At 48.8% G+C, this 576716-nt stretch overlaps 2 protein-coding genes, 2 long non-coding RNA genes and 1 other non-coding gene across 9 annotated transcripts; 2 read left to right on the top strand and 3 right to left on the bottom strand.

Annotated features, from left to right (window-relative positions):
- Positions 1–37648: 37648 nt before the first annotated feature.
- Positions 37649–117564, bottom strand: LMX1B (LIM homeobox transcription factor 1 beta). Of its 2 annotated transcripts, none has more exons than XM_019421125.2 (8): positions 117385–117564; positions 116373–116559; positions 43314–43546; positions 41246–41427; positions 40984–41061; positions 40777–40843; positions 38420–38584; positions 37649–38109 (listed from the first exon to the last, which is right to left on the bottom strand). In XM_019421125.2, the coding sequence occupies exons 1-8, from the start codon at positions 117521–117523 to the stop codon at positions 37952–37954; spliced, it is 1209 nt and encodes a 402-aa protein (XP_019276670.1). In that variant the 5' UTR covers positions 117524–117564; the 3' UTR covers positions 37649–37951. The 2 variants fall into 2 exon arrangements, with proteins under 2 accessions (XP_019276670.1, XP_019276672.1); XM_019421127.2 differs by having other exon boundaries at positions 38441–38584.
- TRNAE-CUC (transfer RNA glutamic acid (anticodon CUC)) lies at positions 40454–40526 on the bottom strand. Its single transcript has one exon. It is a non-coding gene; the product is annotated as a tRNA-Glu (tRNA).
- Positions 117565–174368: 56804 nt separating the features above from the next.
- On the top strand, positions 174369–228143 carry LOC109250159 (uncharacterized). Of its 2 annotated transcripts, none has more exons than XR_008424347.1 (3): positions 174369–174610; positions 223429–224465; positions 224932–228143. It is a non-coding gene; the product is annotated as an uncharacterized LOC109250159 (long non-coding RNA). The 2 variants fall into 2 exon arrangements; XR_008424346.1 differs by lacking the exon at positions 174369–174610 and adding an exon at positions 222998–223278.
- On the bottom strand, positions 189264–396642 carry MVB12B (multivesicular body subunit 12B). 3 transcript variants are annotated; one of them, XM_053908285.1, is made up of 10 exons: positions 396199–396640; positions 382994–383116; positions 333582–333689; positions 328552–328648; positions 320871–321000; positions 316903–317025; positions 287012–287106; positions 228354–228409; positions 225724–225783; positions 189264–190636 (listed from the first exon to the last, which is right to left on the bottom strand). In XM_053908285.1, the coding sequence occupies exons 1-10, from the start codon at positions 396271–396273 to the stop codon at positions 190607–190609; spliced, it is 897 nt and encodes a 298-aa protein (XP_053764260.1). In that variant the 5' UTR covers positions 396274–396640; the 3' UTR covers positions 189264–190606. The 3 variants fall into 3 exon arrangements, with proteins under 3 accessions (XP_053764260.1, XP_053764259.1, XP_053764261.1); XM_053908284.1 differs by lacking the exon at positions 189264–190636 and adding an exon at positions 204304–208000 and having other exon boundaries at positions 396199–396637; XM_053908286.1 differs by lacking the exons at positions 189264–190636; positions 225724–225783; positions 228354–228409 and adding an exon at positions 249043–249240 and having other exon boundaries at positions 396199–396642.
- On the top strand, positions 219648–222344 carry LOC128778644 (uncharacterized). The gene is made up of 3 exons (XR_008424348.1): positions 219648–221034; positions 221366–221976; positions 222197–222344. It is a non-coding gene; the product is annotated as an uncharacterized LOC128778644 (long non-coding RNA).
- Positions 396643–576716: the final 180074 nt, after the last annotated feature.

The following is a 576716-nucleotide window of genomic DNA, read 5'->3' as shown; positions in this document are numbered from 1 at the left end:
CACAGATCGGACTGTCCCAGAGCCTTTCCAGGGCTCCCCGACTTGAGCCATTAGGGTCACATTGTTGCTGCATTCTCACTGGTCAGTGGGCCAGGAGGCCTGTTTCTCTGGCAGAAACTAACTGGGCACTGAAACTCACCATCCCTCATCAACCCCTGGAGATGACAGAATAGGATTTATAAAATTGAAAAAGAAGAGTACTCGAAAGCAATGAAGAGAATGTTCTGAGCCATGGAACCCAAGGACTGTCACCCAGCTGGATTCCATTGGCCAGAGCCCGTCACCAGGCCAGCCCAAGGCCAGCAGTCACAAGGATGGGGAATGAGGCTCTGCTTCTTGATGGAAGGAGCTGCAGGGTCACATGCAAGAGATTTCTGCCCTTGTATTTTTTCTTTTCCATTTACCGTGCCGTGGCAGATTGCAAACACAGTAGATTGCCCACCTTAGATGCCTGCCTCTTCTTATCCCCATGCTACAGATGAGGAAACTGAGAGTCAGAGAGTTTCAGTGATTTCCTCAGGGTCCCACTGCCAGCGAAGAAGTGAGTAAGGATGTGGGACTAGAACGTAGTCTAATTTCAAAACTCTTGTGTCCTCAATGTTAGCAAAAGGCGAGAGGTGGAGAATCACTCTGCCCCTTTGAGGTGGGTCACTCACTGGCAGAGGCTGTGGCCCTCACAGGGAGCGGGAACGCAGAATTCCAGGGGAACTTGACCCTTTCTAGGCCCCTGCGTTTTCTTAGTGGGCACTTAATTTCCAAAGGAAATCTCTTGAGGAAAATCCTAACTTTGTGTTAGATGAACTCAAAGGCAAGGAGCTTTTGCTTCATACAGAGAACATGTGGAGCTTTGAGAGGTCCAGGACAGACGAATGCAAGAGGGCAGGAGGACCAGAGTGTGTGGGACAGAGAAAAGGAAGTAGGGGAGACCGAGGTGTCGGAAGAAGGGTGATTTTGAGAGAGAGAGAAAGGTAGCTTGGTGATAGACAGACAGATAGATAGATAGATACGGATGTAGAGTCACAGAGAAGCATTTAAGTGAAGATGGAAAGCAAAGGATAGAGTGTGAATTGAGAGAGAAAACAGAAAAGCAAAGTGAGAAGAGAAAATCATTAAGAAACAGAGGCACAGAAATATAGAAAACAACAATCGATGGACGGAGAGAAGGAATTTAACATAAAGGCACAGAGCCGAATGCAAGAGAGAGACATCAAGAAAGGAGGAGAGAGAGAGAGATGGGGGAGAAAGAAAGAAAACGTCACAATAAGAACAGAACAGGTGGAGACCAAAAGTAATGAAGACATAGGCAGAGAGAGGGAGGGAGGGAGGAAGGAAGAGAGAGAGAGAGAGAGAGACAGAGAGAGACAGAGAGAGAGAGAGAGAGAGAGACAGGAATGACAGGAGGGGGCAAGGAGACAGACAGGAGGGAAAGAAGGCTGCCCAAGGAGGAGGCGGATGCTGGGAATTGCCCTCCCTCTGCTGTCTGCAGGGAGGCTGACACCAAGGGGCGGCGACTCCCCCTCCACTGGGGACGACCCGCCCCTGCCACTGCAGCCCCGAAGCCCCCTACCCCCACCCCCCGCGGTACCAAGAAATCAAAGACAGGAGGTATTTGGGTGCAAGTATCCCTCATTCTGAACAGAACCATTAATGTATTCTAAAAAGCTTTTTAGCTGTGGCCTGCTCTGCATGTTATTAATTTCTTTATTACAGATCTTGTTATTTTCAGAGGTCCCCGGGGACCCATTAACAACAGGTTTTTATGGGAAAGAAGTCGGTTAAAGTGGTGGGAATAACTGCTCCTCAGCCCTGAGTCAGTAATCGGAGTTGCACCGAGGATAATGTAGGCTGTTTTAATTTCCAAAATAGCAACAGTTCAGACATTTAATTGCAGTTTTATGCCCTTTTTTCATGCTGCCGAGTGTAAAATATGTGACCAGTAATATATAACGGCTAACCACTGCGCCCCAGCCTGCCCCAGCTTCCTGGTCTCTCCTGGAGAGGGACGCAGGGAGGAAGGAAAGAAAGAAGGGAAGTGGGAGGAAAGGAGGGGGAAAGAGCGAAAAAAGTCCCTCGGTGGCTTTGCCGGAGCTCGAACCACTATACGGATTCAGTTCTGCCTCTCCCCTCACATCCTCCCCGACCCTTTCTCCAGCTCAGCGCCCTTGACTCGAAAACTTCATATTCCACCACCCCTCCCCCATTTTTTCTCTGCCGTTTCTACCTTCCCCACAGGTTGTGAGCACCTGGCCCAGGTGACCACAGGGGACCAAGTGCGATAGGGTGATAGGGTTGGCCTCTGTCACAAGTTCCCCTTCCTGCCCTCCCCCAACCCGTGACCTACAAACTCCCAAGGAAACGCACCAATGAAAGCGCACGGATGGCACGCACCAGTGACATTCCTTTGCGCCTTTTCCTGGGCAGGCCACCCTGACCCCCAGTAAAGGCACGGGCCACCGATCCTTGCTGTCCTGACTCCCCACCTGCTTGGTTGGGCCCGCCGCCCTGGGCTTTGTCTCTCTAGGACCCATGGGGTCCTAGTGTCTTACACTTTGTTTTCCTGAGCCTCTCCTGTGTCCCCTCTTGCGGCCACACCCAACTGACCATCCCCTAAAAGAACACAGAACAATCTCTTAATGTGGCAACAGACGGGAAGCCTTTTCTGAGTGAACCGCGCGAGTCTGTCGGGGGCTGATGTACGGAGACCAGGCAGCTGGCTCAGCGATGAGCACCCCGCTGGCCACTGTGAGGTCTGGACAGTTGAAAAGCTGCTTGTCTGGTGGGTGACACCAGCCCGCGTTTCTTCTCTGATCCCTTCCTCCCTTGGGGGCCAGGAAAACCTTGTCACGCGTGAGCTCCGGGAAAGCTGACATGGCACTAGAGGGCAAAGCCCAAAGCAGGTGGGGCACGTGGTGCAAATTTATTGAGCCAACGACAAGGATTTCCCTTTCCCCCTTTAGTTCCTGCCATCCTGGCACCCACAAGTGGGGTGTGAGCTTCCCTCCTTGGATACCGCTTTACTCTCTCTGCGAACAAGGTGCCTCATGTGAGCAACAGGCAATTCATCAAAGTCCTTGATTTTACGAAACCCCAGCTGTGGGGGTTCGTGCCTCGGCTTTGCGTTAACTCTCTTCTCTGAGAACTGCCCCTGGATTTCCAGGGGAGGGCATCCAGCTGTGTTTTACCAGGAGACTCGTGTCCCTTGGGCATAGCTAACTGGACCAGGTGTGGACACGTGACCCAAGGTGAGATTTTTCACAGAGCAAAGGAGTCTCAATCGATGGCTGAAATTATACCTTGCTTAAATTTTTTTAACGTTTATTTTTGAGAGAGAGAAAGAGAGAGAGCGAGCAGGGGAGGGGCAGAGAGAGAGGGAGACACAGAATCAAAGCAGGCTCCAGGCTCTGAGCTGTCAGCACAGAGCCCAACGCGGGGCTCGAACTCTTCAACCGCAAGATCATGACCTGAGCCGAAGTCGGACGCTCAACTGACTGAGCCACTCAGACACCCCTGGAATTATAACTTCGACACTGTAAACCGTAAACTTAGAAACTGTAGAACCATAATATTGCTTGTGCTGGAATGTTCTATTGTTAACTTGGGTAAGCTACGAACTACCTCTCCCAGAATCTCTTTCCAGAGTAGAGTTGTCTGAAAGAGGAATTTGGAAGTGGAAATGCAGTAGCTGCTGTTGTTCTATGATGGTCTTTATGGTCAAATATAGTGATGACAGATGCTGAGGTGTCCGGGCGATCATGTTACTTTTGTCCTATAGTCTATTAACATGGAGTATAATACTGATTGATTTTCATATGTTGAACCAACCTGTATTCCTACAATAAATCCCACTTGGTCACGGCACATAATGTTTCAGTTGATGAATTTTTAAGTTGATGAATTTGGTTTCCTAGTATTTTGTTAAGGATTTTTACACATATGTGCCTAATGGATATTGGTCGATAGTTTTTCTTTTCATGTGATGTTTGTTTGCTTTTGGTATCATGATAATTACTAGCTTCACAGAAAGAGTGAGAAACACTTTCTCCTTTTCTATTTTTTGAAAGAGTTTGTGAAGGATCTGTGTTAATTCTTTAAAAGTTCAGTAGAATACACCGGTGAAGCCATCTGCTTCTAGGCTTTTCTTTGTGGAAAGTTTTTGATTACTAATGGTTACTGGTGACAAGTCTATTAAGTTATTCAACTTGAAAAACAAAAAAGCCAGTGTCAATAGTTCGTCTTCCTAGATGTGTGTCCATTTCATTTAGGAATTATTTAATTTGTTCATAGTATTCCTTTATAATCTTTTTTATTTCTACAAGGTCAATAGGGCTATCTCCTCTTTAACTTCTGATTTTTGTAATGTGAGTCTTCTCTGGGAATGAGACTTTGAAGGACACCCACCCATTCTGCCCCTTCTAACGGCTGCCAGCTTTTTACAGTAGTCACAGTAAAAGGGCTAATGCAGAGCCAGGAAGAGGGGAGATGAGAAGAGCGAACGTTAAAATGCCATAAAGCTTGCTGTTCCTACTGAGGTGCAGCTATTGGCTTGAAAAAAATAATAATAAATGCTTCCCAGATTGCTGCAAACCTTTGGTTAATTTCCCGAGTTCTGAAAAAGTTGTTTCTGACAATTCTTGCCAGTGTTTTCATTACTTTTATGGCAGAGGGAATTTTCAGAGGTCCTTACACTGCCATTTTTGCTGACGTCATTCCTCCTTTTTCTTAGAGGTACCTAAAATAATAGTGTTTCTTACAATTGTTGACATCTTAGATTTGATAAAATATGGTAAGCCTTAGCTGTAAAACACAGCTAATGAACTAATGGGAGAGTTAAGGATAAGGTGACACTAAATGCTACACAATAAAAAAAATAGGGGGTGGGGTTGATATATAAATTAAATGTCTTAGTCCTTACATTGTTGTGGAAAATGATAGAGATACTGATTATTAACCGATAAAAAGGAAAACAGAAAAAAGGCAGGAAGAAAGAACAAAGAAAAGCCAAGTGAAGAGACACATACAGACACAAAATAGATGTTATAAATAATTACAAATAAAATAATAATCACAATAAATGTAAATAAATTAAATTCATCCATTAAAAGATATTTTAATTTTTCAGATTGGTTTAAAAATTCAGCTGTCTACCCTATTTATAAGAGACACACCTAAAAAAGTGAAGTAGGTTGTAGTAAATGTATAGATAGAAATACACAGTAAGTTATGAGTAAATACTAACCAGAAAGGAGCTGGTATAACAATGTTGATACTAAACCAAGTAAGCTTTAAAGAGCAATATTAAGAAAAGTGGGTGATATTTATAATGAAAAGAACAACTTTCTAGGAAAAGATAACACTGAACTTGATACAGCCTAGAATTCATTAAGCAAAAATTGACAAGTCCCCAGTTATAGTAGGAGATTTAAACACATTTGAAATGGAAGAAGGAGAAAAAAAAACCTAGTAAGAATAAAGAAGATATAGAAGGGGCACCTGGGTGGCTCAGTCGGTTGAGCATCTGACTTCAGCTCAGGTCATGTTCTCACTGTTCGTAAGTTCAATCCCCACATCGCTCACTGCTGTTGGCCTGTCAGTGAAGAGCCCACTTCAGATCCCCTGTCCCCCTTTCTCTGCACCTCCCCCATTTGTGTTCTCCCCAAAATAAATAAATATTAAAAAAAGAAGATATAGAAGACTAGAAAATAGCATTGATAAGCTTGATATAAAGAACCCCTGTAGAATACTGAATGTAGCAAATGGAGATATATAGTCTCTTCATGTATATGAGGAATGTTTATAAATATAAACCCATTCTAGTACATAAAATTGTTATTTCACAAAAAAATAACAGAGAAACACTATCACACAGACCTCATAAAATTAGAATTTAATAATAAAGGCTAGCTAAAGTGGAGAAACATCTCTAAATAGGTATGGATTAAAGAAGAGATTATAACACCAACTACAAATATTTATAACTGAACAATTTTTTAAAAACATTTTTAATGTTTCTTTCTGAGAAAGAGAGACAGAGTGTGAGTGGGGAGGGGAGGAGCAGAGAGAGAGAGAGAGAGAGAGAGAGAGAGAGAGAGAATCTGAAGTAAGCTCCAGGCTCTGAGCTGTCAGCACAGAGCCTGACATGGGGCTTGAACCCATGAACCATGAGATCATGACATGAGCTGAAGTTGGAAGCTTAACTGACTGAGCCACCTAGGCGCCCCTAACTGAGCAATTAAAACTCTACACATCAAAACTTGTAGGTTGTGTTAAAGTGGAAATTAGAAAATTATAGCCTTAAGATAACTTGAACCAAATTTTCAACGCAAGAAGATTAAAAGAAACTAGAACAAAGAAGCAACAAAAGTTAGCAACAAAATCAAAAGTTGATTCTTTGAAAGGACTAATAAAACAGATAACCTCTGGTAAGGTTAATGAAGAGAAAAAAGAAACTTTTAAAAAAGGGACATAAGTACAGACACAATAGAGATGAAAAGGATCATAAGGCAATGCTTTGAATAACTCTATGCTAATACATTTAAAAACGTATATGGAATAGATATCTGTTTTATATATCTAAAATTGATCAATATTAGCTTCAGAAAAAAATAGAAAGCACAAATAGATCTATAACCACTTAAGAATTTGACTACAATGAAAACATCAGAACTTAGACATTTTTTCAGATGAATTTTACCAAAATTTCAAGAAACAGGTAATGCCTGTCTTGAACTATTTCATGAACAGAAAGGGAATAAAGCTTCATTTCCATCTCCTTTTCTGTGGCTGAGATGACCTTGAAGTCAGAATTGGAAAAAATAGTATACAGAAAGAAAAACAATAGGCCAGTCTCACTTAAGAACCTAGATGTAAAAATCCTTTAAAAAAGTTAGTAAAATGAAGGGTGCCTGGGTGGCTCAGTCAGTTAAGCCTATGACTCTTGATTTTGGTTCAGGTCATGATCTCACGGTTCGTGAGTTCAAGCCCCACATTGGGCTCTGTGCTGAAAGTGTGGATCTTGTTTGGTTTTCTCTCTCTCTCTCTCTCTCTCTCTCTCTCTTTCTCTTTCTCTCCCTACCCCTCCCCACTTTTCTCTCTCTCTCAAAATAAATAAACTTTTTAAAAAGTTATCAAAACGAATCCTAAGTTTTACACTAAAAACACACCAAGATGAAATTAAATTTATTATAGGAAGACAATGATGGTTTAGTATTAGTAAATCTATTGGTGCAGTTCACCACATTAACAGATTAAAAATAAAATCATTTTAAATTTCAACAGATGGAAACAAACCATTTGAAATAATAGTAAAATAATTAAACTCTTAGAAAGCTATTAATATAAGAAATTTTTTTTTAATTTTTTAATGTTTATTTACTATTGAGAGACAGAGAGAGACAGAACATGAGCAGGGGAGGAGCAGAGAGGGGAGGAGACACAGAATCCAAAGCAGGCTCCAGGCTCCAAGCTGTCAGCACAGAGCCCGACACGGGGCTCGAACTCATGAGATCATGACCTGAGCTGAAGTCGGACGCTCAACTGACTGAGCCACCCAGGCGCGCCAAGGAAAAAATTTTTAACCTACCTTTGAAATATTAGAGGCAATCCCTTTACTTTTGTACTGAAGAGAAACATGTGCAACACCAATTATATCATCCATAAAAAAAATCATTGATAAGCTGTACTTCATTAAAATTGAAAACTGCTCTATGAAAGACAAAAATCAAGAGAATTGTAAAAACATACCACAGGTTGGGAGAAAACATTTACAAGAGAAGTATTTGATAAAGACTGTTATCCAAAATATACAAATAACTCTTAAAACTCAACAATAAGAAGACAAACATCCCAATTTAAAGAATGGGCAGAAGACCCGAAGAGATACTTCGCTAAAGAAGATACCTAGATGTCCAATCAACATATGCAAAGATGTCCCACATTATATATCATCAGGGAAATGCAAATTCAAACAACAATGAGCTATCACTACACGCCCATAAAAATGGCAAACATCCTAAACACCGACAACATAAAGTGCTGACGAGGATATTGAGCAACAGGAACTAATTCGTTGCTGGTGGGAATGCAAAATAATACAGCAACTTTGGAAGACAGTTTGGCAGTTTCTTAAGAGAACTAAACATACTCTTACCACATGACCGAGCAATCACACTCCTTGGTATTTACTCAAAGGAGTTGAAAACTTATGTCCACACAAAAACCTGCACAGGGATGTTTGTAGCAGCTTTATTCATAATTGCTAAAACACGGAAGCAACCAAAATGTATTTCGGTAGGTGAATGGATAAATCAACTAAGGTACATCCAGGCAATGGAATAGTATCCAGTGCTAAAAAGAAATGAAACATCAAACCATGAAAAGTCATGGAAGAACCCTAAGTGCACATTGCTAGGTGAAAGAAGCCAATCTGAAAAGGCTACCTGCTGTATGTTTTCAACCATATGATGTTCTAGAAAAGGGAAACTATGGAGACAATAAAAAGAAGAGTGGTTTCCAGGCGTGCAGAGAAGGAGAGATTTTTAGGGCAGTGAAAATAGTCTGTATGCTATTGTCGTGATGATAATAGGTCTGAACCCACAGAATGTCTGTATAACACGAAGAGTGAACTAGCCTAAGGTAAGCTATTGACTTTGGATGATTATGATGTGTCGATGTAGCTTCATCTTTGGTTAAAAAAAAAAAAGTTCCATTCTGGTGAATAAATGTTGACAATGGGGAGGCTATCCATGTGTGGGGACAAGGAATATAAGGGAAATCTCTGTACCTTACTCCTAATTTTGTTGTAAAGGCAAAACTGCTCTAAAAAAAATTGTTTAAAAAAATTGTTTTTTTAAAAAAAGAAATACGTGGGAAAAAGAAAATAAAGAAAGACACTGAACTTGATACAGCCTAAAATGGTAAAGGTAATATAGGTAATGGTAAAGGTAATAAGAAAGGTAAGAATACATTCAACATTATTCATGAAAAAAATACATATATCTATTAAGCTAAGCACTGGACGATACAGAAGCAAGGAAAACAAAGTTCCTGTTCTTAGAGAGCTTACATTCTAGTGGAAGGAGGCAGACAAAAACAAACCAATAATGTGTAATATGTTAATCCTAAAAAGAGAAATAATGTAGGGTAAAGGGGATAAAGAAAACTGTGTGTATATGCATGTGTGCGTTATTTTAATAGGGATGGGGAAGGCCTCACTGATTCCATGCTAGTTTAAAAAGACCTGAACTTCATGAAGGAGTGAACCAGGTTGGATAAAGTAGCTCTAGTCAGTGGGAATAGCAAGTAAAAACATCTTTTATATGATTTTTTATGTAGAAAATTCAAAAAAATATACACCATTAGAACTAATAAGAGAATTTAGCAAGGTTGCCAGATACAAGATAAATATATTCAAAAACCACTTGGGTTTCTATGCTATAGCAGCTACCATTTAAGACACAGAATGTGAAAAAGCAAAAGACTTCATTTACAACAGCAACAAGATCAGCATAACTATGACTAAATGTAACAGAAGATGCATAAGACCTATGTAAAAAAATGAATTATATACCTTTTTTGATCTAATAAAATTGAATCAAATAACATCTAATATCATCTAATAAAGAATATCTAAATAAATGGATCATGTTTATAAATGGAAAGACTCGGTATTGTAAAAATAGCAAGCTTCCATATATTAATGTTGAAATTAAATGGAATTCCGACCAAAGACACAGCAGTTTTTAAAGAAACTTGGTAAACTGAAGAGTGACAAGGGCATAGTGAGGTACTTAGCCATACTGCATTAGGGTGACAGTAGCTAAAACAAACAAACTTCAACATCTTTGTTTGTTTAAATAAATCCCAAATGGATGTTTCTGATAAGTGGACATCTCTCCTACAAGCAGCAAGTTGTGGACCCTGGCTTATTCCATTTTTGGTTCCCATCTTTCAAGGTCACCATGCATATTTGCATCAAGCTGGTGGAAAAGGAAAGAGAATGAGGGATGATGCAGCGAAGTTTTTGTAAGCAATGCCTAGAAATGGGGTACATTGTTTCCATTCACATCACTGGCCAGAACACACTCATGTGGCCACACCTACTGCCAGGGAGGCTGTGAGATCGAGCCCATCTGCAGTCCCAAGAACAACAGGGAACAGGTAGGGTGAAAAGCTAGCCAGTCTCTGTCATACCTGCCATATCCAAGACTTCATATACAGACAAAATCATCGAAACTATGTGGAGTGGCATAGGGATAAACAAATAGATCAATAGAACAGGAAGCAGAGCCCAGAAACTGAATTACACATGTATGGAAAATCTCTTCACGACAGTGACAGTTTCACAAATCAGTGGGAAAGTGAGGAGCCATGTCATAAATGATGCTGGGACAACTGGCCATCTGGACAAGAGCCAATATAAAATAATATATATGGAAGGCCAGACATAAAAACCTAGGTGACTTGAGATCCTAAACATAAAAGAGCAAAGACTTTAAAATAATTAGAAGAAAGTATCAGAGAATATCTTATGGTTTCATTTAGGTAAAGATTTCTTGAACATGGGAAAGACAGAGAGGGAGGGGAGGAAACATCGACCACGAAGGAAAAGACTGGTAAATTTGACTCTCCTTTCTGCTTCATTGTTTTACTTGTTTATTACTGAGCCCAGACCACTAACATCCTCAGTATAACATTTTTTGAACCACAAGTAAGAGAAAACATTCTCAAAGTAAAAAACTGTAAAGGGTTATATTCAGGTTACATACAGAACTTCAACAAGATGAAGGCAAATGGCCAGCAGAAGAGTAGAAAAAGGACAACTAATATGCAAAGGAGAAGATGGAATTTCCTATAAAAAAAAAAGGCACAGATGGGGGCGCCTGGGTGTCTCAGTCGGTTAAGCGTCCGACTTCAGCTCAGGTCATGATCTTACACTCCGTGAGTTCGGGCCCCGTGTCGGGCTCTGTGCTGACAGCTCGGAGCCTGGAGCCTGCTTCGGATTCTGTGACTCCTTCTCTCTCTGCCCCTCCGCCTCTCACTCTGTCTCTCTTTCAAAAATAAATAAACATTAAAAAAAATTAAAAAAAAAAAAGGAACAGATGCCCAACTTCACTGATAATTATGGAAATACACAAGAAAGATCAACAATAAGATACCCAAACACATCAATCAAGTGGGCAAACATTTTAAAGTCTGGCAGTATGAAGCATTAGTAGGAAAGATGTGGGGAAATGGAGGCTCTTGTGCCCTGCTGGTGGGAAGGCAAATTGGTGCAAACACTTTGGAAAACAATTTGGAAATACAGCCTGACAATAGACACACCCTGGGGCCTGGCGATTCTTCTCTTTGGCATGTGCACCAGAGACATTTTGCTCTTAGACACAAAGAGACACGCATGAGGATATTCATGGGAGGATTGTCTACAGTTGCAACAAAATCAAGAAACAATCTGTCTACGAATAGCGGAATAGAGAAATCACGGTGTTTTCCTACGATGGGTTTCTCTTCCTCAGGTGAAATGAACGAACAAAGGCTACGTATAACAACGTGAACAAACCTTGGGAAAATAATGCTGGATGCAGGCAAGTTGAGAATGATTCCTTTCATATAAATACGTACACAGTGGCATGTAACAGCTGATATAAAAATTAAAAATACACCAAATAATACTATGTTTTTTATGGACAGCTACATAGTGAAAGTATAAAAATGTGGATGGGCAGGATACACACCAACTTAGAGTTACCTATGAGTCAGTGCCGGTGAAGAGGGTGGTGGAAAGGAATCAGGATGAGGGTAAAATCATATAGAAGTAATATGGCAGGGGCAACTGGGTGGCTCAGCCTTAATTAAGTGTCCAACTTCGGCTCAGGTCATGATCTCGCGGTCCATGAGTTCGAGCCCCGCGTCGGGCTCTGTGCTGACAGCTCGGAGCCTGGAGCCTGCTTCCGATTCTGTGTCTCCCTCTCTCTCTCTGACACTCCCCCCATTCATGCTCTGTCTCTCTCTGTCTCAAAAATAAATAAACGTTAAAAAAAAATTAAAAAAAAAAAGAAGTAATATGGCAAAACGTTAATGGTTGCTAAATATGGGTGATGAACAGAAGGGTTTTGTTATATTACTCCCTATTCTTCCACGTGTGAAATATTTTGTGTTTAAAATTTTATTTTAAAATTTTTTTTTAATGTTTATTTATTTTGAGGGGGGAGGTAGGCAGAGAGGGGAGAGAGAGAATCCCAAGCAGGTTCCGCCCCATCAGCTCAGAGCCCGACGTGGGGCTTAAATATACAAACTGCAAGATCATGACCTGAACTGAAATCAAGTGCCAGATGCTTAACCAACTGAGCCACTCAGGCGCCCCCTTGTGTTTAGAATTTTAATAAAATAATTTCTAAAAATCGGGGCGCCTGGGTGGCGCAGTCGGTTGAGCGTCTGACTTCAGCCAGGTCACGATCTCGCGGTCCGTGAGTTCGAGCCCCGCGTCGGGCTCTGGGCTGATGGCTCGGAGCCTGGAGCCTGTTTCCGATTCTGTGTCTCCCTCTCTCTCTGCCCCTCCCCCGTTCATGCTCTGTCTCTCTCTGTCCCAAAAATAAATAAAAAACGTTGAAAAAAAAAAAAATTAAAAATCTTAGGGAAGGATTCCAGTTGGCCTATCCTGAGTCACGCCCATTTCTGAACCAATCAACTGGAAGAAAATGGCGGCTCTTGCTATAGCGACATATACGTAGGTTCTGTGGATGTGGATAGTGTTACTGAGAAGGAAGAGAGGTAGCACAGAAGGTACCCAAGTTACCTACTCTGTGCTGGTCCCAGGACATAAACAGCGAAGATATCTTGGAAAGGAACTAGGGAGCACATTGGAATCCCCAAGGAGCTTCTTTCAGGAATCAAACCCCAGCCTGCTGAGTCAGAATTTTCCAGGCATTTACATTTCAAAAAAGCCTTCCATCTGGTTCTGATGGGAAGCCCTAGTGAAAGAATAGTCACATAAGGTCTTGGGTTCAAAGCAGTGTTGAATCCCTGGCTCAGGTGAGCAGGGCCCAAGCCTTTACCCACCGGCCATGTGTCCAGGTAGGGACCCCTCCCCTTTGAGAGACAGCCTGTGGACAAAGGAGAGAGGACGCACACAGGTGGACTGGTTTCTAGGAATGCCCCATTTCCAGATTTCATCCTCCAGTGATACCCTTGGCCTTAACCACCCACTCTGGTTCCTCTGGGGTTTGGCGTTAGGAGGTAGATTAGGGAGAGAGGAACTTGAGCTCCCCCTAGAGGCCAAAAGTGTTATTGTTGGAGATTCTCCAAAGCTCTTTTGCGTGGTTAAAAATAATCGTAAGTAAAACAATGGCTTCCCCCACCCTTAGTAAACGCCAGACAGTGTGCAGAAATGATGTGCCCAAAGTCCTTAAGCTAGGGCGTGGCACATCGGGGATTCAAACCCTGGTCTGTCAGACTACCAGAGCCATACCATGGGGAATCTTGGGTCTTTAAAGATCCTCCATAGCGTGGCAGCAACCGGCCACCTCTCCCTAGGCCTGCCCACGATGACACCTCAGAGTCTACTCTTCTCCAAGTACACGGAGCACCACGTGGTGGTGGTGATGCTGTTCATGCCTCCATGCCCTTCTTATCGCTGCCCTCCCTGCCTGGTGTCCCCTGTGTATCCTTTCTACCAACACACCTATGTGGCAAGTCCTACTTGTTCCTCAAGGCTCCGCAGCATGTGCAAGAGCGATGGTTGTCCGCCTGTCTCCCCCGTTCCGCTGTGCACTCCCCCAAAGCGGGCACCGATTTACTCATCTCTGTATCGCCAGCTGATGACAGAGTGAGGGGACGAACGAACACACCAACAAGTGAACGAACGTATGGCAATGGCGATGGCAAGCAAATGGTAGCGATTGCGGAGGAGGGATGCCTGTAGCCATAGTAACGGTGATGTTGCTGTGTGATAGTGCTAGGGGATGGTAACCATGGCGACACTGACGGTGAGGCCTGTTTGGACAGTCCTAGCGCTGTCCACTGTCCTTGTCCATGCTAAGCCTGACCTAATCGGTGGCCAAAGGAGACGAGCGCAAGCAGCAGCTGTTGTCCTGGTCTCCAAGACCCCCGCCCAGGGCTGAGTTTCACAGTGGTCGGATCCCCTGAATGGTCTCTGAGACTCTAGGAACACCGTGTTGGGGACGAGGGGGTAGAGTCTGCCTGGACGTGTGTGTATCTGTGCAGGCAAGAGGCAGTTGGACGCGCAGACGTGTAAGGTGGAGTTTGCGCCGAGGCTAGTCTTGTTGTTGTGAGTGCCAGGCAAGGGTCTGTGGCCAGTGTATTGGGGGGAAAGGGACAGCCCCCTATATGAGGGTGGGTACCACCAGATGCGTGGGGTGTTGCGGGGAGGGTATCAGTCTGCCACGAGAGTGGCCTCAGCGGTGTTTCTGGGAGGGGCGGGGTGTGTGTGTGTGTGTGTGTGTGTGTGTGTGTGTCCACGTGTGTGCGCGTGCGCGCTTGTGAGAGCGTGTGCGCGCACGCCCGATCGCTGTCATGGGGGGCGGGGTCCCAGGGCTGTGGGGCGGGGACCCTTGGCCGCACAGCTTGCGCGGCGGGGTGTGGGGGGGTGCTCCTCCCCATCCATCACCCGGAGCGCAGCGAGCGAGGCGGATATCACGGTGTCACGGGCGACTCGGCTCGCAGATCTTATCCTCTTCATTTCCGCCCGAGCCCAGCCCGCCCGCGCTGGCTCCCTGAAGGCTCCATCCATCACGGGGGAACGCGGGGGGCTGCAAGGGGTGGGGGGGGGGGGTACTCTCAGACGGCGCGGAGAGGGAGGGGCGGCAGGAACCAGAAGCACCGTCCGACACCCGAGGAAGGACAAGTGGGGGCTGGGGGGCTTCTGAGTGCGCTGTTCACGTGGGGGAGGGGACGCTCTCTGCCCTGGAGCGGACGAGGGACAGAGGCCAGGCGAGGCCCTAGCCTGGGACACTCGGCAGGTTGCTGAGGCCCGGATCCCTGGGCGCCTGGCCTCTCTCTCTCTCCCACGCTGGGGGGCAGCTTGGGGAGCGTATCTGTGCCCCAGGCCTGGGAGGGGGTGCCGAGCGCCGGGCCCGCACCTGGACCCTGCGGGGCGACCCGGGGCCCGGGCCCGCGGCGCGGGCGGGGGCGAGCGCCCCGAAGGGAGGCCTTATTTCATTTCCCCGCGCTGCTGAGGTTTCTGCGCAGTGTCTCTCTCACCTCTTTAAATTTTACGGCGCTTGGCTTGTGGCCGCCGGCCCCGCCCTGGGGAGGAAGCGGGTGCTGGGTCTGGGATCCTACACCGGCCGAGGGGTGGCCCCACCAGGCAGGGCGCGGGTCAGGCCCAGGGCGCCCGGACTCTGCGGGGCGCCCGGCCTGCGAACCCCTCTATAGTTCGTCCCTGGGACCTTCCAGGAAGGTGGTGTGGGCTGTCCTGGGCCAGGGGGCGGGGTTTGCCTCGGAGAGCCTCAGGTCAGGCCCCGCCCCCTTTCCCGACTCCAAGGCTGGACGCGCCTCCCTCCTCTCCCAGAGAGTATTGGGGTGTGTGTGGTGGTGGGGACCGCTGGAAGAGGGCATAAGAGGAGCAGAAATCGATGCCAGCCTTGGGTCCCCTTTGCGGTGCCAAATCCACCCCACCCCAAGCTTCCTCTGGGGCAGGATGGTACCCCCAAAGTCCAGAGGCGGGGTCAAGTACTCAGGCCAGGCAAACTCTGGTCGCTGATGGCCAGGCCCAGCACCTGCCGGGAGATCAGGTTGGGGGGCTGGAGATGATGAGAGAGGGGTGAAGAGGCCCCCGGCCCCCACATGATTCCCTCAGGAGCCTGAGATTCCCTCAGATGCCTACCGGGGTCAGTCTGGGGTAAGGGTAAGGGGTGTGGCCCTTCCTGGAGACGGGTGAGGGAGAAGAGGGGAGCATGAACAACAGACACCTGTGAACATGACAGAGGGAGTGAGGGAGGAGAGACGTGTGAGCAGGATATGTGAGGATATGGAGTATCTGTGGATCTCATTAAGTGGGGGAGACGCTGCCCATAGACACAGCCGTTAGGGTAGAGTCAGGATTCGCACACAGTTCTGACTCCAGAGCTACCTTCTTAGATTTGCAATCATCACCTTGACTTCTCTACAATTCACCTTTTTTGGTTGTTGTTTATTTATTTTTGAGAGAGAGAGAGAGAGAGAGAGAGAGAGAGAGAATAAACAAGCATTGGAGGGGCAGAGAGAGAGGGAGACACAGAATCTGAAGCAGGCTCCAGGCTCTGAGCTGTCAGCACAGAGCCCGATGCATGGCTTGAACCCACGAACGGGAGATCATGACCTGAGCCGAAGTCAGACGCTTAACCCACTGAGCCACCCAGGTGCCCCTCTACAGTTCACTTATTAATACAGCCCCAGGCTGCACAATCGAGCAGCCACCCACGTCGCTGTGACAAGTACGTAACCAGAAGAGAACAAGGCACGAAACAGAAATTTGGCTCCTCTGGCCTCCGAGATGGGACCATCGGCCCAGCAGTGGGAGACACCAGCCGCCCAGGATGCCCCTTGCAGAGGCTCGGGGGAACACCAGGGCTGGTGCAGTTCAGAGCAGGGGTGTGGGGGCAGTTCTGGGGGGCAAAACTGTAGCTGGAACGGCCCACCTGGTGGTTGAAGGCTGCTGGAAGCCTCTAGGCTGAAGAAGCCTCTAAAACATTTTTTTTCTCCATTGACCTGGAGAGGAAATGTCCTGGATATCACACTCTAGGGAGCTCAACCACCGGCATCTTTATGAGGAGAACTGGTCACCTCCACATGACCCAGCAAGGGCCTGATACGGCCGCCCCTCCTCTATTCCCACTCCTGCTCCTGCGGTCTGTCTCCTGGTTAATGCGCCCATCTTTTTCACGCTCCTCACGTACAATCTCTCACCACGTCCTGTTGAATTGCTCTTCTCCACATCTCTCAAATCTGTCCCCTTCTCTCTTATCCCTGCCACTAGTCATCGTCCCCGGGTCTTATCCATCCTCCAGACTGTGATGACAGTAGGGCCGTGTCATCCCCTCGTAAAACTCTTTAAGGGCTGCCTGCTGCTCCCAGGATAAAGCCCGAGTTCACAGCATCACGTTCAAGGCCTTTAAGCTCTGGTCTGACTCCCCTCTGCGGCCGCCTTTCCTGTGTCCTTAAGTCGCTTCACTCTTGCATGCTTCTGAACCCATTGCAGATAATTTCCTCTGCCTGTAATGTCCTTCCCTCCCTTCTCTACAGGGCTCGCTTCTTGTCACACTTTGAGGCCCAGCTCAAATGTATCTGTCTGCTTAGGGAAGCCTTTCTGGAGAGAAACGCTTCTCCGTACTCTCATGAACTCTCTGCTTCCTTGTCCCCTGGCTAGGAGATGTCTGGCTCTTGTATGAGACTGCCCACCGAGGGCAGGGGTCCTCGTTCATCACAGGAGCCCAAGGACCTGGCAGAAGGAGGCATGAGGGAATTGCTACTGAATGAGAAAGGGGAACCTGGTTTTGTTTGGGACCTAATACCAGGCTGCCTCCAGCCTGTTTCTAGACTTCTTGGACCTGGGACGCTGAGGCCCCCATAATTGGGGTATGGGTGAGGAAAAAGGAGCCGGTGAGTGGCTTGTGTGAACATTACCGCATCACACAAATTCTCTTTCCTCTGAGCCTCCCTCACACCGCCCCCCAAGGCTGCGGAAGACCTACCTGTAATGAGGACTCAAGATTCAGACTCACTGCCTGTGGCTTTTGCATCTCATAGGATGCCTGGTTGCCATGGAAACGTGCGTGCAGGAAGTGCCTGTTGGCTCCCTTCCCAGGGTGGGAGCAGCAGGCTGAGTGCCCTGTACAGGCTCTGCTTGAGCCAGTTTGAGATGGTGCTAGATGGCTGGGGGCCTGCCCACTCTGGGCCAGACTGGGTCTCCTCCTTCTTCTCCCAAGAGAAGCTTGTGGGTTCATCCGAGTGTCGGCCTGGCCTGCCCCACATACTCTGGGGCTGCAACCCTGTAAATACGTTTCTTTTCCTTTGGGAACCAGCAACCCACGGGTTAAATACTCATGCTTGGGCTCTGGGGTCAGACCGAATGTCTTGACTCTGCCACTGGACGGCTATGTAGTCTTGAGCAAGACATTTGATTTTCTGAGCCTCAGTTTCCTCATCTATAAAATAGGGATGATAGAAATTGGGCAGAGGGAGAGGGAGACAGAGGATCTGAAGCAAGCTCTGTTGACAGCAGAGAGCCTGGCACAGGGCTCGAACCCACAAACTGTGAGATTGTGACCTGAGCTGCAGTTGGATGCTTAACAAACTAAGCCACCTAGTCGCCCCTGGGATTCCTACTTTTGGCAAGATGGTGAACTACTGCTCTGAAAGGCCTTCCCACTAAAATTCAAGTCGATTCTGCATGAATTACAAAAACAAAACAAAACACCCAGCATTTTTATGCTTTGCTGGGATTGTTAGAAAGTACGGGGAATCTCCAGAGCGTGTTTACTCCCTGCCAACAAAAATACCACAAGACAATGGGGAACTGAAACTGAAGCATTGGAGTGGTGAATAACAGGTTAACAGGAAAGTTAGGCTAAATGGTGAAATATGTGCTGTGATAGGCAAATTAAGTCAAGAGCAGAGGCAAGGTGAGAGAACTTAGCAGGAGACTCTGGCACTGAGCCAGGGTCTCTTAACGGTGGTTGAAGTAACTCCAGGTTAATAGCAGCCCCTGACTCTTGGCAGAAACGAATGCACCTCAGGAGGAAGGCACCGTCAGCTTAGGCCCCCAGGATTCTCACAGATTAAAATCAACAGAACATGAGCTCACAACCAGTGATCACCAAACTACAAGGAAACAAGCCACAATGAGTGAGAGTCAGCAACATAATAAACACTATACTTGGATACCTTTTCCTAAATACTTTGGCTATTGGAATGACTAAAGACCGAATGTAGAAGAATCATGTGTAAAAGGTTCAAAGAAATACAAGATGGAACACAAAACAATGATTGACCTAAGACTTATGTACTCCTCTCTTTTGAAAACTATCTTTTGGAAATGATACCAAAATAAAGCCATTTTTACATGCACAAAACCTGAGGGAATTCACCACTGTTAGACTTTCAGTAAAGGAAAATAATCTCAAAAGGAAAAAGAAATCATTAGTAAAGAAGTGGTAAACACGTAGGTAAATATAAACAAAAAATGTATGAAATGGGAGTGCCTGAGTGTCTCAGTCGGTTAAGCATCCGATTTGATTTTGGCTCAGGTCAGGATTTCACCATTCATGGGATGGGGAGCTCTGCATCAAGATCTGTGCTGTCAGCACAGAGCCTGCTTGGGATTCTCTCTCCCTTTCTCTCTGCCCCTCCCCGGCTCACATGCTTGCTCTCTCTAAATTAAAACAATATTTTTTCCAGTGTGATTTTTTTCTAATTTACAAACGTATGGCAATTTTTTTACTCATTTTATCATTGACTTTTAACCTGCTTGCATTGTAGGTTACAGAAACATGATTCGTATGATGCCAGTTATTATAATTTGTTGAGAATTGCAGTATATTCTAGTATGTGGTCACTTTTTATAAATTTCTCATGTGTGCATGAAAACGTGTGTGTTCTCTAATGTTGGAGCTGGGATTTTATCTATAGCCACTGGTTCAGGTTTTGTTAATTGTGTCGTTTAAATTCTCTATGTCTTAATTTTTTTCTTTGCTAGACATATCAATAATTACAAGAGATACGTTGAAATCTTTCATAATAATCATGGATTTATCGATTTTTCTCTGTAGTTCTTCCATTCTTGCTTTGTATATGTTGAGGCTGTTTTATTCATTCAATTGTTTTATCCTCTAGATGCACTAAAACCTTTATTATTATTAGAAGCTTTATCTCTTACAATAATATTTAACTTAATCTCTATTTTTTAAATATTTTAAATTTATTTTTATGTTTTTTATTTGAGGGAGAGGGAGAGAGAGAGAGAGAGAGAGAGAGAGAGAGAGAGAGAATGCCCGTGAGCAGGGGAGGGGCATAGGGAGAGAGACAATCTCAAGCAGGCTCCATGCTCAGTGTGGAGCCAGACATGGGGCTCAATCCCATGACCTTGGGATCATGAGTGAGCTGAGATCAAGAGTCAGACACTCAACTGACTGAGCCACCCAGGTGCCCCTTACTCTCTATTTTTTTGATACTAATAAAACCCCTGCAACTTTCCTTTGGTTAATATTTTTCTGATATATTTAACGTATACCATTATTTTCAGCCTTTCAGGGTCCTTACGTTTTAGGAGTGGTTCTTACAGACCACATATATCTGGTTTAAAAAAAAAAAAATTGTATCTGATCATCTCTGTCTTTTGCCGAGAGAGTTTAGCACACTTGCATTTTTTTTTAAAGATTAGTGATAAATTTGGACTTGCATCTGCCATCTAATTTTGTGCTTCTTTTTGACCCACCATCTTTCCCATGGTTCTCGTTTCTCCTTTTTCACTTTTTAAAAACTTGAGGGTTTGGGGGGTACCTGGGTGGCTCCGTCAGCTAAGTACCCAACTTCAGCTCAGGTCATGATCTCACAGCTCGTGAGTTTGAGCTCCACGTCGGGCTCTGTGCTGACAGCTCAGAGCCTGGAGCCTGCTTCGAATTCTGTGTCTCCCTCTCTCTCTGCCCCTCCCCCACTCATGCTCTGACTGTCTCTGTCTCTCCCTCTATCTCTCCCTCTCAAAAATAAAGAAACATTAAAAAAGAATAAAAAAGAAACTTGAGGGTCTTCCATTTCTTTTGCACTGCAGTTGGTAATCGCATCCTCCTTTTCTATTCTTTTAGTAATTACCCTTAAAGTTATATCTTTCAAACTTAAAAAAGTCTAAAGTTAATAATTATTTTATTTCACCACCTCCAAAATAATCCAAGGAGCTTCAACCACATTAACTCCAATCACCCCTCCAACTTGTGTACAATTGATGTCCAGTATTTGAGGTCTGCCCTTTTTCTTGCCCACAAAGTAGACATTATTACTATTGATACTATTTTATACATTTTTTAAAGAGTATTTTTATTAAGTTTTTTATTTATTTTGAGAGAACAGCTCCACGCTGAGTGTGGAGCCTGACACGGGGCTTGATCCCAGAACCCTGGGATCATGACCTGAGCCGAAATCAAGAGTCAGACGCTCAATGGACTGAGCCACTTAGGCACCCCCACTGGAAAATGTTAAAGCACTTAAACTGAATGCAAATATTACATATCCAAACTTGTGGAATGCAGTAAAAATGGTAGCTGGAAGGAAATGTAGAGCCTTAAATACTTATATTAAGGGAAAAAAAGGGCTGACAACTAATGAGCTAAGCATCCGTCTCATAATATTAGGAAAAGAACAATAGAACTCAGTGAAAGTAGAAGAAAGGATACCATAAGTTAATAAAGTAGAAAAATAAAAATACGTAGAATCAACAAGGACAAAACTGGTTTTTTCAAGAGGTCTGATAAAACGGATTAAGTATCGGCAAAGTTTAAAGAGTAAAACGACACGGGCATAAACCAATAATATTAAGAATGAGAAAGAAAATACTGCTACAGGCAGAGAAGAGACTTAAATGATAAAAAAAGAGGGGCACCTGGCCATCTCAGTGGGAAGAGCCTGCAACTCTTGCTCTCCCAGTTGCGAGTTTGAGCCCCGTGTTGGGTGTGGAGATTACTTAAATAAATTTAACTTTTATAAAAAGATAAAAAAAGAGAATGTGCTATATAGCTTTGCATTAATAAATTGTAACACAAGCAAAATGCACAAATTCCTTGAAACACATGACTTCTCAAAACTGACTCAAGAAGAAATAAAAATCCCAAATAGTCTCAAAACTACTAAACATAATTGAATACATAGCTGAAATAGTTCCGCATAGAAAATATCAAGCCCAAATGATTCCAAACATCCAAAGAACAGATATTACAATTTTATACAAACTCATCCAGAGGATAGAAAAGAGGAAGCCCTCATCTCATTTTGAGAAGCCAGCATAACTTTAATACCCAAACCTGGACAACCTCACGCATGTACCTGCATACAAAAATCAAGAAAGAATAGGAGAAAACCAAAGCCAACGAAATATTTAAAATCACAGATAGCTTGGGGAGCCTGGGTGGCTCAGTCAGTTAAGTGTCTGACTTCGGCTCAGGTCATGATCTCACGGTTGGTGGGTTCGAGCCCCGAGTCAGGCTCTGGGCTGACAGCACGGAGCCTGGAGCCTGTTTGGGATTCTGTGTCTCCCTCTCTCTCTGCCCCTCCCCCACTTGCACTCTGTCTCTCTCTTAAAAATAAATAAACATTAAAAAAAAATTTTTAAAAAGCCCAACATTAAAAAAAAAAAATCACAGATAGCTTTGTATAATAACAGGAATAAAGAAGAAAAAATATAGGGACACCAGGGTGGCTCAGTCAGTTGAGCATCTGACTCTTGATTTCGGCTCAGGTCATGATCCCAGGGTTGTGGGATCAAGCCCTGTGTCAGGCTCTGCATTGAGCATGGGTTCTGCTTAAGATTCCCCCCCACCCTTCTCTCTCTCTCTCTCTCTCTCTCTCAATCCTCTGTGCCTTTCCCTCACTCACGTGTGCATGCACTCTCTCTCTAAAAAAAAAATGAGAAAAAAAAATATTTAAAATCATTACCAAGCTGGCTTTATACCATGGGTGTAAGGGTAGTTAAACATGAAAATATATTATATATGAATATAATACAGTATAATTAGTATATATTATAATACCATGCATAATAATTGTATATCTATATATTATGTCACATATTAGAATATCATATATCATATATTATACATTAGAAAGAAACAAAATGATCATTTCCAGATATGATTATCTACATTCAAAAACCAAAATAATATACTGAGAGATTATTAGAATTGATAAGAGTTTATCAAGGTGGCAGGATATATGATAATATTTAAAACTAAATTACATTTCATAATACTTATAAAACAGCTCAGAAAAAGACAACATTTAGGAACTTGAAAGTAAGCACTCTAAAAATAAAGCTAATAAAAGATGTATACGACCTGATGCAGAAAATCCTACAACTCTGCCGAAAGATACTAAAGAAGGACTTAAATAAACAGGGAGCCTCGATCCTTCCGATCCTGTTCGAGGAGGGAAAGACTCGTCAGCCATGTTTTATCAATTCTCCCCATATTGATCTATAGAGGGATTAGAATTCTGATCAAAATCCCCACAGGACATTGAAAAGTATTCACAAGCTGATTCTAAAATCTATGTGGAAGAGCAAAAGGCCAAGACTAGCCATACAATCCTGAAGAAGAAACGGGGGGAAACATGCCTTCAGTGCAATCAAGACTTACATAAAGTCTTCGTAGTTAAGACAGTGCGATTCTGGCACAGGTTTAGCCCAACAGACCAATGCAACAGTAGTAAATGCTCAGATGCATGAAAACCTGACATACATACATATATACATACACACAGACAATAGAACCAGTTTTCCAGGGAAAGGATTAACTATTCAATGCGAGGTGCCTTAATAACTGCTTACCCATATGAAAAAATATGAAATTGGATCTTGATCTCGCCTGTGCCAATCTCTTTTTTTAGAGACATTATTTTTAAGTAATCTCTACACCCAACATGCGGCTGAGATCAAGAGTCTTATTATGCTCCACTGACCGAGCCAGCCAGGTGCCTCCCCCAAATAAATTCTTAATGGCTTAAAAATTTTAAATGAGAAAGTCAAAACATCAAAATGTAAGAAGAAATATATAAGAGAATATCTTTATGGCTCCGGTAAGGAAGGATTTTATAAACAAAACAAAACAAAACAAAAAAGTCAAACCATAAAATGTAGAATAAATTAGTCTACCTTAGATAGAAGAACTTCTAGGGCCACGTGGGTGGCTCAGTCAGTTAAGCAGCCGACTCTTATGTCCACTCAGGTCTTGATCTCAAGGTTTGTGAGACTGAGCTCCATGTTGGGCTCTGGGCTGACAGTACAGAGCCTGCCTGGGATTCTCACTCTCCCTCTCTCTCTGCCCCTCTCCCATTCTCTCTCAAAATAAATAAAACTTGTTTAAAAATTAAAAAAAAATTGGGGTGCCTGGGTGGCTCAGTCAGTTAAGCGGCCGACTTCGGCTCGGGTCATGATCTCAGTTTGTGAGTTCAAGCCCCACGTCGGGCCCTGTGCTGACAGCTCAGAGCCTGGAGCCTGCTTCGGATTCTGTGTCTCCCTTTCTCTCTGTCCCTCCCCCACTCACACTCTGTCTCTCTCTCTCTCTCTCTCAAAAATAAATAAACATTAAAAAAATCCATAAATAGAAGAACATCTATTCTAGGGGCGCCTGGGTGGCTCAGTCGGTTGAGCGGCCGACTTCGGCTCAGGTCATGATCTCGCAGTCAGTGAGTTCGAGTCCCGCGTCGGGCTCTGGGCTGACGGCTCAGAGCCCGGAGCCTGTTTCGGATTCTGTGTCTCCCTCTCTCTGACCCTCCCCCGTTCATGCCCTGTCTCTCTCTGTCTCAAAAATAAATAAGCGTTTAAAAAAAAAAAAAAAAAAAAAAAAAAAAAGAAGAAGAACATCTATTCTACAAACTGGGAGAAACTCCTTACTTACAACCCATATAACTAGCAAAGAATTTGTATCCAGAATATACTAAAAAAACAAACAAACGAACAACCCTAGAAGTCAGTAAGAAAAAGACAAACAATCCAAAAGAAAATTGAGCAAAAGACACAAATGAGCCTTTCACAAAAGAGAAAACACAAGCAGAGGATATCTGTAGGAAAAGACGCTCAGCCTCATTAGCAGTAAGGTAGTATAGGTCGCAAATTCAGATCGTTTGGGGCAGGTCAACATTGGGAAGTACCGTGAAGGATGTGGAGTGACAGGAACTCTTATTTATCGCCAAACCACTTTGGAAAACCGACTTGGTCTTACGGAGCCGACCCTGTGCCTATCCTGGCAACCCAGCAGTGCCCTACCAGCGTCTGGTCTGGAAAGACTGTCCAGTGTCTGTGCATTAAGAGCCTTGTAGCTGGAGACTCATGGCAGCATTGTTCATTCTCGTGAAAAGCTGGAAAAATCCAAATAGCTGCAGTAGGAGAACTCAGAAATAAACGGAATGTTATACCGAAACAAACAATGGCTGCGTGCAACAATGTGGGGGAAAGCTGGCAACAGTACTGATTTTTTAAAAGGAACCAGTAGAATCTGTGATATCCTTTGTAAAAAAAAGAAAAAGCTCAAAAACAAGCAAAATTGAATGATATCTAATGGGCGGGATTAGGATTTTTTCTTAAGTCACAACAGTGATAAACACCAAATATAAGATAGTGGTTATCTTCAGGAGTGAGGGAGGGGGAGGGAGGGGGTGGAACACAGAGGAAGGTTCAATGGTTTGGGTAATGTTTCAGTTTTTATATGTGGCCCATGTTCAGAGGCGTTCTTCTTATGCTTCAAAGCTCATCTCAGTTATATATTTGCCTGGCGTATGTATCGAATATAATGAAAATAAAAATGAACCCCACCGGTACACTTAAAAAAAACAAACAAACAAGAAATAACCAAAAAAGGACAGAGCGAAAAAAAGGGTCCGGACAAAGATAAAGATAGTAGGTCAAGGCAAACAAAACAGGATGTAGGCGTGCCAGTGTTGCCATCGAAGGAGAATTCAAGGCTAAAAGCATTACACGGGACAGAGAGGAACGCGATTGAACGATGGAAACGTAGAACAATCATAAACCTTTTGTGCCCAACAACAAAGCAGCCGCCTCTAATAAAGCAAAAACTCCAGGAAAAACACAATCACAGCAGCTTGCCTGAATACTCCCCCAGCGCGGTGGTCGGTGGTCGAAGAGTCCTTCCTTCAGTGGTGCTGAGAGCTGGGCCCACTCTTGAGCAGGGCCCTGGCTTGGGGGGGTGGGGGCGTCGCCACTAGGCGGGGGGGCCCACCCTCTCGGTGATCTGGAAATGGCTCAGGGAGTGTGGCCAGGCTCCTGGGGGTCCCAGACTGACTGGTCCAGACTCCCAGCCCCACGTCCTGCCACTGCTCCTATATCCAGCCTCCCCGTGGACGAGCTTTTTTCGTCTCCTTCCCCGCATGCTTGTCCACCAACTTTCTAGGTTCCCAATCTACAGGATTTCTTCTCCGGGTAATTCTGGTGGTGGGTGGGTGGGTTGGGGTGGGATGTGATAGGGATGAGGGGGCTTTAATCTGTAAAATGAACCCATTCTCCTCCCTCCCCTTTCCCACGTTCCTGTTCCCATCTGTGCTGATCAGCTGTGTGAACTTAGCAAGCTGCTGACCACTCCGAGCTCTGCCTTTCCCCTCCAGACCGAGAAAGGCAATGATGTAAGGGGCACAGGTCGTTCCTGCAATAGGGCCCAGCTGGCTCAGGAGGGGGAGGGTGGCTTTCTGGCCTCCAGTCTCCCTTACTCCTCCCTGCCTCTCACGTCCTGAGAAACGGACTTGCTGGCCTGGGAAGCAGCTTAGAATGGGCCACACCCCTCAGCCCTGCCTTTGAATGTTCACCCCTGTTTCCCTGGGAAGAGGCCTCCTCGTTCGTCCCTCAGGCCATTCCAACTCACTCCTTGGCCTGGAGCCTGGTCTGGTGAAGCCCGCTCCACCCCTTGGAAGGGCAGAGTTGCAAAAAATTGGGAGCTTTACCTGTCTATCCCGGCCTTCCCTCTGGGTAGAACTGCTTGTTTACACAGGTAACCTGCTCTCGGGATCTGCCGCTCACTCAACAAGCTCCTTTACCCCTCAGAGCCTCAGCGTTCTCACCTGTAGAATGGGGATAATCGTAATACTTTGAGGAACAATGAAATAAGACCACACCTGGAGTGTGGCCCGTGCTAAGTCCCTGGGACGTAGCAGCCGTTATTACCGTCATGGCCGTCACGGTTATGACCACATTTCTAGATGTTGGCAGGGCATTTTATAAACAAAAAGGTCATTTGCAGTGAGTTGACCTCTTGTGCAGCTGCAGCTTGACTGTTTTACAGAGAATGACTCCAGTTTTCTGCCCTTGTCACAGTCGCTCTGTTGGTGGACATTTTTGCGATGGGTGTAACCTGATTATTTGCTCATTAGCAACTCAGCACCAGTAATTCACTTTTTCAACCGAACTCTGTTGCTTATGAAGTACCCCACTGCCTGGGCCTATGGCACAGCCTCCAAGTTCCAGCTGTGGGTGAACTAGAGGGGTTCCCCCTCTGTGTGTGGGGGGGGAGCCTGAGGGGATCCCGCACCAGGCAGGTGCTCATGGCCACCAGAGCTCTGACGGCAGGCACTGCTCCTGGCAGGGACGATGTATGCATTTTACTATTGTATGAAGCTATTGTTTCCATTCGTTCTCAGGAATCTCTGACAATATCCGGTTGAATGGGATCCACAGGAAAAAATGTCCCCCAAACAATGTCTCTTCTTAAATGTCAGCTTGAAATCTGTGTCCCTGTTAGGTAGAGCTTTCACAAACTGTATTTGTAGAAACAAAGTGGGGTGATGTTGCAAAACCGGGGGCGGGGGAGGTCCATGGGTTGTTATTGTGTCCTGTTGAAAATCAGCTACTTTTTTTTTTTTTTTTGGAACACTGATTTTTATGTCAGTGACTTGGAAATATTATCTCATTTATTTACCCAATAATCCTGTGAGATGGGTATGGGTTTTAGTCACGACTCTTTGGTGGCAAGTGACAGAGACTTAACTCTAACTAGCTTAAGCAATAAAGGGCTTTATCAGCCATTTATTCGTTAGCTTCTTAATGGCTCCACAAACCGAAGCCTTGGTCTGCCTCCCTGTCCGTTTGACCACGGTCTCTAGGGCTCCCCCCTGTGGTACAAAGCATAACTGCCGGCATTCCGGCAACGGGATCTCGGAAGGTGCCCGGATATCGCCCTTGGGCCAATCACAGGTAATGGAGTGCTCTGGCCAGGAGGCGAAGGCCGCAAGATTCAGGCTGACTGGCAGGGCCAAACTCCCACTGCCCATGCCTCGATGCTTCCTCTGGCATGGCCCCTGAGGTCATGTGAGGGCCGGGAGTCTGTCAGCCTCAGAGCGTAGGGAAAGGAAGGCTGGCATCTCATGAAACACAGCTCCTGGAAGCTTCCCTGGCCTATAGGGGTGGGGGGAGCTCTGCCATTGCCAGTGTCAAGGACAACCCCAAACGCTCCGTCCCGCGCCTTTGGGCTCCTCTTGGCTCGGTGTTCTGGGCTGAGAGTTAGCTTCCCGGGTAGGCAGAAGCGAGGGGCACCCACAAATGATCTTAGCCCTGTTGTCTGAGTGGGTTTGGCAAGGACCCTGTGTCTGGCTCACTTACTCATGTGACCCTCATGATGGCTCTGTGCTCACACCTCAGTTTATAGAGAAACCAAGGCTTGGGATGATTAAGTGACTTGTGCAGGGTTACATGGCCAGTGAAGGGCAGAGCCAGGGCTGGAGCTTGGTAACACTGCTCCGTATATTTCCCAAAGCTGGAGGGAGGGCGGTGCAGAGTCCCCCAAACCCCAGAGGAGTCCCAGCGATGGAAATGATCAGAATGAAACACTGATCTCTGATCGGGGGCTTCCAGCTATGACTTGAATCCCCTGTTCTGGAAGCATCTACAGGGGTCTGTGCTCTATGGGGGCAGACCTAGATCTTGCTCCCGTGAGGGAGCATCCCTCATGTGCCTGGGGAAGCTGAGGCTGCCCTGGGTCATGGGCGGGGCCTGAGCCCGCTATCCCTCTTTGAGGAGCAGGGGAAGAGAAGGGGCCAGGGTATGTATATGTGTGTTGGGGCAGGGGTGGGGGGGGGGGGGCTACTCAGTTCGCCCTGGTGGTCCTCCCTCTGGGTTCAGGGAGGCCTGATTCCCCAGGAGCCAGAGCACTGATAATAAGTAGCCTCTCTCTGGCTTTTAGCCTCGTCGAGCCTTAGTTTCCCTATCCATAAAATGGGGGTCGTGGCAGTACCGGCCTCACAGGTCAGTGTGAGGAGTCAGTGAGATGGGCAGAATAAGGCTGGGGTTGCAATTTTTACTCCTCTTCCACCTCCCCTTGTTTTCCTCCTCCTGTGTCTTCGTCACTGCCCCAGCTCTGGTTCAGATCCCAGATCTGTCATTTCCTAGCTGTGTGGCCTCAGGCAGGTTACCTAACCTCTCTGAGCCCACATTCCTGTTTCTGTAAGATGGGAATGCTCACACCTGCTTCTCAGGGTTGTGATGAGGAAACGGTATCATCCCTGTAAAGCGCCCACACAGGGCCTGGGGCTCAGAAGCCTCTGCAGAGGAGGATTTCTTCCCTCCTTTCTTCTCTGACCATAATCGGAAGCCATCCCCACATCACCTCTGAGCCCAGCCGCTGCGTCGGCTCTCACCTTCCTGACTCCCGATCGCCACCTCGTGGCCTGACAGGTAACTGCAGGTACTGAAGTGAAATTCCACCTAGCTTCTGGTCTGTCTCCAGGATTGAGCAGCAAAGCACCCCAAGGTTTGTTAAGGGGAGCACTGCTCATAGAAGGCTCTTGGGCATTCTGCGCAGAGGATAGACGCACAAGGGGCTGCCTACCATTGAGCCCATTCCCACTAGATTCTGTGCTAAGAACTTTCTGTGCATCACTTTGTTACTGATTTGCCGCTGATTTGGATCAGAGTTTTCCAAAGGAACAAATGAAAGCTCCCGGAATCATGGTGGGGCACATCAAGGGTTCCAAGGCCTTGAGATGTATGTTTTCCTTTACCTGTGGAGTGGGTCTAGGGGTTTTTGTTTATTATTCCTCTTCAGGCCACAAATAGATACATCACGATACTCTTGTGTATTTTTCAAAATCTCATAGTGTGCTGACTTTATCTCCAACTAAATCAGAGAACGGTTTGTGCCAGGTGCCCTTCCAGTGCCAAGGGCCTGAATGGCTCCTGGCGTGTCCAGCATGGGTACTGGCAGCACCAGGGACCTTACCTCCTGCCACCTCTGGCCTTTGGGTCCTGAATTCCACCCAGGCGCGCCCCACGCCACTGGTGCCCTGCCGCTGAGCATTTGCTCTGGCTGTTACTCCTCCAGAAGGCTTTCCCTAAATTTCCGGGCACAGCTGACGAGCTTTGCCACTTCGAGTCCTTTATGCCTCTCTCGTAGCTCCTGCTTCAGCTCCGTCAGGCGGGCATGCGTCCTGAGAGGTCTGCCGGGCAAGAGGTGAAGATCAGGGGGAATGGGCAATCGGGGGCTATCTCTGTTCTCCAGTCAAGACCCAGGGGTTGCTCTGACGTCAAAGCCATAAATAGAGCCCCCCTGTCTGCCTGTCAGCGCCCGGGGTCAGAATCTGCCTGGTACGGGGTCCCAGGACACTAGAGGCAAAGAGGACATCTGAGGCACAGCGGCGCTGGCTGTAGGAGGGGAACTCCTGGGAGGGAAATGGGAGAGCGGGGTCTTCGCCTGCCGGGTGGACATCACAGCCCTTCCTGCCTCACGGGGCTGCGAGGAGTAAGTGGAACGAACCGTGCAAGGCTCAGCACAGTGCGCGGGGCACGGACAGTCGCACAGGCAGCCGCCGGAGAGCAGGCCGGCATCACTGCCTGGCCCTGGGGGCGTGTTCCCATCAGGGCAGGGGCTGCAGGGCTGGGTGCGGTCGCCCTCCTTCTGGCCATCCTCCTAATGCCCGTGGGACCACTGTCTCCCTGGCCATCGGTCCAGGCGGATGTTCGTTCTGCGTGCCGTGCACATCCCTCACCTTCTCTGGTCCGGGGCTCCCGCTGGGCAGGTTTCTTGGGCCAAGCTGGGGGACGGCAGCACAGGGGGCGTTCCGGGGGCAGGACCGCCCTGTGGGCAGGACCAAGGGGCAGGACCCCCCTTGAGGACCCAAGGTTTGTAGGGTAGGCTCAGAATCACATTCCTCTCCTGGGACCTCCGCCTTCTCAACTCCCACGGGATCCCCGGCCTGGACCCTCTCCAACCCCAAGTTCCCGAGAGGAATCACCCTGGAGCAAGTTACTTCTCTCCAAGCTTCGTTTGTTGTTGTTGTTTGTTTGTTTGTGTTTTTTTTTTATTTTTCATCTGTGCAACGGGATAAGGAAGAGCTGTTCTGGGTTGTTGTGAAGGTCGGTGGGCTGAGGTCGTTCTGTTCCCGGCTGCCTCCGGAGCGGGGGTTGGGCGGGAGGGAGACCTCCTCCCACGCCCTCTGTGTCTCCAGGGACTCAGCCTGTGTCTCCCACCCCTCCTGTGCCTTCACCTTCTGGGCTGGGGAGAGAAGACAGGCAGGAGACAGGGGAGCGCTGGATTAGCACGGCCCCTCCTCTCCACCCCCCCCCCCCGCCACATTTTTTAGTGACAGGATTTTAAACGGTTGCTGTAGGCAAGAGAGTTTGCAGCCCACTGCTGGGGGTGGCAGGCAGAGCTTGGAGGCCCCTCTTTTTTTATTTTTAAATTTTGTAATTTTTTTTTTGAGGGAGAGAGAGAGAGAGAGAGCAAGTGGGGGAGAGGGAGAGAGAGAGAGAGAGAGAGAGAGAGAGAGAGAATCCCAAGCAGGCTCCACACTCAGCATGGCCAACTCAGAGCTAGATCCCAACCCTGGGATCATGACCTGAGCCGAAATCAAGAGTGGGATGTTTAACTGGCTAAGCCACCCAGGCGCCCCCTGGAAGTCCCTCTTGCAGGAACCTGGGCCTGGGGCTTGGACGTGAAGACCCGGATTAGTCCTGTCTCTGTGCTGTGCCGCTGGGCTGTGACTTAATTTCTCTGGGCCTCAGTGAGGCCACTCTGAGTGTAGGAGAGTTTCCTTGGTCCCCAGGTCCCTGAGCCTGACCTTGGAGGACCACAGGCTTGAGGGGACAGCTGGGGTGCCGGTGAGGCCATGGATGTGCAGCCAAACCTGATTTGGAACCCTGGTTCTGCTGCCCCTTGTTAGCTTTGTCATATCGAGCCGATCACTACCTCCTTCTGAGCCTCGGATTCCCTTCTGAAAAATGGGACCTTAATACTTGCTGTTCCGGGTGTTGCGGGGTGCAAAGGAGGAAATGAACCGGAGTGCTTCCACTTATCTAGGTTTTTGGCTGTGAGAATTACCCAGAGGCTGAAGAGGGCGAGGGGGTGGGATGTGCCCCCTAGGGGGCGCTGGTGTCCGCGGGCGGAGGGAGAGTAGCTAGAGGGGGCTTCCAGGTAACCGTGGCCACAGCAGCGGGGACGGAAGGCTGAGAAGGAGGAAGCAGAGAGGTGGGGGGAAGGGGAGAACATTAGGACATCAGATCCGTGGACGTGAGGCCCAGAGGCCTCCAGGATGCACAGAGGTATGAAGACGCACAATGATACACCCACGTGTGGACACGCGAACATCTTCACCAACACACAGAAACACGGCCGAGACTCTGCCCGGATCTGGACAGCCTTGCTGGTAGACATCGCTGCACAGGATACACTGATACCTGGTGGACATGTAGCTTCATGCGCAATATATCCAGACCAATCGACCCCCAGAGCTGTTTCCACGGACACGCACATACACCCACCTACATGCACACTGATAGTCCCCAAACTACTCTGAGGAAGTTTGAGAGTCTCTGTGCCTCTGAGTCTCTCTGCCCACCCTCCCATCTCTCCTGGATCCCACAGTCATGTCCCATCCCAAGTCCTCATGATTACTCCGGGATCTGGCCTCAGCTTCTTCATTCTCCCCCTGGGTGAGTTCACCCACCTTGTGCCTTGTGACCGTCTGTCTGGCTCTTGAACACCTGGGTGCTCCTTCTCTGATCTTTCCGAGGCCCCCAGCTCTGCTCCCAGACATCTCCACTTGGATGCCCCAGAGACCCTCAGCTCCGCGTGTCCCAGACCAGAGTGCTCCAGGAACCCCCATCTCGGGGATCTAGCCGTTGCCTTGACTGCCCTTCTCGGTTATCTCTAGGATCTGTCCCCTTCATTCTCCCCACTGTTCTCCCCCCTAGTCAAAACCATCGTCACCTGTCACCTAGGTGACCCAACCAACCTCCGTGCCTCTATCCAGTCCTCCCAACCCAATCGGATCTATTCTTCACTCGTCATCAAGACCCTGGGTAGTCTGGCCCTGCCTCCAATCTCATCATTTCTCATTCCCCCCCCCACCCCCGCTCCCCCCACCCCCGCAAACTTAGCTATTCTTCTAGTTTAGGAGATTTACAAGATTTTGCCTGACCCTGAGATTTTGCACAAGCCCAAAGCACTGGCAGACTCCCCACCTAGTCTCCTCCACGCTGGCTAACTTCTGCTTGCAGCTTAATATGTAGCTTCCTCCAGGAAGCCTTCCATGATGCTTCACACCTCCAGGTGAGGTTGAATACACTGTAACAAGGCCTCTCCATCCCTCAACTGAGCGTGTGTCACAACCTACCTCCTTGAGGCACAGACTACTGATCCCTGGTTCTCAGACTGGTAGCTGGCACTTAAAGGACCCTTCACGTCGGTTGGGTGAATGAATGAATGAATGAATGAATGAAGAGTGCTGCAGAATGGGAGAGAGTGGGATGGGATGGAAACGTTTAAGCATGGAGGTGATTCAGGGTTGGGACAGGCCCAGGATTAGGGAGACGATGATTATGGGATGGGACAAGGAATGGGTCAGGGCGAGAACAGGGCCCCGAGGCCTCCCTCCTCCTTGATCTGCTGTCCCTGGTGCCCCTGGAGAAATCCCTCACGCTCTGGAGGGCCCGGCCCCGCCCCACCCCACCCCTCCCCTCCCCCCAAGGAGAGGCGGCACAGGCGTGTACAGGTTGGTTTATTTACAAATATACTGATGTCTCGTCTTTTGTTGTTTCCATTTTCTGCTTTTGTGGGAAGAGGCAGAAGGTGAGCGTGGAGGGCAGGGTGGGGGTGGTGATGTGGTAAACGCTAATAAATAATTTAACAATGACAAGTTATTAAATAAAATGTGTCTGGGGATGGCGGGTGGGCAGTGAGTCTGTACAAGGAAAACAGAGGAATGGCCGGCGGCCGGTCCCCACGCCCAGCTGGGCTGGGGGCACCAGCAGACAGGCTCATTGCAAACTGCACCTTCCAAGGGCCAAATGTTGGAGGGTCTTTCCTGCTCCCCCAGCCCTCAGGCCTCGTGCACCCGGAGTGTGGGTCTGTGAGCCTCCGTGCGCGTCCGGGTGTGAGTGTGTGTCTGTGCGCGCGCGTGTGTGAGTGCGGATCCTCTCCTCCCCCAGGGCGGAGGGAGCCCCAGAGCTGCAGGTTCCCCGGACAGGAGGTGAAGTCCTCAGCCCAGGTGGCGCCCAGAGCCCTGGCCAGACAGGGGTCAGCCAGTTCTCCTTCCTCCAGGCTCCCCGTGCGCGTGCGCGAGGGGCCCTGGCTCCACGTGGGTGGGTGGGGCAGCCTCACTGCTAAGGGCAGCTGAGCCCCCTAAGGGAGAAGAGGCTACTCGGACCCTGTGATGGGGGCCTGACCGTGCTGGGGCCCTGCTTGCCCAGAGGCAGTGGGCTCCTCCCCTCCCCCTCCCGGGAGGCCCACAACATGCCCAGCCCGCTTGCAGGGACCGCTTCTCCTGCGGCTCTGCGGTCTGATCTTTGGAACCATAGTGGCCCGCGTCTGTGTGGCCCCCTCCGGGAGGCTCCACGGGGCAGGCAGATGAGGCTCTGGCTGGGGGCAGGACGCCACCGTCTTGTCTCTCCTCTGCCTCTGCCTCATTTGCGGTGTCAGTTGGGGCCGATTCCTTCCTCCCTCTGAGCCTCACCTTCGCCAGCAGGGAAACGAATTCGGACTTGGTTTTATCCTGACACTCCCCCTGCCCACCTCACACTTCCTGCCTCTTCCTTGGGGCCAGACCTTTACCTCCCTCTTCTCTTGGGCTTCCCATCCCAGCCACCAGGGGGGTGGGGGGGGAGTGCCCCTGACTACTCACTCTGCCCCCCAAGTCAAGGCTGCACTTCCCCCCACATGAAGCAGGAAGAGCCTGTTCACGGCAGCTCACCCCAGATTCCAGCGAGCCTGCGAGCCTCTGCGTGCTTCTGCTGGGTCGCCCTGAACATTTGCTTCCTTTCTCTGAGCCTCAGGTTCCTCACCGGAGAAATGGATCCCCACTAATGTTTGGACAGGGCTAGGTCTGAGTGTGAATGGCTCTCCTTCTAGAAGAAAGCCCCTCAAGGGTGGGCCCCACATCTTGTTCATCTGTGTCTCCACACCCAGTCCAGGGCTGGGCGGAGCGGGCATCAGTGTCTGGGGGCGCCTGAGGGAACTGGGGGCAGTGAGCTGTAGCATACGGCAAGTTCCTAATCACGACTGATCGGGTGTCTCTGGCCCACGGGGCTCTCTAAGGTTCCCTTGGCTGTGGCCATCCATGGGACAGCAGTGGGGGGGGGGGGTGTCTCTGTACCAGCTCCTCATAAGGAGCCACTAGCGCACAGGGGGGACAGAGCCGTGGCTGGACTTGGGAGGTTGGGAGGCCCCCAAATGGGAAGAGATGCCCTCCAGGGGCTGGCAAAGTTTCCCAAGACAAGTCATGTCCCTCTGACCTGGAGGCCATTCACCAGAGGAAGAGGACGAGGAACTGACATGGTGCCCCTGCTCCCTCCCCTCTCTCAGCCCAGCTCTTCCAGCTGCAGGGTCAAGGGAGTGGACCAGATGACCGTTCCTGAGGTTCCTTCCAACCGAAAGAGTCTGGGAGAAAAGGACCAGGGCTCCTGGGGGTTGGGGGCAGGGGCCGCCCCAAGTGCCCTCAGCATGATTTGGACCATGTGAGCACAAGAGAAGGAAGAGAGCATCTCTCAAGAAACCAGCATGGCTGTCTTAAGGGACCGCTGGTGGCCCAGGACGAGAGAGGGCACAGCTGGACTAAGCTACAGAGAACAGAGGACAGCGGCCAAGGTCCCTGTGGCAGCCTGTGTGGAACGAGGAACGCACGGAACGGCCAGGCTGGCTGCCCAGCCCGAGGGGGGCTGCTGAGAGTCCTGCCCCCACGACAGCTCTGGTGAAAAGCACAGGACACTCCGGAGAAGCTGAGGCCTCCCCACTGGACAGAGGAGCAAAATCACAGGGCAGGTTGGCGAACTTGGAGGATCCCAGAGGGAGTCAGGTGGGGGGCCCAAAGGCAGAGAGAGACACCCATCGTTCTATTAGCTCAAAGCCTGGACTGGGCAGATCTCAGGGTGGCAGCCTAGGGCTTGATGTTAGAATTAAAGGCAGGGCTGTGAGCACCTAGCCGAGGACACAGTGGCCACCAGGGGCCAGCGAGGGGGTCACTGAGAACAGGGCCCTCACGTCCTCTTTCGACAGGGTTAGAGCTGAGTGGATCCGGGGTGGGGTGGGGTGGGGTGGGGGGGGGGGTGCAGATCTGGCTTCCGGCAGGGCGTTTGACAAAACAGGGCTGGAAGCGCACTGGAAAGCATCATCCGAGGAGGACTGACCGGTTCACGGCCAATGCCAGACGGGGAGGGGCCCTGAAGGTTCACATGCCTTCGGTAAGAAGCACAGGGCTGACCCCTGACACGGGCAGATGTGCTCAGGAGGGACAGCAAACGAGTGGTCACAGAGTTGGGGGTGCAGAGAAACTCCACAGGCTGGACTGAGTCAAATAAGAAGAAATGTAAGAAGTCAAAAAGTCAAGGTCCTTCACTGGATCTAAATAAGAAATGCCCCCTCCCCCACTTACACACAGAAGAGAGATGTGGCTTAGCTGCCACATGTGTGACGGCCAGGAGATTCAGTACAGAAGGGAAGGGTGAGTTTCTAGGTTATGTGGCCTAAACTGTGCACTGGATTTGGGGCCACATTAACAGAGGCAGGGTACCTAAAGCAGGGGAGGTGGCTGGCTGATGTCAGTGGGAAGACAGGGTTATATCTACTCCACCTTTAGAGGGAAAGCTGGAGCCCAGCTGAGGGTACAGTTTTAAGAGGAAGAGCTGGAGAAACTGGAAAAGTCTGGCTTTGAGAAGTGAAGACTCAGGGCTGAAAAAGGCAGAGGCAAATCAGCAGAAAACGGCAGCTGACTCGGGGCCCCGATGAAGTAGCGGGCTCCTTGCCACCGGAGGGACGCGAGGAGAGGCAGAGGGAGCCACACCTCAGATGATGAGCCGAGTGGGTGACTTTTGAAGTTGCTTTCCTGCCTGGAGGTTCTGCCATACGTCCTCCCTGGTTCTGGGGGCTCTGTCTCTGCCTGTGGAGCTGGTCGCATCTGGGGCCGCCCCGCCAGCTCAGGCAGCACCTACTTAGGCTGAGGCTGGGATACATCTGGGTCTGCATGTTTCAAGCCCCAAACTCCCCCCTCCCTCCCTCTCCTCCTTCCTTCTCTCCTATTGCTGTCAGAAGGGGGGTCCCCGCCCCCGTCTGGCCTCTTTCCCCTTCCTGACACGGCCAGGCTGGCCCACAGAGCGCCTCTGCGTCTCTTTTAGCTTATCCACCTATCTGTGTGCGTATCACACGGGTGTGCCTTCGAGTGTGCGTGTTTGCAGGAGAGGCTCAGTCTACCCTCCCCAGGGACTCCCCCTCAGGGCTGTGCCTCAGTGGGCCTGGCACACCTGCCAAGCTCTTCCCCACTTCTGTTCCAGGCTCGGGCTGGGACAGGTGAACCCAGGCTGGCAGGCCTGCCCTTGGAGGTGGGGGAGGTGGGCACCAGCCCAGGGCGCAGGGTCCTACGCTCCTCGCAGGTGACGGGTGCCGCGCGCAGCATCCCTGTCCCGGGGCACGCGCGGGGGCCTTGCCTTGGCCTAGGCCCGGCCTGTGGAGGTTGGCTGGACACAGAGAGGACGTTTAAAAAAATAGAGAGAATTTAAGCTTCCCAAAAAAGAGATGGGTAGGGAGAAGGAGGTGATGGAGGCCGAGGTGGGGCTGGGAGGCGAGTGGCTTTCCGAGACTCTGGGTCCCTGGGGTGACACGGTCTCTGTGGGCAGGGTACAGCCCTGCCCAGGCTGCGCCCATCTGCCTGCCCGGCTGGCCCAGGAAAGGGCACCGTATGGCTGTGTGTAGAGTCTGTGCGGGCGGTGGGGCTGGCTGCGGCGGCCGCAGGCCCACCCCAGGACCCTGGCCCAAGCGTCCATGCAGCCAGCTGGCTCTCAGGAGGCGAAGTAGGAACTCTGCATGGAGTAGAGCCGGTCGATGGGGTTCCCCACGCGGGCCTGCAGGGAGCCCACGTCCGAGGAGCCCAAGAAGCAGTCGCTGAGGCTGGTTAAGGAGGTATCGCTGTCGATGTCATGGAAGATGGAGTCGTTCCCTGAGGGTAGAGGGGGCGTCAGGAGCCAGTACAGGCTGGGGCTCCTGGGGGCCCTGTTGGCCCTGCAGGCTGTGTGGCCAGAGGTGAGGAGGGACAGGATGGCCTGTGGCGGCAGCGCGGGACCAGAGGTGCTGAGGGCCATGGGTGGGGTCGCGAGGGCGCCCCTGGCGTCAGGAGGAGGCAGGTGGGCTGTGTTGGCAGGGCCTGCCCGGGCCCGGGGGTGGGAGGTGGCTGTCATGGCCCCAGGCCTGCCAGGTCAGGCAGCGGGCGGGGGCGGTGCTGGGGCGGGCAGGGGCTGGGGGCGGCTTACCATAGGGGTTCATGTGGTCACCTGGCATTTGGGGCGGCGTGAGGCCCTGCTGGAAGGGGTCGCTGCTGCCGTAGGGGCTCTGCTCCATGGCCACGATCTGCTGTTGTGGGGGGGCCAGCGGCGTGTAGGAGGCCATCATGCCCTCCATGCGACTCGACAGGACCTCTGGGGACAGAGCACACCTTCACCGACCAGCCCTGTCCACCTGATCCTGGAGGTCCCCCCACCCCGGGAGCCCTCACAGATGTACCTTGGGAGTACATCTGTTTACCCATGGACCTCCCTCCCACACGATCCCCCAGTCCAGGGTGCCCACACCGTCCCTCTGACCTCCTCCAGACTTCCCCAGGCTGCTTATGGCCTTCCAGGGCCCGTGAGCCCAGGTATCTGACCCCTGGCCCCTTCCCCAGACACACACTGTAGTTTCCTCTTCAAAAATCAGTTTATCGAAAGCCACAGACCTCCCCATCCCACCTCCTCCCTTCCTCCAGTGGCCTTGCCCTCCAGGAGCTCACCACCTGGCAGAGACAGACATTAAGCAGCCAGTAATCATTCAACATGTGGGTGCAATGAGCTCCCTGCATCTGGGGGCATTAAGGTGGGGCCCATGCCCGGGGCCAAAGAGCTTCAGGGAAGGCTTCCTAGAGGAAGCCTACCTCCATATGACTTAAAGAAGCAGCAGGGGTCCAACCATGCTAGGGGCAGGCATGCCAGGTTGAAGGGCAGCAAAGGCAGGGAGGGGAGAAACTGCTGGGTTAGAGCAGGGAGCCTGGTGCACAGGGCTCCACTGTTGAGAACGAGAGAAGGCCAGGGGTGGGGAGGAAGATGGCTCCTTCGGGGGCCCAAGCTGAGTGTGGGTTTTCCCTGAGGCTCTAGGAAGTCAGGGGAGGGTCTCAGCCAGGGAGGGGCAGGCTGGAGGCCGGAGGCAGAGACCACTGAGGAAGTGGAGGGAGGGTCTGGGGTCCCTGTAAGGTGAATGTAGGAATGACAACCCCTGGGAGGAGCATGAGGGACACGGGACAAGAAAACCACCGCCCTACTTGGCAACCGAGCAGATACAGCAAATGGAGGACAGGAAGGGTCAGAGGTGACTCCCGGTTACTGGCGTGGCCACCGGGTACGGAGTGGTGCCATTTGCTGAGATGGGGTGGGGAGGAGGAGGGGGTGTTGTGCGGATGGGGTGGCAGGGTGCTGTGTGGAGTACAGTATGGGCTGTGATGAGCTCAAGGCGGACTGTGGAACATTCTCGGGGAGGCTACATCTCAGGGGCAGCTGGGAACACCGAAAGGTGTGACATAGCTCAGGAGGTGGCTGGGAGACCAGAGACAGTGGCTATAGCCCCAGGAGGCCAGGCTGTCTTGGGAAAGGCGGCAGAGGCGGCAGAGGAATAACGGGGCTCCAAGGCTCAGATGCAGCCGGGGACACTGGCCTGGCCCTGAGTCCTGAGTAGGAGGGGCTGCCCACTAGTACCCTAGCATCTGCCCTGGAGTCCCGGTCTCACCTGGGAACAGGCAGCTCTAGGGCCCCGACTCTACTAGGGCAGTCCCAGGAAGATCTCCGTGCCCTCCTTTCAAGGCTCTGTGTCCCCATGGGGCTTGGGAGGCCAGCCCCGGCCCAAGAAATGGACACGGCATTTTGGCAAAGCCCAGTGTTCAGGGGCCTGGCCACTGCCCTCAAACTAGCTCCTCGTCACTCAGCAGGAGCCCACCCCCAACTCCTCAATGGCTTGCGGAAGCTCTCTGGAGATTTCTCCGGAGACTTCTGCTAAATTGTAGCATGGGCAGTGGGGTGTATGGTCATGTTAAAGGGGCTGGCTTTGCCCCTTACGAACTGAGAGAACCCAGGCAAGTCCCTTGGTCTCGCTGAGCATCGGCGAGCATCGCCGCGACAATGCCCTTCCCCTCGTGGGTCTGTGGGAGTGAAGTGAGGCAGAGCGTGGCCAGCGGTGAGAAAGGTGCCTGGCACAGCGTGAAGGTGAGAGATGGTTGCAGATTTGTGGTTGTTTTTTTTGTTTGTTTTTTTAAGTAAGCACTATGCCCAACGTGGGGCTTGAACTCACGACCCTGAGATTGAGAGTCGCGTGCTCTACCAACTGAGCCAGCCAGGCGTCTCAGATGGCTGCAGTTTTGACTTTGAAAATTCTGCCACCCCTGTGGGCCGCCCACCCTGCCATCCCTCCTCCTGCATCCTGCCCGTGGTCCCCACCGCCTCTCTTGATCTCACCAGGTTCCAAGGTAGCAGTTCCCTGAGCCCTGATCGCCAACCCCCACCGCCCCCGGAAGGTGTCGGCTGGGGGGCTGGGGGGATCTCATTACCAGAGGCTGAGCCTGGGCCCCAGTGCCCTGGCCCCGGCTCACCTTGGCCCAGCCGCTGGGAGTTCTGCTGTTCCTGCTGCTGCTGGTGCCGCCGCGCCAACTTCTTCATCTGCGGGGGACACAGGTCATGCCAGTCCCTGCCCCCCTTCCCCCCCCCATCCGTTCATTCCCAGCACCTCCCATCAGGACCTTGTCTTCTGCCCGCACCCCTGCTCCATCCCTGCCCAGCGGGGGTAAGCGGCCTCTCACCTTGGCTCTTTGGTTCTGAAACCAGACCTGGACCACACGCACGCTGAGGCCCGTCTCCGCCGCCAGAGTCTCTCGGACCTGCCCGGATGGACGGACACAGATCAGGCCGGGGGTGGGGGTGGGGCGCATGGGGCTTGGGGGAACTGTGGGTTGGCGGGGAGGTTCAGGGAGGTCCCCGTCCCCAGCAAGAGCGGTAGGGGCATTGTCTGGGAGGGCAGCGGGTGTGGGGTGTCAGCCCCGCCCCACCCCGGGGGCCCCTCACCTTTCGGCAGGGCTTGGAGGACACCTCAAAGGAGGCCTTGAAGGCTCTTCGCTGCTGCGTGGTGAGGATGGTCCGGGGTCGCTTGGGCCTCCGGGGGTCCTTCCCGTCGTCCCCACTGCCCTTGCTCTGGCTGCCCTGCCCCTTGGCTGGCTTCATGTCTCCATCCTCGTCCTCACTCTTCACTGTGGTGGACATACCCGGCCCGTCAGCTTTGTACAAGGGTCTCAGCCTTGTACCCGTAGGCAATCTGTTGCCTGGCGGGATCCCATTACTTCCAGCCAACACCCGCCAGGGCTGGCTCCAGGGACTCCGGAGACCCCAGCCCAGCATGTCAGCCTTACAGAAAACTCGTTCCCACTGCCCTCGCCCAAGGCCAGCGGGCCCCAGGACCCAGGGAGAAAACTCTGGGGAACCTTCTTCCTTGAAGCTTCTAGGGACTAAGAGATGTCAGGTGATGACATACCCCAGACATTCTCACACAGGAGTATTCATGAGCACAGAATACATACCCGCCCCCATGGAGTTACACACTCAACCACCTGCATATGTGCACGCACACTGGCACGTGGGCCCACGGAGACCTGGGTGCATGCAACTCGAAGACATATTCACACACACACACACGCGCGCACACACACACACACAGGTGCATGCTCATAGGTGGACACATACAGGCATGCACACACCTGAACAGGCACACACACACACACGCAGAAGCACGTGTATTCACCCAGAGACACACCCGCACCCACCATGCACACGTGGCCCCTTCCATGCCCCAGAGTTGTGGGCCTCGGAGATGCCAGCCCCGGATGGACACCACATGCTTCCTGCTGCCCCTGAGTCTGAACTGGCCTCCTTTTCCCAGGCCCATCTTCCTCAGAGCATGAGCCCCTGTGGAGGGGGTGGATCTCTTTCCTCCAAGAGCCCCTCCCAGGCCTGATAGGAATGGGTCCATGGCACCCGGTCAGTGTCTGGTCTGCCATGAGTCCAGGCAGCCTCCACGGTGCCCTGCCCATGGGTGGACAGAGGGACAGACAGATAGGGGGCTCACTACTTCCTCCAAGGGCCCCCACAGTAACAAAGCGAGATGGGCAGGTCTTGTGACCGTGGGCTCTAGGTTACCCTAGGTTGCCCCGGCTCAGCAGCCCAGGGTATCTCCTCTCCACGCCCTCTGTTCCAGTCCTCCCCCACTACCCTGGAATGACACGGCACCAGCCTTCTCCCTAGCTTTTCCCTTACAAGACTCATTCCTCCTTTCCCATACCTGCCCTTCTGCCAGGAGGGCTCTAAGCTGGCACAGTCCTTTTGGAGGCTGGAGCAGAGTAGAGGGGTGCCTTCATCCTGGGAAACAGGGTCTTTCCCTGCACCACCGAGGGACCCCACCCACCTGGGAAATGACAGCTCAGGCTGCTGCTCCCCACTGATGAAGGACGCACCAGGTCCCTGCCTCTCGGCCACCACCAGCCTGCAGACCTGGTGCTGGCAGAGACGCCTGTGGTGCTGTGCCATGGCGGGGGCCACGGCAAGGACAAGAGAGGGTGAGGGCGGTGGGCCGGAGAGCAGGGTATGTGCGTGTGTGTGCAGGTGTGTAAACCGCAATACAGTGAGCAGGTGGATAAACGGGTGTGTGGCCACACGCAGAGCTGCTCAGTGTGCGTGTGATGTGCGTGCTGGGTCATGCGTGTGCATGTATGCGTGTTTAAGTGGACGTGCACGTGTGTGTTCCTGAGTGTGGGCTTGTGCGTGTGTGGGCATCTAAGCACATGTGTCCATATATATATACTCCTGGGTCTGGGTATCCACACATGCATTTTATGTGCTCGTGTGTGTGTGTGTGTGTGTGTGTGTGTGTGTGTGTGTGTGGTCATACGCACATACACCGGTGCACAACACACGTGGTAGTGTCCATATGTGCATCTGTGCGCCCGGGGACGTGCACACACATTAGTGGCAGGTAACGGCATGCGGTCACGTCAGTGCCACGTGCACCGTCTGTGTAGCTCAGGTCCTTTGCCGGCAGGGGCCCCTCCCTGCCGCCTGCCCCCCAGCTCCAGCCGTGGCTCACCGGAGTCGGACTCGTCGGGGCTCACGGAGCTGAGCAGGTCCTTCTCCTTCTCGTAGTCACCCTTGCACAGCAGCTGGCCCTCCTTGAGCACAAACTCGTCGCCCTTGCGGAGCTGCCGCTCACACACACAGCAGCAGAAGCAGCCCAGGTGGTACACACACTCCAGTGCCCGCATCACAAACTCCGTGGGGGCGATCTTCTCCATGCAGCCGCTGCACTTGGCTGCGAAGAGCCTGCAGGGGTACAATGTGGGCGCATTGGCTAGGCTCGGGGGTCCCTCCCGGAGGCCACTGCCCATCCAGGGCTGGCCTCTCCCTCCTGCCACCCTGGCCTTCCACCCCAGGCAGGAGAGGCCCACCCTGGGCACAGAGCCAGGCAGCGGGAGGCCCTGCAGCCCTCCTCCACTGGCTCCCAGGGCCCTGGTGGCCCCAGGGTGGGCGCTGGGCATCCTGCCCAGAGATGCGCTCCCTAGGTGTGTCAGCTCAGGGTCTTTCCTGCTCAGAGACACAGTGGCCACTAGAGGGCAGAGCATAAGGTCGGTCTCAACCTTCTCCGAGAGCCAGGTGGTTCCTGCCCTGAAAAGGGCAGGCTGGTCTACCCTCACCCCAGAACCTGCTCCGCTTCCTCCTTGCTTGCCCCTCTCTCCCACATCCAAGCAATCCTTGGCCTCGTCCAACTCACCACACAAGTGAGGCCCCTCCTCTCCTGCCTGAGCAGCTGCCCTAGTCCCCATCCTGGGCTCCTGGCCCCTCTGACCCTTCAAACTCACCCCCCAGGATAAGAGCCAGAGGGAGCTGTCTGCAACACACATCTGCTCATGCTGTTTCCCTGCTCCACGCTCTTCCATGACTCCCTGGTGCCTCAAGGCCCTTTACATCCTGCCTCTCTCTCTGTCTTTGCTCCCCCAGGCCATGGCCCCGTGCAACAGCCTGCAATTTCTCCAGGCCACCTTCACACTGGCCTTTCAACATGTTCTTTCTCTGCCCCTCAGCTGAGCTGACACCTGCTTATGCCTCATTTCAGCTTAAGTATCTTTATCACACGCAGAAATTCACTGAGCATGTACAGTGTGCCAGCCGCTGTTCTCAGCACTCTGTAGGCAGAAATGCATTTAATCTTTGCAACAACGCTGTGAGACAGGAGCAAACACGGATCCCATCTTAGAGATAGGGAAACTGAGGTGCCGAGAGGCGGAGTCACTTGCTCAGGGTCCCATGGTAGCAAGTGATGGGGCCGACTCGGAGCCCGGGCCTGATCCAGCCCCTCCATGACGAAGCGGACCCATCTTCCATCTCTGGAGACAAAGCCAGGCGGGGGTCTCCATGCCTCCAGCCAGCGTGGGCAGAAAGGTCTGAGCAGCATGGCCCCTCCCCTGCCCTCACCTACTGACCGCTCCTCCCGGCTCCCTCCTCCCCGTCACGTGCCCTGCTCTGTGGGAACTCAGCCTCAACAACACTTTGATGGAAAAATTTATGAAGAATCAAATTATTGCTGCTGGGAGGGAATTAAAACCATTTTTCATTCCCCACGTCCCTGGGCCACGTCTGCGGGCGCCACCCTGGGAGCGCTGTGCACATCCCATCCCTCTTTATGGCCCGCCATCACAGGCACGGATTACAGCTGCAATTCTCTACTAATCGGTTCTGGAACAGAAACGGCCATAAATGCAAGGCACTCGGCCTGCCTCCCTTCCCGGGGCTGCCATCAGCACCGCCCACGACGAGCGAGTGGGGCGCGGTGGACGGGGCCAATCCGAGGTCTGCCTGCTGCCCTGGCACTGGCCAGGGCACTCAAATTGGGGGCATCCCCAGCAACCCCGTGCCACCCGCCTCTGTGCTACTGAGCGGGCTCCTACTCATCCTGCAGTGCCCAACTCCAAGGCCACCTCCTCTGGGAAGCCTTCTTTGATGTCCCAGTCAGGGAAAGTAGCCTCCTGTGTGCTCACCTGAGATTCCCTCAGGCCTCAGTTCCCTCTACTGTGAAACAGAGATGTCAACAGGACCTCCCTCAAAGGGCTGTTGTCAGGAGTCAATGATACTGAGCATGTAACTTGGTAAATGAATATCACATCACAGTGACTGCACGTGTCAGCTTCCAACTCTTATAGGGGTTCCAAAGGCAGGACCTGGTTCTACATGATCCTCAAGGAGGGCTCGGCGAGTGTTTGCAAAGCAGGTGAGTGAAGGCTTGGGGTGGGCTGAGGCTCAGGCCAGGCTGTCAGCTGCAGGCAGCTGGGGCCCCACTAGCCCACACAGTACGTGGCTTTGCAAGGGGAACATGAGCTGGATTTCAGCTCCGATTTGGCTCTTTGGCTGGATTCCTTTGTTCAGGGTACAACCTACCCAACTGTCCATGGCAGCCTCAAGCAGAGGCCCCTAGTAATCTGGCTGGGTGTCCAGCTCTGCCAAGGTGCTGGGGAAGGAGCCACGTTTCCACAACCTGATGCTCTGATGTGGAGGATGCTTCTGCCCTGCCCCCCTCACTGTCCCTCTGTCCCCTCCCCACACTTCGACCTCCTGATCTAGGTGCCATGCTAAGTTCTGCAGCCTGGCCCCAGTGGCCTATGAGCAGACAGGCACCGGCTGCATCTCTGTGCCGGCATGGCAGGGCCGGGGTCCCAGGCCAGGGTCAGCACACCTCGGGCGTCTCCCAGACTGGAGGCCCTCTTAGGTAGGGGAGGAGGGCAGCAGGAGAGGTGACCCGCATTTGCAGGCACTGCCACCATGCAAGCTGCATTCAGAACATCCGTGCTAATGCCTTGGCAGCAGGGGGTCGATTGCTACTTTCTCCAAACTCATCAACACAATCTATTATTAATACTTCTCCAAAGGCTCAGTGCCGCCATTACGGAGGCAGCGCCAGCCACTCGGGGCATCATCTGTTATCTAGATTGCAAAAACTCGGGATATAAAACAAACTGCGCACACTTTATAAACGGAATGTGCCATCCTTTTGGTCTCCAAGCATCTCTCCACCCAATAAAACATCAGGGGGGGATGCATGAAATACTCGCTCCCAATTATGGGGCTGCCTTTGTCTACGGGAGCCGGAGTGAGTGCTACGAACGCATGTGTGGGAGGGGTTGGGGGCACCAGCGGGGTCCCCTCCTCTCTGTGAGCCTCCCTCCTGCCCTCGACCCCTCCCGTCATGAAGGGCCGGTGGAACGGGCCATTGAGAAGCGGTCCCAGCCACAGGCCAGTGGCAGGGGCATTGGATGGACTTGGTTTCAGCGCTCAGTTCCACCACTTCCTGGCTAGTGACTGCACAAGTAATTTCTGCTCTCTGAGCCTCAGTTTACTGATCTGTATAATGGGCTCAACAACACTGCCCGCTTCTCCATGTGAAGATGCAGCGAGTTTTCAGTGTAAAAGCCGTGAACATAGAGGGAGAGGTCAGTGAGCTGAGCAGGCCTTTTGAGGCCAGGAGTGGCCTCACAGAGGCCGCACAGAGGCTGCAAATACCGACAGAGATTGAGTTGCTCTGGCTGAGAAGCTCTGAGCCTTCCTGCCCCACAGGGGCCCTGAAGCCTGATGCAAAAGAAAGGCCCTGCCAGCACCCAAGGCACTAGATCTGGAGCCCAGGTCATGATCTCAATCCCGACTCAGCCACTCACCGTCTCTGTGACCTGGGGCAAGTCTGGGTCTGTGTCCTCACCTGCAAGACGGGGACAATAGTTCTCACTCCCCAGAACTGTGCAGGGGGTTCCAGATGGGTGTACTTCTGTTACCACACTTGGGCCAACAGGCTAGGATGGGGCAGGCCTGGGGGTGTGAGGGGATGGTGGGGGTGCCACGGAGAGGCTCCGAAGCTCTGGTTCCACCTGTGGCTTCCCCTCCAGCTGTCTGGCCCTCTTGGTGCCAATCCCCTGGCCCAGGCTCCTCCCCCAGTCTAGAAGCTCCAAATCCAGAGGGCACCTTTATGACCACACCACAGACACACAGGCTCACTGGCAACCCACAACCCCATTGTCCATGTAAACTGCCAATCCTTTCCTCCTGCTGTCCCTAGTGTCTAGAACACCATTCCTCCCACTCCCGACCTCTGACAACCAAACATCTGTGTATTCTGAAGGATTTAGCTTAGATATCCCTTCCTCCAGGAAGCCCCCCTTCTTCTCTCCAGTCTCAGATATCCACCTCACTGAGCTGCTCATCCTCACACCCCCTCCCCATTGTAGTATTTATCCTGAGGACTCCACTTGATCAGTTTCCCGGTCCACTTTCCCCAGGATCACCTGTCTTCCGGGCTGAGCACAAGGCCCCGTGTACACTAAGGTGAGCAAATGTTTGTGGAATGAACACTGAACCAACCAATACAGTCTGGTCCCACCTGTGAGGTAGGGCAACTTGGTCCCCAGCCCCAACCCAGTCCGATGGGGGCACCCACCACCTGCCCTGGGAAGACAGTGTTTGTGCTGGGGCGGGGAGGGCACTGCTGGGGCGGGCAGCCCAGGGTTCTACCCTGGCTCCGTAACTTCTTCCCAGTGTGAATTTGATCAAGACATTTAACCTCTCTGAGCCTCAGTTTCTTCATTTAAGAAACGGGAATGGTGGTACCTACCTACAGGGTTGTGAGAAGGCCCTACTGCACGTAAAGCCCTTGGCCCTATGCCAGCATGAAGAAGGCACCCCACAGAACGGCCATCTGCCTTTCTCTTGTTCCTTATCATCCTTATTGTCGCCCTCACCGGGTCTCCGCCACTCCTGGGAGCAGCTTTCCTGACACCAGGTTTACAGGTCCCAACCAAACCTCCCTGTCATGACCACCCTGGGTTCTGGGTCCTTCTAGCTTCTGTCTGGCCTGAGCTGGACAGAGCACTCCCGGCTCAGTTCTCTGTGTGCCTGTCTCACCAATGTGAATGAACTCAATTACCATCACCTGCATCACCTCATTAAGTCCTTGAAGAACCCTAAAAGGAAGACACTGTTTCCATTCCCGTTTTACAGAAGAGCACACGAAAGTGCAGAGGGCAGGTTCAAGGTCACACGAGTCACAAGGTCACAAGCACCACCATACACTCCCTCCATGCTTTGTGCATTCAAGTATACTCAAGTGCATTCAAGTGCATTCTGCCCATCATTCACCCTTGTCCTTTGCTGGGGGTGCCATTCCCATGTCTGTCTGCCCTCAGGGCTCTGAATGCCCCAAGTTCTTATTACTCAGCATTGGCCCAGCACCCAGCAGGTGCAGCCGAGTGGGTTTCTCTTAAACCAAACCGAACATCTCCCCGTCACAAACACATCCTCCCTCCGCCAGGATCATCTGTGATTTCGGAGTAAGAAATTCCCTTTTTAGGGACGTCCTTCCCTTGAAGAGTCCCTGGCTATGAGAACACATCTCCATCTCCTCTGAGTTTTTATTGGTTTATTTGTTTAACGCTCAATTTATTAAATTCATGAAGCTAATAAAACTCTGAAAACCAATTTTTTTCTGGAGCATTTAAACATGGATTACAAATCTGATTAATTAATTTCTCTTAAGCCACTGACAACTGCAGAGAGGCAATGCAGTATATCTGATTCTTTTACCTCCAATAAAACTGGCTTCCTAACGTCCTGGGGACCCTCCAGCCTCTCCTTGCAGGTTTTCAGCCCCAGGTCTCAGACTCCAGAAGCATGTGCATTAGGCTTGGAATCTTGGCTCTGTCACTTCCCAGCACAGGAACCACACACAAGCCTCTTCTCTCTGAGCCTCAGTGGCCCCATCTGTTCAATGGGGATAATGGCTGGGCACCGTGAGGCAGGCACCTCATCATTTCTTCAAGACTTCTGGCATCTGCTCACCACCCTCGAGGAATGGAGGCCCCTCTGTCTCCTCCTCACTATTCTGCCATTCCCATACCCCATCGCTGCATTCTACAGTTTATGCAGCCCCTCACTGGGTCCTCAGTCTCAGAGTGCCCAACAATTTCAGGGTAAGTCCAAAGGCCTCATCATGGCACTCAAGGCCCTACTCCAGCCCCGTCACACCTGGCTTCAGATCCTCTACTCCAGCTGCCAGGGTTCTCGTTGCTCCCTGAAAACAACAAGTCCTTCCTGCCTCCTGAACACTTAAAATTCCATCTGCCCCCAAAGCCTGTCTTCTTTCTGCCTTTTGCTTCTTGTTGAACTTCTCTTCATCCTTCAAGACCCAATTCCAGGCTGGAAGACCCATCCTTCCTCTGTGAAGCCTTCCCTGAGACCCAGATATTTGTGTGTCTGAAGCCCTCACTGACCCAGAAATCAGAAACTGGGTCTAATTCACATGTACCCATCCCACACTGGGTTCTGGCATTGAGGACGTGACTAGGGAGTGTTTGTTGAATGAATGAATAACCTTATGAGAAATGAAATGGGCAGCGCAGATAGGACATGAGAACATTGGATACTCTGCTTCCAGAAGTTTGAGAATGCCACCAGGTAGCAAGACAAGTGAACTCACTGCTCTCTCGTCCCATGACCCCCTATACAGCCCGGAGTCCAAAATCCGAACTTCTATGTTGGTTAAGTTTTTTACACACCTCCTGTTGGGCCGGAGTCCAACTGTGCCCTCGTCCCTAGTATACAGAGAAAGCCCTGGGGTGGGAGGGCCATGCCAGTATTAAATGACTCCCCTGACCATAAGTGACCGGGCAAGGCCTGGACACCTAGCTCAAGGTGGGCCAATCCGTTCTCTGTCCCGCGTCCCTATCTCCTGCTCACCAAGAGCTTTCTGGCTGCCCCCCTGGGCTTAGAGGTGCACTTTCCACATCTCTGGCACCAGCTAAGCAGCCCCGGGCCACTCACATCCCTTTTTTGAGATTCAGTTTCCTCTTCTGTGAAAAGGGGGTATTGATCCTTCCCTCACCTGGTGATTGAGAATCGGTGAGTTTTAACCTGTGTGAGAGGGTCTAGCCCGGTGCCTGGCACAGAGGGCATTTTGGCAAGTGTGCCTCTCAATCCTTCCCCAGTCTGAGTCTCACGATGGTGCTGGGACACGGGCTCTGGAACCTTCTCTTCCTCACCTCCAATTTCATCACGAAGCCCTCAATCACACCATTGGGTCCGTGCTCTCCCCATCTGTCTGTGCCTCTGAGGTGTGTAGGCTTCTGTCAGATCCTTACCGAGGGCCACACTGGGGACCAGGCAGATTTGGGCCTGGTTTGCTTTAGGGTCTCTCCAGGCCCAAATCCCACAGTGCCTGGAAACTCTCCCTCCATGGGGAGGGAACCATAGCCCTCTGGCCCACTGGCTATTCCTTCTCACGTTCACCCAGCAAACACCCAGGGAGGCTGACTTTGAAGCTCTGAGCTCTCAAGCTCATGCAAGATGCTTGACGAAAGAGGCCAAATCTGGTCCCATGGGGGCTGACACAGCATGACAAGTGCCTTGACAGGGTACACGTGGCAAGCTGGGGGGCACAGAAAGTCATGATGGTTAACCTGGAAGAGGTCTGAGGACTTTCTGGAAAAGCTGGCATGACACACTCGTTCTGAAGGCAGAAGGAATAGTCTGAAGAGTCTGAATCCCAGCTCTGTCACTTACTGTCTGACCTCGGGGCAAGGACCACGGTCCCCACCTTACAGGCAATCACTAGGATGTGTTTAGCCTCTAGGTGCCACAGGTCCTTCAGAGGCTAGTGGGGAGGATCCCAGGATGGAGTGGTCGCAGAGCGCTTAGGGCAGGCTCGTCTGCAGTAAGTGTTCCAATAGGGGGCCGACATCATTATTGCTCTAGGGCTGTGATGTCTATGATGATGCCCGTTAAGAGATGAGCTGGAGTTCGGGGGGGGGGGGGGGGAGTGCCCAGGGGACAGGGCCCTAGACACCCCTGGGGGCCCAGCTGCGGCCGCCAGAGTTTGCCGGTCACTTGGAGGAGCCGATGGGGTGAGAGCAGGCAGAGGGAGCCGCCGGGCCTCCTCCCTCCCGACTCGTTGACATCTCCCCCACGTGCCTGCCGCGTCCTTATCATTCCGGGCGTAGCTGTTTTTTATTTTGAGACAAAAAGGGGCCTGTTGATGGGGATCCAACTCAAACCAGCTGCAAACATCTGCTTTGATGCGGCGGCGGCGGCGGGCCAGGCGGGCGGCGGGAGCCGCAGGCAGGGGCCCCGGTGCGCGCGTCAATCACGCGGCTGGAATGCGCGGCGTGGCCGGGCGCTCGGACCGACGGCGGCCGCCGGAGCGCGGGCCTCGCAGGGCCTCTCCGCAGCCTCGCCGCGCCGGGGCCGGGCCTGCAGCGAGGGCTGCCCCGGAGCTTCCTGCGGGCGCGCAGACCCAGCTGTGCCGGCCGCCGGCTCTGAGGCCCTTTGATCCGGGCCTCGGGCACTGTCGGGAGCACACCCCCTCCCCCGCCCCCCTCCCTGGCCGGGGCTGGAGGTCACGGGCCAGGGGCAGGGAGGGACGCGCGCACAGCCGGGAGCCCCCAGGTACCATCCAGGGGCCAGCCTGGCCAGGCAGACACACATTCGGTGAGTGCACACACATTTATGTAATGCCTACTGTGTGCCAGGGACTGTCTAGAGGCTGGAGATAGAGCAGTGAACCAAATGCACTGTTCTTCCCACCCCGATCCCCACTCCCAGCTTCCATTCTAATGGGTGAGGGGACAGGCAACAGATAAACCCGTAGCACTCAGAGTGTAATAACTGGTGACAATATGATGAAGAAAAATGAGCGGGGAGCGCAAAGAGGATGGCCAGGGCTTTTAGGAAGGACAGTCAGAGGCCTTGCTGAGATACCTGGGCCGGGATGGGGGTGGGGGGAGTTTCCCAACAGAGGAAACAGCAAATGCAAAGGCCCTGAGGCTGAGTGTATCAGGTGTTGGGAGAAGTGACAAGAAGGCCCTCATGGCTAAAGCAGGTGAGTGACAGGAATGGTGGGGGGGGGAGGAGGGGGGGCACTAAGATGTGCGGGTAGAAGCAGGGGGCATATCTTATGGGCCTTTGACTTTGTGGGAGGGTTCTGAGCTGGGGGTATGAGATCTGGCTGACATTTGAACCAGATTCCTCAGGCAGCTGTGTGGAGGAGGGGGTGGGAGCAGGGGGATGAGTTGGGAGGTTATCTCAATAATCTGGGCAAGAGATATTGTGTGCTCAGACCCAGGGAGGTGCTGAGAAGCAGTCCGACGTGGGATGCGTTTTGCAGGTAGGCAGGGACACCAGAGGATGGGCAGAGAAAGGATGGACACATGACCTGGGGGCCTGTACAATGGGGAAGGATGGAGTTGCCATTAAATGAAATGGAGACGGAGACCAGGTGGAGGAGGGGAGAATGAGAAGGGTAGTTCCCGACACATTGTGTGTGAGCTGCCTTCTAACAGCCACGTGGATGCATCTAGGGGGCAGCTGCATATATGAGTCTGGAGTTCAGAGAGCGGCCCCGGCTGGAGATACTGTTTGAGAGCTGCCAAGACAGACAGACAGGCGCGCGCGCGCACACACACACACACACTCCTAAGAGTCAGTTGCTGTGTGCACACGGCTTGGCACCTGATAACTGGCCTCACCTTTGGGGCTATGACCCCTGCAGTGGGTAGAAGCAAGGCCCAGCCTCTGCCTCAGGAGGCTATTTTCCATCCGGGGTACTGGAGCTTCTCTGGGGATCAGACCTCTCCTAGTGACTTCAGGGAGAGACAACGTTGCCAGGCAGGGCAGGTGGAAGGCAGGGCATCATCCCATCCCTCTGGCCATCCTTCCACATGCCCCTTCCTGCCCTGTAGCCTGGGCCAACAGTAGTCAGAGGGTCTGTGGGCTCCAGGCCAGGCCCCAAGCTAAGGGCTTTACCTGTGTTACTTTTATTAACCTTTGACTTGAAGGAGTTGAAGCTCCTCCCTCTTTTTGCTGCCCTTCACTGATGAATTCAATTCACTGATGATTCTCTTCATCATTCTTCCACCTAACATTCGTTGAGCACCTACTATGAGCCAGGCCCTGTGCTGAGCTCACAGTAGGAGCCTTCTCCTCCCACTGGCTCATCAGACCCCTCTAGGCTGATCTCGGGTTCCCTTCACCGAGTCAACGGCTCCTGGGTGCCAAACCCAGCAGTCATAGTCACTGTTATTACTTACTAAAATTTACTATTTCCTACATGCCAGGCCCTGTGCCTTATTTGCACTGACCCATCCCCCATTAGACCCCTTACAGGCAGGCGCTGCCACTCTCTTTCCACAAAGGAGGAAAGTGGTGCTCAGAGAGGGTAACATAGCCGCTCAGCATCAGAGCTGGGATCGAAGCTGGGCAGTGGGGCTCAGGGCTCTTGCTCATTCTCCCGGCATCATTGCATGGCTTCCTGGACCTCCCTGTGCTTGAGTCCCTATCCTGCCTCGGCCTCCACCTCCCTGCCCACCACTCGGAATGGCTGTGCACTTGCTCTGTTAGCTCAGAGCTGCTGGGCCCATGACCTGGGCTGGGAGGTTACAGAGGCCAGGGGCTCACATGCAGGCGGAAGAGGAGAGACTACACCACGGGACGCAGAGGCCTTTGGATTTCTCTCCAGGGTCCCGAGTGGTCAGAATAGACCAGGCCCACAGCCATGTACCCAGCCATGTACCCATGTACCCAGGGCTGCCAGATCCAGGGCAGGGCCTGATGGAAGTGCAACAGTGAGGGAGTGGTGGGGGTGGAGAGAGGGAGGGGGCAGGGCTGGAGTCATGGAAGGCTTCCTGGAGGAAGTGGCAATAAGGAATGCAAAGGATAGAAAGGGAGAAGTGGTCAGGCTGGGTTGGGAACAGCAGTGTGCCTGATTCCAGAGTCTGAACTCTGCCCCCTAAACAGGGACAGAGAAGCAGGGAGACAATTCTGCAAAGGAGAGGTTGAAAAAAAGCAAAGGTATGAAGAAAATGGAGGCCATTTCCAGGGTTAAGGAGACAGTGGGTCAGCCATGTTGGAAGTGAGAAAGAAGGGTCAGGCTGCTAGCCTTAAACGTTGGGCTAAAGAGAACAGGTCAGGTTTCTTTTGTTCCCACTTATCTATCCATCCACCCACTCACTCACATAGTCACTCAGCCTGCTATCCATCCATCTATCCAAGCATCCATCCATCCACCCACCCACCTGCCCAACTATCCACCCATCTCCCACCCAACCACCCTCTCAGTCCATCCAGCCACTGCACCCATGTACGCAATCAACCAGCCAACACATATCCGGGCCCTTGCTCTGTGCCAAATCTCTTCTTGAGAGCAGAAACTGCCTTCTAAGGCTTTCGCTGTAAGACTCGTTGATTCTGTAAGCACTGACCAGATGCGCTGTGCTAGGTGATGAGGAATCAGTGGGGAACAAGGCACAGGGGCACTTTTCCTCAGTGAGCTCCTGGTGTAACGGGGAAGAGGGTTTTCCAAGGGAAAGGAGGTCTCAGAAGGAGAAGCCCAAGGAACCACTGGGCAGCCTAACGCTGACTAGCTGACGTTTTGGCCCCATCATTCTGACCCCAAGGATTTGGACCTTCTGGATGCAGCCCACAGCATTTTAATTAGGATTATAATGACATTGATAAACTTCCTTTGAGAAAGTGTTTTCTGGAACGAACTCCATTAAGACAATTTAATTTTTTGATCAATTTTCTTTCCAGCGCCGTTAAATAATTTACAACTTTTTCCTTTGCCATTTTTATTTTCCTGAACTTATTTTCATTGAGATAAATTATTTCCCATGAAGAATTTTCAATAAAGTTTTGCTTTACCATCAGGTCTGTGCTACAACTGCATCTTCCTGATTAGCAAGATCTGACTCTGGTGAATCTGTAGCCGGTGACGCGGATTACCATGGGTGGTGTCACCGTTGCCAGCTGTATTTAGTGCTGGTTAATTTACCTACTCAACACATCCCCCAGGCTCAGGTAGGGTGGTTTTCCACGTTACCAACAAAATGACCAAAGTTTACGATCACACGTTTTATCAGGCCGCCAATGAAAACACACTCAGGGTCAAAACCACGGGGTCAAGACAGACTTGTGGGTGTCAATGTTGGGTGCAAATGTCCAGCTTCAGCTGGGACCCCATAGAATGAGTGTGCTCCTTCTTGCCCTTCAGAGACTCAAAGACAGTGAACCCTCCCTTGACATCTCCTTCTCCAGGTTAACCCCTCTGCCCATGTTCCACACTCTGGTCATGAGCTTGAGTTTGTCCAAATAGCCCTTAAAGCCTAGCAGCCAGCTACTTGGTCCTCCAGGGGCAAGAAGAACCATAGCCTCCCTTGTTCCCCACCCTATACTCCTCTTAATGTAGCCAGAGATGTAACATTAACTTTGTCAGCCCAGTCAATGAGGGCCTCACTGCCCAGTCTCTCTCATGAGCTCTGGACTAAGTCCTGCCACACCCCACAACCAACCCGTGCTCTTGCAGTCAAGTTTTTGACCCCCTACCCTAGCTAGCTCTACCCTAGCTACTAAATGTCAAACTCACAGGAACCAGACCAGCCCTGTGCTCAGAGCTTCACATGTAGCCCACCCCCTAAGGTAGGGGCCTCCCATGTAGGTGGACCTCATGGCCACCCTGGCAGGTAAGAGTCCCTTGCTTACACAGGTCACCCAGCTGATCAGGTAGAGCCATGGCCTCATCTCAGGTTAGTCTGGCTGGTAACCACCACATTGGTACCTTCCTGGAGGCTGGGAAGGTGGTTGGGGACAGGGGAGCAAATGCCCCAGCGGGTTGGGAGCCTGAGACCTGTGTGTGCCAGGACAGAATCACAGTGTGTGGGCAGAACATGTTCCCCAGTTGAGGGCCCTGGGAGATTAACCTGAGAAGTGGGTGCCCCAAGGCAGCAGGACTCAAGGCTGGTGGGAGGCAGGAGGAGAAATTCTTCTGTAAGAGGAAGCCCTTGGAGGTGTGGCTGGCGTTATTTCGTACCCACAGCCCGACGCTTCGATAGGGAGTAAGAGGAGGCTCTGGGAGAACGCCTCCTTGGGTCTCTGAGCTCCGGAGCTCCCGGCGGGTCAGGGCCGAGCGCCTGGGCTGGGCACCGCCAAGCACGGCCGCTTGCGGGGTGCCCGCCCGCCCGTCCGTTTAGTGGGTAACTGATCGCCCCGCGCCCCGCCCCAGCCGCCCGCCGCCCGCCCGAGCTGCTTAATCACCGCCCGCCCGGCTGCATTAGCATAGTAATGGCCTTTAAATTGAGCCTCTTTGTTTTTTAATTAAGCTCCCAGCAGGTACAGAGAAGAGCGATTATTGAGGAAGCTGCCAGCGCTAATCGCCCGCAGTCATTTGACAATTAAAAACCGCCCGGCTTTAACCCTTTCCCCGCGCCCGCAGCAGTTCCCCCGGCATTTATCCGGCACCAACTGTGTGCGCGCCTTCCCGGTGGGATTCGGGGACCCCGCCCCTAGTAACTCCGAGAGGTCTCTGCCAATGACTCCATTTTTCTGAGAAGCAAACCGAGGCGCAGAGAAGAGAGGTAATTTGCCCAAGACCGCAGCTAGAGCAGGGGGCAGGAGGGATTGGCAGACAGATTGCTGGAGAAATACAGCTGCTTAGGCTCGTTTGGAGCACCGTCCACCTTGTGAATCTGGCAAAAGCCTTCTTGCTCTTCAAGGCCTGGGGGGGGTACTCCCCACCCCATGGCAACAGCCCCCTCCTCGGAGTTCTCAGGGCAGCCTCTCCTCCCTGCTGGTTCACCCATTCCCCAGACACCGTGTGTCAGGCTCAGTGCTGGGCACTGGGGACAGCTATGACCATGAGGAGGGAGACAGGAAACAGGAAAGAAAGGCACAACCAAGGGGCGCCTGGGTGGCTCAACCAAGGGGCGCCTGGGTGGCTCAGTCGGTTGAGCGTCCGACTTCAGCTCGGGCCATGATCTCTCAGTCTGTGGGTTCAAGCCCCGCGTCGGGCACTGTGCTGACAGAGCCTGGAGCCTGCTTCAGATTCTGTGTCTCCCTCTCTCTCTCTCTGCCCCTTCCCTGCTCCCGTTCTGTCCCTCCTTCTCAAAAAGAAATAAACATTAAAAAAATTTTAAAGAAAAAGAGACAATTGTTCCTGATCCAGTCCAGCCTGGGAGGCGGGGGCGCATCAGAGAAGACTTTCCTGAAGACAGGTTTGGGCGTAGACAGAGGAGGGAGAAGCAGCCTGGCCAGGATGGGAATCGATGGACAGACCAAGTAGCAGAGGAAACAGTGAATGCAAGGGCCCAGAGACACGACCAGAATTAACCAGAAATAAACAGTGCAGAGGGTGCGTGTGGAACCCGAGGAAGCTGAAGAGCGGCAGGAGCCAGTCTGGGGTGCAGGCCTTCTTACACCACTTACAAAATGTGTTCTTTAAAGACACAATTGAATTTATTTTTGAATAGGTAACGCATCGCGTGGTTTAATATTCAAATGTACAAAAACGTGTCGGCTGAGGTCTCCTCCACCCCATCAGGTCTCCTACCCAGAGGCAACCAAAGTCTACCATTCAAGTCCCCTTCTGAAAATTATGCAAGAATAGGTAACACATACATAAACCCGTGTGTATACCGTGTTCCCCTCCCTCAACTTTTTTTAGTGAGGACTGGTTGGGGGTTTGCCCACTTTTCCTTTTCTTTTTCTTCCTTCCTTCCTTTCTTTCTTCCTTCCTTCCTTCCTTCCTTCCTTCCTTCCTTCCTTCCTTCCTTCGCATAAACACCAATTAAAACCGTTCCTCATGCACCCACCCTCCCACTCATGGTTGGTGAGGATTCCATGTCTGGCCTGGAGCACCTCCTTTTACAGCATCTGGCAGTTCTATTGTATGGGCAAACCCTAATTTATTTAACCCGTGTCCTGTTGATGGCCTTGTGGGCCATTTAAAGGATTTTTGTCTTACTCTCAAGAGCCACGGGAAGCCATTGAAACGTTTTAAGTGGGGAGTAGCTTGAGCGATTTACATTTTTAAAAGATCACTTTGGCTGCGGAGCAGGGACCAAGGGTGGGGGAAGCGCAGAGTGGAATCGGGAAGAGCAGACAAGAGGATCGCTGTCGCTGTCGGTGCCCTGCAGGTGAGAGGCGCAGGGGGGCCTGGGAGGGGCTGCAGGAGTGGGAGAGCTCGATGCCGCATGTGAAAGGGACTGGGCATTAGGGTGGGTGGGAGGAGCCCTGGGTGGCTCCCTCAACCCTGTCACCCTGCCGGGTGCGTGCTGGATGGATGAGCAGTGACTGAGATGGGGACACATGGTAAGTGGATGGGGGGACCAGGTGAAGACGCCAGGTCCAAAGTCACTCGGTCTCACCGTGCTTCAGCCTCCACAGTGTCCAATTCATCACTGGGGCTGGGATCTCCCTGCCCCGCCCCCCCCCCCCACCGGCCCCACCGCCAAGTCAGGCTCTCCGGATCTGAGCCTTGTTCTGCCCCAGCCAGCCCCAAGCCCCGTCTCTGCCTGTTCACTCTTCAGAGGGGCCTGCTCCTAGTGGCCCTGAGCCCCCCTTCCTCCACTCCAGGCTGAGCTGGCGTTTGGGAAGAGGGGGCAGCCCTGAGAAACACTGGCAGCTGGCCTTTTAAAACACATAGACGAGGCTCCCTGGGGCGTGGGTGTGGCGGTGAGGAGGAGGGCTCTGGACAGAGGGTCAGATTTTGCGCCTGGTCACCACAGGAAGAGATGCCCTTCATGGCTCTTGGCTCCCTGGTGGGGCTGGGGGGCAGACTGTCCGTTCCCTGGAGCTCCCCTCACCTTGTCGCTTTGCCACCATCCCTGGCTCAGAGCTAAAGGTGTCCCCCAAGAGAGGAGCTGGGGTGGGGGCAGCCAGGACCACCCTCCGACTCCGCTGCAGGCCAGAGGAGGCAGTGCGCATAGGGCAATGCAGGCAGTGAGGGGTTAACAGCCCGCGCACCCCCATCTATCAGCCAGCATCTCCCAAACAGACGGACAGACAAGGCAGCTGTCCAAACAGGCCTGTGTACCTGGCCACAGCCGCAGAGAGGACAGGGCAGTGGCTGTTTACTCTGCTCCCCTCCCCCACAGTCACACACTCACACGCCCTGGCAGGGCATTTCCATGCAATCTCGCCTTGGGGATGCACCCGCCACTCCTGAGCGAGAAGGTTCCTAAATGCTCCTCTCTGAGGTTAGGAAATGTCCTTGCTCAGGGCTCCAGGCTGGGAAGGGGGGCAGTGTCTCTAAGCGTTGGTGGCTGAGATGGCTGGTTGGCCCAACTGGGCCAGAGTCACCCTGTGCTGCGGGTAGTGCTTCCCAAAGCGCGCACTTTCTGCCAAGAGCAAAAACGGAGTGTCTTGAAGCCTGGGGACCTGGTGAAATTGGGGCGCCTGGAGCATCGCCATCTCAGATCACTTCTGGGGAATATGTCTGCTCTGGGTGGACATGGCTCTCAATAGGGACTATCCGGCTTCTAGGGCCCCATGTCAGGCCCCCTGGGCAGCTCCATTCCGCTGTCCCAGGACTCCTCACTCAGGAGAAGCTGACCTCACTGACTGTCCTCCAGACCGGTGTCCTCTCCTTGGTCTCCATCTGCCTGAGGCCACCAATAACCACCCTCACCTCTGCCTGAGTGACAGCTGGGTGGGTCCTCCCTCTCCCTCAACAGCTGTCCCCACATTTGACCCATCGTCAGGCTCCTAAGTGGCTCTCAGATCTGCCCCTCCCCACCGGTGCTGAGCTGTCTGTGGGTCTGGGGTGTGTTAGGTGTGCACAGTGCCCAGAGACCAGCATGCCACGCCCTCCCCCTTTATCCGCTTCCCCACTTACTTCCCCAGCTTCCTTCAAATGCCCCTTCCCTTGGGAGATCCCCCTGTGATGCCAGGCTCCCCACCTGCCCCAGCATTGTGTATTGAGCACGTGCTGTGTGCCTGGCTCTGGGGGGAGCTTATACACTATTTATCCCTTTTCCCTTCAGCCCTGTAAAGCAGGGGAAATGACCAGCCACTTCACAGATGAGAAAACTGAGGCTCAGAGAGACACCAGGCCTTGTACCATGCCTTACAACTACAAAGTGTCAGAACCTCAAATAAGAGAGAAGGGCAGTGTGATTTGGTAAAGGAAAAGAGCCTCTTGCTTATATGTGAGCCGAGTTCCTAGTGCGGTGCCTGGCACAGGTGGGCAGTGAGAGGGGCACAATTTTGACCAAGTCTCTGTGGCAAAGTGCCCATGGATCTCCGGACCTCACCACTACCAGGCCATCACCTGTCTCACAGCTGGTAGCGGGGACTCCCGCATCCCTGGAGCTTTCTGTGTCCGGCTTTACCGAGGGGCACTGAGGCTCAGAGAGGGAAGCTCTTGTCCACACTCATCCGGCTGGGACACAGTGCAGCCAGGATTCTGTCCCAGGCTGCGTATCACTCCCCCCCCCCCCCGCCCCCAGGGAGGCCAGGTCCTGAACCTCTCCTCAGCAACCCCCACCCAATGTGACATCTTTACGGCACATGCTGGGTCTGCGAAGGCCTGGATGGGGTGAGGGGGAGGCAGGACACCTCTCAAGTAACGGATTGTAAATTCCTGGGCCCCGGCTTTCCATCCCTAACAACCTCCTCCAGGGGCTCACAGCGCCTGTCCCTTCGCAGCCAATTTAAATGAGGGGTCCCAGACCCTGGGCGTAAAGCATTCCAGACTTGGGAGAGGGGGCAACTATTGTTTCTCTGGGAAAAAATAAAATAAAATAAAATAAACCGGGTCTCTGCAGCTTCTAATCACTCTCACATGTGCTGTGTGGTTCCCACTGAGGACAGCCCTCTACAGTGTAGGAGCCCCTTGTGGGCACAAACCCTGCTTCTCCCCACAGCCCGGGAAGGAGGTCCTGGACCCCCATTATACAGTGAAAGAAACTGAGGCTGGGGGGGTAGAGAATACAGAGCTACATGTGCTGGGCCCCCATCCATTTCATGCCAGACTCAGGGTCTCATTTAATCCCCCAATAATCTCACACTGACTGACGGTCCCCATTTCACAGAGGAGACAAGTGAGCACCTTGCTCATGGTCCTCGGCCAGGATCTCCTTGGGCAGACAGGCCCTTTGGAATCTGAACCTCGGCCCTTCTGACTCCAGAGCAGGAGACCTTTGCCCTATGCAGTGTGGCCTCCCCAGGTGAGGAGCATCCGATGCTCCTTGGAAGGTCCCAGCAGCCCTACCCTGGGCAGGTCCCCCCACAGCCACAGCTGGGGCCTGAGAGCACCAAGGCTGGTTTTTAATAAGGAAGATGAATTTTCTTGGAAGCCCCAGGTTTGGGGCGGGGGAAGGGCAGCAGAGGTTGGCGACTGAGGCTCTCTCTGCCCTTCTGGTGGGAGGGGAGTAGAGGCCTGGCCCAGTGGCCTCTCTGCTGGCTGCTGGGGGCCTGGGCTGTGGGGGGCCACCGCCCGGGGCCTGGAGGGAGCTGGCTCTGCACGGCCCGCGCTCTCTCCCCGCGTAAGCCCACAGGATATTACACTGCCTTTGTGTGCCTGGTGACCCAGCTGCTGGTTATTGAAAAATTCCACCGCTCGGTGCAGGGCAGGCCCGCTGACCCCTCATCCCGGGACGCGCCTATCTTTCAAAAGATACGGGATTAGAGAGCCAGACCCGACCTGGAGCAAAGCCCCGTCTGGGGTGTCTGTGTTTTCCTGGCCTCTCGGGATACTGGCTGGAGTGGGCTCTTGGCGCAGGATTTAATTAGTTGGAATCAGCCTGTGATTACCGCGACGACTATTTACCCAGCCACTCTGCAGTCTGAGCCCTGCTTGGAACAAAGATGGGCCCCTCGGCCCCACTGGCCAGGCCAGGGGCCCCAGCTGAGCCTGGGCCCAGCTGCTGGGAGGGGAGGGCGGCGGGCCTGGCCAGGCCTTCTGCTGGCGCACCTCATTTAACCAATATTTGTGGGTTTTTGCAATGCAAAGCATCTACATGGGGCTTTTAAAAAATTAAAGCATCTCAAGAAATTTATGGCCGATTTCCGACCCGGGGCCCCTCCCCCCAGCTCACGGCTGGCGGTGGTGGCCAAGCAGAGCTGGGTTTACTGGGAGGAACTGAATCCCGAGGACAGGCGTGGGTGAACCGGGTGTGGGGGCTGTGCCTGGGATGCCAAGCTCTGAGACAGCGGAGGAGGTACCCTCGCCCCATGCTCCCCTTGCCCCCCACCTGCCACCTCCCATGCCCTCTGGCTGTAGTCTGTCCTGCGCGCCCCTCCAGGAAACCACGGTGGCAGCAGCTAGCTTGGTGAGTGAGAAGAGGTCTGTGTGTGTGCCAGCCTCCTGATCCTCATGCCTACTCACCACCCATGTGAGTTCGCTTGTGACACAGACTTCCACCACGGTTCACAGGACTCCACACGTACACGTACCTCTCTGTACACACGCATATGCGCACACCTGGACTGCACACGCCGGTGGTCTATAGGCTCCACCCATATCCACCTACACGCGCCTGCCAACACTTGTGTGCGGTTCGGCACTACATGTGGACGTCCCCGTACACACACGTGTATAGCCACTCACACCTACCTGTCTGTTTTGCCCTACTTCGCTGCTGACACATACACAAACACGAGGGTCTGCACCCATGTGCACACACATACTCACGTGTGCGCACTAACACGTGCACATACGTACAACTCTATCTACAGGCTAATTTCGAGCAAGCTCCCACGTTCAGGCACAGGTACAACTGTTTATACGCCTGTGGGCACACGCAGATGCACATACGCTTCCATTGGTGGGGAGATCCATTGCCTCTCCTCATGTAGGCGTGGATCTGGCCATGGGAGGCTGCTGGGGCCTTTCAGGGACTGCCCCTTAGAGGGGTGTCACCTAGATCCGGGGTCAGGTGACTGCTCTAGGAACCCAGTCCTGCTGGCCTGCATTATGGAAGGTTGAGGCACAGGCCATAGATACTCTTGGGAATTCAGATTTGGGAGAGCTCTCAGGGCTCAGTTTCTAGAAGAGCCACCAGGCTGAGGTCCGGGGCAGGGCTGGCCTGGCCCCTGTTCCTCAGGCAGGTCCTGCCCACAGATGTCATCAATCCCTGGCCCAGGAGCCCTGCCTTCAGCTTCCTCTGAAGGTGCCATCCCTCCCCCAACCTCGGCCATGGTCACAGTGGTTCTTGTCCTGCTTTGTGGTCCGGGATGCTTGGGGGTCATCCCGGGGGGGGGGGGGGCGGGGAGCAAGGACAGGGAAGTGGGATGCCTAGATTTGAAGGGACTTTGGGTTCCTATGACCTCCCTTTTCCACCCTGCCCTAAATACAACTGACCCCAGCCCCAGAGCCACGTGGCCTCACAAGTACATAGACGTGCCTATAACACATGTATATACCTATGGACACAGGTATATACACCAAGGTGACCGGAATGCCATCTACTTACCCAGGGCACATACAGGCACATACACTGTCATGTATCCACCCTTTACTCCTTGGCTCTGCAGCCTGGAATGCCCTCCGATCTTCTCTGCCAGTGCAAACCAGACTCCTCCTCCCTGCCTGCCCTTCTACTTCTCTCGTTGTTGGGGCCAGGGCTGCTCAGAGCTCAAGTGCCCAGAGAGCCCCTCGACTGGGCTGCACCCAGGCCTGTCACAGTCTCCGTGTCCATTTCTAAATGGCAAATAAGTCTGATGGCAATCTGGGTGTCTTTACCCAGTAAAGCATCTGTGGTGGTTTAACAAAGGAAGAAAACAAGCAAATGCTTTCCCCACATTGTGAGCAAAAGGAACTAGCAACCTGGGGGCTTTTTTCTCCCTGTTTAGGAGCCCCAAGAGGACCACCCCAAGAGGGCCTGGGCGGGGTGAGAACTGGGGCACAGAGTCGTGGGGCTTCTCTGGAGTCTGGAAGAAGTGAATTCATCTCAGAGTTGTGACCTTGGGCCTGTGACTTCACCTCCAGAGCCTGAGTTTCCTCATCTATAAAATGGGAGGTTATAATCTGCCTTTGCAGGGTTCTGGTGAAGATACAGTGAGATGGTGAATGCTGAGAGCCCAGGACAGTACCCAGGAGGTGACTCCCATACCCCTTCCAAAGCCTGACCATCTCCCAATACTGAGGTCCCTTCAGGCCCCTGGCCTCAGTAAGAGTTCCTGTCCCTGAACCTCAAACATGAAAGTATTCCCTCAGTGTCCCTTACTCGCCCTCTGTCCCCTATCCTGCCAGGACACTAAGCTCCCTTTCACCTCTCCAACCAGCCCACCCTACCTCTTGGCCAGCCATGCTCTGAGGAGACTGTGTCCTTACCCACTGATGCCAAGTGTCCACCTGTGTTTCCTTCCTCAGTAACTTGGTTGCAGCTTCCTTCGCTTTCCCAAACCATCTTTCAGCTGAAAGTACCCACCTTCCAGACCCAAGGGTCCCCTCTCTCCCTCCCTCCCTCCCTCCCTCCCTCCCTCCCTCCCTCCCTTCCTCCCTTCCACCCTCCCTCCCTCCCTCCATTCCTTCCTTCCTTCCTTCCTTCCTTCCTTCCTTCCTTCCACCAGTCAGTGTTTATCAAGCAGCTACTATGTACCATGACTGTTTAAGGGGCTGGACATTGAAGCTTATACCCTCCTCTGCCATTTGCCACATTTAGCCATCCCTTCTGGAAACCATGCAGGTATATGGCCTTGGCCTCTCCCCTGACACATTTGCAAGTTCCTGGTTCTCCATGTCTCTCTCTTTTTTAAAAATGTTTATTTAATTTTGAGAGAGAGAGAAAGCACCAGCAGGGGAGGGTCAGAGAGAGAGGAAGACAGAGGATCCAAAGCAGACTGTGTTGACAGCAGAGAGCCCGATGCGGAGCTCGAACTCACAAACTGTGAGACCATGACCCGAGCCAAAGTCAGACACTTAACCAGCTGAGCCACCCAGGCGCCCCTGGTTCTCCATCTCTTAAATGCCAGGACCCCCAGGGCTCTGTCTTCTTATGGCTTTACCACTTTGATGCCAAAAGCTCTCAAGCCACCACCTCCAGTTCTGTAGCATCGACCCATCCTTCAAGCCCCCCTCTTCTTCCCCTGGGCTCCAGACCCCCTTTACCCACCTGCTTCCTGGGCTGCTCTGAGTGAGTGCCCCCAGGGCACCAATGTGCTTACACACAGCCCAATGTGTTTACATCCTAGTTCCCGTCATGCAGCACATGTGCACAAAGATATATGTACGAGGACGTCTGCTGATATATTGTGTGTGTGTGACAGCGAAGCCCTGGCTATAGCCCAAAGGCCTGTCAATGGTGGGGGGGGGGGCGGTGGGTTGGGGCGGAAGGGTTAATAAATCACAGCTCACCCATTCCCTGGACTGTTACATCGTGGTTGCAGAGACAGAGGTAAATCTACGTGCACTGACATGGGCAGATGTCCTCAGCATGTGGCTAAGTGAGCGAGTGCAGGGCAGGGCAGTGCTGAGAAAATACGGATCCTGTAAAAGGGAAAACCAAGTGCATGTGCACAGAACATGCTCGCACACATGTAGGAAAGGCCTGGAATGTTACCCATCAGTCAACTGACTGCCTCTGGGAAGGAGTTAGGGGAAGGGGTGAGGACTGTCCCATTTTGCTTGCCTTACTTCTGCTTTTCTGAAAAAAAATCTTTTTTTTAAGCTTATTTATTTTGAGAGAGAGAGAGAGAGAGAGAGAGAGAGAGAGATAGCGAGCAGGGGAAGGGCAGAGAGAGAGAGGGAGAGAAACACAAGCAGGCTCTGAATCGCCAGCACAGAGCCCAACGCGGGGTGGAACTCATGAACTGCGAGATCATGACCTGAGCTGAAACCAGGAATCAGATGCTCAACGGACTGAGCCACCCCGGTGCCTCTGCTTTGTCTGAATTAATTTTACAATGAGCAGCAGTGACTTCTATAATATAAAAAAGAGAGAAAATGCCCCACCCTGGTTTCTCACTTCCCCTGGGCTCTGCTCCTTCTGACCAGCTCTTCTGGAGGTGACATCCCCATCTGTGCTCCCAGGTTAAGGTGCAGGCCTGCTCACACACGACTCCTCTTCCCCAGTGGCACCCCTCATCCCTGTACACCCACCCTGCTGGCCCTTACTCTGGCTTCCTGGCCCTTCTGCCTGCCTCCTGGCTCTCTGGGAATGAAAATCAAACCATGTCACAACCTGCTCAGAAGTCTTCACGGCATCTCCACTCGGCAACAGAGCAGAGCATCCCTGACATCTACGTCTACGTCTAGGTGCGTCCTCACCATCCTCCTCAGCCAGCCAGAGCCTCCTTTCCACATCTCATGCCCAGAGCTCCGAGCTGGTGCCAGCCAGGGGAGGGACCGCAGACACATCAGGCCGTCATCACTGCTGGTACCTTGGCAACTCCCTCCCGCCTCCCTACTTCCTCTTACCCTTTCTTTCTTTGCCCTCGATTCCCACCACCTACCCTCTCTTGCTGCCTCCCCTTCTTCCTTCCAGAGGTGGATTTGAGGCTCCAGCCACACAAAGGCAGGCTCCCCCTGATCTGCCCCCCCCTCGCTTGATCGGTCTCACGCAAGGGCTCAGCTACTCTGCGAGCTGAAACCCTCGCCCCTACCTCTGGCCTCCCCCCCCCCACCCCTCCTCCTGGCCTGCCTGCTGCTCCCTCAGGGCTGTCTGTGAATGCTTTCCCTCCTTCAAGAGCTAGATTCAACGTGTGCTCCCTCCACAGAGGCCGCCTGTGCCCGGCATCCTCCTGTGGGCTGACATTTGTGACGCCCTGGGCCCCTGGAAGGTGGGGAGCTGCGCAGCCAGACCTGGGTTCAGATCAAGTCCATCAAACCTCAGTTTTCCCATCTGTAAAACAGAGCAAATACGGTTGCTGCCTCATAGGTTGTTACAGGATTGCTGAGCTCTGAAGCACAGCACCTCAGCACAGAGACAGGCACGGGTGCCCTGAAAATGACTCCTCCTCTCTTTGTTTCAGGGGCACACTGCAGCCTCTCAGTGCAAGTTCTTCCCGGGTTTTGGTCAGCTTTTGCATTAACCCTGGAGACAACGGTGCAGCCTTCAGGGAGGGCCTGTACTGCCATCCTTGGTGGTGGTGATAGCGGGAGGGGGTCTCTGTGCGGGGGGACACAGCTGAGATGCCCCAGGCTGGCATCCCGGGGGCGGGGGGCAGCTGGTGCCTGCTCTGTTCAAAGGCCAGCGATTCTCCACGGCTGGCGAAGGGCGGGTGGGGGGTCAAACGGGGGCCCCTCCTCCTGAACACTCCCCAACCCAGGGGAGGGAGGTGGTCCGATCAGAGACTCAGTGATCCCACCCCCGCAGCCCAGCACCGGGGTCGCTGGAGGGGCCTTTGTTTCTCCGGAAAAGAGGGGCTGCCTGTCTTTGCCAGAGGAACCCTCCTGGAGCAGCCCCGCTGGCCGCCGGCCACCGCGAGCCCCACGCTGGACGAGCCTTTTCGCCAACACTCAGTAAATACGCAATACTGCATTAAAGCAATAAATAGTCATTTTAAGGAAACCGAGACTCAATTTAGCCACCAGAGTCAGGAGCAGTGGTTAGCAGGGCTGCGGAATGTCACCGCACAGCTGGCAGCCCCGCCCCCATGGCCCCAGCCCCAGCTCCAAGGGGGAGGCCGAACAAAGGGCCATGCCAGGCTGTACCACCCCTCCCCCCAAATCAGGTTACCGGTTTGGGGGCGGGTAGCTGGGCTCAGCCAGCAGCTCCCTGGAGCTAGAGGAAGCCAGAGAGACAGGCAGGCATGGTGGGAACACCCCACCCCCACCTGGGGACAATGACAACTATAACAATAGCAACCCTAGCAGGAAGGAGGACGCAATCCCCACTGAATGGGCACTTGCTTGGTGCCTAACACTGGGCCAAGTACTGGACGCGCGTGGTTGTACCGAAGGCTTCGCCCCCTCTCGTGAGGTACAGCCCTTAAACCCCATTTGCAGGCGGAGAAGCTGAGGATCAGGAGGGCGTTACTTTGGTCAAGGACAGGGAAGATTTTGTGCAACTTGGGCATTTACTAAGCACCTAGCACAAGGCCGCATCACTGTTCCAGCTCGGCTCCTTGACGGACGGCCCCTCCACCTGGTCCTGACAAGGGCGAGTATGTCGCTCCCTGCCCTGAGCCTGTCCATCTGATCGGGTCGGGGAGTGGGCTGGGCTGCGTGGGGGGCTTGGGGGGCCGGGGCCTGTGACTTGGTCTCCGGAGTTATGCGGGCAAAACAAACAAGGCTCCTCTGTGAAGGGCTGGGGGATTTGTGCTCATTGCCATGGAAACCACCCAGAGCGTGGGGGTGGGGGGGTGGGGAGGGAGGCTGGCGCTAGGCTCCCCTTCACAGATGTAAGACCCCCTCAGCCTCAGACCTGGGGCCGGCTGTGGGTGGCCTGGAGGCCGCTGGAGGCAAATGAGGGGTGGCTGAACTGCTGTCTCCCTAGGCTGGGGTGGGAGATAAGACCCTGGTGCAGAACTCAGGCCAGGCTCCGTGGGCTGCCCGCACGGGACAGCAGAGGAGCCTGTCAGTCAGGATATGCCAAAAATACCAGGCAGAGATAAGAGCGGTAGCTCGTATCCACCAGGCTAAAAATAGCCCCACGCTGGGAGGCAGAGAGGCCAGGGAGGGGGATTCCCCACGGACGGCCTGGCCCACTGCCCCTGCGCCATGGGTGGCCTTGTCTGGGATGAGCCCATTTCACCGGCAGGGCAACCGAGGCCAAAGGCAGGGCGAGGGCCTTGACGTGCTGTCTCAGAAAAGGCACTCTGGAGTAGGAGGGCCGGCTCCGTGCCAGGTGCTGCTTGGCACGTGATCAGCAGGTTCCATTTCTTCCACAACAAATCAGGATGGGGATGATGACAGTAACAATAGCTGCAGTCGTTAACGGTTATTGCAACTCGTTATCTGCCGGGTACCACTCCGAACACCTATGTGTTTCACCTCATTTCAGAAATGAGGAAAAAATTATTCTTGTCCCCACTTCAAAGATGAGGAAACTGAGGCTCACAGAGGTCCCTTGCCGAAGTTACACAGCTGTGGGAAAGTGGCAGAGCTGGGGTTTGAACTCAAGTCTCTTCGACTCCAGAGTTTTTAAACCTTAGACTGTTTAGCTGAGATCAGCAAGGCCCAGAGAGGCATATTCACCTGCCCCAGGTCACACAGCAACAGAGCTAGGACTAGAACCCAGGGTTTCCTGGCTTCCGGGTCCTAGGTGAGTCATCACAGCCAAGGCCATCCTCCTTGCCAGCAGTGTCTGGACTGTGTCCTTTTGTTCCTTCCACTTGGTAGCCCTGCCCCCACTCCAGCCTCGTCTGTCTGTCTGAGCTGAGGGTACCAGCTTCCCTGCCTGTCCCCTGTGGCACAGCCCCACCCAGAGGAAGGCCAGGCCAGGGCCCGGGGCTGCCCTGTCTAGACACTTCTCGAAACTCGGCAGCAGTGGCCGCTCTCAAGGGCCCGGCCTGGCTGGGCCCAGCAACAATGGGCCCTCTGTGCCCAGCTCGGGGCCTGCTTCAACAGGCCGCCCACCGGTTCCCAGCCCAGCCCCACACAACTTCCGCCATACCTCCCCAGGCCCCTGTGCCCACCCTGGGAGCAGGCATCCTTCCCCTTGAGGGCAGGGCGTGGGAGTCGCACGCGGCTAGACCAGGGAACTGGTTCTGCCGAATTCCCTGGGCTGCGCTCCCAGGCTGGGAGCCAAGAGGTCTCCAGGGGCAGGAACCGGGCCGGACGCCACTCACAGGCTGTGACACTTCAGTCTCCACCACCACCCTCAAGTAAAGAGGCTCCTGGCCCCATTTTACAGCGAGGGCAACTGAGGCTGAAAGGGAATTCCCAGGCTTCCGTGTACTGAGCAGTCACTTGTGCCAGGCCCACGCTAAGCACTGCACGTGGGCCATGTCTCAGTCCGCACAACCTCCAGATCCCCCATTTGTTCGGATGAGAAAAACACAAGCTGAGGGAGGTCAAGGGACTTTCGTAAGGCCACACCGCTGGTAAGTGGCAAAGCAGGGGCTGGCAGTGGCGGTCAGGTCCATCTGACTCCAGGTTTCTTTAACCCTCAGGGTGCTAGGGCTGTGAACCTGTGGGAGGAGGAGGGGGCAGGGGGCTCTGCTGCTCCGCAGGTGCCCTCTGTGCCCGGTGGGCCCAGCGCTGGGAGAAAGGCCCACTCCGGAGCCATTCCGCCTCCACAATCCCCGCATTGTTGATTCATTAGGTAATTTCCCTGGAAGCACCAGCTGTTCGGAGGGTGGGGAGATGACTGATTGAGGCGGCCGGGGGCTGTGGGGGCCACTGGGCGGGGTGGGGGGGGTGAGCTGCAGCCAGCCCGGGCTGGGGCAAAGGTCATGCCTGGCCAGGTGTCCTCCCTTCCCACTGTGGCGGCCACACCTTGCAGGGACCCCTGGGGGCTCCGAGGACAGTGAGGGGCAGGCCCAGCCCTTCCACCAAGGCCTGGCATTTCCAGGTGCCTGCCCGATGCCGGGCCACGGCCCCACCGCAGGCTGGTGGGCGGGGAGCAGCAGGCGGGGACCCCACCAGGCCCCACAGAGCCCCAGGCTCCTGGCTTGCCCAGCTGAGCTGCAGCAGTTGGGAGGTGTGGGAGGGGCCTCCCTCATCTACGGCTCCTCTGAGCCTCTCCATGGCCTCGGGCTGGCCCATTAAACCTGCTCCGCTGCCCAATAAACAGACAGCAACCATGTGCTTCGGCTCAGCTTCAGTGCCCCCCGCTCGCGCCAGCCCTCCGCCCACCATGCCGTGCAGCTGCCCTGGGGAGGTCTGCCTGCCCTGCCCAGGAACCTACCCTGGCCCGACTGCAGTTCCTGGTGAGGGACCAATGGGGCCTTGAAGGCACTGCTGCAACCGGGTGTCCACACTGGCCCCAGAGGTCGCCCTGCATCAGGGTGTGCACACCGGCTTCAGAGGTCACTCTGCATGGGGTGTCCACACTGGCCTCAGATCACCTTGCATGGGATGTCCACACTGGCTTCAGGGGTGGCCCTGCGTGGGGTGTCCACCACTGTGTCAGGGTATCTATAATGGCCTCAGAGGGTCTGTGTGCAGAAGTTCTTCCACTCTTCTTCCCCAGGCTACCCCTTTCCCATCCCAGATCGAAGATCTTGCTGTTCTGGGGCCACCTTCTGTGGGTTAAGCACTCTGGCTCTGACTCTCCAGCAGCTGCCTGCGCATGTCCCTCATTGTGACAAAGGCCCTGACACTGTCCGTTTCGCCGTTTGTGTCCTCAGTCCATGCAAAGGACCACAGCAGCCACGGCCTGGGGCTGGCTCGGGTACAGGTGCTCTGGAACAACGGTGTTAGATGAAGGAAGGGACAGACAGATACAATTAAGGGATCATCACCCAAAAAGTCTCACTGCAGCCCTGCAAGCAAGCTGACCCACTGTATTCGAGCGCTTCTACGGCTCTTAGTGTGTTCTAGGCTTTGACACCTGTACTTTGCCCCTACCACCTCAGTTACCCTTCACAGCGTTGTGTGAAGGTAGCTATTGTCCCCACCCCTAGCTTCCAGATGAGAAAACTGAGGTACAGAGAGGTTACATAACTTGCCCAAAGTCTCGGTGGTCAAGCTGGGGTTTGACTCAGGCCACCTGTCTCCAATGTCCTCACTAATTGCTACACTATTACGCTGGCCTCAGAAATTACTTCTCGGGCAATGCCAAGAGCACTTTCACTGACCACAGAAAGCTTATATTGCCTTGGCCACACCAGGACAACCTCTAAGAATAGTGTAGACACACAAAGGACAGCCTCTGAAGCTAGCATAGACGACCCCACACAGGATAACCTCTGCAGCCAATATAAATAGCCCCTGGCCACACCAGGCAACCTCTAAGGTCAGTGTAGACATACGGGACAATCTCTGAAACCAGGCCAGTGTCCACAGCCAGGAGACGGAGCAGAGTCCCTGCCCTGACCTGAATGCGGAGGAGGCTGGATGAGCCCGGGGCCAGCCCTGCTGGGTGAGGGGGGATGGGGGCGGTAAGCGCCTGCAGGGCTGGCCCAACCCTGGCCCAGCTGGGACACAGGAGGGCCTCCTGGGGGTGGCGTGAAATTGTCATTCTCTACTGAATGGCTGCTGGAAGGAGGCTTCCGGGCCCAGCTGGGAGGAGGGGGGGGTCAGTGGGCGCCCCTGGACACGTTCCGCCCAGGCCCAGGACCCTCCTCACCACCTGCCCAGCACTGGTGGCCAGGACAGGAACCAGACAAGCCTGGGGCATGAGTTGCCTGAAGCTGTCATGCTCTGTGGGGCAGGGGGTCCATTCAGGCCTGTGACAGGGCCCTTCTGGAGCCAGACAAAAGGCACCAGCTCCCAGCAACAGAGGAAGTAGTGTGCCTGTGTGTGTGTGTGTGTGTGTGTGTGTGTGTGTGCGTGTGTTTGCATGATCTCTGTGTGTCTGTCTGCCTTTATGTGTATCTGTGTGTACATGAGGCCCTAGCAAACCCACCCCCAAACATGCTGGCCCCGGCCCTGGAAAAGCACAGCCTCTTAGCCCCGGGAAAGGTCTTCCTCATCCTGCACCCTAGCCCCAGGTCTGGCCTGGCCCATCCCATGGTGAGGCTTTTGAATGTCTTTAGCCCCCAGTACAGACTTCCTGCCTCCACCAAGAAGTCCTCCTCACCCACCAAACTAGACCTGAGATGGGAAAGGGGCTCTCTGGTTTGGGATGCCTGGCCTCTCCTGCTGCAATTAATGCAAATGACTTTCCAAGGTTTTGGCTTGATAATTTGATTATTTGTTCTGCATTTATCTCAAGCAAAGTGGATGACAAATAACTGCAAACTAATGTGATAAAAACCATTTATAAAGCTGCCTCGTTCGGGGGCCTTCTCCTAACTATTTATGACAAGGTAATAATGCTGCCGTGTGCGTCCGCCTGACTTGAAATTGGTTACTTAGAGGCATGATGGATGAGGGGCGAGGCCACCTTCTTCTGAGGAGAGCTCCTGATTTCTGATCTCATTTTTGAGGATAATGAATTATATCTAATTAGACCTTCCCAAATCTAATCAGGAGGTGGGAATGTGGACCAGAGGGAGGGGCTGGCAGGCGGCAGGGAGGGCAGAGGGTCAGAAGGTGGGGTGCCCCCAGACCCCTGGAGGCCTGGCTGCCTGGGGGAGGGAGCAGCCCAAACTGAAAGACTGGCTTGCTTCCAGCCCACTCCCTGTGCTCTGGCCAAAGATCTCGAGCTGACAGGTCCCTCCCTGGCTGTGGGCCCTTCCTGACTCTCTTCCCCCAAACTCCAAACCTGGCATTTAGCACCCTTTGCAGGCTCAACGTCTCCTGCCCCGCTGGCCTCATCTCTTAACCTTCCCCCAGTGCCTACAACCCAGCCACCACTCTCCCCAAACACCGTGTCCTTATTCATGCCTCCTTGAGAGTTCCCTCTCTGTCCTCCACATCCAGGAATCTCCAACTTGGCTATCATGTTCCTTAGCCCCTCTTTTGAGAAGATTTCTCCCATATTACTGCTACTTCCCCCAAGCGAAGCGCCACGGCCCCTTGTTCATCCCCTCACCAGACTGCTAGCCCATGCTGGCCCTTGATGCTAAATGAAGACAGCACCCCTTCTTCTGGCTAGACATAGCTCTGTACCAAGTGAACAAAGTACAAGACGGATTTCAGTCTCCTACTCACTTTCTTGGCTGGGTGCCCTTGTGCAGTGAACAACCTGAACAATAATACACAAACAGTCTTAGGTGCCCTCACCAAACTGGGAGCTCCCTGGGGTTCCCTTACTCATCTTTGTATGTTCCACGCCCGATATGGTGGCTGGCACACAGCACATCGTCACTATTTGCTTCCTGAATTGAATGGACAAAAGCATCAAGATCGTCCCACTTTAAAACCTCCAGCCCAGGAGCTGCCAAGACTATCCATGTCCCTGTAGAGGTGGCAAGGTCTCTGCAGTGAGGATGCCCTGCCATCCTCCCTCTGAGGCCTCTGGGGTCCAAAGCCCATGGGTCTTGCCCTCTCCCCTACTCCCAGTGCAGGTGGGCAGCCCTGCTTCTATGCATAAGGTGAACCTGGAAATAAGTCACTTTTGGGTAGCAACTTACACGTTGTAAGCGGAGTTCTGTTTGCAGAGAACTAAAAGTATGCTCAGATTCCCAAGTGCACTTTGCCTGTTCTGTGTATTTTGTGGGTCACAGAAAACACCTTCCCAGTTTTTAAAAATGCTCTCTGGTGCTTTCTGTGCACTACCATGTTCATGCTCTCCAATTCCCTTATTCTCCTTCCCAGAGACGGTCACATGTCCACTTTGTCAAGCTGGCGATGCCTACCTCTGTGAGAAGCCTCTTTCATTCTAGAGCCTTTATCCTGTCGATTTCCCACTTGCTTTACTTTTTTAAGAGCTCAGAATAAAATGTAATAAGACACTGAGAAAAATACATGCATGTTGCTTACAAGGTAGCAAAGGGGCCAGGTGAGTGGCTGGGCGGTGCCAGTGCCAACTCAGAAGAACGGGATTCCTCCTTTCACTGGGTGATGGGCAAATGCTGGCTCCAGGATGGAGGGCAGTCTGGGGGTATTGGTGCACAATATCTCCAAATATGGCTACGCTAAGTGTAACATCAGAATACCTGGTGTTCCCCCAGTGCACTGGTTCTCATCCAGGGATGATTCTGCAGATTCTGCAATGCCCCCTACTACCCCCCTCCCTGCCCAGGGAATTTCTGCAGTATCTGAAGGCATTTTTGAGTGTCATGACTGCAGGTGTGGTGCTGGTGGCATTTGTAGGTAGAGGCTGAGATGTTCTCAGTGCGTAGGCCAGCCCCCCCCCATCCCCACCGGCCCCTGCCACCAGGAAAGGATGACCTGGGCCAGGTCAAGAGCGCCTGGACTGAACAACACTGCCATCTCACTGTGGTGCAGACTCTCACTAGAGCTCAGTTCTAACCAGACGAAGGCACAGAGACCTGAGGGACGGACAGCAGCAATGTGCCACCTCCCTCCTGTTGGGCTCCCAAGTTCTACCTGCTCCTGTGTCCCTCAAGTTCCCTGGAGCATCACATCCTTCCTTCCTTGGCATATTACCCTAGAAATGCCTTCTCCGAGCCGCTTCTGAGCCCTTCGTCCTTGTCTTTTTGAAACCATGAGCTAGGGGATGCAGCCTCTGTTGATGATACACTATTTGACTTCATGGAAAGGTTTAATGAGAGCCTCTGATGGGCAGGCACCACGCAAGGGTTTGGGATTGGACACCCGTCCATTTCCCATTCCTCACATAAGACACCTGCAAAAAATGAATCTGGTAACAGGAGGAAAAAAAAAAAATCTCTGCTGCCGTAGTCAACAGCCTTCTGTGGCCAGACAATGGGAATTTTCTGCTCTGTCCTATTTCCTCTTCTGTCTTGGCTGCTGGGATGCTCAGAGCTTTTAATCCCCATTCTGGTAAGATGTCAGCTTGGGTACTTGATTTACTTCCCCTGTACTCGCCACAAATTTGACCCACTGTTTTTATTTGAAGAATCTTGGGAGCTGCTAATGCCCTTTCGGGAAGTACCAGGTACATACCATACACGGCGAACACATCACCATCCCCCGAGCAGCGTGAGCCAGTCCCTTTGAGAATCGCTTGCCCCACGCTGTCACTTTCAATGACCAAAACAGCGGCATTCCACCTTGGGAATATGCTAAAAACCACTGGACCGTACACTTTGAAACAGTGAATTTTACATGACGTTTTGTTACGTGAATTATAGCTAAAACAACACAACAACATTATACTCCCATTTCCAACTGAGGCTTAAGTAGCGAAAGGACCTGTCCAAGGTTGATTGGGTCATTCAACAAATATTTCTTGGGCAGCAACTGTGTGCCAAATACTGCTCTGCCCAAGATACATGGGTAAACAAAACAGCAAAGACCTCTGGCTGCCTATGCTTATGCTGTGGGGAGCTTCTCAGCAGGCAGGAGGCAGAGCCAGGATTCCACCTGGGGGTGCCAGTCAATCTGGCTCCCCTTTCCGTCTGCCTGCCTGTCTTCCCTCTTGGGAGACAGCAACTCTGTGCTGGGCAGGACCCCCAACTTCTCGCGCTCTGGCCGGCTCCCTCAGCCTCACCCATTGGGCTTGTCCCCACTCTCTTGCACAGGGAGGGCACTTAGATGTTCTCATCCAAGGGCACTGCCACAGGAGAGCTGAAAGGCAGAGCCAGCAGGCTTTCCTGGCTTCAGCCCCCAGCCAGGGCACCTTTGAGGGCCTCCCCCCAAGTGAATTATCCCACAACAAAAGCATGGTTTTACGACTCTCACACCTCCTGCTTCCCTGTCTCCTCTTAGGAAATGCACGTGGAAGACACGGTCATCACCTCCCCATTTCACAGGGTAAAGGGACTTGTCCAAGGTCACACACCTGCCAAAAGCAGCATTGTGTCACAAGTGTCCCTACTCTTCCCATTGGCCCACCCTGTTCCCTGTGGCAAGCTCTAGGCCTCGCATTCAGAAGGCACTCAATAGTTGTTCCTTTATTTCCTTCTCTAGAGTCAGCTGCTCCGCCTTTGGCACTCAGGTCACAGGGGAGAAGGCAGAGGTCACAGGGGGAAGGCTCTATTCTGGGACATGTGGCTGCAGTTTGGTAAGAACGAAGGAAATCTCTTCCTCCACTGGCCTTAACCCCTGACTGGCTGTCCCCACCCCAAGTGGCTACACCAGGCCAACCTGCATACCTAGCGCCCGCCCACCCATGTGTTCATCATTCATGCAAACTGGATTTGGGCGCCTACTCCCTGCCATGTAGACACAAGGCTCACAGTGCTGAACCAGACACAGCCCCTGCCTTCGAGTTATTTGCTGTCTCTGGGGAAGACTAGCGAGTAAACAGACCATGACAATACATGGGATCGGGGCTGGGATGGGGGAAGCACGGCGGGCTGTGGGAGCCCAGCCAAGGGGCGGCAAATGCAGACAGAGTGTTGGGGAAGGCTCCCTGGATATTGTAGTCCAGCTGAGACTGGCAAGAGGGGCAGGAATTACCCAAGAGAAAGAGGCAGGGGTGCGTGCTGCACGCCAGCAGCGGGGACACATCCCAGGGCCGGCACGTAGCCCAGAATGGCTGGAACGCAGAGTGGAAGCAGGTGGAGGCTGAGGAGGTGGGCACGGCAGAGCTTACAGTGTGTCCCTCTCTTAACACTGGAGCTGGGAGACATCTGGGGTCTGCAGTGATGTGGCTAATGCTGCATTTGAGAAGGTTCCAGCACCTTCTCAACCCTGGGTGGGTTGGCCGGGCCAGGCCTGGAAGGGGAGAGCCCAGGTAAAATGGACACATGAGCCAGGGCAGTGATGGGCGGGTAGAGAGGAGAGAGTTCCAGAACTGATTCGGTAGGTGAATGGCCAGGCATTGAAGACTTGATGCATGTGGGCGAGAAACAGAGGTGGGATTTTCAGCTTGGGAGCCTGGCAGATAGAGGTGCCATTCACTAAAATTAAAACAAAAAACCCAGGGGGTTAGGGATGGGGAGTGAGGGGGAGAGGGGTGTGGCTATAACAGCACAACAGGAGGAATCTTTGTGAGAGAACTAACTGTTCGGTATCACATCTGTGGTGGTGGATACAGGAACCTACCTGAGATAAAATCACACAGACCTCCAGGCACACACAGAAACATGAATGCATATGTGTAAAGCGGAAGAAATCTGCATGAGATGGGTGCATTGGATTGATGTCAATGTCCTAATTGTGATATCATACTATAGTCCATACAAGACATTTCCACTGGGAGAAACTGGGTAAAAGGTACAGGGGGATCTTTTTGTATTTTCCCTTACGATCGCACATGAATCTATTATTATCTCAAAATAAAAAGATTAGGGGTGCCTGGGTGGCTCAGTTAGTTGAGAGTCTGATTCTTGATTTTGGCTCACGTCATGATCTCAGGGTCATGGGACTGAGCCTCAAGTCGGGCTCCACACTGAGCAAAGAGCCTGCTGAGATTCTCTCTCTGCCCCTCTCCCCTGCTTGCACACGCGTGCACTCTCTCTTTAAAAAAAAAAAAAAAAAAAAAAAAAAGTTTAAGAAACACGTACTTGAAAAAACAGTGCAGAGGAGCATGGGTTTGGGGTGGGGGGGAGGGTTTCAAGCTAAGTCAACTTCTAGAACAAAAAGAGCCAGGCCCCATGGCTCTGTCCCTGGCCCTCTAGCTGGTATCCCTCTTCAGCTTGCCCGGCCCTGGGCTGGACCAGCCCTGCCCACCCGATTTGGCCTCTCCCAAGGGTTCTTTCTTCCCTATTGACATCACCAGGGCCACACCTCAGCATCATGTCCCTCTCTCCTCCCCTGTCCCTGCTATACCCACGAGTGACCTGTGACACCCTTGTTCCCACAGGGAAGTGCTGGATTCAGGGACCAGCATCACCAGGCCAGGTCTGGGCCCCTTCCTCTTGTCCCCTGCACAGAGCATGTCTGTTTTGTGCCCACCCAAAAGCACAGAGTCGTGCATGTGTAAGAGATGCATGTGGACAGACACACACGGCACACAGGCCATGGATGTGAGTAAAGATGTGTGCACACCAACAGATCTGGAGCCCCAGACCTGCCCTGGCTGCCTCCCCCGCCCCCCACCTGCAGGAAGGCTTCCCCGCCAGGTGCAGCTATCACGCCCCAAACAAATCCCAGCTGATAAGGACACTGCCTTTGAACCGGAGCCCTTCCCTCTGCTGCGATCAGATAAGCAGGCAGGGAAGAAAGAGAAAATCCCCGCTTTTTCTCCTCCTCAGACTCCTGCTGTGCTGCTGCGCCACGCAGAGGGGCTGCCTGGGGGCCTGCACCCCGCCCCGCCCCACCGCGCCCCCTTTCAATCATGCCGCGGATCACAGGCACAGTGACAGGCCGCTCCTCCGGTTTGAGTTTCAACCCGGGGGAGCTGCAGCCGCAGGCAGCAAGCTGGGGCCCCTACACCTGGGTCTGATGGGCCACTGGGGGGCCTCTGTTGTGGGGACCCTGCCTCAAAGATCCCTGAGCCTCATGGGGTATCTACCTAAGGGACCTCCCCCTCCCACCTCAGGCACCCTGGCTTGTGGTTTTTCGTCTCAATAGCCCTGGCATGTAGGGCCACCTAGCTCAAGAACCCCAATTTATAGGATTCCCCTATTTTGTGGGATGACCTAAGCACAAACCTTGATTGTGAGGCTCCCATTTGAACCAGTATGTCGGAAACTCCATCTAAGATTCCGGCTTGTAGGTCCCCATCCCCCTCAAGGGCATTGGTTTATTGGATCCGTGAGTGCACGTCCCTGCTTGTTAAACCCCCAGCTCAGGGCTTGGCTTCTGGGGATCCTCATCCCCAGACCCTGATGACCTGGGTCCTATTTTCAGAGGTTCTAATCTCTGATCCCTCTATATTGCAGAATCCAGGTCTTCAGGATTCCTTTCCTCCCTGAAGAGCCAGGCGCTGAGACCCAGGAGGCCTCAGGAGAGGGACCTGGGACCTGGGGGAGAGGGGTCAGGCGGGTAGGTTAAAGGGGCAGCGTTCCCACGGCCCTGCCTGGGGCTGAGGCATAATTAGAGGTCTCAGGTGTGTGTGTTGTGGGGTGGGGGTGGGCTCAGAGGGCCTTCGTTTTGTTTATCCTTCACAAAGACCCCCAACAGGAGGCCACCACCATCTCCCCCCTTGAGAGAGCTCTGCATCTCAGCTCTAGGCTGCCCCAGTTCCCTGCACCCTGCCCCCGCCTTGCACCTGCCAGCTGCCTGCCAGGAGGACAGCAGCCCTCAGGGGTCTAGAGACCTGCATGGGGTCTGTAGCCGACAGGCCAGGCCGCCCTGGAGCCTAGTGTGGGTCGGAACCCCCTCCAGCTCCTCCCGGCCCTCCTTCCAGGTGCCTCCCCCCACTCAGCTGACTCGACAGAAAACCCCATGATTTATTTATGCCCAGGAGCAGACGGAGGAGGATCCATTCAGCCCCAGAGAAGAGAGGGAGGTGAGGGAGAGGGGAGAGAGACGAACACGCAGAGTGAGAGGGAAGCCCATCTCCACCCTGGAGCCCCATGCAGGCCCCTGTCCCCACATCCCCACATCCAACTGCATCTTTCCCCATCACTGCCTCATCTGGGCCTTAGCAGACCCAATTACTTATAATAAACAATTCCGTTTATCTTTATCAGAATCATTATCTAAATTGGCTACATGACACATACTGTTCTCTAAGTGCGCCCCGGGGAGGAGGGGCCATAAAAGCCGGGTTCTGCACTCCGTAATTATCCCTCTATGGGCCATAAACCATTACACTGGTGTTTAAAATAGGTATGGCGAGCAGTTTCCCTGGCCTGCCGAGGGCCGCCCAGGGCACCCACGGAAAGGATGCGCTGGAAGTTTTGCTGTGGCCAACAACTTCCAGCTGCACGGCGACTCCTAACGGGGCTTCCTGCGAGGCCCTGGCCCCGAAGAAGGGCAGCGCAGGGCGTGCGGGGCCAGGCCTGAGAGCGGACAGCCAGAAAGGAGGCCGCGGGGCCATCACGGGGCTCTCTCCACCGCCTGTCCTGGCATAAGGAATGTTCTCTTTCCAGGACCGCTGCCCCCCGCCCCCCAGCCGCTGCTGACTTGGGCTTTCCTCACTGTTTGCAGAAACGCCTCCACCGCCCGTGGGGCTGGTCTCCCCCTCGTCATCCCCAGGGAGGCCCACGTCAGCATCTCACTCGTGATTAAAACAAAACACCCAGCTGCCCCCTCGGAGCCCCGCCTGTCTTTCAGCTGACCGCTCAGAGCTGCCCTGCTCTTGTCTTCCCAGAGGCCTCCGCTCCCTCTGGCCTCCAGGAAGGCTGACCGAGTCTGCATCCCTACAAACGGCCCATGCCCCTGGCAGTCAGACCCCATGCTTGATGGGCCAGGACAAGCTGCCCAGACACTTGCGCAGGGCAGAAAGCCCTCTGAGGCTTGCCTGAGCAGCCTTCAGTGGCTGGGCATGGAGACTCGGAGGTGGTCACACAAGAGTTCTCACCTGTGCAGAACCAACAGGGACAAAAGGGCACTGTAACAGAGGGGCTCCTGGTGAGCCACCGCCTGGGGATACGGGGAGACAATGAACAGGAGTTCACCAGGTTGAGAAAAGAAAGGAAGAACACATTCTTAGCAGATACAGCAGGTGCAAAGCTTTGGAGACAGGGATAAAACTGATGTTTGAGAACAGTAAGACATTTTGTGTGCTTAGAATAATGGTTCTCAAGGTGAGGTTCCCCAGAATAGTGGCTTCAGCATCAACTAGATGTCTTCCTAGAAATGCAGATTCTCAGGCCCTACCCCAGGTTTACTCTGGGCAAGTGGAAGTAGCAATCTGTAGTTTAATAAGCCCTCTAGAGATTCCAGTGGCTGCTTGGGTTTGAGAACTCTGGTGCTAGAGCATACACGAGGCGGGGAGGCTTTGAAGACGCAGGGAATTCAGTAAGGGAGCTGCCTCTGGGAAGCTCCTAGAAGGTCTTGGATTCCTGGAAGGGTGCTGAAGAGCATGGAAGGCTTTTTTTTTTTTTTTTTTTAAAGTTTACTTATTTATTTTCAGAGACAGAAGAGTGTGAGCAGGGGAGGGGCAGAGAGAGAGAGTCCCAAGCAGGTTCTGCAGGGTCAGCACAGAGCCAGATGTGGGGCTCCAAGTCACGAAACTGTGAGATCATGACCTGAGCCGAAATCAAGAGTAGGATGCTTAACTGACTGAGCCACTCAGGCGCCCCGAGCATGGAAAGCTTTTAAGCAAGAAAGTGACGAGGTCAGATTGACATTTTAAGAAGTGCACTCTAGGGGCACCTGGGTGGCTCTGTCGGTTAAGCGGCCGACTTCGGCTCAGGTCATGATCTCACGGTCCGTGAGTTCGAGCCCCGCGTCGGGCTCTGTGCTGACCGCTCAGAGCCTGGAGCCTGCTTCAGATTCTGTGTCTCCCTCTCTCTCTGCCCCTCCCCTGTTCATGCTCTGTCTCTCTCTGTCTCAAAAATAAATAAATGTTAAGAAGTGCACTCTGACTTCAGGGTGTAGTGGTGGCTGGCAGGCAGGGAGGCTGAGAAGATGCCCTTGCAGTTGTTCAGGGGAAGGATGGGAAGGCCTGGGCTGGGGGATGGCTGAAGGTACAGAAAGAAGGGGACACAAGATTTGAGTGTCAGTCAAGGGGTCAAACGGCCAGGATGTAGGTAGGAGGTGAGGGAGTGACAGGCATCAGGAATCTGACCTAAACACCCAGGAGGATGATGGGTGCTTCTCACCAAGTAAGAACCAGGGATCTGGATGGGTGAGGACCAGGACTTCAGGTCAGCAGAGCCCTTGCAGTGGCCAAGTCAAGACGTACAGCAGTTGATGCCCCATCCAGGGGGAGCTCTGAGTCTGGAAGCTGCTCATGTGTACACAGGGCTGGAATCATCGCCTCCCTCCACCCAGTTACTTGGCCCCAATTTGGGGTTCCTACAGTGGCGGCCTCCTCAGTCCTGGTGACCCTTATTGTCCTGGGCAGCCTGTTACTCATTCCTAATGCCTCCAACTGGTAGCCCAGCATCCATCTGCCTGATTCCAGCCACCATCCATCCACTCAGGTGTCTGTGTGTTCACCTATCCCTCTGGCTTGCTGAGTCACCACTGTGCCGACCCCTGTGCTCCTTGCTTTATATTCATTCTTTCTTCCAGTATTTCCACACTCCCTAGGCAAGGGATGGTTAGCACCCTTGTACAGATGAGAAAGCTAAGACTGAGAGAGGCCAAGTCACCTGCCCAAGGTAACACAGCACAGCAAGTGGGAGGGGTTGAGATCCGAACCCTAGTCCTGCCCCCACCACCACTCTGCCAGGATGGCACCTGTGTTTTCCTCCAGCTGCAGGGCTCCAGCCCAGCCGGGTTCTCCCAGGGCAGGAAGGGGCTTGTGCCCCTGGCAGGCAGACCCAAGGGGCTGGGAACCTGCCTCGAGGCCTCCTTAATGTGCCCATAACTCATTCCCTGGGTTCACTAATGTTCCCTGCTATTAGTGCCGAGCACAGCTAAGCAAACTACAAAATATTCCTCCGACTCAACAATCAATTTCCATATTGTTACAAATGGAGTCCACGCCCGCCAGGGTTCATTTTTCTTCAAAGACCTTTTTTTTTTTTTCTTTCCTTCTCTTTCCCCACTACAGTGAGGAAGTCATTACTGAGTGTTATGAATTTCACAACGTGCTGAAAAAATATAAAGGCGTACCACATAGAGTCAGGGCCACATGCTGGAGAGCTGCCTTTTCCCCCTCCCCCTAGAGCTGTGAGCCTCCCCACAGCGTGCCTTCCCACAAGGGCCGCCCGGAGCCACTGACCATTCCCAGGCAGAGGCTGGGCATTCGCATCTGCTGTCTTCTGCCAGTGCCTTTCCCCTCAGGTCCATCCAGCGGGCTCCCAATCCACATCCTAACCCAGTTCTTGCACGTGTGTGCAAAGCCGTTGTGCAAGGCTGTTCACCGTGGAAGTAGGTGTGATGCTCAAAATCAGGTCAACCCCCCACCCCCACCCCGTCCATTGCTCGGGAACTGGGCCAGCTGACGCGCTGACATGAAGGGCACTGCCCTGGAACTACAAGTCGCCAAATGGCCTGTGCAGCATCATCCTGTTCTATATAAAACTTATGCGCATGGAACAGAAAGTAAATGTGTAGAACAATGTCTGCAGGGATGTATCCCACCTTCTTCAGGAGTCTATCTCCAGAGACTGGTCCTGGTTGGGGGAGGGGGAGGAAATTATTTCCCATCAAAAAAAAAAATTTTATGTTTATTTTTGAGACAGAGCGTGAGTAGGGAAGAGGCAGAGAAAGAGAGGGAGACACAGAATCTGAAGCAGGCTCCACGCTCTGAGCTGTCAGCACAGAGCCTGACGCGGGGCTCAAGCCGATAAGCAGCGAGATCATGACCTGAGCCAAAGTTGGTTGCCTACCCAACTGAGCCACCCAGGTGCCCCTCCCATTTTTGTTTATACATTTTATATTCTATATTATCTGAATTTTCCTAGCATGTATTGCATTGGTAATAATAAGAAAAGGATATTTATTTAAAATAGTGAGTTTATTTGTTGCCTCTTACCTAAAGAAGACCTTCCCTGATCCACCAAAGCAAAATGTATTAGTCCTTCCTTTCAGCAAACTCCTGAACCTTGACGTTAGAGCGTTTAGGGCACATATCAAGTTCTGACTGTATCTCTTCCCTCCCTTCCTTTTAGGCCATGACTTTGCTCAGTTCACCTCAGCAACTCTAAAGCCAGCACACAATGTGAGCCACACCCTGCCCCTGCCCCCCCCCCCCCAACCCCTCCCCGGTCCAGGGCAAGGACCTTGCCTCAGTGGCCCAACACTAGAACAGGGTCTGGCATGGGGAGAAGCTCAAGAAAGTCATGTGAACTGGACCAAGAGTCTGGTTCCGGGAACACTGTCTCTAAGAGCTAGACTCTGCTCATCTCCCAGAAATGGAACCCAGGGGCTTGTCTCACAGATGTACAAACTGGCCCTGGTGTCACTGGAGTGAAGTGTGCTGCACCTGGATATCTGACTACTTGTCTGTCTCCTGCGCTGTGAGCCCACGAGGGCAGGCTACATCTGTATGTTTCACTGTTATGTCTTCATTTGTCTGACACGGGGTCTGGTATGGAGTAGACCCTGGTGACGATGGGTGGGTGGGTGGGTAGACAGACGGACAGATGGGTGGGTGGTTGATCAGATGGATGGGTGGATAAATGGATGGGCAAATGAAGGACAGATGGGTTAGATGGACAGGTGGTAGAGAGACGGATGGATGGGTGGATGGATGAGTAGATGAACAGATGGACGGGTGGATAAATGAGTGGGTGGACCAACGGATGGCTAGATAAGTGGATGGGTGGATGGAAAGGGTGAGGTAGATGGAGAAACAAGGTAAGAGGGATCAGCACACCTTCCTGCTTTTCTAGGCACTCAGACATTCCTTTTGTCATTCACATTCTACTCTGGGGCATTACCCCATGTCACAGGGGAGCAACCTGAGGGTCTCTTTCTCTTCTCAAAAGGAAGAACCGAGTTTAGCCCAATGTTTTGCCCCTGGTTAAGAAGCCACGGATCCCGGGTCTCAAATGAGGAGAACTGAGCCAAAATTCTAACCTTCCCGCCCCCCCCCTTCCGGGTTAATAATCAACTCAGGAACTACGTATTGAGCGTCTATTGGGCACCTGGTACTGTACTAAGCATGCTGAACAAGCCGGGGCAGGCACTACCTTCACTGGTCTTCCATCCCAGAGTACAGTGGGGCTGTTTCCCTAAACCTCCTCCCTCATCAGCTTCTCCCCACCAACCGACCCTCCAAGCAGCAGCTGGGTGCCATTGCTCCCTTGCTGAAAGCCCCTCTGTGGCTCCCTTTGGACACTAGCGTCGCCTCAAAACTCTTAAACATGGCATCTGGGAATTCTGAGGACAAGGCCCACTTCCTTTCTAGTGCTGCTTAGAGTCATTCTCCAGTGACATCATCCCCGGCCCTCTCTCCTTCCTCGTGTGCTCACGGGCCCCTGCAGGACGGATCTCCCACCTGCAGCCTTGTGAGCACCATCTCTGACTTAGAGGGTCACTCTAAGTCAGTCTTCTAATTGTCTTCTCCTCCATGGATCTTGCCTCCTTCCAGGCTCCCCTATATGGTTGTGCAGATTTTTCATTGAACAAGATGCTTCTCAGAGGGGTAAGTAGGTTGAAATTCAGTCCATGCTCAGCTTGCCAAGCCACGCACCCTGTCGGGAGGGCTGAGTTAGAGGTGGTTCTGCTCCCTGCCTGGCCCGAGGACGTCCCTCAAGCACAGTAGGGATCACCCTGGGTTTGGTATGGCTGGTGTCCGTATCTGTCTCCCCTATCGGACTGAGTGCTCAGTAAGGGCGGGGTCCAGGTGTGAATCCTCCCTGTGCCCTTCCCCAGGACTGACTGACCAAGAGGAGGTGTCAAGAAGGATCTGCTGAGAGTCAAGTGCAGAGTTCTGGGGAAAGGGCCCCACTTGATGTGGTGGAAGGAGGTCTATTTGAGAAGTGGGCTTCCTGGTCTAAGGAAGGCTCCTCACCGGTGACCTCCCACGGGGTACAGGCACCCCAGCCAGATGAACACGAATGAGGAGCTGGAAGAACGCAGAGACGTAGGATGCCTGCTGCTGCTGAGACCAGGTGGGAGAGGGGAGCAGAGGGCCTCTCTGGGGTAAGACTGACAGCAGGCAGGCTGGGAGGGCAGGAGAAGCCCTCAGGGCCCCCCGGAGCCTGTCAGCTCTTGGCAGGGATTCTGAGGAACTCGGCATAATCGCTGAGAGGGCCTGTCTTGCTCCAGAGAATCCCAAGTGAAACATGCCCGTCTCCATCCGCACCTGACTCAGAAAGGAGCATCCCGAACTTCTCTGTGTCAAGACCAGCCGAGCGGAAATCTGAGTCTCCTCGAACCCTGCAAAGTGTTTCAAAGGCCCCTTTTGCAGAGTTAAGCTCAGGGAGAGGCAGTCACTGGCCCAAGCTGCCATGGCTAGGAAGTGGCAGGGTAAGCGATCGGCTCCGTTCTGCTGGGGGAGCAAGGCTGCTGACCTCCCCCCACCGCTTCTTCAAGGGCACCACACTGCATTTCAGACCACAATCTCACCATGCAGGAGGTGGAGACTGGGAGCTTCAGATTTAGGGAACAGCTGATCCCCAAAGAATTGTCCTAAGGCTGCAGGGGCAGTGCTCCCAGGGAAGGGGAGGGGACTGCCATGGGAGGCCCAAGCAAGTTATTCTGGGAGGGCAATAGGCTGGAGGTGGTGTGTGTGTGTGTGTGACATTTTCCCTCTCCCTTTTCTGTGCCTGACCTCCCAATCCTCTGTTGGCCATTAAGCTTAAATGGTGATTTGGGAGAAGCCTTCCAGTCAATCAATAGCTCACCCAACAAACAGGTTTTTCAAAACCGCAGTTTATGGATTTCTCTCCCCATCTCATTCTTTAATACTGACAGCTGCTGAGCTGATCGGGGAGACTCTCCATCCTGGGAGACCAACTCTGCAGATGGCCTGCTGGTGGGATGCAGGACACCAAAGGCCCAGGGCCTGAATGCCCAAGAGCCAGCAGCCCGGTTAGCTGGCAGGGAGGTGGCTCCCACCTGGCCTCCTCTCCTCTGTACGGCTGGCTGGGACAGAAGGCCTGACCTGCTCTGGTGGGGAAGTGGGCAGTGCGGTCCAGCAGGTACATCTCCTGCTTTCGGGCCTCAGTTCTGCCCCTTCCTGGTTGTGAGATCTTGGCAAGTCCCCTGTCCCCTGTGAGCCTGGGTCCTCATCTGTGAAGTGGGTGTAAAAGCTATTGTACAATTCCACGAGGAAACAAGGTGTCTGGTGTGCAGCAAAAGTGCTCCATAAATGTTACACTGTATTGTTCCTGGTCAATCCCTTTTTAAGGCCCCAGAAGCCGTTGTCTACCAACAAGCACTGTGGAAAGATAACAGGGCACCCATGACACGCCTTGTCATACCTGTTCATGACCTGCAGACAGGTGACTGTAGATCCCAGGATGCCTTGGACAGTCCTGGTTTATACCTGTGGTCCCAGACTAATTATTAATAACATCCCCTTTCACTCTGAAACCATCCTGGTTTGGACAGTGAATAACACAGTCACCTAATTTGCTGAGCTGCCCAGCTGTGTTAGGGACAAATGAGATGTCACTAAACCTTGTCAACACTCCAGGAGTAGGGGTTATGCTCCCCACTTACAGAGTAGGCAACTGAGGTTCAGAGAGGGTATGTGACTTGCCCAAGGTCACACAGCAGGCAAGGGACTGAGCGAGGTGCAGGCTAATCCCAGGTCTGCGTGGCCCCGCTGTACTGCCCACATTATCCGTTCTCCTGAGCTCTATTGGGACATGTAGGAGAAGGCTCAAGGATTGAAAAGTTGGTGCTCCTGGGGGCAGACAGAGGCCTTGGGACAAAAGTCCCTCCTGCAGCTGTCTATACATGTACACACAGCCCCTCACCTCTCCACAGGGAGGTTACAGAGAGCAGACCCAGCTACCTGGAGAGCTTCCCCCAGCCATGCACGCAAGTCAGCCTGACCCAGGATAACAAGCTGTGAAGATCTTATCAGGCCCCTGATGGCTGATGCTGATGTTAGCAGGCTGTCCCCTGCCCACCATGGCCGCCTCCTCCTCCTCCCAGGCTGGGGGATCCTGTTTTCTTTCCTAAGTGGAACATCAGATTACTCAGGTCTGATTTCACTGCTGATTGTGGGTGGGAGGAATGGGGGGGGGGGTGGTGGGAGGAACACTTAACACCCAGACAGTTCTCAGGACAGGGTGAGGCCGCCGGAGGGGGCTGCCTATCCATCACCTGTTGACAGTGGCCCGTCCACACTTGGGACCATGGTTTCACTCCATTGTCCCTTCCACCCCAGGGAGGGAGTTTCTGAGTAAGCAAAAGACCAATTTGTCTCCAACTTTCAGGATGGACAGGGGAGTTACCTGAGAGGACCAAGAGAAGTATTCTCCTCGTTTCCTTCTTTCACTCATTCACCCATTCAACAGATCCACCCCAGCATCTGTCTATAATGGGATAGCCTCGCCTCAAAGTATTGCCAGGGCAGTGGTGGGGATGGTAACAAATCAGTGTGATGAGGGCTGGGGCATACGGGGAGTACCTGGAGGAGGCAGGGCGGGCCCTGCAGAGGTCAACAGTCCAGGAGTAGGGGTTATGCTCCCCACTTACGGGGCAGGGCAATGGCAGAGGTTTCCAGGGGGATGACCACAGAGCTGGGTCTTACAGGATGAGCACAGTTTTTCTGACAAAGGGGAGGGAAAGCTATTCTTTCTCGGTGGAGGGGAACGTGTGGACAGGGGCATAGAGGCAAGAATGAGAGTTGAGTGTCCAGGGAAAGTGAGAATTGGGAGTGAGAACCGGGCATCTGGGGATGGGGCCTGAGGGGTATGTGGGAAGAAAGCCGTGAACAACCTTGGCACCTGGCATCCAGACTGGCATCTCTCCTGAAGGTGCCAGAAGATCTTAGAATGGCTGTGAGGAGAGGTCTGAGCATGGCCTTTGGGGCTTCACTCACTCATGCACTCATTTGTTCAATAGTCTTTCTGGGATCCAGGGTGTTCCAGGCCCCGTTGCAGCAGGAGACAGACTATGAGCAGGACAGTCGTAGTCCCTGCACTGTCGGGCCCTCTGGGCTGGCTGGGGACACACATATGAACATAAACTGCCATGGCATTAGGTGGCATGAGGGGTAATACAACAGTTCTAGTTGTGGGGGAATGTCAAGGGGAAGCTTTGAGTGTCACTATGACCCTAGCAGGAATGTGTGCACTGAGTCTCAGCTTCCACATCTGGAAAACGGGGACGGCCAAGCTCCCTACCTCATGGAGTTGTGAGAGCATGTGTGTCAAGTGCTCGCCCACGGCCTGGCCTGGGAGCGTGAGCCGTTACCACAACTACTCATATTTGAGTCGGTAAGGAGCTGCTGGGACAGGTCCTGAGAACAGCAGCCATGTGGAAAGTGGATTGGACACAGCAGAAACCTGGGAAACATGGTGGGGTGAGAATCCCCCAGAAGATGGAAAGGCTGGCCATTCCTTTCCAAAAGATGCAAAATTCCCTTCAAAACAGAAGCCAGCCACTGTCGGTAAGCCAGCAGCCTGGTAGGTTATGTGGTGGACTGGCCCAGGGACAGAAGCTGGGGCCAATGACACTGAGGAAGGGGAGGGCAAGGGAAGGAGAGGGTGTCCCAGCTCAGGATTGACTGTCTCTCCCTGGGCAGGCAAGCCCAGTCCCGCCCTGGGAAGACCATACTGTCAGGCACCACGGTTAAGAGCAGGGCCTCTGAAGCTATAAACACCGTCATTCAAGGCCTGGCCCTCCGTTAGCCATGACCCGAGGCACCTGTTGTGAAACTCTCAGAGCCTCAGTCTGTGACACAGGGATGATGATGTACCTATGCTTCCTGACGATGCAACAAGATAATGTGTACAAGGCGTTTAGCATGCTGCCGAGCTCAGGGTGAGCGTCCAGCAAAGGGCACTTTGGATTACTTCTGCATCCCCAGAGTCCTGGACTCCAGGCTCCATTGTGTTCAGGAGGGGCGAACTTCCAAACCAGAACTCGGCGCCTGTAGGCCCTGGGGAGCCTGGACAGACCCTCCCCGGAAGGCCTGAAGAGGAGCTCCCTCTTGCACCCCACGCCAGGCTGTCTGGGGGAGCCCTGGGGTTCAGGACAGCGGGGTCCAGTCTGCCTGCCTTAAACCATTTTCCCCGCTCACTTCCAGGTAGGCGACTTGGAAGAGTTTCCTGAGTCTTTCCGGACTCCTCTCCCCAGAAGATGTTCTAGAAAATCCACAACAACTGCTGGTAGTTGGGCCCAAACTGTCTTGCCGTGGGCGGGCAGGTCCCGAGAGCAGGCTCTCCAAGTGTCCCCTGGGTCCCCACCCTGCTAACCAAGGGTGGAGACCACTCCCAATTGGCCGCCTGGCCTGTTCTTCCACGCTCAGGGAAGAAGGTGGCCCAGCTCAGCGGAGCTGCCCTAAGGAGGTGGGGGACCTCCACCTTGCTCTGTGGACTTTGGCTCCCTCTCTGCTCTAGTCTAGCCTAGAAATGCACCAGCACAGCCTCTAGAAATCCAGGTCTGGGATACAGAGCAGCCACGGCCTGTCCTGGTCATGCCCCCACACTTAGGCTTTCCAAGTAGGCCAGAAAGGGCAGGAGAGGTACAGGCAGAGGAGCAGTGGGGACATCCCCGACCTGAGAGTGGACACATTTGGTGAATGTGGCGGAGGCCCCACAAGGACTCGTCACAGATGACAGGCATGTCACCCCCAGTCTCAAAGGCCCCAAACTGATGTGGCCCCTGCCCTCAGATGCAGGCAACGAAACCCAGTGGCAGTGCAAATGCTGGCCTCCCTGATTCTGCAGCTGCTCAAAACAGGACAGGGCAGTGACCTAAAAGCCACTTGAAGACGTCCTGTGACAAGGCCTACAGGCCACAGAGCTCAAGACTGTGGAAGGAAAGGACTGTCTGCTGGCTTCTCTGCCTAGTGCCCTGGCTCCCACAATCGACTTCCCCACACCTCGGCCCTAGCTCCTACCCCAACCCGGAGGCGGGAAGGCAGGCACCTGGGCTCCACAGCTCAGAGGAAGATCTCCCTTCAATGGACATCTCTTTAAATTTGTACAAGGGTGTGTTCTTTTTCCTCCCTTCTTCTTTCTATACATTGGGTTCTAAAATCTGGGCCATCCCACCACCCACATTAACTGCGTTAAGGAGGAATTATAAAAAGAAATCAAATTTCCCATAGCATTTGAACGCCATTAAAATGCCAAACAATAAACTACCAGGCTGCAAATTAGATCAGTGGAAATATCAAACACATTGAGGTATAAAATCCATAATTGCATTTAGTGGCAGCCGTCCCTGGAGAGGCCCTGCTAAAGATCATCACAGCCCCACATATGAGAAGCTATTGACAGAGGAATAAAAATCGACAGGCCAACCAAATAAACCGTGCAGGCTTCATTAAATATTCAGCAACGGAAATTTGACTATCCCAGGCCTTTCCCCTTGGTCCCATCCTGAGCCCTTCTCTGCCCAGCTGGGGGCTCAGTCCCTGGCCCTCCCCAGCCACCGACAGCTTGCATAGGCAGGACCAGAGGAGAGGGTCAGGCAACAGTGGTGGGAATGGGGGGGGGGGGGGGGACAAGGCTGCCGCAATAACAGGGGGGCTCCACTGGGTTATTATTGTTGGGCGGGTGTTATTAGCTTTCACCCTGGAGTAGGTGGCCCTGAAGTCTTTAATTAGGTCATTACGGGGGTAATTTCCAGGGAGGTTTTAACTCCTTAACAGCTGAAGAGCCTCCAGCCAGAGACCAGATGCCCGGTGGGGCTAGGGCCTGGCCTGGTGGGTCGGTAAAGGGGCCAGGAATGGTCCCTAAGCAGGGGGAGGGGGGCAAGGCTTTGTTGGAGGCCCCCGCCCACCCCACAACCCACCCCCCGCCCCCCCGCAAGGATCAGGCATCAGGCTCACCTGCCCCAGGACGATGATGACAATGATGGAGGGGCAGGCTGGCCCCCATTCAGTGCAACCCCAGCCCATGGGTATCTCACTCTATGCAGGGTAGCTGCTGGCTCTGGTCCCTTGCCCCACCCAGCTGGCCCCCTGCTCATCCCTAAGCTCCTTTCCTTGTCCCCCCCCCCCATTCCTTTCCTCTCCAGTTCTCCTTCCCACCTCTTCCCCTCCCTTCCCTCCCCTCCCTCCTCACCTAGGAGCCCCGCTGCCATGTATAATGCATGCAGTGGAAGCACCCAATAGGATTAGGCACCTCCGCCCGTCTTTGCGAGAGAAAGTTTATGTAAATGACTGATGACAGCACTATTGTGTGAGGAATATCAATGGAGTAATTACAGTTACATCGGGCGCCCGCGCCGCCGGCCCGTGTTAATTTTTCACCGGCTCCCCCGGGAGAGATCGGAGCGCGCTCCGAAGAGCACAGCTAATAATGGGAGCTCGGAGCCGCCGCTGCGCCACGCGCCCCGAGGTCTTTCTGAGCAGACTGCTAAGCACTGGCTGTCTCCCCGGAGAGCCGAGAACAGAGATAAAATGATTAAAAACTGCCAAGCGGGCCTGGCAATCACTCGCTCCGCTGTCAGCCCGAGACAAGACAAATCTCTGCGATTTTTCTCTTCCCTCCTCTCTCTTTGTGAGCCCCCAAGCTGGGACGTAGGGGGCCAGGTGGGGTCAAGGTCAGCTCCCCAGGGTGGCAGGGCCCCCTGGCAGGGCAGCAGTGGTGGCGGGAGGGCACTGGCCTCCGGGCTGGGGGGTGAGTGCAGTCTGCAGGGAGCCCTCAGAAACCCTGGAGGCCCAGCCACTCACCCGTCGGGCCCAGCGAGCCAGCTCTGTTCATTCCTCCCAGAAAAACTGGCACACCTGTTGGGGGCTGTGGGTTGAGGCACACCTGTGAGGTCGCACCAGCCGGGGCACACCCACTGGAGCACACCTGTCCTGACCCACCTGCCAGGGACACCAGCAGGGGCTCACCTGGGCTGTGGTCTCCTCGGGCTTCCAGGAACCTGCCCCCTGACCCAGCAATGTGTCCTCTTGGCCCCTCTCCGTGAGCTTTCAGGCCCTGAGACCCCAGCCTGGGCACCCTGATGAGGCTCCTGGACCACAGGCCCGAAGTAGACCCCCTTTGTAGCGGTCACGGAAGAGGAGGGGGAGTGTCCGTCTCCTCCCAGGGTCTGGATAAAGCTGGGGGGGACAGCATCCTAAGTATACACACCTTTGGCCTTAAAACTAAGCCTGGGCCCAGCACCTTGGAAGACAGAGAGGAGGAAGAGGAGGGGGTAGAGAAGGGAAGAGGGGAAGGGAGGGACAGGGAGGGGAGGGGAGCAGCTGTCGCCTGCTCCTACGTCTGAGAGAGAATGGGGAGGGGGCTGGCCTGCCTGCTGCCGCCCCACCCCAGAGCAGCCTCCTTCATGCCACCCCACCCTCCATCTACCACTCCAAGAAAGGTGAGAGGAAATTCCTGCTGGGTTCTTGGAGCTGTGGCCACAGATGTCACAGTCCAGGGAGAGCCATGTGCAACTCCACTCGTCCTACCCAACCCCATGTCCACACACACGTAGCATGCCTTCCCACGCTGACACGCACAGATCCAGGCAGACGGGTACAAACATGCGTGTGCTCTGAGACACAAACTCACTGACAAGCAGGTGCACTCTGTCTTAGGCACGGAGGACGCTGTGTGGACAAAGACGCACCCACAGTGCAGCACGCCCAGGCACGCAGCAGCACATGCAGGGACACACACACGGACACGGGCACCGTCCCTCCCCACCACCAGCCCTCTAACGTCTGCACTGGCATTCAAATGCACGAGGATGAGCCATGGTCCCCCAAGGAGGCGCCAAACCTGCCTCTCCAGATGCTGCCTGTTCCACAGCGCTGTGCCGACCACCCGCCTGCCATCAGCTCAGCCGCAGTGAGCTGGGCAGGTACCGCGGCGATTAAAGTGTTGGGGACGATTTACAGCAGTGATAACCCCCTGACAGCATGGCACGAAAGCTAGGCAGAGGCGGGGATGGCAGCCTCCGGCTGTGGATGGGGTGTCAGGACCAGGTGGTATCTACGCCAGATTGGGCTGGTCCAGCTGAGGCCAGCGGCTTCCTGCCCTCTTGCCCAAGGCTCCTTGGGCTTCTCCTGGGCAGCACAGCTGTGGACAGAGAGCTGTCATCTCGTACCTTGCCATGTGTACACGTGTGCACACGTGCGCGCATGCACACACACACACACACACACACACCCTTGAAAACACAGAGGCACATAGGGACACAGCACCATCACTGATGGACACACACAAAGATGCGTGCTCACGTGCTCACACAGAGACACAGACGTGGACGCCTGGTGAGCACTGACATGAGACCCATACATATTCACCGAGTCCCCACATTGGCTGGGCCCTCGCAGAGCTCAGGTCTGTTGACACCCACTCCCGATACGCATGCGATACACATGTACTTATAGATATCTGCCCTCGGATGCACACACCTCAACATGGCCTTGCAGGACCCCTTCCTCTCTGGTCCTGTCCTGCTTCCCCTGCAATCTGCCCAGCTAAGTGAATTTCATGCTCGAAACTGACCTTAACAGTCTCCTCCTTAGAATCTTTCCATGGCTTCCAGTGGCCTCTAGAATAAAGGCCAGACTCCCCAGCACAGCCTTCAAGGCCCTGTATGATCTGACCTCTCCTCGCACCCCCCCACGGCCCACTTCCAGGCCTTGCACATGCCGGTCCCTCCGCCCAAAAGCTGCTCCACTCCCTTTTCACCGGGATAATCCCTCTGTCCTCAGTGTGGACAGCTCTTCCTCCAGGAAGTCCTCCTCCACGCCACTCAGGCTGGGAGAGGAGCCCCGTTCCTGGGGTCTACAATGCTCCATGCTTCCTCCATCAGAGCCTTTACCAAATACTGCCAGGCACATGCCTCTCTGGACAGTGAGCGCTTTGGGGACAGGGCTTGTCTGACTTGTGTCCTTAGTACCTGAGACAAGGACACAGTGGTCTCACAGTAAACACCAGAAAGGAGGAACCCCCAAGTGTGATCCTAGCTTCTATGTGAGACCGAGGCCTGAGAAGGGCTGGGGGGTGAAAGGAGTGCTGGAGAAAGTGCTGGCAAGAAGGACACCCAGAGACTCCTGTGGCCGTCATCAGGCTGCCCCCACCGTCCATCATTGAAGAGCTGGCAGCCCACAGGGCAGGCTCTGGCTCAGACTCCCTGGGTTCAGATCAGGCCTCGGGCTCTCCCCTCCTTTCCCCTAGGAGGCAGCAGCCCACGACACCAAATGATTCAGCGCCTGAGCAGTGGGGCCTGAGTCTAAACCTGCCACTTCCCAGCTGAGTGACCTCAGAGGAGCCTCTCTGTGCTCCAGTGTCCTCAGACACAATCTCATTAGACTTCAATAACAGTGATAGCAAAAATAACAAGTGGCAGCTTCCATTTCTTCATTTGCTGGCAATCTTGATTTGGGTTTTTAGGCCGCCCAATTTATAGGTGAAGAAATCGAGGTTAAGTGGCAGAAAGTGAAAGAAACAAGTTTGGGACCACCAGCCTCTGAGTCACACACTTATTCCTTTGAACCTCCAAGGTCATGGGCGTGACTGCGTTTTGTCACCAGTCACGTGTAGAGAATTACTAGGACCGCTGGGCTCGTCAGCCTCTAAGCCTGGAGCATCCTGGCCACAGCATCTCCTCCCATTACAAATGGTTTTCAAAATCTTCTCATGCCCACCTCCTCTTTGTACACGTGCCCAGTCTCCCCAGGCCCCAGCAGTCCACCCCTCTTGCCTGTGTGTGAGCCCCAGGAGGCTCTGCCCGCTCCCCATGTGACATGTGGGCAATGGGCTAGTGGGTGACAAGCAGTTGCCTGAAAGGGGAGTGTGGGGGCACTGGAGAGGGGCCGGGGCTACAGTCAGACCTGGCTGTGATGTGCTGTGTGGCCTTGGGCAAGTTGCCTCCCACTTCTGAGCCTCAGTCTCGTACCTGGAAATGGGAATGATAATCACATCTACCTCTCAGGCTTGTCATGGGACTTCACACGGTGCGGTGCATGTGACAAGCTTAGCCAGAGCCTGGCATGTAGCAGGTGCCAGGACTCTGAATAAGTCTGCTGAACTGCAGTGACCTGAGGAGAGTACAGCCGGGGCCAGAGCTGGGAGGGGAGGGAATACTGTTCCTCTGAGCAGGTCACTGTCTTCCATGTCTCTGGGCCTAGTCTACACCCTCCTTCTCACCTTCCCCAACCCTGTCCAAACATCCTACCTGGTGGAAGCTTTTCTGCCTTCCCAGGCAGCCTTCAATACCCCTTCCTCCAGGAAGCCCTCCCTAAGACTCTTCCCTCCATCACAGCCCTCCACCCACAGGATTATCCTCACCACTCCTGCCTTTCTCTGCTTCTGTTCACTGTGAGGCTAGAGCTCCAGCAAGATAGGACCAGCTGCATCACCTCTGTTCCCTGCTCCTTGTAAAGTGGGTGGAGGAGGGGGCAGAGGTGGGGGCTGGCCCCAAGGAGGTGGGTGAGAGGGGAGAGAAGGGGGCAAGTCAGGCTGTGGAGGCCCAGAGGGGGTCGAATGGCCTTCCTAGGGTTTATTCTGTTAGAATTCTTTTCAATAACAAAAATACTAATGACCGCTACAGTAACGATAGCTGTATGGGACACATTTCTTTCCCTTGCTTTCTCTGTATTCTGAGCAACGAGCTTTGTGCTAAATGCTTTATACCCTCCTACCGTTAATCCTTCCAATGACCTGGAGAGGAGAAACAGTTGTACCCATTTTACAGATGAGGAAACTGAGAATCAAAGAGGTCAAGGGACTCATCCAAGACAGCAGCTCACAGACATGGCATTAGGGTGGGATGAGCCCGCACTCTGGGGTGCTGATGAACAAGGGACTGCTACAGTAGGTGGGCAGCTGGAGATTGTGATGGGGATAGTCCCTGAGCCCCTACTAGGTGCCTGCTCCTGGCATCTGTCTTCCCTTGGCTAGACCCCATGCAGCTCAGCACTCCGGGGCCCATGTGGTTGGGTCTCCTCCACACCGCCTGCCCCTTTCATCATGAGCTCCAAGGGTAAGGCCCAATCCACCTTGTTCCCCAGGCCTCCCTAATGCCCGCACAGGACCCAACATGCAGGGGGCTCCACACATAACTCTGGAACGCCACCTTCGGAGACTGGCTCATCTAGGCTTCTCAACAGAACTCCATCACCACTGGGCAAGGAGGCATTCCTGGACTCCACCATGGAACTTTCTGGATGCCCCTTCACAGTCCATTCTGCCAGGGTCAGCAGCTTCTCCTCTGAGGTCCCCTGCCTGCTCTTCATCCCCAGACACACAGGGCTGTGACAGTCCTGTTCACTTTGGCCTCTCAGTGGCAGCCCAACGTGCTTGGAGAAGGGGTCCTTCTGGTTGCATGGGTGGGCTGGGCTTCCTTCTTCCCTCCCTCCCTGCCTTCAGCACTTATTGAACACTTACTTACCTGCGGCATTGTGAGCAGGAGCCACGGGAGGATAAGCATCTCGGAGGCCAGGGAGTGGAGTGGTCGAGCTAAGCTATGTGACCTTGGACAGCTGATTTCCCTTTCTGTGCCTCACTTCCCACATCTCTGAAACGGGGATAATAACAGAGCCTGCCTGGCCGACTTGTATGGGCTTAATGAGATCATTCCAGTCCTTAACTCAGTGCCTACACAGTACAAAGAAATAAAAAATAAAACCCTTTACTTCCATCATGCTATTGTAATTGTGTGCAGGGAGGACCACATTGGGAGCAGGCAGCCCTTTAGGAGCAGAGGGAACGAGGGAAAGCGCTGGAGGGAAAATGTGCCCGTGGACCCCCATGACCTTTGCCCACTTCCTGCCTCCCAGAGGGTACTAGTTTTGCCCCCCATCCCTCATTCTGGCCCCCATCGTAGACAGCCCAACCCCTACATCCTGGGGGTTCAGGGAGAGAAGAATCCTGGCCCAGCCACAGTCCACGCATGCTGTAATCCTGCCATCCATCCAGTAACCTCCCCCCCTCCCCCTGATGCCACTCCATGCCAGACAAAGTGCCAGGCTGCAGGAAGGCTGCGTGTGTCAAGACCGACAGACAGACAACCACAGCTCATTCATTCATTCAGTACGTGCATGCCGAGCACCAACCAAGTACAAGGGCCTGTTCCAGTCCTGGGTGTACCCTGGGCAGAAGCTCTCAGACCTCAGTGTATACAGATACCCCTGGAGGGGGGCAGCTAGGAATGAGGATTCATAGGCTTCACCCTAAGAGTTTGAGTCCTTCCACAGAGCTAGGAATCTGCATGTTTAATAAGCATTGCAAGACAGACTCAGGCTGGGAGGGGTGTGTAGTGGGGGAATACAGAACCAGAGAGATTTCATGAAACTGATGACTCTTATGCCAAACTTCAGAGGAAGAAGACTTTTCCAGAAGAAAGGATGATGGCATCCTGCGAATACATCCTGCACAACTGCCACGGCCTGAATAAGACCCAGACGTGGACAAATGTCTGAGCGTGTGGGGAACAGCAGATGAGCTGGTGTCTGAGCACAGAGGACAAGGAGGCAGGGCCTGACTGAGGAAGCCCTGGAAGGCCAAGCTGAGAGCCAGGAGAAAGAAGCCATTTGAGAACAAGCCTCCAGCCAATGGTAGAGGGGGGAGGTCTCCTTAGCCCAGCAGGCCTGGTTCTAGCTTCCTGGTTCTAGCTTAAGGCACCCAGGCCTCCGTTCCAAGCCCAGGCCCAGAGCCAGAGACTCAGGGACTGGAGATGGCTACATGATTTGCAGGGCCCAGCACAAAATGAAAATGCAGGGTACTTGTTCAGACCATATTAAGAATTTCAAGAGGGCAACAGCCGAGTATTAAACGAAGCACAGGGCCCTCCTGAGTGTGCAGTCCTCTGGGAATGCACAGGTCTCATGTCCATGAAACGAGACCTGTCAACCATCCAGCCAAGGGGATCACCTTTGCTGGGACCAGCCCAGAGTGCTCAGGACCTCAAGGCCTTAGCCAGTCACCCCAGCTCCAATCCCCAGGTCTCTTGGACTCTCCCTTTGCCCCACCCCTCCCCTCAACCCTCAGAAAACTGCTTCCTAACATTGCCTTGAGCCTGTCCCCTCCCAGCCCCTCCACTGCCCTCACCTCTGAGGAGGCAGCAGGAGGACCCTCCTGCCAGTCTCCAGTCCCCAATCCCACACATGTGCTGCCACTTTCAGTTCCATAAAGTGCCTCTCCTGTCCTGTCACCCACCTGTACAATAATCTTCGATGGCTCCCTTCTGCCCACAGGATAAAAGACAAACCCTGTTGCATAGCTACCAGCCCCTGCCCCCCTCTGCAACCCTGTATCCCAGCAGCCCCTAGGCAGCCTCTCCAGCCAGAATCACTGTCCCAGCCCACTTTCTCAGCCCACCAATTTAACCCCTAATATTCCTGCTTCCTGTGCCCTTACCTGGAATGCCCTCCCAAATCCTCTCAGCTCCCACCGCCCATCTCACAGACACCTGCCCAGGGAAACTCAGCACAGATTCTTGCTGTTCTGTGTTATTAACCAGATCCCTACCCACTGCCCTTCCTGCTAACAACAACAGCTCACACCGACTGGTATGGCCCTTGTTCATGCACTGTTTCATTTAATCCTCAGGACAACCCTAGAAGCTAGGTTCTTTGAGTACCTCTGTTTTACCAATGAGGGAACAGAGGCTCAGAGAGGCCGAGGAACTTGCAAAGGGTTGCCCAGCTAGACAGAGGCTGAACCTGGTGTCTAGCCCAGCCAGTTGAGCCCCTCAGCTATTTCTCTACACTTTTCTTTCAATACTAAGCAAGCACCTATGAGGTATCATGCCCTGTCCTGGCCAAGGCATGGCTCAAACACAGAACTCTAGCAAAGGTTCTGCCTGGCACATACAACCAAAGCCAGACACAGGCTCAGGCCCAACACAAAGGACTACGGGAGCATCCACAACAGCAGCGGCAAGAACCAAATACCTAATCTGAAGACATTGCATCTGCTTTCTCTTTTCAATTCCATCATTGCCCTGAGGCTGTTGTTGCTCATCAACAGCCTTTGAGAGAAGTGTGGTACAGAGAGGTAAAGCATCAAACCCAGGGTCACACAGCCAGATCAAACTCTGAACCCTGAGGTTCCAAAGCACCGGCATCTTTTCTCTGTCTACCTGGCTAAGAATCTTGGCCTCCCAAGCGATCAGTTCTTGGGCCACAAAATCAGAAAAGAGGTCAGCATATTCCAGACATGGGGACTGAGCAGGCTTGATTTCTACTTAACTGTGCCCCCTCCCCCCACCTGCTTCCCCCAGGGGCTCTCTGAGGACAGGGTGGGCCTACCCCTTCCTAGCCCAGCTTAGCCAGGACCTGGCTGAGCAACTCCAAGTTCCCCAGCTGGGTTTCTGGTAATTAGCTGCTCAGAGATGCACCAGTCTCTTACCCAACACCCCTCGTGACCCCCTGCCATGAGCACTCACCAAGTAGAGCACAGGCTTGGTTCCATGGTACTCCCTACGCCCCAGGGCAAGTTGCTTCCATTTACAAGTTCTTGTTATTACTATCCTTGCTATCATTACTGTTATTTTAATTTAAATCTTCCACATTCAGGGAGATGTTTCTCTGCAGCCACGAGGGCATGTCTGTGGGAGGCTGGCACTTTGGTGACGGGCCTGAACTCTTGCCACGTGGGACGGCAGGACCAGTGGGCGGCCAGCTCCATCCTCCTTCAGGGGTCTGCCGCTTCTCACTTATCAGGCTGACATCCCACAGGGGGGCCGCCGCCCTGCCCGCCCCTCCGGCTCCAGGCCTGCCGACTGGAACCAGACCTGGACGGGTGGGCGGGCAGGGGCCTGTGGGAGGGGGCCAAGCCCTCACCACAGGCCCCTTTGCAGTTCAAAGTGACACACTGAGGCGCTGTCCCCTTCAAAGGGCAGACAGCGCCTGCCCTGAGCTGCTGTACCCGCAGGGCAGGGGTAAAGGTGGCCCTGTGAGGGCTGGTGAACTCCCATCTACGGGTTGGGTCTGCTTCCCTGTGCCCTGTCCTGAGTAGGACACATACCAGCAGTATGCAATTGGGGGTGGGGGGAATCTCGTTCCCTCTCTGAACTTCCCTGCTGTCACTGTGTATTTGCAAAGCACTCAGAAGGCACTTGGGGACGGTCATGCACGATGCCGACAATGCCGACGATAGAGATGATGATTCAGTCTGAGAAACAACACCTCAAAGCCAGAACACCTGAGTGTGATTCCCATCAGCTGCTCGCTAGCTGTGTGACCCAGGGCAAGTCACTTAAGTTCTCTGTGCTTTGGTTTCCCTACCTATAAAACAGGGTTAGGAGGGGAGGCTGCCTCGTGCCAAGTAGGCACAGGCACACTCATCCCCTCGATGCCAAAGTATGCCCACCTGCTGTCAGGATAGTTGTTCGGCCCAAGCGAGAGCCACGGAGAAGGTGATGGCATGGTTCAGGTGCTCCCCACCACCACCCCCGCTCCCAGGCTGAGGCTGAGAAGCCCTCAAGAGGACAAGTCTTCCACCTACAGATGACAGCTCCGTGCTGGAGCAGCTTCCCCACTAGCTGTGTGACTCTGGGTGTGTGGCTTTACCTCTCTGAGCCCCAGTTCTGTCACCTGGAAACCTAGGTAAACAATGGTCCTTTTGGGAGCACTCACTGCGATCCGGAATGCCAAGGGCTTAGCCCCGAGCCTAACCAAACTTGTGCCCAATAGATGGTAGCTCTTATCATTGCTATCTTAAGCTATGTGACCTTGGGGAAATCAGGGCACGTCTCAGGTCAAGTTTCAATGCTGCAAAATGGGCAATGATACTAATAATGCCTGCCCCAGGGCAGTGAGAAAATTCAATGAGATAATTCCCATCAAACCCATAGGCAGTGTGCAATAAACACTGGCCATGAATTATGAGGCATTCATTCAACAAATAACATTCAGCTCTGGTGCCTGGCCACCACAGGACCCCGAACCCAGAAAGGGGCTAAAATCTGCCCTCTTAAAGGATTGCTGGAAGTTTTCTCCTGACAGAATGCCTGGGCCCCAACTCTGGTTCCACTTACTAGCTGTGTGCCCTTGGGCAAGTCACTCAACTTCTCTGTGCCTCTGCTTCTCATCTAAGTAAATAATCACAACACCCATGTCACAGCGCCTTTAAAACCTGCGAAGTGCTGGGGATGCCTGGGTGGCTCAAGTCGGTTAAGCATCCGACTTCTGCTCAGGTCAAGATCTCAGGGTTGGTGGGTTCGAGCCCGGCATCGGGCTCTGTGCTGACGGTGTGGAACCTGCTTCGGATTCTGTGTCTCCCTCTCTCTGCCCCTCTACCTCTTGCGCTCTGCCTCTCCCTCTCAAAAGTAAATAAACATTAAAAAAAAAACATTAAAAAAATTGTGAAGTGCTTAGAGCGGTGCCTGACAAACCATGAGCTCTCAACGAGCATCAGCTGTGGTTATTATTGCCGCTGCTGCTGTTGTGTGCTCTCTGGGCCAGGCCTGCCCATCAGCAAGCCCCCTGCAGCCGGGCCCCCTTCTGCAGCTCAGAAACTCGGGAAGTGTTAGCTCCTGCGAGGCCGCCCGAGTATCCTGCAGAACGGAGGCTTCTGTGGGCTTCCTCTCTGGTCTGTTTCCCCAGCAGCTGGAACACTCAGAAAAAAGCTTCCAGCCTGCTGGGCTTGTCAAAGCAGGGCCAGCTTTACTAGAACCAGCTTTGGACGGTAATTTTGCGGTCATAACAACTATTTTCTTTACATACTGCTATAGAAAGGGGAACCCCCTGCTTTTTTTTTTTTTTTTAACCTAATTGAAGACACCATCAAGCGTAAATATGCTGGAGTTTTTAATAAAAAACATGATGGAGGAAAACATTCAAAGCTCAATAATCAGAAGCCAGTCGAGTAGAGATGTCGCTCCCTCTCCCTACCCCCTTGGCTGTGCTCTGTGCGGGACTGGCTTTGGGGCTGGCAACTTTTAGACCTATGGCAAAAATAATGAACAGCAGTGAGGCTTGGAGATAGCCTGAAAAATATCCTGGAAAAGAAAAACATATGCCAAAGAGTGTGGTGTAAAAGTCATATTTCATGCCTGACTTTAGAGAATGTTAATAAGGATTAGAACCATACTCCAACAGAGCAACTATCAGTCAAGGCGGGGTAATTAATTTTGCTTCAGATCTCTGCTTGGGAAAATGAAAGCAGTAAGTGTTGTTTCACAGCACAGAGATTCCATCACACTAGAACAACCCAAAGAACTTCCAAAGCTGTGTCCTGATCCCAGCTGAAAGAAACCTGGCTGTTGCTGGCAGCCTCTGCTGGTCTGTCGCCGTGTAGATTTGGGGATCTTTTCCCAATGTTGACAATATCAAACTCTTTTTTTTTTTTTAAATTTCAGGATTGGCTAATAAATATGATTAAGATAACACATCCCAAACCACATGTCCTCTGCTCAGCCTCCAACATGTGCAGTACAGATGTGTCTTCCGTGTACAGATGACCCAGCCGGTTGCTCCCCTGAGGCAGGGACCCTGGGAGACAGAACCCCGAGGGGTCCTGGCAGCCCACTGGCCCTCTCTGGCCCTGGCCAGGCTGCTGGCCTCCCCGTGACCCACTTTAGAGAGGAAGGGCTGAGCCCAGGGTGTCTGGAAGTCAGACACTAGAAGGACAGAGGAATGGATGGTGGGATGTGGCACTGCGCTCACCTGGCTCTTGTCCCTGCATGTCCCAATTTAGAAGATAAAATTCCCAAATTCTGCTATCCAGAAAGCTTCCCAACTCATTCCATCATGGAGACATGCCTGTTACCCCCCTCAGGAACCAGGGTTGAAGGGCCTTCCCCTCCCAGTGACCTCAGACTAGGGAAAAAAGAGTAAGCCAGTGGCAAAGCCAGAGTCTGGCAGAGGGTTCTAGAAAGAATTGTGGAGTTGCCACACAGACCCCCTAACTTGGCAGTGGGCAGACTGGGGTTCCCGTCCCCCATTGTGCCACAACTGTGTGAGCTTTGAGGCAAATACTAGCCACACCTGGGCCTCAGTTTTCCCCTTTCTACAGGGATCCTGAAGAGCTCTTCATCTGGCACATGCTAAAGCAGTGCAAAGTATGGGTGGTGGGTATGTTCCTGGTGCACCCACTCTGTGGTCACTGAGGAGGGCTCTTGGAGGTGGCAGAGAAAGTCAGGCCCTTGAAACACGGCAGGGAAGCCTGGGCCTGTTTGTGTCGACAGCCAGCCAGTCTCCACCTCTCGGGAGAGGGGGCAGCAGTCTCAGACACAAGAGCCCCTCCCAGCCTGACCAAGCAGGGCCCTGGGTTAAGTAGGAGTGAGCCTTCTTCTTAGCTTTCCCCTGGGGCTAGGAGGAAGAAAGGAGTCCCTCAGAGTTAGCCAGGCCAGGCAGAAGGGCTCAAGTGGGCGGAGAAGGGAAGGGCATTCTACCACAGTGGTAGAATGAATGTATGAATGAATGAATGAATGAATGTAAGAGGGAGGTAGGGGTCTCCCACTTCCCATACAGCAGGCAGGCTAGGGGTAGGGCACATCCCTGAAAAGAAGGTCACTAGGGGTCCCTGGAAGAGGGGTACTATGACCTGGCTGAGCCCCAGCTGCCTGCAGGGCAGAGGCTGGAGGGTCTCCTTTCTGGACCAGAGGCTACTCAGGGTAGACACGAAGGGTCAGGCTCCTCCTAAGCTGGGTGGGGTCAGGACCACCTAGTGGAGGAACTCTGTCACCAGCCCCTCACCTCCTTTCAGCTGAGATCGGCTGAGCATTGACTGCCGCATTTCTGGCCCCCTGTTAAAGCTCAGGCACTGGTCTCCCCGGAATACCCCAGGCTTCTTCCCTGCCTAGCAGCCCAGGCCGGTGGGCCCAGGGCTCGGCCAGGCCGGGCTGATATGAACCATCTGCGTTGTCTTAGGCCGCCCCTCTGCCCACTGTCCCTCTGAACTCGGCCGGTTCCCGCGGGCCGTTTGATGCCTCGTAGGGTCACAGACCCCCGCACACAAATCACCGCCGAGGGGCTGGGGGTGGGGTGGAGGCGCTGAAACCTAATCCGCAAAGTTTGCTCTGCCGCCGGCTCGCTCCTTCCCTCGCTCACTCGACCACCCCCCCTTTCCAAACAAGGCTTATTTTTCTTGCCAAAAAACCAAAGTTGGTATCAAGTGTTTCCAGGGAGAAAGTGTCTCCCCCGCCCCAGCTCGGGAGGAAGGGCCGGAGCTGATGGCTGAGCACGGGATTGCAGAGGGCTTCGGGAGGGAACCCTCAGGAGGTGAGGTCCCAGCTCCCGGGTCTGTCAGTCCCCATGCTTAATGGTCACAGACCCGACTGTCTCTGACCCTGCCCTGTCCCCTTGGTCCCCCTCCCAGATACTACTCTCTCCTTCGTGGCTCTCCATCCCTGCGCGGCCAGAGATGGAAGCATCACTTCCTGCCCCTTCTCCCTCCCCATAAAACAGCCCTTGCCTGTCGCTTTTACGAGGTGACACCCTGCTTTCAGCCCGATCCTCCCGCACCGGAGCCTGGGCTCGGGAGGGAGGAGACTGTGAGCAGTCAGGCGTCTCCAGAGAGCTCCCAGGGCACACTGGGGTCCTTGCGTGACTGCCCCAGAGCACAGACTAAGAGCTTTAAAAGGAGGCCAAGGAGCTGGGTATGTTAGAGACAAATTCCTCCAAAGTCTCCTCTCCAGCTCCATTGACTCTGGGGCCTTCGATCTGAGATGCTAGAAAACTGGCCAGGAGGTAGCCGGCCTGGTCCTCTGGAGGGGTGCAGAGCGGAGCCCCGGGAGCACACAGGTTTCGTTTGCTGGGTGGTTTTGCTTTTGGTTTTTTCAGCCGGTGCAGCGACCCGGAACCACGCCCGGGGCCGTTTCTCCGACGCCCGCAGCTTCCGACTGTGCCCGGAGGTGGATGCCGGCGGCTAAAGTCCGCGCCCCATGGCGCCCGCTGTGCGGACTGGAGTTCTAGTTGTCGGAGCAGGCAGCCCGGTCGGGGCAAGGCAGAGACGTCGAGGGGGCCGGTCGGCACACCCGACTGGGTCTGTGCGGCCCGGGGCCGGGGGTGGGGGGTGGGGGGCACAGGAAAGGTCTGTACACTGTGGGACAGGGGTGGCGGCAGCAGCGGTGGCGAGAATAAAGGCGCCACGGGCCCGGCGGAGAAGCGGGTTTCCGCGGGGGTCGAACAAAGGAATTCGCCCTCAGAAGAAAGGGGCCGAGCGAGCAGCCGGGAATGGTCAACCCCGGATACTCTCGCAGGAGTAAGAGCGTCTCGACATCAGTCCCAGGGATCCAACGAAATCCGCCCCGCGCAGGACCCCAGCCTGGCATCTCCATTCGGCCTCTCCCTTCTTGTCAATCCCGCTTTCATGGGGATGGTGGGTGTGCACCCCCCAGCGCCACCTTTCCTGGGAAGAGGGGACAGAGTGGCCCGTGCTTTCCGTCAGTGGAGGCAAAAAGTCTCCCCCCTCCCAATCGGCATCTTCTGGTCGCGGCGCCGTTGCCCCCATTTTCCAGAAGCTGACAATTGAGGCTCCCAAAAAGCAACCCCTTCCCCCACCCCTATTGCAATGCCTGGCCGCCTCGGGAGACCCAAGCGCCCTCGGAAACGAAAGTCGCCCCCGGGGCGACAGGCCGGAGCTCCCCTCCTCCCGCAGCCCTCGGAAGGGGTGGAGGGCACACGGTTGTAAGGTGCTCGGCTTCTTTTCTCTGCTTGACATGAATAAGGGGATTAGGACGGCAAGTTTCCGTCGTTCACTCCGTCGGACAAAGGGCCCCGCGGTCAGAGCGGCGCAGCCTCTGATTAAACAGACAGAGCCCTGTCACTCAGCAGCATCCTAGGTACTTGTGTTCGTGACATAATCTTATTAGAAGATAAAACCAGCGAAATCCTTTTCATAATGAAAAGTTACATTTAATGGCTGGACTCACCCCCCAACCCCTCCCGACCCTTCCCCCCTCTTCCCGTTGCTGTTGGATATGGCTCGCCTGTAATTGGCATTTAAAGCACCAAGTCCGAGAGAAAAACGGGGTTTAGGGTTTTTGTAATCCCCCTAAACTGTCTTTGTTCGAAATCTCCACAGATACAAGTCTGTTAAGAGTAAATATTTGTGGATTGATACAACCACATTTCCCCCCCTACAAACCAAATCTGAAAAACCTCTGCCCTCCCGCCGCGCACGAAGGCCAGGGCGCAGGAGGGAGGGGGCTGGGCTCGGCCGGAGCGTCTGTATCGGGAACTCTGCGTTTGGGGTCGCCTCGCTGCCTCCAGGAGCTGAGGGACTTTGCACATTTCTCAGGCGGGAGAAAGGTCTTAGATTCTTTTTTCAATTTTCTGTGCTCTCGATAAACAAACCTCCCGAACCCGCTGCTTTTGGGCCTGCCTGAGGGGGTCGGCGGGAGGGCTTGGGGAGGGGCGAGGGCTTTGCTCAAATCCGAAAGAAAATGCAAACTCTCTCCACCGGCCTCGCTCCCTTCCAGCGGGTTTAAGTGGCTCCGAGAGGACTCGCTCCTCCTGGGTTGTGGAAGACCCCACCCGGCACGGCGCCCCAAGTCCAGCCTAGGAAAGCACCGGGAGCCACCAAGGGCCCCCGAAACACGAAGGAGTCCGAAGGTTGCAGCAGGGGCCCGGGTTCCCGGCTCCAGCCCAGCCCGTTCCAGGATCGGATTCCTTCATAAATCAGTGGCTGGGTGAAAGGGCTGCGCTTTAGAAAGGGCAGGACCGTGTGCGCGTATTAGAGCGCGCGGTTCCCAAATCCGGGCTAAACCCCTGGTGACACCGAAATTCATCAACCGCTGCTGGCGCCCGCGGCTCAGCTGAGGAGCCCCAGAGCCTAGGAGCTTGTGCACCGCGCTGCCCGACTTGGGGAATGAGAAGAACGAGGAGCAGGAACCCTCCAAGAGGTGGGCCTGGAGGAGGGCACGGGTGGAGACCTCGGGAAGCCGCCCCGCCCGTGCGCGCCTCTGGCGGGGAAGGAAGCTCACCACCGGGGAAAGGCAGTTATTCTAACCTTTTTCCTTCTCTGGCAAGGGCTGGCCCTACACGGACATTCTAGTGCGAAGAGGGCAGTGACCCCCAACCCCAAGCCCTTCCAACCCTGCGGCAGTAACCGCCCCCACCCCCACACCTTTCAGGCTGGGTGCTCTAAGGAGAATCACAGTTGCCCAGAGCAGAATCTGGGGCTTCAGGGAGAATAGAACTTGAGGACTTAGGGATGCCATCAGCTTTGGGAGTTAGACCCACCTGGGAAAATTGTGCTACAGAGAAACTCTGGACCTGAGAGAAGTTACAACTCTCTCCACCTCGGTCTTCTCACCTATCCAGGGACCTAGAGCAATAAAGGTCAGTACACATCGCAGCACTCAAGAAATGTCCGTTCCTTTTCTTTCTAGGTATACTACTTCAGCCTGCCCCTCTGAGGTCAAGAAGGCTCTGCTCCTGGGAGTTCACAGCTACACTGGCCATGTTCAAGAGTAGGCTGGCTAAAGGCAGGACCTATGTGCCTCAGTAGCAATGGGGAGCCATCCAGAGGCTGCTGCCTGCCTGCCTGCCTGCCTGCCTCCAAGGACCAGTTTCTGACAGCCAGACCTGTCCCATTACCTTTTCAAGGGAAAAATTCAAACCACAGGCCACAGACCTGGGTAAGGAGCAGGAGGAGAGTGGGCTAGGCCACTCTGGGAGGCCTGTTTAGGAGGCTACACTCTCTGGGCCTCCTCTGAAAGGCAGACAATGCATTCCTGCCAGGCAGGGCGTCTCCAGCTCACTTCCCAGGCAGGCAGGCAGGCAGGCAGGAAGGAAATATACATTGACTGAGTGCCCAATGCAGGCTGGCACCTTTGGGTTTGTTTCACTTTATCCCCAGAGGTTGACTCCCTTTATCCTGTGAGATTGTAATTATCACCCCTGTTTCACAGAGGAGGAAACTGAGGCTCAAGAAGAGCCTTACCTAAAGGTCTTTGGCTTGTGTCACAAGAACCAGAGACATTCTGGATCCCCGACCTGGACTTGCAATTTTGTACTTTCCTTTGAGAAAGTGTGAGAAAATGTGCCCCACCCAGGAGGCTCTCCATTCTCAGGAGGTGGCTCCCAGAGCACCTTGGTCCTCTCCATCTCCACAGGCTCGGGCAGCTCCAGGCCTGGGCGGGCGCCCAGACCCCGACAGCCCCGTAACTATGGCGATTCAGGAATCACATGACAACAGTCACGGAGTCCCGGAGGAAACCAGGAGGTGGGAGAAGGGGGAAGAGCAGTCACACCCAGCTTGTCCTGACCCACGGCTCCTGCTTCTCTCCCGTCACTGCTTCGCCAGCACCCAACAGAGGTGCCCGGGGGGTTGGGATAAGGGGAATCCTGGGCATCCGGCGGTCCAGCATGCTATCTCAGCTTTCTGCATCTAGCTGGCAGCTCGGGGGTCTCCTCACGCCTGCCAGCCCCGGTGGGCACCTCTGTTGCTCCCAGCAGCCCTCAGAACCCTCCCCGGCTGGCAGCCACCTCACAGTTCCCAGGGAAACCTCTTAAGCACGGGCCGCCAGGAAGCAAACATCTTTGTTTCTTCTGGAACCAAACTCCAGGAACTAGGTTTTTCCTTCAGCAACACTTCCCCCAGTTCACCAAGTGCAGGGCCAGCCAGGTGCTCTGCCATCAGCCAGCACACTCGGTCCGGGGGCCAGTCTGAGCCAGGCTCCCGATGGAGACAAAGCTCCCCCCCCCCCCATGTACTCACATATCCCCCGGACCCCTGTACTCCCCACAACCCCCCTTCAGGGCCCCAGGGTTGACAGGGCAGGTCCAGTGGCTGCCAGTCAAGAAGCTGAACAGAAATGGATACAATATTGCCCCGGGAATAACAAAGGAAGGGCCCTCGCAGAAATTTATTTGTTCTGATCAGGCGAAGCAAAGGTAAAGGGCAGTGAGGAAGTGCTGTCAGCCAGGCCTGAAACCCAAGAAAGTTGCCATTCTGAGCACAGTGGCCCCTTATACCCCACTACTCCACAAGGCAGCAGTAGTTAAAGCAAACACAGGCCCTTCACTGCCCCGTCAGTTACACCTTCCCCCCAAAATTACACAAACCTTGAAAGATTTTTCTGAGAGAAGATGGATGCTTCGGGAGACTTGAGGTCAAGGCTAGGCTGTTTAAAGTATATTATTAACAAATAAACATTTACTGCAAAAAAAAAGAGAAAAACCCTATAGGCCACCGGGGAACCAAATCATGTTGCTTTTGGCTTCAAATGACAGGAGACATTTATGACATGAATGGAGAACACCAGCCGGTCGATGAAATGGCAAACGTCTGCCACTTTGCTTCCTCTGCCTTCGTGAATCAACTTTTTCAAATATGGTTTTCAGCCTTACCCTCCCCTCACTACCACCGCCTCCCCACTTCTGACTGCAGTAGCAATAAATATATATAATTTTGGTTTTGCTCTCTGCTGCCATCAGCACAGAATCTGGGAGATGGAGAGGGCTGGGTCAGCCAGAAAGCCAAGAGTTTTGGGTCCTCCTGCACCCTCAACTGACTGACAGCTCACACGGGCTCCTTGGATGAGTGGACCATCCCTTTCTTCCTCCCTCCCTTGAAGCTGAGGCCCGATTGCGGTGTCCAACGAATTGGAAGTTATAACTCATGTCGCTGAGTGTATCCTCCAGTCCTCAGCCTAACTAATGCCAAAGGAGGACTGGGATTTTTTCCCTCCTATTCTGTTTTAAAACCCTCATGGCCACAGGACAGAGGAAATTCCCTGGGCAAGAACTGCCAGCCCATCATGGACAGAACAGACCTCTGTGGGCTGGAGGATCCTTCTGACCACCTGAGCTGGTGTTTCTCTACCTTTTAAACCTCATCTTCTCTCTGAGAAAGGTACAGATCCCTAGATCTCTTCCCCTCACGCGCCCCCCCACCCTGCCTTCTGAATCTCCCCCTCATCCTCAGAGATGTCAGCCCCCCCCTTGCCATTTGAATCACAAAAAAACAGTAAGCACAAAGGGTTTTCCAAGTATGAAATTAGACTTCCATGTAGGATTTTCCAAGCTGTACTCAGACTCTAGAGATTCCAGTTGCTCCCCAGTGGAAAGATCTTCGCTCTGGACCAACTTCCACTCCCTCTCACGCACCCCTGCCCCAAAGAGAAACAGGCCAGAACACCAGGCCCATCCTGATACCTGCCCTTCCCGATCATGCACAGGTGGCATTTGTTCTGATCTCTACAATCAGTTTTTCTGCCTCTCTGGAGGTCGTGACGACAATACTGGATCCCACGGAGTTTGGAACACTTACTGCAGCCTCACCAGATACCTCATGCTATCCTTGCAACCACCCCGGGGTGTTGTATCATCACTCCTAATTTGCTGATGGAGAACCTGGGGCTCAGAGACAGGTCGTCACTTGGCTGAGATCACACGGCTGCTGAATGGTGGGGCTGGGAGGTGAATCCAGTTCTGTCTCAGAACCTAGAGTTCTCTTCATCACTGAAGGAGTGCTGGCCCTCACAGCGCCCCACTCAGGCAAAGGGAGCGATTTTCCCAGGGGTGCTCCTCATCTTCCCTGCACAGAGAGGTTCACGGCAAGCCTACCATGCCAGCTGCACCTTTCTCTGGCATGGAACGCAGAGGCAGTTTGGTATGTCTTCGGCGACAAGACATTCTGGCCACGCTGATGGTGATAATAGCGACAACAATAATTTCCAGAGTATTAACAACATGCCAGGCAAGATGCCAGGTCCTTTGGGGCATGTTATCTCGAATCCTTATTAGAATCCTTTCTCCCAGGTGGATATGTCCCCATTTTACAGAAGTGGCTCAGGTAGATGCCAGGACTGTGTGGCCCTAAGCCTGGCTCCAAGGGGCAGGACGGGAGGGAGCTGAGGGTTGACAGTCACATACCCCAGAGGAAATCCTCACAGCCTTCTTCTCCTACTCAAGAAAAATCCTGCAAATAAATTAGGCTGCGTTAGCCCAGAGCCTGGGGAATACAGGGTGAGCCAGGAGTCAGCTATGAATAATGCCTCCGTTCAGCAGCAGATGACCGCAGCTTCAGGAAGCCCTTTGCTTACTCTTTTACCTGCAGTCAGGGTGCTGGCGGGGGTGGGGTTAAGTGGGGGGTGCCTTCCCAAGGGCCAGAGGGTCCCCACACTCGGGCTGACACGGTGAGCCCTTCGGCCCTTGAAGCCCCAGGAAGGACACTACAGAGGCCTTTTTATAAGGCAAAGCGCTGGCTTTGCCTTCCGAGCAGACCCATTTCCAGGACAGGACCTCTATCTCAGGGTGTGGGCTGGGATGTCTGCCGCTCCGGGTTAGATGCGTGGGGGCCATGCCAGCTGGGATGCCTACTGGTAGAGGAGGTGCTGCTGGTAACTGGCACCCCGCAGTAAGGCCTATAGGAGTCCTTCCAAGCAGGGAGAAAGAGCAGGCAGAAAAGGCTGGAGCCTGACTTTGCTCTCCCTGGGCTGTGCCACACCCCTACTGTGCCAGTGCTGGGGCTCCGAGGAGAGGTGAGCCTCCCTGGAAGGCCTTTCCCGGTGTAAACACTTCCAAGGAGAGGAATGCGCTGGGAAGAGCCAGGTTGGGCCACTGGAGCTGCAGCCAGCTGGGGTGGATTTACCAAAAAACAAAACAAAACAAAACAACCCACCCCAGGACTCAGTTTTTTCTGAAACTCCAAGTCTCGCTGCTCCCCCTTCCGCGGGTGGGCGCATCCTACCTGGGCAGGGGAGCCCAAGGGGACCCTCGCAGGCTCAGCGGGGCCCTGTAACTCTGCGTGCCGAGAGGCGAGGCCGCCCGGGCAGGCCCGGCCGGCGGAAGGGCGCCGCCAGCCCAGGACGCCGAGGCGGGAGCGTGGCCCGAGCAGGAGCACCGCGTCCTCCGGCGCGCATAGGCTCCCGCTCGCACACCAACGAATCTCGGGTCGCCCGGCCTGGGAGCTGTCTTACAAGCGATTAGACTCCATTTTGTGACAGATTTTTGGACTCTCCCACCGACCCTCCCCCCTTCCGGAGCCTCCTCCAGGAATTCGCCACCTCCTCAGGATAGAAACGCTTTCCAGACGAGCGACAGACGGCAAGAAAGGGGACTTACATAATTCTACTTGGCCAAAGCCACCAAGAAAAAAAAATGGGGCGCGGGGGGGCATTATGTTGTCATTAAAAAAAAATTTTTTTTTTCATGTGTTCTCAGGAGGAGGAAGGAGAGAGAGGTGTCCGTGATTTTGCGTTTGGAGGCCCCGTTTCCTCCCGGCTTCTAACCTGGTTTTCTGTCGGAGAAGGAGCTCCGGCTGCCGAGGGGCCAGAGCCTCGGGCGCAAAACGATCCGACGCCTCCCCCCCGCCCTTTTTAAAAGAAGGAGCCCTCCAAAAAACACGTACGGAGAAAAAGTAAACTTTTCGAGTTACGCGTGAAATTGCCCAAATGCCGTGGCCCGCGCGCTCTGTTGCATCCGTCCAGGACGTGCGGGTGGATTTTAGCAAATAGTATTAAATGTGCCCGAACGTCAATTAATCACCCCCGTGGTGCGTAAAATAACGTTGCGCTTCTGGGTGTCTCGGATCTTGAAAACAAATCGAAAGGAAGAAGAGACGCTTAATAAAAATAGCAACCTCTTTCTAAGGACCGAACCCCGCAGCTCCTCACCGGGCGAGGACATATTTTTCAAAAGTTACTGGGGGGCGGGGGATGGTGTGTTAATTTCCCTATACCGCTGACACACAGGCTGCACAAAATCGAGAAGGCACGTTTCTGCGCCCACTTTGCCTGGATTCTTGTCTTAAAAGCATTTACGCACAGATGCAATAAATACGCATCTGCGATCCTCAAAGGAAAAAAATAAATCGTGAAACACACTTTTATTGTGCAAAGAACATCGCTTCCCCAGTGAGCCCCTGCCTGCCTCGCTGCACTGGCTCTCCCTGAGAAACGCTGAGGCAAGACCCGCCCGGGGTATTTGTCCACGGGATTGTCTTGATAACAACCCCTCCTCAGCCCCCAACTGGCCGGCCTAGTGCAGATACCTAATTGGCCTTATTGGAAGAAAGAGGGGGCGAGGGAGGAGGAAGGCACCGTGAGGGGCGTGAATAATGCCCGCCTGGAGGCTGCCGCCTAGCTGGACCCAGGCTCGGAACTCCGGACCTGAGATTCGCCCAGCACCAAAATTCCCTGGCAAACACATCCCGACTGCATTGTAGCATCGAGCTCTAGGGCGCCTTGTTTCTTTTTTAAACAAATATACTTTCAACAAAGCCATTGCAACTGTTTAATTGTTTTGTAAAATTTGGAGGTGGACCGCTCTGCTCTAAGGGAACATCCTGCTCAAATCTTGTGACTTTAGAGTTCTGTGCTCCGAAAAACCAGGGGGCATCATCTCCTTGTTTTAAACACAAGCTCCATAAAGGATTGAGGGGGAGCGGAAGAGACCTGGCAGATACGTATAAGAGGCTGGAAAGGGTCCTTCCAGTATGTTAAAAAAAAAAAAAAAAAATTCCCCCAAATCTGCACGAATGCCTTGGAGGGCCATTTCCAGTTTCCTCGGCCTCCTGCCCCCACATGTTGAGTCATCCAGGCCGGTGGCGAAGCTGGAAGCAGCACTGCCAGAGCTGAGCTAAGGGTCAGGTAGGAAGAGGTGCAGGCCAGCAGGACATGGGTAGGCTGGAGGCTGGTGAGCCCTGCCCCTCGGCCAGACCAAAGCCCCCAACCGTATCCACCTCAAACTACTTTCCCCATTTTATTTGTGCTGCTCTATGCCCGCCTGTGGTAGAGCTGACTGGCGGCCACACTTTCTCCCGGAACCGGAATCTTATCAGTCCAGGCACAGCACAAACCCGACCAACGGCAATGCGCCTGATTTGGGGTGCTCCAGACAGAGAGAGAGAGAGAGGTCTTGGCTGGACTCTGGGATCAGCAAAAAAAGTTGCCTCTCTGAAATGTACCCCAATTCCTGTCGGCAGAGCCCCCAGTGGACAAGAAGAGCAAGGTGCAAAGAGCAGGTCCTCTTGGACCTCCAGACCAGGGGAGCACAGCCAGGCTAGGCACTGCTGTGGGACTCAGCCAGAACCTTTCAGAGTAAGAACCTAATACCTTCTTCAGGGCTCTGGCTTGCAGCCCGCTATTTCTAGGTCTCAGCCAAGCAGCTAGAGAGATGGAGAAGGGGCACCCCAGCCTCTCCACTTCCCATCGGGGCCTGGAATTAGGAACAGTCCTTGGGCAGCTAGGGAGGCTGCAATCATCACAGGCATTGGTTAGCCTAACCTTTTCCTGGAGGCTTGGGCACACACAGCCCCGTCTGAGCCCCGAACCATCTGAGAGCCTACCCATCCTGCACGCCCATCTAAAAGGGTCTTCCAGGCCTCACTAGAAAGTTCTCGAAGGCACCCACACTGGTCTCCACAATGCCTCCCTGGGGATCCCCACACCCCCTTTTCGTCTGTTGCTCCTCTCTGCCTCCCTCCTAATCACACTGCCAGGCACAAAAACCAGAGGGTCAAAAGAAAAAGCCTGCTTTTACTCTTAACTGTCCCAGCACCTTGCGAGTCAAACCCACAGTCTCAGCTAAAAACAAAAGTCAGTAGGTAGGGCTCAACCCATAGTCTCTGGACTCAACCCCGAGGCTTAGGCTATGCCAGGGCAGAGCAGACCACCCCCTTCTCCAACACAAACACTCTGCAAGAAAGAAGGCCTGCTGGGGAAGGCTGACTTGGGCAGTCCTTCACCATCTGCCCCCCCCCATCCCCGACCTTCCAGGAGCCCCAGATTGTGGTTTGCCACCTCTTGAGGTCCTCTTCCCAGACAGCTTCTTCAGCCAGCAGGAATTTTAAGTGAAAAATTCCCGCATGGAACGGTTTGAAGAGAATGGACACCCTTTTCTATCAGGGACTAAAAGTACACCAGGCAGCAAGGTAGGAATGAGGCATCCCCAGCTGCTCGGGGAGTTCAGCACCCCCCTTCCCAACTCCACTTGCTTGCTCCAGGAATCCGAACCCCCCCTAAAACCCTACTTTTGGGAACCATACCGCCAAGGCCTGGCTCCCTAAAGCACTGTTTTCGTTTGGAAATCAATTCTTGGTCCCCAATTTAGGCCTTGGTGGGGTCAGGCCCTGTCCCTGGACGGAGGGATTGGTATCCCCTAGTTGGCCAAGGGCCTTGTCCTGTACCCCAACCAGTACAGGTTTCCGGACAAAAGATGGCAACTAGGGACCGCCGCAAGCTCCCGGCCACCCCACCAGTGGCGGCCAGGCTGGGACCGTTCGTCCCTGCCGGGAGACGCGCAGCCCGCACAGCCCTCGGAGCTGACGGGCCCAGCGGCGTGCAGAGCCAGCAGTTGGGCTGACACGGGCCGGGCCTGGCCTGGCAGTGGGGGCGGCCGGGCTCGAGTGCCGGGCGGCGGCGGGGGGAAGGAGGAGGACGAGAGGCGCTTACTGTTGGTAGTCTTGTTTGCAGTACAGTTTCCGATCCCGGAAGTAGCAGCTGGTGGTGAGGGCTTGCTGACACGCCGCGCACTGCAAACACTCCTCGTGCCAGGACGATTCGTTGACTCGCATCAGGAAGCGGTCGGAGATGGGCCGCTGGCAGCCCTCGCAGACGGCGGGATGCGGGCAGTCGGAGCCTGCAGCGCACAGGGCAAGAGCCGGGCCGTCAGCGCCGACCAGCCTGGCGTCCCGGCCGCGCGGTGCCCACAGCCAGGGCCCCAAGCGCGAAGGCAACCCGGGAGCGCCGCCCGCCGCCTGCGCTCCCCCGGCCGCCGCACCAGGGGCCGGGCAGCCTCCGCTGGTTCGTCCCAGCCCGCGGACTCCCTCGCGGAGAGGCCGCGGGTCTCGAGCCTTGGCTCGGCGCTGCAACTCTCCCTTCCTCCGGAGATCCAGCGCTTGGTGTTACTACATACGAGAACCCGGCAAGGCGCGGGGTAGCCGGCTGGGACCGAGGCAGGCGAAGTGAGGTTGGGGCGCTTGCTGGCTGACACGCCCCACGGTGGCATTCACGGTCTTCTGCCCCCAATCTCCCCAAAACCCAGGTGGCCCAAGGGACATTTTTCTTTTAGAGGCGCCTTCCATCAAGCAGCCTGGCACCACTCCCAAGCTTGCTAAGGTGACTACTTGGATCTTCCATCACCCTTGCCGTCCGCCTCCTGCCCCCTCGGGAGTGGCAGCTCCAGCACCAAGGCCCAGTGAGGATGGTGGGTGGCAGCTGGAGCTGTCCTGGCCTCCCTCCTCCTAGGTGGTGCTCCTGCAAATCTCTGTCCCTCCAGCATGCCTGTTTAGGGGTGCCTGTTGCCCCTCTAGCGATCACTGCAGGAGTCTAGTCTGTGTCCCCCGCACCCCTATGTCCTGCAAAACATTTCCTTATTCCGTTGGTCTAGACGCCTGTGTCCACCTCGGGAGGATGCCCCTGTCCCCTGCCCATGACCACTCGGGCGTTCTGACCCCGCACTCACCCAGCAGCACCCCCAGAGTGGCGGGCCCGGGGCGCAGGGCGTGCTCCTCCATCTTGATGCCGTCCAGCATCTTGGCGCAGTCCGTCTGCCCGCGGGGGAAGCACCTCTCCAGCGACTCGGGACCTGTTGCTATATCCATGGGACGCGGGGCGCGCCGCGGGCCCCGCCGGCCAGGGTGCTCGCCGGCCCGCCCGCCTGCCCGCTCGCCGCCGCCGCCGCCGCGGCCCCGGAGCCGGGGAGGCGCGGCCCCCGCGGGGTTGGGGCTGCGGCTGGGGCCGCCGGCCGCCCCCGGCGAGCGTGGAGCGCCGACGCGCTGGCCCCGGGCCCCGGCGTCGTGCGGGCGGGCCCGGGCGGCTGCAGTCCGCGCCGCGTTCTCCCGGGCACTCGCAGCCACGCGCGCCGGCTCCTCTGTCACCTGCTTGTCAGCCCCGGAGCCGGGCTGCGGCGGCGGCGGCAGACGGAGCCGCGGGGAGGAGACGGCGGCGGCGGCGGCGGCGGCGGAGGCGGCGGGCGGGGGAGGGGGCGGGGGTGCAGGGGCGGCCCCGCGGGCTGGGGGGGCGCGGGCGGCGCAGCGGGGTCCCGGGCGGGGCGCAGCGGGCCGCGGGGCTCCAGGCGCGCTCCCCGCACTACTCCAGTGCCATGGTGCGCCCGAGGAGCCGCTGGGTTTAGAGCTGGGGCAGGCGGCGGAGGGATACTACGGCCGGGAGCCGCCTCACCCCTCCTCAAACTTCCTGACATTTGAACTCATTGGTGCGCCTCGTATCCCTGCGCCGGGATGAGCCGGCGGCTCCACGTCAAATAGTGCCGTCGCCGCCCCCCCGCCCCCCGCGGGAGGGCTCCCCGCGCCCCCAGCTTGCGCCCCGCTCCGCGCCTGGCCTGGAGCGCGGGCCCCCGGCGCCCCAGCCAGGCCGAGCGCCCGCTGGCCTTTTGCAGAAGTTTGGGTCACCTTCGAAACGAATCCTTCTGCCCCACCCCTTTGAAAAATTGATTTGGGAGTTGGGGAATGAAGGCTTTCTTTTTTTCTTTCTCGCTTTCTTTATTATTAATATTTTGTAAAGCTTCAGCGCTAAGCGGAGTGGCCCCATGCGAGGCCAGACTGCGCGGACGGCGGGGAGCGCAGCGGCTCCACCAGGGGAAGGCGCCGGCCGGGAGTGGCCGCCTGGGGACCCCGTCTGTCGGCCGAGGTAGGTCGCTCCGGGCTGAGTTGGCGTCCCCTGGGCGGCGGCGCCTTCCCAGGGCCGTTTTGGTCCGCGGAGGGGCTGGCTGCAGGATTGAGGGACGGAGACCGACAGGAGGGAAGGGCTGCTGGCCCAGGACTGACCAAACGGGGGTCCTGGCCCAGGGAGAGGGGGATTGGGTCCCGGATTGGGGGTTGGGGGTGAGGGGTCCGGAAAAGATTCAGGCGTGGCAGGGACTGGGTGGAGGGGTAAGCGAAGGTCCTGAAAGTGTCCCGGAATCAAGGATGGGGAACACTGGGCAGGCGAGGAGGGTCAGGCCCGGGTTCAGGCAGGGAGAGTTTAGAGGACGATTAGGTCTGAGAGAGGGGTCCCGGGCAGAGGCGGGGGCATTAATGAGAACCTGGCCTCGCGGGATTTCTAGTTGCACGGGTAGAGGGTGGTGGCCCGGAGGTCGGTAACTGAAGGCCCAGGACGACGTGTGTTCGGTTGCTCGATGGAAACGGGATTGGCCGCTGGGATAGGTTACTTTTGGTGACGGAGGGGCCGGGCTAGGGGTCTGTAGGCCGCACCTGACAGGGACGGCGCCCTGGTCATATTGGGCAAAGTGGGCTTTGGCGCTGAGGAGTAAAAGGCCGGTAAGACCGAGCAGCCGACTCCCGCGCACGCTGGGCCTGGCACCCACCCCGCCTGGCACCGCGCTCGGTGCGCAGGCCGCTGCGTTTGGCTGCAGTGCATCGCGCCTAGGCTGGCCGTGTCTTCGGCTCCTGGGTCTCCACCAGAGGCGCGGCGCGCCCAGGAGCAAGGGGGGCAGGCGCGGGCTGACCCCTCGAGCCGCTGCGGGGCGGCCCCCGGCCCCTCCCGGAACGGAGCAGCGGTGCGGAGCGGGGCGGGGGCGGAGGGCATGGGAGGCGGGTCCCCTGACCCCGCTGGAGGCGAGAGGGCGGATCGGATTTGGAGCCTGCCAGAGGCTTGGTCAGAAGTGGCCCCCTATGCCGCGGGGCCCCGCGGAGGGGCCCGGCTTTGTGGAGGATTAGATAGCTCCCGCCCCACCCCAGTACCTGCGTGTGTGTCGGTGGGTATCTGTGTGTGTCTGTGCGTGTCGATGCTCCCGCCTCGGAGTCTGTTGCATGCCTGTGGACCGTGTCTCTGTGCAATGCAATATTTCTGTGTGCCCGAGACTTTCTGGGTTTGGAGTGTGTGAATCTGTGCATCTGGGTGTGATTCCCACGTGTGTGTGTGTGTGTGTGTGCGCGCGCGCATCTGCAGTTCCTAACATGCTTCTGTATCTTCTGTGTTTTTGTAGGTCTTTGTGTGTGTCCCTGGGTCGTTGTATGTGGGTGCCGACGTCTTTGTGTGTCTCTCAATCTCTGTATTGTGTCTGTGGGATACTTTTCTTTTGTGTCTTCCGGTCACCTTTGTGTGTCTGAGTGTATCTACGAGTTTCTGAATGATTCTGTGTGTTTGCTCGTATCTCAGAGTTTTGGGGTTATTTTTGCGGGGTGGGGGGGGGTGGTTGTGTCCGTCTGTGTTTGCGAGCGCGGTTTCGTGTCTCCGCGTCTTTGTGTGTCTCTATCCAGCACGGGGGATGAGTGGATGTGTAGCATCTTCCGCGCTCCCTTGGTCCCTTGTTCTTGAGCAGCCCGTAAGGCCCTGCGCTCCCGAGTTTGGGCCTGGGCCTGGGCCGCCTTCCTCGGGCATCTGGGGCGGGGGCGCGGCAGCTGCGGGAGAAGCCTGGCAGGCAAAACTCGGGCGCGCAGAGCCTGGTGCAGGACAAGCAGACCGACCGGGCGCATTCTGCCCTCTGCTGGCAGCGTTACGTCCCTGCACCCGATGCCTGTAGGTGAAAAGGGTCCTGGTTCCGGGCCCAGACCCTTGCCTTCTCCTTCAGAGCACACTTGGGAATACTTTCCGGTCTCAGGCCTGGCACACTCACCCCAGAACCACACTCTGGGAGCAGTGTTCCATTCTCCTCTCCCTGTCTCCCCACCTTCCCTGTGACGGCCTCTTCCTCTGCACAGTTCTCCCCTTAGGCCAAATGGGGGCCCTTGTGGCCCCACCTCAGAGGCTTCTCTGATCCTGAGGCCGGTTCAGGAAGAGTCAGAGCCCTCGACTGCGGGGGGTGGCGTTCCCAGGGCCACCCAAAAGCCACGTCTCAGTGTAGGAGGACGCGCCAGTCGCCCAGCTCTGGCACCCCGGCTGGTCTGTCCCGGGGCGCACAGAATCTTGGCACATCACGCTGGCACGCCCGCCTGAGTCACAGCCCACACCACCGGGGCCGACATCGGAAAGGCCAGGGATTGTGCTTAGAGCCACTGTCGGCTGCCAGGGTGCAGGCCAGACCCAGGCATGGGCTGCTCTTTCCGCTCTGGCAGTGGGGCTGCTCAGTCCACAAACTGGGGTCCCTCTCCATGTCCTCCCTGCCCAGTGACTATTCATCCCCTCACCACACCCCCCACAGTCTGGATCACCATGTAAGTCCTTTTCTTTGCCCTTTGTCCCTGCTCCCAGCGTCCTTCTTTCCCCCAGCTGAGTCTGCGGTCCCAGGTCCTTGGCACACAGATGCGCAGAGCACCCAGGTCTCTCTCAAGCACAATCTCGGGGCCTGCCCTTCCCACCGCTTGCCCTGTGGAAGTGGCTAGCTGCAAGGGAGTGGCCTAGGCCCTGAGGCCGGTACCGCCCTTAGGCAGTGAGCAGCACCTCGCTCAGAGCAATGGAGCCCACTCCTTCTGGCACCCACTGACACCCCCCAGGCGGTTCAGTACTCACAACGCCCGAGGCCGCCCGCACCCAGGCGCTCCGGCTGATCCGGGATTCTCTGTGGCTTGGACTTCAGCCGTAGAAACAGCTTCGGATTTTCTCCACCTAAGGAAAGACCCAGCCGGCTGTTTGGAATCCCTTGGAAGGAAGCAAGAACCAAGAAGGAAGCTCTAGGTGGGAGTCCCAACTCCCCCAACCCTGCGGATGCTTCATCTCCACGGAGCCCTTCCTTACACCCCCTTGCTCCTCTCTTTAGGGGACTTGCACTTTCTGCGCCTGCCCGTGCTACTGGCCTTCCCCAACGCGGCCCTCTGACCACCCCCTCCCTCCCCACGGTGGAATTCTGTCTGTCCTCCTTGGACTGTGCTTCCGACCAGAACCGAGTGGAGGGAGAGGCCCCTTCCCAGTTTGCAAACCCAGCTAGAAGCAAGGGCTGGGACTCAGTACAGGGCAAAGCCGGCGGAGTGCCGCGGAGCAGGAAGGCGTGGAGGGGGGAGCTGCGCGGGATGCAGGATTCCAGCGTGCCAGGAGAGTCAGGGCTGTCTGGGAGGCCAGAGTGCTCAGACCCGTCCCACGCTGCCCCGGCACCACTGGCCCCAGCGATCCTCAGATATCCGGGAAGCACACTGGACCAGAGCCACCCCAAGACTCAGCCTGGGTTGGGGGCCCGCTATTCCCTGGCGGCAGCTGGGATCCGGAGATCCGGGAGCTCTGGAAGTGGAGCAGGACAGCAACATCAGAGGTGGAGTGGCCTGGCCTTTGGAGCCAGTGCTAACCACGCTCTCTTCTGAGCACCGCGGCATGTTTGACCCTAGGACACGTGTGGCAAAGGCTCAGGCACTTCCCGGCTAGCAGAGAGAAGAATGCGTGTAATGGGCAACCCGGTCACCTTCCCACAGCCCAGAGGAAAGTGTCTATGATCTTCCTGTGCCTGCGGAGGGCTCACGGAGCCCCTGAGCCAGGTGGAGGGCCAAAAAGAGGAATGACTGGGGGCAGGGTCAAACTGGGGTCCCCCACACTCAGGGCTGAGAATGGGTTCTCACTCTCCCACCTGGGGTCTTCTAGGCTAGTGAGAGGGAGGTGGCAGGGGACAGGATTTTAGGCAGAGTTTGCTGGTGAGACACAGGGTGTGTGGCTCTGAGACTGTGTGCTGGTACATGCCTGCATGCAACGTAGAGGACTGTCCGAGCCCACCAAAGTCTTTCTGTCCTCCTGCAGCCCAGCCCCTCCTCAACCAGCTGGTGGGGCCTCTGGCCACAGACCCACGACTTTTCAGTGCAAAGTCTGGGTCATTAGTCCTGGAATTCCTCCCGGAGGGTTAGGAGATCAGGCTCGGATCTAGAGGCGTCTGTCTGTCCTCAGGGCTTGGAGAAGGACAGTGCCCTGGCCAGGTGGTCCACAGCTAAGGTCTTCTACCGGCCGGGCAGTGCTTCGGAGCGGTCAGAAGCAGGTCTCAGAGTTACCAAGGTCTGGTTCAGGATCTGGCTGTGGGACTCCGGAAAGTCCTGCCTTTTGTTTGCACCTCAGTTTCCTCATCTGTAAAGGGGGCACAGTAATAGCCTCTGTCCCACAGGAACGTTGAGAGGATGAAATGTTAAGTTCTTACCGCGGTGCCCGGCACATCGTAGGCCTCTAGAAGTATTTGGTGAATAATTGGATAAAAGGGAGTCCGCGGGACTTGGGGAAATCACAGCTGCCTCCTTCTCTCCCAACCAGGACCTGAGGGGGAAACAGACATGCTGAGCTCAGCCATTTATCTTCCTTTAGGGCAGGTGAAACTCCGATCTAGGCAGCTGTGGGCAGGGCACAGGAGATTCCGCAGGCAGTGCCCAGATGCCCAGCACAGACAGCCTTCTCCAGTTGCCCTGGCTGTGGGGCCTGGGCCCGAAGTGCCTTTGGAAGGCAACAGAATGAGGGGGTTCAGCCTAGTGCATCAAAACTGACCTGTAGGACTCTCGAGGTGCCATTTATATTTATTTTTTAAAAGGCACTTTCCTCAAGAATCTTTGCATTTCTTGCCAAATGGATGGGCTGAGTTATTTCAGCAGCCCATCTAGAACCAGGGGCTTCCCCTACCAAGGACCTGAGCCAGAACAAAGGAAAAGCCAAGGACTGAATTTGGAGCCATAAAAGCCCCATTAGGACACTAAGAATAACTTGCAGAGAAACATTTTATATGAATTGGACACAAATTCACAAAAGCAAGAAAGTTCATTGGTCTCCACCCTGAGGGTCCATGGCTGGGGAAGGGGGCTGGGTGTGATGCTGAGGCCAGCGCCCATCCTATTTGATCTTTATCTCAAATCCACTTCAAAACGCTGGGGATTGGCGGAGTTGGAGGTTTGCCCCTTCCTGTAATTATTTGGTGTCTAGTAAAGTTTTTATGAGTGTCTGTGCAAATAAATGCATTTGATGTGCATTTGTTTTGGCTAGTGCCGCTTTATATAGGAGGCGTGTGCGTCTTCTGTTGGCCCTCAGAAAAGAAAAGAATGAGAGTGAAAATAAAAATAAAGCCAAGATATCCGGACCAGGCAGAGGGGGCGGAGCGGGGGGCAGTCCCACGGCCAGCCACCGGCCCTCTCACGCAGGGGCTCGTGGGCACTGGGGCTGCTGCTTATTGGGTTTCTAGCCATTGGGTTTGCTGCTGCTCGGGACTAGGAGCCGCTCAGGGCTGGGGGGAAGGCTCGGTGAAGTCCAGATTCTAGAAAGGTTTTTTTGGAAACAGAACTCTGCCTGCCTTTTGATTACTGTCCTCTGGGTATTCTTGGTGAAATAAAATGAATAATAAATCAGGGTGTTTGGCGGGGGGCATTGCTTGATCATTTAAGTGGCAGAGTATGCCTATTTCTCTAGAATTTGAGCTCAGCAGAATCTGGCTGAGAGGCAGGATGAACAGGGATGTGGCTTCCTGCTCTCTCCAGACAGGGCAGCTGCGCTGGGGCAGGATGGGTGTTCTCCTGGGTGGCTGGGAAAGCAGGGGTTCTCCGTCAGGGTGAGGAACCAGTTCAGGGTTTTCAGGTGCCCTTGTTCAGCTGGTGCCTGGGATGCAGCCTGCAGGTGCATCCAGTTTGGCCCCCGCTGTCTCTCCGCCCAAAACCACAGCCTTGATTTATTTGTTCTAAAATTATTTTAGCGTTTTTATTGAAGTGCAATATACATATAAAGAAGCTCACAAAGCATGAGAATAGAAAGCGGACACACTTGTGTCCCCAGCACCCAGATCAAGAGATTATTTCCAGCTCTCCAGAGTCTCTCCTTCTGCTCCCTCCCAGGAAGGCCACACCCTTCTTCCCAAGGAAACCACTATCTGGGTTTCCATCACCATATGTGAGTTTTGCCACTTTTTGAATTTTGCATAAATGGAATCATACAGCATGTATCCCTTACCATACTCTAATCCTGAGATTTTAGGTGAAAATACAGGTTTTTTTCTCCTGAAAAATCAGAGGTCTGATCATCTTGGGTGATTATTCCATTCCAGCAGGGTGACGACAATGTGGGGTTGAATTGTGTCATTCCCCCCTCCCCCTGCCACAGGACACCTGACCTCTTCTGTTTACCAGGGGGCATTCATGTTGTAACTCCCGATGTAAGCCTATATAGCTCCTTTCCCATCTTCAATTCATCCTCAAAAGGAATCGTTTTATGTATGCTGGGGAGGTACATCCAGAATCTTCCCCCGTCCCAGTCCCCCCATCTGCATCCAATACTCTCTGAGGTAGAAATCCTGAGACCTCTTAACAGGTGAGGAAATCTGCACTGCAGAGAGGTGAAGTCACTTACCCGGGGTCACACAGCATTGAAGTATCAGATTCTGGATTCAAACCTGGACTGGCCGGACTCCAAACCCCGGGCTCTTGTCACCTCCCCACACAGCTCCCCTGGGCATCCAGGCCCAGGCGTGAACAATCCCCTCCTGCCTCCTTCCAGCAGGGAGGAAGCTGGACTTTTTCCAAAGGAAACGCTGGGAAACACAAAACCCAAAACAGAAAACAGGGCAGGGATGGTTCCCAGGCCCCAGCAGCCTAACCTCGGGTGATGCAAGTCTAGTCTGGGATGAGCTGGTCTGGACTGGTGCGGCCTCCCCAGATGCATCAAGGGAAGGCAGTGTCATGGCATCTGCTGGGAATCTACTAGATGCCGGGCACTTCCTTTGTGTTGGTCCCGAATACTCACAATGCGCCCCACTTCACAGATGAGAAAACTGAGCTTCAGAGAGGTCAAATGTCTTGCCTTAAACCGCAGGTGTACGAGTGGCCGTGTTGGGTTTTGAATGCATTAATTGGGACTTCAGTGTCTTTGTTCTCCCCCGTTGGTCTCACTCTGCTCCTTGGCTCAGGCCTCTTATCTGAGCCACCTTTACTTTGCTGTTATGATGGAGGTATAACCTGGTGCTTCCTCTTGGGTGAGCAAAGGTTCTGGAGTCTGGTTAGCATGGTTTGGGGCTTAGTTTCAGGAGCCACAGGGTGGTTCTCAGGGCCTCAGTTTCTTCAAATGGAAAGCGGGGAATGATATTACTACTTTCCATTATGATTTGGAGGTTCAACAAGATCTGTGGGCCTTTGAATCTGGAAGAATTGGCAGTGGCCTAGTAGAGAGGGCAAGAGGGTCATTGGTGTGCAAAGATCCTGAGGCAGGAAAGAACTTGGTCCATTGCAAGCATGTGTGACTGGGTGGGAATAGGGACGTGGTTGCGGGTGCGGGCAGGAGTCTGACCACATGGCATTGTTGGTCATGATGAGGAGTATAAACTTGGACCGAGGGCAGTGGGGAGACACGGGAGGGTTAAAACAGCATGGTACGACGGTCAAGTTTGATTTCTTTTAGGAAGGTCTCTCTGGCTGTGATGAGGGGTGAGACCATAGGCAGGAGGCCGAATGACGAGGCCTTTGGGTCTCAATATCCCTTTTGTGTGGAATGAGGTTGGGCGGTCCACAGAGCAGACCTTATCCTCTGATTTCCCATAGAGGTTGTGTTTCCAGATTCAGGGTTTCATGTTACACAGTTATTCTTTCTGGAATGTGTCCCCCAAGCAACCCCGCTGGACCCTCCGTGGAAGGAGGGGCTCTCCTCAGTGCAATTTGCACATTTATGCAAAAAGGAGAGCATATCAGTCCCAGGGCTTGGCAGTATTTGGTCTGAGACAGTCCAGCAACCAACAGACAGAACAGCTTTTCAGGAATTGGGACAGGCCGCGAACATCGGTCATAACACTCATAGCAGTGACGATAGCAATTCATCCTTATCGGTGACTCACTGTACCGGGCCCTTGGTGAAGCCTGCCACACCTGTGATCTCCTGGAAGCCTAAAACAAGCCTGTGAGGCAGCTGGCATTGGTGCCCATTGTGCGGATGGGGAAAGCGAGGCTCAGAGTGGGGGAAATGCCTTGCTCGAGGTCATTGAGTGGCAGAGCCAGGCCCGTAGCTACTGCCCTTTATGCCCAGCAGGCGCTGGGCAGCCTTAGAAGTGTGGTGAACTTGGCATGCTGTTGAGTTCTGTTCCAGACAGACAGCCCTAAAACTGTTCCCAGTGTACAGAAAAGCCCGAAAATTCCATCCCTGCGTCCCGGCTTCCGCCTACACTTCAGCCCACGCAATCTGCCTGGCAGAGCTATTCTCCCTGGAAGAGGTTTTCCAAACCCAGGAAAAGCTTCCAAGTCTCGAATCCTCCCAGGGGCCTCCAAGGCCTCCTGGCCTGTGTCCACTTCCCTGGCTTCATCTCTACCTCCTTCCCTGTTACTCTCTGTTACTCACCAAGCACATTGTCCTTGTTTCAGCTTCTCAAACAGCACACACCCTCTCCTGCCTGCAGGGTCTGAACAGGCTGTTCCTTTTGTCTGGAAGGCTCTCTCTGCTCCCTTTTCCTAGCTTCCTCCTGTTCACCCTTCCTGCCTCAGTGTAGACATCACCAGAAACCTTCTTTTGCTTCCTGGACCAGCTTGGGTTTGTTTACCTCTTCAATGTTTTCAGCAACATGTATTTCTCCTTCGTGGTGAGATGGAAATATCTGTCTCCCCGCCCTCCCCCCCACCCCACGCCCCCTGAAGTCGCAGGGAGAAACCCAGGAAGGGTCAGGAAGGAGTGATGCAGAGGGCACCACTCAGTGTCAAAGCAGTGGAAGCAGAGAGGGGACAAGTGCCCTTGAAATATAACATGGTTCACATTGTGCTCGCTTGGTGCTTTGGGGTCTGCCTCTCCTGTGTAGACCAGCTGAGGACTTGAGGCAAGAAATGAGTTCCCAAGGCATGGGATGAGTCTCATTGTTGGTACTGAATGATCCTCTCAGTTCCTTTGTCCCACTCACTGCCTTCCCTTCTACCCAAGAGCACTAAGGATGGGATTGGAAATGCTTGGACTCGCAGCCCATGCTAAGAAGACGAAAAGGAAGACTTGGGCCCGCTAGATTCTAGGGGAGGGTGTAACAGTCTGGGGAAACTGAGGCAGCAGGGAGTTGGGGATGGAGAAGAGCTAAGAGGCCTGGGGGATCAGAATGAGAGAGGGTGAGAAAAAGAGAGACTGGTCTCTGGGGATTCTTGATGACAGCCATAAAGGCAGCTCCTGGGGGCCTTGTGATGGCCTCACACAATGCAAAGCGACAAGTGGATGTGGCCAGGGGACTGGTCCCAGTCATAAGCACCCAGTGCCTGGCGGTGACTGTCAGAATCCACCCTCAAGGCCTCCTTGTCTGCCACTTATGAGCAGAGGCCCCACAGGCCAGCTTCCCATGGTAGGAGCTCATCGTGGGGCTAACTGGAAGGTGACAGCCCCAAGGGGACCCTGCAAAAGGAAAACTGTTTTCAGGGCATTGGGGTGGAGGAACAATTTTAAAAATCTGGATTTATTTCTTGGAATTTCTGTTATGTATATGTATACGTTATGTATATGTATCTTATCACAATTAAAAATAATAATAAAAAGAAAGTAATGCAAGAATTTGAAATTAAATAGTCTCAGAAATTCCAAGAAATAAATCCTAATGGGTGTGAGGAGGTATCTCACTGCAGTTTTGATTTGCATTTCCCTAATGAATAGTGACGCCGAGCATCTTTTCATGTGTTCACTGGCCATTTGTGTATCTTCTTTGGAGAAATGTCTATTCCAGTCTTTTGCCCGTGTTTGGTTCTTTGTATTGTTGAGTTGTAGGAATTCTTTGGTTTTTTTTTTTAATGTTTTTATTTATTTTTGAGAGAGAGAGCGTGAGCAGGGTAGGGGCTGAGAGGGGGTGGACAGAGGACCCCAAGCTCGCTCCGTGCTGACAGCAGAGAGCCCGAAGTGGGGCTCGAACTCACAAACCATGAGATCATGACCTGAGCCAAAGTTGGATGCTTAACTGACTGAGCCACCCCAGTGCCCTGAGTTGTAGGAATTCTTTATATATTCTGGATATGAACCCCTTATCAGGTATATGGTTTGCAAATAATTTCTCCCATATGGTTGGGTTGCCTTTTCATTCTGTTGATTGTGCACTTTGGTGAGCAGACGTTTTAAATCTTGAAATCTGATTTATCTATTTTTTGCTTGTGTTGCCTGCGTTTTGCCTGCATTTTTGAGTCTGTGTCCATTGTCTTTACTAAACCACTTTTAAAGATGTCCAGCATCATTTCCCAAAGCACTTGTCCCCATTGCTCTCTAAGTTGTTTGACATGCAAATTCATGTGTGGTGCTGAAATTATCTACACCACAAATACCTATTTGCCAAACATTATACCATTAGGTTATACTAGTCGGTATAAATTCATAATCCGTACAGTTTCTATAATGCTTTATTAAGTGGACCGTAAAAGGCTTGTTTGCAACAGTATCCAACCCCTGCCTATGCAAGGCCACACCCACAGGAGAAATTCCAAAGCTACACAAAATTACTTTCTCTCTTTTAGCCCATCGGTCAGGTTACTGTGATTAACATCCAGAATGAGCACGAATTGCAGCCGTTTTTTTAGGATTATGCATCTTTTCCAAATGGCATTGCATTGGTCAAAATGAAATAATTGAGCGAGTGCCCCATAGGGGCGCCTGGGTGGCTCAGTCAGTTAAGTGTCTGACTTTGACTCAGGTCATGATCTCATGGTTCATGAGTCTGAGCCCTGCATTGGCCTCTGTGCTGACAGCTTGGAGCCTGGAGCCTGGTTTGGATTCTGTGTCTCCTTCAATCCCTGCGCCTCTCCAACTCATGCTCTGTCTGTCTGTCTATCTGTCTCTCTCAAAAATAAAATAATAAAATAAAAAAAGGAAGTGCCCCATAATACAAGCTAGTCTGTGAAGAAGCAAATATAAGGAATAATTTTGGGGGAAAGGCCCTACTTTATATTCTGGCTATGTAATAATGAACACGAAATAGTAGTAACAGCAGCGGGAGCAACGACAGCCACTGTGTGTTGAGTACCACTCCAGCCCGGCACTGAGCTCAGTGCTTCACACACATACCCTGAATCCACACAACAGCCTTATGAGGAAGGTACTCGTATTGTTCTCAGTCTACAGATGGGGAAACTGAGGCTCAGACAGATGAAGGCACATGCCGGGAGAGCTGGGATTTGAACCAATGTCTTTCAGAGCCCAGACTCTTAATCATTACATGACCCTGCTTTTATCCACCTGGCTCGTACCTGGCCGTGAGCACCCAGTGCTGCACATGACCCAGAAAGGAGCCTGTCCTGAAAGGTTGGGTTTATAATGTTCCTACTTCACTCTTGCAAAGTTTGGCTCCAGTGCTGGGGCCCAAACCCAGCTTGGTGCCCTCTACCCAGTGGTTGGCGGTTATTCCCAGGGTGCAGGCTGATGGGGGGAGAGGGCGTCACCCGGGCGCACCTCTGCTCCAGCAGGTTAGAACCAACTCATCAACAGACACTTAGAAGGAAGAAGGAGGATTGGAAAGAAAGTAGCCACTCAGGCCACAGTTAAGGTGACCACATAAAAACGTCAGAGGCACAAGAGGTCCCGCCTCTGCCTCGGTTGAGAGATGCTTTTTTATTTTTGGTATTTTTTTTTTTGTTGTTCTGGAAAATCTCAAACATATACAAAAATTGAGAGAATAATGTGCCAATGGATTGTTTGGCAAATCTTTCACTCTATAATATTTCAATCATAACTATTTTGGTATATCTTTCCGAATGATAAGGATATCTTAAAAAAAGATTGTGGTTATAATGTCATTATCACACCTGGAGAAATTGTTGTCATTTCACACATCTCATCAATGTTTACATTTCCCTGATTGTCTCATAAATGTTTTTACACCTTATTAAAAAGACCATATATGTCTCTTAAGTCTCTTTTAATCTGTAGTCTCTCTCTCTCTCTCTCTCTCCCTTGCCCTCTTTCTGTCCTCACATCTGTACCCTTTTCATTTATTTGTTGAAAGGACCTGGTTGTTTGTCCTGTAGGGTCCCCGCCCCCCCCTCCCCCCCCCCCCCCGCAATGTGGGTTGTGCTGCTTGTGCAGTTCTCTAACGTGGTCCTCTGTCCTCTGTGTTCCCTGTAACGAGATCCAGAGGCTTTATCAGATTCAGGTTCAATTTTTGACCATAATACTTCACAGGAGGTGTTGTGTCCTTTGGTCAGGAGGCCCATAGTGTCTGTGATCTCCCTTTTTGTGACATTAGCAGTTGTTGATAGTCACTGCCTAGGGTCACTATTTCATTAGGGATGGCACAATGATGATCTTCTAATTCTATCTTCCTTCTTCATTTATTCATTGGAATGCTTGTAAAAGGGGACTTGTCACCAACACTTTCATTACCCTGAGGTACGTGACACCCTGCATATCACTCAGTGTGTACAATGCCTTGATTCTGTAATAGTTTTAAAGTAATGATTTTCTTTTATAATATCCTTGGAGTTATTTTCTTATTAAGCTTTTTAAAGTATCATTATGGACATAGGGATTCAATGTCATTTGCTCTTTTCCATCCTTTGCAATTCTTCTTCTTATTGATGCCTGAATGATCTCATGTGGCCAGAGAGAGCCTCTTGGGTTGGCCCCGAGGCCTTTTGACGTCAGAAGACTTTTTTTTTTTTTCCTTTTTAAGTAATCTCTGCATCCAGCATGGAGCCTAACTCAGGGCTTGTACCCATGACCCTGAGATCAAGACTTGAGCTGAGATCAAGAGTCAGGCGCTTAACCGACTGAGCCACCCAGGCACCCCTGACCCCAGAAGACTTTGATAACTTCCTTGCTTTTTTGGAATAGCAAGATGCCCCAGACTCATCTTGTATATTTTCCACCCGGACCAGCTATTTCTCCAAGGAGCCCCAGCTCCTTTGAATGGGGAGTGGTATTTAGACATCATAATTGTGGTTTAAGTGATGCTCATTGCTATTGGGTTGGTCATTGTTTCTGGGCATTTTTAGTGGACAGAGCTAGGAAATACGTTTTTTTAAAGATAGAATATATTTTGAGTCATAATTGGCAAACCACAAAAGCAACCAAGATTCCCTTCAGTAGGTGTACAGATAAACTGTGATACATCCATACAGTGGAATGTTAGTGCTAAAAAGAAATGAGCTATCAAGCCATGAAAAGACAGAGAGAATTAAATGCATATTGCTAGGTGAAAGAAGCCAATCTGAAAAGGCCACATACGATATGATTCCAGCTACATGACATCCTGGAAAAGGCAAAACTATGAAGATGGTAAAAAGATCAGTGACTGCCCAGAGTTGGAAAGATGGGGAAGGAGAAAGGGATGAATAAGCAGAGCACAGAGGATTTTAGGGCAATAAAACTATTCTGTGTCATGCTACAGTGGTGGCAACATGTCCTTATACATTTGTCCAAACCCACAGGAGGTACAAGGCAAAGTGAAACCCGATGTAAACTGTGGACTTTAGTTAACAATAATGTATCAATATTGGCTCATCAATTGTAACAAATGTATCTCACAATGCAAGATGTTAATAAAAGGGGAACCTGGGGAGAGAGGGAGATGAAGGGGGATATGGGAACTCTCTGTACTTTCTGTAAACCTAAAACTGCTCAAAAATATATTGCTTTATTAAAAATATGTCATGCATTCATGTTGATTTTAATCTTTTAATGTTTATTTTTGAGAGAGAGAGCGCGTGCACACGTGCACAAGTCGGGGAGGGGCAGAGAGAGAGGGGGACAGAGGATCTGAAGCCGGCTCTGTGCTGACAGCAGAGAGCCTGATGTGGGGCTCAAACTCATGAATCATGAGATCATGGCCTGAGCCGAAGTCAGATGCTTAACCAACTGAGCCACCCAGGCGCCCCCATATTGATACTTCTAATTTAAATTCAGGACTACAGTGTTTCTACTTAGCCTCATTCATTTTATATCTGTATATCCTTTCTCCAGGCTGGGTGTCCTTTTCTCCAATTCCCAGTGAAAGATATACTTACTCACTGAGCCCCACTTCTGCATAACATTCTCAGATAAAAACTCCCAGTACCACCAACAATATAATCGTTGATTTTTTTCATTTGCAGTTTGTTTATTTATTTTTGCTTTGCCTTAAGGGAATATCTAACTAGGGATAGGCAGTCAAAATTACCGTGCTTTAGTCCTGGAGTCATTCCTCTGCATGTGGTTATCACAACTTACCATAAGTTAGCTTTTTGTTTGTTTGTTTTGCTTTTGATACTTGGAGTTTCTTTTTGAAATAGTTGACATTAAGACAGCACATGAGTGTGAGCGAGGGTGGGGGGGGGGGCAGAGAGAGAGAGGGTGAGAGAGAGAATCCCAAGCAGGCTCCACACCGTCAGCATGGAGCCCAAGGTGGGGCCCGAACTCAAGAACTTCAAGATCACGACCGGAGCCCAAATCAAGAGTTGGACATTTAACTGACTGAATCACCTAGGTGCCCCTCCCATTGTTTTGTGATCATGTGAAATATTTGCCTGGTTTCCAAGTCAGATCTACAAATATGGATTATTATGAGAAGCCTAGTTTCTATCTCTGCCTCTCTTTCTCTCCTCTGCCTTTAGGTAACTTTTCTCCTCCAAATTTTAAATCAAATTTCTTTCTAGTCAAGCTCCAGATACTTGCAGAGGAAGGCCTGACCCCAGACTTTACACACTGTCATAATCTACCCAATTTGAAATAAACTGTTTCTGTTCTCTGTTGAGGGCCTAGTACTACTTCTAGGCATTGCATAGAACACGTTTCACATGCGAATCGAGCCTTCAGACAACCCCATGAGGTAGGTATTATCTTCCCCTGCCCCCCCCCCCCCCATTTTGCAGAAGCGGGAACAGGAACTCTGTGAGCTGGGACTTGAACTCATGTCTCCGTGGATTCCACCCATTTTTTCATAAGTATTTCTGGAGTACCTAACTCTATTTTGGACCCCATCCCAGGGACTGGGGTGCAGAGATGAACCACAATTATGGTATAGGACTGCCTGTCTGTCCATCTGTACGTACCCGCTGCACTGGGAGCTCCTCAAGGGAATCTGGATCTGATTCACTCTGAGCATGAGCCCAGGACAGCAGAAGCCAGTGGATGTTTGTTGAACGAGTAACTAAATGAGGAAAGAAAGTTAAAAGAAAAACAAAGCATCAGGTTGTTATGGAAGTCTAATGACTCTTATATTCAGAAACCTTTGTAAAAAATTCAATAATTTCAATAATTTCTAAATTATGGATACAATCTACTTCATTATAGAACATTTGGAACATATAAAAAACATAAATGGGAAAATAAAAATAATCCATAATACTAGAGCCCAGGGTTAGCCTTTTAATTCCTTTGGTCTTTTTTATGTATGGCTATCTGTTTTTAAAGAAACAACATTTAGATCTTGAGATATATATGTATATATACTATATATGTATATATATATATACATATATATATATGCCATATATAATATATACATCTATATCTATATATATTTGTAGTTTGCATTTAAAAACGTCACTAACAATGTATCATGAACCTTCTCCTTTTTTTTATTGTTTATTTTTGAGAGAGAGAGAGTGTGAGAAGGGGAAGGGCAGAGAGAGAAGGAGACACAGAATCTGAAGCAGGTTCCAGGCTCTGAGCTGTCAGCACAGAGCCCCATGCAGGGGTCCAACTCACAAACTGCGAGATCATGACCTGAGCTGAAGTCAGATGCTTAACTGACTGAGCCACCCAGGCGCCCCGTCATGAACCTTCTCCTAATTGGACGTCCTTTTAAACTAAGGGTCTACTTAGAGGTTGGATTTATTTTCACTGGTAATGACTTCCTTTACCATATAAAATAATTATAAACTCATGATTAAGGCTGAAATCACAACAAAAACAATGTTTAGCAGGTTTCTAGGCTGTATGCTGTGCCTCAGCCCCAACTGCACAATCTTTCCCTGGAAAATGCCCAGGGAGATGCCATGAGGACGTCAACCGCAGGCATTAGCCTCACCTGGCTCCTTTCGTACTCAGAGTTAAGTTATCATCTGTATTTTACAGTTCTGATCTCTGCAGGTACCACTAAAATTCTCTCTTGGTTGCAGAGGTGCCATGGTAGGCATCAGAACCTGTGACTAAGGGTTGGCTTTGGAGTCGGACTCAACCTAAGCCTGGCATCACCTGAGGGGCTGGGTGACCGTGACAAGGAACTTCCCCTCTCTGTGCTTCAGTTCCCTCATCTATAACACAGGGCAGCAACTGTTCCCATTTCCACAGGCGGTCACAAAGAACCAAGAGCACAATGCCTGTCACATGATAAGCCACCAATAAATATCAGATACCGTTATTATAACTTGTGTGTTTGGAGCATCTTCTCTTTTTTTTCTGAATTGGCACTTGCCATTTGCTGGTGTCAGGGCCGCTCTTGGCAACTTGTCTTGATGGAAAGACACGAAGCAACCGGATGGTCACCATCTTGGAAGGAAGTGTTGGCACAAGCATTTCAGGCATGCTGTGACCCCGCCTGCACCTTTAACCAGCCAGGTACTCTAAAACCACTGCCAGGGGCTTATGGTTTTGTTTCGTTTCTGAATTAATCAAAAGAATAGACGAGCAATCACGGAAGGCAGTAACACATAGTAAATAAGTTTAGGGTCTTTCAAGTTAGACAGTGAGGGTTCAAGTCGTCCTCCCCCTCCCCCCCTTACTTACTATCCATGTGACTCTGAACAAACTATTTCCCATCTATGAACTCCAGTTTCCTCATCAGGAGGTTTGAGATGATAATTGTGGCGGATGGCCGCTGTTTATTTGTTTTGTTTGGTTTTGTTTTGTTTTGACCTCCAGCCAGCATCCATTAACCCGCTTCTGCTTTAGGGCAACCAAGTCTTGCCCACTCTGAACTACGATTTCACTCCCGGGCTCGGTGCGTCCGGGCATGTGACCTGGGCTTAAGCCAATCAGTGCATCCATCACCTGAGCAGAGATTGGCTGGTGGGCGGTCATGTGACCCAAGCCAGTCCAATGGAGTCCTCCTTAGGGCTTCCGTGAACCACTTCCTTTCCATAGCCTTGCGGCTGTGAGGGTGGCCCGGTCCCTGCTGCAAAGGTTTTTTGCTCCGCAATGAGAACGCGCTCCGGAAGAGTAGAGCCAAGAGAAACCAGTTGTGGTGGACAACTTTTGAGCCCTTCGTGGTGATGCCAGTCATGATTTTCCACTGACACAAGGTAACGAATCCTCTTTCTTTGCTTGAATCAGCTGGAGGTGGGTATTCCGTCACTTTTGATGGAAGGAATCCTGCCTACAAAGCAGTACCACCTGTCTTCCGGGGTTGTTGTGAAGATTAGATAAGGAAATGTATAGAAAGCCCTCCGTACAGTGCTTGGCACAAAGTATGTGCTTCATAAATGGTAGTTGTTTGTACTGTTGTTATAATTTTCGCTATTGAAAAGCAAGAAAATGCAGATGAGACAAAAAGGAAAATCAGGGGGGAAACGTGCCCATTATTCTTTATTTCACCCCTTAGGGATAATCAGGTAAATATTTGAAATACTTTTCTTCTAGACATTTTCCTATATGTATGTATTTATAAAATCCAAAATGAGATTATTCTTTAGTACTATATTGTACCTTCTTTCACTCGGATACACAGCAAACGCATCATGAAGATGTATCTGCACAGCGCTGTTGTTTGTAGGGGCCGTGTAGCATTTTATGGTTTTGCTGAGTGCTCAGATTGTCTCCAAGTTATTTTTGAGTAAATGGTGGTGTGGTGGCATTCTCCATTATCTGTCAATCGATTGATCTGTATCTCTATGCATTTCATAAGTTTGTAATGATCAGTGTCTAAGACTAGGGTTGCAGAGTCAGTTTTCCAGACTGAAAAACTTACACTTGTAGATTTTATTGAAATGCTTGTTTTGAATAAAACACATATCTTACTTAGTCTTTTTAGGCTGCTGTAACAGAATACCAGAGACCGAGGGGCTTATAAACAATAGAAATTTATCTCTTAACGGTTCTGGAGGCTGAAAAGTCCAAGATCAAGGCATCAGCAGATTCGGTGTGTGGCAAGGACTTGCTTCCTGGTTCATAAACACCTGTATCCTCAAAAGGTGGGAGGGGTAGGAAACTCTCTAGTGTCTCTTTTATAAGGACACTAATCCATACATGAGGGCCTCCCTCATGGCCTAATCACCACCCCTAGGCCCCCCAAATACCATCACATTGGGAGTTAGCCTTCAACATATGAATATTGGCGGGGGGGCACATTCAGTCCGTAGCAATCCATTATCAAACATCTTTAAAATTTTTTTTTAATGTTTATTTTTGAGAGAGACAGAGCATGAGCTGGGGAGGGATAGAAAGAGGGAGGGGTCACAGAGCCTGACGTCAGGCTGGAACTCATGAGCTGTGAGATCATACCTGAGCCAAAGTCAGACGCTTAACTGACTGAGCCACCCAGGCACCCTTCAAACATTTAAATGTCTGTTCCAGACAATAGGGAGCACAGTTCTGTGGGCTCCAAATTCTGCTCTGCATCAGACACTTGACAGTTCTCATGTCATGAATTATCACAATCCCCGCCCCACCCCCCAAGGGGAGGGACTGTGATCTCCATAACTGACTTCATCAGCCTATGATGACAATAAGCTGAATCCCGCTAGCTCTGAGCACCAGCCTCTTTAGTCAGGAGACCTAACACTTTGCAGAGCCCCATTTCTGTAGGTATTTCAGGGAAACCCCAAGAGGTGTGTAACATGCACCCACAGGTAAGTCCTGGTTGTCATTTTATTTCAGAAGGAAAAAGTAGACTTGCATTTGCACATGACATGATCATCTATGCAGAAAATCCAACATAATCCACAAAAAGCTGCTAAAACTAATAGGTGAGTTTAGTAAGTTTTCAAGGTACAAGATCGAAAGATGAAAATCAGTTGTATTTCTATAAACCAGCAACGAACAATGACAAATTAAATTTTTGAGGGGCGCCTGGGTGGCTCAGTCAGTTAAATGTCCGACTCTTGGTTTCAGCTCAGGTCATGATCTCATGGTCTGTGAGTTTGAGCTCCACATCGGGCTCCGTGCTGACAGTGTGGAGCCTGCTTGACATTCTCTCTCCCTCTCTCTCTGCCCCTCCCCCGCTCACTCTCTCTGTTTCTCTCTCAAAAATAAATAAATAAACTTAAAAAAAATTAAAAAAACAAATTAAGTTAAAAATTTTTAAATGTTTTTTATTTTTGAGAGAGACAGAGCAGGAGCTGGGGAAGGGGCAGAGAGAGGGAGACACAGAATCCGAAGCAGGCTCCAGGCTCCAACCTGCCAGCACAGAGCCCGACGCGGGGCTCGAACCCACAAGCCGCGAGATCATGACCTGAGCCAAAGCTGGACGCTTAACCGACTGAGCCACCCAGGCACCCCAAAACAAATTAAGTTTTTGAAACAGCATTATCGAGCTATAATTCACGTAAATCCTGGTGATCATTTGACAACGCCTGCATCCTCCCTCACTGCCTATGCCACTGTCCTGCTGAAGAAAGTTCACCACCATGGCCCTTTTCAGAACTCTACCATGGCCCAGTGTCCACACAGAGACGCTCCTACCTGTGGGCTTCCTGTGTTCTGATGAGCCTGGAGCGGAAAGAGAGGTTGCTCCTCTGGGTTTTGCTTGGTTAGGGGACCCACAGCAGGTCTGCTTGGGAACACAAAAGGCTAGGGTCTAGTAAAGCAGGGCTTTCTTCCCCACGGCCCCCGTCCACCTCAGGGAGCAGTCACACTGCACACTGGCAGGAGAGCTGGGTCCATACCCGTGTCAAGACTGCCACACTGCCCTCCAGACCAGCCCCATCCTGCCCTCGCTTGCCTCTGCTGCTTCTTTTTTTTTTTTAATTTTTTTTTTTTAATTTTTTTTTCAACGTTTTTTATTTATTTTTGGGACAGAGAGAGACAGAGCATGAACGGGGGAGGGGCAGAGAGAGAGGGAGACATAGAAGCAGAAACAGGCTCCAGGCTCCGAGCCATCAGCCCAGAGCCTGACGCAGGGCTCGAACTCACGGACTGTGAGATCATGACCTGAGCCGAAGTCGGCCACTTAACCGACTGCGCCACCCAGGCGCCCCCTTTTTTTTTTTTTTTTTTAATTTTTAATGTTTATTTATTTTTGAGAGACAGAGTGTGAGTGGGGGAGGGGCAGAGAGAGAGGGAGACACAGAATCCGAAGCAGGCTCCAGGCTCTGAGCTGTCGGCACAGAGCCCGATGCGGGGCTCGAACTCACAAGCGGTGAGATCGTGACCCGAGCCGAAGTCGGGTGCCCAACCGACCGAGCCACCCAGGCGCCCCTCGCCTCCGCTTCTCAAGCCCCGGGCTGAGTCTGGCTCTTTTTCCCTTGTCCTATCACTGCTCCTCCCTGCCCCTGTGCTCCCATTGCCCAGCTCCCTTGTTCCCCCAGGTTGTCACGTGTTTGAACCGACCACAGGTATGCCTCGCTTCCACCCCCGGGTGCTGGCTGGTCCTCAGTGGGCACAAATAGCTGCTGAACGGAAGTGTGTTGCTGAACTTGGATGTGGCTACCGCTCAGCTCCAGCCGGGTGCTCCATTCTTGACGCAGATGCAGAGCCGGGGGTCAGGGCGGACCTTACCTGCCCGGGGTCTCATGGCAAGTTATGATGGAGCCGGAATTGTGCCGTTTCTCTCTGACACCAAGTTTTGTGCTGGTTTCTGCTGTGTCTTCCAGGACCAGCCGTTTCCCTTCAGTTCCTGACACCCCAGGTCTGAGAGGCTCTGAACTGGGAGGCTGGGGGGTGAAGGGGTGTTCGGTGGGTGAGTGCTCAGTGCTCTGCAAGATGGGGAGTGGCGACTTCTCCCATCCACATGCCTGGATTCCGGTCCCCGCACACTCTGTCCCCAGGGCCAGCCGGGGGGTGTGGGGAGGATCCTCTCTCCCTTAAATCCCACTACCAGACCCAGCTTTCTGCCTCGGGGCTCCTGAGTTTGGAGGCCCTTCACCTGCCTCAGCCCCGGGGTGGTGTCAGGATGGGGTTGGATGGGAGGGAGACTGGGTTTTGACAGGCAGCTGGGCTCCCTGGGCTGCAGGCCTGGCCCCCTCCTCCCCGCCCCTCCCCAATCCCAGCTGGCTCCAGAAGGGAAGCGGGGGTGGGGGCAACTTCACAGGGAAACTTTTGTTCTTGCCCAGAACAGACACAGGCTGGGGACCTGGCTTCCCCTTGGCTGCCACGGAGACTGGGGCCACTTGAGTTCATGTTTATTTTCACAGCGTGGATTCCATGGAGATAATCGGCCCTGACAGGGAAACCCTGGTAGAGGGCTCGGGCCCCTGTGGAGTGCCTACTATGTGCTAGGCCCAATAGGCAGGGGCCGTTGAAATCCACAAAGCAGCCCCGGGCATTAGACACTGACCCACACGTGACTGAGGAGGAGGCCGCCAAGGTACAGAGAGGGAAGCCGCTCGGCCAGGGTCACACAGCCGGTTAGCAGAGGAGCGGAAGGGGCAGCTGCTGCTCCCTGGGCTCTTTGTACCTCGTGTCTGTGTTACAGGCAGAGGATCTCCGTCTCCCTGGGGCTTCCTGGAGTAAGTACTGCCTGGGGCTCCACACAGGCCAGGGTCTGGGAAACGGGGTGGATAAGAGCGGGGGTGTCTCTTCTGAGGGGCTCCCGTCCAAGCTGAGGTCTTGCGCAAGCAGCATTCCGTGGGCCTCAGTGTTCACCTCTGCGTAATGGGGTTAATAACAGTGTCTGTCTCGTCAGAGGTCTGTGCATATCGTTGAGGAGTAAAAACTCACTAATAACCACTATTTATGCTATTATTTGGCTAGTCTTCCATGTCACCCCCGTTCTAAGCCCTCGGGCTCACCGTGGGCCCCAGGAGTCTTCTATAAGACTGTTAGTGCCTCTCGCAAATGGAAGCTTTTTTCTACCCAGGCCATAAGGGATGTAAGGGGAGGGCTGACCCGTGTGTGCTGTTCTCTATTCACTTTTCCTGTTAGTTTATTTCACTTCTGAAATACATCTCGAAGCCACAAATAGATCCAATTCGCCAGGCCAGTTACGAGCACGCCAGTAAGGCCGGCGTCTGACGTGCGAGGACCCGAGGAAACGGCCGAATCAAAAACCAAACATGGAACCAATAAAATCTTTAACCTGACACTACAAACTTCCCACAGACTTCAGAGAAATACCTCCAGAAGTGCACGACCTTTTAGTTTCTCCCCAAGGCTACCTCCTCCTCCAGCGGGGTCTTTCTAAAATACAGATTTGACCTTGTCACTTCCCGGCTTTAAAACCCTTCGATAGCTCCTCATTATTTATTATTCTTATTCGCTAACATTTATCGCGGTCCTCTGCCCGCCAGGGTCCTGTGCCGAATGCCTTTCGTGCATTTGTTCCCGCGGGGCAGGGACCGTTGCTATCCTGGTCTCAGGGATGAGGGAACAGCCACGTGGGGGGACTGCAGGGTCACACAGCTGGTGAGTGGTGGGGCTGGGATGCAAACCCAGGTCAGTCTGAACGCAGAGCCTCTGCCTCCCCACCTCTCGGCTACATGCACCGCAGGATTCCTCCGCCTGCCCTTGACGAGCCCCACAGCCTGGTGCTGACATCCATCCCTCCGTCTCTTGCTGGGTTGACCCTCCCCTCTCGTCACTTCTGTCCCTGTCTCCATGCAGAAGCCCTACCACCCCCATGGGTGCCAGACCTCCACCTGGCGTTCTCTTCAGGGAGCTCCTTGCCTCCAGGAACCCACCAGCTCCTGTGATTTGAACTTCTGAGTCGATAGCAGTTCTTCAAGTGTCCCGTTTTGAAATAAAAATCCTCCTTGACCTTGAGCCTCCTGCTAGCTACCATCTTCTGTCTCTCTTTCCATTCCCTGCCAAGCTTTTAAAAGACCAGTGTATGCATTCAAAAAAGATTAGGGGGGGGCACCTGGGTGGCTCAGTCGGTTAAGCGTCTGACTCTTGGTCTCGGCTCAGGTCATGATCTCACAGTTCGTGGGTTCAAGCCCAGCATCAGGCTCTGCGCCGATGGTGCGGGGCCTGCTCGGGATTCTTTGTCTCCCCGCTCCCCTGCCCCCCCCCCCCCCCGGTCCCCTGCTTGCTTTCTCTCTCTCTCTCTTTCTCAAAATAAGTAAACATTAAAAAAATACCAGGGTATGGCCCTCGTCCTTGCCCACCTCCTCACTCACACCAGCCTCTCAGCTCTTGGCGCTCTGACACTTATCCCCATGCCTCCCCTGCAGTGACTTGTGGCCTCCACGTTGTCCAGCACATTTCTCAGGTCTTCACCTCACATCCTTAGCACATCTCTTCTCTGGGTCACCACCTTCTGGCTGCTCCTTCTCTATTTCTTGGCATCTCTTCCTTTGCTCCAAGTCCTAAATACTGGCATGCCCGAGTGTTCCAAACCAGGCCTACCACATTCCCTGCACTGCTCCGTCCCCCCTGGGAAATGTCAGCCACTGTGACCTTGGGGGGGATGGCCAAGCCTCCACCCCAGCTCTGGCTTCTCTCCAGAAAGGCATAGCCGACTGCCCGCTGGTGTCCCGGTGAGGACGTTTGCCCCACAGACTGAGGGCATCCCCGTCGGAGTTCCTCATGAGCCCTCTCCTCGGGCTGCCCCCTCACCAGGAGGTGAAATTAGAGCGTCTTCGAGACTTCTCTGTCCTCTTCATTCTCTACTCCTCTGGCCCCACACTGGGCCCCAAGTCCTGTTGATTCTACCTTGTGCACATCCTGGGTGGCCCCTTGTCCTCAGCATCCCCCCACCACTGCCCCGCTTCAGGCCACCGTATTCTCTGGCCCATCTCCAGCCTTCGCCTCTTCTCCCCACTGCACGCAGAGTGATCTTTCCCAAATGCAAATGTGACCTGGTTATATCCCTTCCGTGGCTCCCTGTGGCTCTCCCCGTGAAACTCACTTCCATCAAGCCCATCATGATGTGGCCCCTGGCAGCTTCTCCATCTCAGTTTCTCATTGGGGAATCTGGGATCAGTTCACTACCCTCTCTTGCCAATCTCCCACACTCGATATCCACATGAACTATGTGTAGACCCCCATCACTCGAGGCTTTCCTGCCTCCATGCCCTTGTAGAGCTGTTCCTTCTGTCTTCAACACCCTTCCTCTCTGGGCTTCCAGGCAGATTACTATTCATACCCAAGTGCCTTTTCCCTTTGATCCCCCGGAAGACACAGGTACCTCCTCTCTCACAGTCCCGCTGGAGCCTCTGCAGGCATCAATGAAAGTGAGTACTTATTATAATAGCCTTGTTGTATCTGTTTATCTCCCCCAGCCTCATGCTTCCACTAGGATTGGGAGTTACTTGAGGCCTAGATTCAGGGAGGATTTAACTCTGGGTCTCTAGTGCTCAGCCCAGGGTCTGGCATGGAGAAGGAGCTCAACAATATTTGTTGGGTTGCCTTCCATTCAGAAAAGAAAAAAAAAAGAAAAGAAAACTGGAGTGGAAGTTTGGAGGACCACCTGGGTAGAGCTGGGAGGGCCAACAACCAGGGGCCTCATGCCAGAACCAAACTCAGGGGTCTCTTGGGAGGTGTAATCTAACACCCCCCCTTCTCATTCCAGGGTGTGGAGAGTCCCACAGAGTCTTGGACTAGAACTGGGGCTCCAGCTTCCTGGATGAGTTCAGGAATCATCCCTCTTGGAGCCAGACGGTCCCTGGTCACAGCTTTATGACCTTGGGCGAGTCTCTTCACCTTTCCAAACCTGTTTCCCCACTTGCAGCTGGAGGATGGTAATTGCCACAGACCCGCACGGATTCCAATAAGGTAGCTAGACTAGTACCGACACCTAGTGGGTGCTCTTTCACATAGTCGTGCAGTCTTGGGGCCCCCCCACCTCCCCCCCCGGGGGGGGGGGAATCTGTCCTGACAGAGGGTAATCATCAGTAATGGCAGCCGCTTTCATTTACCACTTGTACCAGCCACTATGCTCAGTGTTCTACCCGAATTATCCCATGCCCTCCTCCCATTTGCCAATGAGGAAACTCAGGTTCAGAGAGGTCAGGCTATTTGCCCAAGGTCACACAGGCAGTGACGGATGCTGGGATTTGAAAGCTGGCCAGGCTCTTAACAGCTGGTCTGGTCCGTGTGTCCTTCCAGGCCAGGATCGCCCAGATGGCTCCTGGTCCTGGTGAGGTTCAGCTTTCCTCCTAGTTCCCCCCAGCCAGGCAGCCTTTGCCCGCTCCCCCTCCCCACCTCCCCTCTGCCCACTGCTAGATCTGTTTAAACTAGCCGAGCAGGGTGAGGTGGGGAGGCCGCGGAGAAGGTACGGAGATGTTTGTTTTCCTTGGGGGTTTATATCAACATTGGTCTTGACATTTCGCCTGTTATTATGTGTGGTTCTTTAGAGGGTGAAATAATATTTTCTTTTGCTTGAGAAAAGGACAAAGTTCAGACAGAGCTCTTGGCCCCAAATGGATTTTCCTCCTTCTCTGCTTTCCATGTGCCATAGCTGCTCCGAGTCCTTGGAGTCGTCTCCGCGGGGAGGCATCCTCCCTGGGCTGTGGATATCCCCGGCTTGCTGTGGACACCCGGGAGTGTCCCGGATTCGCTCCATGCTGCACACGCCATCCAGGGATGCCGTTTGGGGGTCACGCCTGCTGTGCTCTCCACGCACACATGTGGTCGAGGCTTCTGTGTGCCGTGGCTGTCCCGCGGTCCGTGTCCTTCCACGTTTGTTCGCCTTTCTTCCGATGCGCCGTGTCACTACACTCGCCGTGTCACCCCGGACTCACCCCGGGGGTGGTGCACACAGGTGTTGCTGACGGTGCGTGCAGCATACTGTAGGTGGATCCCAGAGGCTCAAGAGAGCCTCCTTGGATCTCACAGATGGTGCACCTTCACTGTGCCTGGAGACGTAGACATGCTCCCTGACGTCTGGAAAAAACCCCTGAGCTCCAGACACATCCTGGGCGTTTGAGCTGTGTGCAGCATGCTGGAGGGCAAACGTGTGCAGACACCGTCAGGGTCCCGGAGACCTCGTGTTGCTGGGTGTATTCCCTCAGTGTGCCGTGGATAGATGGCTGTGATGAGGAGCACAGCCACGGTAGGGCCACCGCCCTGGATTGGCTTGCCACGGCCGCTGGGAGATAGTATACCCCGAACTAGGTGGCTTAAAATAGCAGAAATTTATCCCGTCACAGTTTTTGGAGACCAGAGGTCTGAAATCAAGGTGTCATCAAGATCGGTTCCTCCTCCTCCTCCTCCTCCTCCTCCTCCTCCTCCTCCTCCTCCTCCTTCTTTTGTTTAAGTTTTATTTTCAAGTAATCTCTGCATCCAACGTGGGGCTCGAGCTCAAAACCCCAAGATCAAGAGTTGCATGTTCCTCGGATGGAGCCAGCCAGGCGCCCCAGGATTGGTTCCTTCTGAGGCCCCAGGGATCTGTTTCATGCCTCTCTCCTTGGGGTTGCCAGTAATTCTCAGCGCTCCTGGGCTCGTAGCTGCACCATTCTGGTCTCTGCCCCTGTCTGCACATGGCCCTCTCTCTCCGTGTGTCTTTTCTGGGTCTTTGCCCCTCTCCTTTTCTACAAAGACACCAGTCATTGGATTCAGTGTGTCCTCGGCTTAAGTAATCACATCTGCAAAAACCCTGTTTCCAAATAAAGTCACAGGCTATTGGACATGAGTTCGGGGTTCTAGTCACCCCAGCACGGTCCCCCCCCCCCCATTCCTTGATCTCTCTTTGCAAAGAAAAGAGTTGTTTAAAAAATTTTTTTCTTTAATGTTTACTTTTGAAAGAGAGAGAGGGAGAGAGAGAGAGGGAGAGAGAGAGAAAACGCGAGGCAGGGAGGGGCAGAGAGAGAGAGAGACACAGAATCTGAAGCAGGCTCCAGGCTCTGAGCTGTCAGCCCAGAGCCTGACGCGGGTCTCGAACTCATGAACCACGGGATCATGATGTGAGCTGAAGTCGGATGCTTAACTGACTGAGCCACCCAGGCACCCCAGGAAGAATAGAGTTAAACCCTTTTTGTACATTACCTCCTTTGGTCCTCTGGAAATCTCAAGAGGTCAGTGCTGCCCTCTATTTTGTAGTCGAGACAGCTGAGGCTCAGAAGGGGAGCTTCACTTTTCCTGGGATACACAGCCTCTCTAAAGGGGTCTGGACTTCAAACCCAGGATGGCCGGGGTCCTGCCGCCACACTGCCTATAGAGCAGGAGGCTGAGGACACATTCCATACATACTCCACATCCTCTAACTCAGGGCTTCTCTACTGTGGCTGCATTGACATTCGGGATGGAGTAGTTCTTTATTGTGAGGAACCGTCCTATGCATTGGAGGATGAAGCATCCCTGGCCCGTACCCATTAGATACCCGTAGAACCTCCCTCTAGCTGTGGTCACCAGAAATGCCTCTGGACATTGCCACATGTGCCCTGGGGGGGGGGGGGCAGGGGGGCATTTCCCTCAGTAAGGAGCCACTGTTCTGGATTTATTCCTTTCGGGACAGATGTGGTCTGTCTGAGGGGACTGGGACCTGCCTCTTAGGTGTGACAGTGAAGGTTCAGGGTCATAAGTAGGGAGAACGACGAAGATGGTGGTGATGACAAAGCATGTGACAGGCGCCCCTGCGTGTGGCATCTTTTTTGGTCCCCACCCCCACCCTGAGGAGCAAGCTGCCAGGCCAGCGGATGAGATCGCAGAAGCTCAGCACCTGCAGTACCTGAGAAGCTTACCTTTGCCACTTTGCGAAAGAAAGTGTTGTCAACTCCCCCAGGCTGCTCCCTGGGGCCTGGTGACACTTCCTAATATCCCAGCTGTTTGGAAGCTCCAGGCTCCAGTGGGGGGGGGGGGGGGTTATCTGCACCCAGAATCCCTCACAGTGCTCTCTGACTGGTGGATTTTAATACTTCTTTGTTGTTGACCTTTATCACCTTCAAGGGCAAGGTGCCTGCCTGGGTGGGTCCAAAAGGTAATATTTTTAAGAAGGGCGACATGTTTTTCCCCAGCATGAAGGCCCATTAGCTCACTAGATGTTCTACTAAATGTGCCTGGTTCGCAGCGGGCAAATGGAGAGTCTCGATTTCCCAGTCTACTGCTCCCAGAGGAGCAGGCAGGCTTGGTCAGGGCCTTTCCTTTCAATCAACATTTACCGAGCACCAAGCGTGCACTAGGCCCGGTTTCAGGTTTGGGGCCCGTGGAGAGTGAGCGTGATTAGAGAGGCATAGAAGATGCTGCAAAAGAGTTGGGGGGACTTGGGGACTGGGGCTGGGAGGGCCACTCTGGAACGGACAGCCAGCGGGGAGCCTCTGTCCTAGCCTGGGCTCCCCAGAAAGCAGAGCCCGAGACTAGGCTTCAGTGAGAGTACGTTATGGGAGGGAGGGACGCAGAGTGAATCAGGGAGGAGGGAGAGCCAGCATGACGATGTGTCATCCACTTGGCCAGTGCCGTCAAGGGACAATGCGTCCTCAATCCCGTAGGACGGGTGGAGGCTTCGTGTATGTGTCCGCCATATCAGCCCCCCACCATTGGTCAAAGGCTTACCCCACTGGGTGTTACCCCTTCCTGCACATTTGGGTTGCAAGTGTGTGAGTTCCCAGGGGGTTTCCACTGTGCAGTGTGCAGGGAGAAGCCCTTATGTAGAAAGTGAGCAACGTGTGACCCACCCTGAGTGAAGCATTGTCTCGTCACCCCTGTGTGCCCTTGGAACAGAGGCTACGGAGCCCACTGGGATCTGAAGTGCTTCAGGGACAGCATCTCTGAAGAGGTGACATTAGGGGCCAGGACCCAAGGTGAGAGTGAATTAGCCTGTGCCTGAGCCTCTGAGCCACTTGTGAGGAAACCTTCTAGAAAGAACATATGGTTGTAGGTTTTTTTTTTTCCTTTTAGTACAGAAAGAAATGAAAGTGTTATTTTTTTATTAGCCGTAAGTTTCAGAAAGATGAGAGTATTTTATTTTTTATTTTTCAATTATTGGAGTATAGTTGACATACAATGTTATATTATTTTCAGGCGTACAACATAACGATTCTGTATGTTAGGCAGTGCTCACCACTAGGGGTGTGGTTACCATCAGAAAGAACACATGGTTGGGGCGCCCGGGTGAGCAGTCAGTTAAGTTTCTGACTCTCCATCTTGGCTCAGGTCACGATCTTGTGGTTTGTGAGTTCGAGCCCCATGTCGGGCTCTGTGCTGGTGGTGTGGAGCCTGCTTGGGCGTCTGTCTCTTCTTCTCTCTGCCCTTCCCCAGCTTGTGCGTGCTCTCTCAAAAATACATAAGTTAAAAAAAAAAAAAAGGAAAGTACACGGGTTGTGGCTTTTACTGGTCATGACTTGACCTTTGGGGAGACCTTGGGCCAAGCCTTATGAGCCTAGCTGGTTTCTGATACCACACAGAACCAGATCTGGGTCCTGCAGAGATACAACCAGCAGGGAGTGCCTCTTGGGAAGTCAGAAAAGACATCAGTGACGTAAACCAGGATTGAGTTCCAGTTGGAACCTTCGTGATTTGATGATACTTGTAGATCCTCTGGTTGCTCTCCAGGAGTGCCGTCCAATAGAAATGCATAAAATGTTTGTGCTTTAAAGTTTTCCAGGAGTCATTTAAAAAAGAAACAGACGAAAGTCATTTTAATAAAATATATTACTTAATCTAATATATAAAAATGCTATCATTTCAACATATAGTCCATATAAAAAATTAATGAGACAGTCTACATTCTTTCGTTCATGTTATGTGCTCGAAATCTGGTGAGTCTGGCAGCACATGTCAGTAGGTACTGGCTGTATTTCTTTCAAGTGCTCAGCAGCTATATGTGGCTAGTGGCTCCTGTTGGACACCCTAGCTCTAGACAGAAGTAGAGTTTATTTTGTGTATTCAGATAATGTGTTTCCGTTGTAAGCTTTCAGTGTCTTAGTGGCCCCTCGCCCATAGGCAATGACTAGCCCAGGAGTAAATAGCCAGGGTGTTGTCTTTGGTGGACATCTCGCGATTGTTTTTCATAATTAAACATTTTATTTTGAGATAAGTGTAGATCCACTCACAGTTGTAAGAAATAATGAAGAGATACCTCTCTATGCCCTTTACCCAGTTTTAGTCCAATGGTAACGTCTCCTAAAATGTGGTACAACAGCCCCACCAGGAAATTGACATTGATACAATCCACAGGGCTTATTCAGATTCCCCTGTTTTACTTGTGCCCATTGTGTGTGTGTGTGTGTGTGTGTGTGTGTGTGTGTGTGTGTGTGTCTGGTTCTGTGCACTTTTTTCTTTTATTTTTTTAATGTTTATTTATGTTTGAGAGACAGAGACAGAGACAGTGCACGAGCAGAGGAGGGGCAGAGAGAGACAAGAGACCAAATCTGAAGCAGGCTCCGGGCTCTGAGCTGTCAGCACAGAGCCCGACGTGGGGCTCGAACTCACCAGCCATGAGATCATGACCTGAGCCGAAGTCAGACACTCAACTGACCGAGCCACCCAGGCGCCCCTGGTTCTGTGCAATTTTATCATGTATATAGATTCATGTATCCACCACCACGGTCAACGTACAGAACAGTTCTCTCCCCACAGGACTCGCCTGGTGTCCTTTTATAACCACACCCCCTCCTTCCTGCCCCCCCCCCTTTTAACCTCTAGCAATCTCTAATCTATTTTTCATTTCTAAAATGTTGTGATTTCAAAAATGTCATATAAATGGAATCATATGATACATGATTGTGGGACTTCCCCGCCCTCCCCCCCCCCCCCCCAGCATAATTCCCTGGTGATTCATCTAAGTGATTGTCAGTATTGAGAGCTCCTTACTTTTTATTGCTGAGTAGTATTCCACATCCTGTGACATTTAACTAATAGCCTCAAGCAGCTTGGGGTTGTATATGAGTCCACAGTGTGCCCTTCATAGCCATTCTACCTCTGATGGTTGAATAGAAGTCACATGGTTCATAGCCAGACAGGCTCTGACTGCTTTACAGTGATTTGTATTTAAATGACAGAGGGTTAAAGGTTAAGGTTAGGATAAGGGTTAAACAAGATAATTCAGAGTGTTTACCAGAATGACTGGTGAGTTAATATGTACCTGCTAAACATTAACCGAGGTAAAATTATTTATAAAAGTGAATTTGGGTTTGCTGTAATGCACAGAAAGAAGAGAATCGAGAGCTCCCCCTGAACAATCACTGAGCACGGAACTTTTATCCTGTAGATGTTTCAGACTAGGTTGCCCAGGCTTGCCCGCTGGGATGTAGAAGGGCAGGATTCAAATATGGTCTAACTCCAGGTTCTTCATTTATCTCGACGTCAGAGGCTGTGGAGGACCATCCGCGCTGGCCTGGTGGGTTCCAGGACTCTCAAAGGAGCACAGTGAGGCCACCTTCTCCACCCTCACGCCTACCCTGCTGGCTCTGCCCACCCCGCCCAGCCTCTGCTCTGCGCCGCGCTGTCTCCTGCCCCTCTGGGTGATCAGATGCTAACACCTGCTGTGCCAAGAGCTGCTCTCCATCTGCCTGTGTTCTGAGGTCCAGCCCCTCTGCTGTGCTGCGTTGCCCAAGCTGCCCACACGCAGACAGTGGCATTTCTGCAACCGCTGCAGACTGTCACCCACGGCACCCACCTGCTCCTCTGTGCACGAAGTTAAAGATCAACGTGGAACCTCCGCCCCCACCTGGTCGTTCCACAGCCTCCCCATCTCTACGAAGGGGATTCCCTCTTGCTTCTTGCTCAGGCCAAAGACCTGTCTTCTTTCCCTCAGTCCTTCAGAAACCTTCTCAGCTCTCCCTTGCAAGTATATCCTGACTCTGAGCACTTCACTTGTATCTGGTCGAGGGCACCATCACCTTTTGCTCAAATGACGGCAATGGCCTTCTAAGTCACGTCCCTGCTTGTAACTTCTTTGAAATGCACCCCCCGCCCCGACCCCTGCCCAGTCCTCCTCACTTCCTTCCCTGTTCTGTTTTTCCTGGAGCACTCAGCACCATCTAACCTGTGGTATTCTTTGCTTATTAATTTTGGTTAGTGCCCATCCCTGCCTTACTAGAACATGAGTGCCACGAGGACAGGGATATGGGGCTGTGTTGCTCTCTGCCGGAGCTCTGGAACAGTGCCTGCCGCATTGCAGGGCTGGGGAAATGCTTCCTGAAGGCCTGCGTCCCGCTGCACGCACAGCTTGGGCGCAAGCTGTGTTTGCGGCACAAATGAAACCCCTGACCCACACTGGATTCACTGGCTAAGATTTAGGTCCTCACCTGCTCCATATACTGGGCTCACTCCCTGCATCATCGTCATGGTTACCAAAAGTCCAGAGTGGCCCTAGATGTGGGTGGTGCAGTGAAGGGCTCGACCAGGGGCACCTGGGTGGCTCAGTCGGTTAAGTGTCTGACTTTGGCTCAAGTCATGATCTCACGCTTTGTGAATTGCAGCCCTGCGTTGGGCTCTCTACTGTCAGCACAGAACCCGCGTCGGATCCTCTGTCCCACTCTTTCTCTGCCCCTCCCCTCCCCCACTCGTGCGTGAACGCTGTCTCTCTCTTTCAAAAATCAATAAACATTAAAAAAAAGGGGGGGGCATGACTAGTGCCACAGGGACACAGATGGGGAGAGGTTGGGATCACGTGGCGGCTAGGGACGCAAGGGACAGTACTGGGCATACCCCTGAATAGAGGGCATAATTCTCAACTGGACAGAGTCAGGGACACAGTAGACCATGGTGGGGGACAGCAAGACAGGACGAGAGACATAGTGGGGGCAGCCCTAGGGGACACAGTGGTGTTGACAGGGCTCTGGGGAGCCCTGTCTAGAGCTGCCCCTGGGCCTCCCGTCCCCTCCCCTCCTCAGGACTCTCAGAATTCCCCACCCACCCACCCCTGCCTCACCCCGTCCAGGCGCTGCTCTGTGCTCTGCCGCTGCCACCGTCCGACGCGCCTTTGAAATCTTATCTCTCATCTTGTTCTCTGTTTCCTCCCTGTCCAGGCCTCATCTGTCTCCTGCCTCCCACCCACCCCCCACCTGCTTCCCATCTGTGGCCCCTCCCCCTCTCCCTGCCCGCTGGCCACTGCCTCGTCCTGTCTTGTCCTGTCAGCCTGGCTGCGGCCCCAGCCCTTCCCTGCCTCTCCAGGGGGAGATTTCAGAGCTGTGGGTGAGGACCCTGCCTGCTCCCTCCTGCAAGCCCTGAGCCCCCCTCCCCAGCCCCCTTCCTTGGTCCTCCTTCCCTCCACTGGCTCTGCCCCAGCCCTTGACCCCTCAAGGCTCCCCGGTGAACAGCTTGGGCTCCCTGAGGGCCGGATCCCAGGGCCCCTTCTCCAGGTCTTCTGACCCTCTCAGAAAAGGCCGCCCTTCTCCTCCTTGAACTTGCCCAGCCCAGCCTTTGCCTGTCTCATGCGAGTCACGGATGCCTGCCGTTCTCTCTTCAGTCTGTGACCTCTTCTAGGGCAGGGAGGATTCCACCTGCAGTGCCCCAGGTGCCCCGACTGTGTCCGGCTCCCTGCCCCTCACCAAAACCAGGAGTCCGTGGCTGTGCCCCTGTCCCAGGGGCCCCAGCTGCCTCCAGGAGCCTCTGTCCTATGGAATCGAACTCAGAGTGTAGACCCACCCAGCCTGCTTGGATTAAGATCCCAGAGGGGCGCCTGGGTGGCGCAGTCGGTTAAGCGTCCGACTTCAGCCAGGTCACGATCTCGCGGTCCTTGAGTTCGAGCCCCGCATCAGGCTCTGGGCTGATGGCTCGGAGCCTGGAGCCTGTTTCCGATTCTGTGTCTCCCTCTCTCTCTGGCCCTCCCCCGTTCATGCTCTGTCTCTCTCTGTCCCAAAAATAAATAAAAAACGTTGAAAAAAAAAAATTAAAAAAAAAAAAAAAAAAAGATCCCAGCCCTACCACTTAGTAGCTGAGTGATTGCCGGCAGGTTCCTTCTCTCTGGGTGTCAGTGCTGTACCTGTAAATTGCCAAGGAGGGTGATGAGGGTGCCTCTCGGAGTTGTTGTGAGAATTACATGAGTTAATGTCTGTAAGAACCAGCAGCAGGACCCAGCACACAGTAAGTGCTCAATAAATAGCCCTCCTTGCTCCCAGGTGCCACAGTGGCAGCAAAACTATAGTAGCAAATCACGTACTTGAACATGAGGATAATGTCACTGGATGTCAGTGGTGGTAACTGTTATCAGCCTTTTCAGTTGCCCTGATCCCATCCCTCCTGAATGCTTTCCAGACTCCATCTCTCTGGAGTCCTCTCAACACACTTGGAGGTATGGGCTCCTGCTCCCGTCTTCCAGATGAGCAGCCAAGACAGAGGGCAGAGAAGCCACCCAAGTCCCACCTCAAGTCTGCAGGAGGTAGGATCTGGAGGCCAACAGTGGGGCTTTGAGGCTGTAGGATCCTGGGTCTGATCTGGCTCAGGCGCTTCCGCCCACGTGACCTGGGATGAGTCCCGTTGTCTCTCAGCCTTAGCTTATCCACCTATAAAACGGGGATAATTGGTCTTACCTCGCCAAGCCACAGTGGGAGTCCAGCGATGTCTATGGGCTTACTCAGTGGTCCCTCAGTGCGTGGCGGCTGATGGGAGAAGCTCAGGGCTGGGGTTTGTCCCCAGCCTATCAACCCTGAGCCTGAGCCTTCCCTTCCCACTCCGTGGCCCTGCCTTCCAGGAGCACATGCGGCCCCATCCTGCCCTGCTAGGGACGCTCAGGCATCTGAAACCATGTGTACGTCAACCACAGTTTCTGGGGAGGTGAGGTCTCCTGCCCCATTTGGAAGCAATTGGGGCCCGGGTCTCTTGGGCCTCCAGCCCATGTTGAACTTATTTGAGGCATTTGTGTCTTCAAAGTCGAAACCTAAACAAGGAAGGGAGTGTAACAGGGTGTTTTGCTGTTCGTTCAGATTGTCCTCCTCTGAAGTGTATCACTGGCTGACACCTCAATGACTGCACAGCACAGGCCTGCCTGGGTGGGCAGTGAGCTCCTGGGCATGAGCCTGCCACTGCCTCGAACCTTCCATGGCTCTCGCTGTCCATGGGGATCGGCCAGGTGCCTTAGTCAAAGGACAGCTCTGAAGCCCCTTCCTGGCTGTGGGACCCTGAGCAAGTGCGTATCTACTCTGAGCCGCAGTTTCCTCACCTGGAACACGTGGGAAATATTCTTACCTTACAGGTTTGCCCAGAACTGAGGGATTTCCTGGGATGCAGGACTTTGAGTGCTAGAATCCGGAAAGGTCCAGACATACCAGGATGAGCCGGTCATTTAGGGGGTTGTTGGGAGGATGAAAAGTGCCTCACACGCTGCTCGGAAAGGAGCATGGATAGCTGGGGCCTGGGTGGCTCAGTCGGTTAAGCGTCCGACTTTGGCTCAGGTCATGATCTCCCTCATGGTCTGTGAGTTCGAGCTCCGCATCGGACTCTGTGCTGACAGCCTGGAGCTTGCTTCCGATTCTGTGTCTCCCTCTCTCTCTGCCCCTCCCCTGCTTGCACTCTCTGTCTTTCAAAAATGAATAAATGTTAAAAAAAATTGAAAAAAGGAAAGAAGCACGGATAGCTGGGACCTGTGTGCACTGTACTTCAGTTTCTGTCACCTTTAACTCTGCACTTCACAAGCTTCCCAGTGATCCTGCTCATTCTCCCCCCCCCCCCCCACCCCCACTTTAGAGATGAGAAAACTTGAGACCGGAGAGAAGAGGCAGCATATCCAGGGTCGGACGGGGTGGCTTAGAGTCAATGACCAGGTTGCATGGATACAGGAAGTCGCCCCTGCATCTGGAGGGTGGCACTGTGTGGGGGAGAGTCCTGCTCAACAGGTGGTGTTTCCCTGAGTCGTGGAGGTGGGAGCCCAGCCAGCCGTGGGGGAGGTCCTTCCTTCTCCTCCCGCCGTCTCACCTCAGGGTGGTGAAGCCCCAAGGGTAGTAAAGGTGACCTAGTCTGGAGGAGGGCCAGAAACTCAGCCTCCCGCTGACAGCCTTGTCCCCAAACTCTCACCCAAGCCCCTGTGCTGCCACTGTCCTGCGTGTCCTTGGGCTGTAAGTGGTGAATCATCACAGTACCTACAGAGCAGGGGGTGTTGTTGGTTTTTTAAAAGGAATTCACTGAAGTAATTTACCAAAGAGCTTAGCAGGGTTCCTTAGTAGGTGCATAACAAGTGTTAACTGACAATCGGATTATAATGGATAAGAATAACGCAATTCACAAAATGTTTTCCCCTCCAGGATCTCACTGAATGCACCCAACAGCACTGATTTGAGACGTGGCTGTGATTCTCCCCATATTCCAGATGAGGAAATTGAGTCTTGGGTCAGGGGAGGAAGTTGCCCAGAGCTGCTCAGGAAGTGGGGGCGGGGCTGAGGAGCCAGGGCGATGGGACCAGAGAAGCCTCAGAGCTCTACCCCGTGTCCCACCCCATGTCCCTCTGCATGACTGCCTCTCAGCCTGTCACCCTTCTGACCCTGCCCCAGAATGGACTTTGTCCTTCTGGCTCCACTGAGGGCCCACTGGCTCTATTCCCCGCCTTTTGCCTTTTTGTTTTCTTCTTTTCATTTTGCTTATCACCAGCGGAAATCAAACTGTTGGTTTTCTTGCTTATTATCCATTTCTCCCACAAAAAGTGCAGTTCCAAGAGGGCAGGGACTTTGTCTTTTTTTTTTCACTGTGAGGTCCCCAGTGCCTGCACAGAGCCTGCCCTCTGTAAACTGTCAAATGATTTGATTATCTTCTTATTAGAACAAATGAAAATTGGTGTCCAGCAATGCCACTTGTGGTGCAGTGCCTGATTCATGCCAGCAGATGGCAGCAGAGAACAAGGTACCTGATGGGTGGAGCCCAGGTGAAGTTCATAGGTTTGACTTGAGAGAGAGAGTGTATGTGTTTTGCATGTACCATCTTCTGCCTCCTCCCTCTAACCATTCTTCAGGTCTGCAGATCCCACCCTGATAGAAGGAGACCTTTTACAATAATGTATAATAACAGCTATCATTGATTAAGTACAGGAACAGTATATGCCAGGCACCATATATGCATCGTCTCATTGGACTCTTCACAATAGCCCTATTAACCTTACTCTGCAACCAAGGAAACTGGGGTGCAATAACATGCCCCAGGTTACATAGCCAGTGGACTATTAGCCAGGACTAATAGCCAGGACTATGAGACCGGGATCATTCCTTCAACCACTGTGAGGTAAGCTCTCTGGGCTTCAGCTACCTGTTAGCAGACTTGAGGCCACCCCAGGAGGACAAGGGCCACCCTTGTCTCTGGAGGTGTGCAAGCTGTGCCAGATAAAAATCCACCAGAGAGGGTGTGGGGCATCAGATGTCCAAAGCCACTCCCGGCCAGGTACGGCTGGGTATATCATTTTCAGAACGCAGCACAAAATGAAAATGTGGGGCCTCGGCTCAAAAGTCATTACGAGTTTCAAGGCAGCAACAGCAGAACATTAAGCCAAGCACGAGGCCCTTCTCAGTACAAGGCTCTGCGTGACTGTACAGGCCACGTGTCCGATGGGTCTGGGGAAGACGTGGGTCAGGAGCCCCTGGGACCATCACTAGTCCAGCTCTGCATCACTAGTCCAGCTCTTTTCAGGGGAAAAGTCCCCCTCAGCACATTGCTTCTCATAAGACGGACCCTGCATCCCAGCACCTTTTATCTTCCTTCCCTAGCGGTGATTTATCTCCGTGTGAAGGGCCGGGGCAGCCTTGGAGGCACTCCCATTGACGGTTCATGAATCTTTCTTTTGCGGATCCTCTGGCCACTCTCTGCACGGCCCGGCAGACCCACCGCTTCCTTTCTGCCAAGTGAAGATTAGAAAACCATAAAACAAGGAACCCAAACCCCTGGCCGAGGGAGCACACACATGGGCGTCAGATGCGTTAGCTGGCTGGCAGGGGATGGATGGGGCTGTAGGTCCCCAGAGGGAGAGCCCTTTCCTTGGGGCCACGGTTTCCAGTCCCCTGTCCAATGTGGAGGGGACTTCCTAGCCACACCTGGTGCCAGATCTGTTCAGGGCTACCCCCAGAAGGAGAGATCTCGGTTGAAGCCGGAGCTAGAGGTGGTCCGGTGTGGGTCAGGGAGTGAGGATGCTCAGGCTGAGCTGAGTGTGAGGGCCCTGGTCAAGTTCAGGTGGGAAGAACTGAGTACTTACTACGTGCTGGGCACTTAATACATATTATTCTCATTTCTCAAAGGATTGCTCCCATCTGAACAGTGTAGACGAAGAACCTGGGGCTCAGAGAGGTGAGGCCACTTGCTAGGGTCACACAGCCAGGAAGTGATGGGTTTAGGATTTGAATCCAGGTGAATGGATAGCAAAGCTTTGTCCCAAAGAGAAGTTTTTAGGGGCACCTGGGCAGCTCAGCCTGTTGAGTGTCCAGCTCTTGATTTTGTCTCAGGTCATAATCTCACAGTTCAAGCCTTGCATCGGGCTCTCTGCTATGAGCACAGAGCCTGCTTGGGATTCTCTCCCTCCCTCTCTGATCCTCCCCCACTCATGGTCTCTCTGTCCGTCTCCTTCTCTCTCAAAATAAATGAATAAGCATTGAAAAAGAGAAAATTCTAAATCATAAGATTTGAAAAACACATTACTTATTTCTTGAATGTAATCTATTTTTTAAAAATTCGTAGATGTAAAAGGCATGTGGAACAAAATTCAGAAGTTTGAGTTTTCTTCTCTCTTCCCTTGTTTCGCTTTGCCTTCCTACTTTCAGTTCTTTTGAGTATATTTATTCGCAGAATGAAATTGCTCGATCATGTAGTTTCACTTCATTCTTTTGCAAGCAGATATCTAGTTTTCTAGTTTTCTTTCCACTGTTTGTTGAAGAGTGTCTTTCCCCCATTGACTTGTCTTGGCATTCTTGTCAAAAGTCATTTGACCATACACATGAGGGTTTATTTATGGACCCTCTGTTCTACCTCATTGGCTTTTGTGCCAGTACCACATGGTTTTGATTAATTGATGAAACTAAGTTTTGAAATCAGGAAGTGTGAATCCAACTTTGTTCTTTTTCAGGATTGTTTTGGCTATTTGCTGTCCCTTGAGATACCATATGAATTTTAGTTTTGGGGATGAGTTTTTCTATGTCTGAAAAAAAGTTGTTGGGATGGCAGTAAGTATGTAGATTGTCTTGGGTGGTATTGATATCTTAGAAATATTAGTTATTCTTATCCATGAACATGGGATGTCTTTCCATCTATTTGTCATTTTTAATTTATTTTCAGAAATGTTTTGTAGTTTTTGTTGTACAAATTTTTAACCTCCTTAGTTAATTCCTAAATATTTTATTCTTTTATTAATACTTTTGTAAATGGAATTGCTTTCTTAATTTCCTTTTTAGATTGTTCATTGTTAATGTACAGAAATGCAACTGATTTTTGTGGGTTGACTTTGTATCCTGCTACTTGGCTGAATTTATTAGTTCTAACTATGTTTTTGCCTGTGTGTGTGTGTGCGTGTGCATGTGTGTGTGTATGTGTGTGTGTAATTTCGGTGTTTTCAACATATAAGATCATATCATCTGTGAGCAGAGATAATTTTACTTCTTCTGTTCTAGTTTGGATGCCTTCTAGTTCTTTTTCTTGTCTAATTGCTCTGGCTAGAATGTCCAGTACTATCTTGAATAGAAATGACAAAAGCCAGCTTCCTCGCCTTATTCCTGATCTTAGGGAAGAGCTTTCAGTCTTTCACCATTGAGTATGATGTTTGCTGTGGGTTTTTCATATATGGTTTCTATTATATTGAGATAGTTGTATTTTATTCCAAGTTTTTTGAGTGTTTTTTTAAATCATTAAATGGTGATGAATTTTGTCAAATGCTGTTTCTGCATCAACTGAGATGATCATGTGTTTTTTCCCCCTTCATTATGTTAATATGGTACATTATGTTGATCAGTTTTCAGTCAATCTACCCTTGCATTCCAGGAATAAATCCCATTTGGTCATGGTGTATAATCCTTTAAATATGTGGTGCAGCACATTTTACTCTTGAGATTCAATGTTATAGATGTGCTTGTCTGTTTAATAAGCTCTCATTATGTTGAGCTCATTGAGGGCAGTGACCAGGTCCGTCTGGTCATTTCCCCTCAGTATCATGTGCAAGGCGTGTCACAGAGTAGGGGCTAACTAAGTAATGAATGAGTGAATGAGCCAACAGTAAAATTACAGACAGAAGTTAACCCAAATAGATAACAGTATAGGATTACATGTGATTTATTTACTTATTTTAATTAATTTTTTTTTAAGAGAGAGAGAGTGAGTGGGCAGGAGAGGACAGAGAGAGAGAGGAGGAGAGAGAATCTCCATGCTGAGCATGGAACCTGACTCAGGGCTCAATCTCACTAGATTATGACCTGAGCTGAAATTCAGAGTCAGAAGCTTAATAGACTGAGCCACCTAGGCGACCTGGATTACATGTGAGTTAAATTTTCTTTTTATACTTTTCTGTCTTTATACATATTTGTCCTGATTTTATTTTATAATCAAGTAAAAATCAAATATGCATTATTTTAATGGTAGAATGAGAGATAGCTCTGGGTGCCCAGAGGAGAAAGGATTGAAAGGCATGAAATCAGGACAGGATACCTGATAAGGAGGCTGCTGGGATGTCCAGATGTGAGGTGATGCCAGGGGAGTGTGTACAAGGGACTATGGGGACCAGAGCCTCAGTTTCCCCTTTGGAAAATGGGGCTAATGGCTACTCCTGTACTTAAATTACAAAGGCCAAATGAAAACCATCATTTACTGAAACTTGTTCCACGCCCTTCACTGTCCTATATAATGCCCCCATTCCCAGTTGAGGATTGTTATCTCTATTTTCCAGGTGGGGAAATCGAGGCAGTCGTCCATTCAAATCCTAGCTCAGCCATGATATAAGCTGTGTGACCCACAATAGTTTGTTTCTGAGCCTCAGTCTCCCTACCTGTATATAGGGATAACAACGGTCCCTACTTCTGGGTGTTGTGTAAGGTCAACAGCATTGTGCACAAAAAGCTTGTAGATTACCTACCACGATGATCCAGCAAATATAAGCTGCCCATCATCACCATTACCAAAAGCGGTAAAGTTACCACCCTAGAGTCCCACGGCAAACAAGTGGCCAAGCCAGGATTCAGCCCAGGGTTCTCTGACCCCAGAGCCCAGCTCCTCCCAGTTCCTGGTGTGAGGGGCTCCCCTACTCAGCAAGAGCTCTGAGTGGCAGGTGCCTGCCTGGAGCTTACTGGGGCTGAGTGTGAGAGGGCTCTGTCCAGGAGCTTGTCCCTGGTGGTACAGTGTGGACAGGGGAGGGAGGGGTCAGCGATCGTGGCCCTGTGGGAGGATTTTGCAGGGCCTGTGTGTCCAGTGCAGCATGCGGTTTCCCAGCAACCCACGAGCCACTAATGGGCCTCCCTTCATACAACAATACACTGAGATAACAGACAGATTTAATTAAAAAGAACACACATCCTCCTCTGCCGGGCGGCTGCAGCCAGGGTGTGGGGCCCGCAATTAAAACTTAGCTCTATAAAGTCAGCGCATAGGCGTGGGTGCCCAGAGCTGCCGGGTTTTCTAAAAAGAACACCCCCACCCCCATGTGCCCACATTATTTATCGAGTTAATTTTGTCCTCTGGCCACAGTGTGAACCAACTCCAAGCCCCAACCCTGACTTGCCTCCCGCTCCCGGGCTGCGCGAGGCATGCACTTGTCTCCTTTGGGGAGGAGCCAGGCTGAGATGGCCAGCTTTAAACGAGGAAGCCCTGGGCAGGACTCTCCCTGGCTTTGTGGGACCAGGCGAGTGACTCACTCTTCTGTCACGAAATGGGGCAGAGGCTGAATCGGCTCCCTGAGGCTGGGGGGGGGGGGGCTGGATGAGGCACACAGTGGGCTCTCAGAAAGTCTTGGCTGTTAGTAATGTCAGTATTGTGACCACTAGTGGTGGGAGCTTCTGGAAGGAGACCAGGAGGCCTTTGGCAAGAGGGAGGTTGGGACGGTTGGGGAAGCCCAAGCTGGGGAGATGCGGCAACTGAGTGGCGACTTTGGAGTCGGAACGATCCAGGTTTGAATCCTGGTTCTGCCGCTTTAGAGCTGTGTGGACCTGGGTGAGTGACTTCCCCGCCCCGGGGCTCTGTTTTTCTCTTCTGTCAAATGGGAATGATAACAGAACCTTCCTTTTGAGTTGCAGCCTGAGGAATCTGCAAGTGGGGTACCACACCTAGCACTGAGTAAAAGCTCAAGAGGTGTGGGCTTGGGCACTGTGGCCCAGAGAGGTGGCTTTGAAGGCTGAGTAGGGGGATTAGAGATGCCTGGTTCCCTGCCTGGCTCCGGGTGCTTTCCCTGGAGGCCAGTCAGTACCTTGCAGAGGGGGCCTTTCCATGTATTTACCCTCCAGGTGCCTGCCGCTGTCAGGCTGGGGACAGGGGTGCCCGCCTTGCGACCAGATAGGTGGCCTGATAGCAGGGTCTGCGAGACAAAGCTATCAGAGACATTGACAGGATACTGAATGGGCTTCTCTGGGCGGCGGGTACAGGATTGCATTTGGCTCCGATTTAATTAAAAAGACTCAAATCTTTCTGATAATTCTCCCAGCAACGGTTGGAGCAGGGCCCGAGGCAGGTTCCCTGGCAACGTCGCATCCTGCTGATAAAGAACTTTGGGGGGAGGACACAGTGAGCCCCCCTCAGCTGGCCCAGCGGTGCCGCTATCAGCCCTGCGCATCGCCCGTCTAGAGAGGGACAGCAGCTGCCACCGCCCTCCGCCCCCACCCCCACCAGCGCCCTCCTGCTCTGTGCCCCTCACCGCTGCAGCGCACATTGGCGAGCTGCTCTGTTCACGGGTCTGAGCCCTCTGCCCTGCCTTCACACGCCTGCTGGCCCCGTCCAGTCGCCCAGCTCCTGCTTTTCTCCTGCCCCTCCCCTAGGGCGCCGGCATGGAGCCCTGGGTTTCCAATTTGGGGTGTTCATGGATTGGGCGGGTCTCCGGCTCTGTCTAGAGGCTGAATCAAGAGTGGAAGGGTGAGGCTGGCCACCCATGCCTGCGTCCCCGGTGGTACCGCGCCCCTCCCGCCTCCCAGGCTTTGCTGGTACTTCTTCCCTCTGCCCAGTCTCCCATCCATGGATTCTGATGAGTCGTTCAAATCCCAGCCCTAGGTGTCTCTCCTCACCCTCTTGCGATTTAAATATGAGTCCCCAGAATCCAGTGCAGAGTCCGGCAGAGAGCAGGGGCTCAAGGGTTATCTGAGAATGAATGAATGAATGAATGGATGAATGGGCGAGTGAAGTAGATGAATAATCCTGAACTTGGTACAGGAGTTCCTGTACCAGTTTGACTTCGTTCCGAGGCCAGGGACCCGGCAGGCAAATGTCTTGCTTCCTGTGTGCCTCAGTTTCCTCCCCTGCACATCAGGGGCATCCAACAGGAGGGTAGCCTGCCCTTGTGCGGGGGAGAGGTGTGATCCCTGCCGGTTCGTCACCTCCTGCCCCCACCCCAGTCACCCCTCAGTAGGGGCCTGAGGGGCGCTCCGTGGTGCATCCGGCGCCGCGTGCATGGCCTTGGCTTTGGCTCCTCAAAGCCAGAAAGCAGGGCTGAGGTCAGTCTTCATCTTTACCCTCTTCTGCCTGGACCCTGCCTCACCCTGGAACCCATCACAAAATATTTTAAATTTAATGATTTTGATACATAACCATCAATGTGGCTCAAAGTTTTTTGTAGACAGAAGGGCGAGGTCCCCAGTTCCTACCTCCACCTGCCACAGAGAGCCACGGCTGTCAGGGTTTCTCAAGCTTCTCTATGCACACGGATGTTTCGTATGATGGTAAGATGCGAACGTACAAAACCCTGCACCGTGACCTCTCCCTCGCCCTTTTCACTTACTGGGTCCTGAACATCTTTCCGTGTTGCTGTGGAAAGGTGCTCTTCTTTTTACAGTATTCCATTGAGTATATGGCCTTGAGTTATTTGACCAGCCCACTGCGATGACATTTTGACCGTGGTCTGTCTTTTGTTGTTATTAACAAAGGTGTGTGGAAGAACCTTGTACACACGTCATTCCCAGAAGAGAACCTGTCGGGTTGAAGGCGTAATCCATTTCAATGTGGCAACCTCATTCATTCATTCTTTCATTCATTTATCCATCACTAGTTTGCCTACCATGTGCCAAGCACTAAGCAGGTGCAGAGGGTTGAATGGTTGGATAAGCCAGGCCTGAGCCTTGTCCTCTTACAGGATAAACTTCTGCTCCATGGACATAGTGTCTTCTGTCTACCTCGCCCACTGATACTGGAGGGCTTCCCTCACTCAAGAACCTGCTCTGGCTCCCTATGGCCACTGGCTCACATTCAGACTCCCAGACTGGAGTGTGAAGTTCTCTGTCCTTTCTCATCTAGCCTGTTAGGTCCTTACTTTCCAGCCAAAGACTTCACCTCTGTGGGCTTCCTTACTGACCTCACCTCTAGGCAACCCCAGAGAATAAGCCCCCGAGCTGGGTAGACACCTTCACTACTGGAGCACCTGTGTTGTGCTGGGCTGCTGGGCTGTGTTTGGGAGCAGTGGCTTTGGGGTCAGACCATTTGGGTTCAGATCCCATCCCCATCACTCTTGAATCGAACCCTGTGGTCCTGAGCAAACCACATAACCTCTCTGGCCTTGGCTTTCCCATCTGAAAAATGGGGACGGTAATCTGACCTTCCAGGCTTGTGGTGAGAAGGAGATGATCTCAGGCACCTAAAGCAAGCACCAGCCAGGAGCGTACTGGCATCATACACTTGCTTAATCCTCCTAAATGCCTTCTGAGGGGGGTTATTAGCCCCACTTTATAGACGAGGAAGTGGAGGCAGAGTCAGCGTTAGAATCCAGTGTGTTTGGCTCCGTGGTCCTTACCTTCAATCACTAGTGTCTCCAGCCTCCTGCGGGTCCCTATCTGCACAGTGACGCCCGCTCTGCCCATCATGACGGCCTCTCCTGCCTCGCTCTGTCTTTGTGGCTTTCTCAATCCCTTTCCCTCCCACCAGGCTCTGGCTTCTCTCTGTTTATTCATTCAGTTGTGCTCAGGATTCAGCAAGGAGCAAGATGCATGTTGCTTGTGAAGACCAGAGAGTTGGTGGGGGGCAGGGTGTGGAGGGAGAGAGAAGCCAAGAGAAGGAAAAATCTCAAAGGAAGGCTGGCTCAAGAAGCCAGGACAGGACAGAGATGTGCCTGGAGGTGGGGGTGGGCAAGGGGGCGTGGGCAGAACCTGGGCAGATGTGAGGAGCAGGGGTGCCGAGGACCCTCCTGGGAGTGTGCCTGCGCAGGGGTGAGCAAGAGGGCCCAGATGCTGCTGGAGGGAGTCCAAGGACTTTTCCTTTCAGTGTGGAGACCAGAGCAGGGTTAGGGCCACAGGAATATGGAGAGAGAGATAAGAGGCCTGGAGGGAGAGCCCAGCAGAAGGCGTCGGCCACAGGCTAGGCAGGGCCCGTGGTGGGGGGACTTGTTTGGGGCCCTAAGAAGTCAAGGGCGCTTCCCACCTGAAGGCCCCAACTGCCTTGGGAAGAGGAGCTTGTTGGGGACCAGCCAGTGGGTGAGGGCCTGGAGTCGGGGGCCCAAGGAGAGGACCAGATGGCCCTGGCGAGGCCTCCCCGTCACCAGGTGACTGCTCACTCAGAGCCAGTGCTGGGCTGAGCGTTTACGTGGACATTCTCGTTTCGTCCACACAGCCACCCAGTGATGAGGCAGGAGCATTATGCCCATTTAACAGAGGAGGAAAGTGAGGTTAGAGAGGATGGGAGTTTGCCTGAAGCCACACAGCTGAGGAGCCAGTCAAGGGTAGTGGTGGGATTTGATGTCCAGAGGCCAGGCCTTTGGCAGGGCTCACGTCGCCCAGGACAGAATCCTGTGAGACCCCGCCCCTCTGTGCTGGGCTCGACACCACTTGCTCTGTCTTTCCTTCTCTCCTAGCCTGTGTTCATCTGGGGCGGGTGCTGGGGTCTTGCAAGGAATCAGGTTCAGGTTCACCCCAGGGGCTCGCTGCGCTCTTCTGCTGTGGGCGTGCGTCACCGGGGTGGCTTCGCTGCCCACTGTGGCCCTGCCCGCTGCCGAGGTCTGCTCTCTGTCATGCCGAGTGCTCCAGGACACCCTTCCAACCAAGTGGCTGGGCCCGGGGCCACCAGATTCACTGAGATCCAAACAGAGAGACGGTGAGAGAAGCTGGCCCTCCAGAAACAGGTCCAGTGTCACCCCGTTTACCTCACCCCGTCCCCAGCATCCAGGGCCCTTCAGTTTCTCCTCCCAACAAATCGCGTTCATCCTTCCAGTCCTGCACGAGGACATCCAAGGGCTCGGCCCTCACCGGCTGGGGGGTGAGATGTGGGGAAGAGGACACAGGAATCTTGGGTGTTCGGTGCTGTGCCTAGCTGGAGAGGCTCGGGGTAGGTGTTGGGCTGGGTGAGGGGCAAGGGAGGACGGCCGGAACCCCCATGGGCCAGGACCAAGCCAGGGCCCCACCCCCAATTCCAGGACGAGACCCCTGAGCCAGCAGAGATTCTGTGCAGATCAGGAAGCCCTCACTCCACCCACGACGCACTGATTGAAAGATTGGTGTTTTCTTTTAAATGCAGCTTTCTAAAAGTATTTTTTAAATGTGTATTTATTTTTGAGAGTGGAGGAGGGGCAGAGAGAGAAGGAGACATAGAATCTAAAGCAGGCTCCAGGCTCTGAGCTGCCAGCACAGAACCCAACGTGGGGCTCGAACTCGTGAACCGTGAAATCATGACCTGAACCGAAGCCAGATGCTTAACTGACTGAGCCACCCAGAGGCCCCAAGATTGGCATTTTCTGGCAGGATGTTTGTTGTTTATTAATGTGTGAGAATTGTCTAGAAGCCAGCAGTTGTGGTGGGTGAGGGGGTGGTCGGGATAGCGCCAGCCTCCCTGGGCGTCAGTAACCACATCTGTAAGAGAGGAGGGTTCTAGGGCGTTGTACCTGAGCATCCTGTCCCCAGGACGGACGCGGCATGCTGGCCGCAGTTTCAGGGCTGCAGGCCATCTGCCCAGAACTGGGTTGGGAGGGGTGATCGGAGTCCGGGGAAGGTGAGCTGTTCTGGAGACCCCAGGACTCTGGATGCAGTGTGGCTGCTGGCTATTTCCAGACCCCCTTTGTCAGCCCCCTTTGCAATGCAATCTCTGAATTGCATTCAAGATCGGCTTCCATGGTTAGCAGTGTGCCAGGAGGCAAAGTGGGGGCCACATCCCAGATCGGGAAGTTGTCCATGTGAAGGTGTGAGGGGCAGGGCCTGTTTCAGGAAGAGTGACAGGTTTAATGGGGGTAGAGGGGAATGTGGTTCAAGGGAGACAGGGTGCCATTTGACTTTGGAGTGGTAGACTGAGGCCAGGTCATGAGAGGCCTCGAATGTGGGATGTCAGTAAAGCAGTAGTATCCAACCCCGATGGTCAGGCTAGCCTGTGCCCTGGCATCACACTTGGTTCTGGAAGCCCCAGACCACAGTGCCCTTGGCCACCTCCAGAGAGCTGGCCGGTTTGGGCCCGGGCTTGGCAGTGTGACTGTTTTTATAGCTTCCAGGTGAGTGTGATGCTTGTTTGGGATGGAAATCAGGACAGTGGGGAAGGGATCTTTATTGGACTGTGCCCTGGGCAGACTATGCCAGGACGTCTGGCCTCTCCAGTCCCCATATTCCACGGTGGCCCCAGACCTCGACCACTTGGCCCATTGACCAGCCTGTTATCAATTTTCTAGAGTAATGATTAGCTTCTATTTTTGAATCAAAAAAGTTATGAAAGTAATGCACACAATACCTATGAAACTTTAGGGGAAAACAACAGATAGAATAAAAATTATTCATAGTCCCATCACCCAGGAACCAGCACCATTTAAAATAGGAACATATATCTTTTTAATGCTGCTTAGGATGCATGTGTAACTATTTATTTAGCCTTTTCTCTAAACTTTGAGTTTGTATCTGATTTTTCACTATTTATAAACAGTGCTTCACTGAACACTCTTGTGCATGGAGCTTGTCTGTTTCTTCATGATAAAGTCCTAGAAGGCCAGTTAATTAGTGTATGTTGCCTCCTCTAGAAGGCTGCACCAGTCGACTCTCCCACCAGCTGTGCATGAGACTGTCTCTTTCCCTGCATCATCATCAGCACTGGGTGTTATTATTCTTTTGAATTTTAACCAATCTGACGAGCAAAACCTGCTATCTCGATGTTATATTGATTTGCTGTTTTTGAGCATGGCTGAGGTTGGCACTTTTTCTTACATACACAGACCATTTTAATTTCTTTTTATGTGAATTGTTTCTATCATATGTTTGGATTTGTAAGAGATTCTTATATGTAAGTTTGTTTACTTCTTTCTGTTATATATGTAGCAAATATTTTATAATTTTATGTAGCTAAATATAGCAATTTAAAAAAAGTTTTTCGGTCTTTGGGTCATATTGGAAAGATCTCCCCCACACTCAAGATTATGAAAATGCTCGGGGCGCCTGGGTGGCTCAGTCGGTTGGGCGTCCGACTTCGGCTCAGGTCATGGTCTCGCGGTCCGTGAGTTCGAGCCCCGCGTCAGGCTCTGTGCTGACAGCTCGGAGCCTGGAGCCTGTTTCAGATTCTGTGTCTCCCTCTCTCTGACCTTCCCCTATTCATGCCTGTCTCTCTCTGTCTCAAAAATGAATAAACATTAAAAAAAAGATTATAAAAATGCTCAGCAATATTTTCTTGTGGTAATTAAATAAGTTCCTTTCTAAAGTAAGTCTTAAATCCTTAGTAAATCTGGGATTTATTTTCATGGAAGGTAGGAATTGAATTTATTTTTTTCCCAATAGTTCCCTAATGTTTTCACTTATTTATTAAAAGTTCCATTATTTCCTTACGGATTTGAATTATATATTTCGCTGTGTTTACTTCTCATTGTTTTTGGATCAGTCTCATTGACATGCTTGTCTCTTCCTCTGCCAGTGTCTTCTTGATTTATTTTCTTTTATTAAAAAATTTTTTTTGTTTATTTTTGAGAGAGAGAGAGAGAGCGCAAGTGAGCATGAGCTGGGGGAGTGGCAGAGAGAGAGAGGAGAGAGAGAATGCCTAGCAGGCTCTGCGCTGTCGGCACGGAGCCTAATGCAGGGCTCAAACTCACAAACCATGAGATCATGACCTGAGCCTAAATCAAGAGGAGGATGCTTAACTGACTGAGCCACCCAGGTGCACCCTGACTTATTTACTATAGTTTTACAATATATTTTGTTATTGTATAAGCAAACCTTCCTCATAAATCTTTCTTTCAAAAAATGTTTGCTAATTCTAATACATTTGTAGTTCCAGATTTATTTAATTAAAAAAAATTCCTGATTTTTGTTTGTATATGGGTTAAATTCATAGATTACTTTGGAGAAGATAAGCATTTTGTAGATTTTTATGATAAACAATCTTCCCATCCAGTTATTCAAGAGTACTATGTCCCTTGATAAAGGTTTTTAGTTTCATTTGTATAGGTCTTATACATTTCTGGTTATATTTATTTGTAGCCATTTGCTACTTTTTATGGCTTCTATAAATGGGATTTTTTTCCATGATATTTTCTAACTGCTTGTCACTGAAATATAGAAAGCTATTTCTGCTTATCTAACCACTTGCTATTTTACCAAACTCTGTTTTTAGTTCTAATAATTTTTTATTTAAGCGTCGAGTTTATAGCAAACAGCATCTTCATTTGAAAATGGTGATACTGGGGCATCTAGGTGGCTCAGTTGGTTGAGTGTCTGACTTGATTTTAGCTCAGGTCATGATCTCAGGGTTGTGGGGTTGAGCCCCATGTTGGACTCTGCACTGAGCATGGAGCCTGCCTCGGATTCTCTCTTCTCTCCCTCTGCCCCTCTCCCCTGCTTGGCTTTCTCTAAAATAAAAAAAAAATTTTTTTTAATTAAAAAAAAATGGTCATACTTTCTTTCCCAGTATTTATATTTCCCATTAGCTCCCTGGCAGGTCATGATTATTTGGAGTGGATGGTTTAAATCTGTGGTCTGGGAATCACGAATAACTTCAGGTGAGGATTAGTAAGCTGAGTACCACTTTCAACACCTGGGGGTGACCATGAAGAGAAGGGTGAGTGTGTCTGTGTCATGAAGACAAAAGGAGGAAGACTCCTGAGCCAGGATGATGTCACAGATGCATCCTTGCCAGCAACCTGGTGTTTCATTTTCAAGCATGAAGTCTCCACAATATTTAAATTGAGAATGGGCATTGAATGTAATGGACACTGTAAGTAGCTTTTCCTCAGGTTGACCATCCAATCTTGGATGTGCATTCCTAGAATAAATGCTATTTGATCATGGTGTATTATACTTTTAATGTTCTAGATTCTCTTTGAGAGTGTTGGATTTCATATTTCCCCATCAATATTTCAAAAGTGTTTTAAGTTCATTTATTTTTGAGAGAGAGAGAGAGAGAGAGAGAAAGCATGAGTGAGGGAGGGGCAGAGTGAAAGAGGGAGAGAGTTAGACCCTCAAGCAGGCTCTGCACCTACAGTGTGGAGCCTGATGCAGGGCTTGAACCCATGAACCACGAGATTATTACCTAAGCCAAAGTCAGACACTTAACTGACTGAGCCACCCAGGCACCGTTCCCCATCAACATTTCAGATGACATTGATCCATAGGGCTTATGTGCTGTCTTTGTTGGATTATGGTATCCGATTAGTATTAGCTTCACAGGATTATAAGTGAAACTTTCCATCTTTTCCTATTCCCCGGAAGGTATTAATTGCATGTGAAGTATCTATTCTTTGTGAAAGCTCATAAAGCCATCTGGGCCTGGTGCCATTTTAGGGTCATCTTTCCAGAACTGAAATTTGGCTAGTCCACACGCTTTCAACAGCTTCTCATTGCTTACAGGATAAAGTACAAATTCTTTAGCCTATGCAGTATGATTTAACTTTGCATCAGCTGTCACCATTCCCCCTCCCTCTCTTCAACTCTGGCCATACCTACCTTCTGGAAGTTCTCCAGACCCTAGAGTGGGAGACTTAAGAGGGTAGGAACATGTTTGTTTGTTCAGTGCAAGATCTCTGACAGCCTGTAGGAGATTCCTTTTATTTTTTTAGATGTTTATTTGAGAGAGAGAGAGAGAGAGAGAGAGAGAGAGAGAGAGAGAAACAAACATGGAGGAGGCGCAGAGAGAAAAGGAGAGAGAATCCCAAGCAGGCTCCTCACTCTCAGAGCAGTGAGGCTCAATCTCATGAACCACGAGATCACGACCTGAGCTGAAATCAATTGTGGGATGCTTAACTGACCGACTGAGCCACCCAGGTGCTCCGAAGCTTCCCTTTAAAAGGTATTCTTTGGGGCGCCTGGGTGGCTCAGTCGGTTGAGCGTCCGACTTCAGCTCAGGTCACGATCTCGTGGTCCGTGAGTTCGAGCCCCGCGTCGGGCTCTGGGTTGATGGCTCAGAGCCTGGAGCCTACTTCCGATTCGTGTCTCCCTCTCTCTCTGGCCCTCCCCCGTTCATGCTCTGTCTCTCTCTGTCTCAAAAATAAATAAACGTTAAAAAAAAATTTTAAAAGGTATTCTTTGAGTTTTTGCTGAATGGCATTCACTCTGTTAATATTGTTGTATCTTTTAGTTTATGTCAACACATGTTCACTAAGTATCTCCTTTGGGCTTGGTTGTATGCTGGCCCTGTGGTGAAAGAATCCCAGGCCCTGTACTTAATTAAGTTGCTGTTTGGCTGTTGGGGAAACAGGTGAGGAGAGAGACCTTATAAACAGTGAGGTAACTGCAGTGAGGGGGATATGAATGGGCATCAGGAGAAGATGGGAAAGGGTTACCTGACCCAACCCAGGGAGAGAAATCAAAGAGGCTTCCTGGAGGAGGTGGCCCTGGATTTAGACTTAACTTGATAAGGAGAAGTGGGGACCGGCCATTCCAGGCTGACAGGATACCGTGAGCCAAGGTACAGAAGGAGGAGCCAGCATAGCCCCCGTCGTCTCCTCAGGACACCTGAACTTGCCTCCTAATGCATCCTGTGACTCTCCTGCTGAAAATCTGCTAATGGCTTCTTAGCTTACTCTGGATGAATTCCAAGTCCTTGGCCCAAACAAGGCCTGATGTGATATGAGCCCTGTGTTTCTCTGAATTTACCTGATCACTCTATTCTAACCATAGCTGTTCCTTGCATAGCCCTAATGGTCCCGACCCAGGGCCTTTGCACTTTCTCCTGGTCTCTGCCCAAATGTCACCAATTGGCGAGACTGTCCTCTACCCCTATAGGAAATAACCCCTTCTATTACTCTCTGTTCTCATCCTGCTTTATTTTCCTCTATGCTAGCAAAGCCACCTGACAGTATACATACACATACATATGTACACATATACACATATATATGCACACATATATATGTGTGCGTATATATCCTAACACATACGATATATATATATGATTTAAAATTTTTTTTAATGTTTATTATTTTGAGAGAGAGACGGAGCATGAACAGGGGAGGGGCAGGGAGAGGGAGGGAGACAGAGAATCCGAAGTAGGCTCCAGGCTCTGAGCTGTTAGCGCAGAGCCCGAGGGGGGCCCAAACCCACAGACTTCGAGATTATGACCTGAGCCAAAGTTGGATGCTTAACTGACTGAGCTACCCAGGTGTCCCGCTATATATATATATATATATATATATATATATATATATATATATATATATGATTTTTAACTTTTTTTTTTGTCTGCTAAAGTGCGAGTTTCAGACTTTGCCTTGTTCACTCTTGTAGCCCCAGTACTCAACGCCATCCAGAAGAATGTGCTCAATAAATGTAAGTGGTTTGGCATCGCAGGAAGCAGAATGTACCGAGGGAGGAGGTGGGAGATGAGGACCTGTAGTTAGCAGCAGGAGGCTGGGGCAAGCCTTAGGTGATAGGGAGGAGCTTGGACCTTCTTCTGCAGGTGATTGGGTAATAGGGTTAGACTTATGCCCACTGGAAGGGTGTGGACTGGAGGGAGTGAGATCGGCAAACACTGATGGTGAGTTACCCCAGTGTAGGCAAGAGGTAGTGGTGAAGGGCTGGTGGTGGGGATTGGCAGACAGGGTGGAGGCAAGAGGGATGGCCTGGCCACTGGGGGGCGAAGACGCCATTCACTGAGCTGGGGAGTCCCGGGGGTGGGTCAGAGATTCCATTCTGGACGTGTCAACTCCAAGGAGCTCCTGAGCATGCTAATGGAGGTGTCCAGGAAGCTGGGGCGAGGCGGGTCTGGAGCTCAGGAGACAGAACTGGGGTGGAGAGAGGTTTGGGGGGTGGCACATGGGGAGCATGACATGGTTGGCATTGTTGCCATGACCACCACTCATGATCTTCAAACCAACTTTTAACTGGGTGCCCAATAGGTACCAGGCCCTGTGCTCAGGGCTCTAGTTAGATTCTTTATTGACTCTTCTCTAGAATCTGGTGGTATGTTTGTACACGTCTTACCAGCGGCTCTCTGGAGAACAAGTCAACCAACCCTGACTTGTACAGTTTGCCAATTTCCACGGTACAAAGTTTGACCCCGTGGCTGATTTCAAGCTACCAACATGATGTCACCAAACGTGGAGCTGGGAAGGGATGTTCAGTTACCACCATATGGTAGTTTTACAACACAGAGACAATGGACAGAGACAATGTCAAGAGCATCGGTGAGAGTAAAATGAAGTGAATTTATAGGAATCGATGGGTTTGGAGTATTTATTACCTTTGATTTTCAGATCACTTATTTAATTGTAAGTTTATATAATTTAATTTCTTAAAAAAATTTTTTTTAATGTTTTTATTTGTTTTTGAGACAGAGAGGGAGAGAGTGCAAGCGGGGGAGGGGCAGAGAGAGAGGAAGGCACAGAATCGGAAGCAGGCTCCAGGCTCTGAGCTGTCAGCACCGAGCCCGACGCGGGGCTCGAACTCACAGACTGAGAGATCATGACCTGAGCGGAAGTCGGATGCTTCACCGACTGAGCCACCCAGGCGCCCCTATATAATTTAATTTCTAACAGCGGCTGCTTTTAACAACCAGCTCACAAAATGAATTCCTGAAAATAAACAAGCAGCACTTCCAAGCTGGTATCGATCAATTCCAGCATCCCGCTGCTACGGTCCCATGATGTCGATGCTGTCATCAGGGAGGGGAAGTGAGGTCTGGTAAATGAGAGAGCTGGGTATCCTCGGGCAAGGGATTTCTTGTCCTTGAGCTTCAGTTTCTTCATCTGTAAAATGGGGACAATTACTGTATCTCCCAGGGTACTGTGGAAGCTCAATGAGCTAATGCTCATAAAGCACCCGGCATACGGTAAATGCTGGACAAGGGGAACAACTAGTGTGTTACAGTTCTTTTGATAGTAACAATGAACATGGACCCTGCCCTCAGGATATTCATGGTCTAGTGGACAGAGGGAGCCAATGATAAGACATACCCACATCCATAGGATTCTGACTCAGGCAGAAAAGGAAGGCTTCCTGGAGGAGGCTGCATTTGAACTGGGTCTGGCAGGTTTGAGAGAAGGTCGGGGGGTGCCCATGGGGATAAAGGGGAGGCATTCCTGGCTTATGGTTCACAACAAGCAGAGGATGGGCACAGGATGTGACAGATGAGGCTGGGGACAACAGAAGCGACGTCGAATGCCGAGACAAAGTCTGAACTTTCCTCTGAGGGCAGTGGGGAGCCCCAGCGGCTGTTCAGCAGGACCTGAGAGGATCTGATTGGCCTTTTGGAACATCAGTGTGACTGCAATGGGGAGGAGGGGGGCCAGGAGGGGGCCGGAGTGGAGATGGCAAGGGGGGTGGGTTGGAACGAATAGAAGCTCACCCATCTGGGTTCCTTCTCTGTGCCTGGGTGGGGCTGGGTGTCCCACAGGCTCCCTTGACCCCTTCTCTCCCGTAGCTACTGGGGGCGGGGGAGCAGCAGGGTTCGCTCCCTCAACCGCTATCTTCCCCAGCCCTGCCCAGGCCCGGGTCCAGCTCCAGCAGCTAATCCTGGTCACCCTGGGTCCCAAGGCCGGGGCGGGGCAGCCGGGCAGCTGGCCTCAATTAGCCGGGGAGCCGGGTCTGGACAGTGTCATTAGGAGAAAACCAGAGCCCGGCCATAAACTCTAATGAATGCATTAATGGAAGGCTTGTGCGCCTCAAAGGGAAAAGAAAAAGCGGGTCTAAATAAAGTTATTAACACAGCCCACCTGTGTTCGGCTCTTGGCCTGTATTGTTCAAATAGCCCATTAACTCCTGAAGCATCCAGTCTTGAAAGTGAGCCCTGCCTCTCTGAAGCAGACGTTTAACTGCGTTCATATAATTCAATTAGATTCCGCAGTCATGGTCCAAAGGCATTCTCTGGGCTTTCATCTTGGTAATGGCCTGCAGGCCGGAGTGGGGAACAGGGGGTTAAAAAGAGGGGTTTGGAACCTGCCTTTTGGCCTGACTTACCCCATCACCTGGAGGGGCCTCCAAATGAGTTTCCTGGGGCCGAATGCATTCCTCATGCACCCGGCTCTCAGATGGTCTTTGTCGCCTGGAATTCGAACCCAGACCCTTCTTGTGCGTTCTCTGTCCAGCCTCCAGGCCCTCGGCCCCCCGTTTGTCTCCATCCCCCTTGTCCAGCGGTCCAAGGACCCCGACTCCACTCAGCTGACCCTATTAATAAAGAGTTAAGAAAATTCATTAGGAAGTCGGCCTTTTATGGATTCCGTTAAAGCCTTCTTCCTACTTCTGTCACCGAAAAAGGATAAAAATCCTTTTATCACTGTACAACTTGTTAATGTTCCACCCCGGGAGCACTTCATCTGTAATAAACATCTTCACAAAATATGCATCCCCAGGGAGGAGCCGTTAATTTCCTCAAGGCCTCACACATGTAAGGGGTTTTATTGCCTGCAGGTGCTCCATGATATTGCGTGGGCTTCTAATAAACGTCCAGTAAACCGCAGGTAGCGCCTCGGAGAGGGATGGGCCCGTGCACCTGTCCACAAAGGGCCTCCACACGCCGCACCTCCACCTTCTGTCGCCCAGCCCTGGCACAGCCAGCTTCGGAGACGAGCCTGCCCCTCGGGACGCCCGCAGGTAAGTTCTTACGGCTCTAAACTCCATCCAACCCACTTGCAGAGCCTGGGGGGAGCCAGGGACTCGCTGCCATTTGACGCCGGGAAAATTCCGCCCTGGAACTGACACACCTTGGCAGGAATGGCAAACACACACAGACATTGAAGGCATGTGTTCTGGTTTATTTCTTGGTTTCCCTTCCTTGGTTGCTGTGGGGGAGCCACCCCCAGTAGGATCTGTTGCGGACATGTGATTATCGACAAATTTGACTTCCCATTTTCTTAATAACTGAGATGGAGGGAAAAGAGAGCTTGTCTCTCTTAAGTGCGATTCGTACGAAATGTGTTTTGCATATCTTCGGGGCAACTTTGGGGGGATGTTAAAAATAATTGCTAGAAAAATACGTTGCGGCTCAGTCACTAGAAAAAAAGATTACTTAAGGAGCAGTTTCATCGGCATTCCGCGAAGTAATTAGAAGTTCGCATTTAATAAATAGCGTTCTAGTCTCCGGGATCCTTTCCAAGTTGTGATCACCAAATTAATCGTGAGGTATGTGCTGGGTGCAGAGCTGTGCCTGCAGATGCGACGGCATGTAGCGGGGGAGCTGGGGACGTTGCCAGTGGCTCTTTCCTAACCTCGACGAGAGCTGGAGAGCAAACCCCAAGCTCCTGGCTCCCAAGCCTCACAGAGGCCCCAGGGAGACGGTGCGGGTAGGGCGTGGCTCTGCAGCCCCTTCCAGGACGAACCACCCCTGAGGACCAGAGGGCTCATTCCTAAATCCGACAGCTTATGCCGCTTCTGGACCCTGAACAACTGGCGTTTCTGGGACCCTTATATAGTGTTGGGTCTCCCGAGGGACATGAACCCGAGGTCCGTACGGAGGCCAGAAACTCTGTGAGCTTTTTTTGTTCAAGTCTGTAAATGCTGAGCATTGGAGTTCAGCAGCACTGACCTTGCCGGCTCGGTGCCCATGCTGGCTTGGGGCACATACACTTCACCCCAAGGGAGGGAAGGGACAGGACCACCAGATTCAGCCATTCTCTGACCCTCAGGGCCTGTAGAGGCACCACACTGAGGCCACGGAAACTTTTGGAAAGGGGAGATTCCTCAAGTCTTTCTGGGAGCACTGAGGTGGGAAAGCTAACTCCACTGTGTTTGCAGACCCCTGCTTCCCAGCCAGGGGTGGCAGCAGAATCCGACAGACCCGGAACCAAGGACTGTGAAGGGAGGCAGGGCTGGGCCTCTGGGACGTGCACGCTTCTGGTCTGGGATGACAAATAATGATACTGTCGCTGCTCACAGCACCCAGCAACGACACACATCCTAACATTTCTGAGCTCTTGCTGTGGGGGCAGGGCCAAGAACGTTGCAGGTTTATCTCCAGAATTTCCTAACTGCTCCTTGATAGGTGAGGAAGCTCAGGTTTGAGAGGCAAGGTTACTGGCCCCAAATCACCCAACAGAGGAAGAGGAGTTCAGGATGGCCTGGAACAGAAGCAAAAGGCTCTACCCATATGCCCTGCTGGTGTCCTCCCACCAAACCTTCGAGGGAGATCATAGGGTCCCCAATTTCTAGACGAAAAAATTTGGCTCACCTGGCAGTGGGAGAACCTGGCATGGCCCTGACCTCTGCCTCCTTCCCTTAGACACAGCTGCCCCTCCACACCCCCCCCCAACTTCTCTGGGCTGGGAGGAGAGCGGGGGTCATTCACCCCTTGACCCAGCCCTAGCCGGTCAGCCTGGCCTGGCCCAGCAGAAGCCATAGGAGGGCTAAGGAGCCTGGAGGGGCATCAGAGGCCGCACTGGACATGATGAAAGCCCTGGGGCTCGGGACCCAGCCAAAAGGTTAGAGGAAGCGGGATTATTCCGCCCGGGGAGCGGAAGGCCCAGGGGGCAGGGGCCCTGGCTAATGGAGAGCACCAGATGCTGACCAGCTGTTCTCTGTCCCCCTGGAGGCTCAGCAGGACCAGAAGAGCTTCTACAGCAGGAGGGAATTAGGGGGGATAGGAGAAAGAACTGGCTGAGGGAATAGTTGGACCGAAGGGAGGGCAGTCCTCTGAGGCGCTGTCAGAAGAAACAGGACAGCAGCTCCTAAGTGGGGCCTGGGGCCAGAGAGAGAGAGAATGTGGAAGGTTGGCCTTGAAGAACCGTACCCTCTTCCCCTACGGACATGATTTGCATTGATCACCCCAGCAGGGCTGGCATTCTCCGATCGCAAGCCTCCAACAGGAGCCTCTGAGGTCACTTCCCGAAGCTCACTGAGCAGTGAGGGGTCTGGGGGAACCCCACATCTTGAAGGCCTGGACCCACGTAGGCCAGGGACCGCCAGACCCAGAAGTCAAGACCTTCAGCTGTCAAAACCCCTAAACTGTCATGATTGCACCCCCCCCCCCCAATTCCCACAGTTTATCAAAATAAAACCGCACCGAACTGTGAAGTGTTAGGAAGGCCTACAAAGTGCCAGGTCTCCCCACGATGAGTACATTGGCGCTTTAAAACAGTTCAGCTAAAATTCCCGGGTGTCCATGTTCAGCTGGTGCCCTAAGCAAAGGCTTTGTCTTCTCACTGGGTGATCAGCAGCCTGGTGCTTCCTCCCTCTGATCAGGGACACGGGGGCTTGTGTAGGGAGGGCTAGGCGAGATGCTACCAAGCCCCCTGAGGGCTGGCGTAGAGCTAGTAGCTTCCTTCCTGCAAACCTCAGACCTCACGCCAACCCCCAACTCCTGGATGAGAAAACCGGGATACTGAGACAGGTCCGTGGGAGTCACACAGCAGGATGATGGCAGCCAAGCATTGTTCCCGACGAAACCCTAAACGGTGTTTTCTGGATGGACGCAATTCTGCTTCTGGGTGGGAAAACTCGGATGTCTCTGCTCTGCTTCCTGTATCCCATTTGGAACCCAGGGCTGGGGTTGTTAGATGAAATAGAGTGCTCTTTGCAAATGGGATTTCGGAAAACGAGGAATGATTTTTTAGTATAAGTGTGTCCAATGTAATATTTGGGACACATTTATACTAAAAAAATTTCTAATTTATCTGAAATACTAATTGGTGCTTTTTTTTTTTTTTTTGGTATGTATTTGCATCTTGTTAAATCTGACAACTCTAGGGCCCTTTCCCCAGCTTGGGGTGCCTGTTCCCTCCTAGGCAGAACCTTCCAGGGCCTTTTAAGGCAGCAGGAACCCGGGTTAGAAGCACTTGCTGTTAGCATTTGGAAACGCCAGAGACCGTAATCACCCCTTTACTGTTGCAAAGAGTAGAAAATGCATTTCCGTGTGCTATTTTTCTTTCAGTATATGTTTTTGTAGGGGGCTTCTTCACAATGAAAATTACTTGGGAAACGAGTCATTTTTGAGTTCGTTGTTTGTAGAGAACGCGGCAGTGCCGACAGGCTGCCTCTGTGATTTCTGGGTCCTCTGTGAGAATATGGAAAACAGCTGCCTTAAGGGAAACTTTTCCCTCTGATGCTCTGGGAGTTCATCTCCTTGATTAAAAATCTGCTGGGACACAGGTGGATTTTTAAGGGATAATATGGAAGGTAAGAAAAGGGTAAAGTACCACCACAAGTTCTTGGGGCAGCTCTTAGGATGTGATTCCTTGAGTCCAATGGTATTTCATTTTTCAAATTATTGAGGGCTTTTTCAAAAAATTATTTCCAGGAGGGCCATTGTATTGGCATATAAATAGATTTAGGTCTGTCTTTTTCTTTCTCCCTTTCTCTTAACCTAAGACAAAGATGTTAAAGACAAATTATTTGAACTAAGCAGTCGGGGAAAAAAAATATTTGTAGAGTCCAGAAAGACCGACAGACCTGAAAAGAAGAAATAGTGAAAAAGTAAAAGAAATACGTGCTAGGAAAAGTCTTCATATTTTCTTTAAATTTTTTTAGTATTTGACTTTATACCTCGGCATACTATCCTAATCACATTTAGGTTCAAATTGCCATAACTAAAACTTCAAATCCTGATGACTTTTTCTCACTTTTCCAAAATATTTGATGGCTTTTCCCCTTTTTAACCTCTTTCTGGACAAGAAGAAATATCCCGATGTGGGAAAATAACATGTTGAGTGTATTCCGTGTCTGTATCTTAAGATGGCAAAACTATGCAAAGACCAAATCCTAGCCCAAATTCATACCAGAATGAGGGCAGAGGAGTTTACCAGCGTTCAGCCAAGTCTGAATAATGGAGAGTCCTTCATCACTGAGTGAATGTGGCAGCCAGGCTCTAAGGGACCCAAACCTCAGCCTTTACCCCCTTTCTATCTTCCATCCATCTTCTTTCCTCTAGGAGCATAGACTCCAGATCAGAACCTTGGCCCCCAGCCTGGAGCCTGGAGGTGCAGCTTGATGTCAATTACGGCCCAATTCCAGAGGTGCCATCAAAGAGTTAACTAGGATGTCCCAGTGCGCAAATGTGGGATAATTGGGAAACAAATTCTACAAACATCCTGAAAGGGGCAAAAGACCTTTGATCTTTCCATAGAAAGGCAGACATTACAGACGTTACTGCTTTTTGGGGCCTGCACACATCTCCTACCAGGTTAGAGGATGGCATCTTTCTGAGAAATCAGCCGACACCTAATTCCATCGTACCTTAATTATCCTAACTGGTTTCGTATGTCTCAGGGCATTTTCCCCAAAGATTAGAGGAGAAAGAGGGACTGACAAAATAATTAAATATGCAATTTGCCAAGCGTGGGCAATATGGCTTTGAAATCACCTTTTCAGGAAGTTTTACCGCTTGTTCATGGACATGTATATTGCAGGCTTCAGACTTTTATTTAAGCTCTTTTGATTGCCTTAATGGATTAATACCTGAGTGCCATCAGCGAGGGGCTGAGACCCAAGGCTGTTTCCAATTTTGCAAATATTGCGCCTGCTTCCTCTGGTGTTATGACAAAAGTATCTAGAATTTGCCTTCTCACTTAAAGCAACATGCGGATCCCCTCCAATAATTGCCCGATGTCAGAATCTGCGTCTCACAAGTGGAGTCATCGATTACAGGAAACTTCCATGGTGCCAGGGGCCTGGGCTATGGGCGGCAGCGTTGGCAGGACTGGGCAGGCCCGTGTTGCGTGGCCTGGATCTATTTTGGGGGGGGGGGGCATTCCCAAAACGAGCCCGTGTCTCCGGACGGCACGACGCCTCTCAAACTAAGGCCCCGGCAGCGTCCAGGGGTGCGGAGGAACGTATTACTGTCCCTGCTTATGCCTCCTGACGTGGGTAAGAAACATTCCACAGGAAAGGGGCGGGGGAGGTGCTCTTCGGGATTTGGAGAAGAATCTCGGCTTAGACTGCAGCATCGGAGGGAGGCATCCGGAAACCAGAGCCGGGAGTTTGCTGTGGGGGAATAGTTTGCATTCTGTACTCATGATGGGGGAGCTGCAGCAGAAGGAACTGGCCAGAGAGCTGGCATGGTTCCCATCTCTTGGCCGAGCTGGGTGTCTCAGGGCGGCGTCCTGGGGCCTGTTCCAAGGACATGCGGGCAAAACCTCCCCGGGGAGGTTTTGCCAGGTCTGGGACCTCTGGGGGTGTCCCGGGGGTCGGAGACGGGGCTGCTGGGACACGCACGGAGCCGGTGCTGATGGGGGCGAAACCCGAGAAGAGAAAAACAGCCAAAAGGCACTAAAGGAAGAAGACACGCACACCCATACGCGCCCACGCACACCCATACGCGCCCACGCACACCCATACGCGCCCACGCACACCCATACGCGCCCACGCACACCCATACGCGCCCACGCACACGGCGCTCGCCTTTGAAGGCCCAGGGACGGTCCTAATTGTCCCGGGACGCGCGGCGGCCAGGTCATTTCAACGTTCCCAGAACTCTCTAATGAGGCTGTGGCCTCTCCCCGTGGGGACGCTGCTCCCTGGAATCAGCTTTGATAAAGCGGACGGACCGTCTGGGACGAGTTACCAGGTTTTCCTTTTGAACCCTGCAGTGGTTTTGCTCTTTCGTGGCAAACAGCGAGGCCGAAGTCTCTGGCCTGCGTCCTCGGGGGGGGGGGGGGGGGGGGGGGGGGGACACGGGCCATCCTAGCTCCTGGTCGGGGTGGGGGGGGTGGAGGGAGATGGCAGCCCCTGGACTGGGAATGCTGACCTCGGACACAGGCAGTGGGTGAGGAGGGGGCTTTGGATGCAGTGTTGAGACCTACTTGCTGTCACGCTGTGTCTCCCGGCCTTGGGGATCAGCGTTGAGTAAAGTGCATCTCTGCAAACCCCAGCAGCCACAGAGCTGGCTGGCGTGGGGAGCGCACACGGCCGGCAATAACAGCGGCCGCGATAATAACGCTCACCCCTCATTGAGCGCTCACTCTGGGCCAGGCACTGTGCCAGGTCTTTTGACAAGGACCACTGACTACAGTAGCAGTGTTGTGCCCCTTTCACAGAAGAGCAAAGGGAGGCTCCGGGAGCTAGGTGGCTTGCTGCTGGTCGGGGTCAGCACAGGACTGAATCTGTTATCCCCGAGCCCTGACTGCCCCGGGCAGCATCTCTGGAAGGGAAGGGAGCATTGAACCTGGCACCCTAGGTTCTTCTTGGCTGCCTGCTGGCCACCCGGGGCCCCAGGAGGCCCACCCCCAGCCCAGCGTGCTTGTCTGTGATCTCTAATGGTTACAAAATACACCCTCTTAGGTGGTTCCTCCTTGTCAGGGAGGCCCCCCTCCTCTTCCGGTCCCCCTTACTGGCTGGCAGACATTGAGTGGCCAGAGGAAGGCTGTCCCACCCCAGGGCCTTTGCATGGGAGAGTGCTTGGTTTCAGAGTATGCTCTGGGGAGGCTCACCTGGATCCCCAGTTCTGACCAGGTCACGTCTGTCACTGATCTAGCGGCTGGTCTGACACCACCCCTATCTTCTGGCCTCACCTGTTTTTCTCCTCCCCTGATCCCAGCTGTCTGCTCTTTAGGCGTTCCGGTCGAGACTCCTCGGGCCTGCCGCCTGCTTACCTTCCACGGCAGCTGCTCAGAAAGACGGGCAGCAGGTGTGCCCGATGCCCACCCTCCCGGCCCCTCACCCCCGTCTGTGGTCAGCTGTGAGGAAGGCCCTCAACTTTATTGTAACTTGTGAAAAGAGAACCTCAGTCGTAAGCTTTAGTTCATTCCATCAGGCACCCGGTTTGTGCCGGGCTCTGGGCCGGAGACCGCGGCGAGTGAGGTGGGTGTGGTGCCTGCGCTCGTAGAGGGGTTCCTGAGTCCGATGAGCAACAGGTTCTGTGCCACACACTTCACAGACGATGGGGACAGCCCAGAGTGTGGCCACGCCACGGGGAGAGAAAACTGTGGACATTACCTCATACTTGGTGTCCGATGACAGCCCTGGCCATCGTCCTTATGAGTTCCTAGGCATGGTGTATGATGGGAGAGTCCCCCTGCTGCGGCTTCAGGCTCCCATCTGAACCACCTCTTTGGGCGGCTCTCGGGCAGGGCCACGTGACGCCTCCATTACAAGATGGAAGGTTGGGCATACCTGCTCGTCTGCCTGGCAGAATGTTCTTTTCGTGTCCCGTCATTGACCTTTGGGTCACGTTTGTGGGAAGTGAGTGCAGCGGGACATAGTAAAGGGAGAGGCATGAAGAAAGCGAAGGATTTTCCCCCAGACTTTTTATTACGAAAACACCCAAACACATAGAAGAGTTGAAAGAGGAGTATACAGATGCCCGTATACCGGCCTTCTGGATTCACCACATGTAAACATTTTGCCGTACTTGCCTCGTCTGGGATCCATAGATCTACAAGTATTTTTTGCTCTGACTTTGAAAGTAAGTTTCCTGTGTTAGCCCTAAATATTTCCAGTGTGCATCTTCTGAGATGACAGTAGTTTCCTCTGTAACCGGAACACCCTTCCCGTTTGATGAAAATTAGTGGTAGTTTGAGAGGGTGGGATTTTCATAATTAGACATAAGGACCGTATGGTACCTCAGAAGAACAAAAGGCATGGCAGAACAGGATTATTTCAAAAGCTTCCTTTGATTTCGATCCCGTTTGGGGCAGCTAGGAGGAGGGTGGAATGACGTGCGGTGACAGAGGCAGTGAGCTCTCAGAGAGCGGACTGCTGGCACACAGTAGGTGCTTGGGAGCGATTTGATTGACTGCCTCGGAGGCCACCGCGCCTCCCATCCCAGGCCCTTCCCCCGGATCGCAGAGGAGCCTGTTCTGGCCCTGCCCCTGCTCAGAGGACAGAGGCATGTGAGGACAGTAGGGGCTTGGCAGGCAGACTGGTGCTGGGTTTGAATCTTTGTGAGACCTGGGCTGACTGGGGTACCCCCAGATCCCCAGCTCCCCTCAGGGCCGTCAAAGCGGGGCTGGGGTGGGGGTGAGATGGGGTGTCTTCCTGGGCGCTGTGTGGCCCCTCCGAAGGGGAGCATTGTAATGTGCATCTGTGAAAGTGATCATCTACTTGCGTATGTGACTGAGTAGCTGTGGGATGTTAGAAATAGGGTTTTGGTACAACGGGACGGTATCGAGCTTTAAAGAGGCAGGAGTTCTGGTGCATGCCCTAACACGTTTGAACCTGAAGGACAGCGAGCGAAATAAGCCAGTCACAAAAAGGCAGATGCTGTATGATGCCACATACAGGAGGTACCTAGAGAATTCAGATTGATTCGTAGACAAAAGCAGACTAGTGGTTGCTGGGGGGACGGCGGGGGGGACATGGGGAGTTGTTTAATGGGTATGGAATTTTAGTTTTGCAAGATGAAAAGAGTCCTGGAGATGGATGGTTGCACAACAACGTGAACGTACTTAAGGCCAGGGAACTGCACGCTTAACAATGGTTAGATGGTGAATTTTATATTGCGTGTGTTTTACCACAGGAAAGAAAAGTGGGGTTGGGAAAAGGAAAAGGGGTTGGAAAGGAAAGGGTGGGGGGGGGGGGGAAAGAAAAAGGATGTTGTCAGAGAAAGTCTAATGGAGCCAGAGATACTTGGGAGTATCAGGCCCAAGACCTGTTTCTGGAAACGGTGCCTCATTGGAAGTGAATCTCACCAGCCAGGAATGAAAAACCGAGGCATTTTGTCAAAGGAAAGGACTTGATGAAAAATTGTTTTATGAAACCAGAATTTTGGCATGTTTTCACGTTTCGGTTTGTCAGAAGGCGGACTAATAAATGTTAAACATGTTGTTTATTATTATGTACGGTTGATTTCTTTATGATGACAATTTTATTTTCAAAGTCCGTCATAGAGCCGCGGGACGGGTGGGGGAAATCTAGAAGAGAAGGGCCGAGGGACAGTTTACAGTTTATTCCTGCAGGGCTATGGGGAGAGCACTTCTTATTAAAAGACCAAAAAAGAAGGAGGCAGCCCAGTCCCAAAGCCCGTGCCGTGCCTGCGCTGGGGGCCCCGGTTCGTGCGCTCCTGACGCCTGACCCCGATGGTCACCGCCGGCTCCTGCAGGCCCCGGCTTGCCAAGCCCTCCAGCCCGGCCGCTCCTGTGGTCTTTGTTCCTTTGGCGATATCCCATATCAGAGCTGCTGGTTTGCGGCTCTAAGTGGAGGGTGCCGGGGCCAAGAGCCTGTGTGCCAGCCTTTCTTCCTGTGGGGGGAAGGACGGGCCCGGCAAACCAGCAGCAGCCACAGAAGCTGTCCTGAGGGGGAGAGGTTCCAATTACCCGAGTTTCCTTTACTCTCGCCTGGTCTTTACCGTCAGTGGCTGGAGAAGGAGTCAGAGTCCAGCCCCTCGTGAGCTGAGGGCAGAGGAACGGAACCTAAGAGGCCACTGAGGTCACGGGGCTAGTCCTGCCGGCTGGGCAGCGTACCTTCCCTCCAAAAGCCTCCGTTTCCTCAGCTGTGAAATCGGTCTCCGCCTCTCAGAGCTGTGAGCTCTCCTTTTGCAGGCGCTCACCCTGGGCTGGGTGCTTCAGAGGCAGTATTCCACCCAGACCCCAGGACAGCCCTGTGTCCAGTTCTGCTCCCTATTTTCAGATGAGGAATCTGGGATCAGAGAGGGAGTCCTGTTACCCAAATTGCCCAGTAGTGAACGTGGGGCTGGGCCGGGGTCTGCGGTCTGTCTGCTTAAACCTGTGCGGGAAGTAGGGTGACTGCCCCGCCCTGGCTAGCTGAGGCTGGGTGCTTGGTATCCAGGTGGATGAGGTGGGTGACCTGGCACACGGCCTCAGGCTGAGGAGGAAGGGCAGGTTTTCACTGATGCAGGGAGCCCAGCTCCATGCAGGGCCCAAGGGTTGTGGCCAAATGGGGCAGCTTTAGGCCCCCGAGGGTCTCTCCTTGCTCGCGCTAGGAGCCTTGGGCTTCTGGGTCTGTGCTCTTTGCCCAAGTCTGGGCAGCTGGTACAGGGACTGTCTGGATGAATCCCCACATCTGCTTGGGTGGTGGGGCCCTCTTTGGTGAGTTTTGGGCTGGGAAGCCGAAGTGGGGGGCAGCAGGTTCGGGGAGCACTCCCGGGAAGAGAGGCACAGGACGCGCTGCCATCCAGAGGAGCTTCCACGCAGGTCCTGAGAGAAGGGCACAGAGACACTGTGGCCCTGGTCTGCTGTCACACAGCATTCTGGCAGAGGGCCACCTGCCCGTCCCTTCCTGAGGTCACTGGGGAGGGGACTGAGGCTGGGGCCCGCGAATACTCCCACCTTGGACCGCCATATCCTCTGCTTCCTTTGGCGTGTTTCAGGGGCAGGGGTTGGGAGGGAGGAAGTGTGTCCCCCATACCCGTCCCCACAAAGGCCTTGTCAGCATTCTACTTTAACACCTGGGCCCGGGCCAGTGCGTTTGAACGCAGATATTGGTCAAGACAAACTGAGTGGGGCCAGTCAGGGGGCTAGTTTGGGCTCTTTTCCCTAGATTTGGCCTAGAAACCCTTGCAGCCACCTTCTAGGGCCTTTGATCGCCACCCCTGCTGAAGAAAACCCTTTTAAGAAGGTCGAGGTAGGGGGATCTGAGTGTTGGACCAGGAGTGAAGTGCCCTGGCTCTGGCCGCTGGCAGAGGGGGAGCAGCCTCTGCTCCTTCTGACCCGAAGCTTCTTCAGCGGCTGGCTGGCGGGGCCTCCAGCAAGGCAGCCTGATCCTCCATAAAAGGATAAGGATCTCATTCTTCACTTTTTAAGCCGCACAAAAGCTGTATGCATAATTAATGTGCAATAAACGTGAGCGGCTGGAAATTAACTAAATGAAAAAAATTATATACTTAATTGTAAAAATTTAATTTTGCTTTTATTCTTTTCTTTCTTTCTCTCCCCCCACCCCCCTGCCCTTTTACAACTTGTTATATCTTGGAGCCCCTCAGATCTCGCCGGAGATCATATTCTGAAAGAGTCGCCTCCTGACCTCTTGCCAGGGAGCCGTGGACAAGATTAGTTTTAAGCTGCAGCCCAGCTAGTTCCTTTCAGCAGAGGGTCTGAGTGTGCCCACGAGCGGGGTGCACTGTGTCACACGAAGGGATGTTGTATTCCTCCCCCAAGACCTTCCTTGGGGGACCTCTGTGCCTGATTTTAAGGGCTTTGGTAGATGCAATTTTGAGAGTTGCCTTTTGAAACTCGGAGAGAGCCCATCATGGTATTTAAAATTCCTAAACATGAATTCAGTGGTTAAAAAGCCAAAGGACTAAATGCATTTACATATATTCAAACAAAGTATTTGAAGCAATACCATCTAAGGCTTCTTTTCTTCCAATTTTTTAAAGGACGGGACCTTTTCTAGATGATAAGATTGGGTGGTAAAATTTCCCAGAGGAAAAATGTATTGACACATTCCTATTGTCACATCTCTTAATAACCCAAGGATTCAGCCTCTCAAAACAACCCATCCACTTGAAAGAATTTTTTTAATTATTTTTTTTTCAGAAAACACTCTATTAACAGATGCTTTAAAATATGATTTATTGCACACACATAACAATAACTTAAAATATCAGATCCTTGGAAGTAAATCACTGCTGATCCCATCTCCCTTATGTGCCAGCTGTTTTCCTGTTTTCTGCCGTCTCTCTCTGCCTGGTCTGTATCAGCAGATAATTTTAAAAGAGGCAGAAAAATCGGGAGAGGCGACCCAGAGGCATCTAGACCGTTGGGGCAACAATCGTGTCTTCAGAACATCCTTGTTTGTCCTGCACGGTGTGTACCTGGCCCTTCCCAAAGTCTTTTCAAACCGTAACCAACTCAGAGTGGCTCTTTGAGTCCCTCTGTTACCAGATTAATTTACAGCCAGGAGTCCGGTCAGTACGATCGCTCGTGCTCGCTGCCACCTTTGCCTGGGGAACCTGGGCTTGTTTAAGGCCAATTGCCGTCATCCCAGGGATGCCCAGTCACCCGAGACCACCGGCAAGCCGTAAATAACCAGGTCTGTGGCTGCAGATATCTCTGGCCGGCCCGGCCAGCCTCACCGGCTCCACTGCAGCCCAGCTGGCAAATCCGGCTGCCTTCGTGAACAGGTGGCCCGAGGGGGCTGAGGCCAGGCGGCGGGCCGGGACAGCCGGCTGGTTTTCGCAGCAGCCTTTAAGAACCAGTCTGTTTCCAGCCCGAGACACCCACCCAGCGCTCGGCTGGCCCTCAGTCACAGACCTCTGCATTTAAAACAGGTTCTGACACTAAAAATCAAGGTCTGTCGGCTGTTGTCATAGGAATGCAATATCCTCTGGAGGTCCCCTTATTAAAAAACCAAGTCTTGCTGTTGCTGCCTGGGATAGATTTCTATCCCATTTGTATTGATCACAGGGAAATGTCTCATTCCCTGGCTGACAAATACAGTCAGCAGGGGGGGAGTTAGTGTTTGGTGGAAAACATTTGTTGCCACAGTGATTTGGGGGACCCTGAGCCCGTGGATGTGTTCCACGAGGTGGTGGTGGGTAATCGCTGTGATGTGGCATTACAGATGTGGGGATTACAGCCTTCCAGAACAATAGGGCCTGCGGGGGGCTTCAGAAAGTATCCGGTATGGCAGCTTCGTCTCGGAGACTTCAGGCCCAGGGAAGGGACTTGCCGAGCCCACATCACAGGGAAGTGGTGTTCCCAGGAATCTGTCCTACAGGTAATACTTAAGCGCAGCGGTTTGTAGGTGCACAAGGTGGGAAACCACCTAAGCGTGCATCACAGGAAACCGGGGGGAAACCTATGAAGCAGAACCAAGTTGAGTTACCATTTTTGCTGGTCACAACTGGCTGAATATGGACAATTTCATGGTTGAGTCTGTTACGTCTATTGAATGGAATGGAATGCTGTCTCAGGAATGAGATGGTGAACTCCCCAAGACCCACTGCGAGAGGAAAAAAAGCAAGCTGCAGCGTGGTGTACCTGTTGTGCTCCATATGCGTTTTTTTTAAAAAAGGATGTATGCACATACTTGCTGGGATAAGCCTCAACTCTGGAAGGGGACACTGGGAGTTGCCCTCAGCGGCAGCCTTGGGGAGCGGAGCAGGGGGCGCTGAGGAAGGGAAAGCACGAGACTGACGTTCGCCTTCGTGTCCCCTATACCTTTTACGTTGTACCCTCTGTGTGTGTGTGTGGCAGATATAAAGTAAATTAAAACTCCAGGATAAACATGTCCGTGAAGCCCTCTTTACTAGGGGTTAAGAGCTCAGACTCTGGTCTGAGAATTCTGGGCTTCCGGTCCCTTCAGGCCTGAGAATTCTGAGCCTCAGTTTTCTCATCTGCCAAATGGGGGTACTGAGTGGCGTTTACTTCATGAAAGGGAAATGAAGATTTCCCGGAGACCTGAACGGGGAAGGCTCGGCACAGTGGCACAGAGAATCCAGTAAATGCTCTATGTTATTATAAATGACCTATAAATCCTAGCACACGCAGAAGTCCTTATAAGGACTTGCTTGGCATTTTCATTTTCTCGGAAGAGAGATTAAAAATAGCTGTGTATGTTTGGAGTCGGGAGTTGCGACTCCAGAGTGCTGTGCGGACCTCTGTTTGGGGGACCGTTTGGTGAGGCAGTGACGGCCCATGCTGCATTTACAGGGTGGGTCTGATGATTTTTTTCTGAACCAGTAAATGGTCTTTCTGCATCTCTGTGTACACAGGCAGGTGAACTAATAGAATTAAGCTTATTGGTTTAATTCCTCTGGGCCCCCTTGGTGAGGGGAGAGCAGCTGGATGAATATTTTAATTAAGCTCTGACACCCAGAAGTCAAAGTCCCCGAGTGGTCCCATTGGGCAAGGTCTTGCAGTTTGGGGTTTAATCAAGTTCGGTTTCAGAGTTCAGATTTCTTCCTGGACAGAAATATGTCATTAGGCGTCCAAGATTTCCACTGGAAAAAAAAAATACAACTTGACTGTATTTTCTCTAGAGAATGACACCATGATTCGATTAGCCCCTTTTCCTTGACATTTTGCCCACTTTATTAACTTCTGCTTTGCTTTTAAGCAGGCAACTACTGTTTTACTTCCCTGAAGAAGCTCATAATATTATAATTCAAGTGTCAGGACAGATTAGGTTAAATGAACTGTGTAATTCCCGAAGGAAAACAAACTTCAAAACGGACGCGGTTTGCCTTGTAACATGTCATGGATTGCATTAGCGTTGAACGGGCGATTCTATCACCTAATGTGCTAAAGTTGGCTCAAATGTTCCCCACTCTGCAAGGTGAGAAATTACTTAGCTAACAAAACATTTCGTTTTCCTCTCTTTGCATTCTTTCTTTATGAGATCCTGAATGTGACATTTTCACCAAAAAATCCCTGCGCTTATTTGTGAAAAATGTATATTAAAACCAAAACCCATCAAATGGAAAGAAATCACAGATGGTTTTATTCACGAGCAGTAGAATTAATGGCCTCTCTTCTCTTTATAAATATTAGAAGCAGATGAGTTCATTACGATTTCACCCTAATAAAGAAAACCTGCTTGATTTTGACAAGACACCGACTTATCTAATACATCTCTTAAATAACAAAGCTACTTCCCGCCCGTAAAACACGGCTCGCAAACACCAGCTTTACCTGGACCGCTCCTAAATTAATGAAAAACACTCAAATCCAGAAAGAGCAAAAGCGGGGGGGGGCGGTGCAGAGAGATGGAATTCAAGGGATTTTTGAAAATGTGACTGATTTTGAAAAGAGCGAGTTTTGAAATGTTTACTTTGTGGTGGTTTGAAATTTTTACATCTTTCAACAAAAGCGCGCGGAGAAGTGAAACCATCTGAAAGGGCTTTTGAAAAGAGCGAATCAGCACAAGTTGGATGAAGCTGTGGTTCCTTTATCTCGGGCAATCTGTGCCCATCGTGCAGGAGGGAGGCCCGGCCCTTGCCCCCCTCCGCTCGTCGGAGCTCGGCCGGCAGGCCTGGCCTTCAAAGCCCTGTTGGCGGAGCATCCTGGGAGGGAACCGGACACCTCACTCCGGGGACGCTCGGCCGGCTCGCTCTTAGCCCCCAGCGCGGCCGCCTGATGTGGTCATCTTGTTAGTCATGGAAAGCTGGGGCTCTTTCTGTTTGTGCCGCTTTCAGCACTTATTAAGTGAGAAGTGGGAGGCTTTACTCGAAACTGCAAAAGATGTTTTTTCTCCCCAGGGCCACAGCAGTTGGGGCCGTGGCTTATCCATCATTTTCGCAAAGATCTCCGTCTGAGAAATGGAACGAGTCAGCCCTGCCCAGCGGGGGGAGGAAAATGAGCGGCATATGGGGCCCGCTGTCCCAGGACCTTCTTGGCGTGGATCCCGTGGAAGGGTGTGGGCTCCTTCATCTGAAAAATGCTGAGGGACCGCCTTGGGGGAGGCAAGCCACACAGCTTAAGAAAAATGGCACGTCTCCGTGGCTTCGGTGTCTCATTCTACCCATCGGGATTCTCCGATTCCTTCCCAGACTTCCCCCAGCTCCAGGACCAACGGGGACTTACACCGCAGAGATGCAGACACCTGTCCGAACGTGCCCCTGCAGGGGTAGGGGGTGGCGGTGAAGGTGGAATTATTTCTAAGCAGCTCCTTAGGAGTGAACGGATTCCCGCACCTCTGCATCGTCTCCGGAACCTGCGTCTTTCTTGCTCTTCTGTGCTCCCTTCCTCCAAGTGAGGGGCTGGGAGATGTCTGACAGGCCCGGGTAGAATTCCGAGTTCTGAGGTCATCAGAGTCCCTCCTTCAAGCCTTGGTTCCACAAGCATCAGGCTCCTGTGGGGAGATTTTGGGGGAAGCAACATGTTTGAGCCAAGAACCCATGATTGAAATTCTCCAGTAAATCCCTCCCAGCTGAGCCCGAAGGGTCTGTAGTTGGTTCAGCAAGCAGGGCCAGCAGGAAGGGGGGTGGGAGGGGTTGCAAACTTCAAACAGGTCCTGGGCTTGGGGGAGAGACCGTGCTGAGGGGGGAGGCCACCGACAGAGGGCTGGGAGTTAATTAAAGAGGCTGCGTTGTGGTTCCTATAAACTCAGCCCTCTCCATATTAAAGCTCCAGCAACTTAGTTCTGGGCAGGGATGCCCTCTTGCCCGGGGCTAAGCCTGGAAGGGGGAGGAGGCTCGAGCCACACGTACGGCAGACATTTGCAGCCCCCTGGAAGGCCCCAGCCAGGAGTACTTTGCCTCTCCACCAGGAGTTCCAAGGGGGCCGAGACTGTGCAAAAGCCTCCTTCAGCATCTAGGGTCTGCCGCCTTCTAGTTGCTGGGTTGGGCACGTGACTCCCATTTTACAGAGGAGGAAAGTAGGGTTCAGAGAGGTCAAGTCACTAGCTCCAGTATATGTGGCTGGTCGAGGGGCGGGCGGGGTTGGAGCCAGATCCTCTGGCTTCTGCCACTGGCTAGAGCTGGGGACAGGGCAGAGACCAGCAAAGGACAGGTAATCACTGCTTATGTCCCGCCCCTCACCTCAGCCCTGCCCCCTTGCACTGTCCTTGACATTCAATCAGGTGCCGGTGATGTCTGGCCCAGCAGTTGGGGCTGGGCCTCCCCAGCTTCCCGGCGACAAATGGTTCTCATTTGAAAGAGAGGTTATAAAAACACATGCCCAAAGACACTGTCAGAGAACTGAGGATTAATCTCATTTCAGTCAAAGACCATTCCAAATATTTTGGGGGGGGGTGGAAATGGGGGCAGGCGGCAGCCCTAGTTGGGAAGGAAGTCTGGGTTCTCCGCATGCCCGTCAGGTTGGGGCCAGTTTGGAAGCGTGTTGTGATGTGGGCTGGTGGGGGTCAGGGGTCACCCCCTGCCTGGCCTGGCAGAGTCTGAGCCAAGGCGTTGCTTTGCTCCCCAAGTCCCAAGGCTGGCTTTGCGGGAGGCCACGACTCCAGGATGGACCCCCGCGCTGCACCCAGTACCTCGGTTATGTTTCGGGGCAGTTTCAGTTGCCAGAAGGAAGGGAAGGATTAGACGCCTGGGACATTTTCATTTTCTGGATGGTGTCAAAAAGCGGAGTGTTTCTGCCTGGTGACTCAACCAGGGAGGGCCCAGAGACCAGCTCAGACGCCTGTGGGCTGCACGGGAGCACCCCGTTCGAGGCGGGCGCGAGAGGGAGCACCACCTGTGCCTTAAGCCAGCAGCTCCCCAGCTGAGTGGCCTGGGGCCCTAAATGACAACCTGTGGGCTTCTGGAGCACAGGCACGCGGCCAGACTGGGGGGCTGCTGAGCTTCCAGAACAACCCCAGGAGCTGCTTTTCCTGAGAACCGAGGGGTGCCAGGCAGCTGCTGCCATCCCCTCTCTACAGGGGCCTTGTAAGGACTTCTGGTATCCCCGTTTTATGGCCAGGGAAACTGAGGATGAGGGAGGGAGGCGCAGGTGGCTTGCCTAAGGCCAGGAAGGTGGGCGACGGCGATACAACTCCTTAACCTTCTCAGCAACTTTTCAAAGCAGGGACTGTGGACTTTCCCATTTTAGGGATGTAGCAGTTGAGGCTCCGAGTGGAGGCTCTGTGACGTGACTTGTCTGAGCCCACCCTCAAGGGAGGGTGGGGCCGGGGGCTTCCCGTCCCACAGCCCTGGCTCAGACCCCGGATTCCAGGGTAGGGCAAGCGCTGCGGGGTCGGGCGAGTCCTCCATCCGGGTGATTCAGAACCGACGCGGGCCGCTCCCCGCGAGCCGGGTGGGACCCCTGAGGGGTGCAGACGAGGCTGGCACTGCGGGCTGGCCGCCACCCAACCAAACGTCTGCGGCGCGAAGACGATGGATCGGTTTTCCTTCTGGCAGTCAGGCCAACTCCCGCAGCTCCGCTTTCTTTCTGGAAGGGTGGGAAGCGTCAGCAAGGCGGAGGGGGCCGGCCAGATGCGGCGGAGCGCCCCCGCGCGGCCGGACTCGGGTGTGCGCACCGGCGGCCCGACTCCGCCCCGGGGCTGCGGGCAGAGGGGGCCTTCCAGGCTAGGCCCTTTGCTGAGACCCTGCCCAGCGGCCTTGAGAGGGAGCCTCGAGGGCGGCCCTAATTTTACAGAGGAGAGAGCGGGCTAGAGAAAAGTGCAAGAGACTTCCCGGGTTCTTCAGCCGGGAAGTGGAACTCAGAGGGGGGTTTGCCTCCCCGCAAAGGGCCGCCTCCCCGGGAGCTGCTGCTAGAGGCCGTCCTAGCTCCTGCAGGAGGCCCCTCCAGGGAACGCGTCTAGCCTGTGCGGCGGGGTGGTGGGGGTCCAGCCCTGCAGCTCTGGACAAGGCTGCGGTGGCTCATTATCCACCAGGAAGCTGAGATGGATACAGCGAGGCCAGTACTGAGCCTGGAAGCCAGCTCCAGGGTACCTGGGCCTTCTGGCAAGATTCAGCCACGGAACACTGAGGGGGGCACCCGTGTGTACTAGGCTGGAGGCTCCCACACTAGGTGGACAGGTCTGGGGTGGGCCACGGTCATTCGGCCCCCTTTCTTGCCTTGTGGGGCCTCCCCGTGGCCAAATGCCTTTGGCTCCTTCCACTGCCCCTGGCACTGTGCCCTGCCCTGGGCCAAGCAAGTTCTGGGTCTGAGTTCTTTTTCCTCGGGAAAGCCCTGGGTGGCTAGTTGCTGTTATCCCGGAGCCCCAGGGTCACATTCGGGGGAGGTGGCAGAGCTGCGTGCCGAGTGGGGCCCCTCTGACCTCCGAGGGAGGTATCCCTGCTGTAACCACCACTTGATGGGACGCTTCCCTCTGGGAGGACCCCATCCAGGCTGCGTGCCGGCCCAGCGCTGGAGTTGGGCATTCTCTGATCGGGCACCCCGAGCTGGCCCTGGTTTGCTTGCGTGCTTCCCAGCACTCTCTGGAGCCTCAGTCTCCCCACTTGCCGGATGGGGGAATCCTGAGTGCAGGATTGTGGTGATGACACAGGTCAGGTGTGGTGCCGGCGCGTGGGTGTTTGTGATGCTGTGTGGACAGATGTGATCGCCCCCACCGCCCACTTGCTTTCCGGTCACTGGGAACATCCTCCAACCCAGGCCCCACCCCCCACCCCCCACCCCATGTACACTCAGCACCCACGTCATCTCCCCCAGGGGCTTGTCCTCTCCTGTCTTTGAGGGCTCTTCTCCAAGGGAAGGTACTGGCAGGAAATAAAAGCCATTTTTGAATCTGCTTGTGAGGATCGGCAGCTTCTCAAGACCCATATAAGGAAAAGATTGATAATTGGACTATATTGATAACGTCTTAAAATTTTTATAGTTCTTAACATTGAGGTATATTTGACATATATATCAGTTTCAGGTATACAGCAGAGTGATTCTGTATTTGTATGTATTGTGAAATGATCACAATAGGGCTAGGGGACATCTGTCACTATACGTAGTCATAAAAGTTTTTTTTCTTATGGTGAAAACTTTTAAGGTTTAGTCTCCTTAGCAACTTCCAAACGTGCAACACGGTGTTGCTAACTGTAGTTAGCATGTTGTACATTGTGTCCCCATAACTTGCTTACTTTACAACTAGAAATTGGTATCTTTTGACCCCTTCCCCCCACCGCCTCTGGTAACTACTAATTTCTGTATCCATGAACTGGGTTTTTGTTTGCTTTTCAAGATTCCACATAATAAGTGACGTCATATGGTACTTGTCTTTGTCTGGCTTATTTCGCTTAGCATAATGTCCTTAAGTTCCATCTGTGTTGTCCCAAATAGCAAGATTTCATTCCTTTGTATGGCCGGATAGTATTCCATTATATGTGTGTGTGTGTGTGTGTGTGTGTGTGTGTGTGTGTGTGTGTAACATATATTACGTATACATATTTGTGTATAACACACATAACACATTTCCTTTATCCATTCATCCATCAGTGAACACTTGGGTTGTTTTCACATCTTGCATATTACAAATAATGCTGTGCTGAACGTGAGGGTGCAGATATCTTCTCGAGTTAGTGTTTTCGTTTTCTTCAGATAAATACCCAGAAGGGGGATGCCTGGATCATATGGTAATTCTATTTTTAACTTTTGAGGAACCTCTGTACTGTTTTCCATAATGGCTGCACCAATTTACATTCTCACCAGCAGCGCACAGGCGTTCCCTTTTCTTTCTGTCTTTAACGCCTGCTCTTTCTGTCTTTTCGATAATAGCCATCTTAACAGGTGTGAGGTGATATCTCATTGTGGTTTTGACTTGCATTTCCCGGGTGATGAGTGATGTTGGGCATCCTTTCATGTATGTGTTGGCCATCTGTATGTCGTCTTTGGAAAAACGTCTATTCAGATCCTCTGCCCGTTTTCAAATCAGATGTTTAGGTTTTTTGCTATTGATTTGTAGGAGAATAACTTCGGTTCATCGATAGACACCATTAAAAAGGAGGAAAGGCAAGCCACAGTTGGGAGAAGATATTTGCAAATATATGTATATATGTATGTATATGTATATATATAAATACACACACATATATATGTATATTTTAAAGGATTCATTTTGCGAACATATGAAGAACTTAAGAAATAAAGTAAGAAAAAGACAATACAGTAGAAAATGGGCAAGAGACTAGGTCTTCACAAAAGATACTCAAGGGACCAAGAAACACATGAACGTGTGCTCAACCTCATTCGTCAATAGGGAAAAGCAAATTTCAAATGCGGTCAGATAGTACTTCATATCTACCGAGACGGCCAACTTTGCAAAGTCTTAAGTTTTGTTAAGGGCGCGGAGCAGCTAGAATTTCTGCGCATGGCTGGTGTGAGCGTAAATCGCGACTCCGTCTTAGGAGACCGTCTGGAAGTGTTACCAACACCGAACGCGCGCCGCCTCTGCGCTCCAGCAATTCCGCTCCTGGCGATTCTGATCCCCACAGCGATGAGTCTGCACGTACCAGGTGTACGTGCCCAGTGTCCACGGTGCTGCTCGCGGCAGGCCCCGAACCCAAACAACTCAGGAGCCCGCTGGCACTGGGGCGGGGAAACGGGTGCATTCACACCGCGGACCTACTACCTGCCGAAGAGAGTGAATGAACCCCCGCCACGTGTTGCACGGGTGAGCCTCACGATATCCTGCCGAGGGTGAGGGGCCAGGGACAAAAGAGCCAGGGGCCCTAGGATTCCATTTCCGTAGGCGTCAAAAACAAAACTGATCGGTGGGCTTAGAAGTCAGGATAGTGCTCCTCTGCCTCTGAGGGATGGTAGCTGGGTGGGCGCGGGGGGGTCCTCGAAGGCAGGTGGAGTCTGTTTCTTGGTCTGGGCTGGTTACATGGGTGTGTTCAGTTTGTGAGTATTCATCAGGTAGTACGCTTATGACTTGGGCACTTTTTTGGTATGAATGTTACCCTTCAGTAACAAAAAGAAAAAAAGAAAAAAGCACACGTGAAAGAAAGCAATGGAATGACGGCAACACGGCACCATAAAACCGTTGACCTTAGTGAAGTCATCCACCCCCTGATGAGTGAGAACCGATGAGACACCCCCGTGCACTCAGTGTCCTCCACAAGCGGGCTTCCGCTTCTGCAGTGATGGGGCGCTCACTGTCTGTGAGGGAGCCCCTGCGTGGCCGGACAACTCCGGGCACACGGAGATGTGCTTTCCTGCTGCGTCCACTCGTGGATCCAAACCCTGTCCCCTGAAGCCACATCCAGTGAGACTTCTCCCTCTTGCGCAGCACAGCCACATGCTCACCAGGGTTTGGAGTTGATGTTCTAATGTTTGCCACCCAGGCGCCCCCAGACATTCTCTTTTTAAGTTGATATATAATTGACATATTTTTTTTCTAGAATTCTTATGTCACTCTGACATCTTACATTTTTTCAGATATGTAACATAGGGTTCCTAATAAAAAAACTTGTGAATCTGTTATGTCCGTGGTTATTTCTCGTTTTGATTTTCATTTGTATCGTCTCTCTTTGCAGAAATTTGTCTTTTGCTCTTTTCAGAGAAAACGCTGTTCACATTTCTGTATGTTTTCTCTATTTCATTGATTCTACCCTCACTAGTCATTACTTTCTGTTTCTTTGCCTTGACTGACTGCTCTTTTCCTACCTTCTTCAGTGGACAGTTGAGGTTGTTTGTTTTCGATCTTTCTTGGTTTGGGATAAATTTAGACTAAGTTTTGTTCTATTTACTGCTTCAGCTGTGTCCTGAAGGTTCTGACCTGGGTAGGTATTTCATTATCGTTCCATGATGAGATCTCAGTAATTTCCCTTATGGTTTTCTCTTACTCAGTTGTGTGTTTTGTGTTGTATGTGATGTTAAGGAGCTCCCATTTTACACACTTCTAATCCTATCACCCAAATCAGAGGTGATCTTAGGTATGATGTTGGTGCTTTGGAATTTGTTGAGACTTCTCCGGTGGCTTAGTACATAGCAAATTTTAAGGGGATATGGACTCTATGTTGGGTTGAAAGTGCTGTGCTTCGTAATTAGGCTATTTGAATTTTTTATCTGTCTGCTCATGTGTATTTGGGGAAAAAAAATTTTTTTGAGAGATGGTGTGAGGGGGAGGGGCGGGGGGGAGAGAGAGAGAGAATGAATGAATGAATGAATGAATCAATGAATCCATCCCAAGCAGGCTCTGCATTGGCAGTCTAGAGCCCAGTGCAGGGCTTGAACTCACAAACCATGAGATCATGACCTGAACTGAAACTAGGAGTCAGAGGTTTAACTGACTGAGCTACCCAGGTGCCCCGCTCATGTGTATTTTTTAATTCAGGTATAATTGGCATATAACATATTAGTTTCAGGTTTACAATATAATGATTCAATAGCTGTATATCTTGCGAAATAGTCACCACAATAAATCTAGTTAATATCCATCACCCATACATAATTAACCATTTTTCTTGTAAGAGGACCTTTAAGATCTATTCTCTTAGCCACTTTCAAGAGGCAAAACGGTATTAACTATAGTCACCATGCTGTCTGTATACTACATCCCCGCGATTAACTCTCTTATCACTACAAGCGTGTACTTTTGACCCGTTTTCTCCTGCTCCCACCCCCTGCCTCTAGCATGTGCCAACGTGTTCCCTGTATCTGCGAACTTTTTTCTTTTTTAAAATATGGTACCTATAAATGAGATCATACAGTGTTTGTCTTTGTCTGGCTTATTTCACTTGGCACAGTGCTCTCAAGTTCCATCCGTGTTGTCACAAATGGCAAGATTTTCTTCTTTACGGTGGCATACTATTAAGGTGTATTTACACACCGCATCTTTATCCATCCATCCACTGATGGAAACTTAGGCTGTTGCCATGGCTTGCCCATTGTAAATGATGCTGCAATAAATCTAGGGGTGCAGGTATCTTCCCACGTTAGTGTTTTCATTGTCTTCAGATAAATACCCCGAAGTGGAATTGATGGGTCACAAGGGAGTTCTATTTTTAATTTTTTGAGGAACCCCCCTTACTGTTTTCCATAGCGGCTGCGCCAATTTACATTCTCATCAACAGTGCACGGGGTTTTTCCTACCCCTCTCTAACACTTGTTATTTCTCGTCTTTTTGAGACTAGCCATTCTAACAGGTGTGAGGTGGTATCTCATTGTGGTTTTGACTTGCATTTCCCTCTCGAGGGCGATGTTGAGCATCTTTTCATGTGTCTGTTGACCATCTGGATGTCTTCTCTAGAAAAATGTCTATTCAGGTCCTCTATTTTTTAATCAGATCGTTTCATTTATGTTTTTGCCTTTGAGTTGTACATTTAGGATATTAGCACCTTAGGAGATATAGGACTTGCAAACATTTTCTCCCACTTAGCAGGTGGCCTCTTCATTTTGTTGATGATTTCTTCTGCTGTGCATGAGCTTCTTAGTTTATGTAGTCCCGCCTGTTTATTTTTGCTTTTGTGGCCTTTGCTTTTGGAGTCAGATCAAAAACCTTGCTAAGATTGATGTCCAGGTGCTTACCGCCTTTGCTGTATTTTAGAAGTTCCGTGGCTTCAGGTCTTACACTTAAGTCTTTAATTCAGCATGGTGTAAGAAAGGGGTCCGGGTTCATTCTTTTGCATGGGGCTGACGAGTTTTCCCAACACCATTTATTGAAAAAGACTGTACATTCCCCATTGTATGTTATTGGTCCTTTGACCTAAGTTAATTGGTCATTGTATGCATGGGTTTATTTCTGGGTTTTCTCTTCTGTTCTGTTGATCTATGTATCTGGTTTGTGTCAATATCATGCTGTTTTGATTACTATAGATTTTTAATATAGTTTGAAATCAGGGAGCGTGATGCCTTCAACTTTGTTCTTTTTTCTCAATATTGCTGTGGCTACTTGGGTCTTTTGTGGTTCCATCCAAATTTTAGGATCCTTTCTTCTAGTTCTGTGAAAAATGCCATTGGAATTTTGATAGGGGGTGCATTAAATCTGGAGATTGCTTTGGGAAACAGAGACATTTTAATATTATTAATTCTTCCAATTCATGAACATGCAGTATCTTTCCATTTATTTGTGTCTTCTTCAATTTCTTTTATCAGTGTCTTATAGTTTTCGGTGTATTGGTCTTTCACCTCTTTGGTTAAATTTATTCCTAGGTATTTTATTCTTCTTGATGTAATTACAAATTGGATTGCTTTCTTAATTTCTCATTGCGATAGCTCATTATTAGTGTATAGAAATGCAACTGATTTTTATATTCTGCTACTTCACTGAATTCATTTATTCTAACAGTTTTTTGGTGGAGAATTTAGGATTTTCTCTATATCCTATCACGTTGTGTGCAAATATGACAACTTCTTTCTTCCGAATTTGGACGTATTTTATTTTTATTGCCTAATTGCCCTGGCTAGGACTTCTGATACTATATGGAATAAAAGTGGTGAGAGAGTGGGACTCCTTGTCTGATTCCTGATCTTAAAAGCTTTCCCTCTAAGCTGAAAGCTTTTCACCATTGAGTATGTTAGCTGTGGGCTTGTCCTGTAAAGCCTTTATTATGTTATAGAGAATATATAGGTACAGGAACATATAGGTACGTTCCCTTTATACCCACTTTAAAAGCTTTTTATCACAAATGGATGTCGAATTTTGTCCAATGCTTTCTCTGCATATATTTTAGCCTGATTTCATTGATGTGGTGTAGCATGGGCTGCTTTGCGGATGTCAAACCGTCTTTGCATTCCTAGAATAAATTCCACTCGATCACAGTCTATGATCCTTTTAGTGCACTATCGAAATCAGCTTGCTAATATTTTATTAAGGATTTTTTGCATCTGTGTTGACCAGGGATACTGGCCTGTAATTTTCTTGTGGTGTCTTTGCCCGGTTTTTGTATCCGGATCATGCTGGCCTCGTATTTGCTTGTGTTATATGAACTTGGCTGGTTTCTGGGAGAGGTGTAGTAAAATCTTCAAGTGCAATTGCTGACATATCGGTTTCTTTCCTCTTTGGCCTATCAGCATTTCAGGACTGATGGGCAGAAGCAAGTTGTTTTGAATGAGCCCCTAATGTTTCCAGTGTCCTCTTCTCCTGGGGGCTAGTTTTTGTTCATACTAAACGCATGTTGTCTCCGGTCTGTTCGTTCTTCTTCTGTTTTTGGTTGGTCAGCTTCTTGTGTTCCTTTTGGTGGACCAGCTCTTCTGGGGTCTGTTTCTCTCCTGTGGATTTATTCCTTCGGACTCTAAGCCCCATCGCTGGTAACGTGTATTTGAGGGAAGCAACATGCATCTGGGAAAGCCCAGAATTTAGCTTGGTGATTCTTAAACTCGGCTGCACGCTGGCATCACCCGGGGAGACTGAAAAATGACGGACTCTTGCGTCCCTCCATCGGAGATTCTGATTTCACTGATCTGGGTGTGGTCTGGGCACAGGAAGTCTTAAAAACTCTCTAGGTGGTTCCGCTGTGCAGTTAAGGTTGTGAGTCCTGTGCCCCCTCCCGAGAGTGACGAGGGAGGAGGGACGGATGTGTCTCGGCTGTTCAACTGTGCCCACGCCCACCTGCGTGCCCTTCCCCTTCAGGAGATCCAGACCCAAAGGGAAAGGGCCAAGACCTCTGCTTGGCACCACTCTTCCCGAGACCCGTGTCTCTGGTTGCACTTACTTGGCCCAAGGTGTGAGGAGAAGGGAGGGAGGGGGCTTAGGGGTCAGCCACGCTGCTGTTTTGGTAGAAGGGATGACATGAGCCACCCGGCGCAACGCGCGTGCCTGTGTGTGTGTGGGTGGGGGGGTGGAGATGAACGAGCACAGCCAGCAAATTGCCCCCCGCCCCCACACTGCCTCTCGTCGGTGGCAGCGGCCATCTTGCCCTCTGCTCTGCTGCTTTCCCCTAGACCCAAGCCCCCCTAGCTTTAGTGTTGGCTCCTGTGACCCATGGATCGTCTTTCTTTCTCTGGCAGCCCCTTGAGTGGGGCTTGAGGGGGACATCTAGCAGCCCATGGCCGTTACCTGCCTGCTGCACCCCCATCATGGATCTTGTTGGGTGCCGTGGCTTCAGAGGTGGGCCAGGTGAGGGCCCAGTTCTCTTGTCTCTCGTCGCTTTGGGGCCAGCATCGGGACTTGTCCAGGGAGGGCTGCTGCTGGTCATCACAGTCCTTGGGGTGGTCACAAACCTCGTGGCAAGGGCCACCGGGGCCCATTCTTCTTGGGCTGCTCAGCGGTGGAGTCCAGCCCACCTGTCGCCCTACCCACTTTGAGTTAGTCGTTCACTGAGCATTTGCTCTTGCCTGTTTTCATTCAAGGCCTGTGTTGGGTGCGTATACATGGGGCTACGGAGGAAGGTGTCATAAACGAGACCTGTTCCCCCTCCTTTAGGAGCAGGTCGTCTAATGAAAGGACTAGAGGGCTGCAGTGTTGCCCATGGGTCAGTGGTTCCAGTGTGCGAGGTATGGAGTGGCTTGAAGGGGAGGAATGTTAGCTTTGCCTCCAGGGGGTCAAGCACGACATCACAGAGGAGGTGTCTGGGCAGAGGCTTCGAGGATGAACAAGACTTGACCAGACAGAAAAATGAGGGACAAGCATCCTAGATAGGGGGCACAGCATATGCAAAAGCAAGGAAGTACAGAGTTTAGGGTGTGAAGAACCATGCAAAATCCATCAGGGAGGTTTGCAGGAGGTGAGGCTGGGACAGGAGGCAGGGTCAGACCTGGAAGGATGGTGTTGGGAAACCTGAGGGACTCTGAGTTCATTCTTGGGGGGCGGGCACTGTAAGTGGAGGCATCCCGACAGATGGCTATGAGGAAGGTGGCTGGGAGGGGAAGATGCTGGGGGCAGGGGACCGGCTAAGGGGCTGATGCTGTAATCCAGGTGAAAAGCGTCAAGGGGCAGAATTTAAAAAGGAGCAGCAGGAAGAGGAAACAGTGGCTGAGTTTGAATGCACGTGTAGAGGGGGGAGCTGTCCAGCTGGAAACGGGGTGATCACAGGCGGCTCCAGGTGGTGGTGGCGGCCGGGGGGGGGGGGCCTCCAGGTGTGGGAGATGGCGGGGCCTGTTCCAGGACTGGGAGTCAGGAGAAGGGGAGCAGCTTGGGATGTGCTGACGTCAAGGGGTAACACCCGGGTGGGGCCTCGCAGGCGGGGCCGGCAGCAAAGCCGAGCACAGTTAAAGACACGGGCTGCCCCAGCGGCCTGGGGGCGGGGGGTGGTGCAGAAGGGGAGAGAAAGGTCAGGGTGGGGCTCAGGGAGCCCAGAGCTTTAGGGATGAGCCAGGGTGGCTAGGAAACAACGACAACAGGCAGAAGCAGGGGGAGAAGTGGGAGAGACATGGCAGGGGGTAAGCGGGATGGATCCAGGAGGGGGACCTCTGTGGTGTTGGGTCACTGCTAACTGCCCGGTGCCCACACTCTCGCCTACGTGTGGAAGGTGCTCTTACAACGTGGTTTGAGAGAACAGACAGACAGACGGACAGGTGGATGCATGCCCCTCCACTCACCCCAGCGGCTTCTCCCCATGGCACAGAGCTGCTGATGGAGTGATTTTCTGTCTCCCCGGGGAAGAGGTGCTACCCCTCCCCGCACAGCCTCGGGCTCCCCTGCAGCAGATGCCTGATGAGGGTCTAAATAAATTAGACCTGTTCCAGATACTTTGTGATCGCACACTCCCTCCCCGCCCCAGGCCAGAGTCGCTGGGGGCAGAAAGGGTCACGTGACCCAGGCTGGCCAATCAGAGTCTGTCCTGGGACTCTGGCCTCTGGATCTTCTGAACGGAGACACGTAAGCTCGAGTGGCTGTGTATACACACAAAGACGCATGTGCCGTGCACACTGGTGGACAGAGCGCGTGAGAAGGAGGGCCCGAGTGTGAGAGAACTAGAAGCGGATGCTCAGATGAGGCAGAAACAGGTGCCGCCTGGCTGCATCCTGCTCTGGGTTCCAAGTTTCCTCTGGGTCTGGCCACTCACCCCTCCCTGGCCTAGGCTGTCGCGTGTAGGTGTTGGTTTCTTGCCGCCCTAAGGTCTGTGAGCTGCCTCCCCCTCCCGGCTCTGGGGAATCCGTCTGTCTGAGCAGTGCATGAGGCCTCTTGCAAACGGACTCTGTGCCCTGGATGTCAGTCCGAGGCCACCACTTGAACTTCCTGGGTGACCCGGCACTAGGCTGTGGATGGCAACACCCAACCCTGGCCCCCGAAGAGAGACCTGGCAAGTCACGTGGTCTCTGCTGACGCTAAGAGCCCTTCCTCCCATCTTCCCAGGGTAAGCCGGGAGGGACGCACCCTCTCCTGCAGGTGCTGGGTAACCAGTGACGTCCACGTGGTCAGGCAGTGGCAGAGCCAGAATCTGAATCCAGCTCTTCAGACCCTGCTTGAGTGTTCCTTGTGGATTTCTCGTGGAATTCTCTGGGCTGCTTTTCCTCGCTCTTGCGAGATGCCAGAGGTGGGGGTCCTAGGCTGGAGGCACGGACACTTGGGGGACTCTCATGGCCCTGATGAGAGGTGAGCTAAAGGTGGGCCCCATTCTGAGTCTGCCGTAAACAGGGCTGGAGGCAGTGACAGCTCAGGTTGTCACGTCAAGCCCAAAAATGCAAAGGTTACTTACAAAGGAAGGAAAGAGCTTTGATAGTGAGATCTGAAGTGACGGCCCTCGCACGGAGCCCTGGGCCGTGTCCCGCGGGCCTCTGGTCCCTTCGCCGGCGTTCGCAGTGGCGTCTGGCCAGCCGGTGAGCCGTCGGGACAGGACCGAAACCACGGGGGCCGCGTGTCCTCTCCGGCAGCCCGGCCGCCCGGGGCCCCGGGCAAGCCGCACATGAAAGCGCATTCTTGTCGGCGACCTGTTGACGCGCACGGGTTTCAGGTGCTTTTGTGGCAACTGGGGTTTCTGCCTCCAAGGAGCATTCCTGAGGGTTGTTCCCAGAGAACGGCAGGGCTTTCTAGGCCCTCGTGAACTCCTCCGGTTCGTAACCAGGTCTCTAAACTAAACAGGGGCAGAGAAGCCCACGGCTTCTTTCTAGCGGGTGGGAAGGCCGGGAGGTGGCTGTCTGCCCCCCCCCCCCCCCCACCCCCCCAGCATCTGGGAGGAGCCGGGGAAGATGCTGGAGCCTCCCCGAGGGACGCCGACCTCGCTCAGGTAGCGCCACAGCAGCAAGCCGGGAAAAGGTTAAAACGTTTATTTAACAAATTATATTAAGACAGACAATCACACAGTGAAACTTCCCTTCGCCAAGTACAGAGTCACCTCAAATAAATACGGTAAGGACGTCGTTCCCATGGCGAGGGCACAGCGGCCCGGCCGTGGCCCCAGCGTCCCATGGCAGCCCACACGCCCGTCGCGGGGAGAACAGAAGCCCCGTCTCCCGGCGGTGACGGCCGCTGTGGGGCGGCATCCGGACGGGCGAAGGAGGAGGGGCCGCCGCCTCCGGGCCCGGCGGCAGGGCGGGCAGCGAGCGGAGTCGGAGCTCGGCTCCCGCACCCCCGTGGGCACGCGGCTGCCGGGTCGAGGCCCTGCTTTGCTCTCGGGCTCCCTGGATCTCGGGGGAGCCCTCGTCGGGGTGGAGCGGGGGGCAGCTGGGCTCTCGCCCCCTGCCGAGCACCATGGCGCAGCGGCGACGCTATCGCGCCGGAACCAGCGTGGCTGGCGGCGCTGGGAGGTCCGTTACGGGACCGGAACCAAAAGGGGCTGGGAGGCGTGTGCTTATGCTGGACCAGCCGGCACAGTGGCTCTGGGCTCCGACGAGCCTCGGGCCCAAATCCGGTCTCTGCCACTTGCCAGCTTTGTGCCGCGGACTGGTCTCCGCTTCTTCATCTCTAACCGGGAGCAACGAACATCCACTTCTGGGTGTTTTTCAAGGGAGAAAAACGGGACAAACTGTGCTTAAAGAGGAGAAATGTGCCACTGCCGGGCACGGAGCAGGTGCTTAGTATGTGTTAGTCCTTGTCGCCCGCCGCGCTGCCTTTCTGAACAGCACGGGGGGTGGGGGGTGGGGAAGCAAATGTCAGGGGCTCCTGGTGGCCAACTGTGCGGAGGTCAGAACTGCCAGCAAGGAAGCCGGGGTGGGCGGGGGTCCTGACCTGGTCCCAGCTCTCCAGGTGGCAGGGGCGTGTGGCCCATATTGGTTCTGGGACTCGGGGCAGGAAAAGCCTTGATAAAAATTTGCAAATGAACACGTTGCAACCTGCTTACCCCTTATTACCACTATGCCGTTTCCGAGGGTTTTGGAGAGAGAATGGATTTTCAGATGGAAGAGAGAAGGCAGCAGGGAAGCCTGTGCTCTCGTTGGTCTCTGGGGGAGCGGCGGGGAGCGCTGGGGGACGGAGGGCCCGGCCCCTGCCCTTCACACTTGCAAGAACCCTTGTCCTTCCCTGTCTGTGTGGTCACAGGGTTTGTGAGGCAATGCACCCTCCCAGAAAGAAAAGGTCGCTCTGTTCCAGTGGTGTGCCAGGGGTCCGGGCTGTCCTGCTGTCTGCACGTGCCCCCCCACGCCCCCCCAAGAGGCAAAGAGGGCTGGGAGCAGCCTAAAATCTACCACAGACGCCAACCTTTCCCTAACACGGTCACTAATTGTCCTAATGGTTTAGGGTGACGTTCAGGCACCGTTAAACGTAGCTTATGTCTACCATGCAGTGGAGGTCGTCACCCTAGGCCGCCTGCATCCACACCGGTCTGGCCTCTCCCTGGTGGCCCCGCAGCCCCATCCTGTAACTGCAGGATGGCCCCGGAGTTGGGGGGGGGGGGACAGCCACCCTCCCTGCCCAGCTCTGCCTTCTTGCACCCACGCTTGGGCTCCCACATGGTCGTCTTCGGCCCTGAGAGCCGCTAAAACCCCTGGCTGTCGGTCAAGGGAGAAGGGCTGCTGGGCGCTGCCTGTCAGATGGTAATGTTCCAGTCAGGCCGTGAACAAAGCGCACGCACCAAGTGAACGGTACAGAAGGAATTGGTCGCCCCTCTGTGTTGGGCTTGGGGTCACGCAGGTCACTTGGTTTTGGACCGGCCACCCGTCCAAAAGGCAGCAGGAGACACAGGTTCTCTGGGCCCCACGGGACTCCTCCAGTTTCCCCAGAAACGCAACTAGCTTATCTCGGCGTGTACATCTGAGACCAGTTCGAAGCTCTCTCCTTCCTGGGTGAGCACCATAGCCCTTGGCTTCCTGGACCCCGGGGGTTCCACGCACTGCTTGCATTTTCCTGCCGCTTTGCTGTGTGGGAGGCACAGGAAGGCCAGCTCCACCAAGGACGTCCCGGGTCTGGGCGGAGGGAGGGAGAGGTGCCCACTTCTCTAATGCACAGAAATCAGGAGGTATCGCCTTGAAGATCCGGGGCGACAGCGGTGAGGGTAGAGGTTCTGGAGTTGGCGTTGCTGACGGCAGGTACAGGAGGTATTTTTGCCCCACCCCCACCTCTGAGCCGGCGGCCACCCTCCACACTGTTGGCCAGTTCTGCCCCAGCCACCACGTGCCATCCCAGGGGCCACGGGTAGGCGGGGAGCGTCCTTGGCTGTGGCTCTCCTGTGCTACCTTCATGTGGGGGGGGCACCTCCCTGCTCTCCAGGCCTCAACCCGCTCCCCCCCCCCCCCCCAATGCACGTCAAGCCTCCCATCCAAAGCTCCTGCCCTCTAGTGACCTCCGAGGTGGGAGATCCCAACATTCTGTGGAATCGAGACAGACCCTGGTAACTAGACCAGGCAGGCCATTGAGGTGGGGGCCTGAGCCCCCCAGGGGTGGCTGCAGCCCTGTTCTCATGGCGAACCCGTGTGGGGCTGAACTTGGCAGCCGGCATTGTGGGAGATGCCAGTGTGGCCACTGGCCAGTCATGGCCCCAGTTCGGTGACCTGGCTCAGACGGACTTTTTACAAACGACTCCTGCTGTGGGCAGACCCCATCGAGATGCAGCCTGGCTCTGCGAAGCTGGGTGACCACGTGCCCGCGTCCCTCTGCGGCTGGACACCAGCCCATGGGGTCTTTTTCCCGCAGCCCAGGGAGGGCCCGTCTCTGGGTCAGGGCACGTGGGCGTTGCAGAGATGAGCCCTTTGGGAGGAACAGGGCGGGTGGTGGGTGAGCACAGTGTCCCGGGCAGCAAAACTCCCCTCCAAGCAAGCACCAGGTCCCTCGGCCTTCTCACCCAGCGGGGACGTCCGCTGTGGGGGCAGCCGGGCAGCTGCGCCCCGACCTCTGCGTGTCCAGTGTGTCGGTTGGGGGCCGAGTGTGAAGGGGTGGCCACCGGTGGGGCCTGGGGCCGCTTCCTCCCTCGTGTCCTCAGGGTTGCCGTGAAACGCTCAGGGCGCTTGTCGCTGTCAGGTCTGGGGCGCGGGGGGAGCCCCGGCGGGGGCTGTGCCCCGCTGCCACCCGCCTCAGGCTTCCAGGAGGAACGTGCGAGCTTAGCGGCAGGCAACAGTCAGGAGGACAGGGAGCCAGCGGGTCACCGGGAAGCTCCGCAATTGCGTGGGGCCCTCGGGTGGCTCCCGCGGTGGGTGGGGTCGCCTGTAGGAGGCTGGTCGTCACACAGACACGCCAGGAGCTGCTGGTCACTACAGCAAACACAGATTAGTCGAGATTATGAACAGTGTCCCCGGGGAGGCGGGGGTGTCCAGTCAGGCAAGCCGATGGCCGAGGAGGTAACCGCTCAGCCGCCCGGAGTCTCCCAGGCGAGCCCCCCGGGGGGGGGGGGGGGTGAGGGCGGGCAGGAGGGACTGGACTGGGCGAGGGAGGGGCGCTCAGTAGTCGGGCGGCTGCGTCTTCTCCCCGAGGGGGCGGGGTGGCGGCCGGGCCTCAGGACTGGGGGATCTGCTGACATCGCGTGGGGCTGGGCGGGAGCCGGGCCGCGGCGCTCTGCTCCGTGCGGAAGCTGTACTCATACTGCGGGAGGGAGCGGACAGAGAAGCGTGGTCAGTGCGCGAGGACGCCGCAGGGAGGCCTCGGCCCGGCCCGCGGAGGCCCCGGTGCCACCTTGCTGAGCGTGCGCCCACGCGTGGTGCCAGCGTGCGTGCGTGTGCGCAGACGGCGCTCTGACCGCCCAGGGTGTGAGGACGGAGTCCTGGTCCGGGGGCTGCAGCGCCCGAAGCCACGCGCTGCCCCCGGGCCAGGCTGCCTGCAGGAGAGGGTCACGCGAGGTACACCCCATCCCGCAACTGCCCGGGGGCCCTCTGACTCCGTGTTCTCTGGGCACGGGTAGCACCCCACACGTCCGTGTACCTCTCTGGGTTCCCAGAGCTGCTCCCTGGAGGGTGGGTGACTGTCCTGGTTAGCCGATGAAAGCCGAGGCTCCCGGGGGGCAGCGCCCACACCGGCGACCCAGCCTGGGCCAGGGTGGCACCCGGAGGGGCACATCTGTGCCCTGTGCCACCTCATGCTTAAGACGGAAGCTTACCTGACCCTAGATCCCAGGAGCATGTATAGGTGGGCTCGGAGTCTAATGGAGACTCAGGCAAGTACCTCTGCTGGGGGACGGGGAGCCCCCGTGGTTCCCCCCGAAGACCCGGTGGGCATTGAAATGGGGGGGGGGGCGTGCCAGGCAGAAGAGCTACACAGGCGAGGAGGAGTGCCCTCCAGCAGACACGGGCCTGCTGGCCTGAGCTTCAGAGGCTGGGAGTGGGCCTGTGGCGAGCGGCCCGGCCCGTTATGTGCCAAAGCAGCCCTGTGGTCCTGGGGGTTTAGGAGTGTGGAGTTTGGATCAGGTCAGTGCTCGTTAAACGTTTTATTTTTTAAATGTTTATTTTTGAGAGAGCAAGCAGGGGAGGGCCAGAGAGAGAGAGGGAGACAGAGGATCTGAAGCAGGTTCCATGCTGACAGCAGAGAGCCCTATGCGGGGTTCGAACTCAAAAATCGTGAGCTTATGACCTGAGCTGAGGTTGGGGCTTAACTGAGCCACCCAGGCGCCCTGTAAACATTTTAAATAATATCTAAACACTTCTGAGCAGAATTGCCCTAAAAAAGGGCTTGTCTGTGTAAAACAGAGCAAAGTGGAGTTGTCCTGGCTGAACTTGGCCACCAGCTGAGGCTATTTCCTCGGGGACACTGGGGAGGCTGACAGGAAGCCTGGCCTGGCCCCCTGCCCCCAAGTGACTGCCCACCGCACAGAGAACAGCTAAGCGCTGACGGCTTTAGGGGTCAGTCCTGAATGAGGGGGAGCAGACCTCTGAGGCTTTTTCCCTCAAGTAGAAAGGGTGGGTAGGCAGTCCAGCAGGCCACCCCTGCCGAAGGGCCCCAAGGGCTGACCCAGGACAGACGGACACAGATCTGCACTGGCCCCATCCTATCCCTGTGTTGAAGAGCCTCGAGTGGCTCCTGAGCCCGGAGCCACAGGGCCTACACCGCAGCTGTGACTGTGGTCCCTACAAAGGTCTGTTGCCAGAAGGGGCGAGAGGGAAGGGCTTTGGAGGGTGACCTCAGGCAGGTCTCTGCCCCTCTCTGCACCTTAGTGAACCTATCTCTAAAGTGGGGTCACGTTAAGAAATAAGTGCTGGGGTGCTTGGGTGGCTCGGTCGGTTGAGGCTCCTCTGACTCTTGATTTCGGCTCAGATCATATCTCACGGTTTGCCGGTTCGAGCCCCGCGTCGGGCTCTGTGCGGATGGCGCGGGGCCTGCTTGGGATTCTCTCTCTCTCCCATTGTCCCCAAAATAAAGATTAAAAAGAAAGTGCTGGCGAGGCTGTGGAGAAAAGGGAACCCTTGTGCCCTGCTTGGAACACAAACTGGTGCCGCCACCTGGAGGACCCCGAGAACCCTGAACCTAGGACTCCCCTAGGACTCGGCGATTCCACTTCACTCTAACTCAGCAAGATACCGGCAGCACCATGTCCACGGCAGCACCATCTAGAGCAGCCACGCCAGAGACCGCCTCCGTGGCCGCTGACAGATGAAGGGATACGGATGTGGCGTATATGTGCCACGGGATATGATTCAGCCGTAAAAAAAAACAAAAAAACAAAAAACGAAATCTTGCCGTTTGCAACAGCAGGGCTGGACCCTGGGGGCATCGTGTGAAGTGAAATAAGTCAGAGAAAGATACCATGTGACCTCACTGATCTGTGCAATCTAGAAAACAAAACAAAACAAAAACACAACACCCCATACTTAACAGGTACAGAGAACGGACCGGTACTCGCCAGGGGAGGGCGTGTGGATGGGCGAAGGGGGTCAAAAGGTACAAATTCCAGTTGTAAAATAAGGAGATGTGACACACAGCATGGCGACTATGGTTGATCCTGTGTTGCTTATTTGGAAGTTGCTAAGAATAAATCTTAAAGGTTCTCATCACAAAAATTTGTCACCATGGTGACAGATGTTGACTCATTGTGATTCTTTTGCCATCTATATAAATATGGGTTCGTTATGTTGGACACCTGAAGCTCGTGGTATATGTCAGTTAAACCTCACAAAAGTCAGTGGGGTCACAATCTGGGAAGACGGCGTGAGCTACAGCAGGTTAGGGGCCCGTACGGCCCTGGCGCCAAGCAGGCACTCACCGCACATCTGTTGGCTACTTGGAAAAAGCTATTAAAGCAGCTCCCAACCCGCTCGCGTTTGGGCTCCCTGATGACCAGGGCACAGGCCGGGGCTGGACTCCTGCCCCAGCAGGCTGGCCCAGCAGAGCAGCCCCGGACAAGGCCGCCTTTGGGCGAAGCCTGGGACAATACCGCCACCTGGTGGCTACTCGCGTGCATCACAACAGGGAAGGTTCCCTCCTCGACTCCACCAGCACCCACCACCTCCGCCCGGTGCTGGGCACGGGGCCAGAGCATGTGCGTGCCAGCGCCATTAACCAAAGGGGGCAACACAGGAGGAGGGGCAGGTTGTGGGAGGGCAGGAGTGCATTTCGGCCAGTGGCCGAGGGTGGTCCCCAGCAGCACCGAAGGGAAGGAGCCCGGCTGGGGAGACGTGGAACCAGGGATAAAAGGTCGGGGATTAGAAGCACTCGGGGGGAAGGGCAGCTGGAGTGACAGATGTGGAGATGCTCCAAGAGAAGCACACAGGGTCAGAAGATGAGGACGGGCCCTGCTCGTGGGGGTGGGGGACCCGGAGGTGTGGGTCCGCGAGGGGAGCAGAGGGCAGGCACGAGCGCCAGAGCGGCACTGGCCAGGGCTGGGGGGGCTGAAAACACCTAGTGGTCTCCGTAGGAGCAGTTCTGGGTGGGCCAAGGTGCCAGTGTGGACTGGCCGGCGTGGCTACCCCTCAGGGGCAGGGAGAGAGGGCACCCAGAGCAAGAGACTGGCAGGCTGATGAACCCTGAACACATGTAGATCCCCTGGAGGTCCTGGTAGAACGCATGTCCTGACTCTGAAGGTCTGGGGCAGAGCCCAGGATCCTACATTGTCACCCAACTGCCAGGTGGCCTGCTGCTGTTCTGGGGACTAGTTCAGGCAATTCTGTGACCCAAAAGCGGGACGTGGGAATGCGTGTGGGTGCGGGTAGGCAGAGGGCCGAGATGGCAAGGCTCAGGAGAGGCCTCCCACTCTGGCTGCTCTAGGGCCACGTCTGGGAGGTATCCGCCTGGGGCGGCGGACGGAAGGCACCTCGCGAACGAAGAAGTCGTCCCGGGTGCACACACTGCCTTTTCCTGATTCACAGCCCGCGCGCGCCCCTCCCCCCACCAGCGGGCCAGGGCTCCTGGTGCAGCGCACAGATTGCTGTCCCCGCACCACCCCCCCCCCCCCCCAATCTTACCCTTGGGAGCTTTCCCTTTTTAGGTTATCTTGGCTGGAGAAAAGCATTACTCCCCCCCCCCCCCCCACCTCTTGTTTTCTCTAACTCCCCAAATGAAATTTCAACATATGTCCCCAGACATAATCCCCCTTAGGCTGCGGATAACCCTTCCCACAGACACTGTCTTCTGCCGGGGATTGCTGGCCCCAAAGTGTTTGCCCAAGAGACTAGGGCCGCTTCTGGAAGGTCTTTCACTCCCTTGGGCAAACAGCGAGTACCTTTGAAGGTGGATTTGGGCCCGGATCTGTTTACTCAAGACATTAGTCTCCTGCATAAGGAAAACCTGCACTCGCGTACAAACAGCAAATCCTTTTTGAATTAAAAAAATTTTCAATTAAAAAGCATTTGGGTTCGCAGAGCCGGGAGCCCAGCTGAGCAGCGCCAGGTCATGGCGCCCTCTGGTGGACACAGGCCATCACAGCAACCGGGCCTGGCGGTCTCTCCAGGAAAAGAGACGTCACTGTCAGGGGTTCGATTTGGGGCTTTCCGGGGGCCCAGGCACCGTGTGCCTCTGTCTGGGAGAACTTGCAGCTGAGGCATCGGGCCTCTCTAGCTACAGTGCGTGCGCCCCAGCTTCCAAAAGCCTTTTGCCATAGCAAGGGCATCATCCTGGTAAATGGGAAATGCCGACCTTGGCTTCTAGCTGCACCGTGGAGGCTAAGTCGCTTAGCTGCAGCCTCGCTGGCAGAAAGGAGGCGATCAAACCCTCACCTGGTCACAGAGATGTGAGAAGCACCAGGGACAATTCGTGTGAAAGCACCCTGAGAATGAAAAAACCAGTCCTCCTGATGCATCAGAATCAAGGTTTTTAACCAAAGCCACCGATCCCGGGGCCCTGCCCCCGGTGGGACGGTTCTGGTTCAACTGGCCTGGCCTGTTGGCATCAGCATTTTCCAGAAGCACCAGGAGATCTTACTGGTTAGGCAGGCGGAGAATCACTGCCTGAAAACTTTTACCGCATATAATACAGTCCCCACTTTACGATGTCGACGTTTCGACTTGGATGTTTTTGACGTTAAGAAGGTGCAAAAGCGATACACGTTCAGTGGAGACCATACCTCAGATTTTGAATTTTGATATCTTCCCAGCCAGTGATGTGCTGAACGAAACTCCTCCCAAGCCCGTCCTGGCGTCTGATGTTTGGCAGCTAGAGCTCCCCGGCAGCCCCTCAGCCACGGGGCTCAGCAACCGATACGCTGACGGCCATGCTGTCCCCATACAGCCATCTTGCATGTCACTTTCAGTACAGTATCCAACAAATTGCAGGAGATTGTCAACAGCTTATTACAACACAGGCTTTGTGTTAGATGCTTCTGCCCAACTATGGGCTACTGTGTGTGTCCTGGGAGTTTAAGGTAGGCCAGGCTACGCGAGGATGTTCATTCGGTAAGTGAAGTGTATTAAGTGCATTTTCCACGCACGGTGTTTTCAGCTTACAATGGATTTACTGGGAGGAAAGCCCCATTGTAAGTTGAGGAAGATCTGCGGAGGGAAAAAAGGGCAAGTATATACCCTTCCTCCCTGAATCCAGTAATGATCAATCAAATCAGAGGCTCCAGAGGAGAAAAGATAGTAAGGGATTATTTCTAGTGCCTTAGTGCAGATATGGAAGCTGAGGCCCAGGGGAGGATCAGACTTCCCAAAGGTCCAGAGAGAGACAGGGCAAAGCTGGACCAGGCCCACAGTAGCCCCTACGGACAGGTGCAGGGCTGGTGGGGCAACTGGCGTCAGACAAGCGTCTCCCCCCTCCTCTCGTGCAGGTGCAGTTCGGAGGTGGGGGCAGACTGGCAAATGTGAACCGATGAGCCAGTGTAAGTTGGCACTGGGGTGGATCATGGAAGAGCTGGAAGGGCGCACTGAGAACAGGCCCGGAGGGGCCAGGCTGGGCCTCGGAGGCCTGGCCAGGTGGAGGCGGGTGGAGGAGAAGTGAAGGGGCCAAGATTCAGGTCAACAGGAAGTCCGGTTCACTTAAGGCTCGTTCACACAGGCCTGGCCCCGTACAGACAGGAAGGTGGATGAGGTTCTTAGTGGCCCTGCCCTCCCAAGCCTGTCCTGGCACCTGCTCTCGTTCCTCACAGCCCAGGCCTTCACTCTTAGTGCCCACGGTTCAACCCCTCTCAGAATATCAGCGATGGAAGCCTCTACCCCTCACTGAAGGGCTTGAGTCCCCTTCTGTCTCCAGAAGCCTGGCTGCTGGCACCCAGCCCCCCCGTGCGAGGTCAAAGCCAGTGCCCCTGTGAGGAGCGGGCACAGAAGGGCCTCACGTCCCCATAGGGCAGCTCGTCTGGGTACCGGGGAGGCCTGTCCAGCTAATCCGAATATGTCCACCCCTTCAAGCTCCTGAAGGGGAGACTGAGAACCAAGCCCAAGGCTTGTGACACTTTGTGGTCTCTTATTTTTTCTCCCACGGGAGTCCTTGTTTTTCACTCGGACTATGGTTCTACAGAGATCTCTGAAAAACTGGGGGAAGGCAGGGGAAGCGCTGGGGTCCCGACAAGCATGTGGAACTGCTTTACCTGGAGGAGGGCTGTCCTTGTGCGGCCTGAGGGCACAGGGGAGGGTGGGGATACCAGGACTTCCCTCCCCATTCTTGAGGTTCTAGAACACCCTAGAGCTGGAGAACAGGCCTGGAGCTCAGGGCTCATGGATTACAACCGTGACCCCTGTGGTCACTAGTAAGGTGATGGGCGCGGCAGGAGCTACCACGTCCTGAGTCAGCGAGCTGGGACCAAATCCTTGTGTCCCAGGAAGCTGGTACTGCTGTCTTTCCACTAAAGGTGAGCAAACCGGGGCTCTGAGAGGCTGAGCAGCCTTTCTGATGCCACCGGGGCTTGGGGCGCTGCAGGGAGGCATTTTTAACCACCACCATGGTCGGGTATAGATGCTCTGGTCCCACATCAACTCCACAGAGGGGTCCGTGCGGCTCCCGCAAGCCCTTGGGGAAGCCACTGCTGTGTCCATTCTGGCTTTTCTGTTGGGTTCCTGGGCTCTGAGAGAGGAGCAACCCCAAGTCGGGGCCCTGAGCCCACCCAGGCCCATTGCTGCGTCTCTCCTAAATGATGGTCTGAAGAAGAACCCCTCCAAGATGCACCTGCTCCAGCAGGAGCCATGTCTGCCTGGGCACTGTACCCGGCACAGTACCAGCCAGAGGGGGGCTCTGAAAGCAGCTGAATTCATTAATGTGCAACCTTCCACTGATTCAGCCCTTGCATCTTTCCACTCTGGGGCATCCAGATCCCTTTCATCCTCAGCACCCAGACCTCCCCCCTTTCCCTCTCTAAGCCTGGGACTCCCAGGAGGGGATGGCGGTATCCACTCACTGCCCTAAGCAGCCTGCCTCCCTGGGCTCAGTGCCAGGAGAGCCCCCCCCACTCCAGAGGCACCCTCAGCTCACAAAGCACCTTCCAGCTGGACACCGACGGAGGAGGAGGAGCGTCGGAGAGCTCTGAAGAGTGGAACATTAACTCCCATATCCCTGCCCCATCACACAGCCCCAGGATCCCCCCTCTTCCGGAGTGAGGTTTGAATGGTTTCTGCTGAGACCTTTCCCCATGAAAGCTCTTGGACCTCTCCTCCCCTACTGCCCAGAAGCAAGTCCTGAATGGGCCGGGGCCCAGTCATACCTTGGTGCCTTTCTGAACACTAGGACACTGTCTCCCGTGAATAGCTAAACCCTACTGTCCTTAAAGGCCCAGCTAAAGGGGCACTTGTTCTGAGACATGTTCCCTTCTCCCCTGGGGAGAATTCATCACAACCCCTGGGCCTCCACAACACTTCCCATATCCCTCAGTGCACGGTCAGGATGGGCCACAGCCATTTCTGTAGCTCCAGAGCCTGGGGAGGTTGTGGTCCAGAAGAGGTGGGTGGGTGGATGGATGGGTGGCTGGGTGGATGGATGAATAATGGATAGATGGGTGGATGGATGGATGGATGGAATAGGATGGGTGAGTAAAGGGACAGAGCAGGTCTCTGGGAACAGCCTAGTGCAAAGGAGAGAAGGTAGGTAGCTCAGGGGCTATATTCTCAGGCAGGTCAGAGGTCATTCTGATTTTCAGTCCTTTGTGGAAGCATCAGTCAGTCCAGTGTGGGTTTTCTGAATTCCTACAGCCCTCTGAGCAGGATGGTGGGATGCATCCTATTATGTGGTATTTAACTCATGCATGTGAAGTCCTGAGCCTGGTGCTTGTCCACACCACCCCTGTGAATGCAAGATTATGAGTCTAAGTGTGATTTGTGTTGGCATCTCTGTGCACACACTGTGTACAAGCTGGAGGTTCACACATTATTGGCTCGTGGGGTATTTAAAAATAAACACTGAGAAGTTGAGAGAATGCATAAAATGCCAACATTTTCCAGCATTTATTAGACAAACGGGGGCTACGGCAACTCTGGATGTTCGTTTTTGTGACTGCAGGCTGCTGCTTTTCAAGAAGCGTGCATTTTCCAGTTTGCCACACTCCCCACCCCTCCCTATGAACTGCCCAGCCAGGCAGTGGCAACTGCTGTGTTATCGCTGTGATTGATGTTGTGAGTGTGTGGGGGGTGATGGGGACAAAGGAAGCAAGAAAGTGAAATAATTCTTGTAGCCATGACTATTTACAAGTATGAAAATGAAAGACTGAGAAGGCCATGCAATTTTTAGGAAAATGGGGGGAGAGCACATTTTGTGGTGGAACCGAGGGTTGCTGTGTGATTAACAAGGACACAGAAGGCGTCTTCCGTCCCTGCCCCTCCCCCGCCTCACCGCAGGGCTGGTGGCCTGGTGGGCGCCTGTGTGACCAGCCTGTCTGCTCTGCCGTGGAAGGACGGTGCCTTTGCTGCTGAAAATGCCATTTCTGTGTCTGCGGGCAGCCGTGGGGGCTTCCCCCTCACTGGGCCACCATTTCAGGGTTCACCCGGATCTTACCTAAAAAAGCAGCTATTTGCGTTTTCCCTCCCCAGGCTTTCCTCCCTCCTAAGCGACTTGTAGGAAGTATTTAAAACAATACCACTTTCTAGCACTGGAAGACGAGAGGCTGTGTGGTCGCTCTGGGAAAGTGCTCTCCCTGATCTTTCTGTCTTCATGCTTTTTACCTACATGACGGGCAACCTTGTAAGAGTTCAGTTTGGGGGGAGGGGGAGATTACTTTAAAACTTGGGGGATGAGAGTTCTCAAACCATGGAGAGGAAAATCCTTTCATGAAGGACTTGGCAGGAGACCACGTATTCACCTTGACCTCAGTTTGAACAAGCATACGCCCCACGGGGGCAACCGGGACAGGTGATTCTGTCTGCTGAACGCTCTCTCCGCGTCAGCTTCATTTCCACGGGCTCAGCCTGCTTCTCTTACTTCTACGATGAATGCCCCGGGCCCCTGTGGGAACAGTCTGGGTGGTGGCTGCTGCTAGGTGGGCTGGGGTGGGGGTGGGGGAAATGCTATGGGAGAGGACGCTGCCGTGGGGGGCGGGGCGGGGGGGGGGGACAACGCTGCCTGCGGAACCAAAGGGGCGGTGGCGGCTGGGGGCGCGGAGACTCTCAGAATTAGGAACTCTATGAACATCATCCAGCATATTAATATGCTGTAGAGAAAATATATGATCATCTCAATAGATGATTAAAAGACATTTATCAAAAGCCACCATCCATTCCTGGTAAAAAACATTGAGAAAAGCAGAAATAGACGGCTAATTCTTTAACAAGATTAAAAAAAAAAAAAAAAGACGTCTATACGAGCAAGCCACAGCAAGCAGCATTATGGGTTGTTGAAATTAGAAACTTCTGTTAACCCACAGGTAAGACAAGGAGGCCCAGTGGCCGAGGTCCCTGGCAGAGGCCTGCAGGAGAAGGGACAGACCCAGGGAAGGAGGCCACATGGGTATTCGCAGGTGACAACTGCCTGCCAGGGACAGGGACACCAGACATAAAATGTAAGGAAAGAGCCATTCACAAGAGCCACAAAAACATAAAACACCTGGAATGACCTAGAAAGAAGCGTGCAGGATCTCTACAAAGAACAACTATTCTACTCTGCTCTCTGGACGGAGCCTCTTCATCTAAAATGCCGATCACTCCTCCGTTCATCTGTGTAGTGAATTCAGTTACAGTAAACACTAGAACAGAGTTTTTGGAACCTCCCCCGCCCCCCAAAGATTCTAAAGTTAAGTTGGAAGAATAAGCACGTGAATATAATTAGGACCATTTGGGGGTCATAAAGGGAAACCTCTATCATATATTAAAGCTTATTATAAAGTTATAAGATTCAGAACAGGGTGGCAATACTATAAAGAGAACAGGGTCAAAAGAAAGGTCCACTGATCCACTTACATAACGAAACAATAGGAGGAAGCCAGGATTTAAAATTCACTGGAGTCGGGGGGGAGGGGGGCGCCTGGGTCGCTCAGTTGGTTAAGCATCTGACTCTTGATTTTAGCTCAGGTCAGGATCTCATGGTTGTGAGATCGAGCCCTGTGTCCGGCTCTGCCAGCACAGAGCCTGCTTAAGATTCTTGAGATTCTCTCTCTTCCTCTCCCTCTGTCCCTCTCCCCTGCTTGCATTCTCTTTTGCTCGCTCGCTCTCTCTCTCAAAAAAAAAAATTCACCGAAGAAAGCAATCAGTATTCAGAAAATTGGCTAATGCTATAGGAGAAAATAAAGCTGGTCCTTATTCTTATCCTCTAATAAATTTCAGATGGATTAAGTTGTTGAAAAGAATTTAGTATTTTAATATATTAAAATACGAGAGTGGAAGAAAATAGGACTGATTATTTTTATAATCTATGACACAAAACCCAAAATAAATAAAACATTAAAACAAAGACAAAAGTGCCCATGAAAAAATGAAAACTATTATGTGGCAGAGCACATCATTAACAAGAAGAAAAACCACCAGTTAAACTGTGTGTGTTTGAACATACGACAGAAAGTGGTTATAAAGAACACGAAGAATTCCTTCTTTTTTAATTTTATTTGAGAGAGAGAGGGAGAGGGAGAGACTCCCAAGCAGGCTCCGTGCGGAGCCTGATGGGGGGCTCGATCCCACAACCCTGGGATCAAGACCTGAGCTGAAATCAAGCGTCGGACGCTCAACTGACTGAGCCACCCAGGTGTCCCAAGGGCATAAAGAATTCTTAAAAACAAATGAAAAAAAAAAAAAAATTAAGCCAACAGAAAAAAATTGGGCAAGGGCACAAACAGAAGAGATTCACAAAAAAACTACAAATAGGCAATAACCATATGAAAGAATGTTCACCTTTAAATCCTGGTGCTGCTCAGCTATAGTTAGAGAATGTGGGGGGGCAGGTACCCCCTCATACACTACGGGGTGGGGTGGGGTGGGGAGGTTTCAATGCGCACACCCTTTTTGGAAGACAAATTGGTAATATATATTCTTCTAAAGAAAGACCCAGGGGAGAAAAGACACATGTACAAAGAAATATACTGCAGCAGCGTAAGAGTGAATAATTGGAAACAACTCAAAAGTCAATCAATAGTGGATTGCTTAAATAAATTATGGCATAATCATAAAAGGGAACCACATGTAGTCATTAAAAAGAATGAGGTAGGTCTGTGCAGAATGATGTGGAAGGTTGTGCCAAGTACAAAGCCAGGTACCGAGGATCACGCACGGTGTGACCTACCTCACGCGTGTGCGTCCACCTTTTACTTTACGTGTTTCTGTGACGTTTGCAGTTTTATAAACATGTACGACCTACCTTTGAACTCAAGCGGAACACCCTAAATATTAAAAAACGGATTCTGACTGGCAGGGTGGCTGCTTAGGATGATCAACTGTCCAAGACATCTGCTACAATTAATGGGGGAGGGAACTAATCTCGTCTGTGGCCTCAAACTGGTTCTTAAGCTTTGTGGTCAGACTCCTGGAGAGTCTATGAAGTGGCGGTCCCCAAGCTACGTCCCATATTTCAGAAGAAGCCTAACACTTCTCGTGAGCCTTCAGAAAGGCCAACCATTAAACTAATTTATTAGGTTTCTTTGTTTGGGGCTGGAATTATCTCAACTCGGTAAGAATGTGGGTGGCAGCTAGGTGCAATAATGAAAAAGGGAGGAAGAACAGGCTAACTTCTGTTTATTTAACTAAATTTTATTTAATAAGTAAATCAGGAAAATTTCTTTCCCAAAACGTATCCGCTTCCTCACTGAGAAATAAAAAGATTCTGGGGGGTGAAAACCTTCCATCCAGACAGAAGGCAGCTTATTTCCTGTTGCAGTTCCAGACCTGACCACTAGATGGTGCAAAGGGACCACACCACAGAGTTTGCAACCTCTCCCTCCACAAAATCCTTTACCGTTAATAAGCACAATGAAAGCTTTCCAAAAGTAGAAAGAATGAACAATTGTGCTGGGACGTGAACATTTTGCTTTTATAAAATTGGGACTCTGCCATTTCATTATTGACACAAAAATCTTCCGCCTCGCTTTCTTCCCACATATGCAGGTCCCAAATCTACTCTCATCTACTTGAAGGGGCCTGTAGAAGCCCATGCAAAGTGGATGCCCAAAAGTTGAATTCGAAAATTCTTTTTACCTTGCGCTGCCACACGTGTTTCCATTAATTTCACCTCAATGTCGTGACGTAAATGCTAGTGGAATCGGCCCCAAGCTAAATAAGCAATGAGCCCCATTTTTCAACACACAAACACATAAAGATGTCAGCTCAAACTGTTTACTAATTAACACTTAAAAAGACACAAATTAGATATGCGTGGCTAAGAGCAATTATAATCAAGACGAATTTCTCTAGTCATTTGGGAACTGAGAAAAATGCCTAATTGCTGGAACCAATGTTTTAAAAACTGAAATGACGCCAGTTAGCAAATATGTTCATTTAAAGAACATTCCACGTGACTACACTCTTGAGGGTTGACTACAAACATGAGAACAAGGAAAATATTTAGGTATAAAATTAAAATTTTAAGCTCCCTTAGATTTATAACTTCTTCATTAAATACGTCTGCAGACAGCAGCCCATAAAAACCTGTAGCAATTAAGTGGTTAAATGAACTGCCTCCCTTGTCAATTTTAAGGGAGTGATTAATATTAGATCGTCCCTTTACTAATTAGACTCTCCCGTGTCTTTCAGCTTTAAAGTCGGGTGAAAATGGAGGCTGTGCGCCCTACAAGGAAGCACGGTGGGCTGATAAAGCTTCCCTCGTCGTGCTCAGTTTTCAGTGTGGCGCCCACTGAAGGGAGGGTGAGCATCGTGGTTTCCTGCGGGAGGTCGGCAGCAGGTGGGGAAATGGCTTTGCACTGAGCTGGAAGGCAGGATGGGTGCTGGATGCCACTTCATCATAGGAATTGCTGGCTCCTAGTTGTCAAAGGCTTGCAGGTTGTTATGCATGCAGCGTGAAATCTACAATCAAGGCCGCTGTCTCTTGGCCGTTATTTCTTGAGACGAGGGCTGGAGGGTCTGCTGGAGGGGCGAGACTGGGGATGGCCGGGGCCACGGGGCAGGTGGGGCAGTGGGTGGGGAGGAGGGATGCAGAGTAATGGTAAGGGGAACAGAGACACCGGGATCATTTTAGGGGCTGCTGCCTGGACTGTGGAGCTGGGACGCGTCTGCCTGGCTGTGACGGGGAATCCATCAGATGGTGAAGTGGGTCAACTGCTTACAAGGGACATAAAGAGCAGCAGAGACAGAGAATATTTATACGTCCATCTTCTCCGAGAGAAGATGCTTCATCACAGGGATTGGCTGCAAAATTACACTTTTCCTGACTCCTAAACAGAGACAACCTTTTGTCCGGGCAGTGGGAAGGACAGTAAGGCTTTCACTGGGACACGGTCCCCCAGGGCCACCACCACTCTCCTGCTGCTCAGCCCCACGGGGGAGGGGCCTGGGCCAGAAAACCTCCCCATCACTGCCACCGATCACCTCCTGTGGCTGAGGGGAGAGGAGCAACAACTCACTTTCTCATGCTTTGGACTAATTTACACGGCAGAGGTCCTGCTCCCGGCCGGGGACGGACGTGGACGGCAGGGAATATGGCTGCTGGACAACAGGCTGGGCAGGAAGGAGGCTGGTGTCACCACTGAGCACCAGGAGAGTGATGGCACTCAAGTGAGAATTTCTTTAGTAAGCACCGCTTCGTCCACTGTCAACACCCACAGCTGAGAGTAGTTCTGAGTCGTGTGGGTTTCCTGTTTGTGAAGAATTCCGCCCCCTCCGCCCCATTTCTGCTCGATGGCATCTACACAGGTTTTAGCCGCGACCTTAAACATGACCATTCTTGGGGGTCTTTCAAGAAACTTAACCAAGTGCTGCATACGCCACAATCACCACGGATGCGGGACCAGCGCTCGGGCTGGGGTGGGGGAAGCCAGGGGACCTGCCCCAGGGTCACGTTGATGCAAAGATTTGGCATGCTACCCCAGGTATCCAAACTCGCAAACTGTGCCCTCTCCACCCAACCACGTTGCCTCCACCGTGTACACGGTCCACATACGTCCCTGCAAACACCCGGTATCTGCCCACCAACGTGGCGGGTGGCTCTAGTCCACACTGTTAGCCACACTGCCGGGGGGGGCCTCATGCGTCTTCCTGCTGGCCTGGCCAGGGCCCAGCGTCACACTTTCCCTGAAGCTCGCCTGCTTCTGGGGGGAGGGGAGGCTGGAGGTGCACTGCCCACTCACAACTGGGGTGACACCTGGTCTCTCTCCATCTCTTACTGGGGTGCTTCTCGGGTGTGGCAGGCTGGGGCGCACTGCGGGTCCCTGCTTGCGCTGGCTGCTGGGGTATTCCCTTTGGTCCCTAACCACCCAGCTCAAAGCTGCCAGGGTGAGGGGGCTCCTTCATGGAGTGAACTATCCCTGCGGCCAAATGATGGTGATAGGGCACAGGCTTAAATTCAGAAACACCCCCAGGCAGAGCAGGGTACGTAAAGTTAAGGTCAGCAGGAAAGCAGACCCATTCCGGTTCTGGACAGACAGAACGATGTGTTGCCATCAGGGACTGCACTTGAACTTCCTTCACAGCTGGGACCACTGAGCCCAGGTTTCTGCTCTGCACGGGGGCAACAGCGCCTGTCTGCACAGGGTGTGGAGAGTGAAGGAGGACAGCACATGCCAGCACAAAGCAGCCTCCATGGATGCCGGCCTCTCCCTGCCCAAGAGATCGGGGAGGTATTCGGGATGGGTAGCCCCCAGGGGCAGCCAGATTTGCCAGGAATGGAAAGTTGCAAAATCTTCCTGACCAAAGGGACACCCAGTGACGCAGGCCCAACCCTCGGAGCCAAGAGCCGGGGCCAGGGGGCTGCGGGCCCAGCTTCTCTCCTCGGCCTCCGACTCCGTGAGCTATGCTTAGTTCAGGGGCGAAAAGGAGCAAGTTCATGATTGTTTATGGAGAAAATTCTCTGCCATTGTTGCCAAAGCAGCAGCCCGTTCACCAGAGTGTGATATCAACATACTAATCACCATGAAATGCACGCGGATGGCCTGGGTAAGTAACTTCTAAATCCTCAGATTAAACGAAAAAACCACAGCATTCTTGACTGTGGTGGTGTTTGCGACGGTTTTATATCCTATTTAACGTTTCCAACCTCCCCCATCTCCCCTCATTTTAACTCCACTTTAATTTCCTTCAACGCAGAACACAGACGAGTATTTTTAACCCATCACTTAAACAAGAAATCAAGCTTGGCGTGGTCACGCGGGACGTCACTGCTTAGCCTCCAGCGGCAGAGCGGCGTGCCGTGCTGACACGGGATGGATTTACGCTGCTCGCCCCCCTTCCTGTGGACGGTAATAGGGAAGAGTCACAACCAGCGTGACTGAGACCACGGCAGCCGCATGCTGGGCATCGTCCTAAGCCCTGTACACGACCATCTCGGTCAAACCCCGTAAGTGCTGGCAGTGAGGATTTTTTATTACTCTCCCAGTTTACGGGGGGGAAGACGGAGGTTTAGAACAGCTAAGTGGCGCTGCTCAGATCTAAGCCCGGGGCGGCCGAGTCCAGAACTCTTTCTTCCCCCGCCAGCCTCTGCTCAGAGCACCGGACATCAAGACAACACCTTCTAACAAGACACGTGTTTGGGTCAGATTTTCATCCTCAGCATGAGAATTCAGGTTTCTGGTGGTTTCTGGTGGGTTCTGCCACCCGCACCGAGCCTCACACAGGCTCCGCCTACTTTACCCCTTCCCGGTGACTCACAGGCCCAGCCAGCGTCAGGTCGACCGGCCTCCCTTGCACTGTTGTCCCCATCAGCCCCTTCAAGGGATGTGAAACCACAGACTTTAAGTCATAAGGGGCAGGGTTTGGAGTGTAACTGCTGGGTCTCAATCTTGGGCAAGACCCTTCACCTCCAGAGTCTCAATTTCTGGGGGTGGGAACCAGAGGGAATGTACGTACAGCCCCGAGCTGAAGGTGAGCACAGAGCAGGTGCTGAAATAAAGGGGGCTATGGCTGTGGCACAGGAGGCCCGAGGCAGGAGAAAACACGACATTCAGACGCTGCCTCCTTGGTCCAGCACACAATAACTCCGCACCCTCAGCCCCGTCCGTGGTGCCAGGCCCTGGCGTTCGCATATATTCGTGAAGTGTTCCTGAAAACCCCATGGCATGCTTTCTACTGTTATCCCAGCTTCAAACAGAGAGGGGACCGCTTGCCCCCGGTCAGCGTGGAGCCGGGTGAGACGTCTGTGTGACCTTGTCCGTCCTAAAGGGGTCACAGGCCGTGCCCCTGATTTACCCCTGCAGCCAGAGTGAGCCACCTTGAAAGCCACCTTGAAAGAGTGAGCCACCTTCTGCACACGCTCACCGGTGCCACCCTGCGCAGGGACCCAGGCGAAGGCGGTTTGCGAACAGGCGGCGGGCAGAACCGTCTGGGGGCTGCTTGCTTTTGAGAAGGGGGTGCACGGGGCCCCACATATATACACGGAGCCTATGTATCTCCAATGTGGTGGCCAGCCATTCTTTTCCCCAAGTTCACTGCCCAGCTCCCGCCCCCTCCCCCCAAATCTATAGATGACAATCAGGTTGGTTTTTATGATTTAGTGAGAATCAAAGACAAAGGGGGACTTTTTTTGTCTTGTTTTTGCTATGACAGCTTTAGAAATTTGTTGTACTACATTGATTCAATTTTCCTTGATTTCAGCCATCTTTCAATAATGCAACCTGCTTCTGCTAGCTGGGTATACAGGAGAAAACCCAAAGGAACTGAGAATATTGAAATGGTTCTACCATTTCCATCTTGGAGACAAATGTGCCTCTCAGAGGAGAGCCGGATGCAAGCATGTGACTCTGCCTAACGACCGTCTACACATAAGAGACGACACACACACTCCAGTGATGTCTTACGCAAACAGGGAAAACACTGACCGGCGGGTCTGACCCCAGGCTCCTTCCCTCCTCTCGGCTCTCGTTCCTCAGAGTTGTCACGTGGGCTGGCGTCTTGGATTTCTTTCTTTTTTATTAGGAAAACATCCAAACCATGTGGAACCAGGCGGCCGAATGGGGCCTCGCTTATCAGGCACAACGGGAATGTATCCCGATCCTTGCTCTAAACCTGGAAGAGGCTCCTCGGATGTTTCCCCAAACCCCTCCTCATGACAAATAAGCAGGAGGAGGAGAGGGAAAGGAGACTCCGGGCCTATCCCCCAACCTCCACCTTTTAAAAACGGAAGCATTTTAAAACATTGAGGCCGAATTGTTTCATCTGCCACTTAAAACCTTCCGGCTTAGAGAACACAAGGAGGTGTTGGTCATATGTGATTTGAAGCAAAAAACACGTTAAAAGTGAGTTTCTTTTTCTAAGGAATAAATCTGAGCGACACGGAAGTGTTTTCGTTGGAGGCCCCCCCACACCTAGGTACCCCCCCTGCCCCCGCCAGATCCTGGGACCGCAGACCCGGGCCCCACCTGCCCCCAACTCTGGCAGCTTGCTTACCTCTTTTTCAATTTCTGCCAGCGATTTGATGGTGATTCCCAAGAGATCAAAGGGCTGCATCTGTAAACACAGATCAAGGCATCCTTTTAAACGGCTGGAAAATGCTGTTTCACATTCGCTTTTATGCATGACGACGGTGACATCTCAAACCACCCTATGTGATCTAGCGTTTTCTCTATTCTCTTTCAGTGGAAACCCACCAGGACTCTAGTGATCACTGAGGGTACAGGGGTGAGCGACGGGAGCACATATTGCAGAAAACCCGGTCGACAACAGGGCTGGCCCCTGCTGGCAGGGACCCTGCCTGGGCATCTGTCGACAGCACCCAGCAAGGTCACAGCCCTCCTAAAAGACAGTGACTGTCACTGATCACTTCCGCCTCTTCTCCATGCCCGTGTCAAAAGCCGGTTTGCTCCTTCCACAGCTGGGGGGCTGGAGGGGCACAGGACTTCACCACATGCCACCCTGACTGCTCCATCTACGTGGTGGGATGGGTCTAAGCAGTTCCAGGAGGTAGGATGGTCAGTCTCTTGTCTGGGACTCCTTGACATCCAGGGAAGGAGCCGGAGGGAGTTCTAGGCCTCTGGAAATGCAAGGGGAATGAAGGACGTGCCCATCAATTATCATTTGAGAAATGAGAAATGATCAGTCGTGGTGAAAACTGGTAACACTGCATTTTAATGGGCGTTTCTAGAAGTTCATGAAGATGGGAACTTTTTCTGAGAACTCTGGCTTTTCAACAGACGACATGAAAGATCAAATGCACATGGCAACAAGGGTCAGCTGGAAGCCCGGAGAAGCCTGGGCTGAACGCATGGTGAGAGGGGACCTGGTCCCTGGGGCCCCTGCTCTGAGCCCTCTCTGGGCACATCGGGCATTTCATATTCCCGAGGGGCGGGGGGACCGAAAACAGGCAGCCGGGACGAACAGGTGAAACCGGAGTCTCAGACAAAAGCCCAGGCCTTCGTGGTTCCCAGCCACAGCCCAGAGGTGGGGCCTCCTCTCCTGTTCGGAGCAGGGTGGCGGGGCCGTCCTGGCTGGGCTGGCGGGGGAGGTTAAAGGACAGAGCACAGGGGGTGTGCGGCACGGGGCTTGGCCCAAGCCACCGGGCCTCGGGCACGTGCTGAGTCGGCAGCGCCGGGCAGCAGCGAGCTGGCGAGGGCGATCTTGTGGCAGGGCCACCGAAGTCGGCACTCCGCTCCCGGGGCTGCGCTGCCAGTAGCCACAAAACAGCCTGGCTCTCTCCCGCTGCCAGCCCGAGTGGCAAGAACGGGGCTGCTTGCCCGCCATCCAGCAGAGGTCCAGCTGTTGCATCATTAGGCTCTAACTGCCCCACTAAACTTTCCCGATTGGAGCCGGTGCGCAGGACAGAACAGCCTCTCCGAGGGAGCGGGGCGGGAGAGGCGCCAGCGTTGCCATGGCAACGCGGCCAAGTGGCGTCGGCTGAAGTTACTCATGCTCCGCATGTCACGTCACGAGCATTTTTCAAGATTAAGCTGCTTACCAGAAGGGTTCAGAGGAGGCCTATTATATTTCATGAAAATGGAAACTACAGAGCAGGTCAAATCGCAAGCCGGGTGGTTTTAAGCTGGATCCAAGAAATACACTGAAGGATTCTTTAGCTGGTGCCCAAACTGGGGCCCTCACGGTTATTAGCTACTCGAAGCAAAGTTCTGCAAAAAGGATTTAAAAAGCCCTGAAACAAGTCTATCGAGACTGCACGGGCCAGGCCTGTAACAGTTGAGGGCGGGGGCTCTGCACCCAAGGTGGGGGGCACCATCTGACAGGGTCCCAGGAGTGTCAGATGGGGTGGGCTCCTCAGTCTGGGATCGGGCCTTCAGGCCCCCAACCAGCCCCCTCAGGCCCCCTGTCATCGGAGATAGCTCAGGGGCCCCAGCTGGCCGGTGCATAGCATGAGGCTCCTGGGGGCCCACAGTGAGCGGGAGAGCACAGCCGCAGGCACACACACTAGCCGGCCGGCCCTGCCATTCCGAGGCCTCCCTCCAATCCAGAGCAGAGAGTGTGGTTATCGTAGCATCCGGCAATGACCATGAAAAAACCAGGCAGCCTTCTTTCTGTAAAATGTCGTCACGGTTAAATAAAAAAAAACAAAAATGAAGTTGAATCTGGGGGCGCCTGGGTGGCTCAGTCGGTTAAGCATCTGACTTCAGCTCAGGTCGTGATCTCCTAGTTTCCGAGTTTGAGCCCCACATCGGGCTCTGCGCTGTCCTGACCTTTGGACCCTCTGTCCCTCCCTCTCTCAAAAATGAATAAACGTTTAAAAAAAAATTTAAGAAGTTGAGCTTGGAAACCAAGAACATTCACAATGAGCCCAATTTATGGTCACATTTGGGAAAAAAAAAAAAAAAAAAAAGGCTTGGCCATGGCCGAATCTGAGGTTTTCCACTTGTCTGCCTCGCTCCTTCCCCACCCCTCGTGCCTGCTTTTCCCTAACTCTCCAAGCACCTGCTACGTGCAGCCGTAGCTGAAGGGGCCCAGAGAGGAAGTTGGGACAACACGAGGGAGGACCGGGGTGTGAGGGCTGCCGGGGGGGCCCTGTGTGATGAGTAGAGGGAACACAGGCGGGCTGGGGGTGACAGGACAGAAGGGAGATCATGCAGAACACTTACACTTTCTGGAACACAAGAAAACTTCTCTGAGATCATAAAAGGCACACCATCCATTGCTGCAAAAGAAGAGAGGAAACGGCATTGCAGACACCGGTCACGTTCAGGGACTTGAGATGCTGATGAAGTACAAGCTGACGCGGGCACAGGTACCACCCCTGCACCTAGGACACACACCCGGTGCAGAAGGCCAACACCTCACACGCCCCCGGAGCACCACACAGAGGCACAGACCAGAGCCGTGGGGGCAGAGAAGGGCCTAGAGGCCACCTAGGAGTCAGGCCTCTGATCTATAAGCAGCGGGGGCCACCAAGGGGCTGGCGGCAGGAACAGAGGCTCAGGCAGGCGGGGAGGGGACACAGCTGTGCTCTGCGAGGTGGGCAGCGGACGTTCTCTCAGCTGAGAGTGGCACAACCCTCCAGGCTGCCGGGCCCACAGGAAAGGTCCAGCTTGGAGGAAAGAGTGACTTGGGCGTCAGAAGGACTAGGTTTGAATCCTGCCTGTGGGTTTCAGGGAGCTTAAGTTACATTTTAAAAGGAGGATGGCAGGGCCTGTGAAGAAGGGTGCGTGTGCACTGGAGGCACATGTGGTGGCCGGCACGGAGCAGGGTGGGGGCAGCGTGGCCACTGTGGTTCAGTCTCCGTCCCCTGGGCCTGGGCTTTTTTATTTTTTTAAATTTTTTTTTAACTTTTTTTTTTTTTTTTTTTTTTAACATTTATTTATTTTTGAGACAGAGACAGAGCATGAACGGGGGAGGATCAGAGAGACAGGGAGACACAGAATCTGAAACAGGCTCCAGGCTCTGAGCTGTCAGCACAGAGCCTGACGCGGGGCTCGAACTCATGGACCGCGAGATCATGACCTGAGCCGAAGTCGGCTGCTTAACCGACTGAGCCACCCAGGTGCCCCGGGCCTGGGCTTTTTTAGATGGACTGCTGTCTTCAGGGGACAGCAGAATGGGAATGGGTCCCAAGCAAACAGAAACACCAGGGTCTGTGGTGCGGTTCCCTCCCCCTGGCCCTGCCGGCAATGGTCCTGAGGCGCACTGTGGCCGAGGAGGACGTGGAGAAGACGTGGTGAGTGGGCTCCCTGGGAAGTGGCTTCCCCCAGCATCCAAATGGGGCTTCCCTGGCATACAGGTGGCAATTTCTTTCAGTCCTAAGGAGGAAGAGTCGCCGGAGCGAAAAGAAGAAAAGCAGGAGAAAAAGAGAGAAGTCTGGGACAGAGTCAGAGAGGTCTGATCACCAAGAGGATCATTTTACTCTATGTTTGTAATTTATTTTGGAGAGGAAAAGAATGAAGCCTTCTCTGGGAAGTCTGAAGAAAAGGAAATAGCACAGCTGGCCCCAGCTGCCGCACCACCGGAAACTTCCTTTCTTTCTAAGGTTGCTGTCCAAGGCCTGTCCCCCTGCCCCCTGGCTCAGATAGAGACTTCCATGGTCGGTGGCGGGGGGGGGGGGCTTCTCCCATTGTGGGGTCCCCGTAAGCCGCTGGGGCTGCCTGGAGGAGCTCCAGCTAAGGGCCAGGAACAGTGTGACACTTCCCCCAGAAAGGGGTGATGGGAAGAAGCCCACAGTCATCTTCCGCAGTACGTCACACATTCGGACGTGACAGGTGACATCAGCGCACATATGCGTGCATGCTTGTGTATAGCCGCGAAAACCCATCAGTGAACAGATGACCCCTGAAAGGCCACGTGCTTTCTAGAGGACAGGACGGGGTCCCACCCAAAATCCAAGAAGAGGCCACGATCCCTACCCAGCAACTGCCACCATCTTCCCAACTCTGGCTGTGAACCAAGGTTCACCCCCGATGGCTCTCTGACCCCTGACCCCCTGCCCCCTTCTCAGTGCCACAGAGGCGGGTGGGCACGTAGCACTTAGCACTTGCCATCATGTCACAGACTGGGTCCTGCTGAGGGCACACAGGTAGCAAGCAGTGACTCAAATCCTCTGACCCTTCCATTAGGTTTAAATGGAATTTCTGAGAACACATCTGCCTCTTCCAGACCAGGGCCTCTTCAAGGTTTTGACGATCATTGTCATGCTCTCCCTAAGTCTCCAGGTGGCCCTTCTACGAGCTCCTCCTGATCGGACCCGGGCCAGGAAGTGGGTGTGTGCGAGAATAGTTCAGTCAGACCCGCCCTTCCCCAGGCCTCCCCGATCACTGGCCACGCGTCGCCCTGCTTCTGGCCGTCCCAAGTCAAGGTGAAAGCCACGGTCTACTTTGCCTCTCCTTTAAATTCCCACTGCTGTCCCCCGCCAGGGCCACGTCACTCTGCTCTCTGTACACACGTCTGCACACACACACCTCTTGCCGTTTCTTTCCGCCTCTTAGGCAGCGGGGTCCAAGGCTGAGCTCCCTTTGCTCGCCCCACGCACCCCACGCAGGAAGCACGCTGACCCAGGGCCCGGTGTAGTCTTCAGCGAGCCCATCTTCAGCACACATCCCCGAGCGGAGAAGCCCTGATCATTCATTCACGAGGCTTATTGGCGTGTGGGGGCTTCCGAGAAGCCAGGTGAAGAACTCCCCCTCGCTGATGACAGTGCTTGCATCTGAAGGCCCATGTGTGTTTAGAGAATGTGTGTTCTGGAGATGGGGTGACGTGCGATGGCCTGATCACCCCCGGAAACGAGAGGCCTGGGGAGCAGTGGGCGCAGGGGCGAGGCAGGGAGGTCCCAAGCTGGGAGCACATCAGCTCCCCAAACGGGGGGATTCCTAAGGTGGGGGTCCTCACTGGCACGTGAGGGCCTGCGAGCCCATCACAGAACGCCCTCTCCCCTCCCCTCTCGTGCTGACCCCTGGCTGCCCTTCTGAGTGCCCCTCCAGCGGTGGGCCGTCCCAGGGGCGCTCCCCCTCCTCCCCAGGGACCTGGCCGGGGCCACATCTCCTCTCCTGGCAGTCCACGAGAGTCCCCTCTGCATCCCCGCATCCCTGGCACAGGGCAGGGCCCGGAGGGGCTCGGTGGCTGGCCCCACAGGGCACGTACCTAAGCCCCTGGGGGCTTGGTGAGCTGCTGACTGCCATCTTCCCCTAGTAACTGGGAAGATTTAAGCAGGGAGGAGGAGTACTTGGGCTTTTAAAAAAATTTTTAGCACATTAGTAAAAATTCAGTAAATTTCGTTGAGGTGAAATTCACAGAATATAAAATTAATCATTTTAGAGGGAACAATCAGCGGCATCTGGTCCATTCACAATGTTGAGCAGCCACCACCTGTCTCTTCTTCCAAAGCACTTCCCCCCTCCAGAGTCATCCCCCAGCACTCAGCACTTTCCCTCTATTCCCCACAGCAGTGTGTTTTTCTCTCTCCTTCCAACTGACGGTCATGCCTTTGAAAAGAAAGATCTAGAAGATCTGGCTCTCCGGACCATGGTGGCCTGGCCTCCTGGAATGTCGCATTACTCCTTCTCAGGTTAGGACAGGGAGGCACACACGCACGCACAGCATTTCCAAAAGGCCCGTCTTAGCTTCTGAGACAGACCAGAGGAAGTGGGTAGGTCTCTCAGCTGCCTGGAGGGAGTTTCATTCAGAGGCGCCTCCCCCACCACGCCCTCAGGCCCTTCCCCCACCACGCCCTTCCCCAGGTGGAGACCTTACTTCCAGACCTGGAGAATGGGGGGGATATGTTGGGGCCATGGGCCAGTCCCCCATGTGAACATCAAGGTGTTTGATGAAGGTACTCCTTCTGGTCCTCGATTAGAGTCAAAGGCAATTTCCTCACAGAGCAAATTTCTCGAGGAGGCTGAAGGCAGAAGACCAGAAGCGACGTCTTTATGGGGCCACACTAAAGGCAGCCCTTGTGGACAGAAGAAAGGGAAGAGGCACCCCGAGACTGTGTGAGAAGAGGCAGCCATAGCCTTCAGAGCTATGCTGGCCTGGCTCGCCCCATGGCTGGTGCCCTGCTGATGGGCTCGGTGGCAGAGGAGATGGTGGGGAGGAAGGACCACTCAGATCCAGTCTGACTGCCAAGGGGAGCTGACTGGTGAAGGGAGAGAGATGGGAACTTTGGGATAAATTTCCACTTTAGAGTTCACGATACAAAGATGGGCACGGCTGGATGCTTCTCATGTTCCAGAAAACAGACTTTTAACGGGCTTGCAGGAAAGAGAAAGCAAGTTGATAGGATCCTGTGGGCTGAAGTTCCTGGACGGAGATGGCGAGAGGAACAGGATGCTGTCGCCATGAGGGGAGCCCCTTAAAAGGGGAGCCAATAAAACTTTGCTCAACGGTCTTCCAGCCAAATTTCATTTATTTAAAAAATCTAGTATATCAAAGGTTTGAGTAGGCCGAAAGAATGTGGATTTTAGCAAAGTACTTGGCAAAATTTCTCACGTTACCTGTGTGGACAAGACAGATAAATATGGCTGGACAACGTTAAGGGGAGGGGAATCCATAACTAGCTGGACTAGATGTTCAAGAAGCCGATTAATAGATTGACACCGACCTCAACTGACCTCTCCGGGGGGTGCCCAGGGCGTTATCAATTAGTTCAGTGAAGACATGCCTAGTAGGCTTATCTAGGATGTGGCTGATGGAGAGATCTGGGAGGAGAGTCTATGAACTGGGTAACAGAGAGAAATCCAATAAAGATCTCAAAAAATTAGGATCCTGGGCTAAATTTAACGATGGAATTTACTGAAGGTCAATGCCAGTAAGTCCTGTACTTTAGGTCTAAAAAACCTACTGTGTTAGATGGGATGAAGGACATGTGAAATCACAACAGAAGACATGAAAAGAGACCGGTTTGTAGCTGAACAAGTCGGTAACGTGATTTGGTATTCAACCAGGCAGGAGGGGTGCCATGGGTAAGTTATGGTGCGACAGTCCTGGTGCTGGTGAGACAGCCGCCATCTTGGTCTGCTCTGGGCTTGACTGTGAGTTCAGTATGGGGACTGATCTCTCAAAGGGTCCTCTCAGGTGGCCTACAAGGAGTCCCAGGATGGTGAGGGACCTGAAGTCAGACCACGTGAGGAGAGGGGAGGAAACCATCAGGTCTCATGCTCCAGGAAGGTGTCATCCCTGTCCATTTTTGTTCACCCTCTAGAACCCAGCACTGTGCCAGCACATGGGGAAGTGCAGAAAGATGGGGATCCTGGTCCAGAGAAGACTCGAAGGTGATCGTAACCAAATGTCTGCACGTATTTTCAGAGCTACCACAGGGCGAGGGCTAGAGGGATGGGGCAAGGACGAAAGGGAGGAACAGCAGAGCTGGCTGACCAGGGTCCAGGCAGAGGCCACGTGCTGGGGAGTGAGGGCGGGATTTTATGTGTTGGGGAGAAAGCTGACCTGTGGGACTGCTGAATCCCCTTCTAATTCCGTAACATCCATTTCTACTCTTTATCTGGGCAGCCATTCCATATTTTAAAATATCTAGAGATTTGCCAAACATAATTCTTAAAATCAATGGCACACATTTTTCATGTGTTCCAAAAGAGTGTTCATAAATCATCTCCATCCTGGCTACTCATGGGGGAGCCACGTTACTTCCTTCCTTTCTTTCTCCCCTAGCTGAAGCCAGTGTTTTGTCTTCACTTTTCTTTAGTGCTCAGAGACTGTGACACTCGCTCAGTCTATTGCTGAGTCTACTCAGAGAGACACGTGGGGGAGCTGGAGTGAGAGCTGTGAGCGAGGGGGTCCCTGCTCTCATAGAGCCACTGTTCGGATCCCCCAGGCTGCCCTCCCAGGCAGCCGGGGTCTGGGTGGGGGATCTCAGGCAGGCACCGCCTGGCCAGTCCGTGGCCACAACCCAGAAGCAGGGACAACGCCTGTCCTTTTCTTGCTGGCACCAAAGGTGGCATTCCTGGGGCACGCGGCAGTCCCCTCTCTAGGCCCCTTGGCTCCCAGGGACACGACAAAGCCCCCTTCCCCATCCACCGCCAAACCCTGGAGGTAACAGAACTGCTCCCAGTTCTACAAACGACGCAAGAGGATAGGAACCTCCTCCATATTGGGTGGTGAACACGTAGCAAGTAACTTAAGCCTCAACACGGGTCGCTTGCAAGTTATACTCAAGGAAGCCGCAGGGCGCCTGGAGGCTCAGTCGGTTGAGCATCTGACTTCGCCTTAGGTCATGATCTTGCAGTTCAGGAGTCCGAGCCCCCATCGGGCTCTGTGCCGACATCTTCGGATCCTCTGTCTCCCTCTCTCTGCCCTTCCCCCCACTCTCTCTCTCAAAAATAAACAATTAAAACACTACAAAGAAAAAAAAAGGAAGCCGAGGCCGAGAGCAGTCAGGTGCCAGGATTCGAGTACAGAGTACAGCTTACAGTGGCTGTGTCACTGTAGGGCTGCGGCGGGAGGGTGGGCCTGGCAGTTCAACTGCCTGGGCCTCACCTCCAACTCAGCAGGTGTGGACGTGTGGCCCGGCAGGCCGCCCCACCACTCTGAGCCTCGGCTACTCTGTGAGATGGGGGGAAAGACGCAGCTCTCAGGAGGCTGTGTGAGGGTGACAGGGACCCCGGTCACAAGAGAAGCGAGGCCCCCGGCCTGCAAATGGTGGTTTCCGCCCCGACCTACAGCCACGCGCCAGACAGGCTTCCTTTTAGTACCAGGACTGTGTTTCCTTCTTCTTTTTTTTTTTTAATTTTATTTTTGGTGGCAGTTTTAACAAAATGCTGATCCACGGCACGGAGCAGCATACAGCACATGAAAGCCAGGATGTGCCGCGGGCTCCGTAGTGCAATTAGCATTCTCCTAAACAAACGAGCTTCAACAGAGCTGTAATTAAGCAGGCCTGTAATTAAGTATATGCCCTTTATCATAACGATCATGCTTAAAAATGGCATGATGCACGGAACTCTGTTATTAATGCTGTAATCCCAGACTGAAGTGCGAGTACATAGAAATCAGCGTGTCAGGCCTGTCACCGGAGTGTTTGTAAAATACATTAAAGAAAAAAACCCAGGAAACAATGAGCTCATTCAACTGTTCTTTTTACAATCAGGCACTACAAGTCAAGAGGATTGTGAATGCTTACAGAATCTGCAAGGTTTAAACAAATAAAGCTCTAATCTGCTACCGTATTAATACCACCCCCTATTTTAAAGAAGGAGAAGGGGGGGAATTTTTTCCCCCCCGACTGACCCGAATACCTGACTTTGCTATTCTTGGGGGAAGTAAGTCCAATTTGCACACCGTATTTGTTTGGACGTAGAATCAGACTCCTGCTTACACAGGCAGCCTAGCTAGGACCCTGCAGGAACTCTGGCTGGGGATGGGACAGGCTTAGAGTTCCTGGACCTTCCCTTCGCACGGGGACTATCGCTTCACTCGAGAAGGCACTCCCTCAGAGCCGTCCCTTGACTCTCTCCTCCAAACACACACCATCGGACTTCTGCGGTCTCTATGCAAACCCACCGCCGACCAGTTCCCGAGGGCTCCAGAACCACGGCCACCCCATTGCCTTGGGGTACCCACAGCTGCTCAGGGCTGCCCACCCCTTCCCTCACAGACATCTCACCGAGGAAGTGCTCTAATCAATGCATGTGTTAATTTCACCATGCTTGACAAAGGGTCATAAAATCACGTGGCAAAAAATGTGATATTTAAAAGAAAAGACTCCATTCCCAGCATCTCAAGTATCGTCCGCTTATAGGTAAAGCCCTGTAACGTGAAATGGAGTCACAACAGCTCAGAAGTACTTGCACAGACGATGGCGAACGAGGTGGCTTATTGGCAGGTGGTCATTTTCCGAATAAAGGTAAATGCAGCTGGAATGGTGCAAGGCCTTTAATCCCGGGTACCTGCTTGTAAGTAATCAGCAACCTGACCCTTTCTTCTCTCCTTCCCAGTGGATTCAAGAGTCCTTTATAATTTGTGACGGGAAAGATGCCAACACCTCAAGATCTCAAGGCCGGTCCTCAAAATTCATTTGCACACCCAAACGCCAAGCCTGTTCTGTCTTCTTGGTGATTTCACTTTGGGGATATTCCCTGGAAGGTATCTGTAGACACCTCCAGGACTGTCTGCTCAGTGACATTCCAAGTGAGTCCACATAAGGCCGACCACCTCGTTCTGGATCCCCAAAGCAATTTGTTTTTCCAGTTATTCGTAAGCCCAAAGAACTGACTTATTAGCCACAGTGACCTCCTGCGGGAGGAGGGAGTGGGTGCCAGAGTCAGACATGTGTGAGCCCTGAGCTGGGCTCAGCCACTTGCTGGCTGTGGGATGCGCTGGGCAAGTCACTGGGCCCAAGTCACAAGGGAGAGGACTAACCACGCCCACTCTGCAGCACTGCTCTGGGGATGAACCCGCAGGGGAGAGAGGGCAGAGCACGGCCCCACTTGCAGTGGGCACGGAGCACGCGATAGTTACCAGTGATTCGCAGATACCAACAGCCCCCCGCTTCTGCAGAGGCGTGATTCAGGCCGGGTCCACCTCGGACTCAGGACAAGGGTTTAATCTCTCTGTGCCTCTCTTTCCTCAACTGTAGAAGGAAAGGATCATACCTGGATCGCTGTGAAGCTTAAAGGAGATAAAGCCCCAGGCACAAAGTACGTGCTCGATAACGGTCACCATGACCATCATCGCCACTGCAGTTGGGGAGAATGCCCTTCCAAGAGAGTAGACCTCTATGGTTTTCGACCTTTTACATCAACACGTTACGTGCAGCCACATTAAGTTCTGTAATCCGGGGGTGTGAGTCCCAATCCAGAGGCTTCTGGAGGTGCGGAGGCAGTGCCCGCCCCGGAGTACCTCAGTGCCCCCCACCCCCCGACCATGGCTCTCCCTGGGGTATGCCATCTCTGGCATTATAGGTCAAGCTCAAGTAGGAGCAAGGCCCAAGCTGGGCCCAGGCTGCTTCACGTCCCCCAGGAAAGAGTCCCAAAAGTGAAGTAAAGAAAATTGCCCCTGGGTGCCAGGTCCATGAAAAATAGCATATTCTTCAACGTAAAGGTGGCTTCACCTGACAAATGAATATTCTCTGAGGTTCTACTGAGTGGGGGCAATTAGGAAGTCTCCCCCCTTCATTTCTCGGCCTCCCTGTCCCCCACACAGAACAACACCTACCAGTAAGTGTCACTTTAGTCATGTGGCCCACTTCATCCCCCCACATCCCTGGGAGGAAAGTGAGAGCCCTCCAACATCTGTGCCCCCACTTCCAGAGCTGCCCCTCGGGGGCCCGGGAGCTGGGGCCTGAGCAGAGGGAGCCTAGAGGGCAGGAGTCCAGAGAGGTTGGGCCACGTGCACTCCACAGCCACGGGAAACTCTAGGCCTGTGCACAAGGACATCTTCCTCCCTCTGCTGCAGAAATGCTTTTCAATTTTTTAAGTTTATTTATTTAGAGAGAGACAGAGAGAGTGAGCAGGGGAGGAATGGGGAGAGGGGGAGAAAGAGAGAGGGAGAAAGAGAGAGAGAGAGAGAGAGAGAGAGAATGAATGAATGAATGAATGAATATCCCAAGCCGGCTCTGCACTGCCAGCTCGGAGCCTGATTTGGGGCTCCAACCCACGAACCGTGAGATCATGACCTGAGCCGAAACCAAGAGTCTGACACTCGACCGACTGAGCCACCCAGGCGCCCCCAGAAATGCTTTTTAAATTTTCACGAGTATTTAGTGGCTTGGGCAGAGACCTACTAGTTTTGCTCAAGGTAAAGATAAAATCCAACTAAGTGACACTTTTCCCCATGAGCAAAAGGCTCCTGGACAGTTGAGGAGCCACGGGGTAAATGTCCCCAGTGCGGGACAGAAACTCCTAAGCGAGCTGGAGCGTAACAAAAGGGGCCCTGTAAAGGCAGAGAAGAAGCAGATGGAGGGCCAGCGAAGGTCTGCTGCCCCTGGGAGCGACCACAGTCCTCCAGAACACAGGCACGGTCTGAACAAGCAGTTCAGGCCACGGCGAGTTGGGGATGGGGGCCAAGTGCGGACGCGGGACAGCCTGGCCTCTAGCTGCTGAGCGCCGGAACGTCAGGTGCGGGGCATGCGGGCAGGGCTCGGCCGCATGGGCAGGAACACACGCCTCCCCATCTTCTCAAGACCGACTCGTACACGGGCAGTCCCGACTTAAGACGGTTCCACTTATGAGCTTTCCACTTTATGATGGTACAAAGGGACGTGCTTTTGGTGGAGGCCAGATTTCAAATGTTGAATTTTGATCCTATCCTGAGCTAGCGACGAGCGGAACGGTCCCTTCGTGGTGCAGGGCGGCAGGTCCCAGGCAGCCAGGTGACCACGAGCCAACGGCCATGCTGTCCCCGAATAGCCATCCTGTTTGTCACTTTCAGTACAGTATTCAACACATTACAAGAGATAGCCAACACTTTAGCAGCATATAGTAGGTTTTTAGACCCTCTTGCCCAACTGTAGGCCACCTTAAGTGTTCTGAGCACGTCTCAGGTAGGCTAGGCTAGGCTATGACGCCGGTAGGGCAGGTATAGTAAATGCATTTTCAACCCGCGATGGGTTTATTGGGACGTAACCCCACAGGGAGACGGGAAGACCTGTATATTTTTAAGTTGTATTTTTTTAACCCCCTCAATAAAGGAATACATTTTAATTTTGAGAGAGAGAGCGCGAGCAAGTGGGGGAGGAGAAGAGGGGAGGAGCAGAGAGAGAATCTTAAGCAGGCTCCACGCTCGGCGTGGGGCTCCAGGCAGGGCTGCATCTCACAATCCTGAGATCACAACCTGAGCTGAAGCCAAGAATCAGATCCTTAACCAACCGCACATAGCACCCAGGCACCCCAGATGAATACATTTTCTGAACAAACAGTTCCAAAAGTATAGCTGAGTTAAAGCACCCCTTGAATTCAGAGCCCTGATCCCACACCCTCCTCAGGGCTAGCCCTGGATGTGGTCTATGCACGGCCCATGGGGTCTTCCCAACCTGTTTGCATGTGCGGAATACATGCACGTACGGACCCGTTTGCATACGTAGAGAAGAAATACAGAATTTTGTCTTGCATGTGCCTGTGTTTTTCATAAAAACAGTATCACCGCAGAGCTAACTGTTCTGAATTTTGCCTTTTTTTCAATAGCTATCTGCATTCCCATGTTGGTAGCGACAGACGTATCTTGGTCTTTTTAACAGCTGAACAGGAGAGTGGAGAGACCACCAATGGCCAGCTCATAAGGAGCCCTGACTGCCATTTTAAGTGGCCTGCATGTCACCATGAGGTCCCTGGGGAGCCACTGAAGGGTTTTTGAGCTGGAGAGAGACATGGTCATGTTTTGTTTTAGGAAAGTCTTTTTTTGACTGTGGAGAGAAGCATGGATTAGAGGGAGTGAGGCTGGAGGCAGGACCATGAGGGAGGAGGTTCTTGGCAGGAAAAGAGGTGCGGGATGCCGGTGGTGGCATCTAGGACTGTGACAGTAAGAAGGGAGTAGTGGGGACAGATCGAGAGGTATTCAGACGCAGGACCAAGAGACTTGGCAACTGGCTGCAGCAGTGAAAGGGGGAGGAGGCGAGGGTGACCCCGAGATTCCAGCTTGGCCATCGGGAGAATAGGGGGCCGGGGGACCGGGAGAGGAGTGCAGGGTAAGCTGGTGGGGGCCCTTTTGGCTGTGTTGGATTTGAGAGGCTTGCAAGACAACCCAAGAGAGAAACTGGTGAACGTGGTTGGGACGTCACGAGCAAGATGCAACATTGGTCGGTAAGGACCGCCCAGATGGAAATACAGAAGTGAGGGCTGGGGAGGACTGGGGGGTTCCAGCCTGCTGGTGACTGAGGCACGAGAGAAGATGAGACATTCTGGGAAAAACACACGGTGGAAAGAGGGCAGGCCCACGACAGGGGACTGAGGACTGCTGACATCGGATGCTCGGGCTGAGGAAGATAAATCGGCCAGGGGGTTAGAATGGCGCTGGATCAAATCTGGAGGTGACAGCATAAGCTTGATGTTAAGAAGTAGATACAGATACATAAACATACATAGTTACATATGTGTTTATACACTTGTGCACTTAGATGTATGCACACGCACTCCCAACATACACAACTGTAGGTATATCTCTATCCGCTGACAGCCCAGGAGCCGTGAGCCACACCTAGTGCCCAGATTTTGGGTTCTGGTGTTCTCCTCCGGAAGAAACAGGGGCTCTTTGTGGAGAAGTGGCTGATGGAAGGGAGGCGGGGAAGGGACAAGTCTGGGACATGCTGTTGTACCAGAAAGAAAGGTATCCTCAAAGAATCAGGGAAAGTCTGCAGAAGGATCCGGGAGCCAGTGGGAAGGGGCTCCTGCTGGCCAGTCGAACAATTTGAGTGTCAAAGTAATGACGACAATGAATAAGAACGCACCAGTGCACACCCAACCCGCACAAACTGGGGATAAGGGGAAGCTCTTCCTTACAATAAAATGCCAACTCCTATCGAGGGAATGACAGAGTTACAAAAATTGGTGGATTATCTGATGAGGAGGGAGCTATTCACGTAGCCCCCAAATACTTCCCACTAATTACATATCCGCCACAAAAGGAAACACGCTAATTTTACAGTAAAGAAACCCGGCGAACAGCACCATAGGCAGGGGATCCCAGCTGGGTCATGCCAACATCTCAAATCTCCTGACGGGATGCCCTGAGAAGGGGACAGCGTCTGTTGACGCAGTGACAGTGAAAAGAAAACCAGCCTTGTAGTGAGGAGGCCCACGTGCGTGGCAGTCACATCTCGGTGTCCTCATCGGAGAGTGAATGGGCTGGGCCAGATGTCTCAGCCGGTGCTCATCTTCGACTTAAAAAAAAAAAAAAATGCCACCTGCTGTTCCTTCCCCAGGAGGTTCTGATTTGCTCGCTCTGAGCTGTGGGCCCCGGGTAGCAGGTTTTTCAACGCTCCCGGGTGGGTCTGAGGTGCAGCCTTGGGCTACATGAAGTCTAAAATCCCTCCTAGTTGGACATTCTTCCGTCTCACAGAAGCATCATATTAAATACGTATCGGTGATTTGAGACCGGGATGAAGCCCCAGAAGATGCAGTTCTCAACCCCCCTGGAGGTAACAGCTGGTTTCTTGCTGACTTCTCCAGCCCTCGACCAGATTCTACTCACAAAGCCTTGTAACGGGTTCTGGTCAGATGCCTCCCCTTCCCTTTGCTGGAACCAAAGAGCAAGGAGAGAAGGTGTCCCAGGTTTCGGTACGTCTGAAGCCGCTCCGGACCCACCGCTCTCTGGAGAGCGCTGCCCCAGGTGTGCCCGCCCGGGGGGCAGAGGAGTGGGCCAGGGCATTGCACACAGCCCCGTTTGAACCTCCGGATGGCCCTGTGAGGTGCTGCCATGCCCACCCTGCCAAAGCGACCTGGAACGCGGAAGGGAAGGGACTTATCAGGGCCACACAGCTGGTGAATGGCAGGGCTGGGGCAGGAACGGGGATGCTCGCTCCAAGTCCGCCGCCTTCCCGCTGTGCGAAGGATGAGGCGGGGATGTCCTCCAAGAAATGAAAACGTGACCGACAAATGGAAGCGGACTGTAATCCAGAAGGGGAGAGAGCGGGTGGCAGGCGTGTGGAGGTGGAAGAGGTCTGGGAGCCACCGCCCGCGGCATCTTCGGGGCACTCTCCCAGGGGACACCCTTGCAGCCAAGGCAGATAGACTCGCCTCTGCCGTTCGTTCTCCGATGTCATGATTCCACTTCGTAGGTAAGCTTTTAATGGTCTGAGCTCCCACGCACTTTATCAACAGGATAGTGGGCTCGAATATCCCCCAAAGAGGACAGGTAGGACCCCATTAGACATTTTATTTAAGATTTGAAAAGAGCTTGCCTATAGGTTAAAGAGAAATGGCGCAAAATGTGGCATTTTGGAACCACCGCACCGAGCTCTTCTGACCTTGATTAGCGGGATCAAATTCCCCAGGGCCTGGGCATCCCCCAGGGAAGGAGACACTCTGGGACGAGGGCCCCGAGGCGCAGCCACCGTGGGAGAGGCTGCCTGAGCGGCTCCAGGCTTCAGCCTCCCTAAGCTGCTGGGTGGTTCCGAGACCAGGCACAGTGGCGGACAGGGACGGGCCCAATAAAACGGGACCTCCACGCAGAGCCTGATGGCAGTCTAAACCGAACTTGAACTTACACAAGACCGCGCTGCTTGCGTGCATTCAGACCAGGCCAGAACTTAGCTGGACGGGAAAAAAGGGGCACTTTTAGGTCTTGCGTTTTTCTCCCTCAACAGAAAGCTCAAATCCTGAACTTCCCAGTTCAGCAGCCAAGGCCTGGCCGTCGTCCGCCTCACGTAGCTAGATCTCTACCGTCTCACGTTAGCTAGACCTCTACCGGTGGAGGTGGGCAGGCTCCGCCGGCCCCCACGGCAGGGCATGGAATGACAGGAGATTAGAAATGAATGCCCGTGGCTGGGATGGGGCGCAGGAGCACGCACACCGGATCTACACCGCGGTGCGTTTCCAAACAGCATCGTTTTCGAGAAACTTCGCCCCAGGAAACGGCTTCTCTTGAAAGCAGTTTATCACCTTCCACAAACTCCCGTCCTGCGGACGGGCTCTCTGGACAGCGGTGATCTGAAGAGGAAGCTCTGAGAAACGATGCCTGCGCGGACACCCACCTTGACGTGGAAATCCCAGGGAGTGTGCTCCCTTCCGTTAAACCTGGCGTGTCTGTGAAGTACAATGCCATAAATTACCCAGATCTCAGATTTAATATTAACCTTTAAAGGGCATGTCACAAAAATGTATTCTCTAAATATTGGTTGTTAGTTCACTTTGTAAGTCTATCACGGAAATAGGTATAAGGCTGCCACCCGTCTCTGACTACACCTGTCACAGACGTCTCCTGCCACCTGACAGTAATTCCAACCGAACCCAGCAGCCCCACGAGCGAACAATTCAACCATCCACTCTAACCACGACCCAAGCTCAGCCTTGAGATTTAATAATAGAGCCTGCTAATAGGACTCTAATTTCTAGAGCTGATGAACTTTCAGAGGCAACACGGGTTGAAATAGCGAGCGCAGAGATGACAAAGAATTTTAATCCAGGGTCCTTTGAACTATCCGGTGTAATAAGCACTTGTTCCTTCCCACAATGGGCATATAAAAGAGAAATCTCAATAATAATTGCTGTAATTATCTTGAAAAATATGCAGAGATTAATGGTGATTATGAAAATCTGTGTAATTGTTCTCTGAAATCATCACTGATCAAGCGGGATCCTGAGATGGCCGCTGCCAGAGAACTTTTAACGCCGAACAACATGTGGGCGCTGAAATGTGACATTTTGGCTCTCTCCTTGTAAAATATTACCCTGTGTTTACGAAGTTGTTTTTCATCATTTCCGAGACCCTGGCCTGCATTTTAACTCTTCATACCAGTGCCCTGAAAAGGTTCCAAGACGCCCTTAATGGGATGCGTATGTCATTGTGGTTCAAAGCCCCAAGTTCAACTTGTTATTTATTCAAATAATTAATTACTCTTGTATCCATCGAGCAGTTTGTCATGACACATTAATGACTTGATAGACTTCTATGAACTGGTGAACACAGAACAGCAGAGCGTTTTTATCGTCATTTAATTTTAAAACGATCCTGTGTGAAATTATCTAGTCGTGAGTGATGGTAGCATAAAGAACAGACTCAGCAAAGCCCCTTTTGGATCATCGCTTTATTAATGGTAACGTCAGGGAAATGAAAAATGCTAACATTGTCATATTCCGCTGCTGGGTGGAGATGAATGGCTGGGGGACGGGGCGAGGGCTCCCAGCGCTCACTGCCAAGAGCACGGAGCCCCTCCTGGCGCCCGGCCGGCGGGGACCCCAGCCTCACACACCCACAAGCTCCTCGAAACCACCTCCATGCCCGGGCTCCCTTTCCAGTTTATGGCTCTCGACGTCTATTACTTTGTGTGTGTGGTCTTTTTAAAAAAAATTTTTTTCCCCACTTGAATTTTCCACTAGCGATCTAAAGCACCCTCACGAAAACATTTCACTTTATTGCTTTGAACATTAAATGTTATTAATCCAATAGAAAAACGTTAAAGATATTGCTGTCACCTTTAAATGTGAAATGATATTGGGTGCTAAAAAACGCTGGGTTAGTAGAAAAGATGTTCCCTTAGTTTTCAAGTCTTGAGATAACCGTTTTGGGTTGATGGTAAAATAATATTTCTACATGGCTCACAGCACAACATCTGCTTAAAAGACACTTCCTGTTCAGCTTTTTTTTTTTTTATATAGCGAAAATTGTTTCTCAATTGTTTTAATTACAAACTTGGGACTTTATGCAAACTACTCCGTGGCAGTGTGATTGGAAGACAATAGACGCAGTCCCTGATGAGCCCCGAACCAGCCAGCGGGCGGAATCGCGGGGGACTCTCTGCCGGCCACGTGCATTGGCGCGTCCACTGGGGACGCAACACAACAGGCAGTGAGGCATTGTTCCCGTCCCCACCTCCCCCCCCCCCCCCCCCCCCCGACAGAGAAGAAAGAGTGGATCTCTCTCCCCTTACAAGCTTCCTGCTTCTGTTTCCTGGATCCCAGTGAAAAGCTCTACCACCCACCTGGATGTCTGATCCCGGGGCCTGGGACAGTAGGGACTTGTCCCCTATCCCCTCCTGCACCTGTCATCAGTACTTTAAATCCCAAAGAGGGGGGCGGTGGTGGCGGCTCACAGTTAGTCGAACTCCTACTCTGTGCCAGGCCCTGGTCTAGGGGCTTTCTGTGTCTTGATGGATTTCTCATAACAATCCTGAGTTATGTATTGTTGTTACTCATTCTCGTCACCCCCAGCCCCCTCCAATTTTACACAGGATGCTCCGGCTAAGGGCACTGAGGCAACCTGCCAGGAGCACACGGCAGCAAGACGCAGAAGCAGAGTTGAACCGAGGAGCTGCCTCCCTCCCACGACACCACAGAGCCTCTCGATCCTCTCTGGACCACAGTCCTGGACACGGGGGATGCCCGCCCCTCTGGCCCTGACATCGCCTGCTCCGCATCACTCTAATCTCCTACTAACTGGCACAACTATCAATGTGGTCTGCGTTGAGATGGGGTGCGTTGAGATTTGATAAACAAATCCAAGGACCCGGGAAGGTCCAAGCCAGAGGTTTAATTTGGTGGCCTATTCTCTGGAATGCCTTCCTTTTCCAGGTGGAGACACTGGGGCCCAAGTGCTCACGACTTCCACGGGGACATTTCCAGCAAAGTGGGAGCCGAAGCCCTGGTCGCCCGAGGCCCCAGGCTGCCTCCACCCAGGACCTGCCTCATGTGCAGGGAGCACTTGCAGGAGCACAGCCTCACTTTGCCCCCTCAGGGAGGTGTGAACAGAGCCACTGAGAGCACACGCAGCGAGGTGGGGGCGTGCCAGGGTTAGAGACCGTGCGGTGACAGATTCGTTTGGGGGACTGCTGGGGCCTCTCAGAGAGACTGGCAGGCATCCTCTAGAGCAGCTGAGACGCGTATATGACACTGTAGATGCCACAGGCAGGAAAAAAAAACCCAGTGGTTTCAAATAGGAGCCCCCAAGTGAAAAGTCCAGACAGGTAACGCAAATGGCAGGAGACCCTGCTTCTCAGGCAGGGCACCTCCACCTGGGGAGCCAGCCCACGGAAAACAAGCCCTGAGCACAGGAGCCCTCTCTCTGGAGAGCAATCACGTCTCTGGAGATGGTGCCCCTGTGGGAGAGGGGCCGGTCCAGACAAGCGAGGGGGGTAAGGCAGGCACTGGTAAGCGTGGTCTTTGTTAGCACTTTGAAGACGGTGTCTTCACCTGAATGTGAGACAGGAAAGCATCAAAACCTTTGAGGAGAAAGCAGGAAAAAACCTTTTTGACCTAAGCCGCAGCAATTTCTTACTCAACACATCTCCAAAGGCAAGGGAATTAAAAGCAAAAATGAACTATTGGGACCTCATCAAGATAAAAAGCTTCTGCACTGCAAAGGAAACAATCAACAAAACTAAAAGGCAACCGACGGAATGGGAAAAGATATTTGCAAATGACATATTGGATAAAGGGCTAGTATCCAAAACCCTTATAAGGAACTCCCCAAACTCTACCCCCGAAAAACAAATAATCCAGTGAAGAAATGGGCAGAAGACACGAATAGACACTTTTCCAAAGAAGACATCCAGACGGCCAACAGACACATGAAAAGATGCTCAACGTCACTCCTCATCAGGGAAATACAAATCAAAACAACACTGAGATACCACCTCACACCGGTCAGAGTGGCTAAAATGAACAAATCAGGAGACTATAGATGCTGGGGAGGATGTGGAGAAACGGGAACCCTCTTGCACTGTCGGTGGGAATGCAAACTGGTGCAGTCGCTCTGGAAAACAGTGTGGAGGTTCCTCAAAAAATTAAAAATATAATTAACTTATGACCCAGAAATAGCACTACTAGGAATTTAGCACTACAGGAGTGCTGATGCATAGGGGCACACGTACCCCAATGTTTATGGCAGCACTTTCAACAATAGCCAAATTATGGAAAAGAGCCTAAATGTCCATCAACTGATGAATGGATAAAGAAGATGTGGTTTATATATACAATGGAATACTACTTGGCAATGAGAAAGAATGAAATCCAGCCATTTGCAGCAATGTGGATGGAACTGGAGGGTATTTTGCTAAGTGAAATAAGTCAGAGAAAGATACCATATGTTTTCACTCATATGCGGATCTTGAGAAACTTGACAGAAGACCATAGGGGAAGGGAAGGGAGGAAAAAAGTTACAGAGAGGGATGGAGGCAAACCATAAGAGATTCTTGGATACTGAGAACAAACAGAGTTGATGGGGGGTGGGGAAGAGGGGAAAGTGGGTGATGGGCATTGAGGAGGGCACTTGTTGGGATGAGCACTGGGTATTGTACGGAAACCAGGTCAACAGTAAGTAATATTAAAAAAAATAAATAAAAATAAAGATGGTGTCTTCAAAGCTGGCCCCCACATTCCAGAAGACACATCCTCTCTCTCCAAACCACAGGTCCTCAGACTTCCGAATGTGTCAGAATGACCTGGGATGCTCCTGAAAAATACAAAAATCCCTAGCCCCAAACCTCGAGACTCTGGCTCAATGGCACCATGAGAAGCCCCAGCCTGTGCCTGGAGCCAGAGAGTGCTTCCGTGAGGGTCTCAGGGCTACAGTTTCCTGAAGATTTATGCACAAACAGGTCTCTGTTTGCCCATAAGGACTAACTGTGGCAGGGCCAGGCAGTACCACAGTACTGGTCACTGCTGTCACTTGGCAAAAGCCAGGCACTATGCTAGACCACATCACAACCCAGAGAGGCAAATGGGGGTCACCCTGTCTCATGGCGGTGAGAGGCAAGGGAGCCATGCTTCCAGTCCAAAGGGAGGCCAGCACGTCTAGCTTAGAAGCTCAGGATTTTGACACTCCTACATAATTTAAGACAAGATGTCAAGAAATACCAATGCCAAAGCACAACCAGGCTCTCCACTAAGTGATTATTAATCACGTATTATGTAACCCAACCACAGGTATCTCTTGGTTCAGATCTTCCATGGGCAAGATACCCAGAAAGGTCGTTGGTCTATCTTTATATCTGCAGTGAGTTTCTGCAGTCCTCAGGGTTTTTTCTCTCTTTCTCTCTCTCTTCTTTCTTTCTTTCTGTCTTTCTGTCTTTTATTTTTGAGAGAGAAAGAGAGAGAGAGAACGAGAATGAACAGGGGAGGGGCAGAAAGACAGGGAGACACAGAATACCGAGCAGGTTCCAGGCTCTGAGCTGTCAGCACAGAGCCTGACACGGGGCTCAAACCCATGAACGGCGAGATCACGACCTGAGCCAAAGTCAGACACTCAACTGACTAAGCCACCCAAGTGCCCCTGGAGTCCTCAGGGTTTTGAATCGCTTTTACCCTCAACAGTAGGAAAGAAAGGTAATCTTCAACTAGCTTATGATGGTCTTTTCTGGAATCCAGACAGAAGGCTTTCTTTTTTTCCTCTCTCTGACTAACTCAAGTTGAGCTCTTTATATTTTGAAGCTAAGGAGCCCATTTCTAACTTGTACTGGATCCTTCAACCTTTCTGGGCTTCCCTGGGTAATGACTTCCAGCCACTTGAAAATCTGCCCTGAGTTTTTCAAAGGGACCCTTTGGTCAGAACAAAGTACGAAAGATACATTTCAGTGGAACCTAACAGCTTAAAAAGACATGCGTAAGTGATTTCTCCACCACGAGGCTTTCAGAGCCACTGCAGCTGCTGGGGAGGAAGCAATGTAGGCAGGAATTAGGGGGCACCTTATGAAACGCAAGGTTCAACGGGAAAGCAGGGGCATGTTCTTAAAAATACTTTAAAGCCCCAGGAAAGGGGAAATATTACATGAATTAAAAAACCCCAAACCAAAAACCAGAAGGGGAAACAGAAACCCTGCAGGTAGACAAAGCTATCGGCCAGTGTGGAGTGAGGGCAGCTTAGAAATGAGAGAACGCACACTCCCCAAGTTGGAAGACCTGTGGAGTAACTTCCCTTCTGGATCGCACACCCATTATCTCCTTTATCCTAGTTTCTACCCTGTGCCCCAGAGGCTGACCCTGTTCCGCGGTCGCCATGACGACACCGGAGCTCAGAGAGGTTTATGGGCCTGCTCTATGCAGCCCAGTGGGCCTGTAACAGAGCCAGGTGTTGACTATGGGCCTCCTGACTGCCGTGTAATCATTTACTGGGTCAGTGGAAAAACCATTTCAGCAGAGGCCTGGAAGGGACCCCTGATGCCAAAGTCAAAGGCTGCTTCTCAGGGAGAGAATGTTCAGGGCTGCTGTGGGGGGGGGGGGGGTGGTATGGGGGTCCAGAGGACAAGTGTCATTAATAGTCTGCTCAGTCTCTATTATGAAAGAGTTTCCAAATTGTCTCTGGCAGGAACACCTTGAAAGCACACCTTTTTTTGGCTTGTTTTTCTCGTTTAGTTTTTGGTGGAGAGAGGGGCTAGCCTGCTGACTGGCGCTCTCAGCTTGATTCTGGCCAGGCTGTTGGACAAACACCAAACCGTGACTTCATGTTCACCTAAGGTTGAGAAAACACAAGGTGGCTTTAAATGCCCCGCTTGTAAAATCCCAAATGGCCAGGAGCTAGGGGAGCTGTTCCAGCACACCTCCCCCCCCCCTCCCCCCCCCCCCCGCCGCCATCTAGGAGACGTGACACTTCTCTATTTTCACGAAGACCCCCAGGGGGCCATCTGAGGTGTGATAAACACAGAGAAGGCACACACAGAGGGAGCTGCGTCCCTACCCCTGCAGCAGGCCCTCCCCTGTACTTGAGAACACAACATTTGTGGTGCCCACTGTTGGTGGAAATCCTGAAGATCAGGACATGAACTACCTTGTCATTTTGCTCAAGGACAAAGTGCGATTCCAGGTGTGGGGCGTTCGGCCAGCAAGTAGGCCCAACTGACACCCAACACCTGAATTTCAGCCCAGCTGGGCTGCTCTCTGCTTTTTTCCTGAAAAAGCGGGAACCTTCTGGAGGTGATGGTTTCTTACTCTTCAAAATGGACTCCACCAAGGAGGCCAGTGCTGGTGATGGAACAGAAGAGGGCGTGAGAAAGGAGGAAGAAAATGAAGGGGCGAGGGGACAGTGTGGACTGCCGAGAGGGAGCCCCCTGCACTTGAGGTATGGAAGGAAGGAAGAAGGACTGGAAGAAGGAAGGGAGGGAGGAAGGGAAGAAGGGAGGGAAGGAGGAAGGAAGGAAGGAAGGGGGGGGAGGGGACTCTGGATGGAGCAGCCTGCAGGGAAGCTGCTGATGAAACAACCACTAACACAGCTTTAAGGACTGGTGTTTGGACAGCACTGGTGATCAATGGTGAGCAAACTGGCCTCTGCTGAAAGAAAAAGCCTTCTCAGACAGAGGCGAGGTGGCCTGAACAGAGCTGATCTGTTTCCTTCCTGGTTCTGAAGGTGTCTTTATATTCAGCCAGGTTCCTGCCAACGTTTTGAACATCCTGAGGTGGGGGGCGGGGGGGGGGGGTGGTTTGCAGGGGCAAAAATGGGAACCTCGGCCAAGCACACTGACAGCCTGCTTAGAAAAACCTTGGGTCCTGGCCCAATTCTTTTCTACATAAACAGAACTCACGGTTAAAATTATTATTAATGGTGACGTCATATACGGAGGAATTTATTTTAGTGACAACATTTATTTAAATAACTTTATAAATGACGTCAGTTCTTATTTATAGAATCATTAGTTCTCAAAGTTCACCCAAATGTTTCACTTTTGATGTTCCTACATTTCGTGGGAGAATTGTGTGCTGAAGAGCGGTTTTTAAACTTGGGCACTTGGGAATGTGGTGGGGAATTATCCTACAAAAGCACCTATGGTCTAATTATTGTGTTCGGAAGAGACGTTCAAGATGACCTGTCCAAGTTTATTGTTCTAGAATCACCCATGACCTCAGAGCCGTAACACAGTGCACTCGAAGTTCAAAAATGCCCCCCATTCCAATGATTCAGTTGGGTTTTTTGTGGGACGGAAGACATGAAGAGAGGTTGAAAACCCACCACGGCCACACCGCCAGCCACTGAAGACTCATCTTTACTCTGGAATGGGAAATTCTTTTCACCAGGGCCCACCATTCCACTGGCCCAGCCTGAGGCCACAGTGGCCTCCAGTTAGAGACTGGAGTTCCTGGGGCCAGCTGAAGAGCTGTGAACAGTGCCCAGATAGGGAAGGTCTCCTCCAGCGATCAGAGGGACGGGGGCGGGGTGGAGGGGGACGGGGAGACTAAAGGCCAATTTTGCCCCGCCAGGCTCTACTGAATAAGACTTGGAGGGGCTGAAGGGAAGAGACCAAAGCGGCCTGCTTGCGGGGTGGCGAGGCAAGCTGGTAGAATATTTAAGAGAACAAAGTGGAGGCAGCTGCAGGGCTTTTGTGGTTAAGGGGACCACGGGGCAGAGGAAACACATTTTAACAGCCAGACCCCTCCTTTCACACATGTGTAAAACCTTTGGAATTTTACTGGAAAACTTTATTTCAAAAGTCATCTTTGAAGTTTGGAAATAAAAGCAGAGAGGCCATTTTTCAGGACAGAAAGATGGTTTCCAACTGAAGGGACCAAAGGAAAGTGCTAATGGGTGGGAAGTCATACCAATCTAGGGGGATGTGTTCTACGTGTTTGTCTCCGGAAGCTTTCCTCTGTGTTACCGCATTTCTTTCTCAGATGGTCCCTAACGGGACCTGAGATGTTTGTTTTCTCTCTCTCGCTCACTCCCTCTGCCCTGCCGGTTCTAGTAAGCCTTCACCCCAGGCCCGGATGGCATCCGGGTTGATAACGATATGGTTCCAGAAGGAAAGGGAGGCCGTGTGTGCATGTGTGTATAGAAAGCAACCACAGGAGCCTCGCAGCAGAGTAGACGCCAAGCCTGTGTGACTACCTCTTCCATGAAGCACCAAGGGACCCAGAGGGCCAGCGCTGTAGGAAACAGAGTTCCTTCCCAGTCCGTGTGAGCAGAGAAGAAACGGTCACTGGTATGTCCAACCTTGGAGTTAAAAATAAAACTCTAAGCTTAAGAACACTTCATGGGCAAACGACGACTGCCATCCCGCCTATGAGCCCCCAGAGTCCCTGTCCTGCCCTCGCCAGGCCCCTGGCCCACCCCCGCTCAGCTGGCTTCTCATTCACCAGGGACGAGCTGGCTCGTGGGCAGGGATGCTGAGGACCAGTTGTTCGAGGAGAGCTCACAGGGAGGCGGCACCTTCATGGGTGGGATTGTGTCCATGACACCAGCACAGGCAAAATGGATGCTCAATAAAAACTTCCTGCGTGAAAGAAATCGGGATTTTATCATCCTTGTGTATCTCACAGCTGAGAAGAAAAGATGCACTACAAGTGCCTTAATTCGTCCTTCCTACAATCCCCACTTAACAGAGACTGACCTGAAGCTCAAAGGGAGTGAGGGGCTTGTCTTAGGGGCAGAGCTGTTATGTGGGTCCAGCACTTTAAAATGAAACCATCTGATCTGAGAGTCACCATCCCACGCCCCACGACAGGCCACTTGTCCCAGAGAAAGAACCAGATGACAAGTTGCAGAGCCGGAAGTTGCTAAGCATCCCGCAGCTCCTTTGTTTTTGGTATCAATCAGCAACTACCCTTGAACATCCTTTCCTCCTTCCTTTCCTCCTTCGTAAGAGATTCCAATTACTTTTCCAGTGATTTCGGCCAAAACACTCACCAAACTCAAATCACATCCTCTCACGGACACACACGTCTGAGGGCAAAGGCATGGGCATAGCTCCTGAAAACTGTCCCCTTCCTCTGCCGGCTGGAACACTTTCTACCTATTAACCCAGCACAGAGAGGCTGGACAGCTGCCCTGTTATTTCCAGCAACATTCAGAAGAGAACCAATGTCTCGTACCAACAAGCCAGAGGCCCCGTGGAATCTGTTAACGCTGGCTGCCCCCAAGTCACCAAACAGACTGTGCTTTAACGGGGAGCACAATTCCCTGGCTCTCAGGCCAACTCCAAGGACCTTCAGGCTTATGCACACCCGAAGCTGAGTCCTGGCCTTGTACACGGAAGGAGAGCGCCCTGGGCCAAAGGCAGGACCTGTCTTCTGTGACTTTTATGGCCCCGAATGAAGCAGAGTGACTGGCAGGAAGTGGGGCCTCAGGGTTTAATAAGTGGCTCGCTGAGAGGCCTACACTCAACTCTGGGCACTAAGCTGGGTCTGCGTTTTCACAATGCAAATTCTAGTTGGAAGCCTGTTGTAAGTGCACGTATGTGCACACGCGTGTGGTGCGCGTGTGTGTGCACACCTGCAAGCCGGCACGCACACAAAAGGAAGATCCTCCACAGCACCCAGTGACGTCTCCCCTCTTCGCAGGCACCGGAGCAGGCGAAGGTGCCTCTGCTGGTCACGGACGCCTCCAAAGTCTGAACGAGGCTGGGACAAGTTGACCCCCTGCCTCCCCCACCCCGCACAGGGGGCTGCTTGGAAAGGAGCTGCCCATAACCCATAAGGGGGACTGAGGAATGAAACGGTGTGACTTTCATAGCCACCGAGCTCACGACATTCCAGATGTCCTCAATCAAACCAACCCACACGGAATTTACACAGGGACTCTGCCAACAGCTCGGGCTCGATCCCATGGATCGCCTAATCTGCTCTTTATATTCTGCCTGGCTTTTCATTGCTTACCTGTGCCCGCAGGCGGTGAGTTCTGGGGCATCTTTAAAGCTAAATCAGAAAGATAAGTAAATGCTTTCAAAGGACACGTGTCTTGGGCACCCAGCCCAGGCCCCTGCGCGTTCTCTCTCTCCCTCCCTCGGGAAGCCGAGACGAAGGCAGCCCCACCGCGGAGCTCCCTCTGCTTCTGTCGCCCTCATTTGAACTCCTGCTGCTTGTGGGGTTTCACGGAATCCACTCCTCTCCAAGCCGGGCTATGCTCTGGTCTCCCGGGGCTGCTCCTGACTGCGGGTGGGTGGGGCTCTCAGGACCCCTCTCTCACCGAGTGCCCCCCGGCCTGTCCCGACCACTCCTCCACCCACAGGTACACCAGAGGGTGGACCTTTCCAAACCAGTCTCCTCTCCCTGCCTCCCCAGCCCCCTCCACGGCATCTCAGGCTGTATCTCACTGAATCTTCACTGTGTTCTTGGAGGAAGCTTTTCACGCCTCCATTTCTGTTTCTACAACTGAGGGACCCGAGCGTGGAGGTTAAGAGCAGGTGCAGAGCCAACCCACTTAAGCTGTGCGACTTCGGTAAGTGAACTCAGTTGTCTGTGCCTTGGTTTCTGGAGCTGTAAGTGGGATTAAGGACGCCCCCACCTCTTCTGTCAGGGCAGAAGGGACAGTTTAGGTAAAGTGCTCAGAACAGGGGCTGATACTCTAAATGCTGGGTAAGTGTTTGCTATGAGCATCATTCACTTCCCAAAGGCAAAAGAAAATGACCAGTGTCCATTCAGGAAACCCTCCGTCACCGTGCACCCCCCCCCCCCAACCCCATAAAAATCAGTTTCCTGTAAATAATCCTCACACGGGGGAGGGAGCAGGGTGGGCAGGGAGGGTGCCCTTGATCCACAAGGCTGCCATGACATGACAAATAAGCTGCAGGCTGACAGTGTCTCCAAGACATATTGGAGTTTACTTTGTCGTTTGGGCTTGCCATCTGTGCCACCCCAAAGGGGGCTGGCTTCCCAGGCTGCTCTGGGAGCAAGCTGGAGTGTCCACCAGTCCCTGGACAGATCTGCAGGCTCAGCCGGCCATCAGTTCGGCTGCCTAATGAGAGGCAATGGAGTTTGCCTACCGCCTGCGTGGGAGCCAGGTCTTCCTTCCCAGGGATGGCCTGCGTCTATGCTCCACGTGGCACAGGTAACCGGCAGTGCTCAGCACCTAATGAGCCTTCCTGCCTCTGCCTCTCTGCAGCCGCTGCCACGGCCCAGGCCCAGGCTGTTGGCCGGAGCGGAGACCAGACCGCAAAATGAACTTGACTGCAGAGCCCTCAGTCAACTCTGACGCTATACGTCAGGGAGCTGGGATGCAAAGACCGATAAAGCCAAGCACTTCCCCCGTGGAGCATCCAGCCTAGGAAATAAGAAAGCTAAGAGCAGAGCATGAAAGGCTATGACGGAATTCTGTGGAACTGTTGTGATTTACTGTGTGGCCTCGGGAAACTCACTTACCCTCTCTGAACTTCGGTTCCTCCCTTATAAAATGGGGATCTAACAGTAATCCCACGTGCCTCCCAGGGTGGTTGCATAGATTAAGCAAGTTCACACATGAAGGCGATTTAACTCAATAAAGACGGACTATTATCCCCGAAACCAGACACTCACAGTATTTGCTCCTCCAAGGCAAGGCTGGTCAAGAGAGACAGAAACCAGTCATTCTCACTATGGGTGATGACTCAACGGTCATCCCAGCCTGAGGACAGCTGCCCATGGGACTCGGGGCCTACCAGGCCAGGCCTTCCAGGTTCAGAAATACTCCTCGTTCTCCGGGCAGGAAAGGTAGGAAGTGGCTAAATTTGCCCAAATTATAGGCTGTCCTTACTTCTGACCATGAAGAATGACTTTCTGTCTTCCTCTGGAAATGAGCCTTAGCAAGGAGGTGCTGTGGGCATATTCGCTGTCATCCAAAAGAAACCACGCTAATGACAGGAAACCAGGGAGGCCGTGCTGTCTGTCAGGCAGACAGCCGAGAGCAAAAGGGCCCGCGGATCTCTGGGGCCCAGGATCGCCCTGTGAAGCGCCTGTACCGCATGCACCTGTGGCCACCGGGCCTTCTGCGGAGACCCACCTCAACGCTCCAAAGAGCCATCTGCTTTCCACGGTTTGTACTGCACGGTTTTGGTGGCAGGTCACAGCAAACTGGTGAGGGGCCCCGTGCTTTCTGAGTCCCCGACCACCGTCCCCAGGCTCTCTGCTGGCACCGTGGACGTTATCAAGCGGACTCGGAGCTGGGCTGGCACGCGGGAGTTGCTCAGTGGCTGCTGACTGAGTTGTTGATCCTCGCAGCCCTGTGTGCAGGAGGGACAAGGAGCCTGCCACAGACAGGTGACCGGGATGGTGCCCACCCGGAAGGTCGGGGGTCTCCAAAGTCCTTGCTGCCTTTTCTACACCATGCCGTCTAGTGTTCTTGTGCGTGTCCCTGGAGAATCACCAGGGGACGCGGGAAAGCTTTCAATGGCACTAATGAGCAAAATTTTGGAGTAAGGCTCTTGAAGTAATTTAAAAAAAGTGAATCAGACACTATTTCACGATGAACTCTTAAAAACAGAATAGTCTAGTAGCAGCAATCAATTCCTTTATAACAAAGTGACTAAGTGGGAGAGAAAGCCGGAGCGGGCCTTGGTCCCACGTTCCAGTCTGAGTAAGGGAATTCTGGAAGGGGGCTCCTGCCCACAGGAGGGGATTCGGGGCGGCTGATGTGCATACGGAGGGCACTTGAGAGAGATGTGCTTACGCTTGAGTACAAAGGCAGGCTGGAGCCACTCACACAAGGAGGATAGGAGTCGCCAGGGATGGCTTCCAGGAAGGGCGTCGCCGGCTACAGTGCAGGCTGGAGGCTGGTGGGGATGTGGACGGGGGAACAGAAAGGCTCTCTGTGATGCGCGAGGAAAACCAAGCAAAGGCCTATGTGGGCAGTAGCCTCAGGAGGAGCTTCACTTGGCCAGAGCAGAGGGGAGTGTGACAGAGCTCACAGCCAGGCTGTGGGGCCCGCAAAACACCCGACAGCCAATATGCGACAAGGACCGCCTAGAACTTAAGGCACAAAACACAAATGGAACAGAAAGGGGGGATTTTATTCTGATGAAAGGTCACATATACAGTCCTAACCTTCCTGGCCTGAATGGCACTATGGTGAAATATACAAAATAAAATGATTAGAAGTGATTAAGACATAAGAAATTTACAAAACAAGAAAAGCTATCGTTTTTTGGCCAAGCAGGATGGATGGAGATAAAGATACGGATATATCCATCCATCCTACCTGAAGAGTTGTGTGTATAACTCAAACACTGTGCCTTACAGAAAGATGATATATTTTCAAGTGTCAATGGAACAATTACTAAAACAGCTAATATATTAGATGACAAAGACTCTATAGACTTGAAAAAATAGAACATTACAGAGACCATATTCTCTGACCAGTGTGCAATAAAATTAGAAACAAGTTAAAATCTCAATCACTCAGAGAAAGTATTAACACTTGAGTCAGAGAGGCAATCAAAACTAAAATTATTGTGTATTTATAAATGTGATTACTATAATTTTTAAAAAACGTTTATTCATTTTTTGAGAGAGAGAGAGAGAGAGAGAAGAACAAACATGAGTGAGACACAGAATCTGAAGCAGGTTCCAGGCCCTGAGCTGTCAGCCCAGAGCCTGATGCAGGGCTTAAACCTAAGAACAGTGAGATCATGATCTGAGCCGAAGTTGGATGCTTAACGACTGAGCCACCCAGGTGCCCCTATAAATGTAATTACTATATATCAGCCTTCCATCAAAGTGATACACAAAGATATTTCCACAGCTTTGAATATTTTTGTTAAAAGTCAAACCAAAACAACAGATGTTGGCGAGGATGTGGAGAAACGGGAACCCTCTTACACTGTTGGTGGGAATGCAAACTGGTGTAGCCGCTCTGGAAAACAGTGTGGAGGTTCCTCAAAAAATTTAAAATAGAACTACCTATGACCCAGCAATAGCACTGCTAGGAATTTATCCAAAGGATACAGGAGTGCTGATTCATAGAGGCACTTGTACCCCAATGTTTATAGCAGCACTTTCAACAATAGCCAAATTATGGAAAGAGCCCAAACGTTCATCATCTGACGAATGGATAAAGAAGATGTGGCTTATATATACAATGGAATATTACTTGGCAACTAGAAAGAATGAAATCTTGCCATCTGCAACAACGTAGATGGAACTGGAAGGTATTATGCTAAGTGAGATACGTCAATCAGAGAAAGACAGGTATCATGCTTTCACTTATATGTGGAATTTGAGAAACTTAACAGAAGACCATGAGGAAAGGAAAGGGGGAAAAATACTTTCAAACAGAGAGGGAGGCAAACCATAAGAGACTCTTAAATGCAGGGAACAGTGTTGATGGGGAGGGGGCAGCGGGGGAGAGGGGAAAATGGGTGGATGGGCATTGAGAAGGGCACTTGTTGGGATGAGCACTGGGTGTTGTATATAAGTGATGAATCATGGGAATCTACTCCAGAAACCAAGAGCACACTGTATACACTGTATGTTAGATACCTTGACAACAGATTATATTAAAAAATGAAAAAAACCAAAACAAATGAAGTGACCATTCAACTCAAGCAGCTATAAAAAAAAAACCCAAAAGAAAGTAGAAAAAAGGAATAAGGATAAAATTAAATAATGAAACAGAAAAGCCTAATGCCTTTATAAATAGATCAAAAACTAGTTATTTGAAAAGATAAATATAGCAAATAAATCCTTAACAAGACCAAGGGAAAAAAATTAGGAATACCTATGACTGCAGGCATATTAATTTTAAAATCAAGATAAACTCTTAGGCACAATTTTATACCACGAAACTTTAAAATTCAGGTAAAAGGGCTGGTTTTTCTTTCAAAGAAAATGTAAATGACAAAACTAACTCAAGAAAAAGCAGAAAGCCTGAAAAAAAACACTGTGAAAGAAATCGAAATTATTGTCCCTCCTCCCAAAGTCCTTGCTAGCTTGCCAGGTCCATTTAGTTTTTACAGGGAATTTTTTTTCATTTTCCTTTTCTCCCCACCCCCCCAAAGGAACAGAAATTACAATATTTTAAAAATACTCTCATATTTAAAAGAAAAAATTCTGATTCTTGGATCACTCAAAAATAATATCTTAATAAGCATTAAGCCCAATCTCATATAAATACCAAAATCCTAATTTAAATAAGAGCAGCTCAAATCTAGCATTAATAATAATGCACTGTGGTAAGGAAGGATTTATTGTAGAAATATAGCAATATTCTAAATGCCATATCACCAAAATAAAATTATTTGTAACAGTAAGTCAAATGAGAAAAAAATACAATACTGTATGGAGAGATTTTGAAGTTATTTTTATTTGAAATTGAAATTAGTGCCTGAATTAAAAAAAAAAACAACTCCCAGGAAAATGGGAATAGACGAATTGTTCCTTTAACATGATCAAATTCTCTCTCCCTACCTCAGACTTGAAACGCTAGAAACATCCATCCCCACTGAAGCCAGGAACCAGGGCAGAATGCAAACAATTTCCACTATCATTTACTGCTTTGGACGTTCTGGCCAACAATATAAAGCAAGAAAAAGAAATGAAGCGTAAATGTTATCAAAGAAACAAACTTGTATTTGCAGGTGATATTGGTGTCTATTGAGAAAACCCAAGGAAATCAGTTGGAAGCTACTGGAAATAATACACATACAAAAGAGGTAGCTAGTTAAAAATTCAATAACCAACAGTATTTTAAAATATACAAATAAGCAACCCCCGGTTAGAGCCAAGTGGGCAAAGCAACCACAACAAAAACTTGCAACCTAGGCATTAGATCAACAGAAAGTAAATTCTGATATTCTATTTAAATGACATAAAAGGGCATTCAAATAAATGGAGAGTCATATCACATTTCTAGAAGGAAAGATCAAGTATTTTAAAGGTGACTATTCTCCCAAAATTAATTTACAGCTTCAATATTTTCCCAAACGAAATCTTGAAAATATTTTCCTTGGAACTTAAAAGTGATTCTGAATTTTAACTGGGTAAAAATTTGAGTTAGGACTACTAGGAATATTTTGAAACCAACTACAAAGGATAATAAGACAGAATACCAAACACATACATTTATAAGAGTTAAAAGGATGGTCCTTTCATCAGAATATGCATTCAGTCAACAAAATATAACAGGGTACAAGCTGCAAAATTATTATAGTACTTAATAGGTTTATATAAAATTGTTTTCAAATGAGTTGGTTAAAAAAAAGATAATTTTATAAGTGATGCTAGGACAATGATGATTTGGAAAAACATAGATCCTTACTCATGCTAAGATATATATATATATATATATATATATATATATATATATATATACACACACACACACACACACACACACATAGACACACACATATACATATATGTATAAAATATATAATATATAATAAATATATTTCTATAATTGTACATAAATATATAATTTATGTACATATCTATATTATATATAATTATATATTATTATTAGAGAGCAAGCATGTGCATGTGAGCAGGGAAGGGGCAAAAGAATAAAGGGCTCAGCGTGGAGTTTGATGGGGGGCTCGATCCCACGACCCTGGGATCATCATGACTTGAGCTGGAATTAGGAGTCAGACACTCAGCCACCAAGACACCCCCCTCATGTCACATATCAAAACAAATCACAGATGGATTTTAGATTAAAAAAAAAAAAAGGTAACAGAATATACCATAAGACAGAGAAGTCCTTTCTAAAATATGATGGCAAAGGTACAAAACATAAGGGGGGGGGGAAGCAAAATTAAAGGGGGGGGGAAGCAAAATTAAAGGAGAAACCACAAACTGGAAAAAAGAAGTAGTAACATGAGAACGAAAAAAGAACTTGCTCCATAAGGAGCTGTGACAGCTCGATAAACAAAAGCCGGACGTCGAGAGAAAAGAAACAAGGGCATGAACAGGAAAGGACTAGGAAAGAACAGCCGCCAATCAGCACAGGGAAATGAGCCCTTCACCAGGAATCCTGGAAACATCAACTCACAGTGAGATGCCATGTCCTCTTTCAAACTGATAAGGATTTTGGAAAGTAAAGCCTAGCTCTTTCACACATGTGTAAGTACAAATGGATTAAACCATTTTGGTGGGCAATGTGTCATTATATATTAAAATGCCTAAAAATGCACACTTACCCTAAGGAACAGAGATTTATCTAAAGGAAAGCTCACCAAAGTACTTTAGAAGTGAAGACAATGTAAATATCCAGCCTTAGAGGACCCGTTAGATCGAGTGCACTCTGCAGCCTTGAGGAAGATTACACAACCATTAAATCTGCCCTGAGGCAGATGACTGAAAGGCAAGGAGGAAGTCTGTGACCAGGTTTCAGAACGGACCAGACATTCTCAGGGACAAAAAGGAGCAAGCTACCGATACATGCAGCATGGGTGAATCTCAAAAACATGACGCTGAGCAACACATAAAGCTACATCCTGTATGACTCTATTTATGATACATGAAACATGGGTGATTGACATGGACTGGGGGTGGGGCAGAAAATGACCCGCAAGAGGAACCAGAGAACTTTTTGGTGTGAAGGAAAAATTCTGTATCTTGTTTCTGAGGGTGGTTACATGACATTTAGCATGTCATTGGATGTTTGTCAAAACTCCTAGAACTATACGTATTAAAGGGGTGAATTTTACTGTATGCAAATTATATCTCAATAAATCTGACAAAAAACCAGAATGGACAATTAGGTAGAAATATTTATATAAAGATATATATGGCATGGAAAAAAAGGTTAAAAGATATATCCTAAAATATTGCCTGAATTTACAATTCACAGAAGTTTGTGTCTGTTTTTGATTTAAAAAGCGTGTGTGTGTGTATATATATATATATATATATATATATATATCAGTGTATGTATATATATGTATATATATTATATACATACATATATATTATATACATACATATATTATATATACATACATATATATTATATACATACATATATATTATATATACATACATACATATATATATGTCAATGAACTGTTCTAACAACAAACTTCTTAAGGTTCTTATAGGAATTGCTGAGTCCCACAAGCCCTGCGACAGCATTTTCTGGAACACCTCTGTTCCAGCCCCTGCAAAGTGCCTGGCTTTCAACAGGTGCTCAGAGGGGTGCTGGGAGGGCAGAGCAGTAAGAAGGACCACCACCTAGTCTAACAGCTTCATTTTGCAGCTGGGAAAACTGAATCCCAAAGAAGTGACCTTCTCAAGCTTGGAAGAGGTCAAAATGAGCCTTAAACCCCAGAGGGCAACGCTATTTCCACCACACTGGAACACCTGTGAAAATCCTGTGCTAATACCTAACTATGCCAGGAGAATCAAGCTCCTGACTGTTGAAATAAGCTACAGAAACCATAGGCCAATGTTGCCCAAACTTTAGCAAGTTTGGACATGTCTCATGTCCCGCTTCACTTATTTTTTCCAGTATAATAACTAACTTTGTATTTTTCATTACATCTGAAAACTCACTTTAAAAATTCTTACATTAACATTTTGATTTTATTTTGTATTATTTTTGTTTTTTTCCTGAAACTTTTTTGGTTGAAACTCACTTTTTAAAAACTGAAGTATAAACGACATGCAATATCTTATTAGTCTCAGGTGTATATCACAGTGATTGGATATTTTTATACATTATGAAATGATCCCTATAAGTCTAGTTACCATCTGTCACCAAAGTTTTTACAATATTATTGACTATATTCCCTCTCCTATACATTACATCCCCATGACTTGTTTTATTATTTATTTATTTATTTATTTATTTATTTATTTATTTATTTATTTATTTTTCAATTTATTTATTTTGAGAAAGAGCAAGTGGCGGGGGGGGGGGGGGGAGGCAGAGAGAAAGTGAGAATCCCAAGCAGGCTCTGCACTGGCAGCACAGAGCCTGATGCGGGGCTCAAACCCACGAACTGTGAGATCATGACCTGAGCCAAAGTCTGACACTTAACCTACTGAGCCACCCAGGTACTGCCCCCATCCATGACTTATTTTATAACTGCAAGTTTGTACCTCTTAGTCCCCTTTATCTATTTCCCCTACTGCCTCTCCCCCCACCCCCCCACCCCCCCCGACAGTCCTCTCTGGTAACCAACAGTTTGCCTTCTATATTTACGACTCATTTTCTGTTTTGTTTGTTCCCTCTTTTTTTTTTTTGGTTTCGATTCCACATATAAGTGAAATCACATATTTATCTTTGTCTGACTTATTTCACTTAGGATAATATCCTCAAGGCCCATCCATGTTGTTGCAAATGGCTAGATTTTATTCTTCTTTATGGCTGAGTAATAGTCCATTGTATGTATATACCACATGTTCTTTGTCCATTCATCCATCGATGGACGCTTGGCCTGCTTCCATATCTTGGTTATTGTGAATAATGCTGCAATCAGCATAGGAGTGCATAGATCCCTTCAAATTGGTGCTTTCATTTTCTTCAGATAAATACCCAGAAGTGGAACTGCAGAATCCTATGGTAGTTCTATTTTTAATTTTTTGAGGGACTTCCAGATTTTCTATAGCAGATGCCCTAATTTACATTCCCCCTAACAGTGCACTAGAGTTCCCTTTTCTCCACACCCTTGCCAACACTTGTGATTTTTTTGTCTTTTTGATAATAGCCAATTTGACAGGTGTGAGGTGATATCACACTGTGGTTTTGATTCGCATTTCCCTGAAGAGGAGTTGAACATCCTTTCATGTACCTGTTGGCCATCTGTATGTCTTCTATAAAAAATGTCTATCATGTCCTCTGCCCGTTTTTTAAACTGGATTGTATTTTTGATATTAATTGTATACCTTCTTTATATATTTCAGAGGTTAACCCCCATCAGATGTATGATTTGCAAGTATCTTCTCCCATTCAGTAGGTTGCCTTTTCGTTTTGTTGATGGCTTTCTTTCTGTATAAAAGCTTTTTAGTTTGGTGTTCAAGTTTTTGTTGCCCTTGCTTGAGGAGAGTGGCCCCAGAAAGTGTTGCTAAAACCAATGTCAAAGAGCTTACTGCCTGTGTTTTCTTCTAGGAGTTCTAGGAGTTCAGGTCTTAAATTCAAAGCTTTTAATCCATTTCAAATGTGTTTTTGTATATGATGTAAGACAGTGGTCCAGTTGCACTGTTTTACATGTAGCTGTCTAGTTTTCTCAACACCACTTACTAAAGACGCTGTCCTTTCCCTATTGTATGTTCTTGCCTCCTTTGTCGTAGATTAATTGACCTTATGTGGGTGGGTTTACTTCCGGTATCTGTCATTTTATTCCACTGATCTGTGTGTCTGTTTTCATGCCAGTACCATACGTTCTCGATTCCTAGAGCTTTGTAGTAGTCTGAAATCAGAGCATGATACCTTCAACTTCATTCTTCTTTTTCAATATTGCTTTGGCTATTAGGAGTCTTTTGTGACTGCATGAACACTTTTATGATTCTTTGTTCTAATTCTATGAAAAATGCCATTGGAATTTTGATGGAGATTGCATTTGAATCCATAGATTGCTTTGGGTAGGATGGACATTTTAACAACATTAATTCTTCCAATCCATGATCATGAAAGATCTTTCCATTAATTTGTGTCTTCTTCAATCTCTTTCATCAGTGTCTTACAGTTTTCAGCATACAGGTCTTTCACCTTGGTTAAATTTATTACTAGGCATTTTACTCGTTTTGATGCAATTGTAAATAGGATTTTCTTGATTTCTCTTATAGATCATTCTTAGTGTGTACAAGCATAATCAAGTTCTGTGTGTTAATTTTGTATCCTGTGACTTTACTGAATTTATTTACTAACTCCTAACATTTTTGTGTGTGGAGTCTTTAGGGTTTTCTGTATATAATATCATGTCATCTGCAAATAGTGACAATTTTACTTTCTCCTTTCCAATTTGAATTCCTTTCATTTCTTTCTATTGCTCAATTACTGTGGCTAGGATTTTCAACACTATGTTGAACAAGAGTGGTGAGGGTGGGCATCCTTGTCTTGTTCCTGATGTTAGAGGAAAATCTTTTGTCTTTTCACCACGGAATAGGATGTCAGCTCCGGGCCTGTCATATATGGCCTTTATTCTGTTGAGATAATTTCCTTCTACATCCCCTTTCTTGAGAGTTTTTTTTAAATCATAAATGGATGTTGCATTTTATCAAATGCTTTTTCTGCATCTACTGAGATGATCATATGATTTTTTTCATCCTTCATTTTGTTAATGTGATGTTATCACTGATTTATTGCATTCCTGGAATAAACCCCACTTAATGATGGTGTATGATCCTTTTAATGTATGGCTGAATTAAGTCTGCCAATATTTTGTTAGAGAATTTTGCATCTATAGTCATCAGGAATGCTGGCCTGTAGTTTTCTTTTTGTGTGTCGTACTTTTGTCTGGTTTTGGTATCAGGGTAATGCTGATCTCATAAAATGAGTTTGGAAGCATTCCTCCTTCTTCAATCTTTTGGAATTATTTGAGAAGGATATGTACTAACTCTTCTTTAAATGTTTGGTAGAATTCACCCAAACTGTCTTGTCCTGGACTTCTGTTTTTTGGGAGTTTTAAAACTACTGACTCAATTCATTACTTGTAATTAGTCTATTCAGATTTTCCGTTTCTTCACAATTCAGTGTTGGAAGGTTGGGCATTTCTAGGAAATTATACATTTCTTCTAGGTTTTCTAATTTGTTGGCATATGATTGTTTGTAGTAGTCTCTTATGATCTCTTGTGTTTCTGTGGTAGCAGTTGTAACTTTTCATTTCTGATTTTATTTGGGACTCTATCTTGCTAAGTCTGGCTAGAAGCTTATAAGTTTTGTTTCTCTTTCCAAAGAACCAGCTTTTGGTTTCATTGGTATTTTCTATTTTGTGGTTGTTGTTGTAGTTTCTATTCCATTTCTTTCCACTCAGATCTTTATCATTTTTTCCTTCTACTAACTTTGGGCTTTGTTTATTCTTCTTTGTCCAATTCCTTTAGGTATAAAGTTAGATTGTTCATTTGGGATTTTTCTTGTTTCTTGAGGTAGGCTCTGTACAGCTATGAACTTCTCTCTGGGACAGCTTTTACTACGTCCCATAGATTTTGGAAAACTGTATTTCCATTTTCACTTGTCTCAGGATACATTTTGATTTCCTTTCATTTCTTTGTTACCCATTGCTTGTTTCGTCTCCACATGTTTGTGTTTTTCCCAGTGTTCTTCTTATAACTGATTTCTAGTTTCATACCATTGTGGTTGATAAAGCTGCTTGATATAATTTCATTTTTTAAAAAATATTTTTTATAGTTTATTTTTTTTACTTGAGAGAGAGTAGGCATGAGTGGGGGAGGGGCAGAGAGAGAGAGAGGATCCCAAGCAGGGTCCACTTTGTCAGCATGGAGCCCGATATGGGGCTCGAACCCATAACCATGAGATCATGACCTGAGCCAAAGTCAGAGACCTAACTGACTGAGCCACCCAGATGCCCCTATAATTTCATAATCTTGAATTTATTGAGACTTGTTTTGTGGCCTAACGTGTGATCTATCCTGGAGAACGTTCCACGTGCACTTGAAAATAACGTGTACTCTGCAGGTTTGGGATGGAATGCTCTGTGTACATCTATTTCATCCATCTGGTCTAATTTCTTGTTTAAGGCCAGTATTTCCTTATTGATTTTCTGTCTGGATGATCTATCCGTTGATGTAAGTGGGGTATTAAAGTCCCCTATAATTCTATTACTGTCAATGTCCCCCTTTATGTCTGTTAATATTTGCTTTATATATTTAGGTGTCCCTATGTTGGGTACATAAATATTTATGAATGTTGCCTCCTCTTCTTCCATTGACCCCTTTATCATTATGTAATGACCTTCTTTGTCTTTTGTTCAGTCTTTGTTTTAAAGTCTATTTCATCTGATGTGAGTATCATACTCCAGCTTTCTTCTCATTTCCATTTGTGTGGCATAGCTTCTTCCATCCCTTCACTTTCAGTGTGTGTGGGTCTTCAGATATGAAATGAGCTTCTTGTAGGTAGCATATAGATGAGTCTTCTTTTTTATCTTTTCAGTCACCCTATGTCTTTTAAAATGTAAATGGACTAAAAGCTCCAAAGTAATTACTGACAGGTGTGTACTTATTGCCATCTTATTGTTTTTTTGAAACATTTTTAAAACTCAAAACCACCACCCCTATGGAAGCGCTCCCACTTTCCTGTGAGACTCTGACCATCCCCACCCAGCGCCATGGGAAGGTCAGGGCCTCCTGGGGAAGACGACACACCCCTGCACACTGATGCTGACTGGACTAGATGCCTTGCCATGCCTGACCAGAAGCTTCTAGAGCCACTGGGTGTTACTTCTGGGGCTCCTGCTCTTTCCCCTCTTCTCTAACAACAGCATGTTGCAGATTGAGGCTGCCTTCAGCCTGGGTCCCAGAACAAGAAGACCTATGGAGCAGGACCCCAACCAACCCACAGTCTCCAACTTAGAACCTGAGTGACATACAAATGGCGGTGTTGTACTCCACTGCGATTTGGGGGCCTGTTACTGCAGCCTAACCCAAAGACTCATTAATATACCTACTTTGATCTCATTCTAAACAATGATCTTCACTGATATGCTATTATGGGGGAAATAAAAGGTTAAAGAAGCCATTCACATCTCATTCTCCCTCATGGGTACCCACCCCATCTTTCGGGAAACGCGGCTACAGCCTGAAGGAGGGAAGTGGATGGGTACCAGAGGATACGTAGCTCAAGCAGCATCTCCGACTCAAGGACCATGCAGATGAAATTCAGAAGGCTTGGAATTTCCCCCAAGAACTGTAAGCTCCACTGTCAATTTCATAACTTGCTGTGCTCGCGTGTGTGTATAACTGCTTTAAGAGTACATGTCAGTCAGAAGATAGACCCAATGTTCAGAAATGCTCACGTACGTAAGGAAAGTACATCTGAGATTCAAGGCGTGTTGGGAAGCATGCGGAAATCGAAGTCAAGGAGAGGACCATGTGGCCAGCTCTTTCCCGAAGCAGTTGGATTCATTATTTAACCCTCCAGCTACTGATTCTTCTTAAACTCTGACCTTCCAAATACAAAAGGTCCATACCTGCTCTATCACTTTGTAATTTAGATACTTGGCATAACGGATACCATTCAGCTCTCTAAAACTTTCAGTCGGCTCTATCGCACTCCCATCATTAACGGTCCACTTGCTTGGTTCAGGTAAATTACATTTGCATATGCAAATTATGCCTAAATACTCTATACTATTAATGTTATCTCTAATTACATAATAATAGTTACCAATTTCCACACGGATCAAACTTACAGTTTTGTAGCTATTAGGGAAATTGTGCTTTGTAATTAAGATAATCCTCATTTCCAGATGCTAATTAACTATATAATAATTAGTCTCATTCACTAATGCAAATTAAGGATTTTCATCTTTATTGATAAAGGAATGGCTTCTTATCGGTTAAGGAAAGATAGCCCCAGAAATCTTGCAGAGAAATACTTTTCCCCCCTCTAAAGGTTAAAAGGTAAATCCATTTTTATCAGTCTCATTTGAGAATGCAAATTAGGTCTGATTAATCAAGTCAGAGATAAATGTGCTAGTCTTATTTCAGGACAGAATGTATAGCTTCCTGAGTTCATCTCTTTTCCCCTTATAAATACTCAGATAAACAGAGTCCACGAAGCAGAAGCCCTCATAACGGGAGCAATCCATCTACGGGCGGAGGAAAGCGTGGTGATACGAATGTCTATTACGGTACCTCGTTTCCCCTTCAAGTGTCAGGGAAGCATCTTGAAACGGCTGTGTCTTCATGGTTCGGCCGCGACGGAAACGGGCGAGCGGAGAATTTTGTGAGTAAATTGAGGAAAAAGGGAGAGCCACATTTGCTTGGATTATTAAGTTTTCTGTGCTCCAAACAGAATACAAACTGGCACCTCCCATCGTGACTAATGAGGGCTGCCTCGGTGAGAACAGAAGGGCTGACAGCCAGCGAGGCCTAGTTGGCAGGCCCCAGCCCGGGCCTCCCCGCATTCATCATCCGCTAAACCAATCCACCAATTCCGCACCACCATTTGTCATTAATTATGCTAATCAGCACACCATTACTCTCTGATGACACTGTAGCTGTTATTAGCTAGTTATGGCTTTTCAAAAGCACAACTTATTGTGCATGCACGGGCTGTGCGTGCATTAGCCTACAGGGAAGAAATGTCCAATTATGAAAAGAAGAAATTTGCTATTATCTTTTTATAACAAACCAATTTAGTAATTAGAAAAGTCTCTGAACTCATAGGTTCTTTCTTTCCCCCCTCCCTTAAAATAATGGAAACAAAAAAAAAAAAACCAAAACGTGCTTTTCAGTATTTCTCTGAAAGAAAAGGAACTACCGACGCAGATTTTTTTTGCGACACGTTTGAAAGTAGGGCCCGGGGAACGGTCACGCATGAGCATGGGGCGCACAGAGATTGCTGTCGGGCTGGGTTTTTCCTTTCCAATTTCGAATTAGCAGGACTGCTTTATTAGGTATATTTCAGTCACTACGAATGCCTCCAAGATGAGAGCACACCCCTGTGACCTTTTACAGTTCACTTATGGCAGATCGAAGCTGTTCACATAACGATGCCAGACTGCGCACACCTTACCTGGCAGATGCTTACACGGGAATCACGGCAAAGACCTCCTTTAACCCTCCCGTGCCCCAGCAACACCGCTAAGAGCGTCAATGCCGCTCAAATGACCTTGAAGATGTACAATTTGGCCAAATTAGCACGTGTCTTGTGCACAGTTTCTGGGGAAAAGGAGGACTGCTTTCAGACATGCGGAAGAACGGGAGTGCTCTGGGGCCAACAGCCAGAACAAAGCAGTTAGAGCAGACCCTTTTCCAGAACTCAGGGCTCATCAGAGGGGCTTGTGCTGACCCAGGAATGTTAGCAGGGCTAACCTGTGGGCGACTGTCCAAACCAGGCACTAATTCCAAGTTGTTGTGTTCAGGCTGGAGTCTTTACCACTAGTTTTAGAAGCTTAGTCTGTATTAAGAGCTCATTAATATCATCAGAGTAAATGGGCCTATTAAAACATCTTTAAGCAATATCTGAACATAAATCTCCCTAAACTATATTTAATGACTGTACTTAAGATACATTATATGCAAGTCTTAATGAGACATTAGATAGCATTTTGAAGATTAAAATTAGAGAATCCATATAAAGTCTGTCCACTTAATGTAGCCTTAAGCTATACTGATGAAAGCATTACTACCAAATTATTACTGCATTAGAACAAATATTTTTAATCATGTCTGATTTATGCATTCTCTTTTTCATATAATTTTCATTCTCACAAAAATATATTTTGAGTTGACCAAAGAGGGTGTGTGAAAGGTTTCAAGTTTTGGAAGTACTTAAGGAGGTCAAGTGAATACAGAATCTCACCAGTGCTGCCTTTCTGAACTGCACCGGGCTGTGGATCACATTTATGTTTGGTTTAACTCGCCATTGTAGAACTACAGGTAGCCAAATATACAGCATATATTCCTTCAAGACTGGACTAGATACAGAGCAGGATTTAATCAAAGGTGTCCCGAAGGCCAAGGTACACAGTACATACTACAGGACCCTGGTGGTGGTAACACCTGGGCATCCAACTGAATCCTTTTCTCGACTGGTCGGGGGAGATCTCAAACTCCCAGACAGCGACTGCCATCCTGCACTCCATGCCTCAGTGCCAACAGACCCAGACGGACAGCTACCCTCTGAGTTCTGAGGTTCACGGATTTATGTCTGTCTGTTTCATGGAGGTATCAGTGAGGTCCTGCTTCTACTCCAGGGACCCCTCTGGTGAAGAGCAATCAGTGTTGCTGTAGAAGAATATTTTTGACACCCCAGGGGCCTAGGGGAATGAAACTCTTTAAACAGATCCAGATCCACCTCAAGTTCAAGCGATGAAAAGTTCGCAAGGCCTGTGGACGACCAAGGTGGGTAATGGGCCAGGACCGTGCTACCTGGAGCAAGCAGCTGGGCCGGCCACAGAACGGTCTGTGTCAGTGTTTCTGCATATGGGATGTGACTCCAAAATAGAAATCTATATCCAGAGTCTCTCAAAGTTCCTCTAAGACTTAATACGCAGAGGTCTGTTTTGAAAACAAGTTAAACTTCAGATCATATACATAGAAATACTGTCCTTTATCTGCTACATATAAAATACCACACACCCAGGCGGGATTTTTGGGACAACAGGAAAATCTATCGCCTCCCACCGCCTTGGAAACCGCATCTGCCCCTGCGTCGAGGTAACAGCTCTACAATCCCATTTTGGGGTGAATCTGCTCAGTCTTTCAAATCCCACCACCCGCTGAACTGTAGAGAGAATGTTATCTGAGAGCCTGGACACGGATAAGCCCGGATCCATGTCACCTGCGACCCGGACTCCGCTCTGACCCTGGCACAAGACGCTTTGCGACAATCAACACTTCGGGAAATGTGAGAGAGACGAATTATCGTTGAGGCTTTTTGGACTTTTTTTTTTTTGATACTTTATCCCACCTTTTATAAATGCTATTCAATTATGAAAGGCTTCTGGGATTATGTAAATCAAGACAAGTCAACTGATGACACCTCTCTTAATAGAATGAGATTATCTGGCCCCCTTTTTCCCCCCCTTCGAAGAAAAAGCAAGTAGCACAATTTAAACAGTCTGCTCATTAAAGAGGACCCCTCCTTCAGCATGTAAAATCTGTAGCGTGCCTATGGCCATTTCCTTCTCTCAGATATTCTCTCCCCAAAAGGAACTACTTCATAGTACAATTTTGCGTTTTTAACTGTATGAATTAGGCATTCTTCATAAATAACAGCTATGTTCTATACACAGGAGCTCCTTTTTATTAGGGACACAGTAATGAACAATGAGCAATGTGTTCTATTATTCTTTGTCAAATCACAAAATGCTACATTAGAATAACTGTGCTGGTCAATGTAATATAGTAGATTAAATTCAACTTCTGTGGAAAAACCACTGTAAAACAGCATGATAAGAAGGCTATAAAAAATTTAATTTTACTCCAAACTCCATCACAAAAAAAATGGTGTGAAAAGTAATTTTGCATAATCAGTACACGCCATCTGGAACAATTAACCGATTTCTATAGAACTATGAGGATCAGTCATATCTGCTTATTAAAGATCAGAAATTATACAAGTAATAAATCCTTGAAAAAACTAAGCGTACTCCCGCCTGTCAACGCTATTTTAACTTCAAATACTGAAGAAGGCCTGATAAGGCTGAAAAGAAGAGATTAATATATGCAAATTACATCCAGCATTTAAAATCCCCACAACTGTCTCCGGTTTTCTGTCCCTTATTGCTGCCTTTATGTTTTATTCATACACCAACTCACCTGTCACTTCATAAGCTATAATATTATGGGGGTATTATTAAACAGCATAAAGCCGTGCTTTAATTGGAAAGCTTCATTGCATTTTCCAATTATTTGGAGTAAATTAAAAGCAGATGCACATAGTTTAATAAGGAGTCTAATATCAGTTCCGGGAAATCAAAATTCATTGTCATTACTATGCCGTGATAGTTTTGCAAACTGTACTCAATTTCAGAGGTTTTCAAAAGAAAATCTGTCTATGCAATCTGTTAATTGTCATTCGGTTAATAACTGTTTAAATATCCAAACTACACAGCAGCTTCCTATTAAAAAAAATTAAACTATGGGGTTGATGCGAGCAAACAAATGCGGCGGGTGCCACTCCTGGGCTGGACTTTTCCAGACTTGCCCGTTCACCTTAAAACAATGGAGGCTGGGAGAAACCCACCCACGCGGCAGCTTCGCCCAGAGGGGAGGACAAAGAACAACGGTTCCGTACTTCCAGGAGCACCGGAGGCTGCGGCATTATCAGACGGCTCTTGCTGGAAAAGGGCAGAAGCCATGTTATAAATTGTGTTTTTCAGAGGTCTGCGCTGCTCAGCAAAAAATTAGCTTCCAAAGTTTTAATTGGTCCTCCTAAAATAAATCCTTTTAATGAGTGAATTAACTGATTCAGGACACAAACACGGAAAAATCAAAGAAAGCAAATGTCATGAGCCATTTGTTTTTGAAAAAATGGACTCCCGAAGGGCCATTCCCTTACTAGTTCGTGACCCAGGAGCGGAGCGTTCCCCAGGCTCCGCAGGGGCTGGCCCCGGTGCCTACAAGTAGATTGCACCGCAAGACAAAGGACGATAGTCTAAGCCATTATGGATTTAAAGGAGCTAACTCTTAAAGGTTACTCCTCATAAGGAGTCGCGCTCACAGATGTAGTTATATTATAGCCGTGCAGCTACAAGTTGCCTACCTACAAATATATGTCGCTAAAGCATTTACACGTGAAAAGACACAGGTATACTCAAACTAGTAACATAACCTTTTCACTTTCACACTAAGTGACAGACTTTTTCAAATCTTAGGTGTGTAAATTAGAATAGGACAAGCAGTAATTGACTTTTAAACTCCACCCACTGTGAGGGCTACAATTAATCTGTTTTCAGTACCACGGCTGCTGTTCTGCCAAGTTCATAACTTGTAGGCTCTTTTCCCCAATCCAATTAAAACCCCGGAGTCTTTCTAAAAGGTAACAGCACAGAATTGACTCTTCCTCTCCCGTTTCAAAGGGCGGAGTGGCTAACACCCCAATCATCCAAGGGCAAGCCTCTCCAGACCAGAGAGGGCACCAAATGCTTGAACAGGAGAGCCTTCTGGCAAAGCAATGAGAAACTATGCTCAAAGATGAAGATAGAAGCAATTCTTGTGCAGTGATCCAAAAAATAGCATCTCTTTTTTTCAAAATTACCTGTTTTAATAAAGTAGACACACTGTGCCAACTGAACCATTTAATTATCTGCAAAAATGATGAATCAAAACAATAGTTTGCAAAAATAAATGACTAACCTCTGATTAAAATGTCTGTCCTCATTAAATCCAAGTAAAAGGTACAATATCTTTAAAAAAAAAAAAACAACGTAGCCTGAAGAAAGGAACAGTTCCTCACCATCGATAGATAGGCCTCGTGACCTCTCGTAAGATAGGGACATCAAGGAAAGTTGTTTGATCTACTCTCAAACGCAGAGCAAGGATGCCTTGGATGCCTGGTGTGGCCGTGTAGCCAGGCTGTGGTGTCTTAGAGCCTGGGGGCCCCTGGGCCTGGCCGTGAGCTTTGGAGCAGGGGACTTGGAGATCAGCTTGGTGGGTGGTAGGACTATATACCCTGAAATCAAGCCCTGGCTCACAGCTTTGTAAGGATTCTGGGGACCTTTTTCCCAAAGGGTTCTGGGATAGGAGGGGCAGGAAAGAAAGCCACAAACCAAATGGCAAAGACAAAGTCAAACCATTTCAAGGGTTGAACACAGCTCTGATCCTTTCTCAATCAGAGCTAACTGGATGAGAAGGAATAGGGAAAATCAGAGGCTCATTTCAATGCTGAGAAGTTTTCTTTAAAATTGTTTTACCCAGTAGCAAACTAACATTTCAAGCAATTACTGATTTCTGGACTAGGATGGAAGTTTTGCTTTATGTTCCACCGAGAAGTCCCCCGTATTTGGCAGGGTCCCTGAAGGTGTGAATTCCCTTCTGGTTCTTCCTTAGCGAAGCAGCTGTTCCCTCCGACAACTGCATTTTTAGGTTGGGCGGGGGGGGGGGGGGGGTGGGTGTTGTGGGATGTCAAACTGCAGGGTAAGACCAGTGCTTCCTGAATAATGAGTAGCACTTTGCTGGAATAACAGTGTTTATGACAGTCATACCTGCTACAATTTCTGGGTGCCCATCCAGTACTAGGTACTTCACATACATTAGCTGATCCTCAAAATACAGAAAATGAACTGAAATGTCACATAAAATGTCCAAAGTCACACAGTCAATGCAGCTGGAAAGGGTGAATCTCGAGAACTGATCGAACAATAAATATCATTAAGTGCCTCCTGGCCCCCGGGCCCTGGGCTGGGCATTAGACCCATCCCAGTGAATGAGGGGCACCATTGTGTCAGCATCCCAGAAGGGACCCTGAATTCCAGCAGTGAACTCAGCACCGAATGAGATGTTACGACCAAAGCTGGATCAACTCTCTTGGAATTGAGAAACCAATCAGACAGCCAAAGTTTTATAAGAAGCATAAATAGCCAAGAGGCTTCTGACCAGAGAAGCTGCTCATTTGGGCCTACAAAAGGCACAACCATCTTTGGCAGAATAACGGTGAATGAGGACTCTGTAATTCACGAGCCAAAGGACCTTCCGACAGGATTGACACGGGTGTTCTGTTAGCACGGGGCGCATTTAAGGTAAACACGCAGGGCAGTGGAACATCAAAATGGGTGTGTTTACTGCCTCTAGGTAGCAAGCGATTAAGTACCTCTAAGTGTCTCACCAGAAACGATGCTTAGGGCCGATGAGGCAAGCTTTACTCTCTCATTCAAAATTATGGATGTTGTCTGGCCAGTGGATCATGAGATCGTTCACGCTATAAAACAAGTCAGGCGTGAGAAACCTCTCTCTGACAAAGGATCTCAGCCTTGAATTAGAGTTCCGCATCACTCATTGTCTTAGAGACAATCGAAAGACAAATCTGGGAAATAAGGGGCCTCCTTCTCTGGGATATGTGACAAATATATTCCATCCAAATGTAGGCTGGAGCACGGAGATTTTTTTTTTTTTTTTAAATACAACAAGTGAGGACCATTGTTGGCCATTAATAAAAAGAAAGGGAAAATGCAGTGGATATGCAGGACACAAAACCCCAAATGCACCACAACGAATAGACAGGTATTCTGTCCACAGGAAAGGTGGCTTCCTTGCTCTAAAAGAGATCAGAATTTCTTTTGTCCTAACGTGAGCCAGCGAATGCACTCATTCTGCCACAAAAGTGAGGATGCTCACATTGTGTGATGAAGGATAACTTCTGATCTCACCCCCAAATCCTCCGTGGCTGTCCAACTTCTCCCCAGTTTCTTCCAAATGCCCCCAACTTCACTCATGAAGCCGTCAGGTGTTTAAATGCACTCAACCTGGAGTCTGACCCCGTGGCTGCTGTCTAAGTCGGCAAGGTCAAAGCTCGGGTGCTTGGTGGCAGCAGCAGAGCTCGGGGAGCCGGACCCGGGCAGGAGGGAAACACGGGCTGGGCGCCGACAGGGACCCACAGGGTCAGTCACCTCGGGCTTGGATGCATCCTAGGAGCCCCGAGCCAGAGAATGAAGCTGCAAGGCAGGGGAGGCACGGGCAGGTGACTGTCACTTCAAACAAACGTCCTATTGTGGGCCTGGTCCAGGACCGCTGGGGCAGAAGGGGAGAACAGCTAAAGCTCAGTCCTAGTTAAGTGAAGGGGTGGGTCTGGGCCACCCACTCTCACCACAGGGCTAAGAAAAGACCACGGCAAGGGAGAATCCAGGTGCCCAGGACTCCCCAGACAAAGGTCACCAACAGCAAGAGCAATGGTAGAGCCACCTACTGATGGGGGAGGAGGTTCCTGGAATATTCCCTTTCCTGGTCCGGAAAGATCCGAGAAGCAGTGGGAACAAGGGGCCATGGAATAATTACAATCACAGCAACACATCTATGGGCACTTTCTGTGCACCAGCTATGGTTCTAAGCCTCACCCCAAACCACGGTCATCCCCATTGAACAGATTAGGAAATTTAGGCACAAGAAAGTTAAGCTCCTTGACTCAGGCCGCTTAGCTTGAGTGAGGGAGCTGCACCTTATCCTTTCACTGTTCTGCCCAGCAACAGCCAACGGGGGGCCACAGCCACCATTCAGTTGCTCTGTGGATTCAGGAGGGGTCATCCGCCCAGTGTCAAGGACCTCACTCTGATGAGGTTTCAGAGAGGACAATCCAGGGAATCACCTGAGATTTGAACAATGCCGAGATCTAATATCCCAAGTCAGTCCCAGAGTGATTCACTCTAGGGGTGGGTGCCGTTTTCAGCTTCAGTTTGGCCCAGGGAGCAAATGGCCACGCACATCCTCGAGCAGCCTCCCCGGTGTGGGGATTTGGAACTTAGCGGCTGGATCAGAGGGACCTGGGGGTGAATCTCGGCCCTGCCCCTTACTAGCAGCATAACTGTGGAGAGATCGAAAGTTCTCAAAACCCGTTTCCCCCATCTGTAAAATAAAAATGTTTATAAAGATAAAATAAAGCTATTTATAAGAGAGATGTGTCTTACAAGGTTTGAGCATGGGAGCTCGGCAACACGGGCAGTTGGGCCTATGCCTACAAACCAGAGATAATGGGGGCGCCTGGGTGGCTCAGTCGGTTGAGCGTCCGACTTCGGCTCAGGTCATGATCTCACGGTTTGTGGGTTCGAGCCCCATGTCGGGCTCTGTGCGGACAGCTTGGAGCCTGGAGCCTGCTTCGGATGCCGGGTGTCCCTCTCTCTCTGCCCCTCCCCCACTTGTGCTCGGTCTCTCCTTCAAAGATAAACTTTTAAAAAAACATAAAATAAAATAAGATACTGGTAATGGTACAAGCCCTAAAGGTTTTCTTGGTAAGGATTGTTGGGGTGACAGGACAGAACGTGAGCAGCGTGCTTACGCAGAGCCTTGTACGGGCTAAGTGCTCGAGGAGGGTTAGGTATTATTAAAGTAAATTAATCTAATCCATTTTAATAAAAGCAAAAACCACCTCAGCTCCCTAAATGTGTTTAAATTAAAGAAGTTGCCTTAATTATGGCATTTCCCCCTCCCAGCCAACAGCCTATTACCGGGAGGGAGACAGAGCTAGAGAAAGACAGAAAGGCTGCCCTGGTATCAGCTGTCCTGAGGCAGGACTGTGTGTTGGGCCAACTAGGCTGCTTCATTTGCCCCAGAGAAACCCTCTGAAGAAAGGCAAAGGGCAGACGAAGAGAGGGGCTCAAGACGCTCCCTTGGTTTTCCAGCATTTCTGGGACTAGGCCTGCAGAGAGGACCCTGTGGGCTCCCAGGCATGCTGCCTACCAGGAGGGGACGTAGGACGGCAAAAGGGAGGCATGTTCCTGCTTGACAACCAGACACGGGACATGGACACACGGGGACAGAGGTCTCAGAGAGCCGGTTTTTCTCCAGGTGTTCCTGCGTTCGGGGACGTCCCAGTCAAAGCAGTGTTTGGATGGTCTGGGGGCAACAACCGCACACACTTGCCGGTGACACAGTGGGCACCGAATCCATAAACCCCGCAAGGCTCCTTCCCACGGCGTCCTCGACCCTGGGGGGCGGGGGCGGCCGCTGCCACCCCGGAGACGAGACCACGTGTGAGGCACAGGAAGCTTCCAGGAAACACGAGCCGAGACACCGTTCTACTTCAATTATTGATGCTGTTGTTGCAACACCGGAGACGGGAGAGATCTGGGATTTCAGATCCAGGAAGGCTTGGTGCTGTGCCTGCCATTTCGGGGCTCATCAGAGGGAGAACGGGGCCTGAATCTGGCTTTTCTGGCTCCTGCCCTGGTTCTTCCCGCTGCCCCTTGGCTGCTTTGCTCTTGGCTTGAAGCAGGGGATGCGGGCCATTAAACCAATGCCTGCCTGAGCTCGGCCTTGCTTAAAAACCAGAGAGAGAATTGAAAGCACAGCGGGAGGGTGGGGCTACCCCTTCAAGGGCACCGGAGTATCTGTCACCTAATAATTTTTAAATTTTTTTTCACAATGACGAAACTGGAAAAAGTCTTCAACTTTCTCCTGCTCGTGGAGCACAGGAAAGGCAGAAATGAAAGCCTTGAGTAGACAGCAGCCCCCTGGGCGGCCCCGCTGCCCCACGTACTTTTCTTCCAAAAAAATCCAAAGCCACATTGGGCGATTTTATAGAAGTTGCTGGCTCACTCTGCCAACCACTTCTCTCCTTCCTGCCCCAAGCCATCATTCCGTCACCCTCCTGAGAAAGGGCTCGTGGGCTGCCAGCCACAGAAAATAGCCCACTTCTAAGTGACGATGCGTGACAGAATGTCTCCGTTTCCAGGGGGTGCCGAGCAGAGCCATGCCAGAGAGCCTTTATTGCAACTTTGTTCGGACTGACGACGAGATTTTCTCCGAGCACTGTGATTACAGAGAAGTAATCTTACATACAAAATCATAGAAGAGCGGGTTAAGACGACAAAAACCGTGCTGGGCAAGAGCCAGTGTGTCCCGAGTGGTAACTCTCAACAAGTCTTTGGGCTCCTGCTCTGCTCACAGCCCTGCAGGGGAGGCGGGGATGGAGAGAAGGGACACTCCTGTACTGCTTCCCGATTTCTAAAATGTTCCTCTACCCCCTGGTTCCTCACGCCGATGCTGGGAAGGCGGCAGTCCTTACTGAATCGTTTCACAGGTAGGAGCACCTAGCGTGGAGTGAGTTGCCCAAGGTAACTTAGTGTATGCCCGTGCACTGGCACAACTCTGGTGGGGAGCCATCCACACGTGTTGTGTGGTGCACAACCTGTGTGGTCATTCGCAGTGGCTCTGTGTGATGGCCACATGTGCTTCTGACTGCAAATGTCCCCTCAGTCACCTGCTGAACCTTCTTCCACAGGCTTCCTATGGTCCTCGGAGGGAGCATGGGGCTGGGCACACGGAGCTCTCAGGGTCTGCTAAACAAATAAAGGAGTTAACAACCTTTCTTTTCACCTTAGTTTAATTACAACCTCCTTGATTCAGGAAGCATGGAAGGCATGGCGTGCCTGGGTGGCTCAGTCGGTTAAGCGTCCGACTTTGGCTCAGGTCATGATCTCGTGGTTCTTGGGTGCAAGCCCCACGTCGGGCTCTGTGCTGACAGCTTGGAGCCTGCTTTGGAGTCAGTGTCTCCCTCTCTCTCTCTCTCTCTCTCTCTCTCTGCTCCTCCTCTGCTCGTGCTCTGTCTAGCTCTCAAAAATAGGCATTTAAAAAAATTAAAAAAAAAAAAAAAAAAAGAATGGAAGGCAGCCTCCTTCCTCACTGCCCATAAACCTTTGTTGTCTCCAAGCGCTCACAGGTGAAATCTCTCCAACGCAAAACAGCGTGGGAGTATATAAACCAGGAAGAGAGCAGTCCCAGACGGAAGAGAATCAGAAAAGCTTAGTGGCAGTTTGGGGACAGGCCTTCAAAGATGGGCCCACAGAGAAGGTAGGTCAATCTGAGCCATTTGACCGGCAGGGGCAAACGCACAGAGAGACAAAGCTGAGGACACGGGAGTGACACAGGTTGGGGAGCACAGGTGAAGAGCAATGGAGAGAAGGCACCGGCAAAGTAGAGGCTGGCCACCAGACAGCCTCAATGCTGGGCAAGCGAGGTGTGAATTCACACGGTGGAATGGGGCAGGCATGAAGGTTTTGCTCTGCAGAGTTCTACTTGGGGAGAGGAGTCTGTGACCTGGGCAACCGGACTGAGGGTAGACGAGCCAGGTAAAGGAAGACAGACAAGTAAGTGCGAGGCACCAACGCCTGGTCCTGCCGGCCCGAGCGTGGCCAGCCCCAAGCGGGGAGGCAGGAAAGTCAGGAGAGGACCACCCTTGACGCTTAGCTCTAGGAGACTAGCTGGGGCCACTCACCATGGCTGTAGATCCATACTTAATCCCAAGTAAGATGATCCCGAGCCCAGCTGAGGGGTTTCAGGGTCTCTCTGTGAAATCCTAGAGGAGGCACTTGCCGAGCGGAACACCTCCAGGAGGCGAGAGTTCCCCAAGCGCCCCGTGTGCCTGCCCGCACACGCTGTTCATTAACTTCGGTGACACAGCCATCACAGTGGGTGTATAAAAGCACATCCAATTAGCCAGGCCTACATGAATATTTGCACTCTTAAATCTTTTGCATTTCGAAAGGGTTAAAGCTTATTATTAGCATATAATTTATAGTCCTTTCTCCCAGGAAAGGAATAATGCACAGTAAATGCCACATTCATTTTAATAATACATGTTACAGTCTGTGCCCAACATCTGCACAAAGGTAAAGGAGGCAGATTTTTTTGACATGTCCCACTCTGCCATCTAAACACAGGCTTTTTGTTTCTTAAGTGACGGAAGGTTTAATCAAGAAAGCAGGCAATTCATCAATCGAAACAAGGCAGCGTGCGTGCGCGTGACAGCACACACATGGTTGTGTACAGAGCAAACCTGGCCACCTGTCAACTGCACCTTTTACATCAGGATATACAAATACACTATGCGATCAATTCCCCATCCGCTCCCATTCATTTCTTCTTTTTCTTATTATATTTTTCTTTGTGCTCGATTTTGTTGTCAGTCAGGGCAAGAATAGATGGATAGACAAGGGACGCATGGCTGTTAGGGGTGATGATAAAAATTTATTTGCCTTTAAAATGACTTATTTCCTCCTTGATTTGAGCACCCTTATTATAAATATTTCTTTCGCTTCATTCAGGAATCTCCCCCGTCCGCTATTATCTATGGCTGTGTCGAACGGAGGCCTCTCTCCTGGGTCCTGGCCACCCTCCCCTCCACGTTCTCCCCCACCCTGCCCCCACCTTCTCCAACCAGTCCTTGGTGGTTCTGAAAATCCTCGGCGGAGGATGAAGGAAAGCGGGGGTCTGAATACAAGGCCACATAAGGCACACGAGTACGTCCACGACGGACAAAGGCCATGGGGGACGTTTGCGAACGCAGAGGTTGCCTGGCGTTCTTAGGTGGGGGCTTCCCCTGGAAGACAGTGGTGTTCCCTCAATTGTGGTTACTGGTAACATCGTCCCTCAACCCACGCACGGCTGACACGCACCCAAACACAGGGGAAGAGGAGAACCAGGGGCATGCACACGGCAGATGCGGACACAAATCCTGCAGAATACCAGCAACGCTGGGCGCGAAGCAGTTGTTGGTTAGAACGTCTCACACAGAAACAAAATCAAACCGTCTTTCTCGAGCACCCCTATTGTTTTGGTCTCTTAGCTTCATTGTCCAACCCGACCATACTTTATGGTCGTTAAAGGATTAGGTTTACGTTCAATTTTCCAGGTGAGATTTTTTTTTTTTTCCCTAAAAGACAGAAATAATGTAATCACTGCAAATGAAAGGAAAAATGTGGGTCTAATTGTTTGGTATGGGGCAGAGGAGTTTTTAAATGATCACACTGTAAAACATACAGATTTTTTTTTTTTTTTTGGAAGAAGATGAGCTGGTAGCAGAAATTTTATCCAATTGGATGAAATATATAAATCATGAATTTCATAATGCTGATAATTAAATGTCCATCTTCCAATTTAAATGAGGACTAGATTAAAACTGCATGGAGAAGGCTGATATTCAGAAATCATTAATTATTTTTAATTGCTCTGTGCTTTCCTGGTCTGATGTCAGAGTTACACAGCTCATACACGGTTCTGTTTCAGATGAAATCCTTCTCCTCTCTGTGCAAGTCTTGTGAGTCAAGGGGAGGAGTCGATGGACTCAGATTGTCCGTGCTCACAGGCTTCCTGGCCCAACATCTTGAAAGGGGGCTGGATTTTAAGAGGGCACAGCTGTTGAGGGCAATAGCAGGGCTTTTCCAGCCATCAGAAAGCACTCTGGAAAAAATGAGAAGACCCAAGAACACTAAAGGTGGGGGGAGACTCCCCCCCCCCCTCCCCCCGCCCATCTGCTGGGACAGTTCCAGGTTATAGCTTTTGTCCGGGTGCAAGTGGGGACCCCTTCTACTCTCAAAAGTGATGGTGTGGGCAATCAATTCTGTGGTCAGCCCCATGCTGATGGACAAATGAAGAGATCAGCAAGGCCAACTGCCTACGTACCGAAGGGAAGAGAAGCCGGGCCCCTCGGCCCCCCATGCGGTGAGGCTTCCGGGTATTTCTGCACTGTGGCTCATCCGGAATTCATGGACTGTTTGAGATTTTGGTCTTTCTTGCATGCCAGTTCCTATATGCATTTGCATAGTTTTACTATTTTACACTACTATGTCAATTTTTTTTTTTCCGAAAGGGAGACAAAGGAGTTCTTTGGGGAAAAATCTGCACTTGGAGGTCTAAATCAGTTGATAACAACAAAACAAAAGGGTAGCGCAGCGTGGTTCCCCATGCCTATTGCCTCCTGTTCGTTAAGCCAAACTGCCCTAAGTCCGATAGCAGACATTCCTTGGCTAGAAAAAGTGATCGCGGGCATGTCGTGGCAGAGCCGCTCGGTATGGGAGCCCATGGCCCAGGTGCGCTGTCCAGGGTGGACGGGAGGTCAGGGAGCTCCTCATTCCTGACACTCCCCACGGCTCCAGTCCCTAAGGCACAAGAACATTTTGAAAACGTCTCCTTCAACCACCAAGCATGTTAGGGGTTCAAACATGAGCAGATCCCCCAGTACACAGGCCTCCAGGCTGTCCTTCTCAAACTCCCTGAACAGGGGCTGTTCTGCCGTCCACAGACAGCATCGTATAGGGCCCGCTTTATGAGGAAGAATTCCATAAAAGGAATAGTTAGGCTCTTCCCAAGCAACCAGCTTATTTTTATTCTTATCCATACAGAGCTTGTCCTGATTTAGAGCCAAACCCAGAATCCCCTTTGTGAAAAACCTCGCCCACAGCCGCACCCCCTCTTTTCCAATCTATATTTTTGTTCACGCTTCCGTTTTCACTTCCACCTTGATTTGGTTACGTGTTATTTTTGGAGCTGCCTTCTATCTGTCTGGAACAGGTGGAATATAAATAAATCAGACATCTAGACATCTAAAACAGCTCTAAGGGGGAAAAGGAAGGGTCGGAGGCTATTGTTCGGGACTAAAACAGAAGACTTCCCAGGAGAGAGAAGATATTCCGAAAAAGAAAACCAGCATCGAGAGACAGAACGAGGACACTCAGGAGCAGGGATGCGGGATGGAATCTAGAAAAATCAATGTGGCCCCGAGGAGAGCCCTCTCTGGAGGGAAGGTCTTAGAGGCACCTAACTGAGGGGAACACACAGGTTAGAACGTCGCCAGGAGAGCACGAGCCCACGAGCTGCCATTCGTCAAATGTAAGAATTAAACAAAAGTGGTTTGCCAGCTCTCACATACACGGATAGTCAAGTGGGCCACACCAGGCACCCACCATTTCATTTCTAGCTCCTCTTTCCAGGAAAATCATCCTCAAGCCCTAATGAATAGAGGGACATGGTGATGTGGGGAGATGGCCCAAGCTGCCAGGCTCTCATGCTCAGTCTGCCTCTGTACCACCAGTGGATCAGGCCAGATGCTGTCAGCCTTGCAGTCAGCGGTCTTTGGGAGATATCGGCGGACAGGAGATTCCGGGGACTGGACAATAGAAAAAACCCACATATTCTCAAAAGGGGACCCTAAGAAGATAATTGACCTGTGGCCTGCGACTGATCTCCAGTAGAATTTAGAAGCCCGTTCTGAGTCAGGAGGCTTGTGAGCTCTCAGAAAGGACAAGGCACTTACGGGGGCCAGTGGGGCCAAGAGCATGCCAAATGAACTCCGGGTCTAAGCTTTTTATTATAAAAGCAACACTTGCCAACATAGAAAAATGAGACACTACAAAGAAGGAAAAAAGAAAAAAAGAGCAGGCAAGGCTGGTGAAAACCCCTGGAAACACCCTGGCAGGTACCTTCCCAGACCTTTCCAGACTTCACATATTTTTTTTTTTTTAATGCAATCACATTGCACACTCCGGTTGCCACTTACCATCCATGCACACTTTTTTATCCACATCATTTTTTCATGCCTGACAAGGCCATTGTAAGAATGTTTCATAATTTAACCCTTTGCTTTTGTTTTGGATATTTATGAGCTCCATCCCCCAACCCCTTTGCCTGAGTGTTATCATTTTTAAGAAGCGGCGTGGCTCATCCCTGTGGATGAGTCTCTTCGTACACCGCTAAGTATTTCTCTGAAGTTCTTACTGGCAGAAGCGGGAGGATCAAAGGTGTGCTTTGTGGCCGTGTGAGGAGCGTACAGGGTGTCTGAGCAAGGGGACAGGAGCCTCTCAGGATTTCAGCACTGAGTCAGCAGAAGCCCCTCATCCCACTTCCGTGGGCAAGACAGAGCTATTGGCGGAACAGTTGGCACGTGTTGGCTGATGGATTGCATCTGGACCCCCAAACGGCTGAATGAACATGAACATGTGGAAAGACAGGGCCCAGCTGAACAAGGGAGGGCCCCACAGAGACAGAACGGGCTGGCCGGAGGTAGTGGGCACAGATGCCAGAGGCATTCGAACGGCCAATCGGGATGATCGCCTGCCCCAGGGGTCAGAGAGAGGATTCCCGAGCAGGGCAGATACCAGGCTAAAGGCTCTCCTTCCTCCCTCCCATAAACAGTTCACGAACACGTCCGTGTGCTCAGGCCAGGGCTCCGTACTCTCTCCTCCCCTTCCTCTAGCAGCTCAGAGCACCGTCTCTTCCCCTGCAGGCCTGACACACGCGAACCGTCTCAGTGGAAGGTACAGGAAAGAGGACAGATTAACAGGTGTGCCTTTGAGAAAAGGTGTAAGAGTAAATATTACTTTAGTAACGACGCATACGAGTTACAAGTGGGCGGCTCGCTTTTCTGATTACTTAGTTTGGAAACCTCCTTTGGAAGGGCCTACAAACGAAGGGAGCCATGACTGAATGTTTTCAGGAAGGAACCAGAGTGCACCAGGGGTGTGTGCCAAAGGCCTGGCCCCTGGAGTCTGTGGTGAACGTGCACCAGAGAGCCGGTCCAGAACAGGATGATCCATTCATTTGGTTACCAGCAGAGCTCCGATGACCATGCATTGGGCACGCTTTGCCTTGAGTGTCTTTGGAATAAACCATTGAAACCTTAACTTTGCGATACCAAACTGAGATGTGCCACTCAGTGCCAGATCCTGTTCATACGGAGCGGGGGGTGTGGGGGTGGGGGTGGTCTCTGTTCCCTTCTACCAGAACGGCTCGCAGGCAGGCAGCTGGTGGGTGGGCGGGCAGGCTTCCCAGCTGCACCACGGTTGCCCAGTGCTGAGCTTGCAGGCCTTATGGAGGCAGCGGGCCCTGCGGACTCTTCCTGGCAGCATTACAACAAAGCCGTCCCGGACCCGGGTGGAGCGATTTGGTGCCCGCAGCCGCCGAGGAGACCGGGGCTGCCCACGGCCCTGCCGTAGCCTCGACGGTAGACGTTTGGAAGATAAAACCCAACAGACTGCCACTTACATAAATGTAACAGGAAGTTTCTGAATGGCTTCCCCTGTGTCTTGAGGCCGTTACCTCGGTATTGCTAAACTAACAACACCTCATCAAAGCCGCGGGGCGAGGAAGCAGTGGTCCAGAGGCAGACAGGAACATTCCTGCCAAACCAGGGGAGATTTCACTCTGTGGGCCCTTTTCTGCAGAAATGTCAACAGCTGGGAAAGCCATCAGAGAACCCAGGTAAGGTGGGGGGAGCTGAACACCGTGGCTGGAAAAAGATTTGCAAGCTGGAGGGAAAAAGTCATCTGCTTTGATTGAGCTTTCCTCATGTGCATTCGGAACGGGGTCGCCCTGCTGGATTTCACAGACCTGTTTTGCACCACCATGCCATGAAGCATCTGGGGAAATATTCAGCTTTTCTACAAAATAGGTCATCTTTCCACACTCGTTATGCTCCTTGTCGACTTTGCTGAAATGGCCACAGCACAAAAGAAATCCTCTCTGGAGGTGCTTTTCTGAGACAACGTGCTCCCTCTACCCTTTGGGGCGACCAGGGCTTTCAGAACATCCCTGGCCTTCCCTTTCCCCACCCAGAAATCGAACAACGGGCTTTTGCTTCTACTTCCAAACCTATTAGGGAGTGATCATAACAAGAGAAACTGATACTGACATGAATTATACCATTGTTCTATTTCATCTATTTAGTAACCCCAAGTTGCAATTTTTAGAAAAAAGATTACCTTTTAAATAACGGATTCATTATGGTACATGAATGAATGCCATGTTCCCGTGTTCAAAACGTCACTCACCATTAAGGGTGTGCGCTGGTAAGTGGCACCGATTTGCTACTTCCCCTGATACACAAACGCCCCTGACTGGAGGCCGAGGATAATCGGAGGTGAGCCTGCGGGTTTCCTCCGCTCTTAGCGGGTCACCTGTGCTGCCAGGCACCTAATGAATCTCCACTCTGTAATAAGGGTTGCAGGAGTCCCCCTCCCCGGGGGAAGGTGAAAAGGGAGACTCACGCCGCTGACATTCCTGCCAAAGTAACACCAGCAATTTCAAGGCCGGGTTCAGAAATCGCAGACCCCCACGATGGTGGTTGGGAGGGGAGACCGCCGGTGTCCCTTCGGGCCACAAATCTGGCTTTGGGAAACGAGAGGTGCGGACAGACCTGGATGTGGGCTGGTGAGCAGACCGGGCCTGGGCTCTGTGCTGCTCCCAAGACCCCAGGGGCAATCTGCCCTGGCCCTGGCAGGTGACTAATACAGGGACTATTCTCAGGAAGCCTCCCTTCAAGCTTGTGAAATCCACACATTGTTTTTCATCGTTAGTCTCAAAACACACGGAGTATCTGGCCCTCCTCTAAGTGCTGAGGCGACACAAAGGAAGGAAAGGGCTGATCTCTGCAGGGAACAGGCCCCTTGCAGGGTGAATGAGAGAGGGAAGACAGATGCCATTCGAAGCCAGGAGACACGCAGAGGGAGGTGATGCCCGGGACACAGACACGGTAGCTGGCCAGTAGCGGAGGCCCCACGTACCTGATATGGCATACAGATTGGAGTGCTGGTACTCATAGTCAGCCCGAGTGCTGTTCCTGCCTCGGAAGGTAGCAGGGAGCGTTAGAGAGATGTGCCTAAGAAAGAGACGGAGGAGAAAGGAGGTTACAGGGCACGCAGAGCACTCCCCAAGGCCCAGAAAGCCCCCGCACCACCAACGGCCGGCAGCAGCACAGAGCGTGAGGTGGGGGCGCCCTGGTGAGCAGGCCCCCCAACGGCTCGAATTCCCCCAAGGAATTCCGAAGTTTCCAGGCATCAGAAGTGACCTTTTTTTCTAATTCCTAAAAGAACATCCAAGTGGAGGAAAGGGTTTCCCAAGCCTCATGGCATGTCCAACCCCAGGTGCTTGAAGGAGGTGGGCAACTTAGTCTCGACCTCTGCCCACGGGGCAAGATATACCAGCAGGAGCAAATACTTAGGCTCTGGACAGGCGTCTCGGTTTGTTCTGCCATCTTGGCTCATTATCCACCCAATGGCTTTCACACCTGTCCCATGGAGCCACTGAGGATAACCGTGCAGGAAGCACTTTGTGAACAAAGGTGTTGAGCATTATTATTACCATGTGAGTCCAGGAAAACTAAAAACCACTGAGAATCAGAATGGCATGCTCTTCTGAACGGCTATGCCTGCATGTTCCCCCCTCTGGCAGAAGCACACAGTAGGTGCTTAGGAAAGCACCTTTGATTGATTCAACACTGTCTTTTATGGCACAGGTGTTGGCCATTAAAGCTCACAGTGCGCACAGAGCAGAAGCGAGTATTCAATCAAAGTAGATAAGCCATTTAGTGTGGTCATCAGCTGCCTTTAGCAAATGCAAAAAAGATGAAAACGATAGGAAATATATTTCAAACCCAACAGGTCTGCATAGAAAAAACAAACAAACAAACAAACAAACAATAAAGCCTCTTCCTGGTATGACTGGGAGGTGGCCTGAAATAGCTCAGGAGCCAGAGTTTTGGCCACACTCAGTCATTCCCAAAAGGGAAAAGACGGAGGAAGGGAACGTTTATTACATCAAGCAAGCTTTACGTTGTACATGTTGCCTTTTTCACACAACAAACGTGTGACCTCCAGGAATGACTCTTGTACACCCAGGCTCCTAGGAGGGAAGGTTCTCTAGGCAAGACCTGTTTCCGCAGAGCCAGGAGCGAGCAGAAGCCTCTTGGCTACAAGATGAGCACCTAAGGCTGTAGAGGCATTCGGTTTGCTGGGCTGCAGGGTTAAGCATGGAGGCAAACACCTATGTCACGGAACAGCCTGGCTGAACCAAGACGGGAGGGCGGGGGGAGGAGGAGGGCTTTGCTGAGCACAGGCTGCACTTAGCAGTGTAGGGCCACCAGCAGGCAGAAGCACAGGGAGACCCTGACGTGTGTGTGTAGTCAATCTGAATGTCTGCTCATTACTGATGCTAACTAAGGATGCAGAGGGGAGCTCCCTGAAGGAGCTCCTAGGCTACAGGGTGTTGAGGTACAGAAGCAAGCCACTGTGGAACAGGACACGCGCCCGCGTGCTGAGTGAGCACAAGAGTTCCAACAAAGGGGATGGGCTTCTAGTGGCCCCTTCTCAGAGGAGGACGTGGGTCTCGACACAGTACAAGGGACTCAGTGGAGAGTCAGGGAAAGCCAACACTGGCACAGGGTCAGGGAACACGTGGAAACGGCGCTGGAAAGGACACTGAATGCGTTACTGCAAGGTTTCTATCCCCTAGGATGAAGGTTCCCGATTCTGTTCCGCCCGTCACAGCACAAATGAAGGCATTAGAGCCACCTGGGAGCTTGCTAACACTACAGAGTCACAGCCACGCCCCTGGGGAGTCGGGTTCAGCGGGCCTGGGGTGCGGCCAGAAATCTATTTTTAACAAGCTCCAGCAGTGACTCTGAAGGCTGGCCAGGTTTGGGACCCTGAGACGATGAAGAGCAGCTGCAGAAGGGTTTTACACAGTTGATCGGCGCCTCTGACCACAGCACTTAGTCAATGAAGCTGAGCAAACAGAAGAATGAATTATTGACTGTGGTTGTGGTTGAGCGGAGCAGAAATGATGACAGGTGAGCCTGCAGAGGGTGCTCGCCGTGTGCCAGGCCTCGGGGTGTGCAGATCTCACGCACTCTCTCCTGGCTCCTCGTGCCGCCCCTGGGAGGCGAGTGCAGGGCCCGGTGCAGGATGGGAGGCCCCGGTTCAAACACTGGAAATTTCAAGATGGAGACAGCAGAGCACTGTGCCAAGCGTGGGGCCCTTCGAGGCTGGGCCCCGGTGCACCGGTCCCGGCGGCACATCCACGAAGCTGGCTGAGGCAGACACTGATATTGCACCAGTGAGGGGATTTCCAGAAGCCAGGGAAGGACTACACTGCAGGGCTGCCATTCCTTAAGATTTCCAAGCCTTGAAAGCACTTGCAAGAGCTACATGCAAGCAAACTAAGGACATCACACATCTGTGCAGTGCGGTGGCTACTCTAGGGCCTGGAGGCCTTCAAGGAAGGCTCGTGGAGGAGGTGGGTGTTAGCGGGACTTCAGGAGACCGGCAGACCTGGACGGTGGCAAAGAAGTCAACAAGCAGCCAGAAGAGAAGACAGGGCCAGCACAGCCATTCAGTGGTTAGAGACGGGCCAAGGGGTCTGGAGCGAGAACACACAGATGGGGCCCGGGGCAGGGGTGCAGGACAGGCAGGGCACCTGTGTGGGCAGAGGTCACCCTAGAGCAGGCAGGGAGGGGACATGAAAATGCCCACCACGTTACAGGAACGCTTGCTTACAAATGTGATTGCACATGGAAAGCAGGAAGTGCTGTGTTGGGGGCGGGGGGGGGGGGGGCATGGAATGGAGGACAGACAGGCCGAAGGGCAAAACTAGCCTCCTAACTGGCAGGAGGCCGGAGTGGTCAGAGCCTGAAGGCCGGGAGAGGGTGTGGGACCAGGCTGAAGACGGCTACAGGGCCACAGCACAGCAGGGCCCTGCATGAGCTCGGACTTTATCCAGGAGGACTTTGAAGCAGAGATGTGACAAGATCCAATTTGCAATTTTAAAAGAATGCCCGCCTGTGGGAAAGTGAGGAAATAAAGCGGAGACGCCACGGTACGGGACGGAGCAGCAAATTACAACGGAGATTATCACACAATTGCAATTATTCAGCACTTACTGTGTGTAGACCCTTAACAATTCCTGCCAAAGGGTCCTGCTGCAGCCCTCTAAATGAATGGTTTGGGGGCACTTCTAGAATACAAAGGACTTAAACATGAAGGATGTGCTAGAGAGAAATCAGGTGTGGGGCTCCTCAGCTGCCCCACTCAACGTGGACTCCCTGGTCTGAACCTTCCTGCTTCCCTGGGGCATCAGGCTGTGCCCGGCTGATAGGCTCTGCAGCCCTCCCTCCCTTGGCCAGCCTCCCTTCCTTGCAGATGGTCCTTTCTGGCTCCTCCTTCAACTTTTTAAAAAGTTGCCATTTGTAAGGGTTCTGGTTTAGCACGCGCCCCATTCTGCACGATTTCCCTGGGCAACCTAACCTGCATCCATACCCTGACTCAAGCTGCCCTCACACACCAGCCTGCCTTTCCCAATTCTGTCTCCTGTCACTCACTTTTCCCTCTACCAGGAAGAGGGAAAGTCCTGTAAACCTCTGAATATGCCATGTTTTTTTTTTCATGCTTTAGTCTGACTCTTTATCCATGCTGCTCTCCTTCCTAGAATCTCCATTTTTTCCTTACCTACCCTCCAAACTCCTATCCACCCCTCAAGACCCCACCTAATCATATCTTCTTTGTTAGAACCTTCCCTGGGCTTGTTCCGGGATCACAGAGGTCCCCCCCCCCCCCCCCGCCGCTGTCTCCAGTTCTCACAATATACTTGAAGCATCTGATACGAGTCTGCCTTCCTAACATGACTGTGACCTCAAGAGCAGGGCCAAAGCTCATCAGTTTTGTACTCCATTTTCTAGGACGATTTCTGACCTAGGGTAGACAACTGTTGAACATATGTTGACCACATTAAGTGCTCAGCCTACTCCATTAAAACCTTTGGATCTTTTTGACATAAATGGCTATAGCATCTATTATTTTGTTTCTGTGCATGTGTGTTTGCCAATTAGACTCAAGCAGTCTCCTCTGAGACCATGCATCCCACTCCTCTGTGCTCTGAGGAAAACAGGCATGATGGAAGAAGAGATCAGTACTCGTGGTGGTCGGGAATCTATGGGAGGTGGAGGGCGGGGGGAGGATAGAGAAGAGGTTTCTGATCTCCTACTCTAGACAATGTATGGTTTTCACAGTCCATGTGAAATTAAAAGAGCATTCAAGTTGCAGACCCAGCTGTGCCTCTTACAGAGTCATTGCTCCATAGCAACGTGTTGAACTGAAATGAAGTTACCCAAAACTCCAGCTACAGTGGTTCCTGCAAGAGTATGATGCAGCATTCAGAGGGCAGGAAGAGAGGCCCCGGACCAGAGACAGCTTTGGGGAGAAGAGTTCCCTATGCTGCAAATAGAGGCCCTTCGCTTCTGTTGTTTGGCCACAGGAAGGAGGGGACGTGGGAACAAACAGGAGGTTGAAAAGGCTCAGCAAGGCCTCCCTTAATGAGGATGGACAGTTGGGGCCGAGGGGACAGATAACCTGTGGTTAAAGAGGAAGAAAAAGTCACCTGCTGAAGGAGAAGTGGCCCAGGGGCGCTGCGGTGTCAGATTAGCCTGAAAATGACAGACGACAGGAACCAGGGAGGCTCTGCATTCAGCGGCGTCTCAGAGCAAAAGGAAATTCTACGTCCCCCGGGGTCAGGGGGGACCCCACGCCAGGCACTGGGCTGAGTTTCTTTACATATACCCCTCGCCTAATCTTCCCAGCAACCTTTTCAGATAAGAATAGTTAACTCTATTCAATAGAACAGGGGACTGGGGCTTTTGAGGTAAAGCTGACAAACAGAAAGCTGGGAATTAATGAAAAGGTTAGTTTATGTGTCCTCCGGAGATTATTACCGTTACCCGAAAATTGCCCTGATGTATCGTCTTGACTACCGGCTACACAGAGTGAGGACTGCACGGTCCATCCCTAGGCCCCTCTTGAAAGTGACGTCAAGGACGCAACATCTCTGCCACTTGCTAGCCTGAGGACCCTGGAAGGCCACAGTCCCTCTAATACCACCTCACAAAGGGAAAAACAACAGCGTGGGACAACCCACGGCCCAACCACAAACCCAGGGAGGCAGAGCGGTGGCGGTGGTGAACGGTATTGGCCCTGCAGTCAGCCTGACGCGGGTTCAAACCCCAGCACCGCCCTAGGCACTGGGTGCCCTTCAGTGAGGGTATGTTGCCTGCTGGTGCACACCTCGCTACGAGGCAGAGCAGACAGTCAGTGTCGGTGACAATTTCACATACAGATCCTATTCTGATTCTTCCTGCTCCTGCCATTGTTTTAGAGTCCTGTTCATGAGGGCCTCAGCCCAGGACCATTACAGAACCCACTGGTGTCCTCTCTCTGCGGGAGAATGAAATCCCACTGCCCCACCATTGGGACGTCCTGCCAGCTCCAGCCCATCCCTCCTCTCTGAACTTGTCCTGTTCACGGTCCCTGCACTCACCTCCTCCAACCAGCAACCTGAACTCTCATTCCTGCCTCAGGGCCTCTGTACTTGCTGTTCCCTCTGCCTTAAACACACTTCCCCCAGCTCTCCAGAAGCTGGCTTCTCCCCCGCGCAGGCCACCCCCTAGATGTCTGCTGGGGCACCTCTCCTCCAGCCGCTTGCTCCTATGACACCCCACTTTCTTCTCTGCAGACCCCTCCCACTCTGCAGGACTGTCCGATTCACTTCCAAATCACCAGAACATGATCTCCACTACACTTTCTCTTTCCACCAAAGCCCTAGTGCCTAGAACAGTGCCCTGCACACAGTGGGTGCTTAAAAATATGAGAGCCTTGTAAGATTACCTAATGCCTGAACGAAAGGGTGAATCTGATTCTGACCTGTACTTAGAAACAGTGTGGGGAGACTTACGGGAAAACTTCCCATTTGTCTCTTTCTCATCCCCAGGACAGGGTTGGTTAAGTGTTTGGAAAATGCAACTATTTCTGCTTCATGAATATTTTTACATAAACATAAACACATTCATCGCGGCATTGCTTAAAATGCAAAAAAATGGAATAAAATATCAAATAATAGGGGACTGGTTAAAAAATTATGGTACAACTGTCTGACCAAATAATTTTACAGCCATTTAAAACATTTTAGAAGACTGTCACAGCCAGAGCCCGTGCCTGTTACTATAGCATCTGGTGGGAAGATACAAAGGCCTAATTTTCACACTTGAAGTTGTGATTGGTTAACTCAATACCTTGGCTTCTTTCCCATAACCTCATGGTCTAAAGAGATTAAGGGAACGCACCATTCATGATGCTGGATGTTGCTGGCAGAGGAAAGAAGGAAGCAGCCAGGTGCTTCAGCAGACCGTGGACACTAGATGCTCTTCTGAAGCACCCAATCCAGAGGGGTTAGAAGAACGAGTACTCCATGGCATCCAACAAAACTGAAAAGTGTAAGACAGTGATGGCTGCTGGTGCCCCCAAAGACACCAAGTTCAGTGAAGTCACTTCAAGGGGCCCCAAAGTCATTGATTACTCTGTGAGCAGAGCAATGTGTTTTAGATTTTAAGAGTGTTCATAAAGATCACTAGCAGGCCAGAAAGACACCAAGACTCAGGAAACCCGCTCTACCTAGGGGGGCACCTAGAGATGAAGACCTTCTAGAACCATCCCTAGTAGGCCTCGGACCACTGGAACAAGGGATCGACCATCAGAGGCCAACAATCTCTGCCACTTGACTCAAATGATGGCTCACTATTCCCAAATCTGTTTGGTAACTGGGGAATTCCAACTAGAAGAGCCCCTAAATCCTAGGGGAGCTTTATCTAATGTTCCTCCCCATTCCCCACTGGGGAACAGCCTGGAGGAGACAGGCACGCCCTGCTGAGTGATCACCTCTCTCCGCAGGAGGGGCTGGCGGTTCTGTAACAAATAGGTCAGCATCACACATGCTGCTGACAAGGGCTCTGGCTAAATAGATGCTGAGGGAAATTTCATTTTTTTTCCCCCAAGTCAGTTTTAGGCACCTTATTCAATTAACATGGCCACTAAGCTGCAGACAGCTCCATATAAAAGCCCCTCAGTTATAGAATACATTTTATTATGTGACAATAGTTGCCAGCACGATTTATTTCCTTTGATGGGATTCTGCTTTTTCCTTGTTAATTTAAATCTGTATTTTCTAGTGCTGATTCCAGGTCTGTGTGAATTTTTAAAATGTTACCATTAATCTTCTGGACCCAGTGGCCACATATAATGAAGATGGCTCTGCCCAGGCGGTCGTGATGCCTGCTGTCCTCTCGAACTGTCAGAGGGCAGCATGGAGGGAACGGTGGCTGGTGAGGCAGAGGCAGACTCAAGGTGGGAGACAGACGTCACTTTTATCTCTCACCTCTTATATACGCGTGGGTGCACACATGTTCACGCACATATGCAGAACAAACTTTGTGGTGTGAAATTACAGCTCCCATTCTGTTTTCCCGGGGCTGACAGCTGTATTAGACCCACCTTCGGGGAGGCAGGAGATCTCCGTGTGTGCTCCAGGGACCTCTGGACACTTTCAGGGAGTCCATAGGGTCACAACTATTTTCATAATCATACCAAGACACCGGGGTGCCTGGGTGGCTCAGTCGATTAAGCATCAGACTTCAGCCCAGGTCATGACCTCACAGTTTGTGAGTTCAAGCCCCATATCGGGCTCGGTGCTGACAGCTCAGAGTCTGGAGCTTGCTTTGGATTCTGTCTCCCTCTCTCTTTGCCCTTCCCCTGCTTGCACTCTTGCTCGCTCTCTCTCAAAAATAAACATTAAAAAAAATAATAATACCAAGACACCCCTCCTCTTACAAGCAGAAAGAAGTTTTCAGAAGCTGCGGGACTTCTGAGGTCATCGCTCGCTCTGATGTCTCCTTGCATATTCTTGTGTTTCACGTGTTTCTCAGTTTTAATTTCTAATAAGGTAATTATAGATAAACATAAGCCACTTAAACAAAAAGCTCTTTGGAATCCCCAATTTTTAAAACTATGAAAGTCTTAGACCAACCAGCTTAAAGACCACTATTGTAGGACAATGTGTTGGAACTCTGCAAAAGCCTGAGGTCTGAAGCTGGTGGGGTGGGGTTTAGAAGAGTAGTAAGAAAAAGAACAAAGGCTTGGTCTTAGTATTCTTCATTAAAGAAAAAGGTGCTTGTGGCCAAAAGTTAAAAAATGTTCACAAGCGGAAAAAAGAGAGGACAAGACTTACTTGCTAAGGCCAAGCAAGTAACTATTTCCAAGAATTTAGTTCATAATAAAGTAGTCTAGGGGTGCCTGGGTGGCTCATTCAGTTAAGCGTCCGACTTCGGCTCAGGTGATGATCTCACAGTTCGTGAGTTCGAGCCCCGCGTCGGCCTCTGTGCTGACAGCTCAGAGCCTGGGGCCTGCTTCGAATTCTGTGTCTCCCTTTCTCTCTGCCCCTCCCCCGCTCATGCTCTGTCTCTCTCTCCTTCAAAAATAAACACATTTAAAAAAATTTAAAAAAAAGAATAAAGTAGTCTAAAATATTTGAAGGTTTTGCTTTAACCTATTATTCATTTACCTGAACCCTGCAAGGGGGAATCGCAGAGCTAGAACATGTTTGTCAAAAAAAAAAAAAAAAAAAAAAAAAAAAAAAAAAAAAAAATTATATACATACATATAGAAAGGAAAAGAGACACAGCAGGAATAAAAATAGGAAATGACCCAAGAGATTCACAGTAACTATTCTAGAGAAGATGAAAGGAAGGGACAAAATTATGAAGTCCAGAAGGCCTAGGGTTTGATACACTCTGATTAAATGCATCTTGATTTAACAGCCTCAGCAGAGTGGGAAGGGGACAGTGCCTAGACGGCCAGCCAGTAAAGAGGAGTCAGGTGTCTGGCTATAGTAACTGGATCATGACACTCGTCACATGAGAGCTACCTCACAGTTCCCCGATGAGCCTGTGAATCCCTTTTCTGAATGGTAGTGAGCAAACAGAGAATATAAACTTGTATTTGGGGGACAAGGCCAGAAGTGGCAGACCGCTCTGGACGGAAACAGCAGATCTTCAAAATACGGGGGAATAACAGTTGTTTATTCATTCACACTGGGACAAAGAATTGACAGTTGAAAAAAAATCAAATCAGGGGGATGAAAGCGTACGTGCCCTAGAAAAACCAGGACTGTAGGGTTTGTAGGGCCAGTGATGGCTCTGGCCAGTCTCCTCTCACAGAGACTCTACAAAAACTAAAGAAGACAGAGAAAGGTAATGAAGATTCAGGATGTCTCCCAAGTAATGAGCACTTAAATGAGATGTGGGGAGAAGTCATACATCCTGCCATTTGGTCAACACCCAGTCTAGAAATACATATCCTCACACCTAGGTCTATAAAAAAGGTCACACAACAAGAAATTCGCTCTAAAAAAAGAATTTACTGTAGGATACAGAGAAAGTTATCTGCATTAGAAATACAGAAATAAAATTTAAGAAAACCTGTATCAGTAGTATCGTGGAAATCCCCCCACATTTTCCGGAATGTATAGAAAGAATACAGAGATGATGAGGAAAACTATGATAAATACAGAAAACCAATCTCAACATTCTCAGTGTTAGAAAGAAATCAGAATAATTAAAAGTAACAACCATAAAAAAAAAAAAGTTTAAAGCTTGCCTAATCAAAAGAAAAAAATACCCAACCAAATATAGAAGTCAACAGGGCTTCAATCATTCCAAGCAAAAATCAATAAAGACTCATGGCTAAATAAATCCTGACTTCCAGACTCCCTAATTTCAAGACTTAGTATAAAGCTACAATAATCAATACAGTGTGGTATTAGGGCATAAAGATAGACCTATAGATCAATGCAACAGAATGGAGAGTCCAGACATAGACCCACACATATACGATCCATGGATTTTCAGCAAAGGCGCCTAGACAATTCAACGAAGAAAGGTAATCTTTTCAACAAATGGTGTTGGAACTAGATAGCCACATGTAAATAAATGAATCTTGAGGTTTTCCTCACACCATTGATAAAATGACCCGAGACTCACAGAACTGTTCTTAGAAAAAAGGAAAGAGGGGCGCCTGGGTGGCTCAGTCGGTTAAGCGTCTGACTTCAGCTCAGGTCACGATCTCGCGGTCCATGGGTACGAGCCCCGCATCGGGCTCTGGGCTGACGGCTCAGAGCCTGGAGCCTGCTTCCGATTCTGTGTCTCCCTCTCTCTCTGCCCCTCCCCCGTTCATGCTCTGTCTCTGTCTCAAAAATAAACATTAAAAAAAATTAAAAAAAATAAAAAAGGAAAGAGAAGGGGCAAATTGTTAAGTCTAGAAGTCCTAGAGTTTGATACTTTAATTTAAATGCATCTTGATTTCATAGGCATAGCATGGCCTCTTTTAGAGGAAAACGAAGGGGAACACTTTTGTGACCCTAGGTTTAGCAAAAATTTCTTAAATAAGACACAGAAAAGCACAAACTATACAAGAAAAAAAAAATCAATCAACTTCAACATCTAAAACTCTTTTTAATGTTTATTTATTTATTGGGAGGGGAGGGGCAGAGAGAGAATCCCAAGCAGGCTTCCTGAGGTCAGCACAGAGCCCAATGCCAGGCTTAAACTCACGAATTGGGAGAACGTGACCTGAGTCGAAATCAAGAGTCAGACACTTAACTAACTGAGCCGCCTAGGCACCCCAAAACTCTTATTCTTTAAAAGATGTGTTACGGGGCACCTGGGTGGCTCATGGTTAAGCGTCCGACTTCAGCTCAGGTCATGATCTCACAGTCTGTGAGTTTGAGCCCCGTGTCAGGCTCTGTGCTGACAGCTCAGAGCCTGGAGCCTGCTTCTGTGTCTCCCTCTCTCTCTGCCCCTTCCCCGCTCATGCTCTGTCCCTGTCTCAAAAATAAATAAAAACATTTTTTAAAAATTAAAAAAAATAAAATAAAATAAATAAAAGATGTGTTACAAAAATGAAAAGACAAGCCACAGACCTGAAGAAGATAACTGCAAAACACATATCCAATTTATAGCCAGTATTTATACTGAACTCTTACAACTTAATACAAGACAAATAATCCAGTTAAAAAAAAAATGGTCAAAAGATCGGAACAGACACTTCACTAGAGAAAATGTGCAATCAGCACACGAAAAGATGTTCAACCTCACTGATCATTAGGAAGTACAGATTGAGGCCTCAGTGCAATACTACCACACATCTTCTAGAATGGCAAAAATTAAATAGGCTAAAAATATCAATCTGTTGGCAAGGTCGAGGAGCAACTGGAACTCGTATGTGTCGTTGGTGGGAATGTAAAATGGTACAACTGCAGGAAAGAGTTTGCAGTTTCTTAGAAAGTTTGACATACCCCATCATGCAAGCCAGCCATTATGCTTCTTGATTTTTACCCAAGAGAAATGAAAGGATAAGTCTGTACAAAAAATCGGACACAGGGGGCGCCTGGGTGGCTCGGTCAGTTAAGTGTCGGACTCTTGATTTTGGCTCAGGTCGTGATCTCACAGTTCTTGAGTTTGAGCCCTGCATCGGGCTCGGCGCGGACAGTGTGGAGCCTTCTTGGGATTCTCCGTCTCTCCTCTCCGCACCTCCCCCCCCCCGCCACCCTTCCCCTGCTCGCTCTCTCTCAAAATAAACATTAAAAAAAAGACTTATACACAAATGTACTAAACAGCTATTTATCTGTAATAATAAAAACTAAAAACAAGCTAAATGTCCAGTGATTTGATAAATATATCACAGTATGTATATCCATGCAATGGATACTACTCAACAATAAAAAAGAAACTGCTGACAAACCCAAGGTGGGTAAATATCAAGATAATTATGCCAAGTCAAAAATAAAGTAAAAAGTTCATGTGGGATCATTCCGTTATATTATGTAAAGTTCTAGAAAATGCCAACTAACCCATAGGGATAGAAAGCAGATCAGCGCCTGCCTGAGGAGGGAGGGTGTACTATGAAGGAGGACAAGGGGGTTTTGGGGGTGGTGGGTATATTCCAGGATGATTTTGGTGCTGGCAGCATATGTCAAAGCTCATCAAATTCTACTTTAAATGGGTGCAGTTTATCCTAGATTGAGTATACTTTAGTGAAGCTGAAAATACTTCCCTGATCTAAAAAAGAAGACAAAAACACCTAAAGAAAGAAGCCAACCGGGCTGACGGTCCTCCAGAAATGGCAGTGAAGAGAGACCCACTGCGAGACGAATCCTGGCAGACACCGACAGTGACTTCAGACTTTTCCTCTATCATACTACTTGCCTCAAGACAAAGGAGCCACAGAGGTTCTGAAGGAAGACAGCGCTGAATTCCAGCAATTTCTTATTCCCTCAAGTTGTCTTTCACAGGTGAAGACGCTGACAAAGTAAGACCATTCACGTCCCTTTCTCTGAAAGAAATACATTCCAACATGCGCCAAAGGATTTGAAGTTAAGACTTAAGAGTGGGGAAGAAAGCAGAACAAAGGCCCTGCATTTTTTCTTTCCCTCTAGAAATGGAGCCTGAGGAAATAACCGGAAATGTGGGAAAAGACTTACTGAAGATAAAAACAGGCAAATAACCTTAGCGACATTTTCGGAGGGCTTCCCCTTCACATGCATCACATAACCCCCACCCGAATCCTACAACTGGGCGCTGAGATCATCTCTGTTTGACAGATGGCCTCGGAAAGGCTCAGCAGCTTGCCTGGGGGGGTGGGGGGACACAGCTTGGATTTGAACCCTGACGGGGAAAACTACAAAATTCAGCTCAGAATCGTGACGCTCTACTCAAACACCAGAGCGTTAGGTTATAAATATGACATAATTTATGGAACATTATAAAGTCTCTGATCCAAAATACTTTGCAGATATAAAATGATGTTTACAGGTTTTCTGGGTGGAACTGGGGGAGGGTGCTGACCATGTTATTGGGAGCGTGAACTCAGCTGCAGGAGAGGCGTGGATGCATCCTTGCAGCTGTGTTTGTCAGAGCAGTGAATTGGGAAAATGTTCATTTTAATACTGAACTAGGACAGAAGAAGAAGGAAAATGCCAGACTTTTTCTATCACCACAGCCAAATCTCAAAGACTCAGTTGTTTGATCAAAATGAAACACAACAAACCCTGAGTAGGAAACAACCCTACACACATTGTTATTTCTGTGGGTACCCATATACGTAACAGGCACCCAAGAACCAAAGGGACCTGAAAGGATACATCAGATCACAGCAGAGATGGCCCTGGGCTGGTGGCAGGGCTGGGATCACAGTGTGGACCACGGACGTCTGAGCTGAGAGTGTGGATCCCCCTCCCCCTTCATATATTTTTATGTGTTAATTTTTTCTAATGGGAAGTTATTCTTCTTTTTATCAGTAAAAGGAAGACGGCAGAGGCCAGAAGTTGCCGGGTGTGTTAGCTGAGCAAACGTATACGAAAGCAAACAGCACAGCACTCGGTGCTAAAGGAACATCTTGTTTTCCAGCTAACCTGCCTGCTGGTGGACAAGGACCAGAGGTAGCGTGCAAAAGAAAGTAACACAATGGGGAGGGGGGAGGAGGAATAGAATATGCAAAAGCCACAATAATTGAGTGGAGGTGGTCGGGGGAGAAAGAACACGGCAAATGGCTAAATGAAATTCCACTTTATTCCTGCAAAACACCATTGGGAAGAAGTCATCTGTGACACACAGCTTCTGTGCCAGGTGTAAGGACGTGCTTAATGAATGCCATTTAATGAAGAAAAAGGCTCTTATAAAACACCTGGCACAAGCAGGGTGAGGGAGTCACAGGAAAGGGGACCCTCGCTGCACCTGCTGGCATTTTAATAAGCACCTTCTAGAGCGTCCGCTCTCCAAGGCTGGTCAACGGTGTCAGAATGAGGTCCCTGACCATTGCCCACACTCGCTGACAGTTTGGGCAAGCTTATTTCTTAAGGACCATATGCTCAGGTATCAGATCGCCCTGGATGGTAATTAAAATGAATCATTTTCAGCTGGAAAGCCCGACCAGCACCGGTATCCTCAAAGACTTCGCAGAGGGTTCCCACTCCAGGTCCCCTGTGCTTCCAAACTGAGTTCTGAGTTAGATTTAGATCTGTGAAGACCCAGAGATAATGGGAGATAATGTTGCGATTTTTTTCTTGCAATTTCATTCCACTGAGACTGAAAGTCTTGGGGACTTTAAGGACTCTAGGGCCTAAAATAATTTTCGGTCTGGGGAGTTTTCTTTTCTCGTTGATTTTGGAACCAACCTCAGAAAGAAATTACCACATGTAAGTTTCACTACCATTTTTAAGGGCCGATGAGACATTTTTCGTTTTGTTTTGTGACTGACACCAGCAGAGTCAAGTGAGGTTTTGTAAAACCTAAGAGACCTATTTCCTCTACGATGATCTTCACGACCTCACAGACTTTCTATGCTCAGACTTGAAACTGAATTGCAAATGTACCCAATGAATTGGTGCTGCCCAAGGGCAGACGGACTGAGGTATCGGCAGGCACACAAGGCTGCCATGGTCATATGTTGCGACTGACTCGGTCCGCCAGTTTTTAACTGAGCTCCTACTATATGCCAAGCACAGGTTTGGCACAGAGATCGTTTGAAAACCCAAATGATAAATGCGTATTACTAAGCGAAAGATGCCTATCTGAGAAGGCTACATGCTACTGGATTCCAATTCTAGGACGTTCTGGAAAAGACAAAACTGTGGAGACAGTAAAAAAGATGACTAGTTTCCAGGGGCTGGGAGAGAGGTGAATGGGCAGAACAGAGGATGTTCAAGGCAGTGAGGATACTCCGAATGATTTTATGACGACGGACATAGGTCATTATACATCTGTCCAAACCCACAGAATGTCCAACACCAAGAGCAAACCCAAACTATGGACTTGAGGGGATTACAATGTGTCAGTGTAGTTTCATCCCCGGTTTAAAAACAAACAAACAAACAAAGTACCACTCTGGTGAGGAATGTTGATAACAGGGAAGCTACGTACATGTGAGGACAGGGGATATATGAAAAATCTCTTCCCCTCAATTTTAGAGTGAGCTTACAACTGTGCTAAAAGAATAGAGTTTAAAAAAAAAAAATGAAAAGAGCCACGTGAGACTTCTATCTTTCCTCTTTAGGAATTTATCTATAAGTAAATTGAAACATAAATTGCCTATATTGCAAAGTAAAAAAGCTCTAAATAGAAGGTATACAAGTAAGGTTCTAGGTTTTAATTTTAAAGCAATGGCATAAAACAACAAACATCTGTTGAGTGCCTACCCTGCACCAGGCACTCTGCTAAACCCTAGGAAGTGTCCAGTGCAGGGTCATGGAAGCTGTGGTCCCATCTGCTAAGAGGAAAGACCGTGGGTTGGGGGAGAAAAGGCCCCAACAATGAGACAGTAAAGCATGAGTCAAGACAATGAGCTAGGAGATGCCACAAGGTAAGAAACAGCAACGGTGGCTCCTGGAGTCAGGAAAGTGGGAGGTGGTTTCAGACTCCTGATGGTCAGGAGGTGGGGAAGGGGGGTGCATGACATGAAGCCTTTGTTCCTGCAATCATCTATTATTAGGACAGTTACCACTTACTGAGCACCTCAATTATTCTTCACGATTCACACTCATCCCTAATTGGCCCAACCCGGCAAGGTAAGTATTACTCTACTGACCAGGGGAAAGGAGGTTCAGAGAGGTTAAGGGACTTGCCCAAGGTCACAGAGCTAAAGAAACTGGCCGAGCTGGGATCTGACCCGATCCTTTTTTCCACTAGAACATGCTGTTTTGCCGAAATCACGCAAAGCACCAACCAAATGTACGGATTTGTTCATTTTCCATTCAAGCAGCTCGCGTGCCACGATCAATACAACTTCAGCCTACCAACTTGACTATATAATGAGTTTTCCTCATGGGCAACACAGACACCACGTTCTCCCAACCAAATCACTCTGCATTGGACAGGAAAACTGCCACTGGAAGACTAAGGAAATCACAATTCCAAACTCCCCAAGTTCCTCAACGTGCAGCTTGAAAGTATGTGCAGCTCGACAGCATATGGCAAATCAATTACTAGTTTAAATCTTAAAACAAAAACATGGCAAGTGTGGTGCAGAAATAATCAAGAACAACGGTTCAGTTTAGATTACAGTGGGCCACTAGAGTTTTGAATACAATTAATCATCATTCCAGGCAATGGGAAGCCATATTGACACTTATTCCTAATTTGAATATTTAATTAGGGTGAAGTTCTTCATCAAATTATCGCAGAACTGGGAGAAAGCCTGGAAGACTTACACAATTACTATCTTAACCCCTCACCAGCTGCTCACCTGTGAGCACGGCGATCCCCGCCCCAGCCCTGCGGGGGCCCCCCGCGCCCACAGTCTGGCTCCGTGAGAACTGGGCCGGAGAGGGGGGTGTGATTGAAGCTACGGCTGGGGCCGACAGGAGCCAAGTGGTGGCAACAGAGAGGTCTCAGGGAATGAGGTGCTCACGCTCCGACCGGACTCGGAAAGAAACCCTGGACCAAGACAGGAGGCCACGTGCACGAGGGCCCGCGGTGTGTCTGGTGGGGCACTTTCATGTGGCCCCCATTTAGTCCCCAGAACAATCTCCAAGGGAGACGGTCTTATCCCCACCTTCACAGAAGGGGTAACGGAGGCTCAGAGTAGCAAGATAACGCGCTCGAGGGAACACTGCTTGTGAGTGGTGTAAAGAAGGCCAAGTCACTCATTACACCCCCCCCCCCCCCCGGACTCACCAGAAATAAGGACAAAGAGAAACGGAGGTAAAAAAAAAAAAAAGTACAAATGTATTCAAAGCTGTATTTTAGATATCCAGCATTGGGTGTATAAATAAGGGGGTAGAGGTGGGGGGGGGGGGTGCATTCCAAACCCAGGTGCACTCAACAAGCATTCTCCAATTTAACTCTTGGATTCAAAATGTACCACCGGGCTCCCCACACTGGGGAGTCCTAAGGATGCTGTGGCCAGCTGCTCAGGAGGATGGGGCGTGGGGAGGGGCAGCAGAGCTCAAGGAAACGTCCTCGTACAGCGGACTGGAGGCCTGGGGTAGCCATCCAGCCCCTGCGTGGGGAGGCCTCGCAGAGGTGGGCGCCGCAGGGGTCCAAGGGGAGGGAAGTCAGTAACAGCCTAAGAAAATGTGGACTTTTCTTCTTTCAAAACGGCGACAGCTCCACAATCGCATCTGTAACTACCTATCGGTTTAGGCAAGAGATATCCTTTCCTTCGAGTACGGTCTTTTACTCTGGGACAAGACTTTTGACATTTCACAGATGCCCTGGGGTTCCGCGGGACCCAAAGTAAATTTTCGCGGGAAGTCTCCCTCAAGGCCCCCAGGACAGGACCAAAGGCTGACTTCACACACTGCACATGGCCACGGGAGGTCTTGAGTTCCTTCGGCTGAGCCGGCTGCCAGACGCCACAGGTGCTGTGGGCGAGGGACATCCTCCTCGTTGCAGATCAGCAGTTTTCTCTTAAAGGCTTGAGATGGGTTCATTTACCCTCTTGTGGAAATCGTCCAAACTCCATTTGCACTGGCCACTTCAGCAGGAGGCCGATTATCCAGACGGAGGGATGGGCTGCCCCAGGCAGAGTCTGCACGGCTCCCCTCCGGCCACAGCCGCCGCTCGGCCCCCTGCCTCGGCCAGGCCGGTGGCGGCAGCAGACCCAGGATCCATCACAGCCCCGCTCTGAGCTTGCCTCGTTGCGGGAGCAAACGGCGTCGGGAACTTTGAAACTTTCCTTTGTATATTACATTAATCCATATAAGAAAATCTCTTTTAATGAGGAGTGATGTAGTTACAAACTCTCCAGAGCCATAATTAGAGCAAACTAATTGAAGTTGTGTTTTGACACACTTTCCAAATTCACGGGTGCCGGATGACATATTCACAACACTGGTGCCGCACAACCATGGCGACGGCAAAATCATTAGGCTAATAACACTTATTTGCATTCTTATCACGCTGCAGCTCTCCTTTAAATACTGTTTCTACTATTGCTCCTTTACTGTAAGTTTCCACTGGAAGATATTAACAGTAATTATTACTACTTTAGTGGAATTTTAATGTTAAAGAATAACAATGTGCATTAACATACACTGAATGTCAATTCTTTTTAACCACTTTCAGAAGGTTTGGGGGTTCTTCCCGGCCAGCACCCCACAGCCTGAGGTGAGGGAGATGCTATTTTCAGCTTCTTTTAGGACAACCACTCAAAGCCCACACCCAGAGAGATCTGAAGCCAGGGTTTCAGAACTATTTTGTTTCAAATGTTTGATGAGGAAAATCTTTCTCCCCCACCCCCCCCTGTTTTTTTTACCCTTAAAGCACATTAAAATGAAATAGTTGAGAAATTTTTTCCAAGCAGTTAAAAAAAAAAAAAAATCAACAATTTACAACACGGTCTTTGGTAATAATACTAATGAATTCCAGGAGGACATGCTTTAACCACTCGGCCGCCACTCTCTCGGTGATTAAAGACAGACTTGGAAAAACTAGAACGTGAGAAAGACCAGTGGGGGTGGGGCAGTCCTGATCTGTCAATACTGAGGCCCTGTTTGCCACCAACAAGGCCAATTTTTTGGATGCTTAACTCAGACACTCACACACAGAGAGGAAGGCTCGACAGTTCTCAATAATGGTTATTAATGACTCCCTCCTCTAAAGTGACAAATTACTCTTGAAATTTAGAAATCAAAGAGGTATGAAGAGTGAATGAACATGACAGGAAATGCAGGGAGCACAAAGTTTCTGCTTACTCTAGGTGGAGAAGGGCGGGGCCCTGGAAGACAATTAAGGTCAAGGTCCCTCCTCTCTGGGTATTCAGAGGTTGTACCAGGGTGGTGACCACAGCCCTTCCTCAGCCAGGTTTCTCCCAGGACCTCGTGTGGGGTCAACCAAGGGCAGCACAGTGCTGTCTGTCACACCTCACAGCCCGAAGTATAAAATGCTAGCTGGACCATAACTGGAGGGGAGACCTGGTCCCAGCCCCCCTGCCTCTCTCCACGTGCGTGGCATTAAGTCACCTCCAAGGGCGCCTCATTTGGAAACTTGGGGTTGGGGTAGGCAGTTGCTCAGACTGTGGGCTTCTACAGATACCTCGGGATCAAGAAAAACCACCACCACATCACTTACCAAGAGGGTACGGGGACAAAGGATGGCATGGGTTTAACAAGACACACCACTGTGTTCAATTTCAGAGTACTCAAATAGACATTTCAGGAGCGAGGCTTAATCTCAACCTGCAAAGATTTAACTGGGTGAAGAGCATGCTTCCTTAGGAAAATGCCAAAGACTCGACTCTGGAGTTTGGAGTTATATCCAGCATTGTGTATATAAATTAGGGGGTGGAGGTGGGGGAGGGGGTGGAGGTGGGGGGGGGGTGGGTACAGTCCAAACCCAGGTGCACTCAACAAGCATTCTCAAATTTAAGGCTTTGGAGTTTTCAGTTAAGTTACCATCCTTGTACTAAACTGTTATTTTTCAAGTCACTGATTACTTAAAAAAAGAAAGAAAGAAAGAAAGAAAGAAAGAAAGAAAGAAAGAAAGAAAGAAAGAAAGAAAAAGAAAGGAAACTAACTTCATAGCTGCTGCAACACTCCAAATCATGGTATTTATTCACTACATTTAAGTTTTATTACACTTGAACCCTGCAATGCCAAAACACCTACCTCCCATATAAAAGAAATGAAGAAAAAAGTGAAGTCTGGGACCCAGGGCACCACACTTCCATTCCAGATGATCTAGTCTAATCTTATAAACTGAAATATTTAAAGAGTCTCTAAACCTCACTGACCCTACTTTTAAAAACAAGGAACATATGGGCACTTCTGGCTTTTCATCTTCTTCCAGCCTACTAAAATATCCGCTTTTCCAAAATTCAAGAGCAGCGACACTGCCAAACTCAGATTCATAAAAGGCTACGTGCGTGAGAGTGCAGGGCGGGCAGGGGAACAGTCCGAGCCGAAAATAACAAACCCTAACAAAGAATCAAAGGCGCATTCTTCTCCTCCTTGCTCAATCAATCTCAGAAGCTGTGGAAAACAATTTGCTGAGCAAAATGAAGCAATGACTAAGAAGGAGGTACGATGTGAACCATGGGCTGAAATGGCTTGTGGCTGTGTCTGGTCCTGGTCGAGGCCGCAGGAGACACTGAGGCCAGAGTCTTAACACTCAGGCAGGGGTGGTGGGACTGGGCTCCAGCCCTGGCTCCTCTGAGCCCTGATGCTCTGCCTTCGGGTCAGCCGCCACCTCTCCTGGCTGCAGCTTGCTGGTTTCTTAAAAGCTTTGCTCGTTTCCATTACGCACCTCACTGCGTGGTTAGAAAGATTTAAACAATATCTGTAAAGTGTTTGCACAGTGCCCGGCACAAGATGCTCAAAAAATTGTAGCTGAAATAATGATGATGATAATTTCGTTTATTCGATTGTTAATACTATTATTCAACTGGAAACAAAACATCTGCTCAAGAAAGATATTCAAGTTGAATGCTACCCGACCCACGGGCAAAAACCCGACCCGAATAAAATTCAAGGGGACTTTTAAAAGTTACTGCAAGCAAGGGATTTTATTAAATATCCAAATTAATAATTGAAACCCTGCCTTGAAATAGAACAGCCCGGGGGTGGGGGTTGGGGTGGGTAAAATCACAGGAAATTTCGCTTAACGCCCATTTTTACTTTGTTTGGCGGCTAGATTTACACTGAAAGATCCAGGTGAAATATTCCATAGAGCTACCTGCAAATAGACTGTCAGCTTCCACTCTGATAAAAGGTAAAATATCCTCTTCTAAATGGTCTGGTTCACAAAACCGACCCTAAAGTGAACTGATAAATCTGTTCTGACACACGGAAAACTATTTTCATAATCCTGAAAAAGGCCTTTCTCCAAACCCTGGAGCTTTAAACCAACTGCACAAAGAGCCCCATGCACTTGCGAACCAGGCACAGGAGGAAATCATTTCACATTTACAGCCCTGCTTCCGGGACAACAAGAAGCACGCAGAACCATCATAACCACCAAGAAAAATAAGACACTCACAGAGTCACAAAAATTACAAAGATACCACATTTACAAGCAGCAAATACCTTGTCAAAATCTGATGTGGAAGAGTGAGAGCAAAGAAGGCCGGCTCAGAGGCAGGAGCTGTATTGACTAATAGTCAATTCTTCATTAAATAGAAGCTCTGACTTCCCAAGAAGCCATATTAAAAATTAATATCAAAAAGTGTATTGCTCAGCCTAAACCCATCATTCATATCCAACAATACCAAACTGCATTCTAATGAAATTTCCCCTTCAAAATTACTGACACCAAAGCGAAGTTTGATACTGTTGCAAGAGCAGTCACAGCTCGGTGACACCGGCACTTGAGAGATATTCAGAGAACCCTCCCCTGTAGGTCTCTTTCGCAGGGCTCTCGTCATCGCCAGAATAAATCAAACTGCTTGTAACCCTGCTTCATCGCGGGCTCGGGAGCCATTTGAGCTGTGACGCCAGGACCCTCTCGTGTATGGCGTCCACATGTTCTCCTCGGCCACCATCTATGGCACCAGCAGACTGGACCCCGGCCAACATCCGTGTGTCTCCCGAGAGGGTGTGAGTGCAGACTGCGAGGGCAGCTTCCGACCAGAGGAGCCCAGGAAGACAATGGGCTCCCCCAGCCCCACGTGCACACTCTGGGAAGCCCCCGGCTCCCAGCTGCTGGTCAGGGGCCTGGAAAGGCCGCACATGAAGACGGCTGGGACACCTGGCTGGCTGCTCCACAGCCAGTGACCCGGGCACAGGCAGCTCACCTGCTCGGGTCCAAATCCGAGCTCTGTGTGACCTTGGGAAAGGAATTTAACCTCCTGGGTCTCAGCTTCTTCATCTTGAAGTGGATACGAATAACAGTACCCTAATTCACAGAGCTGTTATTAGGATTAAATGAGTTCTTATTTGTAAAAGCACTTGCAAAGTGTTGGAGACCCAGCAAATGCAAAGGCAAGTCTGTACTGGCTGGCAGAATAAATGATAGGTGGAGAAGGATAATACAGGATACCTGGTCCTGTGTATCTAAACCAGCTCACTTTATACATTTAATACACATTCTGAGTGCTTACCATGTGCCAGGCACCTGGTGTTCAAAAGTCCCTGCCATTTGGGGGCCACACATTTTTCACTGACGCTTAACTGAATTGAGTTGACACGGCCAAAAGAACTTGCTGGATTTCCATACACGGTAGTACATTATCATCTGTATTTCTGTGTGACTAACCTTTTCCGAAGCTTTATGAGAGAAGGAAACAGGAGAATCCCTGTTATCAATAAGCCAGCAGATCTAGTCATAAGAGCAAACGTAAATATACGTAGCAATGACAGGGAAATGTGAAATGCCAAATTGTCTGGTGTGAGAAACGGGAGGAGGGGAAGGGGGAAAGCAGCCCGGGCCGGGCTTTCTAGAAGAGGCAAAGGCTACCCTAGGCCGGAAGGTGGACAGGACCAAGCCTCAGTATTCTGGAGTCTGGCCTGCCTCTTCCAGGAGGGCCTGGGGCAGGCACGAGGGGAGATACACAGCAATGGCCAGAGCAGAGATGGTTCTGGAATGAGGCTGAGATGGTTCTGGAATGAGGCTGATATGGTTCTGGAATGAGGCTGATATGCTCGGGAGTCAAGAGATTCACCTGGATTGATGCAAGATGATATGGGAGATAGGTCAGATAACAGGAAGCCAGTGAAAGTTCCAGAAAGAAAAAAGAACACGTGCAAGTCTAAAAACCTCAATGGGACAGCAGGCAACCCAGGACTTTGAAGTTCCAGGCAGAGAATATAAAAGGTGAGCAATTGACCTGAAGTAATACCTGAGCCCCAGGAAGCTCAGGGTCTAATCTCACTTTGATTTGGTGTTCGGGTCCTGCCCCTGTGGACGGCTCTCCTCCGAGATGCCCCGGCTGTTGGTTCTGTTGAACAGGGTGGGTGGAAGGTACCAGGAGCAGAGGAGAACTCAAATACACGGTGAATGCCCATGCTTGTGCTCTACGTGCGAGAAACATCTGCCTTAAGTCTTCATCTTCAAAGGGGTGACACGGCACGGAAGGATATGAAAATGTGTATCCCATCTTCACAGTTAAACCAACAAAAATGTGTGTGGTTTTCGTGTGAAGGAAAAGGAAGTCTAATGATCCCAAGTGAAGCCAGACCCACAGTTCTGCCTGGGCACCCCCTGCTGAGGTGCAAGGTTCTGAGGGCCCTGCTGGACCGGCCAGCCCCAAGCCCTCCTTCAGGGGGACCAAGCCAGGGTGCTCCCCCGGGGCTCATGTGCCCCCAGACGGTCCTGCTTCTGTGGAAGGGAGCTCGGAATCCAGGCCATACGGTTTACTATTATGGGGGAAGAAGAGAAACAACAGAATCCATCTTTGGTCTTGCCTTCTCATCTCACCTTGATGCAGGACACAGACAGCCCTTCTCATAAGTGAGGAACCTTAAAGAACAGCTTTCAACTCTGAAAACCCGTCCCGTCCCCTCCCCTCCCCTCAGCTGCGCCTCCCGCATCAAAGCTATAAACCAGGCAAGCCTGCTGGGCCTCCCGATAGGCAGGATCTCCAGTGCCGGTGGCAAACACCTCAACAGGGAAACTCGGCCTCCCTGATAGGTGCCAGCCTGGACCCCCCGTTCAAGTCCGGCAACAACAGGGCAGGTGACACATGTCATCTACAGCACAAAAACCATCTCATAACTGACCACCGACAGAGGCGGCCTGCGGAGTTTAAGCTGTCAGTTTCGACAACAGGATGCCAGCCCATGAGCCGAGGCTCCGTCCGGGTTGATCAACTGGCGGAGCTGATCCCACATCCCCAGGAAGGCGGGGTCAGGGAGGCCGGACAGAGTGTGGCGGCTCAGGGGCCTCTGACAACGGCTGTGATGGGGGGGGGGGGGGGGGGTTGGGCCTGGGCGTGCACGGCCTGAATTCCAGATCCTCGAAGTGCGATTTTCTCTCTCCTTTAGGAAGAGCCATTAACCTTTCCGATGACAGCCCTGGGATCGGAGTGACGGAACGATTTTTGAGGTCAGCAAGGATCTATGTTCTCAAAACCTGACATCGACAAGCAAAAGTTGTGACTGAATCCTGGTGTCCCTGAGAGGAAGACTAAACGCGTGTGACAGACCTTCTGCAATCAAAATGCCCCATTTCCCAGAGTATCTGTCACAGATTGATAACATCCACGCAAAAAGTTAAGTACAATTATGTCTGTCACTAAGAAACATACTTTGGAACCTGTGACTGACAACTCGCTGGGAGCTGACAAATCACCGGAAGATTACCGCAACAACTCAGGGCAGTGACACGCGCCTTATGAGGGAAGCTCAGCCCCGCCTGGCACCTGGGAGAGGCTCCCCAGAGGCCGCACCTCGCAGGCAAAGGCTGCAGGGCAGGACTCAACAGCTGGCAGAGGAGCGTGTGCTCTGCGGCTCCCTCTCCCAGGGGAGGGACAATGCCAGCGGAGGATCGTAGGACGTGCCCACGGCCTGAGGTGGCAGCTTGTCCTTCAGAAACACGACATGTTAGACTCGGGCCGGCGGGAAGGGCAGACAGGAGCTCCTGGAACCACACATTCCACCTTTCCCAGGACAGCCCAAGCCCGGTGTCCACATAAAGCTAGAAATTCTAGCACCTGGGAGTCCAGACTACTTATCTCAGACGAACTTGGAAAGGGACAAAATCCATGCCAAGGCCGGGACACAGACACCAGGTCAGCACTGCAGAGGGCCCTCTGTGCCCTCCATCCCAGGGAGGGTGCCACACGGCCCTCCACAGCTCTCCGAGCCTCCTCCCCAGACACCAGCCCTGGTGAGGGGAAGGGGACGACGGCCACAAATCAGACAATGAGGAAGCCCTAAAAGCCACACACACAGAGCAGACCACGGCGACAAACACCCACTGCTCTGCGCCCTCTCCACCTGCCACAGCTCCCTGGAGTCACCTCTGGCAAGGAGTCTGAATCTGAGGGTGGGGATGGGATATACTTTTTTTTTTTAATTTTTTTTTAACGTTTATTTATTTTTGAGACAGAGAGAGACAGAGCGTGAACAGGGGAGGGTCAGAGAGAGGGAGACACAGAATCTGAAACAGGCTCCAGGCTCTGAGCTATCAGCACAGAGCCCGACACGGGGCTCGAACTCATGGACCGTGAGATCATGACCCGAGCCGGAGTCGGCCGCTTAACCGACTGAGCCACCCAGGCGCCCCGGGATATACTTTTTAAATAAGGCTTATGAAGAACCCTGCAGGTCTGAAAAGCCTTGACTTTTTGTCTTCTGGGATTGCCCACGACCCATCCCCACCTGGAAACACTTCTCTGCCTTGTACCCACTGACCATTCAAACACCTGAAGCCAACTGCCAGGTCTCTACTCAGGTCAAAACAGCAGTTCCTCATACTCTAATTCGGTGCTCAATTTGGGTAACTTTCACAAGGAGGTGCGTGGCAATGGACGTGACCCTCCCAACGAACCCGACAGGTGTGAGACGCCACTTTCTGGGACACGCCCCACCGGGCACACCAGGCCGCATTCCACACGACCCCAGTTCGTGCCCAGCCTGGTCGCTGCACACAAATCGCTGCTAAGCCGGGTCTCCTCAGTTTGGTCCTTGTGCAACTGACTTTTTTAACCTGGGGAGGGGGGTGATATGCCGTCCGTTTTCACCCATCACCTTTCATCTCCTGGTTCCAGCAGGGTGTTCTAGCTGTAGAGGAGATGCAGAGCATTGATTCTGTCGTTCGGCACATCAGCACTCCCTAATGACTCTGTGTCGTCTGCAAATTTGATAAGCGTGCCTCTGATGTCTTTATCAAGCCACTGGTTCTACTGTTCAGCAAGCCAGGGGGCAGCGGTCCACCAGGGGCCCCCACCCGGGACAACACAGAACCGTTCATTTATCCACACTCTGGGGCCGCCGGTGCTCCATCAGTTGTGAACCCACCTGCCTCCCAGAGCTTTTCCAAACCTCGGAGCCGGGGGCAGCAGAACCACGTGTAAGAACCCGGCGTGAGAGGGAGCAGCGGGAGCTGCTCTGGTTGAAGCAGGAAGGCGCTTCCCCCTGCCCTAAGGCAGCGGCATGGAAGAGAACCAGAAAAGCCTGGATCCACAGACCGATCGTCTGCTTGTATGTATCAGGCGGACTCGCAGAGCCGTGGCCGCCTCGGAGGACGGATGGGGAGATGGGACTGTGTCTCAGCCCCAAGGCCGGACCACCCTGACCGGGGCGCATGGAATGGACAGGCCAAAGGTGGAGCCGCACAGATGCCCGGAGAGAACATGGGCTCCATGCTCCTGGAAGAGGAGGCAGGTCCTTCTTTGCCTGGAAGTGGTTGGCAAACGTGTGCAGCGATGTATGTGTGTGAGATAAAGGTTTCCTGAATGAGGAAAAAGAGCACTGCCAACACGCCTCATCCTGCCTTTTGCCGTGAACTTTACCAAACACTGTGTCCATTCACTGGATACAACCGAGGGGCTCCCTCGTCTCTGCGGGGGCCTGACCATTCCGAAAGGAAAAGACTATCATTCTCTGCAACAACAGGAAGGAAACAGGCAGGAAGTGCTTGCTCCCGGGGCCAGGAACTGCCTCTGGAAAGAGAGGGCAGTTCTGCCAGGACCATGAGGTCCTCAGGTGATGACCCATCAACTCTGGAAAAGTCCACCAACCGTTCCTTTGGTCTGAAATAAGCTGGGGATAACAGTGCTCCAAAAAGACGGCATGGGATTCTTTGAAACATGAGGGACAACATAAGAAATGGGAGGCAGAGCACACATTTTTAGCTTCTGAGGCAAAAGCCTGAGCTCAAGCAGGCAACAGGGTCTTTACCGGCCCCTCCCTCGGTCCCTTCCAGTCCCCTCAGCGAGATTTGCTGGGAAAACCGGCCTGCTGCCCCTTGCTCGGACCGGCCTGCTGGTCCTCCCGGCCACCTCCAGATCTGGTCAGTAGAGGGAGCTGCACCACCGCGCACTCTCTCTAGCCTGGCTTTGCCACCTGATCCCTGTGTCCACACAAAGACCGCACTTGGAAGTATTTCTTAAGCTTGGGCTAGTATCAGAAAAGGGCCCAAGAAGTGCTCAGGGACTCAGGAGTTGTCAGGGGCAGGAGGTGGGGGTGGGGTGGGTGGGACTGCAGCACAGGGTCCTAGGCTGTGAGAGAAGCATTTCTTGCAAAACTGAGTACATGCCTAGATCTGTGCAGAGCGCTAGAGATAACAGATCCTGGACATGGTTCCTGCCCTCAAGGAGTTCACAACATGACCACAACCCAAAGTGAAGGCATGATGACCAAGAAGAAGCATTCAGAGAGAAAAGCCCAGCCCAGGCCCAGCCCCAGGGCATTCAGGGAAGGCTTCCTGGCAGAGGAAGCATTTGAGCGGACATCTAAAGCAGGGGAGCAGGGGAATCTAAGACACACCTGTTGCACACAGGCTTCCACATGAGCAAAGGCATAGAAGCCTGAAAAAGGAAGGGAAGACAAGAGTACTATTTTAGCTTAAAGTTTGAAGCTTCGGGATGGGAGAGAGTTCACAGGAGCTGGATTTGGAGGCCTTCACCCCATGGGCCCCATGCAGACCCCGACATGGGAAAACGAGGATCGCCCACAGAGATAAAGCTATCACATTCCTCTGCTGGAGACATGACAGACCCGAAGCCTCCAGGAAAATACTCATCGTTTCATAAATCTTCAGTGGACATTTTGAGTGAATCATCAGCATTTCATTTTTTAAAAGTCAAAGGTACTAGTTAGGGAAACAATACAAAAAGCAAAGACGCCAAAACCGCCCCCGTGCATTAGGAGGCTCCCAGAGACGTGCATGCCACCTAGGAAGTGCTGCCCAGTGCCGGAGGAGAGCTTGGGACAGACGGTGGCTTTTACTGGGAAGCATTAATGTAACATTCGATTATCCTACTGCACAGTGGCAGACTTAACTCAGTCATAGGACAATACATTTTATATGGACTATTCTGACATCTGCTTCATTTGGCAAGTAAAACAAAACTGAGCCAAATTCCTTGGAGCCATTGCAAACCACAACAAGAGTTTCTGTATAAAATATACAAGCCTTGTGAACCCTTCGTTCTGATACAAAGAATCTCCAATTCTACCTGGTCCCCCGTGGCCAGTGTTCCCGGGCCCTCTTGCTTCCATCGCTGGTGACCGTGCTCTCTGGCTGACTGGCAAGCTTCTGTGGGGGGAGCTCTTCGTGCTTTAACTGAGCGAACCAGTGCTCTTTATCCAACAAAAAGTTAGAGCCTGCCCGGAGGTGCTGCCCATATCTAGCCCCTTCCAGACCCCGTGATGTCAATAGGTAGCAGCTGTGACTACTCCCGGGCTATGGGTTTCAGCTGACCTGAGCACAGGTGATGGGCCTGGGCTGTCCCCCAGTGCAGCTGACAGTGACCACAGCCATGCAGGTGCCCTGGGCACTGAGAAAGCGCTGAACTGAACTGAGCTGTGCTGGCCTGGTACTCCTAAACCAGAGACATCCACTGTTCGGTGTACAACTCTGGGAAGCTCACTGGCTATTCCTGTCTTTTCATGCCAGAGGGAGGCTGAAAACTACTTGCAAAGTTTCAGGCGATTCCGGGTGGTCAAGTTTAAGTATCGCTCAGGGTTTGTGAAACTGTCATGAGGAAAGACCAGATTGGCTTTATGGGGGATGTCCCGAGAGACAGAGTCCTGTGAGCTGCTGGCCCACACCAGTGGTGTTCTGCCAAGGTCGGGGCGGGCGCTCAGCTAGAGGAGCAGCGCGCGGAGAACCGGTGGCTACACCAGGCTCTCCTCTGCACCTCCTGGAGAGCAGGGTGTGGTCCGTGGGGCCCAGGAGGAGCCCCACAATCTGTTCCCGACAGACGCTGTTCATCTCTATTCACCCATGTGGAAGCTCTTAGATTCCTCATTTGTGCTACATCAATCCCCAAACAGCACTGCCTCGCCAATTCTTACTTGTTTTATTTATTTTTGTAATCCCTTTCTCAAATTTAATCCCTCACGGCTGTTTGTTCCTTGCCCTCAAATAATTCACCACTAGTAAAGCAGAGGGGTTTTTTGTTTGTTTGTTTGTTTTTATTGAACTATGGTTGACTTACAACGTTCTATTAGTTTCAGGTGCACAGCACACGAAATTGACAATTCTCTGCGTTAGGCAATCCTCACCACGGTAAGTTTAAGGGCTGAGAGGGAAGAGTTTTTATTTGACAGGATTCTTTTCACCATCTACTTTTTGCTGAAAGCGTAGAGACCATTACTACGTCTATTACAACTGAAATCAGGTACAGAGTGACCAGTTTGCTCACCTAAGCTTCTCTGCAGGATTACTGAAACCAGCATGCCCTGAAAACCTTCTCACTGTTCTCTCATACCCAAACTACCCATTTCTTAGTTTGTGGCTCACTGGGAAAAGAAATGATACGAAAATGAACAAAATTACTTACCAACCCTCAAATGAGTTGTTGGCCGAGGCAGAGAAGGAATTCTACCTTCTTACGGCCAGTGTTCCCAACCACGTGGCTATAAATCACGCGTTTGTGTGCAGGTATGAGCTCTTTAGAATAGCAAGCCAATTTAAAGTTGCATATTCTGCTATTTTAGGAGCCTGCAGAATACGTACAAAACAGAATACAGAATGGCCTTTACATTCGTGTAATGCAAACATTTCTAATTGGGTTTTTAAAAATCTCCTCTAACGGTTTATTGCTTCTGCAGTTTTCAGCACACACTAAGTGGAGCTGTTCTGAGACCCGAGACCACGAGACCGTAACGCGCGTAACAGCATAGGATACCATTGACAGGGCCTCACCTGGGAAGGTTGGGGGCCGGGGTGGAAGCAGCAGATGACTGGGAAGGCGTTGTGGGTTGAGATGAGTCATGATTCCTGGGGACTTTGCCCATTCGATACCAGATCCCCATGCTGTTCAGTTCCCTTTAGGAGAAAAGAGAAATCTTCATGGTGTGGTTTAGCACAAAGCATTTACCTGAGGAACAAAGTGAACCGATTCATTGAAAAGAATCATAGCCTCAAATACCGGGGAGTCCACTCTTGCCCACAATGATCACTTATGTCACCTCCCTTTGTGCTCCAGATGTCGCAGTTCAGAGCCTAATGTGAAGTCAACTGTCCCAACAAGGCAGGTTTCTCTGACATGCCATCGTTAGCCACCCCGGAGCTGCTTCCCGGTTATACTACGGACATTTTCCTTAGTTCTCAGTCTTCAAAATTCTTTTCATTTTGCCATTTCACTGTAGGTAATTATGTAATGATCCACTTGAAGTCCTTTACCTGGTTAGCATGAGACAGATGGGGCAACAATGGATGAATGGATGCGTGTGCCTGGCTTTTTAACAACGGCGGGGCGGGGGGGCGGGGGGGGGGGGGGGGGGTTGTGGAATTAGCCCCACCCTGCTCAAGGACACATCCCAACTTCTGGATAAAGCTCCGACTGCCTGGATGTCACCAGCGGTTGGCCTCCTTCTCGAGGTCAGTTTGGGAGATCTCTTCAAGCCACAAAGCCTGAGGCATGTGCCCCACAGACCACCACAACCAAGAGTGGTCGCAAAAGGGCTTGACAAATGCCACATCAGGTTTCTTGTTCCGTGATCTGCACACCCACTGCAGTCCACCCCCACAACACCCAGTTAGGAGTGGTTATGAGACTGGTTCGGTCTTTGGAGCCAGAATGGGATTATTTTAGCCACATCCAATTTACAACTCAGCTGCCCCATAGAACTGCATCTCGTCAAACCATGAGGACAGACTTCTGCAGTGGATACTTCTAGCACCTCCTCACCACACTATAGGAACTCTTCTAAACCACAAACAGGTCTTATTAGATGGATGATTCCCATCAGCTATGCTGATTTCATCACATCTTGGCAATGGCCTTGGAGGAGCTGTTGTCAGGCTGAGGTGTGTTTCCCCCAGCCGACAACCTCAAACTCTTGCAAAGTAATATATGTGCTCATTTTTAAGAACAAGGGGACTCAGAGTTCTAGACACTGTTCTCCTTCTTTCCTTAACAATAACACTGGGGGCACCTGGCTGGCTCAATTGGTGCAGCATGTGACTCTTGTCTTGATCTTGGGGTTGTAAGTTCAAGCCCCACGTTGAGTACAGAGATTACATAAAAATAAATATTTTAAAAAACAACGTGGGAATTGTCATCTTATGGAAAAGAATTTTTGCTCCAAGATGATACCAAATATGCTAATTTAGCAATCTTTTCAAAATGATATAAAAGAAAGAAGACTCTAGTTTTGATTATCAAGATACATATGATAACAATCTATTCTTTAGAATTATTTAAACTGGTTAAAAATGGAGTCTTTTAAAGTACTATAGCTTGTAATTTAAAATACACATAGTAACTGAAATTAGACTTTAAAAGTTCATTATTGGGGCATCTGGCTGGCTCAGTCGGTTGAGCATCTGACTTCGGTTTGGGTCATGATCTCACGGTTCGTGGGTTCAAGCCCCCACGTGGGGCTCTGTGCTGACAGCTCAGAGCCTGGAGTCTGATTCGGATTCTGTGTCTCCCACCCTCCCCCACTCGTGCTCTCAGAAATGAATAAATATTAAAAAAAAAAAGTTCATTATTAAATGACTTTTTATTTGTATGTAAATAGCTGCTCTTAAAATACCTAAAGTATGGTCATTCTCTTAACTATTTCCTCCTCCTGTAATCCTGTTTATATAATTAGTTTAAACCATGTTGCAAAACAGGACTTTTCAGTGTGTAGGAAGAGGATGATCATAGAATCCTTCTTAGGGACCACAAAGTCCTGAATCAGGGCATTCAGATTCCACAGCCGAGAGTATAATTGTGCACCAAGATGAAAATCAGGTGTTCCTGAGACACTTGCTCCCCAGGTGCTCCATGCAAACACCACATTCCCAGCCACTGCCCATGGGATTGCTCCGCGGAGAAAGGCTTGGCTTGTAGAGTGAAGACCTGGGCTCAAGCGAACAAGAAGCAAAACAGAGCACAACCCGGATATAGAGGTCACTGCAAAAGCCAAGTAGGAGAGTGCACCCATGGGGGCCCAGGGGAAGGGCATGGTACCTGTGAAGTTGGACAGGGAGAGAGGCCCGTGGCCGGGGGCACCAAAAATGATCTATGGGACTCAGTGGTTGGAGAGACCTGAATTTCACTTGACTGAATATAATGAACACCTGTCATCTTTTGGGCATCCAGCATCCATTCGTCCCTCTTTCTGACTCTTTGCTTTCCCTCCATATCTGGGGGGCAGCTGTCTCCTCAGTTGTAGCCCCTGGGTTCCAACAGAGCCAATCCTGCCTCCGGTTCAGGCCTGGTTTCTCAGAGAATGACATTTTCCAGGGAGCAGTGATGAGTTCAGGGTGCACATGACCCCAGTGAGATCAATCAGGACCTCTGAGACTGAATTCTAGAACTTGTTTGAATGATCAAGAACACAGACTTGCTCTCTGCCTCAGAATTTGAACCTGGAGGATGAGTAGGCGGAGCTCCCACACCACCATGAGTCCACTGGGGAAGAGCCTGTGGAAGAGAGGTATCTACCCCAAGGAATCTGGGAAAGGAGGTAAACATGGCAGAAACCAGGTCCTAGGGATGTCCTCTGAGCACCTACTTCCAGCCACACCTGAAGCCATCCTGCCCTCTGATCTCTGCTGTTACATTGGCCAACGAATTCTTCCTTTTGCTTAAGCCAGCCTGGGTTGGGTTTCTTGTCACTTACAATCTAGAGCCCAGAGTGAAATCCTGAGATTCTTTGTACTTAGTATTTATAAAACAGCTACAGAGCTGGGCCCACGTCTGGTACTGAGGTACCGGGTGAATAGGACACAGTGGGTCAAGCCCTCAGCAGTCCTCTGCTTATCAGGGAGGATGAGCATCAGACTAAAGAACTGCACAAGGAATTATCATGTAGTCATGCAATATTCATGTTTCTTCTCGACTCTAAACCCTCCGATGGCTCTCCATTGCTCTTGGAATAAAATCCAAACTTCCGCCACGATTGTGCGAGGTCCTGCTAACCGCCCACTCTAAACCCCGGCTCATCCTCGCTTGCCCGTGCCGGCCACACTGGGCTGCTTTCTGCTCCTGAACATGCCACACCCATTCCCACCTTTACACTCGCTCTTCTCCTGGGCCTAGAAGGCTCTGCCTTCAAGTCTCTGCAGAGCTGCTTTCTTCTTGACATTTACATCTCTGTCAAATGTCACCCTCCTGACACCCTCGCTGAAGTAGCCTCCGTTCATTGCTGTTTCATTTTCGCCATTAACTGAAATGGTCTAGTTTATTTCTTGTTTGCTGCTTGTCTCCCCTTTTAGAAGACCAGCTCCATGAGAGCAGATCTTTGCTTGCTCCCCCAGCACCACAGCCGGGGTCTTTGGCCCTGAGGGACAAAACGGGTGCTCCTTAAACTCTGGTGGGGCGAATACACAATGTAGAGGGTTGAGGCCAAGTGGTCAAAAAGGAGCGAATATCTGGGCTTTCAGGCATGTGGAAAGGCCCCCGAGAAGCCTGAAGGACGAACACACAGGAAGACAAGGGAAGGAAAGTCCCTTAGATGAAGCAGGCAGTGTGAGCAGAGGCACAGAGAGGTCAAGGGCTCTGCGTCTGGACTGGCAGCAGCGTAAGCAGGAAGGGCAGCAATGAGAGCTCAGGCTAGAGAGGCAGGTGGCCGAGAGCCCCGTGGGTCACACACCGTCTCAGGACCTGAGCCCTGGGAGTGACCTGAGCACTCCTGGCAGAGAGAAGAGAGGAGATCAGCGTTCCTGAGACTTACCCAATAAACGTGTACTGAGGGGGGGCCTGCTTCGTCCGGCCCATGATCCGAATGTCACAAATCGCAGCTTCAGTTGAATCCCGTGGGATAAATTTAATGCACAGCCTCTTTTTTCTAAAAGCCACTTCCTCTGAAGAAAAGGACAAGAAAAGGTATGAGTCTACCAGAGACGCCAACATCTCTATTCTGAACGCCGTGTCTCCTGTCACGCTCCCTTCTTGGCAGCAAAAGCGACCGGTCATCCCAGCCACTGGGCTGCGCCCCTCTTGCCCTCCACAGGCTGGGACTGCAGGGTGGGCACCAGGAGCCCTGCCCTGCATTCGGGACCTGACCCCAGACACCCCTGCCAGGAAGGGCTTCCCGGGGTGCACACACCTCTCCAAGGAGAAGCAGCTTGGAATAAACCCGTGGAGCTGGCTTCACAGCCACATAACTGCCACAACCATCATCTGCTCACTGCTCAAGCCATCAGGCACATACCCACGGACACCCTGAGTATTAATGCTTTTTGCCACCGGGGCTTTTCTTCTTTCTTTTTACTATGGAAAATTTCAAACATTCCCCAAAGTAGGGAGAACAACAGAATGAATGAATCCACCTGTTCTCATCATCCAGTTTCAACACTGTCAACAATGGACAAGCTGCTGTCACCTCTTTCTTTCCCCCATTCCCTGGTAGTTTTGCTGGAGGATTTAAAATGAATCCCCACCCCGTGTCATATCGCCCATCAATATCTTAGTAGGCATCCAAAGCAAACGATCAGTTTTCATATGACCCGCGTGCCATTATCACGGCTAACAAAACGAACAATGACTCCTAACTATCACGAACGGACAGTCTATATTTAAGTTTTCTCTATTATTCTCAAAAAATATCATTTAACTATTGCTTTCCCTGGATCAAGATCCAAACAATGTCTATGCACCAGCTCTGGTTGTTAAGACTCTTACGTTCCTTTTATTCTGTAACAACCTCTCCACCCTCTCCTCTTCCTCAGGGCACTGATAAGTTGGGAAGACTGGGTCATTCTCCTGTATTTCCTGTAAGGTGGCAGTGAGAGTGGAAGGCTTGATTAGATTCAGGTTAGATTTTGTTTGTTTGTTTGGTTGTTTTTTTAGGTAGGAATGCTTCACAAGTGGTGCATATATGTCCAACAGTGTCCTATCATGAGGTATGGCATCCGGCTGTGCCACCCTGGGTTCCCATGGAGTTGGCCCGGAACTTGGGTTATAAAGTCCCCAACAACCTTTCTTCGAGCAGTGTTTTCATCCACTGAGGACTGTTACCTAGATCCATAATCTCATTAAAGTTTTCAAAATGACCGTTTTCTAATTCTGGGATTCCTTCTGCATTTATTAGCTGGAATTCTTCTACATAAAAAATAACTTTTCTTTGTCAACTACTTGGTCTCCCTGAAAAAGGCGTGGTACAGGAAAGGAAAGAAAAACACATGATTCTTTGCTCTTACCTATTAAATCTTAGAGCAATGAGTTGGTGATGTAGCAACCTCCAGTGGTGACCAACCAGGTGTTTTTTGGTTTGTTCATTTGTGGGTTTTATTCTTTTAAGTTTTATTTATTTATTTTGAGAGAGATAGAGAGAGCCAGCTGGGGAGGGGCAGAGAGACAGGGAGAGAGAGAATCTCAAGCAGGCTCTGTGCTGTCAGCACACAGCCTGACTCGGGGCTCAAAGTCATGAACCATGAGATCATGACCTGAGCTGGAACCAAGAGCTGGATGCTTAACCGACTAGGCTACCCAGGCACCCCCATTTGTGGTTTTAAAAAAGAATTTCAATCCATTGCAGCCACTCAATACATGAGTCTGATGTATCTGGGTTGAAGTCCCAATTCCGCCATCAGCTCTATGATCTTAGGCGAGTGACTTAATTTCTCTGAGCCTGGGTTTCATTATCTGCAAAAGGGAGTTAATGGAACCCCACCCCAAAGGGACACTGGGTGGATGAAATGTGATACCACATCATATGCTTCACTTAGCCCAGTGCCTGGCACATAGTAAGTGCTCGATAAAGCACAGCCATGAATGTTCTTATCGTCATTATTACCAGTAAACCTCTAGCACACAATTTATGTCAGTGTTTGGCCTTGACTTTCAGGACCTTTCAGTTCTGGGGCAGAAAGTACGCACTTTCAAATCAGACAACAGAACGGGGAGGGAAGGGCAGTCCCGCTGCTGGTCTTGGCTTGACCGAGGGGGGATCGCCATCAGTGGTGGTGCCTTGTAGACTTGGGAGTGGGGAGGGGAGGAAACTCAGGAACTTGGTGGGTTCTTTTCCCGGGGAAGGGAACTGAGGGCTAGATCCTATCTATGAGCTAGGAGTAGTAACGTCCTCAATCCAGACCCCAGACATTGTACCTCACAAGGCAGGGACGGTTATCCCGGGCGGGAAAACACCCGTAGCGACCCTGCCCCTTCAGAAACTATTAGCCGGTAAGATGGGACCTTTGAATGCGTGAAGAAGGTGAGACCTTTCCTCCAATAAACGAAAAGGCCGGTATATTACTTGCCTTTGCCACCCTGCTCTTTGCTCCATTCCTCCATCTACAGCAACTCGGGGTAAGAGACGGAGCCACTAATTACACACGCTTAAACAGGCCTGATTCTAAGTAAACACATTATACAGAGTCAATGGAAATGTGTTCAGTCATGCTAATGAACACAGAGGAAGGATACAGCACTTTACTAAAACAAACAGTCTTCCAGTTTTTAAGTACTGTGTGGATAGCAACAAACTATTTTAAATTCATTACAAGAGTCTCATATCTTTTTTCTGTTTTTTGGCTGACTTCATAAAATCGGGGCCTCAAAGGCGCTGCAAACTGCACAGAGCTGACCACAGGTCTTTCCGGTCGGTCTGGGCTCACCTGGCCCCTGGGAAGAGGCTCTAGGAAACGACATCTAACCCGAAATGAAGAGGCTACCCTAAGCCCACCCCCTCTCCGTGTGTGGTAAGACACTTGTTGGTGATGCGAGGACCTGCCCTCAGGATGTCCACGGGCAGCCAAGTGACAGACCCCCAGTCACGGGGAAGAGGCTTCCCACCCAGATCACGGGGGCTGCACCGCAGCCAGACCACAGGCCCAGACAGGACGCGGCCCTGGGCCTCCTCACTTAACTGGTTCAACAAATCAGGAGGAAAATGCAGAATGGGAAATCCCTCGTGGCTCTCCAGGGTATCGATATAAAGACATCACAAGTCAATTAGTTGTCAAAAACGAACACCAAGGCAAATTTTGAAACTAAGAAAAACACGGGGGAAAAGTGGGAAATGAATACAAGTCCACAAGGCAATTTTAGTTCCTAAACAGACGAGTCACATAAGAATAAGCAAAAGCAGCAAGCGAACACGTGTGAAAATGTTCAGGTCTTGCTAATAAATGATGACGAGAAAATTAAATAAAATTAGAATAGTAAAACTGAATAAAAATTTAAAGCCTACGCCGACAGGCCTCTGGAAAACAGGAACAAGCCTGTATCATTAGTGGCGCCGTGAACTGGTATTTCTGGAAGTTAATTTGGCAACAGAGAGCACTAAAGCTTATCTTTATGAAGCCCATCCTCCGAGCAAGGTGCTGTGTATGGTAGGTGCCTTAGGTGATTCGACGATGAATTAAACATGAATCTCACCCTCAGAGAAAAAGGTTAGTAGCAAAGACGCGCAAAAGACATAGACGGGGCTAAAATGCAAGCTAAAAACATTATGAGGTATCTAATATTCCCCCCTCCGTTTTACAGATGAGGAAACTGAGGCCCAGAAGGGTGAAGTCATGTGCTTGGGGTGCTAAAGCCATAAGTGGCAGAGCCAGACCCTGTATGAGTGAGTCTGACCCCGGAGCCCACGTGCTTCCCCCACGCCAAGCCGCAGCGTGTCCTGACAGAGAACAGGGGGCCACTGAGAGGCAAACCCGATCGCTTCCTTTGGCTTCCGACCGCTGCACCGCAGTGCTTACGTTGCTCCCTCCCTCCACTAAACGTGTGCTGTGCCGGCTGTGATGAAAAGGGGAAAGGAGGCAGCTGGCCCCTGCTCTCTGACGGATGACAGTTCCGTCTGGTTACGTTGTGACGCAAGACCTTGTTTTCAGGGCCAGGTCACCCACCAGACGGAGCTCCTGGAGGGAGGGGCCAGTATCTTAGTCAGTCACCTTCTCTCGCAAAGCCTGTGGTGCCTACGGAGGCGTTCATCAATCTCCGCTGACCGTGGAGGAGAGCGAACTTACTGGAAACTGGTACCTCGGGGTCAGAGACGGTTTCACGCAGGGGGCAGAATTAAAGCTCGCCCTTGAAAGATAAGGGGTGTGGACGCTCAGAATTGAGGGAAAGGGCATTTCAGACAAGGAAAACAACACAGCAAATAAGTAGAGTCAGGAAGGAAACAGGAGTGAAGAGTGTACAGTGAGCACCTCAGTGTGGGTCAAGTATAGAGTGCTTGAAGAGAAGGAAAATGTTTGTAGAAGAAGGCTGGAGCAGACCAGAGCGGACCTAAGACCCTGCAGCCTCAAGTACTCGGAAACTCATCACAAGAAAATCATTCAAAATCTTACCCATACCCAAACTGATCTATAGATTCAACACCACTCCTATCAAAACCTAGCTAGCTTCTTTGCAGACACGGACTAATCCTAAAATTCATGGAACTTCAAAGGACCCAGCATAGCCAAAATAATCCTGAAAAAGAAGAATGAAGTTGGGAGACTCATACTTCCTGGTTGCAAAACTTGCCACAAAGCTACGGTAATCAAGACTGTGTGCTATTGGCATGAGGAAAGACATACAGATCAATGGAAGAGAACTCAAGAGTCCGGAAACAAACTCACATTTATGGTCAAATGATCTTCAACAAGGATGCTGAGACAAGTCAGCGGGGGCAAGAATAGTCTTTTCAACACATTGTGCTAGAACATGACATCCACATGTGAAAGAATAAAGTTAGACCCCTATCTCACACCATACACAGAAGTTAACTCAAAATAGATCAAAGGCATAAATGTAAGAGCTGAAACAATAAACCCTCAGAAAAAAACACGGGCATAAATCTTGGTAATCTTGAGTTAAGCAATGCTTTCTTAGGTATGACACCAAAAACATAAGCAACAAAGGAAAAAAGTAAATGAACCGAGCTCCGTCAAAATAAAAAGCTTGTGCATTTCAAAGGATGTCAAGAAAGTGAAAAGAAAACCCAAAGAAAGAAAATTTTGCAAACCATATAACTGATAAAGGACTTGTATCTGGAATATCTGAAAATATTCTTACAACTCAACAATAAAAAGACAACCCAATTTAAAATGCCAAAGGATCAGAAGAGACATTTCTCCAGAGAAGATATACAAATGGCCAGCAAGCGCGTGAAAAGCTGTTCAATACCGTTAACCATCAGGAAATGGAAATCAAAACCACATGGAGAGACCATTCCACACCCACCAAGATGGCCAGAATGATAATAACAAGTGCTGGTGAAGATGTGGAGAAACTGGAACCCTTAAACACTGTTGGTGGGAATGCAAAATCGTGCTGCTCCCCTGGGTCCTCAAAAAGTTAAATACAGAGTTACCATATGACGCTGGAAATCCCACTCCTAGGTATGCACCCAAGAGCAAGAAAAACATAGTCCACACCACACAACAACTTGTAATGAATGCCCACAGCAGCATCAATCCTAATAGCCAAAAGTGCAAATGTCCACCAACTGAATGGATAAGCAAAATGTGGGACCTTTGGATAACGAGATATTATCCGGCAATAAAAAGGCATAAAGTACTGACACACGCTACAACGTGGACCTTGAAAAGGTTATGCTTAGTGAAAAAAGTCAATCACAAAAGACCACATGTTGGCGGATCCCGTTTACATGAAATGTCCAGAATAGGCAAGTCTGTACAGAAAGTAGGTTAGTGGTTGCCCAGGGCTGGGAAGGGGTGGCAAGGTGAGGGCTGGAGAGAAATGGAGAGTGACTGCTAATGAGTAGAGGGTTCTCTTGATGATGAAATGTTTCCAAATTAATTGTGGTAATAGTTGCACAACTCTGTGACTATCCTAAAAACCACTGAAATGGATACGTCAAACGGGTGAATTATATGGTAGGTGAATTATATCTCAATAGAACCGTTACCAGAAAACCCTGATGCATAAATATATGAAACCCTTCTGTAAAAGGCACTTAACCACATGCTGTTACAGGGCGGCTCTGTGGCTAACAGTATGGCTGGAGTCTGACTTGTGTGTGTCTTCCAGTTACCCCCCACTTGAATCTTGGATAAGTTCTTCAAACCCTCAGTAGTTCCTGTGCCTCATTTTTCTCATATGCGATGGGTTTAATAATGCTCATCTCTAAATAGGGGTCTTTTGAAGATTCAGTGAAGTCAGGAACCATTTATCACAGGGGTTAGCATCTGTTAGGTTACAACATGTCCGCTCTCGTGATTATTAGCTAATACGTATATAACAAGTAAAAACAAAATGGCCAAAAGTGAGAGGACGATTAAGAAAATAAAAATATGCTGTACAATGGGATATCCTTGTTTCATTAAAATAATCGCCACGGGTGGCGGGGTGGGGGGGTGCCTGGGTGGCTCAGATGTGGGTTGAGCGGCTGACTCTCGATTTCGGCTCAGATCGTGATCCCAGGATTGAGCCCCGTGGCGGGCTCCACACTGAGTGTGGAGCCTGCTTAAGATTCTCTCTCTCCCTCCCTTCCTCTCTCACTCTCTCTGTCCTTCTGCCACTCTCCCCCGCTATGTGCTCTCTCTCTACAATAAAGAAATTAAAAAAAAAAAATGGCTATGTGGCGTCTGTGTAGATATGCAAAGTCTGGTCTATATGAAATGCGAGCAAGAAAACAGCAAAAAAATTGTGGGCCCAAAATGGGACTAACTATGGAAAAATAAAGCATGTATGACAAAGAATGAGATCCAGAATTTCATAAGTGAATCATATGTAATAAAGAAAGGATTCTTTGTTTTCCATTTGCTGCTTCGCTGTTGGGGACATCCTAAAGTTGGGATCAGTAGTTAAAAATAAAACAAGTTAAGTTGTATCAAAATGGGGAGGCTCAAATATCCAGAGGTTTTCCAGCATGATTTAATAACTGACGTGCCTGACAAGAACCTCAAAGCACTCCAGGATCCTGAAGAAGCTTCTATTTGGTCGGGGACGCGCTTCTGCTCGCTGCGGCTCAGGGGTCAGAGTATTTGCTCACACTTGAACCCCGTGTCCTCTAGCGCAGGCTTTCTGGTTCCGACTTTTCTCGTGTGCTCCAAGAGCCAAAAATAAGGACATTATTGCACCTGTGTTCCCTGGGCGTCTTTGATTTTTTTCCTGATGCTTCTGGGTCTTGCGCCAAGGTTGGCTTCCGTTAACGCCAGAGGATGGACTAACCACGAACCACGAGCAGTTTCACCGTTGTGTTCCTGAGGGGGCCGATTCAGCAGGGAGCCCGTTGTAAGAGAAAAGGACATTCTGCTCATTTACACGCTGCTCCCCAGAACACCACAAACTCCTCGGAGAACCAAGTCAGACACGCATCAGAAGCAGCAGGGTTTATTCACGGGCATGCAGCAAGGCCTCCTAAAATGTTCCCAAAGAAAAATGCCCATGCAAAACCTCTAAAAATACACCTGCAGGAAGAAAAGTCCCGTTGTAATGAGTGGTGCTAAAGGGAGACTCACGTGTGTCCACCGTCTCCTGAATCGGGATGAAGCCCACAGGCAGAGTGTCCTTGATGTCAATGAGCTTCATATCCACTAACACGTTCCCTAAATGACTCTTGGGAAGAAAGAAAAGAGATACAGACTATTAATCTGAACACCCCTGTGGTGGGTTTGCCATTTTGGCTTCGAGATGCATATTTAACACAATGACTGGTGCAGCTTTACGACAGCAGGTTAATTAGAGTAGGTGCCACTTAATGTTCCCCAGCGGTTACACGGGGACGCGTGTGGCCCCCGGGAAGGAGTTTCATCTGCGGCACCTCAAAGCCACTCACTCAGCCACGGCTTTGGTTAGTTGGCTAGACAGCAACCCGGGAGACGCTCGACACATAACCCAGCAGAGGGCAGCTGTGCTCACGCGTCCTGGGACCAGGCTGCCACTCAGCCTGGAGCCTCAGCTCTCGGGGGGGCCAGCGGGTTTTAGAAAGAGCACGTTCCCGGGGCAGTCACCACAGCAGGAGAGAGCTGCATCGGAGCCTAACGGAGAACCAGTCACACTCCTGCGCGATGGCCGGTCTGCATATTGACACGTTTTGGCTGCTAGATGTATTCCGTAAAATCCCAAGAATCATAAACTGATACCGAGTGAAAAGCCCTGCTGCCTCAGTATTACACATCTCCTAAAATGACATGCCCAAGGGCCTCTTAAAGTTTCTGTTCAGTGGCAGTACATGGTGGTCCACAGTGCGCAGTTTCCGGAACCAGTGCAAAAATACCTCCTGCAGACAGCACATCCCATTCTGGAACTGCAAGAGGGGGCCGTCTGCAAACATACTGGTGCCTGCAGCCCACACTTCGGGTGGAAACGCTCAGTGCCAACAAGACCTCAGAAAACCAGTCAGGGGATTCTTACCATCTAAACTCTACGCTACGTTCTCTCTTGGTCACTCTCTATTTTCCCTCGTATCAATTTGTCATGGCATCTTTGTGAGGTTAGTCGTTTAACGTCTGTCTCACCACTGGGGTTCAAGAACCACGAGGACCCAAACCATCTGTCATTACTCTAAACCGAAGCTTAGCACGGTTCTTGGCACACAGCAGGTGCTCAACAATAATCTGAACAATTTAACGTTTGGGGGGCACATTTCAACGGAGTGGGCCAGAGTCAGCAACGAGATTGGATCTGCTTGGATGACAAATCAAAACTGTATCAGCGGGGCGCCTGGGTGGCTCAGTCGGTTAAGCGGCCGACTTAGGCTCAGGTCATGATCTCGCGGTCCGTGAGTTCGAGCCCCGCGTCGGGCTCTGTGCTGACAGCTCAGAGCCTGGAGCCTGTTTCCGATTCTGTGTCTCCCTCTCTCTGACCCTCCCCCGTTCATGCTCTGTCTCTCTCTGTCTCAAAAATAAATAAACGTTAAAAAAAATTTAAAAAAAACTATCAGCAAAAACAAAAGTAACAATAAAAATAAACATAAAAATGAAAGTATATTTGATAAACCCATCGTACCCCAAAAGTGCACAAATGAAATACTTTCTCCAGATTTAATTATGAAGGTCGGCATGTCAAGTGCAAACTGTGACCAGTGCTTTCATGGCCCTGTTGTCGCAAAACCGTTTCTTTCTCCCTGAACGATCGTGTTTGAGGACTATTTTATATTATTACATTTCAGGTAGCTGGGTCTCAGGGAAACAATGCCCAGTGCAGTGCAGCAAGTGGAAAGGGGAGCCTTACTAATGCAGAATAAATCTCTGACCGTGTAGAAAAGGTTTGAACCGTTAACCTAACTCGAAAACATCAGCTGCTTTCAGAATTGCCTGATCTAATCTATCATAATTTTTTTTCCCCTGGCAGTTGCTTTTCCGTGTCATCACTGCTTTCTGCATTGAGAAATTAACAACTGGCTGTGTTTTCCTGCCCCGTAGATGGATGGGCATTCATCAATATCCTTCTCAAATGTCTTCTACTTGACAAGTTGGGTTTCACAGAAGTCAACTGCAAACCACTTAGCGACCTCACCCTCCACACTCTACAAATGTCCCTGATCATAAAACCAGAACATCAGTGGTGTGGCCATTAAAAAAAGCATCAAAAACCCTCCCATGCATACAAAACGGGAGGCTGCACTGTCAAAGCTGCCCGCAGCCCAAGTGTGGTCCCTCCGTGCACGGGGCTGCTGCTGTACTGGGTTTAATACAGTAGGTCTGCGACACCATTAATTTTGCTTGTTCCTCTCCCCTCCCCCATCCCGTGCTCTCTTTCATTTCCTCCTCATAAATATGAAGAACGTATTCCCAATCCTTGTTGAGCAAATGATTCATGCCAAAAGCCCAATATGCACTGACTCAGGGTATTTATATTGTCTCTGGTAGCCAGTATTTGCTAGTATACTGTAATTATTTTTGACAACCTTGCATTTAAGGTAGCCACAGATAACCAACTTAATATTCAAATGTTCATAAATCCTTCTGTTTAATATCCTCCCTACCTAATCTATGTACATTATTATTACAGGTAATGCAGAAAGTACAGGGCATGAAAAGTGCAATTAATCTCGATCCTTCCCCAGGAAGCAATGTCACTCCAAAGCCAGGTTTCTGTATTAATAGCGTTATTGGGGGAAAGGAATTTAGGTTCCAAAGGAGTGTCCCAAAACTCCTACATTGGGAGTCTCGAGCCGCCTAATTAAGAATCTGTCCAGTCTTGAGATCCCACATCCCTCCTCTACAGTTGTAAAAAATGACACTATGCAAAGTCCTGGTGGTGACAGCACAACCAGGACAGACTGGCTGTATGGGATTAAAACACGCCCCACTCCTCCTGTGCTCCTGAGCTGGCAAGTGGGTCCCTGCCAACCCCCCCTCGTCTGGATCCCTTTGGATCTCACTCCCGGACTCAGTCATTCTTCCTCGGAAAAGAAAATGCACCGATTTCCTATACTCCTTCAGAGGGGAAGCGAGATTTCTCCCCCAGCCCTTTGCTAACACCCTACCCCCCCACGCCTGGCCCTCCTGGAGTGAGGCCTGCAAGGCAGGCACTCAGTAAGATCTCTTTGATGTTCAACAAAGGCTGATAAACTCGATGCATCTTCTATAATATGTAATACACTTACCCGGGACACCCAAAATTAACAAGCGTTGGTGACTTCTGTCATTTTTTGACTTGTCACCATCCCCAGCTCCAAGGGATCCAGGACTCTTCTGGCCTAGACTACAACACCCCCCAGCCTTCAGGGCAAATGCAAAAACAAACAAAGAATCAAACAAAATAACTCTAGAAATCAAAAACTATCAAAGACATCGTAGCTGTCCTCTGAGGCTACGGTTTGGAGCTGCAGCCTCTTCGGTCAGGAGAAGAGGCTGAGCAGAGATCAGTGATGAGCCGAGAGACCAGGCCACAGTGAGTTGTTCAACTCCTCGGGGAGTTCGTCCATCCCGCCCTAAGTGGCAGTGAATGAGCTGACCTGCGGAAAGTGGCAGCCAGCAGACAGGACGGAGGTGACAAAAGCTAGAAATATCAATCATTTCAAAAGCGGGTTTAGGTCAACTTCAGGGACAAAGGGGGCGGGAGAGTGTACCGAGTGTGGACACAGATGCAGGGAGGAGGAATGGGGCCACGCACCCCTAACTGCACGAGCCCACGTCCGTCCGGAAAGGCAACCCAGCCTCCAGTGTCTCCCAGGGCGGCACCCAGGGACCTGCTCAGACTCCTTACAGCCTTAGCTGCCATCTTCCCACATGCATGAGAAGGACTTCAGTGTTTAGTGCCGGGACTGTCCCTGCCCCATTAGGAACTCTGTCCTTTACAACCAGCATATGTTATTCTCGTAATTAGGGGGAAAAAATTAAAGCAATGACTTCTGCCGCACTCCTGGATACATGAGGAAATGATTTTCCTAACAAAGACTTATCAATAAATAACAGGACGGCCGGTGGGAGAGTGTGCAAGCCACAGAACCACGTGACTGTCTACGTCCAGACATCACTGAGGGACACCCGAGGACCCAGGGATGGGACCACAGGCCGTGTGGTATGTGATGGGGAGAAAGACCGACTGTTCCCCTTTCCCACTTCTGAATGAGGATGTTTGAAAAAAATCGTTTTTCTTTCTAAACGATGAGCTTCTGTTACTGTTACAATAAAATTTATAAAAATAAATTAATAACCCCCCATTTTTTTTTTTTTGCGTTAGAAAGAGACAATGACATCTAGGCCAAAAATACAATGTCACCCCTGAAAATCAAAGTCTGACAGCTCCCCGTTTGGGGCGAGGGAAGACAGGTGACCTTAGATAAGCACAGAAACTCTCTGATCTCGGGAAAGGAGCTAATACTCGCAGAGACTGTCTGAGGATGGAAAAGGTTTATTTGCAGTGCCTCTAAGAGGCCTCACTCAGAGTAGCTCTGGGTAGATACGAAAGCTACTTCCCTTTTTTCTAAGCCACTCATTAAAACACTCTATTGGAAGAGCCTGAATGGATAGCTTTAAAGTTTCCTAATTTACGGGCCCAAGAATTAAGAACACCACACCGAAAGACATCTCCACACGTGGTAGACACCTACCTGCAGACACAGTGACATGTCAAACGTCACAGAGACTCAGGGAGAAAGTCATTTGGGAAACGAGGCCGTGTCTGGGAGAAGAGGTGATCATGGAGTGTCCTTCCAGCCATGCTTCCGTTTATCGGCCGGCTTTAAATCCAGCTGCACTAGCAAACTCTCACGTCCACACTACCCTGTGATTTGTGACTTACGGGAAAGGTAGGCAAATGATGGCTGGGGGAGAAATTTCCTGGTTCCCTTTTGAGAACACATTTTAATGGAGTTCACGGTACACCTGGGTACGTGACTAATAATACCGTTAATAAATGAAACACAGCGCTAGCTGCTGGTTTCTACCCAGTTCACTAAAACCACAGATTAATATGGCAATGAAAATAAACCACAACAACAACAGCAAAAAAAAAAAAAAAAAAAAAAAAGAGGAAATTTCAGCCAGGCACGTAAATGCCTTGTGCTCACTCAGCAAACGGACGCCACTACTAGACTTACATTTTCTTTGGAAAATGATCTCGTGAAACACAGGTATCTGGTAACCTTGGATTTAAATAAGCCATCTTTCCAGAGGTCAGCATCCACACCATCTGCTGTCTGTGCAACCTACACCAAAGAGACAGAGAAAAAGAGCACAGGTAAGGCAGGCTGGAAAAGGAGGCGTGTGTGAGCATCTTCTCCATACCTGTGCCAATTAACACTGGCCCGAACTCTCATGGCATCTCATTAGTTCATTTCACTAGGCACTGGGAAGAGATTTTCCAAAAGGGGAAAAGGGAGAATGTGAAAAATACAACTTCTAAAAATATTGTCCCCAGGGAAGCCATTGATTAAAGACACCCTGACAAAAATGGTTCTAATGAGAAAAGAGCAACTTTTGTTGCAACGGACCAAGAAGGGATTGGAGAAGTCAGCACATTAAGTTCCTCATTACCACTTACTCGGGGGACATACAGGGTGCAGAAAAAAGTCCAATGGGGTGTGAAATGCCACCTGAGAGGAGCACCGCCTGCTCCAGGGCCCTGGGGCCAGCCAGGATGCTTCGTCAAGGGGACCCTAGTGGGGGCTGGGGGGCGGGGTACCAGGGAAGCCCGCTCCTCTCTGTCTCCTCCGTACGCAGGCTCCACGAGTGGTACTCAAGGTCGGAAACTGTATCATGATGGAAAAATAAAAAAGATTCAGCTCCTTGTTTATGGCCTCACTAAGAAGCCATTTCCCCGTCCACAGCTACAGAGGTGTTCCTCTCGGAAGCGCTCAAGCATGAAGCCAGCCTTGATCTGAGTCCTAAAGGACTTGTGTACTGGGCCGGGGCGGGGGGCTTAGCATGAAAGCCCCTGCTTTGGGACAACCTGCTGACGAGGAGATTGGAGAGCAGGAGAGGAATGGCTGGATGAGGACAGCATTTCCCCTCCCCCCCCCCATTTCTTTCCAGACTGTTCTATTCACGGACCGCCGGGGCTTGCTCTGCTGTCTCACTCAGTAGCCCCAGAGGACAGCATCCCGAGGGGGCACATCCAGGAAGACTGAGGGGGCAGCACCCTGTTTCAGACTGAGCTCCAAGACGATCTGTTCTCTGCTGTCTCCCTGGTCATACTGTTGGGCCTTAGACTTCGGGGCAGTTCTCGATCTGACAAATCCCTGAAAGCACCTCCATTCTTTGCACAAAAACTGCCTGGTCTCAGCCCCATCCCGTGGACTCTCCACACAGCACGCCAACGGCCTCTGGTGGTCACATGAGCAGGGCGGGGGCGTGGGGGGCATCCCCAGGGCCCCCCACAGCCACATTCTCGGAGGCTGCCTCAGAGAGGCCCAAAGGCCAACTGGCAAAAGAAAAATGCCTTTCCCCCCACCCCAAACTGAACAATCGTAAATTAGCAAGTGCAACACGAGAAAAAGACAGATCCTTATGCTACATGTGCAAATATGTTTGACCTGAAATGTGGGGGAGGAATGGTATGGGGATAATTTCAGGAACCGTTTGCTCCAAGTATGTCACCCCCACAGAAAGAGATGACCTGGCACAGCATCAGGCCTCATCAGCACTTTCCCCCACAATGGTCTTACATAAAGTTTCTTGGAAAACATGAGCTATAAGGCAGGGGCCCTAACTCTCCACCTCCAAGCATCTCTTTTGTTTGTTTTCTCCTGTGGATTCCATGAGAATGGAGTGGTTCTAACGAGAAAAGAGCAACCTTCGTTGCAACGGACCAAGAAAGGACTGGAGAAGTCAGCACATTAAGTTTTGAAAGATTTTTATTTCCCAAACTGTACTTTTCTGGTACTTCCTCAATTCTAGGATGTAGTCACTTGGGAATCACTCAGGGATGGAAAGAATAACCCTTTAGGAAAAAAGGAAATCAAATATCAAACTGTACGGATCTATTTTAAGATGCATCCCAATTTCAGAACCATGAAGATGTGAAAATAAAAGATGCTAGAGGAACAAAGAAATAAGGGAACTTACACAAACCGTGGTTTCTCGATAATAAATGCCTTATTTTCGATACATTAAAAAAATAGTCTGCAGAACACTGGAAGGTTGTGGAATCCCAGGCTGGGACCTCAGAAAACAGAGCTGTCTTTAACCTCCCACCAGAAAGGGAATGGAGTTCAGAAGGGCTCTCCTGGATATTTAGTAATTCCACTGGAGGGCGGGTATACCCTAAATCAAGGCTATTGTTTCCAGGACTTGAAAAGGATGGTTCCCCCTCTGCTCACCCCACTGCCTGAATTTTCCTTTTTCTGGGTGGGAAAGACACCTCACTATGATAATGAGGCCGGTGCAAGCGTGTAAAGAGAACAGGTGCACAGCGGGATTGCCCCTTACCTGGGAGGCCCAGGCGGTACAGCCCTCCAACCTGCACTGGAAAGGCATTAAAAATGCACAACTAAAGGCCTGGCTTTGCCCTGAGGCCACAACTCATTTGCAATGAAGTAAAAATGTGTAATGCCCTCCAACCCCAACCAAGGGGAGGTGAGGAGGGTGGTGAGAGAGAGAGAGAGAGGGAGACAGAGAGAGTGCAAGCACATATGTGTGTGTATGCACGTGTGTGTGTGTGTGTGTGTGTGTGTGTGTGTGTGTGTGTGTGTGTCTGGGCAGAACACAGAGGTGCCCAGAGCCCGGACCCACACGGAGGGTGGACTAGAACAAGGAGCAAGAAGGTCCCGGGTCCCAGCTCATCAGAAGCACTGAGAAAGTGGCCCTGGGGTAACAAGGCCGGGCATTCCCAGCCTCGCCTTCCCTGTAATAATAAGATGTAGCCAGAAGCTTCTTTCTAATCCAGTCACATAAAGGTGTTTATGAACCTTAATGCTTGTGTCCCAAATTAGATGAGCTAACGAGCTACACGATAAGTTACGTGTGAGGTGGGAGGCTGCGCAGGCCCCCCTGCAGAAATTCACGTTTCAACTCTGACCGTGAGAACTCAGTGGCCAGCCTCTGAATCTTGGGATGGGAGAGACCATGGGGAGGTGGGCTGAGGGCTGCAGGAAGAGGTGCAGCACAGCCCGTGAAATTAAGAGGCAGACCTGAACCTGACACTGGATGGCTTAAGCAAACCCCCTCCTCCTGGGGACGCCGTGGTTAGAGATGACGTACATGCAAAGCGTCTGCCTCAGTGCTCAGCAGGGGGCACCCAGAGAGCCAGCACTAACACGTCTAAACCGAAAATGAGGACAGCTGGTCTGACATCGAACCACACCTTTAAAGTGACGTCGTGCTACGTCAAGATTCAAAAAGTCCTAAACTGCCACACTGGGGTTCAGCTGGTCCTCTGGGATTCCTTCCCCATCTCTGGGACTAGATTTGGTCTTCAAACACAAATTATGTACATGTGCACTTAATGTTTACCTGCCCCCTACTATCCTGCCCCTGGACTACAAGCTTCACAAGGAAAATGGAAATTGCCATCCATCCCCTGCACTGTGCACGGTGCCTGATACATACGGGCTCAATCAAAGCTTGTCGAAGGAGTGAACGAACCTGCCACTCAGTCAGGGTCAAAATGTGAAAAGCCACACACCTTGCTAGCTACCCAAGTAAGGTAATCAAAAAATTTTAAATGAAGTTTCCAGGATGTAATCCCTTGAGCTGAGTGTATCCCCTTCAAAATCCCCACTTTGTGAGGCCACATACCCATTTCAACAACGAGGTCCCTTATTGTTTTGCTTATCTTGTTTGTACCCTGCCCTGTTCCCCAAATCACTGGAGTTGCTGCTGCTGAGTGCATTGCTCAGAGTATTTATTACAGGGCTTCACACGTGCCACACACGCACGCACACACACACACACACACACACACACTCTCTCTCTCTCTCTCTCTCTCATACACGCTCTTTAATTACACACTCACATATACACATTCTTCTCTCCTATACACACTCACCCTTTCATGCCCTCCCTGTCTTTCCAGCATTTCCCTGGGTATAGGAGCTGCCTGTGGGGAGGAGTAGGTGGGCAGTGACAGACTGAACACATGGGGGTATTTCCCTTCTCTGCCGATGTTCTTCTCAAATGACAACCACGTGGAGAAGGCATGAACCCACTAAAATACAGAGCAGGAGAAGAGCACGATGCAAGAGAGATGTCAACAACCGTCTGTGCAAAGAGATGTGTAAAGTGAAAGGCTGGGATTTAGCAGAGTGGAGGGTCTAATGACTTGCACCCTGGGACACCGTCCCAGAGCCACCAGATACCACTGGGGATGAGGGTCGAACAGGAAGATTGGAACAAGGTCTATAAACACAGCAGTCACGCTCCCAGATCCCCATCCCCATTTCAGATGCATTTTCTGCATAAATGGAACCAGTAAGGCTCCAGAACATAAGGAGGATGTAGACTCCAGACTGAAAACCGTGCATACTGAATGGTGGGCCCCCCTCCCCTGCCACCACCACGCTTATCCTCCTTCCTGGTTCTGTTGTCTCAGCAGCTGTGTGTATCCCCTAAGCACTGGATACCAAAGGATTCGTTTCTGGAGATACTAAAGAGTGCCAGAGAATAGACCAGCACGCATAGACTCTCGGGGTCTCCTGCTACAAAAGCTACTTCCCTGCTACATCACCCTGTGCACCACCCACCAGCCCACAGGCCCCACCCCCACCCAGGCACTCCACCCCCACTAACTAGTGCCCCACTCTTAAACATCAGCAAAGGATCACCAGGTGCTGAAGGTAAGTCCCAAATATGATAGACAGGGTCCAAATTAGAAAAACAGGCATTTAGGGGCACCTGGGTGGCTCAGTAGGTTAAGCATCTGACTTTGCCTCAGGTCATGATCTCGGGTTTCATAACCCGCCTGCGTTGGGCTCTGTGCTGACAGCTTAGAGCTTGGAGCCTGCTTCAGATTGTGTGTCTCTCTCTGCCCTTCTCCCAATCGCTCTCCGTCTCTCTCTCTCAAAAATAAACATTAAAAAAAAAGAAACAAAATTGAATCCTTTCTTAAAAAAAAAAAAAGAAAAAAGAACAACAGGCATTTGAGGGTAGCAGAGACAGTATGAGGCAACAATTAAAATTAAGAAACAGGCAGCCAAACCTATAATTCATATCTTCAAAGGGATTAATAAATATATTGCAACCACCAAAGAATGGAATATTGTGAAAACCATTTTAAAGGATCAATTTAAGAATAATATAGAGAACCTAGAAATAAAAAAGTTATAGCTAAAATTAAAAATTTTAAAAAAAATACTGGAAGAGAAAATTGAGGATCACTTCCAGAAAGCAGAATACCAAGATGAGATAAGCTATAGGAAAGTCAAACAAAGAAGGCTGAGGGATCAGGACAACATCCAAATGATGAAATCTCCAGAAAGAGAAACAAAAAATGGAAGAGAAGGTGAGTGTCCATACTAAGGAGGACGTGAGTGTTCCAGCACAGTGAATGAAAAAGTCCCACCCCAAAGCAAAACAAGAGAGAATCCCACCAAATCTGGGAGAAATAAACCATCTTTAAAACTTCCAGAGAGAAGTACCATGTCACATAAAAAGGAATGGGAATCAGAACACATCAGACTTCTCGACAGCAACACCGAGTGCTAAATAAGACAAGGGAAAAAAATGTCTTTAAGATTCTGGGGAATTCTTGAATTCTCCACTCAAACCAATTAAATGTGAGGGCAGAATAAAGACATTTGCAGACATACAAGGATTTAAGAAGTTAATCTTCCAGCAGCCCTCTCTTAGGAACCTACTGGAGAATGCATCAGCAAAACTGGGGATGAAATCAATGAAGAGGAAACCATGAACCCCAGGAAACAGATCCTACATGGGACGGTGACGACAGGGGTGCCCAGGCCTAGATGTGAGGAAAAGGAGAGAAAGCCACGGTGGGACATCTGGAGGAAGAGTGGCTAGGACAGTTTCTGGAACTGTACTTAAACCCTGGGAAGAAATATGGATGGGTGTGTGACAGATGTACTGGAGCACTTAGAAAAAGAAAAACACAGGCATAAAGCTGTTTGAAAACATAATTTATTAATTTAAAAATTAAAAAAAAATTTTTTTAATCTGTATGTAAAAATCAATAGGCACTTAGTATGGAGGTTCCTTAAAAAGAAAACTACCCTATGATCCAGTAATCACACCCCCAAAATACAAAAATACTAACTCAAAAGGACACAGTCAGAGAAAGACAAATACCGTATGACTTCACTCATATGTGAAATTAAGAAACAAAACAAGCGAGCAAGGTGGAAAAAAAAGAGAGAGAGAGGCAAACCAAGAAACAAACTCTTAACTACAGAGAAGAAACTGATGGTTACCAGAGGGGAGGTTGGTAGGGGGGATGGGGGAATAGGTCACAGGGCTTAAGGAGTGCCGTGTCATGATGTATGTTAGTGCTGAATGTCATTATACACCTGAAACTACCAGAACACTGTATGTTAACTATACTGGAAATAAAATAACAAAACACAACACAGCAAAATAAAATAAAAATGATAGCTGGGAAAACATTAAAAAGAAAATTTAAAAATTAGAATATAAAAGAAATAGGCACCTAGATAGTTAAGCAAAATGAAAGAAACAAGTCAATAACTAATTCCAAGAAAATGAGAAGGATGCATGAGAAAGAAAAACTACCCATAGTACATTACCTGACTGAGCGGTACCCAGAGTCTGCCTTGTCATAATACGTAAACACTGACCACCAAATTACCAAAAATTGTGAGGCTGCCTGCTGGGGGAGATTTTAAGAGAACTGAATGTGTAGGATAGGTAAATTAAGAAATAAGTAGTTCATTCAAACTATCTAGAAACGTGGAGATAAAGTACCGGCAGTGAAGAAATCTAAGGGTTGAAAGTGCCTCTGGGGAGTAAAAAAGGAAGAGACAGGCTGGGGGCTGTTGCATGTTCTTCTGAGCCTTTCAGTACTCTTTGATTTTTTTTTTTTTTTTAACCTATGTATCCTTTTGTTGAAAGAAAAGTGAACTTTAACCTTAAAAGAATCAGAGAGCTGGGAAATGTATCATGGGAGACACTATGGGAATGGACGATTCCTTTTAGGGAAACCCCCACCATCAGGGATGTTCCTCCAGGTGCAACACGACCTCAATGCTAGTCACCTCCTCAGTGGGTTCCCAAGAGTGTGACAATGTCCAAAGCTGCGTGCACAGAGATTCTGGCCTCCTCTACTGCTCGAATCCGCCTAGAGGTACCCTGGGGGTCCCCTGCGAGTGATAGTCCCAGCCCTGCAGAACCAACCACAAGACCTTAGAGGAAGCTGCCTGACCAGGATCCGGACTCAGCCTCTGTCTCTCGGCCCAGGCCTCTGAATCCTTCTCTGGCCCAAGTTCAGAGGTCACACTCTGGACCACTGCGCAGCAGTTATGGAAAAAATGTGTACACGGGAAGCCCGAACAGCCACTGTGCGGTGTGACTGGCTCCCCACAGCTGGCCTATGGGGCACGGGTGCTGTAACAGAACCGTGAAGTCAAATGTAAGAAATCCTCCTGGTTTCAGGACAGGCAGTGGGGCTGGAACCCTTGCAGAGGACTTCCTGTCTGCCTGGCACGGGTCTAAGCAAGTCACGTGCACTTCTCATTGAAGTCTCCCAACAACCCAATGACATACGTACTGTTTGCTCCACAGATGACACGTGACAAAATGAGGCTCAGAGAAGTGAGGCAAACTTAGCAACGTCAACTCAGTAAACCAAGATGGGGGGACCTCCCGGGTCACCAGCCCAACTGTGCACTCCTGCATCTCCACCTCAACACTCAGGAAGCAGTCACCCTTCACGGCCCAGGGAAGGACAGTCAACCTGCTAGGTCAAAACCAGGACACCTATGGGCCCTGCCTTTGACAAGCCACATGGGGGCATACCTGGAATATACCAGAAGAACATCATCCAAACAGAAAGACCCACTCGGGGCCACTTCAGAGACCCACCAGTATCACCACAGTGAAAGGAGGCTGGGAACATACTTCTTCAGCTCAGTACCAAATGCCGCAGAAAAGGTAACGCTTGTGAACACTTCTGGAAGCATGTAGGTTTGGAGGGTTTTGCTTTGGTGCTGAAGTATGGAAGAAAATGGTGATTTTAATTTTAATGCTGAAACGCCTTCCTTATCTTGTAAGACTTGAAGTCTAAGCTATTGACTCTGTTAGTTTTATTTTTTTTTATTATTTATTTTTGTTTTAATTTAAATCCAAGTTAGTTAACATATAGTGATTTCAGGAATACAATTTAGTGATTCATCACTTATATGTAATACCCAGTGCTCATCCCAACAAGTCTCCTCCTTAATGCCCCTCACCCCTTTAGGTCTTCCCCCCCCCCACCCAACACTCTGCCAGCAACCCTCAGATTGTTCTCTGTATTTAAGAGTCTCTTACGGTTTGTCTCCCTGTTTTATATTATTTTTGCTTCCCTTCCCTCAAATCCATCTGTCTTGTATGTTAAATTTCACATATGAGTGAAGTCATATGATATTTGTCTTTCTCTGAATGACTTATTTTGCTTAGCATAGTACACTCTAGTTCCATCCACGCTGTTGTAAATGGCACTATTTCATTCTTTTCTGACCGTTGAGTAATATTCCATTGTATATATAAACCACATATTCTTTATCCCATCATCTGTCAATGGACATTTGGGCTCTTTCCATATTTTGGCTATTGTCGATAGTGCTGCTATAAACATTGGGGTACATGTGTTCCTTCGAAACAGCACACCTGTATCTTTTGGATAAATACCTAGTAGTGCAATTGCTGGGTCGTAGGGTAGTTCTATTTTTAATTTTTAAGGAACCTCCATACTGTTTTCCAGAGTAGCACACCAGTTTGCATTCCCACCAGCAGTGCAAAAAGGTTCCTCTTTCTCCACATCCTCGCCAACATCTGTTGTTGCCTGAGTTGTTTAGCCATTCTGACATGTGTGAGGTGGTATCTCATTGTGGTTTTGATTTGTATTTCCTTGATGCTGAGTGAGGCTGAACATTTTTCATGTGTCTGTTAGCCATCTGGAGGTCTTCTTTGGAAAAGTGCCTATTCATGTCTTTTGCCCATTTCTTCACTGGATTATTTGTTTTTTGGGTGTTGAGTTTGATAAGTTCTTTATAGATTTTGGGATACTAACCCTTTATCTGATATGTCATTTGCATATATCTTCTCTCATTCTGTCGGTTGCCTTTTAGTTTTGCTGATTGTTTCCTTCACTGTGCATAAGCTTTTTTATCTTAGTGAGGTCCCAATAGTTCATTTTTGCTTTTGTTTCCCTTGTCTCTGGAGACATGTCAAGTAAGAAGTTGCTGTGGCCAAGGTCAAAGAGGTTGTTGCCTGCTTTCTCCTCTAGAATTTTGACGGCTTCCTGTCTTATGTTTAGGTCTGTCATCTATTTTGAGTTTATTTTTGTGTATGGTGTAAGAAAGTGGTCCAGGTTCATTCGTCTGCATGTCGCTGTCCAGTTTTCCCAACACCATTTGCTGAAGAGACTGTCTTTTTTCCATTGGATGTTCTTTCCTGCTTTTGTCAAAGATTAGTTGGCCATATGATTGTGGGTCAATTTTTGGGTTCTCTATTCTGTTCCATTGATCTATGTGTCTGTTCTTGTGCCAGTACCATACTGTCTTGATGATTATAGCTTTGTAATACAGCTTGAGGTCTGGAATTGTGATGCCTCCAGTTTTGGTTTTCTTTTTCAGCATTGCTTTAGCTATTCAGGGTCTTTTCTGGTTCCATATTTATTTTAGGATTGCTTGTTCTAGCTCTGTGAAGAAGGCTGGTGTTATTTTGATAGGTATTGCATTGAATATGTAGATTGCCTTGGGTAATATTGACATTTTAACAATATTTATTCTTCCAAGCCATGAGCATGGAATGTTTTTTCATTTTTTTGTGTGTCTTCTTCAATTTCTTTCATAAGCTTTCTATAGTTTTTAGTGTATAGATTTTTTACCTCTTTGGTTAGGTTTATTACTAGGTATTTTATGGGTTTTGGTGCAACTGTACATGGGATCAATTCCTTGATTTCTCTTTCTGCTGCTTCATTATTGGTGTATAGAAATGCAACTGATTTCTGTACATTGATTTCATATTCTGCAACTTTGCTGAATTCATGTATCAGTTCTAGCAGTTTTTTGGTGGAGTCTGGGTTTTCTACATAGAGTATCCTGTCGTCTGCGAAGGGTGAAAGTTTGACTTCCTCCTTGCCAATTTGGATGCCTTTTATTTCTTTGTGTCGTCTGATTGCTGAGGCTAACACTTCCGACACTATGTTGAATAAGTGGTGAGAGGGAGACATCCTTGTCATGTTCCTGACCTTAGGGGGAGAGCTCTCAGTTTTTTCCCATTGAGGATAATATTAGCGGTGGGTCTTTCATATATGGCCTTTATGATCCTTTTTATCCCTACTTTCTTGAGGGTTTTTCTCAAGAAAGAATGCTATATTTTGTCAAATGCTTTTTCAGTATCTCTTAAGAGGATCATGTGGTTCCACTGGTTTTAAAAGGGCGTCTACACTCAGGCAAGGCCCCGTGTTTTCACTGCATTCCTCTGCTTGCGAGACACAGAGGTCCTGGAGCTCACCTGTGTAAGGGGGAGGGTAGGCAAATGCAACCAGAACTAGTACACAAGCACACAGAAACCAAGACAAGTCTGAGCAAGCCGACCTCAGTGAAAGACAGCGCTTTCGCTTCTCTGGAGGGCTGACACCCAGCTCAGGCCTCCCCGGGGTGGGGGGCACGCTGGACTTTTACCTGATGCCACACCTGTCCACTCTGCTCCACTGCGTCCCCCACGTGTTGTGGGTAAAAACACCCCACTCACTAACATTCATGGTGTACATCCTGTGTGCCAGGAGCCTAAGTGCAGTATTTTATTCGCCCTAGATCATTAGAGTAAGCAATGCATTTATACAACAACACTACAAGTTACGATGAATGATAATGAGTTACTATCTATTTCATAGATGAGGAAACTGAAGAATGAAAGGGTCTTGGCTCAATCAATCATGGCATGCTTATGCCATAGAATATTTACTCGCTTCTTAAAAAGGAAGTGGTAGGGGTGGCTGGGTGGCTCAGTGGGTTGAGCGTCCGACTTCGGCTCAGGTCACGATCTCGCGGTCTGGTCCGTGAGTTCGAGCCCCACGTCGGGCTCTGTGCTGACAGCTAACAGCCTGGAGCCTGTTTCCGATTCTGTGTCTCCCTCTCTCTCTGCCCCTCCCCCGTTCATGCTCTGTCTCTCTCTGTCTCAAAAGTAAATAAACATTAGGAAAAAATTTTGAAAAAAAAAAAGGATGCAGTATATTTATAATTGTGTCCATGGTATATTAAGTGTGGGGAAAAATCTTCTTACCAAGAAGCTTAAGAGGGAACCTATCTACACAGCTCTTAGAAAGCCGCAGGGACAAGACGAACACTCCAGTCGAGGAACAGGCTGTGGCCATGAGCCAGCGGTTCACAGAAGCAAGACGAATGGCCAACGAACACGAAAATATGTTCCACCTACGTACTTAGTAAATTCAAGTGCCAACAAGATGCCACTTTTCTTTACCAAAGACACGTTTCAAAGAGGGGAGATGGCAACAGTCAAGGGAGGCTATGGGGGAAAGAGGCACCCCAACTGCTACTGGTGTGAGTATAAAGTAGTATAACTTTAAATTAGATTAATTCGGTGCTGCATATCAAATGCCTTAAAAATAGACATGCACATGGGTCACAGTGTGACCAAAGAATTCTACTCCTGGGCGGAGAGCCTCAGGAAGAGATCATATGTGAACACAAGAATACACACATCATTTGTTCATTCACATTGAACTTCTGAGCGCCTAGCTCTGATCACGGTGCAGATGATAGGCAGTTAACAAGCCGGACCTGGTCACTGACCCCCAGGGTCACAGTCTCGATGGGGGAAGGCACACGATAAACAGATATGTAAGATAATTTTAGGGAATGCTAAGTGCCTTTATAAAATATGGGAACGGGGACAGTGACTGAAGAAAAGAGTCTGCTTCAGGGGGGTGACCAGGGAAGCTCTCTCTGATAAGGTGCCTCAGTGTTGATACCTGGATGACAAGAAGAAACGGTCACGTGAGATGTGGAGGAACAGCCTTGCAGGGCAAGGGGACAGCTACCATGAAGACAGGGTAGAAACCAGGCAGATGGATCAAAGGGACAGAAAGGGGGGCTCTGTGATCAGAGTGGGGTCAGACGGGAGGAGTGTTATCTATATGTCCGTTGGGGCACAGTGTTTAAAGGCAAAAGTTGGGCGGGGGGTGGGGGGTTCCTGGGTGGCTCAGTCGGTTAAGCATCCAACTTTGGCTCAGGTCATGATCTCACAGGTAATGAGTTTGAGGCCTGAGTCGGGCTCTGCACTGACAGCTCGGAGCCTAGAACCTGCTTCAGATTCTGTGTCTCCCTCTCTCTCTGCCCCTCCCCCACTTGCACTCTGTCTCTCTCTCTCTCTCTCTTTCTCTCTCTCTCTCTCTCTCTCTCTCAAGAATAAATAAGAACAATAACAAAACAAAGGCAAAAGGGGGGAATGATAAATTTCTAATGGTTAAAGAACATCCTTACAGTAGACGGATGACTCAGCACCACTGGAAATGATTTTGAGGACACGTATCTAGGCTCATGGAAAGTTCAGGGGAAAAGACGAAGTTACAAAATAATTTACGTAGTACAATGTCATATTTTGTTTCTTAAAAATCATCTGTGTACAAAAAGATCGAGACAAATATAAAGCAAAGCATTAACTACCGTCTGGTCGTGAGCAGTTGAGATTTCTGGGTATTTTCTGGTGTTCTCTTTCTTAATTGAGGCATAATGGACATACAGCGTTATATTAATTTCAGGTTTACAATACAGTGGTTCGATATTTGTCTATACTATGAAATATCACCACGATAAGTCCAGCTAACCTCCATCGCCACACATAGTTACGGAATTTTTTTTTCTTCTGAGATTTAGTCTCCCAAATATGCAACACAGTATTATTAACTATAGTTGCCATGCTGGACATCATTCCCCATGAACACCATATTTTACAACTGGAAGTTTGTACCTTTTGACTCTACGCAGCTTTTATAGTAAAAACAACAATCTAAAAGACTTCGTTTGATGGGGTGAGAAATGACGATCTGTCGGATTTAAACTTGAGAAACACTTTGTAAATCAGCTACCCAACCAAGCTGCCCGCAGAGGGGCTGTGCAGTAAATCCTCGCAGCCATCAACAGTTCTTCCATGTCAGCATCAAGTTCGCCTTGCCTAACGAGGGGTTCTCAAAAGACACCACGGCTCACCACCAGGCTAACTAGCAGACTGGCCAACCCGTTCACACCCTGGTGTTTTAAGGGAGCCCACCCACAATCCAAAGATGTATCTGGCAGACACAAAACAATCAAAGGGGCCGGGAAACTCTGCAGACATTCCAAAGGAAATATCTGGCTGACACTGTGAATAAGAATGAAGTTCAAAGGGCTCTCGACGTGTTAGATCATCCACTGTGGAAACACAGACACTTGGCCCAGGTCGGACAGTGGCCAACCGTGAAGCCATTTCACCTCTTCGTCAGAGCAGTTTAGGCACAGCACGGAGAATGGGAGCCCAAGTGGCCTTCCTTCTGACTCCCTAACAGGCTGTGTGCCCAAAAGGCTTTCTAAAACTCTACAGTGGAGAGAGCCATCTGACTGAAGACGAGTCCAGAAACTCTTGGTTGTTGTTTGGTTTTGATTCCATTTGCACGATTTTATCATTTTGTATCCTGAACAGCCGGCTCAGGTCTGCCACAGACTTTCAGCTGGGATGTCTAACATTTTTTAGTGAAAGAAATGAATGCACACCCCTGTCCCTGAGGCTGCCCCGTCTCCCTTAGTCTCTGCGATTTCCTGCCTCCCTGGCTTCGCTCCTGGGGCTCCCTCTGGAACCTCGTTGTGTGGAACGTTCTCCTCACTTAGGGCCTGGCTGAAGGACCCCTGGCCCTGGAAAGCCCCCCTGATGATACACAATCAGGTATTTGCCAACTGGCTGAGTGAGTAAGGAAAAGAGCGGGCAATGAGAAAATGCACAAACTACGGCTGGCACGAGGGGCTCCGCAGAACACCCTTCTTCATTCTACCTGCCGCACAGCTGCCGTGACTCCAGCAGGCACAGAGAAGACTGCTTCTTGAGGCGGGGCAGGGTGGAAGAAAGCAGAGGCCCCCGGGGACACCCCCAGAAATCAGGAGCCCTGCTTCTGCACCTGCTGGGGGGGCGGGGAAAGACAGACACACAGAGGAGTCAGTCCTTGGGGACTGCAAAGCCATAAGCGGGGAAATGGGATGCAAACACGGGCAGGGTGCTCGGCTACAGCCAAGTGGAAATGTCCGCTCCTCTGGGTCATTGGGAAAGATGGCTGGGGCCACAGTGCTCCTGCCTCTGCCACGCCCAGATGGCCGGCCAGGACACAGCCCTGGGTCTCCACACGGAGACCTGCACCGAGAACAGCAACAGGTTTCCTTGCGGCTGGTTGGCAGCCACACAGAGGCGGGTTCCTCTCCACCACAACCTATGACAGAACTGCAGATGACATAGCAGTGGTCAAGCATGCACTCTTCAATCAATACCACTCAGACATCCTGTGAAACCAAAAATGCAATTAGAGCCCTACCTCACATAAAAACAAATTCTGGGTGGGTTAAAGATTAAAGGTGGAAAGCGAGATTTTAAAGCTTTTCAAAAAAATGTTAAAAAATCTTTATGATTTCAATAGAGGAAATTGTTAAAGAAATGGATGCCTGTGTAGGAAAAATCCGTGAGAGAGGAGATTGATGAATTTTACGACCCTGAAACTTAAAACCTCAGTACCGCAAAGGACACTAAAAACAGTAGGGGCACCTGGGTGGCGCAGTCGGTTAAGCGTCCGACTTCAGCCAGGTCACGATCTCGCGGTCCGTGAGTTCGAGCCCCGCGTCAGGCTCTGGGCTGATGGCTCGGAGCCTGGAGCCTGTTTCCGATTCTGTGTCTCCCTCTCTCTCTGCCCCTCCCCCGTTCATGCTCTGTCTCTCTCTGTCCCAAAAATAAATAAAAAACGTTGAAAAAAAAAAAAAAAAACAGTAAAAAGACAAGCCTCAGACAGTGAGCGATGCAGGACTCACAGTGGATTAATATCCAAAATAAATAAAGAACTCCTACAAATCAATGAGAAAAAGAGATAAGCCAAAAGAAAAATGATATACAATATGGAGAAACCACGGGAGGGAACGTTCAACCTCTCTAGGAAATGCAAATTAAAAATGACAATGTTATATCATTCAAAGCAAACCACTGACTAACCTGTAAATATCTGACAAAAACGAGTAGGGCACAAACTGGCACAGCCACTTTGGAGAACACATTTACTAAATTCAGTAAGGTGAAAATGACCCAGCAATTCCACACCGTAAGTGTTCCCTAGAGAAATTCTTAGCACAAAGATAGGAAGGTATTAGGTGCAACACTGTTTATGATGGTAAATTATTAGAAATAACCCAAATCCTTATCAACAAAAGGATGAATAAATATGTCATAGTATATTCATGCAACAGATTTTTATACAGCCTTGAAAATACATTGACTAGAGCTGTATGTATCACCAAGGATAAATCTCGAAAACAATGCTTAGCGAAAGAACAAGTTGAAAAATATGCACAATATGATAATGGATTCCACATGGAAGTCACCTATACAAAGTCTGAAAACAGGAAGAATGTATAGGAATGAAAAATACCAAACTCAGTAGTTACTCTGGGTAAAGAAGGATGCACGGTCCGAAGGGTACACAGGCACCAATAAAGTTTTCTCTCTCTCTCTTATTGAAAAAAAACAAAGATCCCACATAAACTTACTGAAATACTAATACCTGAAGAAGCTGTATGATAGTTACATGGATATTTGTTACATTACTCTGTATACTTTTCTATACACAGCTGGCCCTTGAACAACACCGGTTTGTGTGGATCCACTTCTTTGCGAATTGTGTGTGTGTGTGTGTGTGTGTGTGTGTGTGTGTGTGTGAGATAAATACAGTTTGGTACTATGAATGTATTTTCTTTTTCTCACTGTTTTCTTAATAACATTTTTTCCCCTCTAGCTTACTTTATTGTAAGAATACAGTACGTAATACATATAACAAAAAAAGATGTTAATTGACTGTTTATGTTATCAGTAAAGCTTCTGGTCCACAGTAGGCTATTAGTAGTTAAGTTTTTGGGGAGTCAGCGGTTATATATGGATTTTCAATTGTGCCAGTGGTGGAGGGGTTCAGTGCCCCCAAGCCCCCTTATTCAAGAACTATATATGAAATATTTAGTAATACAATTTTTAATTTTAAAAAATCAGATCAGGGCACCAGGGTGGCTTAGTTGGCGAAGGATTTGACTTCGGCCCAGGTCATGATCTCACGGTTTGTGAGTTCAAGCCCCACGTTGGGCTCTGTGCTGACAGCTCAGAGCCTGGGGCCTGCTTCAGATTCTGTGTCTCCCTCTCTCTCTGCCCCTTCCCTACTTGTACTCTGTCTCTCTCTCAAAAATAAATAAACATTAAAAAAAATCAGATATCGTAGACACCTTAAGAAAAAAAGGAGTAGGGCCTTCAAATACTCATAAATGTAAAAGGCGAAGAGTTGCGAGAGGAAACACAGGACGCCCCATTGAATTAAATGTGAATTTCAGATACACGAGGAACAGTGAATAATTTTTTTCAAATTTAAAAAATTTTCAAATTTTTCAGATTTCTTTGGGCATCCGATCAGTTTTATTTGCTAAATCTGGCAACGCAAACAAGGGGGTGTGCCCTGAGGCTCTTTGCAGTGAAAAACTGGACAGGGATGACGCTGGGCATCAGGAGAATGCTCGTGTAGAGCGTTCAGCCTGCCACGGAGCATCACACTCCAGGGAATGAGAACACGTTAGTCCTATTCGCATTAATCTAGAAAGATCTAACCGGCATACGCATCGTTTGGGAAAAATAAAGCAAGAGCGTGCTGTGTGATCTAATTTATATTAAAAAGTCAAGTTGTAGCAACATAGTTCTGTAAGTCATTTAAACACGTAAGTGCCGAGGGAAAAGGAAAAAAAAAAGAACAAACTGATGAGAGTGGCTAACAGAAATTAGGGGTGTGGTAGAGGGTGACTTGAGCTTTCAGCAGAAATTAGGGGCGTGGTAGAGAGTGACTTGAGCTTTCGGCTGTATTATTTGATTTTTTTAAATAAGAAGATTTTTTTGTATCCCTTATTTAATTAAAAATAAATACTTTTTTTTTTTTTTTTTGCAAAAAAGGGGGAAAAAAAAAACAAGCCTAGAAGGATACTTCCAAACTGCTAATAATATTGTGTAGGATTAAGAAGAAAAGAAAGGTAATATTCTCATTCTTCAGTTCATATAATTCTATATGATTTGGATTTTCTGAAATGAGCTTTTATAATTTTTTAAATGTCATGAAGATATTTTTAATTAAAAAAAAGGAAGGCAGGGTTCACTAATCCTCTCTCTACCACAGGATCCAGAGAGTAAGAGAGAATTATTATGGAGGATGCGTCTGCTGAATGAAGAGAAGAAGAGAGAAGAAAACAGGAGCTGCTCCTAAGGCTAGTTCCTCTCTGTCTTTGCTAACCATGGCACAGTATTTCAAAACCCTTTCCTCACGGGACCCTGGGATAACAACCTATGCCTCACACCACCCAGTCCCTCCTCTCCTGGGCCAGGAGAGCAGGAGAACGTAGCAGTTTAGAACACGGGCTTTGGTACTGGACAGATGTGAGTTCAGATCGTGGCTTCACCACTTAGTAGCTGTGTGACCTTGGCTGAGTTCCTCAACCTCTCTGAGCCCCAGCTTGTGCCTCCGTAAAGGGAAACAACAGATTCTATCTCAGACAGTTGTGTAATTATTAAAAGAGACAGTGCAAATTCAGTGCTCTGCCCGGCGGCTAGAACACAGTAACCCCTCAGTCAGTGGCAAATCTGGTGCTGATGTAGCAGAAACACTCCTTCCCACACTCAGGTAGGCAGGCTGATCTGGCCTTAAACGGGGACCCCTACCTGCCTATGTAGTCATCGCTAGGGTGCTATTCACGTCTTTACTTTTCCTTCCGCAGATATTTACTAAGCGCTCAGACACGCGAGGCGTTGCACGGTGCTCTTCCGCACATGCAAATATGAGCAGACACTGTCCCTTCCTCAGAGGAAGGCCGACAGGTAAGCTGAATAAGCAGTGGGGGTACAGTGTGTACACGCAGGAGACCAAGGTTTGATCTCCGCTCATCCACACCTGTTGTGTGATCTCAGGAAGAGCCCTCGAGCTCTCCTGGGCTTCGTTTTCCTCTTGTAAAAGAAGATTACAACAGTAACTTCACAGGGTCACTGCGTGAAGGAAATACTGTCTATGGAAACAACTAGCACAGGCCCAGACATAGCAGGGATATTCGGAGTTACCGGAAGAGCAAGGAGAGCTCCCTTAGTACCACAATGGAGGGAAGTGCTCGGAAGGACGAGAAAGCACATCAGGGTGCAGGGAGGGGGGCGGCGTGGAAAAAGTTAGAGGAGCAGCATCAGGCGGGATGCGCTGAGGAGCAGAGGTGGGAGGAGCCAGAACCTGGGGGAGCAGAGCAGGTGCAGGAGTTAGGACTCGCCCCAATGCTTCAAGGACAAACCCTGAAGTTGAGAAGAGAGGGACGAGTCCTCTTGGAAGAGGCCACCTGGGACCTGAATAGTGAAGGCTGACCTCGGTGAGAGTAGAGACAGAAAGGGATAGTGTAAAAGATGACACGGGGGTAGAATCCAAGAACCTGCTTGCCAGGGGTGGGGGCCGTGACTGGGGGCGGGGGGGGTGGTCCAGGAAGAGTCTGGTCTCCACCTGGTAGAAGGAGTTGGCAGGAGGGGCGGTTGTGGTTTGGGGGGCTGGGTGGGCAGTGGTAAGGAAACAGAAGACGGTTCATTCTGGGAATACTCAGGTTGAGTGCCACCACTGCAATACGTGGACGAGTCTGGCAGGCAGATGGAAACATGGGTCTGGCTAACGACAGCGGCCCGAGCACAGGCTGCCCACGTGAGGATGCGGCTCGGCTCCGGGTGGCTGGGACCCAGGCTGGAGGAGAGCGCACCGTGACGGAGGCTGGGACACAACCCGGGGATGTCGTAGTGTTGGGGAGGGACTACACGGGAGGGGAAACCGGAGAAGAATGACGTAGAAAGCAGCTGAAATCACATTTCAGGGATAAGAGTGTTTCAAGAAAGAAGGGCTATAGAAGAATATTTGATGACCTAAGAAAATAGTACAATAATACACTAAAAACACACAATGCAATGATAAGCACAGTGTGTGGTGCAGACAAATCAGAAACAGAATAGAGAGCAGAATCCCATTACTGTTGACCCCCCTCACACACACACACCGAAGAAAAAACTAAGAAATACAGGTCACAATGTTACTGGCATTGTTCCTCTGAGTGTAGGATTACAAACCCCTTTTTTCCCTCCTTGTACTTTCTATCTTCCAAACTGTCCACAGGGAGCATAGGCCAGTTCTGCATTCAGAAAACGGATTATGTTCAGGAAGGAAGGAACTGGCCAATGGTGTCCAAAGTTGAGATGAGATCAAGGAGAGTAAGAATTAGGAAAAAGCCATTGAGGGAGACAATTCGGAAGTAAGGGTGAGCGGAGACCATGAAGAAGAGGAGAGGCAGAAACAACCCTCGAGGGAAAGGACTATTAAGACAGCAGCTGGAGGGGACGGTAAGGTGAAGGAAAGTGATGGGGGTGGTGCTGTATCAGTTTCTAGGAACAGAGGGGACCGCAGTACGTTTGTGTGGAGGCAAAGAGGGAGAAGAGGGAGGGAGAATGAGAGGGATTCACAAGCAAGAACCCAGGCAGGAAGGAGAGGGAATGAGGATTCTCCTGGGAAGATTAATCTCGGGAAGGAAGAGGGCTACCCAAGGATACGCACCTCTTCCCTTTTGCTCAGGTCTGTAAATTGCGCGCAGGCAGGGACCACATCTGACATTCACCATTCCCAGGACCCAGCACAGGACCTACACTCGGTGGGGGCTCAATACATGTCTGCCAGTCAGTGGACATTTCCTCTCCCCTTCAGCTCCATCTCTAAAGTTTCAGAAAGCCCCTGAGCCCACGAGAGCAGGCTTATACAAAGAAGCATGCCCAGTTGATGTAGGGAGGCCATATGAATGCTCATTAACAAGCAACTGCACGGGTCTGAAAGATTCCGGAGACCCCCACCTTGACACTCCAAGACATCTAAGTGCCTTCCCAAATACAAGAAGGAAGTTTCTCTCTCTGGCCAATTCAACTGACCTCAAGGTAGGTCCATTTATAAGATGCGGTTTCTGCATGCAATTCAATAAAGTCAAAAAAACCCCAAATGGGTCTAAGATCAGGAGGCAACGTCTTTGGTAAGCTGTACTGTTTTTGCCTTAGCTGGGGCCCTAGCAGATATGGTTAAGAAAAGAGCAAAAACTAGTAATTCTGGGATCGGCAGAAAATCCAGTGACCCCACACGGCTTCCCCCAGGCCTTCAGGAAGGAGGCTGGCCTGCACCCCTGGCCCAGGCTCCCCTGCTCCCTGCTGCTGACTCCACCTCTGCCCCAGCTCTCGGGCGACACCTGCAGTGGGGAGGGCAGCCTCCTGCTGGAGACAGCCACCTGCGACCGCAGGGCCTGGCTCTGGGCCTCTGGCCGGTTTGGACAAAGGGGCCCTTGGAAGAGAGCCAAGAAGACCAGGAGGACGGAAAGAGTTAAAGCGCTGGGGTATAGGGAGGACACTTGAACTCGTGCTGCTCATGCATGTGTCACACTCAGTGACAGGAGGCAGGAAAGCAAAGGAGATGAACTGGCACTTGCGGCTAAGTCACCCTTCTTATTTACTCTGCTGCTCGGCTCTCAAACCACACTGCCAGCTGTAATTGCATTTCAATTCATGTTTAACACAAACATAACTTAGCTGGATGTTGGCATCCGCTATCCCAGGCACAGAAAGGCAGAACAAAGGAGCCAGCTAATTCAATTCAATAAACGTTCTTTGCGTGCCTGGTGGGGTACGTATACTCTCAGGCACTGTGCAGGGAACTGGGGGTGCAGCCACATGAAAGACACTGTTCCACAGCCTCCAGGGGCCTCACAGGAAGGTGCGCATGGGCAGACCTCTGCAATCAGAGTGGTAAGAGCTGCAAGAGAGGAAAGTACCAAAACACAAAGAGTGTCAACACAGTTCCCCAGGGAGAGGAATGGCGTGCACGCCCAAGGGCACACAGGCAAGAATGGGAACAGCACATTTGGAGAAGCACACAGAGCTGAAGGGGGCAGGATGGGGGTGGAAAGGCAGTGAAGGGGCAAATCAAGAAAAAGGTCTGAGATCCCAGTGAAGCCCATCCATTTGATAAACACCTACCCAGGGTTAACTGCCGGGTATCTAAGTAAAACAATGAACTGGCCTCTGAATCTAGGAACAGAGAGCTGGAGAAGAATTCTGAGCAGGAGTAGTCTGCTTCTTTTAGAAAGTTTCCATCTGCAATCACATGGGGAAGACTGGAGGTCAGAATGGAGTTAGGGAGATGGGTGGGGAGACAATTCAACAGGTCTCAGCAAAGGAGAGTAGAGATGCTGTTAATGGACATCTGCTTAGTCAGCAGGCCAATGCTTTCTTAAACTCTTCCCCCTCACAACACAGTGGAATTTGCAATCATATCATTTCCTACTGCATAAACCTTACACACTTGTCATCTGCTTAAACCATGGTCCAAAGGGTCATGGGGGCGGCCGAGGAATAGAAAGGGAAATCAGAAGCAATAAAATAATTCAATGAGGTTGTTGGACACAAGATAAATGTATTTAAAACTTTTTTTTCTTGGGGCTCCTGGGTGGCTCAGTTGGTTGGGTGTCTGACTTTGGCTCAGGTCATGATCTCACGGCTCGTGGGTTTGAGCCCCACATCGGGCTCTGTGCTGACAGTTCAGAGCCTGGAGCCTACTTCTGCCTCTGTGTCTCCCTCTCTCTCTGCTCCTCCCCTGCTCACACTCTGTGTGTCTCTCTCAAAAATAAATAAACATTTAAAAATTTTTATTTTTTATGAGAGAGAGAAAGAGCACACGCACACATGAGCAGGGGAGGGGTAAAGAGAGAGGGAGACAGAATCCGAAGCAGACTCCAGGGTCTGAGCTGTCAGCACAGAGCCCAACACGAGCTCGAACTCACAAACTGTGAGATCATGACCTGAGCCGAAGTCGGACACTTAACCAACTGAGCCATTCAGCACCTCATGATAAATGTATTTTAAAAGTTAGTTTTCCTTTATACGAACTATGCAAGCCAAAACTAATAATCGTTTGAAGAAAACAATGGGAAAAAATAGTACCATGCACAATAGCAATATCAATTATCAATTAAATTAGCTCTGTAAAACAAAAGGAGAAGCTTCCCCCTCTTTTTTGAAAGCTCTAAGATAGTTTGAAGACCGTGGGAATTACCCATTCCTTGACAATTTTAGGGAATGCTACCTTAAGACAATTTGGGTCTGATGCTTTTGTTAGAAATAACTCTCTAATGACTTTTCCAATTTCTTCCTTCAATGCACGTTTGCGATAGGATTTCTTCTTCTTAAATAGCAGTGGAAATGATCTAACTCATCAAGATTTTTAATTTTAGTCGCATAAGACTGCACATAATAGTTACGCATCATATTCTCTTACAATTTTCAAATCTTTTTATACTCTTACTTTCCTTCTCTCAATCAAAATTCTGCTTATCTTCATTTTATTTCCATTTACTGCCATATTTGCTACAAGTTTATCTAGTCTGCTTTTTACAAAGAATCAATTCTCAATGAACAATTCTTTCTTCCTTTACTTCTAATTTCTGATCTCATTTTTGTTATTTCCTTCTAGGATTTGTCTACCTACTTGAACTTTGGGACAATATCAAGTAGACAAATATACATGTAATTAGAGCCCCCACAAAAGGGAGAGGTGAAGAAGAACTATTTTAACAATTATCAAAAACTTTTCAACTGCAACAACAGCAGAATATATATATATATACTTTCTCAGGTATATATACAACATTTACTAAGACAGATCATCTAGGCCTGAACCACAGCCCACAGGCTAAATCTAGCCAGTAGCCTGTTTGTGTACAGTCTATGAATTACAAATGGTTCTATATTTTTTAAGGGTTAAAAAAAATCAATATACATATTTGGTCCACAAAGCTTAAAATATTTACTATCTGGACTTTTACAGAAAAAGTTTGCTGACTCTTGCACCAGGCCAAAAACTAAGTTTATTCTCTGATGGCCTAGAATGAAGTAAGTTATCACTAACAGAAATATATCTAAAAAATTCACAATACATGGGAGTGAGACAACACATATCTAAATAGCTTATGGTTCAAAGAAGAAACCAAAAGGTGAATTAGACAGTACTGTGAATGGAATTAAAATTAAACGCAACATATCAACATTTGAGGGATGCAGCTAGTGCAAGGTGTAGAGGGAAATTCATAGTACTAAAAATGTTTATACTAATAATGATGAAACATCTTAAATCAATGACTATAACTTTCACCTTAAGAAACTAGAACATTAAATCCAAAGTAAGCAGAAGAAAGAAAATAATAAAGAGAAAACAATAAAATAGAAAAGAAAAAATAATAGAGAAAATCAATAAAACCAGAAGCTGGTTCTTTCAAGATGGATGAAATTGATAAAACTCTAGGTAGCCTGAGCAAGAAAAGAGAGAGATGACACCAACTGCCATTATAGGAAATGAAAGAGAAGACATCCTATGGATCTTGAAGATATTAAAAAGACGATAAGGAAATATTATGAACAACTTTATGCCCAGGCACTGGAAACCTTCAGTTAATTGGAAAAATTCCCTCATACAAATTACCAAAGCTCATTCAAGAAGAGATAAACAGCATTATATCTACTTAAAAACTTGAGTTTATAAAACCTTCCCATGACCAAGTCCAGATAGCTTCACTGGTAAATCCCATAAACATTTGAAGAAGAAATAATACCAATTCTAGGGGTGCCTGGGTGGCTCAGTCAGTTAAGCGTCCAACTTCAGCTCAGGTCATGATCTCACGGTTCGTGAGTTCAAGCCCCACGTCGCGCTCTGTGCTGACAGCTCAGAGCCTGGAGCCTGCTTCAGATTCTGTGTCTTCTCTCTCTCTCTCTCTCTCTCTCTCTCTCTCTGCTTTTCCCCCCACTCATGCTCTCTCCCTCTCCCTCTCCCTCTCTCTCTCTCAAATAAACATTAAGAGAAAAAAAAATTTAAAGAACTAATACCAATTCTACATCAAATATTCCAGAAGATATATGAGGAACTTATATGAGGAAGACATATTTCCCAACTTATTATATGAGACCAGCATTACCCTAATATCAAAATCAGACAGAGATACGATAAGAAAAGAAAGCTGCAGGCCAACAAATATTTCTCATGCATATGTACATAAACTGTTTTAACAGAATTTAGGAAATTGAATCTAACAATATGTTAAAAGGACAACATATTATGTCCATGTGATGTCGATCCCCAAAAAAGCAAGTTTGGTTTAACATCCCAAAAGCAACCAGTATATTTCATCATATTAAAAGATTAAAAAGCAAAAACTACATGATCATCTCAATATAGATAAAGCATTTGACAAAATTCAATATCCATGTACGATAAAAGCTTTCTGGAAGGGTACTTCCTAAGCCTATGCAACAGTACCTACAAAAAGTCTACAGCTAACACTATATTTAAGTGAGACACTGTATGCTGTTCCCCCTGAGACACGGAACGAGGCGAGTGAGTCTGCCTTCACCAGGTTAACTCAGGTGTACTGAGTACTAGCCAAGTGTACTGGAAGTTCTAGCCAGTGTGGTAAGGTAGAGATAAACAAACAAATAACAGGGCATACAGACTGGATAGGAGGAAGGAAAATTGTTTTTATTCACAGACAACATGACTGTCTATGTAGAAACGTTGTAAGGAATATTCAAAGAAGCTATAAAAACTAATCAAAGTTGCAGAATATCTGATGGATACACAAAAATCAATTGTATTTCTATAAACTAAAATGGAATTAGGGGTGCCTGGGTGGCTCAGTCAGTTAAGCATCTGACTTCAGCTCAGGTCACGGTCTCAGGTTTGTGAGTTCGAGCCCCCCAACAGGCTCTGCTGACAGCTCAGAGCTTGGAGCCTTCTTTGGATTCTATGTCCCTCTCTCTCTCTGCCACTCCCCAACTCATGCTCTGTCTCTCTCTTTCAAAAGAAAATAAACATTAAAAAAATGAAAAAAAACCTAAAATGGAATTAAAATGAAAATAAATGACATTTACAATAGCATCAAAATTATGAAATTCTTTTTTTCAAAAATTTTTAATGTTTATTTTTTTTTGAGAGAGAGACAGTGCACGAATGCAGGAGGGGCAGAGAGAGGGAGACACAGAACCTGAAGCAGGCTCAAGGCTCTGAGCCATCAGCACAGAGCCCGACCCCAGGGTTGAACTCAGGGAATGGTGACATCATGATCTGAGCAGAAGTCAGACGCTTAACTGACTGAACCACGCAGGTACCCCAAAAAGTATGAAATTCTTAAGGATAAATGTGGCAAAAGATCTGCATGAGTTGTACACTGAAAACCAAAAAGGATCTATCAGAGAAACGAAGGAGGACTTAGATAAATGAAGAGATGAACCATGTTAATAAATCTGAAGGTTCAATATTGTTAAGATGATGATTCTATGCAAATGGGTCCATACATTGAGTACAACCCCAATCACAAGTCCTAGCAGGCCTTTTCTTTAGAAACTGACATGCTAATTCTAAAATTTATATTAAAATTCAAAGGACGTTTTTGATATCCCAGAATAACCAAAATAGCTAGAAAAGAATTAAGTTTGAGGATTGCCTGGTTTTAAGAATTATCATAAAACTACAGTAATCTAAGGGTGCAGTTTTAGCATGTAGACAGATATTTGCATCATGGAATAGAATATGGAGCCCAGCAATATACCTATAAATACGTGATCATTTGATATTTCACAAAGGTGCCGAAGCAATTCAGTGAAGGAAGGGTAATCTTCACTTCAGCTATTTGTAAAGGTGACCCTTGATCCCTGTATCTTATCATATATAAAAATTAACTTCAAGTAAGTTTGGCCTAAATGTAACAGCTAAAAATTTAAAACTTCTCAAAGGGATTATGGACAAAAATCTTGACCTTTGGCTTGGCAAGGATTTCTTAAGTGTTACACAAAAAGCATTACCTATAAAAAAAAAAAGAAATTAATAAGCTTGACTTCATCAACCATTGGCTTTTCAAATACACTGAAAGGGAAGCTACAAACTGGGAGAAAATATTTTTAAAACATATATCCAACAAAGGACTTGTATTTAAAATATACAAAGAACTCTTCAAACTGAGATAACCAGCCCAATAAAAAACGGGCAAAAAATTGGAACGGACACGTCACCAACATAGACACATACTAATGGCAAAAAAGCACAAGGTAAGGTACTCAAAGCCATTCGTTACCAGAGAAATGCAAGCTGAAACCATAATCAACGGCCATTACACACCCAGTACACACCCAGATGGCTACAATTCAAAAAAGCGAGCAAATCAAATGTTGACAAGGATACGGAACACTGGCAATTTCTCAAAATGTTAAATGTACATTACCATTCAATCCAGCACCCAGTCCTACATTTTTTACTCAAGAGAAATGAAGGCATATGTCCCCACAAAGATTTGTATCTGAATGTTCATAGTAGCTTTATTTTTCACTAGCCCAAACTGGAAATAACCCAAATAGTCACCAACAAATAAACTGTCATGTAAGTATTCAATGAAGTGCTTACTACTCGTTTAACAATCACACAAAAACTACTGATACAGTCGACAGGGTGAATGAATCTTGAAAGAATTATTCTGAGAGAAGAAAGTCAGACAAAGAATTCTGAGAAAAAAAGACCAGACCAAAAAAAAAAAAAAAAAAAAGAATTTATATAAAGTTCCAAAAAATGCTACCTAGCCTACAGCGACAAAAAGTAGACCAGTGGCTTTCTAGGGATGGGGCTGGGATAGTGAGGGACGTGTTACTGAAGGGCCTCTGGGGGTGATGGACACACTCATGATCTTGACTGTGACGGTTTCATAGGTGTAAACATACACATGTCAAGACTCGTCAAACTGAATACTTTAAACTTATGCAGTATATTGTAGGTCAAGTATGCCTCACTAAAGCTATACAAAAAAAGAACCTATGCACAACAAACAGAAAAGCACATACAGGAATGACAAGACATATGAGGAACGCTATAAAACTTGACTGGACATAAGACAAGACCTCAATAAAGAGAATGCACACCATATTCCTAGACGGGAAAACTCAGTATTGTAAATATGCAGATTCCCCTCAAATCGACATGCTAACTCAGTGCAACTGTACTGAGAATCAAAACATAATATTTTGTGGAAGGTGACAAGCTGATTCGCAAGTTCTTTTAGAAAAGATAAGACACGGGGCGCCCGGGTGGCTCAGTCGATTAAGTGTCCAGCTTTAGATCAGGTCACGATCTCACCTTTTGCGGGTTTGAGGCCTGCGTCAGGCTCTGTGCTGACAGTGAGGAGCCTGGAGCCTGTTTCGAGTTCTGTGTCTCCCTCTCTCTCTGACCCTCCCCCACTCACGCACTCTCTGTCTCTGTCTCTGTCTCTCTCTCTCTCCCCCCCCTCAAAAATAAATAAACATTAAAGCTTTTTTTAAAAAAGATAAGATGCTGTAAATACCCAAAATTTTTTGAAAAAAAGAACATGAAGGAAGGAAATGGCTCTATCAGATATCAAAATGTGCTATGGAAATCTTGAAAAATCATGCTGAGTGAAAGAAGCCAAATGAAAAAGGTCGTATAGTATAGGATTCTATTTATACAAAATATCCAGAACAGGTAAATCCATGGAAACAGAACCCAGACTGGTGGTTGCTGGGGGCTGGGGGCTGGGGGAGGGGAGAAAGGCCTGCAGCTTCTTGATGACTGCTGGGTTTCCTTTTCAGATGATGAAATAAATGTTCTGGAACTAGAGAGAGGTGATGGTTGCACAACTCTGCGAATATACTAAATGCTGCTTAATCGTTCACTCTAAACTGGTTGATATTATGTTATGGGAACTTCACCTCAATTTTCAGAAAATCAAAGAATTACTAACTTCAAAAAACCCCACATGCTCTAAAGTCTCGAAAACAGAAACAGTGTGTTGTTGTAGAAGAACAGGTGAAATGGATAAATGGTAAGGAACAGAACCTAGAAATAGCCTGGAAAAATTCCTGCCTTTGGGGCTCAAGCAAATGCCACCTGGCAACAAGATTTCTCCCTGTGGTCACCAGACTGCTTTCTAAATCCGTTGAGGCCCGCGGGCCTTAAGTGAACAGCAAGATGCTGCAACACTGTCATGACGCCGTAGTTCTAGATTTACTCACAAAAGCTAAGGTTGAATTTTAAGGGCATGATTTGCTGTTAGTGGAACAGTCTTACCTAACCGGAGAGTTTTTAAACCCCCCAGCCTGGGCCTGCTGTATAGAGCTGCTGTCCTATCTACTGGCAACACACAGGAGCCTCACATCCCAACCCTGAAGGCAAGGCCTACCCAGGATTCTTTGCAGACCCCTAGGATCAGGTCTTCCCCTCCTCCCCTCCCCCATCCCTCTAATCCCAGGGGGCTGGCTAGGGGTCAGGGGGGTCAGAAGGCGACAGCAACACAGCTTATTTTTGTTCGCCTCATGCCTTCCACTCTGCATAAGGGCCCTGTCCCTAAGGGAAAAGAAGCTGCTGAATTCCATCTTTGGGACCAGAAATGAGCTTTCAACCAGTCTAAAGCTCCAACCTGTAAATATGCAGGGGTCTGGTTTATGACAACAGCAGTACATCAAACCAACAGGTAGAAGACAGTGCTCAGAAAGCGTTAAGACAAAACATGTTAAGACTCTACGTTATACTGTAACCCAAAACAAAAATCTGGATGTTTAAAAAGCCCAATCAACAAAACAACATGAAGTATTAGCTAAAAATACAGGATAATATTTCTATAATCCTGGGGTAGATAGGCTCTTTTGCGTCTCTTTAATTTTTTTAAATTTTTCTTTTGAAGTAATTTAAGACTTAGAGATGTCACAAACATAATACAAATAATTCCTGTATACCCTTCACCTAGATTCCCTAAAATGTTAACATTTTACGACATTTGTTTTTTCTCTTCCTCTCTCTCTATATATGTGCGATATATATATTCACATATTTATTCATATGCTATGTCCTTCACAGTGTATCATATCAAGAGGCACATGATATCTATTTGTGTCACTACAGGTAATGTTAACTTGGATCACCTACTTACGCTGGTATCTGTTTGGTTTCCCCACTTTTGTTCTTTTGTAATTAATAAATATTTTGTGAGCGATACTTTGAGACTATTTAAATGTACTGTTTCTCAGAAAATTTTCATTTACAAGTTTTATGATCCAGACAAATCTTTTAAAGCATTAAGACAAAAAAAAAAAAAACAAACAAAAATAAAACCTGACAGATGTTGACTACATAAAAACCAAAAACTGATAACATGAACAAACAATAAAACTTGATACTGTGAACACATTTGAAAGACAATGATAGTCTGAGAGAAAACTACTTGTAACATATGTAATAGGCAAAGAATTGGTAAATAGAATATATGAGGGAATCCCACAAATCAATAAGAAGCTAACCAAATGAGTCAATGTCTATAAAAACAGGAAATTGACAGAAAAAATACCAATGGCCAATCGACAGGAAAAGATACTCAACCTAAATACAAACAATACTACAAATCCACACAGTGAGCTCCTAATTGGGGAAAATAAAAATAAGAAGACTGATGATAAAGATAAAGACTGCTAATAAAGAGTGATCGAAAAGATGAGGACAAATAGAAACTTCCGTATGTCATTTACTGGAATATATATAAATTGGTAAAGCATTTTTGAAAAGCTATTGGAAAGAACTCCTAAGATTTAAAATGTACCTATCCTTTGACCCATTAGCACACACCCAGACATCTATTACTTATCACAGCATTGTCTTTCAAAGACTGACTGACTAAATAAATAAATAAATAAATAAATTTGCATCCACAGGACAATGGTTAACAAGTTACTACACAGTGGGAAAACAGTGATTAAAAGGAATGAGGTTGACATACAGGTCATGACATAGAAAGATTTCCTACAAACATAGCTAAGAAAAGAGAAAAGTCAAAAAATATTATGTATAGCATATGTATATTAATAATAATATAGTAACAGCTACATAGCTTAAGACAAGTTACTATTTTAATCACTTTACAAACATTAGCCCACTTAATCCCCACACAATTCTATGAGGAAAGCTGTTATTAATCCCCACTTTAGAGACAAGGAAACTGAGGCACTAAGAGCTACAGTACCTTGACCAAGATCACACAGCTAATAAATGGCAGAGCCAAGATTTGAACCCAGGTAGGTGGGTTCCAGAGTCTATGCTTTTACCACTAAACTATACACCTTCTCTCTTTATATATAAGTACAGCTGACCCTTGAACAATGTGGGGGTTAGGGGCACCAACACCCCCTGTGTGCAGCAGAAAATCCATGTATAACTTACAACCTTCCCCAAAACTATCAATAGTCTACTATTGCCTGGAAGCCTTACTGATAACATAAACAGGTGATTAACATATATTTTGTATGTTATATGTATCCTATACCATATTCTTATAATAAAGTAAGCTAGAGAAAGAAACTGCTATTAAGAAAATCATAAGGAAGAGAAAACACATTTATGGCACTTCACTGTACTTGTTGAAAAAAATCCACACGAGTGGACCTGCACTTTTCAAGCCCATGGTGTTCAAAGATCAACTGTATTTCTAAAAATATTTTTTAAAGTTTATTTATTTTGAGAGAGAGAGAGAGAACACACAGGAGGGGCAGAGAGAGAGGGAGAGAGAGAGAATCTCAAGCAGGCTCCACACTGTAACAGTGTGGAGCCTGATGTAGGGCTTGAACTCACAAACTGTGAAATCATGACCTGAGCTGAAACCAAGAGTTGATCGCTTAACTGACTGAGCTACTCAGGTGCCCAGGATCAACTGTATATTCAAATTCACAGAAAAGGGATTTGAAGGATAGAGACCAAACTATTAATAGTTACCTGCTATTAAAACAAAGCAAGACTTTACAAATAACTACTTAATAAATACAACTGGTTGCTAGAACCCCTGGGTGTCTACCCACTTCAAGAATCAGGACAGATGCTGCCTTCCACTGTCACCTCCCCTATTTGGAGACATTTCATGGACTCTTCCTCCCCTCCAGTAATCCTCAATCTTTCAATAACATAGCTCATCACCCACAATTCTCAACTTCAACCACATGTTCTCCTCCAAATATGCACCATCCCTCATGTAAACAGTCTCTTAATACTTTAATGTGGGCCACAAAAATTAGAAAGGTGGCCCTGAAGCATTTCGAGTCTTGTCGACATTAAGGAGTAACTGGCAAGTATTTTGCAAGCTCCCAGTAGCATATTTCTTGCCTATAAACATAATAAGGCTGAAACATAAATGTTTTAGAAAGATTTCCGACAGGCGTAGAAACAAACAGATTCTCTGGTTAACCCTGAATTAACATAAAATTAAAGCAAGCCAGGACTTCCACTTCCAGGAAAATGGGATGCATATGCTTTTCCCTATTCTTCCCACTAAGTACAACTAAAAACCCTGGACATTATACAAAACAAACATAAGTAAACCCTGGAAGGTGACAGAAGAAGGCAGACGGCTAGGGACCTCAGGACCCAAGGAACAACATGATGGTGAGTTCTGTGGGTTTCTTTTTGCCCTACATATCCCAGTCTTAGAGTTAAAGAAGCCAGCAACCCAGAAAGAGCAACAGACACAGACCAAAAAAGCCCCAACAAAAGTCTGCTTTCTCCAGCCAAAGGGGCATCCTAGCAAGACAGAAACTTTTAGACATTAACAGATCTACTCCAGACACGATATAAAATACTGTGCCCACTCCCACTCATGCCAGCAATGTCAGAGTAGAGAATCTAGACTCCCACCCTCACCAGGCTGTCATGGTGCATCCTAACATCTCTGCCAAGATGGTGTCAGGGAAGGTCAAGTAGGGAGCCAGGACTTTCATCCCCACCGGATGGTAATGTGGTACCCCTCCCCACATCTCTCCCTCTCCCCTATGGGGTGATGTTGAAGAGGTCTAACAGACAGGCAGGACCTCTCTGTTAGATATCACTGATATCTAACAAGGACACCTTCCCAACCATGTGATGTCACTAGAAGCCACAGGGGAGTTGTAATGAGGCACTCCTATCAGGGAGGTATAAGTGGGGGGTAAGCAGGGAGTCAGAACTCCTACCTCTGTCCAGCAATAACAAGGAGCCCTACCTCTCAGGTGTCAACAGAGGCCAAGTGGGGAAACTGGAATTCTATTTCTTTCTGGCAGTAAAGAGGTAGTTTCCTCCCATTTTCCTACCAGAATTGTGACAAAAGCAGCCAGCTAAAACAGAAGGTTTAAATGAGATCCAGCATCTCACAACATAATACCCAAAATTTCCAAGTTTTAATCAAAACTCACTCGTCAAAAACATCACAAAGAAACAGAGATCTCGGGGCGCCTGGGTGGCTCGGTCGGTTGGGTGTCCGACTTCGGCTCAGGTCACGATCTCGCGGTCCGTGAGTTCGAGCCCCGCGTCGGGCTCTGTGCTGACAGCTCAGAGCCTGGAGCCTGTTTCAGATTCTGTGTCTCCCTCTCTCTCTGACCCTCCCCCGTTAATGCTCTGTCTCTCTCTGTCTCAAAAAGAAATAAACGTTAAAAAAAAAAAAAATTAAAAAAATTAAAAAAAAATTAAAAAAAAAGAAACAGAGATCTCAAACTGAATAAAAATAATTAATAGACACCCAAATCAGGATGACAGACCTGTTAGAATTATCGGAAAAAAACAATTTAAAGCAGCCATCATGAAAATGCTTCACTGAGCAATTATGCACATGCTTAAAGCAAATGAAAAAAAAAAATAGAAAGTCTTAGCAAAGAAACAGCAAGTCTCAGAAAGAAATAGAAAATACAAAAAACTGAATTGAAATTTTAGAACTGAACAATACAGTAACTGAAATAAAGTTAATGGGTGGGCTCAGTATCAGCATGGAAGAGAGAAGAAAGAATCAGTGAACTGGGAGACAGACCAGAAATTACCCAACAGAGAGAAAACAGACTGCACAAATCACAAACAGAGCTTCAGGGACCTGTGGCAATACAACAAAAGATCTAACATTTCTGCCACCAAAGTTCCATGACAAGAGAAAGAGGGTAAGTTTGAAAAAGTATCTGAAGAAATAATGGCGAAAAACTCTAAATTTAGCAACAGACATAAAGCTACAGAGTCAAAAAAGGTAAGCAAAGTCCAAATATATCCAAAAAAATGCCCACCAAGAAACATCACAGTCAAACTTCTGAAAAATTAGGGGAAAAAAACCATTTTTTTGAAGAAGTGAGAAAGAGACAATTCTTTACCTATTAAGGGAAGAGCAATTCAAATGACAGCAGATTTCTCATTAGAAATCACAGTAGCCAGAAGGAAATGGCACATCATTTTTCAAGTGCTAAAAGAACTGTCAACCCAGAATCCTATATCCAGTGAAATATCCTTTAGGAATGAACAGGAAATAGAGACATTCTCAGATTTAAAAAAACTAAGAGAATTTGTCATAAGCAGAAGTACTCTAAAATAATGGCTAAAGGAAGTCCTCTAAACAGAAATGATAAAAGTGGAAACTCTGAAACATCAGGAAGGAAGAAAAAAAATATGGTAAGCAAAAATGCAGGTAAATAGACTTTCCTTCTCTTGAATTTCTAGTTATGTTTGATGGTGGAAGCAAAAATCACAACACTGACAAGCTTCTAAATATATGTAGAGAAAATATTTAAGATAATTATATTATAAATGAGGGAAAGTAAAGGGACATAAAAGAGAGTAAGGGTTCTACACTTCACCTGAAGTAAGTAAAATGAGGTTACCAGTAGATTGTTATAAGACACACACACACACACACACACACACACACACACACACACACACTGTAACACCTAGAGAAGCCACTAAAAAATCTATTAAAGGGACACTCAAAAACAATTAGATAAGCAAAAATGAAATTCTAACAGATGTTCAAGTGACCCATGGGAAGATGGGAGAAAGAACACAGAAACAAACAAACAAAAACAGAAAATCAAAAATAAAATGTCAGGTTTAGCCCCAAAATATCAATAATTACATTAAACATAAGTGGTCTAAATACACCAATTAAAAGACAGAGATTGGCAGAGTAGATTTAAAATCATGATCTAACTATATGCAGCCTACAAAAGGCTTATTTCAAATATAATGCTATAGGTAGGCTCAAGTAAAAGTATAGAAAAAGTTATTAAATATTAATTAAAAGGAAGCAGGAATAACTATATTAATATCAGATAAAATAGGACTTCAGAGCTAAGAAAATTATGAGACAGAAAGGGACATTATATAATAATGGGTCAGTACACCAAAAAGACAGCAATCCTAAATGTGTATGTACCAGAAAACAGTGCTGTAAAATACATATGAAGCTAAAACTATAGAACTGAAAGTAAAAAAAGAAAATTTCAAAACTGTAGTTGGAGACTTCAATACCCTGATCTCAAAAACTGATAGAATAACTAGACAGAAAATCAGCAAGGATACAGAAGAGCACAACAACACTATCAACCAAGAGGATCTAATCCTCTTTTAAAGAAAATTCCTCTCAGTAACAAATACACAGTCTTTCAAGTGACCATAGACTGTATGCCAAAATAGACCATTTCATGGACTATAAAACAAACCTCAACAAATTTAAAATAACTGAAATCATACAGAGTGTGTTCTCCAACCACAATCAAATCAAACTAGAAATCAGTAACAGAAAAATTCCAGGAAAATCATTAAATGCTGGTAAACTAAATAACACAATTCTAAATAATCCATGGGTAAAAGAATTTAAAGGTAAATTTAAAAATACATTGAACAGAATGAAAATTTTAAAAAAATGTATGAAAATTTGTGGGATGTAGCTAAAGCATTATTGACAGGGAAATTCATAGAACTAAATGCATACATGAGAAATGAGGAAAAGTCTCAAATCAATAATCCAAGCCCCTTCCTCCAGAATCTAGAAAAAGAGCAAAATAAACCTACAGTCAGCAAAGGAAGGAAATAATGAAGATAAAAGCAGAAATCAATAAAATTGAGAAGGCAAATACAGAGAAAAACCAATGAAATGAAGAGCTGGGTTTTTTTTAAAGGTTAATAAAATTGGCAAACTTCTACAGAGACTGACAAAGAGAAAAAGAAGGAAGACACAAATTACCAATATCATAAATGGAGAGTATTATTACAGACTCTGCAGACATCAAAAGGATAATAATGGAATGCTATGAACAATTCTACATTCATAAATTGGATAACTTAGATGAAAAGGATCAATTCCTCAAAAAACATAAACTACCATAACTTACCCAATATGAAATAAATTATTTGAATAACCCTATAACTAGTAAGGATACCGAAGTCATCATTTTAGAATATACAAAAAGTAAATGTCCAGGTTCAGACTATCTCATTAGAGATTAGAGAATTCTACCTAACATTCAAATCCAACATTTTATTAACACCAATTCTACACAATACCCTCCAGAAAACAGAAAAGGAGGAAACACTGTCCAATTCCTTTTATGAATCTAGTATTGCCAAACCAGATAGAAATGGTACCAAAAGAAAATTAATATCAAGATATCAGATCAATATCTCTCATGAATACTGATATATATTAGCAAAAAATGTCTTAGCAAAAAGAATTCAACAATAAGTAAAAAGAAATATACACCACAACTAGGTGGAATCTATTCAAGGTTTGCAAGGCTGGTTCATTATTCAAACATCCATCAATGTAATACACCCATTAACAGGCTAAAGAAAAAAAAAAACACATGATCTTATCAATCAATGCAGAGAAGGCATCTGACAATATTTAACACCCATTCACGATAAAAATACTCAGAAAAACAGGAATAGAAGGGAACTTCTTCAACTTGATAAAGAGCATCTATAAAAAAACCTACAGCAGGGAGCCCGGGTGGCTCAGTTGGTTAAGTGTCCGACTCTTAGTTTTGGCTCAGGTCATGACCTCATGGTTTCGTGAGTTCAAGCCCCACATGGGGCTGTGTGATGACAGCACAAAGCCTGTTTGGGATTTTCTCTCTCTCCCTCTCTCTTTCTGCCCTCCCCCATTCGTACTGTCTCTGTCACTCTTAAACTAAATAAACAGACAAAAAATTAAAAAAAAAAAAAACCCTTACAGATAATATTATACTTAATGGTGAAAGACTGAATGCTTTCTCCCTGTGATCAGGAATAAGGCAAGGATGTCCTACTGCCACCACTTCTATGCAACACAGTGCTAGAAGTTCCAGCCATTGCAATACGGCAAGAAAAAGAAATAAAAGACATATAGGTTAAAAAGGAAGAAAAACTGATGTGATGGTCTACACAGAAAATCCCAAGGAATATACACTAATAAGTAAGTTCAGCAAGGTCTCAAAAGTTCAGCAAAGATAAACATACAACAGTGAGTTCAGCAGAGATAACCATACAAAAACCAATTCTATTTCTATATAATAGCAATGAACGCACAGACATCAAAATTAAAAATAGAGAGCACCTGGGTGGCTCAGTAAGTTAAGTGTCCAACTCTTGATTTTGGCTCAGGTCATGATCTCATGGTTTGTGAGTTTGAGCTCCACATCAGGCTCTACACTGACAGTGGGAAGCCTCCTTGGGATTTTCCCTCTTGCTCGCTCTCTCTCTCTCTCAAATAAATAAACTTGAAAATAAACAAATAAATAAATAAAAATACAACTCCATTTACAATTGCTCAAAATTAAAAATGAAGTACTTAAGTTTAATTATACCAAACGTATATAGCTTATCTGCTGAAACCTAAAAAATGCTGGTGAAAGTAATCAAAATACTAAATAAATGGAGAGAATATTATGCTCACAAATTGGGAAATTCAACATAGTAAAGATGTGAATCTCCTCAAATTGATATAGATTTAATATTGTGATGCCGTAATTTAAAAATTTTTTAATGTTTATTTATTTTTGAGTGAGAGAAAGAGAGAGAGAGACAGAATTCGAAGCAGGCTCCAGGCTTCAAGCTGTCAGCACAGAGCCCTATGCAGGGCTCGAACTCACAAAATGTGAGATCATGACTTGAGCCGAAGCTGGATGCTTAAGCGACTGAGGCACCCAGGGGCCCCCTGACACTGTGATTTATAATAATCAATATACATATTTGGTAGCGTGCCTGGGTGGCTCAGTTGGCTCTGCATCCGACTTTGGCTCAGGTTGTGATCTCAGGGTTTGTGGTTTCAAGTCCCGTGTCAGGCTCTTTGCAGTCAGCACAGAGCCTACTTTGGATCCTTTGCCCCTCCCCTACTCTTGTGCTCCCTCACTCGCTCTCTCTCTCTCTCAAAAAATAAATAAACATTAAAAAAAAAAAAAGACATATATATTTGGTCTTCACTCACGGTTTCTAGTTCATAGCTCCCCAAACCCTTGGAATTTCCTGAACAGTAAGAGTAATGGGAACATCTTTTGTTATAATATTTGACCTCTTGTCCTCAGTTCCTGAAATTGTTTCAGAGCCATAAAGGTCAGAGAGGTGTCTTACTGTTTATAACAAGCCCCTTTCCACCACAACTGGGTTTTTGTTAATCAGGTGACTTTGGAGAGGCACCTAAGATGGGGGCTGCCCAGGGAACCAACCATGATTGGAACTTGTAGTCCCACCCCTTGATTTCTGGGAGGGCAGAGGAGCTGGAGGTTGAATCAATCAGCAATGGCCAATGATTTAATCAATCATGCCTATGGAATGAAGCCGCCACAAAAATCCAAAAGGATGGGGATTAGAGAGCTTCCAAGTTCAAGTTGGTGAGCACGTGGAGATGTGGGGAGAATGGTGCACTGGAAGAAAGAGCACAGGAGTCCCACGCCCTCTCCCCACACCTTGGCCTAGGCCTCTCTTCCTTCTGGCTGTTCTGGGTTATATCCTTTGTTTTATGTAATGTTTTATTTACTTTTGAGAGAGAGAGAGAGCATGTGCGGGAATGGAGGAGGGACAGAGAGAGGGGAACAGAAGATCCGAAGCAGGCTCTGGGCTGACATCAGTGAGCCCGATGCGGGGCTCCAACTCACACATGAGATCATGACCTGAGCCGAAATTGGACACTTAGATGACTGAGCCACCCAGGCACCCCCCTGGGTTATATCCTTTTATAATAAACTGGTGATCTCATAAGTAAAATGTTTCTCTGAGCTCTGTGAGCCCCTCTAGCAAACTAACTGAACCCAAGGAAGTGGTAGTTGGAACCTCTGATCTGTAACTGGTAGGTCAGAAGCACAGGTGACAACCCAGCCTGTGGTGGTCATTTGAAGTGGGGGAGGGGGAAGTCTTGCGGGACTGAGCCTTCAACCTGTAGGACGTGATGCTATCTCTGGGCAGGCAATGTCATGGTTGATCTGGAGTACACCTACTGCTGGGGTCAGAACTGCTTGTTGTTGGTGTGGAGAACCCCCCCCCCCGCCGCCATGTTGGAACTGGGTCAGAACCCCCTTTAAATGTTAGTTCCCATCTAAATTCCAGCATATTTCTTATAGATATGGACAAGATCATGCTAGAATTTATATGGAAAGACAAAGGACTTGAACAACTGAAATAATTTTTAAAAAGAAGAATCAAGTGGGAGGAATCATTCTACCCAATTTCAAGACTTATTACAGAGCTGCGGTAATCAATACTGTGTGGTATTGGTGGAGGGCTATACACACAGAATGGAACCTAAGAGAGAGCCACACAAATACGCCCAACTGATTTTTTCTAAAGGCTCAAAAGCAATTCAAGAGGAAAGGAAAGGTTGCCTCTCCAACAAATGGTACTGGAGCAGCCATTCATCCGCAGCAGAAAACAAAGAGGACTCAGACCTAAGTCCACACCTTATACAAAATCTAAGTCAAAATGTATCACTTAAATGTAAAACTACACATCTTGTAGGAAAAAAAAAAATAGGAGAAATCTTCAGGATCTAAGGCCAGGCTAACAGTTCTTAGACTTGGCACCAAAAACATGATTGATAAATGGAAAAATTGGTAAGTGGGGCTTTGTCAAAATTTAAAACGTTTGCTCGTCCGAGACCCTGTTAAAATAGAAAGACAAGTATGGACCAGAAGAAGATATTTCTAAACCACATAACCCACAAAAGACTCGTACCTAAAATACACATAGACTCTTCAAACAGGAAAAACCCCAAACAACCTAATCAGGAAAGGAGTGCGAGATGAAGTGGCATTTCACGGAAGAGACAGATGTCATATGGCAAATAAGTGAAAAGGCGTCTGACGTCATCAGCCACCAGCATAATACAAATTAAACCAAGTGACGTATCACTACACACCTATCGGAATGTCTAATACTAAAAAACAGGACAATAATAAATGTCAGAAAGGAGGTCGAGAAACTGGGTCATTTATACATTACCAGCGGGAATGTAAAAGGTTACAGTCACCCAGGAAAAGAATCTGGCATTTTCTTAAAAGAGCTAAACATGCACCTCTCATGTGACCAGCGGCTGCACGCCTGGGCCTTTCTCCCAGAGGAAGCAGAACTTACGTTAACACAAAAACGCGTACGCAAGTATTTACAGCAGCTTTCTTCACAATAGCTCCGAACTGGAAACAACCAAGATGTCCTTCAATAGGTAAACAGCTAAATAAAGTGTGGTGCAGCCACGCCAATTAATGCGATTTGGCTATGAAAAGCGCAATAGATGAATCTCCAGAGATTTATACTGAGTTTTTGAAAAACAACAATAAAAAAGCCAATCTCAAAAGGTTACATGCTGCAGGATTCCATTTACAGAACGTTCCTGAAATGACAAAAGTATAGAAACAGAGGACAAATTAGCGTCGTCAGCGCTTAAGGAAGAGGTTAGCTAACTGCTAGAGATTGTATACAACTTGCCTATGAGCACAGTGTTCACACGCAACCTTGAGTTGCACAGACCAACCCCGAGTCTATATCCCCACCCACCTCCTTTTACCAGGCTCCTTCCACTGTTCCCCTGGCCTAAATCACCCCAGGGCCAGGTATCTGACAACTGGAGACCAGCCCTCCAGCCCAGAGCCCACGGAAATGATTTCAACCAGACGGTCCAAAGTCTGCTCACCTGACCTGCCTTGCCTTTCGCACAGACACCACAGTAAAGGCTCCTGCCCCTGCTTCCTCCCTCTGCCTCCTGCCCCTTGCTGGGGCTTCCCTGTGTGGCCCTGCGTGGCATGGCCTGTCTCCTCCCCCTGGGAGCTGGGACTAAAACAAACTACCTTTTCAGCGGCACTTGTCGCCTGATCCTTTGGCCTCATCACGCCTGGGTGAAAATAAAATCCCAGGTCCATTTGAAAACAGAGGCTTTCTGTGTCTTGACTGTTTCAGGGTCACTATCCTGGTTGTGAGGTGGTACTTGAATTTGCAAGATGTTACTATAAGGGGAACTTGAGTAAAAACGGGATCTTTCCGTATTACTCGTTACAACTGCATGTGAATCTACAGTGATCTCCAAATAAACAGCTGAACTGAAAAAAAAAAAAAAAGGAAAATTAAAGCAGGTCCCTCTTTTCCCTTAACCCAGCTAACTGGGGTTTCTTTGTCAGAAGCCCTTCTAAGTGGTGAACAGGAAGGTGAGCGAACAAGAGGAGGGACCAGAATGCCGCGCTGTCAAGTTCTCCCCGCTGTCTAGAAGAATCAGCTGCAGAGAAAGTCACTAGTGAGAAGAAAGTCTTTGGGTCACAACCAAAATGCAGAGTTGGTGGGACAGAAGTCTAGAAGTAGACAATTCAAGCTACTATTTCTTTTCTTTTTCTTTTCATGTTTCTTTTTTTATTTTTTGAGAGAGAGAGAGAGAGAGAGAGAGAGAGAGAGACAGCGAGCATATGAGCTGGGGAGGGGCAGAGAGAGAGAAAGGAATCCCAAGCAGGCTTCGTGTGGTCAGTGTGGAGCCCGAAGTGAGGCTCGAACTCATGAACCATGAGATCATGACCTGAGCCGAAACCAGGAGTCGGACACTTAACAGACCGAGCCACTATTTCTGACAGACTCATGCTAAGAGCAGACAAGGCACGCTTCTCGCACACCTCCTGGATGTCCGAGGCCAGGCAGGGCTCTGCAGGGCACAGGCAAACGAGCAGGGAGGAGGCCAGCGTTGCACGAAGTTGGCTAATCCAAGCCACAGGAAACAAAGGCTCAGGGGCCGGTCATAAAACCGCTATCCGTGTTTTTAGTAATTCTCCGTTGAATGTATTTTCTCACAAAACAAAAGGGAGGAACACCTGGTGCTTTTTCTCAAAACAAGCTCGGGTTCTGAAAATAAACCCGTGTGTGAGGCAGGTCTCGGCCTGCAGTGGTTTCCGCTCTGGACAGCAGAGCGGTGGGGAGGGGACCGGAGGCGGCAGGAAGAAGCTGTTGCCCCTTGCTTCTGCTTTTGCTCTGTGGAGGCAGAGAGAGTTTGGGGGGGGTGGGCAGCTCCTCGAGGCCATGGGCTCTGGTCAGGAGACCGCTTTCTGGTCACAAGTAGCACCTCAGATTTCTGGAGGGCTGCGTGTCAGCTGGGATCAGACTAGACATATGACTACACCCCACATTTCCCATGTGATGTCCCCCATATGTTTCTTTTTTTTTAATGTTTATTTATTTTGAGAGAGAGAGAGAGAGAGAGAGAGAGAGGAGGGGCAGAGGGAAAAGGATAGAGAGGATCCCAAGCAGGCTCCACGTTCTCAACACAGAGCCTGACACGGGGCTCAATCTCATGAACGGTGAGAATATGACCTGAGCCGAAACCAAGAGTCAGATGTTCAACCCACTGAGCCACCCAGGGTCCCCCACCATAGGTTTCTAATAAGATATTGTTAGCGTCTTCACACGCTTTTCATGTGACTTTTTAAGAATTCCTTGGGCGCTACATAAGAAGACCAGCTTATTGGAACCTGCTTCAGCACCTAGCAGATTACCTGTTTCTTTCACCACTGTGCTAAGTAGGACCTCGTTTGCGGGCATAGGACTTTAAACGTACCCCTCTCTGTGCCCCCTCGACACAGCCCACCGGCCCAGAGGGAAGCCGGTCTCGCCTAGGCCCCCCAGCGCCACTCACGTTTGACAGTTCAAGCCTTCGAAACTTCTAATTATTTAGAAAATCCCACATACATTTAGGGCATATATAAATTATTCAGGTCCAGCAGTTTTTAAGAAAGGTTTTGTCATCTAATTAGTTTCAGAAGTAAGCAGCTGTGCTGAGAGAAAGGGGACGGAGGAAGCGCAGGCTTAAGGCACGAGAGGCCCATGTCCGCCCGCCGGTCGTGGCCGTGACCAAGGCTGGCTTCCCAGCTCACGGTGCCAGGAGGAAGCAGCAGCCACGCGAGCATCCCTTCCTGGCTCTTCTCCGGGGGGCCCTGGACGCCGAGTCCTCTGCCCCTCGTGGGCCCTGCTTCCTCAGACAGCCCCTCTCCCCGGGTTCCTCCCCACTGGGCGTGCTCAAATCACGCTCCCGCCTGATGCGACAGGACCACGTCCTGGACGTCACACAAGCACCTCACCGAGCGTGCCCCACACTGAGGCATCGCCTTGTTCCACGCGCACCCCCCCCCGCAACCCCCCCCCCCCACCGGCCGTCCATGTTCCCATTTCAGCGACAGCATAAGCATCCACCAGCTGCCCAGCAAGACAGCCACATGTCATCTTGGCCCTTCCGTTCCTCGCCTCTGCGCCCGCCTCCCCCCACTCGAATCCATTTTTTTTCTGTGGAAGAATATGTCTTTGGGTGCCCACGTCCCACGTTCCCCTGTCCCTCAGATCCAGCTACGTCTTCCGTTTCCACGGCTGTGGTTAGCCCACCAGTCTCTCACCCCGCGCTAGCACACGGCCACCAAATCCACCCCCCCTTACCCTGGTACCTACATCTTCCAATTATTCTCCTTGCTGCACACGCCAGGTGAACTTGTGCAAACACAAATCTAAGAATCTCTTCCTCCTGAAGCCCTTTGACGACCCCCACCACCCTCAGAAGAGCAGCCGGCTCTTCTGTGTTGTGGTCCGGCCTCATCCACCCTCCCAGGCTCACCTCTCACCTTTCACCAGACCTCGGATTCCCAGGGCCTCGCATGACAGCTGGGGATCGACAATATTCTCGAAACCGATGCGTGAATAAATACGCGAATGAGGAATGTCAGGTGAAGTTTCGCCAAGGAGCTACTCAAACGGGGTTTTGAAGGAGAAGTCAAATTCTACCCCAGAAAGGTGGGGGAGAGGTACAGGAATTCTGGAATTCTGGAAAAAGGAGACTTAGCGGTACGACGGTATAAAGTTTCTGCTTATTCCGAACACGAGGAAGTGAGAGGTTCGATGAGGCCAAAGAAGCGACTAGAAGGACGTGAGGCTGGAAGATAACGTTGAAATCACGTGAAATTAAAGCTGGATTTCTGTCCTATACAGAATCTGCTTCTCAGGGATGACAGCCCCCGTGGGGAGAAGATCCACAGGTAGCACTGCGACAAGTGTCATAGAATCACGAGGCCCTCCCTCCTGGCGGTGTGCCAGCACCACCGGAAGTTGGGCACAGAGCCTGGGGGGGGAGGGGGGGCGGGGAGACTCAGTCCTTTCATTCCCCTGCACCCTCGCTCCCCCAAATTCATTTTATTCACATTCACCTTAATGAGAATAGAAACTGACAGAATGTCACAGCCTTTCTGGAAGGCAATCAGTAATGTTAATCAAATTAAAATGTGAATATCCTGACCCAGTAATTCCAACCTATGGAATTATTCTAGGGAGCTAATAGGACAGTCACAGCAAGATACATATACAAGGATTTTGTTTAGCGTATTACAAACCAAAATGGGAAACAAACTAAGTGCCCTTCAACGTGGGATTAGCTAAATGTTGGCATAGCCAGACAATACAATATTCGTCATTAAAAAGATGAGATAAAAAAAAAGATAAAAAAAAAGATGAGATATACCTACATGGACTGATAGAAAGCTATCTATGCCCACAATATACTATTTTTTTAGAAGCTGGGAAAATAGCAATAGTACCATTTTATATTTTTAAAATATATTTCAAAAAAAAAAACAAACCCCACATACACACACATCCCCAGAGACTTCCAGAACTCTTAATCAGGAGAGGCTGAAAAACAACAGAAAAAGTTAGCACAGCCCTCCCTGAGGTAGATGTGTGGTGGCCACATGTGGAGACTGTTTAAGAATGACTTGATTTAGGGGCACCTGGGTGGCTCAGTTGGTTAAGCGGCTGACTTCGGCTCAGGTCATGATTTCACAGTCCGTGGGTTCTGTGCTGACAGCTCGGAGCCTGGAGCCTGCTTCGGATTCTGTGTCTTCCTCTCTCTCTGCCCCTCCTTCTCCTTCTCCTTCTCCTTCTCCCTCTCACTCACTCTCAAATTAAAAAAAATAATAAAAAGAATGATTTGATTTAGATCAGTGGTTCTCAAAGTGTGGCCCCTGGACCGGCAGCATCTACGTCACCTGGGAAGTGGTCAACATGAAATTCTCAGGCCCTGCCCAGACCTACTGCAGCAGGAATCTGGGGCGTGGGGTCCTCCAGAGGATTGAGACTCACAAAATCTTGAGAATCCTCCACCTGGACATCTGAAAATACTCACTGAGCTAGGGGATAATCTGTCACTTTGGGGTCACTGTGCCACAAAGACTCTTGTGTGTAGGGTGAGAATTTTCAGGAAGAGAATGGAGGCGGTGTTAGATTGCCGTGAGGAAAAAGAAAAATATCTCCTACTCTCTCCGAGGCTGGGACTCAACCCTAAAGGCTGCTGGGAGGTGGGTGGAATAAAAGAAGAGTCTGGGCAAGTAGGGGTCAAAGGACACTGGGCCTCAGTAGCAGGCGTCCATATTCTCTGAATTTTACTCTCTCACTCTCCTTCCCCCTAAAGTTCCAGGTAAGTCTCATTAAAAGTGACTCTTGGGGCACCTGGGTAGCTGAGTCCATTAAGTGTCTGACTCTTGGTTTTGGCTCAGGTCATGATCTCATGGTTCATGACATCGAGTCCCAGTTTTGGCTCTGCACTCACAGTGTGGAACCTGCTTGGAATTCTCTCTCTCTCTCTCTCTCTCTCTCTCTCTCTCTCTGCCCCTCTTGCTCTTTCTTGCTCTCTCTCAAAATAAATAAATAAACTGAAAAAAAAAAAAAGTGACTCTGGTAGAGTAGAAGGCACACTGTCCGACCCGAGTCAGGCAGAAGGTGGGAGCAGTCACTCACTGACAGGTTAGCAAGGAGCTGTATGTACCCAGCCAAGGGCAACCTCACAGGTGTCACCAGGAAAAATGGCACAGTGCAGAGGCAGGGGAGAGAGCCAGAGCTAAGAACCCCAAGCACACCTGAGGTGGCGCCCTGGGAGGGTCTCAGAAAAAGCTAGGGGGCAGACAGGTCTCAGAGTAGAGAAGAAAAGGAGGGATTTCTAGAAGCTGAAGCAGGTTCATGCTGTCATAACCTGGAATTTAGCAAGAAAGGTAGACTGATCTGGAAAGCTAGATCTGATCAATACAACAGTCTGTTAGGACTTCCCTGCCAAGCACTTAGCACAATTTTATTTTACATTTATTTGTGTGGTCATTTGATTGTCTTCCTCTCCCTCTGGACTGTAAGTTTTGTGAAGGTAGGAACACTGGATGTTTTCATGCATCAGCATATCCCCAGTTCCTAGCCGGCACATAGTATTTACTCACAGAACAGGCTGGATAAATAAACAATTTAAATTAAAACACTCCAGGGGCGCCTGAGTAGCTCAGCCAGTTGAGCGTCCAACTCTTGATTTCGGCTCAGGTCATGATCCCAGGGTCGTGGGATCGAGCTCCACGTTGGGCTCTGCGCTAAGCGTGGAGCCTGCTTAAGATTCTCTCTCTCTCTCTCTCTCTCTCTCTCTCTCTCTCTCTCGATCTCTCTCCCTCTCTCTCTCTCCCTCTTGTCCCTCTTGCTCGCTTGCTCTCTCTCAAAAAAAAATAAAATCAATTAATTAAAACACTCTAGAGTGTTTGATTATTCTTTGTCTGTATTGTTGACTTTTCGTTTCATTAGTTTTTGCCAAAGCAGTATGTTATCATATGAAAGTATATTACCGGAAAGCGTATTGTCAAAGGAAGCTATTTCCTTTTTGGAAAGAGTCGCCCCATAAATACGGTGTTGAGGCATTAGTCTCCGAGTTGTAAACACTCGTTTAGAAAGGCCAAAGAATGTAAATAAAAGGTAGGACGTATTAGGATGTATTTCAGTGGAAATACATGAGAAATACACCCACAGTGGTCATCAGCTACGGCCAGCCTGATGTCCTCAGATTGCTACATCCCAGATTGACTTGGAAATCAGAGGTTAATTCTGCACAGGAGAGTTTTAGCACGAAGTGCGTCTCTGGCATCCCGAGTCACGGAAAACTGACCACCCAAAGAAGATACGACAGCATGTGCTACCTTCAGCAAATGCCAGGCACCGACAACAGAGTCGGGACGCAGATGCCACGGCGTCACACGTGCAACCCGCCTGCCCTGTGACGCCAGGGAACATCCGCACCAGTTGCTCTAAGATCTGAGAGTGTGGCGGTGGGACAGAAAGGGCAGGGGGGCAGGCGATCTCACAGAGGGCTGCAGAAATAGGGACAATAAACTGAGAAGCTTCACAAATAATCCCAGCCCCTTAGCCTAAGAAGCTTCCCCTGCCCTGGAGGAAAGAGAAGTTACAAAATCTAATTTTTATAAACACACAGGTGGCATCTTTTACTTCAAGCAAGCCACAAGGCCTGTGCTCACTTTAAAGCGGCCGTGCTACCCAGGGCCAGCAGCCCATCGGTGCCAAACTCTCAGGGCTTCGTGGTCACGGCACTTAACGTACTCTGTGCACTGGAGGGACTAATCCTACAGCAGATGTGATGGGCAGAGAGGGGTCTCGCCACAAATCTACAGCAGGGCTTCCTCGGCCACTGACGTTGGGTCTCAGCAACTCTGAACCCGCCACCATAAAACGCCTTATATTTCGGTTTGGAGGCTGAGTTTCTGTGAAACTCTAGATAAAAGGAATGGGCCTCCCCGCCATTCCCCTTGAACTCGGGGTCGGACCTCTCGGGAACCAGATCTTACCTGAGGACGATCCAGTGGTCAACACAAAGAGAGGACTCCCACCCCTCTCCCTGGAAGGGCTTTCAGAGGGAGCCCGGACACTCTCTATCTGCGCGTGCGGAGGCTGGGTAATTGCCAGGCTGACCCTCGGGGGCCTCTTGCCCTGCTCACCTTTTACTATAATGCGTGGTACGGCATAATCATGAAATGTGCTTATTAATTTTACTCATTTGACACTGCGCTCTTCTGCCCTGAGCTAGATGTTAGGAGAAAATGATAGGGATAGATTCTGCTCCTGTCAGACTTCCCAAGACTTTCAGAAAACCAGACTATCAAAGGCCATCCGCCACCCACCAGCCAAGCTTTCCAGATGACCCCAAAGGTACAAGCCGAATGTTAAAGACACAGATCAACAGAGGAGAATAACAAGAAGGCGCGGAGACCCATGCCCTGGGGGTGAGCCCCCCGCATGAGCCCTCCCAGGAGAGCGACCCCCGAGCCAGTCCTCCCAGAGAGCGTGAGCGCTGAGCCCCTGCCCTGATTCATGACTTGCTGCTTCATATCTAATTCATCAAAAGACACTTTGGCTTCTCAAATCAGGAACATTTTTATTAGCTTCCCAAGAGTTTTATGGCACAGAGCCATATCTAATGATTCTATTTTATGGTAAGTTATACATTCAAACAGTGCTTTGAAGTCAGACAGCAGGTAAGACTCAAATCTTTGTCAGAAAAGATTCCCTCGCCCTTTCACTTTTAAAATGTTTATAAGCTTTCAAACAGTTGGGGAAGTGATGGGGAGCATTTTAACAGGCTGCTGCTGCCTTGCACAGGACCCAGTGCTGGCTGGCCCGATACATACTGCGGTGTTCCCAGCAGCGCTTGCTTTCGCCCCTCTATCCCTTCCACCCGGGGACACCAGTAATGTCTGGACACAGTTTGGGCTGCCACAACTGGGCGGGGGCGGGGGGGGTGCTACTGGCATCTAGTAGGTAGAGGCCAGGCGTGCTGCTAAGCATCCCATATACGTGGCATGGGACAGTCCCACAACACAGAAGTCTCTGATTATCTGGCCCAAAATGTCAACAGTGTCAAGGCAGAGAAAGCATGCTTTAGGGCTTCTTCTGGGCCCGGCTGTGGTAGCCCCCCCACCCCTGGGACATCAGATGCTAACATAATCATGGCGGCAGGTTTTCAGTGCTGGCTAAGGAGACCCATAATCTTCTACTCGTATGTATTCTTGGTGCACGCTTTCAATAAACAGGAATAAAACAGTCTTAAACAAAACGAGGAAAGTAAAAATAAGGCCACCTGAGACTCTCAGAACATGTGACCACAGTCGCTGTTAACAAAACCCTCCTCGTGTTACTCAGCACTTTTTAAGCGCGAGCCAAATCACGAAATCGCGACATATGTAACGAGACAACGAAATAACCAATTCCAGCCATCTACTGAACACCACCACAGACACCTGCTGAAAAGCACAGCAAGTTCTCTGCTAAACTGTAGTGGTGTAATCAGGCAGAGCACTGGACTCGGAAGGGGGTCTGGTCCTGAGTCACCACTCCCAAGGACTGGGGCTCTGTCACTCCACTTATCAGAGCCTGGGTTCTCTTAATCAGCAAAGGGAAGATAAAGCTACTTATCCTCCGGGCCTTCCAGAGAACCGTGACAGCCAAATGAGTTCCCAGGTAGGAAACCGCTCTGCAAACTGCAAAGAGCTATACAAACATAGGGCGATACACTGATGACATTAACACATGCGGGACCACCGATGCCAACCGCCACGGCTCTTTTAGGCTCTTGGATCCTTTTCCATGAAATGTCACAACTAGCAGTGACTTTAGAAATCAACAGGGCCAACCCTTTAGTTTTATAGAAGGTGAAATTGACCATCACAGAAGTCAAGTGATTTAGCCAAGGCCAGGAAACAGCCCAGATGGACTCAGCTTCTTGGACTCCCAAACTAGGGCACTCCCCGTACTTCCCACTGGTGATGCCTTCCCCCTCTGTTTAAGTTCCTAGAGGGAAGAAGCACATTTATGAACAAGGTTCAGAGGGGCTTGAACACAGGAGGCAAATATCGGTTGAATCAGTGGATCTTGACTTACTACATCATAGCCTGTTGGGGCTCGGTTCCGAGAAGCCACCACTCCCACTCCCGTGATGGGATCCATCGACGTCTCTGGCAAAGCTTCCGAAAGGTCTTTGACTTCAGGCATGGTGGACTGGTCCTGGTTCCAAGAAGGAAAAAAAAAGCACAGAATTCAAACTGACCATTTAAAGTGAATGATACAAAGTCTCAAACACTTAGAACCAGAACCTTGGGGCAAATTATCCGGAGTGAAGTTCTGTCTACCTGAACCAGCTATAGGAGCCCTGACCTTACCTGACCCTTTCCTCAGATCAAGAACTCAAGTTATCTCTGACCCCTGATCTTCTCAAGTTGGCTTTGAACTCTGGGCTAACAGAGTTAGGGAGGGCCTCCCTGAAGTGACTTTGACTCCAACCCAAAAGCAAACCATTCTTGACTCTCTCGACAAGCTGCCTGATTTCTGAACAGATGCCAGTAGCTTCTCTGAGGATAAATCAGACACAGCTAAATGTAACAGCATTGTTCACCTCTCTCCCGTACATTATCTCCTTGGGGAGGTGCAGACTTCCAAATCTACAGCCTCCACCACAACCAAGCGTGGACTGTGGAGCAGGCAGGCTTCCAGGCACATGGAAGAAAGTGTTCTGGGCAAGGAGGCAAAGGAATGATATTCACGTCCAGGCTCCATGGCTTACTGGTTCATGACTCTGAGCAAGCAAGAGGTCAATGTCCTGACAGTCAAAGAGCTGCCATGAGATCTAAGGGAGTCATATAAATGAAGAGCCCAGAGGGGTCCCTAGCACACAGTAGGCACTCAATAAAATGCAGACGAGACTGGCAGGCTTGGGGCACACAGGTCCAGCATAACTGGCTAGAAACGTGGTAGGTGTCGTTCCTGGGAGGGCTGGCAGGTGCCTCTGTTGCGTTTAATCCTGCAGGTCATGTGGGCACTTACTCAAAGCTAAACACTAACAATGACCATAATTCTTGCCGGGCACTTTGGGAGACAGGGAGGGGAAATGGCATTATTATTCTGCTGCTGACTGCCTCCTGATGTGACCAGAGGAGACAAGTAGGATATAGAGAGCACTGGGTCTGGGCAGCTCCAGAGGCAGTGCACCAGAAAGCAAATAAAAGAGGTAACACCTTATGTAAATGACTTTTAGTTCTTTTAAAAGGACAAGCAGTGAAAAAGAGCAAGTTAAATTCCACCTCCTTCTGCAGCAATTAAATCCCACTGGTTGTAGGTCTACCAGATCTCTCAAAGCTGGTTACTGCTTCTAAAGCAAACCAAACAGGCAGGGAGAAGAAATACTCTTAGTCCTCAGCCTAGAATCAGAAAAGGCGGAGGCCACTAAAAATGACTGCAGCCTTTTAAATAGGAACAATCAGAATGCTATATGCAAGTCACCCAAGTAATCAGTGTCCCCCGAAGCCCACAAAAGTTCCGGAAAACAGACCTGCCAATGAAATCGAGCCAAGTCTCCAATCAACGCTAGGAAGCACCTGGCAGCAGCCACACTCTCAACTTCTGTTTATGACAAAAGCTAAACTAAGTTATGCTTTACTTAAGTCTACTGAAAATAAGCTTCTAGAGCCCGGGGCAGGGGGTAGCATACCATGCCACATTTTCTATTTTCAAATTTCATTTACCAGCCAGGCTTATATAAAGCACAGGGCTTGGTGCTTCTGGCACACAGTAGGCATGAAGTAAACACTTACTGAATGAGGAGATATGCGTGCCCCAGTAAAGAAGGTGTAGAGGTAAAAGTGTACCAGCCCAATCTGAAGCAAACACTAATCAAAAAAGTATCTTCACTTGGAAAATCCCATAGTATGGTAGCACGAAAATAACCTTGCTGCAGTTCGAAAAATACGGGTACCTGCTGTTGGTTACCCAAACGCTTTGCAATTAACAACTCATTAGCAGAATGTACAAATTCTGCCAGTGCTACAATTCCACGCTGTGAATTTAATAAAGAACATCCGAGGTAAGTCTTTTTATTATTATTATTATTATTATTATTATTATTATTATTAAGATAGTACCGCCTCTACCATGAGAGACAGAGAGAGCGAGGCAGAGACAGAGAGACAGGAGGCGAACATGGGAATAAATACGAAAGGTTTTATTCGCTGATAGAGTCCCGGCCCCGGGTCACGACGTCGGGCCCCGGACGCCCACGACAAGGCCTCTCCCTTCCCGAAGCCCTCGGTCAAGGGCGGTGGGGAAACTCGCCTCGGGAGCCCCGCCGCTCCCACAATGCACCGGGGAGGCAGCCCAGCGGCAGGTTCCAAGATGGCCGCGGGCTGCCTCCGGCTGAGGCAGACAAAGGAGCCGGCGGCCCGTGCCCACGCGTGCACGGTCCCAGCCCGGCCTGCAGACGGGAGGATGCGACAGCAGAGCATGAGCACAGAGCATCTCGGATGCACGCCTCTTTCTTCCTTTTCCCCCCAGTTGCTGTACCCTGGGGATCAAGGCAGCCTTTGTGAAATACAGACAAATGACTCCTCGCGGCGCGGGGCCGCGGCCGGCTCGGCGGTGGAGGAAGCCCCACCACCGGCAAAGGAAGCTTTTAATGAGAAACGCCCAAGATATCCATGGCAGAGGCAATCACTCAAAGCAGCTTGCCCTGAATTACATATTTTCTGACTGCAAATTACTTTTAACAGCGTCTCTACCGTCACTTCAATTGACCTTCCTAACAAAAGGCCATTTATTAACTGGCACTCCACGTTTCCCGGGCTGTGTGGAGCCTCGAGCCAGAAGGGATGGCACCGCCGAGTACTCGGCCGCCCAGGGTCACAGGCCAGGCCTCTGAGAGGGGAGAAGAGGCCATTAATGCAAGCCTGCGGAGCAGATCTGCCCGAGAGGGGGGAGCGGGCTGTTTAAGACCAACATTAACCTGTCTGGCAAGAGGCAATGCGGGTCTGAAACGTAAAATACCAAGGCCTACTTGCAACAACCCCCTGGTTTCGTCCTCAGCAGCTACGCAGCAGAGAGAGACCCACCCCGTCTCAAAACCCTAACTGCACACAAAACACACTGACACCCCACTACTATATACGTATGGTGCTTTGCATTCTCAAAAAGCTTTCTCAGGCCCCACTGATGATCACACCAAACCTGGGAGGCGGCTGGGTCTTATCGCCCCTATTTTAGAGAAGACAAAACTGAGGCCCACGGCTGTCGGAAGCCAGGCACCTGGCAGCTGGCAGACCTAAACAGGACCCTTAGTCCTCCTTCCCAGGTCTGGTCTGCTTTCCGTGCCACTGTGCCGAGGGAGACCAACATCCCGTCCGAGAGATCGAGAAGGCAGTTTCAACACTAATTATCTTTAAAAATGCCAAAGCTCTTCTTTCTTCAGCCATAGCCCAATAAGTGAAGCAAGGGGGAGAAAAGTACAGAAAGATAAAAGTAACATGGGATTAATTTTCCTCACACCTCAGTTTCAAGATTCAACATTTCCCTCATAAATAATTTACAACAATAAAAATGAGCTAAGGCCATGTTTGTGTAGGACGGAGGTAAATTTAGGCCTAATGAGGGAGATCCGAGCACTGCACAGGAGGGAATAGGTTGATGTATAGCACCGTGCGAGCGCAATCGACAGCACACAGGGGCTCCATTACCAACTGGAAGTCGCGAGGCCAACCGGGAGGAGGTGGGGGGAGCAATTTGGGGAAACTTCTACCATCCCAGCTGTGGCTGCAAGGAAGGTCTCTAGGGGGAAAGCCGAAAGTTGACCAGTGTTTTAGATGACAAGACGACAGAGGTGGAGATTTCTCAGAGCCCTAAGACTGAACCAACCTGAAACTAAGTCAGTTCTCGGTAAATGCCACTCGAGGAATGCGGGTCGTGATGCCCCACCCCACCCCCCCCCGGGAGTCACGTCTGCGCGTGGGCACAGGGACAGTGCAGTGGCAACACTGGACTTGGCTAGTCCTCCCAATTTAACCTTGCAGGTCATTTGGCCCCAATCCCCATCCCAATCTTTACCCCGAGTGCGTGGCCAGCCTCCACTATGTCATTTCCACGGCCAGGGGCTGCAGAGCTTTATTCTGGGCAGCTATTCCTGTGTCTACCCCGAGAGGATTTCCCCGCCAGACAGAAGAATATGTGTAAATGTGTTGTGGGGTGTGTGTATGTGTGTGTGTGTGTGTGTGTGTGTTGCCTGTACATACGGGGGCTACATGGGATCAGTTAGAGTGAGGTGTGTTTTCCGGAGGAAAATCCAGGACTTTTTCCATGCCATGCCTGATGAATACGATGCAACAAGGGTGGGTAGGAGAAAATCCGCCTCCTGCTTCTGCCTGCAATGCTGCAAACAGTGCCTGGGGAAGGCCCCGGCGCCCAGCCCTGCAGCACCCTGGCAATGCCATCATCCCAGGTTCACAGAGAAATGAACTTTAACTATAAAGCCTCTCATACAGACAGCACACTGCTCCCTTGTAGCTGATCAAAGAATTACTACAACAGTGTGCTTAATCCCTGAAAGTCAGCAGTGCTGGGCTTAACTGATGCTGAATATTGTTTCAGAATCAAAGGCGTGCCTCCCGGCCCCAGTCTGGGAGAAAACTAAGCTACTGTATCACAGTTGAAAACTCAGGGGAACTTTGATATCATCTCTGTTTAATTTCCCCGGCCCTTCGAGCCTGGGGTTTATCTCGTTTTATCAACTCCTGTACTGAAATCAAAACCCAACTAACAGAGCTCAGACCTCTCTCCGCCGAGGCCCTTCTAGAGGCGGGGTGGGGTGGGGGGCGATAACCGCAGCAGGGGAAGGGGCGCTGCCATCAAAGGAGGCGCAGCGGGAACCCCAACTCGGCCTCCCTGCCGCGGTGAGGAAGGCTGGCTCAGAAGCAGCACCAGCACTGCCCGCCAAGGGCTGAAGGCGCGACTTGCACACAACTTTTGAGGAGAATAATTTCAAAGTATTGGGGGGGGGCAGGTTAAACTGGGCTACCGTAATTGAAATGACAAAACCCGTGGATTAATTAAATCCCTACAGAAGGATGAACTTGCAATCAGCTTGCTTGAAATCCAAAGTCAAGGGCACAAAAGACATAAACTGTCTGCCCACATCCACCAGCTTGCGGGGTTGGGGAAGAGAAGTGGATAAATATTTCACTTGCCGTGGGAACCTGACCAACAGCAGGGTGGAGACTGAGAACGGGCTGTCTCCCAATAAAAGCTGCTGCTGTGCCCACATCGGGCAGCTCTTTGCCTGTTGCCCAGTGGCAGTAGTGGTCTACAGGAACCGAGGCCCTCTTGTTGCCCCGATTACTGGCATCTTGCTGCTAACAAATCTTCAGCAGGTGCAGAAGGACACGGCCCCATTCCCATGGGAGGGAGCCCATGGCCAGGCTTCACCAATGCACACCACAACACACACAAACACGCAAGCTGGGTGGTCTCCATGCAGCTAAGGTGCAGAGACCTACCTCCTTAGGAGATGGCAGGCTGAGGCCTGGGTCCACGCAGCACCCAAGCAAATGGCCAGCCAGCTCTTGGACTATTCCTGGACGACAGCGCACAGGCTGAGAGGCGTCCACGGTGGAAGCTCAGAATGGCATCCCTGTGCCTCCTGCACTCTGGTCTGGACCACTTACCTGGTCAGAAGCCAAATCACTCTGACAAACACTGTTGAGTATGGTCAGGTGGCAATAGGCCACAAGCTGCTGGGAAGGCTGCTAAGATATTAGGAAACTAAGGCAAATATTTTTCTAAGCTCTCCTAGATCGCAAAGAATTTCCCAGCCAGGGAAACTAACAATGGCGAGCACTTCCTTTTCCCCAGTAAAGGCCCCAGTTACTTCTAATAAAAGAGTCTGCTGAATAAATGTATCCATTCTATCGGACCTATGCCTAGATTTATATTAACCGTTTGTATACCAAACAGAGTTTCTACAAACCATGTGATGCGGGCCTGGGGTTCAGGGTGCTGCAGCTCACACGGTGCAATGTTAGATCCTGGAATTCTCGCTCCAAAAATAAATCCGGGATCAAGTTCTCCAGCACTGCTGTAGCCAAAGTCCTGCCTCTTACAGGCCCAACTCTGCAAAACCTGGGAGCCTGGTGCTGGGGGCAGTCTCCAGTATACTGTGAGCCCCACTCCGACCTGCCCACGAACACTGCAAATGAGGGTCAGCCCTGCCCACTCCCATCAAGTTTTGGTGCCCTATTGTCCCCTGGAGAGAAGGAAGAGGGAGGACCCCCAACAGAAGACAGATGCTCTACAGATGAAGCCATCCCAGGAGGACCCAAGAGAAATGCTCTCTTGCTATTCAGGGACATAAGGTCAGGCACACCCTTACCCTGATGGCCAGTGTCTAGGGTAAAAATGCCAATGTGTCACCTCAACACCCAGCAAATGGGCTCTCGGGCCAGAATCAGAACACCCAGCTTCAGGTCAACCAGGCATGTCCCATCACTACCAACCCCTTTCTGACTTTCAGACATTTGGTCATCTAATCATTCTACCTGTGCGCCGATGACTTCCAAAATACTTCCAACCACCCGGACTTTTCTCCTGAGACTCAGTGGTAGGTGTCTAGCGTCCTGCTGGCTGTCATCACCGTATGTCCTGGCTGAACATGCCATCCTCCCCCTGAAGCATCTCTCACATTGCCAGTACCCAGCAGCACTGGCACACAGCAGTGAGCCCACAAACATTTATGGGGAGCCTTTGTGCTAAGCAATGAGGGAGGGTATGCAATGATGACGGTTGGAAATCTAACATTCTGGAGCAGGGATTCTCAAACTCTGGCCTGAGTCACCTGGTGAGTTGGTTAAGACAGACACTCTTGGAGCCCACTCCCAGAGATATTGATCCAATAAGCGTAGGATGGGGCCTGAGAAGCTGCATTTCTGACAAGCTCCAGGTGATAGTCAAATAGCTGCTGGTCCACAATCTGAACTTTGTACAAGACAGCAGGTACTCATGAGATGTCTGACGAATGAATGAACAGAAAAAACCCCGAAGGTAATTATCCATGAGGAACAGCCTCGGAATGAGTCCCTCGGTCTCTCCCTCCCCAGACGGTCAGCCAAGAGCACCCAGCTCTCCCCCTATGACACCCACCCCACCATTCAAAACCTAGGTCACATCTCCCGTTCTTCCCAAACCTTCCTCGATTGCCCCTACACACAGCTGCTGTCACTGAGAACGCCGACGCTCACCAAGAACACGGTCTCAGCACACACGTGTGCACACACGCATGTATGCACACACAGAAACATGCAGCCTTGCCTCTCAGAAGGTTTAGTACACTTTCCCTAGCAGAACATTAGTTGCTCAAAGGTGTTATGTCACGGTGGGTGCTCCATAAATGGATTATGGGTGAGGGGGTGGGTGAGTGGATGCATGGATGAATCAAGTTCCTATCCTCCCAAACTGCCCACGTTTCGCTGAATTAAGGTGGGCACATAAAACAGCAAGGGCAACGGCAAGAGCAGACCTGCGGGCCCCTTCCAATTAGAACGCCAGGCTGGGCGTCAGTGGGCCCAGGACAAACACCACGCTGCCAGGGACAGGCAGGCTGCAGAGGAAGGGAGGCGGGACTGCAGAGCTCCCAGCAGCTCCAGAAGTGATTGTGACCCAGTCCAAGCAGGCTGGATGAGGGCCTGGCAGGGGCCAGGGTGTCTCCAGGCTGGTCGCCCAGAAGACTCCCCTAAGGGGTTTGTAAAAGCCACGGCTGCCCCTTCCAACCCCCAGGTTCTGACTTAATTGGGTTGGGCTGGGCCCAAGACTGGATAATGCACAGCCCAGGTGAAATGCCACCGTGCTGGGCGGTACAGCGATGAAACAGACGTGGCCACCACCCACGGAGCTCACACGCCAGAGGAAACATCCCAAAAGAAAGAGACTGCAAATGAGGGCCCGCTTCCTTCTGCCTGGTGAGTCAGGGAGATGTGAGGGAAGAGCCTGCGCTCCACCTGGCCTCCTGGAAAGAGAGAGGGTGCAGGGCAGTGAAGGTACTGTGGGCAAGAGACGTGGAATCAGCAGTGGCGTGAACAGACCACTGGGGGAACTGTGGGTGGCAGATGGACGGCCGAAACAAGCTTCTGAGGTGCTTAAACAACAAACAAACAAACAAACAAACAAACAAAACGTTAAAAGCCTGTTGGCATTTCTCTGCAATTTCTAAGGTCCAAGCAATGATGCAGGGCTTCAGGAAGGAAGGAAGAGATTCGAAAGTCTTTTGTTCCTATTTCCTCTCCTGTAACCGAATGCTTCTCAAACCAACGCCCCGTTCCTGCAGACCACCGCGGGGCCTCCTTACAGTATCAGGTCAGGGCTGGAATGAAAAGCGAAGCAGAGCGATGGAGAGGGTGCAAGCTCTGGAGTCAGAGGGACCCGAGCTTGAATCCCAGCTCCGGCACTAATTTAAACCTGTGTGGCCGCAGGCGCGTTAGCTGAGCTGGGCCTAAGTTTCCTCCCCAGCAGAATTGGAATGACAGATAATATTTCCTTCACAGGGTTGTGTCGTGTAAGGAAGTTGTAGAACTTGCATCAAGAGAAACAGTCAAGAGAGTGCACAAGACAGCCTATGGAATGGAAGCAAGTTTCTCCGGATCACATATCCGATGAGGCGTGAAAATCCAAATCCATACAGAACTCTTATAATTATCAACAACAGAAACTAAATATTTGATGGGAAAAAACGGGCAAAGGACTTGAATAGACCTTTCTCCAAAAGTGGTCTACAAACGGCCAACAACCATATGAAAAGATGTTCGACATCACTAATCACTAGGGAAATGCAAACCACAGTCACACCGAGCTATCACCTCATACCCACTGGCATGGTTACTATCAAAAGTCTAAAAATGAGTGTTGGCGAGGACGTGGGAAATTGGCACCCTGGTGCACTGTTTGCTGGGAATGGAAATGTAGCCACTAAGGGAAACAGTAGGGTGATTCCTCAAAAAATTAAAAATAGGGGCGTCTGGGTGGCTCAGTTGGTTAAGCTTCTGACTTCGGCTCAGGTCATGATCTCACGGTTCATGAGTTCGAGCCCTGAGTCGGGCTCTGTGCTGACAGTACAGAGCCTGCTTGGGATTCTCTCTCTCTCTCTCTCTCTCTCTCTCTCTCAAAATAAATAAATAAACTTAAAAAAAATAGAATTACTGTATAGTCTGGCAATTCCACATCTGGGTATGTACCCAAAAGAATTGAAAACAGGGTCTTGAAAAGATCTCTGTACATCCATGTTCACAACGGCATTATTCACAAGAGCCTAAAGGCAGAAGCGACCCAGGTATCCGTAGACAGATGAATGGACAAGCAAAACACGGTATATACATGTAACGCATAGTATTCAGCTTAAAAGGGAAAGAAATTCCTGACATATGCCACAACGTGAATGAACCTTGAAGACATCATGTTGAGTGAGGTGAGCCAGTCTAGAAAGACAAATACTATATAATTCCACGTGTATGAGGTTCCTAGATTAGTCAGATTCATAGAAACACAGAGGAGAATGGTGGCTGCCAGAAACTGGGGGAAGAGGAAAGCGAAGCTGTTTAATGAGTATACAGTTTTGCAAGATGAAAAAGTTCCAAAGATGAGCTGCATGACAGCGTGAATGTACTTAATGCCACTGATTTGCACACCTCAAAACGATCAGGATGGTTCATTTTATGTTATGTGTGTCGTATACTTTAAAACAAAAAAAAAAGCCTCCACAATTGTGGTTTTCAAGTTTCCGGAAGCAGAAGCACAACCCCACATTTCTTACTCAACACACAGATCCCAGGGCCCCTTCCCCAGATATTCCGATTGGAGGTCTGGGTGTGAGGCCCTGGAATCTGCATTTTCATACACATCTTAGGGTTATTTTGCACACTAAGAATTCATTTATTCTGCTGTAGTTCTAAAGGATCAAGGGATATTCTCCTGAGTATTTTGCTTTTGCTGATCAGTACCTGTTTAAAAAACAACAGCTACGTCTGTGTCCATGTGTGTGTATAGAAAGATCTCATGTATAAAGAAAGATTATAACCACAGCGCAACAAGGTGGTCCCCCAGTCCTCAGGGAGGTAGGAGCTACAAGGCTTGAGCATGTGACTCCGGGGCTCCAGGCCCATGGGCCTCTCACATTTCCACCAGCGCAAGCTCCACATCTCACCCGAAGTGTGTCAGGTAAACCGAACACGTGCCCGCAGGATGTCCCCAACAAGGGAGGCAATGTCAAGTACACCCCGCAGCGGCTCTGCCTCTCAAGCAGCAGAGGAGAGGAGGTCTGACATAGGCAACCTCATTGCAAACAGCGCAGACGATGCAGGGAAACCACAATTCCCAAGGGCAGCCCAGCAAGCAGAAGGCAAACCGGAGCCAGTGGGGCCAGAAAATGTTGGCCAGGAAAATGTTGGCCAGGGAGGCCCTCTGAGAGCGCGAGAACAGCCTGGGAGAGGCAGCTCGTTCAGGGACCCCAGGCCTCCCCTCCCACAACCCAACTAGCAAAGGAGACTCTGCTCATTCAACCGCAACCAACTAAATACAGTGTTCTCAGCCCACCACATCCAGCCATGTAGTCATTTGTTATCTTCATGATCATAATAGCACCTTTGACATTTCCCATGCTTGGCTCCAACACTATCATTACTTTCCAGTGTGGCAAGGATGTCGCTCTTCGAGCGGGACGCGTGGAACCCTTCCAACCTGCTAAGGTGGAGGGGCCCAGGACTTCTAGATTCTGACGCCCCCAGAAGCCCATCTGCCGTGAAACTGATCGCAATGAACCTTCAGCCACCCCCACCCTTTACCCCTTCCAAGGCCCTGAGAGGGGACCCAGAAATGCGTTCACATGGCCGTGTGGTTTTGTGAAAGGCACAAAAGCAAGATATTCTTGTATTCTTTTTCTTATAACCCCTCCCACCTCCAAATCGTCTAAATGATGGACCCAGAAAACCAGGGTCTGCCTTTGGAGTCCACCTAAATTTAGAGAGGACTCCCCCACACCCTCTGTAGTGCCACATGCATTCACATACATTAATTCATTCAGCCTTATGGGGTAGGTTTTATTCTTAAGCCACTTCTACATATAAGGACATCGGAATTCAGAAAGGTTCTGTGAGGTTCCATGACCTGCCTAGGGTCACCGGGATTGCAGGAAGGAGACTGAGATTCAAATCCAAACCCCTAAATCCAAGCCCTGTGTTCTTCTTACTCTAACATCCCTTCCTGATTGCCCTAAGGAGAGCTACAAACAGAAAGGCACTCTAAAGAAAAAAAATAAATAAAGCTCTTCTTCTGATTAATAAGCCAACAAACACTTACTAATAACCACTAACCTTTACTGACCACTTGCCCTGAGGCAGGCACAGAGCTAAATGCTTCTCTTGCAATATTTCATTCACTGCTCACCATAATCCCATGAGATACGTATTATCATTAGCCTCGCTCTACAGATGAGGAAACTGAGGCTCAGAAAAGTTCATTGGTTTACCCAAGAACACACAGGAAGTAGGAAAGCCAAGGATTAAGCTGAGGTCTAATTCTAAAGCCCTTGCATTTAGCCATGGTGCACTGCTCCATTTGGAAGTGGGAAGAGCCTGCCAGCGGGATGGAGGCAGGCAGGGAAAATACCTTCAGCATAAATCAGGAGTGTGGCCTAAGAGCTAGAAGGAAGGAATCAAAAATGCTGATTAGAGGGGTGCCTGGGTGGCTCAGTCAGTTAAGCGCCTCACTTTGGCCCAGGTCATGATCTCCATAGTTCATGAGTTCAAGCCCCATGGTGGGCTCTGTGCTGACAGTTCAGAGCCTGGAGCCTGCTTCCTATTCTGTGTCTCCCTCTCTCTGCCCCTCCCCCAATTGCACTCTGTCTGTCTCTCTCAAAAATGAATTAAACAAAATTTTTTTTAAATGCTGATTAGAGAAGATGATTCTGGATTCAAATGAACCAGTAATTCACATGTCAACTGCTTCACATGGGTCTTGGTGCCCAGGTCCCAGGAGAGGCCCCACCTCTCAGAGGCTCCATTTAAATATTCTCCGCATGGCCCAGTATCTCAAAGCACTGCAACAATTTCCAGGGAGCTAGAAAGGTGTCACCTGTGTCGTGTAACTAACCTTCTGAGGACCCTGAGCTTTTCGGTTTGCCTAGGTTTCTGCAGAGCTTATCCCCTAACTTTTCTAAAGCTTCTCTGCCGCAGCTGATAAGACTTTTTTTTTCCCCCTGTTAAAACGAGATGAGATCCAGCCAGCTGTCGAGAAATGTACAATGAGATTATACTGAGAAGGAACCACCAGAGACAAAGGCCCCTAAAGAGTCACTGGCCTGTTGTGGCTTTTGTGGCAGAAATCTGTTCTTGGGTGGGGGTGGGGAGCAGAGAAGGGGCAACAGCCATTTGCCTTTTGCTTCCTGGGGCCTTCCTCTGCGCCTTGCTGAAGAGACTGCTGAGAAGCAGGGGAAAGAAGAGTCACATCTTTAGTGGTGAGAGAGGCTGATAACTTAGGCAGAGTTGTCTGTTGGTAACAAAGAGGACAAAGATGCACATAGGTCTGCCCTCTTCACTTGGGCCTGTCACTGGGGATCTGATGTCCCCCCGTCCTAAGTCTGTCTCACTTAGGCTGGAGTCCTTGTGGGGTGCTCATCAACACAGCCATCACACTTCCAGGATGGGTCCTCTGGGTCTTGGGTGCCCACTCCGGGCACCTCACCTTTAGATAGGTGCCCTGGCATTCGGGTGTCCTCTCTGCTGTGCCCAGGTCACAGGTGAGGCCGCACCCCAGGTGATGCTCAAGGCTCAGGTGCAAGTTGGTCTGCACCCACGTGACCACAGAGAGGCCGGACCCCAGGCCAGGCCAGTGAAATCAATGTCCCCAGTCTGTGCAGGTGGCCGCAGCGGCCTGGGCACAGGTGGGCCGCCTCACCTCTCACCTGGGCGGCGGTGGCTCTCGGAGACCCTCACCTGCCCGGCCCTGGGGGCGTTGCTGGCACTCGGGTCCCCGAGCTCCCTCCCGCCTGTCCGCTGCAAGGCCGAGCCGGGGTTCGGGAAGCCGCGGCGCGCGCGGGCCCGGGAAGAGGCCGCCGGGCCTGTCCCCGCGGCGGGCCGGGCACGGAGCCCGCAGGCCTCGGCGCGGCCCGGCTCCGCCCGTCCGCCCGCCCCTCGGCCCGGGGCCCGCGCCCGCCCGCCCGCCCGCCCGTCCGCCGGGGCAGCAGGGCCGGCTCCGCCGAGCCTCCGCGGCGCCCGGCCCGCCCGACCTCACTTAACTGTTCCCCGCTGGGGCGGCGGCGGCTGCGGCGGCGGTGGGTCCCGGCTCCGTCTCACGCAGAAGCAGCTTCTCATCGCCCGGGCGGCGCGGGAGGGGCCGGGCCCGGGGCCCAGGCGGCGGGGCCGGCGCCGCAGCTCGAGCGCGAGCCTCACCGGGGAGCGGCGGCGGCGGCGGCGGCGGCAGGGGCGGGGCGCGGCCTGGCGGCGGCGGCGGCGGCGACAACGGCGGCGGCGGCTCCCTCGGCGGGCCGCGGCGGCGGGCCGGGCTCCGGGCCTCCCGGCTCTGGCGCTGGCTCCGGGGGAGGCGCCGGGCGCCCGAGGCTGGCTCGGGCGGGAGGAGGGAGCGGGAGCCCTCGCGTCCGGAGCCCGCGCCGCCGCCGCCGCCGCCGCCCCGGCCGGCACCCCGCCTACCCCGGGCCTCCCCCACGGCCCAGCCCGCGAGCCCCCCGGCCCGGCCTCCCCCAGCCGGCGGGTAACCCGCCCCCCTCCCCAGCCCGGCCTCAGAGCCCCGGGAGCCCCAGGCCTCTTGGAGCCTGGGCACTAGTTATCCCCTCCGCCAAGCTGTTCTCTTCCAGGGCCCCCGCAGCCCGCTCAGCTCTCCTAGGCCTCACTGGATCAGTCCTTCAGCACAGCCTTAGAACCCTGGACGCCCCCAGGCCCCTTGGCGCCTTAGATGAACACCACACACACACACACACACACACACACACACACACACACGCTGTCCTCTAGCAGGGACACCCAGCCCTCCTCGATTTTCGTGAACTGCAGGCCATTCCTTCAGCTCCGCTCACTCCGTTCAGGGGACCCCCACTCTCCCAAATGACCCAATACAAGCTTAGCCAGGTCCCAGACTCCACTAAAAACAGGCGTCTCATAATGACCCCAATCTCCCAGCGATTCTCTGCCTCCCCTTTATGCGGGGCAAATGATCAACCCACAGGGGCCATGGGACTGCCCTCAGGGAAGCATCTAGAGGGAGAGGTTTACAGAAGTGATGCCCTACAGTACTCGGGGAAAGGTATAGGCCAGAGGATAAGACTGCATGAGGAGTGGAGTCCAGAGCTTGACTCTCAGCTAGAATGGCTGCTACCAAAGACAGGAGCAGGCTCTGCATAATTCCTTAACGAAAAATGCCCCACAGAGCCCCAGCAAGGCATTCCCAGGCAGAGGCTGGCCTGCCATTTGAAAGAACTGTGGTCAGAAGGCTGGAGCCTTTAGAGCTGAGGACCATGCAAAGAGTGATTGGCATCAATTTGCTAATACATCAAGTCTAATTTTCACACATTCTAGGTTTTTCTAAGCAGAATTGGCTGTCGGGGAAAATGTCTTGTGGGGAAGCCAGGCAAGTGTGTGCATTCCAAGCGTCTGTCTCAGAAATGCCACTGGTTCAGATGGTTTTACAGACAAGTTCTTTCAAACCATTAAGGGTCAGACAATCCCTCTGTTATTTAAATTTACACAGAGGGGCGCCTGGGTGGCTCTGTCAGTTAAGCGTCTGGCTTCCCCTCAGGTCATGATCTCGCAGTTTGTGAGTTCGAGCCCCACATTCTGGACTGACCCCTAAAGCCGTCAGCACTTAGCTGTTCTCTGTGTGGTGGGCAGTCACTTGGGGGCAGGGGGCCAGGCCAGGCTTCCTGTCAGCCTCCCCAGTGTCTCCGAGGAAATAGCCTCAGCTGGTGGCCAAGTTCAGCCAGGACAACTCCACTTTGCTCTGTTTTACACAGACAAGCCCTTTTTTAGGGCAATTCTGCTCAGAAGTGTTTAGATGTTATTTAAAATGTTTAACAGGGGCGCCTGGGTGGCTCAGTTAAGCCCCAACCTCAGCTCAGGTCACAATCTCACGGTTTTTGAGTTCGAGCCCCGCATCAAGCTCTCTGCTGTCAGCATGGAACCTGCTTCAGATCCTCTGTCTCCCTGTCTCTCTCTCTGGCCCTCCCCTGCTTGCTCTCTCAAAAATAAACATTTAAAAAATAAATAAACATTAAAAAAGTTTTTTAATAGAAAAACTTACACAGAAAAAAAGCAAAAATATTCCATATCGCTTCCCAAATTTAGCAGAACTCTGATACCAAAATCCGACAGATTACACCAAAAAGGAGAACTGCAGATCAGTATAGAACACTGGTCTCCAGATAATTTAATAAGGGTTGTTTGAAAAAGAGGGTCTACAGTCAAATAACTTGAGAAAGGGCTGCGTGCCATTTACAGTCTACCTTCTGGAGAACCACAGTAAGTATGAGTATAGTAAAGTCCCTGTGAAGTCCAGGAGTAAAAAATATGGCATTTCTCAAACTCATCTGAGTCAGGACCACCTTTTCAAAGTTCACCAATTATCTCTAATATGTGAATCACTACTATAAACCAACCTATTTAAGTATATGATAGTCGTAAGGCTACCGAACACAGTGTTGGCAATTTGAGTCCAACTTGATGGAAAACAAGCCAAAATCCACTATGATCAAGCAAGATTTATTCTAAAAGTGCAAGAATAATTCAGCCTCAGGGAGTCTATAAGTTCATTGCATTGTTAAAAATAAATCACAGGATAGTTCAGCAAGACAGATGCTTTAAAAGTATTTGATAAACTTCAACACCAATTACTTATAAATTTTTAAAACCTCTTAGTAAATGAGGAAAAAAATTCAAGCTTAACATGATAAAATTTATTTATCAGAAGCCATAAACAACTATATTTAATGGTGACACACTAAAGGTGTTCTCATTTAAGTCAGAAACAAAACAAGGATGCCTGCTATAACTGCTACAAACTAAAGCCAATGAAATAAGAGAAGAAAAATAAATAAGAAATATAAGTATGGATAGGAAAAGACAAAATTGATATTATTTATTCATGATTTAAGTGTGTACCTAAAAGCAAAAATTAAAGAGAATCAGTCAAAAATCTTAAGATTTTGGTAAAATGGCTAGCTATAAGATAAACACTGAAATCAATCACTTTCCTGTTAAGGGAGAAGACTTCTTTTCTATACAGAAGAATTCTGTGTTCGTTTTGGCTTTGGCTGATCACAGACAGCAAGTATTTCTGTGTTCTCTACCATGCGGCAAATGGACCTATTTCTGGTGCAGAGAGATACTATTGTCCCGCACTGCCTGCTACTATAGAGGTAAATCATCCCATCCAAGGGGAAATATTATAGAAAGCCTACTTGGCTACTGATCAAAAGCTACATTTTCCTGTCAATTTCCAGGACTTTTATCTCCTATGTCTCTTTCCTGTATCTATGCCTCAATTTTCTTCCAAATTCAGAAGAGGGAAAGAGGTATTACTTATAGGATCCCCTAAATACAGCACTAAATACCAGTGATTTCCATTTAGAAAGTATGATTTTTTAAAAAAAAAAAATTACATTCAGGGGCGCCTGGGTGGCTTAGTCGGTTGAGCGTCCGACTTCAGCTCAGGTCATGATCTCACGGTCTGTGGGTTCGAGCCCCGTGTCGGGCTCTGTGCTGACAGCTCAGAGCCTGGAGCCTGCTTCAGATTCTGTGTCTGCCTCTCTCTCTCTGCTCCTCCCCCGCTCATGCTCTGTGTCTCTCTGTCAAAAATAAATAAACTTTAAAAAATAAAATAAAATAAACTACATTCATAGTAGTAATGAATACTATAAAATACCTGGCCTTTACCTTAACAAGAAACGGCAAGGCCATAGAAAGAAAACTATAAAACCTTACTGAAAAACATAAAAGTCTTTAATAAAAGGAAGAACATAACAAGTCCCTGGGGAGGAAGTCTTAATATTGCAAAGATGTCTATCTCCCCAAACTCAATATATAAATTTAGTGGAATCTAAATTAAAAAACCAATATGATTGGGGGGAGGGGTGCAACGGAACATGACAAAATTATTTTAAAACTGATCTTGAGGGGTGCCTGGGTGGCTCAGTCAGTTAAGCGTCCAACTCTTCATTTCAGCTAAGGTCATGATCTCTTGGTTCATGAGATTGAGCCCCATGCTGGGCTCTGTGCTCATGACACGGAGCCTGCTTGGGATTCTGTCTCTTCCTCTCTGTCTGCCTCTCCCCTGCTCACACACACTCTCTCTCTCTCTCAAAATAAACAAATAAACATCAAGAAAAAACTGATCTTGATAAATATGGGAAAATATGCAGAAAATTTTTGAAACTGGAGATTATATTAAATTTCTTACAAGAATAGTAATCCTAATGAATATAAAATATAATGTAAAACTTACATTATAACTCATATTTCATATTATATATTGCTCTCCTCTTAACTTATATTTTAGTGTCTGTTAGAGCAGTGCTAATGCTGTTTATCTAACATATTAAAATATAACGTAAAACTTCAGTAAATAAAATTGTGGGCCACTACTGTAAGCATACACACTTTTATAATATACTGGGTTCCCTGTTTATGAATGTTTAGTTTTTGTCCACTGATCCATTTGTATATTCCTAATACTCCACTCGAAACCACACTATCTTGCCCAGACGACTTCAATAACATCCTTACCAGTCTCCTGGCTTTGCCTCCATTCATATAATGGGAAACAGCCACCAGAGTGATCTCCTGGGCCCTTCTCATCCTTAAACTCTCAGTTTAAATGTCACCTCCTTGGAGGCCTTCGCTGGTCATCTAAGTAGCTTCCTTTTGTATTCATACCACATCCATTCATTTCCCTCTTACCACTCATCACAATTGGTAGCTATTTACTATTTGTTTACCTGTTCAATTCTCAGTCTCCCCACCAGACTAAAAGCTCCACCATGATATCTGTTCATCAAGCATAAATGTGCCCCACATACTAGCCCCTCAATAAACATTTGTTTAATACATAGATGTGTCAACATTTAATATGTGCATACCCTCTGTCCATGTCTAATAATTATCCAGAGCAAACAATCAGACAAGTGCACACAGATGTATGTTCAAGGATAATTATTTCAGCATTGCTTATAATGAGAAAATATTGGATATACCCTAAATGTCCAGCCATAGAAGATTGAGTCATTAAAAAAGGAAAGCTGTACTGACATCGAAATATACCATGGTATTTGGTTAAGTAAGACAAAAAACCAAAATGGGGTATAGAACAGAAGGCATTTATTCTATGAGCCCGTTAATTTTATATGTATTTATAAATACTTATAGGTATTAGAATACATTGGACCCCTGGAAAACGTATACCAAACGTTAATAGTTTAACAGTGGCTATAGGTAAGGGGAGGATAGAGATTTTCATTTTCTATTTTAGCATATCTATGTATTTTAGCATCTTAGGTATATGGACACAAACTACAGGACCAACCACCAATGGCAGCTTGAACAACAGGCATTTACTTTGCTGGCCTGGCGTCATCTACTTCCGGTCTTCCTGTTATAGGAGAATGAAGGCATTAAGAGCACGTGTCCTTCCATCCTTTGCTGACACCCTCAGGTGGTTTGTCTTTTATGCTCACACTTGTGGCCTCCTGGGCACAGAACGGCTGGCTCTTCCAGCTTTAGATGTCCTGGTCTCCTCTTTCATAGCACGAAGGCGGACAGGGAGCAAAGTCTTTCCCAGAAACTCCCCAGCAGACCTCGCTAGATCCCATGGGCCAGAAATGGGTCACATGGCCACTCCCAGCTGTACACACACATACACACAACTGTAAAGGGACGCTAGGAAATCGGCTTTGTCAATCAGGTCACCTCCTGAGGCTGGGCCTATTGACGGGCCACTTAAAATCACTGCTCCCTTGGAAAACAGTGTGCAAGTTCCTCAGAAAATTAAAAAATAGAACTAGCGTGTCACCCAGAAATCCCACTTCCAGGTATATAGCCAAAGGGAATGAAAATAAGATCTCAAAGAGACACCTCACGCCCACATTCACCGTGGCGTTATTTACAAAAGCCAAGACACAGAAATAACCTATGAGTGGATAAAGTTTCACACACACACACACACACACACGCACACACGCTCTGTCTCTCCCTCTCTCTTTCTCTCACAAAAATAAGTAAACATTACAAAAGAAGAAGTCAGGGGCGCCTGGGTGGCTTGGTCGGTTAAGCGTCCGACTTCAGCTCAGGTCATGATCTCACGGTCGGTGGGTTCGAGGCCCGCATCGGGCTCTGTGCTGACAGCTCGGAGCCTGGAGCCTGCTTCGGATTCTGCGTCTCCCTGTCTCTCTGCCCCTCCCCCACTCATGCTCTGTCTCTCTCTGTCTCAAAGATAAATAAACGTTAAAAAAAAAAATTAAAAAAAAAAAAGAAGTCGTCAGACAGAGAAAGGCAAGTACTGTATAAGCTCACCTATATGAGGAATCTAAAACACGGAACTGATAGAAACAGAGTGAAACAGTTTCTTCAATCCCTCACGGAGAGTCCTGGTCAGGCTTCTGGACTTAGAGAGTCGGTTTCCCCCTCAAGATGTGCACACAGTCTGGAGGAGATTCAGATTTTGTTGCTAACGATCATCTGGTTATCAGTAACAGAAACACACTCCAGCTTAGGCAAAAAAGAGAATTTGTGGAACAAACAGGAAAACAGTCACAGGGAAGGAAAATTCTGGGGCTTTTCCAGGGTCACGTGGCCTCCTGTTACTCCTTCTCCCCATGTGTCTGCTTCTATCCTTTCCCCTTTCAAACAGACCTCTTTTCTCTTCTCTCTGGTTCCCAATCTAACATGGCTGCCATAATGGCCCCCTCAGTCCGCTACGCATCATGTAGTTCCGGTGATCTGAGACACAGATAAGTGTCTCTAAGCTCTAATTCCAGACTTATAGGGAGAGAATTCTAATTCCTGACGAGAGGTCAGGTCTACCCTGAACCAAATAAACTGGACACAGGGGAGGGTCACATTTTTTAATTATTCAGCCATTAAAAAGAAGGAAATCTTGCCATTTGTGACAGCATGGACAAACCAGGAGGACAGTATGCTAAGTAAAATAAGTCAGAGCGGCACCTGAGTGGCTCAGTCGGTTAAGCGTCCAACTTCGGCCCAGGTCATGATCTCGTAGTTCATGAGTTCAAGCCCCATGGTGGGCTCTGTGCTGACAGCTCAGAGCCTGGAGCCTGCTTCGGATTCTGTGTCTCCCTCTCTCTCTGCCCCTCCCCTGCTCATACTCTGTCTCTCCCTCTCTCTTTCTCTCGCAAAAATAAGTAAACATTAAAAAAGAAGAAGTCAGACAGAGAAAGGCAAGTACTGTATAAGCTCACCTATATGAGGAATCTAAAACACGGAACTGATAGAAACAGAGTCCAAATTAGTGGCTGCCAGAGACATGGGGGGTGAGGGCGGGAGATGGGTGAAGGTGGTCAAAGGGTACAAACTTCCAGTGACGAGATGATCAAGTTCAGGGGATCTAATGTCCAGCCTGGTGACTACAGTTAGTAACACTGTGTTGTACACTTAAAAGCTGCTAAGAGAGTGGATCTTAAAAGTTCTCGCTGCACACACAAATGCTAAGTGTGGGAGAGGACGAGTGTGTTAACCGACCTTACGGTGGTGATCATTTCACGGTACGTATGTATATCAAATCATCGTGTTGTACACCTTAAACTTACACAATATATATGTCAATTGTATTTCAGAAAATCTGGAAAAAGATAAATAAAATAAAATAAAATAAAATAAAATAAAATAAAATAAAATACAATCATAGTTTCCTTATCAGGGAGGAAGACAATTAAGGTTTTTTTTTTAAAATATTTTAATAATGAATCTAATCAGGAAAGAAAAAAGTCAGTGTATTTCAGACATGGTGAGATCCCAGAGGGTGTTCAATGACATGTGGCTAAGTTCGGGGAGCAGGTCTTTGCAGCTTAGCAGGCCTTGAGCACACAGGCCCAAGCATCAACTCAGACAGCCTCCTGAACCTGAGATCCCCACCGCTCACTTTTGTCCTCTTTGCCCCCTCCCTTAAAGCTCTCGCAATTAACAACTACATCATTACTCCTCAAGCTGTTTTCCGGCATTGATCCGTGGGAACTAGAATGGATGGATGCTGCCTTAAGAGAGCAAGGGGGAAATCTCATCAGTTTATCAGTCTTGCCAGCTGAAACAGAACTTTGCTCTGATCTGCACAGATTTTGATCTGGTCTGTGCTTTCAGACTGAACACAGACGCCCGGAGAAGCAGAAGGCGGGCACGTGGGCTGAATGCATTTGTGGGACAGGGGTGCAGAGGTGGCCGGCTCTCTTTCACAGAGTTTGACTGTAAGGATAGGAAAAATAAACCCAGAACAACCACAAACAGCGCTGTTGAAACTCAGAAACCATAACCACGTGCAGAACTGCTTTTATTACACGGGGGCACCGCAGAATGACAGACCCAAATTGAGATTCTTTCACTAAACTTCCTAGTCATAGAGGAGCTTGCTCTGGAGAGCTGGCACGAGGAAGGCACTCCAGAGCAGCCACTTCCTTTTCTTTAGACTGGAGGCTTCAGGAGGGCAAGCACCTTGGCAGTCTTCTCTCTCTTTCCGTCACACCAGGACACGGGAGGCACTCAACATATATTTCTTGGATGAACAGTGTCATTCTCAATGGCAGAAATCACGACAATTTCCATTCACAGGCATTCCCCCTGTGCCAGGCACCGGGCTCGGCTCTCCTGCGTAAATTTTTTCACTCAATGCCGACTTGGATCCCGTGATGCGGGGACTGTGATCCCCATATGACAGCTATGGAAATTGGGGCTTCCTAAGTCATGCTGTGATTAAGTGAGGGTCAGAGGCGTCAAACTCCAAATCGAATGCTTGTAGCTTTGCTATACGCAATTCTTGAACAGGATTCCCAGAGTCCTGGACAACATTCTGGTGGATGGGGTCCTACTCTTCCACGGACAGTGCCTGTTTCTTCAATCCCTCACGGAGAGTCCTGGTCAGGCTTCTGGACTTAGAGAGTCGGTTTCCCCCTCAAGATGTGCACACAGTCTGGAGGAGATTCAGATTTTGTTGCTAACGATCATCTGGTTATCAGTAACAGAAACGCACTCCAGCTTAGGCAAAAAAGAGAATTTGTGGAACAAACAGGAAAACAGTCACAGGGAAGGAAAATTCTGGGGCTTTTCCAGGGTCACGTGGCCTCCTGTTACTCCTTCTCCCCATGTGTCTGCTTCTATCCTTCCCCCTTTCAAACAGACCTCTTTTCTCTTCTCTCTGGTTCCCAATCTAACATGGCTGCCATAATGGCCCCCTCAGTCCGCTATGCATCACGTAGTTCCGGTGATCTGAGACACAGACAAGTGTCTCTAAGCTCTAATTCCAGACTTACGGGGAGAGAATTCTAATTCCCGACGAGAGGTCAGGTCTACCCTGAACCAAATAAACTGGACACAGGGGAGGGTCGCATCTATTTACCCACGGGCCAGGCACCATCATCTAGAAATATTTCTCCCCATCTGTAGCTTGTCTTCTTATTCTCTTAATGCCATGGATTTTTAATAGTGAAATTTGAGAATTCACAGTCAAGAAGTTACCCTTTGTTTTTGTTGGTTGTTTGTTCTTGGGTTTACTTTATATCATTTCTGCCCTGAAGTACTAAGTCCTGGGAAAGAGGTTTTAAGGAGGGAAGAGGCTCGGGTTGAGGGTCTAGAAGGAATTACCAAGGAGAAAACACATTGGGGTAATCTTCTAAAATATGTATCAACCACACAGGTATTACATTATAGTGTGAAGCAATCTGCCCAAGGGTATCGATAACATATGGTCAAAGTGCTGTTGTGACAGAAAGAACAGAAATACTCATTCTTCCAGGAAGAGACTACAGAGAGAAAGGATGTGGTCCTTGAAGAATGGCTGGAGCTGCTGTGAAGGGTTCATGGCTGGAGGGATGAAGGTGAGGTTAAGGGGTGGCCCAGGGCCTGCTGGAAGGACCAGCCGTCCTAGGCTGAAGGACAGCGTCTGAAAGACATGCATCCCAGGGTGCCTGGGTGGCTCAGTCAGTGGAGCATCTGGCTCTTGGTTTCGGCTCAAGTTGTGATCTCACAGTTCGTGAGATCAAGCCCTGCATCAGGCTCTGCGTTGACAGCACAAAGCCTGCTTGGGATTCTCTCTCTCTCTCTCTCTCTCTCTCCCTCTGCCCCTCTCCTGGCTCACACGCTCTCTCTCTCTCAAAATAAATAAATGAATTTTTAAAAAAGGGGGGGGTGCCTGGGTGGCTCAGTCGGTTGAGCATCCGACTTCAGCTCAGGTCATGATCTCACGGTCTGTGAGTTCGAGCCCCGCGTCGGGCTCTGTGCTGACAGCTCAGAGCCTGGGGCCTGCTTCGGATTCGATTCTGTGTCTCCTTCTCTCTCTACCCCTCCCCCACTTGTGCTCTATCTCTCAAAAATAAATAAATGTAAAAGGAAAAAAAAAAGACCCACACCCCACAGACTCTCAGATCCAAAAAAACGGTTTTAAATACCAGCCTGGTACTGCTGACTCCCAACTCTGTCTCTAGCCCAGTCCTCTTCCCTGAACCGCAAACTTTTTTACCCAACAGCCCACCCGACATGCCCGTCTGAATGTGTAGCGGGCATCTCCAGTGTCACACTTCTGGTTGCTCCAAACCCACTCCTCCCTCCGTCTGCTCCATCTCGCCTGTTAGAAACTCTATCTTTCCAGTTGCTCAGCCCAAAACCTGGGGCCATCTCGGCCCCCTCTCTTTCTCGTATGCCTCACATCCAGAATTTCAGCCTCGAGGCTCGAGGCAGCAAACAAGGCATGTCCAGTGAGCGCCGTGCGGAAAAAAGGCAGAGCACGCTCCGTCTGAAGGATGCCTACGGGTTGGCCCGGCAGAACGGGGAGGGTTGGGCCACAAGAAGGAGGTCCTCTAGGCAGAAAGGACGTGCTCAAAGGGCACAAGAGTAGAAGGAGGTCTTGTGTGAAGAGGAGGTCCAGCAGGGTCAGTCTGACTGGAGGGGGCGGAGGGAAGTAAGACTGGAGAAGCAGGTGGGGTCCAGCCAGCTCCTGCAGGTCCTCACGAGGCTTCTCTAGCCCTCCAGCTCCCCCTGCTCCTCCCTGGCCTGTCCCCAACCACCAGGGCAGGTGCCTGCTCCCCCCGCATTCCCCCAGACTCCTGCGCTTGGCCTGGGTGGCCACCCTTGGCTCTTGGAGTCCGTTTGGCTCTGGACGTTGGCTGCTTTTGTCCACTCAGTCCCGTAGCCTCCAAGTATCCGTTCATGGCCCAGTGCCTGTCAACGAGGCAGGAAATGCGAGGAGGGAAACGAGAGAAATAAAGACAATGTGGCATTCTACGAGCAGAATTGCATTTCCGTCCGTAAGTTACGACATCGCGGGACGATGGCGGGACATACCGAAGGGGAGCACAATGTTGAGACTGCTCCGGCTTAAACTTTAGGCTACAGGGTAAGCACGGAATTCATCTCAGGAGCCCCACCTAAGGGGAAAGACACCTCAAACTGGTAAGCAGTTATTACAAGAAGAGGCCTGGATGGCTACCAATTGAGAGGGGCATGGCGTGAGTGTTAAGATATCACAGTACAAGAAGACGAACAGGGATTTCAAACGTGACTCCCAAACTGAAAGTTTTGAGGGTGACTCTTGGAGTGAAAAGTGGTTAATCTGCCTCAAGCAGCTTCTCACACAGCAACTCAGAATAGTTACACAGTAGCTCATGGCACAGATTCACTTATTTAATGATGATAAAAGGTTCTCACGGGCAATTCCAGAAAGCCGACGAACATACGTTATTAGTGCATATTGGCCTAGCGTGACGATACACGTGCGTGGTGCACGCATGTATGTGTATGACCTGTGTAAAGTTGTCAACTGTCTTTCCTATGAAAAGAATGTTCTGGCGCCTGGGTGGCTCAGTCAGTTAAGTGTCTGACTTCAGCTCAGGTCATGAGCTCAAGGTTCATGAGTTCGAGCCCACTTTGGGCTCCCTGTTGTCAGCATGGAGCCCACTTTGGATCCTCTATCCCCTTCTCTCTCTGTTCCTCCCCTGCTCGGCTCTCTCTTGCTCTCTCTCTCTCTCTCTCTCCTATCCAAGTACTAACCAGGCCCGACCCTGCTTAGCTTCCGAGATCAGATGAGATCGGGCGCGTTCAGGGTGGTATGGCCGTAGACTCTCTCTCCCTCTCTCAAAAATAAATAAACATTAAAAAAAGAATGTTCTTTATTGTGCCATTATTTCCTTCTGACTTATAAATATTAAGATGCCCATTATTTTATGAAATAAAGTGACAGCCTGTACTTATGAGACAAAATAACTCTTGTTGGTTTCCATATTTGTTTTGGGAACTTACAACTCCATGATGCCAAAGTCTGGGAATCAGGGCTTCCCTGATGAAACATTTGGTTTTGAAATCTTGGCTCCAGCTTTGACCTGAGCCAGATGCAAGTTTTTGTGGGGTTTTTGTTTGTTTCTTTCTTTTTTCTTGTTTGTGCCAGCAGGTAAAATTTGCCCAGCATTAAGGGCCACGAGTGACAAATTCAAAAGAGGAGACAGCTGGGCGACAGTTTCCGAACCTCCTCATAGCTGGGATTCCCAATGGGAACGGGAATTCTTGGGTCACTTTTTTCTCGCAGTCACCCCAAGTGCCGACTTGAAATACAAATCAGGTTCTATTACTCTCTGGTTGGTAGAGGCTGTCGGGAGCTCTCAGGTGTTATCTGTGAGGTCTTCTGCGTGTTCCCTGCCTCTCTATGGTCAGCTTGGCCATGTGACCAGTTCTGGCCAATGGGATGTGAGCAGTGCCATCTGGATTGCTTCAGGCTAAGGCGGATAAGACCTGGTGTGCCTTCCCCACGCTGTCCCCTCCTCCTACCTGCCCCGAGGTAGATGACCTACGGTGACCTGGAAGATACAAGATAATGGAGCTACCAAATGGAGGCAGCCTGAGCTTCTGAGCTGCCATTGAGAGGAAATTCCCCCCCCCCCCCCCCCCGAACACATAGGTGACGGCTATTTAAAAGAAAAGCAAACGTCTGTGGTGGAAAGCCACTGAGATTTTAGGGTTTATCTGTTATAGCAGCACAGCCTGTCCTACTCTCACTGGACACACCACCTTGCTAAAATACTTGCCAATGCCTTTTCGTTGCATTTGGACAAAATCCCACCATCATCTCCTTGGCCTACGAAGCCGTACGTGTTCCCCCGCACAGCTCCTAGAGTCCTTCTCGTGGCCCCTGCACCCCCATTCACCATGCTCTAGCCACACCGGCCTTCCAAGGATGCCCAAACATGCTCATTCCCACCGTAGGGCATTTCCACTAGCGATTCTTTGCCTTGGAATATTCTGCTGCCAGCTCTTACTCTCTTGACATTCACCTCACCCTAAGAGTAGCAGAGAAGACTTCCTCGATCACCTAAGTTGCAAAGACTCCATTTGTCACTTTGTCTCGTCATGTTTTCTTTTCACCCTGGCATTTATCACTACCTGGTATTTTCTTTTTTATTTGTTGGTCTGTTTTTCATCTTGTCTGTCTCGTTTACTACCGAATCCCCAGTGCCTAGAAAAGAGCCCCGGGCAGAACGGCGGCTCAGTATGTATTTGCTCAGTAGATGGATGAACGAACAAACGACACGGTACCGTGGCCTTGTATCTATCCAAGGGGTACACTGTGCCTAGTAAGCAACCAAACGGGGGTCCTGGTGTCCAACGCTGTGCCACAAACCTTCCCGAAACAGTGGCGTCCAATAATAGCAATCATTTACTTTGCTCACAAATCTAGGGGTTGACGGGGTTCTGCTAGGTCCTCTCATTTGGGATCTGTCATGAGGGTGTATTCAGATGGTGGCTGGGGCCCGGCTCATTCTAAAGACCTCTTTACTCACATGTCGCACACCTGGGCTGAGAAGACTCAAACATCTGGGGTTTATTCCACTGACCAGCTTTGTGACTTTAGGCAGGTTACTTAATCTCTCTGAGCCCGAGATCTTTATATAATAAAGAGATCTTTATATAATAAATAAAATAGGAGCAGGATGGGGCACCTGGGTGGCTCCATCAGTTACGGTCCGACTTTTGGTTTTGGCTCAGGTCGTGATCTCACATTTCGTAAGCTCGAGTTCCACGTCGGGCTCTGCTCTTGACAGCGTGGAGCCTGCTTGAGATCTTCTCTCTCCTTCTCTCTCTGCCCCTCCCCTGCTCATATGCTCCTTCTCAAACTAAATAAGTAAACATTAAAAATACATTTAGGGGGCGCCTGGGTGGCTCAGTCAGTTAAGCGTCCAACTTCAGCTCAGGTCATGATCTCATGGTTCATAGGTTCGAGCCCTGCATCGGGCTCTGTGCTGAACGCTCAGAGCCTGGAGCCTGCTTCATATTCTGTGTCTCCCTCTCTCTCTGCCCCTCCCCTGTTCATGCTCTGTCTCTCTCTGTCTCAAAAATAAATAAACGTTAAAAAAATTAAAAAATAATAATAATAATAAATTAAAAAAAAGAAAATAGGAGCAAAGGTAATAATAACACCTACTTTTTATGTGATGCCTACCATGTTCCGGGCACCATATATTCTAAACTCGTCGCATGCCTGGCTCCCATACTCCTTGTAACAACCTATTTGTAGATATCCCTATCATAAACCTGCTTATTTTATAGATGAAGAAACTGAAGTTCAGAGATGCTGAATGTCTTGCTCAAAGGTATATAGCTAACTGTGCCACAAACTTCTAGTTGGAGGTAGTGCATTGGGTCAATATGGGAAATCCCCACTCCTACTCTACATCAAAATGCCAGATAAAATATAACCAAAGGATATAAATGCGTGGCTGAGCTCTAAGCCAAGAAAGAGGGAGCCCCAGGAGCCAGACAAAGAGGGAATTTAGGGTCAGGACAGCGAGCCGGAAGTGAGGTTGAGAAGCTCCCTGGGGAGGGGGCGGTGGGAGCCAGGAGCCCCAGGGGAGTTGCTCGCTAAGACAAAGAGGCACTGGGACAACTCTGCCCCAGCTTTCCTGCCACCGTGTTCCCTATGAGCAGCCAGAGGCCACAGGACCTTTAGTAATGCTGGAGCATCTGGCCAAGTCTGGCCCGAAGCAGGGGTCCCACCTGGCCACCTGATTTCCCTGCCTACGTCCTGACCATCAGGCACTGTCGATTTATTTAAACATTCAACTTAAATAAACCATCTCTAGACACCTCTCTAGTTGTCCTTTCTGCTTAGCATCCACTTTGCAAGTCTGTTAGAACTGACAGAAGATAAAGAGGAAAAAGGAAACCTTGGGAGGGAAACGAAGCACTCGCAAATCCAGGAAAAATCAAAGACGAAATTGCAATCGCCATTAGAAGGCGTGAGCTGGAACACACTCCTGAGCAAAACGTGGAGATTAACAGAGCCAAAGCCACCCGGACGGAGGGCCTTTTGCCCTCAAAGGAGTCCGTGGTGGAAGAACCAGGCTGCAGACGGAGCTGAAAAGCACCACGAGGAAAGACGACGCATAGTATGAATGTGGGAGCTGTGTGGGAGAAAATCGGCTGGTCACAAAGACAATTCCGGGTTACGATGGGTCCAAGAAGATACTGTCATAGAAATGAGAAAGTGCCATTCTTACAAACAGACAAGGACAGAAACTCTACCTATCAAAACTTATGGGGGAAAATTTCTGCCTGCTGCTCCGTGAAAGAGACAAAAGACTTGCCATCCAGCCGGGGCAGGAGTGGAAAAGAAAACGGGAGGTTCAGCGCCGCGCCACACTCCAGCATAAAGCCTGGAGCCTGGAGACTTCTCCCGGGAAGTTAAAAAGCAACCGCATCCAAGACCAGACAAAAACCTTGGATCCCCAGTGGAGGCAGGCTTCAAAGTGCTCCATCGATACAACCCAGGCACATGGGCCCCCAGGGGAAACAAGCCTTGCTGAGTGTGAGTTTACAGACAATTACAAAGCCCACAAGGAAAGGAGTCACCGAGAGAAAGGCCCCAGTGGGTACATCCAAGGGGAACATTTGTACCTCCAGACCTGGAGATGAGAGAACCTCCTGAAAGCACTGTGCATGTAAGCCTGTTCGCTGAAATAAACGGAGGGATGGAAACATACACTATTTAACCGAGCCTGCCCACAGATTCCACCTCAAAGCATGGGGAATACTTCTTTTTCCTTCCTTTCTTCCTTCCTCCCTCCTCCCCTCCCCCTTTTCATCCTTCCTTCCTCTCTCCCTTCTTTTTCTCTTTCATTGTTTTTTAACAAACACATCCAGGAATCCTGAGAACAGTCAGTCAGACCTCAGTTCATATCCCAGCTGCTACAGCCTTGACCAAGGCCCTGTGTCTCCCTGGGTCTCGATTTCCTCCACTCTTAGATGGAGATAATAATTACCCCTTTGCAGGTTTGCAGGGAGGAGTAAACGCCTGCAAAGCACTGAGCACAGCCTGAGTGGGGGCGTCATGCCTGCCCCCTGCTCCAGGGCTCAGGGTGCAGACTGTTCAGCTGGAAAGAAGTGGGTGGAGAGGGTGAGAAAGGGTCAATGTGGTGGGGGGAGCAGCTATGTGCTGACAGTGACCTTCATGATGACCCCCCCCTCCCAGGCACCGGTGCTTCCTCCTTCCCCGCCCCCACTGGATTCTGCTCAGTCCCATTGTTTTGCTTCTGTATCTGGTTTGGTGACAGTTTTAAAGACGCCAACATGCCACAGCATCCACCCTGCAGCCAGCCCAGCCTCAGCTGCTGTCGGCTCACAGTCATTGCCAACATATGTTTAACCCGCTGTTCTTTCGTTTTTGTAAACACGCTGTCTTCTCTCAGATCTCAAATGAATATGATCCTTCCCCTTTCCTTTCAAATCCTGCCTTGCAGCCACATGCCCGGTCAGATTTCGAGTTTATCGACACACGCAAGACAGGCTCGCGTGCACAGGACCCAGAGGCGGGCAGATCCCGCTCCCCGAGGCCCCCAGATCTCTGCTGTTCTGGAGGACCACCTCCAGACGCACTCACAGAATCAGGTTGACCCCAAACGCCGTGGAGGCCTCATGACCACAGGCATGCCAAGACCCAGAAGTCTTGAAGGTCAGACACTAGGATGGACAGACCTACACTCAGACACTGACACAAACACATGGGTGTGCAATCAGGCAGTCACAGGAACCCACCGAACAGCCATGCATTCACAGACACTCTTAGGAGCTGAACCGCGTCCCCCAAAATTCACATGTTGTAGTTCTAATCCCTACTAGCTCAGAAGGTGACTGAATTTGGAGCCAGGGACTTTATTTTTATTTCCTTTTTTTTTTTTTTTTTTTTTTTTTTTGAGAAACAGAGCATGAGCAAGGGAGGGGCAGAGAGAAAAGGAGACACAGAATCCAAAGCAGGCTCCAGGCTCTGAGCTGTCAGTCCAGAGCCCGACACGGGGCTTGAACCCACAAACCGTGGGATCATGTCCCGAGCCCAAGTCAGACACTTCACCAACTGAGCCACGCAGGCCCCCTGGAGCCAGGGACTTTCAAGGGGTAATTAAGATTATGAGGTCACTGGGTGGGCCCTGAACCAATATGACTGGTGACCTTTCAGGAAGAGAAGACTTGAACACAGACACACACACAGGGGAAACCCTGCGAAGACACCGGAAAAAGGCAGCCATCTGCAGGCCGTGAAGAGAGCCTCAGAAGAAACCAGCCCACCAACACCTTGGTCTCAGACTTTTAGCTTCCAGAACTATGAGAAAATAAGTTTCTGTTGTTTAAACCATCCAGTCTGGGGCACTTCGTTTGGCAGCCCTAGAAAATTAATACACACGTGGAAACCAAGAGATCTCTAACATCCTCCCAACCCAACCCCAGACCCACAGCCGCCTTCACAGCTTCACCCGGAGCCCTCAGGGCAACACCCCCCACCCAGGCCTGAAGCCCATGTCCTACTGGGGAGCCCCACTCTCCACAGCCCCTTCTTCAGCACAGGGGCTGAGTTTGATCCCATCTTCCAGCATCACCAAGATGCCAGAGGGGAGGGCAGCCAGGGACTTCCTCCACCAGATAGCAAAATTGTAGAAAATGCTAGAATGGTAACCGCTCGCCCACGTCGAGCCCCAACCGGAGGTTTCAAGGGCTGTTCCAGATACTTTGTGGTTATTATCTCATCTAACCTTCTCAACAACTCGTTGAGGGAGGTACTACTATCAAAATCCCCATTCAAGAGATGGCACAGCACAAGTGGGATACAGAGAGGTTAAATAACTTGCCTGAGACCACACGGCCAGCAAAAGCAGAGCTGAGGCTTGAGCTGGGGCAGCGGAGCTCAAGCCTAGCTCCGAGTCGTGGGGCAATCTGCCACTGGGATCCGAAACACAGCCAAATTACAGAGGATCTCAAACACTGGGTCAAGAAGTGGGTGAGCCAAAACATTTGTCCTACGTCGCTTGGGTCTTGAGGTTCTAGGCAAAACCCTGCATTCAGGGCTGGCCACATAACTGGCAGGGCCCAGTGCAAAATGAAAACGTTGGTCCCCTGTCCAAAGAGCAGGGGAAAAGTACAATGAAAAATGATTTGAAATTTAATTTAAAAAAAAATTTTTTTTTCAGTGGTCTCTCTCACAACTGACCGGAACATTTTTTACTTGAGATTTAATGCCACTTAGGCAATACCAATGTTAAATGCAAATACAAGAGCATTTAACTCCCACACAGAATCACCGAAACCATATACCCATTTTGTAGCTCATATAGGTACATATATTTCTTCTCACCAGAATAGCAGGAACGCTGCACAAAATGAACGTAAGTGGTTTTATTTCACAATTCTTGATCTACGCACGGGCTACTAACACTACCTGCCTTTAGCTTTCTTTGAGTAGGAAGATTGAGAAGAAAAAGAACTGTGGTCACTCTTGTCCGTTCCTTCTGTATCATGGTTTTCGACTGAAGTGGCTGGCTAATGCAGAGAAACAACACTAGTGCAAAAGGATGCGAAAGGGTTGCTTAGTAATTCACATCGCCTTCTTTCAACCGTTCCAAGAAAATTCTTTTCTTTTAATGTTTGAGAGACAGAGAGCAAGTATGCACAAGCGGGGGAGGGGCAGAGAGAGTGGGAGACAGAGAATCCCAAGCAGGCTCCCAGCTGTCCGCACAGGGCCTGACGTGCGGCTCGATCGCGCGAACTGTGAAATCATGACCTGAGCCGAAATCAAGAGGCGGACACTCGACCGACTGAGCCACCCAGATGCCCCAAGCAAATTCTTAACTGAAGGGAAAGAGTGGCCGCTGGAGGCTGTGGGCGCCCCCCTCAGTCAAAGGAACACGGTTACCTTTCAATTGCTTGGCGTCTCATTGGGCTCCCACCCGTTGTGGGTCCACCGGAATTCTGTGCTCGAGGGGCACAGCAAACACTATATGCCAACAGGGAGGCAAGGAGCGGTGGACACCAACACTGCGTGTTGTCTCCTCTGGTCGCAGGCATGCCCCATTGTCCCACTGGACTTCACTTATAAAACTTATAAAAAGTTTAGGGGGGCCTGGGTGGCTCAGTCGGTTGAGCGTCTGACTCTCGATTTCGGCTCAGGTCATGATCTCACAGTCATCAGATCGAGCCCTGCATCAGGCTCCGTGCTGAGCTCGGAGCCTGCTTGGGATTCTCTGTCTCTCCCTCTGCCCCTCTCCCTGCTGCTCGTGCTCACTCTCTCTCTCAAAAATAAATAAACATAAAAGAAAAAAACTCCCCACAGATTCAAAGATACAATTATTCTCAATGTCAAAATGACAGTAGCAGAGCATTAAACTAAGCACGGGGTGCTCCTGAACGTGGGCACAGCTGATGTTAGGTCATAGATTTATCTCCTGCCCGTCCTGGCCATGTTCCTGCCCCCAGGACAGACTGAGCTCGCAGCTTCTCTTTCCTTGGGTCCAGCCCCTCCCTCTCAGAAAGACTGGGGCCCATGCAGAGGTCCCTTCACTGTCGGGTGCTTCCCCCCCTCCCCAACCTGGTCCGTCTCCTCTGCCCTGTGTCAGCAATCACGCGGTGTCTGGAAGTCCAGCCTTTCGGCTGCCCTGACTTCAGGATGCTAGAATTACAGGGACACGTCCTTTGCCTGTTTTGGGGAGAGCTGAGTGTGTCTTATTCTTAGGACACAGACTTACTATGATCCCATCACTTCAAGTACCAGCTGGAACCCCCAAATCTTCGCCAGGAGCCCACACCTTGCTTCTGCGTTCGCCTTCCCTCTACAGGTGTCTACAGACCTCTCAGACCTGGAGTTACCCACCTCCGGACCCAAACTTGTTCCCCAGCTCAGTGTGAGGGGCCACTGTCCTTCTGAAACCAGGGAGCCACCCTGTGTGGCCTCTGTACAGTAACCCCCACGTCCTACAGAGTTTGCCTCTAGAAGACCTGTTATCTCTGCTCCACACCCTACCCCTGCTGCTGCTTGGACACAGACCTCGTTGCCCATCACTGGGACCCCTGCAGGAGCCCCCTCCTCCTCTCCTCACCCAGTCTCCCCTCCTCATCTTTCTCCAGCACGTATTTCATCACGCCGGCCGGCGCCCTACTCAGAAGGTGGGCCGGCATGTGGCCTGAAACAACCATGTGTAGGAGCCAAAGCTCCACAGCTGAATGAAGCCGCGACTGCTCTGTGATCCCCAAGCTGCTTCCCTCTTCCTGAGCACATGCTAGACTACATTTCCCAGCCTCCCTTGCACTGAGGCGGAGCCATGTGACTACGCCCCGGCCAATGGAATGCGAGGTTTGGTCACTTCCGGCCAGAGGACTAGAAATCTCCTGAGCAGTCCTCCATGGCATCTCTTGTGTCCCACTCGGCAGCCAAATGCAGAGGAAGACAAGGCATCGCAAGATGACAGAAGCACAACACGGAAGGGGCCGGGGCCCCTGAGTGACTGTGTGGAGCAGAGCATCCCCTCCCCCACCACGCACACTGAATTGTGACACGAGCGAGAAAGAAACTTTGGTTGTGTTGAGGCGCTGAGATGCTGGGGGAGTCAGTGCCAGCAGCTACCTTCTCCTGACTGGTTTCTACACACACACACACACACACACACACACACACACACACCCCTGCACCCTGAAGCAGGGTGGTGGTGCTCCTGGCTCCCCACTGTCTTTCTGTCAGTGAAGAGGGGGTTCACAAGCCAGCCTGCTTCTCCTTATGAACAGTTCGTTTTTAATGACACGAGCAGTTCACACATACCTTCTCCTTTCTCCCTTCTGTGAAAACAGTACAGGCATACCAGCAACGAAGCTCAGTCCCCTGTGACCTCTCACCACCCCCCCCCCCCCACCTACCAACCACCTTCCCACCAGTGCCCCCAGGCAAGGTCCTCTCCCTCTTCTCGAAGATTGCTACTGTCGTTGCCCTTTGAATCATCCTCCCGAATATTCTTTATACATTTATATCTATAAAAAAACTTCCAAAGCATTACGTAGGTTTCTCTTTCTGTCTCTACAAACGATGCCACACCTTACGTATTTTCTAACACTTCCTTTACTCACCCAATGGTATCTCTTGATGTTATGTCATAGATTGATCTCGTTCTTGTGAATTGTTGCATGGGCCTGCATAGCAGGCCTGCTAGGGTTTATCTGGCTGCCGATGGACATTTAGGTTTTCTGGGATTGTGTGTTTTGTTTTGTTTTTTAAGTTTATTTATTTATTTTTGAGACAGCGAGAGCAGGGGAGGGGCAGAGGGGGAGGAAGACAGACAATCCGAAGCAGGCTCCCTGCAGTCAGCGCAGTGCCCGATGCGGGGCTCGAACTCACGAACCATGAGATCATGACCTGAGCTGAAATCAGGAGTCCGACACTTAACTGACTGAACCACCCAGATGCCCCTCTCCAGGTTTTTACTCTTCTGAACAATACTGCAGTAAACGTCTCTACACAGGCATCCTTATAGACAAGCACCTTCTCTGGGGGATACACCAGCAAGTGGACTTGTCCCTCCAAGCGGCTGTGCCAATTTGCATGGTCACCAACAGTGGCCCAGAGTCCCCATTTCCACACACCCTCACTAACATTTAACACCAAATCTTTTTTTTTTTTTTTTTTTTTGTTGCCAATCTGACGAGTGAAATATAGTTCATGGTCGCTTAATGTTTTATTTCCTTGATTACCAGTGAAATTGAACATTCTTCAAGTTTATTGGCCATTTGAATTTCCTTTTCCATAAATCGACTGTTTTTTATCATTTGCTGAGTGTTCTATTGGGCCATTTGTCTTTTTCTTATTGATTTGTTAGAATTCTTTATATATTCTGGATGCTAATCCCTTATCTGTTATATAAATTGCAAATATTTTCTCCCAGGCTATAGCTTGTTTCTAGCTTGTTTATGGTGTCTGTTGTCATTCAGAAGTTTTACATTTTCGTATAGAGAGATCTATCAATTGTTCCTTGGCCGTTCTGTTTTCAGCAGTGACACCATGAGGCAGGGAAGCCAGCAGCTGGGAACACAGGCCCTCCCTCTGGTGGACAGACTAGATTTTCTGATCCTCTCTGTGAGCAGTAACTTCAACAGACTTTTGCGGAGGATTCCAGACTTAACTCAGGGTGAGGGGAGAAGACAGAGGCGGCAGGTGCTGTGAGGAGAGAAGAAAAGACACTCTTTACGGGGAGATGGGCTCAGGGAGTTCCTGGAATATTAAAAAGTGACTTTATTTTGTACTCCCTATGCTGGTTCAGCCAGACATATGGCTTGTATTTCAAGTCCTCCATGACACCGCCCCCCTTTTATACTTTTATTGTTAACTACACCCCTTCATGTAGCACATCATGCTAACAGTCAGGATAAGCCAGCTGCGTGGCAGGGAGAAACAACTCGAAATTTCTAGGTTCTTACGACTGCCAACGTCTGTATCTCACCCACGCCACCTGTCCAGGGCACACTGGCTGCGGCCTGGCCACATATTTGCTTTCTTCCAGGATGCAGGCGTCTGAAGCATCTTCCGTCTAGAACATTACCGGCTGTGGTTACATCAGCAGGAAAGAGTGTGGCGAAGCATTAACTAGCTCTTAGATTTTCTGCCTCGAACAACATGTGATTTGCACATATATCTCACCGGCCAAAGTTAAGTTGCGTGGCCAAGGCTGACTTCAAGGGGCTGGGGTGGTAGTGACTGATAAAATAATCTACCACGGTCTGCCCTTCTGGCCACAACAGATTTAACACCCTCTATCACCTCCATATAGAACCTTTTCACCTTTAGACAAGCCATCCAAAGTCCCATCCAAACACTGGTGTAAAAGTCCAAGATTTCTGCATGATGCCTAGAATACCCTCCAACAGAGAGAGGAGAACTGGGTCATTTTGGCTCAGAGATCTAAGAACCAGAAATTCCAGATACCTCCCCACCCCCACACCCCACAGGCCCCAAATACTGCGGTGTAACTGGACAGGACATCACAGTCAAACATTTCCACTCTGAAGACACAAGAACAGGAGATACACGACAGTCACAGCTCTGTTGATTCTGAAATCATTCTGGGCATACATTTTGCGGGGTCTGTTCCCTGGGCATGGAGAATGTTCCCTGATTAGGCCTCACATCCATCTCCTGGTGGCAGGGGTGGGGTGGGGTCGGGGGAGGGGTGGGTAGGAATGCCCCAGTCCAGTGCTCTCTGTGGCTCTTGGGGATCCTTCCTTTCGAAGAGTCAACCATGTGAAAATCCACTTTTATGGATCAAAATGTCCATAGAACGCTGAATTGAATATTGACAATTTTAAGTGCCCAAGAGCGTTGGAAAATAAGCCTGGTGTGGGGGTTGAGCATATTTCTCAGCCTTTTTTCTCCACGAAAGATTAGAGACCCAAAGAGTGAAGTTAAGGCTTAAGCATTCACAATCTTTTAGATGAGCCTGGTTTTTCTTAATGAGGAGGATATCAGTGAACAGTAATATGGCCTAATATCTTATCTCATTGAATCTACACAACTTGCTGAGAGAAATGCTTTAATGATCTCTATTCTGCAGACACGAAAAGTGAAGCTCAGAGAGGCCAAGCCCTCCGTCCACGGTCACACAGCTAAGATGTCTTTGAGTGAGAAGTCAAATTTAATTGTACTGCTATCCCACCTCTTCAAAAAAGAAAAAAAAAAATAGAAACTTCTTTCATAAAGTTACAGATGGGTTGGGAGCGGAAGCATCAGAGGCATCGCTCTGATTTCCTTGTGCTCAGTTCTAATTAACACTTTGTTACGCAATATTTCCACCATGGGTCTTTCAGCTTCAGCTCTCCCGCCAATTCTTCCCAAGTCTCTTCAATCGAACACCCCAGAGAGGAAATCTGATGGGCCCGGCGACAGGTCACAGGTCGCTGGCCAGCCTGTGATCGGCTCTTACCGGGTCAGACACTCCCCCTTGGCCAAGCAGCTCAGGCCCAGGGTATGAGTTACAAAACATGGCTTCCAAGGCAGCAGGGAATCAAATGGAATTTTTATCCCTCATAAACGCCTTCACACATGCTGCTTCCTTTGCCTGGAATTACCAAGTTCCGGCTTCGTTCAGTAGTAATGCAGCTTAAGCAAACTCTTATTACATGGGCTGTGCTAAGTACATCGAACCTTTCTGAAAACCACCTGACGTAAGCACCACCCTGGTCCCATTTTAAAGACAGGGAAGCTGAGGCTCAGTGAAACTAAGCGACTGGACCTCTGACTCACACCTTAACCTTCACGGCTGGGACTTCTGAATCAAAGCACCTTACTATTCCAGGAGGTCCCACAGCACCTCTTCCTAGAAGCCTTTCCTGATTCGCCCTTGCCAAGTGGCTCCCCTTTACTGAACACCCACAAACCTTTCTCCGGCTCTTAAGATCTGAGCACCGTTTCCCCTGTGCCGTGTGGGTTTCATCCCCGGGGCCTTCGTTTGTTCTTTCATTCATTCATTCATTGAATATTTATCGAGTGCCAGGCTCTGTGCAAGGCACTAGGGATACATTCAGAAAAGAGCCCCCGTTTTCACAGTTTATTGTCCAGTGGGGAAGAAAGACATTAAACAGATAATGGCACCAATAATTATGTAATTACAATTGTTATAGATGTTATGAAGAAGTCCAGGGAGGACAGGCGCTTTTCTGACTGGGGACACCCGACTCTGGAGGGTGGGTGTGCCGCCTCTGGGAAAGCAGGGGTTTCGAGCTGAGTTCCGGAAGGGTCGGTGTGAACTGGCCAGGACAAGAAAAGGTTGGGGGTTGGGGGTTGGGGGTGGGGGGGCGGGGAAGGGAGAGTTTCAAGACAGGAGAGAACAGCTGGAGCAGGGCCCTGAGGGGAAAAGAACTTGGTGAGCTGAGCCTGGGCACAGCAGGCCAGGAGGGCAGGGAGGAGGCGGCCGGCGCATGCCTGGCGCGGCTGTTTGGATGTCTCCCCACGTCCGGGCTGCCGGCCCAGCCAGAGGCTCCTGGCCTCGGTGGCAGGGGCTGGAGCCAGGGCTTGCAGGCATTTTGCGTCTGGCGAGCCGGCAACCCCATGCTCCTGGGTCAGGAGGAGGGAGGTAGCAGAGGACGTGCACGGCACACTTTTTATATATGTAGGGCCATAATATTTAAGTGTCTTGGCTGTAAGCCTGCGACTAGGTCCCCCGACAGCCAAGCCTTGCTCCGCACGCTCTAACAGCTGTCTGTAAAACCCGTTTATGGAGCCTCCATAAATTTCCCAGCTGCTGCAAACACAGGGCTGGGGACAAAGAGTCGGTGGGAGGGAGGCGTGGGAGAGCTGCGGCTTCAGCGACTCCGCCGGCTGGTCCTCTGGGCCCCCGGCTTGCCCCCTGCCCACCCGGGGCCGCCTTACCCTAAATTCTTTTATTGAAGCTGATCTTAACATCGACCCCGTGGGGCCTGGCTGGGCAATCCAGCTCGGCACGGATGCAGGCACTTTCAAGATTGCAGCAAAAGGTACAGTAAATCAGAATTAAGTGTCATGATAGTGATTTGAACTGACACTGTTTTCACCTTGTCCATTTACTGGGAAATATATAACAGGAATAGATTGAGCCTGTCATATTGTACCTGAAAAATACAGCTGTTAGGGTAGGAAAGGCAGCTGGCACCGAGGCACGGTCCCAGGGGACAGCGGGGCATATGGTCGGGCGGTGGGGACCTGTCAGCATCCCGTCGGGGTGAACGCTTGTCCTGGGAACACTGAGGACCTCACGGTGCTTTTCTAGGGTCCGTTTAAGGCAGAACCAGCCTGACCAGTCTCCCAGGTTGTGTCCCAACTGCTACAGGGACCTTGGGCCATCTTCATTGACCTGAGGACCCAAACTGCTTAGACTACAGGGCGTTTTTAAAAAAGCCTTCTACGGAAGTATAACATAGACACAGAAAAGTGCACAAATCATATCGCTTGATTTATCTTCACTACTGAACACACCTGTGCACCCAACACCGCTATCAACAAACATAACAGAAACCCCCAGATGGGCCCCTGCGCCCTCCCTCCATTCTCTGCCCTCTCTCCTCCCGCAAAGCGGGGGGGGGGGGGGGGGCACTACTCTGATATCTCAAGCTTGTGCATTGATTTTGTATGTGGCATTTTGACGAGGGCATTTTGAAATCCCCACCTGTTTTTTCGGCCCCCAAAGAAAACAGGAACCTCTCGGTTTTAAAATCCTTTATAAGGAATAGGAGCAACACATCTTGGGCCCAATTCAGAGGCAGGGCAGGGGCAAGGGGAACAACGGGGAAAGGATCTGGGATTGGGTGTGAGATGGCAGGGGTGAGGCAGGAGTCAGAGATGGGGTAGCTGAATAGGGAGGGGTGAGATGAGGTGGGGATGGAGGGCCCAGGAGGGGCTGAGGCTCAGAGATGGAAGAAATTTCAGGACTGGCGTAAGGCTCAGGAATGGGGATCAGGGACAGAGGAAGGGTCAGGGATGAACTGCAGGTCAGATGCACGGCAGGTTCGGAAACAGGGTGGAGACAGGAGCAAGAAGGGCAGAGGACAAACTCAGCCTCGGGAATGGGGTGGCCCTGCCTCCTTGCCCCTCCCAGCTGTAGCCCCCCTCCCCCCAGTTCTGACTGCGAAGAGCTGACTGGTGGCTAAGGCGCCTCCAGCAGGTGGCCTCAGCCATTACTCTTACTGCCCTGCACTTTGGCTCTGAGTCTGCCCAGATTTGGCCACCACCCTGGACCTCCTTTTTCCGGCTGAACTTTAAACTCTGGCCCGAACCTCCACCCTGCTTGGCTGGGGCCTGAATCTCCTGCATAATCCCTGCCAGCTCCCATCCCGCAAAGTCGCAACTGCTCTGGGAGGTACTGGCTGCTGGCTGGAGACCTCCGGTGAACCTAAGGCCCTGGTGCTACTGTCTACCTCCTGTGGAAGGACGCCCCTCGGGTGTGGCTAGCTGTCCTTCGCAACCTCCACCTTCAGGCCAGTGCAATGTGCCACCCAGTCAGGGACCACACAGCTCAGATCACGGTGGCTGCTTCCTGCATATAGGAAACCCCTTGCTTCCTTCTGGCTGTTTCCTTTCCATCCACGTCCACATCCCGACTCTGTCCTCTGGTAATGGCTCCACGGGAGGGCCACTCTCTTCGCCTTCAATGCTTTGACCTTCGGCCCTAGATTCTTTCCACCTTTGGTCACCTCAAGGAGGTCTTGTCCTCAAGACCCCCACTTGGGACTTGGGACTGGCTTCTCCCTGTGTTAGGGCAGGACAAGACACACCCCTTCCTCCTGACAAGACCTTCCTTGATCACCCTGTCCGCACCCACATTCTCACTGAGGCACTGCAGCCGCTCTGTTTCATGTCGGTTCCCCACAAGACCACAAGCTCCGTGAGGGCGGGGGTGCTGCCTGTCTGGTGTATTCTGGGCACTCTCCTCAGTGCCTGGAGCCCAGACCCTACTTTACAAGTATCCGTGGGATGGTTGGATGGTGAATGGCTAAAAGCACAGGTTTGAAGGTAGAAATATCTAGAGTTGAATGCTGACATTTAACTGCTCTTGGCCTCACTTTCCTCATCTGTAAATGGGATAAATACCACCTTATTCCATAAGGCTTTATGAGGATTGAATGCAATAATGCATTATCAATGTTGGGCACCATGCCTGGCACATGGCAAGCATTCAATAAATGGTACTGGTTATTGTTTCTTTGTTTCTCTTACTATGGCAACAACCACTGGTGCTTCTATTCCTAGAAATCAGTTGATTCCAGCATCCTCCACAAAGCCTTTGAGGTCCTATGTTGCCTTAAACAGGCATTTGCTCACAGCCTTGGGCTAAAGGCCTACGCCCTCCTTGGGCTCACTGGAGCTTTGAAGTCTACATAAAACATTAGCAGGCCCTGCCCCTTCCCTCTGGTCCCCAAGGGCCCTGATTTCTGGGACAAGGCTGGAGAAGATCCTCCCTTCACAGGACCCTCCCTCCCCATCTGCTGGGCATTGACCTTGTCTCCCCATCTCCAATGGATAGTCCAGGGCCGGCCCGGGGAGAGGCATGGTGAGGGGAACCAGGGTCTGCTGGCCAGGCGGGAGAGGCTGCAGTTCTGCTGATGAAGGGCTTTTATCGACCTCCCTCTGCAGACACGGGCCACATCATTCACAGGCCCCAGGACGGGAGCCCATTCATCTGGGGCACGGAACGCGAGGGAGCTGGGATTTCTCATTCTAGGGCAACACGGAGTTCACATCAGGAAATATTAGTCTGATGAGTTCCCTGCGAGTAGAAGGACTGTCAGGCATTAATCTCGGGCTGAGGGGGAGGCAGCTCAGGGCCTCTGGTCCAATCCCCCAGGGTCTCATCCTTTCTAGGAACTTCAGAACCTCAGAGGGCCCAAAGACAAGGGCGGAAATGACCCTTCAAGTGCCTCAGGCTGCTCTGTATCACTCTCCAAGCATTTTCTGCCTGGGGCCAGAGCCCTTTGTGAGGACTCGGACAGGCAGCTTCAATCCCTGGGTCTCAGTTTTCTTGCCTGTAAAACGGAACGGGAAGGATCTCCCTCACCAGATGATTGTGACCAAAAGATCTTGAATGTCAGCTGCCTGACTCGGTGTCCTGCATACAATAGATGCCCCATAAATGCTGATCCCAGCTTTTGCATCTTCCCTTTCCTCTTCCTCTACTGGAACACCCCTGGATGGCAGGCCCTGGTTTATTTCTCATCTTCATGAGGTCTCTACGATGATGGATACATGAACACATGGATGAATGGATGGATGGAGGGAGGGAAGGAAGGAAGGAAGGAAGGAAGGAAGGAAGGAAGGAAGGAAGGAAGGAATCCAGCCTCTTGGTTGAACACTGGGTGCAGTGTTCCTTTGGCAGAAAACAGGGCTGGTGCAGAGTCCCTAACACTGTACAGATTGTCTTCCCTCCCTTTTCCTGTCCTGGTCCACCTCTGCCCTTCCATAATGAAATGATGTGCTGCGTGAGATGGCAGGAAACACTGTCAAATCAGATCACATCACTCCTCTGCTCTAGACCTGTCTGTGGCTCCCCGGTGCCTTTAGGTTCAAGCCCCAAATCCTCGTCTTGACCTGCAGGGTTTGGGTACCACCTGCCTGTGGTCTCCCACCCCACCATTCACTCCCTCACCCCTTCTTCCAGCCGGGCTGGGCTTCTCTCCAGTCTTGAACACACCATGTCCTCCCCAGCCCCGGCCCTCCACTGTGCTGGCCCTTGTTCACAGCTATGCCATGGAGTCCCTGAACAAACTGCGTCCTGTCCAGCTTCTAGGCTTTTGAACATACCATCGGGACCACCTTGGGAACCTGCCCCTCCACTTCCTGAGCCTGCCAAAGGCTTCCGAAGGCCCCATATGAATAGGAGGCTGCGAGAGCTGGCCACAAAGACTTCCTCCGGGTCTCCCACCTGGGTGTCTGGGTAACAGAGACATTCAGCCTCCAAGATTTCATGGGCTCAGTCTGGAGTCCTGTGCAGGCCAGGCAGGTAGCGGTGGACAGCCTGAGCTGCACCAGCTACCGGGTTCTACAGCTGGTTTGCGATCCAGGGTCTGGCCCTGAGTGTGCCTTGGGAGTTCCAGGCACCAGCCGAGCCCACCTGGGGGGCCTGGTGACCTCTCAGCTCCTCCCCTGGTAACTGCAGCCCTCTCCAAACTCAGCCCCTGCTTGCCCTAGCTGTATGTGAGCAGGGGACATACTGGTTTACCTCGGGACCACTACCCTCTGCCTGCCCCCTCCCTCCAGGGTCACTCTCGGCCCAGCCACGTGGAGAGACCCCTCGGGAGTCTGACGGCTTCCCCTGCTGCCCTTGTCTCCTTAGTGTGTAGCTAGAAGAGGTCACTGCTTCTGGTACTGAGCGCCGCTCCGGGAGGCTGGGTGGCTGCAGAGGCGAGAGCGGCCGGCGCAGAGGGTCCCGAGCCAGCCGTGTTTTACGGCTCTGCCCCAGACAGCTAATGGCCTCTGTGACATGACTGCTCCCAACGGCGGCCTTGGAGCAGTTATAAATCAAGGGGCACCTGCCCAGCAGCCCCGACGCCTGCCCGGATCTGTCCTGGAAGAGGAGCATTTCCAGGTTTGGGGCCCGCCTGGCCAAGGGCTGCTGAGTGACCCGGCAGCGCCCACCCAAACCAGGCTTAGCAAGGACGCAAACGTCTCGGCAGGTCAGGCAAAGGCGAAGTGTGTGTGTGCACACACGTGCAAGAGGGTGGTAGGTATTCATTTACATCCCTACACCTGAGCGTCTGTCTCTTTGTGTGTGTGTGCATGTGTGTGTGTGTGTGTGTGACTGTGTAAGCATGTTTCTGCCTGTGCACGTCAATGTGTGAACGTATACAGATTAGTGGATATATGCTTACAGAGGGACGCCGGGTGGCTCAGTCGGTTGGGACTTTGGCTCGGGTCATGATCTCGCAATTTGTGAGTTCGGGCCCCGCGTCGGACTCTGTGCTGACAGCTCGGAGCCTGGAGCCTGCTTCGGATTCCGTGTCTCCCTCTCCTCTTCGTGCTCTGTCTCTCTCTCTCTCTCAAAAATAAATAAATGTTAAAAAAAATTTAAAGATACATGTGCATTACTGTGTGAGCGTTTCTGTCTTCGTATGTACCATACAAGTGTGTGTAGGAACTATGTAATTATTATGTCTGCTCATGGATGTTTCTCTACAGGTCTGCTTCCCTCTGTGTACCTTGTGAACATTTGTGCGTGTGCCTGTGTGTGAGTGTGCATTTGTTGCAAACGCATCTAGGTATGTGTCTCCAGCATTTCATTCAGTATTTATTGTACACCTACTCTGTGTTAGGCTTTGTGCTTAGTGCTAAGGATACAGTGCTGAAGAGACAAGGTCTCTGCTTTGGGGCATGTTACATTCCAGCAGGGGAGACAGACAACACACAAGCACTAAGAAGAAAATGAAGTTGGGTCAAGGATAGAATCTGACTAGGGCGGAGGTTATTTTAAGTTAGAGTGGTCAGAGAGGACTTCATGATGGAGGCGGCATTGAGCAGAAGTGCGAATGATGAGAAAAAAACCACGTGAAAATCTGGGGTAAGAGTGTTCGGATGGTGGGAAGAGCCGTGCAAAGGCACTGAGGGTGGGGAGCATGAATGGGCAAGCGGTGGGAGGTGAAGACAGAAGGTGGGGAGGGCCAGACCATGGAAGGCCTCAGAGACCCTGGAAAGAAAGTTAGATCTGGGGCGCCTGGGTGGCTCAGTTGGTTAAGCATCTGACTCTTGATTTTGGCTCAGGTCATGATCTCACGGTTTGTGAGATCGAGCCCCACGTCAGGTTCTGTGCTGACAAATGTGGAGCCTGCTTGGGATTCTCTCTCTCCCTCTCTTTCTGCTCCTTCCCTGTGCCTGCTCTCACACACTCATTCTCTCCCTCAAAATAAATAAATAAATAAAATTTTTAAATAAGAAATTTAGATCTATTCAGGAGTCAAGGAGAGCTTTAGGCAAGGGAATGGCAAGTTTCGATTTAAGTCTTAAAACACCTCCTTCAGGGGTGCCTGGGTGGCTCAGTCGGTTAAGCATCTGACTTCGGCTCAGGTCGTGATCTCACAGTCCATGAGTTCGAGCCCCACGTCGGGCTCTGTGCTGACAGCTCGGAGCCTGGAGCCTGCTTCAGATTCTGTGTCTCCCTTTCTCTGACCCTCCCCCGTTCATGCTCTGTCTCTCTCTGTCTCAAAAATAAATAAACATTAAAAAAATTAAAAAAAAAAAATCACCTCCTTCAGCAGCTCTTCGAGAATGGAGTGTGGGGGAGGGAAGAAGCGGGGCCCAGTAAGGAGGAGTGCAGGGGTCACGACAGTGTTGACGATCAGCATGGCAGCGGGGGAGGGCAGGACCAGTGGCTGGATACAGGACTTGTCTTTTCCATGACTTTTATTTTGAAAAAGCTCAGCCACCCTACAAAGAGGCTGAATGAAAGGTATGGTTTTATTATGCTTCACCAATTGTTGAAATTTTGTGCCATTTGTTTCCTCCTTCTCTCCCCCCATTTGAGAGTCAGTAGCACACATCACAACACTGTGCCCTGTGAGACCTCAGAATATCTTCTAAGAGCAAGGACATTCTCCTACACAACCACACCACAATGATCATGCCCGAGTTTAATCTAATATAAAGTCTATATTTCAATTTTCCCAATTATCCCAATTCTGCTGGGCCAGAAAGCAAGCGTGTCTCGCAAGACTGATGAGGACATGTCAAAAGACAGCTTGCCAGAAACAGCCAACTTTTAAAAATTTGAGCGTAAAAAAGGAAGATGACAAAAATGGATTATAGCACATTGAATTAAAGCATAATCCATGAATCCACATCAATACTCAAAAGAGAGGACAGGAAGAAAAGTCCTTTACAGAACTAAATATAGAATAAAAATACAAGAAATGATACAATTAGAAAAATTGCCACTTTGCAACCACCAAAGTAATAACCGATTCAAGTAAGGCTCACTAATGGATATTAAGATTGTTGGATAAAATGCTGGGGACAGAGAACACTCACACAACTTCAAAGTATCACTTGAAAGATGACTTTTCGATTTCGAAGAGGAGAAGTTTCCTTTACAAAGGCAAAATATGGCAGCCGCCACCTTAACCAAACTTAGCCTTGCAAATAGCAGGACGGAGATCATGTTTTGAACACAGACCTGAGAGGGGCTGAATGGATTGACCGCGGGATTGGAGAAAGCAAGTAGATTCAGGACTAACTTCCAGCATTTGACCTGAAAGGGCTTGATCAACTGGCTGAATGGTAATGGACGGGAAAGACTGGGGCATGAGCCCACTGCAGGGGACAGAATCACACAGGGCTGGCTCTGTCCCATTGGAGATGCCCCTACAGGTGGAGCTGCTGAATAAACACCTTAGACAATGAACCTGTACCTCTTGACTATAGTTAGGAGTAGAAATAAATATTCAAGAATCGTCAGCATACAGGGAGCCATGGCCAAGAGGACATCATCTAGGGAGAAAGTCAACTTCCGTAGTTTTTTTAATATTTATTTTTGAGAGAGAGAGAGAGAGAGAGAGAGAGTGGAGGAGGTGCAGGGGGGAGAGGAGGACAGAGGATCTGAAGCAGGATCTATGCTAACAGCAGACAGCCCGATGCGGGGCTCAAACTCATGAACTGTGGGATCATGACTGGAGCCAAACTTGGACGCTTAACCGACTGAGCCACCCAGGCACCCCAGATGTCTATGGTTTTAAAATCTTTTTCTTTCTTTCTTCTTTCAGATTTTATTTTTAGGTAATCTGTATGCCCAACATGGGGCTCGAACTCACAACACCAAAATCAAGAGTCTTATGCTCCACTGACTGAGCCAGCCAGATGCCCCTAAAATCTTTCTCATGATAAAAATAGCTTTAAGTCTGGGGCACCTGAGTGGCTCAGTCAGTTAAGCTCAGCTTGATTTTGGCTCAGGTCATGATCTCACAGGTTTGTGAGATCAAGCCCCAAGTCAGGCTCTGTGCAGACAGTGCTGAGCCTGCTGGGGATTCTCTCTCCCTCCCTCTCTCTCTGCCCCTCCCCCTGCTCTCTCTCTCTCTCTCTCTCTCTCTCCCTCTCTCAAAATAAAAAAAATAAGCTTCAAAAAATACCTTTAAGTTTTCTATTATGCGATTTATACATACTTAAAAGATTTTTTTTTTAAATAGTAGTGTATAAAGAACAAATAACCCCCCTAACCTAACCATTCACATTTTGATGATTATGCCCAACCACCTGTCTGTTACTCTGTTTTCACACATTTGTATATAAATGTATCATATCATACATGGGTCCCGCCCCAGACACCAAACACTTTCTAAACTCTTTTTTTTAATCTTATGCCTTTTTCCATCTCCCTGGTCCTTCTCTAATATGCCACCCACAGATGTTAAAGTGTGGTATACATCCTTTCATATCCTTTTATATGCCCATGCAGTCATATACATGTAGGGCTTGCAAATCACTGTTTGACAGCATGGATCATATTACACATATTTCTTTAATTTCTCAATTAATAATATAGTGGAAACCCTTCCTAAGTGAATCTATTTTTCTTAACGGCTGTATCTTGTTTCATGGCATGGATATGTCATGATTTAAACACTCTCCTGTTCATAGACACTTTCTAGTTCTATGGGACAAATTCTTTTTTTGGGGGGTGGGGGTGTCGGAGGAGACAAATTCTTATGAGTCGAGATGGTTGGGTTAAAAAGGTATGTATACTCAAATTTTTCAACAGATTGTTTCCATATTGCTTTCCAAAAAGGCAGCATCGGTTCTCTTTCTCACCAGTTAACTATGAAAATATACCTTCCCTCTCACCCCCAACAGTAGTAGGTGTTAACATTCTTTTGAATTTTTGCCAATCTGATGGGCAAGGAGTTACTTTAATTTGCATTTCCCTGAGTAGTTGGAGGTTGAGCCATATGTTTATTGGCCATTTGGGTTTACTCTTCTCTGAGCCGATTCATACCTTGGGAACATTCTTCTATTGGATGCTTCATCTTTTTCTTAACAATTTGTAAGAGCTAGAAATTAACTCTTTATCCATCTTGCCATGAGGCACAGCAAATATTTTCTCCCAACTTAGTGTTTGTCTTTCAGTTCTGCTTATGGGAATCCTGAGCCATCTAAAAAAATGTTTAGGGGCGCTGGGGTGGCTCAGCTGGTTGAGCATTGGACTCTTGATTTCAACTCAGGTCATGATCCCAGGGTCGTGGGATCGAGCCCTGTGTCAGGCTCTGCACTATGCATGGATCCTGCTTAAAATTCTCTCTCTCCCTCTGCCCCTCTTTCCCGTTGACACACACACTCTCTCTCTAAAAAAACAAAACAAACAAACAAACAAAAAAAAAAGTTAAAAAAAATTATTGGGGCATCTGCATGGCTCAGTCGGTTAAGCATCCAAGTCTTGGTTTTGGCTCAGGTCCTGATCTCATGGTTCTTGAGTTTGAGCCCCGTGTCAGGCTCTATGCTGATAGTATGGGGCCTGCTTGGGATCCTCTCTCTTTCCTTCTCTCTCTCCCTCTCTCTGCCCCTTCCCTGCTGTCTCTCTCTCAAAATAAACTTTAAAACAATTATTTAAAAAAGTTGAAATTTTATGTCCTCGGAGAGTACCGCCTCCAAAAATGACAGAATACCTTGTAAATGATGATGTCTCTGACAGGTAACAACCATGAACTCTGGACAAAATATTTAAAAGGCTATGTAAAGGTACTGAAAGTGATCACAAGCAGGCAGAAATTAGAGGGACTAACACTTGGGAGTGAACATTACCAGAGTTTCTCATGTTTATATCTTTGTGCCTAAGGCCAGGCCCCAGGCAATACCATGTGAGTTGATAGAAATCTGAATTCTTACTTGTTGAGAAATCAGAGGACATAACGTGGGGCTTCCGTAGCGGTGGGAAAGTAATACCAGAAAGTAGAAACCCACGGAGGGGGTGTTCCAAATTCTGCTTATAAACTTCACCCAAACATCAGGGTGTTTTCTGAACTATGACTTCAGTGGAGAAACGCTGAGAAGCCTAACTGGGGCTTCTAAAGAGAGATTTCAGCTGCTGCCAACCAGAGAGGGGGATGGGTTTGGAGTCTGAGCTCAGCCAAGTTAAGTGCCTGATAAAATAAAAAAATCAACATCTTCCAATAGAACCCACAGTCCCTAAAACTTATCATTGATAGTATCCAGGATACAATCCAAAATAACTAGCCATATGAAGAAACAGGAAAATGTGACCCATACACAAGAGGAAAGGCAATCATGGAGGCCAATCTCTAGATGACTCAGATCTTGGAATTGAGAAACAAGGCCTTTAAAATAGCTATTGTAACTATGTTCAAGGACATGAAGAAAATATGCTAGTCATGAACAATCAAAGAGAAAACCTCAGCACAGAAACAGATGATAAAAATAAGCAAATGGGAATCGAGAGCCAAAACATACAATATCAAATAAAAAGTTAACCGGATGAGATCAAATTTTATGTTAAAAATGGGCGCCTGGGTGGCTCAGTTGGTTAAGCGTCTGACTTCGGCTCAGGTCTTGATCCCCCAGTTTGTGGGTTCGAGCCCTGGGTCAGGCTCTGTGCTGACAGCTCGGAGCCTGGAGCCTGCTTCAGATCCTGTGTCTCCCCCTCTCTCTGCTCCTCCCCTGCTCATGCTCTCTGTCTCTCAAAAATAAAATAAACATTAAAAAATAATTTTTAAAAATTTTAAGTTAAAAATGAATTTTTTAATAGACTCTAGGTTTCCTATCATGGGTAAAAATGTCCCTTCTAATCCTAGGATTATACATATATTCACTTAAAATTTCTCCTAAGGTTTTCATATTTTATTTTTATATTTAATCCCTATTAATTTATTGGGATTCAATTTTTTATATGTTGTGAGGTGAGGATCCAAATTCACTTCCTTGCAAATAGATAAGGTACTTTTTCCAGCATTATTTATTACTTAACCTTTTTTGTTATTGTTCTTACTGAGGCAAAATATTTAGCATGTACTGAATTCTCATATATACTGGGATGTATTTCTGGATATTTTTATTGTTTCAAAATTTTCTGTCAATCCAATAATCCTATGCCAATACTGTATTATTGGACTCTGGTGGCTTTATAATATATTTTAATATCCACAAGGTAAGACTTCCTCCTTCAAATATTTTTTGGCCATTGTCAGACATTAATTCTCCCACCTGGACTTCATAATCATCCAATTAAAAATGGTACTATAATAAGGAGTACATTAAATTTATACATCAGTGTTGGGAAAATGGACATTTTTATATTAAGATTTTCTATCTAAAAATATTTGCCATCTTCTTATACTATGTTTTAAATTTTCAATAAATTTTCATAATTCAGTGGTTAGGGAGATTGATGAGAGACCTTATTTTATATATTTCTGTATTGTTTGAGTAATAACGAGCACATATTTTTGAAATAACTTAAAAGAATTCTTTCAACAAAATATATGTTTGAAACTGATGGTTTCATGATATTTCATTACATTATCAACACTGTTTATATGTGTGAAACATTTTATTTAAAAATATGAAAAAAGGCTAGTACATACATAGTGAAATTGTTTTGCAGACCATGCATAAAACTATAAAGAAGGAAATAAATGGCATCTACAGTTCCACTAACTACTAATAACCAATTCAACTGCTAATTTTTTGCTCTATTTAGATTCAAACTATTTTCCTATTTTCTATGCATATACACACAAACACATACATATACATATATGAACACACATATACATATATGAGATATATATATTTATGTATATTATCTATATGCATCTAAGATGTGTGTATATAACCACAATACATATGTATGTATATGTATCTATGATATGCATATGTATCTAATACACACACATATGCACGTACGCAGCCACCCCCAAATGGGCTTCTACTGTTATAATTTCTAATAATTGGCTTTTTTACAAGATATAGCATGAGGATCTTTCCATTTCCAAACATACATATTATCATCATTTTTAGAAAATGCTCAGATTCCTTTATATGGATGCATAATATTTTACTGAAATCCATTTTCGTTTTTTAAAAATATCTTTACTATTGGACATGTAGATGGTAGGTTATTTTCAGTTCTCTACCATTGTAAATACCACTATGTACTTTAGCTTTCTTGTCCTTCAGCATCTGTAGGTAAATTCTTAGACGTAATTTCTAAGATTCCCTACCTGTTCTTGAGAAACTCTACCAACAGGACAGCAGGGGCTGGAGGTCTGATCACCTGCCAATCCCGGAAAATTCTTAGGATAGCCAAAGCTTGATGGGCATCAGATAGTGGTAAGCCAGAGTGTGGTTCAGAAACATGCTCTCCAGACTATCAAAGATGAAGAAAAAAAAAAAGAAAGAAAAGAAAGAAAAAGTACCTTTTCTTGAGTACTTACTATATTCCAGGAAGTTATATTCATTACTTCACTTAATCCTTATGACAGCACTTTGAGTTTGATACTATTTCACAGAGACCCATGAGATGGAGAACCACAGAAATCAAGACATTTGCCCAGGGTCATTTCTTAGGATTATACTGGATTATACTGGAGGGTGCCACAGACGGCCCAGTAGAGCCCTGGCCTGGAATTATGAGCACAAAGTCAAGGGAGATACTCAGGATCTCATCCAGGTGTGTGAGGAACTAAGATGGAAGTACTCTGGAATCTTCTATCTGGGAGGTCCAAAAACATAGCTGAGTCACTGCATAGGCTCAAGAGTATCCTCTTCTGGAGCTGTCCCAGGTTGGTCTGGGGCTTGTCCATTGCTGCCACCTACACAATGCTCAGTGGCACCCACTGAAGAGCTGGCCCTGCCACGGGGTCCAGAAATAGGCCGAAGACAGATCTGCACCTGTGGAGCTCCCAATCCGGTAAATTAACACTAGTCAGAATACACTGGTCTCTCTCTGAGCCCAGGGGCTTGGCTTCAGTTGGCCAAAGAACCTGAGGTCTCATCCAAAGCCCTGTGGGATGACAACATCTGCCCCTTCCTCAGCCACAGACCCACTGGAAGGCAACTCAATGTCTGCAAGTTTACCTCCAGGAAAGGGGGTGTGGAGGAGGGGCTCTTGGTGATGAGCCCCAGCTCCTTCTCTAGTCTTTCAACCTTCTCCTGCTGCTACATCACACAGCCCCCGGGAGGTGGCTGTCCCTTTAGGCCCTGAAGCCCTCTCCCCTATGGCTGTCCCCCAGGCCCCTGGCATAGAATTTCCCCTTGATCTTGGTTGAGCCCCTCAGATAACCACAGGGAGGTGAGGAAGGCCTGGCCTTGAGTCCCCCTACAGGGACCTCCTCCCAGGGTCCGACCCTAATGTTCCCTCCCTACCATCCATGCTTCCTGACCTCTGGCCTTCTGGAACTGGCAACATCACAGGGCCCCTATATTAGGCTCCTCATGTCGCTATGACAAATGACCACAAACTCAGTGGCTTAATACAAACTTACTATCTCATAGTTATGGAGGTCAAAGTCTGGAATGGATCTCACCGGGCTAAACTGAGAATGTGGGCAGGACTGTGTACTTTCTGGAGACTCTCGAGAAGAATTCTTTCCTTGCCTTTTCCCACATCTACAGGCTGCCTGCATTCCTTGGCTCGTGGCTTCCATCTCCAAAGCCAGCATCACATCACTGCCCTCTGCTTCTGTCTTCCTATCTCCTTCTCAGATGCTCCTGGTTCCCTCTTTCCCTTATGACTGCTGTGGTTAAACGGAGCTGACCTCAACATCCTCAGCCTGATCACATGTGCCACGGTCCTTTGCCATTAGGTAACATATTCACAGGTTCCAAGGATTAGGACACGCACATCGTTGGCGGACCATTATTTGGACCACCACAGGTCCAATTCCTGGTTTGTTTGCTCAAGGCGGGGCTGCTTTGGTGACACCGTGACAGACCATGTTTCAGACCCTGGGGGCACAGCCATGACCCAGTGATCTCTGGCTCACTAGCTCAGTTCTAGTTTTAAGGCCAAGGAGACACCACTTCAGAGAGAAGAACGGAACACTCTCAGGTGTTCAGCTGGCTCAGTCAGCCGAGCATGCAACTCTTGATCTCAGGGTTGTAAGTTTGAGCCCCACGTTGGGTGTAGAGATATATATATATATATATATATATATATATATATATATATATATATATATATATATATATAGTAGATATATATATATATATATATATTTTTTTTTAATGTTTATTTATTTTTGAGAAAGAGAGACAGAGTGTGAACAGGGGAGGGCAGAGAGGGAGACACAGAATCTGAAGCAGGCTCCAGGCTCCAAGCTGTCACTACAGAGCCCGACATGGGACTTGAATTCACAGACACGAGTTCATAACCTGAGGGGAGCAGCAGAGAGCAGGCATACAGACAGACACATGCACATGCAGACACGTGGACACAGTATGTACATGCAGTAGCATGTGCACATCCACATGTGAGTACATGTGAACGTCAAGGTGAGGGCGTATCTGCATGTGAGCGTATGTGCGTAAGTGCTTTTTAGAGAATGAACAGAAGGCAGCTAGTTTACCACTGTAGAGGACAAACATAATTCATCTCAGGGGAGATGGCTCTTTGTTTCAGAAAGTGTATTGCTGGCCCCTTGGGTGTTGTAAGTGGCCTGGCAAGGCCTGGAAGGCAAGGGATGGAACAAAGAGAGAGCTGGATTTCTCAGCAGAATTTGCAAGGACGGCCTGGGAGGCAGGGGGTGAGGAGCACAGAGACAAGACAAAAGGAGGTGGGAAGAAAGGCCAGTGCAAGAGAACCCAACACGGGACGAGGCAGGGATTCCATGGAAAGTCATGGCCAATGCAAAATTACACTTCTAGGAGTAGTGAGGTCTGACGCTGAGTTTTCGTTTTCTTCCTACTGTGTTCTAGAACTGTCCTCACTGCCCCGAGTCTTCAGTAGAAGTCTGTTCACACAGTAGCCTTTGGTGGTGGTGGCTGGGGATAGAAGTGGGTGAGAACAGCTGAAGTTGGAGGTCAGAGCCACAGGCAGGGGCTGGGAATAGAGCCTATCGACGGGGGAGTCCGTCTGGACACCCACACACTGGGGAAGACCTTCCACGGCAGGTAGAGCGTGCGTGTAAAATATCCGCATAATACAAAGGAAGGGGTAATCTTTGGGCGTCTGGGCTATAAAATGCCCGTAAGGACACCGTGACCATGTGAATATGTCTGTACCTGTAACATCTGGAACCACGAGCTGGATGTACCTGACGTGAGACTTCGTGTCAATCTTACACCATCAACTACTTCTAGCTTGATCACTCCATCCCTTCAGTGCCACTGGATCATATTGTCACCTGAAGGGGTCTCATCTGAATGAACAGCTCTCGTCACGACTTATCGCTGGATATTTGATCTGAGTTCAGAGATGTGTTTACAACGGTCTACCTAACATGTCTTCGATGTCCCCAAGGCACCTTGACTTAATGTGTGTCCAACTGAACTCACTGCTTTCTCCTAATGACCTAGTTCTTGGCCAGGATTCTCAGTAGGCAGCTCCACCACCCACTCAAAATATACAAGCAAGAAACTAGGCGTCACAGCTGGGGCTGGGGCTCTGTCTTTCTCGGCATCCCTTTATCCATCCCACTGCAAGTCCCGTCCGTGTGCCCTCCTACTCAAGTTTGTATCCATCGTCTCCCCATCTCCACTGCCACCAATCTAGTCCAACAAACTCTTGTTTCCACAACCTTCTCCTAACCCATCTCCCTGTACCTGGCCTTGACCTCCTCCCGTCAGATTTCTACTCTGCAGCCAGAGTGAAATTGCAATTTAAAAAATTACATCCAACTATCATACTCAGGGGTTAAAAACAATAGATCTCTATCCCCTATTTACCCTAATCTCCCAGCCCTCACCCCTGAGGCAACTTCCAACTCCTTTAGCTACTATTTATAGTGTTTCTGATACCTTCCCGTAACACGCTTCCATTTCTGTCTCTTGTTATAGACCTTAGACATTATTCATTGAATTCCTGCGGTGATAGGTGAGGGTTTAGCTCACAGAAAACACTATTTAAACATTGTTCATTGCAGGGGCGCCCGGGTGGCTCAGTCGGTTAAGCATCCAACTTGGGCTCAGGTCATGATCTCACCCTTCATGGATTTGAAGATGCCCCACGTCGGGCTCTGTGCTGACAGCTCAGAGCCTGAAGCCTGCTTCAGATTCTGTGTCTTCCTTTCTCTCTGCCCCTCTCCTGCTTATGTTCTGTCTCTCAAAAATACGTAAACGTTAAAAAATTTTTTTGTTAAATATTGTTCATCGCAGAGCCATGTAATGTGCCATATTTTCCTTTTTGAAGACCATGTTCCCCTGGAATTTCTACCTGCCACCTCCCCTTGTGCTATTTGCCATGATCATATTTGTATTGTCCCCAGCCTCCCTTCCCAGGAGACTGCATCTCCAGTATGGACTGTTCCTCCTTCAATCTGCTGCATTGCCTTGTCTGAAATTTCTCTGCTGCTTTTCTGGGTTGGTCCATCATTTCGTGGACATTACGTATTCCTTCTCCTTGGCTTCTCCTGTTATTGTGCCGGAGCACATTCTCAAGCAACTTCCTTTAAAAAGGATGCACTGGAGGTAAACTTTCTGAGGTGATCTTTCTCCGTACGTTGACCAAGTTTGGCTGGGCGTATAAATTCTCGTTGAAAATCATTCCTCTCAAAATTTGGGGGATATTGAAAATATTGCTTCTGATTTTATTAGGAGACATTCGATGCCATTCGATGCCACTCCGTCCTTTTCGGGTAACGTGTATTTTTCTTCTTGAATGTTTTATTGGCTTCTGTTTGTGGCTTCTTTTTATGCATTCAATTTGAGAATTCAGTGATCTAGTCTGGACACTCATGTCCTTGTGCTGTGGGAAAATCTCTTGTATTATTTCTTTGTTAATTCTTCCTTCCACACCACCCCTCTTTTAAATTAGCATTTCCTGGAACTACCATTAGTCAGTTTTTGAAACCCTTAAATAAATCCTTTATTCTTATTTTCCTGCCTCTTTTACTTTGGTCTTATGTTCTGGGAGATCTCCTTGAATTTACCTTTTAATTCTATTGAATTTTTCATTTGTGTATTCATTGTTTCATTTCTCAGAGTCCCTTCTTATTATTTGATTGTTCTTTGCAATCCGTGTGTAGGTGTAGGGTTGGGAGGGACAGCAGTCAATGGCTTTCCTGTCGGCTTTCAGTTAATCCCCTTGTTTCAGGCTCCACGTGTCCCTTGCACCTTCCTCTGCATGTGGTGGCATCCCTGAGACCAAGCCTCTCCCAGGTTCTGTGGAATCCAATCCTTTTGTAAACAGAGCTCTTGGACCACAAGGAAGCTGCAGGGTCCCTTGAGCAGTTCCATCAATACCTCTCTCCCATCCACTTTTTAGCTTCCAGAAATTCATTGAAAGGTCTGGCTCATGATATCTCTTTTCCTGGTTCTTTTCATCCCTGTAATTGTACATCCTTTTTAATTCTTTCCATGCATTTTGGTAGCATGAGGAGAAAAAGGAGATAAGCGCACACAAGCAGTCAGTCCTCTTTAAACAAAGGTCCAGGCTGATCTGTGTGAAATGCAAAACAGATCACGTCACCCCCTTTCCGCCCCTGACTCCCACCCCAACTTTTGTTTGAAACCCTCTAATGGCTTCCGACTGCTCACTGACATGGCTGGGGCCTGCGGGCTGCTTGCTTTTCCCCCATTTCTCTCTTTAGCCTCCGCTCTCTCCGGCCACACTGGCCTCTTCCTCCTCCTTCCTTCACGCTTCTTATGGAAGCATAACACACATGGAAGAAAACGCACGTGTCCTAAGTACACGGCTGCAAGGACTTGAACAAACCGAACACACCCATGTGACCCATCCCCAGAGCATGAAACAGATACTCCCAAACTCCAGAACCAACTTCGCGTCCTGTTCCAGCCTCTCTTTCCCCAGGGAGAACCTTTCTCCTGACTTGGAACACCGTGGGTTAGTTTTGCGAGTTTTCGTACTTTCTGTAGATGAAGATCCGGTGTCTACGCTTTTGTTCTGTCCGCTTTCACGCATAAATAGATGTAAGAGACCTGTGTGGCGTGTAGCAGGCATTTATTTACTTGCAGTTCTGTGTAACACCCCTATGTGTGCATATACCACAACCAATCTGTTTTGATCAATTCATCTGTATTATTTACAAGTATTTAGGCAGGTTTGAGGTTTTGACTATTAGGGGTGGTGCAACGGGGAACATTTTAGTACATGTCTTTGATAAACTCAAACCTATCCTAAAAGTAAACATTTAGTATACATTTAGGAGTGGGTCACTCACTCCTAATGTGTGTGTGTGTGTGTGTGTGTGTGTGTGTGTGTGTGTGTGTATACATACATATTCAGCTTTGGTAGACAATGACAAACAGTTTGCTGAAATACCAATATACCTTCCCACCTGGAGTGCATGAGGTTTCCCACTCTTTACAGCCTCTTCAGTGTTTGCTCTTTTGTTCTTCTTAATGTTAGCTATTCTGGTAGGTGGCAGTGGTTTCTGCCTGAAATTTTAGTTTGCATTTCTCTGGTGACTAATGAAGTCTAGTACCTTGTCGTATGGTTACTGGCCTTTGGAAACTCTTCCTTTATGAGGTGTCTTTTTAAGAAAAAAATTGCATTGTCTGTTCTTTCCCTATTGATTTGTAGCTGTTATAAAAACCATATTCTGAATCCAAGTTCTTTGTTAAATATTTGAATTGTGAACATCTTCTCTCGGTCTGTTAGTTAGCTTTTCACTCTCTTGCTGAGAGTTTTTTAGGAGCAGAATTTTTTTACTTTATTTAGTACATTCAATTTATGCATTTTTCCTTACTTAGCCTTTTTGTGTCCTGTTAACACAGATTCGTCTACTCTCAGGTCACAAGACTGGTCTCCTATGTTTTCCTCTAAAAGCTTTACTGTTTTCCCTTTCACATTTAGCTCTGCAAATCGTCTGGAATTGATTTTTGTGTCTAATGGGAGGTAGGAGTCTAGAGACATTTTTTTTCACATGGATAGCCAATTGACCCAGCCCCATTTATTGAAAAAAACCCACCTCTTTCCCACTGGATTACAGTGTCACCTCTGTCATAAATGTAATCATCTATGTGTGGATCTGTTTCCAGATTCTTCTCTGTTCTATCGGTCAACTTATTTACCCCTGTGCTAATAGCACAATATCTTAATGGCTATGCCTTTATCAATAGTCTTGGCATCCAGTTTTGCTTCTTTTCTTCAGGTGAAACACCTTTCCCCCTCTCATCTCTTGGGAAGATCACATCTCAGTTGTCACTTCCTCACAGAAGCTTTCTCTCAACTCCCTGACCAAGTTAAATACCCAGTGAAAACCCTTGTGATGCCACCCACCTCTCATTTGTCACACTGATCACAATTCAATTTCACATTTAGTCCTGTGGTTATCTGATCAATGCTCATTCCTTCCCTAGTCTGTTGAGCTCCACAAGGAATGGGATCATGTCTGCTTTATTTACCCATGTAGTCCCAGGGCTTAGCACAACTAGTTGCAAAACCGAACCAAACTAGTTGTTTATTATTTTTGAGTCAATGAAGGGACAAGTGAGTCCCTTACAACAATTTGAGTATATGTGTCCACAGGTGCCTGAGCCTGAGTGGGTGTCTGTGGGGGAGCAGGTCAGGGGAGATGGACCCGTCCTCTCCAGCTGTCCTCCCCCTTCCCTGTCCCTTCCCCTCCCATGCTGCACTGTCCAGCACTCCCAGCAGCCTCTCTCCTCTCTGAGTGGCTGGAGGAAGACGCTGGTCTCCAGCTGCCTCCGCTCGGCTGCCCTTGTGCAGTTGTCTGCCAGTTGTGCACGCCGATTACTATGAATGCCACCATCTGGTACGCCACGTGGACATCATAATCTTTTCTTAATTACATTAGCAGCGCAATCAGTTACTGCATTACAAGGCCGGCGATGAGCTTTTAAATCTTGGTGGAAATCATAAATAATTGCACTAAGTACCAGGCGCCAGATGTGTGTGCCAACTTTGGTTGCACTAGATAAATAGTAACCTTACAAGAGTGTTAGACAGCAGGCGGTCCGGCCGGCCACCAGGCCACACCACACCTGGGGCCCCACTGCAGGAGGGCCCCCACCGACCGTGCACCTGAACAGAGGCTCAGAGACGCCCCGAGTGTGTGGGCGCCAGGGAGAGAGAGGCATTTTCAGAGCCAGAGAGGGCGCAGGAGGAATGTGGAGAAAGACAAAGGGAAAATGAGGTGGGTGGATGGAAAGGGAGAGAGAACAGGAGAAGAGAAGTGGGGGAGGAGGAGGAAAGAGAGATGCGCAGAGAGAGAACAGGCGCCCACGGAGAGAAAGGGAGAGACACGCCGAGACAGAGACAAAAGAGACACACACAGAGACACAGAGGAATGGCTGAGGCCCATAGAGTGTGACAGAGACAGAGATACACAGAGTGTGAGTAAAAAGTCCTGGAGGACTGGGGAGGCTGAGAGAACAAAGGGCAGGCCTTATTCCTGCTGACCTTTTGCTCTTGGCCAGCAGCCGGGAGGGCTCCCAGGCACCAGCTCGGCTACTTAGGGGAGCTGACACATGGTCAGAGGGTGGAAGAGGCAGTCGCCAGGCCGGGGGGACTTCCGGCAGGAGGATGCTCAAGGCTCTGGGAGGAAACTCTCCTTCCTTCCTTCTCTCCCTCTTTCTGAAAACCTCCTGCATCTCTGAGGGAGGAAGTGGCCACAGGGGATGCAGAGGAAGCACTTCCGGTTCGTGCAGAGGTGGCTACTGAAGTTGCTTTAGGTAGCTAGAAAGCCCAGGATGGGGGAAGTCTGTTTGAGGGCATGACTTTTAAGTTGAGACATGTACGATAAGTCACAGTTAGCCACATGAAGAGCCAGTGAAAGAAGGGGAGCGGGTTCCAGGACACGGGAAAGAGCAGGTGCAAAGGCCCAGACGCAGGAAGTAACTTAGCATGCTTAAGAATCTAAGAGAGAGAGGAGAGGCGCCTGGGTAGCTTAGTCAGTTAAGCATCCGACTCATTCATGAAATCGAGCCCCATGTTGGGCTCTGCGCTGATGGCACGGGTCCTGCTTAGGATTCTCTCTCTCTCTCCCTCTGCCCCTCTTCTCCCCCCAAAATAAATAAATAAACATTTAAGAAAAAAAAGATTCATAGAGGGAAAAAGAGAGAGAGAGAGAGAGAGAGAGAGAGAGCAGATACGGCTCCAGCAAAGAAAACAATAGAGAAAGTTAGAGAACTGTAGGTAAAATGGATGGTTGAAGATGAATTTGTTTCTACTCACTCCTGAAATCTTACCAAAATGGACTTTAATGGAATTTAAAGATGTATAAACCCACATGATAAAGAGAACAGGAGAGAGGACAAAAGCAGACAGAGTGTTTAACAAAATTTTGGAATCCAGGAAAATGGATGATGGTGACTGACTTACAGAGCAGGGAAAGCTGAAATCTGAGTCTGCAGGAAGGCAAGCCAACTAGAAGGAAACCAAATGGCCCCAGAGACCCGGGAAGGGCTCAGGGATGGACACTAGGTACATCCCAAGGGGACTGGGAAGGCATAACATGAGAGGCCACGTTCACGCCTCGGGGGATGGACCATACCTCCCACCACAGCCAAACACACAAAGTTTACCCTCTAAGAGGTGGACCAGAGGCTCTGGGCTTGCAGCACTAGCAAGCAAAGAGTGAGGCCCAGACTCAAACCAGCATCCCTGTCCTCTCATGGTGCCCACAGGATGCTTGGCAGATGGGCTTAGAGTTGTCTCCATGCCTCCTTTTCCCTCCAGGTCAAGCAACTGGAAAAATGTATTTTCTGGGAAAACTGCCTAGCACAAGGAAAGAGGTCTAGAGAGACCACAAAGGGCTCTCCAATGAAATAGCCAGTGTCTGTCAGATCACCCTTCGGTGAACCCCCCCGCATCTACACAGAGCTTCTAGTCAGGTCTTAACACAATACTTCGAAATATGAATGACAGCTGATTATCACCAGATATTTGTAGAAAACTCTGGAATGAAAGATGGAAACCAGAGATTTAGGAAAATAGGAAAAATTAAGTAGGAGGAAAGAGAAACAATACAGAAAGCAGGGAAACATTTGAATAAATATCTATAAATAGTATCCTCTGAAAGATAAGACACTGCAGCCATAAAATGAGATCAGAATGCTATCTATCTATATTTTTTAATGTTTTTATTTATTTTTGAGACAGAGAGAGACAGAGCATGAGCAGGGCAGGGGAAGAGAGAGAGGGAGACACAGAATCGGAAGCAGGCTCCAGGCTCCAAGCTGTCGGCACAGAGCCTGACGCAGGGCTCGAACTCACGGAGTGTGAGATCATGACCTGAGCTGAAGTTGGACACTCAACCAACTGAGCCACCCAGGTGCCCCTACCTATGTATTTTTTAAAGGACTGTTGAGAGAACATGACAGGACTGGAAGATAAAGTTAAGATAACCCAGAAGTTAGAATAAAAAAGAGAATTTTCTTTAAAACGGAAAATAAAATATGAAAAAATTAGGCATATCATTGTGAAATTTTAGAATACCAAGAATAAAGAGAGATCCTAGAAACTTCCAGAAAGGAAGACATTTGTACACAAAGAACCAGGAACCAGATTGGTATTGAATTTCCAAAAAGCAAATCTGGAAGCTAGAAGACCCGGAGCAAAGATTTTCATATTATAAGGGGAATTAACTGCCAGCCAAGAATTCGGCATCTCAGTTATTGATTAACTGTGAAAGAAGAATAAATACATTATCAGACATGCAAGACTTAAAAAAAATAATTAGCTCCTCAGCATTCCTTCTGAGGATGCTGCTAAAAGACATTCTCCAGCTAAAAGAGGGAGAAAACCAAGAAAGACAAAAGGATGGAATATGGGAAATGAGATCCAACAAAAAGGTAAAGGGAAAATCTGGAGGATGGGAAGGAAATATCCCAAGATGACAGTCATACGCCAGGGAAGCCTTGAGAAAAATAACTCTGGATCACAACAGAAATATGTAAGGCCACAGGAAAGCTATGTCCAGTAGAGAAAAAAATATGATAGATTACCTGATGAATGTGACAATACCGGGAGGAGTATTTTAGTTCATTGGCAAGTTTCAGGCCTAAATGGTGAGGAATCAGAAAACCAGGCAAGTGTAAAAACCAAATGAATTATTAACTCCGGGAAAAACAAAAGTTGTACAACAGAAGAATGTATTAATAGTACACACTACATGGCTCAGCCGTGATCGATCTTTACATAGCCCTAATTATACAAATGCTGAAATGTTCAGATTACTAAAAGTTGTGATGTAACCATGTTGGTAGGATGAGAAGAGGGGAAGTGTGTAGTGTGATGTAAGAGAACTAAATCTTCATCTAATTCTTACTAGAAAGTGAGTAGATTTTTCTTCAAAAATGTGGAACTAGCAACATAAAGAGTTGCTTTGAAATACAAAGGCAAGTAGCCGAAGAGATCACCAGAAGTTGAAAGTTGCTGTCTCATGGGAAGGGGAAACGGAGGATGTAGCAGGGACCCCTGCTTTTTTGTTATATACCTTACACTGCTATTTGATTCTATATCATGTACATCAACTTTGATATAAAATTTAAAATTCAATTACAAGAAATCAGGAGGTGGCTTGAAATTGAGGCCAGCAAGATGAACAGGCACCAGACTGCCAACAGGCACCTGCTACCAGGGCCTCAGAGGCCATCTTAAACCAGTTCCCAAGAGCAATGGGGAGCCATAGAGGACTTTCGGTAGGGGAGTGACACTGTCCTATCTACTTTATGACCCAGCCAACAAGAGCTAAGAGGCAGGCTGCCTGTGCCCTGTCAGCTTCGCACATGGGACTAAATACAACTTTTGGCTAAGCAGCGTTCTCCTGCCCTCTCTGGAAGCAATATATTCTGCAAAGGGTGTGGTCTGCTCCATTTCATCTGTTCTTTGTGCCATATATTCCCCAGGCAGTGCTGGATGTGGACATGAAACATGGAATCCTGGTTCTGTTACTTTTGAGCTATGTGACTTTGGGCAAGTTGTTACTCTTTTTCTGAGCCTCAGTTTCCTCAACTGTAAAATGAGGATAATAAGAGAACAGAACTCATGTGGTTGCTGTGAAAATATACATGGTTAGTGTAAAGGCAAAACACACAAATTCCTCTCTCTTGTGGGATCAGAAAATGTGCACAGGATAAACCGGTGGGAAAACTGGAAGGAAAGACCCTTTGAACGGCCCATCCACTTGATGTGCTCCTGCCCAGGCTTACCTCACCTGCTCTCAATGAGACCATTTAAATAAAATGTTTTTAACGTTTATTTAGTTTGGAGACACAGAACAGAGTGCAAGCTGGGGGGGGGCGGGAGGGGCAGAGAGAGAGGGAGACACAGAATGAGCACAGAGCCCGACACGGGACTCAAACCTACGAACAGCGAGATCACAACCTGAGCCAACGCCCCTCAACGAGACCGTTTCTGCCTTTGCCTTTAAAACAAAAGGTGTATTCAGACTGAGGTAGGTTTGAATCCCATCTTTGCTGCTTGGCACTCGTGAGAAAAGTGCCTCACTTCTGAGATCCACTTTACCGGATGAAACGTGCAGACTCCACTCCCACAGGGCTGCTGTGAGGAGTCAGCGACATGGACGACACAGAGGTGCTGAGAGAAACCCAACACCCCGCCCTTGGTGTTTCCTTCCATGAGGACAGGGTTCTTTCGGGTCTAACACCCCTGCTCCTCGGCTCACCCGTTCACTTCTCCCTGCAGAAGGGTGGGACTTGCTTGGTAGGGGAGTTTGGGGTGAAGAACCGGGTGCAGCTCGGCCCCTTCCCCACTCTGTTCTCTGGAGCCGGCCGTCCACGGGAAGCCCCCCAATTAGGGACATCTCCTCCCAGCCTTAAATGTGCAGGTGCAGGCATGACCCTCGGGGACAAAGCTCCGACGTGGGTGGGGAGGTCTGCTCATTCAGAGGGGGGTTACATTCAGGGGTAGACTAGGAGCAGAACTGGGGAGCAAACTAATATTCAAGGACTGAGGGTTTTGGCGGGGGGGGCCATACCAGCGGGCTGTTTCCACGGGCAAGTTGCTGCTTTTATGGCGGCACAGGCCTCAGCAAAAGTGGGTCGTGCCGCTGCCTCAGGGTAAGGGCGGTTACAGCTGTTACAGAACATACACTGCCCAGTTGAGCATGGGCCATGCAGGTGGCTCTCAGCAGACGTCAGCAGGCTGTGAGGCCTCAGCGGGCAGGCAGAGCAGAGCGGATGCTCTGATTATAGGGAAAAGAAGGCACTTTATCCATATCCATATGCTGCATTAGTTTCTTATTGCTATTCCAAGAAATTAAGACAAACTTAGTGGCTTAAGACAACACAAATCTATTGTCTTACACTTCTGGAGGTCACAAGTCCAAACTAGGTCTCACTGGGCCAAAATCGAGGCGTTGGGAGGGCTGGACGGTATCTGGAGGCTCCAGGAAGAATGTTTCCTTGCCTTTTCCTGCTTCTAGAAGCCTCTGCATTCCTTGGCTCATGACCACCTCCTCCATCTTCAAAGCCAGCAGCTAGCATCTTCCAAGCTCTCTCTGCTTCTGTTGTTACATCAACTTTTCTTCACCCCGAACTTCCTGCCTCCTTCTTATAGGGACTCTTGGGATTACATTTAGACCTCACTGGGGTAATCTAGCCTGATCCCCCCATTTCAAGATCCTTCACTTAATACCCCAGAATATCCCTTTTAACATGTGAAGTAACATACTCACAGATTCTGGAGACTAAGACATGTACATCTTGGAAAGCCATTATTCAGCCTACCGCATGAACCTTTCAGACATTAAGGAGAGGAACAATGACTTTTTGTTCTTGCTATTGTTTTCATAAAATTTATACTGCACCAAAGTTCCATGCATGCTACACAATATGCATCCATGAGCCCCCACCTTTATACTATTAATATGAGAATCGGGTAGACAGTATAGGTAGGCTGCCAAAATTCCACGCCCTTCTATGTGTTCTTATGGTACATTCAGGGCCAAAGGAAGCTGTGTGTTTATGTGGCTTCCTCATAAGCTCTTATGGGTCACACTTCCCACCACATGGTCTAAAGTTGGCTCTGGAATAATCAGAGCTTTAGATTTCAGAGATCTAAATTGAGACTTCACTCTCAAGAGAGCAGCATATTTTATTAATGTCCAAATAAAAAGGAAACGGGAATCTTAGGCTCACAGAGAAATAACTCCATAAAATTTTTGCAAACCCAAAAAACTAGAGAGGAGTTAAGAAATCCTGTCCTCAGAGGATTCTGTCTCTGAGAATGAGGTTGTCCAGAAAGTTGAGGTATACAGAGAAAAGTATACTTCAGACTATCAGAGCAGGAAGCAGTGGAAAAAAGAAAACAATTAAAAACAGCCCCACTGAGCGGAGGAGAAGAATGATTGAGAACTCCGGACCAGACGGTATAGCTATGAAATGGCAAATCTGACCTTGAAGGTAGAAGAGACTGATATGGAAGGGAAAGGCAGACAGAGCAGTAGAGAAAGGGCCACATCTTAGTTGTTACTACACCAGAAATAGTGACTGAGGAATATGCCAGAGGAAAAATAAGCAAGATCCCAGAGAGAAGACTAGGAAAATTCTCCCCGAGGGAACCACAGGCAGAACCAGTGGGAGACGGCCTCTTACACACACACACATGAGTGTGTGTGTGTGTGTGTGTGTGTGTGTGTGTGCGCGCGCGTGCACAGTGTATGATATCACACAGTGTATCATATCTCTGTAGCAACTGGGAACGCGCAACTTAGACACTGGGGCATCTAAACCAAGGAGTTACGGAAAATCTGGACAAATCTGAGAGGAGAGAGAAAGAAGATTAGCACAAAATACTAGAAGCATGACCAAGTGAGTTTCAAAGTGATGGCACCATTGTAGCTGGAGATCAAGTTATTACTTGGCCCCTAAGAGAATGGCCTGATAAATCTCAGGAATTAGGACTTTCTCCAGCAGTGGTTCATAGCCTTGACTGCACATTAGAATCACCTGGGGAACCTTTCCAACACAGTGATGCTTGAGCACCACCCCAGATCAAATAAATCAATCAGCACCATGGGCAAGGGTCCTCAGACTTGAGTAGGCACAAGAATGCCCCGGAGGGCTTGAGAAAACACTGACTTCTGGGCTCCGCCCCCACAGTTTCTGATCAGTAGCACCGGGGTGATGCTTGAGAATTTTGACTTTTTAACCAATTCCCAGGTGATGCTGAGGCTGCTGCCCAGGGACCCCCCCCCCCCCACCTCTGAGAGCCGCTTTTTCTAAGGAAAGGCACTGCAAAGGTAAGAAAGATGAAACGGGGGCCGGGCAGGACAATGACAGATGGAGGAGGCCTCGTTTGGTTCTCCAGGGAAGGATTTAGGAAGTGAGGACTTCGGTGGATGCTTACAGCATGGCCAGGACTTTCTGATCTCATTACCTCTCACTCTGGGAGCTCTCCTAAGACAAAAAGGGTGCCTTCCTGAAAGGTGAATGGAAATACATGAGGACGTGAGACTGCAGGGAGCTACCCCTCGAGTAGGAAAAGTTGAAGTCAAAAGTCTCCATGAGGCACAGATCAAAGCGAGTGTGCACCTGCAAATGCCCGAGGGAGGGAACTTGGTCCTCACCAGGACCCCAGGGAAACAGGTTACAGGGACTTCAACGGCAGCTCCAGTCCAGGCACCTGCTGAGAGCAATTCTGCAGCAGAAGTATGAAGATGAGGACGAGAGTTTCTTTAAAACATTGGTTCTCACACTTTGCTGCACGCTAGAATTACCTGAAGGACTTTTAATCGGCCTGGTCTAGGCCACAACCCATATCAATTAAATCGGAATTTCTGGGGGTGGTACCCAGGCACTCACAGCTTATAAAACTCCCCAGGGGGCTCCAAAGGGCAGACAAGTTTAAGGGCAGGACCTTGCTGTTCAAAGCGTGGCTGCTGAACCAGCAGCCCCGGTTATTCCCTGAGAGCTTGTTAGAAATGCAGAATCTCAGGGGCACCCGGCTGGCTCAGTTGGTTGAGCATCCGACTTGGGCTCAGGTCATGATCTCATGGTTCGTGAGTTCAAGCCCTGAGTCGGGCTCTCTGCTGACAGCTCAGAGCCTGGAGTCTACTTCAGATTCTGTGTCTCCCTCTCTCTCTCTGCCCCTCCCCTGCTCACACTCTGTCTCTCTCTCTCTCTCTCTCAAAAATAAATAAACATTAAAAAAAAAAGAAGAAACGCAGAATTTCAGGTCTTATCCTAGAACCACTGAATCAGAATCTGCTTGTCATCAATGTCTCCAGGGATCTGTAAGCACATAAATGTCTGGGAAGCACCGCTCTAGAAGGCCCAAGCCCTTCCAAAGCAAGAGGCACTGGCAGCAGGAGCTGGGTGTAGCCCCTAAAACACCTACTCCAAGACCCTTGGAGGCTATGTCATTAGAGAGGGTTCAGCTCATCACTGGCATTCCAGAAACACAAGGCCCTCTCTGTGGAATAATGCTACAGGGGAAGGAGGTGCTCTCAGACAAAATCTGTCAAGTTGTTAACAGCGGCTGCCTTCGGGAAGGAGGGTAGGTAGTAAAGCAGGAAGCTTGAGGTTTTTTTTTTCTGTACAATCTGAAATTCCTCACTCTGTGTGTGTGTGTGTGTGTGTGTGTGTGTGTGTGTGTGTGTGTATGTGTGTGTGTTTGGGGAATTGGTAAGGATTATGTTGATGGTGAGAGTATGGGATGGGATATTCTTTAACATTTTCTTTATTAAAAAATCTAATAAATGGTACTATTTTTTAAAAAGCAATATACAAAGCAAAAGCTATTAGAAATACCAAGATGAATTTGGCGAGATCACAATCTTAATAGGATACCTTCATGTTATTGCATCACTTTGTCAAATCAAGTAGGCAAAAAGAAATAAAAATATGGGACATATGAATAATTGCATTAATAAGGTTATTTACTAGATACATTTCAAAATCTATAATCTACATACATAGAATACATAACCTTAACACATTCCACTTGGCATTTAAAAAAAAATGAAACATTTTTCTAGCCCACAAAGGGAATGGTAAGGAAGTTTAAGCCCCATGAGGGCAGAGAACAGGACTGTCTTGTCACCAGTGATCCTTAGTGCCAAGCACAGTGGCTGCTGTAATGTAGGGACTCAAGAAATACTGATTATAGGAAGAGGCTACACGCAATAAAATAAAAAGTTCATAAGTAAAGTCTGAACAAATAAAAAGCTCAAAGCATTTGGAATATGAAAGAAACTCTCCCTTAAATAATCTTTAAAGTCAATATAATATCAACTGCAACTCAATAGGATTTTTCATGGAATTTTACAAGTTGAAATTAATACGGAAGAGTAAACGCACATGAACTGACCAAATACCTATTACACATGATCTATTTTTTATTCTGTAAGATTCCTAACTTTGTAAAATTATACAAATTAAAATGGTGTGACATTGGTGCAGGAGAAGACAATTAAATCAATCGATAATAGAACTGAGTGGGATTCAGATAGATCATCCATTGATTTATTAATCTAAATAAGATGCACTATCGGATGTGTGAGGAAATTATATACCACTCAACAAATGATGTTGGAACAATTGACTCTTATATGAAAAAAAATAAAATTATATCCTTACCTCACACTATCCATAAGGAAAAAGTTCCGGTGGATTACAGGCCTAAAAGCAGAACACAAAACAACGGTGTTAGAAGAAATACGGGAGCTTGTATTATCAACTGGAGGTATGGGAAGTTTCTTAAATAAAGCATAAAAACTAAAAGCCATAAATGCAAAGTTTAATAAAGTTGACTACCCTGTAAGCTATAATTCTTACAAGTCATTAAGACAATCTAGACTAGGAAATGGACAAGAATATGAACAGGCAATTCACAGAAAATGAAATGCAAATGGTCAGTAATCATATTTTTTTTTTAATTTTAATTTTACTTTAGAGAGTGCTCATGAGCAAGGGAGGGGCAGAGGGAGAGGGAGAAAGTCCCAAGCAGGATCCACATTCAGCATGGAGCTGGACACGAGGTTCGATCCTATGACTCTAGAATCATGACCGGAGCCAGAATCATGAGTCATACGCTCAACCGAAAAAGCCACCCAGGTGCCCATGGTCAATAACCATATCTTAAAAGATTTTTCATTTTACTTGTAATCAGGGGACTAAATGCAAAGTAAAATAAAGAGATATTTTCATTCACTAGTTCAGCTATTTTTTTTCAAGTTCAAGTGTAACAAGTGTTGACAGGATGGGGGTAATAGATTTACACATTACAAGAAGAATACGAAATATATATGAAAATGTACATAAAATGGAATTCCCACATGAAGGCATTTGGGCAGGATCAAAATTTTAAAAATGCATATTCTATAACATAGCAATTCCCTACTTTTGCTTCTATCTTACAGAAACACTGGCGTGCATTCCTAAGGCACGTTATACATGATTTTTACTGCAAACCCTAGAAATAATCTTAGCGTCCAAGCAAAATGTAGTTGAATAAACTATATTAAATCCATACTACGCAATAAATTGCAACACTGAAAATCAGTTTGATGCATAGATATTGACAGGAAAGATGCTTATTACTGATGGAAAAAGAAAGATACAGGATAGTATATACAATATGATACCCTATCTGTTAAAAAACAAGCCACAGCAAAACAAACTGTGTTTTCTCTAAGTGCAGATATATAAATGCCAAGAATCTGGAGTGCCACTCAATAGACAAACTGAGATGACGTGGCACCCCTTTCTGCTCTCATCTAGAATCTTCCTAGAAATCTTACATAAAATATTCCACATTTTCAAAACACAAACCTATTCATTCTCTCTCTCTCATTCACACACACACACACACACACACACACACACAGACACAAATGAAAATGCCCAGATATGAGAAATAAAGAGGGATGTTTTCAAAACCCAAACTGGAGTTCACTAGCCCTGAGATGAGGAGACCACATATTCAAGAGAGAATTCGTTTGGAGAAGTTTTAAAGCAACATGAAATTAGATTTCTAGATAAAATATGGTGTAGAGTGTGGGAGGGAGTGGTCATCAGATACTTAACACTTTAGGATGAGGGTTTGAATACTGATTAACTTCTGACTTTGGTAATTCAAGCATGCATTATAAAAAGTTAAGTTTATCCTCTGAAAACAGAGAAATAGATACTAAAACTTCCAAACCACTGGAGGAGAAAAAAGGAGGGAGGGAATAAAGGGGAGGGAATAAAGATATCAAATACAAGGCAGAAAACAGGGGTGGGGAGAGAATAAGTCAAGAGAAAGCACAGGAAACAGCATAAAATAAGATGGTAAAAATATATGTTAGTATTAAAAATAAATATAAATGGACCAACTCTGCCAATTAAAAGACAAAGAAGTTTAGATTGGGGGAGAAAAAAGCAAATAGCTATAGGGAGTATAAGATCATGTGTCAGGAAGATTCAAAATAAAAGAACAGAGAATGTTATGTTGGAGAAATTTAATTAGAAAATAACTTAAGAGGCGCCTGAGTGGCTTGGTCGGTTAAGTGTCTGACTCTTGATTTCAGCTCAGGTCATGAACTCACATGAGGTTTGAGGCCCATGTCAGGCTCTGTGCTGAGAGCACAGAGCCTGCTTGGGATTCTCTCTCTCTTCCTCTCTTTCTTTCTCTCTCAAAATAAATAAATAGACATTAAAAAATAACTTAAAAGGTGGTATAGCTATATTAACAGCTGGCAAAATAGACTTTCAGACAAAAGCACTAATAAAGAGTGATGTTACATAATGATACAACATAGTTAACAGAAAGGATGTAAGAATCTTAAACTTGTATGCACCTAACAACAACCTCAAAGTGTATACAGCAAAACGTGACTGGAATTATAAGGAAAAGCAGATACATCCACAATCATAGAGGGAGATTTTTTAATAAATTCTCTTTCATATGTATGTCAAGCAGATGAAAAATAAAATTAGTAAAGATAAAGAAGACTTGAACAATACAGTTAACAAGCTTGAACTTGTAAATCTGTTTAGAAGCCGGTACTTAAAATTTAGACAAGAATCAATCTTTTCAAGTATCTGTGGAACAGTCATAAAAGTAACCAAGTACTAGACCAGAAAAGTCTTTGAAAACTCCAAGACCTGCAGACCATGTATGCTGACGACAAATAAAATGAGAAATAAATTACAAAGAGATGGCTAACACACCCCATTGATTCAGAAAGTTTAACAAAAATAAAAGTACTATATTTTAAAAACATGGGAGGCAATACTGAAAGAAGAAAGTGTTTTAAAAAGATGGAAAATCACTGAGTTAAGCATCTAATTTCAGTAGTTAGCAAAAGAGTAAGTAAGTAAACAAACGGCAATGATAAAAATGAGAAAACAGAAATCAATTACATATCAATTAAATTAACAGTACAGAAGATTTTTTAAGCCCCTAAATTGGCTCTTTGCAAAGACTAATAAAATATACAAACTTCTATCAAGATTTATCAAGAAAAAAGAGAGAAGGCTTAAATAAATAATATTAAGAATGAAAAGCAGGAGGGGCAGGACATCAGATATAATAAATCACGGGAGGACACTGCAAAGAAGTTTATAACAATAAATTAAAATTTTGAACAATTTCATAGATAAGTGTAGTATATAAAAGTGACCCAGGAAGAAAGAAGAAACCTGCATAGATGTTTAATCACTAATAAAATGGCATCCATATTTTAGACTCTACCCACAGAAACAAAACAAGATTATCAGGCACTGATGATTCTGTAGGTGAGAGTTATCAATACTTAAAGGAATACAAAATCCTTATTCTTTACAACATGTTTTAATGAACAGAATAAAAGGGGGGGGGGAGGGAAGCTCCTTAACACATTTTATGAAGCTGGGCAACATTAATACCAAAACAGACAAGGAAGCCACAAGGACCGCATGTTATAAGACAATCTTACTCGTGAGCATAGATGTAAAAATCTAAATAAAATACAGTAAAGCTGTGGATAGCGAGTAACTTGGTCTGTATTATGCAAGACAAGCAAACGTTTCTAACAAATTTTAACTTGATAAACAAGCTATGTCTTGCAATATGAGTAGTACATGATGCCAGATGTCACATGATCACAAATGAGCCAATGGTTCTTGAAATTTGCTTTGATATATGAGTACTTTGGGTTACAAGCATGTTTCCAGAATGAATTATGCTCACAAACCAAGGTTTTACTGTATTAAACAAGTTGAGCAATGAACGAAAAATGGAGCAAGACGTTATAAACAAGTAGAGATTATTTGAGGAATACACAGATAAAAATTTAAAATATTTTAAATGTTAGCATCTAAAAATATTAATGTAATTAGCCTAGCTTTATATACACACATATATATATAAAATATTAATGTCATTAGCCTAGAGATATATATATATTAAGTTATATATATTAATATATATATTAAGTTTTTATTTATTTACTTGGGTAATCCCTACACTCAACATGGGGCTCAAACCCATGACCCTGAGATCAAGAGTCACACACTCCACCGACTGAGCCAGCCAGGTGCCCCACAGCCCGGTGATATATTAATTAACAAACAACATAGTACCCTCTCAACAAATGTGGGGGAAAGCATGTGATAAAGCTGAATGCTTATTTATGAAAAGTTATCTAGGGAACAGAAAAGAGCTTACCTGGTCTCGTAAGGGGTATGTATTGGTCGAAGGGTACAAACCTCCAGCTATAAGATGACTAAGTTCTGGGGCTGTAATGCACGCCATGGTGACTATAGCTAATAATTCTGCATTGTACAGATGAGAGCTGCTAAGAGAGTAAACCTTCAGTGTTCTCACAACTACGACCACCATCACAACAAAAATGGTAATTATGTGAGGTGAGGATGTACTAACTAACCTTATTATGAGAATCATTTTGTAATATATATATGTATCAAATCATCACGCTGTACACCTTAAACTTGCACAATATTATATGGCAACCGTATCACAATAAAGCTGGAAAAAAGAAAGCCAAAAAGAGAGAGAGAGAGAGAGAGGTTACAATACTCATGGTGGTTAGTGCTGAAGAGCAAAAAGCATTTCTGTGAAATTCAGACAGAAGCAAAAAAAAAAAACTATCACTATCGCCACTTGTACTCAATAGTAGGCAAATACAACTGATGAGACAAAAATAAAAGATATGTGGATTAGAAATGACAGAATTGTCATTATTCCCAGATTTAAAAATCACTGCTTACACTGGAAAAAACTCCAGGAAAATCTACCAACACGCCATCAGGGTAGTTGAGTTCCCGAAGCCTGCTAAATACAAATTCCATATATAAAAATGGACTACATTCCCATACGCTAGGAACAGTTAAAAGATGTAATTCAAAAAGAAGATACCACTCACAATGACAATATCCGTAAGATGTATACGAACTTTAAAGAGAAAATTATAAAACTTCACGGAAGGATGTAAAAGGACTGAATGAATGGATAACTCACGTTAGTGGATGTGAAGCCTCAATATCACAAAGATGGCAATTCTCTCTAAATTGGCGTATAGATTTGACACAGTGCCATTCCAGAATATCAAGGGAGTTTTTCATGGAACTTGATAAACGGCTCCCAAAATATGTATGGAATCATAGAAGGTCAAGAAGAGCTTTTTTTTTTTTTTTTCTCTCAGTGTGTGTGTAAGCTCATGTATTCTATGATGTATTCTTTTTTTTTTTTTTAATTTTTAAAAATGTTTATTTTTGACAAAGGGAGAAAAAGACAAAGTGCAAGCAGGGGAGCAGCAGAGAGAGAGGGAGACACAGAATCTGAAGTAGGCTCCAGGCTCTGAGCCATCAGCACAGAGCCCGATGCGGGGTGTGAATTCACAGATCATGAGATCATGACCGGAGCCGAAGTTGGACACTTAACCGACTGAGCCACCCAGGTGCCCCACTGTGATGTATTCTTTTGCTAGATATGAAGACTTAATATGAAGCTAGAGTAATTTAAGTATCATGGCATTAGCACCAGGACAGACAAACAGATCAAAAGAACAGAAAAGAGAGCCTGGAAACAGCCACACATATAAGGGATCAGCATAAAAGAGTCACAAAAGAATGGACCATTCAATCAATGATACTATAATAAAGGATAATGGGATGGTGGAATTAGAATACTGCCATTTTCCAAGCTCTAATGAAGTGACAGATCTAGGCACATCAATGGTTGTTAATATCCCCAAAATGTGACGTTAGACATTATGTACCTGCTGACAGAAATACACAAAATCCTGTATGAAATATTCTTGCCAAATGTCAAACCTGAATGCCATCAGGTCTCTAAACTATTTATAGGAAACAGCAGGACAGAGGAACATGTTAAATGATACCACAAATATACCATCAGAAAAACCTAGAATGTGGGAACCTATAGAACCAACAGTCTAATTTCCTTAATAAATAAATTTCAAGAGGAAAAAAGGAGGGATACTGATATGTTAAAATACACTCAGGACAATTCTATCAATAGCAATACATGGACTTTACTTGGGTTCTGACTCAAACCAACTGCAAAAAGAAAATTATACAATTTGTAGAAATTTGTTTATTGGTATTAAGGAATTAATGTTTTTTAGATATAATAACGTTATTGTGGGTCAAAAGAGATCCAATCTTTTAAAGATTCATGCTCAAATATTTACAGAATAAATTATATGATGTCTGACTTTGCTTCAAAATAATGCAGAATAGGGAATGATTGGCACTGCCATGAAGTTTATTATCTTATTTTCTGTACTTCTGTATGTGTTGGAAAATTTTTAAAGTCAAAAGTCAAAAAAGGGGAAAAATAATGCTGGAATGGTTATCCATATGAAGAGAACACAAAATAAAATCCTTAGCATTGTATAACAAAGTATACATCATATAAGAAATTAATTCCAGGTGGATTAAAAAATACTAATTGTAAATGGCAAAAATCTTGACAATTTTGTAAAGAAATACAGGGACACGTGTTTATGACACTGGGGTGGGAAGGATTTCCTATGCAAGACAGAAAAAGCGCTAAACCATAAAGGCAACCATTGAAAAACTTGAGTACCTAAAAATAAAATATGTGTATACAGCAAATGACAATATAAACAAAGTGAAAGAAACACAAACCAAACAAAGTGAAAACAGAGCACAGTTTGGGAGAAATGATCTGCAACAAAATATTAGTGTCTACAACATATAATGAACTTGAACAAATCAATGGGGGGGGGCGGGGAATGGAAAAAGGCTTATGAACAGGGACTCTGAAGAGAAAACCTCAATGGTAAATAAATAGGTGAAAAGCTGTCCAACTCATAGGTAATCAAGACAATGCAACTAAAGGCAGGCACACTTGGGTGGCTCAGTCAGTTAAGCATCGGACTCTTGATCTCAGTTCAGACCACGATCTCACGAACCGTGAGATCAAGCCCTGCATCTGACTCTGCGCTGACAGTGCGGAGCCTGCTTGGAATTCTCCCCCGGTCTTTCTCTCTCTCCCTCTCTCTTTGCCCACCCCCGGCTTGTGCTTGCCCTCTCTCTCCTTCAAAATAAGAATAAATAAACTTAAAAGCAACAATGAGATACATTCCACATCCACCCACTGGCAAAACTTAAAAATCAGATGATAGCAATGATGGGGAGGAAGCACTCTTACAGAGCCTGGTGCTGGAGGGAATGCACACTGGTGCAATCACACTGGAGATATTTTGATAATACTGGACCTATTCCAGTGGAAGGTGCACTTACCTTGTGATTTAACAAGCCCACAGCCACATAGGTACCCTAGACAAATTCTCCTCCGTGTGCCTAGGAAGACATGGATAAGAATGCTTATCAGGTACTCTATGTGATTGTTTAAAAATGGAAACAACTAGACCTTAGAAAGGAAATGGGAAAATATTAATACGATGAAATATTGCAAACAGATAAACATGTTGAGTATGTGTATTAACATGAGTAAATCTCAAACTCTTTTAAAACGTTAGAGATGGTAGGATACTATTCATGTACACTTAAGAACACACAAAATAATTCCGTGTATAGTTTGTGGATATGTGTTTATGTTGTAAACATACGGGTTGTGTGCTTTGCGGGGGGCGGAGGGGGGGGGAAGAGGGCAAGATAGGGATGGGCAGGTGGGAGGACTTCCAAACTCTGATAATGGTAAAACGAGTATCTGTTATATCCTTTTCTGTACCTTTTTGTATGTTTAAGATATTTCATAATTAAGATTCTTTTTAAAAGAAAAAATGCATTGGCTTAATAGCCTCAAAACATTATCCTTGTCGCACATTAATTAAAGATGATATGATTTTTCTATCTGGGAAGCCTTAGATAATTAACTGAAAAATACTTACAACTAATAAGAAACAGTGGCTATCTCTAGGGGCAGAATTATCGAGGTACTTTCACTTTCTAATCTTTTAAATGGTTTGAATTTTAAAATGACGAACATGTAGGACCTTTATATTCAAAAAACAGTAATGATGTTTCCATTTTGAAAATTAAATAAAATGGAGAGGTGAAAAAAACAAAACATGAAGAGCATTTGGTAAGACGGCCGTTTATGAAACGAACATGGCAATAAAAATGTAAAGTAGGGGCGCCTGGGTGGCTCAGTCGGTTGAGCGTCCGACTTCAGCTCAGGTCACGATCTCGCGGTCCGTGGGTTCGAGCCCCGCGTCGGGCTCTGGGCTGATAGCTCAGAGCCTGGAGCCTGCTTCCGATTCTGTGTCTCCCTCTCTCTCTGCCCCTCCCCCATTCATGCTTTGTCTCTCTCTGTCTCAAAAATAAATAAACATTAAAAAAAAAAAGTTAAAAATGTAAAGTAATACTGGAATAAAAATACAATTGAAGAGGGTAACACAAATTATTAAATAACAAAAAAAGAAGTGCAGCTTTATGAAGAGAACCATACGACCTGACATAAAAGGAGACCCGGCTACATGAGAAAAGTACAAGAATAAATGAGAAATATTCCAGAAAGAGAAGAGTTGATGCGCACGACAGAAATGAATTCATTCTAATCATTCTATCTTTAAAAGACTGCATTTTCCACTGAATGGCAATTAATGAAACTATTTCCATGTTATTAAATATTTTGCAGAAGTTCTTAAGCTGAGCTACTCCTAGGGAGTCTAGGGGTCCTTAAACTCATTGAAATTAAATGCAAACTTTTCTGCATGTACGAATTTTTCTGTGGACAGTATCCACATCTGGGGACAGCTTTTGAGAGATACTAAAGTAGGCCATCCCAAAGAAAGACTAAGAACCATTAAGACTGAGAACTATTGCTTATTTTTCTGGTAACTGCTTTATTGGCTGTAATTCATGTTCAAACAACTCAGCCATTTAAAGTGTACAATCCAGTGCCTTAAAAAAATTTTTTTAATGTTTATTTTTTACTTGCGTTTTTTTTGGGGGGGGCGGGGGGAAGAGACTGCACAAGCGGGAGAGGGCGAGAGAGGGAGACACAGGATCTGAAGCAGGCTCCAGGCTCCAAGCTGTCAGTGCAGAGCCCGACGTGGGGCCAAAGCCAGGAACCACAAGATCACAACCTGAGCCAAAGTCAGACTCCCGGCCTACTGAGTTTCCCACTATACTTTTAGTATAGTCAGAGTTGTGTGACCCCACAATCAGTTTTAGAACATTTCATCACCCCAAAGGAAACCGTGTACCCTTTGCAAATCACTCTTCCAAATACCCCATCACCCCCAGCCCTAAGCAACCACTTCCTCTATAGATTTGCCTTTTCGAGACATTTCATATAAACAGAACCACACGATAGGTGCTCTATTGTGACTGGTTTCTTTCACTTAGCGCGGTGTCAGAGTTCATCCATGTTGTAGCAGATGCCTGCCCCTTGTTCCTTACTTAAGGCAGTCTTATTTCATTGCATGGATCCATTTTATCCATGGATCTATGGATCCACATTTTATCCATTCATCAGTTGATGGGCATTTGGGCTGTTTCCACCATTTGGCTATTATGAATAGTGCTGCTTTGAACATTCCTGTAAGGTTTTTACGTGAGCTTCTTTTTATATGATCAACGACCATCTGTATGTTCTTTTCTGTCAACCATTTTTTGAGATTTGTATCTTCTCAACCCTTCATCAATCAACCCTAAAAACAGAAAATTTTTCTTTAATTATTACAACTGTTTTCTTATAATTTATATTATAATAAATATATCTGTTTAACCAACCAATTAAAAATTTAATATAATTTCTTCCTATCAACAGAAATTGAATAATAAGGAATAAGATTTATTCCTCAGAGCGGAGCTTTGGATGGCCATGAACCATTGTAATATCTGAGATACTCTGCTCCCTAAGAAACAATTTTTGCCCCCTTGGGGACCATCTGACACATATTGAGAATGCATGCTTTAGAGCCTTTGCACATTTTTCCCATATGGGGCTGTCATTCTGTTCTTCTCACTTTTTAGGAATGCTTTGTATGTTAGAGAACCTGGCTCTTTACGACGCGTTGCAAATTATCCCCCCCAATCTGCAGTTTGCGGGATTTAGCTTCTGATGGTTTTGCCTTGTAGACTTTTTTTTTTTTTTTTTTAATGTAGGTGAATTTACCAATCATTTTGCAGTTTCTAGAAAGGCCTTTGCCATTTCAAGATCAATTCTGCCCAGATCATAAAAACATTCTCCTATGGTTTATGGTCTCATTTTTTGTTTAAACCTCTGATCCACCTGAAATATATTGTGGTGTAAGGTACAAACTAGGGATCTAGGGTGCCTGGGTGGCTCAGTCAGTTAAGGGTCCAACTCTTGATTTTGGCTCAGGTCATGATCTCATAGTTCGTGAGACCAATCCCCACATCGGGCTCTGCGCTGACAGCTCCAAATCTGCTTGGGACTCTCTCTCCCTCTCTTTCTGCCCCTCCCTCACTCATGCACACCCTCCCTCCCTCCCTCCCTCCCTCTCTTTCAAAATAAACCTTTTTTTATAAAGGCACAAACTAGGGATCCAACTTTTTCCCCCAGATGACTATCGAATCATCTCAAAAAATATCATTGAATCTTTCCCCCACTGATCTCAAATGTCACCTCTATCATATACTAAGCTACTCTGCATATTGGGGAATAATTCTGAACTTTTAGTCTGTACCAATGATCTGTCTATACACGTAAGTACCATGCAAGTACACTGTTCTAGTATCTGGTGTCCTATTTCTCCTTAATTTTTTGACATTTAAAAGATTGGTTTCCTATTTTGGTTTGTTCATTTTTATGTGAACTTTAGAATCAGCTGGTCTCATTAAATAATACTGTTGGCATTTTAGCGGGATCCCATTACACTGTAAATTAATTTTAAAAGAACTGTCATCTTTGAATCTTCCTACCCAAGAACATAACTTTCCATTTTTAAAGTCCTCATTTGTGACCCTCTGTATTTCAAAGGTTTATTCACACACATATCATACATTTCTCATTATGATAAAATTCTTTTAATTTTGTACTCAACCCCATTATTGAACTATCTTATTTTTATAATAGTTTTTCAACTGAGCCTCTTGGGTTAGAGCTATATAATCATATCATTCCATCTTATCATCTACAAATAAAGATAATTTCATGTCTCACTTTATTTTCATACTTCTAATATCTTTCTTTAATTATACTGATTATTTCTTCCAGAACAATGCTAAATAATAGTCCAACATAATATTGGACATTTTTGTTTTACCCTGACTTTAATGTGAATGCTTTTAGTATTTTCCCCATTAAGCATAATGCTGGCTTGAGATGAATCTATTTTATATGTTAGAAGAAGTAACTATCTCTTCCTATTTTATTAAATGCATTAAAATTAAGAATAGATATTGAATTTTGTCAAATGCCTTTTCAGTGCTTATGAAGATGATCTTATGATCTTCCTCCTTAGACCTATTAATATGATAAATTCTATTAATAGATATTTTCTCAACATTTTATTATGAAATTTTTCAAACATACACCAAAGTTAAAAGAATGCTGCACTGAACAAGTATGTATCTACTTCCCACATCCTACCATTAACTTTACTATTCTTGTTTTATCACATAATAGATAATATATTTTAAAATACTGATTTTAATAGATTTTAATTAATTCTATTAGAACTAAAAATATTGAACCATTTTTGTATGTGTAGTAAACCCTTGGTCATAGTGTATTAGTTTTGTTTTTAAGCACGGTTATATTTTGTTTGCTATTATTTTAATTTGGATTTTTATATCAATATTCATAAATGTATGTATATGTGATGTGCATGTGCACCTGTGTGTCTGTTGCTTCACAAAACCAATCTGGACATTAAAAACAATTTTAGGCCCTGGAACAGTTTAAATGGCACTGGAATTATCTGGCACTTAAAGAAATAGGTAGAATTCCCCTGTAAAACTGCCCAGGATGGTTTATTTTTCAAGAAGGTGGGTAAATCTTCAGCAGCATTTTTCTATTTCTTCTATGGTAACTTGTGGATTTATTATTTCTTTCTCCTCTGGGGTCAATTTTGATAAATTATTTTTTCCGAAGAAAAGTATCACTTTTTTCTGGTTTTTAACCTTATTTGCATAAACTTGGGCAAAATATCTCTTACGATGCTTGTAACTATTTGTATTTATTTCCCAACTGTCACGATTATACTGTGTAGTCTCTTGGTTACCAAACCACAGATATGTTCTTGTTTTTCTCCCAAATGACTAGGACCTGGATTTAGAAATGCTATTTTTTTTTCTCTTTCCTAAATCATGGGTGTTCCCTTTTCTCTTTTGGATTCCTTCCTTCTGATTTTGTAAGGTTTATGTTTTCTAATTTCTTGAGCTAAACCTGATGTTTTTGTTCATTCTTTCTTAATTTCTAATATACATATTCAAAAGCTATGATTTTTCCTCTGAGTGCTGTTTTATCTCTCATAGGTCTTAGGTAGTATTTTCACTATCACTATATTCTTAACACTTTGAAGTTTGGGGTTTGATTTCTTCTAGACCCAAGAATTGTTTGCAAGTTCTAAATTTTATAGGCAGAAAAAAAAATTGCATTGGGTATTGTGATTAATTTTTAGTTTTACTGCATTCTGATCAGAGAATGTTATCTCACTGTTCCTACCTTTGTGTCCTTTTTGAATTAACAAATACCCAATTTCGTGAACCTACAGGAACACTTGAAGGGAATGTGCAATAACAGATTTTAATGGTTAGTGTGATTATATATGAGATTTACCTCATTAATTACATTTTTAGGGTTTTTATGTTATTACTTTTTATGTACACATCAAACTTCAAGAGGTGGATTAAAGCCTCTAACTACCAATTTATCTCTGTTTCTTCTTGAATCTCCTGTTGTGAGGTGCACAGATACACATAAATTTTTGCTATGAATTGTAGCCTTTGGCATTATAAATGGCTCACCTTTGCATATCATCTTTTTATATGACTGATAATACCAATGAATAATGATTTATTTAGTTACACTATTCTGTCAGAGACTGAGGTTTTCCTAATTTTCTGTAACACGAAAGAACCCTATTTTGAAAAGTACAAATGGCATTTCATTGTTGTTTTGATTTGCATTTCTTGGTTTGTGTTAAGGTTTAAGATTTAATACTTTCTGGGGCACCTGGGTGGCTCAGTCGGTTAAGCATCTGACTTCGGCCCAGGTCATGATCTCACAGTTCGTGAGTTTGAGCCCCACATCAGGCTCTGTGCTGACAGCTCAGAGCCCGGAGCCTGCTTCGGATTCTGTGTCTCCCTCTCTCTCTGCCCCTCCCCAGCTCATGCTCGCACTCTGTCTCTGTCAAAAATAAACCTTAAAAAAATTTTTAAAAAAGATTTAATACTTTCTGACCATTTCCTTTTATCTGTTAATGAATTATTAATGTTTATAATAGCTTACAACTAGAGATAACCTAGATGCCCAACAATAGGAGGTTAGATAAATTTCAGTAGATTCATAATAGAATAATAGTTGTCAGATATTGTACTTTATATACATTATATCCAATTGACCTTAAGACTAATAAATTTTTATGTATCAACACACCTAAAACTGATTGCTTATGTGTCATAATTTAACTGGCAGAGTCTTGCTGTCTTTCTCAGTGATTAAAAAAAAAGGTGATTCTCACACTTGATGGTATATTAGGTTCAATAAGATATGTTATTTCCCCTGTTTCACAGATGATGGTACTGAATCTCAAAGACATTAAGTAATTTTTGCCCAAGGTCAGCCAACTTAAAAATGCCTGGAAGCATATAGATCAAAATATCAAAATATTAAAATATTCTCTCTGCATGGGAAAATTATATTTTTTTCTGTTTGCTCATCCATATTTTATTATTTCTTCAACTTATACATTTAACTTTTATAATAAGAAAAAGTGGAATTGCTAAAAATAAAAATGGGGAAAAAAACGTTAGATACTGAGTTCATGTTGTTCATCAAAATAAGTACCAGATAGGTTAAAGAATTAAAAACAGAACACGAGACAATTCTAATCATACTCGGATTATGGCAGCAGTGTAGTTTTTGAAATACTCCTAAACATTCCCTAAAAATCAATATAGCAGCGAAAGAAAGAACATCCACAGACAATCTCTTTACAAAACTAGGTGAGCAAGATTCTCCATAACCCAGTGTGTGGGCAGACATGGCTGAACTACTGAGGATACAGGCAGCGTGGACAGGAGGGTAGCTGTGGATCAGGAGCACCAGGAATTGAAAACAGACTGCTGATGGACACAGCCCCCAAATCTCTAGAACACGTGCATACCCCAAAGGAGAACAACCTGCATCCTAAGCAGGTCCTGGGCAAGCAGATCTGAGAGTCAGGGACAAAGCTGGCATGCTGTGAGTGAGTACAGAAAGGGTGTTGAGGGGGATTAATTCTAGTGGGAGGTCTAAGTCCTCAAGGATTTTGCAGATATCCAGAAAAGACTCACTTGCAGAAGTAAAACCTGGAAAGAAAACTGCTCGAAGAGAGAACAAATGGAACAAGGAAGGAACTGTCGGGTGAGTGAAAGGTTCAGATAACATGGCAGAAGTGTGAGAGGAAGCATATGGGTGCCATATGGTGACAGAAGAATAGAAAGTCTGAAGTGGTCCTGTCTAATACAAATATAATGGGAGCCACAAATGGAAGCCACAATGTGTGATTGTATATTTTCTACTAGCCAGCCACCTTTCAAAATTGAATGAAAACAGGGGTGTCTGGGTGGCTCAGTTGGTTAGGTGACTGACTTCAGCTCAGGTCATGATCTCACAGTTTGTGAGTTCAAGCCCTGCATCGGGCTCTGTGCTGACAGCTCAGAGCCCGGAGCCTGTTTCAGATTCTGTGTCTCCCTGTCTCTGCCCCTCCCCTGCTAGCACTCTGTCTCTCTCTCTCTCAAAAATAAATAAACATTAAAAAAATTTTTTAATTGAATGAAAACAAGTTAAATTGATTTTAATAATGTATTTTACAGGGTACCTGGGGGGCTCAGTCAGTTAGGCGTCTGGCTCTTGGTTTTAGCTCAGGTCACAATCTCATGATTCATGAGTTCCAGCCCCGCATGGGGCTCTGTGCTGACAGCACAGATCCTGCTTGGGGTTCTCTCTCCCCCTCTCCCTCTGCCCCTCTCTTGCTCACTCTCTCTGTCCTTCTCAAAATAAATAAACTTAAAAAATATATATTTCAATTAATCCAATAAACTCAAAATATTATTGTTTTGATGTATAATCAATATAAAAGTTATTAATGAGCTATTTTACTTTTTGTTCCTGCTAAATCTTTGAACTCTGTGTGTATCTTACTTCATTCAGATCAGACATGCTTTGAATGTTCCACAGCCACATGTGGCTAGTGACTACCACACTGGACAGTGAAAGTCTGAAGATTAGAGAGTTATCTTAAAGAGCAAGGCCCACAGAGTTCTAAGAAACTCTAAGAAAGGCAGTAAGCCTTTCTGACACAGGCTTAGTTCTGAGAAGTGAAGAAAAAGTTACCCAGAAAGACTGCCATTTAAGCCTTTCATAGTAACAACTAAAAATGTAGGGAAAGCTGCTTGCCCCTTCTACAAAAACCTTCTCCTATGAATCTAGGAAATGACATCTTTTTCACTTAAGAAACAAAAGAGAGGGCTGCTGGAGGGGAGGTGGGTGGGAGGATGTGTTAAATGGGTGATGGGCATTAAGGAGGGCACTTTTTGGGATGAGCACTGGGTGTCATATGTAAGAGATGAATCACTGGGTTCTACTCCTGAAGCCTAGACTACACTGCATGTTAACAAACTTGAATTCAAATAAAAGAGAGAGAAAGAGAGAGAGAAAGAAAGAAAGAGAAAGGGAGAAAAGAGAAATACAATATAACTTCAAACAATGGCCCTTACAAGGGAAGGAAAAAAAAGATAGAAATAAACAAGATACTACTCTGGTAAACTAAGAGAACACACGTGGACACAAAGCTAAATGGGTTGAAAGCTATTAATTAAGAAAATGGGAGAAGCTCTGAAAGAACAGCACAGGCCAGAAACAGAAGAGCTCAGATACAAGATGGCCAGACAACAGGGAGATTTTTAAAAATCTGTTGGAACTGGAGGACATAGAAAAGAAAATCAATTCCAAAATGAAGATTAAATTAGAAGAAACACATGCATGAGTACACACCAGGGCACAGTGAGATAAACGGAGGATATGAAATAGAGAAGTGAAAAAAATCAAACAGAAATAAAGAAAGAGATAAAAGGGATTTGAGAGAAAGTGATTGATACAGAGGTCAAAGGGGACCCAACATATGTGTAATTGAAGGCCTTAAAGAATAAAAGCCTAAACGATTAAGCAGAATAAGTACTTAAAAACTGAATTAAAAAAATATTTTCTGAAATATAAGATTTGAATCTAAAAATTGAAAGCACATACTTGTCCCATGAGAATTATCTAGAATGGTTAATACTGACAGTTGGCTTAGTGATATTACTGTTCCTTAAGGATGAAATAAAAACCCTTTAGGCATTCAGCTAAAAAGTCCAAGTTACTTCTGTGCAAGAGAAAATTGGGATGGCATTAAGATACTAAGGGTTTCTTTTATGAATTTTTTCAAAAAATATTCTATAGGTTTTTTAAATTTTCTTTAATGTTTATTTATTTTTGAGAGAGAGAGAGAGAGAGAGAGACAGAGCAAGAGTGGGGGAGGGGCAGAGAGAGAGAGAGAGAGACAGAGAGACAGAGAGACAGAATCCAAAGCAGGCTCCAAGCTCTGAGCTGCCAACACAGAGCCTGATGTGGGGCTCGAACTCATGAATCATGAGGTCATTGCCTGAGCCAAAGTCAGACGCTTAACTGACCGAGCTACCCAGGTGCCCCAAGATTCTACAGGTTTTTAATAAATTTTTTATGTTTTAAAAAATGGAGCAACGTTTTAAAGATATTTAAGGGGGAGAAAAGGGGCCAAATATTTTTACATCCAGGCAAATTTCCTTCAAATGTAAAGGTCACCAACCAGTTATAACATACAAGACCCCATGGGCTGTGGGTCCATCTGAATTCTGTGCTCATGAATGAGGCATCATAAATGCTGTACTCAAATGGGGCAGCAAGGGACCATGGTAGATGTGCACATTGTGTACATCTCTTCTGCCCATGCACATGATCCCCTGCCCATCAGACTTGACTCCCAAAACAAGGATAAAATTATTAAGAATCTCAAGATAGGAAAAGCAGAGCATTAAGCAGAGCCCCATGGGACTGTGCAGGTTAGACACCCATGAAACCATCTCTGGGTGATGCCCAGTGTCTGGTAAGGCTAGATCCCTTCCAACTTGTCTCCCTTCTCTGCTCTCTCTTCCTACAACCATTCTCCATACTGGAGTCAGTGGTATTCCTAAAACAGAATTTACTATGTCCAGCTCCTGTTTAATGTTAAACGACCCTCCCATTGCTCTCTTTGTACTCATATGTTCATACCCTCTAAGCTGGTTACCTGGACCTGCCCACTTTTCTCTTCTCACCCCTTCCTCTCCTGTCCCTCACCCACACTCCAGGCCCTGGCCAAACCAAACCCAGCATCACATATCCAAAACTGAATCCCAGTTCTGCACTCTACCTCCCAGATTGTTCCTTTTCTTGTCTTCCTCATCTTAGGAACCAACACTTCTATCTATCTGTAGAAACCCTGGGGTCATCCTTGACCCTTCTCCTCCTTCAAACCCCACATTTAATCTGCTCTGCCTTTCATGAATCATCTCCTGAACCTTTTCATGTCAGTGCCCTTGACATTCTTGACATTTTCATCTGCCTTGCCAGTAGTCCATCCCGGAAGCAACTGATCTTCTCCTTGCTCATGCCTAGCATGGAAGACTTTGGGGGAGAAAGCCACAGTCACAAAGACTGGTACCTCTAATAAATCAAGGTCTCCAACCTCATATGGGCCCACAGTGTCTCCCTTCTGTCTTTCCAGAGGAAGCAGGGAATCCTACCCCTAAGATTACTATCTTACTAGAAATTAACAGTCAAAGGAGGTAAGGGGTCCCATGATTGGAAACTTTAATAGCTTACATTTACATAGCACTTGCTGTATGCAGTCATGTTCTGTGGTGGTCTTTACATGAGCTGATATTCATTTAAATGTTAGTTACAGAAGTGAAAAAAGTGAGGCACAGAAAGGTTAAGTGACTTGCACAAGGTCAAACAGCTAGTGAGTAATAGTTTAGCAGGGATTCAAACCCAGGCCGACAGGATCCAGGGTCCCTGGATTTTACCACAGTACTAAAGGGATCAAAGAAATGTTTAGAAGTAGATGTTAACAAAAATGTTACTTGTCAAAACTACAGTCACAGCTAAGAACAACAGTTAGTGGGAAAATTATGGCATCAAATAGATATATTTCTAAAGAAAAGGGTAAATGAAAAGGAACAAAACAGCACAAACTGGATACAGAAAGAATAAGATAAAGACACTCATCAAAGAAAGAGTGAAGAAAACAAAGCAGAAATTAACCAAGACAAAAGTTTGTTCTTAAAGAAAAAAAAGCATTAAAAAGCAAAACAGAAGTACTATCTTTCTAATATAATAAAAGAATATTAAAAATCCCTTCCAACAAATTGAATAACCTACATAAGAGACATGAACAGACAAGAAAATACAAAATGCCAAAATTTGTGCAAGAGAAAGCACACTTGAACAGATACATAAATGGACTCAAACAAATAAATATTAAGAAGATCAAACTGGTAGTCAGAGATCTTCTCTTTCTCCACCCCAACCAAAAATAATCTGAGGCCCAGAGGGTTTTGCACGGTGCTGTGTACAAATTCCATGGAACTTCTAAGGAGGAGCTATTTTTTACTCTTTTCAAGTTGTTCCAGAAGACAAAGATGACACAAAAACAGGCACTCAGATCAATGGAACAGAGAACTCAGAAATAGACACACAAACGTATGGCCAACTAATCTTTGACAAAGCAGGAAAGAATATCCAATGGAATAAAGACAGTTTCTTGAGCAAATGGCACTGGGAAAACTGGACAGCGACATGCAGAAAAATTAACCCGGACCACTTTGTTATACCATACACAAAAATAAACTCAAAATGGATGAAAGACAGGAAGCCATCAAAACCCTCGAGGAGAAAGCAGGAGAAACCCTCTTTGACCTTGGCCACAGCAATTTCTTACTCAACATGTCTCTGGAGGCAAGGGAAACAAAAGCAAAAATGAACTCCTGGGACCTCATCAAAATAAAAAGCTTCTGCACAGCGAAGGAAACAATCAGCAAAACTAAAAGGCAACCGACAGAATGGGAGAAGATATTTGCAAATGACATATCAGATAAAGGGTCAGTATCCAAAATGTATAAAGAGCTTATCAAACCCAACACCCAAAAAACAAATAATCCAGTGAAGAAATGGGCGAAAGACATGAATAGACACTTCTCCAAAGAAGACATCCATCCAGATGGCCGACTGACGCATGAAAACATGTTCAACATCACTCATCAGCAGGGAAATAGAAATCAAAACCACAATGAGATACCACTTCACCCCTGTCAGAATGGCTGACAAAATGGCTAACAACTCAGGCAACAACAGATGTTGGCGAGGATGCAGAGAAAGAGAAATCTCTTTTGCACTGCTGGTGGAAATGCAAACTGGTGCAGCCACTCTGGAAAACGGTATGGAGGTTCCTCAAAAAATTAAAAATAGAACTATCCTACAACCCAGCAATTGTACGACTAGGTATTTATCCAAGGGATACTGGTGTGCTGTTTTGAAGGGGCACATGCACCCCAATGTTATAGCAGCGCTATCGACAATAGCCAAAGCATGGAAAGAGCCCAAATGTCCGACGGATGAATGGATAAAGAAGGTGTGGTATATATATCCAATGGAGTATTACTTGGCAATCAAAAAGAATGAAATCTTGCCATTTGCAACTATGTGGCTAGAACTAGAGGGTATTATGCTAAGCGAAATTAGTCAGTCAGAGAAAGGCAACTATCATCTGACTTCACTCATATGAGGAATTTAAGATACAAAACAGATGAATGAACATAAGGGAAGGAGGCAAAAATAATATAAAAACAGGGAGGAGGACAAAACATAAGAGACTTAAATATAGACAACAAACAGAGGGTTACTGGAGGGGTTATGGGTGGGGGGATGGGCTAAATGGGTAAGGGGCATTAAAAAAAAAAAAAGAAAAAGAAAAGAGAGAAAGAGTAAACTCTGCCCAGCTAATTTTGTAGGACTAATATAATCCTACTTCTGAAATCAGACAAGAACTAAGCAAAAAGAGAAACTATAGGACTATTTAACTTTTAAGCAGATGCAAAAATCCTAAACAAAACATTGCTGACTCCCATGTATTAAAGATACATTAAAAATGTATTTAAAAATAACACATAGTATTCAAGGAATTCAAGGATAGTTCAGCATCAGAAAACTTTTCCATTTAATTCAATGTTAACAGAGAGAGAAAAATAGTATGTGGTAATTTCAGTTGATGCAGAAAACGCATTTTATAAGGTCCAGTACCTTTTTTTAAATTTAATTTTATCTTTTTTATTTTAGAGAGAGAGTGAGCCCAAGCAGGGGAGGGGGCAGAGGGAGAGACAGAGAATCTTAAGCAGGCTCCATGCTCAGCATGGAGTCTGACACAGGACTCAATCCCATGACCCTGGAATCATGACCTGAGCCAAAATCAAGAGTAAGACACTTAACTGACTGAGTCACCTAGATGCCCTGGTAAAGTACCTTTTTATGATTAAAAACAAAACAAGAAAAACTCTTAGGGATGCCTGGGTGGCTCAGTCAGTTAAGTCTTTGACTCTTGATTTCAGCTCAGGTCATGAACTAGTGGTTCGTGGGTTTGAGTCCCACATCAGGCTCTGTGCTACTAGCACAGAGCCTGCTTGGGTTTCTCTCTCTCCCTCTCTCTCTGCCCCTCCCCTGATTGTCTTTCTCTCTCTCAAAATAAATAAACATTAAAAAAATTTTAAAAAAACTCTTATAAAACTTGGAGTAGAAAAAAATTTACTGAACTTGATAAGGTCTATACATCCCCAAACAAGTAATATACATAAGAGAAAAATTTTAGGCATATATCTTTACGTCCTGGGCATATGACCCTAATAACTTAACACGGATGACCCTAATAACTTAACTCACACTGTTTATTGAAGTATTAGAAGTTTGAAATAATACTATGAGGAAATAGGATTGTGAAGTTTGGGAGGAAAGACCTAAAACTGTCATTGGTTATGGGGTGCCTGGGTGGCTCAGTCAGTTAAGCATCCAACTTTGGCTCAGGTCATGATCTCACGGTTTGTGAGTTCAAGCCCCACATCGGGCTCTGTGCTGATAGCTTGGAGCCTGGAGCCTGCTTCAGATTCTGTGTCTCCCTCTCTCTCTCTCTACCCCTCCCCTGCTCATGCTCTGTCTCTCTCTGTCTCAAAAATAAATAAACATTAAAAAAAATTTTTTTAAACTGTCATTGGTTATAGATGTGACTCACCATTCCAACGGGCACCAATAGAATTAACAGACAAATTATCAGAATAAGAGAATTCAGCTAAGATTGCTCAGATACAAAATTTACCTACAAAAATCAATACTCTTCTACACCAGCAATCACTAACTAGAAAATATAATAAAAAATGAAAAACCAAAAAGTGAAATGAATATAATAGGTAATAAAAGAAATCATAAACAGAAGAAAATGCCATAAAAAATGCAATGCATCACAATCACAACAAAAATTAGATCGTTATGTGAGAACTAAGCCAAGAACTTATAAGGATCTCTAATGAACGGAACTTGAAAACTTGAATAATGGACAACCCTTGGATAGGATGGCTTAAATCTTATTATAACCAAGTCCACTCTCCCCAGACTAATTAAGAAATTCACTACAAACTCAGTCATAAGTACAATTACATGTATAAGCAGGTGTATAGGGGTATTTTCTTTTTTTCCTTTTTTTTTAAATGTTTATTTATTTTTGAGAGAGAGAGAGAGAGAGAGAGAGAGAGAGAGAGCCGGCAAGGGGCAGAGAGAGAAGAGGACACAGAATCCGAAACAGGTTCCAGGCTCTGAGCTGTCATGTCAGCACAGAGCCCAATGCAGTGCTTGAACTATGAACCGTGAGATCATGACCTGAGCCAAAGTCGGACGCTTAACCGACTGAGCCACACAGCGCCCCATGGGTTATTTTCTTTAAAAAGTAAACTTGGTAAAGTCTACTCCAAAAATTACATGGAGTCATGAAAAGTACGTGAAGAACTAAGTCAACTTCAAAAAAACAAAATAAAATAAAAAGGAGCAATGATGCTCTTTCCCTACCAAATGGTAAGACCTACTATAAAGCCATAATAAAAAAAAAAAAATACTACAGTGTTAGCACAAGAATAGATAAGTGTATCAACGGAACAAAACAGAACACCAAAACCTATCCACATAAGCACGAGAACTTAACTCGGATGAAGGAGGAGCCACTGCAAATCACTGGGGAGAGAATGGATGATTTGACACAGACTGGTGAAAAATGGCTCAATCTACTAAGAAAATCATAACTGAGTCCCTTTTTAGCCTCACGTACAAGGAGGGGAGCTCTATGTAACTTAAAGATCTAAAACTGAGAGCTAAAACTCATAGTGTTTGTGGAAACAAACGTGGGAGGGTATCTTCAGGCTTAGGGAAAGGCAAGGAGGCTTATTTAATCAAGCTTGAAAAGCACAAACCATCACGCACAAATTTGCTGAATCTGATTATATCAAAATTAAGAAGTTGTGTTTCATAAAATAAATAAATAAATAAATAAATAACACGAACCAATTAAGAGTCAGATGATAGGACTGAGATTTTTTTTTTTCCAAAGTCTAAAACTGACAAGGGATTAACATCTAAAATATACGAGGAACTCTGTAAAAGCAACAAGAGGACATCAACTCCAATAGAAAAATGGGCAAATGATATGACAGGCAATTTACAGAAAAAGAAACCCCCAAAGCTAATAAGCGCATGAAGTGATGCTCAAACTCATTAGCAGTCAAAGAAATGCAAATTAAAACAAGATAGCACTTTACACCTTTAGACTGGCAAAAACTGGAAAGCTGGGTCATACCAATTAATGGCAGAAATGAGGAAGATAGGATCCCTCACACATGGCCAATGGGAGTGTAAATTGGTAAAGCCTCTTTGGAGAGCGGGCCCAAAGTACTTATGCAAATTAAGCGCACACACACTCAGATCCACAGACATTCTAACATATGTGCACAATGGGAAATCCATAAGGATGCTTGCTGCAGATTTGTCAGAAGACGTAAGAGCGCTCTGGGTTGGCCTTCACTATTATTATGAAGCAAAGGATCACAAGTACACGCAGCACCACGGACAGATCTTAAAAACGTAATGCCAGTTGGAAAAAATAAATAAGAGAATGTCAATGTTACACAATACTGTTTACATAAACGATAAATATATACACGCCCTCTGGTGTGCATGTGTCTTCCCAAAACCTCCAGTGAACTAGTCACTTTTTGTTTGTCCGGCCCTATCAGCAGGAAGTCACTGATGTAATGATCTATTGTTACGTTGATCTAATGTAATGTTTTGTATAATCTGGAGGCAATCCACATCAACTTCGACTATTTTATGACAGAGCACGGGAGAGTTAATATAACCTTGGAAAAAAACTACAAAACTACCAACAACTAGGGTTGCTCTGTTTTAGATACTTTTTCTTTCTTTTTTTAAAAGTTTTTCAGTGTTTTTTTTTTTTAATGTTTATTTATTATTCTGAGAGACAGCGAGACCGCCAGTGGGAGAGGGGCAGAGAGAGAAGGAGACACAGAACCCGAAGCAGGATCCAGGCTCCAAGCTGTCAGCACAGAGCCCGACGCGGGGCTTGAACCCTGGTACCGGGAGATCATGACCTGAGCAGAAGTCGGACGCTCAAGCAACTGAGCCACCCAGGCACCCCTAGATACTCTTTTCTGATTGGAATAGAAAAGAATGAGTTCACCAAATCAGTGGCCACACACTATGTACCTGAGGCTCTGGGAATGAACCTTCTCTAGGAATGATACCACACCTGACCTGGCAGCTGCAGTCAGGGCCACAGTGAAGGAAAGGTGGAATGAGGTTCCTTTGGGGAGGAGGGGATGGATGCTTCCTTGAGGAGGAAGCGCTGCTCCGCTGTTCAACCTGGTGGGAAGGAAGACAGCACAATGCAGGCACAGACCCTGTAGCCAGTCCGGTGGCTGGGAGCAGAGAGAGTATGCACCTGCTGGCTTCTCTTACTGATGAAACACACTGCCTTTTACATTTGTCATTATTTGGGGAGAATTTTCCCAAATAAATAACTGTTCCTTAAAGATGCCATTTTATTTTCTTTTACTGAAAAAAAGAAAGAATGGACGTTTATTACCGTGCAAGTTCTGATGATGATGGTTTCTTTTTCATTATTTTTTATTTTCTTAATTTACATCCAAGTTAGTTAGCATATAGTGCAACGATTTCAGGAGTAGATTCCTTAATGCCCCTTGCCTGTTTAGCCCATCCCCTCTCCAGTAACCCTCTGTTTGTTCTCTAAGTCTCATGTTTTGTCCCCCTCCCTGTTTTTATGTTATTTTTGCCTCCCTTCCCTTATGTTCATTCAACTGTTTTGTATCTTAAATTCCTCATATGAGTGAAGTCAGATGACAGTTGCCTTTCTCTGACTAATTTCACTTAGCATTATACCCTCTAGTTCTATCCACATCGTTGCAAATGGCAAGATTTCATTCTTTTTGATTGCCGAGTAATACTCCATTGTATATATATACCACACCTTCTTTACCCATTCACCCATCGATGGACATTTGGGCTCTTTCCATGCTTTGGCTATTGTCGACAGCGCTGCTATAAACATTGGGGTGCATGTGCCCCTTCGAAACAGCACACCAGTATCCCTTGGATAAATACCTAGTCGTACAATTGCTGGGTTGTAGGATAGTTCTATTTTTAATTTTTTTGAGGAACCTCCGTACCGTTTTCCAGAATGGCTGCACCAGTTTGCATTTCCACCAGCAGTGCAGAAGAGATCCTCTTTCTCCGCATCCTCACCAACATCTGTTGTTGCCTGAGTTGTTAATGTTACCCACTCTGACAGGGGTGAGGTGGTATCTCATTGTGGTTTTGATTTCTATTTCCCTGCTGATGAGTGATGTTGAGCATGTTTTCATGTGTCGGTCGGCCATCTGGATGTCTTCTTTGGAGAAGTGTCTATTCATGTCTTTTGCCCATTTCTTCACTGGATTATTTGTTTTTTGGGTGTTGGGTTTGATAAGCTCTTTATACGTTTTGGATACTGACCCTTTATCTGATATGTCATTTGCAAATATCTTCTCCCATTCTGTCGGTTGCCTTTTAGTTTTGCTGATTGTTTCCTTCGCTGTGCAGAAACTTTTTATTTTGATGAGGTCCCAGGAGTTCATTTTTGCTTTTGTTTCCCTTGCCTCCAGAGATGTGTTGAGTAAGAAGTTGCTGCGGCCAAGGTCAAAGATGCCCTTTTAGAAGGCAACACCATATTCCATCCTGCAGAGAAGCACAGTCCATTTGGCCATTCCCCTGTTGTTGGCATGTGGGCACCAGCTGGCACAGGGAGTGCTCAGCCCCATCCATGGGTGGCCTAATGCTTTCAGTACCTCTTCTCCATGAAATCGTGGCTCTCCCTGCTCTAGGGTCCTCTTGTGGGAGCTTGTTGGGCACAGCTCTGCCTATGTGAACCCCACCTCCACCCCACTCACCCAAGACAAGCCCTTTGGCAGGGGGGCTGGCCTCCCCAGCACCATCCCTCCATGGCTGTGCACATACAGTCACTCCTAAGACACAAAAAGTCACTACATATTCATACACACACACACACACACACGCATGCACACACATAGTGCAAATACCCAACCCAGGCTCTTCTTAAAGACACAATGTTTATTCACAGACAATACAAAAGCACACAAACTCACCATGGGCATCAAAATACACATACGAACACTTGCACACATACTTACACACACTCACATACACATAAATGCATACGATGACACAGAGGTACACATATATCCTGATCTACCCCTGCCACAAACATGCTACTCCCACAACCTTCTCCCTCCTGGCTAATGGTGATTTTCTCCTTCCAGTTTCTTAAGCCAGTAATCTTGGAGTCATCCCTGACCCCACTCTCTCACTCACATTCCAGTCCATCAGGAAATCTTGTTTCCTGGACTTTCCCCAAATATCCACAATAAACCACTTCTCACCACTACCACCCGGGTCCAGACCACTATCACGGACCACTGGTCTATAGGGCTGGGCTCCTAACTGGTCTCCCTACTCTACCCTTACCCCAGAGTCTATTTGGAAAAGCCCCAGTGTGATCCTCCTTTTTAAAAGCTGGTTAGAAAACAGCAGGCTCAGAACCCTGCAACGGCTCCACGTTTCACGCAGAATTAAAAGCCAAGTCCCTGTGAGAGAGCCAAGGACTCTGTGAAGTGGCCCCTGTCACCTGGCTCACACTGAGTCCCTTACAACTCTCTCTTACTCCACCTCTTTGCTAATCCTTGAACTTGGCCCTGTGCTCCCACCTTGGGGCCCTTATCCTGGCTGATCCCCTTGCCTGGATCATGTAAACATACTACATAATTTTTTAAAAATTGTTTAGGTTTATCGTTTACTGTCTGTCTCTGTTAGAAGGAAAGCTCCAGGAAGATACGACCTTTGTTTTCTTCCCTGAAGAACAAAGAGAGAGTGGCACGGCAGGTGCTTAGTAAATATTTGCTGAGTGAAGGAATTAATGCACTGTGCACACATGTGTACCTGCTCATATATACCACCGGCACGCATACACGTCAAACACACGTGCTTAGACTCTCAGGTGCCCTGGGAACCCCTATTCTGAGACACCCTGAGACGTGCACACATCCAGTACATGCACAGCTGCAGGTACACACGCAGTCACAAGATGCATTGAACGCACATATATAATACATGCTACTGAACTTATCTATGGCTACACAGCAGGCTACCCCAAACGCGGTGGCACTGAGCGACAACCATTTTCCTATGTTCCTGGATTCTGTGGGGACGGCTTGTCTCTGTGCCCCCATGACAAGGGCCTCAGCTGGGAAGAATTAAGTGGCTGGAGGCATGTGCACTCACGTGTCTGGCACCTGGGCTGAAATGACTTACACGGCTGGTGCTCCACGGGCGTCCCTCTCCCTCCTCAAGTCTCAGGCCCTCTCCATGTGGCCTCCCTGGCCTGGTAGCCTGGGAGTAGCTGGCCTCTGAAATGGCAGCTCAGGACTCCGAGAGTGAATGCTCCTGTGAGCAAGGTGGATGCCGCATGGCCTTTTATGACCCAGCTTTGGAAATCACAGTGTCACCCCTGTCATTTTCATTCACTTGAAGTAGTCACAAGCCCACTCAGATTCAGGAGGGGGAGGACACAGACCCCATCTCTTTTTAAAAAATGTTTACTTATTTATTTTAAGAGGGAGAGAGTATGTGAGCAGGGGAGGAAGGGAGGGAGAAGGGGAGAGAGAGAGAGAGGGAGAGAGAGAGAGAGGGAATCCCAATCAGGCTTCATGCCATCAGCACAGAGCCCGATGTGGGGCTCGAAACCACGAACTGTGAGATCACGACCTGAGCCGAAATCAAGAGTCTGACGCTTAACCAACTGAACCACCCAGGCTCCCCGATCCCACCTCTTGATGGGATTTGTGACCACTTTTTAAAATTGCCACACATGCATACACACTGGAATGCTTCTGCACACACAGAGACACATACATGCACACACACACACACACACACACACACACACACACACACACACAATACACACCTATATATACACACACACTCGTAGCTCTTGTCCTCAGAACCTCTATTCTGAGAACTCAGGCAAACATATACGTGCATTTGAATACACATGTAAAGCAAACACATTCACACAAATATACACCCATAGTCCTATCCAGGAACACCTATGCACACTCACACACATCTGCACACACGTAGGCAGATCACAGGCACTGCCCTGGAGATGTGCACCCCAATACCTGCAGCCCACACCTGCCTGCTCCCTGCCCCACGCGTGGCTGAGCTGGGGGCCAGGACGGGGCAGAGAGCCCCTGCTGGTTATGGGGTGGGGCTTCTCCCCTCACCACCCTTCCCCTGCAGCAGGGGCCTGGGCGAGAAGGAAAACAAATAACCTTGCAGTGTTTAAATAAGCAAAGTTTTGTGCAAAGCAGAGGTTAATGTACTTTATTGTTCAATGTCATGTTTATAGTGGATTGGTGGAGGGAAAAATGTGATTAATTGCCCCGAAGCCCACGGATCTACAATTATTTGGTTGTTGTGAACAAATAAAGGACTACAGTATTCATCATATTCAAATGAGGCAGCAGAATAAATGATGGCGGGCCGGGCAGGAACAAAACCTAGGCGTGTTCCCGCACCATCGGAAGGCGACTGGCGCCTTGTCAACCAGGCGCAGGGTGGTGGCAGGAGCCGAACCCGTTTGTCTCTGTACCGCCAGCAAGGCTTGGGCTGACCCTGCAGGTGCCGGCGTTAATTCATGTCACAACTCGCGCCTCCAGCCTTCGTGGTATGAAAACCAGGCGCCAATTTTGTAATAAAGACTTGTTTCTGACGAGGCCCAGTTTGGGGCGGGGGGCACAGATCTTCATTAGAGCCCCTTTCCCGGGCCACGCTCGTTACAGAGCACAGGTACTGGCTAAATGTGTCCGATCATTCATCATGATTTTGCCCTCCACTTTGTCACAGCGTGGGGATTTAAGGAAGATAGATGGTACAAGATGTTGTCTCCTCCACAGACGCTTTCTGCTCTGGTAAGTGTGTCCGATGCAGAATTATTTTGCCACTTTATTATTTCCTAGTGAGTGTTTGTCAGAGCTTCGCCTCTTGGAAGGAGCGAGTTGTTTCCTGTCACTCAGGGATGTCTCGGGAGCCGTGATGCTTGGCTGGGCTTGCCAGCCAGCTGGAACCTGGGCAGGGTCCCCAGGCAAGGCTGGGGGGAGGCAGTCCTGGGAGTCTGGGCCACAGGGCGAATGTCAAATCCAACAGAAATGGGGGGAGGCAGGCTTCAGGAGAAGGTGGGGCACGGGGGCTTTAGATATGCCGCGCTGGGGGAGTTAACGGGGCATCTTTCAGGATCTGGCCTGGCTGGAGGCCAGCCCGCTGGACAGGGAGCTGTTTGAACTGGTGTCCAAAGGGCTGGAAGAGCCTGGCCTTGAGCTGAGCCAGCTGGAGAGGGTATGGGCAAGGCTGGGGCCCTGCGGGGCTGCTGATGGCCTTAAGTCAGTGTGGCCAACTCTGGTACCCACTGCTGGCACCAGCAAAGCTTCCTGCCCTGATCAGGATGGCTGAGGGGCCACGACGTGCCCAGCAGGGAGGCCAGGTGGGTGAAGATGTGAGGCTACAGATGAGGATGAGTTCAGCTTGAAGCCCAGAGTCTAGCCCAGAGCCCAGGGAACTCTGGGGAATGTGGGAACTTCATTCCAGGCAGTGCTGGGACACAGAGGGGAGGGCCCTGGAATCTGAGGGTGAATCTGGCCCCAGGGAGAAGGTAGGGGATCCGGGGGGCCACCAGCCCATCTTGTGGTCCTTCCTCACTTGTGTGCGCTTTGCAAGGGTCTCTCCACGGGCCCCATCCTCCAGGGTACCCGCTTCCCACTGCCACGACTGCCGGCTGGGCCAATGATGTTCAGCTGCCTCAGCCTCTCCAGCACACAGGGGTGAAACCTACTTTGTCTTTGCTTCCCGCCCCCGGCCCCACCTCTGGTCTGACTGGTGAATCCAGAAGAAACGCTCTTCAGAAGTTCAGAGGAAACGCAAGGACCAGCTCAGGAAGAGCCCAGGCAGAGGGACCCGGGGCACAGGGTATGTGAGGGCGCGCCCATCTTTCTCTGGCCCCAAGATAGCACTTCGGGAGTCCCCCTTGCTAATGTGCAGATGTCTCTCCCTCCTCGAGTCCCTCCAGAGGCCGCGTGATGTAGGACAAAGAGCACGGCTGGAGAATCGTCCTCGCGTGGGTTCAAAGCACTACCTAGCTGTAATGTTTTTGAGACTCGGTTTCCCCATGTGTGAAATGGGGACAACGAGAGGACTTCCCTCTAGGAAGGTCTTGCCATGGATCCTGGCACGTTGTAAGTGTTCTGGCAACTCAGATGTCCCTCCACCGCCCCCTCCCCCCGCCCCGCCTCCCTCTCTCTGGTTCCTGGCTGCTAGGAGACCCTCATTCCTGCTGAGCTGTTCCCCCTGGGCCAGGCTGGCTCTGCTGTGTGGTGTCCGCACTCTGGGCTTCCTGGCTGGCATCCAAAGTGCGTGCAGATGAGGGAGGCGACATCGTAGGACGGGGGCTGCCTTCCTGCCCCTTGCACTCCCCCGCCCGTCCGCCCTCTGGCAACAGCTTCTAGGGAATCTTAACAGTACACAGCAGCTACCTCCCCTCCCCTTCCCCAGCCCTCCTCTACGCCCTGGCTGAGCCCCGGGACACAGTCCCTGCCCTTCAGGAGCTGGGAGGAGAGGACAAAATGGGAGTGGGGGAAGGGTGAGCAGATCATTACTCCAACTGCCTCCGGGCCCTCTGCCGGTACAGGCGTGAGGCCAAAAGTCCCCGGTGCTGGGTATTCACTTACCGAGCCCCGACTTCGGCCGGACCCGGTGCTGGTGCTTCTCCGACCGCGCCTCTCTGTGTCCGTGCCACGGCGTGCTCTCACCCCCACTTCGCAGCTGAGCAAACTGAGTCCGCGAAGTAACGCGCTGGAGATCTCGCAGGGAGGGATTCGAACCCGCGAGGCTTCAAGCGTCTTAACTTCCCGGTTGCCAGCCAGCAGATAGGCTCACCGACGGAGCAGCGGCGATTGACACGCACTGCGTCCAATCAGAACCCAGACCCGTCCTAGCTCAGGGTTTGTTTGTTTGTTTGTTTGTTTTTCTACTCCTCCCACTTCCAAATTCCTGGCACCCCCATTCCTGCTAGGGTTCCAGTTAGGAACCCCAAACCCGCGCTTCTGTGCAGTGTTGTGTTTAGGGTCTAGTTTCCTTTTTTTCTCCCCTAGTTTATTGGGATGTTGTATTTTGTGGCTTGTCTTCCATTCGTTCATTCATTCCTTCATTCAGCAGACACTGAGGACCCATGACAAGCGAGCGGTGAGATCAAACCAGCAGGTGGTGAGAGCCAGCGCGAGGGGCTGGTAGCCCCAGCCGGAGGCTCCCGAGTGGAAGGGCTGGCCGAGCCACCTGCACCGTGCCTTGTGTGGCAATGGCTGTGGGCAGAACCAAGGGCGCACGGGGCTCCGCCGGTGGTGGAGGGGTGGGACCGGCACTATTCACCACCCAGAGGCCCTCGGGCTGAGGAGCAGCGGTGGCTGGGGTCCTTCCCTCCATCCCCCAAGTGCTGCCCTGAGTTGGTCCGCATCCACTCTCCGCAGGCCTGTGGCCCCAGCCACCTAATGGCATTCATACTTTCCTCCTCCCTGCCTCTTTCTGTCCTGCAGCCTGAGTGATTGCCCTTAAACACAGATCTACTGATGTCACCCTCTGCTTCAAAAACCTCAGTGGTTCCCCACTGCCCACCTACTCTAAACCTAAACCTTGAATTGGGCATTCAAGGCCTTCCACGATCCAGCACCAACCTACCCAATGCCATCGTTCACGAGCTTGATTTTAGCCTCACTGATACTCTTTCTCTACATGAATTTCCTCAGCTGTAAAGGAGGAATAAAAATAGTACCTACTATGTCCACCTGCATTTTCCAAAGATGTCCAGTGCAATATAGATCGCATTCCACAAACCTCCTCTTGTAAGAAGCATGACTCTTTCCAGGGGATGGTGACAATGGTGCTCCCTCCCCTTGAACTTGGGTGCACCTTTCCGACTGCCGTTAACAGATATGGCAAAAGTGACGCCATCTGACTCCTGAGGCCAGGTCATGAAAACGCCACGGACTTCTCTGTTGTTCTCCTGGGATGCTCACTCTTGGAACCTGGCTGTTGTGCTGCAGAGAAGCTGGGCAGCCACGTGGAGAGGCCGTTATAGGTTCTGGTCGACAGTGGGCACCAACTGGCCAGCCATGTGTGTGAGCCATCCTGAAAGCCATCTGCCCCAACCAATGCCACGCGGAGCTGAGAGGAGCTGACCCTGCCAAGCCCTGGAGCAAAATAAATGATAATGGTTATGCTAAGCCACTGTTTTAGGGCAGCCTGTCACACAGCAAAAGATAACAGAAACACCCGCCCCCAAGGGTTGTTGTAGGGTACACGAGTGTGTTCGTACCCGAGGTCGCCGTAACAAAATACCACAGGTCGGCAGGCTTGAACAACAGAAATTTATTCTCTCACAATCGCGGAGGCTCAAAGTCCAAGATCAAGTTGCCAGCATGACTGGCTTCTGGTGAGAGCTTTCCCCTTGGCTTGTAGATGGTCACCTTCTCCCCGTGTCTTCACGTGGACTTCCCTCTATCCGTCTGTGTCCTAATCCCCTTTTCTCCTAAGGACACCAGTCATACCGGGTAAGGGCCCATCCTCGTGACCTCATTTTAACTTAATTGCCCCTCTAAAGCCCCTATCTCTTATGTCTATGCTATCTCAATAAAACTGGAAGGAAAAAAAAAAAAAAAAAAAAAAGACCTTATCTCCAAATCCAGTCACACCGGATTTGGTGCAAAGGGCTAGGATTTCAGCTTACGAAGCTTGGGGAGGCGGGGGATACAATTCAGCCCCTAACAAGAAGTAATAATTCAGCCCCTAACATATGAAAAACTTAGAACAGTACCTGTAGCAAAGTAAACACTCAGTAAATTCTGGCTGTGTTGTTACTCTAACCACTGCCACGGGGACAGCTCCTTCCAGCCATGGGGACAGCTCCAGATCCCCAGGCCTCCTCTGGGACTGTCTCTTGGGCCTACTGTGCCCAAACCTGTTCTCCACCTACCCAAATCCCTCCTGTCTTAGGAGACCTAGCTCGTTCACCACCTCTGCCATAAGGCTTCCCCGACCCCTCTCTCTCCTTCCTCTGAGCTCGTGCTGGGGGCTCTGGTTAGCAATCATTCTGGTCTTCGGCGTTTGAGACGCTTTGCTTTTTTGAACTGCGCCTTTGCTTTGTTTTCTAACATAGAATGTTTTTTCCTCTGAAAATAAGTTGTGCTCCGTTTATAAAATTCAGACAGTACAGAAAGGTTTAAAAAGCATGTGAAAGTCAGCTAAAATTAACGACTATTTAACAGTTTGGTTTGTATCTTCCCGGAGGTCTTCGTGCATGGGTGTGCGCATGGGCACGCGGATGTTTCTTGATTCCAGGACAACGCTGATCGTAGAATGCATCATTGATTTAATTACACAGCTTTTAGGGGGGGCAATAACTACTGTATGAAGCATATATATTAATTGCAAATGCACACCCTGATTTCAGAAATGTGTAAAAGTAAGAAATATGTACGTCTTAGCATCAAGAAAATACGATATAAGCATGTATCTGTTTTTCAAAAGGGGAATCTCCATAAAAACTATTTTATGGTCTGCTTAAAAAAAATCTGAACACCAAAGCCTTGCCAATCTTTCCGCATCAACAAATTAATACCCACACCATCGATTCTAATGGCTGCATAGTATTTCATTAAATTGATGTATGATAATACATTTAGTCCTCACTGAAAGGCATGAAGTTTTTTATTATCCTTCCGCTACAAACACATTTATAGACCTTTGACCTTATTTTCCTGGAGATAAATTCCTCCAATCAGCGCGGTGGGGCAGGAGAGTGGAAGCTCTTTGTCCACGAGTTGGCGGCCACGAGCCCGTGTGCTCCCCGAGCACAAGAACTGTCCCTGAACCACCTGTGGGTCCTCTGGCACAGGGTCCCGTCACCAAGCCTGGTGCACCATGGTGTTCCGAGAATACTTGGCACGTACTAATTTCTTAGTGGTAAGTCAGACCTCACATAAATGCCCTGCCTGGAACTGAGCTGTGTGATTAACTCAACTTTCTGCACCTGAGATTGCCAAAATTAAAAGCATAGTTTTGGGGGTCAGCTGTGGTTTCAGTCCCAGTGTGGCTACTCGGTGACTTAATCTCCCAGAACCTCAGTGTCCATATCTGTACAAGGGAGATAATGACACCTCTTTGGCAAGCTTACGTGGCCGAGGGTCTGCCCTGGCTCCGTGCAGCACGCAAGAGGGTATAAAGGCAGGGCATGTCCTCCCAAACACGGCTCTCAGGGAGCCCACCCCCGGGGAGATCTAGAGCATAAACTGGGGCTGGGGGCGCACCTGGGAGCTCCAGGACCTGCGACAACTAGAGCAAGGGCATCCGTGCGTCAGTGGGCTCTGGGCTCCATCGGTGACCTCCATCCGCCACTGCAGTGGCGGGAGGTGGGGGCGGGTCCTTCGGGTTTCGAAGAAGATGCCATTTTCTGACCAAGCAACTACCAAAGTGCTTGACGTTCATTTTCTGACTTCATCCTTCTGGCAAGGAGGAAATTGCAGTCCCAGTTTACAGAGGGCAAAACCTGGGCTCAGAGAGTGTGCCCTGCTCCCACCACCATCCTTCTCCTCTTCTCCCAGCCCCTCTGCAGCCAGAGTGAGCTCTCCAAAACACTGAGCTACTGGTGACATTCCTCTGCTTACCACCTTCTTAAAGGAAAGGTGTCCCCAGGGTCCAAAGTCCTAAACATGGCACGATCAGGGTCCCGCATGGAAAGCCTGCTTCCCCAAACCGCTCCAGCTTTACTTGCACCCCTCACCTCCTGCTCCTCTGGCTCTAATCACCCGGTTTCCACACAATTCAAGCTCTCTCCTGCCTCAGGGCCTTTGCACAGGGCTTCCACTGCCTTTAGCTACTTAATCTCTACTCATTCTTGCAAGTTCAGCTTAGATTTAGCTTCTCAAGGAAGGCTTCGATGACATGTTCCTTACACAGGTTAAGCCCCTCTGTTCTATTTTGTAACACTGACATTCTTATCATCATTAGGGTAGATCACAGGAAATTGACAATGGTTGACCATTTTGGACCTACATTAATGGCAATTTCCTATGGTTCAACCTAATAAATATTTATCGTGTTATCTTTTCAATGGCAGGCCCCCTGACATTTATTAAATGCTCACCATTGATAATATTAAATGCCCACCATTGTACGTGGACACAATACAGAACCCCAATGAATTCTGGTGAATGAATAAATAATAAAGTGCAGGCTGGGATTGAACCCCAGTCTCTCTGGGAGAATTTTTTTGTTTTTGTTTGTTTGTTTGTTTGTTTGTTTGTTTTTCTCTCTGGGACAGTGGAAGCAGCCTGGCATCCAGTCTACACTAACATGGGGCTGCCTGCCTACCACTCGGCACCAGCTACAGGTTGCAAAGACAGAGGCCAAGGGAGGCAGCCCAGGCCCTGCCGGGGGGGACGGCACTGGTCCACGGTGGCTCCAGCTGCTACGTGATCCGACCCTGGCTCCCCAGGACCGTGTCTGGTTTCACTAGGAAGCGGCCAGAATGGTACTCAGGCTCATCTAGGAAAAAGAGCCCAAGTTTGGGGACGCGACTTCAGTGCTGTCCCTCCCCAGTCCTCACCACCGGCCTGGCATTCCAGCCTCGCAGCTGCATGGCGCCGAGCCCCTGCAGCCACACGGTGGCAGTGTTGGCACCAACTGGGCTCCAGAGGAACGGAAGCCTCAGACTGGTGGCTCCTGCAAGATGCCCTTAGAGGCTGCGCGGCCAGTGAGCGCACACTGTGTGCACAAAGGGTGCCTGCGTGGGCCGGGCCACGGGTGTGCACCGTGTCAACCTGTGTGGGTGCTTGCATGCGGGGGGAATGTCTGGAGGGGTCTGCATGCGTAGGTACAAACACGTATTAGGATTTCTGTATGTGGGTGTGTTCGTGTGCCCCCACGCATCCGTGTTTATCGGCGTGTCTTTGTGTCTCTGGCTGTGTATAGGTGTCCCTGTGTGTGTGTGTGTGCATCTTCGTGACTAATAGAATGCGTGTCTGACTGCGTATGGTCTCTTTCTGCCTCCATGCACTTCTGTTTCTTAGCATATCTGTCTTTGCTTTGTGACTGTGTTGATGTGATGGTGGTGGAGTGTGTGTGTGTGTGTGTGTGTGTGTGTGTGTGTGTGTGTTTCTGACTGGGCGTCTGGGCCTCTCTCTGAGGAGAGAGCCAGTAGTTGTGGGATGAGTGTGCCTGGATAGCAGGACACATCAAGGTCAGGGACTTCTGGGACTCAGCCTCCCCCTCCGCTGGCCCCTGTCCCCCCCCAAGTCGCGCATGGACAGATGCTCTGGTTCTGACCCGCAGCTCCCCACCACTGGCTCCCCCAGGTGGGCAAGCCCCCCGGAAGTGCCCTGTCCCGCTCCCTGCCCTTACACCTTCCTCTCTGATGCCTTCTCCACCAAACACCAGCTCCCGCAGCCTCAGATATTCATCCAGAGGTACCTACCGAGCTCAAGTCACCTCCTGACCCCGTTCCCCTGATGGAACAAATTCCCCTGCCTAGCACCTGCTTCTGGCAGCCTCAGGCCTGCCTGCAGCCTGGCGGGATAAGGTCCTGCCACTGCCACAGCTCCCTCCCTGGGAAGCTGCACCTCGTATCTAGGGTCCCAAGCGGGTCCTGAAGGAGCAGACTTCAGAGCATGGCACGTCTCCATCCTCAGACTGGAGGCGCCTAGAGACGGGGCTCTGCTTCTCCCCTCTGACCTCGGAGTGGAGCCATGTCTCTGATTCTATCACCCGGTCCTGGAGAGAATGTGGGCACCCTGGTTCCTTCTCCAGGCCCCAACTCTGGCCCTGAGCAGGCATTTCACAGCATGGGTGCCAGCTCCCTCCCAGCTCTCGCCTCCCCCCCCCCCCAGGCGAGGGCCCAGAGTGCCACATCTGGCCACATCTGGCCACCCTTCCCCCGTGGTTATTAATAATTGGGTATTAGGCAAGAGGCGACTATTGATTCTGGCGCAGGCGGCTCTGGGTCGGGGTAATTTATGGAAACACTGGCGTCCCCGGTGATAAATAATGAGGTGATCGCAGAGACAGGTCACTAGTGAGTGGCCTCCAGCCCGCTGCCCTGTCCACTAACACACAAGCTCATAAATGGAGGGAGAGAGGAAGAGAGACCCCAGGCTGGCCATCAAGACAAAGGATGCGGTTGGTGGTAAGAGGCACCGGGGAAGACAGGGAAAGCGGAAACGCGCGGCAGTGGGGGCCAGGCAGGGGGCTGGTGGGGAAGGGGCAGGACTTCACAGAGAGAAGGACAGAATGACAGACAAGGACAGGGACACAGAGCGAGAGGCAGGACAGAGGAGGGAGAAGGCAGATGTGAGGACAGAGAGATGGGGCAGGGAGAGAGGGGGAAAGACAGACAAAGCCAGAGAGACTGAGAAACGAGGAGCAACAGAACTGAGTAGGGCAGGGACAGCGACGGGGAGATGCAGGGACAAAGACAAAGAGAGGCGAGGCTGTGGTACAAAAGGCCAGCCGTGCCGAGTGCCCACTGTGCGCCATGGGTTCTTACTTCGTCGTCCTGGCTGCCCCGAACAGTGATCCAGAGCATGGACTCCACAGCCGGCCTGTCTAGGTTCAAATCCCAGCACCACCCCTTGGCCCCAGCGGCATGACCTTGGGCAGGTCACCTCGCTCCCAGCGCCCAGTGCCCCCGTCTGGAACGTGGAGCCAACATACCTATGCCGACGGTGGCTAAGAGGATTAAACAAGTCAACATCTGTGCCCTTGGGGACCGGTGCCTGGCACCAGTGGGGACTCTAAAAGCGTGTTTGTCCTGGCTCGAGTTGATTTCATACAATTCCATTTGATTTGATTCTCTGCCATTTGATAGAGTGTCTAGTTTTTACCCACGAATCAAGAAAAATGAGATGTGGTCTGATTGGACAGCTTTGGGGAGACGCCCTGCAAGAAGCAGGGGTGGGTTTTGGGCCTTGAGGTGGAACTAGAAGGAAGGGCGTTCCAGACGGCAGTCACAGTTAATGCAAAAGCATCACAAATTTCGAGGCCGGAAGGACCCTTGAAAGCCTAGTGCATCTCTAATGCCTGGATTTCCCCTATACTAGCTCCGGCCAGCATCACTCAGCTTTGACTTGGTTACCTCCAGGGACAGGGAACTCATTACCATTCTTGGGAAACCGACTCTGAGAAGGTCCTTCCTCAAACTCAGCCTTTACATGCTGCCCCCAGGCCCCCCACCCCCTCGCCCACCCCAGTTCAGCCCTGCAGAAGTTTGCAGTCAGCAACTGGAAGCTATTCACAGCACCCCACCCCTCACCCCACTTTCTAATCATCAGGTACGACCATTCTCAGCTGCTCCAAATATTCTCCCTAGGCTGGCTGGCTCCAAATATTCTCCCCTCCTGGCACTGGCTGCTCTTCTGGGCAGTTCCAGCCAAGTGAGCCTCCAGGGGCAGAGCCGAGGACTTGCTGTGTGCTAAGCAGGGCTGGACTGTTCCCTGTACCCTACATGCACAGTGTTCAGACTTTGATCCAGAGCCCTGAGGTTTCTTAGAGAGACAGCAGGGGCTGCCCTGGAGTTGAAGGGATGACTCCTCTCTCCTTCCATCTCCTTTGTGATTCGTTCTGCATAGTAAAAAGCGTGAAAACCCCTAGTCTACAGGTGGCCACCCCAATGGGAAGCAGCTTCAGGCAGCGAGTGCTAATGGCAGTGTGTCCTGGGTTGGTGTCCTGGCTTTGCCCCCCCCCCCCCCCGTTGACCTGGTGACCTGGCACAGGTCCTTTGACCTGCTGGAGCCCCGGTTTCCTCCAGTGTAACAGCCTCTGCGTGAGGGGCTCTTACACAGAGGGAAAACCCCTCTAGTGGTCCCTGCTGTTTGGTATTATCATCCCTCCTTGTCTCCTAACCCCTTCCTCCCCCCCCCCCCCATCTACACACAGGGTAGCCTAGAACTCTCTCCTTTAAGTCATTTCCAAATAGAAGAGCTTCTATGGGTTCCTGGGACAGGTGTCTTGTCGCGATTCAGCCTGTCTCTCCTTATCCTGGTTCAGCAGCCATCATGGTGCTGTTCCCCCAGCCCTACAAAACTAACCTCTACCTACATGCGCAGGGGCTGAGACCACAGGCCAACAGCACTGAGCCTTAGGGCACTCCGCTAGAGACCCCCTGTGGGCATGGGCTGCCATACTGATATTCACTTGGCTCTTGGTCCATCCCATGTTTCCCCCAACCCCCCACAAGTGTGTCCCACGAGACCTTATTGCCTATCTTCTATCCGGATGCCTTCTCTTAGGCTCACTTCTCTGACCTACCAGACCAGCCACCCTGTAGACAGGAACATGGGACAGTTGGATCTTACCTTTCCTTGGCAAACCTATCCCTCTCCTGGGTTTACACACTTCCTCTTGTTAGAGGCTCATCGATCATCCCTTTATACTCCATTCTAGAATCTCAACTGAGATACGGAAACTCCTACAATACTACGGTTACTGAAAATAGCAGGTAATTAAATGTTTTTTCATTTTCCCACTTTAGAGATGAGGAAGCTCAGAATGGTTAAATAGCTCGCTCCAAGAAATGTGGTTTATTGGTGTATACTCTTTTGATTTCCCCTTCGTCTGCCTTAGAACAGTAATAGCCAAGGGACAGAGCAGAGGAAGGGCGACTGGGCCAGCGTGTGTGCGCACATGTACGTGTGTGTTGGGGGCCATAGAGAGAACTAGGTCTAGAAGAATGGGTCAGGACCAGCTGTTAGGCGGGGAGGGTATAAAGTGTCAGAGAACCGAGCCTGGGTTTCGTTTTGTGGGCAGTGAAGAGTCATAGGAGGTTTCTGAGGTTATACCTGAGCGGCTGGCAGAATAACCTGATAGTGGATGAGAGATGAACAGGGTTGGGGGCGGGGCAGTAGAAGCAGGAAGACCTGGGACGGGTCCAGGAAACAGGCCAGGTGACAGGGAGGAGAGGCACATGCCAGGGCAGGTCGGGGAGAGAAGTTTGAGGGTCAGCTCAGAGACAGGACTGGCTGAATATCAGCTGACTGGATGGGGTTGGGGATGCTGGGGATGGGACAAAGAGAAGTCACACACCCTGACCTCATCAGTGGAGGGGTGACTGCTGCCTTTCAGGAGAAAGCAACTGGCCAAGAGTAAAGGCCGAGGGGCAGGTAGGGAATTCAGTGTTGACCCTGTAGACTCTGAGGAGCCAGGGAGGTGTCATATCCAGGGATCCCTGGAGACAGGGTCTGAGGCTCAGGACAGTGGTCTGAGCTGGAAATAGAGTTGGGGCTGGCAGCATAGGACTGGTAGTCAGAGCTGCTGGAGGAAATTAGATGCTGGCCAGCCAGGCTGGGGCCTCCCGAGCGTTGCCTGTGTCCCCTGCAAGGTCATGCCGGGCTTCATGGCTGCCTCTGCCACAAGACTAGGAAGACTGGGGGCTCCTCAGGGCAGGGTCCCCCGTCTCCACCCGGCCCGGAGCCCCGCACAGAGCCCCGCACCGGATGGGTGCCGGTCCCGAGGAGGAAGGGGGATGCAGCAGTGGAGCTGAGGAAGGCACAGGGGGGCAGCGGAGGGAGAGCTGTGCCAGCAGGGCAGTGGGGGTGGCACATCTGAATTCGGTCCCCAGAGGCCATCCACTGGAGTGTCTGGAGGAGTGGCAGGCCGTGGCTCCAACGGGAAGTGATGGCAACAGACATTGATTAGGCACCCACTATGTGCTTCGATCTCACACTCTTCCCCGGACAGCCCTGCAAGTTGTTGGAGACGATGTGGACACCATCCGACTCTGCTTTTAAAGATGAGTGGTGGAGATGGGATTTGAACCCCGATCTTTGAGGAAAACGAATCCCTGGATGAGAGAAAAGCATGCACACAGCTGGACCCTTACCCTGGGCCTCTGGCTCTGCAGGGTCCCTGCCCTTTCTGCTCCTGGAGGAGCCCCTCCTGGTTTCCTGCACAGCAAGTGTGGGAGTTACTCTCAGAGCTTGTCCCTTGTCCTCTCTGGCCAGGGCCAGTGAGAAGACAGCACCAAGGTCATGTGGCTGGTGGCAGAGACAGGGTTTACCCTGGGTGCCTATGACCCTGGGGCTTCCCTGGGCCTGCAGTTCTACCTGGAAGGGCTTCCCCTTGCTCATCTGGAGGGATGCAGCAAAGATTCAGAGATAAGGTCTCCCCTTCCGTGCAGCCTTCCTGCCTTCCTGCCTTCCCGCCGCCGGATGAATGTGCTTGCCCCCTCGTCCTAACAGTTCAGCCCTTTGTCACCCCCAAGGACAAACAAACGATTTGTTTAGGGCTCTGTCTTCGCTTTTCCCAGACTGGGGGAGGGGGTGGCAGGAACGGGGTCCCACGCATCTCCCGTCCCCACCTGCGGGCCCTGGTGCATTGCAAGAGCCCGTAGACCTGGCTTAAAAGGACGCGCAAACGGGATGGACCCATGGGCCCGTCCCCCTCCAGGCCCTTTGGGGGGGGGGGGGGGGCGAGCTCACTCCTCCTGCGCCCAAGACCAGCCCCCAGGCCCGTCCCGCCGCAAAAGGGGGTGAGAAGCGGGTGGGGGGCGACTTTGTCCCCGACCTCCAACCACAGGGAGAATAAAAGTTTGTGAAATATTAGTTTAATAAGACATGCGACTACTATTAAGGATCCGAGCAGTCCTTATTTATTATTCATGCGGCCGCATGATTTAGGGGCAAGCGGGTCCGCGGAGGCTCCAGCTCTCTGCCGCCTCTCCCCACCACGGCTTCCCCTCCCCCAACGTCCCCTCCCAGGTGCCCCTTCTCGCCTTCCTGCGCTCCCTCCTGCCTGCACTGCGCAGGCGCATTCTCCAGCCCTGGGAAAGCGGGGAGGGGGGGCTGCGACCACCGTCCTCAGGTTCTCCCTGGACCCTGGTAACCTCCGCTTCTCCTCCTGCTTCTCTTTAATGCTAGGGGAAGGCCCCAAGCTGCCCAAGTCCTGCGGGCAGAGGGCTCTCCGCAGCTTTGTGGACAGCTGTAGGGGCGGGGGTCCTTCCCTCATCCCATCCCCTCTGTCTTCCTTCCCTCTTCTCTTTGCCAAGTCTAGGGCCTCCGAGGGTAGATCCATTGGACAGACTGGGGGAGGTGTGGGTTCCAGCTCTTACTCCTGTCCCAACTTGCTGTGTGACCTTAGTTCGATCCCTTGCTTTCTCTGGGTCACAGGAATCCCTCTAAAACCAGAGGTTGGAGTGAATGACCCAAAACTGCCCCGGACTGTGGGGGGAGGAAGCCACCACATACAATGCAGTGTGCACACATCTTAAGTGCACAGTCTTTAAATATTGATAAATGTAATATACCCATGAAATCACCACCCCAACCAAGATACAGAACACTTCCGTTACCTCGGAAAAAGTTTTTCTTGCTCCTTTGCAGTCTGTTCCCTCCCCTACTCCTAGAGGTAACCAGTGTTCTATTCCTTTGGCTACAAATGAGTTGTTTGTTCTTGAACTTCACATCAACAAGATCATATAGTATGTGCTCTTATGATTTGTATCAGTAGCTTGTGCATTTTTTATTGCCCAACATTCTATCGTATGACTATACTAGTTTGGTTCATCCGCCTGTTGATCATTTGGGTTGTTTCCAATGTCTGGCTCTTACGAATGAGGGCTTCTTTGAACATTTGCATACAAATCTTTCTGCAGAAATACAAATTATAGAAAGGTTTTTATTTCTCTGAAGTAAATACTTCATAGTGAAACTGCTAAGTAGAAGGATAGGTGTCTGTTTACCATTTTAAATAAACTTTCAAATTGTTCTCCAAAAGGTTACACTATTGTTCACTCTCTCCAGCAGAGCTAGAGAGGTCTGGTTGCTTATCAATATTTGATACAGCCAGTCTTCTTAATTTTCACCATTCTGTGCAGTGTAGGATTATTGTTTCAATTTTCATTTCCTTATGACAAATGCTATTGATCACCTTTTCATGTGATTATGGGTCATTTATGTATTTTCTTTTGTGAGGTGTTTACGTATTTTGTTCAATTTCATTTAGGTTGTTTGCCTTCTTATTATTGACCTGTAGGATATTTATATATTAAGAACACAAGTCCTGGGGCGCCTGGGTGGCTCAGTCAGTTAAGCATCCGATTTCTGCTCTGGTCATGATCTCATGGTTCATGAGTTCCAGCCCCGCAACATCGGGGTCTGTGCTGACAGCTCAGAGCCTGGAGCCTGCTTCGGATTCTGTGTCTCCCTCTCTCTCTGCCCCTCCCCTGCCTCTCACGCTCTGTCTCTCTCTCTTTCAAAAATAATAAATAAACCTTTAAAAAATTTTTTTTAAAAAGTAGTATCTCTTGACAAGAAATTTAAAATTTTCATAATGTCCAGTTTATCAACCTTTTCATGCTTTTTGTGTCCTCTCTAATAAATCTTTGCTCACCCTAAAGTCATCAATGTATTTCCCCCATATTTTCTTTATAGTTGTAACTTTTATACTCTATCTTGAATTAATATTTCTGTGTGGTGTGAGGTAGGGGTTGAGGGTTCCCCTCCCCCATACATTTATCCAGTTGTCCCATCACAATTTGGTGAAAAGATTTTTCCTAGTCACGTTGAATACCCTTGTTGCCTTTGTTAAACAACAACAACAACAACAACAACAACAACAACAACAAAATCAACTGACTCTGTATGTGTGGGTCTGTTTCTAGACTCTGATTTGTTGATCCATTTTATCTCCTCTTATGCCAGATCTCACTGTCTTGATCACCGTACCTTTATAGTAAGTTTTAAAATCAGGTATATTAAATGCTCCAACTTTATTTTCCTTTTACAAGATTGTTTCGGCTATTGTAGGTTCTTTGCTTTTCCATCAATATTTTAGAATTCATTTGCCAATCTCTACTGGAAAGCCTGTAGGGAATTTCATTGGGATCTGAGTTTTTCTGCAGGCCACTTTGAGAAGGGTCTTGGGAGGTTCCCTGGCCTTCTACTCCTGGCTTCTGTGCCCTACGCTGCCAGTCTGGCCCAAGCCACAAGCATGGCACTCTGAAAGTCCTGACAAGCCACTCTCAACTGCCCTGCCCTCTCCACCAACATCATTTACTGAAAGATCAGCATTCCAACCAAGACATTGTCTTTTACTGGAAACCCAGCCCACAGGGTGAAGGTTGTGGTGTCCAAAGGCTCAGAACCCCACACCCAGCCTGGAGCCCAGACTCAGAGCCTAGTCTGGTCCTGGGAGTAAAGAAGCAAGAGTCATTGCCCAGCCCATGGAGGCAGCTCTGGTTGAAATTTAAACCTCGTGTGTAGTTAAGATATTTAAAGCTAAAATATTATTAAGTATGGGAATTGCTTCAGAATAATCGAAGGTGAGTGTATGGTAATATAGAGGAAACAAAACTGAAACCTGAGTTGATAATTGTTGAAACTGGGTGAATGGGTACAGAGTGTCCATTATACTTTGTAATTTTGAATGTCTGCAATTTTTTATGACAAAAAATTTGAAAAAATTCACCCTCTCCAGTGAGGCAACCCCTTCCTCCATCATCTTCCCCAAACCAGGGCCTGGCCCCTGCTGCTTTCTGGCTAATGACAACCACTATGCCATCTGCAGCGTCCCCAGTGGCTGCTCCACTCCCCTGTGGCCTGTGCATCATGGAGCAGACGCTGACCTGGTGGGAGCATGACCTGGCTGTGCAGTTGGCTGTATCCAGGCACCTCGTGACGTGGTGTTGGCAGGTGGGTTTCCACATCACCTCAAATGAGTTTTAAGATGATTGAACTACAACAGCTGCCACCCCCCCAGCCAGAGCGGGGCCCCAGGCCAGCCCTACGCAGTGACAGCCAGGGTGGCTGGGCACAAGGAGCTGGGAGCGGGCTGTCAGAGATGATGTCGGGGAAGTGGGCAGAGAGGGCCACTGCGAGCAGTGAGGCCAGGGTGTGACTTTGCCTCTTAACTCAAGTGAGGTGGAGCCCCCTGGAGGACGGCCTGGAGCAGTGACATGATCTGATCTAAGTAGCAGAAGATGCTTCTGGCCGCAGAGTGAAGTGCCTGCAGGAGCCTGGATGGAAGAGGAAGGGGCCTGGATGGAAGAGGAAGGAGCCTGGATGGAAGAGGAAGGAGCCTGGATGGAAGGGGCAGGTTAGGAGGCCCCCCACAGGAATCCAAATTAGGTATTCGGGTCAGGTGGTGGCGAAGGGGGTCCAAAGTGGTCCAGTCCCCAATAGATTCCCAAAGTATTATTGACAGGTTTATGGATTGGATGTGGGTGGGAGAGAAAAGCAGGTGTCAAGACAGACACCATGGGTTTTAGCCTGAGCAACTCGTACATGGGGAGGACTGGGAGAAGTGGGTTCACGGAGGCAACTCAGGACCGTAACTGTGGGTGTGTGAGGTTAGGGGTGCCTCGCAGGCAACCGTGTGGAGCTGTTGCACACATGAGCCTGGAGGGCCGTGAGAGGTCGGTGCTGGAGACTGGGTTCTGGGAGTCATCTGTACGATGGGGGTTTAAAGCTGTAAGACTATGGCGCGCCTGCGTGGCTCAGTCGGTTGAGCGTCCGACTTCAGCTCAGGTCATGATCTCGCGGTCTGTGAGTTCGAACCCCACATCTCTGTGCTGACAGCTCAGGGCCTGGAGCCTGCTTCGGATTCTGGGTCTCCCTGGCTCTCTGTCCCTAACCCACTCACATTCGGTCTCTGTCTCTGTCTCTGTCTCTGTCAAAAATAAATAAACATTAAAAAAAAAAAGTTTTAAAGCTGTAAGACTGGAGGGGGTCACTTGAGGAGCAAGCGTCCCTAGAGAAGATGTCTGAGGCCCAAGCGGTAAGCATGCAAATGTCTTACGATGAGAAGAGAAGGAGTCAGCAAAGGAGGCTAAGGAGGACTGAGCACACCGGAAGCCACACGAAGACAGTGTTTTGAAGGGACTGAGAACTGACCTTGGACTGGGCAATGCCGAGGTCACAGGTGACCTTGTCAAAGCTGTGGGGACATGGCGGTAACAGTGGGTGCGAGAGAGGATGTCCGGCTCCACTCCCACCCCCTCATCAGCTACTCCAGTTGTCTCCCACGGTCCCCAGCCCCATCTCCCAAGCCCACAGCATCTCTTGCACTGCCCGCCCACTGCCCTTGCTCCCTTCTCCCTCTCCTGCCAGGGTGGCGCCTCCACCTGTGACCCAGTCGACCCTATTCCATCTCGCTTAAGCAGAGGCCCCACTCAGCCAACAACCCTCCCTCTCTGGTGTCCCCGCCCACCGTCCCCCACTCACTGGCATCATGTGACCCATCATTAAACATCATGCTGAAGTCTGCACCGTCTTGAAAAATTTTCCTTGGCGCATATTTTTCTTTCCATCAAAGCTCTCGATTTCCTTTTTCTGCCAGTTTTCTTAAACTAGTCTTCGTGTGATACCCCTGTGGGCTCACTGCCTGGTCAGGAGCACGTGGGGGAGGGCAGCTGGGAGTGCAGGTGCACAACGGGGCACCTTTTCAGACAGGAGGTCCTTACATAAGGTGCCAAAGGGTGACGTCTGGCTTATGGGTCTGCTCTCTCCGTTGCAGATCCTGGCACTCTGCTGTGTCTTTCACCTACTGAAATCCTTGATTTCCACCTCTTCACTGAAAACATCTAGAACCATGCCTCTTGCTCCCTCTTACACCCCGTCAAGAAATGGCCAGAGATGGAGAGGCACATCGCACCGAATCCAGAAGGCTGGATGAGACGGGATGGGCGTCTACCCAGAATGCCCCGACAGAGACCAGAAGCCCACCACGGTCTCACGGTCATAGCCCAAACCTGGCTGGGTCTAGCTGGCGGATGTTGGAAAAAGGCATGAGTCAAGGTCGAAGGTTCAGAAATAAGGCTGTCAGTGAGACAAAGGAGGTGGGGGCCTTTTCTATGGTGCTGGCTGCATGGACGGGGCTAGACATCCAGGTTTAACTGAGACCCATGCAGGACTGACCGTCCGCACCAAAGGAAACAGCTGAGTGTCATCCCTGGGCCAGGCTCAAGGATTCAGAACTGAGCCTTGTCCCAGAGCCACAGAGTCCCTATTCCAAAATGGGCCACGGAGGAATCAGCTGGAGTTGGAAGTCCAGTGCCGTGGCCCAGCCCCCATTGCCCACACACACGTAGTCAGGCGTCCTTCCCCTGTTCTTTCCCTTCCATGGAAGAGGCCCAGGCTGCAGACATTGTCACTGCACCCCCGGCTCCACATCCGGAGAGGGGAGCTGAATATTCAGTATCTGGGGAGACAATAAAAATCCCAGGAAGAACCTGGCTAAGGCAATTACCTCTGCATAAATGCATATATTATTCATCCGTGGCTTTGAATATATAAATAATACTGATACAATTTGCATGCGTTAAAAGGAGATGTAATTACCCACTGATGCCTGTGAGCGCCTGGTACCCACCGGCCACATCCCGGGACCACTGCCCCGCCCCCCGGAGCCCACCTTTGCCCTTTCTAGAGGCAGAATGCATCACGTGTGGGTTTTCTGCAGTTGTAAGGAAGCCAATCTTTGATGTCCTTGGGGCTTTGGTTGGAGTGTGCTTTTTTTTTTGATGACCCCTCGGGTTGTGGCAGCTCCTCAACTCTGTTCTTAAAACTTTGGGCTATTTTAATACTATTATCATTGTTGCTTTTAACAGTGTGAAACAATGTAACATTGTCACTTTTTCGTAACAAAAATAACAGCACGTTCCTTGTATAAAATTTAGAAAACTACGCAGAAGTTTGAGAAAGGAAAACTCGTTCATTATCTTGCTGCCCAGACATAAGTACAGCCCGTATTTGCCTTATTTCCTGCCAGTCTCCTTTTTCGATGCCTAGATAAACTTTAATTTTACAAACTCAGGATCATATCATACATAATGTTTTGTAACCTGCTTTTATCTCTTACGATATGTCATGAACAGATGAAGAAATATAAAAGGCTAACAAATAGGAAAAGATGTTCAACCCCACTGGTAATTAAGGAAAATACAAATTATAATAACAGTGAGATATAATTTTTCACCTATCACATTGGTAAATATTTCAAATAATAATACCCACTGCTGGTGTGTGCATGTGGGAACAGGCCCTCTCGAACAATTGTTGCTGGCAGGAGTGTAAATTGAAACCCTTTTTGGAAGGGTAATTGAGCAGTATGTACCAGAAGGCTTGGAAAAATGCATGCGTTTGGCCTCTGAAAATCCATTCCTTAGAATTTAAATAATCACACAGATAGGAGAAGATATAACAACGTGAATTGTAGTGTTTTATCATAACAAAAAATTAGGACAACTTTAATAGTCCAGCATTGGGAATTAGTGTAATAAGTTATGGTCTATCTACATAGCAAAATCCCATGCAGCCAATTATAATGAACACACACACACACACACACACACACACACACACACACACACACACAAATACCCTATACAATCAAGGGTAAAAAGGTGTTCCTGAAGTGTGAAGTTGGGACTTCTGGCTAAACGTGGCAGGTTGAGAAAACGTTTTTATTTCTGCTTCCTCCTGAAACGCCGCTAATAGGAAAGGAATAAAAATGACATAAACCCATGAGGGCCAAGTGAACATGAGAGGAGACAAGAGACAAGTGTGTTTGTGGGAAGGGGGAGGAGGATGTGGAGTTTGGACAAGCTGGGAAGGATGAATGTTGGGAGCCAGCAGGGTGGATGCCGACAATGCCCACCCCCAACCCGAGGCCCAGCACAGCACCCGGGAGGGTAGAGGGGCTGCAGCATCAGCCATCAAGGAAGACCAGGCCTCGGGTGTGGGGCAGAAGCAGGAGGATTTGTTCAGGCACTTGTGCAACAAACATAGGGTGGCTGCTATGCTATACTTTTGCTTTCATGGAGCCCGCATTCTAGATGGGGAGACAGACTGTGAGTAAAGGAAACAAAAAGGATATTAGATGGTGGTCAGAGCTCAGGGGGAAAATGCCGGGTGAGAAAAGGAGGGGAAGTATTGCATGGGAGGGCAGCAGTTTGAGAGAGAGTGGCCAGGGGGGCTCCCTGGGCATGTTATAGGAGAAGAAAGAGAGGGAGCCATTCCAAAAGCTGGGGGGGGAAATGTTTCTGTCAGAGGGAACAGCAAGTGCAAAGGCCCTGAGGCTAGACTGTGTCAGGAGCGGTTGAGAAACAGTAAGGAAGCCCAAGTGGGTAAGGCTGGTGGGAGATGAGGTCAGGGAGGGAGCAACGGCCCTGATTACGTACAAGTATCTAAAACAATGAGAACGGATGTGATCATCAAAGGAATGAAGATGGATAGATGAGGAAACCCAGGTCTGAGCTCTGGAGTGTGGCACCACTCAGAGGTGGGGCAGAGAAGGAGGGACCGGCAGAGGGGACTGGGGAGAGGCAGTCAGTGAGGAAGGACGGGGACCAGGAGAGTTCAAGGCAAAGGCAGTGTCTCAAGGAGCAGAAAGTAACCAGTTTGGGCATATGCTGCTGAGATGCTAAGTAAGAGGAGGTCTGAGAATTCAGGGTTGGCCACATGGCACTTGTCCGTGAACCTGAAGAGAGCCATTTCAGTGGAGCAGCCGAAGTGGAGGCCAGAGGAGAGTGAGCTCAAGGGAGAACAAGAGGCGAGCAATTGGAACATGCATTCAAACCAGCCCTGCCCACTACAGGCAGAATGCAAGCTACGTATGTAATTTTAAACTTCTTAGCAGCCACTAGTGAAAAAGGAAAAAGACATGGGAGAGATTCATTTCATTAATAGATTTTTACCTAACGCAACAGGTAGAAAATATTATCACTTCCACAGGTAATCAATTTATTTATTTACTTTTGAGAGACAGACACAGAGCACAAGTGGGGAAGGGGCAGAGAGACAGGGAGACACGGAATCCGAAGCAGGCTCCAGGCTCTGAGCTGTCAGCACAGAGCCCAACGCGGGGCTTGAACTCACGAACCACGAGATCATGACTGGAGCCAAAGTCGGATGCTTAACCAACTGAACCACCCAGGTGCCCCGATATAAAAATTATTAATGAGATATTTTGTGTTCTTTTTCATATTGAGTCTTTGCAATCTGTTGTGTATTTTGCCTTTACAACGCATCTCAGTTTGGCTGGCCACATCACAAGGGCCCAGGGTGAGAGGAGGGTGAGAGAGGCCCCATGTTGCAAACAGGTAAAATCAAAGCTTGCGTGCTAAATGGTGAGCCCCCATGTCCATCCAGTTCCTTCTGCCACTTATCTCCAAAAGCTCCAACAGCCAGGAGTCTGTCCCCAGAAGGAGTTGGGAGGATATCTTTAGTTTGTTTTGTTTTGGGTTTGTTTTTATTTTTGTTTGTGAGAAATGTTAGGTCCTAAAGAAAAGATTTATGGATACTAACATTTGGGAGACCCCAGTGAAATGGCCACAAGCCCCATCTGGTCAGTGTCTGGTGACATCTACCAGGAGACGGGCCCCATCGATGCACACAGGGCTTCTAAACTGCTTTTTAAAGCCCTACTCTTAAATATGAAGGGAAAATAAAAGGCTCCAAACATCACCTTCTGGTATTTAATATGGTGGACAGTCCTCATCATGAAAGAGAGGCCCAGAACAACCAAAACAGGGGCGCCTGGGTGGCTCGGTTGGTTGAGCATCCAACTCTTAATTTTGGCTCAGGTCACGATCCCAGGGTTGTGGGATCAAGCCCTCCCTTGGGCTCCACGCTGAGTGTGGAGGCTGCTTAAGATTCTCTCCCTCTTGCTCGCTCTCTCCGCCTCTGTCCCTCTCCCCCGCTCATGCTCTGTCTCGCTAAAAAATAAAAATAAAAACCAAAGAAACATAAAAACAACAGAAACAGAGGGATCAGAGGCAATGCAGCAAACACAAGGAAACTTAAAAAAAACAATACTCTAAACTCCTCAGATGAGAGAAGATATTGCAGCTACGAGCTATATGCTTATACGAGAAAAGAAGGAAAAGGCAAAGCCCTGCCATAGGCTGGAATTTAAAACATGATAATAGAAACTTAAAAATTAAATAGAAGAATTCAAAGATAAAATTGGAGAACTGTCTCAGATAGGTGCTCCTCTCCCTCTAAGAGGCAGAGGGGGAAAAAAGATTTAAAACTTTGAGGATTAGTTGAGGAATTTCACCATCTCACTAACAGGAGTTCCAAAAAGGGAAAATAGAACACACAGCAGGGAGGAAATTATCGAAGAAACGACAGAAACAAGTTGCTGGAATTAAGAACACAAGTTCCCAAACTGAAAGATCCACTGAGGATCCCGAGCAGTGAATGAAAAATCCCCACCCCATCACTGTGAAATTTCAGAGCATCAGGCCCCAGAAAATCAATCCAGACTTCCATAAGGGGAAAGAAAGAGGTCACGCACAAAGAATGGCATCGAAGTTCTCAACAGTAACCGTGAAACTGGAAGACAGTGGAGCAAACAAACATCGTCATTGTTCTGAGGGAAGATGATTTTTTTTTTAACATTCATTTTTGAGAGACAGAGAGAGACAGAGCACTAGTGGGGGAGGGGCAGACAGAGAGGGAGACACAGATCCAAAGCAGGCTCCAGGCTCTGAGCTGTCAGCACACAGCCCAATGCAGGGCTTGAACCCACAAACCACAAGATCATGACCTGAGCCGAAGTTGGACACTAAATTGACTGAGCCACCCAGGCACCTCGGGAAGGTGATATTTAATCTGTAAGTCTATTTGCAGCCCAAGTAGTAACCACATGTGAGAGGAACAACACATATTCAGAAAGGTACAATCTCCTCCATCCACCATTTCCAGGGTATGATGAGGTTACTGATGGGTGGACTCTATGAAATGGGAGTGAAAAGAAAGGAGGAAGCTTCAGGGTCTAAGACACAGAGAGGTGAAGGAACAGAGTTGAACAGCAGGCCCCAAAGCAGGCATTCCAGCACAAAGAACTGGCAAAATACCTCATGTGTTCAGCCATGTGAAAAAAAACGTTAAGGGGTGCCTGGGTGGCTCAGTCAGTTGAGCATCTGACTTCGGCTCAGGTCATGAGCTCACGGTTCTGCCTGGTATTCTCTCTCTCTCTCAGTCTGTCCCTTCCTCTCTCTCTCTCTCTAAGAAATAAATAAACTTTAAAAGAACAAAAAAAGAATGTTAACAAGTCTTACGATTTTTTTTGAATAGTGACAGTGACATAAAACTCTAAGTGAATTAAGAAAAAAAAAAAAACAGCAGCAATCTACTCCCAGTTGCGTGAGAAAAAAATCTAAATAAATACATATAGTACACTATCCGGCTCAGCAATGATAGTAAACACTGACTGGGAGACCTTAAGCCAAGAAACCAACTGGATCCACCCAGACTTCTAACCTAAAGAACTGTGAGCCAATAAATGGGTGATGTTTTAAGTAACTAAGTTTGTGGTGATATGTCACACGGCAGCAGGAAAGCAACGCAGCTTACAATGATAAGCATTTGTTTGGTTCATGGTTATTCAGGTCCACTGGATGGTTCTGAGTGAGCTGGGCTCACTCAGCTGTCTCTGGTTAGCTGTGGGATGGGTGGGCATCTCTGCAGATCTGGGCTGGGCTCTCTTCTAAGTTTTGGGGTCTGCCGGCTGGAGGCCCATCTTGGATGGCCTCAGCTGGGATGCTAAGGTTACGCCTAATGGGCTCTCTCAGCCTCCAGGAGGCTAGAATGTTTGCTCATAGGACCGCTGGACAGGGTTCTGAGACCGAGTGGGAGCTGCTGGGTCACTTGAGCTGCGGGCACACCATTGTTCCTGCTGCATTCTGTTGGCTACAGCAAGTCAAAAGGCCAGCCCAGTTTCAAGGGGTGAAAAACAGACTCGTCCTCTTGATAGAAGTTTCTTGAAAAGTCATGTTGCAGTGGGTGTGGGTACAGGAAGGTGGAAAAAACTGGGGTCACAGTCATTCTTCCTCACTGTCTCATCCCTAAAAAATCCCTGCTTTGAATCTCAAGGCATCACACTAATCTACCCCCTGTCCCCAGATTGTTGAGGCAATCCACAGATGCCATGCTTCATTCCTCACTGATTTTAGTCTCATTTTTGACGGCTTCAATATCCCCAAAGATATTCTAACATCTTGGGCTCTCAATGTCCAAATTCTTTTCCTCCTGAGATCTTATCCACCCTACTTCACTCTACCCTATAATCATACTCTAAGACATTTTCATTACTAATAGCCGCCCCCTCCAAGATTTCTACCTTACTCTCCGAACTGTCTCTCCAGCCCACTCCTTCCAGTGCCTCATCCTCAACTATCCTTTGACCCCAGAGAGACTTAGAAACACTGATGCCTCCTTTTCACTGTCCTTACCTGCTCTTTCTAATCAGCTCAATGTAACTGGAGAAAAACGTGCAACCATGATCACTGCTCTCCCTTTCCAATTATGACCAGGAGTCTCAATGGGCCTTAATGGGGCCCAGCAACCATACAGCATTTCCCCAGGGCATGCCTTCTCCCACCTCCTAGACCCTTTCAAACCTTCTCCTCTTTCCTCGTCCCTCTTGTACTTCACTTGCCATCCTCTCTCTCAGAATCCCCACCCCACCACCCATCCACCCACCAGCATGTGGACCCATCCACTCTCCCGTCACTCAACCAACCCTCCACTTGACCATGAGATTCTACCTTTCTTGCCACACAAGGGCACTGCCCAGTAATTCTCTCCCTCTCTTCTCTTTCACCAAAGTTCCCTTCTAGTGGATCACTCCCATTGTCCTGTGAACATGCTGATATTCCCCCCACCTCACAAAAACCAACTTTGGATTCCATCTGCCCCTCAACAATGGTCTTCTTTCTCAATGCCCTTTTGCAGAAAAATTCTCAAAAATATTATCTTTTATACAAATTTTCTCCATTTTTCTTCCCTCCATTCTCTCCTAAACCCCCCATTCCTTGGAGGCCACTCAAATCCAACCCATCAGTGACCTCCATGCTGCTAATTCTGGGGGTCACTTCTCGGTCCTCACTTTTCTTGGCCTCCCAGCAGCCTTCAGCCCAGTGGCTCAGCCTCTTGGAAACACTTTCTTCTCTTGGCTTCCAGAACCGCACAATCTCCTGGTTTTCCTCTGCCTCACAGCTGCTCACCTCTTTTACTGAGCCATCCTCCTAACTGCTCTGTGCTTCCGGTCTTGTTCCACAACCTGTGCTCCTCTTGCATCCAAAACAATCTTCCCAAATCTCAACTCTCATCCTCACAGATCCCATGAGAGCAGACGTTCTTAAACCAGGGTAGGCTACAAATTATTTTTTTTAAGGTTTATTTTGAGAAAGAGAGAGAGAGAATCCAAACAGGCTCCACGCTGTCAGCATAGAGCCCAATTTGGGGCTCCGTTTCACAAACTGTGAGAGCATGACCTGAGCCAAACTCAAAAGTTGGACTCCTAACCAGCTGAGCCACCCAGGCACCCACTAGAAATTATTTTTGTGCCATCACATGAAAAAGGTTAGTAAGAACTGAGCTGAAAATTTCTTAAAGGGCTTTTTCAGGATGAGCCTACGGGTATAGACTTACCTCAGATGTTTTCATGCTGGACAACACAGGCATAAAATGTTTATACTACAGAATCTTTCCTTCCTAACTCTACAATGTTGCATCACTGTTGTCTTACACTTACTGGTTTGGACAAGCCTAATTTTGGTTCTTCAGAGGTAACTTTTTTTGTCTGCCTGTATCTCTATGTGGCTTTATTCTTATAATTAAAAGAATCCAATGGAACATGTCTACGTGTATATCTCTTAAAACTAATTTGTACATTTTAATCTGTGAGCTTACTAATTTCTTCATTTTTGAAAAGCAGTCTTCCATTATATCTTTATTACTTCTGGTTCATTTTCTTTTTTTTTCTTATTTAAGAATATTATTAATTCAGGGGTGCCTGGGTGGCTCAGTCAGTTGAGCATCTGACTTTGGCTCAGGTTATGATCTCACGGTTCTTGAGTTCAAGCCCTACATCGGGCTTGCTGCTGTCAGCCTGTCAGCACAGAACCCACTTGGGATCCTCTGTCCCCCTCTCTCTCTGCCTCTCCCCTGCTCACACACTCTCTCTCTCAAAAAATTAAATAAAACATAAAAGTATAGAATATTAATTCAGCAATACCTATTAAATAATTAGATTACCAATTAATTGGGTCTCTGTCATTTCTATCAATCATTTTTATTTAGTTTTTAAAAGCTTATTTATTTTGAAAGAGAGAGTGGGCAGGGGAGGGGAAAAGAGAGAGGGAGAGAAGGGAAGAGAGAATCTCAAGCCCACGTGGGGCTTGATATGAAATCAAGAGTTGGAAGCTTAACTGACTGAGCCACGCAGGCACCTCTCAATCATTTTTTTAAAAACTGCTTTCCTTCCCTTGGTTTTCAGAAGAGCTTGTCAAACTTTCTTCTACAAGACAGGTTCCGTTTTCTGCAGTGTTGATTTTTCAAAATCATTGTTTCTAATGTTGATTTTAACTATGTGTTTTTATTTTTACTTCTGTTTATAATATTTCAAGATCTGATGCCACTCTGTTTTGGTTTCTGCTAACCTCATTGCTAGATTCCTTTGCAACTCCATCCTTGGTCTTACTATGTTCTGTTTTTATGATGCTCCTGTTTTCCTTTTATTGAGAGGGCAAATACTTTCTAAAATTTACTTTTGCTTCCTATGGCAAAATTTCTCTAAATATTTGCTCTTCCCAGACTGTGCATTTCACAGGCAGTCTCTTTATAACACATGCTGCCCCCACTTTCTCTGGTTACTCATCTTCACTCTTTACCAGTGAACATACTGGAGGCTCCCTTTGCCTCCTCTCCAACCTCACACCAGAAGGCTGTTGCCTGTAAACGTGCCCCGGGCATCATTCCGATGGGTTCTTTTGTCTTAATTTGATCATCTAGTGTGGGTGTTGTGACTTGACGAGGAATGCCCTGGAGGAGCTGCCAGATTATGAGGAATACAACATATTCCTGGATACTCTGAACGCTCTGTGGTTCTTTCCTGGCAGGAAACAATGAATGAACTGTAATTCCCAGAATGCACCTCTCCTCCCCTCTCCCACTGTTCTTTCTGATTCAGTTTCCTCAAGCTCTTCAAGCTCACACGGGTGGCACCCAGCAGCACTTCAGAGAAGCCCTAACTTGGAAATGGAAGACTAATGCTGGGTGGAGGGGGGCTCCCTGGACTGGCTACTGGAGATCTTGCCCTTGGGCTGGCAGATATTTGAACACGAGCGCTGGTCCCAAGCACTATTGAAATGAACTTATCCTTTTTTGTCAGACTTGGGAAGGTAGGAGACTGTGAGGCACATCTACAATGTCCTTGGCTTCATTTTACAAACTGGCAGAGTTCCTGTTATGTTCTAAGTACTCAAATCCATCTCATCATCTCATCCAGAACAATACATTAGGCAGGTACTATTATCCCATTTTATGGATGAGGACAGTGAAACTTAAGAGGCTATAAACACATTTCCAAGGTTACCCAGCTAGTGAGTGACAGAGCGGGGATTCAAGGGCAGGTGTATAGAGCTCAATGCCCATTTTTCCCCCTCTCCGTTTCTTTCTCTAAGTGAAATCTACATAACGAATGTACCCCGTGTACATACACCATTTACGAATGGACAATTTAGTGGCATTTAGTACATTTACAGTATTCTGCAATCGCCAACTCTATCTAGTTTCCATTTTCACCACCCCGAGCAGTCACTCTTGAGTTCCCTGTGCCCATGCTCTTAATCTGTCCCTCTCAGTTATGCTGGAAACTGCATCTTTGCTGGCAGCCCTGTTACTGTCAGGGGGAGGGGGAGGTGAGCACTGTCACCCCTGCCTGCCTCAGGCCCTTCCCGACATTCCCCAGCAGTCCTGGCCCAGGCCACTCACCTCACCAGCAGGATGGAACGAGCCCTGCCCCCGGGTCCACCCTGCTCCCTGCCTGAGCCCCACAGCCTGGAGCCCTTCTCTACCATCCCAACTGCAAGATGCCTGCATCAGGCTCAGCATTGCCTTTCACACAAGGCCTGGAGTTCTGATTGCGAGCAGCCCAAGCCTTCTGCCCTTACTACCTCCAGGGTTAGGATGAGGAATGGAAGGCTCCCGACTGGGGAGCTTGGGGCAGTCCTGGCCCTCCACCCCACCGCAGCTCAGTATCTCTCCTCCCTTCCTGACCTGTGGCCCTGCAGTGGTGCCCATCCCCCTTGGGGATTTCACTGTCTGTGGGGACAGCTCTCAGCCCCATGCTGTCCTGTTACCCAGAGCTCCTTCGGGGCCAGCGGCTGTGAGCGCTCACACAGCCTTATGCCCAGGCTCAACACAAGGAGCCGGAGGAATCTGGTTGAAGTCCATCTTCCTTGAACATGCACACTTGGCAGCCGTCCACATGTCCCTTTGGAACCCCTCGTCTCCGCACAGAGAGAGGTTTCTGGAGCCAAAACATCTTCAGTCTGACCTTGCTGCAGCCAGAGAGAAACCCTGTCTGACAACCTCACAGACAGGTCACCTGCCCGTGTCTGGATTTAGTCCACATTAATGGCCACACCGCGGCCGGAAATTAATGATGAGGAGACCCGAAGACCTCTCCCATTAGCCAGCCTTGATGGCGGCATGGCCAACAGGTGTCTCTTGCCCTTCCCTCCACAGCTGAGTCAGCCAGGTCCGGAGCCCTGCCTGCACTAGGATCAGTTATAATCCCTGTCAACTGGACCGCAGGGGGGGTCACACTGCTTGTCTTCGGCTGTGTCACCTTGCACACCTTTTCCTGACGTCTCTTGGTTCCCTCCATAGAGTGTCCGTGCTCTTCTGAGTTGTGAAGGCAAAAACGAGATGGTACGTGTGAGATGCCTGGCTTAGAAAACACAGTGAATGCCAGCTGCATTTATTAGGATAAGCCAGCCCTGTGGGCATTATTTATGATTCCTATTAATTACAAAGCTCTGTATACACTGTAAGGCTACAGGGTACAAGTGTCTATATATGTGGATCTACAGGGTGATGTTCCCATAGTCCATGCTTGTGTCTACATTCACACGCCTTCCCTCCCGCACTGAGTCACCAGCCCAGCACTGAGCATCTCCTTTAGGGCTCTAGGTGTATCAAGGGAGACGCTGCCTTGATTTGCATGCAAATTGGTGCAGGGCTATGGGTACATATCGCCATGGGTCCACGTGTGCACCCACTGCTTGGGCTGCCCTAACAAGATCCCACAGGGGCACCTGGGTGGCTCAGTCGGTGAAGCATCCCACTTTGGTTCAGGTCATGATCTCATGGTTCCTGAGTTCAAGAACCACATCAGGCTCTGTGTAGACAGCTCACAGCCGGGAACCTGCTTCAGAATCTCTGTGTGTGTGTCTCTCTCTCTGCCCCTCCTCTGCTCGTGCTGTCTCTCTCGCTCTCAAAAATAAATAAACATTAAAAAATGTTTAATTAAAAAAAACTCCACAGACTGAGTGGCAGAAACAACAGAGAGTTATTTTCTCACAATTCTAGAGGCTAGAAGTCCACAATCAAGGTGCCAGCAAATTTGGTTTCTGGTGAGGATTCTCTTCCTGGCTTGGGGAATGGCTGCCTTCTCACCGTGTCTTCACATGGCCTTTCCTCCTCACATGCAGATAGAAAATGAGAGAGAAACAGACCAATCTCTCGTGTCTCTTCCTTTTCTTCTATAAGGGCACCAGTCCTATTAGTTTAGGGCCCCACCCTTAGGACTTCATTTAACCATACTTACTTCCCACAAGGTCCAAATATAGCCACATTGGGGATTAGGACCTTAACGTATGAGTCTGGGGGGCAGGGCACATTTGAGTCCATGGCACTGTGGGATATTAGTGTGTACGTGTGTGTTTGCTCACGTGAATATATACACGTCTGTTCTGGCTTAATGCCCACGTGCCTGCCCACTTGTGTGTTTGTGAGTGTCTTCATGCAGCTGGGGGGCAGTGGGGAGTGCACCTGCCAATCACCCCCTCCCACCTGAGGCCCAGCGCCAACAAAATCAAGTGTGGGCTCCTCTCTGCCGATCAAGATCTATAAATAAAGTTGTCTCCCTGGCATGTTCCACACCACACGCGGCTCTTTAATAAAATTGGCTGAGATTTGTGGATAAGCCTGAAGCAAAGTCAATGCTCGGTGTCAATCCCACGCTAAGAGGGGCCTTCAGGGGTCAAGCTGCTTCCTGTATATGATTCCATATCAAAGATATGTCAGCCGGGTGCTAACCAGCTTCCGGAGCGCAGGGAGACTCTGGGCTCTGACCAGGTTCACACTGGGGTCCTCTGGCTGGGGTGCCATGTAGTAAGTGGTGGGGGGGGGCAGGGACACTGCCAGACCCAGCTTTTCTAGGGACTCGGTTATTCCTCAGTGGCTTTGGGACGAACCCCGTCTTCCCTGTCAGAGCAGTAGGAAGGAGGGAGACCGCAGCTTCCCCTGGCCACTCTTTAAAACCTCCATCTTTCGGGTCTAGAACAGGGTCTGCACCCCTGTTTTGAGGGGTGCAGCCAGTGTCTTCCTAGCTCTCTACTACTCCAGAGAAGTGGAAAGGAGCCTCTTCCTAAAGCCACATGCACAGTCTTATGAAGGCACATTGGGGTCCCCAGGCTTCCCCAAGCTCCCAGCTAATGGCTGAAGTAAGCTGGGTGCACAGAATAGCTGAGGGTTTCTGTCCACTCCAGGACACTCGGGGAGGAAGAACATCTAATAGGCATGCTGGCCACACTCAGTGAGGCAGAAAGAGGGGAAATCAAAAGAAGTTTGGTTTAATTAAGTATCAGGAAAGATTTATGCAACTTCCTCTCCTTGTCATAAATATTAATGAGGGCAGTCAGCAGCCAGCTCCTGCAGCATCCCCTAGCCAGCTGGGGCGGGGGAGCCGAGGATGGGGCTGGAGGTGAGGAGGGCAGCAGCTGACCCTACACACACACACACACACACACACACACACACACACACACACACACACATCACATACGGGCAGATGGTGGGTTAAGTCCCCTGCCAAGCACCTGGCCACTTGGACCACCTGAACCGCGAGGAGGTCCAGGAAAGGGAGCCAGCCAGCCCCTTCTTGCCTCCAGTCAGGCTGGATTTGGGTGCAGGGCCCCCCACAGCCAGTCTTGCCCTTCCCTGTCTTATGGCTGAGTCAGCTCCGGCCTGAGGGGAGGCACGGGGGTGACAGTGAGTGATGGTGTGGGAGTGTCTGGGGGACCAAGGGCAGTGTCCCAGGCTCAGGGGGGCTGGGAATGGAACCGAGGGCAGTGGTTCACCTCCCCAAAGTGGGAGCTCGGATGCTGAGGGAGCTAGCTACCTGCCAACCCATTATGAGTGGCCGGCACCCTAACTCATGTATTCCTAACTCAATACGCCACATCCGGCTTCTCCACACACATGGATTCTCCTACATTCTATTGGCCAAAGCAAGTTTCAAGGCAAGCTGGAGTCAAAGAGAAGGAAACAGAGCCACCTCCTGATGGGAGGAGCTGCAGAGCCACATGGCAACGGGCATGAATACAGTGATGGGTGAAGAACAGAACTGGGGGGGTGGGCATGTTTCCAATCTCACCCTCTAAACCTCCAGACTCTCCAAACCCCACTGTGGCCAGACCACCGGGTGTCATTTCGACAGAGTGACCAAGCCCCCAATATTTGGCCTGTCACCTTTCCCACATCACCGTAGGAGAGGCTCCCACAATCCAGTCCCTCTTCCTTCCAGCCCCACCCCCGCTGCTCATTCCCCATTGCTGTTCCACCTTCAGGGACTCTTCTGGGCTGCCATGTGGACCACGGGCAAGGGAAGGGGGTTGGCAGATATGTGTCAAGGCCCAGTTCTGGGACTGGCTAGGACAAGGAAGTCAATGCCTCCTTCCTGCAGCCCCAACCTACTGCTTCGGGCAACCTCCCGGAGGACTGCAACCTCTGTGCCAGATGCACTTGGTATTTGGCTCAGCGGTGGGTAAGAGATCCCTGCCAAGTCACCTGCTGAATGTACCTGGTGCGGTCAGCCAGGATAGGCACAGCCACTGCCACCACCTCCCCCCAGAGACACTGTGGGGTGTGCTCCTGACCCCTACCCTTTCCAGTGTGCCAGAAGTTGAGAAGGCGGCAGCCCAGAACCTGTCCTTGGGAAGCAAGGAGGCCAGATTGTGGGAGCCCAGATGCCAAGACCCTGGTGAGTGCTCCATTATCCTTTCAGACTCCACTTACAAAACACAAAGATAAAATGATGAAGAATTTCAAGACAGCAACACAGAGCAGTGTCTTTTTAGCCACAGATTCAAGAAGCAGCTTGGCTTTGCTGATGTCTCTCTCTTTTGGAGTATTTTTGGGGTGGAGAAAGGGAGAGAAACCACAATTAAACATGGATCTTTTTCCTCATGTACCCATTATACACATACGGGTTTTGAGGGAAAAGGTCATTAATTTAACTGGTAAGTAATGAACTAATTTTTGAAACACTACTTTATACTAAACATATATGTGTGTTTTTAAATATAGAGACAGATGAAACAAATGTGCATGACATTTTAGAAACAATAAATATTCCCTTGCTTGCAAGAGGCCACTCTAGGCTATGCCCCCTGATCTTTGGGAATATTTTATATTCTCTTGTGCTTAAGGGTCACTTGGATGAAAAGGTTTAACCCACCCACCTAGTGGGTTTTTTTTTTAATGTCTGTTTGCTTTTGAGAGAGAGAGAGAGAGAGAGAGAGAGAGAGAGAGAGAGAGAGAGAGAGAGAACACACAAAGTGGGGGAGGGGACAGAGAGACAGAGGGAGACAGAATCTGAAGCAGGCTCCAGGCTCTGAGCTGTCAGCGCAGAGCCCCACACGGGGCTCGAACTCAAACTCACAAACCGTGAGATCATGACCTGAGCTGAAGTCGATACTTAACCCACTGAGCCACCCAGGTGCCCCCACCCACCTAGTGTTTTACTAGAGTCATACAGACCTTGGTTCAAGCTCCTGTTCACCTCCTCCCTGAAACTTACTGTTTTCATCTTTGAAATGAAGTACTTCAATTCAACTTTAATTCCAATCATAAGATAATAAAGTGACTTTACAATGGGGCTGTGTTTCACTCATCCTTGTATCCGTTGTGCCTATTACAGTGCCTGGCACACCGTAGATGCTCAATCAGTAACTGTGGAATAAAATTAAGTTGCAATCTGGCTAGTATCTCTGAAGAATAAATTTCTGAAAGTGAAGTTTCTAGGCTAAAAGATACGTACTTTTTAAAAAGTATTTTATTTTTACTTTGGAGTAGTTTTGGGTTTACAGCAAGATTGAAAGGAAGGTACAGAGATTACCCACATATGCCCCGCCCTCACACATGCACAGTCTTCCCCATCAACAACATTTTCCACCAGAGTGACACATCTGTGACCATTGGTGAACCTGTACTGACACATGATAATCATCCCAATTCCATAGTTTACATTAGGGTTCACCCTTGGTGTTGTACATTCTATGCTTCTGGATACCTACAGAATGACATGAATCTATCATTATAGTATCACACAGTATTTTCACTTCTCTAAAAATCCTCTGTGTTCTATTTAGCCATCCCCTCAACTCCAACCCCCGGCAACCACTGACCTTTTTACTGTCTCCATAACTTTTGCCTTTTCCAGAATGTCATACAGTTGGAATCATACAGTATGTAGCCTTTTCAGATAGCCTTCTTTCCTTTAGTAGTGTATACACTTAAGGTTCCTCCAAGTCTTTTCATGGCTTATATCTCATTTATTTTTATCGCTGAAAAATACTTCATTGTCTGGATACAACACCATTTATTTATCCATTTATCTACTGAAGGACATCTTCGTGGTTTCCAGGTTTTAGAACTTATGAATAAAGGTGCTGGAAACATACACGTATAGGTTTTTGCATGGACATAAATATTCAATTCTTTTGGGTAAATACCAAGAAGTGTGATTGCTGGATCCTAGAGTAAGAGTGTGTTTTGTTTCATTAAAATTAAAAAAAACAAAACAAACAAACAAAAAAAGCCAAACCAACTTCCAAAGTGGTTGCAACACTTTGCATCGCCACCAGCAGTGAAAGAGACTTCCTGCTGCTCCACACCCTCACCAGCATTTGGTGGTGGTGTCATTGTTCCAGATTTTGGCCATTCTAGTCGGTGTTTAGTGGCATCTCACTGTTGTTTTATTTGTGCTTCCCTGATGATACAGGCTGTGGAACCGGTATGTACATTTTTAACTTAAGAAGATTTTCGCCAAATTACTTCCTACAGATATTTTAGGTATTTATTGTTTTCTCACACCCATCTTGTGTTATCAAGATTTTGATGTTTGACATTCTGATAGATGAAAAGGGGTATGTTGCCTCAGATGTTTACCTCTGTTATGAGCAGGATTGAGCATCTTTTCATTTGTTCAAGAACAACTTGAATTTGTCTTCCTAGGTCACTGCCTCTACAATCTCCTTGCCCTTAGCTCTTCTAGTCAGTCGTCAGGTTTTTAAAGCTCATGTGTAGACATTCTTTATGCTAACGAAATTAGCCATTTATTGATCTACATGCTGCAAATTCTTATCCCAGTGTATTGTCTTCTCATGCTGTATTTGTCTTGCACATTAAAAATTATTTTATTTCAATTCAACAACTTTTTAATGGTTTCTAGATTTTATGTATTATTTAGAAAGCTCTCTCATAAGATTTTTTAAATCTCTATGTTTATAATATTGTTCATGTTTTTCAACTTTTTATATTTAAAAAGTTATATATGAGCTTCATGGAGTTCATTTTGATGTAAAAGAGTGAGGTAGGGATCTAAGCTAACTTTTTTCAGATGGTTGCCCAGTTATCCCAATACCATTTACTAAATAGCCCATCATTTCCCTCCCTTAAGAAATGCTGCCTTTTTCATATGCTAAATTCTCATAAGGGAGGGAGAGGGAGAGATGAGAATGTAGGGAGTAGCAGTTTTATCATAGCAGAGACTCATGAGTTGAAACAGCAGCAGGAATGAGTGTAGGAAAACATGAGCTATAATTAACCAGTTGTTGGAGGCTCAGTGTGAACATCTGTGAGTTAAAGACTCCATGAAAACCCAGTCATAGGGGACCCCAACACTTTTATCAACTCTAGGAGGTCAACCAGGTTCTCACAGTAAATAGTGGAGAAAAATCCCTCCTGCTTCTGGCAAGGAAAGGAGAAAAATGAACCATTTTGAAATATGCCAAGTACTCCGACCTTAAGAGAAATGAGTTAACCAGAGCCCAAATGAGCTGGGGAAGGGAAATACCCAATTCTTTAGCCATCCTGTCTCACCTAAACAGGAAAAAAAACCCTGAGAAATACTTGTGGAGTTCAGAGTCCAAAGGAACAGGCTCTTTAAAACTTGAGACATGGGGCGCCTGGATGGCTCAGTTGGTTAAGCATCTGACTTCAGCTCAGGTCACAATCTCATGGCTCGTGAGTTTGAGCCCTGCGTCAGGCTCTGTGCTGACAGCTCAGAGCCTGGAGCCTGCTTCAGATTCTCTGTCTCCCTCTCTCTCTGCCCCTCCTCACTCACTCTCTCTCAAAAATAAATAAATATTAACAACAACAACAAAAAAGAAATCCCAAAAGACACTGAGTGAAGACAGGGAAACAGCTTCCTTTGGAGGAACAAAGTTAAGAATTACATCTGACTTCTCTTCAGAAACCATGCCAGAAAGAGACTGCAGTCAATATTTAAAGTGTTAAGAGAATTAAAAAAACACCAACATAGAATTACATACCCTGTGAAATTATCCTTTAAAAGTGAAGGAGAAATAAAGACTTTCTTGGACAACCCAAAATTGAGGCAATCTGTTGCTAGTGACTTTTCTTGTAAGAAATGTTAAAAGAAGTTCTTTAGAGAGAAGGAAAATGATATAGGCCAGAAAAGGTGGGGAGTTACCTTGTGCATCAGTCAGCTATTGCCACAATAATGCTATGGAACAAACCACTTTTAAACTATATGGATGAAAACAACAATTATCCAGACTAATTCTGGGGGCCAAGATGGAGTAAGAGGTCCTTAAGCTCACCTTGTCCCACAGATACAACCAGGTAATACATCAGTGTAAATAACCCAGAAAATGACCCAAAGACAGGTAGAACAAACTCTATAACCAAAGGTAGAGAAGGGGTCACATCAAAGAGGATGGAGAAGGTGGAAAGGGCGAAGACATGGCGGGGAACTAAAAGGACCTTGGCCACTTGTGGGTGGGAGGGAGCCAAGAACCCAGAGAAATGAGAGAGACAGATTATCATACCAGGGAGCTCTGTGCAGGGAAGATGAATCCCCAAAACATTTGACTGAAAACTAGAGGGGCCGAATTTTGAGAGTTCTCACAACCGGAAAGACTTAAAGCCTACAATTTTAAAAATCAGTGGGCTCAGCTTTGGAAGAGTCCAGAGGGCAATAGGAACCTGAGTCTCTATCCTTAAAGAGACGGCACAACTGTCCACATACAGGTAGAAACAACAGTTTGTAAAATGCCTAGGGCACACAGGAGGGAGAATTATTTATGCACCTCGGAGCATGTGCCAGAGGGGCAGGGTTTGTGGAAGGGCTTCTCCAGGAACAAAGAAGTTGGTAGGTGCCAACACCTTCTCCTGCCCCCTAGCATAACTTCCTTACACCAAGCCAAGTCCCCTGTGGTTTAGCAAATTCAGCAAATTCACCCTTCCCAGTCACATCTGCCTCAATCCTGGTGCTATGGGTCTCCCTCCCCCCAAAGATTGGTACATTTCTTGCCAACACTGTGGCCTGCATGTTCTTTAGGACCTCAGTCCTGGCAGCAGAGGCAGCTGTGGGCCCTGTGGAATCCCTAGACACTCATTAAAACTGCACACCCCACCTCAGTCAAACACAGCCCAAAAGAGGCAAAGAGAGACTCTGCAGACTACCATACTGAAGGAAAAAGCAGCCAGGACACAACATTATGCAACACACACATATGCTGCACATGCAACACATACAGGAGACACCCCTGAAGTATCAGGTTCTGTTGAACAGAGGATACTGCACTGCAGGGTACTACTTTAGGACCTCTTCTTCCTAAGTCCATAACTTTCAAAAGCAGGAGACATAACTGACTTTTCTAACACAGAGAAACATAGTTAGACACAATGAGGAGACAAAGAACTGTGTCCCAAATGAAGGAATAAGATAAGATCACAGCAAGAGACCTAAGCAAAGTGGATATAAATAATATGCCTGATAGAGAATTTCAAGTAATGATCATTAAATATACTCACTGGACTTGAGAAAAGACTGGGGGACATCAGTGAGACTCCTGACAATGAGATACAAAACAAAAACGAATCATTCATAGATATAGAAAACAAGAAATAGAATTTAAAACACACTAGATGGAATACATAGCAGGCTAGAGGAAGTAGAGGAATGAATTAATGAGCAGGAGGACAGAGTAATGGAAAATAAGCAAGCTAAGCAGATAAGAGAAAAAAATTACACAAAATGAGAACAGACTTAGAGAAGTCAGAAATTCCATCAAGCATAATAACATTCGCATTACAGGGATCCCAGAAAATGTATTTGAAAAAATAATAGCTGACAACTCCCCTAATATGGAGAAGGAAACAGATATCCAGATCCAGGAGGCACAGGAAGCCAACAAAATCAACCCAAGGTCCACACCAAGACACACAGTAATTAAAATGGCAAAAAGGAGTGATAAAGAGAGAATTATAAAAGAAGCCAGAGAAAAGGCAGTTACATACAATGGAAACCCCATTAGGCTACCAGCGGATTTTCAGTAGAAACTCTACAGGCCAGAAGGGAGTGGCATGATATATTCAAAGTGCTGAAAGGAAAAAACTCTGCAACCAAGAATACTCTATCCAGAAAGGCTATCATTCAGAATAGAAGGAGAAATAAAGAGTTTTCCAGACAAACAAAAGCTAAAGGAGTTCATGACCACTAAACCAGCCCTACAAGAAATGTAAAGGGGACTCTTTGGAAAAGAGAGACTGTAAGAAAAGTAAGCAGCAGAAAAGCAGTAAAAATAAGTATATCTGTAAAAACTGGCCAAGAAACTCACAAAATAAAAGGATGTAAAGTATGACACCATATACCAAAAACATGGGGTCAGGGAGAGAAGTAAAGAATGAGCTTAAATGTGGGGCACCTGGGTGGCTCAGTCGGTTAAACGTGCGACTTCAGCTGAGGTCATGATTTCTAGGTTTGTGAGTTCAAGCCCCGTGTCAGGCTCTGTGCTGACAGCTCAGAGCCTGGAGCCTGCTTCGGATTCTGTGTCTCCCTCTCTCTGCCCCTTCCCTGCTAACAGTCTGTCTCTCTCTGTCTCACAATAATAAATAAATGTTAAAAAAAATTTTTTTAAAGAATGAGCTTAAACATAAGCAACTTTCAAGTTAATAGACTGCTATATGCAGAAGATGTTATATACAAACTTAAGCAAAGTGGATACAAATAATATGCCTAATTTGTGGTAACCACAAATCAAAAAACAGTAATAGATATGCAAAGAATAAAGAGAAGGAATCCAAACATATCACTAAAGAAAGCCAGCAAACTCCCAAAAAGAGCAAGAGAAGAAAGGATCAGAGAGGAACTACAAAAACAATAAAAAATGGCAATAAATACATACTTATCAACAATTCTTTTGAATGTAAATGGACTAAAGGTTCTAATCAAAAGACCTAGAGTGACAGAATGGATAAAAAACAAAAAGACAAGTCCCATCCATATGCTGCCTACAAGAGACTCATTTCAGACCTAAAAACACATGCAAACTGAAAGTGAGGGGATAGAGAAATATCTATAATGCAAATGGATATCAAAAGAAAGCCAAAGTAGCAATACTTATGTCAAACAAAATAGATTTTAAAACAAAGACTGTAACAAGAGACAAAGAAAGACACTATAAAATAATAAAGGGGACAATCCAACAAGGAGATATAACAACTGTAAATATTTATGCACCTAACATGAAAGCACCAAGATATATTAAACAGTTAATAACAAACACAAGTAATTAATTGACAGTAATACAATAACAGTAGGGGACTTTAAATGCCCACTTGCATCAATGCATAGATCATCCAAATAGGGAATCAAAAATGAAAGTGACTTTGACACCCTAGACCAGGTGGATTTAACAGATATTCAAAACATGCAGTTGTAAAACAGCAAAATACATCATTTTCCAGTGCACATGGAACATTCTCCAGAAGAGATCACATATTAGGCCAAAAAAGGAGTCTCAACAAACTCAAAAAGATCGAAGTCATACCATGCGTCTTTTCTGATCACAACGCTATGAAACTAGAAGTCAGCCACAAGAAAAAATTCTGGAAAGACCACAAATACACGGAGATTAACTAACATACTACTAAACAATGAATGGGTCAACCAAGAAATCAAGAAGAAATCAAAAATTACATGGAGAAAAATGAAAATGAAAATACAATGGCACAAAATCTCTGTGATGCAGCAAAAGCAGCTCTAAGAGAGAAGTACATAGCAATACAGGTCTACCTCAAGAAACAAGAAAAATCTCAAATAAACAACTTAACCTTACGCCTAAAGGAACTAGAAAAAACAACAACAAACAAAACCTAAAATCAAGAGAAGCAAGGAAATAATAAAGATTTAGAGCAGAAATAAATGGTATAGAAACTAAAACATCCAGTAGAACAAATCAGTAAAACCAGGAGCTTGTTCTTGGAAAAGATCTACATAAGTGACAAATGTCTAGCCAGACTCATAAAAAAAAGAAAAGAGGACTCAAGTAAACAAAATCAAAAATGAAAAAGAAGAAACAACAGCAGACATTACAGAAATACAAAGAATTGTAAGAGAATGTTACAAAAAAGTATATGCCAACAAATTGGACAACCTAGAAGAAATGGGATACATTCTTTGAAACCTATAACCTCCCAAAACTGAAGCAAGAAGAAACAGAAAATTTGAACAGACCAATTACCAGCAATGAAATTAAATCAATAATCAAAAAATTCCCAACAAACAAGGGTGCAGAACCAGATGGCTTCACAGGTGAATTCTATCAAACACTTAAAGAAGAATTAATAACCATTCTTCCCAAACTTTTCCAAAAAATAGACAAAGAAGGAAAACTTCCAAATTCACTTCATAAAGCCAGCATTACCCTGATGCCATAGCCAACAACAACACAAAAAAAGAGAACTACAGACCAATATCTCTGATGAATGTAAAGGCAAAAATCCTCAACAAAATAATTGGCAAACCAAGTCCAACAATGCATTTTAAAAAATCATCCACCATGATCAAGTGGGATTTATTCCCAAGATGCAAGGGTGGTTCAATATTTGCAAATCAATCAATGGAATATATCAGTAAGAGAAAGAATAAAAACCATATGATAATTTCAATAGATGCAGAATAAACATTTGACAAAGTACAACATCCATTCCTGATAAAAATCCTCAACAAAGTAGGCTTAGAGGGAACATTCCTCAACATAGTTAAGGCCTTAAATGAAAAACCCACAGCTAACATCATACTCAATGGGGAAAAACTGAGAGCTCTTCTCCTACGGTCAAGAATAAGACAAGGATGTCCTCTTTCACCGCTTTTATTCAACACAGTGTTGGAAGTCCTAGCCACAGCAATCAGACAACAAAAATAAATAAAAGTCATCCAAATTGGTAAGGAAGAAGTAAAACTTTCCTATTTTCAGATGGCATGACACTATAGAAAACCCAAAAGACTCCACCAAAAAACTGTTAGAACTGATAAATGAATTCAGTAAGGCTGTGGGATCCAAAATCAATGTATAGAAATCTGTTCTATTTCTATACAGTAATAATGAAGCACAAAAAGAAATGGAAAGACATTCGATGCTCGTGGGCTAGAAGAACAAATACTGTTAAAACGTCTATACTACCCAAAGCAATCTAGAGATTAAATGCAATTCCTATCAAAATACCAACAGCTTTTTTCAGAGAACTAGAACAATCCTAAAATTTCTTTGGAACCACAAAAGACCCCAAATAACCGAAGCAACCTTGAAAAAGAAAAACAAAACTGGAAGTATCACAATTCCAGACTTCAAGTTATAGTACAAAGCTGTAGTAGTTATCAAAACAGTATGATACTGGCACAAAAACAGACACACAGATCCATGGAAGAGAAGAGAAAGCCCAGAATAAACCCGCAATTATATGGTCAATTAATTTTCGATAAAGGAGGCAAGAATATGCAATGGGAAAAAGACTCTTCAACAAATGATGTTGGAAAAACTGGACAGCTACATGCAAAAGGATGAAACTGGACCACTTTCTTTCACCATACACAAAAAATAAACTCAAAATGGATTAAGAACCTAAATCCATTTTGGGTTTGAGATCCCAAACCATAAAAATCCTAGAAGAGAGCACAGGCAGTAATTTCTCTGACACTGGCCATAGAAACATCTTTCTAGGTAATAAGTCTCCTGAGGCAAGGGAAACAAAATAAAAAATAAACTAGGGGACAACATCAAAATAAAAAACTGCACATCAAAGGAAATAACCAACAAAACTAAGACAACCTACTGGATGGGAGAAGATATTTGCAAATGACATATCCGGTAAAGGGTTAGTATCTAAAACATATAAAGAACTGCTACAACTCAATACCCAAAAAACAAATAATCCAATGTAAAAATGGACAGAAGGGGTACCTGGGTGGTTCAGTCAGTTAAGCATACAACTCTTGATCCTAGCTCAAGTCATGCTCTCACGGTATGAGCCCCATGTCGGGCTCTGTGCTGACAGTGCAAAGCCTGCCTGGGATTCTGTCTCTCCCTCTCTCTGCCTCTCCCCTGCTCAAGCTCTATAAATTAATTAATTAATTAAAACTAAAAAAATGAATAAAAATGGACAGAAGATATGAACAGACATTTCTCCAAAGAAGACATACAGATGGCCAACAAACACATGAAAAGATGCTCAACATCGCCCATCATAAAGGAAATGCAAAACTACAATGAGATATCACCACACCTGTCAAAATAGCTAAAAGAAAAAAGTCAAGAAACAACAAGTGTTGGCAAGGATATGGAGAAAAAGGAACCCTCTTGCACCATTGGTAAGAAAGCAAATTGGTGCAGCCATCGTGAAAAACAGCATGGGGCTTCCTCAAAAAAATTAAAAATAGAACTATCCTACAATACAGCTATTATACCACTGGGTATTTACCCAAAGAATATAAAAACACATATCCAAAGGGATACAACATGCACCCTTATGTTTACTGCAGCATTTTCAATAGCCAAACTATGGAAATAGCAAGTCTCCACCAGGTGATGAATAAAGATGTGAGGTGTGTGTGTGTGTGTATATATGTCTCTGTATATGTATACACACACATGTGCACACAATAGAATACTATTCAGCCATAAAAACGAAACCTCGCCATTTGCAACAATATGGATGGATCTAGAGAGTATAATGCTAAGCGAAATAAGTCAAAGAAAGACAAATACCACGGGATTTCACGTATCTGTAATTTACAAAACAAAACAAATGAGTAAATGGAAAAAAGAGAGAGACAAACCAAGAAACGGACTCTTAACTACAGATGGTTACCTGAGGAGAGGCAGGTGGGAGGAAGCACAAAATAGGTCAAGGGGATTAAGAGTACACTTATGTTGATGAGCACTGGCTAATATACAGAACTGCTGAATCACTCTATCACACACCTGAAACTAATATAAGACTGTATGTTAACTACACTGGAATTAAAAGAAACTTAAAAAAAAAAACCAACAATCATCCATTCTTGTTTACATGTCTGTATGTCATCTGGGCACTGGCTGATCTCATGCTGGCTTGGCAGGTCTTGGGTCCAAGCTGCAGGTAGGTCCAGGTGTGTTCCAAGTGTCTCTCATCTCCTGGACTAGTAGACTAACTGGGGTATGTTTTTCTCATGGTGATGGCAGTATCATATGAAGGCAAGCAAACTGTACAACTCATTTCAAACATCTGCTCTTTTTTTTTTTAATTTTTTTTTTTAACGTTTATTTATTTTTGGGACAGAGAGAGACAGAGCATGAACAGGGGAGGGGCAGAGAGAGAGGGAGACACAGAATCGGAAGCAGGCTCCAGGCTCTGAGCCATCAGCCCAGAGCCCGACGTGGGGTTCGAACTCACGGACCGCGAGATCGTGACCTGAGCTGAAGTCGGATGCTTAACCGACTGAGCCACCCAGGCGCCCCACAAACATCTGCTCTTAAAACATCGACTCACATTCCACTGGCCAAAGCAAGTCATATGGCTGAACGCAATGTCAAGGGGCAAGACATACACTCTCTCCCTATGAGGACGTGATGAAGGTGTAGATGTCAACTATACAACGGAAGAGTAAAGATTTGGGCTCAGAATTCAATCTAATTCACTTTACCTTGCCTATTTCATTTTATGGAGCTAGCAGAATCTGAAGACAATGCTGAGGGAGATAATACAAAAATAATCGTGTGGATGAGCCTAACTTATGAATTTAGATGTGAAAATGTTTTAAAATATTGTCACTTAGGTGTGTCTGGGTGTCTCTGTTGATTAAGCATCTGACTCTTGATTTTGGCTCAGGTCGTGATCTCAGGGTCATGAGATCAAGCCCCATGTCAGGCTCTGGGCTGAGCATGGAGCCCACTCGGGATTCTTTCCCTCTGCCCCTCCCTCACTTGCATGCGCGTGTGTGCACTTTCTCTCTCTAAAAAAAATAAAAAATAAAAATAAAATAAGCGATGATATTCCTAAAACGATCTTTTACAACGAAGTATGATTTATCCCATAATTTTAAGCATTATTTATATGTAAGAAATCCATTCACATAATATATGCTATCGGAAGGACCAATAAAAAAAAAGATATAACCTCACTGAACGCAGAAAATACATAGAATAAAACCTGACACTCATTACTAATTTTTATAAACTCTTTAAAAACCAGGAATAGGAAAATATTTGTTGAAGACAGTAAAGAATACTTATGTTAAAACAACAATGGAATGTGTATATGGGGACATAAGAGACGTCCTGTAAAATCAAGAGCAAAACGAGCATGACTACTTTCATTTTTATTCCACATTTTTTCTGCTCAATGAAATAAAATATGTAAACAGAGATAAGTGGTCTAACTATTAAAAAGGAGAAGATGAGATCATCATTATTTACAGATGATACAATTACATACCTAGAAAACATAAAAGTATCAACTGAAAAACTCTTAGGATAAATGAGCAGTCAAATACAAGATAAATATTTGAAAATCAATGGTTTTTCTATATGCTAGCCATAACCAGTTATACGATATAATAGAAAATAGATTCTATTTACAATAGCAATAAAAACATAAAATATTTAGCAGTAACCATAAAAAGAATTGTGCAGAAATTATATGTGAAAAATGCTCCAAACCTTTCTTCAGAGATATAGAGGATTAGAAAAACCAGAAAGGTATACCACGCCCAAGAGTTAAAAGATGAAATGTTGCCAAGATATGACTTCTTCCCAAATTACCGTATAGGTTTAATAGGGTTCCATTCAAAAGAGAAAATGGGTTGGACCGACTTGAGAAGTAATTCTAAAGTTCATCAGGAAGAATACACTTTTGAGTATACATATTTTGAAAAAAGTGAGGTAAAGCGGTCACTAGCCCCATCCAATAACAAAACTTATTGCATAGTGCCATGATTTTAAGAATTTATTGTTACTGTATTTGACAAGACACCTCGTCAGAACATGATAAACAAGTTGGAAACAGGCTTTACTAATAAGAACTTACATGTAAGAGGATACATTAAGATCTAAGTTCCATTAACATATAAGTTGCATTTGGTTGAATGCAACAGAAACCTGACTCTCAGGGTTTAACCACTCACTGCACGAGGGCATGGTTTCTCTCATTAAAACAAGCCGGCCAAGAGTGGACAATTCAAAGATGATGCAGTTATTTCAGGAGTAGAGTTTCATCCTTCCTCCATCATGCCTAGAGTGTGCCTTTCATCCCGAGCTGGCAAAAATGGCCACTCCACCTTTATCATAGATGCTAACAGGGGCGCCTGGGTGGCTCAGTCGGTTAAGCGACCGACTTCAGCCCAGGTCATGATCTCACAGTTTGTGGGTTCGAGCCCCGTGTCAGGCTCTGTGCTGACAGCTCAGAGCCTGGAGGCTGCTTCAGATTCTCTGTCTCCCTCTCTCTCTGCCCCTCCCATGCTTGCACTCTCTCTCTCTCTCTCTCTCTCTCTCTCTCAAAAAAAAATAAACATTAAAAAAATTTTTTTTTAAGAAGGAGAGGGAAGAGGAAGGGAAGAAAGGAAGGAGAGGAAAGGACGAAGTAGCAGTATCTATACTGAGAAGGAGAACTCCCCTAGAAATCTCCAGCAGACACGCACTTTATCTCATTGACCAAAAGTGAGTCACACAGCCACCCCAAACTGTAAGGGAACCTGGGAGAAACTTTTCCAAACAAAATTAAGATTCTGTTGATAAGAAGAAATGTTAAGTGTTATAGATAAGCAGCAATCTCTGCCATAGAAAATATCTAAATCATTGTGAGATGGAAGGGTAGGAAAGAGTAACTATTTAATGACGTTAGAGAAACTGCCTAATATGTTTGGTAAAAAAAAAAACAAAAAACAAAAAACAAAAACCCTCAGGTTAAATTTTTATCTTATACCAAATTGGGGCACCTAAGTGGCTCAGCCAGTTAAGTCTCCGATTTGGGCTCAGCTCATAAACTCACAATTCGTGGGTTTGAGCCCCACATCAGGCTCTGCGCTGACAGCTTGGAGCCTGGAGCCTGCCTCAGATTCTGTGTCTCCCTCTCTTTCTGCTCCTCCCCTGCTCGTGCTCTGTCTCTCTCTCTCTCTCTCTCAAAAAAAAATAAACATTAAAAAACTTTTATTTTATACCAAACACAATTTCCACAGGATTTATAGAATTATACATTTTAAGTAAGCTCTACACCCAATGTGGGGCTTGAACTCACAACCCCAAGATCAAGAGTCCCATCCATGCTCTAATGACTGAGCCGGCCAGGCACCCCCAGATTTATGGCATTAAAGTAAATTAGGAAAATTAGAAGAATACATATGCAAATAAAGAGCATATTTAACTTCACTGAAAGGAGAAGGACTTTCTAGGCCTATTAGCCAAGAAATAAGTATCAAAGGAACATATTGATAAATTTCACTTCGAGACAATTTAATTCTGTAAGTTAAAAATTCCACTGATGAAATTAAAAGGCAACCAATGAACTGAAGAATCAGAAAAGGTTACTACCCTTATTACATATTACAATGTGGATCAATAAGAGGGAAAATTAAGGCCCCCATAAAATAGAAATGTTAACAAAGGACCTGAGCCAACAACTCATGAAAGAGGAGACACAGTTCATAAGAACATATAAAACAACATGCTGTTTTGAATAAATTGGTTAACAATTCAGAAATACGCCAATCGTTGGGGGTTTTTTCCTCGCAAGAATATAAACCACACTTGCAGAAAACTTGGAAATGCAGAATAGCACGAAGAGAACAAAAACCAGTATGCTTCAACAACTGAAAGACGATGGGATTTTTTGGGGATGTGTCATTCCACTCGTTTTTCACATTAGTTCATTTTTCTCTACCGTGGTTCCTTTTGTGTCTTTCTTTTTTGGATTGCCCCACACTTCTGTGTACTTTCGTCAGCCCTTCCCCTAGCAGGGCACACTGCTGCTCCCCTCAACAGTATCCTTCCACCAGGAAAAGCAAGGGGAAGAGTGCCTACCAGGTAAGCGGTGAGCCGAGTTTTCCACAGGAAGGACCATGTGGCTCTAACGCAACTGCAAAGGAGGCTCTCCTTTGCACTTACACCACTGCCACACAACTATGCTGACCCCCAGCACCGTACGGTTTTGCTTCCGTCGTCTTCGGTCGGTGCAAACGGTAAAAGTAAAGCCCTTGAGGATTTTCTTCATGCTGGACTTATCTACATATGGGTAATAATTATAAATTTTGTACAAAATACAAAATCGACCACCTAATGGCACTGCAAAGTGAACAATTTCAGCCCCCCCCCCCCCCCCCCCCGCCAAATGACAAGCTATTGTCCCAACATCGCTTACTGAATAATTTTTTTTTTTAACTATTTGGGTCCATTTTTAGATTCTAGTCTGTTCCATTGTTTTTTGTGTCTGTTTATGCACCAGTACCAAACTGCTTTAATAGTCTAGCTTTAAAATGCTTTCCTAATATCTGGGAGGGCAAATGTATCAGTTGTATGTTGGGGTGTAATAAACAAGCCAAAACCTAATGGCTTCAAACACCAACTTCCTATTAAAATTAACTATTAAAATTAACAGGGATATGCTGCTGCTTAGAGCCTGAAATTAGCATCTTTACCCTACCCCTGAACAATGCAGGGGCCTTACAACACTTTAACTCGGACAAACTCATAAGCTACTTTTCTCCCATATTTTCTTCTTTCCTTTTGTAATCCTCACAAATTTGATATTCTTTTGTTGTTTTATATAACAAATATTTATTTAGTGAACCATATGTTCACCATTTTCTTTGCTCATCATTCCTATCTACATCTCAAACTTTCCTTTCTGGATCTTTTTTCTTCTTTTTTGAAGTACACTTTTTAGAAGATCCTATAAGGAAAGACTGTTAATATAGTCTCTGGGTTTCTATTTGTTTTAAAATGCCTTTGATACGATCTCTTCAAATATTACCTCTCCCTCCATTCTCTTATCATCCCCTTCTTTGTACTTTGAATCAATGTGATTTTAGATTTAAATTGTGATGTTAAGACCAATCAGAGTTCCGGTGTCGTCAGCCTGATCACACATTAAAGAGTGCGCCATTAGCTTGACTTCGATCACTGGTTGCTTCGGTTTCAGAGGGTCTATCTCAGCAGGTGGAATGTTCTGCCTCTTTGCTCTTTCCTCCAACCCTCAGTGCTTCTCTGAATCAGGGCAGGAAGTAGGGGCTGACCCACACAGGTCCGACCTCCTGTGTCATTTCCCAGCCTCCTGTGTCAGCAGCACTCCAGCTGGATAAGCCCAACGGGAGGCAACGGGAGGCACCGGCAGGAGACTGGGAGGCTGCTCTCCCTCTCTCCTTCAGATCTGTCTCCATCATCGCCTGCATATTTTTGCTGCCTCTCTCTGGACCACAGTGCCCCATGGGTCCTAGCCTCCTCTTAGCGACCTCTGCCTTCAGTCTCTAGCAATATACCTCTTCCCTTTGTCCCTCCCATGGTGGCAGCTGCTTGCTACTGTCGACATCTGGTTTCTGTTTGGTTTCTCAGCTCTTCCATCACATGGGCAACCAATTCCCCTGGTAAATTTCCTGACACCCAGAGCGATTTCTTTTTCCTTTCTGAACCTCAAGAAGTACTATATTGGTTTGGTTTTTAAAAAGAAAAAAAAAAAAAGAGAAAGTTCTTTATGCTCTAGAAGAATCTTAAAGCACTGATGTTATCTGCTTTTAAGCCCAAATGAATAAATTTGCCTGGACCTTGAGCTTTTTAAAGTGGGATACTAGAAAAACTTCTCAGGTTTTCCTAAGGTTGTTGATCTGTGTAGGTTATTTTTAAAGAAGAAAAACATTAAATATCAGATCACCCCTCAAAAACTAGAGATGTGGATACTATCTTTTATATAAAAATACATGTAAAATGTTTTTTTGTCTTGTTTTTAATAGCAGATTGGCCTGTCTCCAGGTTTGGCTCAAGCCCAAAGTATCTTTTGGGGTGATTAGAGGGATTGTCTCAGGATTCAAAGCCGGCATTAAAGACCATACAACCATGAGTTGACTAAACCTAGTCACAACAGCTGTTGGAATTTATGATATCAGTTGTGTTGGCATTAAGACTAAGTTAATAGGAGAGAGCTCTCTTAACCTGCGAGTTCCTGACCTATTCTCTCCAAAATATTTCCTCTCACACCTCCAACTGCAAAATGTATTTCTAGAATTCCAGGAGCCACTGTTAAAAGAATCATAACTACCTTCTGCCATACATTTTTATATAAACCATCATGATCACTTTCACCGGTACACAAACTCCGTTTATATCATTAATTTATTCATGAATTCATTAAACATTTACTGAGCAAAGGCAGTGCCAGGCAATGTTCTAGACACTGGGGCTGTGGTGACAACCACCACAGACCCTGCCTCTGCCCTTGTGGAATTTACGATCTCACAGGGAAAAGAGAATTGACCGCGTTACTGTAATTTTTGGTAAATGCTTGGAAGTCAAAGTCCTGGATGGTGGGGTTGAGGGTGGGTCAAAGGAGGCTTCCTCAAGTAAGTGACATTTATGCTTAGACTCAAGGATGAGCAGGAGCTGAGCAGAGGGGGTCATGTGTGTGGAGGTTATCTCAAGGAGAAAAAGAATTTAGGGCAGAAGATGCTAAACTGGAACCATGGTTTTCTCTCCGCAAGCCCTCTTTATTAAAAACACTTTTTAAATGAAAAACATCCTAAGTGGAAAGACAAGGAAGGAAGGAAGGAAGGAAGGAAGGAAGGAAGGAAGGAAGGAAGGAAAAGAAAGAAAGAGAAAGAGAAAAAGAGACAGAGAAAAGAACAAAACCAGTAACATCTATCTAAGAACAGGACCCAACTCTTGCCATCACGTTTAACTGTGTGCCTTTAGCTGGGTGACCAGACTTCTCTGAGCCTCCAATTCCTCCTCCGTATAAGAGGTTCATGTTAGCACCCTGCCAGGCTGCCATGAATATGGAATTATACCAAGTTTATGCAAGTGCTTCATAGCTGAGGATGGATCACCTCCGCGTGTAGGAGTATTTTTTTTTATGGCTATTTACATTTGTTAACCCGATTTCTATGAAGAACTACTTGGGAACTGCAGCCAGAGAGTTCGTGATCTAAGGCTGCCAGAAGCCAGAAATTCAGGGACCTGGGCCCAAGGACGGGGGACCCCCAGGGCTCCCAGTCCGCCCCACCCCACCCCACCCCCAGCATCCACAAGCTTTCCTCGCTCCTGTATATGAATGAGGTGATCTTTCAGCTGCCCTTTGTCTTGGAAAAAAATTAATTCTCATTTGCATTACCTCGTCTAAATGTCACCCACCGATATTTTGTTAGACATTAGCGGCGCTGGCAGGGAGGGCCGCGGGGTAATTGTGTTCTGCCTGGTGCTGGGATTTACATAATTTCAGACAGCAATTAAAGAATCCTGGGGAATTTTTTTTTCTCTTTTCCAACCTCTCCTACAAAGAAAGTGTTCGTTTACATTAAGCGCTCAGCTCCTCGCTGTTCATTTGCATAAAATTAAAGGTTTTTGTGTTCCCGAACAGCAGGGTAACATTTAAAATTCCGTTTTAAAAAGCTCACCTTACAATAATAAAATGTTAATATCATTTCATAGGCAATGCAACGTTGCCAGATGCCTTTCACTTCCAACTTGTACCCACTGCTAACTGGTTGTCCCCTTTCCCTCTCCGCCCCTCGCTTCCTCTCAGGCTTTGTCCACCCCTATCCTTCCCCCCAGGTCTCCTCCTCGGCCTCACCCAGTCTCTCTCTTAACCTCTCCTTTTCTCGTTCCCCTTTATTCCTTTTCTAAGTGGAACCCAAATGTCCTCAATCCTCATCAGCCCGGGGCCGAGAACGAAGTCAAGCTTCCGTGATCATCCCGGGAATAATGGCAGCGAGCTCCGCTGCCAGTTCCTCAAGAGATCCTGTTTCTCCACTGTTCTCCAGGTTACCACCCGCCCAGCCCCACATCCCAGATGTCCTGGACCCCCCAAAACCGGAGTCACTGCTAATTACTCTCACCTCTCTGCAAGCTTCTGCAGCCACCATGGATGCCCGTGACGCCCCACAAAGAGTCCTCCTCCGTCACTGCTGTACCCCAATGTGGCCTGGGCCCCAAGCATTCCTTCCGTTTGTTCATTCCTTCCTTCGCTCTCTACATCAAATGATGTGGAGATGATCGTGCTTGAAGGTGCTGACAGCAAGGACCCCTGCCAAGAACCTCTCTCCCCTCCCACTGCCCAGCCTGAGGGGAAGTCTAGGGCACCAGACAGGTTCCCTGCCCCAGCGCCCAGGACAAGCCTCTCGCCCCCCTCCCCAGGCCCTGCTGGAACTGTTTGCCATCTGGACCTCTTCAGTCCACCCCAGTCCACCAGACACAGTTTAAGAGCCTCCAGACTCCCAAAGGAGGCCAGGGTGGGGCGGGGGGGGGGGGGGGTCCCGGATTCTTCTTTCCTGTGAGCATCCACGCACACGATGTCAGTTTTGTCACTTGGAGGGGCAATGGCTTCGCCCCACTCCCCAACCGTCTGACCCCAGCTGGCACTGGTTTCCAGGTGTAGACATAAGCATAGACAAAGGGCCTCAGCCAGAGATATGAGGGGAGAACCGGTTTTCTCACATGGAGAAGAGATTTACTAGCTAGAGGGAAAAGAAAAGAGAAGAGACAGGGAATGAGTCTCACCAATAGTGCAGAGACAAAGGGAACCTAGATAGAGGCAGCCGTGTCGGGGAAGCAGAGGTAAGGGGGTGGCAAGGGTGGGGGCTGGAGCCACAGAAAGATGACATCTATCCCCTCTCAGTCCACAGATGGAGAGCTCAGGACCAGGAATGATGCTGAGACACAGAAAAAGAATGACAGTTTTGTTTGGTGCAAACCAGTTTTAGACCTGTTATTCATACCCACAACAAACAGGTAAGTGTTTAATGTGACAGAGGCTCTAAGGGATGAGAAGGCATTAACTAAGTGGGATGGGGTGAATGCACTCATTCCAGGAGAGGGCTCAGCCTTTGCGAAGGTTCTGAGGAGGAAGAAGCGCAGCTTGCTGAAGACCCCAAGGTAGGAAGGTGAGGCACACGGAGCACAGAAAGCGAGAGGAGACGCATGCAAAAACCAAGAAAGTACAGCCCCTACACAGGAGAAAAAGCTGTTAATAGGAACTGTTAGGTTCTGTGGAAACCTAGACACTGGACGTACTAGACAAAGGCTCTCAATCGGCTACTTTAAATATGGCCAAAGAGCTCACGGAAGCCATGTCCAAAGAACCAAAGGAAACCATGAGAATGATCTCTTACCAAATAAAGAATACAAATAAAGACATAAGTGTTTTAAAAACAAAAAAAACAAATAGAGATGCCGGAGTGGAAAAGTACAATAAGAGAAATGAAAAATTCACTAGAGGGGATCAATAGCAGATTTGAGTCGGCAAAAGAAACGATCAGCAAATCTGCAGATATGTCCACTGAGATTATTCAGTCTGTGGAACAAAAGAAACAAAGAATGAAGGGGCGCCTGCTGGGCGGCAGGAGGTTATGATCAGTCGGTTGGGCATCCAACTTCAGCTCAGGTCATGATCTCACGGTTTGTGAGTTTGAGCCCCGCGTTCGGCTCTGTGCTGACAGCTTGCAGCCTGGAGCCTGCTTTGGATTCTGCGACCCCCTTTCTCTCTGCCCCTCCCCCACTCACTGTGTGTGTGTGTGTGTGTGTGTGTGTGTGTGTGTGTGTTTCTCTCAAAAATAAATAAATATTTAAAAAAAAATTTTTAAGGAACAAGGACTGCAGATAAGTGATCAGAGCCTAGGAGGCCTGTAGGGGGCTGTCGGGCACACCAGCATGTGCATTATGGGAATTCAGAAGGAGAGGCAAGATGAGATAAAAAAGCAGAAAGAATATCTGAAGAAAAACCAGCTGCAAACTTTCCTAACGTGATGAAAACCACGAATCTACACATCCAAGAAGCTCAGAAAACTTCAGTTTAGAGAAATCTGAAGAGACCCACACAGAAACATTATAATCACAGCAAGGAAAGAGAATCCTGAGAACGGCAAGAGACAAGCGACTACGCACAAGGCATCCTCAATCACATGAACGGCCAATTTCTCAGCAGCAACCATGGGAGTCTGAAGGCTATGTGATGAAATATTTCAAGTTGTGAAAGGAAAAAAAAATCTATCAACCAAGGATGCTATATTAAGCAAAATGATGCTCCAAAAATTAAGGAGTTAAGAATTCCCAGGCCATTTAATAGGAGAAAGAAGAATCCCTTAACAAACGATAATGGGCAACAGCAAAAGAATGAAATCAGACCTTTAGATCATGCTATCTACGTAATTAACTCAAAATAAGTTAAAGACCTAAATGTAAGAGCTAAAACCATGAAACTCTTAGAAGAAGATGTAAGTAAATGTTCATGACCTTGTGGATCAGGCAGGGGTTCCTTAAGTATGAAAAGCACAAACAAAAGAAAAAACCAGTAATTTGGACCTCATCAAAATTAAAAGCTTGTGTGTATCAGAGGACGTTATCAAGAAAGTGAAAAGGAAACCCACAGAATGCAAGAAAATATTTACCAATCATATATCCAGAATATACAAAGAACTCTTGTAACTCAACATCAAAAAGATAAATAATCCAATGAAAAACCAGACAAAGGACTTCAGGAGACATTTCTCCAAAGAAGATAAACGAATAGCCAGTAAGCCCAGGAAAAGGTGCTCAACATCATTAGTCATTAGGGAAATGAACATCAAAACCACAATGAGATACCACTTCATACTCACTGGGCTGGCTATAACAGTAATTTTTCTAATGGAAAATAACACGAGTTGGCAAGGATGTGGAGTAATTAGAACTCTAACACATTTGCCAGTGGGAATGTAAAATGGTAGCACTGCTGTGGAAAACAGTTTGGCAGTTCCTCAAAAAGTTACACATAGAGTCACCATATGACCCGGCAGTTCTATAAGAGAACTGAAAATACACGCTCACACGCAAACTTATAGACACACGTTCATATTAACAATATTCAAAATGGCCGATGAGTAGAAACAGGCAAAATATCCATCAACTGGTGAATGGATAAATAAAATGTGGTATATCCATACAACAGAACGTTACTCAGCCATAAAAAGTACTGAAGTTCTGATATGTGCCACAACATGGATGAACCTTGACAACATGATGCTAAGTACAAGAACGCAAAACCAAAAGGCCACATGTGGTAGAATTCCATTCACATAAAATGTCCAGAATAGGCAAATCCATAGATACAGAAAATGGAACAGTGGTTGCGAGGGTCTGGGGAGAGGGAGAATGGGGAGTCACTGCTTCCTGAATACAGGGTTTCTTTTAGGGCTGTTGAAAATGTTCTGGAATTAGTGATGATGATTGTAAAACACTGTGGATATACTAAAAAATTTTGAATTGTACACTTCTAAAAATGGTTTATATCGTTTTTAGAGAAAGCAAGTACAATTTTGATACTATAGCTACAGTCAGAATTAATTCAGCCAGCCTCCCAAACTCCTCCAATCTTCAATTTCAGAATCCCTCGCTGTAGTCCCTGAGCTCTCACTTCTCTTTTCAGAGGGGACAAGAGTACTGAGCAGGGAACCGAAGCATAGCGCCTCTACAGGGATGGAGCCCATGGTGGGGGAGAGGAGGCTGGCTGGGAATGTGCAGGCCAGTGCCTCCCACCAGATGTACCTGCCCCGGGGGGGGGGGGGGGGGTGGAGGATTAAGGGAGTATAAGGGGTGGGGGAGGGTGAGGCAATGTTAGGGCTAAATAGGTGCCATGGTCTAAATGTGTGCCTCCACCCAAATTCATGTTATAGCTTAACCCCCAAGGTGAGGGCAGCTAGCAGGTGGGGCCTTTGGGAGGTGATTAGATCAGTAGGGCATAGCCCTAAGGAAGGAGATCAGCACCCATATAAACCCATAAACACACCAGGAAAACTCCTTTTTCTCTTCTACCGTGTGAGGCTACAAGTCAGTGCCTGCAGTCCAGAAGAGGGCCCCCACCAGAACTCAGCCATGTTGGCATCCTGATCTGGGATTTCCAGCCTCCAGAACTTTAAGCAACACACTTCTGTTGTTTAGGGGCACCTGGGTGACTCATTCGGTGAAGCGTCCGTCTCTCGATTTCGGCTCAGGTCATGATCTCACTCCGTGAGTTCAAGCCCCGTGTCAAGCTCTGAGCTGACAATGCACAGTAGGCTTGGGAATCTCTCTCTCCCTTTCTCTCTGCCCCTCCCCTTCTCAAAATAAACTTAAAAAAATAAATAAGTAAATAAATAAATTTCTGCTGTTTAAGAGCCACCCAGTCTACAATACTCTGCTCTGACAGTCCAAATAGAAACAGTGGGCTAACCCAAATTGAGCTTGACTGGCTAGGCTGGTGGGCTAGGAGGTCAACAACTCACACAGCATGAACACCAACGCTTATAGAAACAACAGGTACCATTTTCTGAGCATTTACTCAGTGTCCAGCTCCAAATCCAGGGCAAAACCACATCACTGAGTTAAACTAATCTCAAAAATCTTTAAGAGCGTTACTGTACCCATTTTATAACTGAGGAAACTGAAGCTCGGGTTGGGTACCTGGTTTGCCTAGGGCCACCCAGTATACAAAAATTTAAGTGGGACCCAACGGTTCCTGACTCCTCCCTGCTCCTCTGCCCGGTCCAGTACAGTGCCAACACATGGCTAGTTGAGCCACTAACCACGAGCTTATGCAAGTGTTTGATGGGAATACACTCAGGGCCTCAGCCCAGGGCTCTCCCCTTAAAGTCCCTGTGGAGGCTGGAGAAGCCTCAGGGCGACACAAAAGTCAGGGGAGCCCACAGAAACACCCTTCTTTCCAGCATGGCTGCCAGGGTAGTGGGGCGGGGCTTCTTCACCCCCTGATAGAGGGTGGGAGTTCTGCTCAGGTGCTCACCAAGTTAACAGCCTTGGGGCTGGCCAGGCCCTGCCCCTAATCAGCTGCCTCCGAGTCTGCCCTTGGTGGCTCCTCATGTCCTCTGGCTCAGAACAAACAGGCACCTCATTAGCCCCATTAAGCACTCATTTTAGCTGCATGATTCAAGGGAGCAAGTGTGTGCTTGGAACACACAGGGGCTTATTACGTTTTCAGAAATACCACTTACGTAGACAAAAGAGGCCAGCAGCCCTGGGAGCGAACCTGAAGGCACAGGGAGGACACTCAGCAGCCAGCTAGCCTGGGCCCACCCTGCCCCGCCAAGCCTCCCTCTTTCCCGTGTCTAGGCTTCCGCCTGCTACAGTGCCTCTGCAGGAATTGATGTCCTTCCCACCCAACTCCCCTCTCCTAGCTGCCCCCTGTCTTTGCTGACCTGTTTCAGATACAGCCCCTAAAGCCCCTACCAGTCATAACAGCCAAGGCCAAGGGCCTTCATGCCCCCAATAGTGAGTCAACTTGCTTTGAATGGAGCACTCAGCCTGCAGAGTGCTGGACAGCCCCAGGCACCACTTCCAACTAGTTATTGGCCGTTCTCAGGCTTGGTACTTGCCTGTAAAACATCTGTGTGTAGGGTCACGCTCACCAACTCTCACCTCCAAGGACAGCAGCTCCAGCCACGGCTTTCTCTTCCTTCAAACACAGTCCAGGCAAGGAACCTAGGGCTGGAAATCTGATTTCCAGTATTTTTACCTTTCCTCTTCCAAGTAGCCTCCATCCACTACTCAGTGGTTCTGAATCAGCAGCCAAAAATCCATCCATGTCCTCTCCCAGCAAGACTTCAGAACCAAGGAACTGGACATCACATTTACCTGGTGGTCTAGTTTCACAAAAGCCTACCCAAAATTGGTTTCTGGGCCAAGCAAAATGGCTCTCAATTGGCCAAGGGTACAACGACTTGAGCAGCGAAATAAAGAAGTATTGGATTATAACCCAAAGTATAAAATAACTATCCATGAGCCCATTTCAATAGAAATAAATAATTGAATTAATAAATAAATGGGGGAGAAGAGATAAATCTCCCACACAGAATAATTCCAAATAATTTATGTAGACAACTTGCCTTCAAGGAGGTAAACTCCCCACTCTTTGGGTGTAGGCTGTGCAGAGCAACTTCCTTTGAAAGAATTCAGTATGAAGAAGGGGGAAAAGAGTAACCTTACACTGATGAATCCTGACAAACACACTTCAGCCAGGTGATCAAGGTCAACATCAACAGTGACCAGTCATGTGGATAGCAGGTACCCATGCTATGATGTGAGGAAATGGTCCGCTGTGGTCTTCCTTCCCCAAAATGCATAACCTCAATCTAATCATGAGGAAAACTCTTGACAAATCCCAACAGAGGGACATTCTACAAAATCCCCAAGTGGTACTCCCAAACTGTCAAGGTCATCAAAACCAAGGAAAGTCTGAGCAACTGTCCTAACCAAGAGGAGCCTGAGGAAACATGACAAGTAAGTGTAACATGATATCCTAGGTAGGATCTTGGAACAGAAAGAGGATATCATGTACAAACCAAGGAAATCTGAATAAAGCATGGACATTAGTTAATAATTACGGATCAATATTGGTTCACTAATGGTGACAGACATATTGTATTCATGTAAGATGCCACTGATAATGAAAACTGAGTATGGGCTACACAGGAATTCTCTGTATACTCTCATTTTTTTCCCCCGTGAATCTCAGACTATTCTAAAATAAAATATTTAAAAATGATTGGTTTCCAGGTCCTGTGTGAGCTGGCTCCTCTCTCTCCCCCACCACATACCACCCTGCCCCCCAGCTCCATTGAAAGTGCTCATATTAACTCTCCAACACCCTCCTTGCCAGTCTGTGGAGTCCCTCTACTCATTAGTGACCTTCTGCATTTGACTCTGCTCCCAGCTCATGCCTTCCTGACTCGCCTCTTCCCTAGATGGAGCCATGGATTGATCACTCCCGGTTCTCCTGTTACTTTTCTGGCCGCTGCTCCAATGCATCCTCTTCTGGCTTCCATACTGTGCCTGCCCCACAGACCTCCCAGGGCTACCTCCTGGCCCCTCTTCTCCTCCATTCTCCCTACGGAGTCAGACCTCACATGGTGGCTGGGATCCTAGGTGCGCCTCTCCAGCACAGATGGCTTTGTGGTGACTCAAAGCTGTGTGCTCATCCCCTTGTTGTGGGAATTTCCACATGGAAGTCAGCTGTATATCTCATCAACTGTCTCAAACCTCCATGTTCATCTTCCCCTAAGCCCATTTTCTACCCCCTCTGTCTTCTGGCTCAGTAAGTGGCATCTCCATTTGCCTGGGGGCCTGAGGCTGAATCTTGTATATGGTCCTAGACTCTTTCTGCCCCTCATCAGCAACATATTATCTGCTCCTGGATCCTTGGAAGCTACTTCCTTAATGCTGGCTTCAGGCACTTTATCCACCCCTGTATCACCACCTCGCTGTTACCACTTTCATTCCCTGCCTCAATGTCCACTCCAGCTTCCTCCATTCAATCTGTTCTCTCCACAGCAGCCAGGCTGGTGATTGTAAACTGCCCGTCTGACCCCCTGGCTTTCTGCCTGCAATGCTAGTGGATCTCAAATGCCTTGATTTGGCTCCCGTGACCCTTCCCTCTCTCCTTTCTCTGCATCCTCACCTGCTGCCTCTACTTTAATACCATCTCCACTCCACAAAACCGACCCACCTGCCACTTGCCCGTGTCCTCAGTCTCAAATGCTCTTCTCTCCCTTGTTCTCTAATACCTGGGTCCTTCAGAGCTCAAGAGAGAGGGCAGCTCTTCTGGGAATCTTCTCTTACTTGCTGTCTGGCCAGGCACCTCCTCTGTCCCTAGAACACCATGTATCTTCCCCCACCCCAAGGAACCTAACACTTAAGGTAGGTATCATCTGCCTACAGCCAGCATCCACCTCTCCTCTTGTTCCCTCCCAACCTGTGAGCACCTCCAAGGTGAAGACTGCATCCCATGTGTCACTGTCCCCCCAGGGCTCACTGGAGATGCCCAATACAGCAAACATGTACTGACCACCTACTATATGCCAAACACAATGCCAAGCACCTTACATGTTTTTCCTCATATTTATCCCTAATAATAACAAATGAGGGTAGGCACTTCTTAAATTATTATTTCTCTTTTGCCTAACAGGAAACTGATGCACAGACAACTTTCTTAAGGTCACACAGCTGAAGTCATGTAGGTGAAATGGAAGCCAAAGGTCTGACTCCATCACTTGTCCTTTGAACTGCATTATTATTTTGTTTCCTGTTCCCTTTTCCACCTAACAGTTTAGTGACCCATGCCAAGAGATATCATCCATAACATTTATAGGTCCATAGCATTCCATCATATTGATACACATAATTTGCTTAACTGATCTTGTTATTAGTATGTGTCCAATTGTATGACTTTATTTTTTCAAATAGTTAACCAATTATGCTAGCACTATTTATTAAATAATTCATGTTTTCTCCCACTGCTCTGCAATGCCACCTTTATCATATAATAAATAGTGATAAATGCTTGAGTTATTTTCTTATGTTGGCTCATTTGTTTAATTGTACCAATTCATACTGTTTTGAGTGGCTGTACATTTACAATGCATTTTCACTCATTCATTCACTCACTCATTTAATGAGTATGTATTGAGTAGTTCTGTGGATCAGGTGCTGTTCTAGAAACTTTGAATCAACAGTGGACAATGAAGCAGTAGGCAACATCACCCCTTCTGTACTTGCATTTTAATATCTGACCTTGAAAGTAGCTCCTACCTCGATCAATTTTATTTATTAAGATGTTCTTAGGTGTTCTTGCCTATTTATAACTCCCAATGAACTGATGTTGGCAAGTAAGAAAATACATTTGGGATTTAATTGGCACTGAATTAAATGTATGGATTAATCTTAATGGAATTGACAATTTTTAATCTTCTTTTCCATGAACACAGCAGGCGTTTCCATACAGTCAATTCTTATTTTTATGTTAAGTTTAGTCTCACACATTTATTGCCAAGTTTATTGCTAAGTATTTTATATTTTTGTTGCCATTGTGAATGTCATCTTTTTTCCATCATATATTCTAGATGATTAATGCTGGTACATAGGAAAGGTATTGATTTTTGAATATTTCTTTTAAGTCAGCATCTTACTGAATTCCCTGATTAATTGTAATAGTTTCTAGTTGATCTTTTGGATTTCCTAGGTAAATAAGCATATAATATGTGAAAATCATTTTGCCCCCTTCTTTCTTATAGTTTTACCACTTGTTTGTTCTTATTTTCTTGTTGTATTCACTGGTAAAATATTTCCAAGGTGTGTTGGCAAATGTTTAACCAGTCTCCAGGGAAAATAATCCTGATTTGTTGCATTTTCCAATTTCCATGATATAAATACCCCCACTATAGCCAATTTCAGGCTTCCAACATGATGTTGCTAGACACAATGGGAAGAGATGTACGCTCCCTTGATTACATGATTCGTGGTCCCAGCCACAGATGATTTCACATCAATTCTGTGTTTTCCTGGCCAGCATTCTCTTCCGTTCTCCACTCCTGCCAACTTTCCCCATTTCCCCTCAAACCACCCACCTCAAGGCCTTCTCTTCCCCCTTAGCTGGCAGTGTCACAGTCTCTTCCTGTTGAACCTACACACTTATCTCTATCCACATCTGTCACTGCCTCCCTCCCTCCTGGGTGGTGGAAGGGACTGTGGCTTCCTCCTACTGAAACCAACCCCAAATCAGTACCAGAGCTCTAGCCTGGCCCCTTCCACCTCTGAGGGGGGAGGGGTTCAGCCCACCCATTAACCCCATTCCCTTCCTCTTACTAAAGCCTTCTCATCAACATTTAAAAGTGCCCAAGTCTCTCCAATCCTAAAATTCAAGCAAACAAAAACATCTTTTATCACGTTCAGCCCCTCTGTATCTCTTTACTGGATTTTGTGCACAATATTCCCCAAAGAACTGTCTGTTCTGCTCTTTTCTCCCACTGATTTCCTGACCTACTGCAGTCTGGCTTCTTCTCCCACCCCTTTATGGAAACAACTCGCGTCAAGATCACCAGTGACCCTGCTGCTGGTAGACCCAGCTGATGCTTCTTAGCCCCCCTTTTTCTGACTTCGCAGCAGTTTTTGACTCCATTCCCAATGCCTCCTCACCTGGCTGTGGTGATTCCGCACTCTGGATTTCCTCCAAACTCTCACATGACTTGGGATCCTTCACTGGTTCCCCTTCTACCCTCAGGATCCCACCTGGTCTCCCTTTCCCTTTGACCTACATTCTTTCTTCCTTACTATCAATCTTCACCTCTATGCTCTGGGCTCCTATGTCTCCTCAAGCCCAGGCCAGCTATTTGGAAAATGGCACTCAGTGAGCCTCTGGGGAGAAACAATTGTAATAATAATGATGACAGGGGCACTGGGACAGTTAGCCACAGTCCAGAGCAATGGGATTATGGTTCTGGAACAAGAGCAGGGCCCCCTGCCTCCCATAACATGTTGCCCGGCCTCCACCCTATGACTGTGGGTTGGTGGAAAGAGGTTCTTTTGGGTGTGAAACAAGGACAAACATTCAACTGTTCTCTGACTCACCCTGGTCCCAGGGAACGGACCCAACCTCATTCTTGCATGTAGGCCATATTTTAGGGTCTGAGTGGAGGAATCTTCTTCCTCACCACATCAGTGACAGCAGCCAAGAGAGGAACAATATGGAGGCGGAACTGCAGGGTCAGCACTGATGGCAGCAGCTGGCCATTAGTAAACCACACAAAAGCCGCTGTGCTCTCATACCCTGGGACTGGCTCCCTGAGGACACTGCTATGGGTGCAGGTGCACATTGGGCTCAAACTCCCTCCTGCACCAGCTTTGATTAAGGGTCCTGTCCAAGGGTGTGGGGGTCCCAGAACTTCTGCTGGGTGGGGACTCAGAGGCAAAAAGAATTTCACATTTTCTGTTGCTACTGACATCCCTGGTTATTAACTGATGGCCTTGAGCAAGTTAGCTAACCTCTTGGAAGATTTTCTAACCTGTGAAATGGGAAGACTAGTATTAGTAGCTTATAGGTGGTTACTAGCAGTCGGTGACATCATGGAGATAGAGGCTCCCTGCGCAGTGGCCGGCAGGGGGAAAGAGCTGGGCTCTTATCATCATTACTGGCTGCCCCAACAAGCTTAAAGAAAAGGGGTCATGGAAGAAACAGACAGAAAAACCAGCAAGTGCCTAAGGTTTATAGACCTGATTAAAGCTGCCCCCTCCTCTGTGACTGGGAAGGAAGGGTCTCCATACTCACGGATGGGAGATAAAGAGCTCTCTCCCTGGCAGTGTGGGAACTCTGTGCCCCCTTTTCTCTGTCACTGAGGCCTATATTAAGAACATTAAATGTCAATGCAGACGCTTTAACTGCTAATGTGCGGGTGAAAGGCAGGTGGAACGCAGGTGTGTTGGAGGGAAAAGAGAAGTCAGGAGGTAGAAAAAAGCAAGGAGGAGGCAGAGAGAGAAAATGGGGGGGGGGGACAGTTAGAAAAGCAAGATTAAATCAATTAGGATTTGCAGCAGAAGGAAAGAGGAAGCCAGAGGCATGGGAAGACCAATCAACAGGACATTCGTGACCAGTTCAGGAACACCACAAGGTCTGGGGGCCTCCTGACTCCCCGAGGGTCAGGAAGAGACTGCCTGAATCTCAGCTTAAAAGCTCTGCAAAGATCTCCACTTGAAGAATGGATGGGGCTGGGGAAGGAGCCTCCCGGAAAGCCGACTGTCTGTGAAGGCGGCTGTCAAAGCAAGGCGCTGTTGCTAAGGGAACCGCCTGGGAAGAGCCTTGTGTGAAGATGAAGTCACCCCACCTCCTGGCAGCTGTGAGGTTTGGGAGGGGGCCCAATGCTTCATCCAGGTCTGCTTTGCTGTCTCCCCAGCCAGGCTTTGGTCCCTGGAGGCCAGAGACCCTGCCTCCTCCGATTGTCATCCCGATTGGGCTACTCATTAGCAGGACAGGGCCATGTTGATGACTGTTACAAACAGCAGCAACTGAAGAAATGTCCCTTGGATAAAGGGTCCCTGGAGCAAAGGAACTTCGAGGGAGACAGTAATGCCAGTCTGTCCAAGGATCCTCTGGTGCCAATGGAGGTCCAGAATCCCAGGTCATATCCCTAACAAGAGGACTTCTGTGATTCCACATGAGGATTAAAGTGACTCATAAAGGGTTTTCAATTAAATTGGAATGAACACTTCAATTAAATGGGGTGGGGGGGCACCGCAAAAGTATGCAAGGACTCTTTGGGGCCTAGGACTGGAACTAGCACAGGGTCTCTTTCATCACATTCTATTGCCCAAAGCAAGTCACAGGCCATTCCAGATTCAGAGGGTAGGGAACTAAACCCCTCCACTCAGATACAGGGAAACATGAAGAACTGTGGCCCGTTTTTGCAATCTACCACAGTGGTGGTTAACAACATGGGTTGGACTCAAATTTTAATTCATAAACCACTTGCTAGGTGATCCCGAGCAAGTTACTTTCCTTCTCTGAGTCTCCCATTTCCTCACCTAAAATATAGTCAAAGCAAATTTCTCCTTCCACAAGACCTTTGGGGCAATTCAGAGAAATCATGCATTGGAAGTGCCTGGCATGGTGCCTGGGACCTAGGGGGTGCCAGCGAATGTGGCTCCCTCCCTTTACCCCGGGAGACTGGGGAATGCTTCCCACTGTGCAGGAAAAGGCTGGGGACCCAGCTGGGGGTCTGCCACCCCCACCCCTCCCCACCCTTCATCTTGCCCCCTCTGGAGCCCTCCTGCTGAGAACTCGCAGCACTCGGGGTCTTAAGGATAGTTAAGTAGCAAACTATGTGTTCATAATAAAATTTGCCTGCTTCTCACAGACATCCAATTTGCTTACATCCAAAGAGAAGAATTGGGTGCCTGCTTCCGAAATTGTTTTAATCTCTGCCACAGAATGCTTCTGGCAGGGTTTTTCAACTGGAAAATAGGAAATGAGTTAGAAACAATGGAGGAACGTGAATAATCTCACTTAAGATGTTTGATCTTGAGATGAGATGAAGTTGAAATCGATTTCCCGGTTCACAGCCAGACAGCGGTGAGTGGGAGGGGAGAGGGCTGGGGGCAGGGGGCCTGACTGGGTCCCAGATCTGGCAGGAACAAGGGCCCTCCTGCCCACTTGGCCCAGAGAACTCCTCCTGGTCCCTGCAAAACTCTGGCAAACTACAGAGTTGGTGGGAAACAGCCCCAGCCCCATCATCTCCAAAGTAGGCACTGACCAAAGCCCTTCGGTTTCTCCACATACCCATTTCTTTTGTTAATGGCTGACGGACCTGGCCATGCATCTGTTTAACAGATGTTTGCTGTGCACCTATGTGTTGTGGCCTGTCCCAGTCACTGGACCTCAGCCTTGAGTAGAACCGACTCCCTACCCTCAAGGCACTCATGAGAGTTGCTTGGGACCAGGATGGAGAGGGAGGAGCTAATGTTTATGGAGAGCCTCCTAGTGCAGGCCTGGTCTAAAGAGGCTGCATTCACAAACCTCCTACATCCTCACAGAACCTGTGGGAAAATGGGCTCAGGGATGAGCATCTGACTCTTCCAAGGACGGGATCCGACGAGACTGCAGAGTCCGTGCCCTCTGGATGGGAGAATATTCTGCCCAAGCAAGTGACGTGGGCAGGGGTGGCACAGAAGGGTGCGAAAGGTGGAATTCAGGGAAGCGGGCAGCTTGGACCCTGGGAAGGCAGATTCTGAGCAGCAGGGAGGACCCGCTTACTGCCCCTGGTCCAGCTCACTGTGGAGAAGTAGCTCTGGCCTTAGTCCTGGACACATTCTCAAAGCCAAGGGAGGCACGGAGAGGAAGTGCCTATATATACCCTGATGATCACACAGACACACTCACACATCACCCGAACATGCAGACCTAGACAGACGCACGCATTTATAAACACATACACGCAGCACATACCGGCCCCACCCCACGCTAGTGCACTAGATGTTATCTGCATGCACCCATGCTCACACGTGGTCTGAAACTAAAAACTCCTTAGGGGCAGGGACCAGGTCAGTCTTGCATACCACTGTACCCAGCACAATTCCTGGCTCCTAGTAGGCCCCCATAAACAAAGATGAAGTTGAACTCAGTCCCAACACGTATGCACACACATGTTCACAATTTGTGTGCATGGCAGCTGATGCTGGGAGAGGGGTGGTTAAGTCTCCGCAGCCGCCAAGAGGGTTGGACCTTTGCAGGTGAAAGCTGGGCCGGGCCTTGGCGGGGGCTCATGACCCTCTGTCACTGCTCCTCAGAGACCCAAGCCCAACCGAAGGTCTCTGTCCAGTCTTCCTGCCCTGGAGGTTCCGCGGGGCAACTCCAACCCTCCCCATTAACACTTTCCACCGGGACCTGGCCTCTCGGGGTCCTGGGTTGGGGGTTTAATGCATTATTGATTTCCCCAAGAAGGGAAAGTGCTGCAGCCATGGGTCCAGGTAGCTTATTTTGTGCGTCGATGACATTCAGGTACTAGTGAAAAATTATACCAATTATTAAATCAGCCATTATTACTTCAAAGTGCAATCAGTTGTCACAGCGGAGAGAGCTTGCACGGCGCGTTATTAGTCGGGCTGTGTGCACAGGGAAAGTGCTGAGAGGGGAGACTTTAACCAAAGGGCAAATGCATGAAATTTACTTAGAAATAGCGATTTATCACCCCTGGGTTTCTTACTGCTCAAATCCAGGCAGACACTTCGCTGGCAGGAGACAGGCTCTGCGGCCGCCCCTGCCTCCTGCAGCTCCCACCCTGACAGGAAATGAAAAATTGAGAAGTCGTTGTAACAGCTTAAAGATGCATTATCCTTTTTGATGTGCAATTTGAGCTTCATATCCAAAGGCAGATGAAATCACCGGCACCCACGCCAGGCAGAGCGGAGAGAACCACCTCTCTGAATTTGGGGAGGGGGTTCTGTGGGAGTCCCCACCCGGCCTGGCCCCACCTGGCCCTGGCTCCTGCTCCAGGCCCAGAGTCCCAGGGGGCCAGCACTGGGTTCAAGGAAGGAGAGAGCTCAGGCTGGGTAGGAGGGGTGGAGAGGAAGAATGACATGTAGAGGGGAACAGAGAGAGAGAAGGGGGAGAAAGAGAGGCAGAGAGTGAAAGGGAAAGAGGGCAAGAAATAGGAAGGGAAGACAAAGACAGAGAGTGGGAATCACAAAATCAGCAGAAACCAGGTGTGAGCAATGGCGTTCACCCTGGGGCAGGTACATTCAGGGTGTAAGTGTGTGTGAGTACCAGTGAGTGCCCACAGCTGCTGGCAGGGGAGGACCACACCAAGGACTCGGCCTCCTGGCCTCCAGTCCAGGCATATGCAGAAACAGGTAGAAATCACCTTTTCTGCTTCTGGTGGTTCCTATGGGTCCATCCTTCATTAGCACACAGGGCAGTGAGGCAGCAGAATTGCCCCCACTAACGGCTTCATGGTTGGCATGGCCCACTCATTTGCCGAAAGCCCCAGATCACAGGCCACCTACAGCTGCGAGCAGAGTGAAGGGCAGACTTCTCAGTAGCCGGTAGAAGGGCAGGGACACAGATCGATGACTCAGGAAAGCCCAGGAGACCCTAGCCCGCACTGCTGTGTGACCTTGAGCAGGTAATGGCATGTCTGTGAGGCTCTTTCCTCATCTGGCAGATGCGCTCACAGAGTTGGAGAGAGAGCTGAGAGTCTGTATGGGCACTGCACCTGGAAGAATGAGCCCATCACAGTGGCCCAGAGCTCCAGCCAAGCTCAGAGGCCTTGGGCGCAGGGCGGCCAGTTTACAGCAGCCCCAAGACGGACCCCTGTGCTTCTTCCTATGCGTCAGGTGCCTGTACTTAAAGACCTTAGATCCGTGCACCTGTCAAATGGGTGACACATACAAGACTCCACTCCACACACACACACACACACACACCCCTAAAAAGACAGACAGGAAGATCCGAGAGGTAGAGTGCAGGGCAGAGAGTACTGGGTCTGGGTCTGACAGGTCTGGGTAGCATGCACCTGAATGTAAACTCCCTGAGAGCAGAGATTTTTATTCACTCAAATAAGTATTTGGTGAATGAATAAGTCATTTGCTACTTTCAAGCTGAGTGACCTTAGGTAAGGTACTTCACCTCTCTGATCCTTCGCTTTTGTCATTAGCAAAAGGGTTCCTGCTTCATGGACCACTGTGAGGCCTGTGTGCGATAAGGCATGCGCAGTCATGTGATGAACAAGCAAGAAGCGAGAGTGGCTATTTTTGTTATTTTCAACAAGAAGGAAAAAAGGAGGGGCGCCTGGGTGGCTCGGTCGGTTAAGCGTCCGACTTCGGCTCAAGTCATGATCTCACGGTCCGTGAGTTCGAGCCCCACGTCGGGCTCTGTGCTGACAGCTCAGAGCCTGGAGCCTGTTTCCGACTGTGTCTCCCTCTCTCTCTGCCCCTCCCCTGTTCATGCTCTGTCTCTCTCTGTCTCAAAAATAAATAAACGTTAAAAAAAAAATTTAAAAAAAGAAGGAAAAAAGGAAAGAAGGATGTATGTTATGGGTGGCTATCTCTAGGTGATAGGATTAAGGAAGATTTTTATTTTTATTTTTTGTTCTTTTATGCATTTGTCAAGTCTGATCTGGCTTTATAATCAGAAAAAAATAACAAATTTACTTTAAAAGAAGCAAGTATCTGGCACCATAAAGTTCTCAGAAAGGCCGGGTGTGTGGCCACTGGGACTGGTGACACGTACACCTATCCTCTCCAGCCTAGACTGAGCTTGTGTCCTGGGGGCTCAGGGCTGTCCTTAAGTTTGGGTGTCCAAGTATACATGTGGGGCCCAAAGTCCCTGACCCTGCTTCCTCCAGTGAGATAGGGGAGGGTCCCCAGGCACACGTGCAGATTAGGTCCACCCATTCAAGCTCACGTTCCTGCCAAGCAAGCTCACAGAGCCTCCAAAGCCGAGTGTGAGGCCCTTTCTAGGTACCTGATAACCAACATGGAGCGGAGTATCAACACCCTTCTCTGCCTTCCCGTAAGACTGGAAACTCACTGCCAGCACAGACAAGCCTCGGCCAGGACCGCCTTGCCTTTGCTGTACCCACTTTCCTGGCTCTTTCAATCCCTATGAACTCTTACAGCAAACCCACGAGGCCACAGTATTACCTCCATTTTTGAGAAAGAAAGCTGAGGCCTGGAGGGAGAACACATGTGCTCCATGTGTGTCAGGGGTGAGGCAGGATTCACTCTAGCCTGCCCAACTCATGGCCTGTGCCCTTTCCACACCATCTTGCTGGTTACAGATGGCAGAGAGAAGGTAACACTAATCACCTCCTCTATTCATTCCAACTTCTCCAACGAGATCGATCTTCCCATTAGAAAGGAGAGAGCAGACAGCATCAGAGGGAACTGGGGGACGAGCTCAGTGAGGTGGTTGGCAGTACAGCGAATGCTGCCTTGAGCTTGGGTCACCTGACCCAGACAAGAGTGGCCAAGGCCCTTGACTAACAGACAGCAGCATTGCACCACAGAGGTACCCTAGGCCCAGCTAAGGATGAAGACGGGCTCTGCAGCTGACTGGTCATAACGGGCCACATGCTCTCCGGCCTCGGCCATGTAGTTTATCTGTCAGCCCGTCTGTCTGTCCATTCTTCCATGCATCCTTCCAATTCTTTAGTCATCTAGCCTTTTAGAAGTTCCTGCTCTGTGGCAAGCACCATGCAAGATGCCAAAGATCACAAGAGGCCTTCAGCATGCCTACAGTCCAGTTGAGGAAGTGGGGGGGACAGGGTGTGACATATCCCGTTCCACCTTTTTAGCCCTAAACTGGACGACTTGCCAGGGAGTGGCGCTCTGAGCTGATAAGCCCCAGGCCACAAAGTAATCTAGATTTAAAACCCTCCTAGAAGTTGGTCCTTCTCCTGTCGGAAGGCTTACAAGCCTGTATTATCTCTCCTCCCTCAGAATGCAGGCACGACAGGGCAGGGATCATGGCTGTATCTCTCACTACTCTTCCTCCTGCACTTGATACAGTACCTTATACATGGCTGGGACTCAAGAACTATTTACTGGATGGATGGATGGATGGATGGATGGATGGATGGATGGATGGATGGATGACTGAAGTGTGTGAAGCTCAGAGAGGCTCCCAGGATCATATCTAAGAGTTTAGAAGCTTATCCTTTGCGTATAGTTGTTTCTGCAGCATGCAAATCACTTTCTGACTTGCTCACCTCTGGTGAAGGGAGCTTACTACCTAGCTAGACAACCCACTCCACGGCTGGCTGGCTCTCACTGGGGAGTCCCGGCCTGGGCCAAGCCAGGACCAGGGAGCTGCCTCCCACTATTAAGTTTCATCCTTTATGAAAGAAGTCAAATCATATAATTGAAAGGATTCTTCTCATCCATGGACAAAGTGTCCCAACAGACTTCATCTCTTCTTATTACATGGAATCCTTTTGCATCTGAGGGGTTCTGAACTCACTTGGAATTACCACGGTATTTTTTTTTCAATATATGAAGTTTATTGTCAAATTGGTTTCCATACAACACCCAGTGCTCATCCCAAAAGGTGCCCTCCTCAATACCCATCACCCACCCCCCCCCTCCCACCCCCCATCAACCCTCAGTTTGTTCTCAGTTTTTAAGAGTCTCTTATGCTTTGGCTCTCTTCCACTCTAACCTCTTTTTTTTTTTCTTCCCCTCCCCCATGGGTTTCTGTTAAGTTTCTCAGGATCCACATAAGAGTGAAACCATACGGTATCTCTCTTTCTCTGTATGGCTTATTTCACTTAGCATCACACTCCCCAGTTCCATCCATGTTGCTACAAAGGGCCATATTTCATTCTTTCTCATTGCCACATAGTACTCCATTGTGTATATAAACCACAATTTCTTTATCCATTCATCAGTTGATGGACATTTAGGCTCTTTCCATAATTTGGCTATTGTTGAGAGTTGTTGCTGCTATAAACATTGGGGTACAAGTGCCCCTATGCATCAGTACTCCTGTATCCCTTGTTACCACGGTATTTCTTAAAGTGGGACTCCCTGGGGAAGGAACACTCTGGGTACCACTCTGGGTAAATTCCCACTAAGTCAGAAATGATAGGGCCTATCACCTCTTTTGTTCCAGACTCTATGTATCTATTAATATGGTCTGATATCAGAGATCAAATGCTCTAATATACGTAGAGATGCTCAGTACTATGTCTGGCACAGGATTATGCAAAACTGTCTAGGAGTTTCAAGAACTCTTCAGACATATTCACAGCCAAACAAGACTCAAAGTCAAAACAAGCCTGGGATATTCATGCTGTAGAAATGACTGTTAATACAAATGGAGTGATGCCACAGGAACGCCCAGCACAGTGTTTGGCACACATTAGGGGTGGGGTGGCTCTTCTTGGGGTGTCATATTTCAGGCACATACTGGATTTGGGTTCCACTTCAACTCCCAGATCTTTGTCCCATGGACTGGCTCATAGACTCCCCTCCTGCTGCCCTCCTGACATTGTTAATAGAGGACTTCAGATTCAAATGGCCTTCATATTTACAGAGCACCTACTGTGTGTTCAGGCTCTAGCTGAGTGCCTTACTGACATCATCTCTTGCTAGATTTTATCTTGGTGGTTGGGAGCAATTCATTCCTTTTATTCATTAGTGCTTACTGTGTGCTAGGCCTACTGTGTGCTAGGCCACGTGCTAAGAATGAGGAGATAGCAGTGAGCAGGACAGCTTTGGTTCCTGCCCTCACAAAGGCCGTAGCTCCGCTAAGTTGTCAGGGGAAACAGATGTATGCCTTTGCTGGCTGTGGCTGGGGGAGCTCATCTCCCAAAGAGATGGGGAGGGGGGGGCCTCTGGAGCAGGGCCCCAATTACGGTGGAGCAAGTGAGGTGCCCAAGTTAAAGATCTCAGGGGAGTACAAGCACACACTTCCTTAAACTCTGTACCTTCGGCACCTCACCGGCCTCATCCTAGCCCCGGCCCTGGGTTGGGGAGTGCTATTCACGGAGGGAGGCACCCTCCCCTGAGGACAGGCCAGTATGGGGGGAGAGGGACTAAGCCTTGGCAAGGGTGCTCATCTGGCTGCAGGGAGAGGTGGAGATGAGCAGGACAGGAATGGAGAGGCAGTTCAGAAAGGCAGTGAGGTGGGAGGGGGTGATCACTTATACATTAAACGGGCATGAGTCACTTACTCATTCAGCAGCAAAAACTACAAAACCTACTATTGCTCATAACAACAAAGGACCAAATGCACCTTACCAGGAGCGGGTGATTTCTCATGGGCTCCCTGGCACTGGGGCACGAGATCCTCACCCCGCCTCCCAGCCCAACTACACACAGCCAAACACTTCCTTCATCCTGTCAGCAGCTGCAGGAAGCAGCCCAGGGCAGGCAAAGGCTGGGAAGTGAGAATGGGAAGGGGCAGCCTGACTCCCAGACACAGAGAGGATGGCCCCAGAAGGCCCCTGGGGCCAGGGGAGGGGGCTCCCAATTACAGCCTCAATCAGGCCTTGGAAGGCTGTGCTGGGAAATGAGAGCCAGAGCAGGCAATTGCCTCTGGCTCACGGAAAACTCCAGATCTATAACTTCCTGGAACATAATTAGCTGCTAACTTCAAAGATGCATTGGGGTTTGTGTAATAGGCACCGGGGCTGCTCAAGAACTGCAGAAACTGGGAGAAAAATGGGGCCGTCTGGCTTGGAAATGGAACGAGACAAAAGGTTTTCAATTCAGGCTTCCTTCAACGGAGACCTGAGAAAAATAATAATAATTACGATAACTCCCTTTTATGGAGTGCTTACGGAGGGCCAAGCGCTCTGCTAAGCGCTCCATATTCGAGCTCTTTTAGTGCTCACACAGCTCCGCGAGGCGGGCTTTATTATCAGAGACAAGTGACTATCCAGAGGTCATGGACACACACAGCTCCTACCCCCTGTCTACTGCCTGGTCACTGCTCTAGAACTACCATGTCCTCAAGTCACACACACCTTCCCGGGAGAGAGGAGTCTGGGGAACCACCGTTTGCAAACAACCCCCTCCCGTTTCCCTCCACACTCATCCCCCTTGCTATGATGGCAGGTGGCAACCAGACAGGGATGCTGAAAGCAAAAAAAACCAATCAGACCGGGCTCCTCCTGGGGCCTCCGTTGTAGGAGACGTATCAGCCAGGGTAGGTTCTACTCACTGCTGTGACAAACGCCCAAACCTCAGCAGCTTCACACAATAAAATTTTATTTCCCTCTTGGATAAAGAGAGAAAGTCCACTGGCAAGGGGAGAGCCGAGTTCTGCTCCACAGTCATTCAGTAACCCAGGCACCTTGCATCTGTGGCTGTGCTACTGCCTAGGGCCTTAAGGTTCTCTGCGGGATCCTCTGCATCATCTGGTGCCACATGGAGGAGGAACACAGAGACCTGCACAGATCAGCCCTGAGAGGACCTCATGTCCAGGTGAACCTCACTCCAGGTGTACCTCACTTCCAACCACATCTTCTGGAAAGACAGGAGGAAACGGAAACGATACTGAAGTACTACAAGAAACGAAACCTGTCTATCCACGCACCCATCCATCCATCCATTTATCCATTCGGCATTTAATGAGCTCTGCAGTCTGCGGGGCACTGTGCAGTCTTGGATGGAGCAATGAGTGAAACACACCGTAAGCTTGTCCCCGTAGGGTTTAGAGCCCAGAGGGAAAGAGAAACATAAACTCACAGCAACGCCACACACTTACGCTTACTAAAATTGTAGTTAAGTGCTACTAAGCAGCACAGGAGGCCGTGGAAGCAAATGGCACTGTGGCCTGAGCAAGACGGAGGAGTCCAGGAAAGCTTCCCTGAAGAAGTGTCTCCTCCCCTCCTCCCCCAAAGAAGTGACTTTCATAGTGAGTCCTGAAGGATGAGTAGGGGACTTAGTTGAGTAGGTTGGATTAGGATTAGAGTTTTCCAGGCAGAGGAAATGGCATGTGCAAAGGCCCAGAGATGCTTTGCACCTGCTCATGGTGGGGTCACTGCCTTCTCAGACCTACCTGTATGTGACTCTATAAGAGGCTCCTCCCCAGACCCCCAGGGAGGGCTCTTGGGATGGCTGGGGTTCTCTCTACAGCTTCCATGTTTTACGCATCCTGTGTACTGCTCCCACTTGACCGGCTTGCCCAGTTGAGTTCTCCACAGGACAGGACACTACACTGGACCAGCTTTAGCCTTGACTCCATCCAGACTGCAGGTCTCTGGAGCCTATGGATTCAGATCTGTGTCTATCGAGAGATACTCTTAGCAGACAGACCTCAGATAAGCCACAGTCTTCAACCAAGAAGATTTAAATACCCTTCCTGAGACACTGGGCCCTTCTAAATTGCCTTGGGCCAGGTGCTGGCCACAGCACCTCCTCGCTTAGTGTTCCTCACCCCATATCACACCAGCATGGCCTTTGAGACCCAGCCATCTTCCAAAGTGCATCCCAGGAGCTGTCTATACCACTAGATGGAAATAATTCCATCTCCCTAGAATGCTCTATATTGAGCAGAACCACTTTGATGAGCCATTTGGAGTGGGGGGTGAAACTCCAAAGGGCATGGTCTTGCTCAGTTGCCTTTTAGGGAATCTGGGCCCTGTTAACCAGAGGGCCCTTGGCTTCTCTGAGCACATGGTGAGTGAAGGAATAACAAGGCTGGAGAGAGAAATGGGGGCAGAGCTGAATCGTCTATACCCAAGGGGCCACAGAAAGCAGAAGTTTGTGATGGGGTGGGGCTGAGGGAGAGAACCTCAGCAGGCTGGCCACCAGGAGAGGAACAGGGAAATAACCCCGATGAAAGGAACAGCCCAGGAGGGGTTTGGGGCTCACCACGGGCTGGGTGGTACATCATCCTCTCCCACAGTGCCTAAAAACACTCATAACATTCTTCATGAATGCTTTTGTTTCAGGGCCCTCATGGAGCTGAATTCTGCAATCAGGCTGGCATGGGGCACAAAGAAGAGAAGCAGGTGCTGGAGAATGAAGGGACGACCACACCTCAGTTACCTGCTTGATGGGTTGTTCTTTCCATGCAGTACCTGATTGGCTCCAGTTACATAAAATGGCAGACTATCTTTTCAGTGGGTTTAAGTTGGCACGTGCAGCAGGTTATGTCGGTGCCTTGCCCACATGCCCAAAGCATTCACCATTAGGTGCCAAAGGTTGCTCACTGCACCTGCAACTTCTGCCTGGGGGATCTTCTGCCTGTGTAAGCACACTTGGCCCAAATGCAGGGCAAGCCGGAGGATCTAGAGGGTTCTTGCCCCTGGAAGCAGTTCTGGACCAATGATGAAGGAGGCTTCGATGCACAAATACCCAAGCTGTCCCATCTTTTGGTTGGGGCAACTCTGAGGCACATTTTATAACGTCCCTGAGGCTCCCTGGCAGAACCTTCTCTAGTTGCCTGTTGGACAACTCACCTTTGTCAGCTTTTGGCTGTGTTCCCTTTCCCTCCCCTACTCTCTTATGGGTGTTTCCTGGGATCACTTCCCAGACAGACTGGGAAATCCTTGTTCTGAAATCCTTCTCAGGTTCCACTTGTGGAGGAACCCACACCAAGACAAGTCTACTCCTTAGCAGATTATACGACTGGTATAATCTTCACGATGGTTCTCTGGCTGGAGGGTTATCTATGGCTGGTGGTCAACACCAGTCAAGATGTGGCTTTCCAGGTCCTCTGTCAACCAACAAGGCACCATACAGCTGGCCCCAAAGGACAGATTTTCCCGATCTGCTGTCACCCCATTTCCTTCTCTGGGCCCAGATCTTGGGGTCTGGACCTTTCTGCAAAGGAACATCTGTTGTGCAGAACCGCTGAGATGTTTCCCTCCCCGCCCCCCACCGAGGAGGAGGTAGTTCTAAGTTAGCTTTTTCTCATAAACGGTTCTCAGATGGAAGAAAAGCAGCTGTCGCTGAAGCCACGTCAATCTGAGTGGTAAAAGGTTTGGGCAAAAACATATTTTATTGTTCTTGCTGTCAGAAACATAAAGATTTAAGGGGCATGTGACTCGGTAATTGCTGTGGACTTTTTTTTCCCTTGACAATAAACATAAAACTTAAAACTGTATTAAAATCATTTGACAATTTTTATGCTCAAAGAGCCCAGAATGAATAATGGGGGTTTTTTTGCATCTAAAATGCACTCTCTCGTCAACCTATAAAACTGTCAGAAATAAATTCATCAAAAGCAGATTATATAATTAAAAGTCGCTATTTGTGTCCCTGCTCGGTTGGGATTGAAGTTGTTTGTTTGTCTCTCTTTCTCCCTCGTCCTCCTTTTTAAAATTAAAATTTTTTTTTAAGTTCTAGATGATGCCAAACTCAAGCTGGGTGGCTCTGTCTGGGGGAGGTGATAATATAAGGGCTTCCCTCCATAAGCCCAAATTTCCTGTTCCAGCCAGTCCCCCACCAAATCCTAATCTCAGCCCATGACATGACCCACCCCGATCTGTGCAGTTTGGGGATGAGTTAAAGAAGGAAACACCCCACACTGGGAGAGAGGACGTAGTAGACGCCTCTGGCACACAGTCACCCCTCGTTCCCTCCTGCGCACGCTGGAGGATTACTCCTCCCGGCAGTTAGGCTGGTCTACCTCGCTGCTCTACCCAATGGGCTGCGAGCACACATGGTGTGTACCACCACTGGGCCGAAGCATTTAAGTGCCGGTTTCAAATCCTCGAGCATTTTCTAACTCTGCACAGTGACTGTGGATGGATGTCCCCACATGTGCAGCTAGGGAGGGGGAAGCGTCCAGAACCCTGGATCACTTAGTCACTGCATGGAGGACGCCGCCGTGGAGAGTCACCCAGACCAACAACGAGCTCTGTAAATGAAGCCACCGAGATTTGGAGGTCCGTTGGTGACCTCAGTACAACCAAACAAATCCTGTTTTAAAATGTGGGTTTGAGGGGCGCCTGGGTGGCTCAGTCGGTTAAACATCTGACTTCAGCTCAGGTCATGATCTCGCGGTCCGTGAGTTCGAGCCCCGCGTCGGGCTCTGGGCTGATGGCTCAGAGCCTGGAGCCTGCTTCTGATTCTGTGTCTCCCTCTCTCTCTGCCCCTCCCCCGGTCATGCTGTCTCTCTCTGTCTCAAAAATAAATAAACGTTAAAAAAAATTTAAAAAAATAAAAAATAAAAAATAAGAAAATAAAATGTGGGTTTATTATTTAGGTAAGCGAGGCCAAAAGATCAGGAGCTGACTGCCACTGAACACGGTATGTCATACGCAGAGATCCCAACAGGAGGAGACATGCCACACCACAAGGGGCCACACAGGGACGCACCTGGGTAAGGCAGGAGGTAGAGGGAGCAAGGGATATGTGGACTAGTCTTTACGGTGGTTTCCATGAGAAGAAATGGGCGGCGCAAGGTAAACAGACTTAGGATTGGCTAGTATGAATAAATTCAGCAGACTCTGGGGCACAGCACATGTCCCTAGTCACCTGGTACCTGTTCTGGGGTGATCAGGGTGAATGGATAGTGCCCCCCCCGACTTGTCAGAGCCCCATAAAGGAGGTGGTTAGGGTGTGGGCTCTGGACTGTGTGGTCTTCATCTGAAAGGTGGCAGCCAGGAGAGGTGTCCACTATCTCTAGGAATTACCTGAACCTCCAGCACCAACTAGGCTTCAAGATGTCAAAGCATCAGAATACAGAAAGTAAAAGGCATGGTTAATACTGACGAAAAAAGGGGGATTATTGTAATGTTCTAACAGAGAAAGGACTAAATGCTAACGCTGATGGGCCAAGGAATACTAACTGGGTAAGAAAACAGAAGGGGGCACACTGTGGGTGGAGATGTGGAGGTGAAGGGAGCAGAAAGAAAATTTGGGGGTGGTAAGGAGAGCAGAATGGTGGAGCTTAGGGGGCCAGTGGAAGAAAGGCAGCGCACAGTCAGCAGGGACCTGATGTGGTAGCCTGGAGGTCAAGGTCTGGTTTTGGTCTTCCTCTGAGAAGCTGTGGGGCAGTGACCCAAGACTCTGGCCCCAAGGGAGGAACCCAGAAAGAAGTTACTAGCAGGAAGCTGGCTCCCCAGAGTTCTCTAAACTGGTGTCTGCTCACTCTGGAACCTCCCTCATCAGGCCAGAGTGCAGAAACTCCCACAATGGGTCCAGTTGTCCAGATGGACCTCCTAACCTTCGGAGGTCCCCTGGAGTTCCGTAACTCACCGACCTGTTCCCCAGGCAGGACGTGGGGCAGGAAGGACTGGGGGAGGTACCCAGGCCAGCCCCCAATCAGGCTCTATACAGCTACCTTCCTGTCGTTGGGTGCTAACTCTAGGGTCTCCCCACGTATCCTACCCAGTGGGCTTAGCTGGGGTAAGGCCAAGGAGCAGGCCAGGCCTGGAGCCATGAAACAGGAGAGGAGATGCCAAGATGGGGAGATGAGGAGAAAGAGCAAAAGGAGAGCTGGGAGAAGAGGGAGGGGCCAAGTGATATTCTTCGAGCCTTTACTGTACTCCAGGAACTTCGAGTTCACTGCCACATGTAATAGAGAAGCAAAGCCCCATTTCACAAACGAGAAAACTGAGGCTCAGAGAATCTCAGCAAGTAGTAGCAGCTTATCCAACATGTCACAGTCATTCTAGTCTATCTGGGTAAAAGTGTGTGCTTACAAAGCAAAACATCAGGGTGACTGGAATATTTGGTCTCAAATGAGTCAGAGAAGTGGGGACACGGGGGTTTAACTCTCAACTCTGAGCAACTGGAGGGGACCCTCTGGCTTCAGAAGGTCCCCAGGCTCTGCGGCCTTCCCCCTTAAGGATGGGATGTTTGTGTGTGCCTTTCTTATCATGCTAGAGAAGAATCCTTCTATTTTTATTTTGCTAAGAGAGGTTTTTCTATGAAATGGATGCTGAATGTTATCAAATGCCTTTTTATCATCCCTGGTTTTTCCCTTTTGGCCTATTAATATGATGAATTATATTAATAGAGTTCCTAAAATAGAACTGTCCTTGCTTTCCAATAATATACCCTACTTGGTCATTGTGGAATAGTCATTTAATATATTGCTAGATTCAATTTGCTAATATTTTATTTAAGATGTTTGCATCTATATTTGTAAATGAGATTTGCCTGCAGCCTTCTTCTTTGTGCTATCTTTTGTCAGGTTTATTTAGCTTTGTAAATGAGTTGAAAGAGCTTCTGGTTCTGGAAATACTGTGGACCAGATAGCCCAAAAACCTCCCCACCGTAAATACCTAGAAATACTCGATACAATATAACAAATACTGGAACTTACAGAAACATAGAGGCAATTTCCAGGAGCAAGACATAAAGTGGGAACTAAAAAGCCAGAAAGGTAAGCATGTGAGCTGTCATGGCAGTTGACCAGAGAAAGGTGAGAGAGGAAGCTGATGCTCATGTGGGGACAGGAGACAAAGCTTCAGGTCTGAGTTCGAAACGGGATTTGGGTTGTATAGACCAACAATAATAATGAATTTGGGAGGTAGAAAAATAAGGCAGGACTAAAATACTAGACAAGTATCACATGTAATCCAAGAGACGTATCTGTTAAGAGTTAAAATGTTTAAGGTCTTGAGAGAGGAGGGTCATTACTATTGATTAGCCTTAATATTTGTTAAGTCAAGTATTAATGTGAACAAGTTAAAGGGAAGTTTCTAATGCATACTGTTCTCCAATAAAAAAAAAAAAGAGTGAGGGCTCCTTGGAGTAATGGCTGATTGTAGGACTAGGGGAGGAAATATATAAAATGGGCTTGGAGTACCTTGTAGGGGCCAGAGAGTAAAAAAAGTGCTGACACACACACACGTGCACACACACACACACACACACACACACACAGGCAGAGATATGGATATATGTATGAAAGGTACACAGGAACTAATGAATAAACTTGCAACAGCCACAGTTGAAACAACATGAGTAACAAAATAAATAAAGGAGTTTTGGATCATACACAAAACATAAAATAAAATACCAATTAACCCATACTTACATAAGTAAGTTATTGAATTAATAGACAATGGGAGAGAAGAGATGCATGCAGGAGAATTCCAAATAATTTATGCAGATATTCTGCCCTCAGAAAGGTAGAGTGTAACTACCCACTCCTTAAATGTGGGCTGCACAGGGGCGCCTGGGTGGCTCAGTCGGTTGAGCGCCGACTTCGGCTCAGGTCACGATCTCGCGGTCCGTGAGTTCGAGCCCCGCATCGGGCCCATGTGCTGACAGCTCAGAGCCCGGAGCCTGTTTCAGATTCTGTGTCTCCCTCTCTCTGACCCTCCCCCATTCATGCTCTGTCTCTCTCTGTCTCAAAAATAAATAAACGTTAAAAAAAAAAAAATGTGGGCTGCACAAAATGATTTCCTTCACATAGGGAATCTCTTCCAAAGAGTGAAGTGTGGAAATGGGGGGAAAAGAGTAACTTTACAGAGGAGAAACCTGACAAACACTACCTCAGGCAGATGATCAAGGTTAACATCAATAGGAATCAGACATGTTGATATCCTTGACACGACGAGATGTAGAAATGGCACACCGTCTGTGATTTTCCTCTCCAAAATCCCTAACTCCAGTCTAGTGAGGGAAAAAAAGTCACCAGACACATCCCACTGAAGGGATATTCTATAAAATAACTGACCAGTAATCCTTTTAAAAAACATTTTTAATGTTTATTTATTTTTGAGCGAGAGCAAGAGAGAGCCCGCACGCAAGCGGGGGAGGGGCAGGGAGAAAGAGACACACAGAATGTGAAGCAGGCTCCAGGCTCCGAGCTGTCAGCACAGAGCACAACACAGGGCCCGAACTCACGAACCCGCGAGCTCATGACCCGAGCCGAAGTCGGACACTTAACTGACTGAGCCACCCAGGCGCCCCTGACCAGTAATCCTTAAAACTGTCATCAACAGCAAAGAAAATCTGAGCGCCTGTCACAGCGAAGAGGAACCTAAGGACACGTAAACGTAATGTGGTAACCTGAATATGATTCTGGAATAGAAAAAGAACTTCAGCAGAGAATCTGAACAGACATTTTTCCAAAGAAGTCACACAGATGGCCAAGTGACACACGGAAACATGTCCAGCATCACTCCTTGCCAGCGAAATGCAAATAAAACCACAGTGAGATATCATTTCACACTTGTTAGAGTGGCCGGTATCAAAAAGACAAGAAGTAACAAGTGTTGGTGAGGATGTGGAGAAAAGGGAACCCTTGTGCGCCGTGGACGGGAATGTAAACTGGCACACCGCCTATGGAAGATGGTCTGGAGTTTCCTCAGAAAATAAGAAATAAAACTACCACACGATCTAGCAATTCCACCTTTGGGTATTATCTGAAGAAAACAAAAGCGCTAACTCCAAAAGATACACGCACCTCTATGCCACTGCGGCATTATTTACAACAGCCAAGACACGGAAACAGCTTAACTGCCCATCGGAAACAGCCTAAGTGTCCACTGATGGGTGAGTGGATGAACGTTTGGCATGTATATATACAATGGAATAGCAGCCATAAAAAAGAATGGAATCTTGCCATTAGCAACAACATGGATTACCCCTGAGGGCATTATGCTAAGGGAAATAAGTCAGATACAGAAAGACAAAACTACCATATGATCTCACTTACATATAAAATCTAAAAAACAAAACAAACAGCCCCCCTAAAAAAAAAAAATCAAACTTACAGATGCAGAGAACAGACTGGCTGTTGCCAGAGGGGAATGAGCGGTACAGGTGGGTGAAATGGGAAAGGGAGGTCGAAAGGTACAAACTTCCAGTTATACAGTAAGTCATGGGGATGCAATGTGTATGGCATGGTGACTAGAGTTAATAATACTGTATTGCATATTTGAAAGTTGCTAAGAGAGTAAATCTCAAAAGTCCTCATCACAAGAAGGGGTGCTTGTCTGGCCCAGTCAGAAGAGCATGCAACTCTTATCTTGGGGTCATTAGTTCAAGCTCCACGTTGGGTGCAGAGGTCATGAAAGCAAAATAAATAAACTTGAGAAAAACAAGTTCTCATCACAAGAAAAAATGTGTTTTGTAATTATGTATCGTGATGGACGGTAACTAGGCTTACTGTGAAGATCATTTTGAAATGTGTACAAATATTAGGGCTCCTGGGTGGCTCAGTTGGTTGGGCGACCGACTTAGGCTCAGGTCAGGATCTCACAGTTTGTGAGTTCGAGCCGCGCATCGGGCTCTGTGGTGACAACTCAGAGCCTGGAGCCTGCTTCCGATTCTGTGTCTCCCTCTCTCTGGCCCTCCCCTGCTCACGCTCTGTGTCTCTCTGTCCCTCAATAATAAACAAATGTTAAAAAAAATTAAAAAAAAAATTAAATCATTATGCTGTATATCCAAACTAATACAATGTTATATGTCAATCATACCTCAATAAAAAATTAAGAAATAAAAATACTTATTGAATCCCTGGAAAACACAATGCATTCTACTGGTTAAGTACCATTATCTTACTTCTTCCTCATAAAAATGTGAACAATAGGGGCGCCTGGGTGGCGCAGTCGGTTAAGCGTCCGACTTCAGCCAGGTCACGATCTCGCGGTCCGTGAGTTCGAGCCCCGCGTCGGGCTCTGGGCTGATGGCTCGGAGCCTGGAGCCTGTTTCCAATTCTGTGTCTCCCTCTCTCTCTGCCCCTCCCCCGTTCATGCTCTGTCTCTCTCTGTCCCAAAAATAAATAAAAAACGTTGAAAAAAAAAAATTAAAAAAAAAATGTGAACAATAAAAACTGCTACAATTTGTAAAAAAACAAACAAAAAAAACTTTAGGTAAAATCCAAGGCAATATGAGTAAATATGTATGTTGGGGTCGATACTACTTCATTGACTGTAACAAACAAGCCATATTAACAATAAAAAGAATTGATTGTGGGACATACCAGAACCTCTGTTCTATCTTTACAATTTTTCTGTAAGTTTGAGACTATTCTAAAATTAAAAGTTTACTTTTAAAAAGTTAAAGGTCACACCCTAAGACTAAAATTAGAATGTAGAAGGGGAAAAAGGGAGTATAAAATTCAATCAATCCAAAAGAAGACAGAAAAATAAGCAAATTAAAAGTATGGCTTACAAAAGGTACAAAATAGTTACTAAAAAACTAAATATGGACCTTTTGCGGCTTGTAATAATTGTAAGTGGACTAAAAGTACTCAGTTAAAAATTATATTTTTCAGATAGAGTTTTAAAAATCAAAATCTAGTTATTTGTGAATAAAAAAATTGAAAATAAAGGGACAGAAAAATTATACCAACTAACAGCTGAGGTGGCTCTATCAATATCAGGGGGGAAAAACAGACTCTAAGACAAAAATCATGATTAACTCAAAAGAATATCAACAGTATACGATGATGAAAAGAACACCTCACCTGTAATATATAATAGTTATGTCATTATTATGTATACACTTAACATCATACTCTCACAAAATACATAAAAATGTAATAGATTATTTTTGAAACTGGTAAATCCAATATCATAGTGGAAAATTTTACACAAACTCAAACAATAATTTACAGATGAAGCAGACAACATTTTTAAGACTACAGAACATTTGAATAAGACAATTAACACACTTGACAATATAATGAACAAACAATTATAGAAAACCTATTCTTTTTGACCACGTAAGTTTTGCAAAAATGACAGATACCAGGCCATGGAGTAACTCTCCACAAGTTCCAAAGTCTTATTAGCATACATATCATCTTTTCTGACCACAATGAAATTAAATTAGGATAAAAAGATAAAGAATGACATTCTGTGTTACAGCACAGCTGTAAATAACTTATGGATCAAAAAAGAATAATTATCGATGATTCAAATAGTATATATCAAAGCTTGTGGGGTCCTGCTAAAGTAGTACCTGAAGGTTAGATTTATATTAGACCAGGAGAATGAAAATTAATAAGCTAAGCACCCAAATCACAAAATTATAAAAAGAATAGAGCAACCCAAAGAAAGAAAAATAAATAAAATAATAAGGATAGGAGCTGAAAATAATCAAATTTAAAAACAAATAATGATAAAATCAACAAAACCAAAAGCTATTAATAAGAAAAAGAAAAGACACTAATGTGTAATAGGAATTAACAAAGAAAAAAATACAGAGAAAATGGTGATTTTAAAAATCACAGGGGTGCCTGGGTGGCTCAGTCGATTAAGCGTCTGACTTCAGCTCAGGTCACGATCTCACAGTTCATGAGTTTGAGCCCCGCAGGGTTCTGTGCTGACAGCTCAGAGCCTGGAGTCTGCTTCAGATCTGTGTCTCCCTGTCTGTCTGCCCCTCCCTTGCTCACACTCTGTCTCTCTCTCTAAAAAATAAACATAAAAATTTTTCAAAAAATATCACAAAAGGATCTTTTGAACTTTACGCCAATAAAATTGAAAACCTAGTCCAAAATGGCTAACTTCAGAGAAAATCTAACTTACCAAAATTGTCTCAAGGAGAATTAGAAACTCTGAAGAGACTCATATTCGTTAAAGAATTGAATCCTTAATATAAAATCTAACTGCACCTCTACCCAAAAAACCCCACCAGGCCCAGATGGTAACAGTCAACTTCTACCAAACATTCAACAAACAGATAATCAAGGGTTGGGGCATCAACCCTCCATTCTGTGGAAAATCCACATAACTTCTGACCTCTCCCACCAAAACTTAACTGCTAATAGCCTACTGTTGACGAGAAGCCTTACTGATAATATAAACAGCTGATTAATATGTATTTTTTGTGTTATACATATTATATAATGTATACTTACAATAAAGTAAGCCAGAAAGGAGAAAATGTTAAGAAAATCATAAGGAAGAGAAAATACATTTACAGTACTGTATGTATTTTTAAAAAAATCTACGTATAGGTGGACCTATGCAGTTCAAACTCATGTTGTTTAGTCAAAGGTCAACTGCATTACGGACTCACCAGAAAAACAGAGCCAGCAAATTACACACACACACACACACACACACACACACACACACACACACGTATATATGTGAAAGAGAGAGAGGGAGAGAGAGCGAGGGAGAGAGAAAGAGAGTCGGGGGAGGGAGGGAGGGAGGAGGGAGGGAGGAAGGGAGGAGGGAGAGAGGGAATATGTCTGGCGAAATATCTGGGTAACCCATGGACCAGTCAGGTTGACACATAAAATTAACCATCACATTAGTCTTAAACTATCTCAAAAAACAGAAGAGTTACTGTTTCCCAACTTTTTCTAGGAGGCTGGCAATATCTTAATTCAAAAACAACAGACAATGACAGTATGATAAAGGAAAATAGGACTGTATCTCATAAACACAGAAACACAAATCCTGAATGAAATATTAATAGACAAAATCCAGCATTATATATAAAAAAGACAAAGTTGGATTTAATTTATTATGAGGGAATCTATGTAACTCATTACATTAATATATTAACAGAGAAAAACCATAAAACTATTTCAACATATATAGAAAAAAAGTATTTGATAAAGTTCAATACCCATTCATGGGGGGCAACACTCTTAGCAAGAAAGGAATACAGAAGACATAGAGAAACTACCAAAAACCTATAGCAAACATGCTACTTAGTGGTGAAATGTTAAAGCCATTCCTTTCAAAATCAGGAATAAGACAAAAATACCCTTTATTACAATTTATTTAACAGTGTATTGGAATTTAAGGATCACACAGACAACAGTAAGAATTGAAAGAAAGAAACAAAACTTAATTGCTGGCGATATGATTGTCCAGTCCGTCCAACAGAATCTATACACAAATAATTGGAGTATGTAGAAAGGGTGAGCAAAGTTGCTTAAGACAAGACCAATATACTAAAGTGATCTTACCCATATTTCAATTTCATGCTCTGTTAACAATTCAAATTTTTTAATAGTTAAAAATGTTTTATCATGGTAAAAAACATATAAAATTAACCATCTTAACCCTTTTTACAGTTGAGTATGTTAAGCATATTCATACTGTTGTGCAACAGATCTCCAGAACATTTCATCTTGCAAAACTGAAATTCTATACCCATTAAACAACTCCTATTTTACCTTTTCCCTCAGCCCATCGGCAACCACCATTCCACTTCCTGTCCCTCTGAATTTGACTACTCTAGGTATCTCATGTAAGTGGAATCAGACGGTACTTGCCATTTTTTGTGACTGGCTTATTTCACTTAACATAATGTCCTCAAGGTTCATCCGTGTTGTCAGAATCTCCTTCCTTCTTAAGGTCGAACATGTATGTATTTGCCACATTTTGTTCATCACTCATCTGTCAATATCTGGGTTGCTTCCACCTCTTGGCTATTGTCAATAATGCTGCTACATATCTCTTTGAGATCCATTTTCAATTCTTTTGGGTATATACCCAGAAGTGGGACTGCTGGATTCAAATGGTAATTCAACTTTTTGAAGAGCTGCCATACTGTTTTCCATAATGGCTACACCATTTTACACTGTCGCCAACAGGGCACAGGGTTCCAATTTCTCCATATCCTTGCCAATGCTTGTTATTTTGTTTTGGGGGGGGGGTTGACAGTATCTTTCTAAACGGTTGTGAGGTGGTATCCCACTGTCGTTCTGATTTGCATGTCTCTAATGATTAGTGATGCAGAGCACCTTTTTCATATGCTGTTGGTCATCAATTTTTTTTATCTTAAAATAACCACTATTGCACAAAACCTACAAGGTACCTAAAAATACATCTATTAAGAGATGTGTCAGAATTTTATACAGAAAGTTTCAAAGATTATTGAAAGAGTCAAAAAAGACCTTCCTGAATAAATGTATCATCTCATACATGGGGAGGCTCAGTATTATACAGTCTCCTAAACTGATATGTAGATTCACTATAATCCAATCAAAATCCCAACAGAATTTCCATGGAGTTTGTACACTGATTAGTATCCAGAATATTCAAGGAAGTCACAAACCCATAAGAAGTTTTCCTTCCCTTTTATACTCTGGTATAAATTAAGTGGCCCAGAAAGTATCTCTGCTTGGTTCTGGAAAAAAAAACAAACAACCAAGAACAAAAAAACACCTTATAAAACCCATTGGGCAAAGTGATTTTAACTATATTCTAAATTTCTTCCTTGAATATTACTTATATTTTATGTTTTGCTTTAGTTTATATTTTCCTAGAATATAGTTTGTTTTGGCATTTTCAAATTTATTCATGTAATATTCTTGAGTTGGGTGCTTACCCCATTTATTTTTATTCTTGCTCAGTAAAAGCAGTTAAGGCTGTGAATCATCCTGCTAGTACAGGAATAGCTGCATCCCATAAGTGTTAATGTGTAGTTCTGTCACTGTCTCATTTTCCAAGTATTCTGAAACTGTAGTCTGGTTTCTTATCTCACAAAAAAACACAATTATTTAGCAGAGTGATTTTTCATCTCCAAGATGTTTGTCTTTTTCTCCTTGTAATTAATTTCTACTTTTATTGTACTGAGGTCAGAAAAATGTGACCTATACAATTTCTCCATTTGGGGAAGTACAGAGTCTTCTTTCTGGCTTAATAATCAATTTTTTTTAAGTGTTTTGTGGACTAGGGCTATGGTTAATCGATTTCACATCACACATTTCTACTAGAGATGGCACCTTTAACTTCTACTAAAATCCTGTACATATTTGACTCTAACTTTGCTTTCTCATCTACTGGCCTCTCTCTTCATGTACCAGAATAGCATTGTTTTAGTTATGGGGGACTTTAATGGCTATTGGATTAGCACCCCTCATGATACTTCTTTCTAAGTTCTTGTAGTTATTCTTATTTATATTTTTTTCATGTGAATTTTAAAATCAACTTGTCCATGGGGTGCCTGGGTGGCTCAGTCGGTTAAGCATCTGACTCTTGATTTTGGTTCAGGTCATGATCTCATGGTTTGAGAGACAGAGCCCCATGCTGGGCTCTGTGCTGACAGCACAGAGTCTGCTTGGGATTCTCTCTCTCCCTCTTTCTCTGACCCACGCTGCTTGTGCATGCACTCTCTCTCTCTCTCCCCCTAAATAAATAAATAAATAATGTTAAAAATTTTTTTAAAAATCAACTTGTCCAGTTTTTTTTAAAGCATACTAATATTTTAACTTAGATTATCTTAAATTTATAAATTAACTTGGGGAGAAAACACCTCTTTATCATGCTAATCTTCCTATCCAAGAATACTGCAGGTTTCCATTAATTCAAGTCTTCTTTAGATTTTTCAGAAGTATTTTAAGTTTTTTCCTCATAGGTTATACAAATATCCTGACAAATTTATTCCTGGAATTTTTTATCTGCTATTAGAAGTGAGGTCTTTTTTCTTCTATTATTTCTTCTAACTGGTTGGTCTTATGTACAAACAACAACAACAACAACAAAAATATGGTTGACTTCCACATAAGCTGTACCCCACCACCTTGTTGAATTCTGTTTATAGTAAAACTGAGGGCTCATGGGGGGTGGGAGGGAGGGGAGGGTGGGTGATGGGTATTGAAGAGGGCATCTTTTGGGACGAGCACTGGGTGTTGTATGGAAACCAATTTGACAATAAATTTCATATATTTAAAAAAAAAAGAATTCTGTTTATAGTAGTTTTAAATTCGATTCCCTTGTGATTTCTAAATATATGAACATATTGTCTGCAAATAACATTGTTTGACTTCTATTTCCATTTTCTTTCTTTTCTTTTGGCTAGTACCTTCAGCTCAATGTTTAATAACAGCGTGATAGATAATTTTACCTTGCTCCTGATTTTAGTAGGAATACTTTTAGTGTTCCCTCATTAAGCATGATGCTGACTTTTGTGCCAAGACATATGTGCTTTATTATGTTAAGGAAGAATCCACCGATACCTATGTTATAAAGTATTTCTATCAAAGATGAATGCTGAACTTTTCCAAATGCCTGTTGAGTGTCTATAAAGAAGATAATATTAAGTTTTCTCCTTAGATCTAGATCTTAGATTACTACAATGAATGTATGTTTCCTAACACTGTACAATTTGTAGATTCATGAAATAAACTCTACTTGGTCATGATGTATTTTTCTTCTAATGTACTGTTAGGCTCAGTTTATTTAAGTTTTATTTAGGATTATTTGCACTGCTTTTCCTAAGTGACTATGTTCTCTTTTGTGTGAAATCTTTCTTGAATTTGGGTATTAATATTCTACTTGCTTTATTAACATAAATAGGAAGAAGTTCCTCTTAAAAACTCTGAAACAGTCTAGATAATATTGGAATTAATTATCAGTTCATTAGAGGGTTGGTAGAATTTCCCTGTGAGGCCATCTGGGTCTGGTGCTTTTTGAGGAGATCACTTTAGCTACTTTAACAAATGAAACTGTTTAGATTTTCTCTCTCTTCTTGGATGGAGTTTGATCATTTATACTTTAGGAAAAAAATTGCCAAATTCATCTAGATTTTTAAATATTTACATGAAGTTAAGCAAAGCACTTTACTGATTCTTGACTGTCCTGTCTGTGGTTATTTTTATCATTTTTGATTTTGTGTATTTACACTTTCTTGCCCTTTTTCTTAATTAGATTATTTTGTGGTTGATCTATCTTAATGGTTTCCTCCTGTAATTAGTTCTATATTTCTTATTAACTCATAATTTCTTCTTTTATACTTTACAAATTTCTTGATTTGCTCTCCTTTGGTTTATTTTTATTTTTTTGTACTTTTTCTAACTTATAAGAGATTTAATTTTCTTGTTTTCATCTTTCTTGTTTATTGATATCAATATTTAAGGCCTTTCCTCTGAGTATTACTTGAACCATTTCCTACAGATTCTGATATGTAGTTCCCTGTCTTTATTTTCTAGATTTTCTGCGGCTTCTGCTTATATTTCCTCTTTGATCCAAGGGCTACAATAGAGTGTTTCAAAAATTTTTATGTGGTAGAAAACGATTGATTTGGGTGTTTTCCTTTTTATTTTCTCTTTAATTTCCAGTTGTAGTGCATAGAGGTAAAAGTTCTCCGATAACCATTCTCTTCTCTCTCATAGTTACAGAACCCTAACATTTAGCTAAGCACACAGTTTACTAGAATTAAAACTACATATCCCAGCCTCCCTTTCAGCTGGAGGTAGGCGATTAAAAGGGGTGTGAGGGGCACGCCCTGCTCTTATTATTTCTCCAATCTGCTGCTTGTTAACAAGGACCCTTGCAGATGAAATTAACACCCTAAAAATGGTAGCGCAACAAGATAAAATAAGTCTGTGCTCTCAATAAATTCTTCAGAACTCTGGGAAACCTCATGGAGCAGAGTCCCCATGCAAACCTTGAATCACATACTTTTGTACTATCACATGAAAGAGAAGTATTTTTATATTACTGTTGTAGCCATTGTTGTCTTGGCCCTCTGCCTGGATACTTACAGGATGTTCCTTTAACCCTTGAAATTCAAATATTTTACCTGGCTAGAGGTCTCATTTCAGTAACTTCACCTAATGTTCAAAGGGCAGATTTATTTTATTATTTCTTTGACTATTGTTTGTTTTATTCTATTTATTAAGTCTTTTTTCAATGTAATCTTTCCACTAAGCTCACTCATCCCTTTATTCCTTTCTTCTGAATTAAAGGAAAAAAATTTGAAACCCATTTTCAAATCATGGATTCTGTTTTAATACAGTATTCAATCAATTTCCCGTCTTCATTGCCTTTTTTAATGCAGTTAATTGTGCCTTTTAGCTGAAAACAATGTTTTCCAGTATCAGAGTATACTTTTTCAGATATACAGTGTCCCCTTGAATCTCACTGGGCATACAAATTGGAGATTTTCTAAAGATTTCTGCTGACTCAGGCAGAAAGTTTGTCTCAAGGGGGGATATTTGCATCAATGTCTTTACTGTGAACTTCTGAGTCTTTTCACAGGTCCAGTGGTCTTCCTCTGTCCACGCATCCTCACCTTTGTCCCCCCGTGGGGGGTGAGATGAGAACACTGTTAATCATCCAGGCCCAGACGAGGGAAACATTGGGGTTTGCTGAAGGTTCAGTGCTATTTTCTGGGTTTCGTTGCCTCGGGAGTAATAAGGTGAGATACCACGGCACACATGTCATGGGAACATCCGTGCTATGCCAGTGAACCTTGTCTTTGAAGTTCGGGTTACAACAAGCTGGCTGGGATGCTGCGACCCTACCTCTTGTGCAAAATGGGGTCCATAATAGCACGTTAGCCCTCAGCTGTGATGGGGGTTCACTGTGAGGTGGTGCATGTGACTCCCTTGGCCCAAGGTCTGGCACATGGAAGCCACACAATCGCAGGAAGCTCTAATGACTTCCAGGATGGCTCTTCCTTCTCACGTGGGGAATCCCACAAACGGCCAGCCCTCTCCCCAGACAGGTCCTTCTAGTATTAGTAGAAATTCTTCCAGTTTCTAATGCATTGGTGTCACTTTCCCCTGTGTTTCTGGTAGTATGTGTCCTCTCTGCTCCCCTATTTTACATCCTTGTAGTAATTTCAGGGAGATGGGGAGAGGGGAGGAAGCGGTTACACAGAAAGTCTTGGTTCACTATCTTGTTCCACAAGCCTAACAGTCCACGCCCCTTTCAGCTGGCTCAGCCCGGTCTTCCTGAGCCACCAAACTTGGCTTCCTATCTTTCTGTGCCACAGCCTCCTCAGGTTTGAGACTACACAGCTTAGAGGAGAGGGTCCCCCTCTTGCAGCCCTGGCCATGTAGGAGCCAAGCAACTGGGCCATCCCTGTCCTACTTCCTTCCCATCCTAGCCAAGCCAGGGGCTGGGGAGGATTCACACACCATGATTCACACCATGATTAGGATTTTGCTTCACAGACCAGGAAGGTATTTTAAAGAGAGCTGAACAAAAGAAGTGATAGGCAAAGATTTGCTACAAGACCATTTAGGCAGCAATGGGAAAGAGGAGAAGGTAAGAGATACAGGGGCACAGATAAGACCCAGAGCAAGTCACCCAGAGAAAACCACCTCCACTAATCACTAACATTTGCGGGGTACACATTGCAGGCTAAGCACATGCATTCTATCTATTTACCCTCAGAACGATCCTGTGAGGCAGGACTTTTATTGTACCCATTTTACAAACAAAGGACCTAAGACTCAGAGAGGACCAATGCCTTGTCCAGGGTCACACAGCCAGCAAGTGTCTGATCTGGGGCTCTATGTATGTCAGATTCCCTAGTCTAGACTGACTCCTATTCCAATCAGCAAACCTTGACCAAATCTGTTTCTCACAACGGTCCCAACCATGTGTGGGACCCTTGGGAGAGGCATAGGGACCCATCACCCTCCAGCCCACTGCCAGCATCTCCAGCTTCCCTCCCTCCAAAGCTAAAGCTGGAACTCAGGGCGTGGCCAGCCCAGGACCAACAGCACCTTCTCCCAGCTACTTGTGTTTCAGCCAGAACTGCAAGGAGCAGCAGCATTTCTCAGACGTGGAGCATACACCTGAGGGTTTGCTGATAACATCTGACTTAGCTTTTAATTATTAGGAAGTGACTGTTGATTTACACAGCAATATTTATCCAGCAAATTGCTAATTAATGCACTGAAAAATGCCAAGTGGTGTCAAATATTTGCTTTTATTTGCAGTACCAAAATATTTTTATTTTTGGTGAGGGGCAGAATCGAGGAGAAGGTGCTGAAGTGTTTAAACAAGGTATGTAAAGTTTAAGCGGAATATTAAACAGGGAGGAAGGCTGGGCTTCGTGGCTGGCTCTGGGGTGTTCTGTAGGCTGGGAGATGCTCAGAGGTAGTGCAGAAAGCAGCACCCCCCCCCCCAAATCTCTTCTCAGAATATACAGCTCTTGAGATGCGAAGGGCACGATTTAGCCGCAGACAGGGACATGTGAGTGACCAGGCTCATCCTCCCTAAAACTCCCTACTGCCTCTTCCTGTGCATCATCATCACCTCCACCATCTCCTCTCCCTCCCTCCTCCACCTCCATCACCACCACCACCACCAGCTTCTCCTTTACCATCGATTCACTCATTCATTACATTTTATATACTGAATACATACTTCGTGCTAAACCTTACTCTGCTGCTGAGGAAATAAGTCCCTTGCTCATGAAGCTCACACTGGATTCTGACCCCCCAGTCAGCAAGAAAATAAATAGACAAGAAAATTTCACAGGGTGCCGCGTGCTATCAAGAAAATAAATCTGGAGAAGCAATAAGGAATAGTTACTTTGGATCGGTTGGTCGGGGTAGGTCCTTGTTAGGAGGAAAATGATATTTTAGCTGAATGACAGACGAGCCAGCCACATAAAGATATGGGGACAGCACTTTTCAGGAGCATGAACAGGAAACGCAAAGGCACTGAGACACGAAGGGATGTGGAGTCAGGGGAACCAACAAGTGTGGCCCGGAGCAGGAGGGGAGGGGACGGGAGGGGAGGGGAGGGGAGGGAGAGGAGGGGAGGGGAGGGGAGGGGAGGGGAGAGGAGAGGAGAGGAGAGGAGAGGAGAGGAGAGGAGAGGAGAGGAGAGGAGAGGAGGGAGAGGAGAGGAGAGGAGGGAGAGGAGAGGAGAGGAGGGAGAGGAGAGGAGGGAGAGGAGAGGAGGGAGAGGAGAGGAGAGGAGGGAGAGGAGAGGAGGGAGAGGAGAGGAGAGGAGGGAGAGGAGAGGAGGGAGAGGAGAGGAGGGAGAGGAGAGGAGGGAGAGGAGAGGAGGGAGAGGAGAGGAGGGAGAGGAGAGGAGGGAGAGGAGAGGAGGGAGAGGAGGGAGAGGAGGGAGAGGAGGGAGAGGAGGGAGAGGAGGGAGAGGAGAGGATATCAGCAGGGAGGAGGCGCCCCAACAGCCTGGGTACAGTAGGAGCTGGGATTTTATTCTAATCTCAACGGGGAGCGTCAAGGAGCCCTGACAAAGCAGTGATGGGCTCTGGTTAGCTCTGGAAAGTTCTCTCTGGCCGCGGAGTGGAGAACAGGATCTCGAAAGGCCGATGCAGCTGTGATGCCTCCAGCTGCACGGAGGTGGGGAACAGGCCAGGGTGGGGACACGGAGACGGCAGAGGGGGGTTTCGGGGTGTGCTTGAGGTGGGTCCTACTCTTGTCACCGGGCCGGATATGGGCCTGCCCAGCGCCGGGAAAAACAGATTCGAGGTCTCGCCACCTCCCCTACCTTCTTCACCGCCGGTTCCCGCAGCCACGCTTCACTGAGGATTTGCACACGGACATCTCCCTCACCAACTGGTCTGTCTCAAAATGACCAACAACACCACCAGGGAAGTAGCATCACGCCTCGTGGGACTTACCTGGCGCTGCCAATCCGCCAGAAGACCGCGCCGAGCAGGAAACGGCTACTACTCACCCACGATCAGAGGCGGGCAGGTGGAGAAAGCCGAACTGCGCCTGCGCACATCCGGGACTACCGCGGGCCTCGCCTCCAGCCCTCCAGCGCCCTGGGTTGGAATGAATGACAGACACCTGGAAACTATAAAGTGTGTCCGCTTCTGCTCTCGCCTTCCACCTCTGTTCCACCTCTGTTGAGATTGGCATATTACCCCATTTTACAGATCAGAAAAGCGGTCTCCCTGCACTTAACCTTGACTGGTCAACCCACTCAGTCCCTCCTGGAACAGCCTTTGTGAAGTGTGATCTCACAACATCCTTCCTCTGTCCCACAGGGTCTGGCTCTTCCCACGGTCTCCCTGCCCCGTCTCCCACTGCCCTCCCTTCTTCCGGTGCCCAGAGCCTGCCAAGCACTAATTCCAGAAGCTTCTTCCCTCCATCCCCTCTTGCCCAACTGCTCCTTCACCTAGCTGGCTCCCCACCTCTCCTCCAGGTCTCAGCTCAAAGCATCACTCCCCAGATGTCGACCTCACGGCACAAACTTTGTGACACTTGTAATTACCCAGCCACACTGTGCTGGATCATGACATTCATAATCCCTGGGAGGGTTGGAAAGGTTCACATCTGCCACCTTTCTCTCCCTCTTCACTGTAAGGGTGGAGGGCTTTACCCAACACACACCTGCATTGTGGTGTCCCTTTCCTCTCCAGTGAGTCAAATGTACTCTCAGACTCCAATAGGTACAGTCTCCCCCAAATCAGGCCTCGGGGCCAAGGGAGAAGAATGTGGGCATTTTGGAGTTCTGACTTTTGGCCTGGTGAGTGCCAAATATCCAGTCAGGCCTGGATTCTGAAGATCACTAAATGCCATATGACAAGAGGCCTCCCCACGACAAAGGGCAGAGGTAAGAGGTCCAAAGTTTTCCCGCTGGCCCTCTCTCCCTCTTCCTTTGTCCAGGAGGAGTGGAAAGTCATTGCAGGTTTGAGGCCTTCAGATTATAATACAAACCTCTCTCCATTACCCCATGCTCTGGATGAGTAGAATGGATCAAATACGGTATATTCATACCCTGGAATAGTACATGACCATGAAAAATGAACTATAATACACACTGCAATATGGATCAAGCTCACAAACATAATGTAATGTCATAGAAGTCAGACAGAAAAGAGTACAGGCTGGAAGTCTCCATATATACAAAGGTCAAGAACAGGCAAGACAAACCTGATTTGGGTGGAAACCAGGGAAGAGGTGGCAGACTGGCAAGAGGGAAGCTTCTGGTAGCTGGAGATGTTTGACATCTTTATGGGTGGTAACATGAGTGTTCACTGAGCTGGCTGTACGCTGAAGATTGTGAATTTTCTGGAAGTTTCACCTCAATAAAAATTTTTTCTAATTTAGGGTAAATTGAAAAAATCATTTGACTCCAGCCTGAGGAAATCTAAGTAAAATGAGAATTCATAGAACTTAAAGAGTTGGTAAGAGAACATTTATCAGCAGTTCCTCATAAGAGATTATATTTAGATTATATTGTAGTAAGGTTTTCTAACTCTATTTAAAACAGAGGAACAATAATAGATAATGGGATTATGTGTTAATACTTAAGTTTTTATAATATTTAACATCTAAAAACAATTTATGGACATTTTACTCTTTTTATTTGCTGAAAAAGTATTATTAAAACAAAAAGGAAAAATATCTCCCTAAACACATTATTACCTCAACGTTTTTGCCCCCAATCATTTTACTCAGTCATCATGTCTATATGAAACGATTTTTATGTATATTTTACATTTTATATAATTTATTATATTGTCTCTTTAAAATCAGTGTTTCAGAGATCTAATAAATACTCATACCCATTCTCTGCTGTTCAGTATTTGGTCCTTTTCTGAATTTAATTTTATATGCAGCTGGAATCATTTTGAGATGAAGTATAAGGTGTATCTAAATTACAAATTATTTTTTCAAGTTGCTAATCAGTTTTTTCAACAGCATTTACTAAATAATTCATCACCCACTCATTGTTTTGGGGTGGTTTCTTTATCATATTTAATTTTTACACATGATCTCATCTATTTCTAGGCATTCTATTCTAATCCATTAAAATCTATTTCTTTTTCCTCCATCAATATTCTCACTGTTCTAATTATTACTACTTTATATGTTTTAATATTCAATAAGGCTATATATCAATGCTTTCTGTTTTCAGAATATTCCTTGATATTCTGACCAATGTTTTGTTTTTCTTTTTTTTTTTAGCTGAATTTTAGAATCATTTTATCAAGTTCTTTTTGCAAGATTGTTTGGTATTGCATTAAATCTGCAAATTAACATAAGGTGGTTTGACATTTTTACAATATTCGGTCTTCCCATGCAGAAACATAGTATGCCTCTCCATTTATTCTGGTCTTCTTTTATTTCGCCAATAAAATTTTGTAGTTGTCTTTATATAGGTCACACGCATTTCTCATTAAGTTTATTCCTAAGTATTTTTCCATTGCTTCTGGGAATGGCATCTCTTTTTTCATTACAGTTTCTGGCGGACTATGGCTAGAATAAAGGAGAGCATTGATTGGGGTAAATAGGTCTTGTCTCTGGACACTTTACTAAATGATCATTTGTTTATACAATTTCAGTTGCTTCCTTTAGATTTTTGGTCCCAAATCACATTGACAGTGAATACTGTTTGTCATGTTGGCATTAGATGGGACTTCAAATGCAACATCTGATAGGCCTGGGGGAGCCAGTCACAGCCTGCCTGTGACTAGAACCCTGACTAGGACTAGAACCTGCCCTTACCCCCCAGCCCTTGCTGAAGGCCCAAACACCCTCCCAATTGCCCCTCCCCTCCGTCTAGCAGCATCCTGCCCTGGCTCTCCCAGCCACTGGCAGAGGTCTCCCCTCAACCCTAATGTACTCCCCATGGAGCCAAGGTGCCGCTGCCACGTTAATCAAAGCCATATTTACCAAATATCCAGGATGCCTCTGGCCCCTTATTCATGCCTTACATAATGTCTTTTTTTTTTTTTTTCTCATTTACCTTTGCCACAATCCTGTGAGTCAGAAACTATGGTATCCATTTTACAGGTGAGAAAACTGAGGCTCAGGAAGGCAAAGTTAATTGTCCAAGGATATTCAGCTTAAAAGGGGCAGAGCCAGAATTTGATGCTTGAAACCTTGCTCAGAAGTCTGTTAACTTTGTTTGAATGCTATCTTTCTGCACCTGGGGCTTCCTATATTGTTCAGACAAATGTCATAAAGCGGTGGTCTCCCAAAACAGCTCCACAAACAGGTGTTCCTCTAGCATGAGCAGAGGGGCTTTATAAGATGCAGAGGCCCAGACTTCAGTATCCTAAGGAATCAGGCAGCCCAGAGCCTTTGTTCAGAACGAGGCCCTCACTGAGTCTGC

This window comes from Panthera pardus, unplaced genomic scaffold (genome assembly GCF_024362965.1).
Source record: "Panthera pardus isolate Hobbes unplaced genomic scaffold, ASM2436296v1 HiC_scaffold_20, whole genome shotgun sequence".
Taxonomy (NCBI): domain Eukaryota; kingdom Metazoa; phylum Chordata; class Mammalia; order Carnivora; family Felidae; genus Panthera; species Panthera pardus.
This window is presented reverse-complemented; position numbering and strand designations above follow the sequence as displayed.

Coding starts and splice junctions, on each gene's coding strand:
- LMX1B (XM_019421125.2), bottom strand. CDS start 117,523: ATGGATATAGCAACAGGTCCCGAGTCGCTGGAGAGGTGCTTCCCCCGC. Junction 116,560..117,384: donor CACTCTGGGGGTGCTGCTGG/GTGAGTGCGGGG, acceptor TGTGCGCTGCAG/GCTCCGACTGCCCGCATCCC. Junction 41,428..43,313: donor CCCCGACGAGTCCGACTCCG/GTGAGCCACGGC, acceptor TGTCCACCACAG/TGAAGAGTGAGGACGAGGAT.
- MVB12B (XM_053908284.1), bottom strand. CDS start 396,273: ATGAGAAGCTGCTTCTGCGTGAGACGGAGCCGGGACCCACCGCCGCCG. Junction 328,649..333,581: donor GATCATTTTCCAAAGAAAAT/GTAAGTCTAGTA, acceptor TTTCTTCCCAAG/AGTCATTTAGGGAACGTGTT. Junction 228,410..287,011: donor CAATCTGTATGCCATATCAG/GTACGTGGGGCC, acceptor CTTCTTTTGCAG/CAATGGATGGTGTGCCTTTT.